The 447,500-nt window shown below is 47.3% G+C and overlaps 4 protein-coding genes across 8 annotated transcripts; all 4 read left to right on the top strand.

Moving 5' to 3' along the window:
• The first annotated feature begins 14,373 nt into the window (after positions 1–14,373).
• SF3B1 (splicing factor 3b subunit 1) lies at positions 14,374–60,516 on the top strand. Its single transcript, XM_048483963.1, is given in 28 exon segments — positions 14,374–14,482; positions 24,743–24,909; positions 25,647–25,748; positions 27,097–27,211; positions 29,063–29,142; positions 30,299–30,466; positions 34,568–34,630; positions 34,633–34,807; positions 36,229–36,311; positions 36,313–36,411; positions 36,413–36,458; positions 37,186–37,307; positions 38,243–38,440; positions 38,533–38,634; positions 39,289–39,468; positions 39,818–39,904; positions 40,427–40,697; positions 41,481–41,626; positions 41,716–41,862; positions 43,548–43,673; positions 44,247–44,468; positions 45,331–45,513; positions 45,705–45,816; positions 46,678–46,798; positions 54,113–54,244; positions 57,021–57,293; positions 58,809–59,025; positions 59,881–60,516. Coding segments are annotated over 28 exon segments (3,924 nt in total). The 5' UTR covers positions 14,374–14,454; the 3' UTR covers positions 60,040–60,516.
• A 2,244-nt stretch (positions 60,517–62,760) lies between these two features.
• LOC125425819 (ankyrin repeat and SAM domain-containing protein 1A-like) lies at positions 62,761–211,675 on the top strand. The gene is made up of 4 exons (XM_048483496.1): positions 62,761–62,944; positions 173,391–173,474; positions 179,068–179,146; positions 211,572–211,675. Exons 1-4 carry the CDS (start codon positions 62,786–62,788, stop codon positions 211,673–211,675), a joined length of 426 nt encoding a protein of 141 aa, XP_048339453.1. The 5' UTR covers positions 62,761–62,785.
• A 591-nt stretch (positions 211,676–212,266) lies between these two features.
• On the top strand, positions 212,267–311,617 carry ANKRD44 (ankyrin repeat domain 44). Of its 5 annotated transcripts, XR_007243453.1 has the most exons (24): positions 212,267–212,354; positions 218,897–219,039; positions 220,185–220,397; positions 221,184–221,262; positions 224,746–224,860; positions 228,575–228,657; positions 232,726–232,843; positions 241,934–242,002; positions 248,444–248,584; positions 261,882–261,965; positions 264,267–264,378; positions 275,734–275,805; positions 278,624–278,825; positions 279,843–279,921; positions 281,698–281,815; positions 283,697–283,913; positions 285,256–285,343; positions 287,028–287,111; positions 290,357–290,502; positions 292,084–292,166; positions 293,377–293,459; positions 295,037–295,128; positions 299,897–300,064; positions 305,890–306,002. XR_007243453.1 is itself a non-coding variant. In XM_048483485.1 (23 exons), exons 1-23 carry the CDS (start codon positions 212,267–212,269, stop codon positions 307,413–307,415), a joined length of 2,568 nt encoding a protein of 855 aa, XP_048339442.1. In that variant the 3' UTR covers positions 307,416–311,617. The 5 variants fall into 5 exon arrangements, 4 of the variants coding, with proteins under 4 accessions (XP_048339442.1, XP_048339443.1, XP_048339441.1 ...); XM_048483485.1 differs by lacking the exons at positions 299,897–300,064; positions 305,890–306,002 and adding an exon at positions 307,357–311,617; XM_048483486.1 differs by lacking the exon at positions 299,897–300,064 and having other exon boundaries at positions 305,984–306,119.
• Positions 311,618–342,842: 31,225 nt separating this feature from the next.
• Positions 342,843–413,262, top strand: PGAP1 (post-GPI attachment to proteins inositol deacylase 1). Its single transcript, XM_048486768.1, has 27 exons — positions 342,843–343,139; positions 360,764–360,917; positions 362,930–363,105; positions 363,578–363,749; positions 370,249–370,409; positions 371,379–371,431; positions 371,567–371,633; positions 371,850–371,955; positions 373,964–374,019; positions 374,115–374,198; positions 376,376–376,425; positions 377,721–377,772; positions 378,001–378,078; positions 386,039–386,114; positions 386,480–386,553; positions 386,654–386,705; positions 391,165–391,231; positions 393,037–393,145; positions 393,393–393,431; positions 397,485–397,578; positions 398,207–398,297; positions 398,477–398,674; positions 403,556–403,691; positions 405,610–405,660; positions 406,955–407,157; positions 409,561–409,665; positions 412,695–413,262. Exons 1-27 carry the CDS (start codon positions 342,990–342,992, stop codon positions 412,831–412,833), a joined length of 2,793 nt encoding a protein of 930 aa, XP_048342725.1. The 5' UTR covers positions 342,843–342,989; the 3' UTR covers positions 412,834–413,262.
• Positions 413,263–447,500: the final 34,238 nt, after the last annotated feature.

Below are 447,500 nucleotides of genomic sequence, written 5' to 3'. Positions count from 1 at the left end.
GGTATAAGCAAAACGCAGGAATGATGTAGCAAAATGGCTGGCCGATCAAGATGCACATGCCGTGCACAAAACAGCCAGGGTGCGCATTTTAAAAGGAACAGGGTTATAGTCGGTGACATACTCGAGTATTGAACAATGGCGGGATCTAATGGGCGTCAAAAGTATTCCCAATACAATACCGGTTACAAATACATTTTAGCGGTAATGGAGCATTCTAACTTTCAAAAGATGCAGCGTGGGCAGTCCGGCTCAAAGATAAAGGCGAGGCGATTGTGGTGGCGGGGGCTTTCAAAACTCTATTTGCGGAGGGGCGCCACCCTCATAAACTGCAAACGGATGAGGGGAAGGAATTTTTTTAAATAGCGGTGCTGCGACAATCTGACGGCTATAGACCATTTTACCACGAGAAATAGAGGTGAAAGTGAGAAGGCGGTCGTGTTGGGCGTTTTAATCGAACCCTCCGTTCACGCATGGCACATTTTTTCACAGCCGAGAACACTTTCAAATATATTAACGTGCTGAAGCAACTCTTAAACAGTTACAACCACAGTTTTCACAGGACCATACAGGCCCGGCCCGCAGATGTCAACACAACCAATTCGTTAGCTGTGTGGAGGCGTGTTTATGGTTCACAGGCTATTCAAAAGCAGCCCAGCCGTGCCTTTAAGATCGGCGATCGCGTGAGGGTATCTAGGGCAAAAGGCAGATTCGAAAAGGGTTATGAACAGACATTCACCGATGAAATTTTTATCATAGACGGCGCGGCCAATAGGGGCATCCGTCCTATGTTCCGGTTGGTGGACTTTCAGGGGGATGCCATTCTAGGGGGGTTCTACCCAGAAGAGCTCCAGAAAGTTATCAACTGGGAAGACCGTGTATACAGGATTGAGAAAGTTATAAAAAGCAAGACAGAGAAGAAAAAGAAGTTTATCTACATGAAGTGGAAGGGGTGGCCCGCTAAATTTAACAGCTGGGTGGCAGCCAAAGACGTGACGGAGCTAAATGGAGGAGGAGGGGTTTTACATGCTGCTCCCTAGCAACGCGTCCACGGACCTATTTCCACAAAACACATCCTCATCTTTCACCCGTCGCCTTTCTAATCCCACTGGATTTACTGTGGGCAGTGGGAAGCTGGAGACTTGCTGAAATTGAGTGCCGCACACCTGGTACAAAATCACCTAACCGACAAGCTTAGCTGTTTCACAGAAGAGGAACAGGCAAGATAAAGCTCTAAGGAGTTAATTTGAGACGGGGATATTATTATTGGACCCGTGTCACGAAATAACGAATCACATAATGAACAGCCCTTGTCGAATCTGAGGGGCAAACCCCCCTTTGAGCGGTAGTTTTTAGTATTATGACCCCACGCATAGTACTTGCTCGGTTTAATGGCCCCAAGGCGTTACAAGGGTGGCGATGGCCCGAAGAGTTGAAGGCGTTAATCATGGGGTCCCCATCAACCAGGCCGTGGCGAAAGCCCGGCAGCTGCTGCGACATCACGGCCGGCTTTAACCGCTATATGTCTATACAAAAGATATCACAGAAGTATCAGGGTGGTGGGGACACAACAAGCGCCCACTCCTGCGCTGCGATGCGGTCTTGAGAAGCGTTCCGCGACTTTGTCCGCGATCCGCGTTATGACAAAGCCACACTACGTCCTATAAATAGGCAGCCCGTACATAGAGACAGTCTACGCACTTGCAGTAAAAAAAAAGAAGCGACTAAGGACCGCCTTGGCCTACGTTTAAATGCGGGGAAGCTTCACAGATGCGGTTGCATCTCAGAACCCGGAAGAGATGGTGACTGTGAAAGAGCAGGGAATCCACGCCATGTATATGAGATATTATCAATGCTACGCCTTGAAGCGGTGTAGGGGCTCCCTAGGTTTGATGGTGCCCCTATTATTATGTATGGGAAAGGTATAGGTGGAATTTTTGGCAGGCTTCTCCGCATGGCCGTGCCGCTTTTAAGAAAAGGACTTGCGATCGCTAGGCCGCATCTGAAAAAAGCAGCTGAAACATAGCGCCAGAACATGTGGTTTCTCCGTAACTTCGGCAGTGTTATGAACAAGTATCCCGCGCTTACAAAGAAGGGTCGGTCTTCTCTACCTGAAAGAGGCGGGGTTAAAGAAAGCGTGCATGGTCCCCATCAAAGGACCCCGGGGCGAGTAAAAGGACCAGCTTTGGCGGCTCTGGGAAACAGAGAGGCACGCGCCGGTCTAGAGTCAAAGGTCGGAAGGCGAAGAAGAAGAAGCCGTGTGCTCTCAAAGACGTGTTCTAAAATAATCATGGCTTTTGTTCATTGTAACTCAGAAGAATGTACCAAGTCAGAACTGGACCTGTTTCAACTTGCCCCCACGCAGACGAGCTTGGAGAAAAGTTTGTATATCGATTTGCCCCCCCCTCTCTGCCCTTTCTGATTCGGCACCTCTAAATTTTTTTATCCCAGGAAGCGGTGAAGATTATCTGAACCTGAATGTCACGGCTATTACACATCGCACCTGCAAGATTGTCAGGGCCGGCCAGGGACAGCCATCCCCAACGACACCAGGGTGGCGTTGGCGAACTATCCGATCAGCGACAATGTTTAAGCCAGCTAGATGTCGCAGCTGGGGACACTTTGGTCCAGCAAGAGCAACAACTACTACCCTTACACAGAGCTTTAATAGAATTGCGCTTTTGAATTACAGGCGGAAACCCTAGCCACCAGATTTTCTACGGGTGCCTTTTTTAAGGATACAGCCAGACATCACGCAGATCAGCAGCAATGATTCTGGGCCGGCCCGAATCAAAGGTTTTGCAAAGGGGCGAAGCGCTGACCTTAACGGGAGTAGAAGTAGGAGCTGCTGGGGCACCTCAGCAGCGGATCTGTTTTTCAACCCGACTTATGACCATGAGTGCGATCCTGAAAATTAAGTTGACCGATTGCCAAAGATGCGTTCTGCCTTTTAACCAACGACCCGGCCGGCCCGGTTTCGAATTTACAGATTTTGGCGGCCTCTCTCTTTGTAGAAGAGGGTGAAGAGGTGGCACCGGGGATCCAGGTTGGCCACGGAAGCTATCGCGAGAACCACCACTGCCAAATACCCTGTGGACAGAGTGAGCATGAAGGTATTCAGCATAGCGGCAGGCACACGTGTGAGCAACGTGGACAATTTATTTCTGGGGCAGCTCCCCAAGCAGCTGGTCTTGGCTCTGCGTGGACAATGATTCTTTTTTGGCGAGAATACACCAAAAGCCCGGGTCAAAAAAGCGGACGAGGAAGATTATACAAGACACCGCATTATTCTGCTTTAAAGTGGCATTCAATGTGTTACCCTCTTATATTTCCTAGAAACATACATAAAATACAAGTGCAACAATGCTTATTTGTATTTCTGTTCCAAGTGGACTTCCTTGGAAGGAGCGCAGGGATTTTCTCCGCAGCGATGCCAAACAGTTCAACTCTCAGTTTGGGTACACCTCAAAACAGTCCAACGTATTAGTCCTGCTCTTCATATATTTGTATCCAAAACCATAGTCATAGGATATTATCCTGACATTTACAAAGTTCTTATTCTTCAAGAGTATGTTGTTATTCTGGATACGTGTTTTTTTTATGTCTAACAATTTTTTTTATGTCTAACAATTCCCGGGTGCTCCACCACTATCGATGCCTGGTTTTGCCCACCCACGTGCGTAAAGACTAATTCTTTCAGGCTGTCAAAATTAAGTTTTTGGCTGTTGGCATAGTTCAGAGTGATTCCCTTCACTTTCAGGCATGCCCCCCCACCCGACAGCTTGTACCCGCGGAAACGGGCCTGTTGAAACCGTTCTGTGATATACTTTTAATCCTCTGGGATTCGCTGGCCACACAGAGGACAGATCTTCCAGATTATGAAGCCCGGCTGTATAGCATACACCTTCAGAAATATCTAACGCACGTGAGAAAGGCCGAACAAGAAACAGCCCGCCTAGATCTGCATTTCCCCCAAACAGCTCCACCACCGCACCTCGATGCCGCACAGGCCCCTCTAGCAGCTCCGACCGACCACGTTTTTGAAGATGTGGTAGAAAGCCTCTCTCCGAGATACAAAGCCAATGCACGCGTGCTGTTCAAGATGATGGGTGAGAACAAGCACATCGCCAGCTGGGATGAAAAGGGGACATTTCTTTACAAAGGAAAGCCCGTACCCGGGTCCCATATATTGGACCTCATCAGAAGCGTGACGCAACCACACGCCCCGGCTTCTGCACGGCTCCCTAAAGGCTATGAGATGTTCATCGGCGCGTTGGCTGAACTAAACACACCCTCATCTGTAGCTGGCAGCGTAGCAACTAGAAAACGGCTAGAAGATTTGAAAACCTCTTTTTTTGTCACCCTCTGTAAAGAGAACTCCCACCCTGTCTTCCAAGAAACAGAAAACGCACCCTCTTTTGCCCTCTTCTAAAAAGAAACCGGGGCTAGCCCTTGGAAAGTGGTTAACGGAAGAATAAAATTATTATTTTTTAAAAAATTGGTACCGTGTCCCCGTGTCTTGATTTACAAATGAGACCTTCACCCATGCTATTTTTTAAAAGGTTTTTTTTATTAGGGTCCACAAGAAACACAGGCTTGTACAGGTCTTAATTGGGCCTGTAAACCATTCGCCCCCCTTCCGATTTTGTTCACAAAAGTCCTGACCATCCTGTCATTCTGCGTAGGGTCCAGCGGAATACATCTTCTGTCGTGTCAAGCATTACGGCCCTTACACCTCTGATGCAGGAAAAACAGGCAGTGATGCCCGCACGTGGTCGATGCGGGCCCCTGGAGTTTCTTCTGATGAAAATAGATCTCCTTGGAGTTTTTCTTTAAAAAAGCCATCAGGGATTGGGGGTAGAGTAAGCTGTGCGGTGGGTTTCCATAAGAGTCAAAAAACTCTGCGCGCTCATGATCGGGGAGGTAAATAGCCAGCCAGTGCTTTCGCCCGGGGGGGGAGGTTTGAAGTGCATTATTCACCACCAGACAAACAGACTCGGGCCAGCTTTTTAGAGGGTAACATATCGCTGGCGAAAACTCCCAAGAAACTTTTCCTGGTCGTGGGGTTGCTTAGCAACGCACGCCTTATCTGCCGTGTGTCCATTTTACGCGTGGTCAAACAGCACGTTGCGGTTTTGGTTGATTTCTATCACGGATATTTCTGAAGGTGTGCGTTATACAGCCGGGCTTTCTCATAATCTGGAAGATCTGTCCTCTGTAGTATGGCCAGCGAAATCCCAGAGGGACAGCATATCACAGAATTTGTTTCAACAGGGCCCAAGTCATATGGGTACAAGCTGTCGGGTGGGGGGGCATGCCTGAAAGTGAAGGGAATCACTCTGAACTATGCCAACAGCCAAAAACTTAATTTTGACAGCCTGAAAGAAGGTGAATCTTCTGCATGCGTGGGTGGGCAAAACCAGGCATCGATAGTGGTGGAGCACCGAGGAGTATTGGGATATAAAAAAACATTATCCAGAATAACAACATACTCTTGAGCCAGAACTTTGTAAATGTCCGGATAATTTCCTATGACTATGGCTTTGGATACAAATATGTGAGAAGCAGGACTAATCGTTGGACTGTTTTAGTGTTACCTAAACTGAAAGTGAACTGTTTCCTTGCAGCGTGAGAAAGAATCCCTCACAGCTCCCTTCCAAGGAAGTCCACTTGGAACAGAAATACAAATAAGCATTGTTGCACTTGTATTTTATGTATGTTTAGAAATATAAGAGGGTAATACATTGAATGCCACTTTAGCAGAATACGTGTGTCTTGTATAATTTTTCCGGTCCGTTTTTTGACCCGTTTTTGGTGTATTCCCCGCTAAAAGAATCATTGTCCACGAGAGCCAAGACCAGCTGCTTGGGGAGCTGCCCCAGAAATAAATTGTCCACGTTGCTCACCGCGGCATTGTTGCTTTTGCCTGCTATACGTATGCCAGATACCTTCATGCTCACTCTGTCCACAGGGTATTTGGCAGTGGTGGTTCGCATAGCTTCCGCGTGGGCCAACCTGATCCCCGGTGCCACCTTCACCCTCTTCACAAAGAGAGAGGCCGTCAAAATCTGTACCTTGCTTAAACGAGCGGCGGCGGAATTGGATTTGGTTAAAAAGGCAGAATGCATCTTTAGCGCGGGTCAAGCAATTTTCAAAGATGCGACCCGTTTATCATAAGTCGGGGTTGAAAAAAAAACAGATCCGCGTGGAGGTGCCCCAGCAGCTCCACTTTCCTACTCCCGTTAGTCAGCGCTGCCCTCTTTGCGAAACCTTGATTCGGGCCGTCCAGAACTGTTGATTCGTGATGTCTGGCTGTATCCTTAAAAAAGGCACCCATAGAAAATCTGGTGGCTAGGGTTTCCCCGCTGTAATTCAAAAGCAATTCTATTAAAGCTCTGTAAAAAGATTTAGCAGTTGTTGCTCTGGCTGACCAAAGTGTCCCCCAGCGTGACATCTAGCTGGCTGAACATTGTCGCGATCGGATAGTTCGCCAACGTCACCCTGGTGTCGTTGGGGATGGCTGTCCCGTCGACTGATGACAATCTTGCAGGTGATGATAGTAATGGCGTATCATTCAGGTCTAGATAATGCTTCACGTTTCCTGGGATAAAAAAAAAAAATTCTAGAGGTGCCGAATCAGAAAGGGCAGAGAGGGGGGGGCACTTCGATATACAAACTTTTCTCCAAGCTCGTCTGCGTGGGGGCAAGTTGAAACAGGTCCAGTTCTGACTTGGTACATTCTTCTGAGTTACAATGAACAAAAGCCATGATTATTTTAGAACTTTCGCGATCTTTGAGGAGCCACCGCGGCTTCTTCTTCTTACTTCTTCTTCTCCTTCCGACCTTTTGACTCCTCTAGAACCGGCTTGCCTCTCTCTGTTTCCCCAGAGCAAGCGCTGCTGGTCCTTTTTTACTGCCCTGGGGTCCTTGATGGGACCATTGCATGCTTTTCTTTTTAACCCGCCCCTTGCTTTTTCAGGTAGAAGGCCGGACCCTTCTTGTCGCGGGATACTTGTTCATAACGCTCCGAGTTCACGTGAGAAACCGTAATGTCTTGCGCTATGTTTCGGGCTTAGCTTTTTTTCAGATGCTGACCTAGCGATCATAAGTCCTTTTTTTTCTTAAAGCCGCGGCCATGCGGAGAAGCCTGCCAAAAATTCCACCTATACCTTTCCCATACATAACAGGGGCACCACGAAACCCAGGGGCCCCTACCGCCCATGCGATTGAGTAATATCTCATATACATGGCCGGGATTCCACGTGCTCTTTCACGGTCACCATCTCTTCCGGGGTCTGAGATGCAACCGCAGCAGAAGCTTCCACGATATTTAAGCGGTACAAAGAGCGGTCCTGAGTGGCTCTTTACTTCTATGGTACGACTGTCTCTATGTGCTGCCTATTTATAGGGACGTAGTGTGGCTTGTCATGCGATGATGGAAGTGACAAAGTCGTGAAACGTTTCCCCGCTTTTTTACCGTACGCGCTTGGCGCCAGAGATTAGAAGCTGTTGTGTCCCCACCACCTGATACTCTGTGATATCTGTATAGACGCCATATAAGCGTGTTAAAGCCGGCTGTGATGTCGCAGCAGTTGCCGGCTTTCGTCACGGCCTGGTTGATGGGGACCCCATGATTAAACGCCAACTCTTAAGCTCGTCGTCACCCTGTATGGCCTTGGGCCATTAAACCGGAGCATGGCTTGCGTGGGGTCATAATAAAAACTAATGCTCAAAGGGGGGTTTGCCTCGCATCTGACAAGGCTGTTCATGTGATCTGTTATTTCAGACACGGTCCAATAATATCCCGGTCTCAAATTAAACTCCAGAGCGATCTTACTGTTCCCTTCAGAAACAGCGAAGCTTGCCGGTTTGGTGATTTTGTACCAGGTGTGCGGGTACTGGATTTCAGCAAGTCCTGCTTCCCACTGCCCGCGTAAATCCAGGGGTTTAGAAAGGCGCACGGTGAAAGATGAGGATGTGTTTTGTGGAAATAGGTCCGTGGACGCGTTGCTAGGGAGCAGCATGTAAAACCCCTCCTCCTCCATTTAGCTCCGTCACGTCTTTGGCCGCCACCCAGCTGTTAAATTTAGACGGCCACCCCTTCCACTTCACAAACAAAAGCTTGCTTTTCTTCTCTGTCTTGCTTTTTATAACTTTCTCAATCCTGTATACACGGTCTTCCCAGTTGATAACTTTCTGGAGCTCTTCTGGGTAGAACCCCCCTAGAATGGCATCCCCCTGAAAGTCCACCAACCGGAACATAGGACGGATGCCCCTATTGGCCGCGCCGTCTATGATAAAAATTTCATCGGTGAATGTCTGTTCATAACCCTTTTCGAATCTGCCTTTTGCCCTAGATACCCTCACGCGATCGCCGATCTTAAAGGCACGGCTGGGCTGCTTTTGAATAGCCTGTGAACCATAAACACGCCTCCACACAGCTAACGAATTGGTTGTGTTGACATCTGCGGGCCGGGCCTGTATGGTCCTGTGAAAACTGTGGTTGTAACTGTTTAAGAGTTGCTTCAGCACGTTAATATATTTGAAAGTGTTCTCGGCTGTGAAAAAATGTGCCATGCGTGAACGGAGGGTTCGATTAAAACGCTCCACGACCGCCGCCTTCACCTCATTTCTCGTGGTAAAATGGTCTATGCCGTATTGTCGCAGCACCGCCGCTTTTTTATTTAAAAATTCTTTCCCCTCATCCGTTTGCAGTTTATGAGGGTGGCGCCCCTCCGCAAATAGAGTTCTGAAAGCCCCCGCCACCTCACCGCCCGTCTTATCTTTGAGCGGGACTGCCCACGCGTATTTTGAAAGAATGTCTATTACCGTTAAAATGTATTTGTAACCGGTATTGTATTGGGAATATTTTTGGACGTCCATTAGATCCGCCTGCCATTGTTCATCGATGTCACCGACTATAACCCTGTTCCTTTTAAAATGCACCCTGGCTGTTTTGTGCACGGCATGTGCATCTTGATCGGCCAGCCATTTTGCTACATCATTCCTGCTTTGCTTATACCCCTTCCTACGCGCTGCCCTGTAAAGCGCGTCCACCCCTCCAAGACTCCCTACTTCCCCGGGGTTAAAATAAATGGCTTTCAAGACACCCTCTTGAGGCATTACTTTGACATGCGCCTGTAGCGCTTTACCTGCACACACACGCTTTTACACACCGTTTTCTTTACAGAAATGAATACTTTTTCTTTATTCAGGCCGCTGTATACAGAAGAGAGGGCACCGACCCACACACCTGCCACCCCCCTGTGCGCTTTGGCACTTTCCATTCTACCCTGACACAATTCTGCAACTCTTAATTTTTGGCGGCGTTTGCATCAGCCATTTAACCGGGTCTCCCAAGACTCATGTGCTTTTTTTTTGAAACAGCTCAACCATTCCGCACCGGTAACAACACTCCGGGTTCGAATTCTCCTTCAACTTGTCTTGCCAAAGCTGCCGAGGTCCGTCCAGATTGGATTTCCATACCTACATTTAAAAATATAAGCACGCATTCAGCACACGTTGTCGGCTTAACACACACTGTTACCTTTATTCTTTTGCATACTTACATCAGGAAATAACTCCTCTACACAGAGAATCTTCTCTGCCTCACACCGCTCCTCAGGGCTTGCCGGCGTGGATGCAGGGGTTGGCGGTGGGGTCATCGGTCCATTTTCTTCCTCTGAACCCCGGCCAGAATCAGATTCTTCATCCGATCTTGGATTTTGGTAAGATTCAATAATCTCACAATCGAGACAGCAATTAGCTAGTGGTTTTGTGTACACAACATCCAGAATATCGATCAACTCACCACCTGTGAAACGTTCACCACGTCTATCCCCTAGCTACAAAAGATAAAATAGAACAGGTTGGCTTTCCCCCCCTACGCACTGCAGCGCTTCATTTTTTTTTAAAAAAAACACATTTCCCCCTATAATACTTGCCTGATCTAGCAAGAAGTGAATGCACTGGCGCCTGTCTGGTACTCGTACTGGAGCCATTTCCTTGTAAATAACAGCCTCCCCCGGGTCCGGAACAGCGGGTTGCATATCTTCATAAATTCCTTCTTCAGCACCAGGCCGCTTGATTACGCTGTATCCAGGCTGCATATTTTCATTCAGCGGGGCATGCTTTCAAGAACACCTCCTAGCCAACAGCACTGACAGAAAAGCGGCTTCCCGCACCTTCTTCTTGCCCATATTTATGCCCCGAGGTCGGCCTCATTGAATTGACCTTAAATGCGTTCACCGTAGATCGGGCGAGTTGATTGGCGTCTCACACGCGACACCGCAGTCAAAAGTGATACCCGATTAACATGGCCCGAAATATTGATAGCGACCAAAGCGTAAGCATCGCCCTAAAAGCGTTGCCGCGGGCTTCTGCCGATCATGCCTGGTTGATTGGCGCGTCGTTATGGCCGAATCACCTTTTGGGCCAAATTATTTCGTCCCAATCTCCAGGGGAGCTAAGAACACCGCTTAGCCCTTCATGTTTTATCGCCCGGCTTCTGCCGGCGAAAGGCGGAGGTTGATTGATACGCCGCCGCCCGTGAAATCAAAATTGCAGCGTCATCCCCAGCCCAACCCGCGGCGGACTGCCTGCCATTAAATTATAGGCCCGCGGGTGACGGACGACAGCTCATGCCGCCTTCATTCAAGCACTCTAGAAGGGACATGCCGAACCGCCTTCAACAACTGGTCTACTCTGCACGGCTGGCGTGTATACGAAGTGTGAAAACTTTTTGCAGCAGCCGCTGCTGCTTTGCTGGGGAAAGGAGGAGAGGAGACAGAGTACACAGCTGATTGCTTTGCATAGCTGCAGCACAGAGCCAACGACCTCACGCTTGTCTGGAAAAACACTTTTTATTGTCTTAAAAGCATGCTTCCTGGCTTTGTCAGGAACTCTATGAACGTTGAACAGACCGGTCATTCTCTATTGACTTTCGGTTCGGCACATGTTGCTGCCCTGAGGGAGAAACCGCGGGAAGGACTCTTTCAAGGAAGTCACATTGCTTTTAGGAAAAAAACCCTGCAAAGCTCTGTGCTCCTTACATTTTTCTGAACTCTGCTTTCAAGAAAGCATGCACTTACAGGGGCGGGATACTTTTACAACACACTTTAGAAACAAAGAGGTGAAACTCGCTTTTGCAGAATAATTGCTAAAATGCAAACTGCGGAGCTTTCGCGTGTCAAACCTCAGCGCCAGAGAGCGGGGAAAAGATGCAGCGGGACGGAGTTCTAAAATTGTTTTTCGGTAAACCCTTTACGGCTTTAGCGGAGGGAGGGATAGCTTTACAACAAAGTTTGGAAAGAAGCAGGCTACAAACATAGGGGAGCCTTATTCCAAGACGGCTCAGGAGATGGGAAAGATGCATGATTCAGAGCGCCTTGGCTTTTGGGAGGAGGAAAGTCTGTTTTTTTACAACAAAAGTTTGGAAAAAGAAGCACGCTGCTAGGGACTTTTGCGGATTCCAAAGAACCCTCCGGAGAAGGAGAGGGGGTGGGGGGAGATGAGCGTTTGATAAGTGGGAGGGGAACACCCCACCCGTTAGCAGCTCTTTTGCAGTTTCAAACAGCTCCTCTCTACCGCTTCTCTCATGAACAGTTCCTCTTGGGTGGGGGCTGGGAGGGCTGCCAGCCTGTTGAACGCTGATTACAAACGCTACACAGAAACGCCCTGGACTTGCCGAGTACAGACACCTTCCCAAAAACAAGCCTCATGAATGACACACACACAGATACGCTCAGCCACTACAATTGCCTGCTAGCATGACGGATAGCTGGGGAAGATGCTAACATTTCTAGGGTTGTGCAGATTGACACCTGGGAGGTAGATGGTAGAGAACTGAGCCAGTAGGAAGATGGTGGACAGGACAGCCGGCTTACGCCGGCTGTCAGCTGTCAGCTGAAATTAAATGAATGGGGGGTATAGTCTTCTGTCTTACAAAACCAAAATCAGGGAGAGAACATAGTTTTTTTCTATTAATTCATAATCAAGAATATATTATATAAATTCCATTAATATATAGAATAGCTATTCTCTAAAACCATTTTAATCCTAATATATAACCTATTTAAACAAACTTTTAATACACCTTCAGCAAAATTCATAAACTCCCTTAAACATTACATCAGACCTTGTTCAAAAAGCTAACAGCTTGCACCTGGTATTCTAATCTCAATTCCCTAGAGAAATTATCTATCAGATAGAAACAAAGGGGTGTACATCAACTGGGTTCTTTAATTATCTTAGTGTGTGTATCTCTTGCCTGGCCTATGTTAAAACCAGAAAACTTTGGCCAGCCGCAAGGGCTTCCAGACTCTATTTTACTTGTGTTACTACACCATCTTTGCCAGCATAGCCATGAATCCTGTCATAGCAGTCAGTGATGCTGCCTCATTCCATTGAGCCGCTGTGGTGCAGTGCAGTGGTGGGATCCAAAAATTTTAGTAACAGGTTCCCATGGTGGTGGGATTCAAACAGTGGCGTAGCGCCAATGGGGCTGGGCGGGGCATGACGGGGGCGTGGCCGGGCATTCCGGGGGCAGGGCATTAATAATTTCTCAGTTACTGTAAAAAACTCTTATTGTAAAAAAAAGTTCCTAATTTCCAGCTGGTATCTTTCTGTGCATAATTTAAACTCATTCTAGCAAGTCCTATCGTCTGCTGCCAACAGAAACAACTACTTCTCCTCTAATTGACTGCCTATCAAATACTTATTACTTTCAAATACTTAATTTTGTTTCTAGAAATCAAAAGAAGGATACTTTCCTTAAACAAGGAACTTTACCATATTTCTAAAACATGTTTTTAAAACAGCCCAACAGGGAGAATTATCCCGTTTTCTACCTTCGCTAACCAGCCACATAGGAAACAACAGGACTTTATGCCAACTGTGAAATCATGAGTGGTCACTACAGTTTAGTGAAGATTCACCATCACCACTGTTTGTTAACTTGAAGGGCTAATAAAATCTGAAGGGCTAATACATTCAATACTCAAAATAATTTGCACTTTAGATTAAGAAACAAATTCATTAAAACATGGATCCGATGGACCATTCCTACTGCATAGGCATATTCAAGAGCTAGATATCAAGGCTACTGCCAGGATACACAGGTCATGACTTTTTTAAAAATTGGGTAAGCATTAGTAGCTAGTACCTTTAACCTTTCACTTATACAAAATGCTTTGTAATCCTTTAGCCCCATAAATACCTAAAATCAGTTATTAACACTCCTGGGTGACCTTGGGCTAATCACAGATTTCAGCCCCACCCACCTCATAGGGTGTTTGTTGTGACGGGGGAAGGGCAAGGAGATTGTAAGCCCCTTTGAGTCTCCTGCAGGAGAGAAAGGGGGGATATAAATCCAAACTCTTCTTCTTCTTCTGTTTAAAGTAAAAAATAAACCAGAACATCATTCGTTGTGAACTAGAATTCGCAATCCATACTGCATATTCTGCAAATATTTCACATTAATTAATCCAGGATTAGAGACACAGATTAGCATAACATTCTCACATACAGGAATACAGAGCTTTTAAGTGGCCAAGCATCATGGTAAATCACAATGTATCATAAAATGAACAGAGTGCCAAAATAAATAGCCTACCAAGCAAGTAAAGAGTCCTCTGGACCCAACAGTAGTTAAAGGGTCCCTCCTCTTACTAGCCGGCAAGCTCCAGGCTACGAGAAAAAAGAAGAGAGGGGGAGGCGAGGGCGTGGAGACGGAAAAGCGGACCCAATTAGTAACCCCCTCTTGGCACACACAAATAATTAGTAACCCACTCTCGGGAACTGGTGAGAACCTGCTGGATCCCACCTCTGGTGTAGTGGTTAGGAGTGTCAGAGTATTTGGGAGACCCAGGTTCAAATCCTCACTTATGCCATAGAACCTGCAGAGACTCTCAGTCTAGCCTACTTCACAGGGTTGTTGTGAGGATAAAATGGAGGAAAGGAGACTCCTGCAAACTGCTTTGGGCCCTCATTTGGGGGGAGGACGGTGGGGGCAACAAGCGAACGAATTATATTAATTCTTAGGTTGTCAGATTTTAGATTTCATGTTATACAGATGGGTGCCATTTTTATGTTGTTGACTTTCATGGTTAATTTATTGTTGTCGCGAAGGGCCGTTTATAAATTGAATACAACATCGTCATCATTATGAAATAATATCCGATTCTCCGCTTTGAAACTCAACCAGTAGGCAAACAGAACGTATAAAACGAAGCCTGCAAAATGGAGCCAGAAGCCTAGAGCGGCTCGCCGGAAGTCGCCGCGCTTTTCCCCTCCTTGCAGGTTCGCAGGCGAGGCTGGCGTCGTGTACGCCTGCGCACGGCGTCGCGCCCCTCCTGCTGGGCGAGAAGAGCGGAAGTCGTCACTGGCGGGGCGGGGCGAGATCAGGCGTTCGGCTCCCCCTCCCACCTCGCGCGGCCGTCTTGGTCGGAGCTTCACAAAATGGCGAAGATCGCCAAGACCCACGAAGGTGAGTGAGGGGCGGCGGCGGCGGCGGCTCCCGCTCCCCCTTCCCAGGATGCCTTTCTGTTCGGGGCGCTTGGGGGCCGCGGAGGCCGCCGACGCCGCGCGGGCGGGCGGGCGGGCGAGGCAGGCCTCGGAGGGGCCGGCGTGTAATGGCGGCTCTGCGCGGCTCTTTCTCTCCGCCGCCCCCCATTTTGTGCGGCCTTCAGGCGACGCCGACGCCACAAGAAGGGGCGGGGCGGGGGGGGGGCTGCGCCTCCTGTTCTTTCCTCTGTTTCCCTCCGCCCGGCGGGGAGAGTGGCGGGAAGGACGAGGAGGAAGAAAGGGAACAAGACGGGAGTCGCGCCACAGGAAAAGGCCCGGGGGCGTGAGGGCCGGGGGGGGGGGGGCGCGCTTGTTGATCACAGCTGGAGGGGTATTGAGGGGGAGGGAAGCGGGCAGGCTGAGCGCTCTGTGGGCAAGATGGCTCCGTTTTGCTTGGAAGGTAAGGAGAAGACGACTTTGGATTTCCCCCATTGCTTGGAGTGTCAGAGCGGCTTAAAGTCACCTCCTCCTCCATGACATGCACCTTGTGAGGCAGGTTGGGCTGAGGGAGGACTGAGATTGACCAAAGATCACCCAGCAGGCTTCATGTGCAGGAGCGGGGAAGCATATAAAAGTCTGCCTCTCATCTGAAGGAGGCTCTTAACAGCTACAACACTCTGTCTAAGTAGACTCAAAGCAGTTTACAAACTCCTTTCCCCTCCCCAAAACACACACCTTGTGAGGCAGGTGGGGCTGAGAGTTCTGAGAGGACTGACTGGCCCAAGGTCACCCAGCATGCTTCATGGGGAGGAGTGGGGAAACAAACCCAGTTTTCCAGATTAGAGTCCACCTGCTCTTAACCATTATACCACAGTGGCTCTCAGGATGCTGTTGTGCCTTTTCCTAAACTCCCAAACGTGCCTCTGCCCTGAGTTTTTTCCCTGCCATGGGGAACAGGTCGCTGATCTTTGTTGCGTCAGGAGCCTGCTTTGCGTTTGTTTCAGTTCCGTTTTACATCAAACCACCAGGTTTTTCCAAGGAGGGACTGATTGCTGCATCTCCATCAGGACAAACAGGGTCTTGTTAATTTTGCAAGTGGCGTGTGTCTTATTTGTTTCCCAGTGTGGTTCTATCATGGGGTCCAAGATGGTGCAGGGGGAAGGCCCATGAGGGGTCCTGTGCACATGCTTCGCTTTTGTGTAGCCTGTTGTCCTGCCTCTTCTAGCTGTTCCCAGGAAATCTACAGCTGCTGTCTTAACATGAGAACTCCAAACTCATCCAGTTAGAAGTTAGACTGTTTAAAATAGTACTGTTTTAGAGTAATAGTTAGGAAACAAAGTGTCTTGATTTGCTTAGCACATCGTGCCTCACCAGATTTACGAATTAATTATATTTACTTATACCCTGCTTTTCTCCCCAGCATGGCGTAGTAGTTAAGGGTGATTCCCCACTGGAAATTAAATCTAGATAAAACCCAAGTTTAAAAATAAACTGCACCTTTTCATCGGGGTTTCAGCCTCCCCAATGCAGCAATCCCCACTACGAATTGATATCCGTTTTGTGTCTTTCCTGATTGGCTGGCGTGCCGTGCTGGGGTGGGTCCTTTTTCCGTCCGTAAAAAATGTGGTTACGTCATGACGTGATGATGTCATGACATTGGAATGGTAACATGTCCAAGAAAATTCTTCCAAGATACTTGCAACCCGGGGTTCACTCATTTGCAAGGCTAAACATTTAAGCGTTTAGGTGAATAAGCAGGTTTTCACTCATTTGGAAGGGTGAACGGCTATTCATTTAAGCGGTTGCTCAATCTCCTATGGCAATGGTTGACCGGTTCAAGTCTCCTTGCGCATGCTCTCGCTGACCCCAAAGGCGAAATTGAAACCCAGGAAATGTTGCCCGCACATTGTTCATTGCCCGCCGATCACTAATTGGTTGTTGGCATTTGCGTCATGCTCCACGGCGAGAATTTTAAATAAAGATTAAACCCCAGTTCCTCCCCTTGAAACTGGAAAGAAAACGCGCTAAGAGGAAAAGTTGTACTTTCAAGCAGGTTCTGCCAGGACATGGGATAAGGGGGGGGATGAGTGCCAGAAATGGTGCTCTTTGTCGCTTAAGCAGTGGGGAGGCATTCCTGAAACCTAGTTTTTTCGCATAAGTACCACACGATCAATTGCCAGTGGGGAATCAACCTAAGAGTGGTAGACTTTAATCTGGAGAAACTGGTTTGATTCCTCATTCCTCCATCTGAGTGGGGGATTCTTATCTGGTAAACTGGATTTGTTTTCTCCACTCCTACCCATGAAGCCTACTGGGTGACCTTTGACCAGTCACAGTTCTCGCAGGACTCTCTCAGCCCCACCTACCTCACAAAGTGTCTGTTGTGGGGAGAGGAAGGGAAAGGAATTTGTATGCCTCCTTGAGACTCCTTACAGGACAGAAAGGGCCAAACTTTCAAGCCAAACTTTCCTCCTTTAGTAGGCATGCAAAGCAGCTGTTTTCACAACAGCCTTCTGAGGTAGGTTAGCCTGAGAGTGTGTGACTGGCCTAAGGTTGCCCAGCATGTTTACATGACTCAGTCCTGGGTCTCCTAGATCCTAATCCAACACTCTCATCCAAAGGCCAAAAGCCTTTACAGCTCCACTGTCACACAGCTGAGGACCCCAACTCATCCGCTGGAGACAACTAATCTCGTTTCTTATAACAAACTGTTGCCTGTGTGCCAAAATTTAGAGCTGCTGTGAAGGTATGACTTATTTTATTAGCAAGCAGTTAGTAGGTATTTTACTGGTTATACTAGTGCAGGGGTAGGGAACCTGCGGCTCTCCAGATGTTCAGGAACTACAATTCCCATCAGCCTCTGTCAGCATGGCCAATTGGTTCCTACCCCTGTACTGTAATTAATATTTTTATCACACTTCCTTATAGTTTTTATAGTGAATGAGTTACTGGTGGTAGTGTAATATCCTCTGATCTGTTGTCTCCACAACTACCAAAGTTCTGTTTTGAAAAGAGTACAACAAGAGAGTGTGGTTATTCTTCACCTGTTTCCTTTTTTCCAACCTAGGTTATGATTTTTTTCACAAAACAGCTGGGCGCAGATTTACTGTAGAGCCATCTTCTCAAAACAAATTAGCATTTCGGCCCTAACACATTTGTGTGGAAATAAACCCTGAGTCCAGTGCTTGGGACTGCAGCTTTTGAAGTGCTTGCTCATCTTTCAGATAGCCTTCTTGTGTGTAGTCTTAGCATCGTGTATCATTTGAATGTAGTTATACGCAGAGTCCTGTTCACAGAGCCCATTAGTGAATCCCCATCAGCTGTCTTTTAAAGGTTGAGAGAGTGTTTTTTTGAAAAACCTGAGCTGGCATCCATGTAGACACTAGCCTTGATCTGTAGTGACCCAGACGTTTGGGCTTTGCTGCCACGGAGTTGAGGAGTGGCCAGTGCCTCTGCCCCCTCTGCCAGGAGAGGGGCAAACATATTAGTGCAGCCCTCAACCACACCCTCCAACTAGATTAGGGCCCATGTCCAATTACTTTCAGATACATCCACGCCATTTACTTTGCTAAGTTTTGACATAATCATTTATGCTGCTTTTAATATTGAAAGTTATAGCTATAGTTTTGATAAGCGATGTGACATCTAGATCAGTCAAAATTCAGGTTTTATAATGTTTGCTGGGTAGATTTTAGTTACAAAAGTCAAAGACTCTGATCAGCATATTTTTTGCAGATTTGACTCCATTATATTTTTATTGTAAACTTCTCTACATTGTAATCTCTGTTGTTTAGACATGTATATTAGAAAAAGTTAACCTATTTGCAGTATTAATCTTGTTATGTTGCTTTAACAGAATAAAATGCATCATTTAGAACTTGGCATATAAAATTGTACTAATTGGCATATATGGAATTAAAAAATATAATTTTTTTCTTACAAGCAAAATTGAAAATATGCCAAGCACTAAGAGGAAAGAATTGCAAACTAGTGTGACATATGCTCTGCACCATATGTTGTTTCATCACACTTATTTCAGAAAGTGGGGTGGGGATAATTTCATTTGGGTTTTTAGTATTCCCCAATTTTTTTCCAATTCTTTTAATGGACAACTAGGGGTAAAGTTCTCAGGAAGGGAAGTTTGCCCTTCCTTGGCAGAAAAGATCTTGCCCTAGTGACATCCAGATTAGATTCATGCAGTGTGCTGTGTGTGGGCCTGCCCTTGAAGGATGTCCAGAAGGTGCTCTAGTTTAATAGGTTAATTATTCATATTTGGATAACTTTTATGCTGTATTTTTTTGGAAGGAGAAAAATAACCATTAACAATAACCATTTAAGTTGTGGGTTTTCCGGGCTGTGTGGCCATGATCTGGTAGATTTTGTTCCTAACTTTTTGCCTGTACCTGTAGCTGGCATCTTCAGAGGTGTATCTCAGAGAGTTACACACTGCCTCCAGATAACACTGGATTACACACAGTTTACACACTTAAGATAGTGTGTAACAGACTTTCCTCTGTGATACACCTCTGAAGATGTGGGAGCTCTGTGATACACCTCTGAAGATGCCAGCCACAGCGAAATGTTAGGAACAACATCCACCAGACCACGGCCACACAGCCTGGAAAACCTACCAGAACCAGTTGTCGAAGGCTTTCACGGCCGGATTCAACTGGTTCTGAAGGGTTTTCCGGACTGTATGGCCGTGGTCTGGTGAATGTTGTTCCTAACTTTTCGCTGCATCTGTGGCTGGCATCTTCAGAGGTGTATCACAGAGAAAAGTCTGTTTCTCACTCTATCTAAGTGAGAAGGGAAAATTTAGTGTGGTATATTGTCCATGTCCCAGGGCAGGGAACCAATCATTAACTGTTTGGGTGGAACTTGCTATGCAAAGGTGTGGTTGAGTGCATTGTATTGCGGGTGGGGTTATCAGTCCATTTTTTAAGTACCAGGAGCCAGGCCAGAAAGTTTCCTGTTCTCTGCAACCACAAAAAGTTTCCTGTGCTCTGCAACCACAAAAGAAGAGTCTTTGAAGATTAGCAGGGCCTGGCTCCCAGTACTTAAAAAATGGATGCAGGCGAAACGTTAGGAACAAAATCCACCAGACCACGGCCACACAGCCCGGAAAACCCTTCAGAACCAATCTTCTGTTTATTTAACTTCTTGAAATTTAGCCCTTGAGAAGTAAGGGGTTAATTCTATGTTCATAGATTTGCAGAGGAACAAAATGGTTGAGGTCTCTTTCTCAGTTCTGTATGTTTATTTAAAAACATTTTGCTGTTAAGAAGATGTGTTATCACTGCAGACACAAATTCACAGTTTTGAGAACTGCAAAACTAAGCATCTGTGAGGATTTCTTGAAGATAGAAAAATTATATTTTTACAGAAACTTGTGGGAGAGCATGACTGACATCTTAACAAATGAATGAGTTCCTTTACAACTTTTTGAAACATTGCATGAACGTACAGTCTAACACTACATAATTAAAAATAGTCCTTATTTCATGATAAAAAAAAACTTGGTATTGGTTTTGTGTGGTGGCCAAGTTTGCAGATGATACCAAATTATGTAGGGTGGTGAGAACCACAAAGGATTGCGAAGAGCTCGAAGCGGACCTTTATAAATTAGGTGAGTGGGCTAAGAAATGGCAAAAGCAATTCAATGTAGCCAAAAGTAAAGTGATGCACATAGGGGCAAAAATCCAAACGTTACATACACGCTACTAGTGCTATTAGTCAGAGACCAGGAAAGGGATTTGGGCGTTTTAGTTGATAGTTCCATGGGAATGTCAACTCAATGCATGGCGGCTGTGAAAAAGGCAAACTCTATGCTGGGGATAATTAGGAAAGGAATTGATAATAACACTGCAAAGATTGTCATGCCCTTATATAAAAGCAGTGGTGCGACCGCACTTGGAGTACTGTGTTCAGTTCTGGTCGCCACATCTCAAAAAGGATATCGAAGAGATAGAAAAAGTGCAGAGAAGGGCAACGAGGATGATTGAAGGATTGGAGCACCTTCCTTATGAGGAGAGGCTGCAGCGTTTGGGACTCTTTAGTTTGGAGAGGAGATGGCTGAGGGGGGATATGATTGAAGTCTATAAAATTATGCATGGGGTAGAAAATGTTGACAAAGAGAAATTTTTCTCTCTTTCTCACAATACTAGAACCAGGGGGCATTCATTGAAAATGCTGGGGGGAAGAACTAGGACTAATAAAAAGAAACACTTCTTCACGCAACGTGTGATTGGTGTTTGGAATATGCTGCCACAGGAGGTGGTGATGGCCACTCACCTGGATAGCTTCTTTAAAAAAGGGCTTGGACAGATTTATGGAGGAGAAGTCAATCTATGGCTACCAATCTTGATCCTCCTTGATCTCAGATTGCAAATGCCTTAGCAGACCAGGTGCTCAGGAGCAGCAGCAGCAGAAGGCCATTGCTTTCACATCCTGCATGTGAGCTCCCAAAGGCACCTGGTGGGCCACTGCGAGTAGCAGAATGCTGGACTAGATGGACTCTGGTCTGATCCAGCAGGCTAGTTCTTATGTTCTTATGTTTTTTAATTAAGATTTTTATTTTCTATAATTACAAAAAAGAAAACCAAACAAGGAAAACAGAAAAATGGATGATGTCTTGATTATAATTCTGGACACTGGGAGTGCTACCTTAGTTTTACAAATCATGTTCTATAAAATCATAAAACATTTAACAGATTTTACAACTTTCTGGAATACATACATTCTAATAAAGAGATAATCTGATATTAGAGACAATTATAGTATGTGTTCCTTATGAATTTCTAAAATTAATCAACATCATCTATTCACTTTTTTTTCTTTTTCACTCTTTTCAACACAATTCACTTATACTAAAACCTAAAGTAAAAGTAAAGTTTCCCCTTCAGTCGTGTCTGACCCTGGGATACCACTGCAAGCACTGATTTCATAGGCAAGCCGTTTTTGTGGGTAGTTTGCCATTGCTTTCCCTGGCTATTCTTTACCCCCTAGCTATGTTCTAGGTCAGTAGTGGCGAACCTATGGCATGGGTGCCAGAGGTTGCACTCAGCCCTTTCTGTGGGCACACGTGCACAGAGTTCATCATGTGGGGGGATCACCCCCCAAACACATCTAGGCTAGCCTGAGCATGATCCTTTACCTGAGAGTAAGCATGGTTGCTGGCAATGGAGCTTGCTTCTGAGTAAACCCTCCTAGGATTGTGATTCACCCATTCGAAACGATGCACGGTTGCTTCACCAAGCTTACTCCCGAGTAACGTGCACCTCGGAGCCAACTAGTTTTCTAAACTAAAACCTCAGTATTCAGGTTAAATTGCCATGTTGGCACTTGGAGATAAATAAGTGGGTTTTGGTTGCAATTTGGGCACTCGGTCTTGAAAAGGTTCACCATCACTGTGCTAGGTACTTATTTACCGACCAAGGAATGGATGGATGGATGAGTTGACCATGAGCCAGCTGCCTGGATATCTGACCCACAGGGGGCTCGAACTCCTGAACTAAAACCTAAACGAATTATTACTCTAGCCCAGTGATGGCGAACCTTTTCGAGACCAAGTGCCCAACTTGCAACCCAAAACCCACTTATTTATCGCAAAGTGCCAACACGGCAATTTAACCCAAAAACTGAGGTTTTAGTTTAGAAAAAACGGTTGGCTCTGAGGCGTACTTTACTCGGGAGTAAGCTTGGTGGTAGTCGGTGGCTTTGCTTTGAAGCAACCGTGCAACTCTTCCAATGGGTGAATCACAACCCTAGGAGGGTTTACTCAGAAGCAAGCCCCATTGCCAGAAACAGAGCTGACTCCCAGGTAAAGGATCACGCTTTTGTTCTTCGCATGAAAATCAGTGAGGTTTACCAGCACTTAACAGGGTTACCTACACTGCTTCCCCAAAACTAGGTCTTAGGTTTAATGCTAATTGAGCCCAGCGGCCCAGGCCAGCCTAGATGTGTGTGTGGGGGGGGGGGGAGTCTGCGCGTGCCCACAGAGAGGGCTCTGAGTGCCACCTCTGGCACCCGTGCCATAGGTTCGCCACCACTACTCTAGCCAGTGTTGTTAGATGTTGAAACAGCTCTTCCAAGATTGCTGTCCTGTGGCTTGGTAATTTACCTGGGAGCCTTGACTTGGCTTCCATAACAATTTTAGTATTTGAGATCTTGTCAGACTGTAGATCTGAAGCCAAATAAAACTCCACAACCAGTTTGGTCTGAAAGCTTTATTGGTAGAATCAGTGGTCAGCAAGTAAAAGCCAACTCTGAACTGTCTTTTCCCAGACCTCCAAAAAAATCCCCAATGCTCATCCCCCTCCCACCTTTTTCTGTGGTCTGCAACCGCAAAGGAAAACTAGGAGCCCCAAAGACAGAGCTCCCAAGGCAGAGGAGATAAGCAGTCATCTGGTCCGGCACCCCTACTTGTTTCAGTTAGACAGCACAGAACAGAAAGTAACTTTCCCTCCAGACATCTCTCTCCCTCTCCCAGTTGCAACCAGCCAGCCCTGACGCCAGGCTCCCGCCTGACAGATCTTTTGCATTTCTGTGTGTATATCTTTCCAGAATTTTTTTCACTTTTTTACATGACCTGACTTGGCTCCATTAAAACTATAGCAAAAGCTGTGTTGTAGAAATGTTGGTATTTGTCGGTGTAATCCTGCCAACCACCATGCCTGTTGAATTAGGAAGGCACTTGATCAGACCTACATGTAGCAGTACTTCCAGAACATGATTTTAATTGAAAGGCCTGTTGGGACAATACAAGGTCATCCAACAATATTTCGGAGTGACGTGGACCGATTGCTCTCATGGTGCAGGGAAAATAACCTGGTTCTTAATACCAACAAGACAAAGGAGCTTATAGTGGACTATAGAAGGAATAGCTCAGAAATTCAGCCCTTGACTATAAATGGCGATCAAGTAGAGCGGGTGGCTAGTTTTAAATTTCTGGGTGTTATGATTAAAGAGGACTTGACCTGGGGTGTACAGACTGCTGCGGTTGTTAAGAAGGCCCAGCAAAGACTGTATTATCTTAGACTGTTAAGAAAACAACAACTGAGTGGAAAACTCCTGGTGTCCTTTTACCGCTGTGCTATAGAGAGTGTCTTAGCCTACTGCATCTGTGTATGGTTCTCCAGTTGCACAGTGGTGGATAGGAAGGTGCTCCAAAGGGTGATCACTACTGCACAGAGGATTATCGGCTGCCCTCTCCCCTCCTTGGAAGAACTCTATAATTCCCGAAGCCTAAAGAAAGCCCAAAATATTCTGAGAGATCCGTCTCATCCAGCACACTCTCTTTTTGAACTGTTACCATCTGGCAGACGATACAGGTCTATAAAAATTAGGACAAAGAGGCTTAGAGACAGCTTCTACTCTAGAGCTGTGGCGATGCTGAAATCCGGGGCTTCGTGTTGATGTGTTTGGGGCTGTGTAGTGATGGGTGGAGTAAGGGGAAAGTGAGGATGGGGTATGAGTCTGGAATTGTGTGCATCGAGGAATGCTGCTGTAAATTTTCGTTGTGCGTGCACAATGACAATAAATGCTTATGCTTCCTGCAGAAAACTATTATTTTTTAAAATCAATTTCTATTGCATTATAATAAAATCAAACATAGCAGTCGTTGTGAGTCTTGCTATTCATCCAGTTTTTCAACATCTTTACATTCTAGTTCAGATTCTTAAAAATCTAATAACATAGCATTCAGTAATTTCTAATCTATTTGTCCTTAATTATTTAGTTGCCCAGATTATAGTTTATAAAAGTATTTCGTTTATTGGTCACTGATTTTTGTAATAAAAAAAATTCTGTCTTCAGTCATGCTCTGTAGAAGGTTTGCTATGTCCCAAATAAGTTAGTTTTGCCATTGTTGAATATTCGGTGAATTTATCAAATACTCCATGAGATCTGGGTGATGTTCAGCTTTCAACCTTATTGCAAATGCAATTCTTGATGCAGTACCATATATTTAAACAATTCTGTAAACTTAATTTGTTTGGTCCAAAGACTCTATTACTGTTCCATGGTTGTTTTTTCACCACAGTTCTGACTATTAGAGTAGCAAAGTGGTTGGTGTATGGTGGGTAGTGGCACGCTGTGTACATCAGCATGATTGTCATTAGCCTTTTATTTTAATATACATCTCAAGGAAAATGAAGATTACAGAAATGCCTCATGTAGTATTTTAAAATGCTTCCTAAAGTTGGTGCTAAAGTAGGTAACAAAAATTGCTTTTGCTCCCTCACAGATATTGAAGCACAGATTCGAGAAATTCAAGGCAAGAAAGTTGCCCTTGATGAAGCTCAGGGCGTCGGTCTTGACTCCACGGGGTACTATGATCAAGAGATCTATGGTGGCAGCGATAGCCGGTTTGCTGGATATGTGACTTCAATTGCCGCAACTGAATTAGAGGATGTAAGTGCATTCTAGAAAACAGTTATCAAGACCAAAAATTAAGTTGCACTTGCAGGTGCCGTTATTCCAAAGTGACTCATCCTGAGGTTACAGTGGCATTTGGGTGGCTATTATTAATGAAGGTGTTTGCCAATGTCTGTAGTTATTCATGAAAAGGAATATTCCCTGTTGACTTTTATGGGAGCTAGTGAACAGGTTGCAAGCATTGGTCTGGGAGAGGATGAATCTGGGCCCTGATTTGTATGTTGGGGTTGCTTGTAGCTGGGACCAGCACTTTCAAGCTAGTAAATATCCATGTTTGCTGCTCTGTAAATCTCTGGCATAAGTCAAATGGATCGGCAAATGTTTATAGCAGGGGCAGTTTTCCAATCTCAGATTGTTCTCTCTGTTAAGAAGAAGAGGGCGGGCTACACCTGATAAGCCCACCGGTGAATTTGTGTTGGGCATGATGCTTGTTTGAATAAATTCACAAATTGCCTTGGGAGTTAGAGACCATAACTTCTTGTCTCAGGTGTACTATGTTTCCAGTAGTTCTTTGATCCTACTCAGATTCTGAACCCCTATCAGTATGCTTTGTTCCCTGAGAAGTTCAGATTGGCTTGTTGGCTGGTTTGGATAATCTCATTCCTTTTAAAATCTACATACCAGTTGCTGGTCTTAATCAGAAGGCAATTTAACGCTGCAATTTGAAGGCAAAAATTGACAATAAATGTTCTTATTTCCTCCCTGCCCTCAAGGATGATGATGACTACTCTTCGACAAGCTTGCTTGGCCAGAAGAAGCCTGGGTACCATGCCCCAGTGGCATTGCTTAATGATATACCACAGTCAACGGAACAGGTATGTCGGGAAATCGTTGAGAAGACCCTCTTACTATTTTTGAGGGAAAGTCAGACATGTCTTCAAGCCGTGCAGGCTAAATTGAGCCTAGTAGCTCAGAGTAGCACAGTCTCATCAGTGCTTTGAAACTAAACTGTGTTGATCATAGGTAGTACTGGGATGGGAAACCACCAAGGAAGACCGGAGTTGCTATTCAGAGGAAGACAATGGCCCGCCTCTGACTGTCCCTCGACTTGGACAGTTGCCTTTCAATTGGCCATGCTGGCAGGGGCTGATGGGAATTGTAGTCCATGAACATCTGGAGTGCCATAGGTTCGCCACCATGGCCTTAAGTCATCTGTGATCAAATGGCACACAGTGTTAAGCTAAATTGTATGACATGTAGCCTATTGTTCAGACTGTTGAAGTTGGGTGTCATCATACATGATAGCAGGTAGAATTTGCTAGCAATATTTCTTTTATATGTCTTAGTAGTTATATATTTTTAAAGTTAACTTTGCAATGGTTGAGTTTATTTGGATAGTGAAAAGTATTTCAAAGTTTTTCAAACAGAAGTCCTTCTTGAAAATAGCAGCAGACCTAAAGAACAGTTTTGCTGAGAAATGCGCTAGAAACAACTGGAGGTTAATCACACTAGAGAGAGAGAGACCCTGTGGTTGAATTGCTATGTTTGAAATCCTTCCCAAATACATAAAGTAGCTTGATTAATCAATTGAAGTAGAGTCTGTTTCAATGACCAAAGATTGAGAGGGCAGTGATTTATGATAGAAATCTCATACATATATCTGGGTGCCACATTTGAAAATCATGCTGACCTCCAGGGTAGGGCTCAAGGCCTCACACTGTGGCCTGAATTTCCAAAAGTGGCCATCCCATAGAATCTATCAGCTCTTTAGTAGCCCATCAGTTTGATCAAATATTAAATGGATTTTTAAATAAGAGGTTAATGGGAAATGGGCTGGTATTCCTAAAGTATCATTTTACACCATTGTTACAGGAAGAGCAATCACCACCTCTGCTTGTTGTGACCCACTTACAAATAAGCAGGAGAGTCTTTCCTTTTAAAATTGCCTAAAACTCCCTGTTATTCACTGTCCTTGCCACCCTCCAGTAGCCCAGGCAGTTACCGTATCTCCATCCCAAGAGGAGAATATTTCGGAAGGAAGATCTGGACTTGGGAGATGGATATCTTGCACTTCCTTTTTTCCTCCTGCCTCCCTTGTGAACAGTCAGGCTCCAGGGTGTGTCTTGCTCCACTTGGGTCAACTGGTTTGAGGCCAGGGTTGGCTTTGTTTGCATTCCTTTTGATACTGCTGGTTTGTAACAAAATACATGTTTAATTTTCCAGTATGATCCATTTGCTGAGCATCGTCCACAGAAGATTGCTGATCGGGAAGATGAGTACAAAAATCGCAGGCGGATGATGATAATTTCCCCTGAGCGTCTTGATCCTTTTGCAGACGGTAACTTATTTTCACTTTCTCTCTGGACCTTACCAGTTTGTTTCCCCTTAAATTATCTTTAGCCCTTTGATTTCTGTTGGCATGCTTATAAATTTAGGATTTTTTTAGTTTACATAGTTTACTAAAGAGTTGGTTGAAATCTTATTTTTGCCATTTTGTTCAACTTTTATAATACAAATTTTCTTTCCAGGTAGAAGGACAAGAAAATAATGAGCCATTGCCATAGAAACACAAAGGGTTAAAGGTTTCTCTTTTCTTTTTGCTTTGGGTGATATGTTACTGTACTTCGTACAAATTGTATATTTAGTGCTCAAGAATCTTCCACTTTAGGTGGACGCGTTCAATCCAAAATTAAAAACTTAAGAAGAATTGCTGCTTTTAACATGTTTAACTGGCAGATCAGAGCAGTTGATTCTTGAAATTCTGATTTGAGGAAATTTTGCGAAGTGAAGCAAAAGCAGCTTTAAGAAACTCTTTGATATTTTTTTAATAGTTCGACTCTTTTCTGATGATTCTGGAAGGTCAGTGCAAGGGGAATTAGTGGGCCTGATGGAAACTTTCCTCAGGTGAGTCAGCTTGACAGGTAACTTTAGAACCCTGTCAGTTAAAACTCTTAATTGGCTGCAGGTTTTTGTAAGTGAAGTATTTCAGCCTGCATGGATTGTTAGGGATATATGGCTTTTACTTGCTTAACTGTCATTGATATAAACATGTATTGTCAGCATTCACAGGCCCGTACTAACTGTCCTTAATTTCTTTCCTACAGCAGTACTGCTATATGCCAGTCCTGTCTGCATTCTTAAGGGTGCAGTTCAACACATCCTGTGTAGATAATGGTGAAAAAGTATCCCAAAGGAAAGTCCTATCAAAGCTAGTGTCAGAGTGACACTGCCAATTGGGCATTTGATCTTCAGCATAGAGAAAAATGTATTAAGAATTTTATTTTTGTCCTCAGTAGTAATGCTATACCGCCTGTATAGCCCATCTGCACACTTTAAAAAGTCGTGCCTCCTGGATAAGTTTGTTACTCTGGAACTGGGCTTCTGTAAAATAAAATATTTGACATTATAATAAATTCAAGGTACAGCTTAGTATATGTAGTAATGTGGAAAAAAACACCCAAATGTTTGCCTGTGAGTATCCTTGTGATGGTAAATGTAGTTTACTGCAATCAGCTCACAATTTGTAAGTGTACCTTCAGAAGCGGTGGGGGGGAGAAACTGGGTGCTTTTTAAGCAAAGCCCTGTAACGAACCACCATACAGATAGGATCTGGGAATGGCTGTCCAGATTCCTCAATCGTGGAACTGGTTTTTATGATAAAACGGTTTGAGTGGTTATCTAGGTTTATGGTAGTTCATAGTCAGATATAGGCTTTATCAGCTTGAACAAGGTAATGTGTTGATGATAAATATCTTTCCAAAGTGTTACTAATGGTAAAGAGATAATTTTCTAGGCTTCTATTCTGCTGCTTGAAGTCAGAACTGCTGATGGAGACAAAGGCACGAAAGTGTACGTATTCCGGATTAGCAACCCAGGAACCCATCACTTCTGAAGATTCTTAATCTGTGCTGTCATTTTATCATTTTTATCTCCTTTTAAATATATATTATATATATATATTTGTGTTAAACTGTTGTAGTTATGTTTGTGTTCAAACAGGTTAAATTGATCAGCAAAGTGAATAAACGTAAGATACACATGTAATCTTTTTTTAAACAATTCAGTCAGAACAGTAAAATTAAATTATTTTTGTATTAACATAAAATTAGAGTAGGGCATTTTTAAGCAGTGCCTTTTTAGCGGTCCCGTGCTTATTATGCTTCTGTCCTGTTGCTGTTCTCTTCTGCAGGAGGGAAGACACCTGACCCTAAAATGAATGCCAGAACATATATGGATGTAATGCGTGAGCAGCATTTAACAAAAGAAGAGGTTGGTGAACATGTTAACTAAATTTCTTATCAGTAAAAGAGACTAGACAGAGCTCAAGAGCTTGGACTTGCTCAGTCAAAAGGGAACTCGTGGTCCTTCTTAGAATTAAGTGTAGCAATGCTCTTAACTCACAGCGACTGGTAATCAGTGATGAATCTTCTTGATGAATCTAACACCCTCTTAAAGCCGCTGGGCGCTTGCAACCATTGGCACAATTTAATCCAGTCCACAATTTAATCACCCATGGAGTGAAGAAATGTTTCCTTTGTTCCTCCAGGACATGTTGCCCACCAGCTTTATAGATTGCCCTTGAGTGTCAGCATGAGGTGTTCACTGTATCCCCCTCACCCCGTGCACAATTGTACAGACCTTTGTTGTCTCTCTCCACTCCTTGGCAGTTTTCCCTCAATTGAGTTGCAGATTCACCAGCCTTTTCTCATAGAAAAGGTGCTCTAAATTGCCCTCTTCCATACTTCTGTCCAGTTCTGCAATACCCTTTTTGAGATATAGCCACCATATTATACTCAGTTACTCCAAATGAAGCAGTATCATAGCTCTGTTTAAGGTGATGGCAGTATTGTCTGTTTCGTTTCAGTGCCTTTCCTAGTTATTCCCAGCACGGAGTTTGCCTTTGTCACTGTTGCTGTGCCCTGAAACATTTTCATTTTGACTAACACATGCAGCGGATGTAGATCCACTAAGAAAAATTCTTTGCTCGTTAGGATCTGGAATAAGAGCTTGGGGTACTCTGTTAAAATGGAGCTAGTGTTCCCTCTTAGAATTAACTGCAGCAATGCTCTTTTCCCATCTTTTAATTCCAACTTTGTACCAAGCTTCTACCCAGATAATCATCATTATTGAACACCATAACATAGGTCTCTGGCACAATCCTTCAGTGTCTTTAGGTATGCTTGGCAACAAGTTAATGTCTTAACAGGATTGATGTAGTTACCCCAATTCACCTCAGAATTTTTAACTGCAAGACTGTAATCACAGAACCTGAAAGGGGAGTGCAGATGGGTTTACCTTGTTGAATGTGTCCCAACTGATCCAAATAAGGCAACCAACCCACGTTGTTAGTGAAGGGGTGGGACTGTTTTGAAACATAGGACTTGAATGCCATACTCATATTGCATCGATTGTTTCTCTGTCCCAGAGGGAGATTAGGCAGCAGCTAGCAGAAAAGGCTAAGGCGGGTGAACTTAAAGTCGTCAATGGTGCCGCATCCCAGCCTCCATCCAAACGCAAGCGGCGTTGGGATCAGACTGCCGACCAGACTCCTGGGACCACACCGAAGAAACTCTCGAGCTGGGATCAAGCTGAGGTACGGGTGGACTTGGCTTCCTGTGCCATTTGCTGTTTTTCCCCTTGAGACTTAGTGTATGCAAGAGCTGCATACGGAAAACACTATCAGTTGAAACATTGCCTGTAGGAAACAAAGATCATTTTCTCAGCATGAAAATTCCTGAGTGTTGATTAATGACAATGGTTGGTATGACAAACATCACCTGCGGGTTAAGGAGGAAAGTCAGGTGGGGGTGTGTGAAAGGGGGGGGGGAGAGAGAGAAGGGTGAGGAGGCTCTGGTTCTTGTCTCGATATGCTGAGAGGCTTGGCTTGTTAAAAATTATTATTCATTCTCTCTTGATTATCTGAAGGAACTTTCTTTCTCCTGTTCCTGAATAAAAAAGCTATTGGACTTTCTCACCATCTCAAAGTCGGGAGTTTTCTTGTTTAGTTTTGTTCTGTCTGGAGGAGGAAACTTCTGCAGAGGAGATTGTTTTCTTTGGAAGCCTGCTTGCTGGAGAAGCCTGCCGGCTGCTTGTCATCTGGCGTGTAAAGCTACAGAAGGGCCAGAACGAGAGCACAGGCTCATTCACTTAGCCAGCAGAATGAAGTAGTTAAGAGCTCTCATCTGGAGAACTGGGTTTGAATCCACACTTTTCCATATGAGCTGAAAACTAACCTGGAGAATTAGATTTGTTTCCCTGCCTCTCTATGTAAAACCTGCACTAGCCTGCAGAGCACTTCTTCTTTGGGAACCAATGGTGGGTATGTTTGATCTTTTGGTGTGATGACTGTTTTTAAGTAGGTGGGTAAATGCAGATAAAGAGAGGGTGTGAGCCAGCATGGTGTGGTGGTTAAGAGTGTGGACTCTGATCGGGAGAATGGCTTTGATTCCCCACTCCTCGGCATAAAGCCTGCTGGGTAACTTTGGGCCAATCCCAGTTGTTTCAGAACTCTCTTAGACCCACCTGTTTCACCAGGGATCTGTTTTGGGGAGAGGAAGGAGTTTGTAAGCCACTTTGAGACTCTTTACGTTTGTGAAAAGCAGGGTATTAATCAAAACACTAATTTTTCAACCCCAAATTGATGATGATGATGATGATGATGATGATGATGATGATGACAAAAACAGTTATACACAGCAAACAAGATCAATATGCTGGATTTTGTATTACATCACACGTCGGACACTTCCCAAGCATCTAGGATACTGTGTGAGTGTATCGACCCGGATAGGCCAGAAATAGAAATGCGTGCAGAGCCGAGTAGGGTGGCTTTTTGCAGCTGACATATGGTGATCTTGTCAGCGCCGATTGTTTTTAAGTGCCGTCCTAGGTCATTAGGCACTGCACCCAGTGTGCCGATCACCACTGGGACCACCTTTACTGGTTTGTGCCAGAGTCTTTGTAGTTCAGTCCTTAAATCCTTGTATCGTGTAAGTTTTTCCAGTTGCTTCTCATCAATTCTGCTGTCACCAGGAATTGCAACATCAACTATCCATACTTTCTTTTTTTCCACAATCGTGAGGTCAGTCTGAATTCGAAGTCCCAGAATAGTTTTACATGTTCATTTTCAGTGACCTTTTCAGGCTTGTGATTCCACCAGTTCTTTGTCACAGGCAGATGGTAGTTGTGGCACAAGTTCCAGTGAATCATCTGAGCAACAGTATTATGCCTCTGCTCGTAGTCTGTCTGCGCGATCTTCTTGCAGCAGCTAAGTATGTGATCTATTGTTTCATCTGCTTCCTTGCAGAGTCTGCACTTGGGATCTGTAGTCGACTTTTCAATTCTGGCTTTGGGCTTTGATGGTGTTTGTTCGAATTGCTTGTTCTTGGGCTGCAAGAATCAAGCTCTCAGTCTCCTTTTTCAAAGTTCCATTTGTGAGACACAACCAGGTTTTTTCCTGGTCAATTTTGTCCTCAATTTTTTCTAGGAACTGTCCATGGAGAGCCTTCTTTTGCCAGTTTTCTGCTTTGCACTGTATTTTTACGGTATTCACTCTTTGTCTTTTGCACTTTGAGCAGTTTTCTGCTGTTGACTTCCATCAATGTTGGTTCTTCACTGTTTTTCACATAATCTGCCAGTGCATGTTTCTCTTCTTCCACCGTTTGTTTCACTTGCAGAAGCCCTCTACCTCCTGGATTTTCTGGGTAGAGTAAAGTCTGTCAACATCACTTCACGTGGGGTGTAATGAGTAGTGGATTTGTCATCAGTTTTCTTGTTTTTCTTGTCCAGATCATCCAGCCTGGCGGCTTTAGCGTCCAGTTCCTGAAAATTCCAGCGGTGTATCTGATGATGGGTAAAATGGCCAGATGGTGATAGCCTTGATGAAGTATTCCCACTGTTTAATTTGCTCTTCAAAGGAATTTTCTTGACCAGCTGGATATTCTCTGCTGGGACCACGTTTTTCACATAAGTTCCATGCTAATATTTGTCCAGCTGTAGTATTCCCGAGTATTTTATAAGGATCTCAGGTTGATTGCACTTTATAGTGCTTTCCATTAGGCATCTCTATGCCCTTATTGTCAGTAATTTTCCCTTTCTTCAATGCCACTGTGGCTCATTTGCCAAGGCAGACTCCATACCTGATTTCATTGCTGAAGATTCTGACAAAGTTATCAGTGACTGAATTTCAGTTTCCTGATTTTCCATAAAGCTTTAGATCAGGGTAGGGAACCTCATGACTCTCCAGATGGCTCAGTAGTTCAGTGAACTACTCAGATTCCCATCAGCCTCTGTCAGCATGGCCAGATTGGCCATGCTGGTAGAAACTGATAGAATATAGTTCTGAACATCTGGGAGAGCCTGTGGCCCCTCACCCCTTCTATGGAATCATCCATGTACAGCAAATTAGGACATTTTTGGTGAATTTCTTGTAGTTTGATAGCCCAGGTTTGCCTTTTGTAGAATTGTTGACGAGTGGGATCATTGCAATGATGAACAACAATAATGGTGACAGTATATGGAGTCTACCCTGGAAAATTTCTCTCTTGATCTTGACAGTTCCGTAGCTTTGGTTGCCCACAAACAAGTTTTCCAGTTTCCATTGTAACGGTAGATGACTTGCTAATATTTTCCTGAAACCCCGGCTGGCATCCAGACGTTTGATGATCCAACTGTGTGGCGGTAAGGTGAATGCTTTTTTTGTAACTCAATCCATTGTATATAGGTTTGTTTTCGCGGCTTTGTGGTTCTCAGTAGTTCATTTTATCAATCAGAAACTGGATCTCTTGGGTACCCCTACTCTCTTCTTTCTTTTATTATCTTTTTTGTCTCTACTACAGCGAGATAAGTTATTTGCCTCCAAGTAATCTTTGGATTTGATCAGCAATTTATTTCCTGTCAGCGAGTTTAAGACGTTGTAGGCAAATCACGTTATTGGCCTGTAGTTTCCTCTTGTTATTATCCCTTTTCTGAATCTTTCTGTATCAAATATGTTTTTTCCAGTTACTTCATCCATTCACTGATGTTTTCAAGTCTTGCAGCATTTCATTGGAATTGTTAGAGCCCATTTTTTGAGTGCAGGCTGGTCAGATATTTGGAGCAAAATCCATGCAACTGATCATTGCCAGGTGATGTCCAATTCTTGACTCTTCTTCACTCTTTTACTGATCACATTTCTGTTGTTATTTTAAGTTTTACTCATCTTGTTCTTTAAAAATTTCTTTTCAGTCTTTTATCCACCCAGCATTTTTGTTGTAGCCTTTTTCTGTTTCCCACAAATCTTTCCAGAATGTATTTGTAGCTGTTTTTATTATCATTATCATTATCATCATTATCATTATTAATTCAATTTAATAGACCGCCCTATCCCCGAAGGTGTCACTTTCCTTTATCTGACATTCTGACCCTAGGAAAGCTTTTCCTTCAAATTAACTCTTTTGTCTGTGCATCTCAGAGTCAGCAGAGGTGCTGCTGTAGGACGTGTTAAAACCCGGGCTCATTCACGGATTCCTCCCCTGAAAATCCTGTTATTGCAGCAACTCTATTGGATTATGCCTGCAATTGACTTGGCTTTTCCAGCTTTGTGGCTTTCACATACAGAGGTGGTGATCCAGAAAAGTTATTTAGTATCAGTGATGAATCCTGTGTTTTACTACAAGTTGAAAGGGCATTGCATTTTTGTTTGTTTCTTGTTCAGACTCCGGGACACACCCCGTCACTGCGATGGGACGAAACGCCTGGCCGTGCCAAGGGCGAAAGCCAGAGACTCCTGGGGCAACCCCTGGTTCTAAGATATGGGATCCGACTCCGAGTCATACTCCAGCAGGAGCTGCGACCCCTGGGCGGGACACCCCTGGCCATGCGACCCCAGGCCATGGTGGTGCCACCTCTAGTGCACGGAAGAATCGTTGGGATGAAACTCCCAAAACAGAGAGAGGTATTGTCAAAAAATGTTCTGGTCGTTTATGGACATTTGGCTTTTCTGCTTTTGAGTAACATCTGTCCTGATATTGTACTTTTAAAAAAATGGACCCTGGAGTTTCTGTCCTGTGAGCCTGTTGTTTGGGATTTCAGCAACTAATACAGTGTACAAGTGTTGCCTTGGTCAAAAGCATCTCAAATATGTATGCCATTGTAAGCTGCCCTGCACCTTTTGGGGGTAGGGCGGGGTATAAATATAAAACAAATAAATAAAATATTTGACAATTGTAGACTCTTTCCTTCCCCGCCCCCCCCCCCCACTTCCCAAGGGTTGGGCCATAAGTTTTAAAGCATGAAGGCAAATCCAATAATGTTTGCTATGGGAATTCTGCTTTCCAGAAGGGGGAAAAATACTTCTTTAGAACATTTTCATCCCCCTCTTCTGGGATCATCGTACCTGTGTGACCACCTCTCCCAGTATGTCCCTCATGGGTATTACATTCAGCAAACAACAACTTGTTGGTTGTCCCTGTCCTGAAAGGTGTCTGGCTGGCTTTGACTGGGCTGGGGCACCCAGACCTGGCTCCTACCTGGTGGAGGCAGCTTTGGTCCAGGTGAGGGCCCAAGATCCACCACCCGGGACTTTGTGGACTTCCTCAGAGGTTGTAAGATGGAGCTCTTCCACTGGGCATTATGGTCGAGGCAGCTACAGTGGTACCCTTTCCCCTCAGTGTGCACCTCCTTTCCCTCCATTGGTTTTGCTGTCAGGGGTTGCCTATGGTGTGTTTATCATAAAATAATTTCTTATTTGCCATCTAGGTTTTATTGATTGCATTTTATAGTTTTATATTTTGAATCGTAATTTTAATCTATTGAAAGCTGCATTGAGCCTTCAGAAGAAGAGTGGCAATAGGAATCTAAGAAAATAATAATAATAATAATAGAGAGAGGTTAGAGTGGTATAACATCTCTATTAAGCAAGTGAGACTGAGAGTTGGTTATTGGTCCCAGATCACCCAGCAAGCTTTGAGATTTGAACCCAGGTCTTGCAGATGCTGTACCCATTCTGCAGCTGCCATCCTGAGGCTACTTTCCTGGGTTTAAGCCCCATTGAATTCTGTATAGGCCTGCTTAGGGTTGCATTTTTTAAAGTAGGCATTTGAATCCCAGCCCTACACATTGAATTTTGCCCACTATGAGACTTGGGATGGTTTCAACAAAGTCAGAAGCCTTTACCAGCCAACACCACAGCCTTGGTTGCTTCTTGTGTCAATCAAAGTGTTTATGGTCCCTTTTGAACCTTCTGTTTGAGGTGGAAGGTACAAGCCGTGTAAAGTGCTTTGTCAACTTTGTAACATTGTTCCTTTTCAGCTTGCGTCTTCTCTCTCTTCGCATGCGCTAAATCCAGAATGAAAAACACTGCTGTTTGTTTTCCAGATACTCCTGGCCATGGGAGCGGATGGGCCGAAACATCTCGTCACTGATGCTGCAGTGCAGAAATGCATTCCATCGGTGAAACACCCGACCCCTAAGGCCAGTAAAGAAAATGCGTTAGGATGAGGCTTACCTGCAAGCCAGATGGGCTGGAGTGACACTCTACCAATGTTAACCCTGCTTAGGAAACCCCATTGTTACACCAGCTATGAACATGGCCACTCCTACCCCAGGTATGATTGATTGGTGAACTGTCCAGTTCTCGTTCCGTTTACTTGAAACAAATGGTCTCCACTTCCAAGCGTGCATGTGTGTACTTTTGTAATTTTGGGAGGGGTTGGTGAGTGCTACCCCAAAATGGCTACCATTAGAAGACAGAGTGAAAAGGAGGACCTCCCTCCTTACACGGGAAAGGCTGAAGAAGAGATGAAGTGGTTCATTGGTTAATGAACAGCCCAGGTGTTTGTCAGTCTTCTTCATTTGGAACCCTTTCATTTGAATGTGGGTGGTTAGAAACGAACCCTGCCTTACAGTGGCTCCACCCACCTTCAGAAACGCCCAGCAGGTGCCAAGAGATGTATTGGCAGGCACAATGGGTATCATGTTGGGGAACCCTGTGTTAAGTATTGCAGCCCATATCAATTTTATTTAAATCGCATTCTTTTTTTTCTTTTGAAATAATGCTTGTGATGGACCTCAGTATTCCACTGTTGTCCTTAATGCTGCCTAGCTGCACGAAATTAATTGGAGCGTTTCCTGCATACTCTACATGTTATTGTACAGACAGATATTCTTTTAAAAAAAAAACCAAACTGTCTGCTAGCTGAAATAGAATTTGGTTCCTGGTTATGTATGAAGATCATATTGTTACAAATGTTCTCTGAAGGTAGTTTTTGTATTTGACTGGGAGGTTTTCTTGTGTGTTGAAGGCAACATCCTCTTGTCTCGATCCCAATGTAGGTCACATAATGAGCATGACTCCTGAGCAGCTCCAGGCGTGGCGATGGGAGAGAGAAATAGATGAGAGAAATAGGCCCCTGTCTGATGAAGAGCTGGATGCCATGTTTCCTGAAGGATATCGGGTAAGTATTAAGTCCAAGCTGTCACACGAATCCCTAGAAATCCTGTGCTTTTATTCTGTGCCTAGTGTAGATTTATTGATGCAGTGGTCTTAATTATTTTTAGATTCCTACTTTAATTCTTTTCCGATTCAACGTTTCGCACTTTAATTCTTGCAAGCTGCATCCGTGTCTTGTAGATAATGTCTTGGGGGAATGTTTTTCCTGATTTCAGTAAAGGTTAGAATCTGATTGGCATTTCCTGATGACTTATGGTGACTTACAAGTTTTCCGAGCTATACTGTACTTCATTCTTTATCACTTTGTTTTAAGCAGCAAGCAGGAATAGTTTCAGATGTAGACTGGGGTCCAAATGGTTGCTTAGGCTCTCTCAAGGGACTTGTGCCTAATGAAATTTTTTATTCCCTTCATTTGTTTTGTAAAATGGCTGAAAACAGAAGAGGAAGAAGAAACTGGTTACTGTCCCCTCTCACCATCCCCGCTGCAGCCTCCTGATCTGTGTGGCCTTTATTCCAAGCAGATCCTGACACCCCAAGAATAGGTGTTCCTTGGGGTCAGAAATAGCTGCTGTGAGGAACAGATAGCTAGGCAGATGAGGATCCTTGCATAAACCTTGCTCTGGAACTAGCCCGGAATTCTTTCCCTAGTGCAGGGGTCTGCAACCTGCGGCTCTCCAGATGTTCATGGACTACAAATCCCATCAGCCCCTGCCAGCATGGCTAATTGGCTTGGCCATGCTGGCAGGGGCTGATGGGATTTGTAGTCCATGAACATCTGGAGAGCTGCAGGTTGCAGACCCCTGCCCTAGTGCAAGCAGCACTGCAGCATGGGAGGGGGCAGTCCACAAATGCTTCGTCTGCAAACCAAACATCATTCCACTTGGCAGTTGAAGTGTTTTGATCTCTCCTAATTTATTTTAACTCCTTGTTTTCCATCAGGTTCTCCCTCCTCCAGCTGGTTATGTTCCTATTCGGACTCCGGCTCGTAAACTTACAGCCACACCCACGCCCCTGGGGGGCATGACTGGCTTCCATATGCAGACTGAAGACAGGACCATGAAGAGTGTCAGCGACCAGCCCTCTGGAAATCTGCCTTTCCTCAAGCCAGATGACATACAATACTTTGACAAACTGCTGGTGAGATTTCTGGCTGGGTGACATGGTCATCTTGTGTTGGTTAGGGGTTGATGCGGCTATGTTTTAATCACAGTGGTTGTAATCCATTGCAGGTTGATGTTGACGAATCAACCCTGAGTCCAGAGGAACAGAAAGAGAGAAAAATCATGAAACTGCTTTTGAAGATTAAAAATGGCACCCCGCCTATGAGGAAGGTATGGTAGAACACATTGGTCTCTTTGGATTTTCTGGCCTCCAATACTTTACCTTGTTTTAATGTTTCCATTTATTTATTTAAAACATTTATCAGCCGAACACCACCTTATAGTATAAAGCAAAAATACATTAAATCACAATTTAAAGTCAATCAGTAAACAGAAAACTTGATAAATGCCATCGTAAATAAAATTATCTTCTTCTACCTCCTAAAGATCAAAAGATTGTTTGCTTCTATTTTTCATTTTTTTATATATTAATTACCGTATATACCGGCGTATAAGACGACTGGGCGTATAAGACGCCCCCCCCCCCCCCCTTTTCCAGTTAAAATATAGAGTTTGGGATATACTTGCCATATAAGAGTACCCGGCATATAAGACGACCCCACACTTTACAGATGATTTCCCAGGGTTCAAAAGTAGTCTTATACGCCAGTATATACAGTATATATTATTTCATAGTCAATTATTTCTTAGTACGATTTGTAAAGCATAATGGGTATGTAAAGAGCCATGATGGTAATATCTTCACTGTCTCAGTAAATGTTGTGGGTTATTCTCTTCATGCACAGGATGCTTGGATCTGATGTGCCTCGAGTAGATGGAACAGGCTGTTTTAGTTCAACCCCAGCTATTGTTCTGTTTCCGTAGGCTGCTTTGCGACAGATTACAGATAAAGCTCGTGAATTTGGAGCAGGACCCCTCTTCAATCAGATTTTACCTCTGCTGATGTCCCCAACGCTTGAAGATCAAGAGCGCCATTTGCTTGTTAAAGTTATTGATCGGATCTTGTACAAATTGGATGACTTGGTCCGACCGTACGTGCATAAGGTTAGTTTCGTTGCCCTTGGGACTTTGATTTTAAGGGGCTGAAAGCACATTTTGCTGACTGTTTTTCTAGAAGACGTCCAGGGCAGGCTCCTCTTTAGTTCATATATATTATTGATTGATCAACTTGCAAAGTGTCTTCCTCTGTGGTGCTGGATATCTGAGTGAAAAGATAGTTAAAATTATGATAGGAATGGATTCAGAGGGAAGAAAAAATGTTTTTCCTGCGAAACTAATGCCCTTGGTTTAAATCCAATCTTAAATTAATCTTTCCTTGGGTATAGAACAGTCTGAGTTTAGCACTACCTTAAAGGCTATCTTTGTGTAATATTTACTCTTACTCCTCTTCCAGATTCTTGTGGTCATTGAACCCCTGCTGATTGATGAAGACTACTATGCCAGGGTGGAAGGCAGAGAAATCATCTCCAATTTGGCTAAGGTAACCAGCAATGCTTTTCCCTAATAAGTTCTACTAAGAGTGGAAAAGGTCCAAAACCACACCACGGCAAGCTGTAGATTGTGTCATGTGCCATTTTAGGGTAGTGTTTGCTGCTGTCAGTGTGCTTTTTTGACTTGAATGCTAATCTCAGGACAATAAATGTCGTTTAAAAATAGCAGTACTGAAGCAGTGGAGACTGATGACAGTCTCACAGGAACACGCAACGTAGGTTTTTAGAAAAACCCAGGGTTGGATCCTAAGTATTGTCAGTCGAGCTTTGCTGACAGAATGAGACGCATGTGCACACCTTTCAAATGCCTTTTGAGCTGCATTTTGGACAACTGGAGATCCTTAATGTGCATGGAGCAAAGTGGGGCCTGCTGATGGGCAGGAGCAACTGGTAAAAGTTCCCTCTCCACACAAACACACACGGTGCCCTGATCAGGGGAAGGATTTTCTGGAGTTACCCTTCAGGGTTCGAGTCTCAGGTGACTTGACCAGCCGCTCCTTTTTGTCTTCCAGGCGGCTGGTCTGGCAACCATGATCTCCACTATGAGACCTGATATCGACAACATGGATGAGTACGTGCGTAACACCACGGCTCGAGCCTTTGCCGTCGTGGCCTCTGCTCTGGGCATTCCTTCTCTGCTCCCTTTCTTAAAAGCGGTGTGTAAGAGCAAGAAGTCCTGGCAAGCCAGGCACACGGGCATCAAGATCGTCCAGCAGATTGCCATTCTGATGGGCTGTGCCATTTTGCCTCATCTCAGAAGCCTGGTGGAAATCATTGAGCACGGTAGGTGTCTTCCGCTCCCTCTTAGAGACAGTGTGTGTGTGTGTTGTAGTAGAGATTGTGGACCACGTGAAATAAACCCACATTCCCAATAGCTGCACCTGTGCCAAGTACAGACTGTGGCTGTCAGTATTGGCAATGAGTCAGTCCTGCAATGCTGAGTTTGGATGTGACATAGTTTGTATCCAGTTGTCTCTGAACATAACATTGGTAAACCACCTTGCAATATGATGGCAGAGCAGAGTGTTCCTGCTGAACAGAAGGAGGAAGCCATGGTGTAGGCAGGGTCTTATTGAGCCTTTGTCTTAGCAGCTGACAACCACACCAAAGTATTGGCGGGTGGGGGGAATACAGTGCAGTGCACTCAGAGATGGTGGACTTCTTGACTTCGCCATGCTTCAAAACAGGGTGAGGAGCCGTCGGTGGACTCTGACTCCAGAACTATTTAAACCTACATATGTAAGCATACACCAAAAATAACTGCTGGGGAAGAAGGTGCCGTGGTTCAGTGGAAGAGTCTCTGCTTTGCATACAGAAGGTCCCGGGTTCAGTCCTCGGCATCTGCAGCTAAAAGAACCAGGAAGTAGTGCATGTGAATGACGTGTGCCTTGACCCCGGGAGAGCTGCTGCCGTTCAGAGCAGGCAGTGCTCATCTTAATGGACCAAGGGTCCATCTGATATAAGACAGCTTCATGTGTTGTGTGAAAGGCAGCTTGCTGATTTCAGCCAATTCTATATGTTTGGTCCTTCTTAGGCTCTGAAAGGCACATTGTATTTATTTTGCAGGCTTGGTGGACGAGCAGCAGAAAGTGCGCACCATCAGTGCTTTGGCCATAGCTGCTTTAGCTGAGGCCGCCACCCCATATGGCATAGAATCGTTTGACTCTGTTCTGAAGCCCCTGTGGAAGGGCATCCGTCAACACAGGGGAAAGGTCTGTCCGCGTCCTCCTGGCTTTTCCTTGATTTCTTATTTACTTATTTGGATATTCTTCAGCTTAATTGCACATTAATGTTTTGATAGGGTCTGGCTGCATTTTTGAAAGCCATTGGTTACCTGATTCCGCTGATGGATGCCGAGTATGCCAATTACTACACCAGAGAAGTCATGTTGATCCTTATCAGAGAGTTCCAGTCTCCTGACGAAGAAATGAAAAAGATTGTGTTGAAGGTAATGTGGGAACATGATAGTATTCTGTGTTTTTAACTGTTATTTGAACTGTTATTTGAACTGTTATTTGAACTGCCCTGGATAGCCCCAGGCTAGCCTGATCTCGTCAGATCTCAGAAGCGAAGCAGGGCTGGCCCTAGTTAGTCCTTGTTTGGGAGACCATCAGCAAATTCCAAGGTTGCTCCAAAGAGGCAGGCAATGGCCAACCAGCTCTGAACATCTCATGCCTGGGAAACCATACAGGGTCGCCATAAGCTAGCTGCCAAAAAAGTGCACCCAGGGAAGGGAAGGGGTTTCCGCTTCTGCGTGGGAGAAGAGATTGTAACAGTTCCACTGTACTGAATGATAAAAATACAAATTTACTACATGGTGGCCAAACCTCCTCAGCTTGTATCCTGAGCGTTTAAAACAGTTGTGTCTCTACACTAATCCTGAAAGGTCGAATCATATTATCCCAGCATGCAAAAGAGGGCCTGTGATCGAGACACCGAGGTTTGCCCAAGGCTTGATTGAGCAAAGCTTTGAATTGAGAACTTCCCAGCTCCTTCTCTAAGCTTGTTTTATCTACTTTTCATTTGTGCTAAACTCGTAGCTTAATATAACAAGGTGCAATGTGAAACTCAACAAATAAAGCTCAACAAGAGAAGATCAGCCCATGTTCACTCTCCTTGAGAGACGGGTTTGTGCCCTACCCCTTTGCTCAGTCAGCTGAAACCTTCATCCAACATAAGGAGCCTTCCTTGGTTGGGAAATGTTTGTGTATATTTGCGGTATGAAAAGATAAAATATGTTGATATACTATACATATATTTTATGCATTTTTGAGTTTCTAAACTTTTTCTATGCTGTCTGCTGGCCTTACACAAAACTCCCCCCAAATTCCTATTTAATTTCTATGCCGACCCATGATATATCAAAACCGCGATGGAGAAAGGCATGATGTGTATTTGTATTTCTAAGCCAGTTATTTCAGTTTCGTTTGTTATCAATAAAAACTAATCGTACATATGACACAATACTTGAAGGTAGAAACAAACTTCAAATCAAGCTTTAACTCTTCAACACTCAGACTGACATCTGCCAGGGCAGCAAATTTACCAATTCCAAATGTACCTGTGTTGGGAGTGGAGAGAAAAATTTCATCTCTTGATGTGCCAGCTGATGCTGCACAAATGTCATCACCATCATTATAAATAGAAGTGTAAGAGAGATCCGGTGCCATGCCTCCTTTTCCTGTTAGATTTATTATATAGTCTTATGATCTACTTGATACTGGATAATGTTTTACTTGATTGCTTTGAGCACAGAATAAAAATGAGCTAATTTGTTCTCTGTACGCTGGACCTGTGTGGAGAAGTACTTGAGCAGTTTAATTCCACCCCCAAGTAACAGATCATATTAATTATCTTTAACATTGTATTGTTGAAGGCTTTCACAGGTGGAATCAGCTGGCTGCTGTGGGCTTTCCGGGCTGCATATCCTAATGTCTGGTGGTTTTAGCTTCTGATGTTTCACCCACCAGACCATGGCCGCACAGCCTGGAAAACCTGCAACAGCCAGTATTTTTAATGTTCATCTGGCTCCTTTTCCGAAGTAGGTATGCAGAACAACTTGTAATATTACTCTTTATTCTTTTGGAGAAATAGGAAATTCATGCTGGCTGGCTTTCTTTCCCTCCCTTCCAGGTGGTCAAGCAGTGTTGTGGCACAGATGGGGTTGAAGCAAACTACATTAAAACTGAGATTCTCCCTCCGTTTTTCAAGCACTTTTGGCAGCACAGGATGGCCCTGGACAGAAGAAATTACCGACAGGTGTGGTTGGCTTTTAGTTTGCAGGAGACTTTGATTTGTGGGTATCATGGACAAGATGGAAGTGTTTGGGTTTCAAGCAATACTCCTTGAATAGTTCAAAATCAGTCTTTGGAAGAAAACAGGGTTGAACTACTAAGAAATTTACACAGCTCTCTTAAGTTGCTGTGAGGGAGGTATTCAGTAGTGGTCCTATTTATTTGTGTGCAAGGATAAGATTTATGCCCAAGGGCCAACTCTTAGAAGCATAGTTGCCAAAAGGCCCCCTGGATCCAGTTGTCCTAGCTCAGGCTGTTTAGCGTTTCAATTTTGTATTTAGCTGACAGAAATATATTTTAATCTATCCAAATAGTTACATGAATCAGGAAGAACTGTTAGTCCTAACATTTCCAAATATTATTATGCTGCATGACTGGAATCTCTACTACTCCCCCAGTTACTGCTTTTATTTCCAGTAAATAGATTTGTTTGAGGTGGGGGTGGGGGGGTGTTCTTTTTTCATTTTGGGTTTCTCAAGTGATCACTGCTGGTTTGCTCAAAACTGTTTTTCTCTCTGTGTGTGTGCCTGCATTTCAGCTGGTTGACACAACCGTGGAGTTGGCCAACAAAGTTGGTGCTGCTGAAATTATTTCCAGGATTGTGGATGATCTGAAAGACGAAGCTGAGCAGTACCGAAAAATGGTGATGGAGACCATTGAGAAGATTATGGGGAACCTGGGAGCTGCTGACATCGACCATAAGCTGGAAGAGCAACTGATTGATGGCATTCTGTATGCCTTCCAGGAGCAGACCACAGAGGTAGGAATCTGTGCAAGGCTAAGCTTAGAATAACCAAGTCAGACCATTGGCTGCCATAGCTCAGTGTTACCTTCTTGGACAGAGGAAGATCTTTCCTACTCTCTGAACTCCTTTAACTGGCGAGACCAGAGATCGAATGTGAGACCATGTGCAGGTGAAAGCATGCTTAGTACTATGGAGCCCTCGGCCCTCCCATAAAGCTTCAATAGAGAATGTTATCCAGATTCAAGCGCTCGTTCCTTCCCAGGTTAGTATGCGATCAGTGCTAATTGTCTATTTGAGTTGGGGGAGAGAGCACCCAGACTTCTTGCCACTACCCCCTCCCACCCATGGCTTGAGCCAGCTTTTTGTTTGCTTTTGTAAACAGATACATTTCCATCTTATCATGCAACTCATTAGTCCAGCTTCATTGTCTTTAAGCATCTGTCAAGGGGAAGTTACTTTATTGATTTATCTTCTTCGTGTATAACCCTCCTTTCTCGCCAGTGGGAACTCAGATAGGACTGTGTCATTCTCTTCTCCATTTTATTCTCACAACAACCCTGTGAAATAGATTATTCTGAGGGTTTCTGCCTGGCCCACAACCACTTCACGGACTTCCATGACCGAGTGGGGATTCAAACTCTTTGTCTCCCATATCCTAATCTGTTCTAACTTCACCACCAGTCTGGTTTTAGTTTGAGGTTGAAAACCCCTCTGGATACCTGTGTTACTCTCTTTACCTATTGATGGACAGATATTGGAGGAGTGAACAACTGATAATTCCAATGGTGCTTGCCTATTCGGTGATTCAAAGTGAATTAAAATGTTGATGATAGACCAATATTAAAATAGTGTGTTTTGAACCTTTTTTTGTAAACAGGACTCTGTGATGTTGAATGGCTTTGGCACAGTGGTTAACGCTCTCGGCAAGCGAGTCAAGCCGTACCTGCCCCAGATCTGTGGTACAGTTTTGTGGCGTCTAAACAACAAATCGGCCAAAGTAAGACAGCAGGCTGCCGACCTGATATCTCGTACTGCAGTCGTAATGAAGACGTGTCAAGAGGTATTCATTTTTCTGTTCTTTCTTAAACTTGGAGTTAGATCCTCCAACTCTTGTTGATGGTGTCTTCTTTCAGCCAGCAAGAGACTCTTCCACTTGCATTGACTCTTTGTGCTGGAGGCATGTTTTTTGTTTCATTTAGAGGCGAATGGGGTTACAAACTGACTCGCTTTTTTTTTTCTTCTTTCCCCTAGGAAAAATTGATGGGGCACTTGGGTGTGGTGTTGTATGAATACCTGGGTGAAGAATACCCTGAAGTTTTGGGCAGTATCCTAGGAGCACTTAAAGCCATTGTGAATGTCATTGGTAAGTGGCACCAAAGCTCTGCAACTCTTTCATCTGTCCCCTTCTCTTACTATCTTGCATCAGCGGGTGAAGATTTTTTTTGTTTCATTCCCTCAATTATCTGACCTTTTCACTCAGTGTTTTAGTTGTTGTTTTTATGTAGCTGTCTTTTAGTCCTGGTTTTAATAATGTATTGGTGTTGGGTACAGGATTAGTGTGGAGGGAGCCAGTGTCGTATAGTAGTTAATAGTGGCAGACTGTAGTCTAGAGAACCAGGTTCAATTCCCCACTCCTTGACATGAAGCCTATTGGGTGACCTTGGGTCAGTCAGCTCTCTCAGAACACTCTCAGCCCCACCTACCTCACAGGGTGTCTGTTGTGGGGAAGGGAAGGCACTTTCAGAAAAGCAGGATATGAAAAACCATCTCTTCTTTAGTGGTTAAAAATGTAGTTTTATTATGTATGTGGGTTTAGAATTTTTTTTATAGATAAGAGCTAACAGAACAAAAAAGAGAAAATCAAATCGTTGCAATTAATTCTAAAGACTGAAATGAAACAAAATTATACATATATAAAAGTCAAAAACCATTAGCAATAATTCCCATTATTAATATAAATTCTAGTAATCCAAAATAGGCAAAGAAACGCTGATGAATGGTTACTATTATAAATTTTTAGAATTTTTCTCACAAAATAAAAGTTGAATTGGCATATTATTATCCTCTTTTCATAGTGTGATTAATCATTTTATCTACCCCCTTTGATTCACTTTCCCACAATGTATGTTTAGTCAGTTAGCTGCCTTTTTGCCTTTGCTAAATGTGCATAACATCTTTAAGAAAAGAGAATCAGAGATCTATGGTTTTGCTATGTGTTGAACAGGAATGCACAAGATGACGCCTCCAATCAAAGACTTGCTGCCAAGGCTCACACCTATCTTGAAGAACAGACACGAGAAAGTGCAGGAGAATTGTATCGACCTGGTTGGCCGTATTGCAGACAGGTAAGGTGGCTGTAGAGAACCAGAAAGGACCAGAATAGAGTAACCATTGAAGGATCTTTATTCTTAAGCTTCCATGATACACACACACGAGATGCTGAATCTGACTTTTCCCAAACAAACAGACTGCTTTTACGAGTCCGAATCCCCCCTCCTTCGAGGCCCCAGACAGGTTCCCATGAAAGACTCAAAACTAGCTTCACACACATAGATAAGGATTAGCAAGGTTAGCTTGCCTCACAGCCCAACTCGAGGAATGCTCGAGTTGCCAAGGTCGCAAGAGCTGGGAAAGGAAAAAGCAACATCTTTACACTCCGCCTCCCTTAAGATGTCTCCCCCCCACTTCCCCCAGGCTTGTCGGGAAAGGACTTATGAAAAGCAGAAATTAACGGGGGCGCATTAATATCCTCTACATATACCCATTGGTTATGCCCAGAAGGATAGCCCACCCAAGAAACTAAATACTGCAAGCGTTTGCGTAAGAAATGGGAGTCTAGAATGGGCGTCAATTTCATAATGCTTGTGCCCGATCAATAATCACTGGCGGGGAATTGTCTCGAGGGTCGTGCCAGGCATGCGGAATCTGGAGCCCGTTTGGGTAAGCTTCGGAATGAAAGACAGGATGAATGTTACTAAGGGAAGTTAGGGAGTTCCAAACGCAGCAGTCACACATCATTAATCACTTTTTGTAATCCGAAATGGCCCTATGAATTTCTTGCCCAGCTTGGAATATTTGTGCACATCCCTGAGGTTTTGTAGATAAGTAAACCCTAATGCACCAACTTGTAACGGAAACTCTGAACGATGCTTGTCCCAGCCTGGGTTTTCTGGGCTAATTCTGGGCTTGCTGGAGGAGGAAGTTGAGACCGGCTTCCATCCCTCTGCCAAAGGATTGAATCCATTGATCAAACTCAGGGGTTGCAGCACGCTCTGGGATGGGAGTTGAGGCAGAGGAGGGAAAGATCGTCCCGAGCACCCCTTCAAAAGGGGTTTTGGAGAGTACTGCTATGAACGGCATTATTGTAAAGCATATTCCAAGCCAAATGGTAGTAGGTCACTAACCCACTATCCTGGAAGTGATAATTGCAGTGTAGCAACATAGGTACTGCTCCAATGTTCTGTTGGTCCGTTCCGACTGACCGTAAACTTTGCATGTATGGTAGGGCGGCGACAGCCGATGGCGAGGTCCCTCAGCAACTCCCCAAAAACGCCTTCCAAAATTTGGGAAATGAATTGGGGCCCTTGGCTATCTGAAATCACCTTATCAGAAGGAGAGGAATGTAAACGGTAGACATGTTGTATAAACAATTTGGCCAGTTTGGGAGCTGGAAGGAAATGAGTGGAGCATGGTATAAAATGCGCCTGCTTGGAAAAAGGTCGCACTCACCACCCACAACACCGTGTTTCCGTGACTTTCCGGGAGATCTGTAATAAAATCCATGGATATAACCTGCCAGGGTCGGGCAGCCGCCGGGATAGGGTGCAACAATCCGTGGGGTTTTGCTCTGGGATGGATTTGGCTTCTGCACATACTGGGCACCCCTTTAATGTAAAGATTCAATGTCTTTACGCATGGATGCAGCCACCAAAACTGACGGCGAGCAGCAGGTGCAATGTTTTTTAAAATCCGAAATGTCCTAGCATTGCAACTGGCATCGTGGCCAGCTAAGGAGGACTGACTTCACGAGCGAGAAGGCGGGACGATACCAACACTGCGCCTCTCCTCCATACACCCCTTCCAAACGTAAGAGAGGGTCGGATTCTGCCAGTAGGAACGTCTTCTCTCAACCCGCCTCCATCAAGGTTGATGTGAAGAAAAGGGGAAACGAAGTCCGAATGTCCGGAGAGGGAGGGGTTTGTTGACTGGAAGCCTGAGAACGTGTAACCGCCAATCCAAAGCTGAACAGGAGAAAGGATGGTGCTACAGGGATGGCTCAGAGTAGAAGAGTCCGTCCCTTTGGGTAAGGTGGGACAAGGCATCGGAAGCCAATTTGTTGTTCTTCTTCCCGGAAAAAAAGTGGAACTGTAAACTGGAACTCTGAGAAGAAGAAATCTGCTCCACCGCAATTGCTTGGCAGACATTTTCAGGGGGGGGTGGAGAGGGCTGCCAAAGTTCTTGTGATCAGACCTCAGACCTGGAAGGGCACTTTCATCCTTTCCAACCGAGTGACGCCAGGTGCTGAGCGCTTCCTTAATGGCCGTTTTCACTGTCTCTTTGTCACCCACAGTCCAATTGGAGTTCAGGACCTGCAAATTTTTTCGATAAGATAAGCAACCACGGCACAAGTTTGTCATCTTTATTTTTTTCTGCAAGAAGAGGGCGGCTCCTAAAGCTTTGTCCGAGGGCATCTACATGCACCACAAACGGTACATTCCGATCAGGGTGTTTCAGCACAGGTTCAGTGGTGAACGCATGATCTTAAGCAAAGGTGAAATGATTCCCGACAGGCAGAGGACCATTGAAGGGCGCCCCCGGTTTTGTGCAGCCGTAAGGCTCTCTTACCGCTTAGTCGCGTAATAAAATCAGTACAGAGGTAGGGCAAAGCTTAGGCAGAACTGGGGGAATAAAGTCACGATAAAAAATTAGCGAGACTCCCTGAGAAAGCGACTGAAGTTCGCCTTATGCGAAGCGTCGCTAGCGTGGGCTAATCCACCCACGGCCGCGAACTTTAGCCGTGGATCCATTTCCAGACCTTCAGGCAGGAAATTCGATAACCCAAATAATCAATGGATGACTGATGGAAGCAACATTTGGATAATTTTGCATAGAGGGAAGTGATCGAGGAGTCGTTGCAACACTGGAACAGGACCAACTGTTAGACGTCCGTTCCTCTAAGGATTTTGCGAGGTATATATCAGAACGTGGCCTAAAGTACACTTCACCAACCCCTTTATACATAAAAAAAAATCCTGTAGCACTGGTCATTAATGAGAGACATAGAAGGCTCCGGGCGCTCCAGATAATCCGAAGAGGCATTACGAGATATTCCATATTGGCCAAATCTTGAAGTATTAAAAGCTGTCAAATGCTCCATAGCCTTTCGGCGTACATGCGTACTCGATAATGGCATAGCTTCGTACGATCCGGAGTTTAGTAAAAATGCCGTCCTTTACCGAGGGACATCAAAGCAGATCCCTTTGATCAGGGGCAATGGATATTATGATTTGACATTGAAATCTGCATTGGAGCCCTCTATAATTGGTGTACAACCTAAGTGTGCCATCCTTCTTCTTAACAAAAGAACCGGCGCGGGCGTGGAGTGCTTTTAGTGGCCCGTCCGGATGGAATCCACGTTTTAGAATTTTATCCGTTAAGGCTCAGAGATTCCGTTCCTCTACCGGGCTTACATTCTATAAACTCCTACCTCCTTGGGAAGCTACTTTGCTACCGGGTTACCAGGAGAATCTTGCAATCAGTGTCTCTATGGGGGGGTAGCTAGGTCACACTCCTGTTCCTCAAAGACTTTGGAAAGATCCCAATAAACTTCTGGGGAACTCCAGCTAAATCGAAGAATGCGGGTGACACTTCGTTTGACGATCGGCGAATCTGCAGGAATCGGTAGGATTTTCTTGAGGGGTTCTCAGAGTGGTTTCCCCTTCATGCATGTGATCCCTTCGCGACGCGAGGTTCGGTAGAACCGGACAATGCGCTGCTTCCATAGTATTGTGGGTCTCATGAGATAGCACCAAACCAAGGCATTCCCAAAACTATGGGGTGTTTGGCTTTACTGGCGCCAAAATGAAACTGGGCGTAGCTTCCCAGTAATGTTCTGCAATTACATCGTAGAAGCACCGGGTTTGTTCTTAAGCGAAGTCCAGACGGGCCCTTCAGTCCCTACTGGATCTGCCATCCATTTGGGTGAAAGGTAATGGAGCTTTGACCAATGCTATGCGCTTTTCCCAGACCAAGTTGCTCTGCCACCTAGCAGGGTCTCCTATACAAGCAATTGAGGAGAGCAACCTGAGTCAACTTCAGAGGCGCGAGCCAAAAATACACGATTTTATTTTGTGGGTTGGCAAGAGAAGTCATTAAAGTGATGGGGGCACCACCATCACTACCACCGCATCTTTGGCGCCAAGGTCTCCATCCATCGGGGCTTCGACCGAAGTAGGCTTCCACCCACCCCCATCGGGATCACCGCAACGAAATCATCATCTTCCCTCGCCTTTCCAAGCTAACTGTTTTTGCAGTGCCCTGCATGTATTTTTTTAACGAGTCCGGACCGGCGTGGAGCCCTTTGGCGTTTGGGTGCAAGGAGCTGGAGTAGGAGTTTTTGTTTCTTTGGGAGCCAGTTGGCAGCCAGGTGATCCGGACTCTCCGCTAATAAAGACACAGACTCCAACCGCGACACGGCGTTCCGATGTAGTCTCAGCAGGAGTCGTGTCAGCCGGACTTTTGGCAAGTGCAGAGGCCGGGCTTGTTTCCGCTTGGTGGCTTTTGGAGGGGTTGTTTTCCCGGATCTGGCTTGCGGAGTCAGGAGACGTGGTGGAAATCAACGTTCGACTGTGGAATCCATTCTGCGATCGTTTGAGGCTCCACGATATAACACCGCCTTCTCGGAATCATCATTGTTTACAGTCTTCCAAAGAAATAATTTGCGCATTTCACATACCTTCCGGCCAATCAGGGAGTTTACTGGCTGCTGCCTCGGAATTCGCTGGCAAATTCAGCAAAGGGTCGGTTAGCCCTGTTTGATGGTCGCTTGACCGTATGAATCGCTTTTATTTTCCGCATCCGGATCCTGGAAGCGAAAGACGGAGACCCTGCAGCAGCTCAGCTACAGAGTGGGTTTCATCTGCCCCACTTTCCATATAGCTCTACTCGAACCATTGGGCCGCTTCACCATCTAGGACTGATCCGATATCCAACGTACTTTTTTCGCCTCGATCTTACATACATGTCATCAAAATTCCAGCATATGAGCATCAAGAGTTGCAAAATGAAAGTAAGGCAGTTTGGAATGCAATTCTTGTTCATTCGAAACGGAGCCGGAATAGGCGGGCGAAAGGTAACCTCTGGCTGGAGGCTCAGTGGGCGCTTCCTCGGGTCGCGGGCAGAGGAGCTTGAATTATCGGCACGGGTTGGCTGAGGAGGCTTGCATCGGGGCCTGTCGCGGGCCATGCCGTGGCGGCAACTTCGTTGAACTCTCCTTGGTGTGGTGGTTGAGCCGACCGGAATACGCATCCCTAGCCGCAGGAACTACTGGCAACTGGTGCGGCACAAGGGGGGGCTACAGGCAAGCGCGGCCCTATCCGACCTTCACGCTGTATTTGGAGGGCTCTATTCTCGTTCGAGGAGCTCTTGCTCACGACGGCTACGCCATGGTAACCCTTTCTCTCAGCTCTCTAGGGCATCTCGCTCCCTTTGAGTGCGTTCCCGCTCGGCCCGTTGTGCCGCTGCCGTTGCTTCCGCTTCATGTGTTTGTGTAACGCCTTCACACATTCACGTTGATGTTGAAGGTCGCATCCGGGATTGTTCCATAACTTTTATCATGGACTGTGAGATCTTGTAGAGTACTGCCGGCCGCATCTAAGCCGCCTCGTTCCTCTTTGTCCATCTCCGGCCTGGAACAACCGGGCGCTTTGTTGGTCGCAGATCTCCTTCCTGGAAGGCTTCCCGCTCCTTCCTCCAATTCCTCGCGCTCCAATTCCCAATCGTTCCGCTAGTTTCTTCAGTCCCTTCCATCTGGGCTTCCCATTGCCGTTAAGCCCTCTGGGCAGCCTGGTTGGCTTACCGGGTCGCTGGTCGGTAAGGCAAGGCAGTAGTCTCCGAGGAGTTCTCTCATTCCCTTCTTCCAGTTGGTTCCTGGATTCGCTGTCATCTGGGAAGGTCCAGTTGGACTCGGGAGCCGCTGAGGCATCCAGTTGGCCTGGTCCAGTAAAACAACCCTCCGCCCGGACGGTAGAGCCGACTTCTAACTGTGAAGTCTCGAGGTGCCAGGGTCGCGGCTCTTTCAGACGCTGCGCCCGGTACTTCTGCCAGTGCTATTCCGGTCGGGCGGCGGGTCCTCCAGATAAGCTGTTCCTAGGAACTTCTCCAAAGACTCTTGCGTGTCATCTCCATGAATGGTGGACGAAATCCCCCATCTCCTCAGGAAGCGCTTTCATGATCGGGTTTATGTGTAATCCATATTATGTTGGTGCTGCGTGGTGACATAAAGCACTGTTCAACGAGAGGGCTCGATCCATTGCGACACCCCTCCGCCTGGATCGTAATGTACTCCTGGGCGGACCTCCCTAGGCGATTCCGGGCCCGGACACCGTATGCCTAGCCATCCGGCAGCCTCCCAGTCACCTGCTCCTCGAGGTGTAAGAAGGGCCATACTTCACGGGCTAAGCCGCAGGCTTGGAGAGGGTGACTCAGGGAGATAGGACTCCTCAGAGGTTCCTCCTGCATGTTCAGTGGAAGACTGAGAGAGGGGGGACCAAACCCTCTTTGGGGGTTACCGGGCCCTCTCCTCCAGCGATTCACAATGCAAATTTCAACCTCTGCATGTTGGACGACATCAGGGGTTCACAACGTGGAGGAAAGTTGTAGGAGATTCAGCATAATGTAGAGAACCAGAAAGGACCAGAATAGAGTAACCATTGAAGGATCTTTATTCTTAAGCTTCCATGATACACACACACGAGATGCTGAATCTGACTTTTCCCAAACAAACAGACTGCTTTTACGAGTCCGAATCCCCTCTTCCTTGGAAGGCCCTGTGACATGGGTTCCCCGCAGTGAAAAGACTCAAAACTTAGCTTGCTACTAACACATAGGATGCAAGCGAGTAGCAAGGTTAGCTTGCCCTTCTACCGGTTATTGACACCATGCTTTCGAATCACTCGAGGAATGCTCGAGTTGCCAAGGTCGCAAGAGCTGGGAAAGGAAAAAGCAACATCTTTACAGTGGCTTGTTCTTCCTCGTTCAATATTGTATATTGTTAGATCCTCACAAATAATTTATTCATCAGATTTTTTTTAATGGTGCCATTTAAATGTATGGGTTCAATCCTGTCAAAGAGTTCTTTGGCAGAGGCAGTGAGGAGGTTACCGGTTCTCTTCATGTGGCAAACCCCCAACTCTCACCATGCCATCCAGCTGTTTACCCAGAAACATTGTTTTGGGGAACATCTGGGAGGTACAGAAACTATGCTCCGTTTTGTCAGCCATGGTGTGAATTGAAGCCGTACTGTGTTTGCTTTTCGCCCCTTGTTATCATCTTAGATGCAGTCCTGTAACCCCTATTCACAGTATACTGTAAATCAAGATGTTTACATAATAATATTGCCTAACTTTTCTAAAGCAGAAATACTCTCTCTTTTTATTTAGGGGGGCAGAATATGTCTCTGCCAGGGAGTGGATGAGGATTTGCTTTGAGTTGCTTGAGTTGTTAAAAGCACACAAGAAAGCTATCCGGAGGGCAACCGTCAATACATTTGGCTATATTGCAAAAGCTATTGGGTGAGTATCTGCATTTTTTAGCAATGAAAGAGAACAGTTTTGTAAAGGATAAATAATTTGAGTGTTTATTCTAGTTTGATTTATCGGCCGCACTTCCCTGTAAAGGGATTCCTGGCAGCTTCAAACAATAGATTTACAATGAAAGTGAACCAATCCCACAGTTGCTTTGGCATCTCAGTAGTCAGTAACTAAGGGGCATGAATTAGAGGAGAAAGGGAGGGAAAAGAAGGGGAGGAGGAAGGGGACAGGGAGGCCAGTTATTCTGCCCTCAACCATAGTCATGGTTGAACAGCTGCATCTTGCAGGCCCTGCAGATCTGTGATAGATCCCGCAGGTCTTGTTGGATAGAACATTCCACCAGAGTTGAAAAAGCCCTGACTCTGGCCCTGGTTGAGGGCAGCCAGTTGTTATCCATAGAGTGAAGTACTCTCGGGGGTCGGGGGCGTGTATTTGGAGAAACAGTAGTGCAGATACAAAGGTTTAGGCCTTTGAAGGTTAGTATCAAAACCTTGAATTTGATTCAGTACTCTGCTGGAAACTGATGCATCTGGCAGAGCACTGGATGGATATTCACTTGCTGTGGTGTCACCATAAGCTGCATTTTAAACCACTTGGAGTTTCCAGATCAGCCTCAAGGGCAACCCTGTGTAGAGTGAGTTACAGTGGTCCACTTTGGAGGTGACCATCGCATGGATCCCTATAACTATACGCTTTTCCACCAAAAAATCTAAGTAGAGTTATAACTTCATACTGAACCATCTTTGTTCAGTATGCTGAACCGTCTTTGTTTTAGAATACTCAGGAGCATTCTAAAAAAAAGAGTCCTGCATGTGGCTGGTGAAGTTACAATTCTGCTTAATTCTTTTGGTGGAAAAGGGTATACCGTATATACTTGTGTATAAGTCAACCCGCATATAAGTCGAGGCACCTAATTTTACCACAAAAAACTGGGAACACTTATTGACTCGCGTATAAGTCGAGGGTGGGAAATGCAGCAGCTACTGGTAAATTTCAAAAATAAAAATAGATACCAATAAAATTACATTAATTGAGGCATCAGTAGGTTAAATGTTTTTGAATATTTATTTCCAAGAAAAACAGTAAATTAGCTGTGTAAGTGGAAAAGAGGGTCAACAAAAACAATATGGTCTCAACAATAACTTTAAAAGTACAAAAACCTTAACTCAACCAGCAATCAAGCTGAAACACAAAATCCTTCAAAACTGGATTTTTGGTCAGGGGAGGAATGTTTATGTTAGCAGTAACAACATTTCAGAGTATCTTTAGGAGACCCTCCTGATGATACCACCCAGGTTTGGTGAAGTTTGGTTGAGGCGGTCCAAAGTTAGGGACCCTCGTAGTCCCATCTGCTATCAGCTCCCATTGGAAACAATAGGGGATGGGGCACCCCCTTTGGAGGTCCATAACTTTGGACCCCCTGAACCAAACTTTACTAAACTTGGGTGGTATCATCAGGAGAGTCTCTTGAAAAATCCCTGAAATTTTGGTGCAGCTAGCCTAAAAACTGCGCCCCCTGGTGGCCAACAAAGTAAAAACACCTAAAATATTTTTTTAAATACACCTGACTCGCGTATAGGTCGAGGGGGGCTTTTTCAGCACAAAAAATGTGCTGAAAAATTTGACTTATATGCGAGTATATATGGTATTCAGGATGGGACAAGTAGGGAACCAGTATAACCTGGCCAGTCATGAAGGCTTTATTAAGATACTCCAGTTTCCTAGTTATAAATTCTTTGTTGGCATTTTATTTGCCAGATGTGTACAGCCCCATGAGAATCATAGTTTCTAGGATGTTGTGGGGTTTCTGGATTGTATGGCCGTGTTCCGGTAGTATTTTCTCCTGATGTTTTGCCTGCCTCTTTGATGCCAGCGAAACGACAGGAGGAAATACTACTGGGACACAGCCATACAACCCGGAAACCCTGCAACATCCTAGTGATTTAGGCCATGAAAGGCTTCAACAATACATTAAATCATAGTTTTGTTTCCTGAGATTTTTTCCCCCCCATATGAGACCATCCATTCTGTTACGTGTTCTACCAGTGCGCCTTGGGGTGAAGTCTAATTCTTACAGATATATTAAAATGATAGGATTGGTTGTAGCTACTGAAGGAGAATATATAATTGGAGGTTCCATAGAATCCTCCTTAATGGGCATGATTTGAGCCAAAAGAATGTTTGAGTTTCATTTGCCAACTCAGGGCAGAATCAAGGAATGACGACCAGGAGTGGCAGTGTTAGATCCCTGGGTCTTTGCTCAGTAAACAGACTCTAACATACGAAGCAGCAGCCTTTACTGAAGAGGTAGACCAGTAATAGATTGAGAGAAAGCCAGTTCTGTGTTAACTGGCAAGGTTAGACCCATATATTCCCTTAGCTTCCCCTCTCACAAATTCCCAGAGCAAGCATTTGGTGCCTGGACTACAATTGTGCTCAGCATGAAGCCACCTGGCTGTCCGCCTGCAACAGGATAACATCAATAACTCTTTCCGGTGAGTCAGTCAGGCCAGGGGAGGCATACTTCTCTAACAAGTGTGCAAAACCATAAAGCGTAGGTCAAGGAAAGAATGCATAGATGGCAATTGTTACATATGTCAGGAGTGGTTACATGTATCAGTAGTTACAGATCTTCATTGTCAGGTTACATTTGGCCCAGGCAACAGCTTGGGAATTATCAGAATTTAACAATCACTTCTTTAACAGATTTCTGTTAGTGGTGCAATTACTTAAAGTTTCATTCTTTATCATATTCTAGGCCCCACGATGTGCTGGCAACACTGCTGAATAATTTGAAAGTACAAGAAAGGCAGAATCGAGTGTGTACGACAGTCGCCATTGCTATCGTAGCTGAGACCTGCTCCCCCTTCACAGTCCTGCCTGCCCTGATGAACGAATATCGAGTCCCAGAGCTGAATGTTCAGAACGGTGTTCTAAAATCTCTCTCCTTCCTCTTTGAATATATTGGGGAAATGGGGAAAGACTACATCTACGCTGTAACCCCATTGCTGGAAGATGCTTTAATGGACAGGTCAGTCTCTTATTAATCTCTCATGCAAAGTGGTCCCTTCTGAGCTTCTTTTGGGATGACACTCCCTATCTTGCCAGAATCTTTAGGAAGAGATAATAATTTGAAGGTGGGAAGACTTCAAAGGAATCATGTCTGATATCTGCAGAGTGTTAAGCTGCAGTACTGCAGTCCAAGCTCTGCTTACAACCCATGTTCGATCCCAACAGAAGTCAGTTTCAGGTAGCCGGCTCAAGGTGGACTTGCCTTCCATCCTCCTGAGGTTGGTAAAATAAGTACCCAGCTTGCTCTGGGTACGGTGTAGACAGCTGGGGAAGGCAAGGGCAAACCACCCTGTAAACATAGTTTGCCTAGTAAACATCATGATGTGACGTCACCCCATGGGTCAGTACAGACCCAGTGCTTGCACTGGGGTCTCCCTTTACCAGATACCTTAACTATACATGTGGGGAAGAAGCATCTCTTTTCAGGAGCACAGGGGGTGGACCCTCTCCACAGGAGGAGGAAGAAATTTCATTTCCTGCCTCTCCATTGGGACCATGGGAACCACCCACAAGATGTCCTCTAGCTCAGGGGAGAAGCAGTTAACCCAGAGCTCCACCTGACTGGCTGGCTGCTGCTGCAGCTTTTCAGGAGCAGAATTTCAGCACTTCCTGTCAAGGATTAGCAATATGCAGCAAGCCCAGTTATTTTTGAACTGCTTTCATAATAGTGGCTTTACTGTTGAGCTGAAGACAAAAAACTGTTTTCTTTTGTAGAAATCTGTTTTAATTTTTGTTTTCTGTGGCCTCTTGGAAATTGGCCAAAGGTACAAACCTTTCAGTTAGTCACAGTGGGGTGAAGCAATGTCTGCAGAGTCAGATTTTCCTGCCCCCTACTTTGGTGGCAGCATCCCCTGGATTTGGGGAGGGGGTCAATGTGGAAGGGACAAGTCAGCTTTTTTGCCACTAGCCAAGTGTTTTCTGTCAGCAGCAGAACATGGTTAAAGGGAACAGTAGAGTGTTATTTTTTTTTCTGAAACAGGAGGACGTTTCCGGTATGTACAGGTGCTTGGGTGCACAAAAGTTTTTAAGTGCTCCCCCAGGGCCCTTTCCCCCAGTAGCTCTCTGCGCCCCCCCCCCCCCCAAGATTAGGGAGCTTCTGTGGAGTACTCCCAAGGGGTATACAGAGCCGCCATCCCAGTTATACTGCTTTCCCCCTCACTAATGCAAGCACAATCGTTTGCTGCTTGCACACTGGGGATTTTGAAACAGGTGTGTTTATTTCTTCAGTGCACACAGAGACCAGCAAGCTGTAACTTTCTCTGAAACTCAGTGTGCTCTCTTACCAAGCTGAATTGACCACTGCCAGTAGGTGGAAGGAAATAAGAGGGAGGGGGCAGCTGTGCCAATTTAGCAGGGATTGTTTCAGAAGCAGACTAACTTCCAGGGTACTGCAGGCGCCTGCCCTTGGAGCTGGAGAAAGCAAAGAGAATAGGGCCAAGAGACTAAATGTATCTGCCCTGTTTCTCCTTTCCAGGGACCTTGTTCACAGGCAGACGGCCAGCGCGGTGGTACAGCACATGTCTCTTGGAGTGTACGGCTTCGGCTGTGAAGACTCGCTGAATCACCTGTTAAATTATGTGTGGCCCAATGTGTTTGAGACGTCGCCTCATGTCATTCAAGCAGTCATGGGGGCTTTGGAGGGCCTGAGGGTTGCCATTGGGCCTTGCCGAATGTTGCAGTATTGTTTACAGGTAGGTTTTCCTTGAATAAAAATGTGTGCTCATGAGAGAGGGAGTGGGAAGTAATTTATAAGGTATGGGGCAATGATTTAACTGAAGGCCACCTCTTATCCTAGCCTTATCCGTATCGTTCACAGAATGAAGTCATTTCATGTTGAGGGGTGCAGAGGCATTTATATAGCAAGAGCTTTGTGCCTATTTAGGGCTGCAGTGTGAATCCTTTCCCATCAGTTTTTAATCTCAGGATGTCTGCCAAGAACAGAAAATGCTAAGCTTGCTTCAGTAACAGCCACATTCAGAACAGTGATTTGGGTAATGTAGTTACATTTTTGTAAGCATGCACGGATCAAGAAAGCAGGGGCAGCCCTCCTAGATAGTAAGAGAACAGATTAACTGTTAACTGGAGTGTTAGCTGTAGAAAAACTATAGAAAGTTTCCATCCAATGACAGGCCCCTTTTTAAAGTCATGACTCATTCATAGTCATCTGTCCTTGGGCGGATTACAGAGTCTTGAATTACTATTGTAATTAAATATGCAATTTGCTTTTGAGCCATCTGAGATGGCAACACCTGGCAATCTGGGATCCCCTGATTTCTGCACTGGGGCTGGGGCCCCTCCCTGGAAATGGCCTTTTCCCTTGCTTATAAAAGTTGTTTTTGAAGCTTTTGTTTGTTTGTTTTGATCGACTCTCATGGTGTGCCTTAGAAAGGCGAGCAGACAAAAGCTCCAGTCAACACAGATGTGGTTGCGTTCTTGTTCCAACCATAGCTAGGGCTGATTTTGATAAACTGCTGTTTCTTGTAAACAGTGAAAAAATAGATTCTGTGGGGTGCATGTGCCTTAATTTTCTTCTTCTATTTTTCTAGGGCTTGTTTCACCCTGCCAGAAAAGTCAGAGATGTGTATTGGAAGATCTATAACTCCATCTATATTGGCTCACAGGACGCTCTGATAGCACATTATCCACGAATCTACAATGACGAGAAGAACACCTACATTCGTTACGAACTTGACTATGTCTTGTAACTTTATTTCTCATTTGTTTTTTGTGTTAAGTGCACAGCTGTTCCACACTTGGTTCAGACTTGGTGATGCAAAAATTTTAAGACACTGCAGATCACCATAGAACGGATCAGAGGCAGAGCTTAGAAATCCTGTAGCATGATTTTTAAATAACATGTCCTTGTTTGTTTTGATGTTAAAAGCCAGTAGTGACCAAGAACACAGTGATGATACAGAGTACTGGGAGGCTTTTAGTTTTTGATTCATCTTGATGAGGATGTAGATTCCATTCCTTGTGTTTAAAGGGGCTGTTTATTTGAGGAATAAACATTTGTGTATAAAATATTAATGGTTATGTGTTTGTGAACATTTTTGGACAGGAAGACATCTCAACAAGTCTTGGATAGATCGTCGAGCAGCAGTTCATTTAAAAAAGGTGGCATATTGCATTTTAACCCTCTTTGTCATAGCTTTTGAATAAATAAAAGAAATGTTCAAAAATTTGGTTATTGTTCCAGGCAAATGGATATGTAGTGGGTGTCATTGTGGGTTTATCTGTATTTGCTGAATTCAGATTTTAAAAAATTCTTCGCACTCTTCTCTTTGACACTGCCAAACATCCCTTCTCCAGCCAACACATGGTGGCTACTTTTTCCAAGGTCATGGAAAACTGAATTGCATAGCTATTCTGGACAAGTTTAGTAATTCGATTAATCTGTACAAACATCTTTATTGCATTTCCGAAGGGTGGGTGTCTCACTTGCCTTGAAAGGGGTCTTAGAACGGTAGTAGAGCCCACAGTGCTTACTATTCAGTGAGAAAGAAGCAGGGATTTTTAATCTTTTTTTTCTTGTATTGCAATCAGTAGCAGCTGGGGTAGGGGGAAGAATCCAGTTAGCATTGGATTCTAGTTAGCATTATTATTAATGATAATATTTGGTTTATATACCATGCTCTTCACACAAACGGGTTCAGAGCAGCGAACAAACATAAATATACAATTAAAACAGTATAAGAAACAATTTCTAATGGCAATCTTCTAAATGCCTACAAGAAGGATTGGGACGTCACAGGCTTCTCCCTTTGCTTTCTATAATGGAAGTGATTTATGGGGGCAGGGAGGGCTCTCATTGACAAACTCTTAAAACAGTGATTTTTTTTGTACAGTGAAGGTCCCGCAGCAGGGGGCAGAAGGCAGCTGTCTTGAGGTCAGCATATCAGTCTGCCCTTCTGCTGCTGTTGTGATAGGACGAGAATCCAACAACCCAATCTTAAAAGCATTTTTCCTGAGAGCAAGCCCCGTTGAATAGACCTGAGTGCATATGCTCAGAACTGCTCTTCTGTTCAGGAATGTTGATTGTTGTCACTTGTCAACCTATACCTGTCAAGTCAGACTTGCTAGTGCTATCAAAACAGGTATTATTTTGATGTGAACGCAATTCCAGAATCTCTGGCATTAAGTTTGCAGGTTAAATGCCTTCTGTTTCTTGGTGATGCTGAAAGATTCACAACATTTGTGTAATATGTATCGTGATAAGTATTATCCTGTACAATATGTTGTAGGCCAGCTTGTACTTATGGTTTCATCAAATCTCTGTCATTAAAGAGGGGTGGCCCTGGTCAGTATTTAGACGGGAGGCCACCAAGTAGGTGACTTGTGGTGACCCCAGCAGGGGGCTTTCAAAGCAACTGGGCAGCAGAAAGAGGTGGTCTTTCTTTGCTTAGTCTTCCTTGATGATCTCCCATCCAAGACCCTGTGTAGCATCCAAGTCTGGACAAGATTGGACTATTCTATACCACTCTACATCCTTCAATAGCACTTACTTTCAAATGAATAGGTTTAAGGCCTGCATGATTTCTTTGGTCAGCAGCTTTATGGTTGCCATCTCTCCAGTATAGGAAAAAATAATGGAGGGAAGGAAGACATAACCTTTCTGGCTGGATCTAAAACCCTCTTTCTCTTGCTCTTACTTTCTACTATTTGCTCTTACTTTCTCTTTCTTCTGCGCCTACACTAAGAGACATCACAATAGGATCCTGAGCAGAACTGCCCGGTCTAACCTCAGCAACATGACTTGAGATGACTGAAGCAGGCAGAGGGATCCAGGCAGGGCTGGTGGAGGGGGGGGCACTGTGTGGGGGGCGGGGAGAGGGGCGGAAAACCAGGAAATGAGATGGGGCCACGGTTGCCAGCTCCAGGTTGGGAAGCTCCTGGAGATTTGGGGTTGGAGCCTGGGGAGGGCAGAGACCTCAGTGTGGGGCGGGGGATGGGGGTGAAAATGCCACGGAGTCCTCCCTCCCTCCATGGGGTTTGCTGGGTTCCCTCCTGGCCGCCAGTGTGTGTGTGTGTGTGTGTGTGTGTGGGGAGGTAGTTGCCAGATCCAGGTTGGGAAACCCCTGGGGGGCTCGGGGGCCCAATCCAAGAGAGCCCCCCCCCCTCCACAAAGCAGCCACGATCTCCAGGGAAACGGATCTGCGCAGTTGCAGATGCAATTCCGGGTGATTCCCAGGCGCCACCGGGAGGCTGGCATCCCTTCAGGGCTGCATTCCGGCCGGTCCCTTTTTGCACAAAGGGAGCGCGCGGGGTGTGTGCGTGTAAGTGCGGGGGGGAGGGGGGGGATCCGGAGCCGGGATTTCCGGCCGGGGCGGCAGCCGCTGTGGCGAGCCGGGGTCGCTAGAGGGCGGCGTGGCGGCGCGCGATCGGGCCCCGCGCGTGCACGACAGCCAGCCAGCCAGCCAGCCAGCCGGCGCGCGCGGGGGGGGGGGCGTGATGTCAGCGCCCGCCCCTCCCCCTCCCCCTCCCCCGCTTCCTCGGTCGGGCAGCCTCGGCGGGAGCGCGGCGGGGCTCGGTGGACGCTCGGGCCGCCCGGGAGCGCCGCATGCGGGGCAGGCAGAGCCGAGCATGGCCGTCCTCAAGCTGGCCGAGCAGGTGAGCGCGCGCGCGCGGGCGGGCGGGCGGGCGGGCGGAGGGGGGGACAAGGAGGGTCCCTGGGGGGTGCAAAAAAGGGAGGGAAAAGGCCCTCCCCCCAGACCTCCGTTGGCGAGAGAGGAGGGGGCGGGAGGCGGGGGAGGGGAGGGGAGGGGGCCCGGCCCGGCCAGCTGCTCGTTGTCTGCCAGGGGAGCTCCCGCGGTGGGGAGGGGGGAGGGGGGGTAATTCATAATGTGCATTTCAGATTCCAACACACACACACACACGTGTGGGTTTCTGTGTCTGTTTATACCTACACACACAAACACACACAAATGTCTATTTATATCTATGCCTCTGTGTGTATACCCACACGCACACAAGTGTTGCTGTATCTGTCTGAGTGTCCCTACCTGCACGCACACACAAGTGTGTGCTTCTTGATCTGCCTATATGTATGGCTCTCTGTCTGTACCTACACACCCACACACCCCCGCCCCAGGACACCCAGACTGAGGAGACATTTTCATGCTGGCCCCTCCAGTCCCTCCAGCCCTGACAGAAAGTGCTCTGGACTCTCCCGGCCTTTCAGTCTTTAAAACCCAGGATGACACTTTGCAGCTGGCTGCCTGCAGGGCTGCTGACTGCCCCCCCCCCCCGCGCTTTGCTGCAGGAGCCTCAAATATTTATGCAGCCCCCTCCCCCCCCTTTCCTATGAGGGAATCCTGAAAATCCCGGGGCGGGAGCTCCTGATAGGCCATTTGTTGATCCCGTCCACAGAACTGGGAGATCCAATTAAGGGCGAGACTGGAGAGGTTGGGAGAATGACTGGATTTAGTGGAAAAGGAGATCCTGGCAGCCCACCGCTGAAGTCTGTTCAGGTTGCGAGACGTTCATCTTTTAAAAATGCAGGCTTTAATTTTTTTTAAAAAAAGGTGTTTTCTTTCATTTTGGTCCTTGCAGACTGCAGCTGGTCAGAGCAAGACCTGGTTTTTTAAGGGGATGTTGCACCTCGGGTCAATATGTTTGGCGCATGCCTTTTGACTTGGGATCTGTATTTCAGCTGGTGTGCTGTTTAGCAAAACCAGCGGCTCCCCAGCCGTTAAATGGCATAGAATAATCCTCGTGAATAATCTCTGTGTTTTCCTGAGTGGATCTGAATCTTACATAGTGACATTTTGCAGACACTTCCTTTTTTTCTGGGCCCTCTGACCCTGCTGTTTGTTGAAAGAAAATGATCTCCCCAAAAGGACAACATAACCCCTAACATCCGAAGAAGTGGGTTGCAATCCACAATAATTGATGCTGGAATAAAATCTTGTTAGCTTTTATGGGGCCGCAAAGTTCCTCTTTCTTTCAGCGCATAGACCATTTATAACAGATTGTGACGATATACGTAGAACCAGAGAGGTGGGCACTCCGGCAGACTGCCTGCAGGTTTGGAATTGTGCTGGCTTATTCATACATGCAGAGTAAATGTGGTTTCCTTGGAGCCCGGTCACTGTGACCTTAAAGCTGCCCTTTGGACAGTTACGGAAGCTTGCCTGCCATTGTTTCCTATGCTGAATTTATTTCACTTTTCCATGGTATGTTTTTCTGTTTGCAAACTTCAGATGCTATAGGCGGAGGAGAAAAGGTGAGGGCTTTTTGTGCTCATTGGGCTACTGTAAATTTAGGGGGGGCAAGCTCTGTTTTTTCTATTTATTTATTTATGTTTGCATTTACATTGACTGTTCTGAATGGTCTTGAATGTCAGCAAGGAGGCACGGTCATGGTTAAGCATGCCATTTGCCCGCTTCAGGCGGGGAATCTCCTGGCCGTTGAAGCTGCCCAAAGGGGGTGGAAGTGATGCCATGTGGTACACTGACATCACAGCTGGGTGAAAACCACAGAGTTTTCCCATTGATGTCATGCCCAGTTATACCATAGGCCTATGGCACTTGTTCATGGACTACAATTCCCATCAGCCGCTGCCAGCAACTCCTTTCAGTGTAACTCCTTTCAGTGTAAAATTGAACTGGTTTTCATTATGTTTGTTAACGGAGAGAATCTTAGTAGCAAGAGGGATGACGCTTGTAGACAGTAACAGCCCACAGCTGTTTTCAGTTGAGTAGCCAAAGTCCACATTTTGTGCAATGCTGATCTTTGTCTGTTTCTATCAGCAGCGCTGGATGTTTTCTCAGGCCTCTCCATATCGTCTTCAGCCGGTGTCTGGCTAGAGGTCCTGCTGTCTCTAAAATAACATCTCATCCAATTAAGAGGATTGATTAGAACTTGGGTCAGGTTCTTGTTTTGTTGTGGCCCCATACTCAGGTACGCGGTAGGCCATTTCCCTAACAGGATTTTGAAGTGTAGTTGCTAGGGGTCTCATGGTATTGTTTGAGAATTGCAAGCTTCCATTTGTCTTTCACACGCATACTCAGAAGTTGGACTATTGTGGGGGGGGGGGTGTTAGGGAGGAGGGGGAGGTGAGGGGTCCACAAAATTTTGTAATCAAAATGGTGCCTTTGAGATACTAACATTTGCAAATTGCTTGGGTTAGAGCCCTTCTTGCTGGCAGTGGGCCCCTTGATGCAGCCCCATCTTCATATTTGACGTGTCCAGCTAACTGCAAAATTGTTTCACACCAGGAGACTTTATCCAAGCACTCCAGGGTAGGAAAGAACCTCATAACTCAGAAAATCCATATAGCCTTTGTAAATGGAACAACCTGGCTGCTGCTAATGTTGGAAATATTTCTGCTATGGCTGATAAAACTGCAGCATTTCAGTGCTGAAGGTCTTAGTTTGAAATCCTGTCTTTAATGCAGTCCTCCTGGGAATCGCAGCTTGGAAGGTTTTAAACCTTTGCTAAACCTCTGCTCAAATAAATTAATTTTTGCTTCCAGCGGTGCCAGTAACAGGAATGAATGCTGGCGAGGATGAAGAGCTTTGCTGCGTTGGCATCTTTTAGCCACCTGTCTTGCAGGGCATCAAAATTACTGGCAAATTTGGTGCTAATTCTCCCACCCTCGAGGGATTTCAGCTGAACTGCTGGTTACCTACTTAGGTGCTTCCGGTTTTTATCTTGCCAGAAATAGAAACTTGTAGGCAGTCAGAATAGATTGGGTGGATTGAGAATGTGCTGGGAGCAGCAGCAGCTGCCAATTGAGCGTGAGGACCAGAGTGCGAAACAGGCATATTATGTTCAGGAATTTTTTCAAGAGGTTTATCAAGGTGATTAATGAAAAAAAATAGAGATAATACACAAATATCTGCAAAATTCTTAGACTTGGATCATTTCCAGTCTTTACATTCCCAGTTGTCCTTACAAATAGTCATAGCAGTAGTCAGCTGTTAATAGCAAATAAGTAGTAAAAAAATAGTTAAAAAGGAACCACAGCGGTTAAAAGTGAAAATAGATCTATTTAAAATACTGTCATCAAATGTCTGAAAAAATAAATTCGATTCACCTGCCCATCACTTTGCACTTTGGAGCTGACCCCAGATAAAGAGGTGCAGGAAGGGAGTTTGAGAAACAGAGGAACCATTATGGAAAAATCCCTGTCTCTTGTGGCGATCAGTCTTGCTTCTGAAGATCTGATGATGCTGTTATCAGCTGGGCAGATCTCCTGCCTTCCAAAGACCCTGCCCATTTTTGAAAAGCTCGGAGTTCAGCAGATTGCAATAATCCCATCTCAGTGTGATCATTGCGTACATGTGTGATGTGCTGTCAAGAGATAAGAAATAAGGCCAAGGCCAAATAAGATAAAAATAAGTAAAGATTTCCCTAAAGAAGCTTCTAGGCGAAAAGGACTGTGGAATTTAGGAATTTTAAGTGAGTGATAAAATATATATTTTACCTTATTGTCAGTTTTGGCCTCATTCTTTGTCCCCTGTGACTTGTATGGCCCTTTTGTTTTTCTTTATGTGCTCTCAAGTTACTTCTCAGGATAAAGATTTGAGAGCTCACCCGCCACTTCCTGGACCGCCTTTGTTCTAGAATGCTCCGCTTAAGGTCCTGGCACCCTGGGGACAGAACCAGGCAGGCACCAGGATCCAGATGGAGCATTCTAGAACAAAGATGGTCCAGGAGGAATTCTCAAATCTGGGGTCATCTTTATTCTGAAAAAGGTATAGTTTGCAATCCCCCTCTGAATTGATGACCTCCACAACTTACTTACTTACTTACTTACTTACTTACTTACTTACTTACTTACTTACTTACTTATATTTAAGATTTACTGTACCGCCCACTTCCACGGCTTCCTCAGTTGAGTCAATCCATCTCCACTTTTCCTAGCATTATGTCCTTTTCCAGTGCCTCTTGCTTTCTCATGATGAAATATGATAATCTCAGTTTTGTCATGTTAATTTCTAGAGAGTGTTCAGGCTTAATTTGATCTAGAACCCACTTATTTGATTTTTTGGTGGTCTGTGGTGTCTGTAACATTCTTCTCCAGCACCACGGTTCAAGTGGTCAGCCTGGGTAACCTTGTCAGTCCCCAGCCCCCAGGAAACCCAGAAACGACAGAGGATAGCTCTAGGAATTGCCTGAAACTCTTTGTCTTGACTGGGGGAGTGGTAGCTCTAGGGATCACCGGAAACTGTCAGGTTTTACCATAATGTTTCTGAGCTATCCCCTGTCACTTTTGGGTTTTCCTGGAAGTGATGTAACGACATGTGCAATTTTGTGCCCCCCTCCATGCCCCTGTTACTAGAGCTCCTGCTAGTTGCTTGGCACAGTCTGGCAACCCTCGTCCTTGGTTGGACTGAGCTGGATCCTACCAGCTTTTCCACTGGCACAAAAAAGAGCAGGGGCCGCCTCACTTGCTCGTCTTCCTCCCTTCGGTGCCCATCCTACGTGGCTTTTTGTCCACAGGACCTTTGGCTGAAGGGGGCCCGCCTCCCCCTTGCATTATTTTATTTTTAACCCTTTTACCCTCAAGAGCAACTTTTCATGAAGTGCAGATGACTGTAGAAAGAACCAGCAAGTGAAAAATACACCTTCCCACGATCAAAGCTTTCTTTGCAGAGTCCCATTTTTTACAATGGTGTGCAATCGAATGGAACAACTAAAACTCCCATGATTAATTTATGACAGTTCCTATAATTAGTTGCTTTTGGAGTTGAGGTCACATGGAGTGATTTATGAGAGGACTATCTGTGGTTATCAATCTGCCGTGGCTTGCCCACACATGCAAGGAGATCACTTTATGGTGCATTCAACAAGCGACGAACATGCATGTCTTGAATCATTGTTCCCGTGAGTGACTTAAACAACAGCAGGGATATTTTCACATGGTTGCTGCTACTGATTTCATCAGGCGTGGTGGGTTGGAGACATCCGGCCTCCGCTTGGGGATTCTGAGGCAAGGCCTCCACTTAAGACACCTTTGAAACGAGGCAAGTGGAGAACTGACTTCGCTTGCTGGTGGGGTGCAGTGGCTTAGTGGTTTCTGTACACATCCTGCTAAGTGCATTTTGCAGCAGGCGGGTGCAAGCCCTTGGGTGACTCATCACTGGTCGCGGTGCGAATGGCCTCTGTGCAAAACCAGACAGACTTTGCACCCTCCTTGTTCTCCAAGCAAATATTCTGAATCTCACTAGATTGGGTTCCCTACAAGTATGGGTGACTGTGAGCCCACCCTCCCTTTCCCACTTGGATGTTGCACGCATGTCAGTTTTTAATCTTGGAAGGAATTTTGACCATCTATAACCTATTAAGGTTGACTCTCTCAGGAAGGAAGCGCACAGCGGTGCTATGTTGTAATAAGCGATTTGCTTCTTGCCGTTGGCGAAGGAAGCCAGCAGAATTTCTGGCGAGAGTGGTCTCCTCCCCACTCGCTCTGTTTCACGCCATTCAGAGTGTTCAAAACTAGCTCGACTTCCCGGTTTTGAGGGAAACACTCAAGCAGGCCTCCCGCCCTGCTGATTTCTTCAAGCATTATCTAATGTGCTGAAAATGTATCAATGTATTAAAAACGAGATTGCCCGTGATCAAAGGGTCTCAGTTCTGCTTTCTTGTGCAGCCGAGCTCTTTCGTGAAGGAAGGGAAACCAAGCTATAGCTGGAGATCCACTTCTGCATGTGTACGGGGGTATGCGTCCACATTTGGAAGGGCCAAAGCGATAGGCTGCCTTCAACTCAAGGTGTGCTCACTGTAAGCCTGGATATATCTGTTGTCAGAAGGGACAGCTTGGTTGGTGGGGTTGCTGACTCTTAAAACCCAAACCCTGTCGTGGTCCTCGTCAGAAATTCTGATCGACAGCAGTGAGCCTTTCAATCCACACAACAAAAGGTTTTATGGTATTGTCATAGGCTTTCATGGCTGGAATCAACTGACTCTTGTGGGTTTTCTGGACTGTATAGTTGTTTTTACTCTTAACAATTTGCCCACATCTATGGCTGGCATCTTCAGAAGCATGTCACGATGAGATGTGTTTTTCTGTGTGGCAAAGTTTTTATTGCTGATTTTCTGCGTATCAGACTTCAGGTAAAGGTACAGGTGGAGGCTAGGTGGGTCTCACTTGAGTTAGTTGGCAACCTTGCTGTCTGAATTAGGTGAAATCTTCATTGCGTACCATATCAACAACAAAAATCACTCATGCTGATCATGTGCCTCAGTATTTAGCACGGATTCGTCTAAAATAGAGTAATCCAGTCACTTTACTTCTCAGAACAAGAGATATCTCATACCAGAGTGGCCAAAGAGAAGCCACTGAACTTCGTGTTGTGAGGATTTGGATACCTGTGTTCTCATTTGGCCTGTTCTGCTCCAGCCTCTTTGTTGCCTGGTGTTGAGTTTAAAAATTATGCAAATATCCACAGATGGGAAAGGCTTGTGCTAGACCAGCGAGCTATTTGCATTTGTTTGAACGGACCAGTGTCATTCAATTAGAATGCAGCCTTCCCTTAGCAGAGAATCTGTATTTGTTACTTCCTGCAATTATTAAAGTTTACTGTTATTAAAGAGCTCACTTCAGGGACTGGTGACTATTATAAATGAACCTCTTCTGGGTTTCCTCCGTTCTCATCTCTGTGTTCTCTGTTCACAGCAAGTGTGGTTTGTGCCGTTCTCTGACTTCAAGAAGGCAAAAGATTCAATTATCAGGCTGTGCTTGTCTGAAAGCCCTTTCCCAAAAGGAAGCCAACCAAAATATTAGGGCTCTTCCAGAAGATGACTAATGAATCCTTGAAACAGTTATATCAGGAGAGATGGGGAGGAGTTGCATTCTGTAGCAAGCTGCCAAGCTGTGTACATAAATCTCTTTGGACATGTGAGTTATGAGCACCTCTTGTTCCTGAAACCCAAATGTTCATCCGGCAAAACTTTATGCTTCCCAAGATGTGGTATTCTATCTCCGCATGAGTTGTGCCTTGTGACTTTTTGGGGCTCAGTGACAAAATAGAGATTTAGTGGGCGTGGTGATGATTGCCTAGAGGAGGGCCCAATCCTGTCTGTCTTGTGGTGATCTCAGGACAATGGCTAGGCTTAGGACATTTTATAGGATAGGAAGAACTGGGGAAAGTCCTGTGATACCTTGAAAGATGCCAACATTTGTCCAGCGTGAGTTTCCATGTGTTCACTTCATCAGAATCTATGCCAGTGGTTCTCAACCTTCCTAATGCAGTTCCTCAGTTGTGGTGACCCCCAACCCTAACGTTTATCCATTTTACAAATGGAGAACACTGATGCAGGAGAGTCTTAGGCAACCCCTGTGAAAGGGCCGTTCGACCTCCAAAGGGGTCCCAACCCCCAGGTTGAGAACCACTGATCTATGCAGAGGAAATCATATTCCATGCCTTTCTTGGGAAAAGGGACTGATGGGGGGCACAGCAAGGCTTGGTTAGAGTCTTCCAGGTGTGATCCTCTATGTAAGGGAATAGAATGGAGTAGGTTGTTACCTGTGAGGGACGATAACAGAGGGCAGAGGTCCCAGGTAGACAGAAGTGCCCTTTACTAGGATTACCAATCAAGGAAGAAGCAAAGTCTGCTGACTGCTTCAGTGTAAGAATGCAGTTTTGATCCTTTACAGCAAAAACCTGGCAATAAAGGGGGGAAATGTCTGTGTCCTCTTAACGTACCATTTGAGAATGACAAAACTTGCAAGCAGACTTGTAGGTTGTCGAAGGCCAGAATCAATTCACTATTGTGGTTTTTCTGGCTGTTGTGGGTTTTTCTGTCTGTGTGGCCATGGTGTGGTAGTTTTTGCTCCTAACATTTCTCCCACATCTATGGCGGTATCTTAAGAGGCATGTTGTTTCTTTCCGTGGCATGCATTTTACTGTGACGTGCCTCTGAAGATGCCTGCCATAGATGCGGGAGAAATGTTAAGAGCAAAAACTACCAGACCATGGCTGCACAACCCAGAAAAACCACAACAGCCAGGCTCCCAGGTTGTATATGACATTATTTTTCAAGTGGGTTTAAAAAAAAGCCTACTTTTATTCTAACTCAACAAACTATACTGGGGATTTTCACGCTAAACTATCCTGTTCCATATTACCTCTGAATCTTATGTGTTAGTTTTCCCTGAGTTTAGTTGTGTTTCTCTCTTCCCCCCACTCAGTGCCCGTTTTTCAAAATTCTCCTGTTCTGTTCTTGTAATAAGCAAGTAAAGCTTTTAAAAAATATTGACGCTTATTATTTCCAGATCATCTGTGTTTGTCTGTAAAGCACTGTTCTCTGCACAATCTTAATAAAGAGCCCTGAGTTCATCTGCTCGGTTCCAGCCTATTATTTCCCAGACAGATGGCTTCACCCATTCCAATCTTTTCCTCATTACCAGTGGCTTTTCTCACCCATTGTGAATGCACCCAGAAGTGGACTGGGACATTCAAATAGTCCCGGAGCAAACTGTGCCAAATATCCTTGGCAGGGCTGCAAGATCTACTCGACTCAGGCCCAGGTTCTGGCAATGGTCTCAGTTGCTATTTGTCCTGTGGTACAGGATTGAGCTGAACAGACACTGTAGGGTTGGCTCCACTTGCTCGTGGCCTGCCGTGGCTCTCCGCCAGGAACGATTGAAGAAAGTTAAAGCCACCTTTCCGAACCTGACCCTGATATGACCCTGACAAGTTTTTAATGTTTTATTGATTTTTAACTAACTGTTTTATTGATCTTTACTGGTTTTTACTGTTTTATTGATTAAATATTACAAAAAGATTTGAATACTGGTAGAAACTATCACCAAGTTTAGGACTTGAAATTTTTTAACTTGGTAAAGCCGAATGGAGCTGATGCCCATTGGTTTTATTCAGCTCTTACCAAAAATATTTGGGTTAAAAACCCCTGAACTGGAAATGTTTTTGTTCTCGCCCTCCTCTCCATGGGGTGGAGTGGGGTGGGGAATGGTAGGGGAGTGAACTGCCCCCACTGGTGATTTTCAGGGCCCTCAGGGCTGGTGGGGAACAGATCTGGCCCGCTCTCCCTTGCCTCTGAAGGGCTTGGACAACGGGGCGGGGGGGGGATCTTGAATGCAGGTTAGAGGATCAGGCCATTTCCCCTCTACTGTCCTTTGGGGCTTTGATAGCAGAGGTGGGGGGCGATCTTGCAAGTGGGGCTGCTCAGCCCAGCTTGGAGGATCAGGCCATTTCTCACCCCATCTCTGCTGTCCAAACGCTGAATGGCTTGGATAGCAGGGGCTGCTCTCTGACTCCTTCCCCCACCTCCGTCTCCCAGGCCCTCCTGGGCTTGGGAGACAGAAATGGTTGGGAGATCTGAGTGCTGTGCTGAGGTTGGTCCAATGCAGCGTTCAGATCTCTCTTCCCCACCCCACTCCAAAAGCCGATCAAGCCGAATTGTGCTCGGCTTTATCGGCTCCCAGGCTGTTTGGTTTTGCCTTGTTTCGGTAAATTAAAAACCCGAATTCGGTAAATTAAAAACATTTTTGGGGTTTTTTGCGGGGATTCGGATTTACTGAATCACCCAGCCTAGTTACAAATAACCTCTTCTCTGTGGTGGTAGCAGGCCATCTGGTTGGGTTGTTCGCTACCCCACAGCAAGTAGGCAGGAAAAGGCTCTTTGGTGACTTCCTGTCAGGTGCCCGTGGTGCTGCTGCCCCAAGTATCTTCCTGCCTCGGTCAGAGTAGGCAGCACATCGACAGGCTCCACGACTGGATCATCAACTTTTCCTTCTTATACTTACCTCGTGTTGTTTAGATTCCCGAGTGTGTTTTGTAAGTGTTGGTGTGTCCCCCCCCGTCTTGTCGAGTCTTGATGATATTCTCCCCTTCCCTCTCCTTCCCGCCAAAAGTGATTGGAGAGGAGGAGGAGCCATGGCATCGGCGCCATTTTCTCCGCTTCGGGAGTCGTTTTACCGCTCCATGGTAGAAAATACGAGGTCCCGATCCTCGTCTTCGGCCCGGATCCATTACGCTCCCTCGCGCAGCCGCTGGGCTGAAAGGACAGAGCATTCTTCAGAGCTGCGCAACAGCCGCTGGGCTGGGCAGCGGGCTCCATCACGCTCCCTGGGCCCGCACGCGGGAAGATGCGCGCACTCCGAGGGCCCTTCTAACCGACGGGGAGCTTTGGGCCGGAAGGGCCGTGATAGCACGCGCCGAATGGATCGGCACAGCGATGGCCAAGGGGGCTCCCACGACAAAAGTCTGTCGCCTCCGGCTAAGACACCCGAAACTTCTACGGCTCTGGCACTAATCCCGACCATTCTGGGGGCTGACCATCCTCCTCCGCAGGTCAGTCAAGTGGGTGCCATGGTGGGGGAGGCCGCCTCCAGGTCTGTGCTCCCCTCGGACTGAAGCGCTTTCTCTCTGCAGCAGCTTGTGTCTCTGCTTCAGAAATCCATAGATCAGGCGGTTAACAGGCAGATCCAGCCTTCCCTCCCCCATGTAGGGATAGATCCCCCTCCAGATCACGCTCCAGGTCCAGTAGGAGGGGTAGTCCCAGGCTAGCGCTCACTTATGATTTGGACGGGTGTTCCGAGCGAAGGGGAGGTGGATTTAGATTCAGATTCTCTCATTTCCTCTCTCTCCTCGATCTGGCATGGATGCAGTAAGGCAGCCTGCAGTGAAGGGACTCAACTTGTCATTAAAAAAGAAGTCCCCCTGAGTGAATTATCAGTTTCAGGGATGCATGCTTTGAGAGTGCTGATTCCTAGTCTCTAGTGAGGCCAAAGTCAAGCAATCTGGCCACTGTACGCCTGCTGGAACAATTGACTGAAGTGGGTCTGCCAGAAGATTTTATTTTTGCCTCTGGATTTTGGCACGGAAACCTTAAACTCATGGTAGGAGCTTTGGCTCTGACATCTGTTTGTTGTTACCTGTCCTGTTTGTGGCAGGCGGAGTTTAGATTTTGGCCACAGATGTAACACAGCTAGTGATTAAAAAACCCATTATTTTGGCCATGTGTGTTTTTTTGCTTGTTGGGGAATTCTGGAAAAGAACGTTATTTACATTGATTTTTGCATTCATGCTGTTATGTTGATTGTTGTTGTTGACGATGATCTCTGAATCAGTAGGCTTGGAGAGATGTCAGAGCTGTTTCACAATTGCCCTTCATGTCTGTGTCTAGAGCAGGGGTCTGCAACCTGTGGCTCTCCAGATGTTCATGGACTACAACTCCCATCAGCCCCTGCCAGCATGGCCAATTGGCTGGCAGGGGCTGATAGGATTTGTAGTCCATGAACATCTGAAAGCTACAGGTTGCAGACCCCTGCTCTAGAGTTGCTGTTCCCCATCTTGACCCACGGTTCTTTCCATGAGGCAGTAATTTTATCTCCAGGCCACGTCTTTCCATTTTTTTCAGCTTTGTGATCAATACTGAGGGATTTTCTTATGCTTGGCAACATATTGTTTATTTTTAATTACTCATATATTTATTAGATTTTTAAAGCTGCTGTTCACCCAAAGGGTCTCACAGCGTCTTACAACATCAAAACACTGTGAATGAGTTAAAAGTGACTTAAAAGCAGGTAACAAATACAAAATATTAACATTAAAATGTTGAATTATTAAAATATGAATTGTTGAATTATTATATATATGAATTATAAAATATGAATTGTTGAATTAAAATATAAAATGTTGAATTATTAAAATATGAATTATTAAAACCATGACTGTATGAAAACAATGTGAACATATAGATTACAATCCAAAGGCCTCACATATCCTGTGAAGCTAAACAGGTTCAGTAGGGCTCAGGTGTTATCAGAGAGTGCAGTCTTTAGAACAGGGGCCACAACTGAAAAGCCCCTTCCCCTGATGACAAGTGACAGAGCCACCCTGGGGCCAGGCAGTTGCAAGAGACCCCATATTGACCAAGAGGGTTGTAACCAAGAGGTAGTCTTATAAGTATGAGGGTCCCACACCGCTAAAGGCTTTAAAGTTTAATGCCAATGCCTTATTACTGCACCTAGGTAATAGGTCAGTTTTTTTCAGATCCCAAACATGGTTTTAAAGAATGAGCTCAACCATGCATTTTCTTCAGGCTTTGCAGGTGGAAGTTGACAGCTGAATGCAGGTAATTTCTATCACTCACTCTTGGCCCAAGACTTTTGAAATATACTGCCCAGTAACTCCATGAGATCTCCGGAAAGCTGTTGGTTTGCAGTACAGACACACAACTAAAGATGTATGTATATCTTTGTGTATTCACTGGTTAGGTCCCCTCTGATGAGTAGCGGTCTCTGTCAGGTCAACGTTTCATAAGAGGGCAGATCGCAGCGGAAGAGGAGTAATCTTTCTGTCTACTGTTAACAGTAGGCAACGCAATAGGCACCTAAGCAGGGTTGTACAGGGAGTTGTGTGTCATGTGATATCAGTGGTCTCTCTCCAAGTTTATTATGTGGGGCCCTGATTCAGATCAGAACTATGACATAAAGGGAGGAGATTTTTAAACAGTGTTGGCAATTCTGGGTTGCCAATTCCTGGAGGTTTGAGGATGGAGCCTAGGAAGAGGGGAGGGACCTCAGTGGGGTATAATGCATAGAAACGCCCCCCCCCCCCCCCCCCCCCCGAGCAGTTGTTCTCTCCTTGGGAACTGACCTCTGTCATCTGTTGGAAATCAGTTGTACTTCTGCAAAATCTCCAGGTCCCACCTGGAGGCTGGCAACGGAAGTGGAGCAAAAGTAGCTTGAGAATTAAGCCATCAAATCTTGAAATAGTGGCCGTGGTATGAAAGGGTGATGAAATTGATTTTATACGTGACTCAAGGTGATGATTGCACTCAAATGGCTGTGAAATGTTGTGAAAATACAGAATGCTTATTGCTGTGCATTGAGAACACGAAGATACTCGCTGGATAAATGGGCAAGGAATTAAAAATCATGACCGAATTCAGTCCAGCCACTTTTGCCGTTTCAGAGCCATCTTTGGCTGTAACGGAATTTGAGTCTAAGTATCAGTTCATTATTAAGCTCAGCTGCAGTCCCTGTTGCTAAAGAGGTCCTTAAAGCTGCGTGAATTCTGTTCTTTTGTTCCAATGGCTGGATATTACAATTTGCAAAAAAAGTTTGCCAAACGTGTCATGCAGTTAATCCAGATCAGCCTGCTTTTGCTTCATCAGCCTCATAATAAGCATAATACTCAGAAATCACTGGAATGGTTTCTGTAATCCGTGGGTATTTCTGATCTGGTCTGTGTAGAGTTTCAGATCTGGACACACCATTTATCCCTCCCTGTCCTGGATATAAGTCTTCTTTCCCCCACCCCCTGAAATGTTGCAGGGCTCCCTCTGAGTAGCGTCCATTTTACTTCCAGTCGCCAGGAGCTCCTTGATGAACCTTGCTGGCCAAGAAGGGAGATCAGAGGGACTGATTCTGGGAGTCGTGGTCACTCTCGGGGTCCAAAGAGCCAGGCACGGAACTATCTGTGTGTCTGGTGCTATAAATCCGAGAGGAAGGGAGAACCAGCAGCCTGGCCTTGGGCAAGGGGCTCTAGCTCAGCCAACCTGCCTCGTAAGTTTGCTCCGAGGATGGGATGGGGAAGGTCGTGTCTGCTGCCCAGGTTCTTTGTGGGCAGGTGGTAAGATAAACATATGACGAGTGGAACTGCGGAGGGGATTTGGGGCACACACAAAGGGAACTAATTATGAGCCTCATCATAGCCTTTATTGGCTATGACTATGTAAGTATTAACAGCACACAGATCACAAAAAACAGAGTTACATAGTTTAAAATTAAGTTATAAACCCCCAAAATACAGTAATATTAAAAGAAAAAAGGGAAATAAACCCATCAAATCCATCCTAGAATCACTAAAAATATGAGAACTGCAGTAAGAAGTCTTCTAGATTAATACCATGATGAGACTCTATTGCTGCTTTCAAGAAACTAGGTACGTCTTCACATGTGGTTGGATGAGAAGTGTTTAATAAGGAAGATAGCTTTACAACATCAGGAAGTCCAGCTCTATAGATTAAAAGGGGGTTTATAAATGTCTTGTGGATCACTTCATAAAAAGGACAGTCACAAAATGTGTGTTATGAGCCTCATTATGCCAATGCAGTTTGTGTCCACGTGATGATATTGTTGGATTTGGGCTGCGCAAAGTTGGACTTAGAGGAAATCTTTGTTTTTCGGAGGGCCCTCCTCCCATCATGTCTGTGGTTACCAACCTCCAGGAGGGGCCTGGAGATCTCCCAGCATGACAACTGATCACCAGACTAGTCAGTTCCACAGGAGAAAATGGCTGTTTTGGAGGGTAGACTATGGGTCTATATCCCACTGAGATCACCTGCTCTCCCCGGGCTCAAACCTGGAGATTTTCCCAACCTGGAGCTGTTGACCCTGGACCTACTTAAGGTTACTTAGTGGGGAAATACAGGAGTTCTCTGCACATGCTCATTTGCACTATATGCTTAATGAGAATTTTTCCAGTTGCAGACTGAACCATAAAACTAAATCCCCTACATGGGAGTTGGCATTGCTAGACTCTGGGAAGAGTCACTAGCTGACTCTTTTACCTGCTAATGATCCACTGTGAGCAAACAGAAGAATCGCTAGAGAAGTTAATGAGAATCATTGTTCTGCTAGACATCTTTGCTGAGCCTATTTCCAGATACCCAAATCCCTTTCAGAATATTGTCGAAGGCTTTCACAGCTGGATTCAACTGGTTGTGGTGGGCTTTCTGGGCTGTGTGGCCGTGGTCTGGTGGATCTTGTTCCTAATGTTTCGCCTGCATCTGTGGCTGGCATCTTCAGAGTTGTATCACAGAGAGAAGTCTGTTCCACACTGCGTCCAGTGAGAAGGGAATGTTTAGTGGGGTGTATATTGTCTATGTCCCCGTGTGGGGAACCAATCAGTAAGTGTTTGGGTGGAACTTGCTTTGCAAAGATGTGGTTGATAGTATTGTATTGTATTGCAGGTGGGGTTTTTCAGTCACATTTTCATGCCCTGCAGCAGCAACAGTATTGGTGAATGCAAATCCTGTGTTTGGGTGGAGTCCATTGTTCATGAACATTGTTCATGAACAAGCATGCCCTTGGCCTTTGCTTCTGGTGTTTTTAAGTACTTTTAAGCTTTGTTAATTCTCAGAGTCTCTTCTTTCCTGTTGAAGTTGTCTTGGTATTTGTGAATTTCAATGGCTTCCCTGTGCAGTCTGACATAGTAACCTTCTGAGTTGTCCAGAATTTCAGTGTTTTCAAATAAAATGTTATGTCCAGTTTTGTTTAAGACATGTTCTGCAACTGCAGATTTTTCAGGATGGTTAAGCCGACATTGTCTTTCATGCTCCTTAATGCGAGTTTGAACGCTGTGTTTTGTGGTTTCTGTGTAGACCTTTTCATAGCTGCAGGGTATGCAATAGACTCCTGCAGAAGTGAGGGGGTCTCTTTTCCTTTGCTGAGTGTAGCATCTGTTGTATCTTCCTGGTAAGTTTGTAGATACCAACCTAATCTTTTCTTTTTTCTTCTTTGCCATTAAGTCACATCTGACTTAAGGCGACCCCCCCCCCCCTCCAATATAGGTCTAAGGCAAAGGAGGTTCACAGAAGCTTTCCCATTGTCTGGCTGTGTATAGCAATCTGTACTTTGTCTGGCTCTGTAGGAATATTCCTTGGTGGTCTCTCATCCAAATACTGACCAGGACCAACCCTGCTTAGCTGCTGAGATCAGGCTCGCCTGGGTCATCCACCTCTAGGCCAAATATACGTGTGAATATCAAGGGTCTGATATGTGAGCCAGCCTGGTGTGGTGATTAAGAGCAGCAGACTCTAATCTGGAGAACCAGGGTGGATTCCCTTCTCCTCCACATGAAGCCTATTGGGAGTTCTTGGCCAGCCACAGTTATCTCTCTCAACCCCATCTACCTCACTGTTGTGGGGAAAGGAAGGGAAGGTGATTGTAAGCTGCTTTGAGATTCCTGAAAGGTAGAGAAAAGTGGGGTATAAATCCAAACTCCTCTTCTTCTTCAGCATCAAAATTTTCTGAATTAAGTTCTCAACCCCTATTCTTGCACTGAGAGCCGACTCCTTTGTTGCAGCTTTGAGCCCTTTGGGGGAGGGCTGTATACAAGTCGAATAATACAATACAATACATCATTTTTATTAAATAGCCCTTCTGCAGATCTGTGTGAGGCGGTAGCTAGTTTTCTGCAGAGTGCTATAAACCTTTGCATTGTTAGGAATAAGTGTTAATCTAGGTATTGTTAAATATATGATTTATGTATTTATTTTATTTCGTTTTCTACTTTATTTTATATTATTTTTAATGGTAATGGTAATCAGCTGTGTCTCCTTTTAATTATTATAATGGTTTCAATTTTTTGATGCCAATAAAGGGTATATATATATGTAAATTTGTAAATTTTCTGCTGCCAAGATCTGAAGAGTTAGTAGTATTAGATGTGAGTGCACGGTCGCAAACACAAAGCAGAATGGGTTGTGCATCAGCAGCATTTTGAAAACCCAGCAGGGCGCACAAGCTTGCCAGTGTGAACAACATCTTTTAGGCATGACTGCTGAGCATGTGCATAGAGCTCTATCGCAAACTGTGTGCGTGACCCAGTAAAAACTTCCGCAAACGGCACGTGGCTTCCGCATGTAGTCAGAGATCTTTGAATCCTGGCCTAAATATTCTTCCGAACAGAAAACACGGTGGTATTTCTGGAAGGTCTAGGGGCTTGGGAGCAACAGGGTTGGTTTTGTTTTTCTTTTGAAAATTGCTCTGTTAGAAAAAGGAGCATCTACATTCGATCTACATATTGGAAAAAAGGAAATTTACTTTATTATTATTTATTTAGTTAAAACCTTTTTAATTCACGCTGTCAGGGTCTCCATAGAGGCTAACATGTAAGCATTAAAACATTAAAACAATTAAAAACTAAATTTCAAATTATTTTAAAAATCAACAAGAATGAATAAACAAACAATACCAGAACCAGGAAGGCAGGGCAGAAACTGTTATTGCTGTTTGGGGGTTGGGGGGAGGACGTCCTTAGGTAAGAATGAAAATCCTAATTTTAAAAAATAGCCACAGTGCCCCACTCACCTGGCAAGGAGGGAGGGTGGGGTACATCTGTAGCCCTCCTGTTCCCAGCAAATTTTGGCCCCGCACCAGAGCTTGCGCATGAATAAGCGTGGAGCTGCCTAGCACTGAGTCACTTAAGGTCAGTATTTTGTGCAGCAACTTTCTGTGGTCTTGGGTGTGGAGGTCTTTCGCCACATCTGCTGCCTCATCATTTTAACTGGAGATGCCGGGAATAGAACCTGGGACCTTCTGCATGCCGAGCTTCTGTCACTCTTTGTTGCTTCAATGGTACTTGCAGGCAGCATCATGTTGGTGGAATGGGCCCCAAACCCCAGACACAAGTTGTTTTGTTTGTTTATTTAATATTGGTGTTATTTATGGTCCACTCTTACTCACAGGGACTCAAGCAGGACTATACACAGTGAGCCGGTACAGTCAGCAACATGGGACATTCAATAACCAATGCGTCAGGATGCTAGAAGTCTGGAGCCACCAGAAAGAGCTGAAGCATAGGGTGAAGTATTCACATGACACATTGACTGGTATGGAAATTACATAAATAGGATCTTATTTACAAGGAGCTATAATATCAAGCAGCATAGCCCATAGTCCCTAATCACTTAACCAAACAAGTTTGTAAAACCCTTTTGGGCAATGCAACCCTATTACCTTTGTAGAAAAGCCCCCTTGGATAGTTCAGTTTTGCATAGTTTGAAGGAAACCAGGAGAAGGGAAGCTTTTCTGACTTCCTTGTCGTGGTGGTGCATATGAAGGCACATGATCCACAGGGTGCCCTCAGACCCCTGTGAGACAAGGCTGGGGAAAGGATGCCTGCTTGCTCTAGAAAAGACAGTCAGTGAAGTTGGGTTTGGGGTAATGGGGGCAAGTGGCTGAATAAGGCTGTGTTTTTCCTGTGTTGGGTTCGTCCTGTTCTGGGCTCGTATCTCCGGTGAAACTGTTTTTTGTTTCTTTGCTTGCTTTTTTTCTGATGCGAGTAGCGTTTACCACAAGGAATCAGAGGCCTTGCTATTCCCCAGCTGTCAGTCTGGGTCAGTAGGTCAGCCCTACGTGCCCTGGGACTGCAGATTCTGTAACTGGGTTACACAGCCTCTCTGCGCTTACAGCTAGCAGGACCATCCATCATGCCATCAGAGAAAGCAATCATTTAATGCAGAGCGGCTGCTGCCATTTAATGCTAAGGGACATTCATGTTACAACATTATCTGAGCAAGAATCCTGCCAGCAGCACTGCTTTCTCTTGCGTCTCTTCTCCGTTCCATCTCCGAAAGAGGCTGTGCTTTGGACAGCGGTTTATGCTCAGAAGAGACAGGCAGGGGACTTCGGTTGCTGTGGCATGCATGGAGGTGTTTGCTTACATGTGTGGACAGCTTTCTCTGTCACCTACCTTGGGCTGCAAAGCACCGTAGGACCGGCTGTGTTTCCATTTAAGCAATGGCTGTTGGTTTTTAAAATCATTTTAGCTTTGACCGTGGGAGGGATGGTGGACGGCATGAGGGGAATTGTGAAGCAGACGGTCAACCTCTTCAGCTTTTGGAGGGGTTGGATCCTACTTGGCCACGATGTGGCTGCTCTTCCCCCTTCTATACATGTTGGCTGGAGGTCAGGGATTGGGCCCTTCTGGAAATGTTGCAGCCTTACCTGGTGGAGGAAGCTGGATGAGCCCTGCCGGTCTCGTTGAGCAAGGTTTCTGCATTCCTAGAACGAACCTTCCTGTTCCCTCTGCAGGCACCAATTCCCAAACTGTTATCATGCTTGAAGGTGGGAAGGGATGGGTGGAGGATTTTGCGCAAGGTATTGGAGGGAGGGGCGCGTAACCCTTTTTTGCTACCTTTGACAGCTGTTGAAATGAAATAGGCAATAATAATTTATTATTGCAGGGGTCGGAGGCAGGGAACTGTGGTAGGCCTGGCAATGGAGCTCAGTGAAAAAGCTACCTACTACCCTGGCGGTTTGGGAGAAATCCTGGCCATTTCTGTGGCACTGCCTGAAATCTAGTCTATTTCCTTTATTTGTCCCCTGCCTTTCTCCCAGGGTGGCCAGTCTGCAGGTGGTTTGCGGAGGCTGCAGTCTTGCTCTCTGGCCTTTGGAGAGAACTTTGCTGTATTTCATACACCTGGAGCCTATTTGATAAGTTTACCTGTTATTCCACTGCTTTTGTTCTATGGTGACTCATCAATAATGAATGATGTAAATAATAGATAGAGCCAACGGCCCTGCGTGGGACGCTAAACATAGAGGACTGGCTCTAATGTGTGATGGTGAGAGGAACTTACACCTTGTGCCATTTATTCTTTTGCTGAAATTGGACCATGCTTGTGACCAGTAAGCTCCATTTCGTTTCTGTGGGGAACCAGTGTTTGATAAAATGGAGAAAAAGCTCCATGTGCCAGAAGACTGAACAGAAGATTACCAGGAGGGACTTGCTAGGAAAGGTCTTCTTCTGAATTGGGTCTTGGTTTGCCTCAGTTCATGCTGTGTGGAACCTGTAATTCAGTATATTCTCCTGCCACGGTCTTTCCTGGCCTGGTTTGATTAGATTTCAGGAGCCAAGCTTGAGACCTTGCAAGCAAATTGTGACCTTTGGTTATTAAAGGTAACTGTAGTCCCCTCTGTAAACACCAGGTCATTACTGACCTATGGGGTGATGTCTCATCATTACATTTGCTAGGCAAACTGTTTTTATGGGGTTGCCATTCCACTTCCCAGTTGTCTGCAAGCTGGGTACCCATTTTATCCTCCTTGGAAGGGGCTTCCGGGGGAACTTCCGCCCAGGACAGGAGCTCCAGAGAGAAGGCATGTCTAGGTAGCAGTTTAAACATATTTTTTCTTTGGCTACAAACCTGTTTCTCATACCCCCTGTACAAAAAGGGGTTGCAGAGGAGCTTCAGCACAAGCTGCAGTCATTGAGTGGAGATGGGGTACTCGAGAGCGAGTGCAAAGTCTGCGTTTGGTGCCTGGTGGTGCTCGGATGGTCAGCTCTTGCCACCCCCGAAGACGCTGGGCAAGACCATGAAACGAACTGCAGCGTTGGAGAGAGAAGTCCAACCGCTGCCCAATAGGCAGTCCTGAGCCTGGTGTCCAGTTCCTGGTAACCTTATTTGCTGTGCTTCGTTCTCTATCTCTAAAGTTAAGCAATGTTGCTAGGAGAATTGTCTCTACTAATCTCTACCAATTAAAGTTGTTTTGTTGATTGACTAAGAATAAATCTTCCTGCATTTAAAGTGATACCACTTCACCTGAAGTGGAGAAAGGAGCTCTTTTGCAGAGAGTAATGACACCAAGGAAAAAACATCCTCCTTTTGAAACTAATTCAGCTCTTGATATGAAAGTAATGCATGAATTGTTGTCCAAAGTGGATATAATGTATACAACTATGCTGGATACCCGGGCCGGAGCGAGGGGGAACTGCGCCCAGGGCACACATGCGCCTCGCGCCCCCTTGGTTCTACGCCACTGCTGGATACTAATACTAAAGTGGGAAAAATAGATGGAGAATTGAATGAAATTAATCAGAAAATGAATATAATTGCCTATTTGAGAACATAAGAACTAGCCTGTTGGATCAGACCAGAGTCCATCTAGTCCAGCTCTCTGCTACTCGCAGTGGCCCACCAGGTGCCTTTGGGAGCTCACGTGCAGGATGTGAAAGCAATGGCCTTCTGCTGCTGCAGCCAGTTTGGGTTAAGAATTGGAAACTTAATAAATGCCCAACTCAATCGGAATGGTCAATAAAAGTTATGGAAATAGGTGATAGGTGATAGGTGATAGGACACAGCTTGAAGGGACCATGGAATTTCAAAAGGAATGGCAAACTTGGTTTAACCATATATAGACTGTATTGATATAGATTTCAATCTATAAATAGTAGTAGAGACAATGGGAAGCAATCCATCCTGAAGTATTGTATTGGAATTTTGAGTATTAATATTGATGGGTCTCTTTATCTTATTCTTTTTTTCAATAAATTATCAAGATGTTATAGTGGTTTTTTTCCTATAAATATATTCCTATTACATTTTTCAATTCTCTCAATAAAATAATTAAAAGAAAAGGAAGGGCGGAAGCCTGAGTCAGCCTTGAGGTGGCCACCGGAAGCCAACTTCTGTCCTCCTCAGGTAGGGCTGCCGACCTCCAGTTGGGGGTGGGGTTGCTGGCTCTGATTGGGAAATCCCTAGAGATTTTGGGAATTGAGCCAAAGAATGGGAGGGTTTGGAGAGGGCGTGGACCTCAGTGGGGTATAGTGCCTGAGAGTGCCCCTCATAAAGCAGCCATTTTCTCCAGGGAAACTGATCTCTGGAGCCTGGGGACCAGTTGTAATCCTGGGAGATCTCCAGCTTCCTCCAGTGGTGGTGAACCTGTGGCACTCCAGATGTTCATGGACTACAATTCCCATCAACCCCTGCCAGCGTGGCCAATTGGAACTGTTATGGAACTGTAGTCCATAACATCTAGAGGGCCATGAGTTTGACACCTATGTGCTAGTGTGTTTGGAGGTACTCGAAAAAATACATAATGGATTTACTAATATGAGGATACAAGTTTGGGGAGATGAGTTGCCAAAGGGTACGTGAGTGAAAAAATGTTGGGGACCACTGGTCTAATCCTGAGATCTGACGGGACTCGGCTAGTCTGGGCCATGGAGGTAAGGTCTTTAAATGTTTACGGCAGGATAAATTGGCATGATGCTGGCCTAGCCCTGGCAGGCAAAATTGCTGAACTGTGAAGCAGCACTAATGACCAAATGGTCTACAGGACGGCCTTAATGGTCTTGTTAAATTGTCTTCAGCAGAACTCACACACAGATGTCCTGCTGCGGTACCACCTTATTTCTTTAATCGTGGTCATCCTATCAAGACCCACAAGATTTCCAGGGGATAAGCTTTTGAAAGTCAAAGCTCCCTTTATCACATATCTTTGACACTTGGAAGCTTACACCCTGTAAATCTTGTTGGTCTTTAAAGTGCTACTGAGCTTAAATCTTTCTCTTGCAATCCACTTGGATTATTATGGTGGTTTAAGGACATTCCCAGTGGTGGAATTCAGCAGGTTCGCACCACTTCGGCAGAACCGGTTGTTAAAATGGTGCTTGTAAACAACCAGTTGTTAAATTATTTGAATCCCACCACTGGATATTCCTCTTCTAGCACCAAACTTTTGAAAGCTTATACCCAGGCATCTGCCAAAGGGAGTGTTGACTCTCAGAAGTTATATACTCAGGATATCTTGTTAATCTTTAATCTTCGAACTACTGACCAACAGAAACTATGAAAGGTTCAGTACAGACTCACAAGCGATGTAAATTGTTTAAGAGAAGGAAGAGAGGACAATAAGAGACAACGGTCAAGGGTGGGGAATAAGTTTACATTGGTAGAAAAATGAATAGAATAACACTAAGCAAAGTTACTCTGTTGTAAGTCCAGTGGCTTCAACTGAGTTGGAAAGGTGTAGTGGCTGAGCAGGGCATTGTAAATCTGGGTGCCAAAAGGGATCATTTTATCTGATATTATAATGGAAAAAGTGCTATGAACAAACCAAGACCTATTGTTTTAATTGCTGCAATGCTAAAGTAACCGTAACATAAGGAGTTCTTCACATCTTGGTAAAGGCTTTGAGTTTGCAAGAAATGCCTTGGGAAAAATCGATAAGGTGCCTGAAGGACACTCAATGCATCCTTCCCAAGATGGAATCTTTTGAACATTCCACTGGAGAACGTTTTTTTCTTTCTCCACCCATTCACAATTCTTCCCTGCTCTCTCTGTTCCTCCCTGTATCTCCCTCTAGAGAAATCAGGGATGAGCACAAACAGGAAATGGTGCTAACCAAGTTGGCGCTCTCAATCCAGAGTTGATGTTCTATTTTAGAATCCGGCTTGGACGAAAACAGAAGAGGTTGTTCTGTTTAGAGAGAACTTCCCTCGTCTAAATAATGGGCATTGTAAAGGCAGGGGAGCAGAAATGGTACGTTCTGGAATTAGAATGACATCACAAAATGTCCAATATGTGATTTCCTATGCTATGGTGTGGGTTACTCTATACAGTTTCCTTTTGAGATGTCAGGCCATTCCTTGTTTTGGTTCAGTTGTATTTTTAAAAATTGATTCTGATTTTTAGTTGGCTTATTTGCATTGCTTTTATAGATTAGATTAATCTTTTAGTACAAATCTTCGCTATTTTTATGACTACTTGCCCACAAACCTTGAAACATGCCAAGCATGAATTCATACCCAGATTTGTTGTGTCAGAAGATCGGTCCACTTCTCTGTCAAGTTGAGTCATAGGCCCATTATGCATGGAGTGCTTCCCACGATGCTCCTTGCCCCACAACGCCTTTGCAGTGTGGTCTCCTTGCGTTTCCTTGTTTGCACGCAAGGAGGTGCCCCACTGCTTGCTGCGTGGCTCGTATGGCTTACCTGCCCCCCACTTTTGGATCGCTCCCCCATCCGATGTAAGGTTGAAGATTGCCAGCATTTTTCAAAAGCCCTTTAAATGTAATATTGATATTTCCTCTATCGATTTTGTGCGCGCTGCTATAATTGTTTTTGGTGTTTTAGGGAAATTCCAGCCATTGATACCATGGTGGGGAGAGAGAAAAATGGGGGGAAAATAATTTTCCTAGTGGCTGCTGTCCAGAGCTGATAGGTTGTATTTAAGGGCAGGAAATTATGCAGTTGTCATTGTCTGTTGTCACTTTTTCCAATTTGTCCTCTTCTCTTACCTGTTGTAGCTTAAATGGAATGTTCTCTCACGCTGCAGCTGACCTGTGGCAACCCCGAAGAGTTTTCAAGCCAAGGGACATTCGCTGGTGGTTTGCCGTTGCCTGCCTCTGCATAGTGACCCTGGACTTGCTTGGTGGTCTTCCCATCCAAGTACTAACCAAGGCTGACCCTATTCAGCTTCCAAGGTCTCACAAGATCTGGCTAGCCCGGGCCACTCAGGTCAGAGTGTGCTGCAGCCTGCATGGCTTTAATATTGACCCATAGCAGGTCAGTGAAAAGAACAGTTCAGGTTTCAACCTACGGATGCTATAGGTGGCTGTCTGTGGAGTCAGCATTCAAGAGATGTAGGATTCAATGGCATACCACCACAAAATGGTGCCTGGGGCGTGCCCAAGGCAGTACATCCAGCCAAACACCCCTGGCCCTGCCCTCCGGCCGCCACCAGTGCCCCACCACTTCCCACACAAATCTTTTCCTCCTCTGAGTGGTGCTGGCTGGCAAAACACTGGGAGTGGGAACAAGGATGGAGGGCAGGACCTTAACCCCATTCCCAGTGTGATGCTGGCTGGCACCACTAGGAGGTGGAAAAAGTTTGTTGGGGGTTATTTTGCAGGTGCAACGACATTGTGGTGGCAATGGGGGGGTTGGCGATGGGGTGGGGGAGTTCATCCAAGGGCTGGGTGCGGGGAGAGAGGAGGTGGGGGACCAAAATACAAATGGCACCTGGGTCATCTTGCCCCCTCTGCCCCCCTAGATACACCAATGGTAGTATTCCTCTGGAAGAAAAAAATCTTAAAATGCAGATAACCTAACCCCACGGCAAAATCTTTGGAGATGAGATCTGGGGCAAAGGCATGCTACCTTTCAGAGATAATATCTATGATTTTTCCCCTCCCATTTGTCATCCCTTCCCTTTACTGCACTCACTTCTGTGATCTCTGTCCTCTTTTGCTGGCCTGCAGACAGCAAGATGTTATGTGGAAGTGGCCATTTCAAATGTCTCCTTAAGTAGCAGCATAGTCAGCCAGTGGAGGGTGTGTGGGGGTCTCAGCCAGGGTATCTAAGCCAGGGATCTCCAATCTGTCAGAACCTGTGGGCACTTTTAGAATTCTGGTCCAGTGTGGTGGGCACAACCACAGAGTGGCTGCTTCAGGAGACGGAGCCAGCTGAAAAATGTCGGGGATTGAAGTTACATGTAGTTCTAAATAACATTTCAACGTTTCAAGTAGAAATTTCATTTAACAGAATGTCTTTTAAAATTAACATATTAAGTTTTTTTCTTGTATACACATACAATACTTAGTTTATTAATACAGTGATTGACCGGTCATACAAATACAATAATTGCATTTAAAACTGCAGAAGCTCTGAATCAAAACTCTGTCCTATATATTGATCATGCATAATACAAACTTAGCAAAGGAAGAAAAATCTAAAAAAAAGGTATTGATAACATGTCTGTTTTATATTTCTGTTTGGATATATGGGGACAAACTTTGTACAGATGTATGCAAAATTTTGCAATTTGCATAGAGACGTGGGGCATTTTGTCAGACAAGAGCTTTTTGGCCCATTAAGATTCAAACTCATCTAGAAATAAATCAGGAAGTGGACAAATGAGCTTAAGTCCAGTGGCTTCATGGAACAGAAAGTGGGAAAAGACACGCTCCAGTGTTGTACTGGAGGCGGAGGACATCTTGATAGGTGTTTTCCAACCCGATCTCAGGGAGGCAAGAACTTAAAACTTGTCACTTCCTGTGAACTGCTTGGTTGCCCAACCTGATCCCCAGTTACTTTCCTGCCTCATCAGGGAGAATAGCCTCTTTACCAGGCTCTGCAAGTTCTTGGGATTCTTCAACTTCCTTTAACTTCTTCAACTCACTTTAATATACTTTAATCCTTTCTACAGCTCTCTCCTCCTCCTCTCCTCTCTGTCTCTGCCTGTCCCCAACCCCTCCCTTCACCTAGGAACCCCAGGGATGGAAGCCTTGCAAGGCAAGGGATTCTCCTGCCCAAAGGCTTGCCTTTATGGCCGCCCGCTCTTTTCCTCCAGCGCTGAAGCAACTTTTAAAAATTCAGATCCCCAGTAGCCCTGCTGGGCAAAAGTCCACGTTCTAAAAACAGTTGGTGGGCACCAGGAAAGGTGTAAGCAGGTGCCACAGCACCCCCAGGCATCACATTGGGAACTCCTGTTCTAAATACTTAGTAGTGCTTTGAAGTACCAGAAGGACGCGCACAACTGGTTTGTCCAGCGTGGGGTAATAACAGAAATATGTTCACGCAGGTAATGACATCCATCTGTTACCTCCACATCTCCGAAAAGGCACGGCCCAGGAACCACTGGCATAATGCCCATTGGGCAAGGTGGGCAGCTGCCCAGGGCATCACCTTGTGGGGGGCATCAAAATGCTGGGTTCGTTTTTGGGTATTTTAGTGGTTTTCCATTTTTGGCCTGCAGGGGGCGCAGTTTTTAGGCTAGCGGCACCAAATTTTCAGCGTATCATCAGGAGACTGTCCTTATGCTACCCCCCAAGTTTGGTGGAGGTTTAGCGTTCTCAGGGAGTCCGCAAAAGTTATGGACTCCCAAAGGGGTGCCCTATCCCCATTGTTTCAAACAGGATCTAATAGGAGATAGGGGCTACAGTTTTGAGGGTCCATAACTTTGGACCCCCTGAACCAAACTGCAACCAAACCTGGGAGGCTATCATTAGAGGGCGAGTCTCCTGATGAGACCTCCTGAAAGGTTTCCCGAGACTTGTGCCTTCAAGAAATGTGCCCCCCACAGCCTGCCAACCCCATTGACAGCAATGCAGAAAACTCAATGCAAAACAAAGATTCTTGGGCAAATTTCTAGGATGTTCCTGCAGGGGGTGCATTTTTGGATGTATTGTATTGGCACCAAAATTTCAGGGTATCATCTGGAGATGATGGCACCCCCAGAGTTTGGTGCAGTTTGGTTCAGTGGGGCCAAAGTTATGGACCCTCAAAACTGTAGCCCCCATCTCCTATTGGAAACAGAAATTTTGGTGCTGATATGTCTAAAAATGCACCCCCTGTAGGCACCAATGTCCTGGTGCAAAATTTTTTTGTCGTGGTGGAGTGGTCGCCCATGGGGGGGGGGGCATCCAACTCAGGTTTTGCCCAGGGCTACAGTTTTCCCAGGGCTGCCTCGTTACGCCCCTGCCAGGAACCCATGGAAGAAAGGAACAAGGGTACATATCAGAAGGCAGAATAAGTTTTTCTTCTCCCTGGTGGTAGCAGGCCATCTGGTTGGGTTGTTCGCTGCCCTGCGGCGAGTAGGCAGGAAAAGGCTCTTTGGTGACTTCCTGTCAGGTGTCCGTGGTGGTGCCGCCCCAGTATCTTCCTGCCTCGGTCAGAGTAGGCAGCACTATCCACAGGCTCCTAGGCTGGATTTCACAAAGCTACTTTTTCTTCCTTGTGTTGTTGTTTTTTGTGATTCCCTTGTGTGCAGTGTAACGTTTGATCGTTTTCCACTCCTTTTGTCCTGCGTGCTGACTGAGCTCTCTCCTTCCCTTGTGTTCTCCCGCCTTTTTTCTTGGCTTGAGGAAGGAAGAGCTATGGCGTCAGCGCCATTTTCTCCACTCAAGGGAGTCCCTTCTACCGATTGCAGTACGAAACCACTAGGTTCAGGTGCATCTCGGACCCGACAGTCTCCACACACAGCCGCTGAGGCTGATAGTGAGTAGAGACTTCTTCTCGGAACCCAACAGTTCTCCCACACACAGCCACTGGGCTGATAGTGAGGAGACTTCTTCAGGAGCTCTTGCGCAAGAACAGCTGTTGTGTGGGGCTGGGGCCCGGGCTATTCGCCAAGGCTTCCCAGGCCCGCTGCCTTGAAGACGCGCAGCCTCGAGGGCCCTATCTACAAGGAGCCCGAAGCGCGGGCCGGATTGGACGGCGACCGCGGACAAGGAGGAGCGGATGCGTCAGCGGCGGAGTCTTCGTTCGAGGGCGGCGCCCAGAGGGCGTCGGCCTCTGCCTCCCGCCGGGCCTTTGGATGTCCTGCTGCTTCACGCAGCCTTTTTTCCCCACCCCCGCTCTTGTTGCAGAGTGTCTGAGGGAACTTACGGCTGCAGGTCAGTCATGCGAGGTGCCATGACGAGGGAGGCGGCCTCGGGAGTATCTCTGCCTTCAGACTGGGGCGCCTTCTCCGCGCAGCAACTGAGATGATCTCCTTACTACAGGGCTCCATAGACCAGTCGGCTAGTAGCGAACTTATTTAAATGCTCGTGCCTCCCCTCAGACAAGCAGCGACGCAGATCCCCTTCCAGGTCCCGCAGGAGAATCAGATTGCTTGATTATGATGCAAGTACTCTTGGAGTGAAGGGGAGGTAGAGCCTGGACTCAGACGCCTTTCTGAGGGAGAGTCTTCACTACCAGTTCAGCAGGCAGACCAGAGCCACAGATTAATTAAGGTGGAATACAATTATCCCACTCTTTTTAGCCAAAACAATGTCGGGTTTGGAACTGAGGGTCTCTCTGAGGGAGGCGGCTGCGATCCCAATGCTCCTGCGCCCACGTCCAGAAAGCCCACTAAGGAGCTTGCCCTAAAGGGATCTCCCTACATCTTTCCTTAGGGAGGTGATCCAGGGCTACTCATTTTTTCCCGCTCCCAGAGTCTTTTGCCCACAGTTCCAGAAAAAAGAATGGAGTCAGCCTCCAGCTTCCAAACAGAGGGTTTCCCTCCAGATCACTACAAGTAGCTTTACCTAGTCTCCCGGACTAATTTTTTTGAGAATGATTAGAACCCCTCTAAGTTGACGGGTCCCATCTCATCTCATTGTTGCATTCAGGGGTCTGGTTTCCCGGGACAGAGAGGGTGATGTTAAAGACTGGCCATTGATCGTAATGCGGAACATGGTCTCCTTAGAGCTTTGCGATGATGGACTGCGAGCCATGGCAGCAAAAAAAATCCTGGTTCCGGCAGCCACCGTCCCCACACCTCCCATTCTTGGCCCTTCCAACGCCCTTTCCATAGAGCATCCCATTTCCACCCGAAAGTGCACCCAAGGAGGCAGCATTAGAGAGGGGGTGGAGAGGGTAGGTCATGTGCCACCTCGCTGGCCCCAGCTGATGCCACCTCTAGATGCACTCCTAGTCTCCTCCTAGACCCATGTCTTGACATCAGTCTCACGTAGATTGCTCTGGCTTAAGCCCTGGCAGGCCTGACACCTCTATCTAAGACAGCGGTGGCTAGTTTGATTTTTGAGGGAGGGACCCTATTTGGGTCAGAGTTAAATAAGACCCTGTGGTGGAGACCACAAGGACCATAAATAAGCTATGCCATGGTCCATCAGAGACAGGCCCAGGTTTTCTGCAAAACCTGCCCTCAAATCATTTACGTGGCCCCTTCCCCACCAATCACGGGAATATAAGCATTGAGACTAGCTGGCAGCCTCAAGTCAGATCCTTCTGTAAGACACACTACGATTTTTCGCGAGCTCCAACTAGAGCTGACAAACCCATTTCGAACCGGCAGCCTCTGACAATGTAACAACAAGGCGTGACTACGCTTCATGGGGAGTTCCAGTCGCCGCTCGGCTCCTTTCCTTCAGCCCCGATTGGCAAGGAAGGACGAAGCCAACAGACTAAAAGCTTCAGCCAAGGTCAAACAGCTACCTTACCATCAGAGCCATAGAACCCGGGTACCAAAATATCAATAATAAGGGGATGGGAGTGTGCTCCCCATTCTTTTTCCACCCCTGTCCCCAAAAAAGAATGGGGACATCAGGGCGATCCTCAGCTAAGACATGTCAATGCGTCATTCCATGCGCCAAATTTCAAGGTTTCGCATGGAAACCATCAGATCCACCGGTTCGCACGGCCATCAGGAGAGGGACATGATCACCTCCTTGGTTCTGACGGAGGCATACCTCCACGTTACCCATACACACCTGGCTTCATCGCCAGCTTCCCTCGGTCAGCGATAGCAGACCTCCATTTTCAGTACATAGCTCTGCCGGATCCATTGGCGACATCTCCTGCTGAAGTTTTCACGAAAGTCTTGATTGCACTCCATTTCCCTGCTCCGCCCAGTCAAAGGGATGCATATCTATTTTGTATCTCGGCGAATCCTCTCTCATCAGATCTTGATCGGAAATACAGGCTGTATCAGAGACATGGAAAGGGTCCAACGCTGGTCTTATCGGATTTGTCATCGCGTGAGCAAGAGTTCCTTGGCACCTTCCCAACAGATGGAACACTTAGGGGCATTGATAGACATCATCGATCCATTTGTACTCCCTTTGTACCTTTCGGTGTAAAAGTCCAGAAAATCCAAAGAGACGCGTAGTCTTCGCACCTTGCCGGGCAAAATCTTCCAACTTTACTACAACTTGCCAGCTTGCTGGGCCTCTTTGCTGTCCCACAATGGACCTCATACAGTGGGAGTCGAAAGCCCATGCCAGGCCTCTACAAGCCCTTCCTACGGCCTTTTGTATGCCAAAAGCAAATCATTCTTGAAGACAGATCGATCATTGAGCCTCCCCACAGCAGTCCGCTCTCAGTCTAAAATGGTGGACCACCCACCACAACCCTCCCACAAAGGTGGTTTTTCGCCCCTTCGCGAACAGATCCATATCGCTTGTGGATGCCAGTCTGTCCGGCTGGGGTGCCAAACTGAGCCACCACTTGGCTCCAGGGCCTCCCTGGATCCGAAGCGCAGGCTCAGCTTCCGATCAACATTCTAGTAGGTCAGAGCAATAATGATGGGCCCTGTAATCATTCAAGCAACTTATTCTGCAGAAGCACGTAGGGCTTCTTCACGCGGATTTCAACATCTCGGGCGAAGTGCGCTGCGTAATCAATCATCACGGAGGCTCCAGGCCGCCTGCCCTACACAGACAAGCGTTACGTGTGAACTCATGGGTGGAACAGAATCTCTTGCATCCCCAAGCGAGCCTAACACATTCGCAGGGCTCACTAAACACGGAAGCCGACTGTGGCTCAGCCGGATAGCCACGCTCTCCAGCTCCAAGTGGAAGCTGAACCCAGCAGTTTTCCAGACCATCCAGGAACGACCCGGGATGGCTGACGATCGACGCCTCTTTGCATCACTCCTCAATGCTCAGATCAGCGTATTCTTCACCAGATACCACCATTCACAGGCTGACAGCGACCGAGGCGCTTCTCAGCTCCCCTGGTCGCGAGGGGTTCCTCTATGTTTTTCCCCCGATCCAAGTTTTTCACTACAGACTACTCCACCGCGTGCAGTCGGAACGGAGGGAAATCATACTGGGGGGGCGTCGAACTGGCCCAGGAGGTCCTGGTACTCAGTACTAAAACAGCTATCTGTCACACCAACCGTTGGTTCTACCACAACTGCCGAACCTGCTCTCCCAGGGCCCCCTACTACTATCCCGGCCCAGGCTGGCTCAGACTAGCCTGGCTTGGCCCTTGAGCTGAGACTGTTAAGAAAACGGGGAGGTTATCCTAAAAGGGTCATAAAGGCTATTTTAGCTGCTAGAAGAAAGTCCAATCCAGAATTTTATGACTCCTCCTGGAAGGTACTTGTATGTGCAGTGGTGCCGCGTAGAGAAAAGAAAGGGTCCTCTGGATTGAAAAGCTTCCCCTGTCAGTATTACATATTGAACAATTCCCTGCAGAACAGGTTTGAGTCAGGGTTGAGAAGTTCCCACCCCTAAAGGTGTCAGGTAGCTGCCATTGCAGCCGGTTCTACCTGGGGACGAAGGGGATGCCTATATCACCAGGCACCCAGACACCTTAAAAAAATTCTCAAAGGGGTTTCTCATAGTCCCAACCGCCAGTACAGCATGCAGCTTCTCTACCTGTAAGCGTTTCCTCCATGGAGGTGCTAGGCAGCACCCTACCAAACCCTCCTTTGAACCTGTTCGACACATACATTTAAAATGGCTTAGGATGAAGCTTTTGTTCCTGGCAGCCATAACCTCCGCTGGAAGGGTATTAGAGATTAGAGCCATGTCAACTAATCCAAATTTATGCTTTTTTCCCTGCTTTAGACCTAAAGTGGCATCTAACTTCCATTTGCAGCAGGAAGTGGTTCTGACAAAAAAAAAATTGTCCGAATCCCACACACCCCAGAGAGCGCCGTTGGCATCACCTGGATGTGAGGCGTTCTCTCAAGACCTTTCTGATACGTACTAAACAAACTCCGCAAATCGGAGGCTCTGCTTGCTAACATCAGCCCGCCCAGATTGGGCGAACCTATGGCGGCTGCTTCTATCAGCTCTACTATTAAGGCCTGCATCCTTGAGGGCCCACATAAGGCCAGGGGATTCCCCATGCCGACCGGAGTTACAGCCCACTCCACCAGGAGCACGCGACATAATGCGGCTCTCCTTAAACGCATTCCCCTTGAACAGATTTGTAGGGCAGCCACTTGGGCTCCACCCTCTTCATTCGTTAAACATTATAGACTGGCATCCATTGATGCCGTGCAGGCTTCCTTTGGGAGGCCCATTCTGGAGCACATTATCGGGGAGTAACCGAACCCTCCCTTTTTCTCAGGGCACTGCTTGGGAAGTTCCCAACCAGATGGCCTGCTACCACCAGGGAGAACGACCCATTGGATACTCACCGTGAAGGGGTCTTCTCCTTGGTGGTCGCAGGCCATCTGGGCCCACCCGGTTTTTTGCTGACCGATAATGTGTTCTCTAAATATCCAGCTTTACAGTTTTTTATCGTTTACAGTTCAGCCTGTTCTTTGTTGGGCTCTTTGGTCCCCTTTTAAATAGGATTATTCGTTTCCTTCATGGTATGTTGGGCCGTGGTGTTGGAGATTGTACTTTTGTTACGTTTGCCGTGTACTGTTACTCTCGGCTAGTCAGATACTGGGGCGGCACCACCACGGACACCTGACAGGAAGTCACCAAAGAGCCTTTTCCTTCCTACTCGCCGCAGGGCAGCGAACAACCCAACCAGATGGCCTGTGACCACCAAGGAGAAGACCCCTTCACGGTGAGTATCCAATGGGTCGTTCTCCATGGGACAAGGGCTGGTCCCTGGATGCTAACGGGTACAGCAGTTGGACCTAGGTTGGTTTTCTCTGTTCTGCGTTGTAATTAGAGAGAGTGTTGACTCTGTGGAGGAAATAGTTTGTAACCTAACTACCACATGTCAGTGCTGTTTGGTCTGTTTCTAATCCTGGCTGTTTCCAGAGATTTGCTGTAACTGAAGCTCAGGAAGGCCCTGGGTCCATTGCTTTCACATCCTGCATGTGAGCTCCCAAAGGCACCTGGTGGGCCACTGCGAGTAGCAGAATGCTGGACTAGATGAACTCTGGTCTGATCCAACAGGCTAGTTCTTATGTCCGGCACCCCTCCTGTTTCTACAGGACCTTCCAAATTCCCTTCCAACCGCTCGAGCTCACCCTCCCATCCTTGGCAACGCTCCCTTGACCACCCTTCTATATGCCGATGACACGGTATTACTCTCGCGTACCAAGATAGGCCTGAAGCGTCTACTCCGCGCCTTCGCATGAACCATACTGCGAACGCATGAGTCAACTTTACAATAAACTATACGAGAAAACTAAAATCGCGTGACATTCTCAAGCAAAGAGCGTGGAAACCAAAGCGAGCATGTGTCTATCAGTGGGAACAGAATTGACCAAGTCAAAAGTTTCAACTACTTGGGAATCCGTTTCCAATATAACCTGAATTGGACCGAGCAGTACAAGCACATCTCCCTCTCCACCAATCAGTGCGTGGCAGCAATTAGGCGGTTCTTCTACTCCCAAGGGGGTCAATGTGTCCCAGCAGCAGTGAGAGCCTTTGAAGGCAAACTGATCCCAAAACCTTGGTATGGCGGCTCCAATCTGGCTAAATCAAAATAATCCTAAAGCCTCTTCGAGGTCTATACAATCTAGCTTCTTTCGCCATAAAACTACTTGGAATTTGGAACAGCGATGTCATCTTTCTCTTTATGTTCGAATTAGGTCTAAATCTTCTCGAAAGGCTGCACGTGATATGGCTGTCCTCGCTTCGATACTGGCTGCGCCTCCATTTTCCCGATCAGAAACAGGACAGCCTAACAAAGTTTCGAATGCTCTTTTCGATTCCTACCTCTCCACTTGGAGTCTTTACTGATCAAGGAAAAAAATTAATTACGTTAGGCTTCACTTTCTAGAGCTTCTTCATGAAAAGCATGGGACGAAGTGCAAATAGTCAAACTTCTGTCGCTAAAGGGCTACTTGACATTGAAAATCAATTGCTTTCTACTCAATACATGAAGGAGGCATGTTTACCGGAGGGCTCCCACCCTCTTCACCTTCAGTAAAGGGCTACCAAGGTACTTTTACAATATATCTTCACCATATCTCCAACGTACCCTAATGCTAGCCCGACTGAAATGCCCTCACAGCTTCAACTGGCCAGTCCTGAAGCTGACAGATTTCTCCAAGATCCCCATGCTACCAACAAAGAGCGTGTCCCTGCTCACAAAAAGCCATCGAAACAATCGAGCACATCCTCCTAGATTGTGAACTATATATTTCATCTAGAAGACAATATATAGACCCATACACTGAGAACTATGCCAACTCACCAGACAAGGTTAAATCCTTCTTTCTGCTTTGTGATCAGTCTCCTCAGAGATCCCTAGACGTTGCCAAATTCCTGGCTCTGGCACAGCAGATTCGTCACAGATTTTAGTTTATTTATTTATTTATTAACTGCTGGAAATGTCCGAGCCTACTTATTTTAACTTGATTCTCCTCAACCTCCCTGTTGTATTTTAAACTTATGCCAATAAAAAGGTTGATGATGATGATGATGTCCGGCACCCTTCAAACTAGGCAGTTGTCCAAATTGAGGATTTTACATTTCTGATTTTCTTAAAAAGTAGAACGCTCTGGACTGCTGAATGGATTATTAATGTTGTCAGAAGACAAAATGTGCTACAGGAAATGGCACTGAATGAAACGGTTGCCCTGTACATAAGAGAAAGTATCCATAGTCGAGAAAATCAGCTAACAGGACAACAGCACATAAACTTGAATAGTTTTTAATAACAATTTTTGGCAACCTATTTGCAATACTTGGCAGGTGTGCCTTAACATTAATTAAAGTATGTAGGAGCTCCCATTGCTGGAACAGGGGGAGATTCTGCTTGTTCTCTGGGATTTTCCCTTTCCTGTCCCTGACCTTCCTCAGTTAAATATACTGTTTCTGTCATGTTCAGCAGCATAACTTTGGTAGGAAGGGCTCTGGCTATTTTCATTCATTGGGTATTATGCAGTGTGTCTTTTTCCTTCTGGTTGCTGCTCCAAAATGCCACAGAACCTGTTTTTATATAGGAATCGGCATTTTGAAAATGCGGTAGACCTAGTTTGATGGGTGGGTGCATTCCGAGGCTTCTGATTATTTGGGAACTCCTCTTGTCCCAAAATCCACAGCGCAGTTTCTGATTTCCCCTTCTCCCTCCTTTTAATCTTTGGAGAAAGGGATAAAAAACATATAGAGGTTGAGTCTAGATGCTTTCTACAGCCAGGTAGGCCAGAGAGGGTTATTTTGGACCATTCCCCTGTTTTTTGGCTGACTGACAGTGACTGCAAACACTTCAGGTCACTCTTTGAGCAAAAGGACATGTTCAGCAACTCTCAAGAGCCTGTAGCTGCCCACTTCAGAAAGGACAAGGAGCCATTCTACCACATTAAGCAAGAGAGAGCTTTGCTCTTTCCCTGTGCTTCTCCTGAAAGAAAGGCGGTGTCTGCAATTCTCCTTCTCCTTCAGTGACAAGTGAGGTTGTGAGGACTTGATGTGTAAACTGGTTGTGGTGGGTTTTCCGGGCTGAGTGGCCACAGCCACACAGCCCGGAAAACCCACCACAACCAGTTGAATCTGGTCATGGAAGCCTTCGACAATACATTGATATGTAAAGTTTGGACTGAGGTACTCTCAGAGACCTGTGATACTTCTTATATATATTGCTTCCTCTTGCTGTGTGCGTGCACATCGGGCTCTAAAATCTGTCCTAGTCGCTCCCTACACTCATAAAAATGCTGAAGACAAAACCAAATGTGATGAGTACAGGGTGTGAAGAACGCTTGCCAGCCTCCAGGTGGTCTAAGGAAAAAATCGGAGGAGCGCAACCAAATGCGTATATGCTATATTAACTAGCATCTTCGGAAATTCAGATTAAAGATGGAGACCCTCCGGTCTACGGTAGCCTCCCTTCAACAAGGGGATTTCCTGATGTCCCTAGACCTCTCAGAAGCCTATTTACACATCCCCATTCATCCGTCTCACTACCGGTTTCTCCGCTTTGCCCTTGGTCCAGATCACTTCCAGTTTGTCGCCCTGCCCTTTGGTTTAGCGACTGCACCACAGATTTTTACAAAGGTTTTGATCGCCCCCATAGCCCTCCTTTGCAGAGAAGGGATTCATCTGTACCCTTGTCTCGTCGACATTCTCATCCGGTCGAGATCCAAAGCACAAGCCCATCAAGACGTTCAGAGAGTCCACCAGGTCCTCACTCAACACGGCTTCATTGTCAACAAAGCGAAAAGCTCCATGATCCCAGGTCAATGGATGGAACACTTGGGGGCCAACATCGACACCATGAACTGTACTCTCTTCGTTCCGATACGCAAAGTTGCCAAGATTGTAGAGCCCACCAACTAGGTTCTTTCTCAAGGTTCAGCGACTCTGCTACAACTCGCCAGCCTTCTTGGACTTCTGTTGTCAACCATGGACATGATACAGTGGGGTCAAGCTCATGCATGACCGCTACAAATGATGTTACGCCCTTGGGCTCGACACATCATTCTGAAGAGAGATTTTCCACTGAACCTCACACCCTCCGTTAGTCTTAGCCTAAAGTGGTGGACAATAACACACAACTTGAACAAAGGAAAAGTCTTCCTAGTGCATCAGTCATTACACCTGTTCACCGACGCCAGCCTGACAGGCTGGGGAGCGATGCTGGACCAACTATGGACACAGGGCTCCTGGTCCTCGGTCCAACGCAATCTTCCCATCAACCTCCTGGAATTGAAAGTGATTCGGCTAGGGCTGACGTACTTTCGATCTGAGGTGCATCTCAAACATGTGATAGTCCACACGGACAACATATCAGCCAAATGTTACATCAACCACCAGGGCGGCTCGAGATCCTCTCGGTTGCGACAGGAAGCTTTCAAACTTCTGAAGTGGGCAGAGATGAACCTAGCCTCCCTCCGGGCCGAACACATCAAGGGATCTCTCAACAAGGAAGCGGACTGGCTCAGCAGATCAACCCTGAGCGATGTGGAATGGCAACTGAAACCTCAGGTTTTCCGAACCATCATCAAGCGATTTGGGATGCCAACAGCAGATCTGTTTGCCTCCCCGACCAATGCGCAACTACCTGTCTTCTGCACGAGGTTCCATCATCATCGCGCCTGGGCGACCTATGCTCTCTCAGCACAGTGGCCAGACGGTCTGCTGTATGCCTTTCCTCCCATTCCCCTTCTCCAGAGATTCCTTCACCGAGTTCAACGAGATCGACGGGAGGTAATACTGGTGGCACCCGCCTGGGCCAGGAGACCCTGGTTCTCAGTATTACAAGAGATGTCCAGCAGACCTCCATTCCAACTGCCAGTCTCAACAGACCACTTATCGCAAGGTCCCATTCATCATCCAAATCCAGGTTGGTTCAACTTGAGCGCTTGGCGGTTGAGCGGAAAAGTTTGACGAAGAAAGGTTTTCCAAGAAGGTCATCAGTGCCTTGCTGGCCGCTCAGCACAAATCAACTATCGGTATTTACAACTCCTCCTGGAAGGCCTTTGTTCGGTGGTGACGAAGCTGGCATTCACAGTCCCTTTTATCCCCGGTTGAAAGCCCCCCTCCTATTTTCCCAAGAGGTTGTGAAAAACAGTCTTTGGAGCTGATGCATCCAAAGGTCGGCGGCAGTTAGCGAGAGAAGGCCACCTGGCTTCCTGCCCTACGAGATAATGAATGTGATACAGTTCTCATGGGACAGAGGTACCAGGGGAAGTGTAAAGGATTCAATGGTGTTGATGAGCGGGTCAGCCGCCTGGCCTTGACTACATTCCACAGCCCGGGCGATGGGCCAGCTTCTCCGGCGGAGACCTTATCTCTGCGAGGGAGATGAGACCTCCGTTCCCATGGGAATCCGGGAGGGGGGATGGGATGGACAGAGTTATTATAACCTGTGCTTCTGGTGAGGGAGATGCTTATTCCTGCCACTGGGCGCAGTAATGCATTGAGCTTTTCTAGGATGTCTGAATAAGCGGTCTTTACACCCAAAAAAAAAGCTTTTATTTCTGCTTGCTATGGAATTCCTTACATTGTGGCAGGAATCCATGCGTTCATCTATCTTCCTGTAGTGCAGTGGACCTCCTGGTGTCTACGGCATGGAGAGGTTGAATGTTCCCTGTGGAAGGTTCGGTAGCCCCCCAAAGAGGGCTCGGGCTGGCCTTCTGGATTTAGAAGGGAACCCGGCCGGAGAGCGGGTCTGCGCTGGTGACTCTTTCCTCGGTCCTAAGTATCAGCACGAAGTCTTCCCTTACTCCGTTGGAGCGAGGGACGCAGAAGACGCACCATGGGGACTTACATGGAGTCGCTTGGGGCTGTCTATGGATCGAAAGGCTTCTGTGGATCGGGTGGTATCTACCTCGTTTTAGGTGATGGATTACAAACCTCAGATGCAACTCTGTCCGCGGAGGAGGCGGGCCTGACCACCTTTCGTATGCGGCAACACAGGAGTCCATTGAGCGATTCCTGGACTACCGTGATTTTGGTGATGCTCCCAAAAGATCCCACCGTGGCATAGCACTGGGGCCGTCAGAATTCAAGACCACCGGTGAAACTGGGACTATACCGAGGGATTGGGAGGGGTATCCGCATCGTCGCCTTCGATCCGGACCGGACTCCCCCCAGATCCCGGACCAGCGGCTGCACCTTGAGAATGCCCCGATGGAGCTCACCCGGTGAAGGCGCACGACGCCCCGCGTTCAGATGAAGAGGAGTCGGAGAAAGCTCTGCACTCCCAGCGTTTGATCTATTCCCTCTCCCATCAAAGAGAGCTGGGATGAGGGAAGTGGAGCCGACTGCGCAGATGCCCTAAGAAGTGGCGGCCCGTGAAGCGCCAGCTATGGGAAGGAGCGAACGAACAGCTGCAGCAAGAGCGTGAAAACCTGCAAAGGAGACCGAGAACAGCAGCGCATAAAGAAGTCCAACTTTTCCAATTGACCGTACAAAGATGCTTGCAACGCGGCAATATCGCGCAGAATCTATCATCAGTCCATGATAAAGTCCTGGAACACTCCAAACTGGACTTACAGCGTCAGCTGAAAAGCTGCTTCAGGCCTTGGCGCGATGCAAAGTGAACTTACTGCAGCTGTTCAACGAGAGGCGAACTGGCTAAATTGAACGAGAAAGCTGGCTTTGCATGCCACCAGGGTACGCATTGACTGCGCCATGAGGAGAGAGAAGCTGGCTGCCTTGGAGAGGGAACTGAAGAAGCAGCAGAACAGGACAACCCAATCTGCTGGAGTCCTCACGCTGTCCGCATGGTACAGTCGGGCGCCAGAGGGCGGCAGCTGTTGGAGCCCTGCCACCTTCCAAGGACCGGCTCCCACCAGAACGCCAGCGTACAATTCAGCGTTGGTAATTTCCACCTCTCATCGATTCCGGCCCTCATGCGCCACGCTGCCTAAACCGGGCTGTTCAACCTGCGCCCAATCCTGCGCAAATCGCCCTCACGGCGGTAGCTTCAGAGGGCGATGGAGAGGGGATTATTACAGTACCTCCAATACCTGCCTATTTCGATGGGGACCCGGCTTCCAAACTTCCCTACTTCATCTTGCAGCTTCAGTGATGCCCACTTATGGAGGACTACTGCGACGATTTATACCGGTCTGGCCCGAGCTAAAAAAAATCACGGGACATCGGGCTCCAGTCCTGGATAGGGCAGCTTAGCCGACTGGTTTGTCGACTCTTTTGAACCTGCAAGATAGAAGGATACTTCGCGACGGTGCCTCGCTCCTCCAAGCACTTAAGGGGAGCTCGCTTCCAAGATCCGGGTGCTGAAAATGAAGCTATCCGCATCCATCAAATCCTATTCAGCAAGGCAACACATTTCGTTTGCAGAAACTTGCCCGTGAATTTCGTTCGCGGCGGCTGACTGCCGCGACTCCCTCACTGAGTGGCCTGAGCGCATGAAATGTGAATATGCTTCTCCGGATGCTGTTGGCCCGGCAAAGCTCTGCATTGAAACGGGTGTTTTAATTCGATCCCCCCGCGACTATTGCTGATTGATCTAATGCGGTGGGATCCCAGGTAATGCGTCTCGCTTGAAGATACGCATTTCGTGCGGAGGCCGCCTCTACCAAAACCCGCCACTCGCGCACCACTGCAAGCCAAGCCCAGCCGCCTACCGACCACACTGAAACCTCGCCGCCATACGACCGGTAGGATTGTGTCTTTACTAAGCGGAGGACCAGGTCATCTGGCCGCCAACTGCCCGAAAAAAGCAGAAGCTAACCGGCTCCGCCGCTACGCGACCCCATCTGCCAAGCCACCCACGCCAAAATCCGGCCGCGCTAACAGGCTCTGCGTCTAAAGGCCAGTTATCGAAGGCTACACTCCAGAGGAGGGGAAGCAGCTGTTTGCCTTTCTTCAGCACCAGCATGGACATACAGGTTAAACCGACTCCAGATGTGAGTGAAGGCAGCGCCCCATTACAATCCAAGCGTTTCTGGCCAAGCCCGCTAAGCATTACTTCGTGATTATAGCCTCAGCCCTTGTGGATTCGAGGGCTGCTCCCATTGCTTAATGCTTACTCCCAGGTGAAGCGGAGGAGCTAGGTCTAGACCAAGTCCCCTGGCTAGAAAAAGCCCATACTCATTCCACCCAAATGGACGGGTAGTCCTCTTTCTCGGGGAAGCGTAAGGACCGGCCCAGTTCAAAAACGCAAATTCCAGCCTGTTCTCCTCCATTTCATGCTCGCCGACTCATTTTGGGGAGAAAATTAGTTTTATTCTGCAAGCCAGTGGCTAAACACCTCCATAGTTCTGGGCATGCCATGGTTGTTGTTGCATGAACCAAAATTCATTTTGGAAAGAAAGGATCTTAGAATTCACTGACCCTCCCTGCGGTGAACACACATGAATTGGGGGAAAACTTCGGCTTCTCCCTAACACACACACCCGGCTTCATCAGCGATTGCTCCCGATTCTACCGGCATTCCACCCGGCTTACCAAAGATTTAGCCAAGAGTATTTTCAGGAGTTAACAAGAATCGCGATCAGTTGCCACCCCATAGAGACTACCGACTGCAAAATGCGTGAATACAGCCAGGGGCTAACTGCTCCTAAAGGTAGAATCTATCGTGATGAGTCCCAATGAGGAGAAGGAACTTGCGTACCTTCTTAGACAAGAACCTTCGCTTCGGCGGGTTCATCACGGGCGCTACTACCAAACACAATAATACGCTGCTCCTGTATTGTTTGTGAAAAGAAAGATGGGTCTTCTTCACGGCTCTGCACAGATTACCGAGGACTCAATGCAGTCTCCCTGTCCAATAAATACCCTTTGCCATTAATCAAGGATCTTTTTTAGGCGCATTGGGCAAGGGGCTACGCATCTTTACTAAAAGTTGGACTTGAGAGAAGCTTACTACAGAGTCCAGAATTGCTGAAGGCTATGAACACTTTGACTGCATTTAACTTACAAAGTTTGGACAGTTTGAATACTTAATAATGCCATTGAGGGTTAAGAATTAGGGGCCCCTCGGAGCTTTTGCATGGCCCTTATCAACTTGAAGTTCTCCATGATTTACGTACAAGCGAGTAGTGGTGGGGAATTTATGGCGTTACGCGTTTTAATTTATTCACAAACCATGGAGGAGCATGAAGCATTGGTATGGAAGTATTTAAAAGCGCTTTGCTCAACAACTCCTCTTTGCCAAACTTTCCAAATGCTGTTTCCACCAAAACCTCTATTGACTATTTGGGTTACCGGATCCTCACCGAGGGCCTAAAGATGGATCCTGCCTAAGATTGATGCAGCGTCCTCCAATGGATCCTGCTAAGATTGATGCAGTCCTCCAATGGCCTGCTGTTCTACCAACCGAAAAGAACTCCAATCTTTTTTCTAGGGTTTGCTAATTTCTATCGTGACTTTTATACCCCAATTCGGGCTGAACTGACTCTCCCACTCACAGACCTCTACGCAGCACTAAAGGTGCAAAGATCCACTGACTGCCAAGCCCGGGGCCCCAGCTTTCCTGGTCTGAAGAATGTCAGACAGCCTTTCAGCTTTTAAATCTGCTTTTACTACCGAACTCCATCACTGAAGCACCTTGACCCAGATCTCCCGCTTGTGGTTCCACGTGGATGCCTCGGACAAACCGCTGGGGCAGCCCTGTTGCAGAGAAATAAAGATGATAGGCTGGTTCCGTGTGCTTATTTATCAAAGGGAAATTCTCCAATTGCTGAACTCCAACTGGACTGTGGGGGGATAAAGAGACTTCGCGGACCATCAAAGTAGCACTTCCACTTGGCGCCACTGGCTGCGGAAGGGGCTAAAACACCTCTTTCAAGTTTGGTCGGGATCCACAAGAACCCGGCCGCCTCTCCACCCCCCCTCTCAAAGGAATGTCCGCCAAGCAAACTTAACCGTTGGGCTGATTTCTTTTTTACCGTTTCTCTCTTTCACGGTCCATTTTTTTCCTCGGGAAAAACCAATACAACTGGCTGATGCGCTCTGGCGCCTACCCGGGAGGGGGGGTGGAGCTTGCCCTTACGAGGACATTCACAGCACTGTTCTCTCCCACTCCCAACTGGGGCTGGCTGTCACCCGATCTCAGACATCCGGCTTCCTCCTCCTCCGCCCATTCAACAATACAGCCTCTCCTTTCCCCTCTCACGGAACTTCGAGGAGGCGGCTGCGCCGAAGCCTCCGCCGAGGAAGGTGACTCCCACCGCGCTTTGGAGAATGGCGCTGGCGGCGGGGGGGATTGTTGAGTCGACGCGCTCTCCTCCGTAAAGCAGGTTCTCGAGGTTCTGTCATGATGCCCTCGCCGGCTGGGCATTTTGGACTTTCTAAAAAAACTCTCCGCATTTGGCCTTCGTCCAGTTCTGGTGGTAGCGATCATAAAGGAACATTAAGGAGACGTATATTAAAGGCCGCTTCCATTTGTTGCAGAAGCCAAAAGAAGCGCTTCCAGAGGAAAACCCTATGGTCTGCGCTGAAACCTCTCCCGTGGCCTCCGCACTTGGGAAGTCATCTCCATGGATTTTATTACAGATTTGCCAGAAAGTCATGGCAACACGGTCTTGTGGGTGGTGGTGGACTTATTTTCTAAACAAGCCCATTTCTCTCATCCCATGTGCTTCCATCCCCTCCGGCTCCTAAATTAGCTGCGTCACTGTCTCATTCCTAAAAGCATGTTTTACTGCCTACACTCACTCTCTGTTAAGGTGAAAGTCTCCCACCCGCTTCGGCCCCTAATTCATTTCTGCAAAGTTCTGGGAAAACTTTTTCTAGCACCAGGGTTGTTGGGGGGCCGCCCGGGCGATTTGCAGCCCCTACCACGTTCAAAGTGGACGGGTGAGTCAGAGAGAACGTAATGAACCTCTAGAGCAGCATGACAAGAGTTACACCAACTACCACCAAAGACAATTGGTGCGAAGGCTAATTCTAACTCCGTTTGCGCAGAATAAAGCTTATAATAATGCGGTTCATAGCAGTACAAAAGACCCTTCCGAGAAATTGTGTCCGTTAAACCAGTCGCTCCCGTTCCAGCCGCGTTGCAACTACCTGGCGGAAGCATTAGATCTCCGGAATTTCAGCGAGTGGATTTCATCTCTGGCCGAGGGGTGGAAAATGGTCCAGACTGGCTTACAACAAGCTAAAGACTCCCTAAAAGCTGTAAGCTGGCCATAAGCACCTTCAGTTTCCCTCTGCGTGTGTGCTGCCTGGGTGTATTTGTCTACCAAAAATCTCAGAGACGTGCATAAATTTTTTTCAAAACTAGGCAAAAGATTCGTGGGACCTTTCCAGATTACTAAAGTGTCTAGTTTACTAAAGCCTAGTTTACTAAAGCCTAGTTGTCTACAAAGCATGTGAAGCCATAAAATTGAGACCAAGGAAAGAATGCATTGATGGCAGTGGATACATATAGCTGACTGGTTACATATATCTTTCTAGCAGCATTAATGTGTTATTGTAAGCAGTTACATTGACTTTGGAATGTATCTCAATCACCTAGATAGCACCACCCAACAGATACTGGGAATTGAAACTGGAACCTTCTGCATTCACTGAAAAAACAAAGGTTATCTTGCAAGGTGTGCAGGGCAGCACACACGATTCCTTAACTGTTATCTTCATAACAACCTTTTGATGCAGGTTAGTTTGAAACTAATTGGCTCTGTCAACTTAATGGCAGAGTGGGGGATTTTGGTCTGTAGTCTCTTTGCCATTAAGTCCGACTCTTATCTGCTACCCAGTTAGTTGTCAAAGGCACAATTTCGTTATGAAAGCTTAAAATTGTTGACTGTATTATTAGAGAGGAAAGTCTGTGGTAATTTGTTGAGGGAATCTCCAAAATCGGGTTGCATGGAGGTGCTGGTTTTAGGAAGTGACCGTTCCCCCCCCCCCCCAGCCTTCAATGGATTTTGTGTGTGAATTGGTTTTGATTGCAGTATAACAGGCTAACTTGATCTCATCAGATCTCAGAAGCTGCGCAAAGTTGAGCCTGGTCAGTATTGGATAGGAGACCACCAAGGAAGTCCAAGGTTGCCATGCCGAGTTAGACACGAGCAACCTTGCACAATCATTAATTGTAGCATTTCTGTTTTCTTTTGGAATTTTCTCTGTGTTAGTACATTTACAACCTCAGAATCTAACCCATTTAAAACTGAATATGCTTGCCTAGAGATTACTGAACTCTTTAAAAAAATCTGCATTTCCTTCTTTCTTTTCATATGCATACCTGACTTTTTGTTATCACAACAGCAATCAGATTTTCTTCTAATTCTTTTGCACCCATTACCTAGAATTAAAATATATTATGTGCCAATATTAACAATGATAAATCAACAAGATTAGAATTTTTAAAAATGAATGAGTTAAAAACCCAAATCCTAACTCCCACCTTTTAACCACATAACAATATTAAAGCAATACCATCCTAATACAAATGTTCTAAATCCTCTGCACAGTCACCAGGTTGCAAATTAAGTAAGAACTGAGAGATAGATAGATAGATATTTATTATTACGGCCTTTTGGCCAGCCATGACAAAAAAAGGAGAGACAGCCATGGCAAATGGCAGGCTTTAATAAGAGCGACTAAAACAAATGATTCCAGAACTTTCTGGAGTCTAATCACAAAGAATAAAAACTTCCATAACCTCCAAGATGGCTTAATTCAATTGCAGGGGATGCCTGGGAGGAATGATATTTCTAATCTTTATAAAGACCAGCAGGTCTCAACAAGGCAACATCTTGCCATAACTGATACACCCTTTGTGGGCAATACCAGTGACACCACAGAGGAAGTTAAATCGATGATCTCAAAGCTGCAAGCTGAGGTAAAGCCCCAGGAAATGACTTCATGCCACCAGAATTACTGAAATCCAATGCAGAATGGTGGGCACCGGTATTGGCCAAACTTTTTTCCCATATTAATGGGTCCCCAATGATTGTAAGCTACAACCCAAACCATTCAGCTGTTAACTGCAACGACAGCAATCACTGCTCCTGTCTTATTGCACTAACAACCCCCCCCCCCCCCCCCCAGGAAGCACAAGTTCTATCCCCTACCTCTGGAAACCAAGCAAGTCTCCAGTCAGGTTTGAAAGTATCCATATTTATTTATTTATTTATTTAATTAGATTTTTATACCGCCCCATCCCCGAAGGGCTCTGGGCGGTGTACAACATATAAAATACAATATAAAACAAGTAAACATTTAAAGCAGCAATAAAATTTTTCCAGCTCTTGTTCCAATTATAAACAACAACATTTCGATTCGATTTCGAATACCTTTAATGGCATATAGATTGTTTAAGATTAGCTTAGCAAGATAATAACAGCCTTTACAACTTTACAATTTCTGACGAGTTAAAATAACACCATTTAAAAAAATTTAGGCCACCCCCCCCCAACAACAGCTCGCAGTTGTGGCTGCTTAAAAGATATATAACCTTCTGTTTATCTGTAATGCCTTCACTTCCATGCAGGAAAGGGGACAAGTGTAGCTTCTTCCTACCTATCTCATAAAGGGACAATCCAACAGCATATGAGATACTGTTTCATTGAGAACCCATGCCACACGGGCATTTCGCTTTCTCTTTATGTGGGATTCCAAGGTGGCGCCCAAGGCTAAAGGAAGAAGGCAGGGCATTACACCTAGCTAAGGTCATTGCTCTACTTCATCGGGCCTCAACCAGGAGATAAAGGTACTGGGCTGCAATTAGTCTATCCATAGGTATTCCCAGAGAGATCGGGAACAGGTTTTATTAGCTTCCTCTAGCATCTGTTGAAACTCTCTGTCAAAAGTCTCTTTCTTGATATGTTCCATAGACCTCCTCCTGCTCTGTTAGCATTAGCTTAGGTCCTCCAAGGAAAATGCCCAACCCATTAAGTTTGAAGCTTCATTTTAACCCACCACTGGGTTGTGTGGTGGAGGGATGGAGCTGCGTCCTGGGATGTATAGTCCAGTTCATCTCGGGATTAAAAACAAATCCCTGGCCCAAAACTTGAATGTATGGGCACCAGGCCAGAAAGCCTATGTTTCCAGCGATGCTGGCCTGTTTTCTAAGCACAGGGCCTATAGGGGGGGGAAATGAATGGGGCAAGCCAAGGATTTTGCCAGCAGAAAGTAAGGACTGGACCCTCTTTCAACCTCTCTGCTCCATGCCCGCCCCTATCCAGATGGGGATCCCATAAAGGATTTGTTGACTCACTTTGGCATTAAATGTCTCTCCAACAGCTGCAGGGATGTATCCTCGGCCTTTCCCATAGAGGAAGCGTGATAATGGCTGAGGCACTTAATTAGCGTGTATGAGATGGCCCGGATTCTATGTAGTGTCCAGGAGGCCCTAAGTGACGTAGAGTAAGCCCCAGGTATTTAAATGACTGCACCTGCTTTCGAGAAACTACTGTGGCCTATCCTTGCCAATTGGTGGCTTTCCATTTATGCGGTAAATACCACAATTTTGGATTTATTCTAAGTTAAGTTGCAAATCGCTGAGTGTGCATGAAATTATTCTATACAACACCTCTAAAGCTCTCCTTAGTCCTGGACTCGCGGATTGGTGAGGAAAGTACAACTAGCCATCAGCAAAACAGAAGCAGGGGAGTATGGAAGTTGAGTCCAGAGTTGGACTATGTACTTGGGCCTCACTTAGTGTGGAAGCCAGATCGCTAATAAAGAGCTTAAAGAGTGTAGGAGCCACACGCAACCTTGTTTTGCACTTCTTTAGTAACTTGAATTTTGGGGCCAATAACTCCTCCATGTTACATCTCACGGCAATAGGTGTTTGTGTGCAGGATCTTAATTAATTCAAGCAACCTGCCTCTACACACATTGGCTGCTGAGTTTCTTCCAGAGAATCTCTCTTTATTAACAGAATCAATCATGCTCGGAGATCGATAAAAGGCTGCATACAAGGGGCTCTTTTTCTCTTATATTTAGTTGCTTCAAGGCTTAACACTGTGGCAGTGGTGGTCGAGGGTTGATTCTTACCCCTTTGGAATCCAATTTAATTCCTTCCCTGATATTACATTTTATCAACAATCTAACCAGTTAATTCCTCAAGGGAGGTATTTGCATAAAGTTTTCCAAAGACCGAGAAGACTGATTGGTCTATAATTAGATGGACTGTTAGGGTCACCCTTCTTACAGATAGGGATGATAATTGAGTAGCTCCCAATACAGTGGGAATTATGCCCGTTTGGTTAACCATGTTAAACAATCATGCCAATATAAGGGACCACCATTCCCTAAATACTATAAACAACTCTGGAAGAAGAGTGTCAGGACCAGCAGCTTTACCTCGTTTAAGTTGGCTTATAAGTTTCCCAATCTCAAGAGAGGACCACGGGGAGGCCAGGGGTTGTCAGAAGGTAGAACATGAACCAGGGTGGAATGAGAATTCTGGCACTCCCCCATTGTTTCCAAAAAAACCTCATACCATTGTGATCTTGAGATACTAGAAGGAAGGATACTGTAAGGAATTCCATAGAAGCAGAAATAAAAGGCTTTTTTGGGTGTTAAAAGACCGTTTATTCAGACATCCTAGAAAGCTCACGTACACGCAGTGGCAGGAATAAGATCTCCCGCCAGAAGCACAGGTTATAACTCTGTCCATCCCATCCCCCCTCCCCGATTCCCATGGGAACGGAGGTCTCATCTCCCTCGCAGAGATAAGGTCTCCGCCGGAGAAGTTGGCCCATCGCCCGGGCTGTGGAATGTAGTCAAGGCCAGGCGGCTGGACCCGTTCATCAACACCATTGAATCCTTTACACTCTGCCTCCCTTAAAAGACCTCTCCCCAGGTTTGTCTTGGCGGAGAAAGGCGCGGTGGGGAAAGCAGAAATGAGGGCGGGGGCGTCAATATTTTTAAGGAATGTAAATCCATTGATTATACCCAGAGAGGAATACCCCACCCAAGAGACTAAATATTGTAAGCGCTTTGCGATTAAAGCTGCAGAAGTCCAGGATAGGCGTCAATTTCAGAATGCTTGTGGCCATCAATAATAGTCGGTGGGGGGGTCTCTCCGGTGAGGTCCGCAAGCCAGGCATCGAGGAAACAGAGGAGCCTCTCTTGAGTAAACTCGGAATGGAAGACAGGATGGATATTACCTAAGAGAGTTAGGCAAATCCAATCGGGCAGTGACACAATTATTCACTTTAGTAATCTGAAAAGGTCTTATCAATCTTTTGCGTAGTTTTGAAAAATTTATGTACCGTCTCTGAGATTTTTTGGTAGACAAATACAACGCAGGCGGCTTACCACAAGCAGAGGGAAATCCGAGCGGGGGTGCTTTTATCCGCTTTGCAGCTTTTGGGGAGTCTTTAGCCTGTTGTAAGGCAAAGTCTGGACCATTTTCCACCCCTCGGCCAGAGATGAAATCCACTGCTGAAACTCCGGAGGATCCAATGCATCCGCAGGTAGTTGCTTGACTTAACTTGGCCGAGGAAGGAGCGACCGGACACAATTTCGAAGGGTTTTTTTTTGTACTGCTATGAACCGCATTATTATAGGCGTATTCTGCAAACAGAATTAGCTCGCACCAATTGTCTTGGTGGTAGTTGAGATTATGCTAACGTGAAATACTGCTCTAGGGTTCTGTTCGTTTCTCCTCTGTCTCACCGTCACTTTGAACGTGGTAGGGGCGGCTTAACCGCCGGGGCGGCCCCCAACAACCCTAGAAAAAAGCTTTCAAGAACACTTTGGAATGAATTGGGGGCGGCGGTCGGAGACCACCTTTAACGGGCGGAGTGTAGACGGTAAACATGCTGAATGAACAGACTGGCGCTTAACTTAGGAGGTACGGAGGGATGGAAGCGCATGGGATGAAATGGGCTTGTTTAGAAAATAAGTCCCACCACCACCCACAAGGAACCGTGTTGCCATGACTTTCTGGTAAATCTGTAATAAAATCCATGGAGATGACTTCCCAGGGCGGGAGGCCACCGGGAGAGGTTTCAACAGACCATGGGGTTTTCCCTGAACGGTCTTGGCTTCTGCGACAAACAGAGCAACTCTTTAATATAATGCGTCTCAATGTCGTTCCATAGCATGGCGCCACCAGAACTGACGGCCGGGCCAAAATGCAGAGCTTTTAGAAAGCCAAAATGCCCAGCCGAAATGGCATCATGACCCAGGCCTCCGAGAACCTGCTTACGGAGTGGGGGGAGGCACGTGCCAACCATCCCCGCGCCGTAAGCACGCCATTCTCCAAAGCGCAATTGGGAGTCGCACCTTCGCTCCGCCGGAGGCTTCGCTGACAGCCTCCGCCTCCTCGAGTTCCCGTGAGGGAAAGGAGAGACCAGGCTGGGAGATGGGCGGAGGAGGAGGAAGCGGATGTCTGAGATCGGGTGACAGCCAGCCCCAGTGGGAGGGGAGAGAACAGTGCTGGCGGAATGTCCCGTAAGGCAGCTCCACCCCCCTCCTCGAGGTGACCAGGCAGCTGGAGAGCGCATCAGCCAGTTATTGGTTTTTCCGGGGAAAAAATGGACCGTGAAAGAGAAACGAAAAGAAATCAGCCCAACGAGGATTTGCTTCAGCGGACATCCTTTGAGGGGGGTGGAGAAGCGAGGCCAAGTTCTTGTGGATCCGACCAAATCTTGTAAAGGGTGTTTAGCCCCTTCCAGCCAGTGGCTGGCCAAGTGGAGAGTGCTACTTTGATGGCGGCGGTTTCTTTTGTGATCCCCCACAGTCCAGTTAAGTTCAGCACCCGGAGAATTTCTTTGATAAATAAGCACACGGAACCAGCCTATCATTTTTATTTCTCTGCAACAGGGCTTGCCCCAAGCGCTTTGTCCGAGGCATCCACGTGAACCACAAACGAGGGAGATCTGGGTCAGGGTGCTTCAGGATGGGATTCGGGTGAAAGTAAAAGCAGATTTTAAAAAAGCTGAAAGGCTGTCTGACATTCTTCAGACCAGGAAAGGGGGGGCCCCGGGCTTGGCAGTCAGTGGATCTTTACCCTTAGTGCGTAAAGAGGTCTGTGTGAGTGGGAGAAGTCAGTTCAGCGAATTGGTGGTATAAAGTCACGATAGAAATTAGCAAAACCTAGAAAAGACGAAGTTCTTTTCGGCTGGTAGGGGCAGGCCATTGGAGGACTGCATCAAGCCATTGGAGGACTGCATCAATTTTAGCAGGATCCCATTTTGGGGCCCTCGGCGCGAGATCCGGTAACCCAAATAGTCAATAGAGGTTTGGTGGAAACAGCATTTTGGAAAGTTTGGCAAAGAGGATATTATGTTGAGCAAACGTTTCAATACTTCCCGAACCAATGCTTCATGCTCCTCCATGGTTTGTGAATAAATTAAAACGTCATCTAAGTACACTACTACTCCCTTGTACAATAAGTCATGGAGAACTTCGTTGATAAGGGCCATAAAAGCTCCGGGGGCCCCACTTAACCCGAATGGCATTATTAAGTATTTCAAACTGTCCAAAACTTTGTGTTAGAAATGCAGTCAAGAATGTTCATAGCCTTCAGCAATTCTGACCCTGTAGTAAGCTTCTCTCAAGTCCAACTTAGTAAAGATGCGTCCCTTGCCCAATGCGCTCTGGGTAAAAAAAAAGATCCTTGATCAATGGCAAAGGGTATTTATTGGACAGGGGAGACTGCATTGAGTCCTCGGTAATCTGTGTGCGTAGAGCCGTAGAGACTCCATCTTTCTTTTACAAACAATACAGGAGCAGCATGCGTGTGTTTTGGTAGCTCCGGCCGTATGAACCCGCTGGCGAAAGGTTCTTCGTCTAAGAAGGCACGAAGTTCCCTTCTTCCTCATTGGGACTCATGCGGTAGATTCTCCCTTTGGGCAGTTGTGCCCCTGGCTGTATTACGATTTGCAGTCAGTGTCTCTATGGGGTGGCAACTGATCGCATTCTTGCTCCTGAAATACTCTGGCTACAAATCTTGGTAAGCCGGTGGAATGCCGGTAGAATGTCGAGGAGCAATGGCTGATGAAGCCAGGGGGGGGTGTCCTAGAGGAGAAGCCGAGAAGTTTCCCCAATTCGTATGTGTTCACCGCAAGGAGGGTCAGTGGGAATTCCAAAGATCCTTTCTTTCCCAAAATGAATTTTGGTTCATGTAACAACAACCATGGCATGCCCAGAACTATGGAGTGTTTGGCCACTGGCGCCAGGAATAAAACTAATTTTTTACCAATGGTAGGCGCAGCGGAGGAGAACAGGTTATCGCGTTTTTGAACTGGGCTGGTCCTTTACGCTCCCGAGAGGACTGCCGTCCATTTTAGGGTGAAAGATGGTATGGAAGCTTAGCCAGGGGAACTTTGGTCTAGACCTAGCTCCTCCATGCCACCCAAATGGGGCCGCATTAAGCCAATGGGAGCAGCCCGAATCCACAAGGGCTGAGGCTATAATACAGTATGCTTAGCGGGGTTGGCCAAGAAACGCTTGGATTGTAATGGGATGCTTGCCTTCACTCACAGCTGCTCTGGAGCCGGTAACCCATGTCCATAGGGGCTGAAGAAAGGGCAAACAGCTGCTTCCCCTCCTCTGGGTCACGCCGACAACTGCCTTAGAGCCAGCGAGGCGAGCCTGTTAAGAGGCGGCCCGGATTTGGCGTGGTGGCTTGGCAGATGGGGTGCTTGGCGCGCGGCCGGAGCGCGTTGCTAGCTTCTGCTTTTTTAGGGCAGTTGGCGGCCAGATGACCTGGTCCTCGCGCAGTAAAGAGGGCACAATCCCGAGTCGTGACCCGACGGCGCTCGGAGAGGTATGGTCTGCCGGTAGGGGCGGCTGGAAGCTTGGCGAGTGAAGTGCGCATGATGGTGAGTGCGTGAGTGGCAGGGTTTTGGGCGTGGGCTGACCTCCGGCACGCAGCCGTACTCCAAGCGAGACGCATGCACCTGGGATCCCAATGTGATCCAATCAGCAATGAGTCTCGCGGGGATCCGAATTAAAAACACCGCTTTCAACGCCAGCTTGCCGTCAACAGCATCCGGAGAAGTATTCACATTTCATGCGCTCAGGCCGCTCAGGAGGGTAGTAGGGCAGCCGCGATCATCGAAATTCACGGGCAAATTCTGCAAAGCCGAGTACGGTTGCCTTGCTGAATAGAATTTGATAGGTCGCGGATAGCTTCATTTTCAGCACTCGGATCTTGGAAGCTTGAGCTCTTAGGAGGCTTGGAGGAACGCGGGCACCGGTCGCGAGAATATCTTCATCTTGCAGGTTCAAAAGAGCTTCACAAAACCAAGTCGGGCTGCTGTCCCCATCCAAGGACTGGAGCCGATGTCCCGTATTTTTTCGCGCTCAGACCGGTACCGAAATCGTCATAGTCCTCCATGTGGGCATCGGTGAAGCTGCAAGATGAAGTAGGGAAGTTTGGAAGCCCGGTCCCCATCGAAGCGGGCAGGTATTGGAGGGTCTGTAATATCCCCTCTCCACGCGCCCTTGGCGTCACCCGCGTGAGGGGCGGCGTTTCGCGCAGGTTGGCGCAGGTTGAGAGGCAGCGGTTGCGCCCAAGCAGGGGGCCGGAATGCGGTGGAAATGGTGGAGAATTACGCAACGCATGGTGCAGCTAAAGCGTTCTAAAGTGGGATCTGGTCCTTGGAAGGTGGCAGGACTCCAGCAGCGTGTCGCCCCTCTGGCGCCCGGCTGTACCCAGTGACAGCGTAGACTCCAACTTGGGTTGTCCTGTTCTGCTAGCTTCTTCAGTTCCTCTCCAAGGCAGCCAGCTCTCTCTCCTTATGCGTGTGGCAATGCGCATCCTGGTGCGCGATGCAAAGCTGCTTTCTCGTTCCAATTTGGCCAATTCGCTCCTCGTTGAACAGCTGCAGTTAGTTTTGCACTTTGCGTGACGTAAGGCCCACTGAAGCAGCTTTCGGCGTTGACGCTGTAAGTCCAGTTTGGAGTGTTCCAGGACTTTATCATGGACTGATAAGTTCTGCACATAATAGCTACTGCCGTTGCGAAGCCGCGTCTTTGGTACGGGTCCAATTAAGTTGGACTTCTTTGCGCTGCTGTTCCGGTCTCTTTGCAGGTTTTCAGCTCTTGCTGCAGCTGTTCTCGTTCCTCTTCCCATAGCTGGCGTTCACGGGCCCATGCTTCTTGGGCATCTCGCAGTCGGCTCCACTTCCTCATCCCAAGCTCTTTTCGATGGGAGAGGGAATAGATCCGGCTGGGGAAGTGGCAGGCTTTCTCCGGACTCCTCCTCTGTTCCCATTCGAGCGCGAGGACGTCGTGCCCACCGGGCAGGCTCCGCAGGGGCATCTCCAGAGTGCAACCCAGCTGGTCCGGGATCTGGGGAATCCGATCCGGAAGAACGGTACGGACACCCCTCCCGTAATCCCTGGTATAGTCCCAGCTTTCACCCGGTGGTCTTCGGCCGGGCCTCAGACAGATGCTATGCCACGGTGGATCTTTGGGAGCATCACCCAAAATACGAGTCCAGGAATGCGTTCAATGGACTCTCCCTGTGTTGCCGCATGCAAAAGGTGGTCAGGCCCGTCTCCTCGCGTGACAGGTTGCATCTGAGGTTTTGTAATCCATACGTAAAACGGGTAGATACCCGATCCACAGGCTTCGATCCATGAGACAGCGCCCCAAGCGACTCATGTAAGTCCCCATGGTGCGTCCTCTCGATTCCTTCGTTCCATCGGAGTAATGGCGAAAGCTTCCGTGCTGATACCCGAGAGGGGGACGGGAAAAGAAGTCACCAAGCGAGACCCGCTCTCCCGCCGGTTCCTCTAAATCCAGAAGGAAGAGCTCGGAGCCCTCTTTGGGGGCTACACCGAACCTTCCACAGGAACATTCAACCTCTCCATGCCGCAGACACCAGAAGTCCACTGCACTAAGAAGAATAGATGAGCGATGGATTCCTGCCACAATAGTAAGTGAATTCCATAGAAGCAGAAATAAAAAGGCTTCTTTTTTGGGTGTTAAAAGACCGTTTATTCAGACATCCTAGAAAGCTCACGTACACGCAGTGGCAGGAATAAGATCTCCCGCCAGAAGCACAGGTTATAACTCTGTTCATCCCATCCCCCCTCCCGGATTCCCATGGGAACGGAGGTCTCATCTCCCTCGCAGAGATAAGGTCTCCGCCGGAGAAGTTGGCCCATCGCCCGGGCTGTGGAATGTAGTCAAGGCCAGGCGGCTGACCCGTTCATCAACACCATTGAATCCTTTACAGATACTGCTATCTCTAAGCCCACCAGTGACTATTTTCCAGAATCTTCTAGAGTCGTTGTCCTGTACTGATTGAATCAAGGAATTCCAGCAACGATCAATTGCCTCTTGTTGATTAGTCCGTAGTTGCAATGCTAATTGCGTTTTTAACGTAAAGTAAGATGTGGGCAGGCTATCCCATTTTTGGCTTTTATAGTTTTTGTAAATTTCCCGCAGTGAGTGTTTTATGGCCATACTCCTAGAGCAGAATTCCAACCTGCGTGGAGATTTATTGGGCAAGGATACATTCTTACGTTGGGACTGTTGGATTAAATCCTTAATTTTTTTGGTGATGTCATCAAGTTTTAAAACCATCTCATCCGGGGATGGAGCACTTAGCATATCCAACCTCAGTTGCTTCAGCTCTTGAGAGCTGAGAAGCTGTGTAATTTTGTACTCCAATGCCTCAGACCATCTAACTCTAGGAAGTAAGTGATTTGGCGAACTCACTTCAACTAGCCGGCTAAGGGGATGGGGAGGAGTTTTATATTTTAATATAACTGAAAGAGGCAGATGGTCACTTAAATGGTGGAATAATACCTGGAATTCACCTACATATTCAAAAAGGTTGGGGGATATTAAAATATAATCAACCACACTACTCCCCTTCCTAATGGCAAAGGTGACCTCTCCAGAGCTACTAAATTGAGTAAGTCCATTTAATATGCATAGATTGTTCTGTATGGCAAAAGAAATTAGCTCTTTCCCAGCTATATTTGAGTTATTATCTTTAGAGAACCTAGGAAGTGAGAAGAACCAGGGAAGGGTATCAAGTTCAAGCCCCAAGGGTGTAATCAGGGCAGTCTCGTTACCTCCAATTCGAGCATTAAGGTCACCCGCTACCACTATTTCAGTCATAGGATATAGTTGTTTCAGGCTATCAAGGTAGTCTGTGATACACATCCAATGTGAATGGACGGTTTCACTATCCGCCGTAGGGGGAAGGTAGATGTTAACCACTAGGAGGGGAGAGATCAAGCCCTCACATAGAATAGCCTGAGCTAAATGATAGCATACTGGTAACTCTGTGTGTTCCAATTATATAAAAGCTCAGCAAATTAAAATGACGTCCAGCATTCCTATAGTAAAAAATCCCCCCCCCTTAAAGAGGGAGGCATGGCGAGTCTCATTAGATGACAGGTGGCCCAGATGTCAGGGCCGAAGAAAGGGGGCACTATTAGCGGCTGAAGAAAGGGGGCACTATTAGATTACCATAATAACAATGATGCTCACTCTGATAAAATTGAACTATTATCTCCTCCATTGTTCCCCAATAACCGACTGGGAGCTCCTGAACAACTGACACACATTAACGAGGCCCAAAACGAACTGGACTTAGACCTTCACTCCTTTAAGGTGCTAAAAGATTATACCCACAACACTCTGCCTGGAAAATCATGGAATCAAGAACTCCTTGATCTTTTGGGAAATGACAACTGTCAGAGTTCAATGGCCCCAAACCTCTCAGATGTTTCACTATTAAAACCCCAGCAACAGGGGAAGCTCCATAACAACAACAACAAAAAATCCCTGTGCTTACTATGATAATGAGAATGAACTGAATGAAGTAACCGAACATGATTGACGCCAGGATAACCAAAGAAAACTACCTAACTCAATTAGTCTTTTGTCATGGAATATAGCGGGGTGGCGAAACAAAATTAACATCCCAGATTTTCCCAACTTCCTCAAGAATTTCAATATCATTCTGCTGCAAGAGACATGGGCAGAAGCCCAGATCTACTTGAATGGATTTCACACCTTCTGCCTCCCAGCCCAAAAAAATCATGCCAAAGGCAGGTGCCAAGCTGGCCTTGCTATTCGGATTGACAAAGACTTAAATCTTACGGTCACCATACTTCCCTCCTGTGATTCTATTGCTCAGTCCTTGCTCTTAGATGGCCCTGCTTGCTCGATTTTATTGGTCAACACATATATGCCTCCTAGTTCAACTAGTTCTACTCTCCATTTACTTTGGGCCCAGTTTACTACTTACATCCAGGAACTGAGCTTGTCCTATCCGGCAATCGACATATTTATAGCAGGGGATTTCAATGCTAGAACTGGAAGTGATTAATCTAACATCTGTGAAGTCTCAAAATTTGATCCCAGTCATCTCCCTCCTCACTTTTCCTTAACTAGGCGTTCTAAAGACTGCACAATCAATAAGGCTGGCCTCCAACTTTTCCAGTTTTGCCTACAATTCAATGTCATCATTGCCAATGGGCTTCTCTCATTTAAAAATTCTGGGGAATTCACCTTCATCTCATCCAGGGGTTGCAGTGTTATTGATTATTTTATAATTTCATTACATCTACTCAACCATGTCCTGGATTTCTGTATCCACCACAATCATATGAGTGATCATTTTCCTCTTAGTTTAAATATAAAATTCAACATACCTTTTCCTCTCTATACCCTGCCAAGCATGGACAATGCCACACTGACAATGAAATGGTGTGACACCTTGGCTGCTAGGATACAGGACTTTTTCTTAAAATCTACACTTGAGTTACAATTTATCCCTTGGACCACACATTCCTTTGAGGAACTTGTTAACATAAGCAGACTTAAATTTGGATCTAGGCCTTCTGCGCAACCTACTAATGTCAGGAAAGTCAATAACATTACACTGAATGCTGAATGCCTCAATCTAAAGCGCCAGCTGAGAAAAATTTACTGCACATACAAGGATTCGAATAAATCTAATCTCCCTCTGGATTATTTTTCTATCCAGAGTTTGCTAAGAGATCAGATCAAACATTGTAAGACTTCTGCTATAAAAGCCAGTTGGGACTCCTTGATCAGAGCAACAAATGAGAAAGATTCCAAGAAATTTTGGTCAATCATTGCTGGCAACTCTGACTCAAATGACAATTTGTCTGCAAATATCACTCCTGAAATATGGCAACAGTATTTCACTGATATCTTCCAAGACAAGCCCTCTGCAATAAGTTCTACTGAGACCTTTGAGGCACTACAACTCGAGTCTTTTCCAGAATGGTTACCAATAACCTCTTCTGAGATTATAAGACTTATTGACCAATTAAAGTGGAACAAAGCACCTGGACCTGATTTTTAAGCAGTTCAAAAACTGGTGGGCTCCTGTTCTGGCATCCCTGTTCACTTACATTGATAAAACTGGTTTAATTCCTTCCTCATGGACCAAAGCAATAATTGTTCCGATCTTTAAGAAAGGTGATGCATCTCAGCCTTCTAATTATAGACCAATAAGCCTCTTAGACATCTCAGGTAAACTCTATGCAAAACGTCTACTAAAGAAATTGACCTCTTGGATCTCAACAAATAAAATCGTCGGTCTTGAACAGATTGGCTTTACCGCTGGTAAATCTACAATGGATCATTGCTTGGTTCTAAACACCTTGATTGCCAAATACTCGTGCTGCAAGAATGCAAAACTTTATGCTGCCTTCCTGGATCTCAAGGGGGCTTTTGACTCCATATCTTGAGACCTCCTTTGGAGGAAGCTGTGGTCTTTTGGTATTGATGGAAGACTGATAATCCTAATTAAAGCTTTGTACACTAACACATCCTGTCAAATCAAATTTTCGTTTTCATTTTCCATTTGCACAGTATAGAAATTACAATTTGAAAAACCTTGGCCAGACCCTTTAAAATTTTGCTCAGACTTCCCCCATTTAGGGAATCTCTGAGTTGAGGATTCTCCCTCTGGTGGTTGGCTGCTGTAACAATGAATAGCTTTGTGTCCAGGCTTTTGGCATTTGTAACAAATGATCTCTTTGTTAGAAGTGAATCCCTGGGCATTTGTTTGTTTATGGTTATTGCCCCAGCTAGATTGCATATCAAAGGCTCTCCCTGGCTCTGGTCATGTGACTCCTTCCATCGGGTTGAGCCCCCCTTCCTCCAAAGCCATCTCTTTCATAATTTACATTCCTATGGTTTCCCTGTCCTTTTGGTTTAGGACTGAACGAAGCCTTAAAGGCAGCATGTTCCAAGGGCTGACTTTTCCCAGCATTTCCAGCCATTACAGCCTGACAAGAAATATACATTTGGATCTCTCCTACTGCTTGAGAGAATTTTAAACCTTCTCTCTGTTCCAAAGTAGCCACAAGGGGTGCAAAGGTCTCCGGGAGACTGAGAAAGAGCGCTGATTGCTTATCCGCACCACTCATCTCATGTCCTTCACTTTTAAGACTTGAGAAGCACTGTTGCAATTAATTTAGGTGCTTCATAAAGGGCGTGCCCTCTTGGTACCTTAGTAAATACAGTCTGCATTTCAAGACATGAACTAGCCTCCCCGATTATATAATCTATTTAACGTCTCCAAAATTTCCTTAGCCAAGGATAGGTCAGAAATATGAGAGAGAGGTTCTGAACTCACAGTTTGGATGATAAAAGCTCGAGTGCGAGCATTTGACTTTTCAAGTCGTTTTCGTGGCTTCCATTGTGTCCGCTCTGGGAGGGGCATCATCCAACACATGAATAAGGTCTTCGGCAACCAGAAGAGCGCGCAATCTCGTTCTCCACTCTGAATAACTCAAGTCTTCCATCAAGATCATCATTGGAAGTCGTCCATTGAGAAGAGAAGCTGCCATCATGAAGCTCTAACAAAAAAAAAGTTAGGCAAAAGAAAAAAAATCCCTGGAAAACTTTCTCTCTGAGTCTCTGGGAAAACTAGCAGAAACTTAACTCCATCAGTGCCAAGCTCTCTCACGCACAGTCACCAAAGTAAAAAGAAAAAATCTCAATCACCAAAGTAAAAAGAAAAAATGGGCTAAACAAAGACTGGCGCACATTAACACTGGTGTACCTGCCTAGTGATAAGGGGTACCCTTTGTCCCCGGGTGCACCAATTTTTGTCACTTGTTTGGTCATGTGGGGGCGCCAGCAAACCTTTGCAGAGAAAGCAGTGGACCAGATTGTTTTCCTGTTTCCTGCCTTAGCCCAACCCACTTTGGACGGTGGCCCACTGGGCCAGTTCCACCTCTCAGCCCAAGCAAGCAAGCCACCAGAGCAGGACAGGGAGCTCCGCCTCCCTTTGACCCAGCGTGCCTTGCCTCCTCCCCTGCCGACTGCCCAGGCAGTAGCACAGAAGGGAAGGGAAGAGCAGGCCTGGGAGGAAGCAGCAGGAGGCAGGCAGCACAGGCACGTGGGGAAAGAAGCGGGCTCCGGCTTTTGCCTCCAAATCCTGCTGCCAGCAGCCCATGTCCCTCGCAGCCGCCTCGTCACAAGAGGAGAGAGAGAGGTTTGTTTTCGCTGGCCCTGCCCATTGCTCCTTGCCCCAAGTTGAGCCATCGCTGCTCAGTGGCTTGAAAAAGTTTTTAAAAAACCCTCCTGAGATGAGACTCCCGAGTCCCGGTCTCCCTCCATGGCTGGCACACTGCAGCTTGAAAAAGTTAAAAAGTTAAAAGGGGGGAGGGGAGACGCAAGATTTCCTCTCCCTAAGTGGCTTGAAAAAGTAAAAAAACAAACAAACCGGAGATGTCAGGATACTCTCTCTCTGCTGCAGCATGCGGCTTGAAAAGGTTTTTTTTTTAAAGGAAAACCCAAGATCTCCGCTCTCTGCCGGATGCAGAGCAGCTTGAAAAAGTTTTTAAAAGGAGGAACAAAATGAGATCCCAATTCCCAAACACCCCCAACCAAAGGAAAATAGAAAAAAACCCACCCCTGGGATTCTCTTCCCTTACCCCCTGGGGTTGCCTTCCCCCCTTGCATTTCTGTCTCTGTTGAGGGGGGCTCTGTTGTGATGGGGGAAGCAGGAAAGATGTGTGGGAGTAAAGGAAAAGGACCTTTCGCCCACCTTGATTTTCCTGCACCTAGATCCTCCTTACAGGAGAGAAAGGAGGGGGAGGGGGAGGCATTCCAAACTGCTTAACAAACTGCTTAACAAACAGACTGTCTCCCACTGAAGGAGCCCAGTCCTTGGATCAGCAAGCATCAGCAAAGACAGGCTCCCTCTGCATAGGTTGAGATAAAATTCTTTAGTTTTAAAAACTAAAGAATCCTACCCCAAGAATCCCCTCTCCCCCCCAATACTAGTATTTACCTTCCATTGCCGTATGTGCTTGGCAGCCACTCTGATATTGGGGGGCCAGCAAAGGTGTGGGGGAGGAAAGGAAAGGAACTTTAAGTCACCTTACAAGAGATAATGTGATTGGGGGTAGGGAGGCATTCCAAATCTTCTTGTTCTGTTTGAGTTGGCGTCAGGTCTGAGTCCATTGTTTTGTAAATTTGTGGCCAGCCCAGAAGGACAGAGGAGGAGGGAACAAACTAAATTAAACAGTCATTTGCCTCTCTCCAGAGAGGTTTGTTCCTTTTAAGTATAGGAGAGCTGAAAACAGGCATTCCTGCCTTTTGCAGCGAAGGCCAACGGGGGTGGGGTGGGATCTCTTTATATTATTCAATTATTCTTAAAACTAAAATCCTTAATAAAGTGGATGTAAAATCTTAGCTAAGGTATAACTCAGTAGACTTAAAACTATTTCTGAACTATGTGTTCACATAACTTCAGAACTTTTCTTATTGCAAGGAAAATTTACCATTGACATCTTATTTTACAAAACAAAATTTCTTTTGTATTGTCAAAGGCTTCCTGGCTGGATTCAACTGGTTTTTATTTATTTATTTATTATTAGTTTTATATACCGCCCTCCCCCTGAGGGCTCAGGACGGTTCACAACAGGTTAAAACAAACATTAAAACATAATTTAATATCAATTATATAAAAACAGAACCCATTTTAAAATGTGAATGGCGTCTGACTACTCCCCTCCTTGTTGTGGGTTTTCCGGACTGTGTGGCCGTGGTCTGGTAGATCTTGTTCCTAACGTTTCACCTGCATCTGTGGCTGGCATCTTCAGAGAGAGAAGTGTGTTACACTTCGCCCAGTATTGTGATTTCATAATTACTTGCTTTGGTTCTACTTTTAAGTTTGTTGTCTTAGCTTTTAAAAAAAGAAAACAACCTTTTCTTTAGAAGTGGTTTGTTTTCTTGTAGTTCTTGCTGTGCCCTGGGCAGATCTGTGGGTCTCTCCACTTCATTTGGGGGGGGGGGGTTTCTGCAGCTGTGGTGTAGTGCTGTGTGGATTTGGTAGGAGATTCAGGGCTTGTAAATGTGCCCCCCCCTTGATATGCGTAGTTCATTAGGTGTTGTTGTAGAGTGGCTTCATTTTAAAAGAGAGGTGTGTGGAAGGCAGTAGGGAAGGGTGTGCGTGCCTCTGTTCTTCTGGAGGGGGAAATGCTGCCATTTCTCCTCTGTTTGAAGCAGTGAGCGGTGTGGGATTGGGTGAGGCTTGCTGTTATGCCAAGCTGTCTCTGTGGTAGAGATTTCAATGCCGGTGCTCTGCTGGGGGTCTTGCTCTGGGTAGAGGCACCAAATTTACATCATGTCAGTATTAAAATTCAATGTGTACAACTACTGTGGAAAACATGACTTGAAATTTGTCCCTGTCCTCTCCCTCTCTCTCTTCCTCCCAGCACTGTGCTGTGTTTCCAATGCTGGGGTCAATTGGGGGTACTGGATATAACACGGTAAACGTTTTCACAGCAGTGATAAAACATTTTGAAAGCATTTTGAAAAAATTGGCTAAATGTTTTATTTCTGCTGAGTGGTATGGACTTTTGCTGCGTTGAGGCATGTTCTATAATGTGATTGTGATTAGAAATGACCTGGTACAAAAAAATAATCGTTTGGTCGTGATGGGGGAGGGTGGCCGCCCATGGGGGGGCGCGCCAAACTCAAGTTTTGTCCCCAGGCTACAGTTTGCATAGGTACGCCCCTGACTAGGAATAAGATGGAGAGGGGTCGAGGAAGAAGCCGGAAGGAAGGAAGTCCCTGAGAGTATCAGTCTAACATCAAAGGGATAGCACCAGCATGATAAAGGTGTCAATTCCTAGGTCCATATCTAGCCACTGGCTATCTATAGTAAAAACCCCTCTGTAGGATGAGGCAGGAAACAGCGTAACAGCATAAAGTTCTTCTCTTCCAACAGGTTTCACCCCACAAATCTCCAGAAATTTTGCAATCCAGAGCTTGCAACTCTGATTGCTTCACAGGAAGCCGATGGCATTAACTTGTCAAGGTTTTTCATGCACACTCCGTTGACTTGGGGCTGGGACAGATTGTGTCTGTTGGTTGTGCAAGAGATGAGAATATTGAATTGTTTTGTACTGTCCCTTTTGCTTATCTTTCTGGGTCACTGGGCTTGCAACAACAGGTTAGTTCCGCTGTCTTGACTCCCCCAAGAAACTGACTCTTTGAGATCTTGTCTTGAATGGTCAACTAACTCTGTAACAGTGGGAGTGTGAGGGCATCTGTGTCCTGGAGTTTGAATTGATTGATCCACCAACTATTTATAGCAAAACCACCAACTCTTCACGAAAGCTGGACACCACTAAGCAAGGATAGGAGTCCAAACCTAAATCCAACATGTTGGATTTCCATCCGGCTTTTGTGAAGAGTTGGTGGTTCTGCTGTAAATAAAAGCTTGGTCTGTTTATCTTCTCTCTGATTTGTGGGGTCTTGTAAATACTTGTAAATCTTTCACTTCCTTTGCATGTTGCCCTGAGATATTAAAAAAAGTTAGAGAAACTCCCCTCCTTATTCACTTGAGTTGTTTTTAAATGGGAGCCTTGCCCAGGCCAAGAATTCTTCCACATCAAATGAATAAATTGCTCATTTGTTATGTAAAGAGAAATCATTTCTAAAATCTTCCAAGAAAAAATCTCTTGTACTTGAACCATGCTTTGGCCAGCTTCAGCCAGATGCTTCAAAAATAATCTTCTAGAAGAAAATATTCCCCTTCTAAGCTTCTGAAATGACACCTAGAAAACATCAAGGTAGAAGAAATTCACTGGTCTTCAGGTTGAACAATGAAGCTACCTCAGACTGAATATGCTAGTTGGTCCATTATGACTGGCAACAACTCTGGAATCTCTGGTGGAGATCTTTCTCATGATCTCAATTTGATCCTTTTAACTGGAGTTGCTCAGGACTGAACCTGGGATTTTCAGCATGTCAAGCAGATGTTCTACCATTCGGCCAAGGTCACCCCCTCAAAAGTTATGCCTTGGAAGGCAGTAATTGTCAGACCTGTGCACGACCAACAATAAATGCAGCCTTCAGTACTTTCCAAGACCTGGTATCCCTTTCTTCTTGTTAGTACTTAAACTCCAAAATGATCATGTGGTGGAACTTATATCTCAGTGAAAAAGTAGAGACAGTTGGCCTGAATGGGAATTGTAGCATTATCTTTTTCTCTGCCTTTTAAATTTGCCCCGCTGCATCTGCCTGTCCTCTGACCTACATAACTTGAGCATTTCTTCCACCTGTTTCTTTCCAAGCAAATTCTAAAACTGGTCCCTTCATTATCCTGGAAAATAGTCGCATCATCCTTCGGTTTGAAGGATTCTGCCCTTGGGGGAAGGGGAATAGTTCTGGGTCTGCAGGGGCGCCTAATTGATGGGGGGGGGGGAAAGGTTAGGGCTCCTTGGATACCAATACAGAGGCAGAATAGGGACCGTGGCAAGGTCAAGATGATGGGGAACGCAGGAGGAATGTTGGTTTGAACAAAGGCTTGGGACCCAGTGAAAGAAGTTGTGGGCAGCCCTGTGGATCAGAATACAATCCACAATTTGCCAGTGTCTGTGGAGTTTCAGCCTCATCCAAATTAGCCCCCCCCCCCGAATCTGCCTGTGTGAATGGTGAGGGGCCACGCCAGCTGATTTGTCCTCCCCAGGGCACTCACCCTGATAGACGGGTGAATTTGGCCATGGGCAACTGCTGCAGCCCTCCCCAGCTGTGGGACGTGAGGCTAAATGGTGCACCAGTGTCCCTGCGCCCCCACCGGTGTAGCGGGGGCAGGTCGGGGGCATGGCTGCGGGAGAAGCCCCCCAGCAATAGCCCCCATTAAGCCCAGAGGGTGCCTGCTCTGTTGAATTAGACCAGAGGTGTCCAACTCTGGCACTTCAGATGTTCACAGACTACAATTCCCAATTGGCCATGTCAGCAGGGGCTGATGGGAATTGTAGTCCATGAACATCTGAAGCGCCAGAGTTGGACACCCGTGAATTAGACTGTTTGTCTTACTGCTCTTGCCTAAAAGATCTGGGTGTTTCTTGAAGTCAGTAACATTCAAAGCACTGTGTCTTGGACTTACCACTATCTCCTTTTCAGCACTCCCTGCCCTGGTTTTGGGTAATTTCCAACCTGATGACAAATTCTTGAAAGTTTGCCTACTATTGTGTGCCATTTAGTTAGTCCTCATAAAAGGCATATGTCAGGGGTCAGCAACCTGCGGCTCACCAATTTGGCCATGCTGGCAGGGGCTGATGGGAATTTTCATCCATGAACATCTGGAGAGCCGCAGGTTGCTGACCCCTGGCATATGTAGATTGTGTTCTGATTTTTTGGCGTCTCCATTGCAGAGCTTTGCAAACAGAAAGGCTTGAACTGTGCTTAGGAAGTAGCACATAGTCATATGCATCTAACTGTTTTGCAAATAAACAGATCTACATGCTATTTGTTGCCATTTCAAATTGGATTTTGGTACTCTGTGTTTCTTGGAAGATCCCATCCAATGTCTGTGAAGTTTTTCTGCTCTGTAGCTTTGCGTCTTCTGTGGCTCTCTCCTGAGAGAGAGAGAGAGAGAGAGAGGGCAGCGCATCACCCAGCTGGGGTAGATGTCAGGAAGCACATAGAGCAGGGGTCTGCAACCTGTGGCTCTGGAGCTGCATTCAGCTCTTTCAGCCTTATAATGCGGCTCCACGTGGCCTGGAGGGTAGCGTGGATGTGTCCCTCCAGCCCTCCAGTGCAGCGCAGGAAGGAAAGGTGAGTGGAGGGGCTGAACCGGAGGCGGCTCCATGCATGAGGGCACCGCTTTTCACGTCCCCTCCACTCACCTCTCCTTCCAGCGCTGCTCTGGAAGGTTGGAGGGACATGCTTACGCTGCCCTCCAACCCCTGGAGGTCACAGGGTAGCTTGGGCTTGTCCCTCCAGAGCAGCTGCCATCCTCCCTCTGCCATCCCCGCAGCCGCCATCCCCCCTCTGCCCCACGGAGCAGGCTGCCGCTCCATGGGGCAGAGGGGGGATGGTGGCTGCCTGCTCTGTCAGGCAGAGGCGGTTTCCCTGCCCGGCACTGCTGCCTCCCACAGCGCAAGAGGTGGCGGCACCAGGCAGACTGCAGGTGCAATCCCCCCTCTGCCCCACGGAGCAGGTGGCTGCCTGCTCCATCGGGCAGAAGGGGTTTCCCTGCCTGGCACCACTGCCTCCTTCAGTGCAAGAGGCGGCGGCACCAGGCAGGCCGCAGACACCATCCCCCCTCTGCCCCACGGAGCAGGCAGCTGCCTGCTCCATCGGGCAGAAGGGGTTTCCCTGCCTGCCGCCTCCGCCTCCCAGCGGTGGAAGGAAAGGTAAGTGGAGGGACTGAACCGGAGGCAGTGGCTCGGTAGATCTTCAAGGCCGTGGAAAACAGGTCCAAATGGCTCTCTGGGTGGTAAAGGTTGCTTATCCCTGACATAGAGAGAAGTTCTGTCAGAATAAATTGCTGTATTTCTCATTTGAAAGTGAGCTGTGCACGAAGGAAAGTGTGTTTTCTGTACTGTTGAAACTGGAAGCTGCACATGTGGTAAAGAGTTTGGGGACAGAACACAGGAAGGAAGTCTTAACGGGAGACAAATCTGATCATGTGTCTTGTGAAGCATTAGAAGAAATGCCTGGGAGGAACTGGTTGAAATTATTTGATCCCCTTTCCCTCTCCTAGCAAGTACCTTTTGGAATTCCTTGAAGCAATCTCTTTGGAAGCGTTCCTACGGCAAGCATGTGTTCCGATTTAAGGGGAGGGAAAAGCCCTAATGAGAATTAATTTCTTAAAACGAACTTTCACTGGATCTTTTCCCATTTGAAAGAGTTCATTACCATTCTTGGCCATGTTTCCTTTTCACATAGTTGGCCTTTCGCAATGTAAAGTCATATTGTTCTCATTTCTCTCTCTGACTTTCCCGAAGGGTTTGCTAAATCAGCCAGCATGATGTGTGAAGAGGAACCCGTAGTTCTCTCCTTGCTTACTGATTTCTTCCCCCCTCAAATTAAATCCTGGTGTAAATTAAGGGTGAACAGTGAGCTAGTGTGTATGTGTTTAATTCTCCCTTCCCTCACAAATGGGAACTTTAGGGTTCCCTTTGGCGGGCCACCTTTTTAGAATGGGAGGGGTGGTTATTAGAAACATATGGCTCTTTTGCAAGATAGATATGCACCTTTACAGATTGCTGTGGTTTGCTGGCATGCTTTCTCAAACACAAATTATTCTATTTCTGGAACAAAATTAACGCAGTGTCCAATATCCACTGATTATTTTGAGCTGTGTTCACGAGACCTTTTCAAAGGACTAAACACCAAGATGGTACAGTCTCTGCTCAGCCCTTATCTACAGTTCCAATCTAAGATTGAACATGTTTTCTCCTTAACATCCCATGCAAATTTTTATCATAGAGATGTCAAGGGGCAGAATGACGCCCCTGTGCATCCAGGAAGCCTAAATTGTGTGTAATGCTAGTCTTCTCCTGGAGGCGGAGGACATCTTGGATGGGATGGTTCTCCGTCCTTCAGCGAGAGGCAGGAAAACTTTCTTATGTCACTTCCTGCAGGAGCCCCTTGGCCATGTTCTAGCCAGTATTTTTCCTGCCTCAGCAGGAAGAGCAGGTTGGAACTCAGGCTCCTGTAGTCAGTGACTTTTTCATGACTTCTATTCTAATCTTTTTCCTATTCTTCACTCTGTCCTTGCTAACCTTCACCTTCTTTCCCCACCGGCTTATAGCAGGTAGGCAGGGATTCTAGTTTTTCTCCCTCTGGAGAGCATTTGTATTCTCCCACCTAGGTGTTTTTCTCCTGCAAGGGAGCAGTATTCCCATTCTCTAGCATAGGGAACGTCGGATGCCTCTGGCAGGAATGCCAGCTCTAGGGTAGCCAGTCCCTGTCTCTCTCTCTCCCGGGGGAACAGTTGGCACTGCAACAGGGCGCTTCAAAAGGAAAACAGCCCGAAAAAGCTGCAGCAGCAACTCAGAAAGGGAAAAAAATGGCGCAAAGCAGTGCAGCTGAGCCTGGCACCTTCCCAGGGCGCAATAGGCTCCGGAACAGGGAGATCGAGCCGAAACCCTTCCCAGGGCATCACCAATCCAGGCGGCTCCATTGCTAGTGAGGCTGACTTGGGGAATTCAGTGCCTTCCCAGGGCGCGGAGCAGACTGCCATTCCTTCTCCTGCCATCCCCAGCAAAGGGAGTTTCACACTTTCCCAGGGCATTGCCGTTCATGGCGACTCCACCCCCGGCACCTCCAGCTTTCCCAGAGCTATAGAGTACCCAACGAGAGATCACAGCGACCTCGATCTTTGGATGGAGGCCAGCTCATCCTCCGGAATCAGGCAAGACCTTTCTTATTCAGGGGAGAGTGGTGCGACAGGGGCAACAGTTATGGCTCTCAAAAAAACTCCTTCAGAGGCTTTCATGTCTTTTTTTAGGAGGGCTATGAGAGAGGAAATCCAGAACTACCATTTGTCAAGGAAAAACCCTGCAGACACGAGCCAGGCTTCTAGACAATGTCCAGCACGCCCCCCCCCCCCCAAATTGACTCCCACAATAGGAGGACCAGACAGCAGCCCCGCAAGCCCTTAGATTTCCCCGGTGATTCTGGATCTACTGATCAGGAAGATGAAGGGGATTTTGAGCAGTTCTCTGATAATGAGGAACTTCCCACAGAGACTGTGGAGCAGGTCACTGGTTTCTTTAAACAAGATGAGGTTCAGTTGCTTATTTGTAAGTCCATTTCTGCACTAGACCTTCAATCTGATGAGAACGTGGAAGATCCCTCTGCCTCGTCTTCAAAGCCCATTAAGGGCAGTTCCAGGGGCAACAGGGACTACTGAGGGGACGACTAAGGATTCCGTTCCTTTCCCAGAGTGCTTCGACACCTGTATTAAACGGGAATGACTTAACCCCATCGTTAACAAGCGTTTGCCAACATCATTTAAGGGGCGTTAGGGTTAGTATTCCACCATACATTCATAAACTCCTTCAGGTCCCAGCACTGGAGGCTCCTATAACTACATTCCAGTGGTTTAGTTTCTAAGGAAGGGGACTGCTTCATTAGGGGCCCTTTAGACAGGAAGTCTGATACCACATTACGCAAAGCCCACAAGTCTTTAGCAGCCACTATTAAGACCCTGGCGCCCTCCTCCACGTTGGCTAGGGTATCACGTTGGCTGGGCGCACCTATATCTAAAGCGGCTGTAATCTCTACTCTAAAAGCATGTATTGTAGAGGCCCATAAGGCCATTGGCCTTGCCATTCCACAGTGTGTCACAGCCCTCTCCATTAGGTGTGCGGCAACCAACGCAGCATTTAGGAGGCACACTTCAGTAGAAGAAATTTGTCGAGCAGCCACATGGTCTTTGCCATCTTCTTTCATACAACATTACAAGATTCAGTCCTTCACCTCTGCCGAAACAGCTTTCGGTAAGAGAGTGCTAGAACACATATTTGGGGACTAGGATGGACCCACCCGTTATTGCGGGACACTGCTTGTGGTGGTCCCATCGAAGATGTCCTCCGCCTCCAGGAGAACGGTCCATTCTCCTGGTAGGATAGGAGGACAACTTGGCCCTCCCTGGTTCATTGCTAGTCCCCCTTTTCTGTTCATGCTATTTGCCTAGACAGGTTATTCTGCTCTGTGCTTTTCTGTTTCTTATTATTGTTCACTCTCTGAGCCTAGTTCCTAAAGTTCACGGTTGTCACCTCTGGTTATTTTTTTCATATTTTCGAGTTGAACACTGCTTTGACAGGAGTTGCTGGCTAGAACATGGCTGAGAGGCTCCTGCAGGAAGTGACATAAGAAAGTTTTCCTGCCTCTCGCTGAAGGACGGAGAAACATCCCATCCAAGATGTGCTCCTAGCCTACCAGGAGAAGGGCCCTTCACGGTGAGTAGCCAATGGACCTTTCCGGAATCTATGGTGCTTCCTTCTATTGAATCAGGCAACTGGTTCATCTAGCTCAGTATTATCTCTTCTTAGTGGCAATGACTCTCCGGGATGTTGGGCAGAGGAAGATCCTTTTGAACTGGAGATGCCAAAGACCGAAAGAGGAACATTATGCATGTACTACAAGTAATCTGCCCCTGTGCCATGGCCTTTCCCCTTCTGCCCTGTTTTTCCTCTTTATCTACAGCTAGGTACAAAATTTAGGAGAGGCCTAGCTGAGTGGTAGAATATCTGCTTTGCTCCAGCTTCAATCCCCGGCATCTCCAGTTAAAAGGATCAGGTGTTTAGGTGATGTGTGTCATGGGCTGCACTCCAGGTGTTGGTTAGTGGAATGGGGTCAGGTGCAAGGTGGGGTCAAACAGTCCAGTCAAGTCAAAGAAGGGGGGGAGAGAGGGATGGAGGGAGGGAGGATTGTCCAAGAGATCAATCAGATAGTCTGGTCAAGCTGCAGAAGCAGAGGGGGAGTCCAAGCCAGAGGATCTTCCAAGAGAGTAGTCCAGCAGTCCAAGGTCACGGCAGGTCCAGGGTCAGGTGAAGCAGGTAGGTGTAGGTTGCAAAAGAGCAGGGGCAGAGCAAAGGGGAACTGTGTTTGGGGCATTCCTGCATCCTGTGCTCCTGCCACTCCCCGGCTGTGCCCCCCACAGGCATGTGTCCAGGGCGTCGCACCCCACCCAGCCCCTTTGGCGCTACACCACTGCAAAAGAGTGTGAGCAGGTGCCAGTTGGAGGTGTTGTTTCTGCAGAGGCCATGAACTCTCAGCTCCAGCTTTATGCCTGATAACCTGCTGCTTAAGATATGATCGGGATCATCAGCTGAGCTGAGTGCTGGCTGCTGTCATCTGGCTATCCTCACACTTCTCCCTCTGTCATGCATTTCTTCCCACATGCACCTGTGCCTCCTTTCTAATGGTGGGGGGGGGAGTCCAGTGAACTGGGAACAGTGGCTGGTTCTGAGGGCCCCGACTCAGGAGGGGTGAGAGGCATCCGATCCCCAAGATCAGATCTGCTTGTCTGTTGTGATCTGACCGTGTTAATTTCGGCTCTCAGAGCAAGAGGGTCAGCAGCTGGCAACAATGGCGCATCCGAGGTTTCCTCCTCTCCTGTGAGTCAGCAGCTGCTGTTTCAGGGTCAGGGGAGGTCATGGCAATAGGAAGGGCCTCTTCCTGAGGACCTGGAGGGCTGCCGCTGGCCAGAGCTAGGGTTGCTAGGTCAAGGTGGGGAAATACCTGAAGATTTTGGGAGTGGTGCCTGTGGAGGGTGGGGGTGGAAAGGGGAGTAACTCCAGTGGGGCAAAATGCCATAGAGTTCACCTTATAAAGCATCCACTTTCTCTGAGTGAACTGACCCCTGACCCCTGTAATAGGATGCGATCTCCAGCCATCACCTGGGGGTTGGCAAGCCTGGTCAGGGTAGACAGTACTGACTTTGATAGATAAATGGACTGATTAAATGAAAGGCAACTTCTTATATGCTCCATTGGTCACCAGTCCTGGTGTGCTTCCTTGGATATCACTTTTGGGGATGCCAGAGATGACTCTGAATAAAGAGCAGACTAACTGAATCCAGAAATGTTCTTCATTTAAAAGCAGAGCCAGTATTCCTTTTCAGAATGATCTTGGCACAGTATTTCTTCATTCCTTTTTTTTCCTAATAATGAGAAGGTAAATCCTCCTTGAAATAATTTAATTGGATCTTTAATTCACATTTTGGACACATTACTAAGCGCAGCAGAAAGAAGTACAGATAATGTTTGTGCATGTCTCCATAAAAAGAAACCTCTGAAAAGTATCATGAAGGCAAGCAGTGAATAAGACTACCTGCTTGTTTATCCTTGTTTGCATCGAAGTACAATTTAACAAACTAATCTCCTATCCTGCCAGATTATTTGGTTCAATAAAAAGGTAGTTTGTTTTCTTTCTTTAATCAGGGCTGTTTCATAGCTTCTAAAGCTCTCTTATTTTGGAAACAGTCCCTTCCTTTTGTAATTGCAAGATGATAATAGAAGTTGTGCTTCTTTGCCAAAATAAGAATGAAACCTTCCCTCCTCCAAACTCGGTTGCTTCCAGTTCATCAGGTATTTCTAGAATTGCTTCAGAAAGACTCCTGCCCTACTCACTTCTGGAATCTAGTTGCACCTGGTAGAAATAATTTATATTCCCATGCTCAATTAAATTAAAAGGCCCAGGAGGAAGCCAAACCCAGTGGCCTCACGGGGCCACTCAACTCAGAACCTGCCAGCAGCTCTGACCAATGGAATCCGCTGACCTCTTCTGTCCTCCAGTGTTTACAAGGAGAGGGTAGTTAAATACTTCTTTTCCCTTTGCAGGCAAAGTCACTGCTCTTTATTTCATGTTTGTGTTGTAGTGCCGTGGCAGAATTGCAGACATGATACAAATGAAGTAAACAACGAGCAACCAACAGTTAATTAACAGTTGTTTTATGCATGTCATGGTTATACAGAAAGAAAAAGATGCAATTAATTGAGGGAAAAGGGACAGAAGGGAAGCTGAAATGAATGGTAGTTCTGAGAAGGCTCAGTGGACAACCTGCCATTCCAGTTGCATTGTAGATATCTTATAAACATGGCCACAAATCAGTTCGGGGGGAGGATGGGAAGACAGTGGGTGAAACACTGGAATGGATTGGCTTGCCAACAGAGCCATCTCAGTTGTCTATAAAAACTCCTTAGGAAATGGTCTCATGATATTACAAGAGAAAACATGGCAGCCAGCAGGTACTTTGAGAGGTAGGGATTTAAGACATTAGTCCTCTCTTCATACAAAAATTCCAGTCTAAATTCTGAGTAATGCTAGTCCCTGTTCATAGTGAAACAGCCACAGTGAAAGGAAATAAATGGTAGTGGGAAGCCAAGGGAAGAAAGGAACCGAAAACAAGATTTACATAAACATCACTAGCAGCGCAAAAATATTCATCCATTCTAGACTGCTGTGAATAATAGTATCCCTAAACATAGTTTAAAAGTCTATGTATCAATAATGCAGAGGACAATCAGGAATGATATCATGATATCAGTGGTGATGAAACTATAGGGTCTGGTTTTTCCTTAAATCACAACTTTCACACTCCCAAAGAAACCAAAGGCATTCTCTCCTGACGTTTCGCCTGCATCTGTGGCTGGCATCTTCAGAGGATCTGATAGTAGGAATGGAAAGCAAGTGGAGTATATATACTGTGAGGTGAAAAGGTGAGGCCATCTGAATAGAGTAGCCTGGCATGTGAGTCACAAAGAAGTCTGTAGCATGTGAGTAACAATGAAGATAGCAAGGTCAATAGGTGAATGCCTCACCTTTTGACCTCACAGTATATATACTCCACTTGCTTTCCATTCCTACTATCAGATCCTCTGAAGATGCCAGCCACAGATGCAGGCGAAACGTCAGGAGAGAATGCTGCTAGAACACGGCCATACAGCCCGGAAACCACACAACACCCCAGTGATTCCGGCCATGAAAGCCTTCGACAATACAAGCCAAAGGCAGCCCACGGATGGAAAATGCTGGTGAGTTGCAGCCAGTGGAAGGCAACCCAGTAGGGTTTTCAAGGCAAGGGACAATGAAATAGTGAAATATATACGAAGAAGTGGAGTATATATATGCTGTGGGGTGAAAGGTGAGGCCATCTGAATGGAGAGTAGCCTGGCATGTGAGTCACAAAGTCTGTATGTGAGTAACAATGAGATAGCAAGGTCAATGGGTAGATGCCTCACCTTTTGACCCTCACAGTGCTATACTCCACTTGCTTTCCATTCCTACTATCAGATCCTCTGATCTCAACCAGATACGAAGTAACGAAAATACTACTAAGTATGACCATACTGGCCCGGAAACCACACAGCACCCCAGTGATTCCGGCCATGAAAGCCTTCGACAATACAAGCCAAAGGCAGCCCACGGATGGAAAATGCTGGTGAGTTGCAGCCAGTGGAAGGCAACCCAGTAGGGTTTTCAAGGCAAGGGACAATGAAATAGTGAAATATATACGAAGAGGGACTGTTGACCCAGCCCTAGCAGTGAAGGGCTGTGCTTCCTGCCGCTCATCCGTGGCTCTGTTAATGCTGTTACCTGGCTAGTAGGTTCTCTTGGTTTGGTGGAAATGAAAGTTCATGAGTTTTTCTACCTGCCCTTCTCCACAATTATGAAACTTCCCTGCAACAGTGGTCATGTTTGGAGGCTCCACTTTGGGTGCCCTTGACTTCTGAGATTGGGTCATTCCTGCAACCTCCTCCCAATAACTAGACTCAGGGTTGTGGAAATCAGGTTTATTGCATCAGAATATAAACTGGTACACTCCAACAGGGTTTTTGCCGAATCTGGATGCAGTCTGGATACCCATAACAGTCATTTTCTGAAGTGAAAGAAGCTCAAAGCGTTCTCAAGCCGTGGCGCAGCGCTGACCAAGGTCGGAGCCTGATATGGAGCAGGTGTTGTCTGGCAGCCCTGAGAAAAGTCATTATTAAACTCTAAACAAAGAAGTGAGGGAATCTTTGGTGTCAAAATCTCCCAGACTCCCCTGGGGGTGTGTGATGGCAACATATCAGGGGCTTGAGTCTTGACAGGTGGCAACTTGGATGCAGGACTTCTCAGTCATGCCACCAAAGCTCTGGAATTTGCCCAACCACCATGGTCATCTCTGGAGGCCCTGCCTTTTGTGCCCCCGCCTTTTGAAATTAGGTGAGGGGCAGCATGGGAGAAGGTCTTCTTGCTCATGTTTCCAAAGTTCTGGAACTCTCTCCCCATGGATATTTGTCAGTCATCTTCTGTTGCCATCGTGTCAAGACTTTTTGTTTGGCAGTGACCCATCCTTCTAACCAGTGTTTTAATTGCTGTTTTTTGGGTGTTTTAATTCCTATTTTTGTCTTGATGGTAGAGGAATAATTTTAATGGTTTTAACATGTTGTTTTATCGGGTGTATTTTAAATAGCAAACTGCCCCCGTGACCCTTGCAAGGGCAGAGAGGCAGGATACAAACTATGAAAATAAATAATAAAGGGGCTTTTTCTCAACTAAAGATCCCCAGTCAGTCCCTATTTGCCTAGATCGTCTTCTCTCAGAAATGGGGGTGGGAGATGGGGAAAACGGAGCCCATACATCAGAGTTACATGCAAGGAGAGCCCAGATGAGTGCATAGACGGTCTAGCCCCTGCTTGAGAACCTCTGATTGCAAATTGCTGGATGCATCTTGGTGGGACGGTCTTCAGATAAAGCTTAGCTCTTTCAGGAAGAAGCAAAGACACGTGAGATTCTGCTGCATAGTAACCTCAAGAGCTTCCTGAGGTTTTTCTCAGAAAGTCTGAGAATAGCTGGCTGCCACAGAGCATTACAGGTGCTGTTAAGTGGCGTAGGAGGTTAAGAGCTCGTGTATCTAATCTGGAGGAACTGGGTTTGATTCTCCGCTCTGCCGCCTGAGCTGTGGAGGCTTGTCTGGGGAATTCAGATTAGCCTGTGCACTCCCACACACGCCAGCTGGGTGACCTTGGGCTAGTCACAGCTTCTCGGAGCTCTCTCAGCCCCACCTACCTCACAGGTGTTTGTTGTGAGGGGGGAAAGGCAAGGAGATTGTCAGCCCCTTTGAGTCTCCTGCAGGAGAGAAAGGGGGGATATAAATCCAAACTCTTCTCTTAATTCAGGTTGAACAATGAAAGTTCTTGGCTGCGTTGTCAGACAGAGAGCAAAGCGCAGCCTCAAACTTTGTCACTGGATTTTTTTTGCCTATTAAAATGTTCAGTTTGGAATACCCAAGACACTTTCAGGATGGTTGATGAAAAAGCAGATGAGAATTTTGTCGAAGGCTTTCACGGCCGGATTCAACTGGTTGTGGTGGGTTTTCCGGGCTGTGTAGCTGTGGTCTGGTGGATCTTGTTCCTAATGTTTCACCTGCATCTGTAGCTGGCATCTTCAGAGGTGTACCACAGAGAGAAGTCTGTTATGTGTATAACAGTGTCCCGTGACACAGTGATAACAGATTTCTCTCTGTGATACACCTCTGAATACTGCTCTACGACCTCAGAAGCAGGCACGAATAAAGGTCAGGAACAAGATCCCTGTCTCTGCCTACGACAGCCTGGCTTGGAAAAACCCACCAGAACCAGGTGTGAATTTGGTTGAGGGGCAACATGCTGAATAGATTGGCACCTTTGCGGCTTCTTGTTAGTTCAGTAGCTGTGTCTTAACGCAGTTAAAATTGGGTGTGGGGGAATCAGCCACTTGGCATAGTTATTATTGATAGAACAGAGGTATCCAGACGGTCAGTTGAGCCGCAGCTTATGAATTGGGGGGGGGGGGGGGGATGGCACTGGTGAGCAAGGATTGAGCAAAACTCTCCCCCTCCTTTCTTTTCTGTTAGTGGAATTTTGATTTGCCTGATTTTCTCTTTCCTCCTTATCCCTGAGACCCCTGACCTAGCTGGCCCATGAGCCTTCCCCCCCCTCCTCCATTCCTGTGACTCTTGAATTTATGTGGTGGTTGGAATCAGAATTCCACCTTGGGTGTGAAAGTGACTCCCTGCAAAGCAAACCACTTTTCAGCAGTTCCGTAGCTGGGAGCCAGCTGGGTGACCGTCCGCTGTGGTTTCTGTAGGGTTGCCAACTGTCTGGAGGAAAATTGTTTCTTCCCCTTTAATAGAAGGTTAATGGGATGTTATTTGCCTCCATGCCGTGAAATGCTTCAACTGCCAATTTCCACGCATTAATCTTTTTGTTAATGGGATTTTACTCCAGGCAGGTTGGCAATCCAGTCTCTGGTGTTGCTTGAAATTCAGTTTGGAATGGACAAGCTTAGTTTAGAACAGGGGTCATGCTGGCAGGGGCTGATGGGATTTGTAGTCCATGAACATCTGGAGAGCCACAGGTTGCAGACCCCTGGTATAGAAGGATGGAGGGAGGGAGGAAACAAGAAAGGACTCCCAAAGACAACAGTAGAACATGTCTACATGGTTATGTATGCCTCTAATCACTGAAGTATTCGTACCTTGAGTATGGCAGCCTGTATTGGTGCCTAGTGACTGTTGGGGAGATTTGCAGGCTGGAACTTCTCAGGTGAGGTTCTGATATTCTGGCTTCCTATTGCTGTGAGTCATCCTGGAAAGAAAGAGTCCCTAAGCGAGGAACATAGCAATGTGCATGTGACAAGGGATAGTGTCTACAAAAGACTTGAGGGTAAAGCACATAAATCCCAGGTTAAGGACAGAGGCAGGGTATACAGGTGTCTCTATGCTAATAGTAGAAGCCTTCGACCTAAAATGGGGGAGCTAGAGTACAGAGTTTTGAAGGAGGACTTTGATATAGTGGGCATTACAGAGACATGGTGGAATGAGGAGAACCAGTGGGATGCTGTTATACCAGGCTACAGGCTCTATAGGAAAGGATAGGACAGGGCGCATTGGGGGTGGAGTTGCCCTTTACATCAAAGAGAGCGTAGTGTCACATAAAATAGACAATGCAAGGGGAGCTGGTTCCCCTACAGAATCACTGTGGATATCAATACCAGGGGTGAAGAACAGTTTAATATTAGGAATATATTATCGTCCCCTGACCAAAGAAGTGCAAAAGAGGATTCTATGAGGATGGAAAAAAAAGAAATTAGAGAAGCCAACAAAAACAAAAATGCTTAGTGGTAATGAAGTGATTTTAACTATCCTCCACTTTATAAACTGGAAAAAATGCGTATGTTCAGGTCATAGTAAGGAGAGAGCATTCCTGGATATGCTAAATGACTGTGGCTTAGAGACAGATGGTTTGTGGAACCAACCAGGGGAGAGAGGGTGATCCTAGATCCTAATAATTCTATAGTGGGACCCCGGACCTGGTGCGAGGAAGTCAGTGTTGTTGAGAGCCGATAGGGAACAGCGACCACAATGCTTTGTCAGATTCAGTATCTCTGCATCGCGAACAAGTGACAACTACTAAAAGTAGTTACATTAAGCCTTCGAAAGAGAAATTTCTCAAAGATGAGGGGATGAGTGTGCAGGAAGCTGAAAGGGAAAATCCAAAGAGAGTCAAAACTGTCCAGGATGCTTGGAGGTCTATTTAAAAACACAGTAATAAAGAAGCTCAGCTGGAATGTGTTCACACAGGTTAGGAAAAGGCAGCACCCAGTCAAAGAAAGCCACCATGAGTTAACCAAGAGAGGTTGAGAGATTATCAGAAAAAGAAAATGTCTTTTAGAAAATGGAAGTCAGTTTGACTGATGAAGAATATGAGAGGGAACACAAATGGTGGCAAAGAGAAGCAAGTTAGCTGTAAGGGGAGGCAAAAAAAAAAGGATTATGAGGAACGCATGGCTGCGAACATCCAAGACCAGCAACAAACAGTTCTTCAAGTGGGTGCTGTGTGGTTTCCGGGCTGTATGGCCGTGTTCTAGCAGCATTCTCTCCTGACGTTTCGCCTGCATCTGTGGCTGGCATCTTCTCTGAAGATGCCAGCCATCTTCAGAGAAGATGCCAGCCACAGATGCAGGCGAAAGCGTCAGGAGAAAATCACTATGAAAACCATACCAGCTAAATACAACACAAGTGATTCCGGCCGTGAAAGCCTTCGACAGTTCTTCAAGTATATCAAAAGTAGGAAGCCAGCTAGCGAAGCGGTAGGCCCGTTAGACAAAGGAGCAAAGGGTTAGTGCTAAAGCAGATGACAGGAGATTGCAGAAGAAGCTGAATGAATTCTTTGCATCTGTCTTCTCCCAAAAAGAAGAAGATTAGGAAAATTCCTGCACCTGAACCATGCTTCTTGGGAGAAGCCGAATCCGAGGGAACTAGCAAAGATAGTGGTAGACAAGGAAGAAGTTCTGGCAGCCATTGATAAACTAGAAATGCTACCAAATCCCCTGGCCCAGATTGCATTCACCCAAGAGGTTCTTAAAGAGCTCAAGCATGGAAATTGCTGATGTTCTCACTTTTAATATGCAACTTATCCCTGAGAGAAATCAGGCTCTATCCTGAAGACTGGAAGATGGCCAATGTCACACCAATTTTTAAGAGAGAAAGGATCTAAAGAGGGACCCGGTAAATTACAGGCCAGTCAGTTTGACATCTGTTCTAGTAAGAGAATTAATAGAATCTATCATTAAAGATAAAAAAAAATTATTAAACATGTAGAAAAAATAGCAAGACCTGTTGAGAAAGAGTCAGCATGGCTTTTGCAGAGGCAAATCCTGTCTTACAAACTTACTAGAGTTCTTTGAGGGTGTAAACAGGCATGTTGATAAGGGGGAACCAGTGGACATTGTCTACTTGGATTTCCAAAAGGCTTTTGACAAAGTTCCTCACCAGAGACTATTGAGAAAACTCAGCAATGGAAGGAATAAGAGGGGAAGTCCTCCTATGGATTAAAACTGGTTGAGGAAACAGGAAGCAAAGAGTGGGTGTAAATGGAGGGAAGTTCTCACAATGTGGAGAGATGTAGGGAGTGAGTGTCCCCAAGGATCCGTTTTGGGACCAGTGCTCTTTAATCTATTCATAAATGACCTGGAAGTAGGGGTAGGTGGGAGTAGCGTGGTGGCCCAAGTTTGCAGATGATACCAAATTATGTGTAGGGTGGTGAGAACGCCAAAGGATTGTGAAGAGCTCCAAGCGGACCTTGATAAATTAGGTGAGTGGGCTAAGAAATGGCAAATGCAGTTCAATGTAGCAAAGTGATGCACATAGGGGCAAAAAATCCATACTTCACATACACACTACAGGGGTCAGTGCTATCAGTCACAGACCAGGGGAAAGGGATTTAAGTACGTCTTAGTTGATAGGATTCCCATAGGAATGTCCAGTTCAATGCATGGCAGCTGTGAAAAAAAGGCAAACTCTATGCTAGGGATCATTAGGAAAGGAATTGAGAATAAAACTGCAAAGATTGTCATTGCCCTTATATGAAAGCCGTGAGATGCGGCCGCACTTGGAGTACTGTGTCCAGTTCTGGTAAGCACATCTCAAAAAAAAAAGGATATTGAGGAGATAGAAAAAAGAAGAGAAGTGCAGAAGAGGAAAGGGGCAACAAGGATGATTGAGGGACTGGAGCACCTTTCCCTATGAGGAGAGGCTGCAGCGTTTGGGACTCTTTAGTTTGGAGAGGAGGCGGCTGAGGGGGGATATGATTGAAGTCTATGAAATTATGCATGGGGTAGAAAATGTTGACAGAGAGAAATTTTTCTCTCTTTCTCACAATACTAGAACCAGGGGGCATCCATTGTAGCAAAATGGGGGGAAGAATTAGGACTAATAAAAGGAAACACTTCTTCACGCAACGTGTGATTGGTGTTTGGAATATGCTGCCACAGGAGGTGGTGATGGCCACTAACTTGGATAGCTTTAAAAGGGGCTTGGACAGATTTATGGAGGAGAAGTCGATTTATGGCTACCAATCTTGATCCTCTTTGATCTGCAAATGCCTTAACAGACCAGGTGCTCGGGAGCAACAGCCACAGAAGGCCATTGCTTTCACATCCTGCCTGTGAGCTCCCAAAGGCACCTGGTGGGCCACTGCGAGTAGCAGAGAGCTGGACAAGATGGACTCTGGTCTGATCCAGCTGGCTTGTTCTTACGTTCTTATGTTCTTAAGGACCAAGCTACATGTTGTGCTAAATGGGCAGTTGCAGCTGAAAACTAGTTTTCCTTGTGTGGTAGAATATTCCCATCTCATGCTCTCCCAGAGTTCTCTTATCACTAAGGTACACGGAAGCTCATTGGGCAGATCTCAGAAGTGAAATAGGGTTCAATCTGGTTAGAATTTGGATGGGAGACCACCATAGAATGCCATGGTTTGTTTGTTCATTCTCTCTCTCTCTCTCTCTCTCTCTCACACACACACACACACACACACACACACACTCACTCACTCACTCACTCACTCACTCACTCACTCACTCACACACACACACACACACACACACACACACACACACACACACACACACACACACACACAAAGGTACACTGGAAACATGCAAGTGCCTTACTAAGTCAGGCTAGGTCAAGATCAGTGTCATGAGCCAGTCCGTGGGCGATGAGGACTCAGAAGTGGAGCCTGGAGACACGGACCCAGAACTGGCTCCTCACGAGGAGATGCAGGCAGCAGTTAGCTCCAAGCCCTTCCCTGCCGGTGGAGGCAGAACCTGATGCCATGCAGTTGGGAGAGTAATCAGGAACCTCAGAGGAACTGAGTGATGGGGCAGCTGCACAAAGGAGACAGAGGCTGCAGCTGCAGTGTAAAAGGAAATGTGCCTGTATTGCTGCTTGGTATGGCAGAAGGCTTTGTGAGCTAGAAGCATCTGCAACTGAAGAGGACTAAGTCTCTGCAGGAGCCTGAGCCCATTAGCCGGGGAGATTTTCTCAAGCCCTGTCTTGGGCTTGGATGCCCCTTGGTTCAATGAGTGTGTTTGCCATCACACACCTGGCTCTCTGTTCAGTGCCCCGGGACCTCTGTCCATCTGCCTGCCTGAAATCCTGGACCTTTTGACCTCGGACCATTCTGACCATGCCTGTACCTGCCACCTGCCTTGGCTTCAGGCCTGCCTGTCTGCTGCCTGCCCCTGGTCTTGGACTGCCTGACTCTGCTGTAGCCTGAGAACAGCACAGTTAGTATTTTTCTCTTCCACCTGGCAGTGGCTTTCCAGGATTGCAGGTTGTGGTCCTTCACATCACTGTCAACCTTGCTCTTTTAACTGGCGAACCCAACGTTTGAACCCAAGACATTCTGCATGCAAACAGAGGCTCTGCCAGTGATCCATAACTATCCCTGTAGGATGAGAGGAAAGTGTTTAAGTGACTTACATATAGATATACAGACTATGTACTACTAGACCAGGGGTCTGCAACTTTTGGTTCTCCAGATGTTCATGGACTACAATTCCCATCTCAGCCCCTGCCGGCATGGCCAATTGTATTGACATTTCCAGTGTTTCTAATGCTAGTTTGGCCATCAGTTCTACTGTAAACCTGCGTCCCATTGGGACACAGACCTCAGTACTTCCAAATTCCTCCATCCCCGTCTTTGTCGTTCCCAAGACATGCTGGAGATTAGAAGGCCATTTTATCATTAACACACGGTACTGCCATTATTTCATGGGCTTTATGAGCAAACTATAATAGGTTGGTTACAAAGAACACACTAATGCGCCAGTGCTGAAAATGGAAATAATTATGTCTTTTCCCCACTGCATTCGTGCACTCCTCCCAAGGGAAGCCATAATTAAGGGGGAAATTATACTGGTGTTCATTTTCTTGAAAGCATTTTGCTTGCAGGGGTAACAGAATTGCAGTGTGTTTTCTTGGCGGTCTAAAATAGATCCTTCTCAGCATCTTGATTTCAAACCCATACAGTGGCACAAATGTTAATTTGCCCTATTTAATAATAAGTGTTCACATTTCCCCTCTCTGGCGGTCAAAGCACTTTGCATACTTTACTTTCTGATAAGCTAAACATTTGAAAAGAGGGAAGGCGTAGAAAAATAGGAGGGGAAGATGGGGGGGGGGTGACCTCCAGGGGCTTTTCCATTTTTTTCCCCACTGGGAAAAATAGAAATATTTTCTTTTTTAGAATGAGTGAAATGTTTATAAAAATGAAGTTTTACTCGCTCAAAATGTGCAGTATGTAACATGTAAGATTATATGTAACATGGAAGATTACACACACATGCATATACCTAGACAAATCTTATATACTACAAACTTACATATTTACATTCTGAACGTACACACAGTGGTGTAGCGCCAAGGGAGCGGATGTGTGTGTGTGTGCGATGCACTGGGCACGCATCTCTGTGGGGGTGTGACAAGGGCATGGCGGGGGTGTTCTGGGGCATTCCAGGGTGGGGCGTGGGCGAGGCAGGGGTGCAGTGTGCATGCGTGCCCTGGGCACAGTTCCCCCTGCTCCGCCCCTGCATGCACACATATTGTGTGTTTTTAGTATTGTGTATGGTGCATTGTGTCTATAGAATAGATGTATCCAACACACTTCACATCATCTAGGAATTAGTGCTTCCACAAGGGATTTCATGGTCTTCATACAAGGTGTTTTAACTTGTGAATTGCTGTTTTTCTTTGGAGATGCTTAAAATTAAGACAAATGGGCTTAGGTTGCACAAGGTGTGGTATTTTTCATCTCTAATCTTTCTCTCTCTGTAGTATTAGATAGGTTTACAGTGTTGCCTGTAGAAGACTAAGGTATTTATACTTCCAGATTTCATAAATATTGTCAAATAGGGTGCTAAGTTATAACATGCATTTTATGCTAAAACAGTAAAACAAGTATAGGTTTTATAAGAAAGTTTATTCTGCATGTTTCAGTTTTCACCTAATCTTTTTTTAAACTAAAGAAAGGGAGGACATCCCCCCTCTCCCACGTGACTATTGAATTTCTGGAGAAAGTTCGAAATGTTACCCTCTTCTTTATGTCGGTTGACAGGGATCAGGTGGATTAGAAGGGCTGGCCTACTGACTTGAAGGCTGCACTGTTCTGGCCTATTAAGCCTCACTTCAGCGCTTTCACTGGGTCTGTGCCTCTTATCACAGACCCCAGCAGGTATGCAAGGAACTCTGGAGGAGACATTGGGGTCTGTGGAATATTTTTTTAAAAAATTACCATTGTCAGCAGTGTGTCATCACTTCCAGGAAAAAAACACCAGAAGTAACTTCAGACCTCTCTAGGAAGTGGTGGAAACTTTACCATGGATTTTCCCAGATTTTCCCTAGGAGTAATGACACACCATCACCAGTAGTGCCCCTCTGTGTCCCTGCCCCTCCAGAGTTTTGTGGGTTGCCAGGTATTGCCTATCATCCCTAGGTGGGACATAAAATCATAGAGTTGGAAGAGGTCACAAGGGCTATCCAGTCCAACCCCCCTGCCAGGTGGGAGCACACAATCAAAGTACTTCTGACAGATGGCCATCAAGCCTCTGTTTAAAAACCTTTGCTCCATCACCTTTCAAGGCAGCGTATTCCACTGACAAACCGCCCTGACGGTCAGGAGGTTCACCCTAACATTTAGGGGAGGGGGCGGTATAAAATCGAATAAAATAATAATAATAATAATAATAATAATAATAATAATAATAATAATAATAATAATAATAATAATAATAATAATAATAATAGGCAGACTCTCTGTTCTCACAGTTTGAACCCATTACTCCATGTTGTACACTCTGGAGCAACAGAAAAGAAGTTTGCTCTTCTACATGACATCCCTTCAAACATTTAAACATGGCTATCATATTACCCCTTAACCTTCTCTCCTCCAGACTAAACATACCTAACTCCCTAAGTCTCTCCTCGTAGGGAATGGATTCCAGACCTGTTACCATTTTGGTTGCCCTCCTCTGGACCCATTCCAGCTTGTCTATATCCTTCTTGAACTGTGGTGCCCAGAACAGGACACAGTATTCCAGGTGAGCAATGCAGAATAGAAAGGCACAGTTACATCCCTCGATCTAGGCACTATATTCCTATTAATGCAGCCCAGAATAGCATGGAGGGGGAAAATGCTGCACAGTGTGCAACATTCCTTCCGGGTGAAAACCCAGAAGTGAGGTCATAGTATGGTTTAGCCCTGAACTGGGGGAGTGGGGGAGTCCCAGGAGTCATGAAATCATGTCATTCGGAGACTTTTAAATAGGGACCACATTGGCTCAGGTCAGCATGACGGTCCAGTGAAGTCTGTTCTTGCATAGTTTTTAGAAGGCCCTCTCCTGAAATTTGTACTTGCTCCAAGCTCAAGACCTATTGAACTTGGAGGTTCAGAGTAGGGTATTTAGTTCCAAATAAATTTGCTTACGGTTGCAAAATGGATCCTTTTGGTACACTATGTGGGATCTGTAAACCAAGGACCAGACTAGGGGTCAGCAACCTTTAAAACCCAAAGAGCCATTTGGACCCATTTTCCACGGAAAAGAAAACACATGGGACACAAATACTTTTTAGCGTTTTAAAAAAATGAAGAGGGTGCCTAGGCAGCCTGCAGAAGCCCTCCTAGAGGGAGCTGCTGAAAGCTGGGGCTCCTCTCTACTGCATAAGCAGTGATTAGCCTGACTGAAGCTGGGGAAGAGGGAGATCTCCCCTCTGCTATCCTCCAACCAGGCAGCCTCCCGTCAGGAAGCAGAAAGAGTGCCCCACATCCTGCATCCCTCTAGGCATGGGGGGGCTGCACTGGCTAAGGGCTCCCTCTCTTGCACGGAGGAATTATGCCACTGGCTGAGGGGAAGAGAGGAGATCTGCCCTGCTTCCTCAGTGGGAGCAGCTCAGGCAGACCCCTCCGTGGGAAGCAGAAGGGTGCCCCATCTTCTGCATCCCTACATTATAGGAGCTGCTGGCTGAGGAGGCTCCTCTCTTGCACGGAGGACAGCCCTGGCTGGCTGGGGAAGAAGGGAGATCTCCCCTCTTCCTCATCCCAGCCAAGCAAGCCTCACGTTAGGAAGCAAGGGGTGCCCCATCGCTGCATGCCTCGTATGGGGGGCTTGCTGGCTGGGGCTCCCTCTCTTGCACGGAGAATTAGCCTGACTGGCTGGGGAGAGGGAGATCTCCCCTCTTCCTCATCCAGCCAAAGAGCAGCCTCACGTGATAAACGAGGGGTACCCATCCTGCATCCCCTGCGTGTAATGGGGCCTTCACTGAACTGGGGCTCCTCTCTTACCTGGAGGTAGCCCTGACACAGCTGGGGGAGAGGGGAGATCTCCCCCTCTTCCTTCATCCCAGCCAGAGCAGCCTCCAAATGGAAACAAGGGGTTACTTGTCCTGGCTCCCTAGCATGGGGAGTTCCCTCCGAGGTCTGTGCTGTATACTGACCTCAGCCCGGTCTCTTCCCTGCCGCTCTGAATTTCTTAAAGGGGCAATTCCCCAAAGAATTCTTAAAGGGGAAATTTTCCCCTTTAAGCAGTCTTTGGGGAATTGCCCTTTTAAGAAAATCACAGAGGCTCAGGCTGACTGCCTGACCGGGCAACCTAGGAGCCAACCTGAGCCCTCCATGAGGAATGAGGGGGATGAGTGGGAGACTGTTGGCAAGCTTGTTGAGTGGGCGGGCAAGAAGGCCCGGAGCAAACCCGAGGAGCACTTACAACAAGCAGGAAAGAGCCATTTGAGGCTCGGAAGCCGTGGGTTCCCAATCTATGGACCAGACCATATCCTGTGGCCTTCATTTGTTGGAGCATTCGGTGGCCGTCCAGATCATCGATCTGCCTCCTGTATACCAGTACACATTTGGAGGAAGAAGTAGGGTTGCTGACCACTGGTGAGAGATGGGGGGGGGGGTTCAGGATGCCAGCTCCAGGTTGGGAAACTCTTGGAGATTTGGGGATGGAGCATGGGGAGGACAGGGACATCAGCAGGGTACAATGCCACAGAGTCACTTCCCTAAGCAGCCATTTTCTCCAGGGGAACTGACTTCTGAAGTCTGCAGATCAGTTGAATTTCCGGGAAATCTCTAGGCCCCACCTGGAAGCTAGCATTTCTGAATGTGAACTTACATTTTAGAACTTTACCTTCAAAATCACAAGCCAAGTACAGGGAGAATTTAAAGCTCTCAGCATCAAGGGGAAACCATCATACACTTAACTCCAGCCCACCCTGGTTTGGGCGGAAAACTGACACATTTGTCAGAGGGAGCAGAACATCTAGTTCTACTGGAGGCGGAGGACATCTTGATGGGTGTTTCCCAACCCATTCTCAGGGAGGCAGGAACTTGAAACTTGTCACTTCCTGGGAACTGCTTGGGTGCCCATCTTGACCCCCAGTTTAATTCCTACCTCATCAGGGAGAGCAGCTCCTTACCCTTAAGAATCTTTACCTGGATTGTGGGCAGGCAAGCTCAGGCTTTCAGCAACCATGAAACAGATCTTTTCCAAAACGAGACATAGATTTTATTTAGAGAAATAGAAGGGTGCAGGAATCAAAAGGCACATAAGCATATTGAAATGGCTGTATCTAGAAGAATGTAAATATGGAGAGCTAAATGAGCGTAGAGAAAGTCAAGCTGAACAAGATTTCTGTGCCAGGAAATGACTACGAGAAGGAGGGGGGATTTAAAAGGGGTGGAGTTTTAGGGGAAAAGGAATGCCAAGTCCAGTGAAAGAGAAAGGGCTTACTTATCCTATGTAAACTCCTTCTTTTCTGACCGATGGTGATGATCCAGAAATTGAGCTGGGGGTTGTAATGGCAAGTTTAAGAGTGCAGGTCTGTCCGCAGACAGGATTGTTTACATTTCAGAGTGGGAAATAAACTCCTTAGGACAGAGGAGCACCCTGATTGGGCACGCTTAACCTGTGCTCTGATTGGTGCAGCAACTGGGTCACTCAGGGAGGGGGGAGGATATATCTCTGACAGGAAAAGGTAGATTCTGCACAGCATAAATATAACGGCTTTATGACGTTTTAAAAAGATCAACACACTTTGGGGAGGGACTTCACACAGCATTCACCCACAAAGCAGCTTCAACTCTGATGAATTTCTATTTCAAGTTCAGATTTTAAGAAAATGAGCTGACTTGCAGTCTTTTCCCCCCAACCTGGGTTGAAGACGATTCCCGCCCACTGAGCGATCACAAAGCAGGCAGGAAATGCTTTCTTTCTCCCACCCAAACCTCTTACTTTCATTTTCACCGCTTGCGCCTGCCATTTTGTGTGCTGCAGCAGAATCTCCATGAAGATTCCCCAGGGAGCTTTCCTCCGCTTGCAGCTCATCTGCACACGATTTCTCTGCAACAAGTATATGAATACAGTTTGTTTAACCTAACGATCCTGTGCATGTGTCATTTTTCTTTCTTTTTTTGGTTTTGAAGGGCTGCCTGTGAAGCTACGGCAACACAGTGAGAGAAGCTGCAATATTGCCCCTTAACCTTCTCCCCTCCAGATTAACCATCCCCAGCTCCCTAACTCTCTCCTCGTAGGGCATGGATTTAGACCTATTTTGTTTGGTTGCTTACCTCTCCTGGACAAAAACGTATTTTGTAGCTTTATAGACAACACCCTCAAAACAAAAAAAAGGAAAAAAACGACACGTGGATGAGATCGCTAGGCAAAACAAATTCTATTCAACTATGTTTTACACAGAACGTATGTACAGATTGTTTCCTGACTGGGGGAGGTTGTGCTGGGAATAAATAATGAAAAATCCGCTTCTGTACACAAGCATGAACGGCAAATGCCACTTCACGAAGATCCATTTTGGCTGTACGCTTGTATTACTCTCGGCCTTCTGTAAAATACTAAATGCCCAAACGGATCTTTTAAAAATGTCCGAAAGACATTTTATTTCTGTTGTGCGGAATCCACCACAGTTTGAGGAGGCTTTTGGATTCTGATTGCTATGAGCGAACTGTAGTAAACATATCTACCCTGAGGGACATCTCAATAGTTGTGGATGGGACGGTCTGAGAGAAAATCAAAGAAACTAGAAGAGGGGATGCGATTTGTTGGCAGACTGAAGCACCAAGGCAGAGGTGGAAGAGCAGAGACTTTCCACAAGTGGACATAGATATAAACATGGGTAGGAATAGGTCGTCTTATGTAGAAAAAGAATTCCTGAACCAGTTAGTGCTGAATTATAGACTCTGGGTGGATCCCATCTGGTGTATTTGGGTTTTGCTTTATGTTTTACCTCAAGAGAGACATGACATGACTTTGGGAGACATCCCAGGAACTGAAGGCTGTGACAATTGTGGGCTGCTATGTGCGTACCCACCTGCTAGGACCCAAGGTCTAATAATCCATTAGCCGGAAACATCAGAAATGGAACTGCCTGCATCTCCTTGTGAGGAGCCAGCTCTGGTTCCATAGTGTCTTCAGGCTCCACACCAGAGTGCTCAGTATCCAGACGCTGGCTTATGGCAGGAACCAGCACAAAAGAAAGCAATGGAGTGGTTGTAAACTACAAGAATTTGGGCTGAGTCCAGAATGAGCATCTATGGATTCCCTGACTCTGAATGGATTAAGGGCGGGAGGATCTTCCCAGGAGGGCAGCAGAAGGTCAGTGAATATCCTGGGTGGATGAAAGGATCTGGTTGAGTGGAGGCTTCATCTATACCGGAGGCAAGTGATAGGAGACATTCAGGTGAGGTTCTCAAGTTCACTTGGTGATTTGATAGTCGCTAGATTTTGCAATCAGGAGGACTGGCATTTGCTGGAGAAATGACATTTGTAGACCAAGGTGGACTCCCAGCTTTGCGAGCCGTAGTGGTTGACGGGAAGGAGTGCAGATGCCCCATCAGAGGATCAGTCTCCTGCCTAAGATTTTGGCCGCTCATTAGCATGTCTTGAGAACAGCCATGTCCTCACTTTCTGCAGAGCGAGGAATCGCTAGCTCCTAAAATGGGTGCTGAGGTGTGAGTTTATCCTAGATCAGGGGTCGGGAACCTTTTACACTCAAAGAGCCATTTGGACCCATTTCCGATCAGGGGTCGGGAACCTTTTACACTCAAAGAGCCATTTGGACCCATTTCCCCCGGAAAAGAAAATTCATGGAGCCGCACCCTTGGGGAATTCCCACGTGAAGCCAGCGGCGGCCTGGTGGCAGCCCATGCCACTTTCTTCTCTCCTCGCTTAATCGGGGGAGGGGGGACACTGGCTCTAGTCAACCAAAGGCTGCTGGTCACTCATTCACACACACTCCCCAGGGGCACGGGCTCTCTTCCAAATGCCTGCAACGGGCCCCTCGATGCCCCTCTGCAAGCAGGTTGACCTGGTGCACCGAAACCGAGTAGCCCACCCCCCTACAAACCCCAGCCCGAGACTTCTTCTTAAGCCCTCCACTTGCTATGGGATGGGCGTGAATGCTGACTCACTCGCCGCTGGCACGCTCCCCACTTGCTGGGAGGGCTTTTAGAGAATCACAGTGGCTTGGCCGGAGGAAGGGGAAGACAGCGGCTGCTGTTCGACGCTCTGCACAGAGTGGGGGGAGGGGGCCAGCAACCGCTCTGTGGGAAGGCCTTGCCCCAGCATGACCGCGCTCTGCACATGCTCAGAGGCCATTCCTGTACACATGCTCCGCTCACTCCAGAGGTATAGCTAGGAAAAATGGAGCCCGGGGCAAAATCTGAGTTTTGCGCCCCCCAGAAAGCCTCCCCATGTAGGCGACCACCTTCTTCAACCACAACAACGATTTTTTGCACCAGGTCATTTCAGTCACCATCACATTTGTAGAACGTAATACCCCAACTCACAGAAATCTGAACACAGCAATGGTTCATGCCACACAGTGGAAATGAATTTTTTGACATTTTTCAAGAAATGCTTTCAAAATGTTTTATTACTGCTGAGAAAAAAATATAAAAATAAAACAAAAGGGCCCAAATAGGGGAACTTCTAAATGCAGCTTTCATTTTGTTTTCCTGTATGACACTAACCCTAACCCTGTGATCCATGGGCAGGGAGGTGTGCTGGGGATAGGGGAGGACTGGCAGGAAAGCTTTGCGAATTTGGTAGGGATATGTTTGCATTGCTAGCTGTTCTGGAGGACTCAGATGGTCAAAAAGATGGCAGTACAATATTTTAACAGTACAAATCAATATATAAATATACTTAATCTTATACTTAAGTATATAAATATACTTACTATACTTAATATACTTAACTTATAAATATACTTAAATATACTTAATCAGAAGCAGATAAACACACTCCGATACTATCACTCAGAATCAGACAAAATCTTGATTTCAATACTAATGTCTTAACACAGTCCACTCTTTTCTTGATGACATTTCTGAACACTGGTTAACCTCAAAGGCCAAAATATGGGGTATAAATACTTCCACGAAAAACAACCCTGGGCAAATACAGCACCTTCACCACAAGGTAAGGGGTGCTGTCTTTCTGAACGTGTCCATCACCCTTCACATCCCTCTTAAGATCAGCATATGTTAAAGTTAACTGTAGACTTTCTCTTCTTTTTTTGTCACTTTCCCTGGGGAGCTTTAGCAGGTCCACAGTGATGCTTACTGAACTGATGCAAAATCACCATCTAAAAGGTGTTTTTGGAAGTGAGGCCAAGAGGAGCACTTTCACACATGCTAGAATAATGCATTTCTCAAGCCACTTTCAATGCACTTTGCAGCTGGATTTGCTTTACTGTGCTTGAAAAGAGCAAAATCCACTTACAGTTGTGAAAGTGGATTGGAAAGAGTGCATTATTCTAGAGGAGAATACCAAAGAATGCCCCAAGAACAGTTCATACACTTCACAAAGGAAAAAAACCAACTTAAGGATAGCAGGCATTTTGGCTAGCCAAAACACAACATATATACTTTTACAATGGATTGACCAAATTGCCAATTTATCAGCACACATCACAAAAAGAAAAGACTGGAAAACCAACCTTAAAAATACAGATAAAACTCTCCTGGAGACACAGCACTATGAAAAAAACCACATGGACCCACATGGGAAGCAGCCCTATACCAGCCTTAGACCTTTTTTGGTCTCAGTTGGGGTCCAGCACTGCCCACTCTCACTGGACACAGCTCTGCTGGGTCTCCAGTTGAGAAAAGATCTTCCACATACCCTCCTACCTGATTTTTTAAACTGGGAGGTGCCAGCAATTGAACTGGGGACTTTCTGAATACCAACTGGATGCTCTTCCACTGAGTCATGCCCCATTGAACTTCTCTCCTGCTCCCTCCCCTCCATAAACGCAAAGGACTCCTCAGAATCCTGACTTTGCACACTTCTGATTGGCGGCGGGGTGTGTGTCGCTTTTCTGAATGTGCAAAACCCCTTCCGGAGGTGAAAGTGGAAATATTTTTTATATTACAACCAATTGAAACAGTGTGTTTCTTTTTTATTTACATTTTTTCCCATGCTTTTTCTTTTTAAGGGAAACACATCTATTTGTTTTGAACCCCCCTTATTTATGTTGCCTTACAAAGTGTAGTCTGGTGTGGAATGGGGGGAGAATGAAAGGAGAAAAGCTGACCCTCTCTTAACAGCCCAGCTCAATCCCTAAACCACCACTTACTTGGGAGTAACTGCTACTGAATCTAGTGGGTTACTTCCAGAGTATGTCTGCAGCTTGAGGTTTGCACTTCAAAGAGGTTCTTTTTGGTTGACTAGCAGAGGGATTTTGGGGAGACAACTGTTTAACATTGCAGTGGTTTGCGTTTACACTGCTTTGTGAGGGGATGGATGAGTTCCCTGAGATTAAAACTGGAAATCCCTGATTCCAGAAAATCTATGAAGAGTCCTGCTGCCCAAACCAGTCAGTGTCCCTTTACTCACAAGCAGGTCCTGTCTTTGAGCTCAGGCTCAGTAGAGGCAAGCCCCCACCCATTACAAAGTCCCCTCTTGTCTGAGCAGCCCATGCGCTCCGGGAAACAGAGTATAGAGGGAGGTGAGAGGAAGAAGAGGATTGTTCAAAAATAGTTTAAACAAAAAAAAAAAGGCCAAAACGAAAGCAGAGGGCAGCTCTGGGAAAGGACAGGAAAGGGGAGTTTCTTCCTCCCCCCCCCAAGATCTACCATGAAAGGCGAAGGAGCAGGGAAGGGGAGAAGTCCAAAGCCCTTTGCGCCCCAGTAACTTCCACAACAGCCAAGACACAAAACAAGGCACCAACTTCTGCAAGTAGCAGCAAGGAAACCGCGCCGACCAGGTCCAGATGCGTCTCTGGCGCAAAACTGAAAGGGCTCCTTCCCCACTGTGGTCTGCCTCCCCGCCCTGCCTAGCCGGACCCGCCTCCCCCCCTGCCTGGCCAGCACACACACACACACCCCGTCCTTCTTCCCGTCTGGACGCCCCCTCACCGTGTGCTTCGCTCCTCTTAGCCCTTGGTGGGGGCGGCAGCAGCAGAGCTGGCAAACAAGTCGTTGCTGTGGCTGCTGGAGGGTCTGAGCCATTAAAGGTGCTGGGAGGCGGCGGCGGCCACAGGCGGAGAAGGGAGGCGGTGGGAGCGGAGGGGGAGCGGCAGAGAAGCGGTCGCCATGGCTAGGGCGAGCTTCCAGCTTAGCTTCTCTCCCCATAGGGAAGCCGAGGAGCCTGTAAAGGAGTTTCCAATGGTGTTGTTGATAGGTACTTGGGAAGGGCGGCAGCCTGCTTCTATTGAAGTACATTCCACAGCCGGGCGATGGGCCAGCTTCATGTGGGACTTTATCTCTGTAGGGAGATAGAGGTCTCCGTTCCCATGGGAAGCAGGGAGGGGGATGGGATGATTGGAGTTATAACCTGTGCTTCTGGCGGGAAGTGTCATTCCTGCCACTGCGTGTACTTGAGCTTTCTAAGATGTCTGAATAAACGGTCTTTTTTCACCAAAGAGCCTTTTATTTCTGCTTCTATGGAATTCCTTACGGAGCCACCAGGCAAATGAAATGCAGGGCCGGGAAGGCGAGGAGCTTGCTGGTGAGAGAAGCAGGAAGTGGTCACTGCCTGCTGCTTTCGCTTGAGCTGTCTCCCTCCCTCCGCCTCCCCAGCCCGGCTGCCTAAAGGGGAGGTGGGGGGAGCACTCCCTCGGCTGACAGCCAAGAGGCGCAAGCCTCCTCTCGGGATATGTGGTGGCGCTTTAAAGAGCCGAGCCACGCCCCTCCTCCTTCCCGGAAGTGTGGAGGGGATTTTTCCGCCCCCCACGTGACCTTGCAAGCCTGCGCCCGGGACAAGCCGCCCCGGATGTCCCCGTTGGCGCTTCGCCACTGGCTCACTCTGCCATTCGTGGTCTCTGCACGCGGCGCTGGAAGAGCGACAAGGGACGGGCGCGTTGATGCCGCTTTCTTCTCTCCCCCCAAAAAGGTGGGGGGGGCGGACGGTGGCGCGGCAGCTGCTTTCTTCTCTCTCTCCCCCCTGCAGAGGCGGGGGGGAGCAGTGGCACGCGCCGGGCACGCCTGCTCACTTCTCTCCAGCTGCACTTCTGCAGAGGGTGGGAGACTGGGCAGCGCAGCGCCTCTGTGCCGGGGGGAAAGGGGCGGATTCCCCACGCTGCCCAGGAAGGGGCCGGGAGCCGCACCACAGGCTTGAAAGAGCCGTTTGCGGCTCGCGAGCCGCGGGTTCCCGACCCCCATCCTAGATGGAGTTGGGGCAGACAACACATATCTCGGAAGGGGGACCTTGAGATGGGGGGGGGCAGGGCAAGGGGGGCGTTGTCAGCTGCATGTCTCTACTAATGGGAATATTGTTTGCCTAACGCTTGAGAGCTAGTCTGACGTAATGGTTAAGAGTGTTGGACTAGTAGTGTTTGGGAGGCTTGGTTTCAAATCCCGACTGGTGCCATGGAAGCTTGCTGGGTGAACTTGGGCCAGTAACTTTCTCAGCTTAACCTTCTTCACAGGGTAGTTGTGCAGGTAAAATAGAGAAGAATTACATGAGCCGCTTTGTGTTCCGGTTGAGGAGAAAGGTGGAATATAAATTAATAATAAATAATATCTTGATTCTTGGGTGCACATGTCTGTACACATTCGCCCAGACATAATGACCAATGGGAACCTTGCCTTTAAACCCCCAGTAACTGCCTGGCCAGAGAGTAAATAAGGCCAGCCAAACTCTGTATTTCAACTGTTCTATAATAAGTATGAGAAGATCTACTGCGAGACTGGGCATTCTTTAACGCATTCTTCATTTAAAGAGTAAAATAAATTCTTTATTTAGAGCTCCATGTGCTGACACTAGCCAGCAACAGGCAGGCTGCTATGGCATAAATGAACACAACTTTCAAAAAGAGGAGCCCATGAAGCGATCCCTAGCATTAGGAAGTCATGCGGCTCCCAAATTTAATGCATGAAACAGTGGAGAATATGGAAAGGGGGCTGGAAGAAAGGGGGCTGGAGGCAAAGGAAGAAGTCGTAATGTATACCCTGTCTCATAAGTCTTGTGCTCATAGTGTAAATTATTGTCGTTAGCTGAAGTGGATTGCATTACAGCTATTAACATGATCTGAGAATCTCCCTCCTTCGCCCCCCTCTCTTCCAAGGGTAGGATGTAAACATTTTCCTCTCTAGTGGCCCGCTAAAAGCCCACAAGAAGAATTTTTTCCACTGGTTTTGCCAGATGTAAGAGAGAGAGAGAGAGTCAGCAAAAGATGTTGGAGGGCCCCAAACCCACATCTTCAAGGCAATACATGCTGATCTCCCTTTGGTCAGTTTGCTTTCATCTGCTAGTCGAAAAGCATGCAGGCAGAGAAATCCTCTTGAGAAACGCACAGGCCCTGGCAGAAGTTTCACTTCCCCCGCCCCAGGCTTCCTGCTGTGATAAAAATACAGGGCTTAACTCGAGCCCATTTTCTAGCGAACGCATGCAAATTTTGGCAAGGTTACAGCTTGCTTACACAATGTGAAGCATTGTTTTAGAGGTTAGTTCAGCTCTGTTGGTTATACAAAGGGAGGGAATCCCAGACTTTTTCAGCCACATGACTCTGCTTTTCATGAATTGCATGCCACAGTTGGCAACCCCATACAGTTTTTCTCTTCACTTGGAACTGAAATCAAATCTCAGATGTACCTTTTGGCTAGACCCAGTGTGTTCATGGAGGCATCATCTTCAGCAATGATCGGCCACGATTGCTAATAAATCTCCAGATTCGGACAAAATGTGCCACTGAATATCACTTGCTGGAAGGGGAGTGTCAATAGTGGGAAACAGAATGGAAACTTAATGGGATCCTTGGTCTGGTATCTGATCCAGCGGGACTTTAAGAATAGACTTAAGCCTAAGAGAGAGAGGCTCAAATCCTGGCCCAGTGTAGACCAGGGGTGGCCAACCTATGGGGCTCCAGATGTTCATGGATTACAATTCCCATCAGCCAATTGGCTATACTGGCAGGGGCTGATGGGAATTGTAGTCCATGAACATCTGGAGCCCCATAGGATTTGGGCTTTCACCCCCCTAAGTGTAAAGGACACTTGTCACTTTGGCAGCCTTATCCTTGGCCACTTGCCACCATGGGCAAAAAAAGTTTGGCTTCCTCTAATGTCCACCCCATCCAGAAGAGGAAACTGGAGTAGCATTTGACGCAGAGGGTAGGCATTCTAGGAACTGCTGGAAATGCTATGGTTTTGCCTTCCACCTCTTGAGAGTCAATAAGGTGCGTTATATATTTAGGTAAAAAATATAATCCAGTCATTTAACTAGTATCAAGAATGAAGCAATTTAAAAAATTCTTAGGATAAGATATCTATCCTGAAGAACCAGGGACGTAATTCCCATTGGGCAAAGTGGGCAGTTGCCCAGGGCACCCCCTTGTGGCGGGCGCCAAAAATGCAGGGTTCGTTTGTGTGTTTTTTGGGTATTTTAGTGGGTTTTCAGTTTTTTGCCTGCAGGGGGCGCAGTTTTTAGGCTAGCAGCACCAAAATTTCAGGGATGTTTCTCCTGATGCTATCACCCAGGTTCGGTGAGGTTTGGTTCAGGGAGTCCAAAGTTATGGACTCCCAAAAGGGGTGCCTCATCCCCCATTGTTTCCAATGGAAGCTAATAGGAGATGGGGGCTACACCTTTGAGGGTCGATAACTTTGGACCCCCTGAACCAAACTTCACCAAACCTGGGTGGTATCATTAGGAGAGTCTCCTAAAGTTACCCTGAAAGTTTGGTGCTGCTAGCTTAACAATTGCACCCCTGACAGCAGGCACCCCCAAATTTCCCCAGATTTTCCTTTTAAATCCACCCCCTTTGGCATGGATTTAAAGAAAGAATCTGAGGTCCCCAGTTTAAACATTGAAAGTGATGCTGTTTCAGGGTGGGGAGAATCAACTCCCAAAATAGCATCACTTTCAATGTTATTTAAACTTAGGAACCCCCAGATTCTCCACTTTAAAAGGAATTGGATTTAAAAGGAGAATCTGGGCTCCCTAGTTTAAACACAATGGAAAGTTATGCTGTTTGGGGGTGGATTCCAGCATCACTTGTTTAAACGAGGGAGCCCAGATTCTCCTTTTAAATCCACCTTAAAGGGGGAATCTGGGGTTCCCAGTTTAAATAACATTGAAAGTGATGCTGTTTCCTCCAGTTGAGGGGACTGGATACAACACCATAAAATGTTTTCATAGCAGTAATAAAACTTTTTGAAGGCATTTTAAAAATGTTTTCCAAAAAATTATTTCTGCTGTGTGGCATGGCCTATTGCTGTGTTCAGATTTGTGAGTTGGGGCATGTTCTATAATGTGATGGAGACTTTGAAAGGACCTGGTGTAAAAAATCATTGCTTGGTCATGGTGGGGGAGGGCAGGTGCCAAACTCCAGTTTGTTGCCCTAAGATGCATACATGCTGGGCTGCTAGCTGCAAGAGTGAGCCGGGGGGGGGGGGGGGTCTTGGCGTTGCACCCGGGCATGCTCTAGGGGGGTCATCAAAACTCCAGGTTTGCCCAAGGCTCCCAGTTTTGCCTAGTTAGCATACATCTGTAGAAGGAACAAGGGAGCAACAGTTTGTAGCAGGTTGAAAGCTATTCATTGATGCAAATAAGGCCTGATATAAACATTCAGCAATGCAAAGTGATCAAATTCTGGGATAACCAAATGGACTGCTTACGACAGAATGTGAGCTGGAAACTTTGCAGAGAAGCATTCAAAAATGAGATTTCGATGCCTGCAGCCTGAAGTGGTATAGTTCCGCTTTACAACCTCAGGATTCTGCCACCTCATTCTTCCATGTGCTCTGATTCTGTTTATGACCACTCAGTGTCATCGTGATGCAGTGGTTAAGAGCAGGTACACTCTAATCTGGAAAACTGGGTTTGATTCCCCGCTCTGCCACTTGTGCTGTGAAGGCTTATCTGGGGAATTCAGATTAGCCTGTACACTCCCACACACGCTGACTGGGTGACCTTGGGCTAGTCACAGCTTCTCGGAGCTCTCTCAGCCCCACCTACCTCACAGGTGTTTGTTGTGAGGGGGGAAGGGCAAGGAGATTGTAAGCCCCTTTGAGTCTCCTGCAGGAGAGAAGGGGGGATATAAATCCAAACTCTTCTTCTTCTTCTTCTTCTTAAACTAGATTAGCTTGTGCACTCCAACACATGCCAGCTGGGTGACCTTGGGCGAGTCACAGTTCTTTGGAGCTCTCTCAGCCCCACCTACCTCACAGGGTGTTCGTTGTGTGGGGGGAAGGGAAAGGAGTTTGTAAACCCCTTTGAGCCTTCATACAGGAAAGAAAGGGGGGATATAAATCCAACTCTTCATCATCATCATCATCATCATTGTGGCCATGCTTATTACAAACGTCTCCGTATTCATGGCTTTCACTGACATTCTTCCATGTGGCATGTTTGTAAACTGCTGATGTTTCAACCTTGTCCATTTGCGATGCTATCCTGAGAAGAATTGTCCCATTTTCAAACTATTGTGGTGAGTAGGCTTAAAAGGTTGTAATTCTATTCAGGATCACACTGCTGATGTGTAGTACTGTTAGTGGGACAACAAATTTGGGGGAAAAACTTAAAACCCTCCGGCCTCCTGCATGTGTTGTTTCTTGAAAATGTTATCAACATGGAAACTAACCTGATTCTTCACTGATGTGAGTTTAATTCCAGTGATAAATACACATCAGCTGTGAAGAGGTTTCCCTCTAAAGGCTACAGGCTAAACATCAGCTTTACAGTAATAACATGATGAACAACCATGGGCCGTGTTTAAAAACTGCCCATAAAACTGCATAAAGAGGGAAAAACGTATAGATGTTAAAGCAAATGTATTGCTGACTGCTTACCTTCAATGGCAGCAGTTCTGTAAAATTATGTTTATTTTTTTTCAAATGAGGCACATCCAGGCAGAAAATTGTCACAAGCCAAAAGTGAATTCATCATGCACAGGTCTTGCAAACTGAAGCACCACAAATGCATACAAACTTATGGTTCATGTCATGGAGCTCTGTTCATCCCTCCTTCTAAAACACCCTCCTGGGGGGTTTACAGTAGCTAAGAGTTAGATTTAGTCAGTTATCACTTGCATATTGTTTTCTCTGGCTTGCCTGGCACTCCTTTGCTGTTGGTTCTTGCTAACCATCATTGCTAGCACCCATGTTGAGAGCAGGAATGCGCAATAAGGCAAGAAATAATGCTAGCTTAGAATACTCAGACGTGTCCCTAAAACCTTTCCACCTTTAGAGTAGTTCTTTTCTGCTTAGTAGTTCTCTTCTGCTTAGTAGTATTGCCAGACCTTGTTACCCAGTTTTCACAGGTTGTGAACTTATTTTTAAGGAATCTCCACCAGCTGCTAAGAGTGTAACAGCACACAAATATCTTAAAGTAGCAATGGGGAAAATAACTTGGCTTGGCAATGCGAGAGGCAGGCTGGGTAGGGATCTTTTAAGACTATGTATACCAGAAATGGCTTGAAACGTATCTGCAGAGAATTCACAAAAGACCAAATTGCAGTTTAAATATTTTTATATAAATTTTGGTTGCAAACAATCACACAGTGAGAAGTCAAGGGCACATCACACACAGTTCTTCATAGTATATAGATAGGGTGGAAAGATAGGTGGGATAATAGCACAGGGAGTTGGGGAAGCAGGGACTATACGTTACCTAAATTCAGCTGAAGAAGTTCTTGTAGAAGGCAGGGATTCCTATGCCAGCATGGAGGGTGGGGGGCCAGCAGCAGCAGCTGAAGCCAGCCTGGAGGGCTTGAGCCAGCATTGAGAGCCAGCATTGAGAAGTTGAACCAGCAGCAGGAGCTGGCTAGCTAGCCAGCTAGCGCTAGAGTAAAGAACCAACATTAAGAACGTGGAACTTTGAGTGCTCTCTGTATTTTTATACCTATGTGAGCAGTTTGGGGGGCGGGGAGCTAGTAAGTTCTCCTATTCCCTGTAAGTTTTCTATTCCCTGGATTTTCCTGGGTTCCATGCTGGGATTTTGAGGGGCTGAGACTAATTACAAGCTCTATCCTATTATTCCTAAGTACCCAGGACAATGGGGTCAATTACTCTTAGATTACCAGGTGTATCCAGGAAGCTTACCAGAATGGCTTTATGCAGAGTAACTCTGTAGAGACACTGCCCAGGTTATTCAGATTTGGCTGAGACATTTAGATCGGGATTAGGTGAGTGGTTTAGGAGAGTTGTAACAAAGGTGGAGGGGAGGCAGAGAAGCAACCCTTTGTTGCTGGCCTGGTTTCCAGAAGAGATAGGGAAATGCAATATCTGATGCTAAAGTGGCTTTCCGTATTCTTTGTTTTACAGCATCTTAGCAAGGTGTGGTAATCAAGCATACCCTCCAACAAAATGAGATCTCCAGGTTATGCAGGAGTAACTCATCCTCTTGATTAGATTTTGTAAAGCAGACCTGTGACCTTTGGACATGCTGCTACCTACACAGAGAAGTGTATGGCAACTGGCTTTTGCCAATATGATTTTAAAGAAAATATATTGCAATAATATATGGGGGTGATCAGGGCCATAACAACTTACACCTGCAAGATGTTTGTGTTTGCTCCCGGGTGTACAGAACAACTGTCAGTCCCTCTCCGGAGGGCAGGGCTACCCCTAATCGGGAGGACAGGTCTACCTCCAGGCTCCCCTCAGAGGGCAGAGCATCCAGCATCGGGAGGACAGATCTACCCCTCCTCCTTCAAATGGGAGGGACCCAGGAGCTGGGTCGTGTAGGGATGCCTCCCCCAGGGACCTCATGAACATGTTTAGGAGCACCATGAGGGAGGAGATCATGCGATACCATGAGGGGAGGGATTGCCCCAGGCGCAGACCTAGACCCAGGTCCCACTCCAGGTCTCCCACGCGCAGAACAAGGCATAGATCCCCCAGTCCAAGGAATGGAAGGGATCCTAGTGCAGGGAATGGAAGGGACCCCCTAGCGATCCCAGGAGAGCAATGAGGAATACAGCGAGGGGGAACTGGAGGAGCAATCAGACCATTTCTCTGAGAACGAGGAGTCCCCCGCTGAACCTAGTGAGAGCTTCTTGAGGTTTTTCAAGCAGGAGAACCTCTCCTCACTTATAGCCAAGACCTTGGAACTGCAGGACACAGAGGACGCAGAGGACCCATCAGCCCCTGCTCCAACCACAGCCAAGCCAATCAAAGGGTGCCCTAAGGGGAAAAAAGGCCATTTTCCCCAGGCAGGAGAAGACACAGGAAGTCTTCCCCTTACCTGAATACTTTGAAAGACGAATTAGATGGAAGTGGTCCAACCTAGGCACTCACAAGGGGACCCTCACCTCATTCAAGCGGCTCTACGCGGTGCCGGACTACGTCCACAACATGCTGCAGGTCCCCCTAGTGGACGCTCCAGTAGCTTCCACCCAGTCTGGCGGTCTAGTAACCAAGGACGGTGAGGGTTCCCTGAAGGACCCCACAGACCACCGCATGGAGACCTTCCTGCGAAAGACACATGAAAGGTTATCTCTGGCGACCTGGGTGCTGGCACCCTCAGTGACAGTGGCCTGAGCTTCCATACTCTGGCTTAGAAGGCTTTTGAAGAGAATTGCGCCGCAAGACCAGGCCATTAGAGAAGGCCTTGAGAGAGTGCTTTCCACAGTCTCATAGCTAGCGGACTCCCCGTTTGATGCCATGATGTTGGTGGTCCGCAGCATGGGCCTGGCAACTGTGGCGCGGCGACATACCTGGCTGCGCTCATGGGCAGCTGACTTTCATTCCAAACAGGTGGTGGCTACCTACGACTTTCACGGAAAGCAGCTGTTTGGACAGGAGTTGGATTCGGTACTCATGGAATCCAAGGACAATAAGAATAGAAGAACTTTGCCCAGATACATCAGGGGGGACCACTCCTCCAACAGCTTCAAGTCATACACTACCTTCAGATCACAACGGACTCTTCCTCAAGCGCCCAGAGACGGGAAAAGGACACAACAGCAGCAGTCCTTTCGCAAACACACTGCTTTCACCAACACTGCTCCCAGCTCCTTTCGTGCCAACTATCACCAGCCAGGGAAGATGGGACAGCCCTTTCGCCAGGGCTGCCCCAATTGCAGTTGATCGCTGGGACGCTCCGGTTGGTGGCCGCCTACTACACTTTCAGGATGCGTGGGTAGGCGACCACGTGGACTGATGGACAAGAGAGGTCATCGTATCAGGTAACCTCCTAGAACTGACAACTCCACCCAGACAACGTTTTCGCAGTTTCCAACAACGTTCCAGGCTGGACAAGAGCCAACGAACGAAGCAGGCAATACAACATCTGCTGGATATCAGAGCAATAGAACTGGTGCCAACTTCGGAGAGGTCCTCAGGGGTCTTCTCACATTTCTTCACCGTACCAAAGAAAAACGGAGACTGGCGAGCCATCCCGAATCTCAAGTACGGCAACAGGCACATGTGCCTGTACAAATTCAAAATGGAGACTCTCAGATCCATTACGGAAAACCTTCAACCAGGGGATTACCTAACATCTCTGGACCTGACGGAGGCCTACCTTCACATTCCCATCAATCCACTCCACTGCAGATTTCTGCGCTTCGCAGTAGAGGAGGACCACTACCAATACAGAGCTCTTCCATTTGGGCTAGCCACGGCCCCAAGGATTTTCTCCAAGGTCCTCTTGGCCCCCATTATTGCGCTCCGCCAGGAAGGGATCCACATACATCCTGTCTAATCTGAAGACGACTTATTCTTCATCCAGGAGTCCAAAACCTCAAAGCAGGAGCAAGAGCAAAGGCTCCACCAGGGGCCGTGGCCCAGGGGAGTCAAAGAGGAGTCCCACAAGACCAGCCGCGAAAAGCGGCTTCCCACTGATAAGTACCTCGACCAAAGAGCTCACTCCACCCCATCCCAAAAGGATTGGGAGCACCTGCGAGAAGCCATAATAGACACGACCAAGAACACCCTGTTCCCACCTCAAGGCAAGGTGCAGTGGATCCACCATCCAACCTACAGGATCAAAGTCGTCATTCCAGGCATCCAGCAAGGCATCCCTCCTCCAACTAGCGAGCTTAATGGGACTGTTCATATCCACGGTGGACATGATTCAGTGGGGAAGACTACATGCCCGGCCACTACAGAGATTCTTGCGACCACAGAGATTCCCATGGAAAAGAGGGACAAATCACTGGTCTTACCCCAGTATACCTACCACTGCACAGGGTGTTGGTCTTCACAGATGCCAGCCTCACAGGCTGGGGGGCATCCAGCCAAAGCAACTATGCGCAGGGCCAGCGGGACCCCAAGGAGGCAACACTCCAGATCAGTGTCCTGGAGACCAGGGCAATCCGCCTAGCTCTATTACACTTCCGAGACCACCTACATCACAAGTACGTCCTGATCTGGACGGACAACATAACGGCAAAGGCATATATCAACAACCAGGGAGGATCGAGGTCCTCAACCCTCCATCGGGAGGCATGCCAGATCCTCTCCTGGACAGAGAACAATCTAGCTTCCCTTGACGGCAGAGCACATCCAGGGCACTTTCAATGTGGAGGTGGATTGGCTAAGCAGACAAAACGTGGCAGAAGCAGAGTGGAAGCTGCATCCAGAGATCGTCCGATGTGTGATCCGCCAACTTGGGACCCCACTCATGGACCTCTTCGCCTCGGAGAGGAACCACCAACTGCCGCTCTTCATGTCCAGATTCCACCAACACCAAGCTGCAGCAACGGATGCCTTGACGTCACAGTGGCCCAGGGGCCTCCTGTACGCCTTTCCACCAGTGCCAGTTATCCCCAAGCTTCTAAAGAAGTTGAGGTGGAGCAGGCAGAGATCATCCTTATAGCCCCATGGTGGCCGAGACGACCATGGTTTTCCTCAATTCTACAACTATCCACTGCCCCCACCCTCACCTTGCCCACTCCCTCGGACATGCTGTCCTAGGGACCAGTAGACCACCCCAACCCACAGTGGTTCTGTCTGACCGCCTGGCGCTTGAACGCCAGGCACTAAGAAGAAAAGGGTACTCGGATAGGGTCACAGACACAATACTGGCATCCAGAAGGCAATCCACCACCAACATCTACAACTGTTCATGGAGAGCGTTTGTCAGGTGGGCCAGAAGCCAACAGATCAACCCAGTGAGGCCCTCGGTGCCGCGAATTCTCCCGTTCCTGCAGGCGGGTTTCGAGAAAGGCCTACGGAGTGCGACCTTGCGCAGGCAGGTAGTGGTGCTCGCAACGGTCTGGCCCAAGTCGCAGGGGCACCCAATTACAAGGCATCCAGGCATCATTCGCTTCCTGAAAGGGGTGCAGCAGAGGCAGCCACCAACAATGCACCGCTTTCCATTCTGGAGACTCAACACGGTCCTCCGAGCACTAACTAAACCACCTTTTGAGCCCATCCGAGAGATATCCCTCAGGTGGCTGAGGATGAAAGTCCTCTTCTTGATTGCCATCACATCGGCACGCAGGGTATCTGAACTCAGAGCACTGTCCGTCAATGTCAACCTATGCGTTTTCCACAAGGATAGAGTGGTGCTGCGTCTAGATCCTACGTTCCTACCGAAGGTGGGCACCTCATTCCACATCAGACAGGAGGTCATCATCTTGACTTTCTTCCCGAAACCAACTCACCCCAATGAGGTGCTATGGCATGGTCTGGACCAGGGGTAGGGAACCTGCGGCTCTCCAGATGTTCAGGAACTACAATTCCCATCAGCCCCTACCAGCATGGCCAATTGGCCATGCTGACAGAGGCTGATGGGAATTGTAGTTCCTGAACATCTGGAGAACGCAGATCCTGGTCTGAACGGCTCAGAAACCCTGAAGGAGTTCATCTGGCCATGCGGGCCTAAGGCCAGGACTGAGAGCCTATTCATTAACATTTCAAACCCCAACATGGGGGCACAGATGTCCCAGGCCACGATCAGCAGCACCATTAAACAATGCATCATCGAGGCCTACAAGGAAATCCGCAGCTTACCCGGTGCCACAGGGTATCACAGCTCACTCTACATGCTCCACGCTCGCGAATGCAGCCTTCAGACGACAAACACTGGTTGAGGGACATTTGTCGAAGTGACCCACATGGTCATCCAGCTCGACTTTCATTAGACACTACAAGATCAATGCGATCGGTAGCGAAGCGGCTTTTGGTTCAAGGGTCTTGGAGCACATATTGGAGACCAATTTGATCATCCCACCCAGATTCCAGGGACGCACTGCCGGGGAGGTCCCATCAAGGCAGCCCTAAGTACGCTTCAGGAGAAACGGTCCATGGGTCACTTACGTGAAGGGCCTTCTCCACCTGTGGGGTGGCGATGAAGCGTCTGTGAATCCCTGAGATTATACAGTCTCCAGGACCTATCGATGACCTATCAAGGACACACGCACTAATAAGGGTATAATACTCGATAGTATAACGAGTTTGTGACTTGGAGTCCCAGTAGGGGAGTCTTCCTGTTGTTTTTTCTTGAAGGCTTCGGGAGTTGTTACTGCTTTGTCAGGAGACAGGAAGTGGGGAAAAACAACATCCTGCCTCCCAGAAGAAGGGTTGGGAAACACCCATCCAAGACGCCCACGTCGCCCCACAGGAGAAGGCCCCTTCATGGCAAGTGACCAATGGACCGTTCTGTGATGCTCTAGGGATTTCACCAGTCTGTATGATAAAAATTATGAGACTGAGGAAGTTCATGGATCATATGAAGGATGTGATTTCATGTCCCGATGGAGATATGGAAAATGTAACAATACAAAAAGATTGAGTGCAGCGTGCAATAACCCAATAACAACCAAGATCTCCATTGCACTCTGGCTAGTATTAATAAAGTATTATTCACAATCTATTATATACAATATTGTTGTCTTATCACAATACATATATCATCAAGTACTTCCATAAGAACAAAAATCAATTTTTTCATCCATTCCGGTAAGTAAATCAACCATAAATTGGATCGTATATATATATCCTTCAAGGTAAATGTCCAGTCTTTATCATTCAGGCAATCCATGAAATAATAAAGAAGGAAATGCTTTGCGCATAATCAGTGTCATGCTTGGCCAGTCTGCTTTTCAGTGAGTTTTCTTCTGGAGATGTCACCTGGGGGGTTACTGGAATGAGCACAGAGGCACCGTCTCTTCAAAACCTGTGTGACTAAACAAAGTATTTCACTTATTTTCTGCCTCAGCTTTTCAACTGAACCAGGCCCACAAAAGGCAGCTGACAACAAAATATTCATCAAAATATTAAAGTATCCTACCAAACCTCGAAGGCAGCTTGAATGATTGTAAGGGTCTCAGAATTGGTGTGTTGGAGGACTTCCCTGACTGCAGTGTGACCTCATTCCACTGTGGATAGATCAGAGATCTGCAACCTGCGGCTCTCCAGATGTTCATGAACTACAATTCCCATCAGCCCCTGCCAGCATGGCAAATTGGCCATGCTGGCAGGGGGCTGATAAATATGTTTATCAGAGAAACTTTCCTGGATGAAGACACAATAATAGATGGTCTGAAGTGTGTGACAAGCCGCTGTAAGCTTGGATGGTCATAGAGATTAACATAGAGCAGTGGTGGCGAACCTTTGGCACTCCAGATGTTATGGACTACAATTCCCATCAGCCCCTGCCAGCATGGCTAATTGACCATGCTGGCAGGGGCTGATGGGAATTGTAGTCCATAACATCTGGAGTGCCAAGGGTTCGCCACCATGGACATAGAGCCTGCAAGTACTGATGTTCTCTTTCCTGCAATTCTCCAAAATAACGTCATCCACCCTGACGGTCAAGTCTGCAAAACTGCAAGGAGCATCGAGCTTTGGGGCATGATGCCATCTTGAATCCTCCGCTACTCTTCCCTTCGCTTTCAGCTCCCAATGAACCATCCTAGAAAGGGGGCTGTTTGTTTTAAAAGAGGGCAGCCTTGCTTCTGTGAAGAGGCCAAGTCAGCACTGGTAGAGTATCTGCTTTGCACACAGAAGGTCCCAAGTTCAGTTCCTGATGTCTCCAGTTCAAATGATCACGGAGCAGATGATGCGCTTGGGTAGCTACTGCCAGCCAGAGTAGACCATGCTGACGGTGACCAACTAAGGGAAATTTTTCTCTCTTTCTCACAGTGCTAGAACCAGGGGGCATACATTGAAAATGCTGGGGGGAAGAATTAGAACTAATAAAAGGAAACACTTCTTCACGCAACGTGTGATTGGTGTTTGGAATATGCTGCCACAGGAGGTGGTGATGGCCACTCACCTGGATAGCTTTAAAAGGGGCTTGGACAGATTTATGGAGAAGTCGATTTATGGCTACCAATCTTGATCCTCCTTGATCTGAGATTGCAAATGGCTTAACAGACCAGGTGATCGGGAGCAACAGCCGCAGAAGGCCATTGCGTTCACATCCTACATGTGAGCTCCCAAAGGCACCTGGTGGGCCACTGCGAGTAGCAGAGAGCTGGACTAGATGGACTTTGGTCTGATCCAGCTGGCTTGTTCTTATGTTCTTATGTTCTTCAGGGTTGGATTTAGTATGAAGTAGGTTTATGTGTTCACGTGTATGAAACTGTTAAAAGCAACTTCCTGATAGAAGGAAAAAAGGGTCACTGTGAGGATAATGATTGTCAAGGTCATAGATATCTCCTGAAAAAGTCGGGCTTATTCGTGTTTTTCCTTCAGTTTGTTTGTTGATATTTCCCTGCTAGAGAAACCTTCCCTGCTAGAGGAAATAAAGCTGAATGCATATGCTTTTGAGTGTTAGGTTTCACTTCTTCAATGGCTTGACCTACAGCTGTTTCTGCTTTCCTTATCCAGCTGCCAGAAGAATAAAATGGTCATTGCCTACTACAGGTCCAAAAGCTGAACCTCCCTCTACCGCTGTTAGCAGCTGGAGCTGGGAAGGAAAACTCTCCTAACATACTTGCTCAGAGAGTGTACAAGACAGTAGGTGTCCTTTAAAGGATGATGTTCTGGCCAGTGCAGGCAACAGAGGTTAGCCGAGGGATGGGAAGTGTAAGGCACAACGGCCATACAGTTGTCCCTTCTGCCCATGGGGACATCTTGTTCAGCGTGCAGGGCTAGTTTTCTGTCTTAATCTCCCAATGAACCCTGTAGAGGGCTGGTGGTGTGGGAGAAAGCCACTGGCATTACTTCTGCCTGTCATCAGCTATTAAATTCATGTAGCGTCTGTCACGATATCCCGAGGTGCTGGCCACGCTGCTGGGGCCTGTCTTGCTCCCTGTGGCTCTCATATGTTCCTCCCCCCCCCCCCTCTGTTTCCAGCACACTCACCTCTTTAACAGGTTCTGGGTTGTTTTTTTCTGTATTTGAACCAAAAGGGTGGCCAATCCCTGAGTCAGTCTGTGAACTCAATTGCCACGCCCAAACTGTTACACTATTTATTTGGATCTCTTCATTTTAAGCAAAAACTGAGAATCCAAGTGCTCTTAGTGTGGAGAGGCTGATTATGCCCCATAAAGATTAGCTTGAAGGTTCCTGTGAGTTCAAAATACCACGAGGGGAAGGTGCCCGCTTTATCTCTGACTGATTTCTTGGTCCAGTCTTCCCTCATCCACACATCCTCCAGTGGAGGTGTATGATTCTGTCGCCTCTCTTTCTTCAGTGACTGCTGATTCCATTGTTCCTGACACGACAGAACTTTGCATGTTTGTTGCTTTTTATCTCGAGTCACGGATCTGGGCCCTGTCCCTTACAATCAGGATTAGACATGCAAAACTGACTTGCACAGCCCAACAGCTGATTGGGTCGTCTGACATTTGGGCAGCGCAATCCAAAGGGGGGCAGTTTTGCAGCAGCTGGGGATGGCCTCCAAAGAAGATTGGGGAGGTATGGAAAAAACGGGGAAACGCCATAATCCCACCACCACCACCACCACCCCAACTCACCAATCTGTCTCAATGCTTATACCTGCAGTGTTCAAGGCATAAGTTGCCACAGACTTAAGGGGCATTCCTGGGCTCCAAGCCCTGAGAAAGCCCACTAAAGTCAGCTGCACCCCCAGGACACGCCTGGGATGCCCCCGGAACAGCACCACCCGTGGCAGCACAGGCTCCCATGCTGGAGGAGTGGCGTGCCATGGTAGGTTCCATGTTCAGGCACCGTGGAGCTGCGCTGTATCCCAATGCCAACACATCTGCCTCCCCAGGAGCGCATTTGCCCTTTGAACTGGCATAAGTAGAACCCCTGCCAGCATGCCCTCTCATCACAACTATGAGTCCATTATCCTCCCCCTCTCCCTTAACAGTTCATGGTACTGGAAGGGTCTCAAAGAATCCAAATCTCTGTGAATATAAAAGTGGTGTTTGTCCAGTTCCGACCTGGAGAAGAATATTCCGTACTTTAGTGCATGCAAATACGTGAAACGAAGGCTGTCTTTTTCTGGTGCGGGAAGGGATTGGAAATTTTGAAAGAGAGAATCAAGCCAGGTCAGGCACATTTCCCCTTTTGTTCGTTCCTCCCCAAATCAAGCCAAGATAAAAGATTTTTGCCTTTTGAAAAGACGTTGGAACTTCTGTTCAAACTCTTCGGGGAGTAGGGTTCTGTTTCCACCATTGCAGATTTCAAAAATAAAGATACTGGTTTATCTGTTGGGTGTGTGTTATGTGCGTATGAATGGCCGCCAATGGCATAGAAAAGATTATCCTCAAGGAAAGAAACCTATAAATGGTATATTGCTTTTTTCTTTCTCAGAAGTGAGACAGCTGCTGATTTTAAAGCTGCTTATTCCCTGTACCCTTTCTGAAAAGTCTGAAAAATGTCGCTCACAAGGAAAAGTCAGAGGTGTAAATAAAATAACGTATTTTATTTTTGAAATAGAGTTCAGTTCAGTTCTGCTTTCAGTGGTAGGAGAACGGCCAGCATCCAGGTGTTTTTTTGCAAGTGGCCCCTGATTCACCTGGAAACACGAGCATTCCTGAGGGCAGGAGTCTGGCTATATAAAGAAAATGGAAATGGGCCATCTTGGAGACCAGAATAGTTCAGGAACAGCAGGCAGAAGCTCCGTGTTTACTCTTAGTGGTGTACATTAAGCATTCCCACCAGTGTGAAAACAGCCTCTGCTGAACTGTAGCTTTAGCACAAACCTTTGTGGACCAGAGTTCCTTTGGTCAAGGGGCTTCAGTGAACCAGTTGGCTGTGGCTTATATATGGCTGCAGAGAATAAAATTTTACGGGATTAGGTTGATTGACCATGAAATGCAGGCTGTGTCGTTGTGTGCGTCAGATTCAAATGCACCACCAGTAGATTTCGGATTGATAGCTTGAGGTTGGCATGTATGGCGCATTGATCACTATGGCTGTTGTGTATGGACTGGTGAACACTCTTATGGCCAGGTTTGTTCCAAGAGTATAAAGGCATGTCTGTACTGGGAAATGGTGGGCAGGCTCTCCCGGTTCATCTTCTAGGATTTACAAGCTCTCTGCTACGTCACTTCATTTTTTTGTGGATACCGTTGTGGATACCGCTGCACCAAAGCATTCTGCTGTAGACTAAGAGGGGTGGATTAAGAAACCAGGTGGCTCCTGGCCTGACCCCCATAGCCTTGTGTTTTGCTTGGTTGTGACATTGGGGTTACTTTAAACATTCTAGCTCTTTCATTTATTTTTGTGATTGTGATACAGTAAATTCCATGAAAGATGTGCTTTGAAACAGCCATGCATGACTTAGAATCCTGACATTCTTTTCCTTTCTTGTCAGCCACTCCTGGTCCAAGCAATTTTCAACGGGGATCCGGATGAGATCCGGATGTTAATCTACAAAACAGAAGATGTTAATGCTTTGGTAAGCAACTGTCCCTACCTCATCTCCTGGAGTGTGATTAATTCTGGGTATTGCAGAATTTAAGGGCGGAAATTCTCTACTCAAATCACTGTATTACGGAACACATAATTGTGTATAAATAGGCCAATAAATGCAAATCAGGTACACTTTTCAGTAACTGTAACCCATATGTGCCAGATCTTGACCCTAGTAGCAAGATTCTAATGGTGCTGAGTACAGTAACTGCTGAGTACAGTAACAAATCAACCAATACAACTTGCCCGTTTTCCCCTAGACAACCAGGGAACCTGGTATTTCCCACTCACCAGCCCTGATTATACTTTATAATCACATAAATACTGATGTGGGAGAAACTAAGGAAAGAAAAATTATCTGAAGTAATCCAGGTCTGATTATTTGGTTCATTAGTATCTGCCTTCATGGCTGTTTTTTATTGGAGAACATCTGCGGCAAACCAGGTAGAAAAGCCAGATGTGTGGCTGAATAATTGCTCATTGGATTGCTTGGATAGGTCGAAATGGAAGAGTCCTCGTTGCCCTGCAGAAAGATGTCCTCCTGTTGGAGTCCTCTTGTGCTTCTGTTCCACAGTCGGGCATTTCTGCAATGGTTTGCCAGGCCTCTCCAGAAATCATATGGATGTACCTCACTGCTTACCACTGTGGTTCTCACCACAAGGCCAGCAACTGGAGAGGCATTTCCTATGAAAGGCCCCTTCTTGCCGCTGATGTAATTCTATCACCAGAATATGACGACACCACTTGCGGTGTAACATCCTGCCATGGGACGGCCAATCCATCTCCCACCCACCCCATTCCTCACCTGACGTGCACTGAGTAGTGGCCAGAAGGGCTGGGGAGGCTGGGGGTGGGGGTGGGTCCCTAAATAGTGAGAGACCTGGCTAACTCTGGTTACCACTTACCCCTCCACACCCCTTATTCATTGTTATTGGATCTTGTCTGTCTTGTCTTTTGAAACCAGTGGTACTCGATCCTTGGCTTGTGGGCAGCCACAGTCACTGTTTCCATCAACTGAAAGAGCCAGGCTTTATTTCTCTTTCTGGCCTCTGGGAGGCCACGTTCACTTCCTTTTCCCCCTCAGGGAGCCTTGCAGCTTACCAATCCTCCAGTGGCAGTGGCTTTAAGGAGGGAACCATCAACTATAAGTCCTCCCAGAAAAGGGCTTGGCCACTTTTCTGAAATACGAGGGAGGTACCAAGGTGGGGGTGCAGTAGTCAGGAGCCAGGTGGCATGGCAGAGAGCAACAGAGGGCTCTTTAAACACTGCGTAGGTATCATTGTTTTAGACTGTAAGCTGGAGGTTAGGACCATCTGTCGTTCTCAATGTAAGCCCTTATAAAGAGACGAATGTCAGATAAGCAGGATATAAATAAAATAAATAAATGGTGAATTCAGTGGGCGTTTAGGTGGGCAACCGTCTTCTCTCTGAGCGTGCCAGCGACAGATGCCGATGCTCTAGTTTTGATTAAAAGAGTTTAATACCTTAGTTCGCTAATTAAGGTGTAGGAACATCATTTTCGGTTGGCTTTGAAAAGATATCCAGAAATTCTTATTTTGGATATCTCAATAACTTTGGAACACTTTATTTTAAATCGGGGTGTGCGGTCCAGTCCCCTGACCTGGATGGCCCATGCTAGCCTGACCTCATCAGATCTCAGAAACTAAGCGGGGTGGGTCCTGGCTAGTATTTGGGTGGGAGACCACCCAGGAACCCCAGGGTTCTGACGCAGAGGCAGGCAGTGGTAAACTGCCTTAGAAAAACTACTGTGTTGTCATGAGTCTCCTGTGCCGACTTTTACACACACACACACACGCACGCACACACGCACGCACACACACACGGCACAATAGTATCAGTAGCTATACAATATGCTGTTTATCATTATGTTCCTTCCTTGTTTTAGTAAGAAAAATATCTCTCTTGATACACCCATTCCTGACTTCTCTTGTTTAGAAACAGAACAATGCAAAGGATAAGTCTGTTGAAAGATGAAGTCAGGAGACAAATTAATCTTGCCTTGTTCTTCATTAAACATTATCTTTGGCATTAAGTCTACTTTATTGTATTGGGCAGAACTTTTTTGTTAATTTAAGGACTGGGCTTGAAGCGCCCTTCGTCTCTCCTTCGACAATTATCCAATGCAGCTCTTTTGGCTGGGATGTGTATGTGAAGTGGAATCCTGCCAAATGTTTACTTAGAGAGCCAGAGATATTTAGGTCCATCCTCTTTCCCTGCCACTTGCATTTTCTGTAGTTCGTAGTGATTTTTGTAGCTCTTCCTTATTGGAAATTGGTCTCTGGCTGAAGCCTGCTTTCTGCCACAGCCATAAGATGACCTTAAGTGTTATTTAAAGCCATATCCTGAACAGGATTTACACTTTGCTGAAACAAAATGTGAATTCTTTGCTGTGAAATACTGTTATGGGTAAATGATGCAAACTGAGCAGATGTGTATATGTTTATGCACATCTGCAAGGTGTAGTGGTTAAGAGTGATGGACCCTGGATTTGTTTCCCCATTTCTACACATGAACCCTACTGGGTGACCTTGGGCTAGTCACAGCTCTCTGAACTTTCTTTGCTCCACTTACTTCTCAAGGTGTGTGCTGTGGGGAGAAGAAGGGAAGAGTTTGTAAGCTGCTTTCAGACTCCTTACATGAGAGAAAGGTGGGGCATAAATCCGAACTCTTCCTCCTCTTCTCTTCTACTTACATTCCATCATTCTTCTTTTGTTCGCCATCAAAGGGCTCTACAGTTCATTGGGAAGACTTCTCAATAGGAAATCTTAGGCATAATCACATACTTCTAAACCTATCATTGTAGCTTGAAATTTCCTTGACGGGGAAGATATGTTGTGTACCAAATTCTACAGCTGCATATAGCATCACAACATTCTACAGTTGCATAGAGTGTGATGACATTCCGATTCTTGTGTGCATCTTCGTAATAACTACCCAAAAACTACCCTTGAGGGTTTTGTAGGATTTGGGTTTTTTTCAAATATTGTAATGTAATAGGGATACTGTTTGGGGGATGCCAGGTTTCTCAAGCATTTCCCCTGGCCTCCGCTGATGCTTCACAGGCTGGCTGCAGTGGGTAAATGGGGGGTCATCCCAGTGTTGCAGCAGTATATGATATCACTTCCAGTGAAACCAGAAGTGATGCAATGATGTTGAGGTAGCTATGTTCTTGTATTCACCAAGAACCCTAGTTTAACCATAGAGCCGTGGTGGCAAACCTATGGCACTCCAGATGTTCATAGACTACAATTCCCAACAGCCACTGCCAGCATGGCCAATTGGCTGATGGCTGGGGCTGATGGGAATTGTAGTCCATGAACATCTGGAGTGCCATAGGTTCGCCACCACGGCCCTAGAGTCTTGGTGAATCCTAGAACATTAGTCAATGGCATCATTTTTTTTCCTGGAAGTGATGTCATGCACTGTGCATCCTTCCCTGTCACCAAAATCCTTTTGGGAGTGCTCAGTATCCCTGTACTATTTCCACATAATACAAAAAGAAGTCTGTAAAAATATTTTAATAGAACTGTGCAAAAAAACCCAGCACTTTTTATATATTAGGTCATCCATAGTCTACAGACATTTTATGAATGTTTGCCAAGAGCAGTCTTTTACGACTAGTAAGCAAAACTGCCCAGTAGATTGTCCAGAAAGCCTTCGACAAAATTTAAAATTACTGTTGTTTTGCCTTGTGCCATTGTGGATTCATTTTCTCCCCCATGTTCAGCAACTCCGTTAACTTGGTGCAAAAGCGTTGAGCAACATTTCCTGCGAGTCAAAAGGCAGAAGAGAAATTTGCTTCTGGATCTCTGCAGTCTTGGCCTGTGGTGTGTGTTTTAGGTTCTGTGGGGCTCTGAGATTTTGCAGCCGCTGCCAGCGTATGTAGAGTAGGTGAAAATGGAGCCTTTGGCTATTTGCCATTTGTGAAGCCTTTTTGAGAACAAGTTATAGACCCAGATCTCAAGATCTACTTGCAGGAAGCTCTTGCCAAGGGAATTTACAGAAGCATCTTGTAAGTTAGAAACTCAGCTTCATCCTGAGAACTGGTTGCATGGATGCAGGCTGTTCCTGATCTCAACTGGCAGCTGCTTTATTCCATTGTCAGCATCAGACAATAGCTTGTGGCACGATAGTGCTAGCGCTTGCGCTTTAATCCGCACCACTTCATAAGCATCTATTCCTCTTTTGCTAGTAGCCCTTTTCTTCCTAATTAAATGTGTCCTATCACAGTTGTAATTAAGTCTGGGTGGAGTACAGGTGGAGAGTGAGATGTGGGTAATAGCAGAGACACTTTTGGCAAGCACATGAAATCTTCGCGTCCCTGCGAGGAGATGAACACAAACCAACCTTCCTTCTGAATTTTGTATTTGAAATGTCATAAATCATACCTGACAGTTGGATGACAGAGTGTGCGTGTTGAGCCTCCCTTACCCATAGGGCACAAGCAGTATCGGGAGAGAGGTCACCATGAGTTTAAATATCCCCATTCTGAATACATGTTTTTCTCCTATTTCTTGCAGTGTATATTTCGTTTCACCAACAACTGTGTTATTTCTCCCATAGAATAGGAACTTGTATTGTATGCTTTTATTGGAGAAATTTTTGCCAAGCTGCCAGCAAAATCTAAGACATTCTCTCCCCGCCCCACCCCAAATACTGCTCTGGCAAAAAACAGTTTAAATGGACATACAGCCCTTTTGTTTTTTATTATCTGAGAATTGGTATGCTGAAACATCAAGGGCTTATAACAGGGTTGAGAGAATTACTCACTGCACAAACTGGTAACCGTGTAAGGAACAGTGAGCATTAATTGAACACAGCTACTTGATACAAAAATACAAAATGCTGTTGGGCTGTGCATTGAGCTTGGAGAAGCACAGGTCAAGAGGGACTGAATTTTGCTAGGATTCCAGAATCATCAGCCAAGGTGTGGAGAAGTTTTGGCTTGCCAGGATCTTGAGCTGGTTCCCACAGTAGGGTATGCAAGAGATGCCTGAACTGTGTGCAGTGAAAATTGTACTGTCATGGATCTTGGCATGATACTGACAGTTGCTACCATGGGTAAGGGCTGTGGGTGACAGAGTGTTTGTAGCCATGGGTCTTCTAGAGCAGCTGTTCTGGGCCCTGCATTGGACAGCATGACGGGGTCCCCATCCTGACGTCAGCTGCCTCAGTCACTGCTGAATTACAGCTGATTCCCATGAGCCTACGACTCATGTTAGTGGGGAATAATCTGTAGCAGGACCCAAACTCCCCTGCAGTCAATCCCCTGTCCTGCCTGAGATTCAGGCAGCACAGGGGGAGGGTGATCAACTGGAGGATGCTCGTGGCACCCCATACTCAGGTTTTGCCTGAGGCCCAAGATTCACTAGCCCATCCCTGGGCAGAGCAAGATGTATTTTGGTACTGATGCTTCTGTGTACTGACCCTGATGGTCATACTGTGTTGAAAGAGCATAGAAGACCAGCGAGCCATGGGGGTAGTCTTAGGCCTCTCTGCGTAGCCTGTTAAGAGCTTCCGGGATGATCAAGTTCTGCCATCCGCTTCATGTTTTGCAGGATACCGAGAAGCGGACCCCTCTCCACGTTGCAGCTTTCTTGGGGGATGCAGAGATCATCGAGCTGCTCATCTTGTCAGGTATATAGCACCTTGGAGCTCCCAATGAAAAAGGTTCAAACTGTTACGGGTGTCCAGGTGTCCAGATTGTGGGAAAAACAACCCTTTTAATTTCATCTTATAATAAATAAAAAAAATCAACAGCAGTGGGTTAAACGTGCTAGAACAGTCAAGATAATTTTCAAATACTTGGTCTATTATATATTAGCGATTTTACAGAAATTGTACCATTTGTTGTATTCACATAACACAATCTTACGATAGTTTCATGAGTATTGTTTACTTTGTGGTGCCCCTTTCTCCACATATTCTAGGAAAGGCAGCAATCTATTTTAAAGTTCACAGAGTAGGATAATTTATTTGCTACTTTTAAGTTGTGAAGGTTTCTAAAATTGAAAAATTCCACCCTTTCTTGTACCTTTGCTTAGTGGAAGGTATATTGGATTTTTCCAGTATGAGGTAATCAGAAATTTTCCTACCCGTAGCAGTGTCAAGATCAGGTCCCTTTTTCAGATAGAGTGTTTTTGTAAATCAGATTTTTCTAATAAGACAATTAAGGCATCATAAGGGACACGGTATTGTGTGATTAATTATCTCCCTTTCAAGATCTTGCCCCCAAATAAACTAACTTTTGGGTATATCCATGATTAGTACAGAAAATTAGCTGGGTGGCCACAGCCTTTCCAGCATAGACCTGAGTGGCCCAGTATGAAGGTGAGAGGAATGAAGGTGAGAGGGAATGAGCTATGATTAGCTCATAATTTTATAAGTCCTTTCTTTAATGTTGGTAGAAGCTGATTTAAGAAGCTGATTTAAGAGGGTCTATCTTCCCAACAGATGTTCAGTTGTCCTCAGAAATATTACATTTGATTATTTTATACTGCTACTTAGTATATGAGGGAGCCAAAGAGTTATCTTTAAAGTTTTGTATAAAGTTGAAATAATATCTTTACAATAAGTCTGAATGTTCAGTATCAGTGTCTCAAATTTTGTCAATGCTATAGTAATACTTTGTTCAATAGCTGGTGTCTGGAACAAATGCGGTAACTGTTGATATCAGAACCGATGGATTTTACTTTCACCCATAATATCTTGTAGTAAAGATCTGCTTTTAATGTACCTTTTTCAAACCAGTCTTTTGATCCAGAGATATAGATATTTCTTTTTTTCCAAGCATTATATCAGTCTGTGTCTTATCTGAGTGGGAAGAAGTCTTGGCCTGTTTTGTAGAAGCTGGTGAAACTCTGGAGCCAAGATTTTCCTTCGATTGTCCCAAATTTGCACTCCAGTTGTAAGAAAGTGGTCAGATATGGAATTTCTAACTCTTTGAATGTCAGAGACGATCACTCTAAGTCATACTTTTTGCTGTATGTTAATAGCTTGTTCCCTTTATGTTGACTATAATTCGAAACTAATAGATAGATAGCATTTGCATTTATGTTCCAGAGGTATGCATTTCTTAGCATTCCAGTGGTCTTCTTTCCTAGTATGGCTTTTTCGAAGTGCTCACTTGAGAAAGTTTCAGCACTGGGAAAATGCAATTCTATTCTCAGTTACTGTTACTTCCAATGAAGCAGTCATATTGTATTGTATTGTATTATTTGATTTGTATACCGCCCTCCCCCGAAGGACTCAGGGCGGTGAACAGCAACAGTATAATACTAAACATCAGTAATCATAACATCAAGCAAAACAAAATCAATAAACATAGCATCAATAAACATAGGAATCCTCTTGTAACTTCCAATGGGGTGGGTGGGGAAGGACTCTCATTCCTTCCCACGGGCACCAGCTAACTCCCAAATCACAGATCCCACAACTACAAAAACTAAAATACAATGAACAAATTTAGAGTTTGCCCCACCTACAGCAGGGGTCTGCAACCTGTGGCTCTCCAGATGTTCATGGACCACAATTCCCATCAGCCCCTGCCAGCATGGCAGGGGCTGATGGGAATTGTGGTCCATGAACATCTGGAGAGCCACAGGTTGCAGATCCCTGACCTACAGCATATTGGTTGTATGACAGTTCTGGGCCCTTACTGGATGACTGAATGACTGGCAACACAACTTCAAAAAGATGGGTGAACAGCAATGCAGCTGCCTTCCTCTAAGAAAGGGCATAGCTTCTAGACCCAAGGGTTCAGAGTCGACGTGGTGCTGTAGAAGACTTGGCCAGGAGTGGGGGGTTCCTAAAAGATGGGTGGGTACTTGTTGTTTGAGAAAGCCTGAGGAGTGAGTTTTTAAGAATGACGTCCTGATAACATTTGGTAACTGAGCGGTAGAGTACATGCTTTGCACACAGAAAGTCCTGGGTTCAATCTCCAGCGTCTCCAGTTATTTGCATTTATTTATTTAGTCATTTATTTCATTTATACCCTGCCTGTTTCTCTAATCCCACAATACAGTTAAAATAAAAGACATTCAATAGTACAAAATAGAGCACATGGCAGTCATACTGAATTAATGGAAATAAACATGGTCAACCTCTGTTGTTTACAGAATTTATACATTTAAACTTAAGCCTGTCCAAATAATAGCTCTGGACTCGAGTCAATTGAGCAAATACCAGATGAAGTATAATAAAAAATAGAATTAAGCAAAATAGAATTAAGTCCAGTGATGTAAAAATCAATTAAGCTTGCTAGTGTCTGTAACACAAGTTGCACAATATTATACAGATGTAATTTAGAAACACACACATATGTAAGTTTTTATGTAAAGTATCTACAAAAGGATATTTTTGCTTAGAAATGTCAGTGGTGATTTCAACAGAAGTAAGCTGTGTTACTTTAAATATTATAGTGTTTAACCAACTACTGCTGGTTAAAAATGGGGTAATAGCACAGAAATTGAATTTGATGCGAACAATAGGAATTAAATTAATTTCTGTCCAATGTATTGTTGAAGGCTTTCACGGCCGGATTCAACTGGTTGTGGTGGGTTTTCCTGGCTGTGTGGCTGTGGTCTGGTCCACCAGACCATGGCCACACAGCCCGGAAAACTCAGCACAACCAATTTCTGTCCAATTTACACAATACAGTTTTCTTAGCATTCACTTGAGACTCGGTTCTGCTCGTTCATGTGGCAAGCCAAGGCCAGCAGCCTTTGGCTCATTCTTTGTTACTGCTCCTAAAAAAGGTAAATGAATTGGATGTTAGTTTTAAGGTGGGTTAAAAGATTTGGCCGGGTAAATATTTGGAGTAACACATTGTTCCTTTAATCAGCAACTACAGCTTGTGGAGAGTCAGCTCAGCTGCCAGCATTCAGACCAAGCAGCGTGTCAATCATCCAGGAATTTCATGGAACGTTATTTATGTTACTGACCCTTGCATGAAATATGTTAGTGGTGGATATTGCCAGATCTCATTGGACAGCTACCACTAAGGACTGAGATGTCCTTCTGAGGAGAAAGGCCAGAGCCCTTCGGGGATAGGGCGGTATACAAAACTAAACAATAAATAAAATAAATATAAATAAATGACGTAAAACAAGTGAATTATGTATACATTAGCCTTTATTGGCATAATCAGAAAGCAAAATGGATACATTGGTAATAAAAACAAAAAGGCCCCCAAAGGACCATACCAGATATATACTATTAAATACTCTCAGCTATCGCCATAATAAAATTGTCCACCTCTTCACAAAAACCAGGGTCAGAGATATTCAGCAATAAAGATAACCTAATCAGATCTGGCAGCCCAGATTGGAAAAGAGAATGTAAATTCTCAGATCCTCTGAAGATGCCAGCCACAGATGCAGGCGAAACATCAGGAGAGAATGCTGCAAGAACACGGCCATACAGCCCGGAAACCACACAGCACCCAAGAATGTAAATTGATATATTTAGATCTGATTTTAGCAAATCTGGTGCAGTGCAGAAGTTGGTGTGCCAGAGTTTCAACCGCATTGGATTTGCAGCTGCATAACCTTGCAGATTTTTCTAGATTACTAAACCTACCCTTTAATAGGGCAACAAGTGAATTAAAATGCAAGGCTGCTTCGGTAGGCAGATTCAGACAGTCTAAGCAGTTCTCTGGTTGCCTTCTGTATTTATTTATATTTATATTTATATTCATATCCTGTTCTTCCCAGCTGAAGCCGGGCTCAGGCTGATTTACCTACAAGATTCAAAATAATACATAGATCCAATAATAAAAACACTAAAAGCTAGCATCTGCATAGATGGTTGTCTATTGGATACCCAAAGTACCCACATCTGCAATTTATTTCATCCCCCATCCCAACAGAATTTCTTCTCCATTTATTAGGGAGGGGAGAGGCGTTCCATGATGGCTGATGGCCTGTGATTCCCCCACCTCACGGGAGGTGTTCTTGATAACTTTAAGAAAAAATGGTAGTAGGCATATTGCTTCTGGGGAGATACACAACTTCAAGGCTGGCAATTAAGAAACCGAAATGGTTTCTTAATTTTCTGTTCCTTGGCTCCGTCATCAACCACAAGGGAGGCTGCAACCAAGGAGACTGGGAAGGGGAGTCCCGAAGAAGCTAAAAAATACTTTTAAATGTAAGGATGTGTTGATGATGATGTTATCCATTCAGTCATTCTCGACCCTTGGCGACCCGATATACAAGCTCTTTCCACATTTTTCTATTAAGTACTACTTCCTTCAGCTGGTTGATGCTCGTGCCTGTATCAGCTTTTATGGTATCTAGCCATTGTGTTCTTTGGCGTCCAGGTCTTCTCCTGCCATTGACAAGTCCGAGCATCATAGATTTTTCTAGCGTGTGTTCTAGGGATGTGTTACTGGCAACCAAAATTAAGTTAATTCATGCTACAGTATTCCCCATTAATGTGTATGGTTATGAAAGTTGGAAAATAAAGGAGGACAGGAAGAAAGTTGATTCATTTGAAATGTGGTGTTGGAGGGGAGTTTTACCAATACTGTGGACTGACAAAAAGATGGATCAGTGGGTTCTTGATCAAATCAATACTGAACTCCAGGTTATTGTACTTGGGCAATGTTATGAGAAGAGTCCCTGGAAGAGACAGTCATGTTAGGAAAAGCAGAAAAAGAAGAACCAACAGACCGTACGGATTATTTAGGGAATCTACTTAAGAACATAAGAAAGAGCCTGCTGGATCAGACCAGAGTCCATCTAGTCCAGCACTCTGCTACTCACAGGGGCCCACCAGATGCCTTTGGGAGCTGAGATGTCCTTCATGCAGGATATGAAAGCAATGGCCTTCTGCTGCTGCTGCTGCTGCTGCTGCTGCTCCCAAGCACCTGGTCTGCTAAGGCACTTGCAATCTCAGATCAAGGAGGATCAAGATTGGTAGTCACAGATCAACGTCATAAATCTGTCCAAGCCCTTTTTTAACCCATCCAGGTTAGTGGCCATCACCACCTCCTCTGGCAGCATATTCCAAACACCAATCATGCATTGCATGGAGAAATATTTCCTTTTATTAGTCCTAATTCTTTCCCCCAGCATTTTCAATGTATGCCCCCTGGTCCTAGTATTGTGAGAAAGAGAGAAAAAGTTCTCTCTATCAACATTTTCTACCCCATACATAATTTTATAGACTTCAATAATATCCCCTCTCAGATGTCTCCTCTCCAAACTAAAAGTCCCAAATGCTGCAGCCTCTCCTCATAAGGAAGGTGCTCCAATCCCTCAATCATCCTCGTTGCCCTTCTCTGCACTTTTTCTATCTCTTCGATATCCTTTTTGAGATGTGGCAACCAGAACTGAACACAGGACTCCAAGTGCAGTAAAGATTGTCTTTACTGCAAGCCTTTTGAAATGTGCTTTGTTAACAGAAACATTTGTGCTGCCAGGTTGCTGCACTTGGACCCTCCTTTGATTTTTCAAACGGCTTTTCTGTGAGCTCAACCTCATTTGTGCAGAACTTCCTTTTCGGAAAGAAATATCAACCTGCAGAGGAGCGGCCCCTTAGGGTTGCCAACCTCCAGGTGGTAAGACAAACGCTCTAAAAAACTGGAGTAGCACAACCTGTGAGCTGTGATTGTAATGAAGTTGTGCAAAACGGCACCTGAATCGTATTGGTTTTATAAATCACCTTTATGTTTGTGTGTTTCATTTCTTGATTATTTTCATGCAACAAAATCCTAGGATATACACATAATCTCTAATCTATAGGCATACAGATGTATCTTAAAATAAGGCTTGCTTTCAATTTGTTGAGTTCTCTTGGTGGAGTGCTCCTAGGTCCCAACGCAAGCCAGTTACCTCAGCGTTTCACCTGAAGGCTTATTCAAGAGACCATCTGACAGATACACTTAATATTCTACCTCAGTATCTTGTATCCAGGATGCTTAAACTTTTTCAGTTGGTTTCAATAAATCAAAAGATGCTCTTGTTCGAAGTATAATTTCTGTCTCATCTGGGAATCAGTGAGTTTGAGACGCAGGTCTTCTGCTGCCAAGCAGTGACTGGAGATCTCCCACTATTGCAACAGATGTCCAGACGACAGAGATCAGTTCACCTGGAGAAAATGGCCACTTTGGAAAGTGGACTCTATGGCATATTGTACCCCATTGAAGTCCCTCCCCTCCCCAAAACCTGCTTTCCTGAGGCTCCACCCTTGAATTTCAAGGTATTTACCACCCTGAAATTGCCAATCCTCAGACTCTTTGATTTCAAGGGTGTTAGACCAGTAGAACTCTGCAGAGGACGCTGCTGTAATTTCCTGCCGGCTGAGGCGGTGTTCATCCGCTGCAGAGCTGTTCCTGGATGCCTCTGGAAACACGAAAACAGGGTCTGGTGGCTTTTATTGGTTCCTTCCCCTGCAGTTTGTGATGTACAGAGGTACACTACCATTGTTTTTCTTTGCATACAAGTGGCTCTCCTTGCATGAACGGGCTAATGTGACACCATAGGAATTTCTGGATTTCCACCACAGCAATGTCATCCATTTAACACTAAAGTCACCACAGAAGTCAGTGCTGTTGAAACCTGCTAGCGCTTACACAAATTGTCTCACTGCTTGGATAACAGGAAGCTGGGTGTGTGGGTGTAGGTGTGGGCCCTGTCCTTCCGCCTCTGTCCTGTAGTTAACCAACGCAGGAATGAATATTTTTTTCAGTTGAAAACACCACTGCCCTGTCTTCCTTGGGGGCTGTTGTCTGGAGATCTGAAATGCTCCTACAGTACGTGGGGAGTGTTTTTGCCTGAGATGCTTCAGCAGTCATGTCTGAAGAAGTAGCCGTTTATGAGGCACTTTGAACGCCTAAAGAACAAACAGAGTGGGGTTTGTTTTTAAATGCCATTGCAAACATTTTCCCTGGTTTTGCTGGTACTTGGGCTTTGTTGGTTCTGTGGAGACTTCTGGATGTGAAATTGTACATGCGGTGGTAATCTTAGTGCCTCACCTTTTATGTGAGCAAGAAATATGAAAATGTCATGTTTTATGAGCTTTTGTTCCAAACGAGGCTGCCGTTTGTGCCATATTCTTTCCCCCCCTCTCTCTTGTGTGTTTTGTGGCTGTTTTGTCCTTTAATCCTCTGAAGTATCATTATTCACAACACTCCCACTTGGAAGGGCCCAAGGTTATGACTTGCACATTTCTTTCCTTCAGTGATCTACGAGTACAAAATGAGAACAGTGTCACAATAAGAGCAGACTATTTTGCGATCTTTTTTTCCAATGCAATATAAGGAATTGATTGGATGGATTTGATCCAGATAAGCAGCAGGCAGTGTAACTTTCTGTTGTTATTGATAAAGGAGCACAGGAAAGATTTATGGCCAAAAGCAATATTGTTGAAAGAATCAGCTCAGTGAACTGCACAAGGCTCAGGAGAGGCTTTCCTTGAAATGTGCCCATAGTTAGACTTGCCATGCAAATAAATGTAGCGCCTAATGAATGAAGCAGACGTTCTGTGCACTGAAACGTAGCAGAAATGGGCCTCCAGGTTACCATGAAAACTGAAATTATGCAGAAGTAAAGTAGAAGACCTGTAGCCAGGTGTATAAAAACAGCACGGTGAATCTAAAGTCAGCCTGGCTGTAAAGATTTCATTCTTTCTGAGAGGATCTAGCACTGCCTTACTAGACAGACGTGATGGTGTGGGGGCGGAAGGGATTTTTTCAAGTCTGCTGTGAGCTGGACTGCAGGCTTTTGTGAAGAAGGTCCCAGGTTTGATCCTTGAAATCACAAATGGCAGAAGCTTCCTGCAGGCAACAAGGAACGAAGCCCTGGAAGTAGCTGTGGGCAACATGGAAAGATAATCTGCCTCTGCGAAATGCAATGCAACGTGTTTATTTTGACAGTGTCAAGTAGGGTCATCATTCTGGTCTGCAGCTGAAGAGTGAGTTGAGTTCGGTAGCCTCTAAAAAAATCAATATTTCCGTGTTACAAGCTTATAAGAGTCAGAGCTCTCTTTGTCAGATACCCTGGAAATCTTGTTGGTTTTTAAGGGACTATTTGTGACATACACTAAAAGAAGGGCATTGGGACTGTATTTTTGTCATCTGGAATGTATTTTTGTTATTTCAACTTTGTCCTTGTGCCCTTCAAGAAGTGTGCTTACATTTTTAATTTGTGGGAATAGAAGAAGTTGTTGATGATTTTGGATTTATATTCCACCTTTCTCTCCTGTAAGGAAACTCAAGGTGGCCTACAAGCTCCTTTCCCTTCCTCTCCCCACAACAGACACTTTGTGAGGTAAGTGGGGCTGAGGGAATTTTGAGAGAACTGACTGGCCTGAGGTCACCCAGCAGGAATGTATCTGGTTCACCAGATAAGCCTCTGCCACTCAGGTGGAGGAGTGGGGAAATAAACCCGGTTTTCCAGATTAGAATCCACCTGCTCTTAACCACTACCTCACACTGGCTCTTGTAGGATTCATTGTAAACCTTTGAGTCAGAACCTTCTACAGTAGCATCTACAGCTGAATTAATCTGTTGCATTCTTAGACAGCACATGAGAGAGCATCCATGACCTGTAGATTGGCTATTACACACATAGTAATATAGAGCCACACTGTATTAGTCATAGAGGGAGGGAAGGTAGCATGGTGTAACCTGCCATCTTCGGATCTTGAAAAATGAGCAGAACTGGTACTTGGAAGGGAATTCACCAAGGAAGACTCTGCAGAAGGGAAACACCTCTTCTTCTTACTTGCTTTGAAAGCTGGAGTTGCCGTAAGTCAGGGTCATTTGATGGCAATTACACTCTCTCTCTCTCTGTCTCTCTCTCTCTCTCTCTCTCTCTGTGTGTCTCTCTCTCTGTCTCTGTCTCTCTCACTCACTCACTCACTCACTCACTCACTCACTCACTCACTCACTCACTCACTCACTCACTAGTCACAGGAGGCTTTACCTCTCTAGGGCCCTTTCTGCACGGGCCATAAACGGCGGCTTGGGGACGGCAAAAACGCCGTCCCCAGGCCACCGTTCGCACAGGGGGCACAGCTGCGTCGCAGCCGCGCCGCCCTCGTGCCGGCCGCCCGTCCCGACGCCGGCGTTTCCCCAGTGCGCTCGGAAGCGCACTTGTTGGGAAATGTCGGCTGGAAGCCCCTGCCGTGCGAACGGCAGCGGCTTCCCGGCGCGTCCCCCCCTCTCTCCCTGTACTTACTACCTCCTGTTCCCCGGCGCCTCGGCGCGTCACCGGTGGCCTTCCGGGGACATGTTCTCTGCCCTGCCGCTGGAGCAAGGCGTGCAGAAGGCGTGTCCCCAGGCCTCGGCTACACGCCGGAGGCCCGGGGACACGCCGGGTCGGCCAGGCGCCGGCGCTCCGTGGCGCCGGCTGCCCGGCTCTTTCTAGGACCGTCGGTGCCTAGGTGTCCTGAATTGGTTCTCCTTTTGCTTGAGGTCCTTGTGCTCTGGCTTTTAGAGAACCTTTTGTTTCCTCTCTCCTAAGCAACAAAATAATCACTGAGGTCTGAGGGAGCAGCTGCTGGAGAGATGGAGGTGCCAGGGGGCCTTTGATCTGTTCAGCACCACTATTGAGTAGATTGGGTGGACTGAGGCTGATTCAAGGAAGGGTGGTACGCTACCTGCCCAGCAGGGGGAGCATTGCCAGGCATTACAGTGGCGCTGTATGCACCCGGTCCTTTGCAGAATCCGACTGTCTTGCAGCCATGCCATACTTAAGAAAGATGCTTCAGTTGCATTTGTCTCCAGTGAAGCAGCAGCGCCTTTTCAGACTTGCCAGCACTGGGTCACATGAGCTTACCTGGGGAACTAGATTTGTTTCCCCGCTCTTCCACATGAATCCTGCTGGGTGACCTTAGACCAGTCCTAGTTCTCTCAGAACTCTCTCAGGTCCACCTACCCCACAAGATGCCTGTCGTGGGAAGAGGAAGGAAATTGAGTAAGCCATCTTGAGACTCTTTACAGGAGACAAAGGTGGAGTATAAATCCAAACTCTTCTTCTTTGTATACACAGCAGGGACAAAGCAATACATTTTTTCTTCACCCTCCTATCTTGCGTAATCTTCCAACAAACTATCTGTGGCAGGAGACGCCATTTCCAGCGGCTGCAGCAAGAGTCTGAGTCTTTCATTGAGGTGGAAAAACAGCAGGGATTACTGTTGCCACCTAAGACAAAAAGTTTCTGTCTGGTCTGTGCAGCTGGTTATCACATGTTCTCACACAAGCTCATCTGTAAGGGGATTTCAGTCCTAAGTGGCTGCATTCTCCATTCCTGACATTTGCAATATACACAATGCACATCAGAGGACTCTGTGTTGTTTAGGGGTTCATTTTGCTGCTTTGAATAAGAAAACACTTCTGCAGTCTTGTGACTGGCTCTGGCCCGACAGGTAAGTCTGTGTCATGAGCATGTGCCTTCCCGTTGGTTGATCTAGCTGAGTAACATCTGCTTTGATTGGCTGTCTGAGGCCTGGGGTTGAAATCTATTTGGACACCTGCTGCTTTGAAGCTCTTTTAATGGTTGATATCAGGAATAAAACATGAGATCGGCTGCATATTGTTTGGGTTTTATCCTCGTTTGTTGAGGAGCTAGAACTAAAATATCCTTCAACTGAAATTACTATATTGGGGGATTTCAATGTGAGAGTGGGTAATAATCTAACCTCATATTTGGAACGTGAAGGTTATGATGATAATGATTATGTCTATTCACTCTTACTTCCATCAGAGCGTCATTCTGAGGATACCCAGACCAATTACACTGCCAGGAATCTGATCGAATTTGCTATCAAACACAACATGTTATGGCTCAATGGTCTCAAATGCTACGACTGTTCTAATAATTTCACATTTGTTAGTACGCTGGGGAACAGTGTTATAGATTATTGTTTTTTATGTCACCAAAATTAAGAATTTCAGTCCAGTCTTTTAAGATAGGAGATCTTCTACTAGGAGATCACCTCTCACTTTAACCTTGTTCTACCATCAGGGAAGAGGGGGGTGGACGTTCCTATGAATACATCTAAAGAGTATTACCTACGCTTTTCTGGACATCCCATTTGGCCCTTACCGCCAATGAGCGAATTAATTCTCAGCATCTAGGTAATCTCTTAAGTGCTTTTTATAATGCAAGATTAAGCCTTGTGTGGGCAATTAAGCAATTTTGAAACATTAATCAAGTATATCACAGACTATCTCGTAAAGTCCGTTAAACAGAAACCTTTCATACAGCACTAGAGGTGCCCCTGGTTTTGACAAAGAGTGCCATGAATTAAACAAACTAATTCATGCATCTTACCAACAATTCAAAGAGATTTAGAAATCACCAATGTGTCAGTCAATCAGCTAGTTCAATATAAAACTACTCTCCATTCTTTTTTAATGAAAGAGAAACAGGTCCAGTAATGCACAGAGTCAGTGGGATCGGCTTTTATATCAAGCTGTAATCTCCAAATGACTCAAGACAGTTTTGGGGCCTTGGACAAACAGACTTTGACTCCTTAATAAAATGTGAGGGCTGTTTTCTTCTATTCTCCCTGAGGTTTGGATAGATCATTTTGCGAAGCTGTTCCAAAAGGAAGAGACCAGTAACATTTATCATCCATCTCCATCATTAGATGACTCCAAATGGCCTCCTGTTACAACTCAGGAAATCATGGATCTAATAACTGAATTGAAACCCCATAAAGCCTCTGGCCCAGATATAATTTCTCCAGAGATACTGAAGTCGCATATAGAGTGGTGGGCACCTCTTTTGGCCAATCTATTCACCCAAATCAATGACTCAGGCCTCATTCCTAACCCTTGGCTTTCTGCAGTCATTGTACCTATCTATAAAAAAGGTGACCCATCGGATCCTGCCAATTTCCGCCCAATTAGTTTGACATCAGTCATTGGGAAAATATATGCTAAGACACTTCTACCCAAACTACAGGCCTGGACAATTCATCAGAACATCATTGACCCAGAGCAAATAGGCTTCACGAGGGGGAAATCCACGTTACACTATGCTATGCTTCTTACGCATTTGGTTAATAAATACTCCAAAAGTCCAAGAAGCAAACTTTATGCTGCCTTCATTGATTTAAAGGCAGCTTTTGACACAGTCTCTAGAGAACGTCTTTGGAATAAATTGGCTATACAAGGAATAGACAGTAAACTTCTTTTTCTAATCAAGCAACTTTATACCGACACAAACTGCAGAGTTAAGTGCTCACGTGAAGGTCTCATGACTGATTCCTATTTCTACCTTTAAAGGTGTGGGAGGCAAGGCTGTGTGTTAGCACCAACCCTTTTCAACTTATTTTTGGAGTGACCTTCCGTCCAGCCTTATTGGAAATTCTCAACAACCATGCCCCTACATTATGGGCTCAAAGGCATATTCAAATGCTTCTGTATGCTGATGATACTGGTCCTTCTATCTCAGCTCAAAGTTGGATACCTTAGTCGACTGCTGAATAGATATTAGACATTACTGTACAGATAACGGACTAGGTCATCAATTATCAAAAAAGACCAAGATTTTGATCTTTGCCAAAACAATACAAAAAAGCTTATAACTGGAAGCTGTTAATAAAGTGCCAGTGGAGCAGGTTAACCAATATAAATATCTTGGAATTACATTTTCTTATAACCTCTCCTGGTTACCCCACAAAAAAGCTGCTATTGCAGCTGCTACCATCAGTTATTCTGCCATTGCACACTTCTTTTATGGAAAGGGCCACTCCCTTGTCCCAGCAGCACTAAAAATCTTTAACTCTAAGATAGAAGCACAGTTACTTTATGGAGTACCTATCTGGCTCCAGAAGCAGTTGGATCGACTCCTTGAATATCACAATGTCCAATCCAAATTTTTACCGTAAAATTATGGGCCTGCCAAATTGTGTACCGTATGCGGCCCTTTGTTTAGAACTGGGCCAAAATTCATTAGTTTATAGGGCTTGGTTGACAGCCTTTAAATTTTGGCTTCGCTGCATTTCTCACATGATGAGCACTCTCTGATTCACCTACTTTTGTCTGATACTCAGGCTAATCCATGGTTCTCTCTGATAGAAAGAAAGATTGAATCACTTGGTATATCTCTCGACTCGCTTTTCCCGCTATCTAGTTCAGAATCCTACAACTTGTTAAAACAAAAATTGTTGGAAAGCGAATGGATTAATTTAATTAGGGGTGCTATGAAAACCTGTTCACCCTTACATCTTTGAATACCCCTATATCAAAACAGGATGGCTCCCTATTTGTATTTTTTGACTAATCCTATGCAGAGAAGAGCCCTCACACTTCCTGTTTCTCGCTTCAATGTTTTCCCCTCCGCTTTATTGCGTGGTAGATTTAACAACTTGGAAATGAGCGAAAGGGTATGCTCTTGTGGTGAACAACAAATTGAAACATTGGCACATCAACTGTTTTGCTGCCCTAAATTTGCTAATATCAGATCAAAATATTCCAATATTCTTTCTAGGATACCTAGTGAAATGGGAGAATCAGGTAGACTTCCTTTCCTTCTGGACAATTCTGACAATGAAACTTGTGAATTGGTAGCACGATTTTTACTGGAGGTGATGCACAATCAATAATTTATATTCTATCTTAAACCTTTGTATTTGTGTACCTTTTATCTCAGGTTTTTAATTGTGTTATGATTATTGTTATAAAGGTAACAAAGATGTAGGTAACGTCTGAATAAGTATTAACATATAAAACACGTCACCCACTAGGCAGCCAATTTAGGTTTGGTATTTCTTATATAATAAGGAACAATGCTCATCACATACAATAATATAATTCACTGTTGTATCATCACATGAATTATTTTTCTCTTTTTCCATTCAATAGTCTAAACATAAACATCCCTTCAAAGGTGGTTCCACATTCATACAAATCCAAGTTCTTGCAATTGATGACAAAGTTCAGTCATAAATATTGCAGTCTTCAATTCATTGCTGGCAGGAACGCATCGCACGAAATTGCGCTCTTCGGTGCCTTCATCAGTGCCAATTTGCCATTTACTTGTACATGAGGTGTTCTATAGGTAATCTGTCAATGGATATTACATCATATCAATTCATAGCTCATTTCAATGTCTTATTGAACCCATCACTTATTAAACACACACATATATATATACATTTATTTACAATTATAACATACATATATACTGAAATGAGCAATTATTAAACTCACTAATGTTATTAGTTCAACTTACAAACGCTTTCCAAGAAGCTGTTAGATCCTACCACACCTTTCTCTGGTAGCTGACTCTCTCTGGTTGAAGCTATGTACACAGCTGATAAGTAACACCTGGTCAGTGTTCTTAAAGACACAGTATTAAAGATGACAAGAAAAATCCAATGACCTATTTAATCCAATGGAATCTGTTCTAAATTTATATATGAGACGGTTTTCTGCTTGGAGGATAATTTTGTCTAAATTCATGTGAGGAGAATCTCCCTGAAATTGCTGTAATGCACAAAACCGGAGGTCAGTGTCTGTATGGTTATGCGTCAAAAAAATGTTCCACCAGTGGTGCTTCCATTTTCTTAGCCCTGATGCAACTTCTGTGTTCTGACACTCTTAATTTTAAGGGGCGTAACATTTTTCCCGCGTACATTTTTGGACATGGGCACATAATCACATACACACATTTATCTGAGTCACAGGTAGTAAATTGACCTAATGTCCATACAATATCAGTATTAGGAACCTTCAAAGAACGAACGGACATAGAAAAATTACATTGTATACATTTTTCACATGGAAAATGTCCATATGATGTTGGTGTAGAAGGCTGTTTCACTAATAAATTAGCACGTACCAATAACTGTCTCACGTTGGTTGTACGTCTAAGACCTATCATGGGAGGTGTCTGACACCCAGGTAAGTCTGAAATGACATGCCAGTGTTTATAAACACTGCGTTTAATAATTGCTGTTAAATTGGTGTGGTCTAAAGACCATATTAGGCGAGATTGTTGTTGTTGTTGCTTCAGTTTTAACAAGGAGGAACGGTCTACTTCTGAGATTCTGTCCCATGCTTCATATAGGACCTATATTCAACTGCAAGAACTTGGATTTGTATGAATGTGGAAACACCTTTGAAGGGATGTTTATGTTTAGACTATTGAATGGAAAAAGAAAAAATGTTTAAGTTTAGACTATTGAATGGAAAAAGAGAAAAATAATTCATGTGATGATACAACAGTGAATTATGTTATTGTATGTGATGATAATTGTTCCTTATTATATAAGAAATACCAAACCTAAATTGGCTGCCTCCCCCCCACCCCCTCCCACACCCCCCCCCCCCCCCCCCCACCCCCCCCCCCCACCCCCCCCCCCCCCCCCCCCCACGCCCACCCCCCCCCCCCCCCCCCCCCCACCCACACCCCCCCCTCCCCCCCCCCCCCCACCTCCCCCCCCCGCCCCCCCCCCCCCCCCCCCCACCCCCCCCCCCCCCCACCCCCTCCCCCCCCCACCCCCCCCCCCCCCCACCCCCCCCCCCCCCCACCCCCCCCCCCCCCCACCCCCCCCCCCCCCCACCCCCCCCCCCCCCCACCCCCCCCCCCCCCCACCCCCCCCCCCCCCCACCCCCCCCCCCCCCCACCCCCCCCCCCCCCCACCCCCCCCCCCCCCCACCCCCCCCCCCCCCCACCCCCCCCCCCCCCCACCCCCCCCCCCCCCCACCCCCCCCCCCCCCCACCCCCCCCCCCCCCCACCCCCCCCCCCCCCCACCCCCCCCCCCCCCCACCCCCCCCCCCCCCCACCCCCCCCCCCCCCCACCCCCCCCCCCCCCCACCCCCCCCCCCCCCCACCCCCCCCCCCCCCCACCCCCCCCCCCCCCCACCCCCCCCCCCCCCCACCCCCCCCCCCCCCCACCCCCCCCCCCCCCCACCCCCCCCCCCCCCCACCCCCCCCCCCCCCCACCCCCCCCCCCCCCCACCCCCCCCCCCCCCCACCCCCCCCCCCCCCCACCCCCCCCCCCCCCCACCCCCCCCCCCCCCCACCCCCCCCCCCCCCCACCCCCCCCCCCCCCCACCCCCCCCCCCCCCCACCCCCCCCCCCCCCCACCCCCCCCCCCCCCCACCCCCCCCCCCCCCCACCCCCCCCCCCCCCCACCCCCCCCCCCCCCCACCCCCCCCCCCCCCCACCCCCCCCCCCCCCCACCCCCCCCCCCCCCCACCCCCCCCCCCCCCCACCCCCCCCCCCCCCCACCCCCCCCCCCCCCCACCCCCCCCCCCCCCCACCCCCCCCCCCCCCCACCCCCCCCCCCCCCCACCCCCCCCCCCCCCCACCCCCCCCCCCCCCCACCCCCCCCCCCCCCCACCCCCCCCCCCCCCCACCCCCCCCCCCCCCCACCCCCCCCCCCCCCCACCCCCCCCCCCCCCCACCCCCCCCCCCCCCCACCCCCCCCCCCCCCCACCCCCCCCCCCCCCCACCCCCCCCCCCCCCCACCCCCCCCCCCCCCCACCCCCCCCCCCCCCCACCCCCCCCCCCCCCCACCCCCCCCCCCCCCCACCCCCCCCCCCCCCCACCCCCCCCCCCCCCCACCCCCCCCCCCCCCCACCCCCCCCCCCCCCCACCCCCCCCCCCCCCCACCCCCCCCCCCCCCCACCCCCCCCCCCCCCCACCCCCCCCCCCCCCCACCCCCCCCCCCCCCCACCCCCCCCCCCCCCCACCCCCCCCCCCCCCCACCCCCCCCCCCCCCCACCCCCCCCCCCCCCCACCCCCCCCCCCCCCCACCCCCCCCCCCCCCCACCCCCCCCCCCCCCCACCCCCCCCCCCCCCCACCCCCCCCCCCCCCCACCCCCCCCCCCCCCCACCCCCCCCCCCCCCCACCCCCCCCCCCCCCCACCCCCCCCCCCCCCCACCCCCCCCCCCCCCCACCCCCCCCCCCCCCCACCCCCCCCCCCCCCCACCCCCCCCCCCCCCCACCCCCCCCCCCCCCCACCCCCCCCCCCCCCCACCCCCCCCCCCCCCCACCCCCCCCCCCCCCCACCCCCCCCCCCCCCCACCCCCCCCCCCCCCCACCCCCCCCCCCCCCCACCCCCCCCCCCCCCCACCCCCCCCCCCCCCCACCCCCCCCCCCCCCCACCCCCCCCCCCCCCCACCCCCCCCCCCCCCCACCCCCCCCCCCCCCCACCCCCCCCCCCCCCCACCCCCCCCCCCCCCCACCCCCCCCCCCCCCCACCCCCCCCCCCCCCCACCCCCCCCCCCCCCCACCCCCCCCCCCCCCCACCCCCCCCCCCCCCCACCCCCCCCCCCCCCCACCCCCCCCCCCCCCCACCCCCCCCCCCCCCCACCCCCCCCCCCCCCCACCCCCCCCCCCCCCCACCCCCCCCCCCCCCCACCCCCCCCCCCCCCCACCCCCCCCCCCCCCCACCCCCCCCCCCCCCCACCCCCCCCCCCCCCCACCCCCCCCCCCCCCCACCCCCCCCCCCCCCCACCCCCCCCCCCCCCCACCCCCCCCCCCCCCCACCCCCCCCCCCCCCCACCCCCCCCCCCCCCCACCCCCCCCCCCCCCCACCCCCCCCCCCCCCCACCCCCCCCCCCCCCCACCCCCCCCCCCCCCCACCCCCCCCCCCCCCCACCCCCCCCCCCCCCCACCCCCCCCCCCCCCCACCCCCCCCCCCCCCCACCCCCCCCCCCCCCCACCCCCCCCCCCCCCCACCCCCCCCCCCCCCCACCCCCCCCCCCCCCCACCCCCCCCCCCCCCCACCCCCCCCCCCCCCCACCCCCCCCCCCCCCCACCCCCCCCCCCCCCCACCCCCCCCCCCCCCCACCCCCCCCCCCCCCCACCCCCCCCCCCCCCCACCCCCCCCCCCCCCCACCCCCCCCCCCCCCCACCCCCCCCCCCCCCCACCCCCCCCCCCCCCCACCCCCCCCCCCCCCCACCCCCCCCCCCCCCCACCCCCCCCCCCCCCCACCCCCCCCCCCCCCCACCCCCCCCCCCCCCCACCCCCCCCCCCCCCCACCCCCCCCCCCCCCCACCCCCCCCCCCCCCCACCCCCCCCCCCCCCCACCCCCCCCCCCCCCCACCCCCCCCCCCCCCCACCCCCCCCCCCCCCCACCCCCCCCCCCCCCCACCCCCCCCCCCCCCCACCCCCCCCCCCCCCCACCCCCCCCCCCCCCCACCCCCCCCCCCCCCCACCCCCCCCCCCCCCCACCCCCCCCCCCCCCCACCCCCCCCCCCCCCCACCCCCCCCCCCCCCCACCCCCCCCCCCCCCCACCCCCCCCCCCCCCCACCCCCCCCCCCCCCCACCCCCCCCCCCCCCCACCCCCCCCCCCCCCCACCCCCCCCCCCCCCCACCCCCCCCCCCCCCCACCCCCCCCCCCCCCCACCCCCCCCCCCCCCCACCCCCCCCCCCCCCCACCCCCCCCCCCCCCCACCCCCCCCCCCCCCCACCCCCCCCCCCCCCCACCCCCCCCCCCCCCCACCCCCCCCCCCCCCCACCCCCCCCCCCCCCCACCCCCCCCCCCCCCCACCCCCCCCCCCCCCCACCCCCCCCCCCCCCCACCCCCCCCCCCCCCCACCCCCCCCCCCCCCCACCCCCCCCCCCCCCCACCCCCCCCCCCCCCCACCCCCCCCCCCCCCCACCCCCCCCCCCCCCCACCCCCCCCCCCCCCCACCCCCCCCCCCCCCCACCCCCCCCCCCCCCCACCCCCCCCCCCCCCCACCCCCCCCCCCCCCCACCCCCCCCCCCCCCCACCCCCCCCCCCCCCCACCCCCCCCCCCCCCCACCCCCCCCCCCCCCCACCCCCCCCCCCCCCCACCCCCCCCCCCCCCCACCCCCCCCCCCCCCCACCCCCCCCCCCCCCCACCCCCCCCCCCCCCCACCCCCCCCCCCCCCCACCCCCCCCCCCCCCCACCCCCCCCCCCCCCCACCCCCCCCCCCCCCCACCCCCCCCCCCCCCCACCCCCCCCCCCCCCCACCCCCCCCCCCCCCCACCCCCCCCCCCCCCCACCCCCCCCCCCCCCCACCCCCCCCCCCCCCCACCCCCCCCCCCCCCCACCCCCCCCCCCCCCCACCCCCCCCCCCCCCCACCCCCCCCCCCCCCCACCCCCCCCCCCCCCCACCCCCCCCCCCCCCCACCCCCCCCCCCCCCCACCCCCCCCCCCCCCCACCCCCCCCCCCCCCCACCCCCCCCCCCCCCCACCCCCCCCCCCCCCCACCCCCCCCCCCCCCCACCCCCCCCCCCCCCCACCCCCCCCCCCCCCCACCCCCCCCCCCCCCCACCCCCCCCCCCCCCCACCCCCCCCCCCCCCCACCCCCCCCCCCCCCCACCCCCCCCCCCCCCCACCCCCCCCCCCCCCCACCCCCCCCCCCCCCCACCCCCCCCCCCCCCCACCCCCCCCCCCCCCCACCCCCCCCCCCCCCCACCCCCCCCCCCCCCCACCCCCCCCCCCCCCCACCCCCCCCCCCCCCCACCCCCCCCCCCCCCCACCCCCCCCCCCCCCCACCCCCCCCCCCCCCCACCCCCCCCCCCCCCCACCCCCCCCCCCCCCCACCCCCCCCCCCCCCCACCCCCCCCCCCCCCCACCCCCCCCCCCCCCCACCCCCCCCCCCCCCCACCCCCCCCCCCCCCCACCCCCCCCCCCCCCCACCCCCCCCCCCCCCCACCCCCCCCCCCCCCCACCCCCCCCCCCCCCCACCCCCCCCCCCCCCCACCCCCCCCCCCCCCCACCCCCCCCCCCCCCCACCCCCCCCCCCCCCCACCCCCCCCCCCCCCCACCCCCCCCCCCCCCCACCCCCCCCCCCCCCCACCCCCCCCCCCCCCCACCCCCCCCCCCCCCCACCCCCCCCCCCCCCCACCCCCCCCCCCCCCCACCCCCCCCCCCCCCCACCCCCCCCCCCCCCCACCCCCCCCCCCCCCCACCCCCCCCCCCCCCCACCCCCCCCCCCCCCCACCCCCCCCCCCCCCCACCCCCCCCCCCCCCCACCCCCCCCCCCCCCCACCCCCCCCCCCCCCCACCCCCCCCCCCCCCCACCCCCCCCCCCCCCCACCCCCCCCCCCCCCCACCCCCCCCCCCCCCCACCCCCCCCCCCCCCCACCCCCCCCCCCCCCCACCCCCCCCCCCCCCCACCCCCCCCCCCCCCCACCCCCCCCCCCCCCCACCCCCCCCCCCCCCCACCCCCCCCCCCCCCCACCCCCCCCCCCCCCCACCCCCCCCCCCCCCCACCCCCCCCCCCCCCCACCCCCCCCCCCCCCCACCCCCCCCCCCCCCCACCCCCCCCCCCCCCCACCCCCCCCCCCCCCCACCCCCCCCCCCCCCCACCCCCCCCCCCCCCCACCCCCCCCCCCCCCCACCCCCCCCCCCCCCCACCCCCCCCCCCCCCCACCCCCCCCCCCCCCCACCCCCCCCCCCCCCCACCCCCCCCCCCCCCCACCCCCCCCCCCCCCCACCCCCCCCCCCCCCCACCCCCCCCCCCCCCCACCCCCCCCCCCCCCCACCCCCCCCCCCCCCCACCCCCCCCCCCCCCCACCCCCCCCCCCCCCCACCCCCCCCCCCCCCCACCCCCCCCCCCCCCCACCCCCCCCCCCCCCCACCCCCCCCCCCCCCCACCCCCCCCCCCCCCCACCCCCCCCCCCCCCCACCCCCCCCCCCCCCCACCCCCCCCCCCCCCCACCCCCCCCCCCCCCCACCCCCCCCCCCCCCCACCCCCCCCCCCCCCCACCCCCCCCCCCCCCCACCCCCCCCCCCCCCCACCCCCCCCCCCCCCCACCCCCCCCCCCCCCCACCCCCCCCCCCCCCCACCCCCCCCCCCCCCCACCCCCCCCCCCCCCCACCCCCCCCCCCCCCCACCCCCCCCCCCCCCCACCCCCCCCCCCCCCCACCCCCCCCCCCCCCCACCCCCCCCCCCCCCCACCCCCCCCCCCCCCCACCCCCCCCCCCCCCCACCCCCCCCCCCCCCCACCCCCCCCCCCCCCCACCCCCCCCCCCCCCCACCCCCCCCCCCCCCCACCCCCCCCCCCCCCCACCCCCCCCCCCCCCCACCCCCCCCCCCCCCCACCCCCCCCCCCCCCCACCCCCCCCCCCCCCCACCCCCCCCCCCCCCCACCCCCCCCCCCCCCCACCCCCCCCCCCCCCCACCCCCCCCCCCCCCCACCCCCCCCCCCCCCCACCCCCCCCCCCCCCCACCCCCCCCCCCCCCCACCCCCCCCCCCCCCCACCCCCCCCCCCCCCCACCCCCCCCCCCCCCCACCCCCCCCCCCCCCCACCCCCCCCCCCCCCCACCCCCCCCCCCCCCCACCCCCCCCCCCCCCCACCCCCCCCCCCCCCCACCCCCCCCCCCCCCCACCCCCCCCCCCCCCCACCCCCCCCCCCCCCCACCCCCCCCCCCCCCCACCCCCCCCCCCCCCCACCCCCCCCCCCCCCCACCCCCCCCCCCCCCCACCCCCCCCCCCCCCCACCCCCCCCCCCCCCCACCCCCCCCCCCCCCCACCCCCCCCCCCCCCCACCCCCCCCCCCCCCCACCCCCCCCCCCCCCCACCCCCCCCCCCCCCCACCCCCCCCCCCCCCCACCCCCCCCCCCCCCCACCCCCCCCCCCCCCCACCCCCCCCCCCCCCCACCCCCCCCCCCCCCCACCCCCCCCCCCCCCCACCCCCCCCCCCCCCCACCCCCCCCCCCCCCCACCCCCCCCCCCCCCCACCCCCCCCCCCCCCCACCCCCCCCCCCCCCCACCCCCCCCCCCCCCCACCCCCCCCCCCCCCCACCCCCCCCCCCCCCCACCCCCCCCCCCCCCCACCCCCCCCCCCCCCCACCCCCCCCCCCCCCCACCCCCCCCCCCCCCCACCCCCCCCCCCCCCCACCCCCCCCCCCCCCCACCCCCCCCCCCCCCCACCCCCCCCCCCCCCCACCCCCCCCCCCCCCCACCCCCCCCCCCCCCCACCCCCCCCCCCCCCCACCCCCCCCCCCCCCCACCCCCCCCCCCCCCCACCCCCCCCCCCCCCCACCCCCCCCCCCCCCCACCCCCCCCCCCCCCCACCCCCCCCCCCCCCCACCCCCCCCCCCCCCCACCCCCCCCCCCCCCCACCCCCCCCCCCCCCCACCCCCCCCCCCCCCCACCCCCCCCCCCCCCCACCCCCCCCCCCCCCCACCCCCCCCCCCCCCCACCCCCCCCCCCCCCCACCCCCCCCCCCCCCCACCCCCCCCCCCCCCCACCCCCCCCCCCCCCCACCCCCCCCCCCCCCCACCCCCCCCCCCCCCCACCCCCCCCCCCCCCCACCCCCCCCCCCCCCCACCCCCCCCCCCCCCCACCCCCCCCCCCCCCCACCCCCCCCCCCCCCCACCCCCCCCCCCCCCCACCCCCCCCCCCCCCCACCCCCCCCCCCCCCCACCCCCCCCCCCCCCCACCCCCCCCCCCCCCCACCCCCCCCCCCCCCCACCCCCCCCCCCCCCCACCCCCCCCCCCCCCCACCCCCCCCCCCCCCCACCCCCCCCCCCCCCCACCCCCCCCCCCCCCCACCCCCCCCCCCCCCCACCCCCCCCCCCCCCCACCCCCCCCCCCCCCCACCCCCCCCCCCCCCCACCCCCCCCCCCCCCCACCCCCCCCCCCCCCCACCCCCCCCCCCCCCCACCCCCCCCCCCCCCCACCCCCCCCCCCCCCCACCCCCCCCCCCCCCCACCCCCCCCCCCCCCCACCCCCCCCCCCCCCCACCCCCCCCCCCCCCCACCCCCCCCCCCCCCCACCCCCCCCCCCCCCCACCCCCCCCCCCCCCCACCCCCCCCCCCCCCCACCCCCCCCCCCCCCCACCCCCCCCCCCCCCCACCCCCCCCCCCCCCCACCCCCCCCCCCCCCCACCCCCCCCCCCCCCCACCCCCCCCCCCCCCCACCCCCCCCCCCCCCCACCCCCCCCCCCCCCCACCCCCCCCCCCCCCCACCCCCCCCCCCCCCCACCCCCCCCCCCCCCCACCCCCCCCCCCCCCCACCCCCCCCCCCCCCCACCCCCCCCCCCCCCCACCCCCCCCCCCCCCCACCCCCCCCCCCCCCCACCCCCCCCCCCCCCCACCCCCCCCCCCCCCCACCCCCCCCCCCCCCCACCCCCCCCCCCCCCCACCCCCCCCCCCCCCCACCCCCCCCCCCCCCCACCCCCCCCCCCCCCCACCCCCCCCCCCCCCCACCCCCCCCCCCCCCCACCCCCCCCCCCCCCCACCCCCCCCCCCCCCCACCCCCCCCCCCCCCCACCCCCCCCCCCCCCCACCCCCCCCCCCCCCCACCCCCCCCCCCCCCCACCCCCCCCCCCCCCCACCCCCCCCCCCCCCCACCCCCCCCCCCCCCCACCCCCCCCCCCCCCCACCCCCCCCCCCCCCCACCCCCCCCCCCCCCCACCCCCCCCCCCCCCCACCCCCCCCCCCCCCCACCCCCCCCCCCCCCCACCCCCCCCCCCCCCCACCCCCCCCCCCCCCCACCCCCCCCCCCCCCCACCCCCCCCCCCCCCCACCCCCCCCCCCCCCCACCCCCCCCCCCCCCCACCCCCCCCCCCCCCCACCCCCCCCCCCCCCCACCCCCCCCCCCCCCCACCCCCCCCCCCCCCCACCCCCCCCCCCCCCCACCCCCCCCCCCCCCCACCCCCCCCCCCCCCCACCCCCCCCCCCCCCCACCCCCCCCCCCCCCCACCCCCCCCCCCCCCCACCCCCCCCCCCCCCCACCCCCCCCCCCCCCCACCCCCCCCCCCCCCCACCCCCCCCCCCCCCCACCCCCCCCCCCCCCCACCCCCCCCCCCCCCCACCCCCCCCCCCCCCCACCCCCCCCCCCCCCCACCCCCCCCCCCCCCCACCCCCCCCCCCCCCCACCCCCCCCCCCCCCCACCCCCCCCCCCCCCCACCCCCCCCCCCCCCCACCCCCCCCCCCCCCCACCCCCCCCCCCCCCCACCCCCCCCCCCCCCCACCCCCCCCCCCCCCCACCCCCCCCCCCCCCCACCCCCCCCCCCCCCCACCCCCCCCCCCCCCCACCCCCCCCCCCCCCCACCCCCCCCCCCCCCCACCCCCCCCCCCCCCCACCCCCCCCCCCCCCCACCCCCCCCCCCCCCCACCCCCCCCCCCCCCCACCCCCCCCCCCCCCCACCCCCCCCCCCCCCCACCCCCCCCCCCCCCCACCCCCCCCCCCCCCCACCCCCCCCCCCCCCCACCCCCCCCCCCCCCCACCCCCCCCCCCCCCCACCCCCCCCCCCCCCCACCCCCCCCCCCCCCCACCCCCCCCCCCCCCCACCCCCCCCCCCCCCCACCCCCCCCCCCCCCCACCCCCCCCCCCCCCCACCCCCCCCCCCCCCCACCCCCCCCCCCCCCCACCCCCCCCCCCCCCCACCCCCCCCCCCCCCCACCCCCCCCCCCCCCCACCCCCCCCCCCCCCCACCCCCCCCCCCCCCCACCCCCCCCCCCCCCCACCCCCCCCCCCCCCCACCCCCCCCCCCCCCCACCCCCCCCCCCCCCCACCCCCCCCCCCCCCCACCCCCCCCCCCCCCCACCCCCCCCCCCCCCCACCCCCCCCCCCCCCCACCCCCCCCCCCCCCCACCCCCCCCCCCCCCCACCCCCCCCCCCCCCCACCCCCCCCCCCCCCCACCCCCCCCCCCCCCCACCCCCCCCCCCCCCCACCCCCCCCCCCCCCCACCCCCCCCCCCCCCCACCCCCCCCCCCCCCCACCCCCCCCCCCCCCCACCCCCCCCCCCCCCCACCCCCCCCCCCCCCCACCCCCCCCCCCCCCCACCCCCCCCCCCCCCCACCCCCCCCCCCCCCCACCCCCCCCCCCCCCCACCCCCCCCCCCCCCCACCCCCCCCCCCCCCCACCCCCCCCCCCCCCCACCCCCCCCCCCCCCCACCCCCCCCCCCCCCCACCCCCCCCCCCCCCCACCCCCCCCCCCCCCCACCCCCCCCCCCCCCCACCCCCCCCCCCCCCCACCCCCCCCCCCCCCCACCCCCCCCCCCCCCCACCCCCCCCCCCCCCCACCCCCCCCCCCCCCCACCCCCCCCCCCCCCCACCCCCCCCCCCCCCCACCCCCCCCCCCCCCCACCCCCCCCCCCCCCCACCCCCCCCCCCCCCCACCCCCCCCCCCCCCCACCCCCCCCCCCCCCCACCCCCCCCCCCCCCCACCCCCCCCCCCCCCCACCCCCCCCCCCCCCCACCCCCCCCCCCCCCCACCCCCCCCCCCCCCCACCCCCCCCCCCCCCCACCCCCCCCCCCCCCCACCCCCCCCCCCCCCCACCCCCCCCCCCCCCCACCCCCCCCCCCCCCCACCCCCCCCCCCCCCCACCCCCCCCCCCCCCCACCCCCCCCCCCCCCCACCCCCCCCCCCCCCCACCCCCCCCCCCCCCCACCCCCCCCCCCCCCCACCCCCCCCCCCCCCCACCCCCCCCCCCCCCCACCCCCCCCCCCCCCCACCCCCCCCCCCCCCCACCCCCCCCCCCCCCCACCCCCCCCCCCCCCCACCCCCCCCCCCCCCCACCCCCCCCCCCCCCCACCCCCCCCCCCCCCCACCCCCCCCCCCCCCCACCCCCCCCCCCCCCCACCCCCCCCCCCCCCCACCCCCCCCCCCCCCCACCCCCCCCCCCCCCCACCCCCCCCCCCCCCCACCCCCCCCCCCCCCCACCCCCCCCCCCCCCCACCCCCCCCCCCCCCCACCCCCCCCCCCCCCCACCCCCCCCCCCCCCCACCCCCCCCCCCCCCCACCCCCCCCCCCCCCCACCCCCCCCCCCCCCCACCCCCCCCCCCCCCCACCCCCCCCCCCCCCCACCCCCCCCCCCCCCCACCCCCCCCCCCCCCCACCCCCCCCCCCCCCCACCCCCCCCCCCCCCCACCCCCCCCCCCCCCCACCCCCCCCCCCCCCCACCCCCCCCCCCCCCCACCCCCCCCCCCCCCCACCCCCCCCCCCCCCCACCCCCCCCCCCCCCCACCCCCCCCCCCCCCCACCCCCCCCCCCCCCCACCCCCCCCCCCCCCCACCCCCCCCCCCCCCCACCCCCCCCCCCCCCCACCCCCCCCCCCCCCCACCCCCCCCCCCCCCCACCCCCCCCCCCCCCCACCCCCCCCCCCCCCCACCCCCCCCCCCCCCCACCCCCCCCCCCCCCCACCCCCCCCCCCCCCCACCCCCCCCCCCCCCCACCCCCCCCCCCCCCCACCCCCCCCCCCCCCCACCCCCCCCCCCCCCCACCCCCCCCCCCCCCCACCCCCCCCCCCCCCCACCCCCCCCCCCCCCCACCCCCCCCCCCCCCCACCCCCCCCCCCCCCCACCCCCCCCCCCCCCCACCCCCCCCCCCCCCCACCCCCCCCCCCCCCCACCCCCCCCCCCCCCCACCCCCCCCCCCCCCCACCCCCCCCCCCCCCCACCCCCCCCCCCCCCCACCCCCCCCCCCCCCCACCCCCCCCCCCCCCCACCCCCCCCCCCCCCCACCCCCCCCCCCCCCCACCCCCCCCCCCCCCCACCCCCCCCCCCCCCCACCCCCCCCCCCCCCCACCCCCCCCCCCCCCCACCCCCCCCCCCCCCCACCCCCCCCCCCCCCCACCCCCCCCCCCCCCCACCCCCCCCCCCCCCCACCCCCCCCCCCCCCCACCCCCCCCCCCCCCCACCCCCCCCCCCCCCCACCCCCCCCCCCCCCCACCCCCCCCCCCCCCCACCCCCCCCCCCCCCCACCCCCCCCCCCCCCCACCCCCCCCCCCCCCCACCCCCCCCCCCCCCCACCCCCCCCCCCCCCCACCCCCCCCCCCCCCCACCCCCCCCCCCCCCCACCCCCCCCCCCCCCCACCCCCCCCCCCCCCCACCCCCCCCCCCCCCCACCCCCCCCCCCCCCCACCCCCCCCCCCCCCCACCCCCCCCCCCCCCCACCCCCCCCCCCCCCCACCCCCCCCCCCCCCCACCCCCCCCCCCCCCCACCCCCCCCCCCCCCCACCCCCCCCCCCCCCCACCCCCCCCCCCCCCCACCCCCCCCCCCCCCCACCCCCCCCCCCCCCCACCCCCCCCCCCCCCCACCCCCCCCCCCCCCCACCCCCCCCCCCCCCCACCCCCCCCCCCCCCCACCCCCCCCCCCCCCCACCCCCCCCCCCCCCCACCCCCCCCCCCCCCCACCCCCCCCCCCCCCCACCCCCCCCCCCCCCCACCCCCCCCCCCCCCCACCCCCCCCCCCCCCCACCCCCCCCCCCCCCCACCCCCCCCCCCCCCCACCCCCCCCCCCCCCCACCCCCCCCCCCCCCCACCCCCCCCCCCCCCCACCCCCCCCCCCCCCCACCCCCCCCCCCCCCCACCCCCCCCCCCCCCCACCCCCCCCCCCCCCCACCCCCCCCCCCCCCCACCCCCCCCCCCCCCCACCCCCCCCCCCCCCCACCCCCCCCCCCCCCCACCCCCCCCCCCCCCCACCCCCCCCCCCCCCCACCCCCCCCCCCCCCCACCCCCCCCCCCCCCCACCCCCCCCCCCCCCCACCCCCCCCCCCCCCCACCCCCCCCCCCCCCCACCCCCCCCCCCCCCCACCCCCCCCCCCCCCCACCCCCCCCCCCCCCCACCCCCCCCCCCCCCCACCCCCCCCCCCCCCCACCCCCCCCCCCCCCCACCCCCCCCCCCCCCCACCCCCCCCCCCCCCCACCCCCCCCCCCCCCCACCCCCCCCCCCCCCCACCCCCCCCCCCCCCCACCCCCCCCCCCCCCCACCCCCCCCCCCCCCCACCCCCCCCCCCCCCCACCCCCCCCCCCCCCCACCCCCCCCCCCCCCCACCCCCCCCCCCCCCCACCCCCCCCCCCCCCCACCCCCCCCCCCCCCCACCCCCCCCCCCCCCCACCCCCCCCCCCCCCCACCCCCCCCCCCCCCCACCCCCCCCCCCCCCCACCCCCCCCCCCCCCCACCCCCCCCCCCCCCCACCCCCCCCCCCCCCCACCCCCCCCCCCCCCCACCCCCCCCCCCCCCCACCCCCCCCCCCCCCCACCCCCCCCCCCCCCCACCCCCCCCCCCCCCCACCCCCCCCCCCCCCCACCCCCCCCCCCCCCCACCCCCCCCCCCCCCCACCCCCCCCCCCCCCCACCCCCCCCCCCCCCCACCCCCCCCCCCCCCCACCCCCCCCCCCCCCCACCCCCCCCCCCCCCCACCCCCCCCCCCCCCCACCCCCCCCCCCCCCCACCCCCCCCCCCCCCCACCCCCCCCCCCCCCCACCCCCCCCCCCCCCCACCCCCCCCCCCCCCCACCCCCCCCCCCCCCCACCCCCCCCCCCCCCCACCCCCCCCCCCCCCCACCCCCCCCCCCCCCCACCCCCCCCCCCCCCCACCCCCCCCCCCCCCCACCCCCCCCCCCCCCCACCCCCCCCCCCCCCCACCCCCCCCCCCCCCCACCCCCCCCCCCCCCCACCCCCCCCCCCCCCCACCCCCCCCCCCCCCCACCCCCCCCCCCCCCCACCCCCCCCCCCCCCCACCCCCCCCCCCCCCCACCCCCCCCCCCCCCCACCCCCCCCCCCCCCCACCCCCCCCCCCCCCCACCCCCCCCCCCCCCCACCCCCCCCCCCCCCCACCCCCCCCCCCCCCCACCCCCCCCCCCCCCCACCCCCCCCCCCCCCCACCCCCCCCCCCCCCCACCCCCCCCCCCCCCCACCCCCCCCCCCCCCCACCCCCCCCCCCCCCCACCCCCCCCCCCCCCCACCCCCCCCCCCCCCCACCCCCCCCCCCCCCCACCCCCCCCCCCCCCCACCCCCCCCCCCCCCCACCCCCCCCCCCCCCCACCCCCCCCCCCCCCCACCCCCCCCCCCCCCCACCCCCCCCCCCCCCCACCCCCCCCCCCCCCCACCCCCCCCCCCCCCCACCCCCCCCCCCCCCCACCCCCCCCCCCCCCCACCCCCCCCCCCCCCCACCCCCCCCCCCCCCCACCCCCCCCCCCCCCCACCCCCCCCCCCCCCCACCCCCCCCCCCCCCCACCCCCCCCCCCCCCCACCCCCCCCCCCCCCCACCCCCCCCCCCCCCCACCCCCCCCCCCCCCCACCCCCCCCCCCCCCCACCCCCCCCCCCCCCCACCCCCCCCCCCCCCCACCCCCCCCCCCCCCCACCCCCCCCCCCCCCCACCCCCCCCCCCCCCCACCCCCCCCCCCCCCCACCCCCCCCCCCCCCCACCCCCCCCCCCCCCCACCCCCCCCCCCCCCCACCCCCCCCCCCCCCCACCCCCCCCCCCCCCCACCCCCCCCCCCCCCCACCCCCCCCCCCCCCCACCCCCCCCCCCCCCCACCCCCCCCCCCCCCCACCCCCCCCCCCCCCCACCCCCCCCCCCCCCCACCCCCCCCCCCCCCCACCCCCCCCCCCCCCCACCCCCCCCCCCCCCCACCCCCCCCCCCCCCCACCCCCCCCCCCCCCCACCCCCCCCCCCCCCCACCCCCCCCCCCCCCCACCCCCCCCCCCCCCCACCCCCCCCCCCCCCCACCCCCCCCCCCCCCCACCCCCCCCCCCCCCCACCCCCCCCCCCCCCCACCCCCCCCCCCCCCCACCCCCCCCCCCCCCCACCCCCCCCCCCCCCCACCCCCCCCCCCCCCCACCCCCCCCCCCCCCCACCCCCCCCCCCCCCCACCCCCCCCCCCCCCCACCCCCCCCCCCCCCCACCCCCCCCCCCCCCCACCCCCCCCCCCCCCCACCCCCCCCCCCCCCCACCCCCCCCCCCCCCCACCCCCCCCCCCCCCCACCCCCCCCCCCCCCCACCCCCCCCCCCCCCCACCCCCCCCCCCCCCCACCCCCCCCCCCCCCCACCCCCCCCCCCCCCCACCCCCCCCCCCCCCCACCCCCCCCCCCCCCCACCCCCCCCCCCCCCCACCCCCCCCCCCCCCCACCCCCCCCCCCCCCCACCCCCCCCCCCCCCCACCCCCCCCCCCCCCCACCCCCCCCCCCCCCCACCCCCCCCCCCCCCCACCCCCCCCCCCCCCCACCCCCCCCCCCCCCCACCCCCCCCCCCCCCCACCCCCCCCCCCCCCCACCCCCCCCCCCCCCCACCCCCCCCCCCCCCCACCCCCCCCCCCCCCCACCCCCCCCCCCCCCCACCCCCCCCCCCCCCCACCCCCCCCCCCCCCCACCCCCCCCCCCCCCCACCCCCCCCCCCCCCCACCCCCCCCCCCCCCCACCCCCCCCCCCCCCCACCCCCCCCCCCCCCCACCCCCCCCCCCCCCCACCCCCCCCCCCCCCCACCCCCCCCCCCCCCCACCCCCCCCCCCCCCCACCCCCCCCCCCCCCCACCCCCCCCCACACCCACCCCCCCCCCCCCCCCCCCCCCCCCCCCCCCACCACCCCCCCCGCCCGCCGCCGCCCCCCCCCACCCCCCCCCCCCCCCAACCAAGAGTTCTTAAAGAGCCTGCTAATGAAATTGTTGATGCCTCTCACTTCAATATGCAACTTATCCCTGAAATCTGCCTTCATCCCTGAAGACTGGAAGATGGCCAATGTCACACCAATCTTTAAGAAAGGGCCGGGGGGGGGGGGGGAGGAAATTACAGGCCAGTCAGTTTGACATCTGTTCCTGGTAAATTAGTAGAATCTATCATTAAAGATGAAATTATAAAACATGTAGAAAAGCAAGACCTGCTGAGGAAGAGTCAGCATGGCTTTTGCAGAGGCAAGTCCTGTCTTACAAACTTACTAGAGTTCTTTGAGGGTGTAAACAGGCATGTGGATGAGGGGGAACCAGTGGACATTGGTTCTACTCTGATTTCCAAAAGGCTTTTGACAAAAGTTCCTCACCAGAGACTGTTGAGAAAACTCCGCAAATGAAGGAATAATTAGGAAAGGAGTTGATAATAAAACTGCAAGGATTGTCATGCCCTTATATAAAGCAGAGGTGCTGACTGCAATTTGAGTAATTGTGGTCTAGTCTCTGGTCAGCCACATCTCAAAAAGGATATCGAAGAGATAGAAAAAGTGCAGAGAAGGGGTAACGCAGGATGATTGAAGAAGGATTGGAGCACCTTCCCTTATGAGGAGAGGCTGCAGCGTTTGGGACTCCCTTTAGTTTGGAGAGGAGACGTCTGAGGGGGGATATGATTGAAGTCTATAAAATTATTCATGGGGTAGAAAATGTTGACAGAGAGAAATTTTTCTCTCTTTCTCACAATACTAGAACCAGGGGGCATTCATTGAAAATGCTGGGGGGAAGAATTAGGACTAATAAATGGAAACACTTCTTCACGCAACGCAGATTGGTGTTTGGAATATGCTGCCACAGGAGGCAGTGATGGCCACCAACCTGGATAGCTTTAAAAGGGGGGCTTTGGACAGATTCTATGGAGGAGAAGTTACCCATGGCTACCAATCTTGATCCTCCTTGATCTCAGATTGCAAATGCCTTAGCAGACCAGGTGCTCAGGAGCAGCAGCAGCAGCAGAAGGCCATTGCTTTCACCTCCTGCATGTGAGCTCCCAAAGGCACCTGGTGGGCCACTGCGAGTAGCAGAATGCTGGACTAGATGGACTCTGGTCTGATCCAGCAGGCTAGTTCTTATGTTCTTATGTTCTTACCTTGGATGAGATAAATAATAAAGCACCTTCTAAATCAGTGATTCTCAACCTGTGGGTTGTGACCCCTTTGGGGTTGTGACCCCTTTTACAGGGGTTGCCTAAGACCATCGGAAAACACATATTTCTGATGGTCTTAGGAACCGAGACACAAATCATTTTATGGTTGGGGGTCACCACAACATGAGGAACTGTATTAAAGAGTCATGGCATTAGGAAGGTTGAGAACCACTGTTCTAAATGTATGCAGTATAGGGGAATGTTTGAGTGACATTTGTTGAAGCCCCTTGCTCAGGATTAATGTGTTTAGAGCCCTGACCTGGATAGCCCAGGCTAGGCCACTCTTATCTGATATTGGAAGCCGAGTGGGGTCGACCGTGGTTAGTCCTTGGATGGGAGACCACCAAGGAAGTCCAGGGTTGCTACACAAAGGCCGGCACACCACCTCTTCACATCTCTTGCCTTGAGAACCCCACCAGAGGCGCTGTAAGTCATCTGTGACTTGAGAGCCATGTCACCCAGAAAGACAGAAGTTGCCCACTGTGGGGGATTTGGATGCAATTATCACTTTGTTGCAACCTCCCAAATCCCCCCTTTGGTCAAATCTTGCTTTTCTGTTCCCTTTTTAGTACATGGAAAAGCAAAGACCGTTATGACCGTGGAATTTTGGAGCATTAAGATCCCTGTGAGTGACACAAACCAAAGAATGTCTTTAGGATGTCTCCAGCTGTGAAACCACCACTGGACATCTCTATCAGCATGGAGTATGACTAGCATAGTGTGAAAGAAGTTCTTGATGGGGGCTAAGTGATGGATCCCCAAGAGGTTTCTGGCCCGGCCGTGCCTATTCCTCTCAGAGAAGGTGGGATTCCCATAGAGTTGCTTGCCTTGTATTAGTGGCTGCTTCAAGTCTTGAATTTGGGGAAACCAGGACATATCTGATATGGGGAATTCTGGGCTCTTCTGCTTCTGCAAGAAATGATTTTTTTCCCACAAGGGCCAGAATTACATTGCAGGTGACTGTGCAAAGATGATGGGCACAATAAAGTGACACTTACCTGGAAGAGATTTTAAAGCTGTCCTTGATTTGTCTAAAATGGGGCTTTACCTATAACAATGCATATAACAATATTATGTGCACTTGTGCACCCACACATCTCAAGTCAATAGGCACTGGGAAAGATGTGTGTTTATAGATAGTATCAGCAAATCATGTGTGTTCCTCAGTTAATCCAGAAGCACCTACTTGACAGCCCAGCTTGGACAACCTCAGTCAACACGACAAAGATTGATGTGTGTTGTGTTTTTGTTTGCCTCGCTCCAGATGATGAACTTGCTTCTGGCCAAAGGGGCCAACATCAACGCGTTTGACAAAAAGGATCGAAGAGCGTTGCATTGGGCAGCTTACATGGGTAAGAGCGTTTCCTTTTGTTAAAAGAAAACATCCCAGGTTCTTACCAAGTGATCTACATTGCAGGAGGTTATGAAAACCAGGACCCTTTGTACATGCAGTGCTTACCCCACGGCTGTCAGCTTTGTGGTGGGGTTCCCCCATGTGTTTTGTTTAAACAGGAATCTCCTGATGCAAAGCTGAGCTGAACTTCATTTTGCCCACCTGTTCTATCCGTGCAGTCTCTAACTAGAAAGGCTGCCTACTGCTTTTCCCCCCACTGTGTAGTGTCCAGCATTACTTTGCTAGACCCTTTAAACTGAGTGTTGATTTCAGTGGTCTATTGCCCCAGCAATAGACTGGCGGCATCAAAAAAATTTTTTTAATGAAAGCAAGCTCTACTGATCACTCTGAATTTCTGGCCCAAAGAGTGCGGGGAAGGCAGGGAGGAGTGAGAAAACCTGACGAAAGTGAAGTGCGTGATGACGACTCCCTGCTCTTTCCCTGTGAAGGGAGAGGAAAAGTCACACTTTCAGAGGTTTTGGAAACTGCAGAGATTCTCTGATTTGAGGAATGGTGAGATTGGGAAAGGGTGAAATCTGTGTATTACAGACCTTGGTGAGTTCCGCAGGGCCTGTAAGACAGAGCTATTCCACCGGGATTTTGGAGGGGCTGGCTGGAGTTCCACCGCCCCCCATTAAAAATCAAAACTGCCAGCCTGGACCATCTGGTTGGGCCCCAAGTCCATCATGGGCCCTGCCTATCTCCTCCCCTTCCCTTCCCTTCTTCTTCCTTTTCTTTCCTGGCCTTAGATCAGGCGCCTGTATATATGTGTTTACGCAATCTGGCTGTTTTTAATGTATTTATTGATTGCTGCTGAGTTTTAATGGTTTAACTTTTATGTTGTATTATTTGCTGTCAGGAACAGCCGTGTTGGGAGCCGTCCGAGCCCTTCGGGGATGAGGCGGCCTACAAATTTAATTAATTAAGTAACTAACTAACAAACAAACAAACAAACAAATAAATAAATGCGAATGAGACCATAACTATGTAAATGGCCCAGGAATCCTTTCATGGGTATCTAGTTATTTATCCAAGAGCAACAATTCACCTGGCGCTTCGAAAAGTGACAGCAACTAAGCCCCCCACCCCGAGGTATATTTGAGCCAAAGAGACAAGAAGAAATCTGGATGTGAGGATAGAGGCAAATGTGAATTTGTTTCAGTTACATGTTAGAATCCAAAGCATCCACTTTTCTGTGGAAAACATGGTATGAAAGCCAGGAGAAACATTGTGCTTTTCTGTTCTTGCCAATTAAAAAAGTACTTTTTTCTTGATCTTTTATCAGCTCGATAGTCTAGTCTGGTCTGAATTCATCAGAGTTTGAAAGTTAAGAAGGATTGCCGAAGGCTTTCATGGCTGGATTCAACTGGCCGTGGTGAGTTTTCCGGGCTGTGTGGCCGTGGTCTGGTAGATCTTGTTCCTAACATTTCGCCTGCATCTGTGGCCGGCATAGTCAGAGGCGTATCACAGAGAGAAGTCTGTTACACACTGTGTCCAGTGGAGACTTCTCTCTGTGATACACCTCTGAAGATGCCAGCCACAGATGCAGGCAAAACATTAGGAACAAGATCTACCAGACCACGGCCACACAACCCGGAAAACTCACCGGAACCGAAGAAGGATTGGCTGTGGTCAGCACTTGAATGGGTGACCACCAAGGAGGTCTGGGGAAGGCAGTGGCAGATTACTTCTCTTCCCTTGGAAAGACCATGAGGTGGAACTTCATGGGCTTTCAATGAGCCAGTCACGACTTCAGGGCGCACAATTATTATATTCCTGATCTTGTATTTAAAACAGTACCTCGGCACATTTGATAATTTCTGTAGCACTTCCCCTTTCTCCTCGCCACACCCATCCGTACTCCAGCCTGGTGGTCTGGCCAATAATGCGCCTGAAATCATCCATCGGCTTTGATGACTTAGCTGGGGATTCTGTGTACTTTTCCCATCAGCTGTACTCTTGTGGCCCACATGTGGTTGCTCCTTGGTTGGGCGCACGGCTTGTAAGGACGGTTGAAAGTGTAGGCTGATCTTATGCTGTGCATGCTAATATTGGTACTAACGCTGGAGGAAGGTCATTATTTCCAGGGGGATTTCTACATGTGCTGGTGTTGTATTTCTGCGCTGGATGTCTTAATGCTCCCACTGCCTCCAGAACTTGGGGGGAGGGGAGAGGAATCACCTCTCAATCGTGCTCATTTTTGAATGCTGCTGATTTTAGAATGCTGAAAAGACATGATCAGCAACAGACGGCAGCGGACAACGGGGGCTGCACTTGTCCTAAAAAAACAAGCTGACTAAAAAGATCATACGTTGATACTATAAAATTCAGTAGGACAAAAGCCACTGAAACATATTCCTCTTCTGAAAGCCCCGTTTTCCTCTTGTGCATCAAAGAAATGCTGAACCTGGGAGGCCGGGTGACATTCACGTTAGCAGAATTCTCTGAGAATATCTGGTAAAAGACAGGGTGTTTTAAGCAAAGAAACATTTTTATGACTTTTTCCATGCAAAAGGAAAAGTGTCAGTGTTGGGGTAGTACTGAGTTACATGGAGAGAGAATAAAATCGAGGAGAGACGGTTAAGTGTAGACAGCTGCGAATGTTTCCCTGTCAGGGAAGGAACATTCACGTGAATGAAGGAAGGAAGCCAAGCCAAAGGTGTGATGTGACATGTGATGGACTACTGATGAAATCTGAAAACTTTTGCAAACACTATTGAATTACATTCAGTTCTTTGTTGCACGTTGGCTTTGGTCCCATTTCAAATATTTCTCTAGATATAAGACATTGCCAGAAAGCAGACTACAAGAATGGCTTTGTGTCTTTATTGATGCAGCTGATAGGAGTAAAGCCCAATGCTGGGGTTCCCGCAAAGATGCCCTGGCCTTATGCTCATTAGTCCCTTGCAGAGAAAAAGAATATTTGCAAATGAACATGGGTAGGAAGAGCCAAAGACTGGACAACTTAGATCTGATTATTTCACAGGTGTTAGGTCTCGAACCTTGAAGCAATAAATGGACTCTGTATTGTTGATCAGCATTTATTGATAAGCATCAAAGCACCCAGCTTGTCAAAGCCAGTTCTGGCAAACCTGGTTTTTGCTAACCCCTTTATGCTAATGTTAGTCTCCCCGCCCATTTTCTCAAAGAATGTGAGAAAGAGTTAGTTTGGAGCTAAGGCGTCCAAGGTCAGCGATAGAGATAGAGCCACCTGCTCTCCTGTCCTCACAGGACAACGGAAACAATCCCATTTCCCATGAGACGAAAAGTGTCAGGTGTGACCCTAGTTATCTACTCGGTGTGTGAAGCCATAAAGCAAAGATCAAGGAAAGAATGTCCCAGAACAGCAATGGTAACATATAGCAGGCTGGTTACATGTATCCTGTAGCAATTACATTGAGCTAGGAATGCATTTCAATCAACTAAGTACAATCCCCCTGACAACAGGGTGGCCGTTTTGGTTCTGCAATAGAAGAGTTAGATTCAAGTCCAGTAGCATCTTGGAGGCTCACAAACATTTGGGAGGTATAAGCTTTTGAGAGTGAAAGCTGTGACTCTCAAAAGCTTAAACCCCCCAAATCTTGTTTGTCTGATGAAGGAAGCATTGAAACTGACAAATCTTGTTGGTCTCTGACAGGTCTGACTGAGGGAGATTTGACCCTTGAAAGCTCGTGCCCTGAAAATCTTGCTGGCCTCTGACATGCTATTGGATGCAAGTTTAGCCCTGATCATGGCAAATTATTTTCAGGAAGGTCATGACTTTCAGGTGTCAGGCGCCAGAGCCAGCGGGGGGCTCTGTCACCATCCTGTGGGTATGGCAAAGGTGGAGCAGGAGGATGGGCCCCAAGCCCGTCAAAAAGGGGCAGAGGACAAGGGGGTGCTAGCCATTCCCAAGCTTTTTCCAGGGATGGAAAGTATTTCCAGTATTTCTCACTGAGGGTATACAGAGCTCAATCTTCACCACTGCAGCAGCCTCAGGCTGGGAACGAAGGGGGGTGAATCTTCACACTGGTCTACCTTTTTCCATGGGACTCTTCTTTCAGTCTCCTCCCCTTTTTGCTGTTGGGACAGGAGTAGCCTCAATCGTCAGAGGCGTTCCTCCCATTGGACAAAGTGGGCAGCTGCCCAGGGCGCCACCGTGTGGTGGGCGACAAAATTGCAGGTTCATTTGTGGGGGATTTTGTATTTTCAGTATTTTTTCCGTTTTTGGCCTGCAGGGGGCGCAGATTTTATGCTAGCAGCACCAACATTTCAGGGTTTTTTTGAGAGACTCTCCTGATGACATGACCCGGGTTTGGTGAGGTTTGGTTTAGGGAGTTCAAAGTAATGGACTCCCAAAGGGAGTGCCCCGTCCCCCATTGTTTCCAATGGGAGCTAATAGGAGATGGGGGCTACACATTTGAGGGTCCATAACTTTGGACCCCCTGAACCAAACTTCACCAAACCTGGGTGGTATCATCAGTAGGGTCTCACGAAGATACTCTGAAATGTTGGTGCTGCTATCTTAATAATTGCACCCCTGACAACAGGCACCCCCTAAATTTCCCCAGATTCTCTTTTTAAGTCCACTCCCTTCCTGCCAATGCTTGCTTGCTTGCTCGCTCGCTCGCTCGCTCGCTCTCTTTCTTTCTTTCTTTCTTTCTTTCTTTCTTTCTTTCTTTCTTTCTTTCTTTCTTTCTTTCTCTCAATGCCTAATAAAGGTTATTGTTATTATTATTACTAAATCCACCCCCTTTGGCGTGGATTTAAAGGGAGAATCTGAGGTCCCCAGTTTTAACATTGAAAGGGATGCTGTTTCAGGGTGGGGGAGAATCCACCCCAAAATAGCATCACTTTCAATGTTGTTTAAACTGGGGACACCAGATTCTCCCTTTAAGGTGGATTTAAAAGGAGAATCTGGGCTCCCTAGTTTAAACACCATTGAAAATGATGCTGTTTGGGGGTGGATTCCAGCATCACTTGTTTAAACTAGAGAGCCCAGATTCTCCTTTTAAATCCACCTTAAAGGGGGAATCTGGGGTTCCCAGTTTAAATAACATTGAAAGTGATGCTGTTTCCCCCAATTGGGGGGACTGGATACAACACCATAAAATGTTTTCATAGCAGTAATAAAACATTTTCAAAGCATTTTGAAAATGTTTTCCAAAAATTATTTCTGCTGTGTGGCATGGCCCATTGCTGTGTTCAGATTTGTGAGCTGGGGGATGTTCTATAATGTGATGGTGACTTTGAAAGGACCTGGTGTAAAAAATCATTGTTTGGTCACGGTAGGGGAGGGTGGCCGCCCATGAGGGGGCATCAGGTTTTTCCCAGGGTTCCAGTTTGCCTAGGTACGCCTCTGTCAAGCGTGTCCTCACTGGCTGTAGCCTGGAAGAGCTCGAATAGTTCCACATGGTCCCTTCAAGTCCTTCTGCTTTCCTCCAAGGTGAGCCAATCCCGAGTGAGGGCTCCCATCCCTGGAAAAAGTTTGGGAATGGCTAGCACCCCCTTGTGGTCAAGCTCGGACATCCTCCCTGGACTTACCCCATCAGGAATCTGTTGAACTGGGGAGGCATGGCTTTGGTTGCTGCCACTTTGTTGCCAGCTGGCAATTCATTTCTGCCAAGCCCTGAGTCCTCCTCTGCCCCTTTTTGATGAACTGGGGGCCCATCCTCCTGCTCCACCTTTGCCAGACTTGATTACCTTTTCTCAGGCAAGAGTAATCAAACGACACAGATGGTTGCTTGGCTTTGCAGGCAGGTTTGTGAATTTAGAAAATGTGGGGAGGGGTTTTTTATGCCAGAAAAAGAATTCTAAAAATTTAACCTGGCCAGCATTTTAACATATTCCCCAAGGAAAATATTTAGTTTTAAAATCAGGGGCACAAAAGATGAATTTATTCTGTGTGAATCTAGCACAGATTAAGCTTACTGTAGAATTGGACTTTTGCTGTATGGATGTATATTTCTTTTTATACAGTTCAGTGACTTCAATAAATTATAATTGATTGAACTCCACTGCACCAGAATATAATTTGAACTGTGCAGGTTTCTTTGGAAGCAAATGCAGTGAATTTGTTGAGACCGTTTGTCCTGCATCAGTTCAGTTTATATAGAGTGGGTAGGGAGCACCAAAAACCTAAGTTGTCTTTGCTTTGTAAAAATTAAAGCACTCTGGAAAACTACTGGCTAAGATAACTCTAGCCAGTTAGATATGAACAGGTGTGCGTGGGAGCAGGTGGTCCCTCAGATATGCTGATCACAAGCCTTATAGAGCTTTCAAGGTCAACCCCAATAATGTTCAGCTCTCTTAAAAGGTTTCTTTGCAGCTATTTCACCTTTGCAGCTATTTCTTTGCAGCGATTTCAGCTCTCTTAAAAGGTTTCTTTGCAGCTATTTCAGCGTGCTTGGAGTGTACTTATTTGCAGCACTGTCAACATTTCTAACTCCAAAGTGAAACAATTTAAGGGAAACTGCACATTACGTAGAGGTAAAACATGCAATTGTTCTTTTCTTTTCTAAGGTCACTTGGAAGTTGTTGCGTTGCTGATCAGTCACGGTGCGGAGGTTACCTCGAAGGATAAGAAAGGGTACACGCCACTGCATGCCGCTGCATCCAATGGTCAGATCAGCGTAGTGAAACACCTCCTCAATCTCGGGGTGGAGGTAAGAAACGGGGGGGGGGCTGTTTTTAATAAGCACTGTAATTCTTTTCTTTCTTCTTCTTCTTGGGCTATATTCCCCTTGAGGGGGTTAGCACTGACATTTTCTGTGCCAAATTTGGGGCATTTTCAGTGGTAAGGTTGACAGCATGCATGTCTTTAGCAATGCTGTCCATCCACTGTTTCTTTGGTCTTCCACGTGGGTCTCCAGGGTCAAAGTTTAGGGCCATTTTTGCAACAGAAGTCTCCCCCTGTTGCGTAATGTGGCCATACCACCGGAACCGTGCTTCCCTCATTTTCTTTGTTATTGGTGTAATTCCAAGACTTTGTCATATGTCTTTGTTTATAACATGAGTGAAAAAAGTCAAGCCAAGCATCCACTGGAGCATCTTCATTTCCATCCCATGAAGGGTTTGTTCATGTTTCCAAGTTGTTGGCCAACAATGAACCAGAAATGAACCAGAAACCGTTCCTTAGCTACACATATAAATAAATAAAAACCGGAAGCCTCGAGTTTCTGAATATTTTTCTTCAAAATTTCTATTGCGTGCTGATAAAAAGCCGCCAGTTTTAAGGTCTGCCTTTTAGACTTCCCTCAAAAAAATCTGAGAAGACGTATTCTTTTTCAAGAAGATATTGTGAATCACATTTTTAAAACAGGGAAGCTTCATCTCAGATGTTTCTTGGGATGAAAGCATTCCCTTATACCACAGGTGTCAAACTCGCGGCCCTCCATATGTTATGGACTTTAGTTCCCATCATCCCCTGCCAACATGCTGCTGGCAGGGGATGATGGGAACTGTAGTCCATAACATATGGAGGGTGTGACCCCCCCAAAAAGAAATGGGGCCTGGAGATCTCCCAGAATTATAACTGATCTCCAGATGCCAGAAAGAAATGGCTGCTTTGGAGGGGGGACTCTGTGGTATTATACCCCACTGAGGTCTTCCCCCTCCACACACCCCACCATCTCCAGGTTCACCCCAAATCTCCAGGAATTTGCCAACCTGCAGTTGGAACCCCCTACGGTAACAGTCCCATGGCTGCTCTGCTCTCCAGCTGTGCCAAGAAGCACATGCAGCTGTGACTGAGGCAAAAGCCAACAAGCTGATATCTGTCGTTGAATGAAGTGTCCCCGCCTCCTTGCAGATCGACGAGATGAACATCTACGGGAATACTGCGCTCCATATTGCTTGCTACAATGGTCAGGATGCTGTGGCCAGTGAGCTGATCGACTATGGGGCTAACGTCAACCAGCCTAACAACAACGGGTTCACGCCTTTGCATTTTGCGGCAGCTTCCACTCATGGGGCCCTTTGTCTGGAACTGTTGGTGAACAATGGGGCAGACGTCAATATCCAGGTAAAGCCAGGCATTTTCCACTTTGAAGGGCTACTATTCATCTCTGCTTAGGGTTAAAGCTTTTAAATTGCCGAGGAGCACATGCCGAGGGGTGGCTGAGGGGTACTGGGGAGGTCTGGCTAACCCGGGATGTCTGGGTTATGGTTGTGAGACGTACAGGCAACTGATCACATTGATTTCATTAATAGTAATATACAGGAGGGGAAAACAGGTCACTTTAGCCCATAATGGAATGAAAATTGGATAAGGAAATCTTGTGGGCTTTCTGACGGTGGCAGAGCCACGTAGACTCTCATGCCTGACTTTCCCACAAGGATCTACCCTGAAGCATGTGAGAAAGGTGGGCAGGAAATGTTCTGTGTGTTGCAGCTCATGCTATTATGGCATTTAACGCATGCTTCAGACTCAATTTGTGACACACTTGCCCAAAAGGAGTTGCCTTTTGTTGCAGTCCTTGATTGCAAATAGAAATTGGGCAGGGTGGAGATGGGATACCAACATGCATTACATTTCTCTGACATCTGTATTTCTGAAAAGCATATCGGCGGTTTCCCTTTGCTTTCTCTACAAACATTTTTTCTCTTTAAACCCACTTTTTAAGGCATCAGGTAAATGCTTTACCTTGAAGTCCGTCCATAAAACTTTTTTAAAACCTATGAACCGATCTCTGAAATTTTGAACAAACCATACATGTGGATAGGTGGCCTGGTTAACAGTTATCTTCCACCTGGACTTTAAATCACTCTGATTAAAGTTATTTGAGGTGTTTCTTTTTGTCCTTGACAGAGTACAGATGGGAAGAGTCCATTGCACATAACTGCTGTGCATGGGAGATTCACACGCTCACAAACCCTCATTCAGAATGGTAAGGCCGTCCTTTTACTGCATTCTTGGAGGTTTGCTTAAGTGTTTTTCTTTCTGAGCTGCAGACCAAAGGAGAAAAGACTCAAAAATCAACCAGTTCAGACACTCGAATGGGCAAGTTTTCGCTTTTGGGGCTTGTCTGCTATAACAGTTGTGGCTCATTAGCAGTAGCAGCCTCTGGAACACCAGGGCTCCGTTATGAGGAACTTGTGGGGTCCCTGTTTTGCTCAGAGAACTTGCATTAAAAATGTTTTTCTTTAATCTGAGAACCCTCCTCAGCTGAGCTGTTCTTGTTTTGCTGTCTTGTTTCACTCTACTACTTCTACCTTACTGGTTGTAAATGGATGCAGTCAATCCATAGTCAGTTTAACAGGAAATGACTTTAAAAGGGGGCTGGACAGAATCTTAGAGGAGAGGTCCATTAGGCTACAAGCCGTGGTGACTAAAGGAACCCTCCGTGTCCAAAGGCATCAATCAAACCTCTGATTACCCGTGCTAGGAGGCAACATCATGGTAAGGCCTCAGACTCTGTGCCGTGTTTGTTTGTTCCCCTGGAAGAGGTGGATGGGCATATGTGTGAAACAAGATGCTGGTCTCTTTATCTTGTGCTCTTATGATAGTGGTTTGGATCTCACCTAACTTTCTACAAGGAGGGGGTGTTGCTTTTGCTGATACCTCCACTTCCTCAGGAAATCTCTAAACCCACCACCACCACCACCACCGGTTGTTCCTTCAGGCCCCCTGTTGCCCATGAGCATCTATTTGGGATGTGTTTTAGAAAGCTGTGAGAGGGAGGAATTGGACAAAAACACCTCTGCTCCACACCCATAGCTAGAAGGGATGCACACCAGGGCTTCCTTTTGATTGGCATGTCTTCACTGCAGTCCCACGTGGGGACTGTGCATGCCTGCCATGAAGGTGTGACTAGAAGGCTTCTAGAAGCTTCTGAGTGCTAGGACATCTCTCCCCACTCCCTTCTTTCTAATTATGTCCAGCTCCTCATCTGACATGATAGCACGAGAAGCTTATTAATTTACTTTCTTTCTTATAATCTGCCTTTCTCTCAGGGACTCAAGGAGGATTACACATAATGAGTCAGGACAGTCAACAAATGATACATTCAGTAGCCAATACATTAAGATTTTGGAAGTCTGGAGCCACCAGCAAGAACTGAAGCATAGCGTTAAGTATTCACATGACACATTGAGCAGGACAGAAATTATGTCATAGGATCCTACTTACAATGAGCCACGTGCAACAGAATACACTACAGTCTACAACACTTAACCACATAAGTTTCTGAACTATTTTATCCAGTGCAACCATTGTGTAGAAAGACCAACTTTCAATTGTGGATCTGGGCAGTGGAGTTAAAAAAATTAAGAGAATATGGAAGAGAGGCCAGATACAGGTCATCATGGCAGGCCCATGTTAAACTCTGCCTGAGAGTAGGCGTGGTGTGGTTAAGAGGAGGTGGATTCTAATCTGGGTTTGATGCCCCAGTGGCAACAGATATGTAAATGGAGAACCGGGTTTAATTCCCCACTCCTCCACCTGAGAGGCAGAGGCTTATCTGGTGAACCAGATGTGTTTTCATACTCTTACACATTCCTGCTGGGTGACCTTGGGCTAGTCACAGTTTTCTCTGAACTCTCTCAGCCCCACCTACCTCACAAGGTGTCAGTTGTGGAGAGAGGAAGGGAGAGGAGTTTGTAAGCCAACTTGAGTCGCCTTACAGGAGAGAAAGGTGGGGTATAAATCCAAACTCTCCTCCTCCTCCTCCCTGGGTAATGTCTCCTAGTCCTCATCTTTGCCCTGACATCCACAGTACTGCTTGCTACTTCCAGTGATAGAGAAACGTGCAATGTGATTGTGTCGGATAGTCGGGTGCCTCTTTAGACATTATGGGTCAAATGAAGGAGAAACAGTCACAGACCTGTATTTGGCAGCATCGTCAACATCTGCCACAGCAACTTGGTCCACTTTTGATAAGATTTTTTTAGAAGGAGTGGGCACATCTGTGGAGAAACTGACAGATTATCTCATTCACCTCGATCTGAAACCCAACTGTTATAATGTTATCCACCAGAGTGACTATGTTCCAGTTAAACCATGCAAAACACATAGGCAATGTCTGAACGCTTGTCAGGAAATCTGTGCAAAAAACACCAAACTTGAATTTTCAGAAATGTGCTATGAATCATAATACATAATTACTGGTTCTAAATCATTTTTCAAACGAGAAGAAATAATGCTTTTGGTTGCAAGGTGGAGTGTTTGGAGATGAATGTGCTAGCTGCAGCCGGAGTAACATTGGTAGCAAATCAGAAAAGCAAACACATTTCTCGAGATCTGAATTGGCTAAAGAGAAAATAGGATATCATAGAGGTGAACAGTCTATTTGTATGAGGGTGAAGCTGATTTTTTTTCTTTTAACTTCTTAAGTTGCAAAGAAATAATCCTGTATGTTTTGGAACAGTCAGGAAATATAGGGTCATGCCCTGTTACTGTGGTTTCTGCTGTAGCATGATGGATAATTCAAAACAGATGACTTATTTGCATGGTGAGACTTTGTATTGCAAAACATTTAAGAATAACATAGAACACCTTTTATTTTGTGTGTTGGGACTAATGAGAGAGGGACGAATTTCTCGCAAATCCAGTAGCCCATCGCTGTTCATGATGTGCAGTACCATTTATTCATGGTCCATGGCCCAGTCACAAGATGCAGCCTCCGACTTGTTTTATTTCTACTGTAACGGCATTGTAATCATCTTAAAGTTAAATTTTGCAGGGAATTTGTTTGTTTTCCCCCTGCTTCAAGGATCATTTGTGGTGATCCTGGGAATTTATTAATTTATTAAGTTATTATCCCACTCCAACCACGGTCAGGCTTAAGGTGGCTTTTATGGCATATAAAATAACACACATTAAAATAGATATTAAAACAGACAGAACCATTCAAACCAGCCTATTTACAGATGGCGCAAGACAACATACTGTGACAGCCCTGCCCAAGGAAGGAGAGCACTGGTAGTAAAATCACGCTAAGAGGTTTTCATTCAGTTTATGGTCGTGGTGGTTAATGGTTGGTAATGGTTGGGAGGCTGATGAGTTGGGATAGGGTAGCAAGTGGCACCAACCAAAGGCCCGATGGAACATCTCTGTCTTATAGACCCTGCAGAACTGATTAAGATCCCTCAGGGCCCTGGTGTCAGCTGACAAAGTTCCACCAGCCTGGAGCCAGGGCTGAGAAAGCCCTGGCACTAATTGAGGCCAACCAAATGTCCTTAGGGCCACAGACCCCCAGCAAATTACTATTGGAGGAGCATAATGCCCTCCGCAAGCAATATGGGGAAACGTGGTCCCTAAAATGTGAGAAATGGAACGCTTGTGAATCGTGACAGTCTACTGTAACATGAAACCACTGCAGTGTGCCTGGTCTTCATGCATTTATTTTTGTGTTTGAAAATGTCATTTCCAGGAGGTGAAATCGACTGTGTCGATAAGGATGGCAATACTCCTCTCCATGTGGCTGCAAGATACGGACACGAACTTTTGATTAATACCCTAATAACCAATGGAGCTGATAGTGCCAGGTAGGGTTCTGTCCCTGTGCTGCTTTTAGCTGTCAGAAAAAGAGGGGGGCTGTCGGGGGCAGGGGGGCACAGTGTGAGTTTGGAAATAATGGTATAAGAATCACTGTGAATATTCTAGCAGAGGTAGCCAACATGAAGCTACATGGACCCAGTGGCTGCTGGCATTCGGTCTCAGTAATGCCAGATACATGTTGCTTAAAATGATAGAAGGTTGGAATGACATTTATTTAAATCTTTTCCTCTGAATTCTGAATAATACTTTCACCAGACCTAGTTTGGTTAATTTATTTTTATTTATTTTATTTTTCCATTTATATCCCACCCTCCTCAATAGGACTCAGGGTGGCAAACAGTTAACCATAAAACAGTATAAAAATACATAAAACCCAATAAAAACAATAGATCAACTCAACTCAGATGGTGACTTCCTTCCCCGCTATGCCCACAGGGCCAGCAGCAACATTCAGGACAGGTCAGCTGGCCAAATGCCTGGTGGAAAAGCTCCGTCTTACAGGCCCTGCGGAAACAATGCAGGTCCCGCAGGGCCCTGATCTCATTCGGGAGCTTATTCCACCAGGTGGGGGCACATCCTGTGGGCCAGGGACCTCCAAAAGATTTCCCTCCAAGGAGCAGAGGGAACAAACAGGGCAATACAGGGAGATGCGGTCCCTCAGCTATACAGGTTCAAGACTGCTAACGGCCTTAAGTAACTTCACATCATTTTATGGGTTGGATCGAACCAGCTGGGAAAGGGAAGAGAGAGTCCCCTTTGACCACTGAAAAGTATGTACTGGCAATCATAGAACTTGCCTGGTCAAAAGACATGTAGAATGGGGGCTGGTTGTGGAGAGGGCGAAAAGCAAGACTGAATGAGAAAGCTGCATGTTTGGAAGTGATTTTTCTTTCTGTTGGAAAAATGAGGACATTTATTTTTCAGATAGTAAATCTGAATTAAGAGAGTAAATTAAGAGAGAGGGGGGATCTTACTGTCTTTGAGAATTCTGACTTTTGTAGCTGGCTCCTTTAAAAAGTTTTCACTGATTCCTTTTCTTGGTGCTTAAGGTAGAACCGAACATTGCCAAGAGAAGTAGGTTCAGCCATCTGACTTATCTGCTCGAAACTTCTATTACATGCTTCACTGACCTGCATGTTGATCAAATAAAAGGCTTCTGCCAGTGGCTGAGTTGCCCAGTGAAGTGAGAAGGCGACTTGAAGATTTTGGGCAGACATCCGTGACAGGAGTGAAATTAGGTGCCTGGGACCTAGAATGAAAATCTGAAAATACATTAGTAAAACAAGATTGCATCTTGATCTTCTGAAGGGACATCTGGCAGCAAGGATTTTTGTGGCGAAATTAGCATGACTTGCCATCAAAGGACAAGAGCTAAGACTACCATGTGTTAAAAAGGTGAAGAAATCAGTGCTGGATTAAACATTGTACTCAGTATAGTAGAAAGAAACTTAACAGCTTGAGAGGTAGAGTGGGGGGGGGGGGGAGCCAGCCCACCTGGTTATAGTCAGGCTGAACATTTCAGCCCATGTTGACGTTCTTCATGCTGTCTGTCCTGCATTGTGTATTCAGACATTGATTTTGCTTCCTAGTTTTCTCCTACTGTGCTCTCTGCCTTGTTAAAGAACTACCAATATTATCTAGGGTTGCCAATTACAGGTTGGGAAATTTCTGGAGATTTGGGGGTGGAACTTGGGGGTGAGGGGGAAGGCAGGGTTTAGGGAGCAGGGACCTCAACAGAGTAGAATCCCACAGAGCAGCTGTTCTTGCCTGGGAAAATGGTGTCTGGAGATCAGCTGCAGTTCTGGGAAATCTCAAGGCTCAGCCTGGAGGTTGGCAACTCTAGTGTTGCCTCTTCACAGTTCAGGCTAAAAACGGCCTGAAGAACTATAGTTCCCAGGAGATCTTGGGGCTCACAAGGTCTCCTGGGAAGTATAGTTCCTCAGGCAGTTTTTAGCCTGAACTGTGAAGAGGCTGCTTTTTTCAGCCTGAAAAAATACTAGAAAGGTAAGTGTGGGAAGGGCGGGGGCGGTGCCGCTGGGGGTTGGGGCCCGCGGGGGGCCATGGGGGGACGGAAAAAACACACTGTGCAGTTTGGCCCAGCTAGGCCTCTGGGTGGTTAAATCAAAAGTGAGCTGTGAAGAGCTCTGATCTAGGTAGCCAGGGGAGCTAGATCTCTCCAAAATGGAGAAATGAGCACTAAAATGCCAAATGACATTCAATATGGGGCAAAAAATCCCAACTTCCCATATTCCTTGATGGGATCTGTGATGGCAGAAAGAGATCTTGGGGAGGCAGTGAACAGCCTGATGAAAACGTTAACACAGTGTGCAGCTGCTGAAAAAAGGCAGATTCCGTGCTGGCCTTAATTAGTCAAGGGACAGAGGATAAAGTTGCTGCTGTCATTGCCCTTATAGAAATATGGATATACAGTTCTGGGCACCACACCTTAAAAATATATTGCAGAGCTTGAGAAGGTGCAGAAAAAAGCAATCGAAATGGTCAGGGAGTTATAGCAGAGGCCCTATGAGTAGCATGTAAGGCTGGACGAACTCAAAGTCGACTTTATGGGAAAGGATGAACTTTATTGATTTATGTTGCCCTAGGTACAGGGTGCTGGAACTGAGGGTTCTTGCCTCAGTCCCAGTATATGTAGGGTGTGCGAGGGGGCGGTCCCAGAGTGTGGCGGGAGCTAGGGTTCCTGGAGAAACGAAATTGAAAGTCGGGTGATCCTGACATAGCAGTTAAAATGCTAAGGGCTGTTTAGCTTAGAAAAAAGGCAGGCCAGTGGAGACACGATACAAGTCTATAAAATTATTCATGGTGGGGAGAGAGTTGAGCAGGAGAAGGTTTTCTCCCTCTCTCATAATGCTAGATTGTGAGGAGCTGAAGCCTGGGAGATTCCAAACAAACAGAAGGAAGTATTTCTTCATACAAAGCATAGATAAATGGTGGAACTCCCTGCCCAAGGATGTGGTGATGGCTGCCATCTTGAAAGGCTTTGAGAAGGAAGTGGACATGTTCGTGGAGGATCGGGCTATCCATGGCTACTAGTCAAAATGGCTACTAGACATGGTGCATACCTGTTCTCTCCAGTATCAGAGGAGCATGCCTTTTATATTAGGGGCTGTGGAACACAGGCTGGGTAATGCTGCTACGGTTGTCTTGTTTGGGAACTTCCTAGAGGCACCTGGTTGGCCATTGTGTGAACAGACGGCTGAACGTGATCAGCCTTGATCTGGTCCAGCATGGCTCTTCTTATGTTTTTATGACCTTGGATGCTACCTGGACAGGAAACCAGCAAGGAAGTCCAGGGTTTCTGTGCAGAAGCAGGCAATGGCAAACCACCTCTTTTGGTCCAGCCTGATCTAGATGGCCTAGGGTAGCTAGATCCTGTCAGACCTTGAATGCTAAGCTGGACAGGGTTGCTACGCAGAAGCTGATCTCTTGCCTTGAAAACCTCATGAGGAGGCTCTGTCAGTCAGCTGACACTTGATGGCAAGAAAGGACAGGACAGGGTGATGCTAGAATATGCTGGTGCTTCTGGTTATCAAATAAGCCCGGGCAGGCATTTAATTATTTTAAGGAAGCCTTTCATTACATCTCATGAGTAGCACCTGCTATGGCAAGTGGAATTTTCTGCTCGAAGGAAATCTGCTCGATTTCTGTGGGAGTATTGGTAAGGAGGTGCTTCTGTGTTCCAGATGTGGCATTCACAACATGTTCCCCCTACACCTGGCAGCACTCAATGCTCACGCCGACTGCTGCCGGAAGCTGCTATCATCAGGTAAGCAAAGCCCAAAGGGAATGCCGGACTTGCTTAATGTTGTGAATGAACTTCTTTTGGCTCCTTCTCTTGCTCAGCGCAGCTGTGCATTTGGTTCTTAAAGTGGGGGCCTTCCTATTCTGCTTGATGTGCATGCTTAGCCCCCTCACCCCTGGATGTACCACACTTCATCTAGTGCAGGGGTAGGGAACCTGCGGCTCTCCAGATGTTCCATGGCTCCAATTGGCCATGCTGGTAGGGGCTGATGGGAATTGTAGTTCCTGAACATCTGGAGAGCCGCAGGTTCCCTACCCCTGATCTAGTGGCATCTGTATCATTTTTATCATCTGTTCTGTTCATGCTTCAAAAATGCAGAATTCTTTTTTTTTTTTTAGTTTCCTGGTGGCTACAGAGAATGACCCTGACGTTTAAGGGTTTTCGCAGAATAAATGGCCTGTACCTCCTGGGAAATTTCTACAAACAGGAGGGATTTCCATCAGTGGAGAATATTTATTCCTCCTCTTCCCACACTGCAGCAGCAGGAGGAGGGGACTGGCATAAGTCACACACGGGCCCCTCAGCCCCTCCCATCCTTAGAAATCCCCTGGAGGACCCAAGCCAAGAGTTTGTCCTTTTTTGATTTTACCATGCCTTTAAGTCACAGTATATCTTTTAATTTTTTTTCGTTTTAAAACATAAATTTTGATATTATAACAGTACATTAAAATAAGACTTCATGAAGTTCAAGTACACAATAGTAATTACATGGCAAAATAGAAAATAAAAAGAACTAAAAATATACAAACAGTGCAGAAGAGAAATCCTTGTCGCTAAACCTGAAATGTGACTTCTAATAATCAGTTTCACTCTACCTAAGAGACTGAACTTTACTCTATCCTACTAAATAATAGTACCTCTTATCTGAAAATTTTAATTGATCAATCATTGCACCATTTATGTAAATAAATTCTACATTGGGTGCTGTGTGGTTTCTGGGCTGTATGGCCGTGTTCTAGCAGCATTCTCTCCTGACGTTTCGCCTGCATCTGTGGCTGGCAGCAGCTTCAGAGGATCTGATGTTGGGAAAGCAAGTGGAGTATATATACCTGTTGGAGTGTCCAGGGTGGGTGAAGAAACATTGTCTGTGAGTAACAAAGAAGACAACCAGGTCAATAGTTGAGGGCATCTGAATAGAAGTATGAGTAACAATGAAGTCTATAGCATGGGAGTAACACTGGAGATAGCCAGGTCACTGGTGGGAGCATCTGAATAGAAGTATCCTGGTCTTTGTTTCTTTGTCTATAGTCATCCTATGTTTGTGTGGAGCTGGTTAGACACTGTCTTGACTCTAGTATTTTTCAACACTGGCAGCCAAGTTCTGTTCATTTTCATAGTTTCTTCCTTTCTGTTAAAATTGTCCATGTGCTTATGGATTTCAATGGCTTCTCTGTGTAGTCTGACGTAGTGGCCACTACGCCACCCTGGACACTCCAACTACGTAGTGGCCACTACACCACCCTGGACACTCCAACAGGTATATATACTCCACTTGCTTTCCCAACATCAGATCCTCTGAAGATGCCAGCCACAGATGCAGGCGAAACTTCAGGAGAGAATGCTGCTAGAACACGGCCATACAGCCTGGAAACCACACAGCACCCCAGTGATTCCGGCCATGAAAGCCTTCGACAATAAATTCTACATTATCTTTTAATTTCTATGTAGTTTTTTTTACTAGTATCTTGTATGGTCTGAGAAACTGCTTTTATAACCAGATAGCTTTACTGGACTACACAGGATTGGAGAATTTACTACACAACAGATTAGCATGAATACATTTGCCATTTTAACACCAAAACTTCCATAAGATTTTGTGGGTGAAGCCAAAAAAAGAGCCACCGGTTACTTCCTGAAAATACACACACACACACACACACACACACACACAAACCCCCGGCAGTCCAAAACCAGTGTCCTTATCTGCTTGCTAAAATCCCCTCATCCACATTACTCTGCATTCAGATTTATTCTGCTTCCTTCCTCGGAGCTGAGAACTCCCCATAGCTTTTACACCCCATAACCTAAGTCTCCTTTGCCCATGTGATAGGGACCTCTCTGGTATGTCTCAGACAACTTCTCCAAGTCTTCTTCTCTCATAGCCACTCCACCTCCTCCTCCCTCGCCTGTCAGGAGTGACAGGTTTCAAATCTCACACGCTTCCCACTCCTTGACAACTGCTTGGCTGGTTTAAATGGAATGGGGGAGAATCTTATGCTGAAGCAGGAGATGGCAGCTGTATGTGGGACAACCCCTTCACCCTATTAAGGTCACTGCTCACGATGGTTCATTAATTTGTGTGGAGAATGGGAAGACGGCCACAGGCAGAAAGGGCAGACTTGAAAGACTCTCTTAAAGCCTCAGGCCTTACAATGGACAGCCCTGTCAAAATAATGTGTGTTTTGCCCTGCAGAGAATGGCAGTTGCACGCAAATGTAACTGCATAAAATACAACCAAGTCTTCCCGCTTCCCATGGCCACCTTCATTGGACCTTCCAAATTCTGAATGGCAGAATGGTGGTAGACTCTAATCTGAAGAACCAGTTTGATTCCCCATTCCTCCACATGAGCTGCAGATTCATCTGATGAACTGGATTAGTTTCAGCAGCAGTGGCGTAGGATGTTAAGAGCTCGTGTATCTAATCTGGAGGAACTGGGTTTGATTTAGCTTTAAAAAGGGCTTCTACAGATTTATGAAGTCGATCTATGGCTACCAATCTTGATCCTCCTTGATCTCAGATTGCAAATGCCTTAGCAGACCAGGTGCTCAGGAGCAGCAGCAGCAGCAGGCCATTGCTTTCACCTCCTGCATGTGAGCTCCCAAGGGCACCTGGTGGGCCACTGCGAGTAGCAGAGTGCTGGACTAGATGGACTCTGGTCTGATCCAGCAGGCTAGTTCTTATGTTCTTCCCAGCTCTGCCGCCTGAGCTGTGGAGGCTTATCTGGGGAATTCAGATTAGCCTGTACACTCCCACACACACCAGCTGGGTGACCTTGGGCTAGTCACAGCTTCTCGGAGCTCTCTCAGCCCCACCTACCTCACAGTGTGTTTGTTGTGAGGGGGGAAGGGCAAGGAGATTGTCAGCCCCTTTGAGTCTCCTGCAGGAGAGAAAGGGGGGATATAAATCCAAAGTCGTCGTCTTCTTCTTTCCCCGCCGGCTGGTTGACCTTGGGCTAGTCCCAGTTCTCTCAGAACTTTCGCAGCCCCATCTGCCTCACAAAGCATCTATTGGGGGACGGGAAGGGAAATGAATTTGTAAGCTGCTTTGAGACTCCTTATGGCTGAGAAAAGCTGAATATAAACCCCCGCTCTTCTTCTATCCAGTATATAACCCAGTAATAGTCATATAAAATCATTCTTTTGCTCACATAGTAGTGCTGGTTGAAGGGAGTGCTTCTGATTTTAGCAGGCATCTTCTGAAAAGAGTGGCTTGCCAAGCACAGAAGTGTGACCAAAACAATGTGCTTGCCGACATCATGCATGAAAGTTGAGCCGAGGTGTTTCTGCATGTTTGAAAATGTGTCATTTTCTGCTATTTCCCACAGAGCACGCAACCAACCCTGCCCTCTGGATTTTGCTGTATTCTTGCTACAATAAACTTTAGTTGCTTTCCGTTAAAAAATTTTTTTTGCATTTTCCTAGAAAGCCCTTCTTCTTTCTTCTTCGGGCACAAAATGTTATCAATAAATAAAAATCCCATTTGCTGCATGCTGAGGTAATCTCTGCGCCTCCGTTGTTTTCCTTGCCGAGTTTTCTGCCTTCACGCCCCGCTGTCACGGTTCTCTCTCGATAGCAGTCTGCCTCGTAACTGCCTGCTGCATGATTTAAATAGTTATATAGCACAGAGCTGAATGTGATAATAAATTCTTTTGACTTTACCGGCTTTCTTTATATAGCCGGCAAGCTTGAGCAGCCCCTGTCCGTTTCCATGACAACCATCTCGCCAACTACAGTAATGTCTTCCTTCTGGGTTTTTTTCCCCTGACTAACTGATTTTTCTGTCTCTGCAATGTTTCTTGCGGCTTAACTAGGACAAAAGTATAGCGTAGTGTCCTTGTTTAGTAATGAGCACGTGCTGTCTGCAGGCTTTGAAATAGACACCCCCGATAAATTTGGAAGAACCTGCCTCCATGCAGCGGCTGCCGGAGGGTGAGTAATATTGACATTGTAAATGGTGTGATTATGTGTCATTCAATTCTGTGGTCTCTCCGCAAAAGAATGTGTTCCAAATAAGGGCTGTTGAGATGACTGAAGAACTTGTGTTTGCGCGAATTGTAGCTTGAACACTCATGTTCTGTGTACGCGACAGACATGTTCGGAGGTCAGCCATGTTGGTCTGCAGTAGAACAACTGGATTCAAGTTCACTGGCACCTTGAAGACCAATAAGGTTTTTGGCATATGAGCTGTTGAGAGTTGAAGCTCCCTTCGTCTCAACAGCTCGTACCCCAAAAATCTTGTGGACCTCTGAGGTGTTGCTGGACTCGAATGTCAGACTTGGTGCTTGCTGTTAGATCAAGCAGACAGAACCGCTCTGCTCTCCTGGATAGTTTTAAAAAAAGCATTATCCAAATGTTCCTCCCTTCTTCAGTCGTCATAATTCCAAAGGATCATATGATGCCACGTGGAAATTCCTCTCCGTTAAATCCTGTCTTTTAGACCATTTGGCTGCACTGATTCTGTTATGTTGGCTTGAATAACCAATCCTAAATTAAAACATGTGAGGCCTATGTGAAAACATATCTGTCTTCTGGTTTTTGGCCCATGTTTGCAGGTAGCACACACAGATGATATTGAATAAAACATTTCTTAACATACTTCTAGGCTGCCTTTTCTCCAAAAAGCAAAGTAATGCTTCAGCACAGGGCAGAGAGTGTCTGTTCAGTCTGCTGCTTCACAATAAAGTATGGCATTTTCCCTCATCTGATGATGGCTCTTCTTATCACATGACATGACCAGCTTCCATGTTCCAACTGTGGGTGTCCACTGGGTAGTCAAAGGGGCAGGTGCCCTGGATGGTGGGCAGAGAGGGGGTAACTGCTCGGAGGTGGGGGAGGTTCAATTGCATGGAAAAGATGGCTCATCTTGCAGCACGTGTGTCCCGTTCCACCAATTTGGCTGCTGCTAGGAGGTGGGGGGAAGGGGAGAGGGAGGCCCTGAGTCTCAGTGGGGAGTCACAGCTCTAGGTAAGGCAGAATCTTGCAGCTTTTATTCAGGTGAGACTATGGTGAGCAAAGAGGAGGGGGGACTAAAGGTTCCTGAGGAGACGTTCAAAGATGTCAAATCCTATGCAGTGGGAGACTTAGACCGCCAGTTAACCTTCCTTGGCCTCTCTAATCTACATCCATTGCCACCGGAGCCACTCTCCGCTCTTTTACCTTCCAAGAAATCCTTCCATCCTTGTCTTCCCACCCACCCCCCTTTTCAGGGACTGACATTGATGCTGGCTGTGATTGGCTTTAGGGATGCAAGTCTTTGGGGGGGCTTAAGGTATCTTCTAAATGCTCCCAAGGGGAGAAGAGTGGGGGGGGGGCTGGTGACCATTAATGGTTCAGAATGCCTGAGGCACCCCGCTTTCCTGCCCCCTTGCCTTGTGCTGTAGCAGCCTGGGGTGGAGAGGAAGAGGTTGGGCTCTTATCTTGCCCCCCACCCCCCATCTGCTTTCAAACTGGGAACAGTATTATGCTTGGCTTTGCCAAAGCCACAGGTAGACCTACCCCCCACCTGATAGGCTAGGCTTTCCCCAAAAAGATTGATTTTATACCTTGGGAAAGGGCAGAGGGCCTGTTCACCCGCACTCTGTGCCATCAAGTTACTTCTGACTTCTGAATCCAAAATGTCCTCTTGTCGAAAGCTTTCATGGCTGGAATCACGGAGGTGCTGTGTGGTTTCCGGGCTTTATGGCTCTGTTCCAGTAGCATTTTCTCCTGACGTTTTGCCTGCATCTGTGGCTGGCATCTTCAGAGGATCTTCAGAAGATCCTCGGAAGATGCCAGCCACAGATGCAGGCGAAATGTCAGGAGAAAATGCTACTGGAACCTGTTCATACAGCGTGGAAACCACACAGCACCCCACTGTCCTCTTGTGGTTTTCTTTATTGAGTTAATCCATCTCTTTTCCTACTGTTTTCATCATTTCTTAACTTTATTATCTTTTCCAGTGAGTCTTTTCCAGTGACTAACGCGCAACAGCTTCAGTTTAGCTGAAAAACTTTCTCCTTGGGTTGGGTTTTTATGTGTGTAGAGGCATTCAGGGAATATTTAAGCACTACAAATAGATAAAACAATGCAAAAGTATAATTATTCATCAACAGCATAATTTATTCTGCCATTTAAAAGAGTTTTTGATTATCTACACTGATTATGTATGAATATATAAAGAAAAAAATGTTTATAATATACAGGGGGTGTCATTCTGTACTTTTACCTCCCTTCAAAAAAGTGTAGATCTGGTCCTTTCCTCCGGAATCCTACTGTTTTTTGTAACTGGACCCTGACGCAATATACTTCCAACTAGTCAGTTACGATTAATAAAGCTCCGCTCCCCACAATTCTTTCTTTGGACTTGGTTGATGAGCAATTTTGAAAGGCTGCTGGGTAGGGTTGGGATGTTTTGTCCACACAAATTATTTCAGATATTTATACTCGAGCGGGCATCCCAGTTTGACTGAGGATGAACAATAACCTTTTGTCAGTGGCCAACAGTTGTACCATCTTGTTTATTACTGTGACAGACAAGAGACTGTCCTGTTCTTTGGGAAGGGAGGGGAGCAGACACTTGGCTGAGCCTCTGGGAGCAGGGCTCCAGCATCCGGTCACCTTTCAGACAGGGTGGGGGGTGGGTGGGAGGTTGGGAGGAAGCACAAAAGAGAAAGTTCAGGCCAGATCTGGCTCAGTGAGAGGCCAGGGGGAGTCTGGGCCTGGCACAGTTAAAGGGCAGACTGGTTGAAGAGTCACTCTGCCTGGTAGCATGGCAGAGTGGCTTATCACTATCTTTGGGAGAGAAGAGAGTGACCGATTGTAGGCATGCCTCTGGTGATGAGCAGTCCTTGTATCTTTTAGTCTGACTCTTGGGAAGGGGTAAGCGTGTGTGAGAGGATCCAACCCAGGGGCTGGTCAATAAAAGCTTGTTTGGGCCTGAAAGCATCCAAGAGAATTCAGACCATAATCTGAAGCCAGAACTAACTTAAAGTTATGTCCCTCAGCCAGGTTTCTCTGGAATCCTATGCTGCTGATCTGTCCTTTAAAACCAACCTGTTTCAAAAGGCATCTTCTGTGTTGTTGATATACAGCTCCTGCCTCAGTGAACTTTGTGTTCTATTTGCACACCACTAAACTTATCTCACAGCAATGAACCAAAGCCTTTGCTACCTTTAAAGGAGGGGTGGCCAACAGGGGCTAATGGGAATTGTAGTCCATGAACATCTGGAGCTTCATAGGTTGGCCACCCCTGCCTTAGAGCATCTGAAAACTGGAGGGAAGGTTTAGAGTTCAAAACAAATTTCATTTCCCAAAAACGTGACAGGAGTCTGTGTGCATCCCCTCAGTTGGTAGAAAACTCCTGTCACAACGACCTCTTCAGAGTGGACAATTTTTTTCCTTTTGATTTCTTGTAGCTGGATTAGAGAAGTCCATTCATATGTTAAGTGGGCCAGTTGAGAATTAGAACCCCAGAAAACAAGTTGCTGGGCAAAGCCAAAAATATGCTTTCACCCAATAGCTCCTCCTGAAACAACATTGCTTCTTTTTTTTTACTGTGATTGGCACTTGTATCAAAAAGGAAGCTTTTTGTAGTTCTCTGTTCTAGAATTTATGGAAATTGTGTATGTGTTGGAGGAGGCAAAACAGGGAATTGGTAAAGTTCTGATGGCCCAAGAGACTGGAAGAATCACTGAGAAGAATATAAACGGAATTCCATCTGTTCCATCCGATTCATAGCAGTTCCTTAGCAAATTAAGGACTCTGGGAAAAAAATCTTTTGCACAAAATGGGAACTATGATTTTCTGTTGCTTGTGAAGAAACCGTTATTCAGGTCAGAAGGTTGCAGTCAGGAAAAGAAAGGCAATGAAATCAATGCAGTGCTGACAAAAACGACAGAAGGGGAAATTTGGTCGTCCCCCCTCCCCACTGCAGCCTTCTGACCCACAGGGCTCCACACGAGGCCACAACCTTGGGAATCAACACTCCCAGGGTCAGAAAAGATAACTGGGGGCGGGGCGGGGGGGGGAGCAGAGCCAGGGCTGATCACTGACCTTCAGCTCCTTCTGCTGAAGGATCAGAGGATCCACTCCACCGTCTTTTTCTGAACCCAGATTTTCATGCGTTCAATGTGCAAAGTGACTTCATTTAAATGTTTAAGAATACCTGAGTAAACAGTGCTGGAATTATGTGTATAGTATTGGTGGGTGCAGGAATGAACTGAGGTCCAGAAACTGTTTTCATAATGAGCCAAAGACTTCTTAATTTTGTATCATCCTTGAGGGAGTTTTAAGAATAATATTCTAATCAATGTGATAAGAGTTAACAGAATGACTTCCTTGGGAACTCCTGGGTTATATCCTTCGCACACAAATCAGTGGGCTGTGCAGTGAACTCAACGTGCCCCGTAGGGTTTCTGAGGGCCAAACTACATGCTGCAAATGATGGTGAGTCACGTTCAGGTTTCCTGGATCCAACTCACTTTCACTGCAGTCCTGTAGCAGTTGTGAGGAAAGGAATTTTTAGTCTGGAATGTAGTGGCAAAGCTATAACAACAACGACAACAATAACAATAACAATAATACCTAGCAAGGTCAGAAGGAGGAAGAGGACTGCTCCACGTCAAGCAATCAGTAGAGGAAGAGAAAAGAGGCCTGAAAGAATACATCCAAGAAAGTAGCTTTAAAAGGGGCTTGGAATAGCTTTAAAAGGGGCTTGGACAGATTTATGGAGGAGAAGTCGATTTATGGCTACCAATCTTGATCCTCTTTGATCTGAGATTGCAAATGCCTTAACAGACCAGGTGATCGGGAGCAACAGCCGCAGAAGGCCCTTGCTTTCACATTCTGCACGTGAGCTCCCAAAGGCACCTGGTGGGCCACTGCGAGTAGCAGAGAGCTGGACTAGATGGACTTTGGTCTGATCCAGCTGGCTTGTTCTTATGTTCTTATGTTCTTAAAGTCAAGAGCCAGCATTGAAAGAAGTCCACAAGGCTGAGATGCTGAAAGCCAAAGAATCAAAAGAGTATAGAGTCCAACAGTTTAAAACACAAAAGGAGAAGTGGCTAAACAAGCCACTCCATGGGCAGTACTTTAAGAACATTGAAGGGAAGATTGACAGCAAGAAAACATGGGAGTGGCTCAGAAGGGGAACTCTAAAGAAGGAAACTGAAGGCCTGATTTTTGCTGCCCAGGAGCAATCATTACGGACAAATGCAATAAAGACACGAATCAAAAAGTCCTACAATGACCCAAAGTGCCGTCTCTGCAAAGAGGGTGATGAAACCGTGGAGCACATCATCTGCTGTTGTAAGAAAATAACCCAAACTGACTATCTTGAACGTCATAATAGGCTAGCAGCAATGGTGCACTGGAACCTTTGCAAAAAGTACGGCCTGCCCTGTAGCAAGACCTGGTACGAGCACAAGCCAGAGAAGACCACAGAAAATGAAGAAGCAAAAATACTCTGGGACTTTAGAATACAGGCAGACACCTGGCACACAACACCCCAGACATAACAGTGATAGAGAAAAAACATGTTTGGATCATAGATGTTGCTGTGCCAGTTGACAGCAGGGTAGAGGACAAAGAGCTGGAAAAGATCACAAAATACAAGGACCTACAAATTGAAGTTGAACAATTGTGGCAAAAAAGAACAACAGTAATCCCGCTTAGTAGTCTAGGATTAAAGCTCTGTGATGGGAATCCCAAGAAATCTTGAAAAACATCTGGAAAGCCTAAACTTGGACAGAACATCAGTCCACCTGCTGCAGAAAGCAGCACTTCTAGGAACTGCACATATTCTACGCAAATACCTCTAATATCCTAGGTCCTTAGGAAGGACTCGATATTCAGAGATGAATTCCAGACACTTGTGCTGTGTTGTTATGTGTATAATAATAATAATAATAATAATAATAATAATAATAATAATAATAATAATAATAATAATAATAATAATAATAATAATAATAATAATAATAATAATGTTGTTGTTGTTGTTGTTGTTGTTGTTGTTGTTGTTGTTTATTAAATTTAGTATACCGCCCTATTCCCGAAGGGGATATTTTTATATATATGGGGATATTTATATATATGGGGATATTTTTATATATATGGGGATATATATATGGGGATATTTATATATATATGGACAGTTCCTAGAAAAAATTGAGGGCAATATTGACAAGGAAAAACCTGGTTGTGGCTCACATATATATATATGGGAAAATTACTGACAGTGATGGCATAGAGATTCCTAATGGACAACCTATAAAGTGCAGTCAGCCTGAAACCTGAAACCTATAAATACCTGGGCATACTACAGCTGGACAATATCAAGCATGGACATGTGAAAATGTGGTCAGCAGAAAATATGTCCAAAGGGTCAGAAAATTTTTGAAGAGCAAATTAAATGGCGGGAATACAATCAAGGCTATCAACACCTGGGCCATACCCGTCATCAGATACACTGCTGGAATTGTGAACTGGACGCAAGCAGAGCTGGATGATCTGGACAGAAAAACAAGAAAACTGATGACAATCCACTACTCATTACACCTGCATAGTGATGTTGACAGACTTTACCTACCTAGAAAATCAGGAGGTAGAGGGCTTCTGCAGGTGAAGCAAACAGTGGAAGAAGAGAAACATGCACTGGCAGATTATGTGAAAAACAGTGAAGAACCAGCATTGATGGAAGTCAATAGCAGAAAACTGCTCAGAGTGCAAAAGACAAAGAGTGAATAGCGTAAAAATACAGTGCAAAGCAGAAAAGAAAACTGGCAAAAGAAGGCTCTCCATGGACAGTTCCTAGAAAAAATTGAGGGCAATATTGACAAGGAAAAATCCTGGTTGTGTCTCACAAATGGAACTTTGAAAAAGGAGACTGAGAGCTTGATTCTTGCAGCCCAAGAACAAGCAATTCGAACAAATGCCATCAAAGCCAGAATTAAAAAGTCGACTGCAGATCCCAAGTGCAGACTCTGCAAGGAAGCAGATGAAACAATAGATCACATACTTAGCTGCTGCAAGAAGATCGCGCAGACAGACTACAAGCAGAGGCATAATACTGTTGCTCAGATGATTCACTGGAACTTGTGCCACAACTACCATCTGCCTGTGACAAAGAACTGGTGGAATCACAAGCCTGAAAAGGTCACTGAAAATGAACATGTAAAACTACTCTGGGACTTCCGAATTCAGACTGACAAAGTTTTGGAACACAATACTCCTGACCTCACGATTGTGGAATAAAAGAAAGTGTGGATAGTCGATGTTGCAATACCAGGTGACAGCAGAATTGATGAGAAGCAACTGGAAAAAGTTACACAATACAAGGATTTAAGGATTGAACTACAAAGACTTTGGCACAAACCAGTAAAGGTGGTCCCAGTGGTGATCGGCACACTGGGCGCAGTGCCTAAAGACCTTGGACGGCACTTAAAAGCAATCGGCGCTGACAAAATGTCAGCTGCAAAAGGCCACCCTACTCAGCTCTGCACGCATTATTCGTTGATACATCACACAGTCCTAGATGCTTGGGAAGTGTCCAATGTGTGATCTAATACAAAATCCAGCTCAGTGATCTTGTTTGCTGTGTATTACTGTTTTTGTATCAACAACAACAACAGCAACAACAACAGCAGCAGCAGCAGCAGCAACAACAACAACAGATTGCCAGACAGTACAAACAGAGGCACAACTCAGTGGCCAAGATGATCCACTGGAATTTGTGCAAGAATTACAACATAAGATCAGCTAAGAAGTGCTGGGAACATTGTCCAGAGAAAGTAATGGAAAATGAGAGGGTCAAGATCCTGTGGGACTTTCGAATCCGAGCGGACAAAGTGTTGAATCCCAGTTCCCTGCTGGGGTCTGCGTGAATACTACACCTATACATTACAACTTCCTAGGCCTCTGGGTGAGGCTCGAATTGTAATGAAAGCCCAACAACAAGCTAAAGATCTGGCAGCTGTGAAATCAAACAACAACAACAACAACAACATTTGATAGATCACCCAATCCCAAAGGGGGCAGGGGGGGCTGCAGGGGGGGCTCTGCACACTGGGCGCACGCTTGGGGGTGAAAAACCACCCCTGACCCCTCCCCCTCCGTGCCCCCTGTGCCCCTCCCCCACTCAGATCAGCCTATTCAGTTCAGGCTGCAAAAAGCACTCTGGTGGGAACTTCACTACCCAGGAGACCTTGTGAGCCCCAAGGTCTCCTGGGAAGTGAAGTTCCCACCAGGGTGCTTTTTGCAGCCTGAACTGAATAGGCTGGTTTCTTAGCCTGAACCTTTTCAGGCTGAACTAAGGTAAGTGTGGGCAGGAGAATGCCACGGGGGGTGGGCATGGGAGGGAGGGAGTGGAAAACACAGAGTCTGCCCCAGGCACTGTTTGGCCCAGCTGCGCCTCTGCTAGAATGTGTTGGGTAACTCCCAGGGTGGCCAGTATAACTTTGGGTGATTGTGAAGAGGGAGGAGGGCCTTCCATGCTGTGCCATTTTCTGAAGCCAAAACAGCTGGGAGGAAAGAGTAATTTGCCCCATCTTGGAGTTACTGATAGCTCAAAAGTTGACCAAATTCCCCCCCCCCCCCCCGGGCTGTTTCAGCTCAGTAAAAGTGGAGTGGGGTGAGGAGACAGGATCATTTCATTCCCCTGTACCATGATCCCAAGCTGAATCAGCTCCTTATGGGATTTATCAATTCCTATCCCTGCAGCTCATATAAAACTTTGGGGGAAGCAAATTGGATCTGGGAAACACAGACCAAACTCACCAAAACTTGTAACAATGGGTTGGCCTTTTTTCCAACAGTTGGCTGTACTGTCACCTGATAACTAGCTTATAGTTATAGGACATCCTAATGCAGTGTGAGCAGTTGTTTGTGTATACCATAAAAGAGGCTGGAAGGATTTCCCAGATAACTGCGTGTAAAGGAGAAGTGTTTACGAACCATGAAAAGAGCAGCAGGACTGCATTTCCATCATTGTGGAGAGACAGCTTCATTTTGCTCATGTGTTCTTGTTTCTCTTTGTCTTTTCAGTAATGTTGATTGTGTGAAACTCTTGCAGAGCAGTGGAGCAGATTTCAATAAAAAAGACAAATGTGGAAGGTATGTAATTGGTGTGAACTTGCGAGGTGTTGAATTAAGACCGGGTAAACCCAGGTTCCAATCCCCACTCCGCCATGGGCACTTTCTGGGTGACCCTGGCTAGTCACACACTCTCAGTCTTGACCCTGGCAAGTATTTGGATGGGAGGCCTCGAAGGAATACCAGGGTTGTGACACAGAGGCAGGCCATGGCAAACCACCTCAGAAATTCGGGCGCTGCCAGCCCCTCCCAGCCTTAAGGCCGGCCTTAAGACCGGGTGCCACCAATATGGGTAGTCTGTTATTATTGGGATTGATGCTGCATATTGAACTTTAAATGTTTTTAGATGTTTTAAGTAATTTATTGGTTTTTATTGTATTGTGAACCGCCTAGAGCCCTTTGGGGATGAGGCAGTCTACAAAATGTAATAAATAAATAAATAAAAATAAATAAATAAGAAGTGTAATTGGTGAAAAAAATCCACAATTTGTTGCAGGACTTCCTATTATGGGCTGCTTAGAACGATAGCAGGACAGTAGGAACAACAGGGTCTTCGACTGACTCCCAGAACCAATAAAATAAATCTCCTTTGCACCTGTCTGGAAGGAAGTAGGGAGACATCCAGAGCTGATGTCCAAGTGCCAAAGGGGGAGCTCTGCCAATGGAACCCGTCTTCCTTGCATCTTCCTTCCCGCTACATCCTGTTAACCTTCCCTAAATTCTGGGGGATAAGGAAGGAAGGTGATCGGCAGATTTGAGAAGTGAAATGAAGTATCATGTTTGTACAAGGAAAACATTGTTCTCCATTTCCATGGGCATTAGTACATTACACCAGCATAAAGTACAGCTTGGACCTCACCCAGTAAGTCCAGGACCTTGGTTAGCCAAAGGCCTTCACCGAGTTCCAGAGGGTTGGGTGACCAGGCAGCCTCTCTTTCTGCATGTGGAATCTGGACGTTGAGATTATCTTTAAAGGGAACGGAGTGCTAGAGCATAGAGCAGGAATCCAGGACAGGACATTATACCCATCCAACATGTTCCCTGTATTATATGGCTACTTGAAGTCAAAGGACAGATAGGAAATACTTTAAAACTGTACAAAATAAGCTAAGATAAGGAGAGAGTTGTTCAAAGTTACCACAAAATAGCTTACCCCCCTTTCAACCACAGTTTGGTTTTTGTTTTGCAAATTGGAGCCAGAGACGTATCTCTTCAGAGGGAAGGATTTCTTTCTCAAGAGTGAGGCTTTCTAGCTTTCCTCTTCCTGCTGCAGTTCAGAAATGCCTCTTATGACACCTCCCTGCCCCGCCCCGGCCAGGGCACCATTTCTAGGGGCATTTTGAGCTGCAACTGAAAGAGGAAATCATGCTTCCGGTCAGATGGGGTGGGCTTCTGGTTACTGTCATATGGGAATGTATCGGAGCATACAAAGCTGCCTTACACCGAATCCGAGCATCTGTCCACCAGTGCCAGTGTGGTTTGTTCAGTCTGGCAGGGGCTCCCGGGGGTCTTGAGCTTTCACATCACCTGTGACCTGACCCTTCCCAGGGACTGAACCTGAGAACTTTTGCATGCCGGCAGAATGGTTCACCACTGGGCCTCTAATTAGGTCCCTCGAGGTCTGATTAATCCAAAGCTGGTGGTGAGTCATAACCCTACATAGCCTTTGTGTAGTTAGTTTTAATGGGTTTTTTTAAAGCTGTTCTATGATGTTTTACTTATAAACTGCTTCAAGCAGATCATCTGGAGAGGCAGCAGATAAAATTTTCTAAATAGGCAGCTAATACATAATAATCCCATCTGTGGATTCTCCAGAGTCATTCTAGGACTGGGATTCCTTCCTCCTCTCCACTTTCTGCGTGGTCCTTATTTAACTTATTTATTTGAAACATCTTTATTTTTATTAATTTTTAAATTTTATTAGGTTTATATCTTGCCCCTCCCTATGCAGGCTCAGGGAGGTTTCCAACATCTGCAAATCCATGAAACAATTTAAACATAATTTAATTTAAACTCACAACAATTAAAACCCGTAACCACTTAAAACTTAATCCAGCCATTTCATCTCCAGGTGGTATTTGAAATGGCACTCGGGTGGCAGTTGACTCCTTAAGCCCAACTGAGGGAGAAAAGAGGGAAAGAAAGGCAAGGAAGGAAGGAAAAAGAGAAAAGGGGAGGGAAGAGGAAGAAAAAAGGAAAGGGAAAAAGGAGGGAAAGGGGAGGGGAGGCCTAAACGTAACAACCGTAGCTGCCTCAACCATATTCCTGGTGAAACAGTTCTGTGAAACTATACTCTGTTCCACAAGGCCTGTGTCTCATTAGACAGAGCGTTCCACCAGGTTGGAGCCAGCGCCAAAAAGGCCCTGTCTTTGGTTGAGATTAGCCGGATCTCTTTTGGGCCAGGAATCACCCATAGATTTCCATTTGCTGACCTACAGCAACCTACAGGGGACATACCAGGAGAGGTGTCCCATAGATATGCTGGTCCCAGACCATTTAGGGCCTTTTAGGTTAACACCAGAACCTTAAAATTGATCCAGTACTCCACCCAGAGCCAATGCAGGTGGCAGAGTGCTGGTTGGATGTTCTCTTCCCTCGAGGTCCCTGTAAGGACTCTGGCTATTGTATTTTGGATCAGTTGGAGTCTCTGGAGCAGGCTCAAGGGTAGCCCTGCGTAGAGCGAATTGCAGAAGTATAGTCTAGAGTTGACCATTGCATGGATCGCTGTGGTTAGATTGGACTGGGACAGGGAGGGGGGGCAGCCGTTTCACCAGGCAAAGATGAAAAACTGCCACACCAGTTGTGTTCATCTCTTGAGCCTCCATTGCCAAAGAGGCATCAAGGAGCACACTGAGACTCTTGACCAGTGATACAACCTTCAGTTGCACACCCTCAAGAGCCAGCAGCCGGCACCCCCACTCCTGACCCAGCCACGTGGCCTCCGTCTTTGCTGCAGTTAGCTTCATTGTAGGATTTAGCTTTATCCATTCTGCAACAGCTCCCAAACCACTGGCCAAATCATCAAGGGTGGTATCCGGATGACTATCCATCAACAGATACAACTGGGTGTCATCGGCATATTGATGACTCCCAGTCCAAACCACTGAATCAACCCAGCTAGAGGGCGCATATAGATGTTAAACAATATCGATGAGAGAATCACCCTTGTGGAACCCTGCACACCAATGTATGGCATGTGGAGGTTTTCTCACCAATTGCTACCCTCTGTCCCCTGGAGAAACGAGGGCCACTCCAACGCTGTCCCACAAACTCATGTCAATGAGGTCATCTAGCTACATCTTCCAAACACTCTTCAAGGGTAGGCCTTGAGGCATGGGGGGACACTTTATGTCTCCATTTCTCCTGGCCAATTCAGGAACAACAATTTAACTGAATCTAAATGTTTTTCATTGTTCTCTATTGCTGACGTGGGCAGCATCTCATGCCCTTTTCTCCCTGCTATATTCTCTCTCTCTCTCTCTCTCTCTCTCTCTCTCTCTCTCTCTCTCTCTCTCTCTCACTCACTCACTCACTCACTCACACACACATACAAAGCCTTTATTGGCATCATGCAGTAAAACATTTTGTAACCAGAAACATTTTACAACCAGAATAACATAGTTACAGCTCAAATAACCATCATTTAATATAAAAATCTCCCTTAGCAGATGTACCAATTATAACCAACAGAAACTTGGCAACTAATTCAGAAAAATCCTGATTTGATCCATCCAGGAAATACTTTATCCTTTGATCATCTGCCATATCTACATTAAAGGATGTAAACAATGGTCGATACTTATACCTTAAGTATTCCCTATTTGGACAGTGAAACATGATATTCTCTAATGTTTCTACTTAGTAATGCTAACATTGCAAGGGCATAATCTTTTAGGTCTTTGGTATTTTTTTTTGGAATCGACCTCTGAAGAGTAAGGCGAAGATGTGAAATAATATTGGATCTTTGCTAAAGAGAATGCACGTCTTAATCTAAAATTAATCATATAGAGTAAATAATGAGACATACAACCCTTTGCTTCAACTAGTGATTGATTTAGAAGTGAGCAAATTGAATTTGCTGCTATTAAAGATCTTTGATAATCCCATTCAAGTAATTTTTCTTTTAACAGTTGTTTTGCCTCTAGATTGATATTTCATCCATGGATATGCCAATTCTGTATCATCCATGGATATGCCAATTTCAACTATTTTGTCATGCCAGTTTGAAGTGTTAAGTTCAGAGAGCAGTAAACATGTAAAACTGCCTTGCTTGGAATGGTGGTGGATTTTTAACCAGTATATAGTTGCTCTAATCCAAGCCAAGGTAGTTAAGGAACATAGGCCTAGTTCAATGCGTAAGGCTGCGTAAGACACGCAGTTGGGGAAACCCATAATCCTATGCAAAAATTTAGAGTGTAGAGTGTTTAGACTGGTGTTTTGGGCTAAGAAAAGGACTGGGGAGCCATAGAGTGGCTGTGGAACTACTTTTGCATTGAATGCCTTGATTACTGCTGGAATGTATTGGTGTCCTCTGGTATAAAAGAAATTCACTAAAGCATTTACAGTTGGAGTAGCTTTTACTGATGCCTTTTTAACACGGGCTGTCCAAGAAAGGTTATAAGTAAACAAAATACCTAAGTATTTGACTTGTTTCAATTTCTTTTGTCGCTACTTTCTAGGGTTGTTTTTTCCATGATCTAGCAAACACCATAACTTTTGATTTATCAAAGTTAAGTTCCAACTTGTTTAATTTGCAGTAGCTGTAGCATCTGTTCATTAAACATAACAGGCCTACCCTAGTGTACGACATTATAATAGTATCATCTGCATAAAAAAGTGCCGGTAAACGTGTATTTCCCAGTTTGGGGCTGTATCCATCAATATCCTTAAGTTCCCATGGTAAGTCCCTTAAGTATATGTTAAACAAGGTCGGAGCAATTATACACCCCTGTTTCACCACTTTGTTGCTTAAGATACTATTGGTCAATGCCACCTCCTGAGTGCATTTTACCCGGCAAGAGGTGTTAGTGTGTAATTGCCTGATTAAAAAAAGCAGTCTGGGGTGTATGTTCAAATCCTCCATTTTCTTCCATAACAAGTCTCTAGATAGAGAATCAAAGGCTTTTTTAAAGTCTAAAAAAGCAACATAGAGCTTGCCTGATCATTGTTTTAACTGTTTTTGGGCAAGGTGGGCCAGGACTATTGCATGGTCATAAGTAGATTTTCCTTTGGAGAAACCTATTTGTTTGTGTCCTATGACCTCTTGCTCTTGAATCCATCTGTTTAGTTTAAGGTGGAGGAACCTGGCATATAATTTGCCCACTACGGACAGCAGGCTGATGGGGCGATAGTTAACAGGGTCCTGATAATCAACTTGTTTATAGATTGGAACTATTATCGCTTCGAGCCATGTTTTTGGTATTTTTCCTGTTGAATTTACCTGGGTAAAAACAGAAGACAGGAGCTTATGTTAGATTTAATCCCAGTCTCAAGAAGTAATTTAAGTTCAGGGCCTGGAGATTTGCCATATTTCAGATCTTTTATTAGAAGATTTATCTCTAGGGGAGATACAGGCGGCCTGTGTGGGATATTTTCTAGATTGATGTCTGCAATCGTTGGTATGGTTCTATCATTAAATACTTGGTTAAAGTAGGCAAACCATGTTTCCGGAGGGATACAATGTTGAGGGGCCTGTTTCAACAAGAGGGATTTATTAACACATCTCCAAAATTGTTTAGGGTGTTTGGAATTCAAGGCCCAAAATAGACGTTCCCATTCACACTCTAGATTTTGTTGTGATTTTATCTTTATCAAGTTATTTAGATTGTTTTTCAAGGATGTTAAATGATTGTATAACCTGGGGTCCCTATTCTGACGGAATAGGTTATAAAGTAGCCTTATTTGTTTATTTATTTCTATAGATTCTTTATCATAGATTCTTTATCTCTCTCTCTTTATCAGTGTCAGAACTCCCCTGCATAGACAATGAAGCATTTGAAAGTTCAAAGATTTTATTGCTAATGGCAGGTAAAAGGCAGAAGCCTGTTCTGAGGCTTCAGCTCAGAACAGTTTGATAATATACAACAGTGTTCTCCTCCCAACCCCAACGTGTGAAACAAAACAGAACAAGATTCACTGAATCGGTTCTTCCATCCCAAGGTTAGAGATAATGCAGCTGCAGGAGAGCAACGTAGCAGAATAGCAGACAGAGTTTGGCACTGCAAAGCATCCCAGTAATTGCCCATTCCCCCGACACACGCTCTGACTGCCACAAATCCTGTTTTCCTTCTTCTAATCTCCAGTGCAGCAGGGGCAAATGTGCTTTGCATTCAGTTAAACAGCTGCTTTTGTTACCTTGAAATGGGTTCCCCCTGTAGCAATGTTGCTGTCAGGCACAGTTAGTGTGACACACGTCGTTCCTCAGTCCGTGTCCCAGCTAATACGTTTCTATTTATTTTCCAGGACACCTTTGCACCACGCAGCTGCAAACTGTCATTTCCAATGTATGGAGACGCTGGCTGCCATGGGGGCCAACATTAATGAAACAGATGACTGGGGACGGACAGCTTTACACTACGCTGCTGCTTCGGACATGGACAGAAAGTAAACAAGCCCATTTGTATTCCTTGTTTCTACTTTGTTGCTATGCCAATGTCATTTATGTTTTCTTCATGCGACAGTCTCATTTAAGCAGAAAAACTTGTGGTACCCAGAGCATTTCTCTCTCTTTTCCTAAGCTACTGGATTTCCTTTGAACGTTCCTTCCTTCCTGCATGTTGAGGTGGTAGCACAGCTGCATAGCTTATCTTTTAAACAGCTGGTTCACTCACAAAACACTCGTGTTGGGTTCTCGTGTTTTTGCAGATACAGAAACCTTCTTTACCTCTGCATTCATAAGCAGAATTTAAACACCATTGATGGATGGATTTTGTAGGCTTGTTGAATGAGTTAGATCCTTACAGTTCTAGGGCTGTTTTCGAAGCAGATGGGCATAGGTTGAACTGGGAAAAAATCTACAGGAAGGTGTTTCCTGGATTTTGCCTTCCGGTCTGTTGCGGCTGTTGCTGTTCTCACAAGTGAAACAGGCAGAGCCTGTTTGTGATTTATGGCAACAAAGATTACCCAGTTATTAGACAATCCAGGTAATCTGTCAGAGAGGAAATTGTTCCTGGTAACAAAGTGTGTTCTTTTTGTCGTTCAGGATGAGAATTAATTTGCGGTTCTGAAAGTTTTAGAGAACCAGAAGAGTAAACCTGTTGAATATCATCAATAGCTCCCTTGAGCAAGGAGTGTTTCCTGGTGGGTTGAAGGAGGCAGTGGTCCGCCCACTCCTGAAAAGACCGTCTTTAGATCCTAGTGATCCGGCCAATTACCGCCCCATTTCGAATCTTTCGTTTCTGGGGAAGGTAATTGAGAGAGTGGTGTTGGAGCAGCTTCAAGGTTTTCTGGAGGACGCATCGGTCTTCGATCCCTTCCAGTCTGGCTTCCGTGCTGGGCATGGGACGGAGACTGTTCTCGTCGCCATCACAGACACGCTCCATATGCAGCTCGACCGAGGCAGATCGGCGCTGCTGGTATTATTGGATCTTACCGCAGCGTTTGATGTGGTCGGTCATGATCTTTTGACCCACCGCCTGGCCGCCTCCAGGGTGCGGGGCACTGTCCTTCAATGGATTGCCTCGTTTCTCCGGGACCAGAGTCAGCAAGTGTGGTGCAGGGACAAGGCCTCCCGAAGGTGCCCGCTTTATTGCGGTGTACCTCAGGGAGCGCTGTTGTCCCCGCTGTTATTTAACATCTATATGCGACCCCTTGCTCAGCTGGTACGGAGCTTTGGGCTGGTCTGTCATCAGTTTAGCTGATGACACCCAGCTCATTCTGTCGATGGAGCGGGGAGCCGTCACCGCCCCTGCAGCTCTGCAGCATTGTTTGGAGGCGGTTGCTGGTTGGTTGAAGCAGAGCAGGTTAAAGCTGAATCCAACAAAGACGGAGATCCTTTGGCTAGGCCGTGGGGGGGAGGCGGGGGACTTTCAGCCGCCGGTGTGGGAGGGGGTCTCATTGGCACCGACCCCCTCAGTTCGCAGCCTAGGGGTCCACCTGGATTCGTCTCTTTCAATGGAGACCCAGGTGGCCCATACAACCCGTGTTGCTGTTTTCCATCTTCGCCAGGCCCAGTGACTGGCCCCCGTCCTCTCCCAGGCGGATCTGGCCACAGTGGTCCATGCAACGGTCACCTCCAGATTAGACTATTGCAACTCACTCTACGCGGGCCTTCCCTTGCGGCTGATCCGGAAATTAAAATTGGTCCAGCATGCGGCGGTGCATCTGCTCACGGGCGGTGCCTTTAGAGACCATATCATGCCCGTGTTGCGTCGCCTGCACTGGCTCCCAGTTGAGTTCCGGATCGTCTTCAAGGTATTGGTTCTAACCTTTAAGGCCTTGCGTGGCCTGGGACCCTCGTACCTACGAGACCGTCTGGCCCCATATGTCCCACGTCGGTCCCTGCGTTCTGCAGAGGCCAATCTGCTGGTGATCCCCGCCCCCTCTATGATGCGGCTGGCCTCCACCAGGGCCAGGGCTTTTACGGCCCTGGCCCCTGCCTGGTGGAATGCTCTCCCTCCAGCTGTCCGGGCCCTGCGGGACCTTAATGAGTTCCACAGGGTCTGTAAGACTGAGCTATTCCACCGGGCCTTCGGGGAGACCAGCTGCTGATGTGGGTGCCCGAAACAAACATTCTGAGAAACACTCTAAGACCCACTGTCCTTCTCTTAAGAGGAGTTTTAATGGTCGGATGCCATCTATTTTAAACTTAAATTGGTTTTGATAACTGAATGCTGCATTTTAAGTCTTAACTTAACTTTTATTTTGTTTTATTGTCTGCTTGTTAGTGTTGTACACTGCCCTGAGCCCTCCATGGGAGGGCGGTATAAAAATGCAATAATAAACAAACAAACAAACAAACCATTTGCAGTAAATGTAGCATTCTAAATACTCTATCATGAAGCACAAGAGATTGGGAAAAATCAGAATGCTTTATTGAGACACCAGGCCATTTAAAAGAACACTACATCACTGGCGTACCGACCTAGGGGACAAGGGGTCCCCTTTGTCCCCGGGCGCAACAATTTTGGTCACGTGGGGGCGCCAGGCAAAATTTCCTCCCCCCACAGACTTCACCATCATCATTGCACCGGCAGCCTGCTTTACACAGCAGCCATTACTATCAGGCAGCTCAGGCTGCCTTAGCCTCGCCCACTCTGGACGGTGGCCCCACTGGGCCAGTTCCACCTCAGTCTATTTAGCATTAGTGAGCTCCGCCCTCCTTGGAACCAGCGTGCCTTGCCTCTCAGGGTGTGGTCATGCAAACAAACCTCCTCCCCTGCTCAGAAGGGAAGGAACGCAGCCCGGGAGGAAGCAAGCAGCAGTAGCACGGGCACAGGGGGAAAGAGGCGGGCCCTGTCTTTTGGCTCTGAGTTCTGCCTGCCGCTGCCGACCACTAACAGCTCGTGTCCCTCGCAGCAGCCATGGCGCCTCATCACAGGACAGAGAGGTTTGTTGCCGGTCCATCGCTTCCCCCCACCCCCACACGGTACCGATCAGGAAGTTTTGTTTTCCCCCCCAGCCCATCGTTCCCCCCCCCAACAAGTGGTTTCACCCGGTTCCTTTCTATGGTCGCCTCCGCTGCTGGCCTGCCATGGGCGCACTCATGGAGAGGCAGCAAGAGGCGTGCAGGAGAGGCAGCCTCACCAGGTGTGCAGGAAACAGGCAGCAAGTGGCCCACGGGCGCCCGAGGCTCTGCCCCTCAACTATTGTGTGCCAAACAAAAGAGCAGAGTTTGCAGCTCGCCTTTGCAAAGAGGGAGGAAAATCCCCTCGTTTTAGAGCCACCGTCTCTCCCAATCTGTGGGCAACGGAGGCAACCACGGAGTGAGATTTCCCAGCACCTCCCAGGTCCGAGGTAAGCAAGAAACGCAGTTTAGCTGAGTGCACAGGAAACCGAGGCTGAGGCAACGCCTCAAGATTGGGAGAGACGGTTTCGCTTTGCTGGCTCTAAAACGGGATTTTCCTCCCTCTTTAGCTGTAACAGAAGCCTGGGGTTGGATGAGCAAGCCGGGGTTCAAGCCCATTATTCCGGCTCACGGCTTGCTCCTCCAACCCCAGGCTTCTGTTTGCAGCTCGCCTTTGCAAAGAGGGAGGAAAATCCCCTCGTTTTAGAGCCAGGGAAGCTAAACTGTCCCTCCCAATCTTGAAACGTTGCTTCTCAGGTTTCCTCGGAAGGGCTTTGCGTGCCGCTTGCTGCCTCTCCCTGAGTAGCACCCATCAACCGGGAAGAAGAACTCCCAGCCCCTCAGCCTCTGCTGGACTTCCCCACCCGGCCTCAATTCAAATTAACACGCAGCCAACTGGAGAGGTAAAAGCACTTCCCTTCTTACCCCCCCCGCCGCCCTGCCCACGTCTCAAGCAGTCCTGACACCCCCCCCCCTATAACCCACGAGGCAGAAATCCCCTGGCCTCCCTCCCCTCGCCTGAATAGTCTGGCACAATCCCCTCAACTCCTCCTCGAGTGCACATTATTCCGTAGCTACTTTTTTTCCACCTCCCAGTCCTGTGTTTTAACAATGACTAAATATCCCCCCCCTCCTTTTCATGCGGCCAGGGCTTGTGGTAGATATGTTACTGCTTTTCAACACCACATATAGCTTCATTCCCCCTTGCTCATTCTGAACCCCTTACTCTGTTCTGCAGACACCATCATTTTGTCTGTACACCTGTGATACTCAAGATTGTTCCCTCTGTATTAGTTGCCCTATTCGTCACCCTGATGTAGCCAATGCCATGGTTAAGGAAAGGGGAAAGCCCCCCCCCCCCCCCCACTTTCTGGGCATGTCAGTGTGGATTCTAATCTGCATGAATGACTGTGTCTGGAAACAAGATTGCTCAGACTGGTCCTATCTAGTTAGATCTCAGAAGCTAAGCAGGGTTAGCTCTCATTGGTACTTGGATGGAACTCTGTTAAAGAAATCCAGGGTCATTGGGCAGAGGCAGGCAATGGCAAACCACCTTTGAACATCTCTTGTTTTGAAAACCCAACAGTGTCACCATAAATTGGCCATGACTTAGTGGCACTTTCCACTACCACCACTGGAAACAGGTGTATGAATTGCTATAGGATGGCAGAGTACAGGATTTGATTTTGGGTATGTGTGTCAGGGATCTGCCAAATAGTTCATGTTCCTTGAATAGATGCGCTGAAGTCCAGCATAAACTTGCCTGAGATCCTTGTATTTGAGACTAAAGGCTGTCAGACAAAAAGTCTAGATAAGTGCTCAAGACCTTGCTGGATTTAATCCTTTGCTGTTGAAATAAGATGTATGCTCATGAGGGACTGCTGTTTAGATAACACTAGTTTAGTGTAACTAAACATAATGTAGTAACTAAACATAATGTAGTTCTTTGGAGAAAGATTCAGGTTGATTTATTCAAGTGCTTCAAGTCTCCTGCAATGTGAAAGGGAAAAAGTCATTCTTATTCAGGGAGATTTTGGTAAATTGCATCTTCCAGAGAGGTTTGTTCCTTTTAAGCATAAGGAGAGCTGAAAACAGGCATTCCTGCCTCTTGCAGCGAAGGCCAACGGGGGTGGGGTGGGATCTCTTTATATTATTCAATTATTCTTAAAACTAAATTCCGTAATAAAGAGGATGTAAAATCTTAGCTAAGGTATAAGTAGACTTAAAACTAATTTCTTAACTGATGTGTTCACATAACTTCAGAACTTTTCTTATTGCAAGGAAAATTTACCATTGACATCTTATTTTACAAAACAAAATTTCTTTTGTATTGTCAAAGGCTTCCTGGCTGGATTCAACTGGTTGTTGTGGGGTTTCCAGGCTGTGTGGCTGTGGTCTGGTAGATCTTGTTCCTAACGTTTCACCAGCATCTGTGGCTGGCATCTTCAGAGAGAGAAGTGTGTTACACACTGCGCCCAGTATTGTGATTTCATGATTTTACCTTGTTCTACTGTTAGTTTGGGTTTGAAATTTCTCCCAGTTTGTCCCCCCACCCCTGCTTTGTGGCTAGGCTGTTACTTGCTAACTTGCTTTGGTTCTACTTTTAAGTTTGTTGTCTTAGCTTTTAAAAAAAAGAAAACAACCTTTTCTTTAGAAGTGGTTTGTTTTCCTGTAGTTCTTGCTGTGCCCTGGGCAAACCTGTGGGTCTCCCCACTTCAGTTTTTTTTTTTTGGGGGGGGGACTTGTGTTTCTGCTGTTGTGTAGTGCTGTGTGGATTTGGTAGGAGATTCAGGGCTTGCAAATGTGCCCCCCCCCTTGATGTCCATAGTTCATTAGGTGTTGTAGAGTGGCTTCATTTTAAAAGGGAGGTGTGTGGAAGGCAGTAGGGAAGGGTGTGTGTGCCTCTGTTCTTCTGGAGGGAAAAATGCTGCTATTCTCTATTTGAAGCAGTGAGAGGTGTGGGATTGGGTGAGGCTTGCTGTTATGCCAAGCTGTCCCTGTGGTAGAGATTTCAATGGCGGTGCTCTGCTGGGGTCTTGCTCTGGGTAGGGGCACCAAATTTACCTCAGGGCTGCTGCTGAGTGTCCTGACAGGAACCAGCCAGCTTTGCTGAAGTTTGGATGTCTGGGCACTCATTCTGGGGCACCCAGTTGAAGGTGAAGCTGCTGCCCACAGAATGAGTGCCCAGACATCCAAACTTCAGCAAAGCTGGCTGGTTCTATCTCTACAATGGAATAGTTCTGAACTGGGCTTCTTAGATAATCTGGGGTGCCTTCTTAGTGTCATAGATGAGTTTCTTACCTTATAGGCTTTAAACATATTTCAGATGAAAAAGCAGTTATTCAGGGTTATTCTAAGACTATGTTTTCTAAGTTAAGTTATTTTCAGAAGACTGAGTTCATGTCAGTTAGTGCCTTTGTCAGTATTAAAATTCAATGTGTGCAACTACTGTGGAAAACATGACTTGAAATTTGTCCCTGTCCTCTCCCTCTCTCCCTCCCTCCCAGCACTGTGCTGTGTTTCCAATGCTGGGGTCAATTGGGGGTGCTGGATAGAACACCGTAAACGTTTTCACAGCAGTGATAAAACATTTTGAAAGCATTTTGAAAAAATTGGCTAAAGGTTTGATTTCTGCTGAGTGGTATGGACTATTGCTGCATTGAGGCATGTTCTATAATGTGATGGTGATTAGAAATGACCTGGTGCAAAAGAATCATTGTTTGGTCATGGGGGGGGGTCATGGGGGGGCGCCAAACTCAAGTTTTGTCCCCGGGCTACAGTTTGCCTAGGTACGCCCCTGCACTACATGCAGTGACGTAGTTATAGATTTTTTATGGGGTGGGTTTGGGGGTGGGGCCACGCCCCCATCTGCCCCTAGGGGCGTGGCCCCACCTCCCCAAGCTCCGCCCCCTTGGCCTCAGTGCTGATAAAAGCAGCTCTCTGAGGCCAGGGACGGCAAACTCTCCTCGCCCACCTGCCCCCCCCCCCGGCTGGGCTCCCAGCCGGCAGTCCCTTCTGCCCTCCCCTCCGAGCAGAGGCGTAGCTAGGAAAAATGGAGCCTGGTGCAAAATCTGAGTTTTGCGCCCGCTGCCCCCCCCCCCCAATGGGCGGCCGCTGTGATGCTGGAATCCATCTCCAAACAGCATCACTTTCAATGGTGTTTAAACTAGGGAGCCCAGATTCTTCTTTTAAATCCACCTTAAAGGGAGAATCTGGGGTCTCCAGTTAAAACAATATTGAAAGTGATGCTATTTTGGGGTGGATTATCCCCCACCCTGAAACAGCATCACTTTCAATGTTTAAACTGGTGACCTCAGATTCTCCCTTTAAATCCATGCTGAAGGGGGCGGATTTAAAAGGAGAATCTGGGGAAAATTGGGGGGTGCTTGCTTTCAGGGGTGCAATTGTTAAGCTAGCAGCACCAGACTTTCAGAGTCTCTAGTGTAAAAGGCTCCCGTGGCTGTTTACTTTTAGAGAAAAAATTAAGGCAATTGGTGCAAGAATCTATTGAGTACTAGATGATAACATAAAAGCAGGTGGGTAGAGAAGTTGGAGTGGCACTTAGTGTTTTCTATTCTTTGTCTTAAAATTTGCTTGGCTTAGTCTCTTCCAAGCTCAAGCAAAGCTTGGGGTGAGAAGCTGTCTCTCTGTTTTTCTTGTAATGGCCTTTAGCCAATTTGACTGTAAGCTGTCAAAATCAAGGGTAGCAAAGCTGGGCTGTTAAAATTTATGCTCGGGCATAAATAAAGGGATGATTGGCAAATCCTAGCTTCCATTTTCAACATTCCAGTCTCAAGATGTATTAGTGCATTGGAGACGCCTCTTGGGACTCAGAGGACCACTCTAAGGAACTTAGATATTGAACTAGTTCTCATCGTGCAAAACAGAAGCTTGTGGTCCAAGTTGTGTTCCATACAGCATTTGAGTCAGGGATTTTGCCTTAAATTATTGGTACGAAGGAATTTAATTATATTGAGGACAAGAATAGGCAACGGGATTTCCAAAGAACCTTGCCTGATGTAGGCATCTTTCCGAAATGTTCATCAAACCTCCTGATTCCACTATAACCAACTCCTTCCTGCTTCCTTTTTTAAAAAAATAATAATAATTCTGCCCAGTATTTAGTTCTCAACCAGATGAATTTTCTGCTTCATAATTTGTCATGATCCCTTGTACCCCAAGTGTTATTCTCTGTCCAATGGATTGTTACATAATGCTGTCTGCGTAACTTGGTAAAGATTCCAAAGCAGCTGAGGACATTTCCCCAGATGCAGAAACGCCAGCAAAAATCCTTTTGAGGGTCTGTCAAATGAAAACCATCTTATTGGTCTTTGAATGTTATGATAATCGAAGGAATGTTATGATGATCGAAGAATGTGAAAGAAAACCCTCCAAAATGTTAAGGGTGAAGATTTCTGTGGCAGTGAAACAGGACAGATTTTTGTGAGAGGGAAAGAAGAAAGGAAATGAGATAACGTATCGTTGAAGACTTTTACAGCCGGATTCAAATGGTTGTGGTGGGTTTTCCGGGCTGCGTGGCCGTGATCTGGTAGATATTGTTCCTGACATTTTGCCTGCATCTATGGCCGGTATCTTCAGAGGTGTATCACAGAGAGAAGTGTATTATACACTGTTGGCCAAAAATGCAAGCGAAACATTAGTGACAAGATCTACCAGACCAGGGCCACACAGCCCAGGAAACCCACAACAACCAGTTCTTTCCACTTCGTTGAGCTGTAAGCTTTAAAAATGAGAACCACGAGACCCTTTTATAGCCAGCTGCAGCAGCAGCCAGCCAGTCCGGTGGAGCTCTGGGTTAACTGTCGAAGGCTTTCATGGCCGGACTCAGCTGGCATTTTCAGAGGTGTATCACAGAGATACACTTCTCTCTGTGATACACCTCTGAAGATGCCAGCCACAGATGCAGGCAAAATGTTAGGAACAAGATCTACCAGACCACGGCCACACAGCCCCCTGGAAAACCCGCCACAACCAAATGAGATAATATTTAGACACTTCGAGGTTTACTTCACATATTACAAAGCATCAAATGTAGCATTTATTTGAGCATTTTTACAGTCTGCTTTGATAAGTCAAATTAGTTTTAAAAGCGGAGAAAACTTAGACTGTGATGTTTGGCGCCACTTGCACGTGAGACGGTGGTCTGCAGCGGCCTTCTGGCACAAACACATGTTTGGTGTAAACATCTGAAAATTCATGTTCTTCTTGCCCACTGTTTTAGAGGTATTCATCACTGTAAAAATGTGATGTATGCAGCATGCACTAGAACTGGAGAGGCTTATTTTATTTTCTATTTATGGGCAAAAAATGTTAAATGCTTTTAAAAAACAATTATTGGATATTGTGACAGAAGCTTGGATCCTCATGATAATCTAGAAATGGAAAGTGTTTGCATTAACAGAAGTGAATTCTCCTCTCCTAGCACACGCACGCACGCATGCACGCACACGTCCATTTGCTTGCCACTGGCTGATTACCCACCAGCACTGGGACGTGGGGTGGGATCGGAAGCATGCAGGGGCAAGAAACCTTGTCCTGACATGCTTCATCTTTGCATTGCACTGAGAGAGGAGGCACATCGGGGCAAAATTTCTTGTCCCAGCACGCTTCCTCTTGCCCTGCACACGCTTCTTGCTTTCGGTGGGGAAAGTGAGAGCACTTCTGGCACGACATTTTACATCAGAATGTGGGGAACACCCGGCAGTGGGTAATTGGCCATTGTGATCCTATCCAGAGTTTTTTCTGTTAGGCAACTAGACTGGGTGAACCATTGGCGGTGTTGTCCCGTAGATTCCATCACCTACAGAAGTTCTCATGGTCATATACAGAAGTGATTCACGCTTAAGAATTAAGGCCAGGTCTTTTGGACATATTTCTGGAGAGAGAAGTTCTGAATTTATGATTTTTAAAAAAATAATGGCTATCCTGAGCTTCTTATTTCCACTGAGCAGTTTTATCTGCAAAATCTTGGTGTTAACACCAGAACTTGGAATCCAGTTTTATGTGAAGAAGTGTTTTGGGGTTTAGTCATGATTTCCACCAATGAAAAAGATGTTCATATTTTAGAAGCTGTGACATCGTGTTTTCTTTACCTCCATTCTAAATTGAGAATGAGTGGGAACACCCTGAATAATGAATCAAGATTCGGGTTGAACATATGCTGTGAGCTATCACAGAGTTGAAACTTCCTGTTTTGCTAATCTTCCATTAGCTGGAAAAGGATAAGCCTGATTGTAGTAGATGAGATAAATATAGGTGAAACTTTAAGAATTTAAACATTGTTTTGTTAGTTCATAGAATTATCGAATTGGAAGAGACAACAAGAATTGGCCACCGAGTCCAGTCCCCTGCCATGCAGGAAGACATAATCAAAGCATTCCTGACGGATGGCCATCCAGCCTCTGTTTAAAAACCTCCAAAGAAGAAGATTCCACCACCCTCCGAGGCAGCGTTTTCTACTGTCAAACAGCCCTTATAGTCAGAATGTTCTTCCTAATGTTTAGGTGAAATCTCTTTTCCTGTACCTTTAACCCATCACTCCTTGTCCTAGTCTCTGCTTGCTCTTTATGACATCCCTTCAAATATTTAAACATGGCTATTGTGTCACCCATTAACCGTCTCTTCTCCAGACTAAACAAATCCCAGCTTTCTAAGCTGTTCCTCATAGGGTATGGAATCCAGACCTTTTACCATTTTAGTCACCCTTCTCTGGACCTATTCCAGCTTGTGAATATACTACTTGAATTGTGGTGCCCAGAACTGGAGACAGTAATCTAGGTGAGGTCTGCTGAATGTAGAATAGAGTGGTACTCTTGCATTCCTTGATCTAGACACTGTGCTTCTACTGTTGCAGCCCACAATTGCACTAGCTTTCTTGGCTGCCACATCACACTGCTGTTTGTGGTCTACTAAGTTTGTGGTCTGCTCCCAGATTCACATGTACTGTTGTCAAGCTAGGTGTCACCCATCTGTGCAAGTAATTCAGACTACTCAAATCCATCTAGTTAAGGGCCCTATCTCCAACAGTTGAAGAAGATTTAACTGACAGTTGTTTTAGAAACAGGAAGCTGGGACAGTTGATTCCATCTCAAATTTATACCATGTATGAGTCATACTGTCTTGTTACCACAGAAATTAAGCAGACACATTAAAAAGGGAAATGTCATGCCTTAAAGCTGTTAATAGAACTCTGGATGGATTTAAGTTTTAGGAATCATCCTATTTTTCAGGTAGTGGCCAGGACATGGGGACTGTTTTATTGTATAATCTGCCCATGGCAGCAGTTCCCTCACAGTGGTGAAAATTACAGGAAATCATTAGCAGTTGTATCTTCAGACCTGAACCAGCATTTCCACCAACTTTGCTGTTGGTCGTGTATGTGAAATGTACCACCAGGTGGATGGGCTTGTCGTTCATTTATTTAACATACTATAAGCTTCCAGTGTCATCTGGGCAGACGGATGCTAGAACCTGAAAAGAACAGCAGGCAGAGTCATAATTTTGTTTGTGTGCATGTTAAGTGGCATCAAGTCACTTCTGACTTATGGCAACCTTATGAACGAATGCCCTACAAAAATGTCCTGCCCTTAACAGCCTTTCTCAGATCTTGCAAACTGAGGACCGCGGCTTCCGTTGTAGAGTCAATCTTCTTCTCATATTGGCCTTCTTCTTTTCCTGCTGCCTTCAGGTTTTTCCAACCTTGCTGTCTTTCCCAGTGACTCCTGTCTTCTTATAATGTGACCAAACTATGATAGCCTGAGTTTAGTAATTTTAGCATTTAGGCTTGAGACAATACTAAACAGTTGAACACCTGAAAGGAGACGTGCATGTGTGGAAGTCAGTTTCTCAAGTCCCCTCTTTCCCCTCGGAGTCTGTTTACTGGAGTACCAATATTTTCATAACGAATTAGTGGACCCAGCCACGCGTTGCTGTGGCTCAGTCTGGTGAAGTGGAAAAGAAAGAAAAGGGGAAGCGAACGGTTCGAACATGTGTCATTGCACAATGCTTGCAAGGGAGGGGAGGGGCAAGGGGCCCCTCACTCCCCTCCCTCTCTCCCGTTCCCTTGCATGGCACCCCGCCCCATCCCTCCCTAACATTCCCCTTCCTCTGCTAAGGTGGGTGGACCATGTCCAGGTGGCGGGCCCTGTCTCTTTCACTCCCTTCCCTTGCAGGTGAATTACCTAGCTTAAAACACGCTGGGAGGCATGAGCTACATTGTGTTCAAATTTCAGAGCGTTTGGTTCAGCAAACCCCCGGACCCTCCCTCACCTTCCCCTTCCTCCGCTAGGGTGGGTGGGCCATGTCCAGATGGCGGGCCCCATCTTTTTCACTCCAGATGGCAGCGGTTTTCAAGGAAGGCATGGTTGTTTCCCTTGTATCAGAGGGAGTTGCTTTGACGGCCAGCAGATGGCGCTGTTGCGGAACAGAATTGTGGTTCCATCTGTCACAAGTGTGGCATGTACACAATAACTGGCACAGTTGTGACATGTACACAACAGGAGGTGTGGAAACAGTACGGAAACCTGGCCGCACGCAAATGCGACATTGTGTGAAAATTTCAAAGCAATTGGTCCAGTAATTTGGGAGATTACTTGTCAGCAGAAAAATGCACATAGTTTTATATATATATATAGATTAGTTGTGAAGGGCGCCTGCATATTGACATGAAGAACCATCAATCCTTGCCCATTCTTAATACTGATATATATATTTCTTAGGGAAATGTAATATTCCTAGGCATGCACCCTTTGTACGTGGTGTGGTATGCATTAACTTCCTATGTAGAAACCTCTGTTACATTGCAAAATATGGCAAGAGAAGGCTGGCTCATTATTGGATCTCCGTCACTGGATAGCCTCCATACAAATGCCCATATGGTTGCCCACTTGCCTGAGAGATCATTTCAGACCTCTGTTATACCCACAGTGAGTGACAGACAGTTGCAGAATGTTGTGATGCCCCTGCAACCTTCATGAGCCACCAGCATTGAGGGAATGGCTGTCATTGTCTGTAAACTGGCACAAGCTCACTGTTGAATCCTACACCGTTTCTGCTGTTCAAATATTGGCTGTTTAACAGGGGAGTAACTATGAATCGGTTCTCAGACATGGTAAATAACATCAAATGGGTGTGTTACAGTGTCTACTAGCAATGGTGAGCTTAACCAGAAAAAGATGCCCTCCAGATTACGCACCTTATTTTGGTGTGGGGGAACAGAACTCTTGCGATAGTCATTTCTAGGAGCCTCTCAATGTTTTTTTTAAAAGGAAGTGTCCCTGGTTGTACTCCGAAAAGGACGGGTGAGGGCTTATACGAGAGAATCTCTGAGGGGATCGTTTTCAAAATGAGTTGCGTTCTTCTGTCCCTTATGTTAAGAAGAAAGAATGTGTTGGGTAGCTCCCCTGAAAACACTGAAGAACTTGACAGAGCCAGTGAGATGAAGGAGAGAGAAGCCGCCCTGTAAGTTTGCTGTCAGCGGAGCGGTCTGACTCCATCTCTGAACGATGCTTCCGCTTCTGTGGGTCGCAGTTTTTTGCATTCCTGAGTTTTGCTTGCTCACTGTGTCGTCGCGTACGACAGCGGAGCCTGCTGAGAGCTAACTGTCTTACGCTGGTCTGCTGGAGTGTGTGTGCATTTCGTCTTTAACCCCCCTGCTTTGTGTTGGCTGCTGCTTCTGAAGCACTGGAATACAAATGGAACATGATGTATTCTTGCTTTTAAGTGAAAGATGTTGTGCTTCACAAATAATATGTTAATGCCTGATGTTCCCTTTTGTTGTTGTGGTTGATGTTATTGTAGCTATTAATTTTGTGTCAGTTGGTAATGAAGTAGGGCATATTATGAAAAAAGTGTACAGTTAATTAAAAAAATATTGAGGATAGCTTTCTCCGAATAAGACGGCACCCTGTCATATAAGAAATACAACTACATTCATAATACTATTTGGGGTTACAGGTAACGTTAGAGTTGCCAATACCTGGGATACTTCTTTTCCTTTGAATTGTCATATAATGGAGAAACTCACAAGGTAATCATTTCAGCTCAGACTGGCCCAATCTCAGCAGGAAATCACCTCTGTTCACCTCTGCTAGCAGCCCTAATAGCCCAGGCTAGCCTGATCTCATCGGAGCTTAGATGCTAAGCATGGGTGACCAGGGCTGACCATGGTCAGTAAGGAAGATGGGAGTTGCTATGCAGAGGAAGGCAATGGCAAAACCACTTCCGTTCCATGCTTGTAGCAGCCCTAATAGCCCAGGCACCCCTAATCTCATCAGAAGTTGGAAGCTGAGCACATTTGATCAAGGTCAGTAAGGAAGATGAGAACTGCTATGCAGAGGAAGTTACGGCAAACCACCTCTGCTTATCTCTAGTAGCAGCCCCAATAGCCCATGATCTCATCAAAGCTTGGAAGCTAAGCAGGGTCTAGCATAGCCCGTACTTAGATGGGAGACCACCAAGGAGGTCCAGGGTTGCTATGCAGAGGAAGGCAATGGAAAATTCACCTTTGCTTATCTCTAGCAACACAAGGTAGCCTGATCTTGTCAGAGCTTGGAGACTTAGCAGGGTCGGTGATGGTTAGTACTTGGATGGGAGAGTATCCAGGAAGTCCAAGGTTGCTATGCAGAGGCACCAATGGCAAACCACTTCTGGTCTGACCTTGTAAATCCCATGAGATGGAATTTCATGGAATAGTCAGGAGCCCACTGTGACTTGATGGCACACTTAATTTTAATAACTTCTTTGATCACTACAGCACTGAGATAGAGAAGTCACATCCATCAGCTAGACAGATGTTGGAAACACGAGAGCAGTTTGGGCTGCAGAGCTGGCAATCCTGAACCCTTAATTGAGAAGAATGAAATCAGATCAGTGACAATTTTGTCTGCAGGCAGAGTAGCAGTTCTATCTTATGCAGAGCTATTCTAGTCCATTGATTTCAATGAGCTTAGACTGGAGTAACTTTAAGTTCATTGGAGTAATTGCAGTTAATCTGCAAACAGGAATAACTCTGCATAGTTATTCCTTCACGTAAGCCTGTTGGATGCCTACTCAATTTAACAAATGAGCCAAACAAAATATTGTCAAATGGTTTTCACAGCTGGACTCAACAGGCTGTTATGGGTTTTTCGGGCTGTGTGGTTGTGGTCTGGTCATTTTTGCTCTTAACGTTGCACCTGCATCTGTGGCTGGCACCTTCAAAGGCTTGTCATGGTAAGATGTGCTTCTCCAGTGAAAAACCTCTGAAGATGCCAGCCACAGATGCAGGAGAAACGTTAAGAGCAAAAACTACCAGACCACAGGCACAGAGAGCCCAGAAAACCCACAACAGACTAAACACTGTGCTCTTTGGTTTTCTGCAGAAACACATTTTAGAACCTAGATGAAGATTCATGATTCAGTTAATTACTGCAGAATCCAATAGCAAGTACACTATTTCCACATTGCCAGTTTAACCTGTACAAAACCTGAACGAATACACCTGGTGGAAAAAAAAAACATGTAACAAGTGCACAACTCTTTAGTCAACATTGCAGTGAGAAAGCTAGCATTCAAAAGCCTTGTAACAATCCAAGTATTTGGGTGCTGTGTGGTTTCCGGGCTGTATGGCTGTGTTCTAGAACACGGCCATATAGCCCGGAAACCACACAGCACCCAAGTGATTCCGGCCGTGAAAGCCTTCGACAATACATTAAATCCAAGTATTGTTTTGGCATTGATATTTATGTAATTTTTGCATTTATCCTTGTAAAAAATCTGTAGGTGTCTAGAATTCCTTCTACAAAATGAGGCCAACCCATCAATCCAGGACAAAGACGGATACAACACAGTTCACTATGCAGCTGCTTATGGACACAGGCAGTGTTTAGAACTGGTGAGTAGTCCCTGTTTGGGCTGGAGATGTAACATGCAAAAACAGCTCTTATTCATATTCAACATTTATTCATATACATTCATATTCTTTTTACTCTGCAGAAGTGTTACTGTGATTTTTCGAGACTTAGTTAACATTAGAGCTTTTCATATTTGGGATCACAGTGGCTTGATGCATTGGCTCATGACTGCCACCAGACCAGTGAGAATTCTTCTTCCCAACATGCTGAACCAGATCATGGATTTTCTTGGTCTAAATTTAGACTTCTTTTTGTTCTCATCATTGTTGTGGGGATAGTATCGGACCTCTGATCTCTTTCACCAAGGAATAGTTTTCAGTCATCCATCTTTATTATGGTCCGCAAGTCATGCAGAAGCAGTTATGACAGTGGTGGCGAACCTATGGCACGGGTGCCAGAGGTGGCACTCGGAGCCCTCTCTGTGGGCACGCGCAGAGTTCATCATGCGGGGGGAAATCGCCCCCCCCCCACATCTAGGCTGGCCTGGGCCGCTGGGCTCAATTATTAGCATCAAACCTAAGACCGAGTTTTGGGGAAGCAGTGTGGGTAACCCTGTTAAGCGCTGTTAAACCCCACTGATTTTCATGTGAAGAACTAAAGCGTGTTCCTTTACCTGGGAGTAAGCTCGGTTGCTGGCAACGGGGCTTGCTTCTGAGCAAACCCTCCTAGGGTTGTGATTCGAAGAGTTGCATGGTTGCTTCAAAGCAAAGCCACCCAACTACCACCAAGCTTACTCCGGAATAACGCACGCCTTGGAGCCAACCGGTTTTTCTAAACTGAAACCTCATTATTCAGGTTAAATTGCCGTGTTGGCACTTTGCAATCAATAAGTGGGTTTTGGGTTGCAATTTGGGAACTCTGTCTCAAAAAGGTTCACCATCACTGAGTTATGAGCAAGATTAATTAATTAATTAAGTTAAAACCATCTCAACATATACAGATCATCTTAGCATATCAGACAATGAAACAGGTTTGTAGGGATGGCTAACCTGTGGTGCTGCAATTGGCCAAGTCAGCAGGGGCTGATGGGAATTGTAGTCCATGAACATATGGAGCACCATAGGTTGGCCACCCCTGGGTTAGGGGGTTATCAAAGAAAATTACTTATTTTTCGGAAATGTGGTAAAATTACTGCAGCGGCTGTTATTTATGTGAACTATTAATTTTTGGATAGCCCAGTAATGCGACTGATTGGCGCATGCTAGCCCAGTCTGGTCAGATCTCAGAAGTTAAGCAAGGTCAGCCCTACTTAGTACTTGGATAGGACACTGCCAAGAAAGTCCAGAGTTGCTATTCCGATTCAAGGGATGGCAAACCACCTCTTAACATCTCTTGCCTTGAAAACCCCACCGTGTCCCCATATGTCAGCTGTGACTGGATGGCACCCCATCGCCAGTGGGACTAATAAATGGCAGCCACTTCCGTGTCCCCCTTGTGTCAGAATGAACAGAGCAACTGTGTATCACTAACCATTATCTCTAGAAAGTAAAGGCTGGAAGCTGAGTTGCTGCTGAATTATCCTCAAAATGCCAAAGACTTAACGGGCAGATTTGGAGGCCAGTGTCCAGCAGGGAATTTGAACTGATTTAATGGCCAAGGTATAACAATACTGTTTGCAAAATAACAGCGACCAAACTTGGTCGCAGAGTTCTTGAGTCAATTGGACTCCACAAATCATCAAGGAGGAGTCTTTGGCGAATGCATGGAAAGGAAGAGCTGTTTTATTAAGTAGTGACATGGTGACAACTGTGGTTTTCCAGCTCCTGTATCAAAGGACACCTGTTTCTCAAACCGTGCAAAACATTGTCCAGTGTTGGCTTGAACACGTGCTGGGCTAGTGTTCTGGCCTACAGTGGTGGTCATTGTGGCCAAAGTCTGAAGCCTACAGTTTCTAGTATTTACAGGCGGTCTTCTGTCCAGGCTCAGCCACACTTAGTGTCCAAGGTCAGGTGCAATTGGGTGTGACTTGCTGCACATCCTACATGGCAAATATATTGATTAACCAATAGCAAATCAGTAAGCTACCTAATTAATGCAGGTAACTAGCTATGCAATGCCCCATTGGCTATGCTAAGCTAGCTAATGTTTACTCACAAATTGTATCATTAACTCTTTCATGACGGAAGAGCTACACTTGCTTACCCCAACACTTGCATGTTACTTTCCTTTGCTACACCTGGGACTGTTGATGGGAAGGAATTCTACCTGGTTACCTAACTGGCGGCTGGGAATCCAGAACGTTTAGCTTCCTCATAGCAAAAGATGCAGTTTAGTAGTGCACAACCATGATTGTGTATGGCCACTATTTTTGGGTGTGGCTGGTGGTGATGCTTTTGCATTCCTTAAAAGGGTGGGAAGTCAAAGATCAACCAGCTTCATACTTAAAAGCCAACTTCAGGCTTTGACTTCCCATCCTTTTCAGGCTAATATGCAACCCTAGTTCAGGGAGCTGTTGGCAGCTGGGAAAAGCAGTCATTCCCGCTGCCTTTTAAAAACCTCAACCCAGTCATTCCTCCAGCAGATGGGCTGGAGTCCCTCACTCTCCAGCAGATGGGCTGGAGTTCTGGACCCTCACACGGTCCAGAACCCACTCCTTAAACACCCACCCTTATCTCCAAAGGGATTTTTCTGGCTTAGGAGGGTCTCCGTGTAATTAATAAGTTTCCCTCTAGTCTTCCACCAACTAGGCCTCTAGCCCAGGGGTCTGCAACCTGTGGCTCTCGAGATGTTCATGGACTCTAAATCCCATCAGCCCCTGCCAGCATGGCCAATTGGTCATGCTGGCAGGAGCTGATGCGATTTGTAGTCCATGAACATCTGGAGAGCCACAGGTTGCAGACCTCTGCTCTAGCCTCTGGTGTGCACGGATCCTCTTGTGGAAACAAGGCTGTCTCCCCTCAGTCTGAGATCTCTTTAAGAATACAGGCCCCCTTTTATTTATTTATTTATTTATTTATTCCACTTTTATACCGCCCTCCCCCAAAGGGCTTTGCCTTATTCCCCTTTGCCTCTGGCTCTCTTGGCCCTTAGACACTATCTCCTTCGACTGACTCTGAGGAAAATGACAGCGTTTGTGTCACACAATCTCTCCGGTTGCTTTCCAGACCCTGAGTTCTCCCTCTCCTCACTGACAGTCTTCTTCCTGCTTTTATAGCAGACTGTTCACCCTATTTGTGGCTACCAGCTATACCATTACAACCCAGCCAATCAGGTTGCCCTCTGGTTATCTCTGGGGTGCTCTTGTCCTGGCTAGCTGCACCTTTTCTCATTAGCCTTTTAATAGCCTAATCCGTCACAGGACCCAAGCAGAGAACTTTCACATCTCCTACTTGACCCTTTCTGCTGGAGGAGCCGGGGACCTTCTCGGTGCAAGCAGAGGCTCTTCCACAGAGCCATAGTAGAGCTGTGTTGGTTATTCCAGTAACTTCACCCCACTAGAAGAACAGGCTTCTGCCCACCCGTCTCTCTCAGCAAGAGGCAGTGATATGCAAATCTATTTCAGCTTCATCACACAGTCACAAGCAAGAGCCACCCAACTATTGTTCTCATCGCAGGTTATTATTAAAAGATCAAGCTGAGAATATTTTTGTTTTGTTTTGTCTCCCTGTCATCACGTAGCCTGGAAAGTAAAGGAGGCTGTTTTAAACAGTATGTCACACTACCAAAAAGCAATTACTCTGATTCTTGAATGCCACCCATTTCTATCTGCAATCAGCCATTCATAAAATGTTCGAGTGATAGACCCCAGTATTTATGGATAAGTATATGTCAGGCATTCCTCTGTTCTTTCACTATACTAAAAATAGCACCCCACTCCCCTTGCTTAATTCATTCAAGCATTCATTAATCAGAAATAGAAACTGAAGTCGGTTGATAATATTTCAGGGTCGTGGATGAGATTAATATCACTAGACTGTGTGGCTTTTTGTTAACTGCCATTCCAACAAAATGTCGTATTACAGAGACACTGTTGTGAAATATAGATTTTTGCCAGCATGAAGTGGAAGGGCAGTGGACTGGTAAAAATGTGTCACGTGTGGTTTAGAAAAGCTGGAACAAATGTCTTTCTTTTCAGTGCTAAAGTTTCTTCATTAACCATTGGGAGTTAATGGCTATTTTATCTTTCAAGCACGTGCATTTGTTTAGAGCATGTAATTTCCTGTTCTTATTTTGTTCTGGTTTTTTTTACCTCAAGAGAAAACAAACACTACCTGAAGTGCTGTCTCTGATTTTTCTGATGGAAGAATAAAATATAAATGTGCTTCTTTGACCTTTGACCCTTCCCCTCCTCACAAGTACCTCTTTGACTCTTAAATGATTCGAAAGCCATGCTTAGAAAATTATTTTGAAATTAAGAGTTCTGCATTATGGCAAAAAAGGGGGTACTTCCTAATTTTAAAAAAGTGTTAACTGTAACTCCAGTAGTGAAATCCCCCTCCTCCCAAAAGGTACCCAAGGGCTGATGATGCAGAGGCCGATTACAGTGCGCTGGTGACTGAGCCCCAAAGCGGCAAATATCCTTGTATATCGGTATATCGGAGTGGAAGTGGTGGGTGGCGAACTTCTTTGTACCGATGTACAAGTGAGCTGCAGCGTGACTCTTGCTCTCGGCTGTGGAAAGCAAGAGCACTTCAGGCGCATTCCTGATCATGCCATGGCGGGGCAGACAGCAGGTAAGCTCTCCCATCCGTATTCAGCTAAATATCATTTGGTACTTCTAACTTGGAAGCCAATTCAGAGGCAACAGTTGGATTTTTGTCCTCCTTTGTCTGCTTTTCATACAGGAATTTCTTTCTACATTCCCGTTAATTTTTCCTAGCACTCTGCACTCCTTCTTCAACACTGAATTACAATAATAATGCAATGTAGAGTTCAGAGCGTGTAGCTTCAGAAAAGTCCCACGGTGTAGATTAGGTTCACAAACGAAGCAATTAGGAACCCACTGTTTGGCGTCTTGGGAAAACTTAAGTGTGGCCATCGGTACAGGTAAGTTCCCCCACTGGGAAAATAGTGACTCCCTTGTGCTGTTTTAGGTCAGGAGCCTGGCATGTGGGGGAATTATAAAACCTCCTTGGCCCCTTTACTGTGGCTGACTAGATGCAAGGTGTTTGCTGTGTGGTGGAGGTGAATGCCTGCCATGGCAAGATTTTTTGTACGGACATATTACTTCTAGCCCCACTTTTACTTTCCACTCTCTATGGCAAGCAATTCACTTACAGCATGATTTTAATTTTGCTTTGCTATCAGAGCAGGACAGATTTGCCAGTGGCCGAGCTTTGCCCGAACACCTTCCCTCTGCCCACAGTCAGCCTGCCTAGCCTTACCCCCTCCCCTCCCCACTCCCTTGCATTACTTTTCATACTTCCCTCCCCCTCGTTGTCCTTTTCTGGTTTTACAGTTGCTGCCATTACTCCCCACTCACTTCCCACCACTTTTCTTTAATCGTTTGTCTTTTTTATGTTGATAGATCGATCTATTGATAGATCAATAGATCAATCTGTTGATAAGATTAAAGTAAAAATTAAAGCACACGTGTGCAATAGAGACTGCGAAACATTGACCCCCGAGGAGAGGGGGATCTTGGCCCTGGCCCCCTAGCCTATGTGGCTGTTCACCCAGGTGGGTCCCATGACCTAAGGAAGCAGCTTTTGTTGATTCAAAAAAGACTGCTTGGGACAGAGACGGAAGGTCTCCCGGTGACCCAACCTTGTCATTAGACCCTTGAGAAAGTAATTTCCCCCCTCATCAGCTATGCCCCTACCATTTATGTTATTTATTATTTGTTTAATGCCACCTTTTCACCTGATTAGGATCCTCAGAGTGGCAGCCATGAAAATGTTTAAACGTTTCAACAGGACAGTGTTTAAAATGATAACATATATCAATAAAAACACATAAACAATGCCAGAACCAGGGAAGATGTTGTGGGGAGAAGTTTGAAAAAGTGTGGCCACTAAAGCCAGCAATGTTGGGCTCCTGCGTACCAGGGCTCTGATACCGTAAGCACCTTCTTGTGGACATGCTTCAAGACCCCCATATTATGAGAAGCCCCCTGCCTCCACTTTGAACTTGTATCTTATCCCCGAATTTGTTTTGGCAACCTAACGTGTTCTTAATTCCTCCTTTCTGTCATGCCCTTGCTTCGAGCCAGGGTGGCATAATGGTTAAGAGTGTGGTGGGCTGGTTTTGATTCCCCACTTCTAACATCAGCAGCAGGCTCTCATCTGGTGAACCAGGTTTGTTTCTCCACTCCTCCACACAAAGCCTGCTGGGTGACTTTGGGCCTGTCCCAGTTCTCTTAGAACTCCCTCAGTCCCAGCTGCCTCATAAGGTGTCTGTTGTGGGGAGGGGAAGGAAAGGAGTTTGTGAGCCGCTTTCAGACTCCTAACGACTGAGAAAGGTGGGGTATAAATCCAAACACCACTTCTTCTGAATGATCCTCCAGTTACACATTTCCAGGGATGAAATGGCCATTTAACTTGCAGGGTCATTTTCTGGCAGCCCACTGCCCTAGAGGGTCTCTGGCAGCCAATCGTGAGCCCAGCCCAGCCCAACAGCTTGGCCCCAGCTTCACGGGCCTCTGCCAACGTGTGTCAGCTCACCAATTGTCTCTTTCTGCCCAGTTGCTAGTTTAGGGGAGAAACCAGTGGGTGAGCTCCCACCGATTAGTGGCTCTACTGAGCTGTATGGGACCTGCTTCAGGTCCATTTTCATTTGCCAGCTCACTCCTGCATGTTTCCCATGAGAAGTATTTTGGAAACATTAACAAATGCTTTTATCCAGCTTGCATAACATTCGAGCCAAATTGAGGCTTTCATGTGGACTGTTAAAAGTTTTGTGTAGCAGTTAGAATTAATGGGTTATTTCTCATCTCAACAAAGCTAATCTCAACCACTGTATATGAGAAATAATCCAGTAATTGTTTCATTCGCAAAACTTGTGAGGGCAAAGCGGTTGGAGTCTTGGTTCTCCTGACGTTGTTCCCCAGTCACTTTCTCTCCTGGTTTCACTAGTTTTCTGAAGAGCATAAATTAAAATTGATGGCCTCTGAATGCTATAAATAACTCCAGGAGGCAAGCAAAGTATTGCAAGTTTGGAGGCAGGATGAACTGCACAAGCAACTAATTAACTGCGTGAATTAGATGCCCTGAACCCTTCAGGAGAGGTGGCCACCGAGAGACTGATGCTTAAGAGTCAGAGGCCATCATGGCCCAGTGGAAGAGCCTCTTCTTGGCCTGCACACAGCCCCAGGCTCAGCCCCCAGCAACTCCAGTTAAAAGCATTCAAGTCGTAGGTGCCTGAGGTGCTGCTGTTAGTCAGAGTTAGACAATAATGACTTAGAGGTTCTAAGACTCTGACTCAGTACAAGGCACCTTCACATATTCAAACGATCTGTATAAAGTGTTTGGAATCACGGTGTAAAGGAGGTTCGACAAATCAAGAAATTGAGAGGAAGTTATCACCCAGGGAGTAAGAAAAATATTTTAGCATCAAGGGTTTATTGGGTGGCCAGGGCCGACTACTCACTGGTACTCTGCCCTGCAGAGAGGGTAAGTTTCCTCCTGGGCAGAGGTTTCTGCACTGACGTTATCCCTCTTGTGGTGCCAGAAGCCCCGAGGCTAGCGAGGGCAGGGAACCTCTCATGTTTCCCCCTCACTTTGGGGTTTTGCTCTTTCTAGGTCACTCCCCCATCCAACACAAGGTTGAAGATTGCTGACTTTCAGAAAATATTGATATATTCTTATACTGATATTGTGATGTTGTCCAGGCTGCTATTATTGTTGTTGGGTGTTTTTTTTGAGAAATGCTGTCGACTGGTCCCTGTGAGGCATGGAGGGGCAGGGGGAGAGACTGTCTTCCCCCCACTTTTCATAGGGATCAACAATTGGCATTTCTTTAAAAAAAACCACAGACCTGATAGCAGCCTGCACAATAGCGATGTAAGAAATATCGATATTACATGTAAAGGGCTTTTTTAAAAAGCCAGCGATCTTCAATTTTGCTTTGGACAGGGGAGCAACCCGGAAGTAGGGGCAGGCAGGCAGGCGGGGGGGGGGGGGACATCCTTGCATGTAAACAAGGAAACGCGAGGAGACCGTCGCAGGAAGCGCTCCATGCATAGTGGGCCCTGTATTGTCCCATACATTTCTTTATTGGTAGGTTTCTATTTCCTTTCCAATTGACAGGTGCCTAACTCCTTCTGCCACAATAGAAAGCTTTGAGCTCTGGGACAATTAATCAATGTTTCTGAAGTCTTGGTTTGCATTTTTACCGTGCAGCGTACTATAGGGCAATCCCATGCAGAGTTACTCCAGTTTAAACCCCTTTATTTCAGTTGGCTTAGACGGAAGAAACTCCATTTAGTAGTGCGCTGAGAGTCATAGCTGCATTCCCTATAGCCACACTGTGTTTCTTCACCGTTTTCTCTGTTGTGTGCTGCAATAAATGTGATGTTTTACTAACATGTTGTCAGGATGCCATTCCTACTAGGGTGGGGGTGGGGAGGGGGATGGACTGTACTTGTGCTTTGCTTTTAGCTTTGCAGGTGTTTCTCAGATCCTGCCCTTGAGACTGTGTGGGGAAGATGGGCTGGACTTTTCTGTATCTGCTGGTTGACATGGGGGGTGGGGATTGCCTGAACATATTGCCAAGAGTTTTGGTGCCAATGGGCCAGAACTGTCTTTCTCTATTGCTCTGCTGGCATGAATAAAATCCTTGAACCTTTCAAGCAAGTTGTTCTGTGAACTGAGAGTCTGACACGTGTGTAGAACCAGTCTGAGGTTTGCAAAAACCAAAGCCTGGAGGTATTTACCAGGTCACACACGTGTGTGGGTGTGCGCTTCTCCAGTGAGTCTGTGTGGTGTATGGTGCAATAAATAATTATATCAAATCCCCATGGCAGTTTATCCTCAATTAGCATGAAGAATGAGGCTTGGCGAGAGGTACTGGGGAACCATCACTAATATCTTTTTGAGCCTCTTTTTATACATTTGTCATCCTGCGTTTCTGCCTGTGTGTCTCCAAGCCTGGGGAGACATCAGGTTGCTGTCAAATTGATGTTTCTGCAGGGGCGTAACGAGGAAAACTGGAGCCCTGGGCAAAACCTGAGTTTGATGCCGCCCCATGGGTGGTGGAAGCTCCCCCATCCTCCTCCTCTGGTGGCTTGTGGCTTCCCCCCTCCCTGCTGGCTGAACTTAGGCGCCCCCTTTACCAGCAAAAAGGCATGAGAATGTGGGGGGTGGGTGGGCGGTGGCGGGCAGCAGCGGCATCTAGGGGAGAGCGGCGCTGTCGGTGGGTCAGCCAGGTGCGCGTGCACCCCTGACTGCTAGTCCTGCCACCCCACAAAGATCCATCCGAGGACGCAGCAGGGCTGACAAGAGGCGGAGTACAGGCATCAGGTCTTGGCAGTTCGGCTCGGCTCCGCCCAATCTGTTGATCAGGCTGAGCTGAGCCGGTTTGGAGGCGCTTGGAGGGCCAAGGGCCTGAGCCCGCCCCCTCCGAACTCTGCGCGATCTGAACATGTGGTAACATCCGAGATTCTCGGATGCATTTTTATTTTTTGGTGTTTTTTTGCATTTCGGCCTGCAGGGGGCGTATTTTTAGAGATATTGGCACCAAGATTTCAAGTTATCATTGCTCCAGCACATGAAGCCTGCTGGGTTCCACAAAAACAGCATTTTTAAAGCTAGTGACACCAAAATTTCAGGGTATCTTCAGGAGACCGTCCTGATAGCACCCCCCAAGTTTGGTGAAGTTTGGTTCTGTGGGGCCAAAGCTAATGGATTCCCAAAAGGGGTGCCCCATCCTCCATTGTTTCCAATGGGAGCTAATAGAAGATAGGCTGCCTCTTTGAGGATCCATAACTTTAGCCCCCCTGAGCCAAACTTCACCAAACTTGGGGGTGTCATCAGGACAGTCTCCTGAAGATACCCTGAAAGTTCTGTGACTGTGCCTTCAGAAATGTGCACCCCGCAGGCTGCACCAGAAATTCCCCATTGACATCAATGGAAAAAAAATCAATGCAGAAGTTAGATTCTTGGGCACATTTCTGGAGATGCTTGTCAGGGGTGCAATTGTTAAGCTAGTGACACCATAATTTCAGGGTATCATCAGGAGACTGTCCTGATGACACCCCCCAAGTTTGGTGAAGCGGTTTAGGGGGGACAAAGTTATAGACCCTCAAAGGTGCAGCCCCCATCTCCTTAGCTCCCATTGGAAACAATGGGGGATAGGGGCAACCTGTTTGGGGGTCCATAACTTTGGACCCCCTGAACCAAACTGCACCAAACGTGGGAGGTATCATCAGGACAGTCTCCTGATGATACCCTGAAATTTTGGTGTCACTAGCTTAACAATTGCACCAGAATTGGAGGAAAGGAAAGTCACTGACAGTACAGAACTGCTTTGAAAGATGACGTCCTCTTTAGGCCTTGGAAATGCAGAAACACTCTTGACTGAGCTAGATTCGAATGCAGTAGAACCTTAAAAGATCCACAGAATTTTCGAGGGAAAAAAGCATTGAAAACTTATACCCTGAAAATCTTGTGACTTTCTACCAGACTGGAATCTATACCGGACTGGAATCTATTGCAGACCGATATGGCTACCCTCTGAAACACTTTGACTGCTTTCAGTGCCTGGTGTCCAAGAGCGATGTCATGTGTGTTAGGTGCTGCATGCCACTCAAACTGCCTTTCCTGTTTTGGCCACAGCAACTGCTGAAGATAGCAAACTGGTTTTATATCTTTGAGCATCGGCTTGAACAGTACGGAAAACCTCTGGTTGCAGACACTTGTCTGTGCTGCATGTGTTGTTGAGGGTCTGTACCAGAAGTGATGTTGTCAACAACTTGGGAGGGGGGAATGTCTTGCCTATTTAACAGTAGCACAATATGCAGGAAATGGGCAGCGGCAAGTTTTCATAGCACAGAGCTACATCTTGCCTGGTAACTAACGTCCCACAAACCCCCTGTTAGATGGGATGGTGCCAAGCGTATCCCGAGTTCCATTACAAAACAATTGTTAATAAACAGTTGATTATTTGAACTTCTCGCCTGGTCATGACAGGAGGGCTGCAGGTGAAATTCCTTCCCTCCATGTCCACCAACACCAATCAGCAACAGGACCGCCAGTGGGCAGTAGAGTGTTGCTTGTATACTGAAAAAATGTGGGTAGATTGCCTTCTCTCTCTCCTTTTCTGATCTCCCTCCACAGTTTTTACTGAGCTATAATACAGATTCCGTTTTCTGCTGTTAATTTTCTGAAAACAGGTGTGATTTTTAGCTGTTATTTTATTATCACAGATACAAAAGTGTACCACTTTTTTATTTGTTGTAGCTTCTAGAGAAAACCAGCAATGTTTGGGAGGAATCGGATTCAACAGCTATGAAAAGCCCTTTGCACTTGGCTGTAAGTATATGAATGTTAGCATTGGGGTCAAGTTCAAATAATCAGACTCTCCTGCAAAATGTATCTGTCTACCACATTTGCATCCCTGTGAGATAGAATAATGGGCCTTTCTACTCTTATTCTTGTAATTTGTGTGTCATAGGCCCCTTCCTCAAATGCAGAATAATGCACTTTCAATCCACTTTCAATGCTCTTTGCAGCTGGATTTTACTGTGCAGAATAGCAAAATCTACTTGCAAAGTTGATTCAAAATGTATTATTCTGCTTGTGCGGAAGGGACCATAGTTCATCTTTTTAATCCTTTTCCCCATGTAATGTGCTCCCTCTTGTGGTCAATTTGATATTACACCGCTGTATCTCTGGCTTATTTCCCTGTACTTTTAAAGGAGAGAAACCCTAAATCAATAAGGGCACACAAAAGTCAAAATGTGAAAAAGGCCAACAACTTGTTTAGTTTCCATCTGGATAGCTTGATGGTTCACTGGGGCTGCAGTTTGTGTCTCCCTGGTCAAAGTTCATTGTTCAGCTTATTGTAATATACTATCTTTAAAAATAGATTATTGAAAAGATCACGGTCAGATTTGCATAGATGAGAGTCAGTGTGGTGTGGTCGTTAAGAGCAGGTGGACTCTAATCTGGAGAACCAAGTTTGATTCTCCAATCCTCCACATTAGCGCTGGAATCTTATCTGGTGAACTGGGTTCGATTCCCTGCTCCTCCACAGGAAGCCTGCTGGGTGACTTTGGGCCAGTCACAGTTCTTCAGAATTCTCTCAGCCCCACCTGCCTCACAAGGGGTTGGTTGTGGGGAGAGGAATGGAAAGGAGCTTGTAAGCCCCTTTGAGTCTCCTTACAGGAGAGAAAGCAGGATATAAATCCAAACTCTTCTTCTTTGGGTAGGGTTGCCATCCTCCAGATGGGGCCTGGAGATTTCCTGGTATTACAGTTGATCTCTAGACGACCAAGACCAGTTCCCCTGAAGAAAATGGCTGTGCTGGAGAGTGTGGAATCTGAGGCATGGTTCCCCACTGAGGTCTTTCCCCTCCTCAAAACCTGCCCTCCCGAGGTTCTGCTCCCCAGATCCTCAAGAATTCCCCACTCCAAATTGGCAAGCCTACTTTGGGCTGACAGCACACTATTTTCTGAAACATCAGATACATAAATAAGGTGTCACTCTTTCACCACTGATGTCCAAATTAGCAATGGAGATTTCACTCATTGCCCGTTTTGTGTGTCACAACGACACAAGCCTTTATTGGCATACAAAACAGGACAAAATTTTAAAACAAAACAAGGTTAAGAAATGCAGTTAAAATTACTAATTTCCAGTATAAAATTTGCAACAGTTTCACAAAAGAGCACATCAGAGCTGTTCAGGAGATTGGGTATCTTATAACACTCTTGCCACTGAGAACATTGCAAGAAAATGGAATTCATGTATTTCATGTGTATCTCATTGTATTTAGGGCATACAAACAGAGAATGGTCAAGTGTTTCAACCGTAATCATATCACATGAACAAACTCTTTTAGAATGTTCCCTGTTTTGTGTGTCAGAGTTAACTTCAAGATACAGTTGTGATTTTAGTTGAGGTCTACGTATCCATGACATTTTTAGCAGAAGACGAAGTGGAGTTTTTTGTCTGTGCTTAAATTATATTATCCACCCCATTTCAGTGGCACCTGTTGGTGAAATAAATGCCATCCTCCACTACATTCAAAGAAAAATCCCACAAGCCTTGTAGGTTGTTCTTCAATTAAGGTTGCTTTGGGGGAAGCTCCATATTAGATAGTATCATAAAAATTTCCACTAATTTTAAAACATGTTGATAAACAAGGAATCCCCGATTTTAAAGGCGGCTGGAGCAATTGATAGCCCCTACAAACTTAGGAAAAAAATGGCTTTGACAGCTGAATTTAGTGGTCACATTATAAGAAAACAAAAGGTACCCCTGAAATGGGCCAATTAATATAATGTAAGCATAGGCAAGAAATTCCCATTTTGTTCCCAGCTTAAAATGTAACGTACGTGCAGACATCAATTAAAAGCACATCTGTATCTTGAAATTAGCTAACTGGAAAAGACAATAATGCTAGGAAAAGTTGAAGGCAGCTGGAAAAGAGGAAGAGATAAATTGACTCAATTGAGGATACCCTGACCCTCAGTTTGTAAGACCTGAGTGAGTTTGTTAACAAGGGAGGCTGTTGATTCCTAGGGTTGCTTCAAGTCAGAAGCAACTGGATGGCACAGAATACCTGCCCACCCTTCTTGGTGGAAAGGAAGAAGAAACCTCGATTTCTGCTGGGGTGGAGGCAAAATCTGCTCAACGTTGTAGAGATTTGTATGACTTTAATCTGTGATCTGATTTCCAGACGGCAGAGAATAGTTCTCCTGGAAAGAAGATGGCTGCTTTGAATGGCTGGTCTATGGCAGGGGTCTGCAACCTGCGGCTCTCCAGATGTTCATGGACTACAAGTCCCATCAGCCCCTGCCAGCATGGCCAGGGGCTGATGGGATTTGTAGTCCATGAACATCTGGAGAGCCGCAGGTTGCAGACCCCTGCTCTATGGCATTATACCCTGCTGACGGTCCCTCTCCTCCCTTACAGCCCGCCTTCCCCAGGGTCCGCCTCCAAACCTCCAGGAATCTTCCCGCCGGGAGGCACCCCTAGCTCAGTTGTGGGAAATAATTTACTATAACCAGGTGCTTCAGGTTTGCTAGAATAACTCAGGGTAAATCTCTTGTACCTAAGTGGTGGAAAATAAATGCTCAGATAGATTTATCCTCTATGGATGCATTTATTTTTAAAACATCTGTAGGCCTATAATGGTCATCATCAAGCCTTGGAGGTGCTTTTCCAGTCCCTGGGAGATCTGGATACTAAGGACGAAAAGGGCCGCACAGCTCTGGATCTGGCCGCTTTCAAAGGACACACTGAATGTGTTGAAGCTCTCCTGAACCAGGGTGCATCCATCTTAGTGAAAGATAACGTCACTCAACGCACTCCTCTTCATGCCTCAGGTAAGTCATGGAATCTGCTATGATGATATCTTGACTGCAACCCAGGAGTTGCAACTCGTGTGCAAAGGAGAGGATGAAAGGTTCAGGCAGTTGAGCAAACAAGCTGCTGTTTTGATGGACGGATGTCTTGCAGCCCATCCAGAGGGAGCCTGAGTCTGCCTGTGGGAACAGCTCATGGCCTTGCCAGTGGATTTGCCCTCCCTGGGGCACTTATTCCAGCAGAGGAGTGATTGCACCGGCATTCGGCCGCCATCGCCTCAATGCTGGAACATGCCGCTAAATGCTATGCCACTGTCCCAACACCCCACCCCTACCAGCGTAGCAGGGTCAGGTTGGGGGTGTGGCCAACGGAGGAGCTGATGTTATGCTGGCAGGCAGAGGTGTTTCTAGGGAAAAAGTAGCCTAGTGCAAGATCTGAGTTTTCCGCCCCCCTTTGGGTGGCTGCCCTCCCCCACCATGATCTTGCCAGAGAGGGAAATATCTGTCTTTAAGTCCGTGTGTAAATGGGGGGGGGAGGAGGAGGGGGGGGCTTTCCAGTATTTTGCACTGAGTGTCACGTGTACCACTAGGACAGAAGTCGTGGGTGTGCCAAGGTGGCTTTGGACGTGCCCTGGGTTGACTTAGGAGGCGCTGATCTCCTTGCAGGTTTAGCCGTAGACTTCTTGGGAGGGAATCCACCTGCAGGTTTGGGTTTCTTTGGACAGTTGGCAGCCACATGACCAGGTTCGCCACAGTACAGACAAAGGCCTAAACAACGACGTCGCTCAGAGACGCTTTCAGTAGTAGGCGGTGGGGTGGTAGTTGAGGCAGGAGTTTTCTCTGTATTTTAACTCTTCTATAATAGCTGATCAGACGGTTGATTTTCCCGCTGTCCAGGAAGCTTCCAATATATATTCAGGTTTCTATATTAAATAATACATTTCTTCCTTGTAGGGATGTGGTCACAGGCGGGCTCATGGGGGAACATTTGGAATTTGGGACAGAATGCTAAATTAAAAAAATGTCTTCTCTTTGCAGTCATCAACGGACACACTCCATGTTTACGGCTTTTATTAGAAGTTACCGATAACCCCGATGTGACAGATGCCAAAGGACAGTAAGTTCACTGGGATTCGATGTTTTGGCATGATCTGAATTGGCACCTTGATCATTTTGAATGTCTTTCTGAGCACTGAAACTTGAAGATGGGAGCGCTGTTGTGCTGATCAAGAGAATCTCTTGTGCAGCATTTTCTGATGTCCACAAGGATTTCCCGCCTTCCCTCACCAGACGTGTGGTTGTCCCTGACAGCTGTGTTGCAGGAGGAGGGGAAAGTGACTAGAAAGAAGAAGAGGAGGAGGAGGAGTTTGGATTTATACCACCACCACTTGTAAGGAGACTCAAAGGGGCTTACTAACTCCTTTCCCTTCCCCCCTCGCAACAAACACCCTGTGTTTGTTGTGGGACTGAGGTAGGTGGGACTGAGAGGGCTCCGAAGAACTGTGACTAGCCCAAGGTCACCCAGCTGGCATGGAGTGCACAAGCTAACCTGGTTCACCAGATAAGCTTCCACAGCTCAAGTGGCAGAGCAGGGAATCAAACCCAGTTCCCCAGATTAGAGTGCACCTGCTCTTAACCACTATACTACGCTGGCTCTACTGCCAGCACTACTGCTAAAGGCAGGTGATAACCTGGAACTTTAAATCATAATTCTTCCACAGAGTCTTCAAAAGAATTGCCACTGTCTCTTACCAAAGATAGCTGCAACTTGAAAGCACATTTTGATTTTTTTCTGAGGTGGGAACAGATACGTTAGGGACTTGTAAAAAAGAATATCCTTGTTCTAGGGCTCATCCAAGTCAGCAGTGCTGAACAGGTGAGAAAATACCTCTTAGACCTCTTCTGTATGGTATTCAAAACTGCTTGTTGTCATGACAGGCAGGAAGAGGTTGAGGGAATATCACAAAGGATTTCATGAGGACGGGCGGGTGAGGTCTGCATGGATGGAGGCGTCTCAAGCAACTGGGTGGGATCTGTGTGGTCAGAAGTGCAGTTCCGCTTTTTCCTCTGCTGCTGTCGTGTGCCTCATTGCAGGGCTGGGGCTTTGCAAATAGCCATGAAGACTGAGGTTGTACGTGCCTGTGGACCCTGTTGTCTTGGGTTGTGATGGGGCTTGTATTCTTGAATGCTGCTCTCCCAGGTGGGGCGGGGGGGGGGATTTTTCCAATGTAACGCATTGAAGGGGGATGTTCTGCCCCTTGGTTCTGATGATGGTCTGATTTACTGGTTCTGACAGAAGGTGGACTCCATTAATTGACTGATGCAGATGGTTGCCAAAGAGGGGTCAAAGTGGAAAGAAAGTCCCCAGTTCACTGGCCCTTCGGTCTCCCCCACCTACGGGCCAAATGAAGCTGACAAGTTTTTCACTTGAAGTGTTAGAATACCTTTTGTCATCTATCTTCCCGCCTCCCCCCCCTTGCCCCCCACAAACATCCTTAATAGTGGAACCAAGCATTGAGTCATAACATAGCCGCATTATGGTTAGTGCAGGTTGGTTCTGATTTTTCAGTGGGTGCTCGGCAAGAAGTGGTTTGGAGTCCGTGGTGCCCCTGCTGACACGTGTGTTCGCTCTCTCTCTCTCTCTCTCTCTCTCTCTCCCCCTCCAGCTTTAAGAAGACAGTAAAAACCAACAGTAAAATGGTTAAACGTGAGCCATTTAGAGTAAGTTTAGAAGACTGTCAGTTTGGTTGAGACCATTTTCAGAAAGTTAATGTTTGCAGCACATAAATTTCCCCTCATCATATAAATCTTTTTATTGTATCCGCAAAGTGTTGTCTGAAAAAAGAAAACGCACAAAATTGGTTTGAGGCATTAGTCGTTTTTCTTCTCTTAGGACCCCACTGATGCTGGCCGTGGCCTACGGGCAAATAGACGCCGTGTCCTTGTTACTTGAAAAAGAAGCATCTGTGGACATGGCTGATATCCTGGGCTGCACTGCTTTGCATCGAGGGGTAATTGTTGATTTTACCACACTTGATCATGTTGTATTTATGTCGCATGTTTACAGGTTGTATTTCTGCATTTGCCTTCTAAAGTACATTGGATACCATTAGTTTCTAGTGTCTGTAGTAGTGGAACAAAATTTAAGTTCAGGAGCACCTTGAAGCATTTTTCAGGGAATAAGCTTTTGTGAGTCAAAGCTCACTTCGTTAAATACAGATTCCAATCGGGAGCTGACCATTTAACCTGGGCTGCACTCCCCAGGATGTCCCCCTTGGCTTGTGTGCCCTGCTCCCCTCCTAGGCCTCCTCACCTGGGCCTCCTCTTAGGCCCCAGTCCCCAGGGCTGCCTGTGCTTGCCTTCCCTTCTCTGGGTGAGCATCTTTGCCTGTTGTGAGCAGGGCCATCTTCCCTTGCCCTCCCTGGGGCTTTTCCAGGTGTATCTGCCACCCACCTGAGAGCTCAGGGCTGCTTCCCTCATCCCAGGTGTTTCTTTTCTGTCCCAGCCATGTCAGGCTCCTGAGCATCCCTTGCTATCGGCTCTGCCACCCCCTCGTGTGGTCCTTGACTCCTTTGAAATGTGCTGCACGCCCATGCATCTCCTCCTCCTCCTCCTCCTCCTCCTCCTCCTCCTCCTCCTCCTCCGCAGCCTTGTCCACCTGGCTGGCTTGTCTCCCGGTCAAGCTGTTTAAAGACTCCTGACACTGCTGCGTCCTGGAGGATGTGCTGCTGACATCCATGGGACCATAAAAACCAATTAAACTGGGAAGCACCAAAAGCCAGCCCTCTTCCTCTCCTGTTTCTGTCCAGCATGGTGTGTGCTGCAGAGTGCTCAGAAACAGCTCTGCCTCCCAGGCTCCCCTGTCATTCTACTCAGCAACATTTGAAGCCTTTCTTCAGCCCTGAAACGACTTTCTACAGCGAGTGGCTCTTCCACCGAAGAACGAGACAGTTGAGTTGGTTGAGATCTCCTTGGGCTTGGAAGAAGGCTTCAGATTTCACCTTGTGGGTGGGTGGAGGGGTAGGGAAAAGGGCACCGAAGCACATTCCTGCTTGGCTGCTAGCAGAAGTGCGCTTGTTCTTGCCTCTGAATGTAGAGAAGCCAGAGGGAAGGGCCGTCTTGAGAAAAGCGGATGCTACTGGAGAGGCAATGTTTTCTATTGTTCTGCAGTTCCCTCTCTACCGAACAAACTGGATTTTCTAGATGTTATGACAAACCGCAGTTAATACATACCTCAGTCAATAAACTAGGTACAAATCATAGTTTATCATTCCTGTTTAGTACCTACCAACATACAGAAATGTGTTGTGTGGCCTGCACTAAACTACGTTTATCCACGGGGCTTTCTTGTAGCCACCTTGTGATTACTAGTCATATCAATTTTGTTCATTTGAGTTCTTCAAATAGTAACAGCAACAGGTATATAAATAGAGCATGGCCGTATAAAGGTAGCCAAGGGCATCTGTTTTCAGCTGTGTTGCTGCCACTGTTACCACTGCATTGAGCTTTCGGAGCAGTATAACTGAAAGCCAACGCCCGTGTTTTGCTTTTGTGTTTTTGCCATCAAGTCACAGCCAACTGGTGGCTGACCCGTAGGGCTTTCAAGCCAAGAGACATTTACAGGTGGTTTGTCATTGCTTGCCCTGGTAGCCCTTGATTTGGTCTCCCATCCAAATACTGACCAGGACTGGCCCTGCTGAGCTTCCAAGATCTGACGAGATCAGGCTAGTCTCAGCTATCCAGGTCAGGGCAATGCCTTGCATGCAAAACACAAAGGCACTCGGCAATTCTGTCCACAGCATTTTTAAAACATGCCACATATCTTCTATGTAAACTACTTTAGCATAACTATTCTTGCCTTTATAATTATTTGTTTTTGTGTGTTTGATCAGATCATGACGGGGCACGAGGAATGTGTCCAAATGCTATTGGAACAAGATGCACGGATTTTATGTAAAGACGCCAGAGGCAGGACACCCCTGCATTACGCGGCAGCTCGTGGTCACGCCACGTGGCTGAGTGAGTTAGTACAGCTGGCGCTTTCGGAAGAAGACTATAATTTTAAAGATAATCAGAATTATACCCCGTTGCACTGGGCTTCTTATAATGGTAAGCTTTTCTGTCCAGCTCCAATTTAGCATATGGTCACCAGTAAACTTTCCAGTCATTGCCAGCTACATCAGAAACTCTTGCTGTGCACTCAATAGCACTGATTGCCAATTTTATTTCTTTATTAGTCATAAACATGATTAGATAACATGAAATCATATAAACCAATATCAAGACACACCAATTAAGTTTGTAAGTTAGAAAAATTCTCAGTGTGTGGTCTAAAGGAAGTTATTTCTGAGGATCCCTTCAGAGTTTAATCCTGGCTTCCAGCCTTGGGTAGTGTGTCTCTGCATGGGACACTGACTCTGGCTAGCTGGCATGTGTGTATTTGTACATCATGGGAAACTAGGGTTAATTTCTCACTGAGATTGTCTGTGCAAGAAGTCAGATGAGCATTCAAGCCCCCCAGTCGCAACCTGTGTTCATGTACACGTTGGCTGAAGTGACAGCTGACTTCCAACCAAACTACACCTAATTTCCAAGTGGAGTTGGTCAAGGGGGTATTCCAGAATAATTTGCCAGTAGTATTTTATGGTTAAAGCATTGGGCTAGCATCTAGGAGACTCCGGGTTCAAATTCTGAAGCCAGTCAACACTCTCAGCTCTCAGTTAGATAATCTTGGGCCAGTCACACATTTTCCACCAGCAAGATAGGTGAGGATAAAACAGAGAAGAGAACAGTGTCAGCTTCTTTGAGTCCCCAAGGGGAGGAAAGGTGTTGGATAAATTAATATATAGATCTGCTGTGGATTTATGGACAGACAGTTCAAAACTAGCAATATCAGCAGTGAAGTTAAGGGCTGGAGAAGAAAGCTGCAAGCAGGAAAAACATTCGTTCAGCACAGCAGGTAATTCTCCCAGTTACAGGCTGGTGTTGATGAATCTGAGCAGAAATCCTTTTTCAGTGTAAATCTGAATTCGAGCTCTTCGTAAAGTTCGGGATCCTTCATTAGCATTGATCTCATTAGCGTCAGTTTAATACAAGAATGTTTTTCCTTAGGAACTGTCCTTCATGGCTGCCATTTTTTATTTGTGGATCTGAAACTTTTAATATGTGGCAGAGAGGATTTGTCTTTGGTTTGAAGGATTTGCCACAAGGTGACCTCGCTCATTGAGGGGGGATTAGAGTCCCAATTTTAGTGGGCTCTTGGAGAGAAGTGTCAAAGAGAAGTGTCAAAGAAATCAGTCACCCCATGAACACCGTGTGTAACAGACTTCCCTCTGTGATTCCCTCTGTGAGGAACAAGATCCACCAAACCATGGCCACACAGCCCAGAAAACCCACCACAGGCCTTTCAACAATCTGAAACCAACTGTGGCTTTTATTTGATCTCTTGCAGGCAATGAAAGCTGCATAGAGGTACTGCTGGAACAGAAACCTTTTCGAAACTTTAACGGGAACCCTTTCTCTCCATTGCACTGCGCTGTGTAAGTTGTGATAGTTGCGTCAACTCTAATTTGCTGAATGCCGTGGGGGAAACTGGCAATACATGAGGAATAGAGGCACAGAGACAATCATATTCTTGAATCTTTTGGGATCTAATAATGTGTTTTCTGTTAAAAATGCCTCCTTAGCAAATTGTGGCAGTAGGAATTAAGCTGATACATTTTTCACATTTCTTGATGCATAAATGCATGCAAAATGATAACTACAGTTGGGAAAATGCAGGTTAATCCATCAAAAGGAGATGGATCAAATCGTGTTACGGCACTTCCTAATTTTTCCAGGAACAAATGTGTCATGTTTTGCTCCATCATCTCAATCCCGGAAGTGATTGTAGTGTACTTCAGTGTCCAAAAATAGTGCTGTAATTTATCTTGGTTGTCACTTTTCCCCTTATTAAATGCCCTGTTCCATGATTTCATGTTATATACTGACAATTTCATTTGGAGCAATAAAAAGCCCTTTTCGAAACCAGGAATTTTAGTTTTGCCTGATATCTGTCAGATAACCTTGTGACCTCCTGATTGGCTCCCTGGTGAAGAGCCAGATGTCACTTCTTCTGTGAAGGACCGGAGCCCGTGTCTTTGTGTCGTCAGTGTGTCGTTGCACGGGGATCTGGGAGAGCCAGGTTTGAATTCTCATCCTGCCATTGGAAGCTTGCTGGGCGATCTTGAGAAAGCAGATCTTCCAGGGTTATTGTGAGGATAATAATAGAGGAGAGGTTAAATGAGGAATCGGAAGCAGTGCTTGTACGTGGTCCAGGCTTGCGCACAATGTGTTTGCATTCTTTCCCTAAAATTATTTAAATTATCATATATTTTAATAGCCAAGTTTACCCCCCCCCCCCCCCCCGCAGATACTTAAATCCGTGGATCAGGACCAGACTGACAGAAGACAATTTTTTCAGCAAACTTGGGGGAACCCCCCCCCCCCGTTTGTAGAAAAAAACTGAAAAAATAAAAGGACAGTTTAAATTCCCCCAAATACAAGACCGTTATCTGAGCAGGTGCTGACCATGTTTCTCCTTCACAACAACTAGGCCAGGGATCTGCAACCTGTGGCTCTCCAGATGTTCATGAACATCTGGAGAGCCACAGGTTGCAGACCCCTGAGCTAGGCCATTGCACCAGTAAAGCTGGGGTTGAGCCAGCTGGGGAGAGAGGAGACGTCACTGCAGCAAAGCTGTGGTGGGCAAACTGGGGAGCCACCCCCATTGAAGTGGTGGGGCTGAGGGGGAGGAGCTATCACCATGATGAAGCTGTGGCTGGTTGGGATGAGGGGAGCTGCCACCACCATTGAGGCAACGAAGCTGGGGTCAGCAGAGTTGGGGGAGCTGCTGTGACAAAGTTGGGGTCAGCCCTCCCCCCCACCCCAGCAATTCTCCTGGGTCCCTTCTTGTTTGTTTAAACTTGAGTTGAAAAATTGCCAAATTCAGTTTTTCTCAGAAAACCCACATTGTTGGCGGGGAGAACAATGTAAGCTGCTTTGAGGTGTGACTAAGGAGAAAGATGGAACGTGGACAAAATCAACGGGCTCAGAACTTCTATTTCAGAGATGGAAAGCCATGTATGTATTCCTTTCAACATGCCTAGTATGTTGAAAGGAATGGAAGAACTGACTCAGAAGGCAAGAAACAGGATTCAAATGTGTACTTTCCCCCTTTTATAGAATCAATGATCACGAAAATTGTGCATCGCTTCTCATTGGGACCATAGGTGCTGGCATAGTAAATTGCAAAGATGACAAAGAGAGGTAAGCATGATTTGGGCAGAGTTCTTGGGTTGGTTCCAAAGGTCTTCTCATAAAAAGAACTTCCTTACATATGATGTCGCTTGCAAGTTGAAAGGACACCTCTGAATCCAACTCCCTCATTTGGATCAGAACTTTCATTTTCCTAGAGCGTCCAGATAGACCTGTTAAGAGTAGGAAGAATCACATTTGGCAAACTGAGTGTAATTTTTCCCCCAAATGTTTACTTCCATCATAATTTTTAAAGCCTTTACTGCTTTTGTACGGTTTGCATCCCCAAAACTGAAGACTGTTCGCCTTAATTCTAAATAATGGATTCTATAATTGTATTTGTTATGGCTGTTGTCATAATGTCATTGGAATCCTATTCATACTCTGCTTTGTTCATTGAAACAGGTCAGCATACTTTTGAAACCACGGCATGGTTGAGGACATTTAAGTTTTGGCCACGTATTCACTATAATACAGACTCCTCTAGTTTAATTTTTCAGTCGCTCACTGAACCTGACTATTTAAATTGATTAGCACTCATGGATGGTAAAATTAATTCCATGGGACTAGCTATTGATGCGCTTTGTATTCTCTGCCTCTGAGGCTTTCAAAAGACTGTTGGATGTCCAAACTCTGTTTAATGCTGTTGTCAAGACCTGCTTTCCTTACTGTTTGGGCATTCCAATTAAATATGGCAGAACCCTACCCAACATAGAGCTTTTTCGCTAGCTAGATTTAATGTTATGCCTTCCTGTGCTACTGTATGGAAGGTTTAAAATGTCCTTGTGGGTTGGGTGGTATTGAGACTGTAATGCACATTTTCTTTTACTGTTCTTTTTATGATGTGATCCATGAGAACTCTGTTAACTTCATTTTGATCTGTGGAGTTGGACTTCCTGATATGGTAAAGCTATCTGGTTTAATAAACACTTCTGATCCAACCATACATGAAGACGTAGCTTGTTTTGTGCAAGCTGTAATAGAGCTTTGTCGTGGTGTTAATCTGTAGGACTTCTGAGCATGGTTTGTTCCATTGTTTTTTCCAGGACTGATTTGATTTTTTTTCCTTTAAAAAAAATTGCATTTGGAGTTTTATAACTTAATGGGCCAATTCTGAATGGGCCAATTAAAATGGGTTGAAGCCCTTGTTAAAAGTGTGGCGGGGGGAGTTCCCACAGAATTCGCCCCCAAAACGCTGCTAACCCATTTTAGTAGCCAGAACCCAGGTTTAATGAAAATAGCTAATTCTGTGACATTTTCCCTTAAACCCAGGTTGCAAATGCGAAGTGTGGCAAGCTGGAGCGTTCACTCCCCACCCCTCCTTTCCTCCACCGTTATGGTGGATTCCCCAGGTGGTCCCATTAGAGGGGATGCTCTAGTAGGCCTTGCCGCGCAGGTTATGCCTTCCTGTGAGGGATTCTTGGGTGGGTGAGGAATGTTCTTGTGAACTGTGCTGCCTTCTGCCTCTGGGATCCCAGAGATCCTGGCTGGCCCCGGCAACCACCGTGCAAATGGCGGCAGAGGAAGCAGAAATAGGTTCCATGAACCTGTTTGCTGCCTGTGAAGGATCAGCCTTTGGAACCTTATTTTCGAGATCTGTGTTTTGTTAATACTTAAAGGCTATGGAATGGAATGAAAACCTATTCCCCGCTCAGAGATAAAGTCGAAAGCTACAACTGTGGCACCAGTAAAAAGATCTTGCATAACAGCATGACTGCTACCACTACAGAGTTCTTAGTAACTGCTTCACTACCTGCTCCTCAGTACATCACTCAAGGTTGAACTAAATATGTATGACTCAAGTTGTGCCGTGAGACTCCTGTCCCATGCAGCATCAGGGAACTAACATTCTCCAGTCCACGAGGTTGGGTTTGGTTCTTGGTCACAGCATAGGCAGGACAGGGTGGGGGTTCGGGGTGGGGGTTCAAGCTCTCTCCTGCTCCATTTTCTGCAAGCTAAAATAGCTTTCAGGCAATGACTGCTTTCCCCATTCTGCAGCATTTGACATATCATGTAGTTGAATTCTCACTTGCATTGCCCTCCTTGAAGAATTGGCTCCCCCCTCCTTTGAGGTTTGAAGGGAATGTTGATCATTTTTCTCCCTTTCCTCTGAATAGGAGGTATCCGATATTGCCCAACAACTTTAGTTATGTTAATACAGGTAGTGAGAGACAATGAGATGGGTTAATCCTCCCGTCCTTCTCCAAGCAGGTACCATAGATTTGGAGGTCTCAAAAAGACAGAAGGGCCTCAGAAAGAAGATGCTTAGATCCAGCAAGAAAAGATTCCTTGGCCCCGACTGACCAGGTCAAGGGGTTGGGAACTGGAACCTGATCAAACTCTTGGGAGGAAAGAGGAATCCCTCTTCTGGCTGGACCACTGGAGGAGGCAGAGTTCTTGCTGGAGTTCTGGAGGTGGCAGTCATGTTGACCATATGCTTGACAAGGAGTTGAAGGATTTTTTCCCAAGTAATGGAGAATCTGTAGGCAGCTGAAACATCCTAAGCATAAGAGCCTGCCCAGTTTTAACAGCTGATAGGGTATGTACAGAAAAAGCGACTGAGGAATGAGTTTATCCCTCATTTCTTTTGAAACCTTTGCTGAGTCTGGTGCTGTGCTGAAATTATGCTGTAAACATTTTCCTTTTAATAAATACTTTTTAACGTTGGATGCTGGTAGCTGTTCCCTGTACCACATAAGCCTCTTGGACATGCTCTTTTAAATGGAGGGTGCCGGGAGGAAGACTGTCAGTTGTCAGGCAGCTATTCTTCCAGGGGTGCATCAGGTCGTAAACCACCCCTGTGGTACCCAAGAGAGGGGAAACAGGAGACACAGAGCCCAGGCCTTAGAGTTGGCAAGGAAGCTGGGGGGCCCTAACCCTCTCCAGTGGGAAATTCCTACAAAGGTCAGGTGGTGATAGCAGTTGCCTTAAAGAGGAAAAAAGCCCCTTCCAGGGGAAGTTGGGAACCCCTAGGAGGGGACTGGGCAGAATCGAGCCTGCAGGTCAAATGGGGCATGCTCTGCCATGCCCCCTACAGGCTTTGCTCAGAGGGTTCCAGTCAACCTGCGAAACATTACCCCCCCCCCCTCCCTCTCTCATATACTTTATACAGGTATTGATGCCAACAGTTTTGTCTGTGAGGGTTCCACTGTTGTTTCCATACTTAAAAGTTCCTTATAACAACAATTAATGCCCGGCAGCTTTTTCAAATATTCTTCATTGTCAAACATCCTGAGCTGTGTTGTGTTTCCTCCTAGGACACCCCTTCATGCAGCAGCCTTTTCCGATCATGTGGAATGCTTGCAGCTTCTTTTAAGCCACAATGCACAAGTAAATGTTGCAGACAATTCAGGGAAAACACCACTTATGATGGCAGCTGAAAACGGGCATGTAGGTGCTGTAGGTAGGTTTTGCCAGGAACTGATAAAGACTATTAGTAACCTTTGCATAGATCCATATGATCTTCTGTACCCTTGGCAAGAGGAAGCAGTCTTTGTATATGTAAAAACAGTTGCATGTGGCACTTACTGCTTTTCTGCATTTTACTCCTGAACCCTTCTTGGCCTGGAGATGTCTGTGCAATTGATTGACATAGGTGGATTCTGCACAGCAAATGTATAACGGGTTGCAGTCGTTTTCCTTTTTCCTGTTTACATGCATGCCACGCAGGCAGCCATTGGAGCCCATGGGAACAATCTGGGGCCCCCTCTGCACATGCAGAATAATGCACTTTCAATCCACTTTCACAATTCTTTGAAAGTGGATTTTGCTACTCCACACAGTAAAGTGCATTGAAAGTGGACTGAAGGGGCATTATTCTGCATGTGCAGAGGGGGCCTGGGTTGCTTTTGTGCCTTCGCACGGAGATGCTTCTCTCTCTTTTTTATTTCTGTCTTTATATATATATATTTTATTTCTCTCTCTTTTTTCTCTTTTTATTTCTCTCTTTTTTATTTCCAGTTATGCAGGCAAGCAGAAACGAACCCCACAGCCATGCCGACCATCCCATGATATGATTGACTGCACCTGCTTAACTGCGCATGTGCAGCACACAAAAGAAAAGAAAAAGGGGCCTCCCTGCAGTGGGTGGGCAATAGCAAACAGATTCTCCCTGACTGTGAACGGCGTGGTGGAGGGGAGGGAAATAAAACGCCTCGTGCCTGGCCATTGGCGCGGGAGTGGCTGCCACCCGGGATTTTGGCAAAGGATTTTGGTTTAGCAATTTTTGAAAATCCTGGACTGAGGGAAATGAAATGGGGCAGACTTATTTTGGGTACAGAACCTGTGCGAAGTCGTTCCCCCCCACACACACACACACACAAATGGTGTGTGTGTGTGTGTGTAGCATCCTGCACCCGCTATATTTGCCCTGTGCGGAATCAACCATATGGAACTTGTTGGTTTTAGAGAATACAAGATAGAAAACTGAAAAGGCCACAGCTTCGAACACTGGTTTAGGAAAGTGGTTGCATTATGTTTCACTAGGGCTGATGCTGGCCTGACCTTGTCAGATCTGGGAAGTTAAGCCCGGTTGAAGTTCTGGGAAGTTAAGCCTGGTTAGTGCTTGGATGGCAGACCACCCAGGAAGTCCCGGGTTGCTCCACTCTTGCCCTCAACAGGAATCACATGGAGCTGGCTGTGACCTGACAGCACTTTCTACCAGCTGGAGTGAGAAAAGAACTAAACTTCAGCTGTACAGATTGGACTGTTTTAAAAACAGTCTGTTTCAGTTACGTATTGTGTTTTTCAAACTGCAACTCTGCTTGCAGTTCTGAGAGGCTACTAAAGAAGTATAGTGCTGAATAAGCAATGAATAATTTGTTTGCCTGTATATTGTCTTTTTATTTATTTATGTTCTTTGCTGTCCACAATTTTTGATGAAACTCAAAGCAGATGACATAGTTCTGTGGTATCTTTTAACACCTATGTTGCGAATACAGGTGGATGGTAACTAATCTGATGGCATGCTTTATTTCTGTCTCAGATTTTTTGGTGAACACCGCCCAGGCTGATCTAACTTTGAAGGATAAGGACTTGAATACATCCTTGCACTTGGCTAGCAGTAAAGTAGGTTTATTTTCTGTTGCACTGTGTCAATATACATGTGGATATTAAAAATATGATCAGTGTGAGTCACCAACCCACTGCCAGAACTGATCTCCTAGAGGAAGCATCCGAGTTATCTTGTTGTTACGGGGCACATGGCTGAATGGGGGGACCCCACTGCATCAAAGGGTCTCTGGAGGCAATACCCAGCCAGAGGAAAGAGGCAGTTGTAGGCGGGTGTGAGCCATGGACATAAAAAGGCCCAGGAGTTTGGGCAAGGGAGGCATGTTTCATTACGGCCTCTGCCAGGAGAGAGTGGGGTGCGATGCCCTGAGCGTGTGGCATGGTGTTCCAGGGGCATTTCAGGGTGGACGACGCTGCAGCAGGGGTGCAGGATATGCGCGCTCTGGGCAGAGTTCTCCCTTGCTCTGCTCCTGGAGGGCTCCAAAGGATGATGCTGCCAGGCAAAAGAAGAGAAAATTGAGGGGATAGAACTACTGTTCTTCCAGATGCAGGCGGTGGTGGGGAGACCGAGAGGACCCAGGAGCTCTGCGTTGTAATGAGCTTCTGGTAAATAAGCCTCATTGGACTGTGATCGGAGTCAGAATAGCTCCTTGTCTAGCATTAAGCCTTCATTCCCCTTCCCACAAAAGCATTACAATCAGACATACATTGCCGCAGTACATCTAGTTCTGCGTGCAACTAAGCCCTGATACAAACTGTAATGAATTGCAGTACTGGCCTTCTGAAACACCTTTTGAAAATTTGTGGGAGCCAAAAATATTGGATAACTTTCGTACTTTGCTAGCACATAATGAAAATTCATAGGTGTGAATGTGTTTTGACAAAAACAGTATCCTTTGTTCTTAATAAGTTCCAAGGTTAACTGTTCCTTAAGAAAATTTTATCTCCATAATTCTGAACAAATTTATTTTAACAAATAAAGCAAATACATCGACTGGTTTGTTCTGTGCGTATATTTTATAAATCCTCCATATTTCAAAAAGTCAAGTGCTGTCTGGCAGAATAGTTTTTATGGCGTAGTATTAAGATATTCCTGTAGTTAAATCTCATGTTATATAGACTCTACTGTGATTATGCAAAGGGGACAACTGCCTTCTTTAGGTGATGATAACAATAACATTTGGGATAACTTAATAGACATTTTTCCTGCTTGTACTTCCTTGTTTAACTTCGAGGAGCATATTGTGAACCTTGTTATGTATTCCAGGGTCATGAAAAATGTGCCTTGTTGATACTTGACAAGATACAAGAACAGAGCCTTATTAACGCAAAAAACAATGCATTACAGACGTAAGTATTGGCCAAAGTAATCCTTTTCATAAAAATCCTCACATCATTTTTAGAATTTTGCATTCTGCTAGCAGGGTTTCACCTCCATTTGTGCTCTTTTTGTTTTGAAGCATATTTGAATTTTTCAGAAACATTTACCGTATATACTCACACATAAGCCGAGTTTTTCAGCCCTATTTTAAGGCTGAAAAATGCCCCCTCAGCTTATACACTGCTTACCAGCCGGCTCTTCAGGCCTTCAGAGTCTGGGGGCGTGGCCGAGATGACCTCCCTGCGGCTGCACAAGCCGCTTGTTGCTGCCCTCCTCGGAGGGTGAAGGGGGAACCTTGGCTGGGCTTCCTCAAAGCCTGCTGGGAGGTGGAGGGAGCTCCTTATTTGGGCAGTGACTCCCCCTGATGTCATTGCCCAAATAGGGAACTCCCTCCTCCTCCTGGTTGCCTGGGCTTCCTCAAACCCAGCCGGGAGGTGGAGGGAGCTCCTTATTTGGCCAATGACATCAGGGGGAGTCACTGCCCAAATAAGGAGCTCCCTCTGCCTCCCGGCTTCCCACCTTCGGCTTATACGCGAGTCAATACGTTTTCCCAGGTTTCGGTAATAAAATTAGGTGCCTCGGCTTATACATGAGTCGGCTTATACATGAGTTTATACGGTACATTCCCCACAGATTGCTTATTTGGTGGATAGTAATCTGATGGTAGTCCTTGGCCAAAGGACGTCTGGCTCAGCTGTGGCCCCAGTCTGGTGGAACAGTCTGTCCTTTGAGACCAGGACCTTGCGGGATCTTATGCAGTTCTGCAAGGTCTGTTAAGACAGTGTTGTTACACCAGGCATATGGTTGAAGCAGCGACGGTACCATCTGGCCTCCCCCTTTTTCCATCAAATGCACTGCTGACCCTCGTTGGATTTGTTATTATTTATCGCCATCTGGAAACAGTATAAAAATACTACAATGTAATTGATTGAATTTTTCAAATCAAATACCTTTAATGGCATATAAATAAAAAGACATAGCATGACACCTTCCAATTTAACACAGGTTAGAACGACTTAGAATTACACCATTAAAAAATTTGGCCACAGCTTCCAGCACCTCAGGAGCAGCAGTGGCGTAGGAGGTTAAGAGCTTGTGTATCTAATCTGGAGGAACCGGGTTTGATTCCCAGCTCTGCCGCCTGAGCTGTGGAGGCTTATCTGAGGAATTCAGTTTAGCCTGTACACTCCCACACATGCCAGCTGGGTGACCTTGGGCTAGTCACAGCTTCTCGGAGCTCTCTCAGCCCTACCTACCTCACAGGGTGTTTGTTGTGAGGGGGGGAAGGGCAAGGAGATTGTCAGCCCCTTTGAGTCTCCTGCAGGAGAGAAAGGGGGGATATAAATCTAAACTCTTCTTCTTCTTCTTTATTATGTTTTTAATATTTTAATTGTGATATTGAACGTTGAAAGCCTCCCCAAGACTGAAAGGTGAGGGGCGGCATACCAAGTCTGATTAAATTGTTAAAAAATAGCATCCTGTACTGTCAGGATGGATCCTGTCAAATACATTGGAGCCGGATGAATGGAGATACTCCGTTTTTCAGGCCTCTTCATATTGCGGCACAGAATGGCTTGAAGATGGTGGTTGAGGAGTTACTGGCCAAAGGGGCATGCGTACGAGCCATCGACGGGAATGGTAAGAGAATCTTTCATCGATAATTGTGTTTGTGGGAGTGGAATTATTTGAAAAATGCACACACAAACTGGTTGCGCAATGCTAATGATCACAATTAACAATAATTAAATATTTCAAGAATTACAATAATAAAGCGGTAGTCTTGTGTACTGCAGCACATTTTATTTAACTCACCAGTCCCCTTGATTTTTCTTTTCTTTTTTCCACTGCTTCGTTGTTGGGCAAGGAATAGGGTTAGACTCTTCTAGCTGTGCAAAAGGCTTCAGAAATGTTTGACTTCTGATACTTAAGAGTCCTTTGTTAAATACATCGTTAAAGTATGATTAGTTAAAAAACAACTCCAATCGACATTCATTCTGAGATCAGACTATTTCCCCATCCTGAACACACTGTACATGTAGTAAGTTGTATGTGTAGAAAGTGCCGTCAAGTTGCACCAACGTGTGGCGAACCTGACACCACAGGGTTGTCAAGGCAGGAGACTAATACAGTTCGTTTGCTGCTGTCCTCCTCTGCATAGCAACCTTGGACTTCCTTGGTGGTCTCCCATCCAAGTTCTGATCAGGGTTGACTCTGGGTAGCTTTGGAGATGGGGCTAGCCGGGGTCTGAAATGTTGCATACATACTAGTGTTTGTTGCTAGTCTCTTCCAATTTCCATCCTTCAAACACTTTAAATTTTAATCCTGTGTCACCCATCAATTTTCCCTCTGAAGATTCTCAGATGGTAACCTGATATAAAAATAGTAGCTGATCGTTGTTTCGGGCAAAATCCAAAGTTACACTTTAACTAATTCTGCACAGAACTTTGGCCTTTGGCCTTAAGTTTCTCCTGGATGAATCTTCCATCCTGAGGAAACTTTCAGAACCCATTTTAGAGGTGATATCTGGGGTCTGCTATTCAAGGAAAATAATCTCCCATCAAACATACACAATGCTTCAAGCATTCTTCTTCAGAACAGCTATGTGGATTCTGGACTTTTTGAGCTAATGATGAACAGCATTAATTGTACCAAATAGAATATTGGCCCAGGAACAGAGAGTAATGTAGAAGTTTAATCTCCTTTCATAATGTTTTATCTTACCCCTTGCTCAGCTGGTACGGAGCTTTGAGCTGGTCTGTCATCAGTATGCTGATGACACCCAGCTCATTCTGTCGATGGAGGGTGGAGCCGTCACCGCCCCTGCAGCTCTACAGCACTGTTTGGAGGTGGTTGCTGGTTGGTTGAAGCGGAGCAGGTTAAAGCTGAATCCAACGAAGATGGAGATCCTTTGGCTAGGCCGTGGGGGGGAGGCAGGGGATTTTCAGCCGCCGGTGTGGGAGGGGGTCTCATTGGCACCGACCCCCTCAGTTCGCAGCCTGGGGGTCCACCTGGATTCGTCTCTTTCAATGGAGACCCAGGTGGCCCATACAACCCGGGTTGCGTTTTTCCATCTTCGCCAGGCCTGGCGGCTGGCCCTCTTCCTCTCCCAAGCGGATCTGGCCACAGTGGTCCATGCAACGGTCACCTCCAGATTAGACTATTGCAACTCGCTCTACGCGGGCCTTCCCTTGCGGCTGATCCGGAAATTAAAATTGGTCCAGCATGCGGCGGTGCATCTGCTCACGGGCGGTGCCTTTAGAGACCATATCATGCCTGCGGTTAAGGCCAGCCTGCACTGGCTCCCAGTTGAGTTCGGATCGCCTTTCAAGGTATTGGTTCTAACCTTTTAAGGGCCTTTATGGGCCTTGGGACCCTCAGACTCTTACCCTCTGAGACCGGCTCTGGCCCCATATGTCCCACCGCCGGGTCCCCAAGGCGCTCTGCGGAGGCCAATCTGCTGGTGATCCCCGCCTCTATAGATGCTGCTGGCCTCCACCAGGGCCAGGGCTTTACGCCTCTGGCCCTGCCTGGTGGAATGCTCTCCCTCCAGCTTTCCGGGCCCTGCGGGACCTTAATGAGTTCCACAGGGTCTGTAAGACTGAGCTATTCCACCAGGCCTTCGGGGAGACCAGCTGCTGATGTGGGTGCCCGAAACAAACATTCTGAGAAACACTCTTGAGACCCACTGTCCCTCTTTCTAAGAAGAGTTTTAATAGCTGGATGCCATCTATTTTAAATCTGAATTAGTTTTGATAATTGAATGCTGCATTTTAAGTCTTAATTTAACTTTGTATTTTGTTTTTGTGGTTTGTTGATGTTGTACACCGCCCTGAGCCCTTCGAGGGAGGGCAGTATAAAAATGAAATAATAAATAAATAATAATAAAAAAATATCTGGCCATGCACACCAAAACTAGAGCATTAGTCAAGTTTCAGAGACTGTGGGTGGGGGTGGGGGGGAGGTTTCCTCAAATACCGCAAATTGCTTTTCAGACCAAGGGAAATTCCAGAATCTGTGATTGGGCCTAGCTTGGGGAAAATTTATCCTAAGGAAGGGTTTAAAACCCATGGGATTCGCCAAAGCACATGAGTGTGCCTAAAGTAGCTGTTTGGATCACAAACGTATCATTTACAACGAAATTTATAAAACTGTTTTTTTCCACCCCAAACAGATCCACAAGCCACTCGGCCAGCGTAAATGACATTTTTTTGCCCATATTTAATGCTGCTTTTATAGAGGGTTGGATTCAGCTCACTGTGAGCGCAAGGACCATGGAATCTGCCATAATTCCCCTCTTCCTGCCCCGCCCCCCCCAGCAATCCTTTTCAACCTCAGAAGAGTTGATTTCAGGGTCATGTATAGACCATTAGCCCCAGGGGAAAGGATGTCACTACGGAAGGGGAAAGGGGCAAAATTTGTCCCTCCTACAATTTTATCCTCTTCCCCTTCCTCAGCACAGCTTCCAAACTGCCAACCCTATTGATCCATGTGGCTCCCATGATCTTGGTGTCAGACAGTACTGCTGGGGGTGGGGGATAAAGGGAACAATCCACATTGGTCAACATCTCCCAGTGACAGATAGTTGGATTCAACTCAGGGAGAGCAAATGGCCAGGAAAAGCAGGCCAATTCTCAGCTGCCATTTCACCGGAGCAGCCGTGGCGTAGGGGGCTAAGAGCTCGTGTATCTAATCTGGAGGAACCGGGTTTGATTCCCAGCTCTGCCGCCTGAGCTGTGGAGGCTTCTCTGGGGAATTCAGATTAGCCTGTGCACTCCCATATGCGCCTAGCTGGGTGAATTTGGGGTAGTCACAGCTTCTCGGAACTCTATAAGCCCCACCTACCTAACAGGGTGTTTGTTATGAGGGGGGGAAGGGCAAGGAGATTGTCAGCCCCTTTGAGTCTCCTGCAGAAGAGAAAGGGGGGATATAAATCCAAACTCTTCTTCCCTTCTTCTTTCTTTTCTACCATCGTCCACAGGATGAATAGTCCCCAATGAAGCCCCTCCCCCTACATCAGGGGTAGGGAACCTGCAGCTTGAGAGCCGCATGCGGCTCTTCTGCCCTTGCACTGCGGCTCCACAAGCCGAGCCGCTGGCCCCATTGTCAACTTCTGCCTTGGCTGGGCCACGCTGAGGGCTTCCCCTCTCGCCTGCCCCGTTGGAGCTGGGTGGGTGCTTTCCCGGCGGCTGGTGAGGCCTCTGTTTTGCTGGCCCTTATGCCCTGCCTCGGCCTCCTGCAGGTGGCAGCAGGGCTGGATGCATCCATGCGCTTCTCTAGAATGAGCCGGAGTAAAAGGGTTAAAACCAATATATACAGTAAGTTATCTTTATTTTCAAATGTCAAAAAAATTATTTTGCGGCTCCAAGTGTTTTCTTTTCCCATGGAAAATGGGTCCAAATGGCTCTTTGAGTGTTAAAGGTTCCCTACCCCTGCCCTACATGCTCCTACCCAGTACCAAGGCGTTGGCTTTTTCCTGTGCTTAGTCTGATAGCTTGTCCGTCCCACATTGCCTTCCCCATCTTTCTTCACTTTGCCTGAAAATTAATCTGCTCTCACTTTTGCTCAATAAAAGATAAGGAGACCAAGGGTCTCAGTGTTATAAAGCAATCCATAATGCCATCTGCAAGAAGGCAGCAACGTTCTCCTGACAGGATAGCCGGGGAACTGTTTGCTGGAACAAAGCTTAATCCATCTTGAATTGTACAGGGTAAAGAACATAGGCTTAGGGATTCTGAGCTATCCCTTAGTCTCTGTTCATAAGTTTATTCAGTGAATGCCTGTGTGCCATTCATGTGACATGTAACGTATGCCTTGATTATTCTCGAGGCCATGTGTGTTCACCGCAGCTCATTGCTTAGCAGTCAAAGCTACGTCCCAGCTGAGCGTGTGCTATGACCCCCATGTTCTTCCAGGGAATGGTTTCCTTAGTAAAGTGAACACATGTTTGGTTCCTCTGATAGTAATACTGGTGGTTAGCCAACCTATAGTGCTCCAAATGTTCTTACACAACCATACTGTTGGTATCCACTGTGCCCCTGCCACCATGACCATTGCCCATGGTGGCAGGGGCTGATGGGAATTGTAGTCCACGAACATTTGGAGCACCATAGGTTGGCCACCCCTGTTGTAAACATATGTGCTTTTGTGTTCCTGTAGGCATTTCCACGCAAGGCAGAAGTTGACAATTCTTTCTCATGATCCCCTGTTTGACCCCCAGTGTTTCTGGGGGTCCACTGACCCACAGGTGAACAATTGGGGAGGGGGTGTACAGATGACTACAGTGGGAGGGCGTATGCAGGAAAGTTGCTGTTTATACTGAGGTGCTCTTCTGAATCATGATGCCATACAGCTAATGTTCATTGTTATTCTCATAAATAAGACTGTTGTTATGGGTACCTTATTGTAGCTGGTGTGCAGATGTGCTTTCCTCACTTTGATGCCACTAACTGCCTATCAGTGGATTTGCTGTAAGGAAGTCCTAAAGAACTTTGTTGATGGGACCTTTCTCCCAAGATCCCAACTTTTCACATAGACTGCCAAGTTTTCATCAGCCTGAAAAGTCAGAAACCTCAGGGTAATGCTGAGTTTTCCTTCAGAGTACTGTATACAGTTTTAAACCTGGCCCTGCATTGTATGTGCAAAGCTGCAGCTTTTTAAAACGAATGGAATAGAATTGTACCGCTTGCATGGCACCTGATTCCCTGCAAAATGTATTCGGGGGGGGGTAGCACAAAGCAGTTCATTCATATCAGGAAGCTGTGTTGAAATATACATTCACAAAAAGTTGTATCAAAAATTATAATTAGAGCTGGATGACTAGCATGAATGCCCCCGAATATTTCTGCATGTTTAATAATTAATCCCTCAAGCTAATGTTTGTAGCTAGCATGATTTTAATATTTGCAATAATTGCAGTATGTGAATTACAGGCAGCTGGGGTTTATATTCAACCCTCACGGTCTTCCCTGGTCCACAACTATTTTCCTGTATATGTGAACAGCAGCCGTGCCTGTCTGTTGGGAAAATTAAAGCACTGCATTAGATGATACAGCTGTAAGACCAAAACTTGCTCTTCGCTCTCACAGCTGGGGACCCAGCCCTTGTTGATGGGGAGTATTCTGGGGGTCCTTGCCATGAACAGATCTTCTTTCTCAACAATACTTCCCATCATGGTGACGGGGACTTTGCTAAGAAATAATCAAGTCTCTCTTCCCCACCAGAGATAATATTAGCATTCGGTTCCCAAAGTTTGAAAGTTAATCTGAAGTGTAACTCAGTAAAATCGTTTCAGGGGATAATTACGTTGGTCTGCATCAGAACATCTAGACTCAGGTTTATTTATTTATTTATTCATTCATTCATTCATTATTCATTCATTCATTCATTCATTTATTCATTTATTTATTGGTTATATTTTTATACCACCCTCCCCCGAAGGGCTCAGAGACCCATCCTATTTTTTTGGGATATAAACTTTTGAGAGTCAAAATCTTGCTTTGTCTCTAAGGTTCTACTGGACTCAACTCAAATTGTCCAATAAAATAGTGATCTCATATGGAAAACATGTATAAAATAATAGCTTGACTGTATACAGAGGACAATCCAACATGATCCCATTTTGTTGAAAAGGGTTCAATCAGTTGTAATTGTGGCCTGGGTTCTATGCAGCAGCTTCTGAGTCTTTCACCCCAATAATCCCTTATAACACTGATGTTATATTTTGACGATTATTGTAGGCTTCCTAAATTAAATCATCGTTCACTAACAGTAAGGCAAATGCTATACCAGTGATGGCGAACCTTTTCGAGACCAAGTGCCCAAACTGCAACCCAAAACTCATTTATCGCAAAGTGCCAACCTGGCAATTTAACCTGAAACTGAGGTTTTAGTTTAGAAAAAACGGTTGGCTCCAAGGTGCACGTTACTCGGGAGTAAGCTTGGTGATAGTCGGTGGCTTTGCTTTGAAGCAACCGCGGGTAACGCTCAATCGCGAATCCACTTTACCTCTAGGGAGTGTTTATGGCAGAAGCAAAGATTCCATTGCCAGCAGCCGAGTTTACTCCCAGGTAAAGGATCACACTTTAGTTCTTCCCATGAAAATCAGTGGGGTTTAACAGCGCTTAACAGGGTTACCTACACTGCTTCCCCAAAGCTAGGTCTTAGGTTTAATGCTAATAATCTCCCTGAAATAATTACACTATTATCACACTGGGGGGCCTGGCAGGGGAGGTGGAGAGGGTGCGGGAAGAGGGAAGTAAAACTTTAAACTCGCTTCTGGAAACCCAATAACCCCACCACCCACCAAATATAGGAAGTAAAAGGCAGCCAATGGAAGGCAATTCCTAAGCTTAGAATGCTGTGCATGGGGGGATAACTTCCAGGAAAGCTAAATTGGTGGAGGCAGTCATCTTGATTCATGGCGGTTTTCCTTCACATGTCAATATCACAGCACTTGACTTCCCACAAAATGCAACAGGAACAGAAAAATACAAGCATAGAGAATATTTTGAAATGGACCCTCTCTTGTTCCTAACGCTTGTCTCCCTGTCCAGAATGGCCTCTAATTCTCTTACAAGGGGGGGGGGGGTCTTGCTGCCAGGCTGACTCGAAGTGATGGGGATGCTCCTCTCCCTTTCCTGCCAGTTGGTCGGGGCCTAGTTTAGCTCAATTCTTTATCGGTGTGAAATGCCTTTTGTCTTTTGTACTTTTGCTTTGAGCCTGTGGGAACAGAATTGGCAACAGGAGCCTAGGGACCTTGCAAGATCTCTCCTCCCCGCCCTGGGCTCCCAGGCACTAAAATTGCTCTCTCTCCCAGGGGAGGGGGGCCTTTAACAAACAGTTCACTCCAATCGGGGCAAGTGCCTGAATCGCACCACTGCGCCTGCCCTGTTCTTGGCAGATGTACTCCTCCCAATGGAAGACCCTCACCCAGACTGTTGCGTTTTAATCCTACCCCCAAAGTTTTAGTGGGGTCCCAAAAGTTGCATGCCAAGAAAAGCGTACCAGCCTCCAGTCTTTCAAGCTTTGTGGGGGAGGGGGATACTTGTGGGGTGGTAGATGGTACTTACAGCAAATCAGGTCGACTCAAGAGGACCTCCCTGAAGCTCCGCCCCAGCCGGCAGAACACCTTGTGCCCGGCCAGCCTGGGCAGCGTGACTCCCAGCGCGTTTGCTGGCAGCCGCCTCTGGCTGGGCGAGGGGGGTGCCATAGGTTCGCCATCACGGTGCTATACCTTTAATCTCCAACTAATTTCTGTACTACATTCTTTATTCAGCTTCTTAATTACTGAAAATATTGTCAGAGACAAAATTACTTATTAATGGTTATGTTTTGACCAGGAGTGCAGAGCACTAAAGAGGAAATTAAATAATAATTTAAAACTTTTACGGCACGGCAAGGATATAGACAGAAATTCCCAAATACTCATACTAAGATCACAGTATAAAGCTTTAATTAGGCAGAAGAAAAAAGCATATTCTAGATTATGCCAATTAAGAAGAAGCACTGGTCTAAGCCACAGGACCGAGAAAAATGAAGCACATTTTTGGGCTCTGGTCTCATCTGGGATGGGTTCATGTTGCACAGTTTTAAATGCACAGATACCTGGTGATATTTGGTTTAAGCATTTCTCCCAAATTTTCGAAGTTCCTCCTTGAGTCCCCAAGCTACTCTTGTGACTTAACAAGAAAGGGTGCCCTTGATGACTTGCTTCTATCTCCAAATTGGCCTCCAGTAAGGAGAGAAAGAAATAGAGAACTTGATCAGTTCTATTAAAACCGGGGAAGGCTCCCCGTGAGAGATCTGATTCCGAATGATGTGTTCAAAACATTTCCATCTTGGTGGGTACCAATCACTTGCCAAAACTTTTTTCACTCAGATTAACAATAACTGGCAGTTTTCCCAGTGGATGGAAAACCAGCATAATTGTCTCCTATACATAAAAAAGTGAGACAAAATGACCTAAAGAACTATCAGCCTAATAAGCCTATTGAACACTGCCTCTAAAATATATGGTAAATATCTCCTCCTTGGAAAATTAGAAGATTGGGAAATCTGAGAATCACATATTACACCCACAACAGGCAGGATTTAGGGAAGGGACAAAAGCCTTGTACTATATCAATTAGTCTCATCTCCAGGCCATAAGAGGCTCCAACGAAAAGCCTTATATTAATCACGGCATTTGTTGGATTTTGGCCTCTCTAGCTTTTGATTCAGTATGTAGAGAAAGACTCTGGTGGAAATTGCTGAACACAAATATGGATAAACGCCACTTTTCCCTTATTAGAGAGCTGCACGTAGGATACATGGATCAAAGAGTCAGAGTAAATTACATCAGGCTTCCTCTAACAGATGGTGGGTTTAGAGTAGGAAAGGAGTCAAAGCAGGGCTACAAGTTTGAGCGCCCCCCATTTTATTCAATCTTTATATTAATGATATAATTCCTAAGCTGGACTGGCCATGAATTTATGTTTGCCCCCTCGCTAGGAAAACAGAAAATTTCAATTCTGCTTTATGCAGATGATATGGTCCTAGTTTCACTTCTACAAAGAATGGTTTGTTGAGACTCCTATATAGTTTGGGTGAGTACTGCAGAGAGGAGGCCCTCTCTCATAAACTATTCCAAAACTAAGGTAATGGTGTTCAAGAAAAGACCAAGAAAATAAGCAGTTGGAACATCCATAATATTCCTATAGAGCAATGCAAAATTATTTTAAATATTTAGGTGTTACATTCAGTCCTTCACTAAATTGGAATGCCCACTTAGCAGTGGTCAAAGCAGCTGCCCAAAAAAATCTGTTGGGGCAATATTGAGATTTTACTCTTCACATACAAAGGAGGTCATTTAGTTGATCCAGCCCTAAAAAAAATCTTTAAAACCAAAGTTATATCTATGTTACCTCTATGTGCTACAGAGATTTGGGGATGGAAATCGTCCAAGTCCCACATAAAATAGGTAGAAACTATTCAAAAAACTCCTTTCCCTCTAAACTAATTCTCCTACTCCCTAAAGTGAACGCCAGCAGCCCCCCCTCCTAGGGCAGAACTCGGCTTTCGCCTTCTATTAAAGCTCGAGCTGAATTGGCAATTTTGAAATATCGCTAAAAGAGTTCACTAAAACCGACTTCGCTTTGGGGAATCAAAGTCTGCAGATATTACTAAAGGCCCCAAAATTACATAATACCCTCCCTAAATAATATATTGTCTCAGTTATTCCTGTTCCAGATCATTTATTCTCTTCACCAATTTTAAATCAATGTAATCTTCGGGACTGGATATTCAAAGCGAGATAACCTGTATGGACAGAGATATAATTTTTTACATTCCAAGTTTGCTCCCTGGTATAGTCACCTTAAAAGGGGATCATCACTGTAGAGCCTCCCCTATCTTGCTGGCATTACTCAGGGGCTTTAAGATAAGGAAGGCTATGACAAGCATTACGATTTCCAAACAATGCCAACAAATTATTTAGAAGTTGCAGATAATGCCAAAATACCAGTTGAACAAACTTAATTTGTATCTGCAAACAGGGAAGTAGAGGATTTAATACCTCATTATGTTCTTGAACTGCCCTCTGTATGCAGAGCCTAGGGCTAAGTTTCTGAATAGTTTCATATCCCTGTCCCAGGTATATTATGAGTCAGACAAATTATACCTTCTCCTTGCGGATTTGGATCCCTATATATCCTATAGGGTTGGCCTATTCGCCTTGGCAGCTACAAAGATTCACTCCAACAACGTAATAAAGTAAATGATCAAACCTAAATTGGTATAAGTTAGGTGGGAATACAATCTAGACATACTGTAGGGGGGAAAGTGAAAGACTTAGTGTTCACATGATGGATTTTTAGTGAATTTTTTTTTTCTCTTACCTGTTGGAATAACAAGTTGGCTCAGAAGTTTTAATGTAATAATATTGTAATATTGTAATGGCCTATGGCTTTCAATAAAATTGATTGATTGATTGAAAGGTTATGCGTCTGCATTCCCACCCAGTCTGCTGGGTAATTTTCTTAAGTATTGTACGTTCATTTTTAAAGGCCATTGAATGAGAGGTACTCATGTGATATGAATTGAGGCTAAAGGTGGCTGGGGTCATGAAGTTGTTTTGTCCTTGCAGAATGTGTTTATTTCACTTTTGTGGAGGCTGTAAATTGCCTGTGGCTTTTTTCTTGTTTTCAAACGTTGCTTGTCAAGATCATCTGAGCTTAAACCACTCTGTGACCTGTGCCCTTTCCTAGCATGTCTGGTCTGAAAAGTAACCCTTCCTTGCCTGCTGTGGTTGTGACTAAACATACATCTCCAAGCTACAAGTTCATCTAGAGATGTATCCTCTAAGGAATGCGCCATCTTAGGACCCCCAGTACTAACCGTGGCTTTGTCTGCCTTTGTGCCCAGGTCACACGCCAGCCCTGGCTTGCGCTCCTAACAAAGACGTGGCTGACTGTCTGGCACTCATATTGGCTACCATGACGCCTTTTTCTCCTTCCAGCACTATGATGGGTCACAACTTCGCTTGTTTTAAAAAAGACAGCTTGAGCAGGACTCCACTCTGCAGTAGCTCCAGTATGAGCAGCACCAATAACTCCTACAAGAAACTGTTAAGAAACGATGTAGGAGCAGAAAATGGATACAATGAAAACGATTCGGACTCTGAAACGTTTTAACTTTTAGCATCCAACGCCTTTTCTTGGTTCCATTGGGATTTAAGTTGATATTTTACTCCCAAATCCCAGAATTGATGGTTGAATTTCCCCTTGTGGATGGAATGATCACAAAACAGAAGGCATACAGTTGCACAGCTTTTCAAAAAAGTAGAGGTTTTTCACTGGAATGCAATTTTGCTACGCTCCCTCCACTATATCATCCTTTTCATAGGCCTCAAAGTGTTCCAGTGGAAGTTTCTACCTCCTGTTTTATGCAGAAAGACAAAACTGCCTTTTTCGTTTTTGACAGCACAAGTAAACAGGGAACTGCTGTGTGTGTGTATGTGTATATACACACATGCATACATACACACACACACACACACACATATATACATATGTTAGCTATAGTATACTGTTAAAACGAAGACATATTTCCAGCATGTTGTTCTCAGTTAATAGGAACACAAATTTGTCTTCACTTTTCTTGTCTATTTTATAGCTCTGTAGTCTCATGTTTTTTAGGTAACTTTGTTATTATACAAACCAAAGGTACAATCATTTTTTCTTTAAAAAAAAAAGAGCTGCCGAAATCACCACTTTCAATGGAAATTTAAACGTCTTCATTTACCATGTGTGAAGCACTTAAATACACAAAAGGCACTTTTAAAAGGCATTAATTACATCATCCTTTTACCAGTTTGCAAATGTTTAGAACCCAACCTGTTTGCCTCAGTCACCACACAAAGGCTTTATGGGTAAGGTGGGCGTGGTTTGCCTTACATTTCCTTACATTTGGCACAAGCATGCATGATTTATTTGCACTCTACAGTTAAGGGTCCCTGGAACTTGAGTCACCTGTGCTTTCAGCCAATGAACTATTCTAAGGAAAGACAAAAGCCTAGAAATTGATACCATTCATATACATGTTTGAGATTTGCCAATCCAAACTAACTTTTTTTTTAACTCTAGGATTTCTACACTGAAGTATGTTTTTATCGTGAATGTTACCCACTTTTAAACATCTGCAAAATCTATGAAATCAGTATTCTCTGTAATTACTATCGTTGTCCTAAGGTGTACACAGCAGATGAGCCCAAAACATGCAAATCATGAGGAAGTACATAAAGGGGATTGTGATGTACTTAAAAAGGCCAGCTGGCATCTGCTGTCTTATTAAACATCCACATTATGAATCTATCTACTCCTTCTGCCAAAGCTTCTAGGTCAAATGGACCCTGTCCCTCACCTGAGAAAGATGCATGGAACGAAGAATAAGACTTTAAAAGACAGAGAACTAACCAGCTACTATATCATGAGGACCAAATGGCATCAGTCTCTTATACGGGAAGACTTTTGTTCTTTTTTCACCAGGGCAAGTGAAAAAAAAACTTTTCTAAACACCACACACAAAGAGTTTTATGTAATGAAGAGTCTTGGCTGTATTGTACACTTTAAGACACAAATTTCTAGTAGACTTTTGGACATTTGTAACTGATGATAATGTGTTGATCACAGCTTATTTTTCCAGGCTAGCAAATGTTCCTATACTTTTACTGTTAAGTGTGTTTATATTTATTTAAAATGAAACAAGTGCCCAGAAAAAAAATAAGATGACCTTGGTTTGTTCTTCTCCTTTTTAGTTTTTGATTGCATCTGTCTTCTTATCTCTGAATCTCGATAAGCTTAATAGCTTGGGTCTGACAGATGAAACGGGCACACGACATAGCCGCTGTTTCCAGTTCTTATACTGCAAGTTGGATGGTGATGTGAAAATAAGACTCTGCCCCTGGCCACCTGGGATGGGAAGCGTGGGTGTTTGCTTCATGCTTCGTGGTCCTCTGGCCATGCCAGAGGGGGCAGCCCAGGCAATTTGTGCTGGATTTAACCCCTTGGCAAGGAAAGGGTGTTCCATACTTGGTTCAAAACTAAAAGAGAACTGGGGAGAACCTCCCGCCAGCCCTGCTTGAAGCTAGCTGGATTTTAGATACATCCACCAATTAGACTGAAAAGAAAAAAAAACTTGTCAGAGTGAGATGGTTTTTTTAGCCATCCTGAGTCTCACACAGCTTCTCCCTTCTAGCCAGCCTCTTCGGTGCCGGGTTGTCTATTCTACATTTTGTAGCTGGGTACAGAACTCATGTGTTTACTACATGGGGGACAGGGTCAGTTCTTAAAGGTACGAGTGTATATAAATTGCCACTGTTCCCTTATAAATACGCACAAACAGGAATGATATTTTCCCCATTCATCCTTACTTGGGTTTTTGAAGGAAAAAAGGCAATATATGTGCATACATGCATACCCTGCACAGCTGGCACAAAGAAAATACGTATTTTGTAGAAAATGCATAGTGTGGGAAGTTTTCCTGAGTTATGGATCTGGTCCACATAAAGATCCTGGACTCTAAGCTATGGAACGCATATGCTTCAATAAAACCAGTCCAGTGGTCCTCGTCTTTTCCAGTCTTGGGGTTCACTTCCAGTGCCTAGGTGGCAGCAGCAGCATGGGACTCACTGAGCAGCAAGCACACATGACAGGAAGTCAAATGTCATCAGAGTTTCATAACAGGAAGAGGTAGAGCCAGGGTTGTGACCTCATTGGAGTGGAGGACTGTTCTGTGCTGCAAGCCTGCATGGAATATTGCATGGCCAACTAGCAAGGGGTTTCTGGATCTTCCTGTGCTAGAAAGAATTCTCTCCGCTGTTGAGTGAGCTCACCTTCTAGTCCTGCTGGCCCTCTCAGGAAGCAGAAACAGGCAGGAAGAATGAAACCTCATGCAGGTAGCAAGCCCTTTTGATGGCATCTAAAAATAAGGGCTCTAGAGGAGCACATCATTCAGTAGCTGGAGTTCCATGACCTGCCAGAAGTTCCCAACACATGGTTTGTCTTTAAGATGCCACAAAACATCTTGTTTTCAGAAGGACCCTGAGAAGAGTTACGGATTGCACAGTCCTGCAGCACAGTCCTCACTGCCAAGCTGTGATAAATCTGTGATAGCAAGAAGCAATCACAGGCTCATCAAATAGCCAGCAAGTTTTGTGGAGGCACAGCAGCCCCGTGCTAGGGCTGCTTCTGAAAAATGTGAAAACGCCACAGGGAGCTGGAATGTAACTATACCCTTTCACAGACGGTGGGGGTGACCTTCACCTAAACTGATGGTTCAAACTGAAGTGAAGGGCTGAAATCTACTACTTTAAATCCTGTGGGACGCATGTCATTCTGAGAGCTTCATTACTCATCTATCAACAGTATTCCATTGGTGAAATCCATGTGACACATTCTCATTTTCATCAGAAAACAAATGCAGCCATAACTGCTGTGAGAACATCTAAAACACCCAACAGTAGCCAATTTCATTAATACTGTGTGTTAAGAGTAGGGCCAGAGAAGAACATAGATAACTGAGGAGAAAAAATCTAATTGACGGCCACCTGGTAACATTATGGTGTTGCTATCTACTGTATTTTACCTAGCTGTTTGGGATCAGAAGGTGGGTGGGTGGGTTGTTAAATGGGACATTTCCAAAGCTTGAAACTGAAATGGAAAACCTCTTGGGCTACGGACTGTAAAAGATTAGCATTTCTTCTTTTTCTGTGTTGGCTACACTGGGAAAAATGAGCATCAAAATTGTGGTGTTTTCTTTCCTATTTGTACTGCACTCCCCCCCCCCCCGAAACATTCATTTGAGAAAATTGCTGAAGATCAATAACTAATTGAAATGGGGTAGAACTAATGTGTCTATGTTGAACATAGCAGAAATCCCTCACTTATTTCTACATTGAATCTTTTTTTAAAACACACACACACACAAAGGAAAAAGCAGGGAATGTTTCTTCACTGAAGATTAAATTAACTCATATCTTTTTAGAGATAATATTTCAAGTAGTCATTGTTTACGGACTGCTGTCTTTCCACGTTAGCTATTTGACAGTGATGTCTCATATCCACATATCCCACAAATGGCTGGGAATACTTCTGGGTTGTTTATTTTCTTGAAACCTGTAGTCAGTCTATGCATACTTACTTGGGACAGCTTCCAAAAACACATGCTTAGGACTGCGCATGCCATTAGGATGCTGCAAAGGAGGCTTCAAAATAGTTTTATCACGGAAGTTACCGTGCAATCCACAACAATTAAAATGAGACGTTTGCAGTCAACTTCAGCGGCATGTGCATCGCACTCTAAATGTTCTCTTTTCGAACTGGCAATACTGTTTTGTAGCAGACAAAGTTCTATTTCTAAATTATAGCAAATACCAAGGTTTGGTTGGTCCGTTTGGTAAACTTTTTCCTTTATTAGACGCTAAGCGCTTTTGCTCATTGAAAGCTAGTAGGATTTTGCTTCTGAATAACTGTCTTTAGAACTGAAAAGCATCACCCTGATAAAGATTCATAATGCATAATGCATCCTTTTACACTCTAGTTCCTGCCTTGGCAACTGGGTTTAATATCAGCGAAACTTCAATTGCAGGGTTATAATGCATGGAATGTATCGCTTGTTGGTTTCTGTTGTTTCAACTGTTAAGATGAACTAGCTCAGGGGATTTCTGTTTATCACTACTAAAAGGGCACTGTAGTATGTTTGGTACTGCTTGCAGCAAACGTATGCTGCATTGGACTATGACTTATAACCAATACGTAAAAATTAGGGTTTTTTTCCTGGTCTGTTCTTGTTTAGCAACTTGATAACATATCTGGGTTTCATTGTGTAAGAAACTTTTAGAGTGCCTTTTATATTTGTGTATGCTGGGTTTGTATTATATGTCTTTCTTTCACTAGAGTGATACTGAAGCAATATAATACCTGTACATTTTCATTTCAAACCTTTATTTGAATGTGTTTTTTTAAAAAACAAACATTCTGCTTGTATTAACATGAAAATTGATATGTTAAATTTGTATAGGAATTGGGCAGAATTTTTTTGCAGTGCTGGAAACATTTTCTTATTACACAAAGCAAACTTTAGGTCATTGTTATTGGGAAGAGTGTTTTAAAATGGTGACAATCTTGAGTGTGTATAAAATACAATTATGTGGGTTTGTTATGCAGTGATATACATATTAAAAAGCCAATATCTAATGTTTTTGTAGTTTTGTCTTTATATTTTATGCTTTTAGCATGTGCAATATATCTTTACAAACCACAGTGACATGAATCTGGTGCCAGTGTTACATTTTGTATGAAATGTTTGTAATAAACTATATGAAATATTGTTGAATGGTTTCGGTGGGTTTGTTGCTAACTTTTTAATGTAAACTGAAGTTTAATGACCTAACATTGAAGTTAAATGGGCTGGTTGAACAAATGGGAATGAGAGGTTAATGTGGACCCCAGCCTGAATTTGTCTGAGCACAAGAATCTTTTTCAACTACTGAATGCTGAGTTAATTGTAATGGAGTATCCCAACTGCAAATTAATATGGAAATGCATTCAGATGGATATTTTTACAAATAAATGATACAAGTATTGTGGCAAAACTGGCGTACGTTGTTTCAGTACTTCTGAATATCTTCAGGTTTCTGTATATTTGCGTACATCTTAAAATGCATAAAAAGGAAAACCGCTTCATGCCAATGTATTTACTCTTAACACATGAACACAGAGAACATGTCTACTGAACACATCACATTTTGGTTAGGATTATTCAGCAAATGCCTGGTTTTTTTCATTCGCTAACCAACATCCGCTCTCTTTCACTGAAGCCACTCAGATTAGCTTGAACATCACCATGTACAGACAGTGGCTGCGACACTAACTTGCCTTACGCCTCACCTTACACTTTTGGCAGTAATTTTTTACAAAATGTATTCAGCTAAAAGCTAACATAAAGACATTATGTGACATAAATACAAACTCTGACTGAACTGAAACCTTTAATGGCATTCAGGTAACAACAGTAATACATGCATTGAAAATACAAATTTATAAAAGAGCATATAGCAAAATTGTGATCTATATTTTAAAAATCCTCTAAAATGATAATTTAAAAACTGAATAAAATGTTTCAAAGGTTACATTAAGAGTGCCATGCAATTACAATACAGAGGAACCTTGCAGTCAACTCTAGGCCATTGTTCAGAAGGAAGAGGGTTTTCTGTTGGTCTGTGAGAATGCTGTTGTCAATCAACAGGTGCCAGGAACTTCCCCCTAGCTGCATTATATATAGGACAATGGTGTAGGATATGATGAACTGACTCTTCACAATACATGCTACAAATGCCTTTCATGGCGTGGTATTTTCATTTCCTACCAGATCTCAGGGAAGATGGCATGATGTTACATCTCGCCATCGGAGTTTGGGTTCAGGAAGTAAATATAAATAGTTGGATATATTTGTTTTCCCCAAAGAAATGCCAATATACAAAGGCGAGCAGAATCTACTAGCCTTATCAATCAGACTCTGATACTCTAAATCACAGAGACTGTCTCTGATTCTGCTAAACACTTCATTAAAGGACAGCATAACTAAGGAGTCTACCGGAAGTCCCATCCTTCCTAGTTGGCCCTAAATAGGGGTCCACCACTTTGAAGAATGCAGTAAAGTTAGGGCCTGGTATGAAAGACTCTTGCTCTCCCAGATAAAACAGAGGGTGGTCCAGTATGTCAAGGTGATGCGCCAGGCCCTGGTTTCAAGTAGATGCTGTCCAGTTTCCAGACATAGAGCAGCATAGGGCACCAAATGAGGCAAGCCAAGTGCTTTATACATGAAATTAAACTGAATACATTCAATGTCTGGATCCAGAAGCTGTGGGCACACTTTGGCACTAAAAACTTTTAACACCACTGGGAGATGCTCATGTCCTTTTCCGTAAAAGAAGCATAGAATTGCCACTGTAGTAATTTTACTAGTTACTATGGCTTTTTTCCTGTGGGCAAACCATCCTGCTCTAAAATGGTAATTCAGGCTCAGGTATTTAAATAACTTAACATGTGAAAGAGCCACACCATTGAGGACCCATCTTGAAGGACGCCACGTGCTAGAGAAAGACGTAATCTTGGACTTCGCATAATTCCGAGTCAAGTTGTTGATGTTGCAGAGCACAGCATGAGAGAAGACGCTTAAGAGCAACTCTAGTGTGAGAGAGCAAAATCATAGGGACTCTCATGTTCCTGATAGTAAAACAGTGAGAATCTACTTTGTGCAGGGTGGGGAACAAATCCTTACGAAAGATGTTAAATGGTGTGGGAACCGATACACCCCCCTGTTTAACCCCTCTTTCGGTTGGGATCTTGGAGGTGGGAAGCCCATCATTAGTGTACTTAACCTGACAAGAAGTGTTGCTGTGGAGAGCCATTATCAGAGAAAGCAATCTTTTGTCCATTTAGTACTTTGGTAGATCTCATGTCAAGTTCAAAATCATCTATAATCACTCCCGTAGATAGGTGGCCTCCTAAAAGGCAAGACTCACTGCAGAGTCCCTTCTCACTGGACACAGTGTGTAACAGACTTCTCTTTGTGATACACCTCTGAAGATGCCAGCCACAGATGTAGGTGAAACATTAGGAACAAGAACTACATAGACTGAAATTATTTTGAGACTACAGATACCAGACAAGCAGGGTCAAGGAAGAAAAATTCACAGTATTTACAGAGCAGCTCTGCAGGCTATTAGTCCTGTTAAAATACCTCTTAAAATCCTATCAAAACCTATTAAAGTCCTGGTAAAATACAATCAAAATATTTAAAACAACATTTGAAACAACATTTGAAACAAAGGGCTCCCAACATTACAGCCTCACAGTCAAGAGGCATTTCTAGGGAAAATGGCGCTCGGGGCAAAACCTGAATTTTCTCCCCCATCCCCATCGCTTTCTGCCCCGACCCCCACTGTGGGGGTCCATCTGCCAGGAACCACAGGGGGGAGGGGCTGCAGCAGCAGCAGCTACAGGGAGCTCTGGCCCAGAATTACCAAGGGCTGTTCTTTGCATTTCTCCCCCTTGGCAGTGATCTTGCCACGCTCATCCCGCCAGGCATTTCCCGGTCCAGCACGTGGGTCTCTGGCCATCCGCCTGGCCTTTGCCTCCTTGGCAGCCATCTGCAAGCCCCAGCACCCTCTTGCCGACCAGGAGACGTTTCGTGCAAGGCAGAAAGGAACAGGTGACTTTGCTTCTCCAGGGGGAGGGGGAGAAAAAGCCCCCTACATTTGCTCCGCCACTCGGCCTGGCTGTTTGGGGCGGCAGGAGGGCACCACTGCTCTGTGGGCAGGGAATAAAATGTCAGGGCGACAAACTCCCTCATTGGTCGAGGGTTCATCTGTAGTCTTGCCCACGAGGCCCCAAGGAAGAGACGAGACGCGGAGATATCATCTAGTGGAGAGAGCCAGTAGCAGGAAGCGCGGGATCCCATTATCCTGGCAACTCTGCCGTGTGCTCGCCCCTCGCACCTTTTATTAGGGTTTCACTGGGGGCGTGTAAAGGGGTCGGGCAGGCGGGAGGTCGGGAGAGCGGGAGAACGGGAGATCATCATGTGATGCATGATCTCATCGGGTGGCTACGTGCGGGAGGAAGCATCCGCGTCTGGGTCTAATCCTCACCTGAGGGCAAGAGCCCTTTTGTCCCTTTGTGTGGGACACCTGGTAGACCGGGCGAGTCAGGTAAGTGTTCATGACCCGTGACTCACGGGGAGCCGGGGTTGGGGAGCGTGCAGCGTACCCAGAAGGTCATCGTGAGTCGGCACCGGGCATCTCCAAGCTCTTTCTACTGTTCTGCTGGGTTCGCGGGCTCACCCCTACATCTCCCCGCTTCTAACGCTTTTAGGAAGGGAAGCCAATCAGTTGGGGTTAAGTAATTCTAGAGTGGACGCTTTGCTCCTCCCCAGGAACTCGCTTCAAGCTGGCTGATGCTGTTTGTGCAACATGAGGACCTTGGTTGCGTCGCAGGGGAAAAGTCAAAGGGTTTCTTACAAATGCGTTACAGCAGGCAAAGGCAGATACACACATTGAACAAGGCAAGATCCGACAACGAGGCATATGATTAAACCAATGAAGAATTGTACAACAGCGCTTAACCATCCCCCTGGCAGCCAACTCCAAAGGGCTGACCACCAGTGGGGCAACACATCATACTTCAGATTAGATACAACATCTTGCAACTCACGCACTTTCATATGAATCAAATTGGAATTATCAGAGAGATTAAAACAACACATATTATGTACATTTTCACAACCTTGGTGATGCAGTAACAGCAAGTAATCAATAGCGGCATGATTATCTAAAGTCACTTGACGAAGTTCCTGTTGCTCGGAGGCCAGAGCATCCAGAGCAGTGGAGGTGGAATTAATGGACTTCGCAAGGGCACAGGCCAGCCGGCCAATAGTCTTAGCATTGTAGGTGGCGAGTCCTGGGACTCCCACCAGGGAGGTTGCGAGGGAAACATACTCGGCCTTGGAGAGAGCAACCGCGTCAGCCCGCAGGAAGGGTCGAGGGAAAGAGCGGAGCGGCGACGGGCGCTTGGGGCTCCCCTGGGCGGAGCCTCCGAGGCAGGACGATGGTAAGACAGCTGGGAGGCAACAAAGAGTTCCGGCGGAGAGGCGAAGGGATGGGAGAAGTTGAAGGTTCTCTCCCCGCAAGTCCAGAACCAACCTTTAGTGAGGAGGGTGTTCCCATATATGGGGGGAATGTCCTCTACATGTGTGCATTTCCAGCTGGCCGGAGCCGGCGACTGGGCTCGGGCCGCTTGTCCCGGCCATCGCCAGCAATGCGGGCGCTAAGTGTTGACCTCGCGGTTGGCGGTACAGTTTGGGTGATGATGAGAGAGAGCCGCCAGCGGGAGGGTTTGGACAACGGGTCCCCAGTCGGCGCCATGGAGTACCCGGATAGACGAGGCATCTCATGAAGGGGCTCCAGGCCAGACTCCTCCAGGAAGTCTCCAGGGGCTTTGGCAGACGGGAAGGTGGCAGGAGCTTAGCAAACTCCTCCCACCCCCTGTGATATCAGCCTCAGCCCAGGCAGAAGGATGAGACGCTGGCAGCCGCAGCTGCAACCGCCTCCCAGATGTTGGCTTGATTGAGCTCCAAGAGGGGGTGACCGAGTGTCACCGGCAGGAGGCAGCAAAGCAGGCAGATGATGGTGACTGCGGAGTTCGCAGTGATAATCGCAAAGATGGCAGCACAGAGATCCTCGGGTGTCTCGGGGCAGCCTCGCTGTTGCAGCAGCTCCCGAGCTCGGCTGGTTGTTGCCTTGACGTCCCCCCAGGTCATCCAGGTCCTCGGACCGTTCTGGCACTGGCGGCAGTTCCGTCGAGGCCGCAGGGCAGGGTCTTCCAGGGAGATCCGCTCCATCTCTGGGATTGGGTTGGTTTCCTTCTGGTGCCATTCCATGGGTTGGCCGGACATGGCGAGACTGGAATCCACTGGGGACCTGTAGGGAGAAGGATTGAAGCATACCCCCTTCCCCAGGTTATGAGGGGGGCCGGGCCCCGCCAAGCTTGATCTTGGCGCTGGTGGGAATGGACCTGGATGTGTGGGAGAGGCTCTCATTGCCCGAAGTGCCTCTCCATGGGGAGCAGGTTCGAATTTCAGCAAGGGGGCAGGCCAATCTTTAATTTGTTTGGACATGGACGGGAGGCACGAAGGGCAGGCGACTCCTATGGAGAGTTGGCTTCAAAAACGTCATCAAGATGCGTCAAAGCGAGGGCCCGAGCCCCCAGGGAGGGGGGGGGCGAGCGGACCGTCAAGGAATTGTGGGTATGCAGGATAAAGGGACTTTGGGGGTGCGCTCAGAGAAAGGGACGCATCAGAAAGGCAGGACAATCACACACTTGGGGGTTGGTCTTTGGGACAAAGGACTGGGGGAAGTTCCATCTGAGGGTTGATGTGCTTACCATGACCACAAGGGTTAAAGCAAACATGGTGCTTAGACATGGGGATTGCCCCTGAGTATCTTGGGGAGATGCCGCCCGCCGAAACCACTCCTTAAGGGGCTGGAGCTCAAGCCTGGCCTTGCTCATTGGTGGCTACAGCCAAGCCAGGTGCTGGGCAACCACAACCCAAACAGGTTTGTGAGTGAATTTGGTGGCGGCAGCCCCTTTTTAAACTGGGGCCTGTCCTGGCAGTGCTGCGGTACCAGGACGGGCCCAGATTTTAATCCAGGGAGGGCCAGTCAGCCAATTGGCCCTCCCGCCTTTGCTGGTTGAAAAATTAGAAAGGGAGAAAGAAGAGAGTAGGGAGCCCCTGAGCAGGAGTTTTTGGGGCTGAGATGGGGAACACAGTCGGGGCTGGGAGGTGGGGATCTCAAGGTGACTGACTGCTATCTGTTCTTCTTCTGGGCAGCGGCCATCACTTTATTCAAGCGGCGGTCTTAGTGATCCATGTGGGGGGTAGGCGGTGGGAATGGGCCTATCCATCCCAGACTAAGGTCGTCTTGACCTGGCTCATCAGGTCCCTTCCCCACAAGTTAACGTGGATGTCCAAGACAATGGGGCGGACTGTGAGCTGGCACTCAAGTCCTGGGCTGCGGACCGTGATGCTCTGTCTCGCGGTCTGCTTTCCCCCCCACCCCCCAGATGCGCGGGCAAGCCTCTGTTGGCCACTGATCAGGCCATTCGGCTGCTCTGATGATGGTTATGTCGGCGCCGGTGTCCACAAGTCCCTTGAACGGACACCCAGGTACGGGCGGGAGCTGTCGATGGGCGTCTCTACTGCCACCACGGTGGTGCCGGCTGTGCTCCGATGGCGACTTGGGCTCGTGGCCTTTATTGAACCGGCGGCAGGCAGCGCGTGGGGCAGGAGGATCAGCTGCCAGCGCAGCTGGTCCCGGCTTGGGCAGTTCCTGCGGGATGTTTGCCCATACCTGGAATGTGTGAATGGCTCCCTGGTGTGTGGGAGTCAATGACCCCTGGAATGACAAAACAACCCTGCTCTTCAGCGGGCAAGGAGGCTTTGGGGCGTAAGACTAACCCCGACGGCCTCCGGGGGAATGGGATCGCTGTACTGGGTCGGAGCAACGCAGGGATCCTCATGGGGGAACTTGAGGGAGAGAGGTTGGATGCAGGTGAGAGAGATACCCACCGGGAAGGGAGGTGGTTTGGGCGTGGGCCTCGGTTCTTGGATCGACTCCAGTATTCCTCCTCCCCTTGGTCCTGGGCTGGGGAGAGGCCCGGGTAAGAGTTTCCCCGACGGGCACCTCGGCTTCTCCAGTAAAACCCTCTCGGACACTGGGGCATCTGGTCCTGGGTTTTCCAGGGGGGGGCCTTCGCTTCTCTGGGGGAGGACCCTCCTCCATCAAGCTAAGCTGCCCACCGGGCAGCCTACAATCCCTCCGAAGTGTCCCCACTTCGTCGCAGTGTGCTGAAGCACCTCGCCTTGGGGCTGTCCCCTCGGTGGTGGGAAAGTGCCTCGCCGCTAGGGAGGCTGGCCTGATGGGCGGAAGATCCAATATCCTGGCAAGCCTTAAGCATATCGGGCCAGTTCGGGTTCTTCCCTAAACCCGCGGATCGCCTCTGGCGACACCTCGGGCGGAGGCGTTCTCCCTGGCAAGGCGCATGAGGAGCTCGCATGGGCTATCGCCAAAGGTTGTCGCACCTTGCCTCTGTAGGGCCTCCTGGAGCCTGTTCAGGAATTCATCATAAGGCTCCCTAGGCTTCTGCCGGACGTTGGAGAAGCTTTGGGTTGGCTGTCCGCAGCGTGGCAATCTCTCAAAAAACGCCTTTGTGGTAAGGCACACAGCCAGTCAGAGGCAACCTTAAGGGTGGCCTCCGGCAGGACGATCTGCGCGTTGGGAAGGGCGAAGCCTTCACAGCCATAGAGCTGCGCAGCAGTATAGACACCGCCAAAGGCTGCTCCTCTGCTTATGCATTGTTGGCGGTACTCGCTCTCCCAGACAACATATTGCGCAGGGTTCAAGAGCATGTGGAAAGTGGTTTTCCAGTCCTCTGGAACCATTACGTGATTCCGCATAACTGCCTCCAACATGCCTCTCACATCAGGGCTGGTGATTCCCACGTCCCGTATTGCCTTGCGGAGCTCAGCGAGAATGTTATAACCTATGGGGCGATACTCGACAACTCGCTGGATGATGCCATCCTCCCCCACGTGGTCGGTGAAGTGGGCGGGGCACACAGCGAGGAGGTCGGCATCGTCTTCCGTCAGGGTTTCCTTCCTCCGCAGATCGTGGTTAATACGCTCTGCTAGAGTTTTGAAACTCGTGCCATTACGTGGCATTGACGGAGGTGTGGTGGCTTCGGAAACGGGAGGGGAAGCGGAGCAGAAGGCGGAGATTAAAGCGAGGAGGGTGGCAGGGGTCAGCGAGTAGCAATGAGCGGGAGAGTTTTAGTTCGAGGAGAGGAAGCAAGGAACGGGAGGAGGACAGGTCCTGTTTAGTGGATAGAGAAAAATTCCGGCTTGAAATTGTAGGTGAAAGATCAGTTGAGGGAGATCCATGGCAGAGAAACCATGGACCTGCAGGCTGATGGCAACATAAAATTGTCTCCACGTCAGTAGCAGCAACACCGCGCTACGCCACAGGCTCTCTGTGCAGAGTGCGCTCGATGTTTCCAGTCCTTAAGATTGAATGTCCCCCTCTCTGGGTACCATGGACATTGCCTATCAATCTCCTCGAACCACCCGCTACAAGAGATCCCTTCTCTTTACTGGACTTCTGCCGCAAGTTTCGCTAGTGCTCTTCAGCTCACTCAACGCGCTTGTCATAAGCCGTGCTTCCATGCAAGCCTATACTTACCGGGTGGTTCATTGCCAGACCTAAAGAGTGTCCTGTAGAACGCTGGGCCGAGGATGCTCCCATCCAGCCGGACGGTCAGTACCGCTGGTCCGGTGGATGCGCCGATCCAGCCGGACGGGTCGGTACCGGAGAAGCCCTTCTTCCCAGGCGACGGTAAGCAGGGTGGAGGTTCAAGGATTCCCCGGTTTCGCACCAGCTTGTGTAGTCTTGGCCCACGAGGCCCCAAGGAAGAGAGACGCAGACGCAGAGATATCATCTGGTGGAGAGAGCCTGCAGCAGGAAGCACGTGGATCCCACATGATCCTGGCAACTCTGTTGTAGTGCTCAGTCTCGCACCTTTTATTAGGGTTTCACTGGGGGCGTGTAAAGGGGTCAGGCAGGCGGGAGAGCGGGAGAACGGGAGATCATCATGTGATGCATGATCTCATCGGGTGGCTACGTGCAAGAGGAAGCATCCGCGTCTGGGTCTAATCCTCACCTGAGGGCAGTTCATGACCCATGACTCACGGGGGAGCAGGGGTTGGGGGAGCGTGTGCGCCCAGAAGGCCGTAGCCGGCACCGGCATTCCAAGCGCTCTTTCTACGGTTCTGCTGGGTTCGCGGGCTCACCCCTACATTCATCGTCGCAACATTAGATTCCTTAGCACTTTATTGTTTAGGATTGTTTATGCTCCCTTTCTACCCAGTTATGGTCCACAAGGTGGCAAACGTAAAAAAACAAAAACAAAATACTGTTAAATATATAATTCAATTTAAAACACATAAACATATTTCCAATGTACAGCATCATCACGGCATGTGATAAACATCTACATATTTCCAATGCAAACTGACATTCTTTGCTTGATTGACAACTAATTTTGGAGAGTTCGGCAGCGATCAGTACCACCGATCCATCGTTATTAAAATTATTTTTTCTTAATTCCATAGTGACCATGAATAGGCAACTTGACTGCATATAAAAATGCCAATTTAAAAAATTTAGCTCATAACTGAACACCTTTTACTATTTATTATTATATACTTTACACTTCCTGCATTCCAGTTCCATCAGCAAACGACACATCTTTGAATAGATTATTTCTGATTATGCAACGAAACTTGTTTAACTGTAGTAAGACCTTTCCTTGTTCAGTTATTTCTCATCTGCCAGAATACAAAACTCTTAATTTGCAGTTACCTAAATGGCAATATTGGAAACAAATTTATTGAGGAACATTTCCTCCACAATTTCAAGGTTTTTGCTTCCTCCGTGTGTACATATGCTTCCACTATCATAATGCTCAAGCACGTCTGGTCATTTTTTTTTCCCAAAAGAGAGTAAAATCATGCTTACCTTATCCCAACATGTCAGGAACCTGTTGAAATGTATGATGCCTCTTGGGAACGGGGATCAGAGATCATTGACAGAAGAAAACCAAAAAGAAATTGATTATACACAAGGACAATTTACCTGGGACAATTTTCACTTTTTTTTAAAGGTGCAGCAACTGTTCTCTGTAACAACCAGCGTTTGCCACTTTGACCCTTAGATAAATTACAAATTTATCAGCCTCTGTGTGTTGTATGTAAAGGGTCTTCCAGTTGTATGTAAAGGGTCTTCCAGTCCAGATTTATGACCATCCCATGGGGTTTTCAAAGCAAGAGGCATTTAGAGGTGGTTTGCCACTTCCTGCCTCTGCATAGAAGCCCTGGGACTTCCTTGGTGGTCTCTCATCCAAACACAAACCAAGGCCAACACTGCTTAGTCTCCAAGATCTGATGCAATTGTGCTAGCCTGGATGATCCAGATCAAGGTAAGAGATGAACAGAGATGGTTTCCCTTTTGCTCCTCTGCACAGCTCCCCAGGGCTCCCTCTCAATCCATTTACTGACCAGCGCTGGCCTTGCTTAGCTTTTGATGAGATTGGTGAGCAACAGGTGTACTCAAATCTGGAGGAACCAGGCTTGATTCCCTGCTCTGCCGCCTGAGCTGTGGAGGCTTATCTGGGGAATTCAGATTAGCTGTGGCGTTCCCCCGCCGCCCAGGCCCTTTGGGGGGTGTATCCATCCCTCCTCCCTAACCTGGGGGTTGGTCTCCCCAGACGATGACTCTCCCCATTGGCCCAAGGGGCCAAGAAACCACCACGCCCACAAAGCACTGGGTGTACGGGGCAGCTCTTGCCCACACCACCCTCCTCCTAGCAGGCCTCCTTGCCTCCCTTCCCCTGTCTGGTTTGAGCTTTCACACCCTCCCTCCCTCTCTCCCTTGTTGCTTCACAGGGAGAGGAGTTTCCAGGGCTTTGTCTCTCCCACGTGGCCTCACAGGGAGAGGTGTTTACAGCTTGCGTGAACGACTCCCACCCTGTTACTGCACATGGTGAGGACCAACTTGAACCGGGGACTAGGTTCTCAAAGGGGGTCTGGGCTTCAGGGTCCTCTTCCCACTTCCCACCATTGAGCTGTCCCTTTCCCTTGTCTCTTCACACCACCACCCACATTCCCTGCTGCTGCTGCAGCTCCTGTCTCTCCCTTTCCCACTTCCTTATATTCCTTCTGCCCTCTCATTCCTCTTCCTCGTCCCAGCTGCTTCTCCAGCCCATCTTCTACAGCCGCCTCAGCTGTGGGCTTGCTGGGCCTAAGCCTCCTCTCTTCCCTGCCTTCCCCTTTGAACAAGGCCTCTAAGGCCTTCACCCTCCCTGCAAGAGGCTCCTCTGCCGCCTTCCCATCTCCCGCAGTGTCAGCTGGTGCAGGACTCAGTGGGGAAGTCTGGGCGCTGCAGCCGAACCTGGACACACACACACCCTGAGTGTATCGTCGGGGGTCGCCTCGTCGTCCCAAAGCCGGGAGAAGCAATCCACATTGAGGTGACGACTCCCCAGCCGGTGGAGGATTGTGAATTTAAAGGGGAGGAGAGAGAGATACCAGCGCAAAATGATTGGCTGCACTTGCATAGCTGTCATATGCATTATGTTTTTTCCTACGCGTCATCCACTGGAGTGGTGCGTGGTCGGTCACCAAAGTGAATTCCCGCCCTTCCAATTAGAAGTGTAGTGCGCCCACCGCCCACTTAATGGCAAGGGCTTCCAACTCTACTGTGGAATACTGGCATTCCACGGGTTGCAATTTGCAGCTCAAATAGGTGTTCCCCGTCCTCCAATTGTGACAGGACGGCCCCCAGACCGGACCCGGACGCATCAGTTTGAACTATAAAAGGCCAATTGGGGTTGGGATTGTGGAGAACCGGTTCTGACGCCAAAGCTTGGTTCAGGTCCTGGAAGGCGGCCTCATGAATGTCTTTCCACTGCAGTTTGGAAGGACAGTCCTTTCGCAGCAAGTCTGTCAATGGGGCGGCTCGAGCGGCAAAGCCCGGGATAAATTTGCTGTAATAGCCGACAAGCCCTAAAAATTGTCGTAACCGGCATTTTGTTGTGGGTGCTGTACAGCCTTCTATTGGCGCCACCTTGACGCCACGGTGTCGACCAGTCGCTGGAAGGTTGCAGCCACACCATGCAACCCAAACGACATCATGATGAACTGAAATAGGCCTTCCGGAGTTGCAAAAGCGGTCTTTTCTTTGTCCTGTTTCCGCATAGGGATCCCTTAGTGAGGTCCAGGGCGGAAAGATACCGGGCCATGCCCAACTGCTGGACTAGGTGTTCTGACCGGGGCATGGGGTACGTGTCAAATTGTTCAATTGCGTTAACCTTCCGGTAGTCCACACAAAAATGGACCGACCCATCCGGCTTGGGTACTAACACAATGGGACTCTGCCAGGCGCTCTTTGAGGATTCAATCACCCCTAGGGCTAACATTTGGGCTTGATTGATGATTTCCCACCTCTGCTGCGGAATAGGGCGCCAGGATGCCCTCGCTACGGCCCCCTCCGGGGTGCGTACCTCATGCTGCAACACCGTGGTGTACCCTGGCCGGGCGTTGAACAACCCCGGGATTTCCTCTAATAATCTAGAGCCTCACTCAAAACCAAGTCCAGGGTCACTACCCTTCTGCTTGGCTCTGTTACCAACTGCTCCGACACATTTATGATAACAAGCTGAGGCGTAGCTAGGGAAAATGGAGCCCGGGGCAACCCCCCCCCCCCAATATGGGCGGCCTCCCTCCCCCATCACGACCAAACAACATTTTTTGCACCAGGTCATCTCAAAGTCACCATCACGTTATAGAACATGCCCCAATCACAGAAATCTGAACACACCCAGGGCTCCCTAGTTTAAACAACATTGAAAGAGATGCTGTTCGAGGGGGGGGGGTCCACCCTGGAATAGCATAATTTTCAATGTTAACTAGGGACATTCAAATCCCCCTTAAAGGGCGAATCTACCTTTCAAATCCCCCTTAAAGGGAGAATCTACCCCAAAACACTTTTGTTACCTGCTGATGAAGTAACAGCCCAGGATCCCTAGATCCTTCCAAAATCCAAGCACAAAACACCGGGCAGCAGCGATCACCCGGCCCAGCTAAGAGCGACAATTTCCTCAATGGAGAAAATCAATGGCAGACACAAGAATCTTAAAAGTAAAAAACTTTTACTGCAAAGTTCAGGCAAGGGGAAAAACGCGCTTCTCAGGTGAGCGCACAAGAGTATTATAGGGTTACAAAAACTGGGCAAGGCAAAGAGAAAACCAATCAAATAATAAGACCACACAAATGGGGGGAGGGGTATCACTCCCCCCTCTTCTGGGCACCCAGTCCATGTGGGCAGGGTCTAGGTCAGGGGTAGGGAACCTGCGGCTCTCCAGATGTTCAGGAACTACAATTCCCATCAGCCAATTGGCCATGCTGGCAGGGGCTGATGGGAATTGTAGTTCCTGAACATCTGGAGAGCCGCAGGTTCCCTACCCCTGGTCTAGGTGCTCAGAACCTAAACAGAAATGAAAGAATAGGTGGATCCGAATGTTCTGGGACATGCAGTGGGGATTTGTGTGGGTCACGTAAACATTTAGGTAACATGGCACATAGAGGGGTACACAATATATACAACAGCACACAAATAAACTTAACAACATAAATTGAAACAAAGAAAAACAAGAGGGCGGAGCCAGGAGGCTCCTGGCAACCAGCTGAACAGGGTGTCGCAGAAGGAAGTTCGGCGTATTTGGCTCAGGGGGTGAACGAGGCTTTGCAGGTGGTCAAACTCTCACATGGTCTTGGCCAGATGCTTGTAATGTGCCGAAGCACCTGTCTATGCCGGCTGGGTTCTGAATCATAGTCAGCAATCTGTGAGATTTCCAAAATTAGCCAGATTTTGGGGTGTGCAAAGTGGTCTGAGACAGACAGACAGACAGACAGACAGACAGACAGACAGACAGACAGACAGACAGACAGACAATGGGAAAGCAGAGAAAGATAAGACATAAGGTGTAGAGCTTTGTGGTACTCTTAAACACAGGCTGGCTTCGCATAGGCTGGCTTTGCACAGGCTGACCTTCAGGTAGGAATCCTTCCCTAGCTAGACAATAAGCAATAGAGGGGATAGCTGCTGGGGTAATGCAAACAATTCCCTAACAGACAAGATGAGGTAGGCCAGGGTCTTTCGGTTGGAATGCTGGGGTTCGATAGTGGGGGCAGCGTCCAGAATAATGGGTGGAGGCGTCTGAAGTTTCCCAGCAACCAGAGAGGCCAAAAGAGGAAGGTCTGGGCAAAACAAACAAATGACGGTCCAGCTGACCAAACGAAGGGAGAAGCAGGGGAAAAAGGTCAAGCAGGAAACAGATGATGTGAAGCGAAGACCCAACTCATCAGAAGCAGACAGAGGGGAGGATGCTTCGCTTCAGGGCTGGATCACACTGGGGTGCCAGCGCTCGTCCCAGCTTTCAGCAGGATTCACTCCAAAGAATTCTGATTCCAGGCCCGCGGAACCTCCAGCATCCTCAGAAGGCATGGGTGTGGGTTCACTGGCGGGTTTCTGATGGAATAGCAGGCGAAGGTTGGGTCCAAGTTCAGAAGTCAAAAAGTCTGTGGAAGCTGCTTCCTTTGTCTCCCTGGCTTTCTTGAGCGGAGGTGGGGGAGCTTGCTTCAGGCGGGAATAATAAATCCAAGACTCTATTCCCTGCAGCTTAGCAGAAGAGTATGTAGATAACAGGACTGGGTACTGGCTTGAGAGGGACCTTCTTCCACAATGTCAGGTAGACCCAGTCCCCGGGTGAGAAGTGATGCAAGGGTGCAGACAGTCCGGGTGGCTGTACTTCATTCAGGTCTCGATGCAGGTCAGAGACCGTAGTAGCTAGGCAACACAAAAGCTCTGACTCTGAAGTTAGCATGTTATGAACCTCCCCTTCATCAGCTAGGCCAGGGTAAGGGTGGCCAAAGAGGGCTTCCAAAGGGGTGGTCTGGATCCTAAGCAGGGCAAGAGGTAGAGCCTGTGGCCGACAATTCTACTGGACTGGGGACGCCAAGAACTGTGCAGTTTCCAGGGGATATTAAGCGCCTGAGAAGTGAATGCTGCCACGTTATTCATGCCCTCCCATCGAAAATCACATGTGGGCACAATGTCATCCAAGAGGGCTTTGACCACCTCTTTGGTTTGCAAGGTGTGGCAGGGGAAAGCGAGAGGCCATCCTGTCATTGTGTCAACAAAAGCCAATAAGTGTTTGTAACCAATGGCAGGAAGGAATGCTGCCAGCTAGCTCCTGAGTGACTCCCCTGAAAGACAGATCCCTGTTTCTGGGGTTGGTGTCTGGCGGTGTTAAAGACTGTGCAATGCATTCCAGGGCTATCAATCAGACAGTCTGGTATTTTGTCATGCATTGCTGCGTGAACCAAGACAACAGAAACAGCATGAGGCACATAGACAGTCAGCTGGGTACCTAGGGTGAATTTCAGGGCATCCTCCACTGGGAGGCAGGTGGCGGCTGCCAAGGACGTAGGTAAGGGGGGGGGTTCCTTGGGTTCAACCCCACCCCATTCATGTCCGAAGCTCCGCCCACTCATTTGTGGGTTTTTAAAACATTTTTAGTGTTTTTCGGTTTCTGGCCTGCAGGGGGCGCATCGTTTAGGCTAGAAGCACCACACTTTCAGGGATTGTTTGGGGGAATCTCCTGATGATATTACCCAGGTCTGGTGAGGTTTGGTTCAGGGGGTCCAAAGTTATGGACTCCCAAAGGGGGTGACCCCATCCTCCATTGTTTCCAATGGGAGCTAATAGAAGATGGGAGCTACACATTTGAGGGTCCATAACTTTGGACACCCTGAACCAAGCTTCACCAAACCTGGCAGGTAACATCAGGAGAGTCTCTTACTGATACCACCCAGGTTTTGTGAAGTTTGGTCCAGGGGGTCCAAAGCTATGGACTTCCAAAGGGGGTGCCCCATCCCCCATTGTTTTCAATGGGAGGTAATAGGAGATGGGGCTACACCTTTGAGGGTCCATAACTTTGGACCCCCTGAACCAAACTTCACCAAACCTGGGTGGTATCATTAGGAGAGTCTCCTAAAGATACCCTAAAAGTTTGGTGCTGCTAGCTTAACAATTGGACCCCTGACAGCAGGCACCCCCCAAATTTCCCCAGATTCTCCTTTTAAATCCACCCCCTTCGGCATGGATTTAAAGGGTGAATATGAGGTCCTCAGTTTAGAAGAAGAAGAAGAGTTGGGATTTATACCCTCCCTTTCTCTTCTGTAGGAGACTCAAAGGAGCTTACAATCTCCTTGACCTTCCCCCCTCACAACAAACACCCTGTGAGGTGGGTGGGGCTGAGTGAGCTTCAAAAAGCTGTGACTAGCTCAAGGTCACCCAGCTGGCCTGTGTGGGAGTGCACAGGCTAATCTGAATTCCCCAGATAAGCCTCCACAGCTCAAGCGGCAGAGCAGGGAATCAAACCCGGTTCCTCCAGATTAGAATGCACCTGCTCTTAATCACTAAGCCACATTGAAAGTGATGCTGTTTCACAGTGGGGGATAATCCACCCCAAAACAGCATCACTTTCAATGTTGTTTAACTAGGGACCCCAGCTCTATCAAGTCCAAAGGTCCCCAAATCTGCCTGTGTGCCAAACTCCCACCGCCTCCCGGGCACTGCCCTATAGAAGCTGTCCTTGGCGCACCGGGGGGGGGGGGTCTGACAGGACCTAGGCACCCCTAGCGTGAGGCGGTGTGATCCTGGGAGGACAGATAGGAATCCATGAGCCAATCTTGGGCAGGGGGAGCAGTTGGCTCCCATCCTTGCAAGGCTGTGGAGAGAGCGCCTCAGCCTTCTTCCTAGCTGCACAGTCTCGTTTCCAGTGAGCAAATTCTCCACAAAATATACATTGACCCCAGGCATACTTTTGGACTACACTGCAAGAGGCAGAGGGGGGGCTATGGGAAAACCTCAGGTCAGTGCCACGGGGATTCTTGCCTTTACTGTTGCTGGCTACTCTTTCTAGGGCCCCTATAAGCTTCTCCTGCAGCCCCACCATCTACTGATGAGCAGTCTCAGGTCGTTCCAGGAAAACCTCGGTGGCTACCTGCAATAACTCGCCTGGATCCTTTCGTATATTGTTATGGATCCTGTTGAGCTTGCGCCTGATTTGGTGGGCGCTTCCCTCCACAAAGATGCTATTCAAAAAGGCCCAATTGATGGAGTCATCAGGGTCTAAGGCTGTCCACTTTTCAAATGCCTACGCGACTCATCCAGTCCCTGATGCAAAGCATGCAATTTGGAGAGGTCATTGCGAGGCAGGGCTCCCTTCCTGAAGCCAGCTAGTATAAATCTCCTCAATCCCTATCGGCCCTGTAGTTAACATTCCAACCCGGGTCCTGCTGGGGGAAAATGGTGGCAAGGGAAGGGGGGGGGGTCTGCGCCTTCTTGCCTACTAGCTACAACCGCCATAGCTTCCCTTGTGGCAGTCTGCATCACTAGGGACTTTTCTTCCTCTGTGAGAAATATTTGGAGCAACTGCTGAATATCTCCGAAGGAGGGCATGTGAGTGGCGAAGATGGACTCTACCAGCTAGCACATGGCAAGTGAGTCCTCACTATATGGAGGCGTTTCCCGTTTCCAATTAACCAAATCTGAAGCGGAGAAAGGGACATGCATGTACAGAGTGTGTAGATTCCCATTAGCTTGTACCTCCAGTTGGGTCCGTATGGGATACAGAACAGCCTGACCAGCCTGTGCCCCATGCCCATCGCCTGCTTGAAACCTCTTGGGCCAGTGCCATACTCAGGAGGGGTACTGGGTTTGAGCCCTCTGAAGGGGTGGAGGTGAGTTCCTGCGGGCCAAACGACTCAGACAGGGATTCCGTGGTCGTTAGCCGAGGGCGGTTTAAGGCACTGAGGGAATGGATTGGGGTCTCATGGAGGGTAGACTCTAAATGGTGAGCTTGATCCAGCAACAATTTGACCACCTGAGCCACCGCTGCACCCTTGGCCGTCTGCGGGGAGAAGGGAGCCACCACTTCTGGGGGTGCAGAAGCTGCAGTGGTTGAATCCTGGTGGCTCAGTGCTTGTGCAAGACCGGACTGATCTCTCACACAGACAGTTTCAAACAGAATCTCACACAGACAGTTTCACACAGGCAAGCAAGAGAAAGCAAGATAACCACAGCAGTGAAACTGCCCGTCCCGGGCGTTCCGCCAGAAACTCCAGCGGGAACCTCTCCAAGGTTGAACTGCAACCTTACAGGGAGGAGTCAGAGAAGAGGGGAGCTCTGGAGAGTGGGGCTGGATGGGCTTCTTCTTCCTTGGACCCCCGTCTCCCACATGATCAACACTTTCCCCCCTTCCTTACAGCTGGCATACTTGGCAGGGTGCATGTAAATCTCCATGAATGTCCCTCTTAAAGCTTTGGCTTCCTCCTGTTTCCCAAACCTGTTTCCCTAACCTATCCTCCTGTTTCCCAAACCTATATAAAGTTCCTGGAGGAGAGGCCATTCGAAGGTACCCATCTCAGGCCATTCGCCTGCAGACAGTTTATACATCACCCACTCCTCTCTACACCAAGTAAAAAGCTGTTTCTTGGAGAATTTCGACCTAATCTTTAACTTTCGCCAATTAAATGAGACATAACCCAGTGGTGTGTTTGCAATTTCAGCCTTGACATGTTTGGACTCTGTATGTTTGGACATGTTTGGACTCTGTATGTTTGGACATTTTACCAAGTGCCAAGGCCTTATGATCTCCTTCCTCTGAGCTGGGACTCCTTTCCTGGCAAAGCCCCACTAAGAGTAGAGCTGTAGACTTTTCCGTCTAATGCGGCAGCTCTAAAATCCTGACAGTAGCTATGGGTTCCCCCATCCAACGAGGCAACTCTACCAGACCTGTGGATTCCCCCATCCAATGGCTCCTTGGCTCCAGCAGGCTCTGGGCTTCCCTTATCCACAGGGCACTGGCTGTCTAGGTCTCCCCTCCCCAACGAGGTCTCCTAAACGCTGAGTCGGGCTCCTCGTCCAACGAGCTGGCCCACCCAGATGCTCAAAGTATGGCTATAGAATCCCCTTGTCCAACAAGGTGGACCTAAACCTAGCTCTGTAGTCATGGAGATTCTCACCTGTCTTGCTCGGGGTAGATGTCTCCCACCTGTCTTGCTCGGGGTAGACGTCTCCAGGCGGCTCTGTTACAGCCCAAGAAAATAGCCAGAATATTTTCTTGAGTCAAGTTACATTACACTAGTTCCATGTCAAGATGCAGAGACTGGTGTAGTTCAGAAGCCTCCACAAGGATCACAAAGAGCGTATATGTATGGTTGTGCCAATGTTATATGGTTTCCCTCTTGTTTATGCACATCTAGGATGTGATGAAAGCTCCTTTACAGTTGGATTTATGATTTGCTCGCTGTTTAGGATTTTAAGAACATAAGAACATAAGAACAAGCCAGCTGGATCAGACCAGAGTCAATCTAGTCCAGCTCTCTGCTACTCGCAGTGGCCCACCAAGTGCCTTTGGGAGCTCACAGGCAGGATGTGAAAGCAATGGCCTTCTGCGGCTGTTGCTCCCGAGCACCTGGTCTGTTAAGGCATTTGCAATCTCAGATCAAAGAGGATCAAGATTGGTAGCCATAAATCGACTTCTCCTCCATAAATCTGTCCAAGCCCCTTTTAAAGCTATCCAGGTTAGTGGCCATCACCACCTCCTGTGGCAGCATGTTCCAAACACCAATCACACGTTGTTGTGTGAAGAAGTGTTTCCTTTTATTAGTCCTAATTCTTCCCCCTAGCATTTTCAATGAATGCCCCCTGGTTCTAGTATTGTGAGAAAGAGAGAAAAATTTCTCTCTGTCAACATTTTCTACCCCATGCATAATTTTATAGACTTCAATCATATCCCCCCTCAGACGTCTCCTCTCCAAACTAAATAGTCCCAAACGCTGCAGCCTCTCCTCATAGGGAAGGTGCTCCAGTCCCTCAATCATCCTTGTTGCCCTTCTCTGCACTTTTTCTATCTCTTCGATATCCTTTTTGAGATGCGGCGACCAGAACTGGACACAGTACTCCAAGTGCGGTCGCACCACTGCTTTATATAAGGGCATGACAATCTTTGCAGTTTTATTATCAATTCCTTTCCTAATGATCCCCAGCATAGAGTTTGCCTTTTTCACAGCTGCCATGCATTGAGTTGACATTCCCATGGAACTATCAACTAAGTCGCCCAGATCCCTTTCCTGGTCTGTGACTGATAGCACTGACCCTTGTAGCTTGTATGTGAAGTTTGGATTTTTTGCCCCTATGTGCATCACTTTGCATTTAGCTCTTGTTTAGCTCTATTGAACTGCATTTGCCATTTCTTAGCCCACTCACCTAATTTATCAAGGTCCGCTTGGAGCTCTTCACAATCCTTTGTGGTTCTCACCACCCTACATAATTTGGTATCATCTGCAAACTTGGCCACCACGCTACCCACCCCTACTTCCAGGTCATTTATGAATAGGTTAAAGAGCACTGGTCCCAAAACGGATCCTTGGGGGACACCACTCCCTACATCTCTCCATTGTGAGAACTTCCCATTTACACCCACTCTTTGCTTCCTGTTTCTCAACCAGTTTTTAATCCATAGGAGGACCTCCCCTCTTATTCCTTGATTGCTGAGTTTTCTCAATAGTCTCTGGTGAGGAACTTTGTCAAAAGCCTTTTGGAAATCCAAGTAGACAATGTCCACTGGTTCCCCCTTATCCACATGCCTGTTTACACCCTCAAAGAACTCTAGTAAGTTTGTAAGACAGGATTTGCCTCTGCAAAAGCCATGCTGACTCTTTCTCAGCAGGTCTTGCTTTTCTACATGTTTTATAATTTTATCTTTAATTTTATATAATTTTCTATAATTTTAATAATTTTATCTTTATCTTTTATTTTAGTTTGACTGGGTTTCCCCGTTAGCTTAAGGTTTTGTTATTGCTAATTTGGAGATTCTCATGTGTTTGAATTGTACTGTGTCCCCTAAAGTTTAAGTTTAAAAAGGTTATTTTAAAATTTGTGTTTGTCAGTAACAGCAGTAGCCTGTAGAGGCTGATATTAAGGGACAAGGAAGTTGGCTCTGGAATGCAGCTTAGACCAGTACCCAGCCGACTCCTTGGCAAAGACAAAGCCCCCGTTTGGATTTGCAAATCAAATCTGATGGCAGCACCCAGAGGTCTCCAGCCATTGGAAGACGTGCAGGGACCACCACTGGACAATTTGAACTCCCTTTTGTTGCAGGGACGAGGTGCGGGAGCCTCAGGACATATCTGAAGGAAACAGCCATCTGATAAAGGAGATAGCTGGGTGTGGCAACGAGCCCACATGGATTTTCTGAATGGACTTTATCTGCTATCCTTTCAGCACCGTTGCGAGATCTCGCGGAAAGATGTTTGACAGCGGGATTTCGTAATCCCATTCAAAAGTTGTAATTGTATCTTCTTTTTGTATTGTTGTTTTCTTATTGGTGTTTGGTAAGGGACCTGCCCCCTTACCTCCCCTTTCTACCTGCCCCTTTGCCCCTTTGAAGTTGGTGAATAAAAGTCCTTGCACTGGGTTGCAAGGGCGCGATTCTCCTGCCCGAGCTTTGACCATCACCTCCAAATAAAATCCTTTGCTTTGAAGAACGCTGGCTTCCTGCACCTCATTACATCGCTGAGCTGAAATCACTTATTGTTACCAGAGCAACAGCGGTAACAGCTCCACGAGTCGCTCCATCTGCCAGGTACTCCCAATGATTCTGTTGATCCCAATAGGACGAGCCCCCCAAACTGTTACCCGCTGCGGAAGTAACAGCCCAGGATCCCTAGGCAAGGGATCCGTCCAAAATCCAAGCGCAAAACACCGGGCAGCAGTGATCACCCAGCCCAGCTAGGAGCAACAATTTCCTCAATGGAGAAAATCAATGGCAGACACAAGAATCTTAAAAGTAAAAACTTTTACTGCAAAGTTCAGGCAAGGGAAAAATCCAAGGTGTGATGGATTGCTGATTCTTGTTGCTGGGGGAGAGATGTGACTCATCTGTCACATATGAAATGGAGTCACGTTCAACAGTCCTAACTAACATTAAATATGTCTAACTAGTAAATATTTAGTATACAATAATAACAAAAATAATTGTTTCATTTTTGTAGCGGGTATCACTTCCAATATTGTTTAAACTAAGGAGCCCAGAGTCACCTTAAAGGGAGACTCTGGGCTCCCTAGTTTAAACAACATTAAAAGTGATGCTGTTTCAGAGTATATTCCCCACTCACCGCTCCCAAACAGCATCATTTTCAATGTTGGTTATTGTGGGTTTTCTGGGCTGCGTGGTCTGTGTAGTCGACCCACGCGGTCAGCGTAAGAACGAGACGAGACGCGGAGATAACATCTGGTGGAGATCGCCAGCAGCGGGAGACCGGAGGTCCGTGTTCCTAGCGAGTCTCCCGCCTGCCGGTTCCTGGCACCTTTTATTGTTACTCTATCGGGGGCGTGTAGGAGGGAGGACTGGGGGGAGTTCCGGGAGAGCGGGAGGTCGGGAGATCATCAGGTGATGCATGATCTCATCTGGCTACGCGGAGAGGAGCCGCGACGCTGCCTGAGCTTCTAATCCCTCACCTGGGGCAAGACCATTGTCCCTCGCTCGGGTGATTGAGCCAGACAGTTCACGCACCCGTGACTCATGGGGATGAGGAGTGGGGTGCTGGCGCGACCGCAAGGCCGCAGGTCCGCTACATGCCCTAACGTTCTACTACGGCACTGCTGGGTCGGCAGTGCACTACTACATCTCCTCCTTTTTTTACATTTTAGAAAATGGGGCCGAAACGCTATAAGGATTTAAAGGGACGCTTTGTCTCCTCCTCCGCGTTTGGTCAAGTTGGCCAAGCTGCTTGTGCAACATTAGAACTTTGGTTGCGGGTAAGGGAAATGCGAGGGGTTTCTTACACACGCTACAGGCAATATTAGACACGCATTGAACTAAACAAGATCCCATAACAAGGCACACAATTAAACCAATGCAGAGCTGTATAATAGCGCTCAACCATCCTCCCGCAGCCAGCTCCAAAGGGCTGACCACCAATGGGGCAAAACATCATACTTCAGATTAGATACAACTTCTTGCAGCTCACGCACTTTCATGTGGATCAACTGGGAATTATCAGAAAGATTAAAACAACACATATTATGTACATTCTCACAACCTTGGTGATGTAACAACAACAAATAATCAATAGCGTGCACGATTGTCTAGGGTCGCTGGACGAAAGTTCCTGCTGCTCGGAGGCCAGGGCATCCAGAGCGGTGGAGGTAGAGTTGATGGACTTCAAGAAGGGCACAGGCCAGCCGGCCAATAGTCTTAGCATTGTAGGAAGCGCAGTCCGGGACTCCTACTAGGGAAGTTGGGCGAGGGAGACTAACTCCGGCTGAGAGGGCGACCGCGTCGCCGTCCGGCCAGGAGGGGTCGAAAAGGCAGGGCTGGAGCCGGGCGGGCGGGCGGGCGTCCGGCTCCCCGGGTGGAGCCTGGGGTAGGACAATGGTGAGGCTGACTGAGGCAGCAAAGAGTTCCGGCAGGGAGTCGGGCGGGATGTAGTTAAGCGCCCTTCCCCGCAGGGTCCAGAACCAGCCCCTGGGGAGCAGGATGTTCTCAACACGGGGAATGTCCTCCATGTGTGTGCAGTTCCAACTGGCCGAGCCGCATCAATGGGCCCGGTCGGTTCTCGCTCGGCTGCGCCGGGTGATGCGGGCGCAGGTGTTAGGACTCGCGTGGTTAGCGACAGTCTTGGTGACAGCGGGAGAGAGCCAGTCGGGAGGGTTTGGACGACCGGGTCCCCAGTCGGGCGCCATAGAGTATCTGATGGATGAGGCATTCATGAAGGGGCTCAGCCCAGACTCCGCTAGGAAGTCTCCGGTGCTTTGCAGATCGGGAGCAGGCAGGAGCTCAGCAGGCTCCCCGACTCCCAGGTACTGGCCCAGGCAGAAAGATGAGACGCTGGCAGCTGGCAGCAAACTGCTCCCAGATGTTGGTCTGGTGAAAGCTCGTCAGGGGTGGCCGATCGCCATCGGCAGGAGGCAGCAGAGCAGGCAAAGGATGCAGGTGGTCGCTGGAGTTGGTGGTGATGATCGCAGCGAGAGCTGCACAGAGGTTCTCGGGTGTCTCGGGTGGTCTTGCTGGCACAGCAGCGCTAGGGCCTGGCTGGTAGTCGCCTTGACGCCTCCCCCCCAGGTCATTCGGGTCTTTGGCTGCGCACACGGGCGCTCCTGCTGGGATCGCTGGGCGGATCCTCTAGAGAGTCGGCATGCTCCATCTCCGGATGGGGTTGGTTTCCTCCTGGCGCCATTCCATGGGTTGGCCCTGTCATGGCGTAATCGAGTCCACGGGAACCTGTAGGAAGAGGGAAGAGGGACTGAAACACACACCCCTTTCCCAGGTTACTGGCTGGTCCCGCCAGGCTCAGTTCTAGAGCCGGGATGGCGGGAGATTGGGATCGAGTTAGTGTTTAGATTTAATATGGGAAGGAAGAAGGCTTGTTTTGCAGCCTGTGGGGCCGCCTTACACTCCTCTTTCTTTTAGTTGTTTGGACAGGGAGGGCAGGAGGTAGGCTAACCCTGGTGGAATTAGCTTCAGAGCGCCATCAGGGTGCGCCAAGGCGAGGGTCCGGAGCCTCGAGGGGAGGGAACAGGCGAAGTCCTGGGGATTGTGGGTATGCATACTTAATCAGCAACACAAGCGGGGCTTTGGAAGCACCTTTGGGGATGGGTGCATCCGGGAATGAAGCAATCAGGCAATAGAGGCAAATTCCTTGCACACACACAAAGGAAAGGAAGGGGGTTTCTTTGCAAGGGAGTTGTACTTACCGTGACCTTTGGTGGCTAATGCAATGGTGAAGCTGGATGGTGCTAAAATTTTGTGGATCGAATTATCTTGGAAATACCACAAAACCACACTCCTTATATGGTCAAGGCGCCTGGCCTTTAACATGATATTGATAGAGTTGCCAGGCGCTGGGCAGCCATAACCCAAACGGGTTTGGGTATTAGCGCATAGTGGCGTGCAGCCCCTTTTAAATCTGGGGCCTGTCCTGACAGTGCTGCGGTATCAGGACGGGCCCAGATTTTAATCCAGGGAGGGCCAGTCAGCCAATTCGGCCCTCCCGCCTTTACTGGTCAAAACAGAAGGAAAAGGGGAGGGAGAGGGAAACAGATTTCCTGTGGAAATTAGGAGGCAACTTCGAAGGCACGATGGAATCAATGATCCGCGGACGGCTTTACCCATCCCAGACCAGAGTCGCTTTTAACCTGACTCATGAGGTCTCTTCCCCAGAGATTGACATGGATGTCTAGGAACGATGGGCGGACCCGTGAGCTGCCGCCAAGTCCTGGGCTGTTGACCGTGAGCGGGCGGATGTCTCCGTCGGCTTTGTCTCCCCCCACCCCCCAGATGTGCGCGGGCAAGCCTCGGTCGCCACTGGTCGGGCCACCGGGCTGCTCTGATGACGGTAACATCAGCCGTGTCCACCAGGCCCTTGAACTTACATCCTTCCGGGACATGGCGAAACGATATGGACGGGAGCTCCCGATAGGGTATCTCCACCGGGCGCATCGGTGGTGGCTGCTCTTACGTTGGCTGCTGGGGCTCGTAGCCTTTATTGGGTCGGCAGCGGCAGCTTACGGGGGCAAGAGAATCAGCTGAGCGCAGCTGGCTCCGGGCAGCTCCTGTGGGATGTTTGTCCAGACCTGGAGGTGGATGGGTCCTTGGTGCGGGAAAGTCGATCACTGGGGACGGATGAACAGTCCCTGTTCAGCGGCAGAGGCTCTTGGCAGCACTAGCCCAATTGTCCCGGTAGGGATGGCCTGCCATACTGGGTTGGGGCGACAAGAACCTCGTGGGGAACTTTAAAGGAGATGGGCTGGGTGCATGCAGCCAGATGCCTGCCACGAGAGGGGGTGGTTTTGGCAGGGGCCTTGGCGTTTGAGTCTGCTCTAGTACTCTCCCTCCTTGGTCCTGGGCTGGGGAGACGCGCCAGCGGGGAGTTTCCCGACGGGCAGTCGCTTTCTCCAGTGGAAGCCCTTCTGGCAACGTGGGCACCGGGTTTTGGTGGCCTTCTCCTCCTGGGGGGGGACCCTCCTCCGTCGGGGTTGTAGGCCCCCCCGGCTGGCTGCCTGCACTCTCCTCTCGAAGTGTCCGGTCTGCCGCAGTTAAAGCAGTCATCCTGAGACTGTCTCCCGCCGGTGGAGAGTGCTGCGGCGAGGGAGGCTAGCTTGGTGGGCGGAGGATCCAATGTCCTGGCAAGCCTTAAGCATGTCGGCCAGTTCAGGATTTTGCCTAGGCCCGTGATTGCCCCAAGCAGCACTCCATGGAAGCTGCTTCTCCTTGGCGAGGCGCATGAGGAGCTCGCTTTGGGCCTCCTCGCTATCTACCTGCCTCTTTGAGCTTCCTGGAGCCTGTTCACAAATTCAGCATAGGGCTCTTGGGGTTTCTGCCGGATGGAGGAGAAACTCTGGGTTGGCTGGCCGGCATTGGGGACTTTGACAAATGCCTTATAGGCGCACTCAGAGGCGACCGTAAGGGTGGCCCCCCAGGCAGTACAATCTGATCGTTGGGATTGGCAAAAGCCGCCGGCCGTAAAGCTGAGCGGGCGGTGTAGGCCGCCAGAGGTGGCTGCTCTGTTGAAGCATTGCTGGCGGAACTCACTTTCCCAGACCACAAATTGTGCAGGGCTCAGGAGCATCACGAAGGTGGTTTTTCCAGTCATCTGGAACCATTAGGTGGTTCCTTGGCGATGGCTTCCAGCATGCCTCTCACGAGGGGGGGCTAGTGACTCCTGCGCCCCGCATTGCTTCTATGGAGCTCGGTAAGGATATTATAGCTCAGGGGGCGGTATTCGACAACCCAGCCGAACTATGCCATCCTCCTCAGTATCTGTAAAGTGGATGGGGCACAATGCAAGAATATCGGCATCGTCTTCCCGCCAGGGTTTCTTTCTTCTGCAGATCGTTGGGCTAATCGTTCTATGCAGAGTTTGAAACCCGGCCATTACGCGGGCGCTGACGGGAGGTGCAGTGGCTTCCGGAAAAGGAAGGCGGAGCAGGAGAGGCTGAGCCAGCGAGAGTTTGGAAATGGGTGAAGGAGCCGAGGGGGCAGAAGGAGGACAGGGCGCCCAATTTAGTGGATAGAGAAATTCCGGGTTGAAATTGAAGGTGAAAGATCGAAGCGAGGGCTGACCTACAGCAAGGGAGCCGAGGGTCTGCAGGCTGATGGCGACAAAACATTGTCTCCACGCCAGTAGCAGCGACATCGGGCGCTACGAGGCTCCCTGTCTAAGAGTGCGCCCGGATGTTTTCCCAGTCCTTAAGATTCAATGTCCCCCCTCTGGGTACCATGGACACTGAGCTTCAATCTCCTCAACCAATTTGGCGCAGCTCCCTTCTCTCTTTAATGGGACCCTGCCGCATTTCGTTAACGCTTTCAGTTCACAACGTGCTTTGTCATAAGCCCTGCTTTTGCAAGCTCCCATACTCACCGTGTTCCGGCCGGACGAGAGTGTCCTCTAGGACCAGCGTGTCTCTGGATGTGCCGATCCAGAGGACAGGCGATACCGAAGCGGTGGTCCCTGGATGCGCCGATCCAGCGGACTTCTGGTATCGCCCTTCCCAGGCGACGGTGAGCAGGGTGGAGGTTCGAGGATTCCTGTTTCTGCACCAGCTTGTAGTCGACCCACGCGGTCAGCGTAAGAACGACGAGACGCGGAGATAACATCTGGTGGAGATCGCCAGCAGCGGGAGACCGAGGTCCGTGTTCCTAGCGAAGCCCCGCCTGCCGGGTTCCTGGCACCTTTTATTGTTACTCTATCGGGGCGCAGGGAGGGAGGACTGGGGAGTTCCGAGAGCGGGAGGTCGGGAGATCATCAGGTGATGCATGATCTCATCTGGCTACGTGCGGAGAGGAGCGTACGCGTCTGAGCCTAATCCTCACCTGGGGGCAAGACCATTGTCCCTGCGCCCGGTGATTGAGCCAGACAGTTCACGACCCGTGACTCATGGGGGGATGAGGAGTGGGGGTGCGATGCGACCGGCAAGGCCGCAGGTCCGTTGGCGTCCCAACGTTCTACTACGGCACTGCTGGGTCGGCAGTGCACTACTACAGGTCTGGTAGATTTTGTTCCTAATATTTCACCTGCATCTGTGGCTGGTATCTTCAGAGGTGTATCACAGAGAGAAGTCTGTTATACACTGTGTCCAGACTTCTCTAACAACAGGCTTCTCTCTGTGATACACCTCTGAAGATGCCAGCCACAGATGCAGGCGAAACGTTAGGAACAAGATCTACTAGACTACGGCCACGCAGCCTGTAAAACCCACAACAACCAATTGAATCTGGTTGTGAAAGCCTTCAAAAATACTTTCAATGTTTTTTTTAATCTAGGGAGCCCAGATTCTCCCTTCAAATCCACTCCAACGGGGGTGCATTTAAAGAGAGAACCTGGGGGAAATTTGAGGGTGCCAGTCAGGGGAGTAATGTTTAAGCTAACAGTACCAAAAGTTTAGGCTATCTTTAGGAGGCTCTCCTGATGAAACCACCCAGTTTTAGTGAAGTTTGGTTCAGGGGGTCCAAAGTTATGGACCCTCAATGGAAACAACGAGGGATGGGGGCACCCCTTTTGGGGGTCTATACCTTTGGACCCCCTGAACCAAACTTTACCAAACCTGGGCGGTATCATCAGGAGAGTCTCCTAAAGATACTCTGAAAGTTTGGTGCTGCTCTAGCCTAAAAACGTCGCCCCCTGCAGGCAAAAAACATTTTTTTAAAAAAAATACAAAAACAGGGGCGGAGCTTTGGACATGTAAGGGGCGGTTGAACCCAAGGAAACCCCCCTTTCCTATGTCCTTGTTTGTGCTACTCCCATTTTTAAGTGTTTGTCTTACCACCTGGAGGTTGGCAATCCTAAGGGGCCTCTCCTCTGCAGAGAATTTAGCCGTCAGAAACGCACATCACAGAGCCTGAAAGGAACACGGAAAGGAAAAAGAATATCTTGCTCATGTGGATATTTCATTCTGAAAAGGAAGTTCTGCACAAATGAGGTTGAGCTCACAGAAAAGCTGTTCAAAAAATCAAAGGAGGGTCCAAGTGCAGCAATATTACAATACAACCCAAGACACAAAACACACCTACATACAGGTGATTGATAATGTTACCACTGTTTACCAGGTAACAATAAGTGATTTCAACTCAGCAACTTAATGAGGCGCAGGAAGCAGGTGTTCTTCAAAGCAAAAGGATTTTATTGCAAGTGGTGGTCACAGCTCAGTCAGGAGAGAATCGCACCTTGCAACGCAGTGCAAGGACTTTTATTCCCAAACTTCAAAGCAAGCAAAGGGGCAGGAAAGGGGAGGTGAGGGGTCAAGTCCCTCACCCAAAACACCAATCGCAATACAAAACAGTTCAAAAGCAAGATACAGTTACACTTTTCTGAATGGGATTACCAAATCCCGCTGTCAGCCGTCTTCCCGCGAGATCTCACAATGGTGCTGAAGGAGAGCAGATAACAGTCCATTCACAAAATCCAGGTGGGCTCGCTACCGACTGTTATCCCCCGAGGCTCCCACCTCGCGTTGTTGCAACAAAGGGAATTTCAAACTGTCCAATGGTGGTCCCTGCACGCCTTCCAACGGCTGGGGGACCTTTGGGTGCTGGCAACAGATTCGATTTGTAAATCCAAAGAGGGTCTTTGTCCTTATCAAAGAGTCGGCTGGGCGTTGGTCTAAGCTGCATTCCAGAGCCAACGTTCTTGTCCCTTAATATCAAATCTTTCTGGCCACTGCTTTGGCCATCAGACACAAATTTCAAAAATAACATTTCTAAACTTTAAATGTTAGGGAAAGCTTAAAGGGATAAACACATATACTTATAGGAAAGACTTTCCTAAACCTAACAAGAACAAAATCTTAAACTTTATTCAAACTAAAATCCTAAATAGCAGGCATCAACTAAAGAAGGGCTTTTATTACATCCTAGTGTGGGGCCAGGACCGCGTCTCTGGTCCTACACAGCTGAATTAGTTTAAGAAAACCTTAAAGTTAGAAAACACCCAAGAAGCAATTTTGAAACAGAAGATAAGTTTACTGGACAGCATAAGTATCTGACCAGGGTGTCCCCTTAAGGGTAAGAGGCACACCCTTGATACAAAGGGACCAATTTTTATAGACGCAAAAATACAGACGTCACACAATCATCATCATAAGATTTACGTACATAGTCCATACCTCTTTCACGTGCTACAAGCATGTACCTTTAAATCCCATTGGATAGAACTGTCTCCTGCGCACATGAAGACAGCCTCTTATTCTACGTATTACATTCCTTCTGTTCATGCCCCTCTCTGGCCATATGCAAAGGGGCTGCAATAAAACTAGCTTCTGCCTTCAAGAATAACTTGTTCTTCTTAGTTTTCTAACTTTGCTCCCAGAGAGATATTTCCCCTTCAGGCAATGCAGGCTTGACATACTTTTAGATCATAAAACTTTCCTTCGATTCCAATACAATGATTTTACCTGTTAACAAATATTGATTCTAACAACAATTATACCTTCGATTCTAAGACAATAGAATTATGATCAAATACAAGTAAATGTGAATCACTCATTATCATTTCTGTGTTCATTCAACATAAATAGAAAAACACTTTTTCCTTATTTAATTAATCACATTGATTTAGCTATCCCCTATTGCTGGTTCTAACCAAGAAAAACAAAGTCATAAATTTTTATGGCTTCTGTCATATAGTAACCTGTCGTTACAAGACCCTAAAGATGTGTATCTGTACCTGCCCGCATCTTCACTGAGAAGCTGCTAACATGCAGGCCTGCTGGTCTCTATACAGAGAACCATTTTGATCCATCAAATCTTTGGTTCAGGCAACTTCCATGTTTCTTGATTAAATACAAATTTTATACATTCTGGTCCCTCTCCACACTAGAATGACATAAACAAGAGGGAAATCATATAACATTGGCACAGGCATACATATGCGTTCTTTGTGAACCTTATGGAGGCTTCTGAACCACACAAGTCTCCGTGTCCGGGCATGGAGCCAGTGTAGCCAGGCAACCTGACTCAGGAAAATATTTTGTTATTTTCCTGTGGCGGTAACAATAAGACAAACACTGCTCAGGTGCCCTTTTTGCATGACCTCCAGCGGGAGGCTGGCCTGGCCGCCGTCTCCCAAAACGGGGCTCCTGATAACAACAGAGATCGGCTGCACTTCGGAAAATGGTTTCGTGGGACTGCACTGATACCCGCCCTCCTCAGTCTCCATCCCCCAAATCTCCAGGAATTCCCCAACTAAAGTTGGCAACGCTGACGCTGGGTGGACTTGGGCCAGTCATTTTCTCTGAATAAGAAAAGTCCATTGGGTTGCCAACCCCGGGTGGGGAAATTCCTGGAGGTTTTTGGGGGGTGGAACCTGTGGCCCTCCAAAGTAGACGTCACATCCCCCTCCCCCCACCCGTTGTCTAGTTGGAATTCCGAGAGATTTCCAGCCCCCACCCCCACCGTAGCCACGCATGCGCACCCGTCGCCGCCCTCCTCAAGATGTCGCCGCCCACCGCGGCCCCTCCCAAGATGGCGGCGGGGCGTCCCCTTCCCGCCTCTTTTCCCTGTCAGACGGCGGCTCCTCCTACCCACCCGGGCGCCGCCTTCCGCCCTCGGTGTGTCGCGGCGGGGCTGCTGCTGCTGCTGCTGCTGCTGCTGCTGCTGCCGCCGGCGCCGGGAGAGGACGGGCGGGCGGCGGCGCTCAGGCGGAGGAGGCGCTGGTGCTGCCGGGGCATGGGGCGCGGGGCGGCGGCGGCGGCGGGGCCCCCGCTGCTGTACGGGGCGGTGGCGGCGCTGGTGTGGCTGGGCATCCGCGACGTGCTCTTCCTCTACGAGGAGAACCGCTGCAGCATGACCTACATGTTCGAGCATCCCGAGTACCTGGTGAGGGGCCGGCGCGGCGGGGGCCTGGCGGGGGGGGGGGGGGCTCCGCCCGGCCTCCCTCGGACGGCGGCTCCGACCCGGGGGTCGCGGCGGTCACGCTGAGCTGCTGCTGCTCCGGGAGGCTTGGGCGGGACTGCCTCCATCGGAAGGGGGGGGGTTGCAGAGAGGAGGGAGTCTATCCTGGAGGGTCCACTGCTCTGTACAGGGAAGCAGCACGGGGCGCGCAGACGTATTTGTGAATATACACACCGAGTATATGTGTAAACAGCACAGGTGGACACAAATACCTGTACGTGTGTGTATGTGCGTATGATAGAGATATGTAAGTAGCACCCGTGCGCACAAACATACGCACTTGTGTGGATATTTTATATGTGTGTGTGTGTACATACACACACCAAATGTTTATGTGTTGAAATACATACATGCTTGGGGGTAACAACCTGGCCAGACTGGGGCGCCTTAGACTGATGGATCTGTGGTGGATTTCTGCCTGCTGTTACTCTGGTAGCTCATTCATTTTGATAAGGGGGAACTGGACTAGGATTCCATAACTATTGTATCGGTTCCTCTTTGGAATTTACAAGGTTTGTGCCCACTGAAATCATATCCAAGAGTATATCCGTGGGCATTGAATGGGGAGATCTGCCCCTTTATCCAGGTTTTAGCTCGTGGCAGGGTTCAGCCCTGGTCTTGAAATCTGTTATGGCTCATTGTTGCAAGGTAAACCTGAAGGGGAAAATGCTTTTGATGGGTTCTAGCAAGTTAATTTTTCTTTCCCCTGCCAGGGGTTACACTTCTCATGTTTTTCCAGTCAGTCAGCTTTTCTTTTGAGAAATTAAACATAGGCGTTGCTGATTGGTATCTTTCTCATGTTAATTCCAGCCAAGTTAAACAGTGTTTTACGTCATGAGTGCTGAAGACATTTCTTTGCCTACATAATAGCTTGCCTTTTCCTAAAACAGCACACTGCTAACCTCTTTTCTCTTTCTGCCACCAGTGAGTTCTTAAATAGCCTGTTCCTATTGCACAGATTTTTCCGGGGGGACACGGCAAAGATGATCAGATGCAACAGATACAGTCTTTCCAGATTTAGGATTCTCTTTTCATTCCAAATAATAAAAGAGGACCCAGTATTTAGTATTTATTTATGCTGTCTTATATTTTTTTACCTTTGCTGTAACTACTGATTCATTTATAAAATTTATATGCTGCCTCTTCAGACACCTGCTTGACGTGGCTCACAAAGTAAAAATCATGTAAGAGTTATTTAAAAAATCTATAAAAATAAGGTATTGATATCAAGCATCTGTCGTGCTAGATGTAGACTATAAAATAATCAAAGATGGAATGTCTTGGCTAAAAGTCTGGATAAAAAGAAATGGTTTGGCCTTATGCTTGAAGGACAATAAGGTGCCTGGTGAACTTCAAGGGAAAGAGCATTCCAAAGGTGACGTGTAACCACTGGAAAATCCCTGTCTCTTGTTCCCACCTGCCCCAGTTCTGCCTGGCTTGGAAGAACTAGACCAGGGGTAGGGAACCTGCGGCTCTCCAGATGTTCAGGAACTACAATTCCCATCAGCCCCTACCAGCATGGCCAATTGGCCATGCTGACAGAGGCTGATGGGAATTGTAGTTCCTGAACATCTGGAGAGCCGCAGGTTCCCTACCCCTGAACTAGACTGTATAGGGAGAGGTAGCCCTTCAAATACCCTGATCCAACCATTTAGGGCTTGTCTGCCCTCTCTTTCATCTGTGTTTTCTTTTTACCACTCAAGGGGGAAAAGAGATTGTCAGTGTGATAAGATATTGCCCCACTGGAGGGACAGGACCTACTTTAAAAAGACTGATGCCGCCGGGCCAGGATTTCTGAACTTGTAGTAGAAACTATTTATTTTGATTTTATTAAATTTATATCCTGTCCTTTCCATCCAAAAACAGGCTCATGGTTGCTTACAATGTAAAATACCATATGGAAAAATTCACCTATTCATTTATAAAATCTCATTAGTTTAAATTACCTTGCCCCCAGCACTCATTAGTTTAAAATATCACACACATACCCCCAGTGCCATATTGCAGGTTTCTGGGTTGACCAGCCCAGGAAGATGAAATGAAACAGCACCAATCCCACCCAACCCAACTAAACCATATAATACTAATGACAATAGAAAAGTAGGGAAGGGGAAGGTTAAGGAAGGGTAGGGAAGGCTGGGGTTAGAGCTGAAAAAAACTATCTGCTTGAGGACAGCTGGGCACTTCTAGGACCAGGGACCCCCCAATAGATGATTTCCAGTACAGCACAGTGCCCTCTAGGGGTAATATTGAGGGAGATGGTCCCAGTCCCAGATCATTTAGGGCTTTCAGGATTTACACCAAAACTGTGAACTTGATCCAGTATTCAACTGGTAACCAGTGCCACTAGCACAGGCTGAATATGTGACCTTAAAGACATTTCTTTATTGCAAGGATGTAGGTAGGGTTTTTTTTTCCTCAGGTTCAATCCCCCCCATTCATGTCCGAAGCTCCGCCCACCCGTTTGTGGCTTTTAAAAACATTTTCAGTGTTTTTTGGTTTTTGGCCTTTAGGTGGCGCATTGTTTAGGCTAACAGCACCAAACTTTCAGGGATTGTTTGGGGGACTCTCCTGATGATATCACCCAGGTTTGGTGAGGTTTGGTTCAGGGGGTCCAAAGCTATGGACTCCCAAAGGGGGTGACCCATCCTCCATTGTTTCCAATGGGAGCTAATAGAAGATGGGGGCTACACCTTTGAGGGTCCATAACTTTGGACCCCCTGAACCAAACTTCACCAAACCTGGGTGGTATCATTAGGAGAGTCTCCTAAAGATACCCTAAAAGTTTGGTGCTGCTAGCTTAACAATTGCACCCCTGACAGCAGGCACCCCCCAAATTTCCCCAGATTCTTCTTTTAAATCCACCCCCTTTGGCATGGATTTAAAGGGAGAATATGAGGTCCTCAGTTTAGAAGAAGAAGAGTTGGGATTTATATCCTCCCTTTCTCTCCTGTAGGAGACTCAAAGAAGCTTACAATCTCCTTGACCTTCCCTCCTCACAACAAACACCCTGTGAGGTGGGTGGGGCTGAGAGAGCTCCAAAAAGCTGTGGCTAGCCCAAGGTCACCCAGCTGGCCTGTGTGGGAGTGCACAGGCTAATCTGAATTCCCCAGATAAGCCTCCACAGCTCAAGCGGCAGAGCAGGGAATCAAACCCGGTTCCTCCAGATTAGAATGCACCTGCTCTTAATCACTAAGCCACATTGAAAGTGATGCTGTTTCACGGTGGGGGATAATCCACCCTAAAACAGCATCACTTTCAATGTTGTTTAACTGGGGGCCCCAGATTCTCCCTTTAAGGTGGATTTAAAAGGAGAATTTGGGCTCTCTAGTTTAAACACTAGAGAGTGATGCTGTTTGGGGGTGGATTCCAGCGGCTGCCGGGGGAGGGGGGGCGCAAAACCCAGATTTTGCACCAGGCTCCATTTTCGCTCTATGGCTCTGCCCAGAGGGGAGGGCAGAAGGAACTGCCAGCTGCCGTCTGGGAGCCCAGCTGGTGGGGGGCAGGGGAGGGCAGGGCGGGGGAGTCTGCTGTCCCCGGCCTTGGAGAGCTGCTTTTATAAGCGCTAGGCCGGGGTCGGGACTTGGGGAGGTGTGGCCATGCCCTAGGGGTGGGTGGGGGTTTGGCCCCACCCCCAACCCCCCATAAAAAATCTATAGCTACGTCCCTGCTTTATTGTAATGGTGGAGGAAAGTTCCGTCACATACATGGCAGCCGATTTATGGGAACCTCTGAGGGCTTTCAGCGCAAGAGATGTTCGAAGGCGGTTTGCCCTTTGCCTACCCCTGTGTAGCAACCTTGGACTTGCTTGGTTGGCTCTCATCCAGGTGCAAAACAGAACTGACCCTGCTTAGCTTCCAAGATCTGATGTGATCAGGCTATCCTGGGCCGTCCAGATCAAGGCAGGAGACGCACAGAGGTAGTTTGCCATTGCCTGGACTTCTTTCACGGTCTCCCATCCAAGTACTAACCTGGGCTGACCCTGCTTAGCTTCCAAGATCTGATGTGATGGGCCATCCAGGTTAGGGCAGACACTATGATAGGGTGCTTTTTATAGGGTGGTATACTAATGACCAAGGTGCATGGGTGTTTGGAGGGTGCTACTGTTTTCTTATCCAAGCTGCTGATTAATTGCTGTTTAAAATGTGAAACTTGGAACCTGTAACCAACTTCATCCCTATAAAGCATCGCCAGCATTAAAGATGTCTGAGAAAAGGCACCCACGCACTCTTCCACACCTGACTTGGGTTGTAATTTAGGTGATGAAATCTGCTTTAGCCTTCAGCTCTTCACTTCATTTAGCCAGGTTTCACATGCAACATGTGTGGGTGTATCAGCTATACAGTTGTCTTTGCAGCAAGTTTAAAAGAGAAAACGGGGGATGGTTATCTGATAACTAAAGTTATTTTTTGTTTCCTCTAAAAAAATCACCTGTTTCTAAAAAAAAGAAGAGCAAATTCTTTGAGATAAAAGATGCCAAGATGTTTTAATAGAGAAAGAGTTAGTGTCTGTAATGCTGGAATTTTATTGAACATACAGGGGAAAATATAATATACCACTTAGATTGGAACTGCCCCAGTGACCTGGGTCGCCCAATCTGGTCAGATCGTGGGACCTAAACAAGGTCAGCCCTGGTTAGTATTTGGGTGGGGGATCACCAATGCAAGCACATGGTTGCTTCACAAAGGGAGGCACCGGCCAATCACCTTAGTTCATCTCTTGCCTTGAAAATCTTACAGAGGGTGCCGTGAGTTGCCTGTGCCTTAATGGCACTTTCTGCCGCTCCCATATTGGAACTAGTTGGGGAAACAGGTTTATTAAACAAATGAATTTTTTTATCATTATAACTTGAAGCTCTTCTTATGAATGTTGATACTTCATTTTTGAAATGAGGAGTGTGGGAACTCAGCTGTGGTGGGAGGAGAGGCTGTTGCTTCTCAGTGGAAAGGGACGCTCTATGCATGCTCTTCAGTACTCCCTCATAATTTACTTTATGTGCTCCTGGGCTGAGTCCTGGTACTGAAGTGTTTATTGGATTCAGTCCCTCCTCCTACTGAGAGTATTTTCTCAGTGTGGAAAGCGTTCCCAGGCTAGGTTATCAATGTTGACAGTTATGTGATGAAAATAGATTATTAAATAAAATGTGGCTAAATCCCTTGCTGTCTAAGTTTTCCATCTGTAATGTACTCATCTGGTTATATCTAAACTGAATTATGCAGTCATGAAATGTTGCTTTCTGGATCTCAAGTGCTGGTTCCTGTAGCTGGTAGATGTTTCAATCAACAACACGTGTGTGTGTGTGAATGGGTCAAGTCATGATTGACATGGTGACCTTGTAGGGGTTTCAAGGCAAGAGACATTCAGAGATGGTTTGCCATTGCCTGCCTCCACACCACAACCCTGGTGTTCCAAATTTTAACCAGGGCCTATCCTGCTTAGCTTCTGAGATCTGATGAGATCAGGTGAGTCTCTAGGGTTATCCAGGTCAGGGATGATAGTATAGGTGCCCACAGAAAGCAAAAGGCTATTTTGGAATCCTGCGTATTGGTTTGAAAAAGGCTGTGATGAGCCCTTAGCCAATGTTGGAAAGACTAATTGCTTGAGGTATTACCACAATAAGCAAAACCATTTAAGCAATTATCTTCTTTAGATAACATACAAGCATTGCTATGAGAGCAAGGGAGATCTCAATCAGTTTCAGTTTTGATAATAATTAGTCATGTTAATTTTGAATAGTAATGTACTCAGTAGTCAAGCTGCTAGCTACTCACTGAACATGCTATTTCTTAAAATACTACTTTAAAGTAAATTTTGTCACAGGAAAGCCACATGCCTGGAAAGAGAACATAATAGTGGTACAAGATCTCTTGGAATTAAAGGAAGAAGAGGAATTTGGATGTATACCTCACCTTTCTCTCCTGTAAGGGGTCTCAAAGTGGATTACAAAGTCTTTCCCTTCCTCTCCCCACAACAGGCCCCTTTGTGAGGTAGAGCTGAGAGAGAACTGTGAATGGCCCAAGGTCACTCAGCAGGTTTCCTGTGGAGGAGTGAGGAAACAAACCCTGTCCACCACATTAGAATCCATCTGCTCATGTGGAGGAGTGGGAAATCAAACCTGATTCACAAAAATTATAGTCCCTGCTCATGTGGTGGATTGGGGACTCAAAACACGATTCTCCAGTTTAGAGCCCGCCGTTCATGTGTAGGAGTGGGGAAATAAACCTTGTTCACCAGATTATTTATTTTATTTATTTATTTATTGTTTACATTTTTATACCGCCCCATCCCCTAGGGGCTCTGGGCGGTGTACAACAACTTAAAACACAATAAATAAGTTATTAAAATCTTTAAAACAGCGGTAACATTATACTGATAATAATAATAATAGGAATAATAGGAGGCGTCCGACCAACCCCATTTTTCATTAAATTTTCCCAGGGAAAAATTGGGGAGGAGGGAGGGTGGCGAGCCACAGTAGATGGTAGCCTAGATGGCGAACTGGCTGGGGCACCATTTCAGTGGCTGGTCCCTCCGAAGGCCCGGCGGAACAACTCCGTTTTACAGGCCCTGCGGAACTCATTGATGTCCCGCAGGGCCCGAACCGCCGGAGGGAGGGTGTTCCACCAGATTAGAGTCCACCGCTCATGTGGAGGAGCAGGGAATCAGACCCGCTTCTCCAGATTGCAGTTCACGTGGAGGAGTGGGGAGTCAAACCCATTTCTCCAGATTAGAGTCTGCCATCCTTAACGACTACACCATGCTGGCTCTCTAGTGAATTAATTATTAACGTAAGGACTTTTAAAGTGCTCCACATCTTGGTCACCCATACAACCTCCTCTAAGGAAGGCCGGTATTCTTTCCTGGCAAAAGGGGGCTGGAGAGTGGCAGAGTTTTTTTATTTTGTTTGAGTTTTGTTTTTCTTCAAACGAGTGAATCTCAGCCTGTGGGGTTGGCCCAGATGGGGATGTGTGCATGGCCCTTGGGAGATGCTGTCTGTCTTCCCCACTACCATGAGTTCCCTCCTGCTAACGGCACCTCAGTAATCATGGAGGATTTGTGGAAGCCTCTGTGAAATCTTGTTCTGTCACCTCCATGTGGTTTGGAAACGAGGGGATTCAGAAGGAGACGTCATTTTATTCTTCCTGTTTTTGGAAGATTCAGGCTGCCCTCAGTCAGAGCCAGAACCTTTTCAACTCTGTCTTTGTCAAATGGGATCAGGGCCCTGTAGGATTTACCTTAGTTCCGCAGGGTCTGCAAAACAGAAATGTTTCACCAGGCCGATGGTTAAGGACCACAGCGGTGTCCTACATAACTGGCCTCTTGCCCTTTCTCCTTCTGGATTGTTCCTCCCCTCATTGGGTATTTGTTCTATTGAGGCGCCATAATATTATTGTGTTCGATAAGCACTGTATGATTTTATTACATGATTTTATTATATGAATGACCGCTCTGAGCCCATTTTGATGGGGTGGGTGGGGGGGAGGGAAACAGTCGACAAATTTAATCAATAATAATAAGTCAAAGAGATTCTGTTCCTTGCATCTTCGGATCCCAGTGTGGGATTAGTATCTTGGTCCACAGTCTTTGTCTAAATGATTGAATGCAAGCAATTCTGCACATTCATATGTGGTGCAGAAGATTTGGGGGGGGGACAGAAATGGCGGGTGGGGTGGAGCTGAATTCAGAAGCGTTGAAAAAAAAACTACCAGTACATTGCACTGCATCAAGTTTTCAACATTACGGCTTTTGATAAGTTTATTTCATTGGGAAACAGGGAGAAACAGATGATTCAACTACTATCATTCATCTGCTTTTCATCTTAATTCCACATAGACCTGCATGCATGTTTTGGCCAACAGAACTTCGTTATTGCCAACAGTATCCTGAGGGTCAGAGTATGGGGCCATATTGAAAAATAAAATAAATGGAAGAGAATGAAATGACAAAGCTGAGAAGCCGCAGTGGCTCTTTGGATCTAGCAGAAGGCCCAAAGGCGAAGTGGCGTCGACTGGTAAACCACTGGCCGTTTTCTGATTGACCTTCTAATTGTGAGATTCTTGCCCAGAAATCTGAACTAGGTGAACCTTAAAGTATTTGTGGTGTTACACAACACTGTGTACTTGGAATTGCTTAGCACCTTCGCTTCCAAGAGTTCCTGAGTATGAAGTCAGGAACCACGTAAGATGACTACAGCCAACCCATCCCTGATCTAATTAGCCTACATTTTCTCCTACAAAGCAATCTGAGCTGCCCCATAAGCAGCTTAATTGACCCCGCCTTGTTCTTATGAATATACACATGTCGATATAAATCTGCCCTGGATGGCCCTCTCTCATCAGATCTCAGAAGCTAAGCAGGGTCAGCTCCGGTTAGGGTTTGGCTGGGAGACTACCAGGAAAGGCCAGGATTGCTGCACAGAGTCAGGCAACGGGGCAAACCACCTCTGCTCATCTCATGCTTTGAAAAACCCTACAGGGTAGCCGATAGCCGACTTTGATTCGGGAGTAAATAAGTGTGTGTGTGTGTGTGTGTGTGTGTGTGTGTCTATAAACCTACACCAGTCATCTATAAACCTACACCAGTCATCTCTCTGTGTTTCTTGCTGTCCAAAACAGATATGAAAAACTACAAATTGAATTGGGATGCTGCCGCTATGCATTAGCTGTGTACGTGCCGATATTACTGTAGTATCGGTTGTAATGAGGAAGATCTGTTGAGGAGATTTAAAGGGGAATATAAGATCTTTCTTTTTCAGAGCATGTAAAGAGATGCTAGTCGGGAACCCACAAAACCAGACAACGAGGCGTGTTCACAGCAGTGCGTGTAAAGTTTTGACCTCAGGGCAGAGAGGGAGGAGGACTTGTTGAAAGATCAAGATCAAGGTTTATATTTCCATGTTTCCACCTTCACTCTTTTGAACAGAGAAACCACATGAAGGTTTCACAAATGTTTGCAGCTTGCTCCATTTATTTATGAATTTTAAAAAATATAAAATACTTAACTGGACTATCCCTCAGTGGGTTTTATTCTTGTTAAAAGGGAACGTTCGTTGATGAGTTTAAGCATCAGAGACTAGTAACCTAAGCTACAGATCATCAAAGTTTTTGTTTCTATAAGGTTCGAAGTTGTGAGAATCCTGTGCTTCTGTTTGGGATATCTAGGGCAGAGGTGTCCAACTCTGGCGCCCCAGATGTTCATGGAGTACGATTCCCATGCTGGCAGGGGTTGATGGGAATTGTAGTCCATGAACATCTGGGGCACCAGAGTTGGACACCCCTGATCTAGGGTTTCTGACCCCCAGGTGGGGGCTGGTGATCTCTTGAACTACAGATGTGTCTAGAGTCCAGGCTCTGTTCTCCGGGAGCAAAGAACTTATTTGCAGAATGAACTTCGTGGCATTATATCACTCTGGGGTCCCCCCTCCCCAAACCCCGCCTACCCCAAGCTTCATCCCCAAATCTCCAGGAATTTCCCAGCCTGAAGTTGACAACATTATATATCTCCAACCAGTTGATGGGGTCACCAACAATATAACAACAACAATATTCCAACAATATAACAAAATACATAATAACAATAATAAATACATATGACTAAATAAGCTAATTCCAGAGGTGACTTGATAATACAGGCTATATAACTTCAAAAACCTAGGCAGCAGCATTAACAAAGATACAGCTAAATTCATACAATACCTAGTATCTTAAAAATAAATCAATACATACAATGGATCAGTAATTTAACAACATCATGTTACCGCCAGGAAAATATAAAAAATATTTTCCTAAGCCTATCGCTAGACTACACTGGCTAAGGATCAGAGCAAAGAGACCAGTGTCACCCAGAAGTCTCCATAGGGTCTGGAAAGGATGTGTATATGTGGTTGTTCCAATGTTTCACATCGTTTTCTTCCTGCTTTTATTTATTTTAAGACTTAGTGTAAGCCCCTCAGGGTTGAATTTATTGTTTGCCTAATGTTTATGCTTATGTCTTAGCTAGGTTTTCCAGTCGATTCAATTTTATTTTATTTATTTATTTTATTAAACTTATAGGCCGCCTTATCCCCGAGGGACTCAAGGCGGCTCACAATATGGCTGTTGAATCGAACAGCAAATCGACAGCGTAAAACACTAAAATCATTAAAACCTAAGCAGCAGTTTACAACGATAAAAGCTATAAATTAAACAACCCGATTTATGAAACAAAGTTGTTTAAAACAGGCGCCCAGTCGAAGGCCAAAAAGAAAAAGAAGGGGAGGAAGTAGGCAGGGCCTGCGATGGAATCTATAAATAAATCAGGCGCAGCCATAATAAGATGGAAACGGCAGCCTCAATTTCAGGTTTGATTACAGTTTCATTGTAGGGAGCGAAGTAGAGTCCCACAGCCAGCCTCTCAAAGGCCGGTGGAATAGCTCCATCTTGCAGGCCCTCTTGAGGAACTTGCGTTAAGGTCCCGCTTTAGGGCCAAGTGAGGTAGGGCATTCCACCAGGCAGGGGGGGGCTCCAGAGCAGTAAAGGCTCTGGCCGGGGTTGAGGCCAGCCATATCATCGCCAGGACCAGGGTCACCAGTAAATCTGCCGTTGCGGTAGCGCAACTTGACCTATGAGGGACATAAGGGGTGATCGCGGTCCCTCAGGTATGTGGGCCCCATGCGGCGTAAGGCCTTAAAGGTTAATACCAGCACCTTGAAAGCGATCCGAGGAGACTCCACGGGAAGCCAGTGCAGAGGCCCGGCACAGCACAGGGGTGATATGGTCTGAATAACCACCCACCTGTTAAAGCCGTCCCGCTACATTCTATGGACCAGCTTCAGCTTCTGGATCGGTCGCAAGGGAAGGCCTGCGTGAGGAAGCAAGATTACAATAATCCAGCCTCCCGAGGTGACCGTCATGGATCACAGTGGCCAGGTCGGACTGGGAGATAGGGAGCCAGCCGCCCGAGCCTGGCGAGAAGATGGAAACGCAACCTGGGTAACATGGGCCACCTGGCTCTCCATTGATAATGAAGAGTCCAGAAGCGGACCCCAGGCTGCTTGAGGCCAGGGATGTTAAGGTCAACATGACCCCCTCCAAAATAGGTGGCTGAAATTCCCTCGGTCTCTCCCCGGCCCAGCCAAAAGGACCTCCGTCTTCGTTGGATTAAGCTTTAACCTACTCTGTTTCAACCAACCAGCAGCAGACTCCCAAACAGTTGCTGTAGAGCTGCGGGAAGCGGTGAGGCCACTCCCCCTCCATCAACAGAATGAATAGGCTGGGTGTCATCCGCATATTGGTGACAGACCAGCCCAAAACTCCGCACCAGCTGAGCAAGGGGTAGCATGTAGATGTTAAATAAGGCCGGGGAAAGCAAGGCCCCTGAGGAGACCCCACAGTTAGGAAGTGGGGGCTCTGTGGAGAGGCCTCATCCCGCTACCATACCTGCTGGCCCGACCCTGGAGAAAGCTTGAGGCAATCCATTGAAGGACAGTGCCTCATATTCCAGAAGGCAGCCAGAAGCGGTCAAAGGTGAAGTGAGTCGACCGACGTCAAGCGACTGCTGTGAGATCGAGCAACACCAGCAGCGCCCGATCCGCCTCGGTCTGGCTGCATCGCGGAACATATCTGTGATAGCGATGAGCCGAGTCTCCGTCCATGCCCAGCATGGAAAAAGCCGGAGTTGGAAGGGATGTCGAAGCGCCGATGTGTCCTCAAAGAAAGCCCTGAAGCTGCTCCAACACCACTCTCTCAATTACCTTCCCGAGGAGCGACAAGTTTGAAGCGAGGCAGGTGAGTGGCCAGATCTCCAGGATCTACAGATGGTGCACTTTTCAAGAGTGGAAGGCGGACCTGCCTCCTTCCAACCCACCGGAAATACTCCTTGCTCCAAGGGAGCAGTTAGCTATATTCAACAGGTGGGGTCGTAACTCCTCCCGGCGAAGGCTTTAATCAACCAGGAGGGGCACGGATCCAGAAGGACAGGTAGTAAGGTCTAACAGCAGCTAGGAGCCCTGTCTAACTTATCGGACTCACAGAGTAGGGAAAGCCCGGTCCAAACTAGGACCCGAAGCCGGCGAAGGAGCCTCGAGTTCCATTACTGTATCAAATGTGGCCGGAAGGTCCGGCCGGAGAAGAGGCCTTTGACTTTATCTGAAAAAAGCTCTGGAATGCCTCACAGCCAATCGCCAATTGAGAATTTGTAGACCCCTCCACCAAAGAGGTGAGGGATCAAACAATCTGAAAAAGTTGTGCTGGGCGCGAGCTAGCAGATGTGAGGGAGGACAAGAAATGAGCATTCTTCGCCCTCCGTGTCGCCAACTCATAGGCTTTCATAAACGTCCTATAAGTTGTTCGCGTCCTTTCGTCACGGAGCTTCCTCCACACTCGCTCTAGCCATCTGAGTTCCCGCTTCATTTGGCGCAGCTCCTCGGTATACCAAGGGGCCCGCTGTAAGCGGGGGCGAGAGGGAAGCTTTGGGGAGCAATCTCCCTCGATGGCATCTAGAGCCTGGGATTCCTAGCCTGTCACCTGCTTCATCGAGGGTGCTAGGAGGTTGCGGGATCCCGCAGAGCATTCAGGAACCTATCTGGTTCTATAAGTCTCCTCAAGGGTGACATAAATAAGCCTCTTAGGACAGGGCTGGCGCTGCAAATTCACTCCGACTCTTCAGGGCAAAATGGTCGGACCATGGCACTCTGCTAACAGAGGATACTTACTCATATTCACTCTCACTTCAAAAACCTGTGCCCAAAGTGTGACCGGCCTCATGAGTGGCGCCAGTATGTAATAGGGAGAGTCCCAGCGTCGCCATGGATGACACCAGGTCCACTGCTGCTGAACATGAAGCGGTGTCCACATGGACGTTGAAATCCCCCAAGACAATAAGTCGGGGGAATCGCAACGTCCACTCGGCCACCGCCTCCAGAAGCCGTGGCAGGCCGTCACTGGGTGCGCTAGGGCGACCTGCATACCGGTGAGAACGGCCAACCTCTCCCTTGACAGCCACTCCAGTCCGGCACACTCAAACCCGGAAATTTGAGGGGCAGGGACTGCCCTGAAGGCGATAGACTCCCGGAGGAACATCGCCACACCTCCCCCCCAAGGTTTATTAATACTAGTTTAGGATATTCTTGTTCACATATATAAGGTGCTTTTTATCATACTGTAAGTTCTTTAGGATTGCATCTAATGTTTGAATTAGAAATGTTACTTTAGATATTTGTATCTTTTAGTAAAAGCAATAGCTTGTAGCATCTAATATTAAGACTCAAGGAAGTTAGTCCTGGAATTCAGGTTGGACCACCACCCGGTAAATCTCTTTAGCAAAAACAAAGACTCTTTTGGAATTACAAATTGAATCTGATGATGGCACCCCAGATGGCCCAGCTGTTGAAGAACGTGCCACGATCACCATTGGACCATTTGAACTTTCTTTTGTTGTGGGACTGAAGCCCGGGAGCCTCAGTGGCGTAGGAGGTTAAGAGCTCGTGTATCTAATCTGGAGGAATCGGGTTTGATTTCCAGCTCTGCCGCCTGAGCTGTGGAGGCTTATCTGGGGAATTCAGATTAGCCTGTGCACTCCCACACACGCCAGTTGGGTGACCTTGGGCTAGTCACAGCTTCTCGGAGCTCTCTCAGCCCCACCCACCTCACAGGGTGTTTGTTGTGAGGGGGGAAGGGCAAGGAGATTGTAAGCCCCTTTGAGTCTCCTGCAGGAGAGAAAGGGGGGATATAAATCCAAACTCTTCTTCTTCTTCTTCAAGGCATAACCCAAGGAAGCCACCCATCTGATAATCAGATGGCTGGGTGCGTTAACAGCCTCACCCAGTTTGATGAATGGACACTCTCCGCTCCCTGCTCCTGCGCTCTTGTGAAGACGCTTGACAGCGAGATCTCATGGTTCCATTCACAAAGTTGTAACTGTACCTTTCTTTTATGTGTTGATGTTTCCTTATTGTTGCAAGGTAAGGGGCCTGCCCCTTGCCCTCCTTTGATGTTGGTGTATAAAAGGTCCTGCGCTTGGCTACGGTGGCGCAATCCCCCTGCCTGAGCTGTATCAATCACTTTCAAATAAAAATATTCTGCTTTCAAAGAACACCGGCTTCCTGCGCCTCACTACATTGCCTGAACTAAGATCGCTTAATGTTACCCGAGCAGCAGCGGTAACAATCAGAGCATTAATACACAACAACCAATAGAAGTATATTGATACATCTCAATAATGTTATCAATATACAATATAAAACTTCGTAACAATATATAACCAATAAGCTACTTTAACAAGACAACCAATAACAATACAATATAAACAGTTTCAATAACTAAAAACTACCCTGAGAAACTAAACTACCCTATAACTGCTGCAAGAGTAATCTTATTGAATTACTTAGTACCTACACTACTCCAACTAACATAGGGAAAACTACAGTCCCTAACTAAATAGCCTAACTAATTCACTAACAATTCCTAATAGCCTATACACCTAATAGTAACCACACTTAAGAAGGGGCAACGAAACTGGCTATGTAGACGTTCAACACAAAAGGACAGCATCTCCTCTGATATTTTCGCCGCCAACCCAGTTGTTTAGTCCATCGTTGGCCACCCGCTGCGGGTCACCGCCAGCACAATATCCCAAAGGCACCCCCCAGTATATTCCACTCCACAGTGGGGGACTAGCAGATGGTCTTTGGGCGGGAGACTCTCGGATATTTGTTCCGGGGGCCCTGCCACTGCCCCCTCTCACCGCCATGTTCCAAACTCTGTCCGGGGAAGCTGCAATGCTGCAGGGGGGGTTCCCTGCCACCAATCCCCCTCTCCATCCAAGCATCCTCCTGGACGGTGCGGGCTTTATATTCTCCACTGTCTCGTCCCGATCTAATTCGGCTGGCCCCCACCCTGATTTTCGGCTGTGGTCGGATGCTGTCTCTGCCACCAACCCCCATCTCACCAATCCAGAGGTCTCTGCCACCCGCCTCCCCAAGTTCGTCCAGCTCACCCAGCTCGTCTAACTCATCCCGGTCTGGGAACCAGCCACCGCCGAGACGGGCCAACCACGGTATGACTGCGGTAGGAAGCAGTTTAGGTAAGTTTAGGATCTCCGCAGCTGAAGACTTTGGCTTGTTTAAGTGCTGTCTGTGAAAGTGTTTTATAGGTATCATATTGTGTTTTCTCTTTCCTCTTTTCTCCTGTTTTATGATGTCTTAAGGAATGAAAAGTTGGCCCACTACTCCAGTTTGCTTCCCCCCCCCCCCCCCGCAGCTGTATCTGTCTCAGAGACGCTCAGTGGCTCAGGAGCTCCTCGTGTCTCTTTGACCTGCCTCTGGCGCAGGAGGCCCCATCATGCTGCTTGTGGACACCATGTTGCCACCTCTCCTGGCACCCACCAGGAGCTTTTCAGAAAGTAGGTGGGGGCTGGCGAGGCTTTTGCCTAGTAAGGCTTTTCATTGGCCTTTGGGGAGTTGATTAGTTGTGCAACCAGTGTTTTGCAAGGCAGTGTGAAACCTTGTGAATTAGGAGAGACTCTAGCAGTGGAAGATATTTCTCAACAGAACTGGAGACTCCTTTAGTTCCCATCAAACCCATGTGCTTTCAATGGTCAGCATGAAGCTCTTATTGGAATTGAAACACTTATTTATTTATTTGGAAATATTTATACCCTGCCTTATACAAACATATCTGGGCACCTTACAGAGGTTCGGAATACAGTATAGTGTTAAAATAACCCCAACCCCCATTCCTCCACCCCACAGACCAGCAGCTGTCGAGTAGGTAGTAGAATTAGTAGAATTAGTAGAATCTATCATTAAAGATAAAATTATTAAACATGTAGAAAAGCAAGACCTGCTGAGGAAGAGTCAGCATGGCTTTTGTAGAGGCAAGTCCTGTCTTACAAACTTATTAGAGTTCTTTGAGGGTGTAAACAGGCATGTGGATAAGGGGGAACCAGTGGACATTGTCTACTTGGATTTCCAAAAGGCTTTTGACAAAGTTCCTCACCAGAGACTGTTGAGAAAACTCAGCAATGAAGGAATAAGAGGGGAAGTCCTCCTATGGATTAAAAACTAGTTGAGAAACAGGAAGCAAAGAGTGGGTGTAAATGGGAAATTCTCACAATGGAGAGATGTAGGGAGTGGTGTCCCCCAAGGATCCGTTTTGGGACCAGTGCTCTTTAACCTATTCATAAATGACCTGGAAGTAGGGTGCGGTAGCTGCAGGGCCAAGTTTGGTAGATGATACTCAAATTATGTAGGGTGGTGTCGAGAACCGCAAAGGATTGTGAAGAGCTCCAAGCGGACCTTTGATAAATTAGGTGAGTGGGCTAGGAAATGGCAAATGCAGTTCAATATAGCAAAATGTAAAGTGATGCACATAGGGGCAAAAGATCCAAACTTCACATACACGCTACAGGGGTCAGTGCTATCAGTCACAGACCAGGAAAGGGATTTGGGCGTCTTAGTTGATAGTTCCATGGGAATGTCAACTCAATGCATGGCAGCTGGGAAAAAGGCAAACTCTGTGCTGGGGATCATTAGGAAAGGAATTGAGAATGAAACTGCAAAGATTGTCATGCCCTTATATAAAGCCGTGGTGCGACCGCACTTGGAGTACTGTGTTCAGTTCTGGTCGCCACATCTCAAAAAGGATATCGAAGAGATAGAAAAAGTGCAGAGAAGGGCAAACAAGGATGATTGAGGGGACTTGAGCCTTCCTTATGAGGAGAGGCTGCAGCGTTTGGGACTCTTTAGTTTGGAGAGGAGACGTCTGAGGAGGGATATGATTGAAGTCTATAAAATTATGCATGGGGTAGAAAATGTTGACAGGGAGAAATTTTTCTCTCTTTCTCACAATACTAGAACCAGGGGGCATTCATTGAAAATGCTGGGGGGAAGAATTAGGACTAATAAAAGGAAACACTTCTTCACACAATGTGTGATTGGTGTTTGGAATATGCTGCCACAGGAGGTGGTGATGGCCACTAGCTTGGATAACTTTAAAAGGGACTTGGACAGATTTATGGAGGAGAAGTCGATTTATGGCTATCAATCTTGATCCTCTTTGATCTGAGATTGCAAATGCCTTAACAGTCAAGGTGCTCAGGAGCAACAGCCGCAGAAGGCCATTGCTTTCACATCCTGCATGTGAGCTCCCAAAGGCACCTGGTGGGCCACTGCAAGTAGCAGAGAGCTGGACTAGATGGACTCTGGTCTGATCCAGCTGGCTTGTTCTTATGTTCTTATGTTCTTATTTCTTGCCTCCCTGAGGTGAGGGTCAGGGTGAGGGTTAGGGTGAGGAAAAACCCAAGCAAGATGTCCTCCTAGCCTACCAGGAGAAGGATCCTTCACAGTAAGTATCCAATGGACCATTCTCTGCAATAGATGGCTTCCAGTGACTGTTAACTAAACAGGTTTTTTTCTCTTTTCCAGACTTTAGTGAGGATTAGTCTCCTCCATGTTGTTGTCTGGATCCCTCTTCCTGTAACTGTTTGTCCCTTTTCCAGTCCCTATGAAAGAGCTCGGAGAGCTGCCGCCTGTCTGAATGGTAACCATTTATGATGCCACTTCTGTGTTTCAGAAAGTAAAGCTGCCCAAGAGAATACTCAGACGTTACCCAGCTTATGAGCTGTATCTCTATGGGGAAGGAAGTTATGCTGAAGAAAACAGAAATCTGGTGTTAACAGGGATCCCAGTTCTCTTCCTTCCTGGCAATGCTGGCAGTTACAAACAAGGTGAGGTCCCGGAAGTAATCCTGGTTTCCTTTTTTGGTCGCTGATGGCATACTATTACAGAAAAGCCCTGATTAGTGCTTGGGTTGCTATGGAGAGCCAAGAGCCAGCCACCTCTGCTTGTCTCTTGTCTTGAGTAGTCCCAATAGTTAGTTGCCATTTGACAGAAATTTCAGCAGTGTTTTGCCCTGACTTGGTCGACTCAGGCCATCCTGATCTCATCAGAAGCTAAGTTGAATCAACCTTGATTAGTACTTGGATAGGAGGCCACCGAGGAAGTCTAGGGTTGCTATGAAGAGGCAAGTAAAGGCAAACCCTCTTTCCTTGAAAACCCCATGAAGGGTAGCCATTAGTTGGCTGCGACTTGGCGGCACTTTACGCCATCAGCCTTGCAGAAAAGGTTTGAATAACTGTTGCCTTGGAGATGAAGAGAATACTTTGTTGTAATATCAGAATGGGTTCTATTGCACATTTAGTTCTCATTTGTTATTGATGTTACTGGTTTTCTTTGTGCATGAAATCATATCACAGATCAGGGAATCTGACACATCAGCTGTACTCCTGAGACACAGCTTTCGTTTTTAAAAATATTCAATCAAGAAATGGCAGCCAGAAGGAATGTATTTACGCAGGATTGTTTTTGAAAGAAATTTATTTGGGTCATCCTTCAGGAGTGGGGTGGCTTGGGATGAAGGATATTCATATTATTAAATGTAGGATGGATTGCCAAACACTTTCTGAATGGAGGACAGTCGCTAGGAACAGTGCTATGAAAGTCTTTATGAGAGCATTGCTGTCCTGCTTTGAGATGGAATTGACTTAGAACTGTCTCTCACGTTTGAATATTACAGATTTGGAGGGAAATCACTCGTTTTGCTAGATAAATGTATTCATTCAAAGGAAGTTCTCAGGACAGAATATCCACTGCATGTGTACTGCTTCTTTAAATGGCACTGGAAGGGCAATACACACGCAGTGGATATTCTGTCCTGAGAACTCCTTTGACTATCAAGGTTACCTGGAGCACAGGTATCAGGCCCACCAGCTGAGTCCTCCCTGCTCACTGAGGTGCATGCACATCAAGTCCAGCGGTCCAGGCCTGCCTAGATGTATGTGTGTGTGGGGGGGGACAATTTCCTCCCCACATGACAAACTCTGTGTGCGCGTGCCCACAGAGAGATCTCTGAGTGCCACCTCTGGCACCTGTGCCATAGGTTCGCCACCACTGGTTTAGGGAGTGATAATTCAATTTTTATATAGTGATTGCATTTGAACTAAAATACATGAATGGAAAATTTGGGGTGTTGTGTGGTTTCTGGGTTGTATAGCCGTGTTCTAGTAGCATTTTCTTCTGACATTTCACCTGCATCTTTTGGCAGAATGATCTGGGAGCAGGTGTTTCTTTCCTGTGAATTTTTTTTTGGTGGTGGTGGCCGAGCCTTTTCAGGGTTGGTCTCCCCTTTCCAAGAGGTTCTTTCCTTCTGATGCGGGAGACCGTTTCTCCCTTATCTGCCTTTGGCAACTCATAAGCCTTTTGGATATAACCTCCTTAAGGAGAGCCTGTATTCTTCCCTGTCCCTGTCTCCATGGGAACGGGTGTTTGCAGGGGCAGACATGTGCTCTATCAAGCTCACTACAAATAAAAATGGGAGAATGGGGAGAAAATGGGTAGGGAAAGTATCTGAGGAAGGTATTGATTTCTGTGGTGGATGAAGGCTTTTTAACAAAGTGTTTAGCATTCTAGCAGCATATGCTAGTCCTTTTCCAGCACTTAGCAAGAAACCTTGTGAAAACAGCACAGCTTGTCTTCAAGCCAAGACCTGTGGTGCATATTAAGCATGACTTATTGCCGCCTGGTGTTTGATAACACCAAATTACGCAGCATTGTGTTCTCTGCCCATTTTAAGTCCTTGAGTATTTTTCTTCCCAAATCTTGGGGTGAGAACTTGCATCAAATTCTGGGGATTTTAAGGAAGCTCTTACTAATAATTAACAAGTATATTTTTTCCTATCAGTACGCTCGCTTGGGTCAATAGCGCTCAGAAAAGCCGAAGACCTCGACTTCAAATACCATTTCGATGTCTTCAGTGTTAACTTCAATGAGGAGCTAGTGGCTCTCTATGGGGGAAGTCTACACATGCAGACCAGATTTGTGCATGAGTGTATCAAAGTAATTCTTAACTTGTATAAGGTAAGAATTGAGAAGAGAAGAAGAAGAGTTTGGATTTATACCCCCCCCCCTTTCTCTCCTGTAAGGAGACTCAAGGGGGCTTACAATCTCCTTGCCCTTCCCCCACCCCCACACCAACAAGGTGGGTGGGGCTGAGAGAGCTCCAAAGACTTGCCCAAGATCACCCAGCTGGCATGTGTTGGAGTTCACAGGCTAATCTAGTTCACCAGATAATCCTCCACAGCTCAAGTGGCAGAACGGGGAATCAAACCCGGTTCTCCAGACTAGAGTCCACCTGCTCTTAACCACTATGCCACTGCTGCTCCTTAAGATAGTATGGATGTGTGTATATGTGTCAGGTGTGTTAAGTATCATCAAGTCGCTTCTGACTATGGTGACCCTGTGAATTAATGAATTACCTCATGGTAATATAGGCGAGACTGTGTGATTTCGTACATCTTCTCTGTATAAAGTCACATCCTTTTCCTTTAAGGGCCGAGGCTCTCCTCCGTCCAGCGTGGCTATTGTGGGCCATTCCATGGGTGGTCTTGTTGCCCGAGCGCTTCTGACTCTGAAAAACTTTAAGGCTGAACTCATCAATATCCTTGTTACTCAAGCCACACCTCATATTGCACCTGTGATGCCTTTAGACCAATATCTGACTGGTAAGTTTGATCCTAGGAGAGCAGCTCCTTTGTTTTGAACAACGGCATGTTAAAATATGTGTACACTTTTGGGTTAGGGTAAATTTTTGCAGCAGTTCTTGGGCCTGGAAATGTATCGCTATGGAAATGGTGTTAGCTTGATTTTCTATTCCCACCCTAAAGGCTCATAAACTTATGTCAAAAAAGAAGAAAGGGTGATCTTAAGTCTCAAAGTGGCTTAAAATCGCCTTCCCTTTCCCTGTCCTCACAGCAGACACCTTGTGAAGTAGGTGGGGCTGAGAGAGTTCTGAGAGAACTGTGACTGGCCCAAGGTCATCCAGCAGGCTTCATGTGGAGGAGTAGAGAAACACATCCAGTTCACCAGATTATAGTCTGCCATTCTGAAACACTACACCATGCTGGCTCCAAAAAAAAGGTACTAGGTAATTAAAATAATTCCTAAATTGTTATTGGAGGTCTTTAAATATTGTTTGGATACTGACTTGTCAGGGATCCCCCTACTGCATTGGCAGGGGGCTGGACTAGTTGACCTCGGTGATGAGTTCTGAGATTAAATAAATAAATAAATCTATAGGGAAGGCATATCACTCAAAAGCCCTCCATTGGCCTTTGCGTTTTGAACAGAAGCAAATATTATTTTGTTCAGAGGGTATTTGTGATTGATCTTAATGTTTTGTGGCGGGGCTGAGAACCAACCAGTCATTAAGGTAGATAGGGCTGGGTCGTTTCACTGCTCCATGCAGGAACATAGGTATAGATTTTTATGGGGGGGTTGGGGGGGCCAAACCCCCACCCACCCCTAGGGCATGGCCACACCTCCCCAAGCCCCATCCCCGGCCTAGCGCTTATAAAAGCAGCTGTAAGGAATTCCATAGAGCAGAAATAAAAGGCTTTTTTGGTTGAAAGACCGTTTATTCAGACATCTTAGAAAGCTCACGTACACGCCGTGACAGGAATGAAGTCTCCCGCCAGAACCACAGGTTATAAGCTTTTCCGTCCCATCCCCCTCCCGGGTTTCCCCAGTCCCATTCTCATGGGAACGGCATTCTCATCTCTTTCTGTGAGATAAGGCCTCTACCAGAGAAATAGCCGCCGCTTCTGGGCCGCCCATCGCCCGAGTCCTGGAATTCAGTCAAGGCCAAGCGGCTGTGCTGAGAATCAACACCATTGAAACCTTTACAGCAGCTCTCCAAGGCCGGGGATGGCAGACTCCCCCGCCCTGCCCTCCCCTGCCCCCCACCAGCTGGGCTCCCAGACGGCAGCTGGCTGGGCAGAGCCATAGAGGGAAAATGGAGCCTGGTGCAAAATCTGAGTTTTGCGCCCCGCCCCGCCCCGGCAGCTGCTGTGATGCTGGAATCCACCCCCAAACAGCATCACTTTCAATGGTGTTTAAACTAGAGAGCCCAAATTCTCCTTTTAAATCCACCTTGAAGGGAGAATCTGGGGTCCCCGGTTAAACAACATTGAAAGTGATGCTGTTTTGGGGTGAATTATCCCCCACCGTGAAACAGCATCACTTTCAATGTGGCTTAGTGATTAAGAGCAGGTGCATTCTAATCTGGAGGAACCGGGTTTGATTCCCTGCTCTGCCACTTGAGCTGTGGAGGCTTATCTGGGGAATTCAGATTAGCCTGTGCACTCCCACACAGGCCAGCTGGGTGACCTTGAGCTAGTCACAGCTTTTCAGAGCTCTCTCAGCCCCACCCACCTCACAGGGTGTTTGTTGTGAGGGGGAAAGGTCAAGGAGATTATAAACTCCTTTAAGTCTCCTACAGGAGAGAAAGGGAGGATATAAATCCCAACTCTTCTTCTTCTAAACTGAGGACCTCATATTCTCCCTTTAAATCCATGCAGAAGGGGGTGGATTTAAAAGAAGAATCTGGGGAAATTTGGGGGGTGCCTGCTGTCAGGGGTGCAATTGTTAAGCTAGCAGCACCAGGTTTGGGGAAATTTGGTTCAGGAGGTCTAAAGTTATGGACCCTCAAAGGTGTAGCCCCATTTCCTTTTACCTCCCATTGGAAACAATGGGGGATGGGGCACCCCCTTTGGAAGTCCATAGCTTTGGACCCCCTGGAGCAAACTTCACAAAACCTGGATGGTATCAATAAGAAACTCTCCTGATGATACCTGCCAGGTTTGGAGAAGTTTGGTTCAGGGTGTCCAAAGTTATGGACCCTCAAAAGTGTAGCCCCCCATCTTCTATTAGCTCCCATTGGAAACAATGGAGGATGGCGTCACCCCCTTTGGGAATCCATAACTTTGGACCCCCTGAACCAAACCTCACCAGACCTGGGTAATATCATCAGGAGATTCCCCCAAACAATCCCTGAAAGTTTGGTGCTGCCAGCTAGCCTAAACAATACACCCCCTGCAGGCCAAAAACCGAAAAACACTAAACATGTTTTAAAAACCCACAAATGGGTGGGTGGAGCTTCGGACATTAATGGGGCGGTTTGAACCCGAGAACCCCCCCTTGCCTAATTCCTTGGCTCTATGGGATAAAATTTAGATTCTTCTATTGTGTTTGAAAGGGTTTAAGGCAGTTCATCCCATGTTGCATTTTAGGAGTATAAGATGGAACTTCACCTTCTTAAAAGGTGAGGCGTTATTTGCTTCTGAACATTTTTTCTAGGTCAGCAGTCTCAAAGAGTCTTAACCATATTAAGGTGTGACTTAACGGTAGCAAAGTGTTAATCTGTGTGAAGAAGAGTAGTCACTGTGCAATATTATTAGATGGAGTTAATTAAAAACATTTTATTAAACAGTCACGAGGATTTAAGAAGATGTGCTATTATTTTAGGAAGCAGTGTTTTGCTATGTTGTTGCGGGGGCTTTGCCCAAAACCTTCAGAATAAGCTTGGTAATAAATATACACATATACATACACATACACGCTCCCCACATACATACATATATACCGGTATGTGTGTATATATACATACACATACTCACACACACATACACACACATATATAGTCATCTTATATGTATATAATCTATATATATAGTGCCCCTGTATATGTGTCATCTTTGGAAGCCCTGGTATAATTTCCCTGTCTACCTGAAGCTAGACTGGTGGCAACTCAAGAAAGGCCCTTCTTGGTCGTGGCACCAAAAGTCTGGAACATCCTCCCAGAAGATTTTTGTCCTTCAGTTGGTTTCTTCAGCCAGCAAGTGAAAACTTTTTTTGGTTTGTTTAGCACACCCTCAATAACATTAATTGGCCTTTCTCCCTGGTTTAGTGTTCTCATTGAATCATTTTATAATTTAAAATGTTTTTAATTGTTCAAATGTTTTAATTTTTGATGTTTGCTGCCTTGCGGATCATAATTAGGTGGAAAGGCAGCATTAAAATGTGTTTACAATAAATAACATAAATGTATTAAAACATCTGGCCAGAAACCAGATTAATAGTAGGTCTCAGGATTCTAGATGTCTAGGGCCATTTACACACTTGTGATCTCTGCACTGAGAGTACGTTCCCTTTGGGTTATGCACATGTTTTCCTTTCGTTGGAACACATTACATTCTCAGATCAAATAATCCTTGTGGTTTCTAAAACCTATTAAAGTGTGGCATTTTTTTCTCCCTTCACAGGAAAAGTGAAGTGCATTAAGCTTTCTTCAGTTCATTTGGGGTTTCTTGGCACTCCCCCCCTTCCCCTGCCCAAACAACATCAGGTTCTCCATCTCTCTCTCTCTTTCTCTCTCTCTCTCTCTCTCTCACACACACACACACACACACACACACACACACTCTCACACTCTCACACACACACACTCACACACACACACAGGCGGCAGGCAATCTCCCCAAATGGAGGTTGCATGGGAAGAACAAGGAAGTGGCAGGCGGAGGAAATAGTAGATCGGATCAACTAGGGACATTTCACAGGGGAGAATCCCCACGTTAACAAAAAACTGCAGGAAAACCCCATGGCAAAGCAAAGGCTGCCAGATAAGTAGGCCCAGGTGTAACTGGTCTAGGCATACTTCAAGCCATAAGCGTTAAAGATGCTCATGTGCTGTTCAATCATTGAGGGAACAGATTCTTTGGGCCATGTTCAAGAAGCTCTAGTCCTGGATTCACCCACCCACATGGGCTTTCTGAAGTCTTCCACTGCTCTGGCTGTGCTTTGACAGAACTGGGACACTAAGAGGATGTTTCCAAATGTCATAGGAATATCAAAGTATAATAAAATGACTTAGGCTGTTGCCCAGTGGTTCAGCAAAAAGGTTGAAAAATCTCATACCATGACAAAAACTACACACTTCTTTTTTAAAAAATATAGAATTTAAAGATTACATAAGTGAAAATAACACACAGCAAATATAAGCAGATGCTTTGGACATTATGTCAAGCCAAATGCTTATTAGACCAAGCATGCAAAATACACTATTTCAGGTACAATTAAGAAAAAGAAACCTATATTTAGAGGTTTCCTGCACTTTATGACATTCCATTTCTTCCAAGTGTCAGGCCTGCGTCATGTTCGGCCTGGCAGCTCCCACGTCCACCCCAAGGTCACCAAGGTAAGAAATGAAAGATATCCACTTGTTAGAAAGTGAGGTAACTTAGGCCCCTTCTGCACACGCAAAATAATGCGTTTTCAAACCACTTTCACAACTGTTTGCAAGTAGATTTTGCCATTCCGCACAGCTTCAAAGAGCACTGAAAGCAGTTTGAAAGTGCATTATTCTGCATGTGCGGAATGAGCCTTAGAGTCTAAATCTATAGGATTAAATATTAAAAAGATATTCTCTATAACCATAAGATATCAAATGTTAAGCTTCCACAGTGTTAACGATAGCAATTAATTGTTCTTCCAATTTGGTGGAATACACAAACATGCCAATAAAGCGGAAATAAATTTAAGTTTTAGAGCCCCATCCAAAGTGGGGGGGAGGGGCTAAATCTGTACTTGGGAGCAGCATGCCATCAGATTTGCCCTCCCCAGGGCACTTACCCTGTTGGTGGGGCGATCCCGCCAGCATGTGGCTGCCACTGCCGCCCCCCCGGCCCTAGAATGTGGCACTGAACACTGTGCCAGCATCCCAGGGACCCTTCTACCACCATCAGTGTAACGGGGTGGGGGCATGGGCAAGGGCGGAACTAACATTAGTTGGCGCCCTCCTGGCCTTTGCCAGCATTATGCCAGCAGGCCATTCTTCAGACTTAAGCCACCCTCTTGCTTTTTGGTGGCAGGAAGGCTCTTTCACTTTTCGAGACTCCCCACACGCCACAGCTTCCTTTGGGGGCAGCGGGCACCATGGCTGGGTGCCCATCTCGTGGATGGAGTATCAGTATCCTTTCTAGAAGGTAGATCCAATGATAGATGTGTGGGATCAAGTTCTAACTTTACATTACAATTTGTCAGGGGGATTGTATCTAGGTGATTGAAATTCATTCCTAGCTCAATGTAATTGCTACAAGGTATATGTAACCAGCCTGCTATATGTTACCACTGCCATTCTGGGGCATTCTTTCCTTGATCTTTATTTTATGGCTTCACACACTGAGTAAATAACTAGGCTTTCCCCTGACACTTTGATCTGATGAGAACCAGGATGGTTTCCATTATCTCGTGAGGGCAGGGTGCCAGGTGGCTCTCTATCTTTACCTGTCGCTGCCCTCAGGTGCCTCAGCTCCAAACTAACTCTCACATTTCTTGGGAAAATGGGAGTGGGGACTAACATCGGAATAAAGGGGATAGCAAAAGCCAGGTTCCCCAGAATAGCATTGTCAAGCTGGATGCTTCGATCCCTATAAATAAATGTTACTGATCAACAATACAGAATCTGATAATTGCTTCAAGGTTCGAGACGTAACACAGTTCTTATGAATCACTATAAGTATTTTGTTCCAAATTCCTTGGATGGTCAGGAATTGCCACCAACAATGTTAGAATGATTCCACCAGTTTACATTTTTTCAATCTACATTTGGAATCTTTCTACAGAAATAGTGCTACTTTTGTGGTGTAAGATGGCTAAACCCCACTCATGGTTTGCGGGACACATCCTTATCTTGCAATCTTACAGAAGCAGCTCTGTTGAGTGGGTCAGTATTGTTATCCAGCCTGATGCAGCGGTTAGAGTGCCAGAGTAGGACCCGAGTGATTCAGGTTTGAAGTTTGAATTGGAAGCTGCTAATTGTTCTCTTTCTCTCTAACCTACTTCACATGGTGGTGGTTGAGGAGACTGAAAAGAACAAAGCTGCTTTTGGTTCTTGCTGTGGGGACAAAAGTAAAGTATGAATAAATAAATCCTCAAAATGCAAATGGAGAGTGAGAGAAAACAGCTTGCCTAAATCCATCTAGGAATGTTGTGGCAGAGTGAGATTTGAATTGGGCACCTCCCAAGTTGCAGCTCATGTACTTTGCCTCTGTGCTTTGTTAGTTCACAACAAAATAGAGATAAAAATGGCAGATATTCCTGTTCCATCTCTCTTTGCTCTGAAGAAATGGGCTAAACTAATCACTGGAACAAAATTATTTTAAGATTTTTATGCAGCTGTGAATCATCACTGGAATCTCAAGGCTCAAGACAGAGCAAATCTAACAACTCTCTCTGTGGCCGGAGGATTTCGGGATTATCAAGTGCGTTCAGGATTAGCCTTTCTGCCTCCATCAAGCCAACAAAACAGTGCCTTGTCTGTTGTGGTAAATAACTATTTTCTAAAATTTTATGCAGATTAGGGGGTGAGCCACTTCATACTGTGTATGGCCCATAGACCCTTGTACAACTTGGTTTGCTGATGTTTGCTGTTAATAATAAAATTATTGTTAATGATATGTCATTTGTTATGTCAATTGTGAAATCTCAATTCCATTGGAAGCAGTTACCAGTTATTTAAAAGGATCCTGGAATCAGTGTGAATTAGATGCATAATGTGTGTACCTTCATGCCTCTTTATAAATATTTTTTCCTCAAAGATCCTCTTTTCCCAGAGGTATATATTATGTAAAATCATCCACTGTGATGACAGCAATTAGTAGCTGGTTGTGTGCAGTTGTTGCCTGTATGATCCTTGAACTAAAATGCGTTTTCCATTAAATCTGGGTGGAAACAGATTTATTTTTGAAGGGGAAATTATTCTTATTTATTTTTGGATCTAACTGATTCGCAGAAAAATTGTTATGCATGTTGGCCTGACCTGACTGGGAAAGAGTGGGGTATAAATGAAATAAAATAAAATCATCCCCCTGATTTTTCTCAAAGCCCTTCCTAGATTTTGATTTGATACCCAATAACCAAGCAGGAATTGAGAAATCATAATATCTGAGACCCAAAAGACACCAACAGTGTTTCAGTCTAAGCAAAAGCTCCCCCACAAGCTCCTTGAACAGCAACACATCCAGCCACGTGTCAAATTGGTTTTAAAGGGAATATTTCCAAATTCAGGAGGTAGCGCAGCTCAGAAACCTGTTAGAACAGACAAAAGCCTTAAAATTCTGTTGAAGCTACCAAGACTTCAGACGCAGCTGAAGTAACTTCAGATTGCAACTACTAAATTTTTTGTCGCTTCAGCATAACATTTTAGCCATACATTTTCCTCAAGCTTGCATAATTAATTGTGCAGTAATTATTATTATTTTTTTAAAGAAAAAACATAATTCTTTCTTAAACAGAGCTCAGAAGTTCCTCGAGTCTGGGCTTCAACGGACCACCTTTCCATAGTTTGGTAAGCCCCCCTGTCCAATTTTGAGTTGGCATCCCAATTGGTTTGCCATTCTTCTACTTTCTTTCCAGTGTTTTGCATTTTATCTGATTTGTTGCATTTCTTTGAATAACATTTTCTCATTTCATTTCCCAAAAGGTGTAAAGAACTGATTTTGGCTACCGTCAGAGCCTTTTTTGACCTGATTGATGAGAACACTAAACAGGTTTGTAATTTCTTTTCATTCTCAGTAAAGTGTGCTGGGAAAAACAGCTATAATCTAAATTGTCCCAAACTGCTGAAAACAGTGAATAATATTGATGTGAAGGAATAGGGTTTGAAAAAATTACCTTTCTGTAGTCATTCTTCTCAGTGGCTGTGTTCTTCCAATTGCCCAAATTTTGCTGAAATTCTTCTTTAATAAATGTGTACTACTTCTTAGATAACTCAAGATCCACAAAAGAGAATGATAGTCCTGAACCATCACTTTCTAAAGCATCCGGCAAAATTCTTTGAGGAAAAGCCTGAATCAGTGGCTGAGCTAACTGGTTAGTATTTCTCTGTTTTACTGATATCATTAAGACCAAGGTTCATGATCCCTCTGAGCGAATAGGGATTAATACAAAACCAAAAATGTTGCAATGGGGTGGAAGGACTTGGCTGCAAGCTGAATATTGGAAACAAAAAGAGAGAATAGTCAAAGATGGAGCTAAGTCTGCTGGTAACATAAGAAATGGATTTTTGAGAGTGTATGAGAAGAAGAGACATTGAGAACCTCTTCTCTGAGATTAAGGTGGTAATGAGACATCTTGTGATAATACCAGAGAGTTCACTGGTTTCAAGGTTTACTTAGTATCCAGATACACTTTTCTATAAAGAGTTGTCATTCTACTGTCAACTTCTATTTTTTTAACTTTCATGTGATGAAAGGATACATGCTCTAAGGTAGCCCTGGGTTCAATAGCTAGATTCTAGTCCAGTAGCATCTGAAAGACCAACAGGATTTTCAGAGTATTGTTGGCCCTGTGGGCCAAGGGGTCACTTTTGCCTGGTGTGAAATTCAGCTAATAATCACACAAAGCAGTAGAAAGTCAAGCTGTGCTTTATGATCCACGCAGGTAGCAAGACAGCACTATAATGACACAAGGGAATCTCTTTCCAAATCTTCAGGGTGCCTAGACTGTCAGCCTCTTCTGACCCATGTGATTCTCTTGGCCCATGCCCAAAGCTCCTGCCCAATTCCAGGTCTCCCCTAGGGTAATGTAGAGTTCTCTGAGTTTCCTCTTGATGCCAGCTGCCAAGTGTGGACTTTACAAAATGCAAAACATTTTACTTACTCGCTCGCTCGCTCGCTCATTTATTTATTTATTAGATTTCTATACCGCCCTATCCCCAGGGGGCTCAGGAATGTTTCAAGACTAGAGAGTACAATCTCAGGGTTAGAGCGCTTAGTCAACCTTTGGTTTCCTTATGCAATCTTGCAATGTAGAACAACTTGTTTTTAGGATAAGCAAAGGGTAAAATATTTTGTTTTTATAACCTTCTCTTAAGACAGGGAGATGTTCAATTCGCTGGTCACCCCATCTTTCTATCAATATGAGCTTTTGAGAATCTGATCTCTCTGACAAAGGGATCTTTGACTCGCAAAAGTTCATGCTCTGGAAATGTTTGTCTTTAACATGCTAGTGGACTCAAATTTGGTTGTTCTACTGCTGCTCTTGGAAACTGGGTGCAATAGTTTATAGTCATGCTTTCTTTCTTCTTCTATGTTTATGTCCTTAATTTTGCTCTGTAGAATACAAACGCCTCTTATGCCTCTTATGTCAAGTAGTGCAAATTGAATTATGAAGTGATGTATTTCTTGATAAATCAGTAGAATAAGTTTAGGATTGACAAAGAAGGGCATTTGGTGTATTCTTCAAAATACATTGCGTTGTGTTTTTTTCTGGAATGAGAGCTGTGTGTTTGATGGCCTCAAAATTTCCTAAAAAATTTACGTCTCTAAAATGAAGGGATGAAACTACAAGGTAAAGTGGCACTGAAACCTAAACCTATGGGTTGTATCTTACAGCTCAGCCAAGTGACACCAGCATGTCCTGTCAATGCAAAGGCTGGCAGAGTTTCTTGTGCTGCCTTTAGCTGACTAGAGTGGCAGCCTGCACACTCATGGGGTTTGTTGAGGTCAGCCTGGAACAGTTTTTATAGAGGTAATTGGAGAACCAAGGACAGCTGTTGGGGAATTCGGAGGAAGAATTCCTACCTCTGAAAATACTGAATGAGCAGCTAACAGGAGGAGAACCAACAGTGGTCAGAGTCTGGGCCCCCTGTAGTTTGAAGGGAGCTGTGTGGGAAAGACTGGTCCCCCTGTATCAGAGTCTGGGCCCCCTGTATCAGAAGCATCAGGAAGGTCAAGGAGAATGAAGACATCTAGGCTTGGTGAGGGTGAGATTTCACTGATTTTTGAAAAGTGCGAAGCAAAAATGTGAGGAGGGAGCGGAGAAGGGATGATGCAGATTCGTTTCTTGATGCTTGAGGAGTTCCGTTGCTTCCTTGCAGGAGCCTTAAAATGGATCCCGATAAAAAGTTCAAAATGGTCATATGCAGCATACAACGTAAGTCACCTTTGATGGTTGCTTTTTTAAAAAACGGCGAGTCCTCTGATTTCCCTGACATTTCTGAGAAGCCTGTTTTGTCTCATCCTGAACAGGAATCGGATGGAAAATACTTTACTTTCCCCCTCTTGAGCCACAGAGAATCGTACAGTCATGTTCACTGTCAAAACAGTATGTTGGTGAGAAAACACATTATTTCCCGGCAAAAGTACCTCAGGTTGTTTTGCTTTTTGGCGTTGTTGCTCTTTTCTGCTGAGATAATAAAATATTTTTATCATTTGATATGCCAGGCTAGACCCTGCTGTCTGCTACCAGAGTTTTTAAGAGCTTCTGAATATAATAGAAAATATCACTTCCTGTTGCAGTGTGTGAACATTGGGACAGGAGAGCAAAAGCAAGACAGATCTGAAATAAGCCATCAGACTGTAGGTTTGTCTTCTCCCAAATACTGCCTCCAGAATAGATACTTCTGGGAGGCCCATAAGGAGAAGGTAGTGAGTTCGATCCAAGGTGAGGAAGCACCTGCAGGCGCAAGGTCTTTCTTGCTCTTTCCCCTTCCCCAGCAATGCCTTGAGGCCTCTGAAAAGTTGGTGCTGGGAGTTCTCACAACTTGCCTGGGCAAAAAGCTAGGAAGTCTGAGGCAAGGAGAGTTTAGCATGTGGCCACTAGGCTCCTAACTGGATTGTGGCTGTGGCCGCTAGGCTCCTAACTGGACCGTGGCCACTAGGCTCTTAGCAGGGACCATGTGACACCAGTTTTGTATCATCTACATTGGCTGCCTATTGAGTACTGGGCCATTTTCAAGGTTCTGGTTTTGAACTTTAAGGCTGTGAGCGGTCTTGGACCCCCATATCTTAGGGACAGCCTTTCCCTATAATTGCCCGATTAGGTCCCTCTGCTCCTTGGAGGAGAACCTACTGGTGATCCCTGGCCCGAAAAATATCCAGCTGGCATCGACTAGGGCCAGGGCTTATTCTACCCTGGCCCCCACCTGGTGGAATATGCTCCCTAGTGAGATCAGGGCCCTGCGGGACTTGAGTAGTTTCTGCAGAGCCTGTAAGACGGAGCTATTCCACCGGGCTTTTCCTGGAGGCCACCCAGGCTGATATCTATCTTTATTGGCCCCCCAGGGGTTAAATTTGGGTTTAAGTCGCCATCTTGTCTGCTTTCATGCTGTCATTATACAGTAGTAGTTTTTATGTTGTCAGGATTTTATTGCTTTTTTAATTGTGGTTTTAAGGTGTTGTAATTGTGGTTTTATAGTGTTGTACAGCTGCCCTGAACTCCTCGGGGATGGGCGGGGTGAAAATTAAAAAATAAAGTAGGGAGAACTGGACAAAATCTTCCTTGACTGGTTGTTTCTTCTGGTGGCCCAGGCTCTGATCCATATGGGTCCAGTGACCCATAGCACCAGCTTTTCAGAGGTCTTGCAGCCTGTTCTGCTACAGTTCTTCCGTTAGACCCAACCCAGTGGAAATAACAACCCGGTGTTGTTTCCGTGTGTTGTTGGGCAGCCATTTGTGCTGCTTCTGATTATGGAGGTAACAGCCGTTAATGTTCCGCTTGGAGATGTCTAATATACTCTTTCTGAAAGCAGTCTGTTGTTCAGTCTCTGTGTTGTGTTCAACATCTCTACGGTGAGTTTCTTGTTCATCCCAAATATTCATCCCAAGCTGTAGTGTTAAGCTTTGTTCTCTATACATTCTTGGAGCTGTTATCTTGATTATGGTAGCTTCCTGGATCCCACTACCAGCTGCCAACAACTTGGAGCAAAGGTGAAGGAGAGCCTCAGATCCAACGACGGACGTGGCTTTGTTGCACCGTGAGGTGGGAAGGTTGCCATTCCCCAGGAGCTGAATGTCACAAGTGGTATTCTGTGGCAACACATTCCATTCTCAGTTATGCATTATGTTAAGCAGTACTTGCTTTTAGTTGTCCTGGTCAATGTGCTAAATGCCCTTCCAATATAACAGTAATTTACACTGAAATATCTTTCATTCCCGACAATTTCCAAGTGATCCTCGCTCGGTCATCCTGACAGTCTTCCTGCATGGGCTTGAGGTGCATGTGTTTTGTACCAGGTTATCTATCCCCAGTGCCTTTGCTGCCTTGAGTTCAAGCTTTTAGGACGAGGTTGCTTAGTGGATATTAAGGGTTTGATTTGTAAATTCAGGTGTCAAATGAACTATGTTCGACCAACAGGTAGCTGTGCAAATATTGCTGCTGCTTCCGATGGACCTCTTTACAAGCAATCAAATTAATTAAGACTTCTGAAATAATGGCTGAACTTCTAAAAAGCATTGTTGATTATCTCTGTTTCACTATATATTATTCCCTCTTGGTTTTTATATAACAGGACACAAACAGCTGGATATACGGCTGCATAAACAGTTCTTCATCTATGTGGTAAGCATGGGCTAATATTACTTTTTATTAAGCTACCTGTGATAATAATATTTGTTTAATAATAAACTCTTCCAACTCATTGGTTGTGGTGAGTTTTCCGGGCTGTGTGGCCATGGTCTGGTAGATCTTGTTCCTAATGTTTCGCCTGCATCTGTGGCTGACATCTTCAGAGGTGTATCACAGAGAAATGTGTCCGGGCGCGGGCGGAGCGATAGTAGCCGTCCCCGTGCCCGGACTGAAGCCAGCGATCCGGAGGTCGGCTGGGCAGGGGGGGTTCCTCGGGTCCGGCGCGGCAACGCATCGAAGTTTCGACGCGAGGATGCTTCAAAGAAACGAAGCTCCATAGCTCTGGCTGCACCCGGAGTGCAGCTGAGCCCAATCGGCTCGGCATGGACACACTGCAGCTGGGCAGGGGGAGGGTTTTGAGTCTGGGAAGGGGATTTAAGGGAGAGGAAAGGGAAGCTCAGGAGCTGCCGCTGCAGCAGGGTGGCGTGGGAGGGGTGTGGAGTGGTGGAAGGGCCAGACAGCTTGTGAGGAGGTTGCGTTGGGAGGGTGTGCCAGGGCCACCTCCCATCAGGCAGCAGTTGCTCGTCCAGTGAGGCAACTGGGTGTGGCGCGTCAGCTGTCTAGCCAACCCCGGCCGTTAGTGAGGCAACTGCGGCGGGACTGGGCCTGACACGCAGGGGTTTTAGGGAAGAGACAGCTGGAGAAGCCAGAGGGGGCAGCCTTCAACACCAGGCGCCCTGTGGGCTAAATTGTTTCTTGGCCCCTCGGGCCAATTGGAAAAGAACATCTCTGGGGAGGACAACCCCCAGGACAGGGAAGGAGGGAAGGTTCCATCGCCCAAGGGCCTTGCGCAGGGAGGGGAAGCGCCACAAGAAGTCTGTTTCACACTGTGTTTAGTGAGAAGGGAAAGTTTAGTGGGGCATATTGTCCATGTCCCAGGGATGGGAACCAATCAGTAAGTGTTTGGGTGGAACTTGCTATGCAAAGGTGTGGTTGAGTGCATTGTATTGTGGGTGGGGTTATCAGTCCATTTTTTAAAGTACTGGTAGCCAAGCTTTGCTAATTTTCAGAGTCTCACTAGAGTGGAAAGAGTGGAAAACCCACCACAACCAGTTGAATCCGGCCATGAAAGCCTTCGACAAAGCCTAGAATTGATCCTTATCTGATGCAAACACTTTGCGTCTGCCCAGACACCAACCCTCTGTTCTTAGGGTTCAACCTGATATTTAGCCTGCGTCTATTAAAAGTATACTAATGTCTTTTGTCTTCAAATATTTTAACTTTCACAGTCTACAAGGTGTTGACTTATCTTGGAAGACTGAGTTATTGCCAACAGTTAAGGTAGAATGTTCATTATTTCTTTGCACAATACTAAATACTTACTTTACATTTTAAAATATTTGTTCAGTATTTTAATATGCTGTTTTGGTATGATTAATTGAAAGTCATAGATTTTCATAATCTAAGAGCACCAATACAATCTTTATTTCATTTTTAAAAACTTTTTTAAAAGTTTAACAATATTATTTTTAAATAAAAGTTTTTGCTTTGACATATTGTGTTTTTTAGACTGTGACTCTGAAACTTCAAGACTATCCTTCTTTGTCTCATCTCGTACTTCATGGACCAGCTGTCAATAGCAATAAGGTAATAAATGTGAGATGCTCTGATGTCTCTTTGTTCAAAAAACAAGCATATGCTTCTCTGTTTTTTAATTGACATTTATTTAAATTTATATACTACCTCCTGATAACATCAGGTTCTCGAAATGCTCTGCAAAAATAAGATAAAAAAGAAACAAATCTGTAAAACCAACAGCAATAATAATGTTTAAAACTATAGAATGGAGCAGCAGTTAAAATAAGTAATTAACTGCAGATAAAATGGCAAGGCAAAAATGAGCAATGAGAACCAGCCTGTAAAGATCTCAGCGGTGCTGATTCTCTTCACAGTCGTTTTCGGCCTTTTGACGCTGAATTCCTTGGCTTGCGGGCGACGTGGGCCAGAACTGGGCATGCAACCACACTGTTAGAGGGCTTATCCTTTATGGTGCAAGATGAGCATTCCATCTGCTCCCATGAGAATGAGACTCAGACTGGAGACTTTTGGGGACCGGAGGGGATGGGACAGGGGATGCTATAACCTGTAAGTTTAGGGCGGGAGGTCCCATTCTGTCAAGTGTCGTAAGTTTCCAGGAGATATGTCTGAATAAAAGCGGACTTATAATCAAAAAGCCTTTTTATTTCGCTCTTTGGAATTCCTTTACATTATGACAGGAATCAATCTTAATACTCTTTTAAAACCAGTGGGATCTCAGGTGTTTTGTAACATGCAGAGATATTGAACATTCTGAAAACTGTGGAAGGCACGTAGCCCCCGTAGAGGGTTCCAGCCTTCCCTCCCAGAATCTGAGGAACCAGTGGGGAACGGTCTCACTGGTAACTCTTCCGCCCTCGCCCAGCACGAAGTCTTTCCCTCATCTTCGCTGGGATGAGCGACGCGGATGCATCATGTGGAGTTGCATGAATCGCTTTGGGGCGCCAAGGTGGATCGAAAGGCCTGTTGATCGATCTCTACCCGCTTCCGTGGTGGATTATAAACCCCAAATGCAAATCCGTAGTCTCTGAGGAAATGGGTCTGACTACGCTCATGCTGGGATACCCGGAGTCAATTGAACGCATTCCTGACTCAGACTTCCGACATGTTCTATGATCACAGTATAGTACCAGCCCATTCAAATCCGCATACAAAACCGACTACCAGATTGTGATCGATGATCGGAAGGGGTTTCCGTGGCCAGTTCCCCGACCGATTCCTAGCCCCGGACAGGGAGAGCGGATGAAAGGCAGGAGACGCCTCGCGGAGCCATCGGGCATTGGCAGATGAGTTGCCTTCCCGGAGAGGAGGAATCCGAGGAAGATCTGACTCTATCCAGATTCGCGCTCTCCGCCCAAAGAAAGTTGGGACTATCAGTGGCCAGGCTGCGCCGATGCCAAAGAAGCAAGGAATCTGAGCGAGGCTCTGGGAAGAGGAGCGCCGAGGGTCTGCAAAGGGACCGCGGAATAACGCAAAGACGCCCAACTCGAAGCTGGAACTGGCCAAGGAAGCGCTGCAACGGCAGTATCAGCAGAATTTAACGATCCATGACAAAGTACTGGATCACTCTAAGATGGATTTGGAACGCCAGCGAAGCATTAGGGCCATACAAACGCAGAGTGACGCTGGACTGGCGGCCATACAACGGGATGAGCGAAGCTAAATTGGATCGCGGAAAGAACGGCCCTACATGCGATCAGGATGCACAATGAAATTTGTGAGGGAACAATGCCTGGCGCAGGAGTTGAAAAGGCAGCGGGATACAATGGCACGAACCCAGGTCGGTGTCTACACCTTTAGCCACGCGCGACCTACCGCCTCTTGCCGCGCAGGGCCAGCACTGCAAGGTCCTACTTCAACTCTCCTCGCCAAGACCTGCTGCTGCCTCCTTTCTCGCCGGAGGGACGACGTGTGCTTAGGCCCGCCTCCACCCTCAACCTGGGGCACCTCAACCGTCCCTGCTCCCCAGCGCCTCACCGCCTCTACCAAGGTAACCTCAACCCCAACGGGTTCCAAGAGCGTTGGAGAGAGTGATATTATGACCCCCCCATTCCAGCTCTCGCTTTTGACGGAATCGCCTAAGCTCTCTTTACTTCATCCTTGCAACTTGATGCGATATGCAGGAGTTCGATGATTTATATCGCTCTGAACGCGGAAAAATACGGGACATAGGGTCAGTCTTGATGGGTGGCGTCGAATGGTTTGTAACTCTCACGCATCAGCAAGCTGACGACACTCGCACAGTGGCAGGATTTTCGCTAAGCTTTATGCGGTCCGCCCAGGATCCGGATGCTGAAAACGCAGGCTATCTGCATAATAAAACCATTCAGCAGGGCAACCGCTTCTTTGCCGGTAATTTGCCCGGTGAATTTTCGTAAGGGCGCTAGTAAACTCTCCCTCACTGGCCTGAACGCATGAAGTGTGAATACTTCTTCGAGGCTATGGATGTCAAACTGCGGAAACAGTGATCCTCATCCGCGATCCCGCTGCGACTGCCGCAGAATGGATCGACGGATCAGTAAGTGGCGGCTTTGACTACTGCCGGGACGCCCACGCCCAAAACCCACTACCACGGCCACCCCAGCTACTCTCGCAAATCAAGCCCGCCATCTCCACCAAAACTACATCCCAACGCTGCCGCCGCTAGGATTATGCCTTTATTGCAGTGGTCCTGGCCATCTGGCTGCCAATTGCCCAAAACAGAAACCCACTGTTCAGCCCTACAAGACCTCTCTGCCAAGCTCTCCATCGGAAGTCCGGGTCCTCCTCCATCAGGTTCGGCTCCAAAGCTGGGCTACCAAAGGGGACTTCTCGAGCGGAAGTGGCAGTTTGTCTCTTCTTCAGCTTCATGGACATGGGTCCTGCTCCAGATTCGTGAGTGAAGGCAGCTACCATTACTATTCAAGCCTTCTTTAGCCAACCCTGCTAAGCATACGCTGGCCGCCAGATCCTAGCCTCCTACTGCTGACTCGCTGCTCCCCACTGTTTAATGCGCCGCGAGGTGGCTGGAGGAGCTTGGCCACGACCGAAGTCCCCTAGGTGAAGGCCTCCATCCTGCGCTCACTCAAAATGGATGGCAGCCCACTTCTCGGAGCTGAAGCGTCTCGCCTCGGTTTAAAAACGCGAACCCGGCGGTTTCTCCAAGGCTATGCCTGACCATTGGGAGAAGATTAGCTTCATAATTTGCTCCAGTAGCCAAACACTCCATTGTCTTGGGCATGCCATGGTTGTTATTACACGGAGCCAAACATCATTTGGAAAGAAGAGCTGTAATCTCTAGAATTCACTGGACCTTCGCGGGAGCACACAAGTGGGGAAATCCCTCCTCCAAGCGATATTGTCCCACTAGCTTCCACAGCTTTGCAAACACCCCAGTGAATTCTAATTCCACAAATATTCCGCAGTTTACCGAGACTTCGGCCAGGGTGTTTCAGGAACATGGTGGAGTGCGATCAATTACTCCCCCCCATAGGGATACCATTGACAAAATCATACTACAGCCCGAGCTCAGCTGCCTAAGGGTAGAATTCCATCGCGATAGAGCCCTAACTTCTAAGAGAAGGAGCTCCGTCTCTTAGGATAAGCAAACCTGGGCTCGCTGGATTCATAATGGCGAGCCACCAGACACTCCACGCCACTTCTGTTCTGTTTGTAAAAAAGAAAGACGGCTCCTTGAGACTTTGTACCGATTACCGCGGGATTAAATGCTGTTTCCATGTCCAATAAATACCCTTTGCCCTTAATCAAAAGATCTTTTGGATGCAATTCAGGCAAGGGACGGATTTTTTTTACCAAGTTAGATTTGAGAGAGGCTTATTACAGGGTCCGATTTGCAGAGGGCTACTTAACATTTAACAGCATTTAATACTAAATTCGACAATATGGAATACTTAATAATGCCATTCGGATTAGCTGGAGCCTCGAGCTTTCATGGCCCTTTATCAACGAAGTTTTGCAAGATTTATTGTATATGGGTAGTCGCGGTACTTGGATGATGTCTTGATTTATTCGCAGAATCGATGGAGGAGCATGAAACCCTGGTTCGGGAGGTATTGCAACGCTTTATTTGACAACTCCTCTTCGCGAAGTGTATTATCAAAATGCTGTTTTCATCAGTCCTCCATAGATCATCTAGGCTATCGGATCCTCAATCCCGATGGCTTGGAGATGGATCCAGCAAAAAATAGCCGCAGTCCTTCAATGGCCTGCCCCCCACCAATATCAGAAAAGAATTGCAACTCCTTCCTTGGTTTTGCTAATTTCTACCGCGGACTTTATACCCCCAATTTGCTGAACTGGCCTCCTTCCACTCACGCACTTTGCAGACGCGACCAAAGGCAAGGATTTTACAAGCCACTGTAAGCCCGAGCTCCTCCCTTGGCCCCAGGAATGCCAATCGGCTGCCTAACGCTTAGTAATCAGCTTTCACCGAACAACTCCACTTTGAAACACCCCCTAATTCTCGACCTCCCTTCGTTGTTCACGCGGATGCTGCCGGACAAGGCTCGGGCGAGCCCTCTTGCAGAAAAAAAAAAAAATAAAGATGGTAGACTTGTTCCGCGGCAGGCTTACTTATCCAAAAAAAAAGTTTCTGGCCCTGAGCTCAACTGGACCGTGGGGATAAGGAGACTGCTGCTATCAAGGTGGCTCTATGCACCTTTACCACTGGCTTGAGGGGCTAAACACCCCTTTCCAGGTTTGGTCCGATCACAAGAACTTCTGGGCCGCCTCTCTCCACCCTCAAAATGTCTCGCAAAACAACCACGCTTGGGCTGATTTTTTTCTCCCGCCGGCCTCTTCACAGCTCATTTTTTCCTGGAAAAACCAATTAAACTGGCCAGATGCGCTGCCCCGCCTCCCAGGGAGGGGATAAGTTTTCTTCGCTACTGGATATCCTCGGGCGCACCGCGGCTCTCCCTCCCAGCTGGGTTTGGCTGTCACCGTCTCAGACTCCTCCGTGATCTCCTCCCCTTCGCCTCGCCTCCGGTATCGTGCTCCCCCCCTTCCTACGGGAACCTCGGGAGGCGGGCTCCGAGAACTGCTCAAGGAGGGAAGGGAGATCCCCAGCTACGCTTTTGGAGGGTGGCATGCTTTGGAAACGCGGGGGTGTTGGTACGCGCTCCTCCCCCCTTCGCGCAGGCAGGTTCTCCGGCTCGCTTGGCGATGCCCGGGTCGGCAGGACATTTTGGCTTCCTCAAGACGCCTGCATTCGGCCCGCCAACAGTTCTTGGTGGCTTCCATGCTAAAAGACATTGAGGCTTATATCAAGGGGTGTTCCGCTCATGCGAGAGGCCAAATCGACCCGAAAACCCTATGGGACTTTTAAAGTCTCTCCCAGTTGCTTCCCGCCCTGGGAAATGTTTCGGGATGGATTTCATTACAGACTTGCCGGACAGTCATCAGGGAACACAGTTTTATGGGTGGTGGTGGGATCCGTTCTAAAACAAGCACATTTTATTCCCCTGCACCACCATTCCATCGGGTTCCTAAATTGGCACGTAATGTTTATCCAACATATCTATCGCCTACACTCCTCCTCACAAGCGTGGTATCCCATCATGGGCCCCACCCATTCATTTCTAAATTTTGAAGGCTTTTCCCGGACTTGTTGGGAACCACTGCTGTCGCCTGTCACTCTACCACGCCTTCAAAGTGACGGTGAATCAGAGAGGACCTAACAGAACACTAGAGCAGTACTTTCACGCTTGTTACACTAATTCGCCTACCGGCAATTAACCGCACTAATCCCATTTATGAGTACTTTTACAACAATGCCGCTCATAGTAGCAATACAGAAGACCCCTTTGAAATTGTTTCTGGTCGCTCCTTCCCACCACTGCCCCAACTGCCCACAGAGGCTTACATCCTCCAGAATTCCAGCAGTGGGATTTCATCCCTGGCTGAGGGGTGGAAGACGGTCCAGACTGCCTTTAAAGCCAAGCTGCTGACTCTCACAAAGTTTTCAGGCGGATAAACATCGCTCTGATTTCCCTTTACGCAGGTGGGGGCTTGGGTTTATTTGGTTCATTAAAAACCTTAGAGACGCATTACACAAATATTCAAAACCGCAAGAAATTCGTGGGTCCTTTTAGGATTACAAAAGTGATCAATGATGTTACTGCCTCGCTTAGGAACTGCTCTAACTCCTTGGCAATATTCATCCCGCTCTTTCAATTCCAGTTTGCTCAAGGAGGCTCCCGCTTTCCTCGATGCCTGGCACGACCGGAGATACCCCCCACCGACTATAATTGATGGACACAAGCACTAATGAAATAGACGCTATTCTGACTCTCTCGCTTTAATCGCACCGCCTTGCAATATTTGGTTTCTTGGGTGGGTATTCCTCCGTTATAATCAACGGGTCTATACAGAAAACATCGATGCCCTCTCCTTTATTTCTGGCGCTTCATCGCCTTTCCGCTTTCTGAAACCGGGGAAGGGCTCTTCTGTTAGGAGAAGCAGAATGTAAAGATCTCTAGCGGTGCTGATTCTCTCACAGTCGCTTGGCCTTGACTGAATTCCTTGGCACGGGCGACGGGCCAGAATCCGCTGCAACCACACTGTTAGAGGGCTTATCTTATGGTGCAAGATGAGCATTCCATTCCGTTCCCATGAGAACGAGACTGGGACTGGAGACACCGGGAGGGGGATGGGACAGGGGATGTTATAACCTGTAGTTTAGGCGGGAGGTCCCATTCCTGTCATGTCATGTGTGTGTGCTTTCCAGGATGTCTGAATAAACGGACTTATAATCAAAAGCCTTTTTATTTCTGCTCTTTGGAATTCCTTACACAGCCTGGTATAGTGGTTAGCATATTGGACTGCAACCGGTGGCTCTCCAGATGTTCATGGACTACAAATCCCATCAGCCCCTGGACTAGGATTTGGGAGACCCACTCTGCCATGGAAACTTGCTGGGTGATCTGGGGCCAGTCACACAGTCTCACCTACAACTCTGGCAAGTTTTTGGACGGGAGACCTCCTCCAAGGAATAGCAAGGTTGTGACACAGAGGCAGCCAATGGCAAACCATCTCTGAATGTCACTTGCCTTAAAAACACCACTGTGACTTGACAGCAAAAAACAACAAAAATAAGGATGAAATTTAATAGCTCATAGAACTGCTCCTCGTTCGTGATAGTGGTGGGGTGTTACAGTGTGCGCTAGGGGACAATTTTTTGAAAAGAACTGCTTTGCCTTTTCTTCCAGACTGCTTAAAGTTTATGGTCCCATCCAAGGTGGGGTGCTGAATCCACCATTGGGAGCAGCGCAGGGCAACACTTGCCTTGGTGGAGGGGCAAATCTGCCTGCACATGGCCACTGCAGCCCTCCCCAGGGGTGAGATGTGGTGCTGGATGCCGCACCAGCGTCTCTGCGGCCCCATCGCCACCACTGGTAATCTGGGGGCGTGGCCAGGGGAGGAGCCAACATTAGTTGACTCCCACTCCGTTATCACGCCTGTTGCATAGCAGCTGGGGCTTTCGACTGACACCCCCTTTTTGTTGACGTAAGTCCATTAAGCCCAGTGGGGGCTTTCCAGCAGTGGGAAGGCCTTGTTTGTAGCCTCCCCCCACCTCCAGGAAGCCTCCTGGGGAACAGCAGACCGGTGCGGTTGAAGCACTGCGGCCAGGCACCCAGCCCGATGGGTGGGGCTGTGTTATATATACTGTATGTGCTGTCTAGAGACTCTGAGCTAAAGCTGCACTCCTTAAGGACCCATGTACTTCAAGCTCCACAAAGGGGAGGTTACGGTTCTCCATGTGAGTTGTAAAGTGGCCTCCGTCAAAGTGTGCCAAGTGGCCACTTTTGACATCAAAATATTTACCTATTTCTATTTACTATTCTTTTAAAAGAGAACTTGAAATAATCACATGCTCCTTCAATGACTTAGTGTCCAGGTTGGTTCTCGAACTGAGCTCTCCCAGTGCTGATTCCAGGCCCTGCCTCTGAATTGCTCCAATTTGTGCTCCAATTCGGGCTAATGTAGTTTTGTTGATATTTCTTTGTTGCAGTTTACTTTGGACTGTGAGTTCTTTAACGAGGACTCAAGAACGGTACGGCTGCCTGTGACCCATCTCTTTTCATTTGGTAAGTTTAGTCAGTTGGATTTTCCAGTGCCTTTGTTGCTATGTTTCAAGAATTGTCGTTTATTGCTGGAATTAACTGAATAGGAACTAAATTTAGCAATGATTTAACAGATGGACTCATCTGTCTTGCTCCATCCATGTCTCCTCCCAGCAGGTTCTTGTTTGTTTATGTGTTTTTATTGAACTATTTTAAAATTTGAACTGTTGTAATGTGTTTATGTGCTCTGCCTTGATAGGAGGGCAGCGTAAAAATATTTAAACAAACAAAATAAAAGCAGACTTCTAACAAATTGATTATTTTCCCTGTAATCTTTTGTACTAGATCTTCTTAACAATAATTCTAACATAAGGTAATAATTTCTGCAGGGCTTTCTTCAAGCAAAATTGTATTAAACTCAACTGGCCTTATTCACAATGTTCAGCTCCAACACTTTGGTCAGGTATAAATACTGATTTCTGAAATGCATACTTTTTATGTCTAATGTAGGTAATGTTCCAGGAATACCAAGAAACTGATTACATGTTTTCTGTTTTGTTAAGGTATACCAAGCTTTTAAGCTGTATGTAGAGAGCCAGTGCCAGTCATTCAAAGGTAAATGTATTTTCTGAAATCACTACTAAAGCACTGCGCGACTAGAACATTGTGGGTTTTCCGGGCTGTATGGCTATGTTCCAGCAGTATTTTCTCCTGACATTTTGCCTGCACACAGATGCCAGCCACAGAAGCAGGTGAAACGTCAGGAGAAAATACTACTGGAAAATGGGCATACAGCCAGGGAAACCCACAACATCCTAGTGATTCTGGCCGTGAAAGACTTCGGCAACACACTACAGGACGTTCTTTCTTCTTATCTGGGTTCCGCAAATTGTCTAGTGTTTGTTGCTACCACTATTCTTCCTGCATTATTCATTTTGAAACATCAGTTGTAGCCTGGCTTCCCAATGGATTACACTTGGTTGACATTATTACATGCCACTGCATCAAATGTGTATTTTTCATTTGCTCATGCATTCTGGGAGATTGGATGTTCCGCATGATTTACCAGTAAAGCTGAAATTTGCTGATTGAAAATTGAGAAGAGCATATGCCATAGTGGGGGCTAATCTTGCATTCTTCCATTTTGACATAAAATCATTCAGAGCTTTCTTTTTCCCTCTGTAGGTCAGTTTTACTTTTTCATTTCAGGTGCTTTAAATGTCCGTTTAAACAAAGTTAATCTTGGTGGATCAGTGCCAAACAACAGCTCAGGTCTCTGCAATGCACAGGTCCACGTTTATATTGTAGAAGTTGTGTGAGATGGCAGGTGACAAGCTCCTGTTTCGAGTTTTCCAAGTCCCGTTGCAGGAACCCAAATCTGATCTGCCCTCTTAGATTTAGCAAATTTAATGAACTTGCTTAAAGAAGAAGCTTGCCTGGACTTAATCTCAGAGAGGCAAATCAGCTGATTTGGTGATGAGGGTAGGCTGAAAGTCATTGTAGCCCACAACACAACTGAACATTTTGTTCAATTGTTAAATAACGACAAAAAAGTAGCAATAGGACCTGGAAGCGAATATTGGATTAGTGACCTAGTCTGTCTTGGGTAAGGGTTTTGGGACTTAACATCGGAAGCACTTTTCAGAAGTGGACCTTTCGACATATTCATTTATGCTAGGAGACATATTTACTTTCATTCTTTATTATTTTATAAACAGACAGGATTGAGAGGCTAGGAATCTAGCTCTCTTACCAGTCTGTTCAAGGGGAAGGCAGCTGGTTAGTGTAGTCATGGCACTGAAGTGGGCCACATTGTGTATTTGAAAGCTATGGGAAAGATGGGTAGCCCAATCCAATGAGGGGAGGGCAAACCGGCTGATGCTGCCTGGAAGTCCTCTGGAGGCGGTGCGTCGGTGTGGCAGTGGCAGCATCCCTGGCTGCTGGGAGCATTTGGATTGTGTACTGTAATTCTCTGTGAGGGTGCGTCAATGCATTGGCCTCCTCCTCCGACGGAGGGGGCAAAGGCACTGGCAGTTGAGCGCCCCTCAGCTCTGCAATGCCACAACCAGGAAATGGCCACCATCCCAGAGGAACACTGGTGTCCAATTGAATGCCAGCACAGAGAGGGACGGGGTGCGGTGGGGTATTCCCAAGGATGGAATGCGGTGGCCACGCAAGTTTTAGCTGCCTACCCATGCTGCCTGGAAGTCCTCTGGAGGCGGTGCGTCGGTGTGGCAGTGGCAGCATCCCTGGCTGCTGGGAGCATTTGGATTGTGTACTGTAATTCTCTGTATTGTAATTCTAAAAGGGTGGGAAAACTGAACCGCTTTTACAATCAAAAGTAGTCTGGCAGTTGCTGGCATTTTTTCCATTCTGAACTCACACACACAATCTGAAAGGACTGTTTCAGAGAATAGTCCTGTTGGTCTGCCCTAGATTCTGAACCAGCAGCACCTAAGAGACCAACAAGATTTTTGGGATATAACATTTTGAAAATCAAAGCTTTCATCATTAGGTGGTGAAAAGGTAGCTTGACTCTCAGGTGCTCGTACTCTGAAAATCTTGTTGGTTTCTTAGATTTGAGTTCAGTAGCACCTATCTGTGAAGAAACACTATCTTCCTATCTCACTTCCTCATGAAGTTACAGTTGTATAAAGTTGATCTTAAACATCTACAGTTTACTTTCCCTTCCCAGTAAAATACACCTGTTTTAAAATCTCTGTTTTGCATCTTGTTAACTTTAAGGCAAACAAGGGTACTCAAGGTTGTTTTACCAAGGAAGGGCAAGGTGTACCTCAAACTCCCTCACAATTTACCTCCGAAGTGGCTAGCTATGAATAGTACCAAGCACTGGCAAGCCAGTAAATAAATATTTCTTGATCTCACCTTTTCTTGGTGACATGATTGGATAGCGGGGGAGTCGGAGGTTGTCTTCAGTTAATTCCCAAATCTGTATATCCTGTGTTGACTGTGTTTTGAAGATGGCCTGTTTCCTGTCCAAAAATTGCCTCCTCATGACAAATGGCAAAATCAATGCAGAACACACCAAAGAGAGTAATTAGAAAACATGTAAATTTTGAGTAATCCCTAGGGTGAATAAGGTGCCTACTTTTTTTAATCTGCTTTTATTGGATAAAATGATTTTTAATTTACATGTACAAAGGATGATTGCACAATGTGTATCTATACACACACCGGCATGTGTCAGTCAAATCACTGGATTCAGGTATCTTTTTGGTGGAACGTCTTGTTCATACTGTAGACAATAGGATATTCAAAGTGGACCTTTATTTCTGTGTTTTGCTGTTCACATGGATTAAACTACTCACTCAGGTTGAATGCTTTGTTCCTTAATGACAGTTACTAGGTTATCAGTTCATTACTTGTTCTTCTGTTTCTTCTTGTCCTCTTATCCTTTGCTGGTTCAGATTGGCTTTTACATCACTCTAAAGGTCAGACCCTGTCTCTGTGGGTAGATTTGTGTGTCAAAGTTCTTCACTTGATTATTGCAACTTGTGCACGTGGAAGCTTGGGAATGTGAACTGAAATCTCCAGTTCATGCTATTTGAGACTGATAGTCTTATCCTTGTTTGCAAACCATGTTTATAGGTGTCGTGAGTTTGCTGGCCCGCCTGTAAACTTGTAGGCTTTAAATGACCACCTAAACTGAATCTATAACTCCATCACGAGTTGGCAGTCACCTGTGGTTTTAGTTTATGGGAGTGATCTACTTCTGTCACTTTCTCTTTGATTGACTCCTTTTCAACTTTTCTATGCATCCAGAAGTAGAGTACACGATATCCCACATCTTAACACTTTTCCATGCTATCTTCTGAGCCAGCGTGGTGCCGTGGTTAAGAGCAACGAACTCTAATCTGGAAAACCAGGTTCAGTTTACCCCTCTTCCTTATGAAGTCTGCTGGGTGACTTTGAGCCAGTCACAGTTATTTCAGAATTCTCCCAGTTCATCCAGAGTCAGGCAATGGCAAACCACATCTGAATGTCTCTTGCCTTGAAAGCAGGTGCATATTCACTGACTCCCCCTGGGCGCTGCACCCCCCACAGCTTTACTCCATGGGTGCAGTTGCCCCTCCCAAGTCCCACAGACTGGGGCACAGCTGCAGGGGTGTGTGTGTCAGTATGTCCCCCAAGAAGTGGTGCCCAGGGCGCTATCCCCCTTATGTCCCCTTGCTACGCCAGTGCTTGAAAACGTTACATGGTCACCATAAGTTAACTGTGACTTGATGATGCACACACACAAACACATACACTATCTTAATCACCATTTTATGTGGATTATGAGAAAAGTAGCTTAAAAACAAAATTCGGATAAAACATTTATCAATAGTACTACTTGAACAAAAGTAATGTTGGCAACTTGAGAAGTGCACAAAGAGGAGGAGGAGTAGTTTGGATTTATATCCCTTTTTCTCCTATAAGGAGACTTAAAGTGGCTTACAGACTCCTTTACCATCCTCTCCCCACAACTGACACCTTGGGGCTGAAAGAGTTCGGAGAGAACTGTGACTAGCCCAATGTCATCCAGCAGGTTTTGTATGTAGGAGTGGGGAAACAAATCCAGCTCACGGGGTAAGAGTCCGTTGCTCAGATGGAAGAGTGGGGAATCAAACTTGGTTCTCCAGTTTAGAGTCCACCTGCTCTTAACCACTTCATGACGCTGCTCTTAACCACAATACCATGGTGGCTCTCAAAAGGCCGAGAACTAACATTACTGCAGCATAAAGTGTTTTAGCCCAGCAGCATCAGATCCACAGGACCAGGCTGGGAAGGAGTTAGGAGGCTGTGCCTGCAAGTGCAGGAAAAGGGGAAAATGAGTCGCATTGACCGAGTGGCTCTGTGCAGTCCCCATATTGAGCACTTGTAACACAGCAGAATTTTAAAATAACAAAAGCATGATCACTCCTAAGAGTTCGCTTTTCTCAGTGAATTTATTTTGAATAGCTTGCTTTCAATAGTTGCAGTAGCAAAGTATTTGTTGTTATTCCAGTTTAGCTAATGGGTGGCCAGCCTAGAACTCTGTCCCATTGTGTTTTTTATTTGCCTTTTTTTCCAGAAAGAAAGCCTAGTGTATACCGACTTCATATCCCCTGGTCACATGAGGACTCCCTAACTTTGTCCCAGTAAGGATGTCTCATTGTTTCATGTTTCTTCGGTACTGAAAAACGCAATATTATAAGGTCAGAAGCAGTGCTGGACAAATTAGTGAATGGCTCTCAGAGAGGCTGTTTTATTAGCAACATTCAAAGGTCAGAGAGGTAGCTGTCTCATCCCACCCCAGATGATCCTCCAAAATTGCTAAATAAGCCATGGGAAACTTACAAATCCAACTGGATGTATATCAGCTCCAGGAATGAGGGAAATAGGGAAATAGAATGTGGTGTAGAGGGAAAAGATTTTAGCCCTTGTTACCCCATTGTTCTGTCCTAATACAGATTGTCCCCACCCACTCTCAGGAGATCCTTGTGCAAATATTCCAGGATCTCTCCTGGTTTGGCTTTCATACACTTCATATATTATTAGTATATCCTGTGGGCTTGTGAATGGATTAAATGTGCAGTGGCATTAAACAATCCAGCATGAAAATATTTGGGGAAGCACTTTGCTTACAGAAGGCACCAGATTTAATCCCTGGCATTTCCAATTAAAAGGATCAAGTAGCAGGATATATTAAAGATCTCCAGACCTCAAAGAGCCACTTCCGGTGGACCAAGGATCCTCAGCCTTGTTGAACCGCGGGACATTTTGGGAATTTTAAAAATGGATAGTGTGTACCCACAACAAGATGACTGCCATCGTGAGCTAGGAGTTTCCATGACAGAGGCAGCTATTTCCAAATGAGTGCTTCCTACAGACACAAAGGAAATTATTTGGACTCTTCTAAAGTACTTCCTATTTCAGTGGTATAGAGAAAAGTCAGGACTGACTCTTAGGGTTAGAGAGGAGATTCTCTGGGAGAGGAACAAGTGGGCATCAGGAGATAAATTCATGGGCACATGGTAGCATTAGATAGGTGTTTCAGATATCGATCTCTTTATCGACTATGAATTTAATTGATTAGATGAGCAGTGTTGACGGATTTCTTTCTTTCTTTATTCATTTATTCAGTTTCTCTTCTGCCCTATCCCAACACATCAGGCTCAAGGAAACTTCCAACAATTTCTCAACCATAAAAACATATCATAAAGTTAAAATCTTAATTAATAAAAATTGATGGCACTAAGAAAACCAAAGACCAATCAAAAGAAGGCAGGCCAAATTAAATTCTAGTAGAAAAAAAATAGAGCAAATTAATATGAATGGATGATATGAAAGAGGAGAGGGAAACAGGGGAAATGGAGGCCAGTAGATGGAAACCAACACTGTCCTCAACCATAGATGTGGCAGAACAAATCAATCTTGTAAACTCTTTGGGGATTGCATCAGTTCCCACGGGGCCCGCATCTCATGAGAGAGAGAGAGAGTTCCATGAGGCCAGAGCCAGAACAGGAAAGTTCTTGCTGAGATTGAGGATAGCCGGATGCTTTTCAGACCAAAGACCAAATGCTCTTTTGGCGGGGGAGGGGAGCTGGTATATTGAGAGAGGCTGTCCTGCAGATACAAGAGTCCCAGTCCATTATGGGCTTTATTTATTTATTTTATTTATTTATACTTTAGGCTTATATACCGCCCCGTCCCCGAAGGGCTCTGGGCGGTGCCCGAAGGGTCATAGGTCATAACCAAAACCTTGAACCTGATTCAGTACTCCACCCAGAGCCAATGCAGCTGGCAAAGCATTGGTTGAATGTGTGCCTGCCGTGGAGTCCCTGTATATTTCCTGATATTTCCTGAGCCACTTGAGAATGTTCTGGATTTCCATTTGTATTCCATTGGATGTACATTATCTTCAGAGTAATGTGTGTTGTTTGTTGTTACAAAACCATGGCAGGGTCCCATCAACAACTGAGATTTCTGCAAAACTGCATGTTGCCCAACCTGAAAATGACACAACAGTTCCAGTGTTGAATATTTATTCATCTTCAGATTGTCAATATGAAGTAAGTCATCAAAACATTAGCTTTTCCCTTTTCTCCCTCTCTGCAACCAGAGTGCATAATTTCAGTATCTTACTGAGAAATTAGTGAAGGACTTTGCAGACTTTCATTGATGAATGGCCACTGAATTGAGGCTTCATCTTTACTAAATCTGAAATTTTTGCTAATACAAAAAATTTTGGTGTTATGTTTAAAAGATTCTTTTAAAAAATACATTATTGTTTTTTTTACTGTGTGTATGTTGAATTAGGTAACCATCAAGACCTCTTTTCTACAAGTTCTTGGCCAGGTAGGAATATTTCGTTTAATTTATTATGTTTATTTATTATCAAGATTACACTGAAAAGATTCAAGCTCAGTACTGTATATACTGGCGTATAAGACTACTTTTGAACCCTGGGAAATCATCTGTAAAGTGTGGGGTCGTCTTATACGCCAGGTACTCTTATATGGCGAGTATATCCCAAACTCTATATTTTAACTGGAAAAGTCTTATACACCCAGTCGTCTTATACGCCGGTATATACGGTAATTAATATAGCTTGGATCCCACCTAGAATTTCTATAGGCGGGTGGTTTTCACTGATTTCTCCTTCCTGCAGGAGGCTTCTTATGCCTCACGAGCTATTATTGGTGTGTGTGTGTGTGTGTGTGTGTGTGTGTGTGTGTGTGTGTGTGTGTGTGTGTGTGTGTGTGTGTGTGTGTGTGTGTGTGTGTGTGTGTGTGTGTGTCTTCATCCCTCTGGATCAGCATCTGGGGGAATCATAAAAAATCCATGAGGAAGGGGGGTATCAGCAACAATTACTGCCCTTCTCCATAGGCAGAATATTCCAGGTGGATTCAAACATCTTTTTAAATTAATTAATTGTGGTCATAGGAAGTGATCCATCCATGCATATATCCCTCCCTGACAATATATGGATATGCTTATTTTGTACCATGTTATTCCTTTGATGAATAAGAATTCAGAAAGTTGTTCTTTGTGATTACAAAGAGGACCTAGACTTTTCTGAGTTGATAATGTCAGACTTCTGCTATTTGTGACAGCTTTTCAGCAAGCTTTCATGGCTACAGCGATAAGCTAAATCAGACTCAAATTATTTTATTTTTGGCCATGCTGGCAGGTGCTGATGTGATTTGTAGTCCATGAACATCTGGAGAGCCACAGGTTGCAGACCCCTGTTCTAAAATGTTGAGAGCTTGAGAATATTCCGGTCCAAGGTGTTCTAAAGATACAACAGTTGCTCATGTACATAATTTTGTTATGTTGTTTCCAGAATAGCCTTTTCTGAAATTTATTCATGAGTGTATACATTATTATTTTTATTATTCTTCACTGGATTACTGTATTAGATTGCTGCTCCCTGGACTCAGCGCTGTTTACATCATGAATCCTCCATACAGTGAATTAATTAAATTATCATACAACAGTATATTACAACAGTATTCCATCATAGTGCCATTAAATTATGTAAAATATAACATTCAGCAAGGATGGGAAGAAACAGTTTCACTCATATATGATCCAGTCAATCTTAACATCACCAGGAAATGTGAGGGGAGAGGGAGGCCAGCTAGCGGTGGAAAAATGCCACCATGATTTCAACTGTAGATCTGATGGAACAGTTCTGTCCTATGTGCCCTGTGGGTTGTATTGGCTCTTTGCCTCTTGTTTACCTGCCACTGTGGAATCGAGAAATAGAAGAAAAAATTGACCTCCATGCAGTGGCACTCTAGGAATTTTCCCGAGTCTCTATGGTAGATCAGAGAAACTAGAAGTAGCACACTAGAGCATCTCCTGGAAGTTACGTCACATCCTCACCTGACTCATCTTTCTCTGCTCACCACCTTTAAGCCTGCCAGTATTTCCAGAGACATTGTTAAGAATCTTACTGTAGGCCTTTAGAGTAGGGTCTTCATAGCCCAGACATAAACACTGTCAAATTCCACCTCTGTCTTTTCAAATTTCTTTTTTGGGCAACTATATTTCAATAGTTTCCTGAAACCCCAAAACTACTGCAAACTACCCAAGAAACTGCTACCTTCCAATTCCCTTCACTGGTGGGGATATATATATATATTTATACAGCTGAATGGGGTTGAGGAGAAACCATAGATCAGGGGTAGGGAACCTGCGGCTCTCCAGATGTTCAGGAACTACAATTCCCATCAGCCCCTACCAGCATGGCCAATTGGCCATGCTGACAGAGGCTGATGGGAATTGTAGTTCCTGAACATCTGGAGAGCCGCAGGTTCCCTACCCCTGCCATAGATGATACTACCTTGGAAACTGGATGTGTCATGAGGATCCAAATCTAAATTCGCAATTGAAAGTGTTGTTGAAAATATTGACTGGGATTCATTAAGCTTGCTGTAATCAGTAACTATGGATAATTTAACTATCAAGCAGTGTAAATGTTAAAACTTTTGAGTTAAGTCATTGGTGTTAATTAGTTTCGCTTGTCTACATGTAGTTTAAATTCTTGACGTTAAACAAAATCACAAACTGTGTAAAGGTTCCTTGTTTCAGAAGTGTATTAGATATATGAAGCTTAAACAGCAGCTTTGTTAAGAACCACAAGTCTGAAGCTTGCTTGGTGGTTTGGAATTAAGTGCTTGATTGGTTCCTCAGCTCCTGGCCATTGGCAACTGAATTTTATAAAGATTTCTGAATTGTGGTTTCTGAAGATTCTGTAATTACCAGGGTACAGACATTAAAACGTTTTCCTCTGCCGGGCCTGGTGGGACGGGGTGAGGGAAGAAGGAGGAGGGGTGTGGGGGCGATTTTTCTCACCCCACCTGACCCGAACGGCGTCCGCCTGGGGCGCCAGTTCCCACCCCGCCCCATGGTATCTACGCCTATGGGTTAAATACGTGCCACTTTAGTACTCCAAGGCTGCATTCTGAAACCTGGACTCTCATGAGATTCACTAGCAAGTCAATTAAAAATTCAGATTATCTACACTCCTCTTTGGATATGTCACCACATGTGTATATGTTGGGATCTGATGGATATTGACTGCATAGTTTTTTCAGAGTTCCTCCTCATAGGAATGTTAATAGCAATGGGTTAAGAACAGGGGATTGGAACCTGCTGCTCCATTGTGCTAATAAGAAGCCTGTGTTGTTACGGCAGGGCTCAGCCGTTAGCAGAACAGGGTAGTAGGATCCAACCCAAAGGTCTTAACAGAGTGCAGGAATACATGGCTAGTTGTTTCAGCTTTTGCCAGATAAGGAGTGGGAAGTCTGTTAATTGCTGCTACTTAACACTGATTTGGAAACATTCTCGAGTCAATTTAGGATAATTAGCCATAGTAGCAAATGGCATCAAATTATTCAGGATGATAAAAGCCCTACAAAGTCCAAAAAGCTGAAAGGATATCTGAGAATAGGGTAAGTCAGCACCAGAAGGGCAGATGAAATTCAGTGAGTTTGTTCCAGATATTTTAGGTTGGGAGAAGAAATCTTAGCTTTAATTTAAAAAACCAGCCCTGCACAAATTGTGCAGCCTCAGCTTCCTTCCCTGCCTTGCTTCCTACTTGGGATTGCACAAATGAGAGGGTGCCTTTGGTTTCTAGCAGGCCATTTGGTGTGCTTTGTTCAACTTGGTGGATCACAGCTAACGTGCACCTCTTTTAAATCAATGTCTGATGTTACAATTCTGAATGCGCTGTGATCATAAACTGTTGGCCATGTTTAATCACAGCCTGAAAGCTGCTGATCCTGCTGCGTTGCTGGCAGATTCATTGATAAACAGGAAACGCTGCCACTTCCCCACCTCACATGGGACTTCTCGTGCGCAAGTTCATATATGCGTGCGCAAGTTCATATCCAAGCGTCTACATGTGCTTTATGAATATCATATCTTCTAACTCCAGTATATAAACCTGAAGACAAAAGTGGGCTGCTTTTAATTTTAAAAAGTATAGCAGCCTCTTGTGGATTGGTTAAAGGTTTTGTTAGCTGAGCTAATCTCAATCTTGGCACATCCATGAATTTGCTGTATAGATGTGAGCAAGCCGGTATGTCTTAGTCTAAGCCAGGGTGGCCAACCTATGGCTCTCCAGATGTTCATGGACTACAATATCCATCAGCCCCTGCCAGCCAATTGGCCATGGTGTCAGGGGCTGATGGGAATTGTAGTCCATGAACATCTGGAGCACCATAGGTTAGCCACCCCTGGTCTAAGCCCTATGGATAGGATAAGACCTGCCTTACAGAGCTGTGAGAATTAGTGATGTATATGAAGCTCTGCTCTTCCCATGTGTAAGTACTGAATTGTTGTTCATATTATAAGTTTGGGTTGATTTTTGCATGCCCATAAAAAATCCTTGTTTTGTAGGTAATAAGGTTCCATGGTGGCAGCCTTCCTGTGTACATTATTTCTAATATTCTTCTTGCCTATGGAAGACAATTAAAGTCCCTAATCTCAACAGGTAACATTACATGAATAGATTGTTAAGCACAGGTTGACTGATGGTATAAATCTGGGGAAAAGTTCATTTTGTTGTGATCACTCAGTCATCACTCTTAAAGAATAATTCAGGGATTTGCTGTAAGGTGATTATAACTAATAGGACGCTTCTAGGAACCGAGCAGAACAAAATTGTTAAATGGTTAGAATGCAGAGTGGACATGCCCAGTTACTGATGATAGAACATATTTTAAACCATATGTGCAAAGCAAGATACAGCTTTTTCTTTTAAAAAAATGAGACTTCCGTGCAACCCAGATTAAATAAATTTCATAGTCTGATTTCATGGGGCTTTTTTGTCTGACTTGCCAAGTTGAAAGCTCATTGAAATGTGTACATGGAACTGGGAATACTTAATCACAAAGACACTTATAGTCTAAAACTGAACAGTTAGTGTCTTTTAAAATTTTCACACAACCCTTGGGCTGAAAAGCTGGAAAACATTTGATAGTGGTGGTGTTAGCATTGAACAATGCCACTATAACTTTAAATGTATTCTGACTCCGAATGTTGTTGTTTTTTAACTAATCTTTCAGGTGGGGTTGGAGGCCTCTGGTTTCAGACTGTTGCTTTTGTTCTTGGTCTTCTAGGACAGTGCTCTGATTTTGTCCCTGCCCTTACGAAAGCATCCCAACCCTACAAAGTTGAACCTCTTGTGAATATGGTGAAGCTCTTGTTGGGGTAAGCTGCTATCCAGTATTTATTTTGCTGCCGTACAACATCTTTTCAAGGGTAAAGTGATGAGTTCATTTTTTGCTTCACTGTATAACACAAACATCAAAAAATGTAAGCAACTATAATTAAGTTTCCAACAATTCACAATTAAACAGGCATTTATTCTCCCGTTTCCTCCCTCCTAGGCTTAACTGGTTTAAAGGACTCTGGGATGCATTGCTTTTGCCGGAACTGGATGCTGCTACCCTGAGCCAGCAGGATGTCTGGTTTCCTTTGGTATCCTTGATTCTCTTTATGTTTGGAACTGGCATTGCCTACTGGGGCGGCATACTTTCCATTTCATTTATAAAGCTCTTGTCGTCCTTGTGGATAGCTTTGGCCAGGTAAAAATATAGCAAGCAGCCTTGTTTTATAAGATATATACGACTAAACTGATTAAAGGAGAAAATGGTGGTGGAAGGTGCCATCAAGTCGCTGCAGACTTAGGGCGACCTCATCAGGCTTTCAAGGAAAGAGACAAAAAGGTTTGCCAATTGCTTGCCTCTACGTAGCGACCCTGGGCTCACATCCAAGTACTAACCAGGGTGAACCCTGCTCAGGTTTTGAGACCTGTGAGATTGACTGACCTAGGCCAGGGGTCTGCAACCTACGGCTCTCCAGATGTTCATGGACTACAAATCCCATCAACACCTGCCAGCATGGCCAATTGGAATTGTAGTCTATGAACATCTGGAGAGCCGCAGGTTGCCGACCCCTGGCCTAGACCATCCAGGTCAGAGCAGGGAGGAGATGCAAGGCAAAATCCATTGGAAATAACCACTGGCTGGAATTAGCTTGAGGACGGTGCTTGCTGAGTTGACTGAATGTGTCATCCAAGGGCTGGCATTTCAGGGGGTTTGTGGAACTATGGCCTATTCAATTTAACAACATAGCTGAGAGGTGTTTGGAACAAGTCCAAATAATTAGTGGAATTGGCCAGATGGCTCTTAAAAAAGCCAAGGCAAAATATAGAGAATTTTGCTATGACTTCTAATTGGAAGTTTGTGATGACCTGTCAACCTCTAATAAAAGAAAGGGAAACAAGATAAACCGAAGTGTAATTTAAATAGTCTCTCTCCCTTTTAACAATATTCTGTTAATGAGAAATATCAATGGCCACTTCTCCTATAGAAGCAAAGGTCATCTCTTCGGTATATAACAAAAAGTTTGAATCCAGTGGCACCTTGAAGACCAATCAAGTTTTATTCTTGGTATACCGTATATACTCGCGTATAAGCCAAGTTTTTCAGCCCTGTTTTAAGGCTGAAAAATGCCCCCTCAGCTTATACACGAGTCACCGCTTACCAGCCGGCTCTTCAGGCCTCTGCCAAGGCTGGGGGCATGGCTGGGACGACCTCCCTGTGGCTTGGCTTGTTGCTGCCCTCCTTGGAGGGTGAAGGGGAAACCCTGAGGCACCCTGGCTGACTGGGGTTTGTCAAACCCAGCCGGCAGGCAGAGGGAGCTCCTTATTTGGGCAGTGACATCAGGGGAGTCACTGCCCAAATAAGGAGCTCCCTCTGCCTCCTGGCTTCCCACCCTCGGCTTATACGCGAGTCAATACGTTTTCCCAGGTTTGGGCAGTAAAATTAGGTGCCCCGGCTTATACACGGGTCGGCTTATACACGAGTATATACGGTAATTTTTCATGTGCCCACATAAAGTTTGCCTAATGTTTTGTGAAAGTGAAATGTAGACAGTGAAACAAAATCAAAAAGCATGGGAAACTTTAATAAGCTCAGTGGCTTAAATAATTATTTAAAGCAGGGCTCCCCCAAGCTTTTTGAGCCTGAGAACGCATTTTGGATTCTGACGTGGCATGGTGAGCACAGCCACAAAATGGCTGCTGCGTGAGGCGGAGCCAGCCACACAATGATTGCCACAGTTTAACTTCAATAACACAGTATAGATCTAGGATTTCTGAACTATGGCAGTTCTTCAGGATGTTCGATCGACTACGCTGGCCCTGCTGCTTTGCCAACCGGTCTCCATGGTAGGGGCTGGATGTAAATCATAGTCCATGAACACCTGGAAGGCCATGAAGTTGGAGATTTGTTCAGGGTTGTTCGCTATGGAGGCTCCTGATGTTCATGGACTACAATTCCCATCAACCCCTGCCAGCATGTCCAATTGCCATGCTGGCAGGGGCTGATAGGAATTGTAGTCCACGAACATCTGGAGCACCATAGGTTGGCTACCCCTGGTATAGATTCTTGTGTTGTGGTGGCTTTTGCCCTTCGGGGATAGGGCGGTATACTAAATTTAATAAATAATCTATATATATAAAAAGCTAACAGTGACTTTGTTAGTCATGCCCTAACGCTGAAATGGCTGAATTCGATCGCCTCTGGGCCTGCACATGACATCCCTCCCTGTTGCGGCGGCAGGTAATCGGACCTTCAAATTGCCAAAAGTCCATACCTGAGCCGGGTAAAACATCTTTTTCCTGATGCACCAGGCCATGAAGCTGGTTGTGTTTAACTGTCACCCTTAGAATGTTCGTGCAGCCTGTCTGTGGCCTGAGGGCTTGCGTATGCCCTTAGAATGTTCACTTTTGAGATGGGCAGAGATGAGCAGCAGCAAAACAGTAAAATAGGTAATACGAAAGTTAGGTAATAATGAAAGTGGAAGTGTAACGAGCACCCACTTTGCCATGTGAGGCGCTTCAGGTGGGGTTCCCCCCCCCTCACATGCAGGTAACTTTCTACTCTCTGTGCCTCACCCACTGCTACCACACAACACACATCCAGCTCATCCACACAACACCTCACTCTGCCCTCCCTCACATCCAACCATCACTTACCTAATTCTAATTTCACCTTTATATCTCGCTTACATCTCTCTTTTACTTAAAAGCGAGCTGGAGCTCTGCCTCTTTCTTCTAGAGGGACAACTTTAATGTAGGGGCAAACCAACACTATCAGCTCCGCTTCTTTTGCACATGACCCTTTAAGAACCCAGGGAGCTGGCCTCGATCTGAGCGCCTCACCACCCTGCCTCTGCTGCCTGACTCGCAGATAGCAGCCTCCTTGCCCCAGTTCTGCCTTACCCAAGCCAGGACTCAGCAAGGTCGAATCCAGCCTCATGGATTACGGGATTCCATTTCGGCTAATAAAGTTCCCCATGGTGGAATGGAAAGGCTACTCCCTTATACTAAAAAAAAGACACCACCATATAACAATGTGAATTGAAAAGGGAAAGAGGGATTCCATTTGACCACCCCAAAAGGCTATGCTGGGGATCATTGGACCTGCATGGACATCTGTGAGGGTTGCGGACTGTGATGAGAAGGACAATTGCCACAGCAACGCATGGCCGGGCCCACTAGTAATAATAATAATTTTAAAAAATTCTGCACCACCAATCAGAAGCCTCGCTGGGCGGATGCATTACCTAGACCCACCCGCTTTTTGAAAACTCTTAGGTGCTAGAGAAGATTCAGTTGGTAACGTGCTGCCCATACGCACCCCATTGGATACACCTGATTTAAAGCTAGATTTGATTATTTGGTCAGTTTTCATTTGTGAATGCAGAGCTGGGGAGACTCATTTTACAACTTTTCCATGTTTCAGTGAGCTTGTTTGAATTAGTGCTTATGTACTTAAATTGAGTGTTGATAGCTGGGTTTCTCTTAGCATTGGGAACTTTATTCTCAGCCTGACCATTGCTAGACTGAGTTCCCTTTATCTTCGTTCCATATTGAAGCGAGTCATTTCAATCAAGTTTAAACATGTCATAAAAGACTCCTATCCTCAAGAGGTCAGCCATTTATAGTATCGAAAGAGCTTAACCATCGTAGACCTCCAGTTGCTGACCTTTATTTACTCACTACAGGATGTTTAAATTGCTTTTTATTGTTCTGCTCTTTTATTTTTAAGATTAGATATCATCTGAAGGCTCAGGATGGCCCGTTGATTTAATTTTCCATTTTAGTCCTGGGAAAATGATAGCAAGTTTCTACACCTTCACAGAATTCCCCCACAATTATCTCTGTCTTTTTTCTTTAATGCTTTCAAGTCACAGCCAACTTATGGTGACTCCATAGGGGTCCATTCCCTTAAAAAAATTGAATGGAAACAATTTGAAAATACAGTTTACAGATAACACATTATGACTCAATGTCCCTCCCTATTGCATGCATCTATGACGAATGCTCTATTTTTGTTTATATAAAGGTCAGAAATATTTGGTTCATAAGAGGCTTTTCGAAGTAAAAGTTAAAATGGTTTTATTTGTCTCCTTTGAGGGGAATGTAAAGGTCAGGTTAATAAAATGTCATAACATGAATGTGGCGTGTGGCAGAAAAACAGATATGAAGACCTTATGGCAGCTTTTCTTCAGTTGGAGAAGTTAAGGAACAGATACACACCTTCCTGTAAAGCAGCCTGGGATGATCACACTTTTCACTAGAGCTATTTCCTGTTCAACACAGGCAGCCCAATCCAAAGGGAGGTGTAGAGCGGTGGGTCAGGGATGTTTTCATGGCATGGTGCTCTGCAAGCTGGCTCCACCACCTGAAAGTGCTCCATTTGGGAACACTGACTTACGCCACATTTTTTGGTGGCCCAGGTCAGCTGCCAGCATAGGCAGAAAGTCCTTTAGAAGTCTACCAAAGTCCGCTCTACCCCCAGGAATGCCTCCCCCACCTGCTTCCATGCTGGTGGAGGCCTGCACAGTGGTAAGTTCCTTAGCTCCAGCACAACCCTCCACTGCTTCCAATATGTCACCTCCACCTCCACCACCACCACCACCCCTTGTTCCTTGGGACCACCCTCTCAATACTATAACTGTTTTCCTTTATAACTGGTTGTGGATCCTTAAAGCCTCAGTCCACACATCGCACTGAGCCATAGTTAAAGAAGCTTAGCTGTGGATTGGTCTGATGTTTGAATTAACAAACTGTAAATTGTAGTCAGCTGGCAAAGCAGAGAATCTTGTGAAAAAATAGTTTCAAACAGGTTTGTCGACCATAGTTTGTTTTGTCTGTTGTTCAGTATGAACTCTGAATTCATGGCAAGTATACGTGTGAACATATAAAAGAAAAGTAGTAAAGACTTCTAAACTTTAGTTTTCCTTTTTCCTCCAAATATGGACTATGGCTAAACTGTGAGTTAACCAAATCATGGTTTGATACAATGTTTGAAACTATCCATTATGCTTTGCAGTGTAATAAGTGTATTATTTTTCAGGAATTTAAACTTTTTTTCTGTCTGTTTCATGTTTGCCAGACCTTCTGGATTTTCCACAGATGAAAAACTTATTACTCGAAGAAGATTGTGCATAGCAGCTTTCATGATTTTCCTTGGATGGACCACCTGTGGAGCGTTGGCTATAGTAATTACTTACTTCCATTATATCTTCAAGGTATTTACCCAAATGATTGCTTATAGTGAATCAACATTTGAATAAATATTGATATTTTTTACTACAAGCAAGGGTTAGCCATTCTTCTCCATTGCTAGATTAGAGTGAGGGAGATAGAGCAGGCCTCTTCTACCTCTGCGCCAATCAGCCCTCTACATGTAGGAGAATGTGAGCATAGGGCATAAGATCCCTTGTGAATAGCCCTATGTATTTATTTCTTGAATTTATACCCCACTCTCCCTGTCTTTCATGTCCCATAGACCTCCCGTCAAACAGACTCAGTGAGTACAAAACTGAAGGGCGGGGGCCAGTCAAAATGGATCAGACCCAGTTGCTCCTCTCAACTCTAGGCCTGGCAGAACAGCTCTGCGGAACTGGGATAGGTCCCACAGGGCCCTGGTCTCTACTAGTCTAAGGCTTGTTTTCTATACTTTTGTGGTTAACATGTCTTGTGAGCTATCCAGTTCACAGGTGCATCTTAGTTTTCCGTTTTAGATATATATTCTAGATAAGCTAGCTTCTGCAGTTAATGTTTTCTGCACATCCCACTCTTTGCCCATTTGACCTCCTAATATTAGTCTATTTAGCTTTTTCTATAAAGCAAGAAAGAGGAAAAAATGCAATTTACCTCTAACATACTAGGTTATAGGAATACATATAAATCCATATTTCATGCTTAAATGATATAGATACTGAAAAAGCCACATACTAAACTATAGGACTACATATAAAACCATATTTCATTCTTAATGATATACATTGAAAAAGCAATATTTCTTTATTTATCACATGGTTCTTACGCTTGAGGTGGCATTGTCACAAGAACACATGTTGCTTTGCCTAATCTTTATATGCTATTTCATCTCAGTAAAAATATATCCTTGAAAAAAATGCTGAACTCAAGTTTGTTTCTTTTATTAAAATATGCATTGAAAGAATCCATTATTGTTCCTCATTCTGAACGTTGAACTACAGATTTTCCTAAAATTCATGATCTGTTTGAATTGAAACAAGCTTCTTTGCTCTTCGATAGGCTTGTTTCTATTCTTAAGTTTTTTTGAGCTTTCAATCTCTTTACACCAGCATGAAGGGGCTGTACTGGATTTTTAAAATACTTTTACAAAATTTTATTCTTAACATTCTAAATAAAAGATAGGATACTTGTTTAAATGCTTGATAAGTTTCCCCCTTTTATTACCTTCTCAAATTTCTGTTTTTTTTCCATTCCTGCTTATCCATTCCTGCCCCAATTTTTTTTTGAAAAAGACCTGCACATCTCCATATTCATAGGAGATTTGTTTGTAGCCAAAGGCATTGTTTGTAGCCAAAGGCTACATTGTTTGTAGCCAAAGGCCCCAGTAATTAAAATATACCGTTATAAACAATATACAACAATAAATTCAATAAAACAATAAAACATTATATAAGAAAGATAAAACAGCCATAACTTCTTACTGAGGTATGACATCTGGATGTCCAGTTCCTTACAAATGTATACATTATTTCTTTGTAGAAGTAAAATTAGAGCAGATTTTTTTGCAACCGCGGCAAACAAAGACATCTTATAGGTGATTATGGAGTTGGCATCTGGTAGGAGAAAAACCAGTTTGTTAGAGGCTGAAGGTAAATTTTGACCCCCAAAGCCATTTTGTTATAAATTTAATCTTTGGCTGTGACACTTACACCAGAAAAGGAAGATGTGAGACTGGTCTTCTTTGGACAGCTGTATAATATCAGTATACAGAAATGCTGGCCAGCGATAAGACCAACGGCCCCTGCACATCTCTTAATCTTGACACCCTGTTGCGTGAAACTAGCAGTTGTGTCTTATCGTTGTCTGCTATGATTCCTCTGTCTCCCTTCCCTCTCAGTCTGAAATGATAGTTCAGTCTTCATTGTGCTTCTGGTGTTTTTACAGGTTATTAAGCTACAATCCAGTGTAAGAGCAGAACTAAGTGTCCTTAATATGGTAAGTTTTTTAGGTGCCTGCTTTAATATTTGTTGCAAGAGAATACTGGATTTATCTTGGATTTATCTTGCCTGCAGTATGTTCTTGGAGCTCCTGAGCGCAGCAAATTGCCTGTTTTAAGTTAAAGATGTCAGAAAACTGTTGCCGTATCCTTGTAGGCCAGCCAGAACCACATTCCCAGAAGAGTCTGCTGAAGCTGTTTCAGGGATGTCACTGTTCTTGGTTGGGGAAGGTTGTGGAGGAAATATCTTAATTAATCGAGCCCCCTGGGGAAGAGGCGGCCTATAAGTTTGAAATATAAATAAATACAATAAATAAATAATTTCCTTTGGGTATCAGTATACCCCTTTAATTTCCCATCTAACCAATCTGAGCTTCTCTCCCAGGCATATACCTTCTGGGAATTCTTTGGCTTTTTCTCTGGATGGCTGCCATGTAGATGGGAAAGTTTGGATTTTCCCTGCCTTAGGGGCCATTTCTCCCCCTTTATAAACTGGCAATTGAATATCATTATAAGATAGTAACAGTCTGTGCATTAGATTCTCACTGTGATTTTTTTAACATGGGAACTTTAGCTCGGGTTCTAAGCTTTCCAGATAGGAACTATTCTTCTAGGGCCTGTGCCTCTCCAGATAGTTCCTGAACTACTATTCCCATCAGCCCCACCCAGCATGGCCAATTGGCCATGCTGGTAGGGGCTGATGGGAATTGTAGTTCCTGAACATCTGGAGAGCCGCAGGTTCCCTACCCCTGCTCTAGCCCCTCTTGTAGAGAGATGCCTTTCCCATTACATCTGTGCAATGAAAGGAGCTAGAGGCTTTTAAAAAAATGAAAGCTGTAAATTTAAAGACCCTGTTACAATATATGATATTTAATTGATGATTTAAAAAAAAACACCAATTGAAGAAAGTCCTGCTGATACGTGTGAGGGTGGCTGCTATTAGGGGACTGGGCCATGGAAACCTGTAGTGTAGAAGGTCTGTTGCCATCGGGCTACATCAACAATTAGCAGCAGTAGCCCCAAGGAAACAGGCAAGCCTATCCCTGTGAGGAAAACACCCTTGTGCGTCTTCATAAGGACCTGAAGTTGTGACAGAATTGGCATCGTGATGTCACTAATGGAAGAGGACCAAGTAGTAGACACAGGATGTTCTGCCAACAGCATTAGAAAAACAGAAACTTTTTAAAATTAACGGTCTTTTTTAAACTGAAAATATTCTCTGTCATTAATGAGAAGGACATCTCTAAATGTATGCTTGTTTTCATATTTACACCCCTAAAACACTTGGAGCAGATTTCCGATAATTCTCATAAAGACGTGGGAAAGAACTGTGGATTGACAGATGGCATTTCAGAAGCCACAAAACCACCCATCAGCAATGCCGCTGTTGACAAAATTGCAGATAGTCTGAAGATGCATTTCACAGTCCTCAACATGCTCACGTGGATCGTCGTGCTCAGTTGCCCATCATTAATTTACTGGTTAAAAAATCTCAGGTAACTGTTTTCAGTTTTTCACGTATTTATTAGAAAAGACACCCATTCTAGTTTGCACTTAATTCTGCTCTCTGCTTTTGCTTGTTTCGTTTATTTATTTACTACACGTGTCATAGGTAAAAGTAGTCCCCTGTCCAAGCACCAGGTCATTACTGACCCATGGGGTTGTCATGATAGATAAAAAAGAAAGGTTCACAAAAGGGTCATTTCAAGTTAGCAGAAGTTTGTCAAACAGCAAGGGAGACTGTCAGTCTAGGACCAAACTACAGTTAACCTTTAACATGATTGGTGAGTTCAACTGTGACTCTAGACCAGTGGTGGAGAACCTATGGCACTCCAGATGTTCATGGACTATAATTCCCATCAGCCCCTAGCAGGGGCTGATGGGAATTGTAGTCCACGAACGTCTGGAGTGCCATAGGCTCACCACCACGGCTCTAGACCAATGACAGGCTGTTGCCTGGCTGGGGGAAAAGTATCCTGCATTGTATTGAATATGCTAAGTTCAGAGAGAGAGAGAGAGTCTGAGTTGAGAGTGTTTAGTTCAGTGTGTGTTCAACTTTGTTCTTGCTGAAGAGTTCTGTATAGTATTATATTCTTGTATAGCATAGACTTGTGTAATCTTGCAACTGCTAAAGTAAAACCTTCCTATGGAAAGAACATCTTGCGTGGAGAGTATTATTTTCCAAGTATGATAGGAGGCTGCAGTGAGTGCAAGAAGACTATTATCCTTCTCACCTTACCAGAGTGACTCCGCTTTGAACTCTGCTGATAGGGGTGATGTTGCCTCATATGGTTTGCTAGCGTGTTTCGCCATTGCCTTCCCCAGTCATCTACACTTCCACCCCCAGCAGGCTGGGTACTCCTTTTACTGACCTCGGAAGGGCAGAAGGCAGCATCAACCTTGAGCTGCCTGAAACTGACTTTTGTTGGGATCAGACTCCAATTGTGAGCAGAGCTTTTGATGGCAGCACTTGCGACTCCTCACCATGGGGCTCATACTGCACTTCAGTCGGGGGCCCAAAAGTGGCTTCCGTTGGAACCACTAAACCCTAAACCACATTAGCTCAAAACTATTTTTAAAAAAACCTTAAAACCTATTTTTTTAAATTTGCAAAATATATTTTTTCATAAAAGTTTTGTAGCTCCATATGAGCCGCCAGGCAGATTTGGGGTCTCTGGACAATGCGGCATGCCTTCTGGATTTATTTATTTATATACTTGTGGTCCACCTTTCTCATTGGGACTAAAGGCAGATTACACAAAATAAAGTGAAGGCCAAACAAACACTAGGTCAACAAGGTCAAACGTACACTAGGCGGTGCAGTAGGATATGACTTGAAAACATCTGGATGCAACCAGTTGATGGGCAACCCAATCCAGATGCGGGAGGAGAACTTACCTTTGGAGCCAGTGTCCACCTGACCAACGCAAGTGGCAAATGCACCAATGGAGGTCAGATATGTGGGCGGTCAAGTGCCATGCAACTCTGCCCCACCCACCCCAGGAATCAGCTGTCATTTCCCAGCCCCGCCAGCTCAGGATGACACTCCAGCATGGCTGGGGGCATCCCTGGGGGTGGAGCTAACCTTAGTTGGCTTCCACCAGCCTTTTAACCCAGGTACCCTGCCGCCAGAGGAGTTAGACTTATGCCACCATTTTGGGTGGCATAAGTCCTTTCAATCCTATGAGGGATACTCTGGCAGCTGGGTTCTTTCTTCTTCTCCCTGCCTTCCTGTGCCACCTGAATGCCGTTTTCAGACAGCTCTTCCACATTTCCCAATTTTTTCTATTGGAAGAATGAAACAAACAAATGTCCGGTGGGTGGCTGTGCTTTCCTCCCCCCCTTTTTTTTTAAAATTGACCAACCCTTCTCTTCTCTGGTGGAGAAACTGGGAAGGTTTTTTATTCCACAGAAAGTGGAATTACTAGGAATGCACTGGCAGTTTAATGGCTGCCCAAAGCACCCTGGGGGCCACATGAAAGCAGCTCCATTCAACTGAGGTACACCCTGAGTCCACTGAGTTATGTTTTTCAGTATAAGAGTATAAAACAATGGGCGGGATCCTTACTTGACCTCAGTCAGGTTTCTTTGCTAATTAAAACATTTAATTCTGTTTCTCTGGGGCTCCACGTGGTTTTCAACAATGAACTGGGCTCATTTTGCCGCTGAGTGCCTAGTTGCTCAAAAACAGAGGGGTGTCTGACGCATCCTTTGTTCCACTCTGCTAATCTCCCCCTTTCTCCAAAAGCTCTTCGACTTGTGTGAGCGGATGCTGGTCTCTTCTTGGTACTCTGTTTTAATTAATGACAGTAGCCTTTTACTATTATTCAGGATGATATGCTTTGCAAACGAGTCCTGTCGACTACCACAACCTTGTACTTTTCTTTTTTCATCCACAGGTACCACATTAAACTTGATCCTGATCCATGTAGAGCTGTTTCTCTTCTCCTCAGTATCATAGTGGGGATACTCATGAACACAAATACTACAAAGATCAAGTCAAGGTAATTTAGTTAATAACTTGCATGGTTCAGTTGTGCTGGTCTGCGTGCGGTGCTTTATTTTGTTCTTTACTAATCCATCAAATGTGATACAAATGTGATCTTGAGTGGCTAATGCCACCATGGTGAGTGTTTAAGAGTGATCGACTCTAATCTGAAGAATCAGGTTTGATTCCCCACTCTTCTACATGAGAGATGGACTCTTAATCTGGAGAACTGTGTTTGTTTTCCCCACTCCTCCACATGAAGCCTGCAGACCGTCCTTGGTCCAGTCACCGTTCCCTCAGAACTCTCCTTTACCTGCCTCACAAAGCGCGTGTTGTGGGAGGAGGTGGGTGATTTTAAGGAAGCTCAAAGCAGCTTACAATATAGAGAAAAGAAGGCTGAGAGCCAGCGTGGTGTAGTGGTTAAGAACAGGTGGATTCTAATCTGAAGAACCGGGTTGGAGTCCCCACTTCTCCACCTGAGTGGCAGAGGCTTATCTGGGGAACCAGATGTGTTTCCACACTCCTACATTTCTGATGGGTGACCTTGGGCCAGTCACAGTTCTTTCCGAACTCTTTCAGCCCCACCTACCTCACAAGGTGTCTGTTGTGGGGAGAAAAGGGGAAAGGAGCTTGTAAGCCACCTTGAGTCCCCTTACAGGAGAGAAAGGTGGGATATAAATCCAAACTCTTCTTCTTCTTCTTAAAAACCAACTGTTGTTCTTCAGAGAAGGGATGGTTAAAGCTGTGGTACTCCAATATTGCAATTGGGAGGATGCATTAAATGCCCATTTGTTGAGCTTGGAGTGTGTTACAAATGGTCACCAAAGGCTCTTTCCGTACAAATCACCCAAAACATTTGTAAAACGTTTTCAAACCCACCCACCCCCTTTACCACAATGTTTGTCCTCACTCGCCCCCTCGAAACAATTCCTGGCGACCATTAGCTTTTCCCCTTTTTTTTGAGCTGTTCATTGAATTAATGCTTCAATGCTTTTTGCTGTGGTTCTCATAGCTCATATAACCGATGCTTTGAAGATTTTACCCCTCCCTCCCAGAAAAACACTTATAGAAATTTTGAAAATAGATAGGTGAAGGGGAACAGAGTGAGTAGCTCTTCAAAGTGATAAAATGGCATTAAGGAGTTCGTTTGGGGACAGCACTGAGGCATGGGAAACCAAGTGAATCGATCACACAGCAAAGTAGAGATGTTTTGAAAACCTTTCAACCGAATTGTTTTAAAAGGGGATTAATTTAAAATGTTTTAAGGCTGGAAATAAAACATTTATGGGACGTAAAGGGGAAAATCAATGCAGAACTCAATGGAGAAAACTTTTTATTTCCTGCCTCAAAACGTTTTATAAGGTTTGTGCAGAAAGGATCCAAGTTAGAAAAAAATATTGTTAGAAAAGCATTTTCGTTTTAGAGGCAGTAAGAGCACGTACGTACCGCTTGACCAACAGGCAACACTGTATAAGCTACAAGCAGTAAAAGTAACTTACTGTCTGGATTCAGGCCATCACCGGGGCAAGAGGCAATAAGTGTAGTCCAGATATTGTCCAGGGTCAAAACACAGATCTAAGAAGTCCAAGCGTCAAACCAGAAAGGCAAACCCGAAGAACACAAGCCAGGCCACCGTCCAAGGTCAGAGGTGAATCCCATAAGCAAAGTCGAGGTCTGGTCCAAAATCACCAGCTGGTAGACCAGAGCTGTGACAAGTTGCTTCCACACTGGCTCACTCTTTTCTGACTGCGTTTACAGGAAAACCCTGATCAGGAGCAGGTGCAACTCCTCTGCCTGCTGAGTTGCCCAAGGACAGGTGCAGTTTCTTAGCAGCCTACCTGGTTGCCAGCCCAGATCCAGCGGTGACACGAGCTCACAGGGAAGGGTTGACTGGTGCCGGTCCGGTGCCTCCCTCCGGCCCGCCTTCGTGGCGAGGCTGGTGACTGCAGCACTTCTGCCTCAGCTCCCCTTTGTGGAGGAAGTGGAACATGCTGACTTTGACTTGAGGCTGCTCCTCTGCACCTGATGGACTCTGTACCTTGCCTGGCGGGCCTTTCTTTGGCATCCAAGGACTGGGGCAGTGTTCCCTGGAGGAAGTCATCCTCCCTTGAAGGAAGACGTCACAGCAGAAAAGAGTCATTGGGTCCAGCTTGGCACAAGGGGATCATAGGATCCAACTCCATGTTTCATTTGGGTCATGCGTCTGCCTTTGCTTTTGGCTACTTCCTGGGGAGGGGGGCATCACAGCTAAGTGGAAAAGCATCTGCGTGGCATGCAGGTTCCATGTTCAGTTCCTATGCAGGACATCTTGGCATCACATTGCCAGTGTGAATAGACAATACTGGCCCCCATGAACCAGAGGTCTGGTTCAGGGTAGGGCACTTCCACAATAATGATGAGGAGAAATTTTGGTTCGGACCCAGTGTCTCCATAAAGGTCTTTATTCCAGTGTTGCTCCTGTTTTCAGAACTGATGAAGAACACCTGCTAAAAAGTAGAGAGCTATAGTCCCAGTCACCTGCCTGTTGTATATGAGAGATTGCCAGCATAGAACTCTATTGATTTGTTTTCTAAAAATGGAAATAAGCTCTAGATGCTTCACTCTGCCTCCCCCCCACCCGAATATTTACACTCTTATCTCTTGCTGTGCAACCAAAATCCCCACAAGACTGCAGATGTGGCAAAAATGTTGGTGCTGACCCAGCAGATCTGTCTTCATTTTAATGCCTCATTATCCTCCCTTATTGATTATATAGTTATTTGTTCATTTTATTCTGCCTTTTTATCTATTTATTTACGACTATTTATTCTCATTGCCAATAAAGGTTGATGATAAATGTATTGTCGAAGGCTTTCACGGCCGGATTCAGCTGGCTCTGGTGGGTTTTCCGGGCTGTGTTTCCATGGCCACACAGCCCGGAAAACCCACCAGAACCAGCTGATGATGAATGTTTACACTGGTTTTGTATTAATACCACTCTCCTAAGACCTCTAATTACAAAAGTGTTGTTTTTTGTGTCCTCCCCCCAACTCTTCTCGCCCGCAGTAAACTGCTGAAGATCGCTGTGTGTCTTCCTCTTCCTTTGTCCGTTGCTGTCGTGGCCTTTGCACCGATGCATTTATACCGAATACCACGTTTCATCATTGTTCCTCTCTCCCTTCATGCACTATGCTGCATCGTATGAAACTTTGGCTAACCAAAGCGCTCAACCCCACCGACAGAAGGCGGATGGGTTGGAAATAAAGAGCAGCCCGAAGATCAACAAGAAGAGCATCTGCTGTCAATGGCAGAAGGGAAAAACAATGGTTGGGTACGCAGGATGGAAAATTCTTTGTGATGGTGATCCTTTGGTTTGGAAAGTGTAGCGTTTGGCGCCTTGCAGTGCATTTCAATCTTTCAAATGGTTAAAAACAACAACGAAGCTGTAAAGCTCCAGGTTTCAGTAGAGGCAGTATCCTTAACCTGATGCTGTTGTTACAAACCTTGATACCTGATTTTGTTGGTGCTGGAAGAGTTGCTGGGTGTGTGCGGGTTTTTTTAAAGCATTTTTTTAAAGAACAATTGTGAACTCGTATCTCTGGAGAGCCAGTGTGGTATAGTGGTTAAGAGTGGTTTAGAGGACATTAATCTGGAGAACTGGGTTTGATTCCCCACTCCTCAAAATGAGTGGCAGACTCTTATCTGGTGAACCAGATTTGTTTCCTCTCTCTAACACACGAACCCTGCTGGGTGACCTTGGGCTAGTCACAGTTCTCTCCAAACTCCCTCAGCCCCACCTGCTTCACAAGGTGTCTGTTGTGGGGAGAGGAAGGGAAGGGAGTTTGTCAGCCACCTTGAATCTCCTTACCGGAGAGAAAGGCAGGGTATAAATCCAAACTCTTCTTCTTCTACATGTTCTTGTGTTCTAAGAGAAAGCAGGACAAGTCAGCAATGGACTGGAAGCGAACCTTTGCAAAGTGACTATCCAGTGAGACAATCGAAACGTTCTCATCTTGTAACAGGCATCCCCTGTAGCTGTGTCTTTCCTGAAAGATATACTGAGCCATAGCACTGCCTCCAGACAGTTGTTGGTAACTAATCAAGAGCTTATATCAGAGCTGGCAAGTTTGCCAGATCATCAAAAACAATGGTGACCTAGGGTATTCGGTGTAATATCATTGAGTTAGCGTACCAATGGATGTGAACAGTCTTTGCTCTGTTACTCTGAACACGGGCAAATTCTGACACCCAGGGCAGATTCTCAGATCACTGTACATTGAGTTTGCTTTGGTATACACAGAAGCATTTAGAAATGAACGTGCATAATGACTTGCATCAGGAAGCCAGGATCCATACAAATGTTCTGCTACGTGCATCAGTTAAAGACCAAAATATATACCTATGCAGCTTATGTGAATGTCAGAATTTGAGTTTTTGGTAAAAAGCCCTTCTGGCTTCGGTTGGTGACAGAATGTCCAGGAGCACTTCCAGAGTACAAATTTGTTCCTTTAAGGGCAATGAATTTCCATACCTGTCTGTAGATCCCGTGGATCATCTAATTTACCTCTGTATCGTCTGGGTTGAGTTCAGTTTGCCTTCCTTCATCATACTCCAGAGACAAAGATCAGAGTAATCTCCTCAGCAGTTTTATTCTGCAAAAGTCGTGGCAAACCTTGAGATGGATGAATCTCTAACCCTGCCCCATCAGAAGCCATTAAAACCACCTTAATCCCCAAAACACACTTTCCACCATGTCTCTTAAGGGCGCAGACTGATAATGACACATCAAAGGAGCAAGTATTTATCTCTGTGTACCAAAAAGTTTCAAAGGAATCTGCCTTCAAACAAAAATCCCAGTGGCAAATGACTACTGATCGTAAACGGAGTAGCAACTCATTCTCTGGTATTTCTGAATTAAATGTGTGGAGCATTATCTCCAGTGCTAAAGACTGTCCATCTGGCAAATCGCCATCATAAAAGTTGACAGTCACTTTGTAGTGCAAGCACAGTTGGACTATATCTATCTGCAACCAAGAGGGTTGACAAACAGCCTAATAACAGAATGAGTGCTAATGGCTTACATATGCTAAATTAATAAAATTTTAATGCACTACTTATCCAATGGGCCTTCTTCAGTGGTCCAAACTGTTAAAATACACACCTTAAAGTGAAATTATTCAAAATACAGAACACAATGATACAGCCAAAGGTTTAAAGCACACACAAGAAGCAGAGCCAGTTCATTAACTAGGTATTTTGCACGTCTACAACAATCTGAAACATATATTTTTGATGGTCCTAATGTATTCCAAGGAGGAATTAGTTAATGAACCAGCTCTGCTTCTTTGTGTGTGTATTAAAGCTTTGATCAGGAATGTTGTGGTTTGAATAATTTTACTTTATGGGGTATATTTTAGCAATTTGTGCCACTGAGGAAGGCCTCATTTATCATATGTATCATATCATATGTGTTCATCTGTTATTAGGCCTTTTGTCAACTTTCTTGGTTTCCTGGTTTTTCTGGGTTGAAGTTTTCTCTTGCCCTTTTGGCTTTGGTACTATCTATCTGTATTCTTCTGTAAATATCACTTATTTAATGTGTCTGTTGCCTTGATAATTAGGCGTTGCTCTTCCATGACGGCACCACTCTGCCTCCTGTTGCGATAAGTAAGTGATTCAGTTCTCTCAATCGCGTTACAGTGGATATGTTGACCTGCCTTTGTCCCGTTTTATCATTCCTGCCTGAAGTGCCTTGGCTAATTCTGACTTGTGTTTGGTAGACATGGAGTTTCCTTGGATGGAAAGTGGATTTTAAAACAAGTGAGCTACCCTTAGTCCAGAATTCAGCTGTCAGCTTACTAAAGAACTTGCTTGTTTGAAGATGCAGGTGGCCCATTAAGAGCTTCATAACTGGAATCATTGTCTTAAGTGAAGCATTCTAGATTGTAAGCTAATTTTTTAGGATTCAAGATGTTTAGCCTAGAAAAATTGTGTCCTTGTGGATTTTAGACCAGTCCTTTAGGCAAACTGTGTATTCTTAACTTCGAGATCTAATTTCTAGCCAGATATGTGATACTATATTTATCTATGAGGACAAAGGTGAAATCTAAATGGATTACTCACAGCTTTCAGAAGGATTCTCTTCCAGTTTCTTTGCGAGGCTCTTTGCCAGTAGCTGGCAGGAGAAAACTGCAAAGCCTCCAGGCCTCCTAAATATGGGGAGAATTTCGACCAAGGCTCTTTCTGCTGTCAAAATGCCACCGTGATAACAATGCCATTTGCCAAATGTTTCACATGTGGAGCAGTTTCCAAAGGGCAGAAGAGGCTTGTCTGTGATGTGCTGGAGCAGATGTGTTGTTGTCCTTGCCCTATTCAGGAGCTGCCCTGTTTGCCCTTGAATCAAATGGCTCTGCTTCACAACGTTTATCTGCTGATTGAAGAAGCTAAAGGGCCCCACCTCTTTTTTTGAGGACTGGAAGAAAAAGACTGGAAATTTGGGTCCAGTTGAAGAATCCTCTAATTTGCTACAGTTAAGGGGGACACTTCTGGAAAGATACCTGTGTATAATAGTAGGTGGTGAACATCCTATTTGTGTTCATTGCAAGTATGATCAATCACTTGGGGCGTCTCGCACCCACTTCAGCCTCCATGGAGACAGCGTCTTGATCTTCTACGTTCTGTGAGTTGTACTTAGAGCCCAGTTGAGCTGCTGGGTGATTGGCTCTCCCATGGCTTTTTAGAAAACAAATTCAAAGCAAGTGCAGGGTAAATTGAGTAAGGGGAAGTTCCAGCGGGAAAATGGGACATCCTCTCCTCCAATATAATTGACCTCCAGAGGAGGGCAACAGGTACATATACCTCCCCGCCAGAAAAAAATAACAAAATGAAAAGTAATGCCACCGAGGCATTTAAACCTGGTAGTTTAAAACAGCCCTGTTTCCCCACCCAATTCAGCCCTGTAGCCGCTTTGAATTTTCTTTTTAGAGAAATGGGAGGTTCTGTCTTCAGTCTTCAAGCTGCCTTGTCTAATTTGGTCCCTGTCGTGAATCTGATCCTGTGCACTGTTATAACACTTCGTCCTCACTACTGGTCTTTTTCTATAGAACTTTTGTAATTTTGTATCTGGACATCGTGGTTTCAAATCTGTGGGTTTGCAATTCTAGATTATGCCTGTCTTTGGGTGTATTTGAATTTTGTTTTACACTTTCAGTCTGTTCTCTCCCCATCCCCTGAATATAATGTTTACTTTAGAGTCGCTGCTCATCGGAAATAGACTTGGCTGGCCAGCGCAGTGAAATTTCATTAAAGCAGGGGTCTACAACCTGCGGCTCTCCAAATGTTCATGGACTACAAATCCAGATGTTTATGGACTACAAATTGGCCATGCTGGTAGGGGCTGATGGGATTTGTAGTTTATGAACATCTGGAGAGCCGCAGGTTGCAGACCCCTGCACTAAAGAGACCCAAAATATCTGGCTTAAAGGGGAATTTGGTAAGGTCAGTTTAAGTAGATCAAAAGCGATGATATTAAAGTCACCTCTGCCCTTTCTATTGTGGAATGCTTAGTTTAAGAAAATTTAGGACTGAGATCCAAAGCAGGAACATCTAACGTAACTCTCCTAATCTTTTTCCCCCTGATCCCTAAGGTTGTCAGCTAAAGGCCCGGAAATTCCTAGACATTGTGGAAGAGGTGCCTGAGAAGGACAGGGATTTCAGTGGGGATAAAGTCATAGAGAATCCAGCCTCTGAGGCTGTTAGTTTCTTTAGAAAAACTGATTCTGATGTCTGGAGATCAGTTGTAATCCTGGGAAATCTCCAGGCTCCACCTGGAAGTTGGCAACCCTATAAACTCCCGCATTGTTTCTCCCTTCCTCCCCTCCCCCTCCCATACCTCCCTTGGTCTGAAAACAGTTGGGGGCTAGGAACAAGCACTGCTAAAAGGTAAAATTCAGTTAGTACAGATTTACTTCCTTTTGACCAAGATCCCACTTTTAAACATTATGGGGTGTTGGAAGGGGGGGGCCCTTTGGAATAATCAGGGGGAGGAAATTACGTCCTTGCGGTAGGATTCTGCAATGCCCTGCGGATCATCTGTTTTGTGTTTCTTAGACTCCCACAGGTCATATCTGAAGCAAGCGGTCACTTCAAAATGATCTGTTGATTAGAGTGGTGGAAGGAGGTCAGAAATCACTTCCGGTGCACATGGCCCCAAGATGTGCCTCAGGTTGTCTTTGGATCCTTGTGTAGCAATATGCAGGTGGAAGTCTTGCCTTGATGCCTGTTTCACTCTGATATCGGAATATCCCTTTGCCTAAAGGCAGCATGCCTCAGAAAGGGTTTTGGGGCCTCTACCAAGAATTAGTTAATTTCACTTTTAGTGCCTATGAATAAATCTCAGTGGATGGGAAGAAACTTTATTTGGCAATGAAATAACTTGCAGTTGAAGAGATAGTAGCTTGTTTGCACATTTTTGAATCCCAAGTCATATTTACAATAAGGATTTTTATAGCCCACAGCTCTAAATCCACTTTTTGGGGGGGTGGGGGTGTAGAGTTGGCACATCAATTTTGCTTCTCCTGCTGCTTTGTACTGTGAACAATTCTCCCCCCGCCCCCAATCCCCTGCTGGCTGCTGGGGGGCGGGGGGGGAGATTCTGACAACTGTAGAACCATTTGGGAACTGTTAGCCACCAAACATCCTGGATCCTTTAGTAACTCATTTTGTAACTCATGCAAAAAAAGATCTTGGTTCATTGTATTGTCGAAGGCTTTCATGGCCGGATTCAACTGGTTGTGGTGGGTTTTCTGGGCTGTGTGGCCGTGGTCTGGTAGATCTTGTTCCTAACGTTTCACCTGTGTCTGTGGCTGGCATCTTCAGAGGTGTATCACAGAGAGAAGTCTGTTACATACTGTGTCTAGACTTCTCTCTAGACCAGGGGTCTGCAACCTGTGGCTCTCCAGATGTTCATGGACTACAATTCCCATCACCCCCTGCCAGCATAGCCAGTTGGCCATGCTGGCAAGGGCTGATGGGGTTTGTAGTCCATGAACATCTGGAGAGCCGCAGGTTGCAGACCTCTGCTCTAGACTGTGTCTAGACTTCTCTCTGTGATACACCTCTGAAGATGCTTCAGCATTATAAGTCTGCATTTGTTTCACATCTCTGCCTTCTGCTGGCCAAGTTAATTGTAAATTTGAACATATCAGTTATCCACTTTGGTAGGATGAATTCACAAGGCAGATGTGAAGCCATTTTAAAACAATTAGAGTGGGCTGCATCTGAATTTTTCAGTTGGCAGCATTGATGGTGAGAGAGCTTTTCCTGCTCACCTCTGTATCCCCACATGGTGCTTATTGGTGTTCCTGGGGATGCTGTAACCTGGGGAGGGGGTGAGGAGGGAGGTATTGAAATGATCGTTCTTTGCAGTATTTTTTATCCAACCCAATGAATTTCAACCAGCCTGAAGGGAGCATTTTGGAGACTAATTGGCGATAACACCAAAAGAAAGCGACAAGATACAGTCGAAGGCTTTCACGGCCAGAATCACTAGGATGCTGTGTGTTTTCTGGGTTGTGGCATCACTAGCCATAGATGCAGGCAAAATGTCAGGAGAAAATACTACTGGAACACGGCCACACGACCCAGAAAAACCACTAAAGTGACAAGATCTCTCCTTCTCAGTGTCTTCCTTTCTGGGCCAGGGTGCTTCAGTGCACACACAGAGTTTGCATTCCCCCAAAGCCTTCCCAGGGATATCAGTGGAATGAGCCACTCTGTATGCGCATTTCTTGACCAGCTCACGTTAATCTCTCCCCTGATGAAAACAGTGAGGACAACCGTATGCAAGAAGTCTGTGAAAGCTTCTGAATACATTGAGGTCTCGGGGTTGCAGCATTAGACTCTGAGCAGTACCACTGCATTAAAATTTTACGATATTAATAATCATAACCAAGTTATTTGTAAATGTTGTTAAAATGGATACATAGTACAACTGGGCAGGTTTCTAAAATGTTCCATGCATTTCTATGAAAATGTTGCAAAGGCCATTCTGCCAGAAGTCTTAAAGTTTAGTGAACTATACGTTTTCATATTTGAAGTCAGTAGTTTTGAAGAATTAAACTGAACAATAGCATACAACTACTCAAAAGCACATTTTTGTTCCAATTTTTATTTTCCTAATTATTTCTTTCAAAAATGAGAGTTAACATCAACAGTATCTTTAGTGGGATACCCAGTAAACCAGGAAATGGTGCTGTGAGGGATGTCGTTGAAATATTTCAACAATGTTTTAAACCTAATTTTTAAAAAGTCTTTATTAATTTGTCTAAAATCTAATTTTTGCTCTCTATAAAGAGAATATCTTTCCTGGACTAGGTACGCCCCATTTGAATATTAATTGCTGTATTGTTTTGTACTTATTTCACATATAAGTCATGACCCCTTCTTTGCTTCATTTCTTTTCTCTTTTTTTGTATATATTGGTCTAATGTTCTTTGTACCAAGGAAGACATGAGAACCCAGCTAGCAGGCTTCAGACTCAATGTACACAGTCGTATTTGAAACAAGTCGAAAAAGCCATGCCATTGATTTTGCACAACTTGTTTACTTTCAGTTCTATATTGCTGCAATATAAAGTCTACATTTGGTACATGTGTTTGGTGTTTTAACTGCTGACTTATGAACACGGCTGACAGGGTTTTTCTGCAGGCTGAACAGATGATAATCAGTGATTCGACTTAAATACAAACGACTGGAACGGGGACCAAAACAACTGGTTTTGAGCCAGCCATAGTGAGTTTGTGGGATTTGAGTGCTGAAGCCGCCATGGAAGATAATGTACCTGCTTCAGCGCTAGACGGAACCTGGCACTTAGTGACAAGACTGGTTTTGTTCCTGTCAAATCCATTGTTTAAGATGGAACTGGATGTAAATTTGTTGTTTGCACTTATATATGCTCAGTAGAAGTTCTTTTTAAGTAAACTACGTCAAGGTGTTTTTTCAAATACTTTGTACCTCCAGTGTAACATTACACATCCTTGTGTACTTTTTTGTACTGTAGACTTTTCAAATGAAATGGGTGTGATTTATTATAAGTGCCACTTAACTGATCACACATCCCTGCTATCTGCAAATGTTGATAAACATGTATTGCTGTTTCGTTCAAATGCTTCTGGGTGTAACAATGAACATTTTTGCCTTCAGTCTTTGCTCAGGTATCTTACGTTGGAGCTATTTTTATGCTCCACCCTATTGTTATATGTTGTATTTTTGTGTATTTAGGAAATAAAACAGTAGAAAGGAACTGAGCGTTGTGTCAGCAGCAGCAGCCTTGTGTGCAGATTTTTCTTTGATTTGGTCTTTGTGTCAAACATACTTAGTTCTAAAAATATCACACTGAGGGGATGTTTGATGTGCCATGTTACTGTGGCACAAAAGTACTTCATCAACTTGCTATGAAACATCATATAGGAGAGGCTGATGATCAGGGGTAGTTGGGAAAAATGGGACCAGGGCAGTGGAGCCTGTCCAGACTTGTTTCCTTTCTCCACCATTAAGTACTTCATGAAAGCTACTCCGACAGGAAGATTGTACAGTCTGTTCCAAAATTCACACTTACTGTCTCCAAAGCACAACTTAGACATTCCTGTCTTGATTTACTTTGATAGTAAATATTTGCACACATTTTTAAAGCAGCAGATATTCCAACAGAGCTGTTGATGCAAAAAAGATGGACCAGAATAACAACACCAAGAATAACTAATACGTCTCATTTTTGTGTTTCTGGGTAGAAAAATATTTCCCATTGAAATCTAATGCATCATCATCATTGTGGTATGTTTGACAAGGCAGTGGTCTGACTGTAGATCAGTAGAAGTACCCTCCTCAGTGCTCGACTAGGAATGCATTTGTTAAATTAGGCACTCTCTCCAATGAAGGAGGTACAGTACAATTCAGTACAATTGTGCCATTTTCTGTTTAACAATTTTGGATTTGGTCCACTGGAAGAGAGACATCCTCCTATTTTTAACCCTTGAAAGAATTCCAGCTTGCGAGTCTAAAGTAAGATTCATGTATTGTTGAATAAACATTAATGGACGTGCCTCGGTCTGTCCTGTACCCTTGAAGAAAATCATCTTTTATCTGAATGATCAGTACAGAAGAACCTGTTTCTAACTATACTTCCTTAGAAATAAGCTCAGTGGACATGGTTCATGAAATATGTTTTTGTCCACATGAACTGTCCCATTCATTACTAAGTTGTATGAAGAGATGCAGATTTCTAGATGTGATAAACTAAGAGAAACTTAAGGGGGAAATGGAAATGTGGGGAAATTTGAAATAGATGTAGGCTTGGATCCAGAGACTCTGTCTGTATATTTGACAGCTGTTGCTCGCAGAGTGTAGTTTTCCTGCCTTCCCTGGGGAATTCCAAGGCCCAGCCCAAGACTGCCTCCAACAAGTTTGACTGATGTGTTAGATGGTTAGTTCACCAGCTGGACAGCCAAATTCATTTCAGTATCCCACACAATCAATACCTGGGATCTTTGGGGCAGGGAGTGCTGTGAAGGAGAAAGATGCCCAAATGAGCACTGCCAACCCTCCCTCCCTTTGTTTGCACCTGATGAAGGACCAGGAAACTTGCAGGGGTGGGGGTAGGGCCATAACTCTTTCAAGGTGACTGCCTCACCCTCCTTCATCCAGATCTCCGTCCAACATGCCAGGTCCACCTCATGCTCTGCAAAGTAATTTTGCAGAGTGGCAGTTTTATTATTAATGGACCTAGCGTTGCACAGCATCAGTCTTGGAGAAGGGCAAATATTCCTAGCCTTGTCATTGTTGTATTGCTGGGTGGGCCCTGGAACAAATTGGGTTTACTAAAGGAAAATCTACATTAGACCATGTCATTCTTCTAAATATGATGATATCTAAGTATGTTACAAGGGGCAAATCCAACTTGTATGTTGCCTTTTTAGACCTAAAAGGGGCATTTGACTCAGTGAGCAGGGAACTTCTATGGGAAAATCTTACGAAAATGGGCATAGATGGCAGGCTGCTTGCCCTTGTTAAAGCCTTGTATACTAACACCACCTTTCAAGTGAGATGTGATCCATCGGGAAAATTAACACCAAAAATTCAATCTTCCAAAGGCGTCAAACAAGGTTGCGTGTTGGCCCCTCTTCTATTTAATTTGTTTATTAATGATTTGCCCTCGACCTGAGATCGGTCGATTCACCTTGCCCCAGCTTTGGTAACGTGACTCTACCATTGCTCTTATTTGCAGACGATGCACTATTACTCTCGAGAACGAAGTTCTAAATAGATTGCTGTCTAAATGCAACAACTATTGTACCGCGACGGAATTCATTACTTGTGCTAACCCTGCCCTAATCTAGAAAGTGATTGTGTTTCTAACACCTATATTTAGCCCAGGCAGATGGATACTCGATGGTGAATCACCTGTGAACAAGAGTAAAGTTCTTGTATGAAATGCTTGGGGAGTTGTTTTTTCACCCACAAAGCCCATTGGCCTAGTGCTATGACCTAGCTATGAAAGCATGTAAGAGCTACTGTGAGAGTGGAGAATTTCTTTTTTACAAAAGGTAACAGGTTTTCGTTCCTGCCGCGGTGAAAGCTTTTCAATATGAGAAAGTTATTCCTCAATTGTTGTATGGGATCCCCCTTGTGGATCAATGATGCTTGGAATCATAAAGAGTTGAGAGGAATTCCCAGTCCAGCTTTCCTATATAAAATATTCGGAGTGCCACATTGTATTCCATATACCGCACTCTGTCTGGAAGCGAGACAACATCTCCTGGCTACGAAAGCCTGGCTGGTTACCTTGAAGTTTTGGGTCCGCCTGTGCTTTAACTCAGATACTGACAGTCTTAGCTATCTTATCCTCCCCAGCTTCATGAATCTAAGTCAGGGGTTTTAAACTTTTTTTTTTAAACAAGGGGCCAGTTCACTCATCCCTGAAGACTGTTGGAGGGGCGGACTAAAAAAAACTATGAACAAATTCCTATGCACAAATGATTTGTAAAATGTTTGATTTCACCTTTTTTCAGCCTTTCTGTGTCATGGTCTATTTTTAGAACAGTGACCAAAGTATGTCCAAGTACAGAGTATGGGTTCCAATATATTGGTGGGGAGGCTGTGGAATACTTTTCCCCTGTAAAAAAAAAGCAAGAACTTTTCCCCATGAAGCATCTCCCATCTAATAGCCCAGGATCAGGAATATCTTCCTGGGTTCTTTCCTGCCTACAGCAGCCAGCGATTCGGCCAGCCTGGCTGATGCCAATCGGGAGTGAGGTGGTGGAACAGAAAGCCTGGAGAGCAACACATGGCGAGTAGCTAGAGAGGAAGAAGGGCGGAGCGAAGCGTTTGCCACATGTAAGGTTTCCAACTCTGGGTCAGAAAATTCATGGAGATTTGGGGGTGCCATCATGTAACTGCAATCAACAGTCGTTGGGGCCGGTTCCTCCTCTCCCCGAGCCCCCACTGCACATGAATGATGGTAGCTACTGCCGCCATGACACTGGCCGTGGGGCGGGATAAATGCCTTCAGGGGAGGCCACATTTGGCCCCTCGGGCCGAAGGCTTGTGGGACCCCTGATCTAAGTGATGGCGGGCAGTGGAAACTAAAATACTTTCCCTGGGATTTTCCTGGGAAGCCTTGCAAATGCTGCCTGCTTCTGGAAATCTTCTCTCAATTAAAAAGGCGACTACTAAGATCAAGAGTTTCAAAGTTGCTGCAGGACAAGGCAAGAACTGCAATTGCTCCCCCCTCTTTTTTAACATCAAATTTAAAATCAATCACATGGCAGGATTATTTGAGTTTACTTCAGGAGCCCAAGCATAGATGGATAATCACTAGGGCTCGTTGTAACTCCTTCCCTTGCTCTATGTTACAAGGAAGGTTCCGAAATATCGACCTGCAAGAGCGGACATGTCCTCACAGCGATTCAAACCATGGAACATATATTGCTTGACTGCTCCAAATACGAGGGATCTAGGACTAGACTTTTTGCTCTTTGTCCTGTAATCTTTAATGAATACTCTGCTGTGGAGAAGATTACGTTTCTACTAAACAATTCCGCCTCCGAGATTTTAACTTTTGTAGCTAGGTTCCTTATAGAAATTTTGAAATGATTACCTGTGATGGTTCTCATGTATGAGATACTTGTTTGGACAATGTTGGCTGTTATATGGATTCTATGCCTAATAAAGGTTTATCTATCTATCTATCTGGGTGGGCTGGCGGTTGGAAGGAGACTAATTATGACCATATCTCCAACTCCTTCCCTTTATATACAGCTTATATACCCACCACCAAGCTTCCCAATCGCTGGGATCCTTGACCTTCCACTGGCATATCCCTTAAACATATCCATTCGTATAAATACCACCCATTACACAGCATTAATCAATATCCTAAATATACTTCAACAAAAGTCTAAACCATCCCACCTTTCTTGTCCCACACACACACAATACTCCCCTTAATCTCCCAATGACGACATGGAAACCTAAGGGGCATTCCAGATCCTGAACTGGACAAACCAGGCAGCTAAAAGCTAAAACTATAAAACTAGTGGACTAGAGTGTTAGCCAAGAGCATCTTATCTGTCCTGCGGAGGCCATGCATAAACCCTTTATTATGAAACAGCAGCAGGAATAAGCATTTAGACTTCTATTGCCAGAACTAACCATAACCAGCAATGTGGCCTCCATTATACCCCACATCACATAACACCACCCCTGACTACCCAATAGGGGGATGGCAGGCACCCCTCCAGTCCCACGGTCCAGAGACAATGCATCCTCCTCTGAGGTTGAAACAACCTACATTGGGAAGCGAAAGTACAGAGAGTGAGCAAGTACAACTGTTACCGCTGCTGCTCGGGTAACAATAAGTGATTTCAGCTCCGCAACATAATGAGGCGCAGGAAGCCGGAGTTCTTCAAAGCAAAGGATTTTATTCGGAGGTGAGGGTCACAGCTCGGGCAGGAGAATCGCGCCTTGCAAACAAGCGCAATAACTTTTATTCACAAACATCAAAGGGGCAAAGGGCAGTGGGCAGAACGTGAAGGGGGCAGGTAAAGGGGGCAAGTCCCTCACCGAACACAAATAAAGAAACATCAATACAAAAGCAAGATACAGTTACAACTTTTGTGAATGGGATCATGAAATCCCATTGTCAAGTGTCTTCCCGCAAGATCTCCCAATGGTGCTGAAGGGAGAGCGGATAAGGTCCATTCAGAGAGTCTGGGTGGGTTTGTTACCACACCCAGTTATCTGCTTTATCAGATGGCTGTTTCCTTCGGTTATGACCTGAGGCTCCTGAGTTCAAATTGTCCAATGGTGGTCCCGACACGTCTTCCAACAGTCGGGACCTCTGGGTACTGCCATCAGATTTTGGTCTGGTGGATCTTGTTCCTAATGTTTCGCCTGCATCTGTATTACAGGTGAGCCTATTATTTAGTGCAAATTCTTTATGTTGTTAACTGTAAAATACTCTGAACTCATGAAATAAGACAGGGAATACAAATTGAGAAAATGGCTGTTGGAAATGTTCTTCTGAAATGTGTGATTTTCTTAGAGTTTTTCAGAACCCTCTTGGCTTATTTTTCTGGGAAAGGACTTGATCTCAGGATGTTCACAGACACTTTGCTCAAGAACAGTGAGAAACCAGGGCCAGTCAGTTTTGACTTAGATCCTGTTGTTTCCATATTTGAAGATTCTGGAGAACGGAAAAAACTTTTATAAATTATCCCGAAGGCTGAAAAACTGTGGGTCAAGGAAAGAAGGCCGCTCTCATCAAGTTTAACTGAATCCCATCTGCCACAGGTAGTTGGCAGATTGATTAGATCAATTTACCCATGCAACAAATTAGAATAATTCTTGCTGAAATGGGGTTTGGGGTTGTTGGGGTTTTTTGGTAATAATGTATTTGAGATCCGTAGTCAGGAGGCACTTCCAAAGAGATGTTTCTCTGCTTTGACTTCCAGACTGGAGAGTGTTGTGGCTTGTTTGTTTAAGGAACACTACTACGTTCTATTTGTGTAGCCAGAGGGACAGATAATAATTATTTTGTTTTTAATATAGTTTTGATAGATATATAATATTAGTAGAATTTGGGTTTTATTTTGGTTTTCTGTAAAGTTTTCCTTCCTGCTGTAAAATGTATTACTCCCTGAAACCACTGAAACCACTAAGTCACAAGCTTGCTGAAACAAAAAGGTTAGATTATGCTAAAGGTGGACCCAGAGAAACAGGATGCAGACAGTTAATGAATCCGGCAAACCCCTTTCGCATTTTAACATAGCCCTAAGTAATTGTCACGCACACCCAGGAAAAGCTCACAGCTGATGGCAGAACTTATGTTAAGTAATGTCCTCCTAGTTTGGGGAAAATCACTAAAGAATAACCTAATCACCTAACCTTGCTAAAGTCTCTCCCAAATTTTGTAAAAACCCATTAACAGCCAGATACAGGGCAGAACGTCAAGGTGAATATGCATAAGAGTCAGCAGGCAAACATCTGCATTATCACAAGGACAACTATCCGGAGGTGTTTCCTCACCTAAGACAAGACCTGGATGTCTCAGAAGAAGAAGCTGAATGGCCCTTGATTGGCCCTTGTATTATTATTGTATAATTTAGTCTATGATGTAACCTCTAAAATTACTATAAAAAGTCTGTAGTCTGTATTTTCCTGTGTTCAGTGCACTTAGCCAGGCTTGGCCTTGGGTGTTGCCGGGTGCTCAGTGTGCATTGTGCCTGCGTGCCAGTGTACCACCAAGCTACTGTTGACTTCACTCAGTATAGTAAACCTTTATTAGGCATAAATTATAATCTCTACAAACAATAAAATCCTGTACATAAATACAAAAATAAAATCCAATATCCAAGTCATAATAAAACATTGTGTATACAGATCATCAGATATATGACACAATATTTAGAATCAGACAATTAAGATCCACTTACATTTTGATAATGGCTCACGTTTGTCACTGTATTAAATCACGTATAGACCCATGTATTTGGAAACCTGTACGAATACATGAGCTCAGCTGACTTCACTCTCTACCGAACGAAACTCTGTTCAACCACATTAAACTTTTTTTTTCAATTTGAATTTTGTGGCTTCAATTTTATTGCTGCCCTCGCTGCGTAACATTTGTACTTGGCCTGTCTTTGGTATACTATTTCCAGCCCTTATTTTGCTCTGATTTTTTGGGAAAGTGCATAGACCACGCCTATGAACTCTGCAGTTACCCCTTTTCAAAGGGTAATCCACATTGGTTCCATTTTCCTTACTCCACCATCAGAGTAAGGGTTTTTCAACAAGTCCTTAAATAGCCCTCCAGCAGTGTGGCAGGAAAAAATATAGGACAGCCCTAAGGGATGAATAGAAAGAAAGGTTGCAGAAAATTCTCTTATAGAAGCTGCATTGCCAGCATGTGTTCCTCAGCATTCTGCGCTACAATGGAAGACACATGAAGAATTCTCAACAACTGAGAAGGCAGCAGATTAGGAAAGATAAACGGTTGGGAGTTCTATATTATGCAGATAAAGTAATCGCTATACTCCAGAACATCGCGTATGCCGAACATCAAAAATCGGGAACCAAGGCATGGAAGAAATGGTGGGGCTGGTGGAAGGGAAGAGGACAAGGGATTACTTAAACATCAACCTTCCAAATGTTTTGAATGCAAATTTCTTCACATGTCAAACTGCTTCTAGGCATCATGGACAACACTAGGAGGCGTCTTGAGCAGATCTCATTAACCTATGATAAGTTAACAGCATTTGCTCAGGATTGCAAAACATAAATTTGGCTGAAATAGTAAGTACGTGTAAAACCCCAAATGTGTTGAATACAAGTTTTCTCACTTGTCAAACTTCTCCTTCTCATCATGGACAAACACTAGGTGGCTTCTTGAGCAGATCCCATTAAGCTATTTTTATTTATTTATTTATGCTTTAGGTTTCTATCCCGCCCCGTCCCCGAAGGGCTCTGTGCGGCGTACAGCATGTAGTGAATACAGTCATAAAACATCATAAATAGGCTAAAACTTATAAAAGCAGCGAAAACTAGCTAAACATTAACATTTAAAATGTAGAATAAATAGAAGCATAGGTGTAAGTGGCGCCCGGTACCTAATATTAAATTATTCCCCCAGGGAGGAACGGCAGGTCTTGATAGATGTTACAGGCCCAGATGTAGGGCCAGGGGGGGCCACCGTCAGCGGCTGGTCTCTCCAAAGGCCCGGCGGAACAGCTCTGTCTTGCAGGCCCTGCGGAACTCACCAAGGTCCCGCAGGGCCCGGACAGCTGGTGGAAGAGCGTTCCACCAGGCCGGGGCCAGAGCTGTGAAGGCCCTGGCCCGTGTGGAGGCCAGCCGCATCATCGAGGGGGCGGGGACCACCAGTAAATTGGCCTCTACTGAACGAAGAGGCCGTGTGGGAACATATGGGGTGATGCGGTCTCGAAGATACGAGGGTCCCAGGCCGCGTAAGGCCTTAAAGGTCAACACCAACACCTTGAAAACGATCCGGAACTCTACTGGAAGCCAATGCAGTCGGCGCAACACAGGCTGAATGTGATCCCAGCTGGCGCTGCCTGTGAGCAAGCGTGCCGCCGCATGTTGGACCAGTTTCAGTCTCCGGATCGAGCGCAAGGGAAGGCCAGCGTAGAGCGAGTTACAATAGTCTAGCCTGGAGGTGACCGTTGCATGGATCACAGTGGCCAGGTCCGCTTGGGAGAGAGGCCAGCTGCCGGGCCTGGCGAAGGTGGAAAAAAGCAACCCGGGTTATATGGGCCACCTGGGTCTCCATAGAAAGAGACGAATCCAGGTGGACCCCCAGGTTGCGCACGGAGGGGGTCGGCGCCAATGTGACCCCCTCCCACACCGGCGGCTGAAAAGTCCCACCCCCCCTCGCGGTCAAGCCAAAGGATCTCCGTCTTCGATGGATTCAGTTTTAACCTGCTCTGTCGCAACCAACCAGCAACCGCCTCCAGACAATGCTGTAGAGCCGCAGGGGCGGCAGCTGCTCCCCCCTCCATCGACAGAATGAGCTGAGTGTCATCCTCGTACTGATGACAGACCAGCCCAAAACTCTGTACCAGCTGAGCAAGGGGTCGTACATAGATGTTAAATAATAGCGGGGATAATAGCGCCCCCTGGGGTACACCGCAAGAAAGCGGGCACTTCCGGGAGGCTTGATCCCCGCGCCTCACTTGCTGATTCCGACCCCGGAGAAACGAGGCAATCCATTGAAGGACCGTGCTCCCCGCGACTCCGAGAGGCGCTGACCAGGCGGTGGGTCAAAAGGTCGTGATCGACCATATCAAACGCTGCAGTAAGATCTAACAATACCAGCAGCGCCGATCCGCCTCGGTCAAGCTGTATACGGAGTGTATCTGTGACGGCGACGAGAACAGTCTCCGTCCCATGCCCAGCACGGAAGCCGGACTGGAAGGGGTCGAAAGCCGATGTGTCATCCAGAAAGCCTTGAAGCTGCTCCAACACCACTCTCTCAATTACCTTCCCCAGAAACGAAAGATTCGAGACGGGGCGGTAATTGGCCAGATCCCTTGGTTCTAACGGTGGTCTTTTTAAGAGTGGGTGGACCACTGCCTCCTTCAACCCATCCGGAAAGACTCCTTGCTCAAGCAAGGAGCATTGATGAGCATTGATGATACTCAACAGATGGGGTCGTAGCTCCTCCCGGCAGGCTTTTACAAGCCAGGAAGGGCACGGATCCAGAGGACAGGTAGTTGGTCTAACAGCAGCTAAGGCCCTGTCGACAGCGGCTTCAGAGAGCAGGGAAAACTGGGCCATACAAGGGCCTGAAGACGGCAAGGGAGCCTCCAGTTCGCTAATTGTATCCAACGTAGGGGGAAGGTCCTGGCGGAGTGACGCGACCTTATCTGCAAAAAAGCTCATAAATGCCTCGCAGCTAATGCTCAATTGAGAATTTGAAGAACCCTCCGATAGGGAGGTTAAAGACTGAATTATATGGAACAATTGTGCTGGGCGGGAGCTAGCAGATGCGAGAGAGGAGGAGAAGAAAGCTCTCTTCGCCTCCTTCGTCGCCATCTCATAGGCTTTCATAAACGTCCTATAAGATGTTTGCGCAGCTTCGTCACGAGATTTCCTCCATACTCACTCTAGGCGTCTAAGCGCCCGTTTCATACGGCGTAACTCCTCCGTGTACCATGGAGCACGCCGAGAGCGGGGGCGTAGAGGCCGCCGGGGGGCAACAAACTCGATGGCATCAGAGAGCCGGGAATTCCAGTCCTCTACCTGCTCATCGAGTGTGCCGGCGGGTTCAGGGTCCCGCAGAGCATTCAGGAAACCAAGTGGATCCATAAGTCTCCGCCCTATGATAAGTTAACAGCATTTGCTCAGGATTGCAAAAGACGAATTTGGCTGAAATAGTAAGTACATGTAAAGCCCCAAATGTGTTGAAAGGAAGTTTCCTCATGGGTCAAACTGCTCCTACTCATCATGCACAAACACTCGGTAGAGTCTTGAGCAGATCCTATTAACCTAGGATAAGTTAGCAGCATTTGCTCGGGATTGCAAAACACTAATTTGGCTGAAATAGTAAAACCCCAAATGTGTTGAATGCAAGTTTTCTCACGGGGAGGGACTAACCCTAACCCTAACCCTAACCTTAACCCTACCCTTACCCCTAACCCTAACCCTAACCCTCACAATCTGGACATTCTGAAAGAACACTTGAATCAATACAAACAAGCCAGCGGAGCTAAAATCAATATTAGTAAAACAAAAATTTATGATCTGAGGTACGGGGATGAGGGAGTGGTTGTTAACACCTTAGAGGAAGGCCTGCCGTCTTTGACCCGACAACCTAACCGCCTTGAACAGTCTGTGAAAATTTTAGGCATCTATTATGGTACAGGAGAGGGTCAATGGAGATTAAATTGGACCAAGTGGTCAGAGAAGGTCGAACAGAAACTTCAAAAATGGAAAGGACTACGTCTGCTACTCCCCCAACGGGCTGTATATATTAACGCTTACCTGATAGGAGCTGGAAATTATATAGCCCAGGTCTTCCCACCACCTGAAGATTTGAATAAGCAGATTATGTCTCAGTGGATGCGGTTTTTGTTAGGAACCAACCATTTTCCATTAAAAAGAGCAATCGTGCATTCCCAGGTCTTCCCACCGCCTGAGGATTTGAATAAGCAGATTATGTATCAGTGGATGCGGTTTTTGTTAGGAACCAACCATTTTCCATTAAAAAGAGCAATCGTGCATGCTGATACAAGTGACGGGGGCTTGGGGGTACCAGACCCTGCTCTGTTGTTCACTCTCAGATTTATCATAGCGAATCTGCTCAGGCGTGCCGGAGATGAGATCAAATGGGGTCTTTATCGTAAGATGTGGGAAGCCAATACCTGGATGTTGAAATGGGGCAGAAGAGGACTAAACAGATTGCCGTGTAGAACGCAGCGAGCGATACAAGGCCTCCCGGACTATATGAGAGATCTTACAGCACACGTGGTTCGCTATCGCTTAACAGCCGAAAAATTGTGTTTGGCCAGCATGGAGGGAGGGGGGAAAGTGGCAGCACTGTATTCTGCAATCAGACAAGAACATCACTTAGATCCTTATTATCGGCAGCTGAGCCAAAAAGAGCACATACCAAACTATTTAAAAGCTGAAAATGCGACCAAACAGAGAGAATTCTGGTTTAAAGATAGGAGGATTCCCTTCAGTCTGTATGAAACGAGATGGAGGGCGTACCATCGAGTCCTCCAAACGGCTGAAACGGAAAAGTGGAGACCCACGCTACAGCGTTTGTGTCAACGCCCTGGGTGTAAGGACAGCACTCTGAAACCTACACCGATTGAAACGCACGAGCATATGCTGGTGGAATGTTCCACCTCCAAACAACTTTGGCGGCTGGTCGCTGGCAGATTGCGAGATCCACTGCTGTTAGCCCAAAGCGACACGCAAATTTGCTCAGGGGTATTGGAACAAAATCGGATACCGCAGTGGGCCCGAGCGATACCAAGAGATCTGGTCGCGCCATGGACCACCAAGAGACTGATTAATGTAGTTATGATCTTTTACATACAACAAATGAGAAGGCAGCAGATTAGGAAAGATAAACGGTTGGGAGTTCTGTATTATGCAGATAAAGTAATCGCTATGCTCCAGAACATCGCGTATACCGAACGTCAAAAATCGGGAACCAAGGCATGGAAGAAATGGTGGGGCTGGTGGAAGGGAAGAGGACAAGGGATTACTTAAACATCAACCTTCCAGGAAAACTTTTATGGGACTTTGTAGAAAGCTTACAGGACATTACGGGACATAACAGGACATTTTTGAATGAATAAAAGATACTTTTGAATTGGTGGGGGGGTTATGGGTTTGTTTTGAACATCATTTAAACTACAGACATTGGAAACGAACGTTGCATTGACCAAGAAGAAGATTTTTGAACTTTGAATTCTAGACTTACCTGGACTTAGCTGGACTTACCTGGTCTTTGTGGAATATTGGACACTTGCATCACGGACATTTGATATGCTTGGGGTTTTTTTGAACATTTTAATATTTATAACAAGTTTGGAGGGTTGGTTGTAGTGATATAGATAGATAACAGGGAATTTCCAGAAAAATTTATAATGAGATAGTATTATCTAATATTAAGACATTACATCACATTACATTACATGATTAGGGAAATTAAATAAGCCCCGCCCGAGCTTATAAAAGGTATAATTTAAAATTGTGGGTAATGTTTGCAAGTTTCATCATGTGTCAAACTTGTTCTACTCAACATGGACAAACACTAGGTAGAGTCTTGAGCACATCCCATTAACCTATAATAAGTTAGCAGCATTTGCTCAGGATTGCAAAACACCAGTTTGGCTGCAAAACACAAATTTTGCGGAAATAGTAAGTACTTGTAAAACCCCAAATGTGTTGAATACAAGTTTCCTCATGGGTCCAACGTGTACTACTCATCATGGACAAACACTAGGTAGAGTCTTGAGCAGATCCTATTAACCTATGATAAGTTAGCAGCATTTGCTCAGGATTGCAAAACACCAATTTGGCTGAAACAGTAAGTACATGTAAAACCCCAAATGAGTGGAATGCAAGTTTCCTCATGTGTCCAACGTGTACTACTCATCATGGACAAACACTAGGTAGAGTCTTGAGCAGATCCTATTAACCTATGATAAGTTAGCAGCATTTGCTCAGGATTGCAAAACACCAGTTTGGCTGCAAAACACAAATTTTGCTGAAATAGTAAGTACGTGTAAAACCCCAAATGTGTTGAATACAAGTTTCCTCATGGGTCAAACTTATCCTAATCATCATGGACAAACACTAGGTAGAGACTTGAGCAGATCCTATTAACCTATGATAAGTTAGCAGCATTTGCTCAGGATTGCAAAACACCAGTTTGGCTGCAAAACACAAATTTTGCGGAAATAGTAACTACGTGTAAAACCCCAAATGTGTTGAATACAAGTTTCCTCATGGGTCCAACGTGTACTACTCATCATGGACAAACACTAGGTAGAGTCTTGAGCAGATCCTATTAACCTATGATAAGTTAGCAGCATTTGCTCAGGATTGCAAAACACCAGTTTGGCTGCAAAACACAAATTTTGCTGAAATAGTAAGTACTTGTAAAACCCCAAATGTGTTGAATACAAGTTTCCTCATGGGTCAACCTCATCCTAATCATCATGGAAAAACACTAGGTAGAGACTTGAGCAGATCCTATTAACCTATGATAAGTTAACAGCATTTGGTTAGGATTGCAAAACACCAATTTGGCTGAAATAGTAAGTACATGTAAAACCCCAAATGAGTTGAATGCAAGTTTCCTCATGTGTCCAACGTGTACTACTCATCATGGACAAACACTAGGTAGAGTCTTGAGCAGATCCTATTAACCTATGATAAGTTAACAGCATTTGGTTAGGATTGCAAAACACCAATTTGGCTGAAATAGTAAGTACATGTAAAACCCCAAATGAGTTGAATGCAAGTTTCCTCATGTGTCCAACGTGTACTACTCATCATGGACAAACACTAGGTAGAGTCTTGAGCAGATCCTATTAACCTATGATAAGTTAGCAGCATTTGCTCAGGATTGCAAAACACCAGTTTGGCTGCAAAACACAAATTTTGCTGAAATAGTAAGTACGTGTAAAACCCCAAATGTGTTGAATACAAGTTTCCTCATGGGTCAAACTTGTACTACTCATCATGGACAAACACTAGGTAGAGTCTTGAGCAGATCCTATTAACCTATGATAAGTTAGCAGCATTTGCTCAGGATTGCAAAACACCAATTTGGCTGCAAAACACAAATTTTGCTGAAATACTAAGTACGTGTAAAACCCCAAATGTGTTGAATACAAGTTTCCTCATGGGTCAAACTTGTTCTACTCAACATGGACAAACACTAGGTAGAGACTTGAGCAGATCCTATTAACCTATGATAAGTTAGCAGCATTTGCTCAGGATTGCAAAACACAAATTTTGCTGAAATAGTAAGTACGTGTAAAACCCCAAATGTGTTGAATACAAGTTTCCTCATGGGTCAACCTCATCCTAATCATCATGGACAAACACTAGGTAGAGTCTTGAGCAGATCCTATTAACCTATGATAAGTTAGCAGCATTTGCTCAGGATTGCAAAACACCAGTTTGGCTGCAAAACACAAATTTTGCGGAAATAGTAAGTACTTGTAAAACCCCAAATGTGTTGAATACAAGTTTCCTCATGGGTCAACCTCATCCTAATCATCATGGAAAAACACTAGGTAGAGACTTGAGCAGATCCTATTAACCTATGATAAGTTAACAGCATTTTGTTAGGATTGCAAAACACCAATTTGGCTGAAATAGTAAGTACATATAAAACCCGAAATGAGTTGAATGCAAGTTTCCTCATGTGTCCAACTTGTAATACTCATCATGGACAAACACTAGGTAGAGTCTTGAGCAGATCCTATTAACCTATGATAAGTTAACAGCATTTGGTTAGGATTGCAAAACACCAATTTGGCTGAAATAGTAAGTACATGTAAAACCCCAAATGAGTTGAATGCAAGTTTCCTCATGTGTCCAACGTGTACTACTCATCATGGACAAACACTAGGTAGAGTCTTGAGCAGATCCTATTAACCTATGATAAGTTAGCAGCATTTGCTCAGGATTGCAAAACACCAGTTTGGCTGCAAAACACAAATTTTGCGGAAATAGTAAGTACGTGTAAAACCCCAAATGTGTTGAATACAAGTTTCCTCATGGGTCAAACTTGTTCTACTCAACATGGACAAACACTAGGTAGAGTCTTGAGCACATCCCATTAACCTATGATAAGTTAGCAGCATTTGCTCAGGATTGCAAAACACCAGTTTGGCTGCAAAACACAAATTTTGCTGAAATAGTAAGTACTTGTAAAACCCCAAATGTGTTGAATACAAGTTTCCTCATGGGTCAACCTCATCCTAATCATCATGGACAAACACTAGGTAGAGACTTGAGCAGATCCTATTAACCTATGATAAGTTAGCAGCATTTGCTCAGGATTGCAAAACACCAGTTTGGCTGCAAAACACAAATTTTGCGGAAATAGTAACTACGTGTAAAACCCCAAATGAGTTGAATGCAAGTTTCCTCATGTGTCCAACGTGTACTACTCATCATGGACAAACATTAGGTAGAGTCTTGAGCAGATCCTATTAACCTATGATAAGTTAGCAGCATTTGCTCAGGATTGCAAAACACAAATTTTGCTGAAATAGTAAGTACGTGTAAAACCCCAAATGTGTTGAATGCAAGTTTCATCATGTGTCAAACTTGTTCTACTCAACATGGACAAACACTAGGTAGAGTCTTGAGCACATCCCATTAACCTATAATAAGTTAGCAGCATTTGCTCAGGATTGCAAAACACCAGTTTGGCTGCAAAACACAAATTTTGCGGAAATAGTAAGTACTTGTAAAACCCCAAATGTGTTGAATACAAGTTTCCTCATGGGTCAACCTCATCCTAATCATCATGGAAAAACACTAGGTAGAGACTTGAGCAGATCCTATTAACCTATGATAAGTTAACAGCATTTGGTTAGGATTGCAAAACACCAATTTGGCTGAAATAGTAAGTACATGTAAAACCCCAAATGAGTTGAATGCAAGTTTCCTCATGTGTCCAACTTGTAATACTCATCATGGACAAACACTAGGTAGAGTCTTGAGCAGATCCTATTAACCTATGATAAGTTAACAGCATTTGGTTAGGATTGCAAAACACCAATTTGGCTGAAATAGTAAGTACATGTAAAACCCCAAATGAGTTGAATGCAAGTTTCCTCATGTGTCCAACGTGTACTACTCATCATGGACAAACACTAGGTAGAGTCTTGAGCAGATCCTATTAACCTATGATAAGTTAGCAGCATTTGCTCAGGATTGCAAAACACCAGTTTGGCTGCAAAACACAAATTTTGCGGAAATAGTAAGTACGTGTAAAACCCCAAATGTGTTGAATACAAGTTTCCTCATGGGTCAAACTTGTTCTACTCAACATGGACAAACACTAGGTAGAGTCTTGAGCACATCCCATTAACCTATAATAAGTTAGCAGCATTTGCTCAGGATTGCAAAACACCAGTTTGGCTGCAAAACACAAATTTTGCTGAAATAGTAAGTACTTGTAAAACCCCAAATGTGTTGAATACAAGTTTCCTCATGGGTCAACCTCATCCTAATCATCATGGAAAAACACTAGGTAGAGACTTGAGCAGATCCTATTAACCTATGATAAGTTAACAGCATTTGGTTAGGATTGCAAAACACCAATTTGGCTGAAATAGTAAGTACGTGTAAAACCCCAAATGTGTTGAATACAAGTTTCCTCATGTGTCCAACGTGTACTACTCATCATGGACAAACACTAGGTAGAGTCTTGAGCAGATCCTATTAACCTATGATAAGTTAGCAGCATTTGCTCAGGATTGCAAAACACCAGTTTGGCTGCAAAACACAAATTTTGCTGAAATAGTAAGTACATGTAAAACCCCAAATGTGTTGAATACAAGTTTCCTCATGTGTCCAACGTGTACTACTCATCATGGACAAACACTAGGTAGAGACTTGAGCAGATCCTATTAACCTATGATAAGTTAACAGCATTTGGTTAGGATTGCAAAACACCAATTTGGCTGAAATAGTAAGTACATGTAAAACCCCAAATGAGTTGAATGCAAGTTTCCTCATGTGTCCAACGTGTACTACTCATCATGGACAAACACTAGGTAGAGTCTTGAGCAGATCCTATTAACCTATGATAAGTTAGCAGCATTTGCTCAGGATTGCAAAACACCAGTTTGGCTGCAAAACACAAATTTTGCGGAAATAGTAAGTACTTGTAAAACCCCAAATGTGTTGAATACAAGTTTCCTCATGGGTCAACCTCATCCTAATCATCATGGAAAAACACTAGGTAGAGACTTGAGCAGATCCTATTAACCTATGATAAGTTAACAGCATTTGCTTAGGATTGCAAAACACCAATTTGGCTGAAATAGTAAGTACATGTAAAACCCCAAATGAGTTGAATGCAAGTTTCCTCATGTGTCCAACGTGTACTACTCATCATGGACAAACACTAGGTAGAGTCTTGAGCAGATCCTATTAACCTATGATAAGTTAGCAGCATTTGCTCAGGATTGCAAAACACCAGTTTGGCTGCAAAACACAAATTTTGCTGAAATAGTCAGTACTTGTAAAACCCCAAATGTGTTGAATGCAAATTTCGTCATGCGTCAAACTTGTACTACTCATCATGGACAAAGACTAGGTAGAGTCTTGAGCAGATCCTATTAACCTATGATAAGTTAGCAGCATTTGCTCAGGATTGCAAAACACCAGTTTGGCTCCAAAACACAAATTTTGCTGAAATAGTAAGTCCATGTAAAACCCCAAATGAGTGGAATGCAAGTTTCCTCATGTGTCCAACGTGTACTACTCATCATGGACAAACACTAGGTAGAGTCTTGAGCAGATCCTATTAACCTATGATAAGTTAGCAGCATTTGCTCAGGATTGCAAAACACCAGTTTGGCTGCAAAACACAAATTTTGCTGAAATAGTAAGTACTTGAAGAACCCCCAATGTGTTGAATACAAGTTTCCTCATGGGTCAAACTTATTCTAATCATCATGGACAAACACTAGGTAGAGACTTGAGCAGATCCTATTAACCTATGATAAGTTAGCAGCATTTGCTCAGGATTGCAAAACACCAGTTTGGCTGCAAAACACAAATTTTGCTGAAATAGTAAGTACGTGTAAAACCCCAAATGTGTTGAATACAAGTTTCCTCATGTGTCAAACTTGTTCTACTCATCATGGACAAACACTAGGTAGAGTCTTGAGCAGATCCTATTAACCTATGATAAGTTAGCAGCATTTGCTCAGGATTGCAAAACACCAGTTTGGCTGCAAAACACAAATTTTGCGGAAATAGTAAGTACTTGTAAAACCCCAAATGTGTTGAATACAAGTTTCCTCATGGGTCAACCTCATCCTAATCATCATGGAAAAACACTAGGTAGAGACTTGAGCAGATCCTATTAACCTATGATAAGTTAACAGCATTTGGTTAGGATTGCAAAACACCAATTTGGCTGAAATAGTAAGTACATGTAAAACCCCAAATGAGTTGAATGCAAGTTTCCTCATGTGTCCAACGTGTACTACTCATCATGGACAAACACTAGGTAGAGTCTTGAGCAGATCCTATTAACCTATGATAAGTTAGCAGCATTTGCTCAGGATTGCAAAACACCAGTTTGGCTGCAAAACACAAATTTTGCTGAAATAGTAAGTACATGTAAAACCCCAAATGAGTTGAATGCAAGTTTCCTCATGTGTCCAACGTGTACTACTCATCATGGACAAACACTAGGTAGAGTCTTGAGCAGATCCTATTAACCTATGATAAGTTAGCAGCATTTGCTCAGGATTGCAAAACACCAGTTTGGCTGCAAAACACAAATTTTGCTGAAATAGTAAGTACGTGTAGAACCCCAAATGTGTTGAATACAAGTTTCCTCATGGGTCAAACTTATTCTAATCATCATGGACAAACACTAGGTAGAGACTTGAGCAAATCCTATTAACCTATGATAAGTTAGCAGCATTTGCTCAGGATTGCAAAACACCAGTTTGGCTGCAAAACACAAATTTTGCTGAAATAGTAAGTACGTGTAAAACCCCAAATGTGTTGAATACAAGTTTCCTCATGGGTCAACCTCATCCTAATCATCATGGAAAAACACTAGGTAGAGACTTGAGCAGATCCTATTAACCTATGATAAGTTAACAGCATTTGGTTAGGATTGCAAAACACCAATTTGGCTGAAATAGTAAGTACATGTAAAACCCCAAATGAGTTGAATGCAAGTTTCCTCATGTGTCCAACGTGTACTACTCATCATGGACAAACACTAGGTAGAGTCTTGAGCAGATCCTATTAACCTATGATAAGTTAACAGCATTTGGTTAGGATTGCAAAACCAATTTGGCTGAAATAGTAAGTCCATGTAAAACCCCAAATGAGTTGAATGCAAGTTTCCTCATGTGTTCAACTTGTACTACTCATCATGGACAAACACTAGGTAGAGTCTTGAGCAGATCCTATTAACCTATGATAAGTTAGCAGCATTTGCTCAGGATTGCAAAACACCAGTTTGGCTGCAAAACACAAATTTTGCTGAAATAGTAAGTACGTGTAAAACCCCAGATGTGTTGAATACAAGTTTCCTCATGGGTCAAACTGATCCTAATCATCATGGACAAACACTAGGTAGAGACTTGAGCAGATACTATTAACCTATGATAAGTTAACAGCATTTGCTCAGGATTGCAAAACACCAGTTTGGCTGCAAAACACAAATTTTGCGGAAATAGTAAGTACGTGTAAAACCACAAATGTGTTGAATACAAGTTTCCTCATGTGTCCAACGTGTACTACTCATCATGGACAAACACTAGGTAGAGTCTTGAGCAGATCCTATTAACCTATGATAAGTTAGCAGCATTTGCTCAGGATTGCAAAACACCAGTTTGGCTGCAAAACACAAATTTTGCTGAAATAGTAAGTACGTGTAAAACCCCAAATGTGTTGAATACAAGTTTCCTCATGGGTCAAACTTGTTCTACTCATCATGGACAAACACTAGGTAGAGTCTTGAGCAGATCCTATTAACCTATGATAAGTTAACAGCATTTGCTCAGGATTGCAAAACACCAGTTTGGCTGCAAAACACAAATTTTGCGGAAATAGTAAGTACGTGTAAAACCACAAATGTGTTGAATACAAGTTTCCTCATGGGTCAAACTTATCCTAATCATCATGGACAAACACTAGGTAGAGACTTGAGCAGATCCTATTAACCTATGATAAGTTAACAGCATTTGGTTAGGATTGCAAAACACCAATTTGGCTGAAATAGTAAGTACATGTAAAACCCCAAATGTGTTGAATGCAAGTTTCCTCATGTGTCCAACGTGTACTACTCATCATGGACAAACACTAGGTAGAGTCTTGAGCAGATCCTATTAACCTATGATAAGTTAACAGCATTTGCTCAGGATTGCAAAACACCAGTTTGGCTGCAAAACACAAATTTTGCGGAAATAGTAACTACGTGTAAAACCCCAAATGAGTTGAATGCAAGTTTCCTCATGTGTCCAACGTGTACTACTCATCATGGACAAACACTAGGTAGAGTCTTGAGCAGATCCTATTAACCTATGATAAGTTAGCAGCATTTGCTCAGGATTGCAAAACACCAATTTGGCTGCAAAACACAAATTTTGCTGAACTAGTAAGTACGTGTAAAACCCCAGATGTGTTGAATACAAGTTTCCTCATGGGTCAAACTGATCCTAATCATCATGGACAAACACTAGGTAGAGACTTGAGCAGATACTATTAACCTATGATAAGTTAACAGCATTTGCTCAGGATTGCAAAACACCAGTTTGGCTGCAAAACACAAATTTTGCGGAAATAGTAAGTACGTGTAAAACCACAAATGTGTTGAATACAAGTTTCCTCATGGGTCAAACTTGTTCTACTCATCATGGACAAACACTAGGTAGAGTCTTGAGCAGATCCTATTAACCTATGATAAGTTAGCAGCATTTGCTCAGGATTGCAAAACACCAGTTTGGCTGCAAAACACAAATTTTGCGGAAATAGTAAGTACTTGTAAAACCCCAAATGTGTTGAATACAAGTTTCCTCATGGGTCAACCTCATCCTAATCATCATGGAAAAACACTAGGTAGAGACTTGAGCAGATCCTATTAACCTATGATAAGTTAACAGCATTTGGTTAGGATTGCAAAACACCAATTTGGCTGAAATAGTAAGTACATGTAAAACCCCAAATGAGTTGAATGCAAGTTTCCTCATGTGTCCAACGTGTACTACTCATCATGGACAAACACTAGGTAGAGTCTTGAGCAGATCCTATTAACCTATGATAAGTTAGCAGCATTTGCTCAGGATTGCAAAACACCAGTTTGGCTGCAAAACACCAATTTGGCTGATATAGTAAGTACATATAAAACCCCAAATGAGTTGAATGCAAGTTTCCTCATGTGTCCAACGTGTACTACTCATCATGGACAAACACTAGGTAGAGTCTTGAGCAGATCCTATTAACCTATGATAAGTTAGCAGCATTTGCTCAGGATTGCAAAACACCAGTTTGGCTGCAAAACACAAATTTTGCTGAAATAGTAAGTACGTGTAGAACCCCAAATATGTTGAATACAAGTTTCCTCATGGGTCAAACTTATCCTAATCATCATGGACAAACACTAGGTAGAGACTTGAGCAGATCCTATTAACCTATGATAAGTTAGCAGCATTTGCTCAGGATTGCAAAACACCAGTTTGGCTGCAAAACACAAATTTTGCTGAAATAGTAAGTACGTGTAAAACCCCAAATGTGTTGAATACAAGTTTCCTCATGGGTCAAACTTGTTCTACTCAACATGGACAAACACTAGGTAGAGTCTTGAGCAGATCCTATTAACCTATGATAAGTTAGCAGCATTTGCTCAGGATTGCAAAACACCAATTTGGCTGCAAAACACAAATTTTGCTGAACTAGTAAGTACGTGTATAACCCCAAATGTGTTGAATACACAAATATCCACGGTTAACAGTTTCCTCATGGGTCAACCTCATCCTAATCATCATGGAAAAACACTAGGTAGAGACTTGAGCAGATCCTATTAACCTATGATAAGTTAACAGCATTTGGTTAGGATTGCAAAACACCAATTTGGCTGAAATAGTAAGTACATGTAAAACCCCAAATGAGTTGAATGCAAGTTTCCTCATGTGTCCAACGTGTACTACTCATCATGGACAAACACTAGGTAGAGTCTTGAGCAGATCCTATTAACCTATGATAAGTTAGCAGCATTTGCTCAGGATTGCAAAACACCAGTTTGGCTGCAAAACACAAATTTTGCGGAAATAGTAAGTACTTGTAAAACCCCAAATGTGTTGAATACAAGTTTCCTCATGGGTCAAACTTGTTCTACTCATCATGGACAAACACTAGGTAGAGTCTTGAGCAGATCCTATTAACCTATGATAAGTTAGCAGCATTTGCTCAGGATTGCAAAACACCAGTTTGGCTGCAAAACACAAATTTTGCTGAAATAGTAAGTACGTGTAAAACCCCAAATGTGTTGAATACAAGTTTCCTCATGGGTCAAACTTATCCTAATCATCATGGACAAACACTAGGTAGAGTCTTGAGCAGATCCTATTAACCTATGATAAGTTAGCAGCATTTGCTCAGGATTGCAAAACACCAGTTTGGCTGCAAAACACAAATTTTGCTGAAATAGTAAGTACGTGTAAAACCCCAAATGTGTTGAATACAAGTTTCCTCATGGGTCAACCTCATCCTAATCATCATGGACAAACACTAGGTAGAGACTTGAGCAGATCCTATTAACCTATGATAAGTTAACAGCATTTGCTTAGGATTGCAAAACACCAATTTGGCTGAAATAGTAAGTACATGTAAAACCCCAAATGAGTTGAATGCAAGTTTCCTCATGTGTCCAACGTGTACTACTCATCATGGACAAACACTAGGTAGAGTCTTGAGCAGATCCTATTAACCTATGATAAGTTAGCAGCATTTGCTCAGGATTGCAAAACACCAGTTTGGCTGCAAAACACAAATTTTGCTGAAATAGTAAGTACTTGTAAAACCCGAAATGTGTTGAATACAATTTTCCTCATGGGTCAAACTTATCCTAATCATCATGGACAAACACTAGGTAGAGACTTGAGCAGATACTATTAACCTATGATAAGTTAACAGCATTTGCTCAGGATTGCAAAACACCAGTTTGGCTGCAAAACACAAATTTTGCGGAAATAGTAAGTCCATGTAAAACCCCAAATGCGTGGAATGCAAGTTTCCTCATGTGTCCAACGTGTACTACTCATCATGGACAAACACTAGGTAGAGTCTTGAGCAGATCCTATTAACCTATGATAAGTTAGCAGCATTTGCTCAGGATTGCAAAACACCAGTTTGGCTGCAAAACACAAATTTTGCTGAAATAGTAAGTACTTGTAAAACCCCAAATGTGTTGAATACAAGTTTCCTCATGGGTCAAACTGATCCTAATCATCATGGACAAACACTAGGTAGAGACTTGAGCAGATCCTATTAACCTATGATAAGTTAACAGCATTTGCTCAGGATTGCAAAACACCAGTTTGGCTGCAAAACACAAATTTTGCGGAAATAGTAAGTACGTGTAAAACCCCAAATGAGTTGAATGCAAGTTTCCTCATGTGTCCAACGTGTACTACTCATCATGGACAAACACTAGGTAGAGTCTTGAGCAGATCCTATTAACCTATGATAAGTTAGCAGCATTTGCTCAGGATTGCAAAACACCAGTTTGGCTGCAAAACACAAATTTTGCGGAAATAGTAAGTACTTGTAAAACCCCAAATGTGTTGAATACAAGTTTCCTCATGGGTCAACCTCATCCTAATCATCATGGAAAAACACTAGGTAGAGACTTGAGCAGATCCTATTAACCTATGATAAGTTAACAGCATTTGCTTAGGATTGCAAAACACAAATTTTGCTGAAATAGTAAGTACGTGTAAAACCCCAAATGTGTTGAATACAAGTTTCCTCATGTGTCCAACGTGTACTACTCATCATGGACAAACACTAGGTAGAGTTTTGAGCAGATCCTATTAACCTATGATAAGTTAACAGCATTTGCTCAGGATTGCAAAACACCAATTTGGCTGCAAAACACAAATTTTGCTGAAATAGTAAGTCCATGTAAAACCCCAAATGAGTTGAATGCAAGTTTCCTCATGTGTTCAACTTGTACTACTCATCATGGACAAACACTAGGTAGAGTCTTGAGCAGATCCTATTAACCTATGATAAGTTAGCAGCATTTGCTCAGGATTGCAAAACACCAGTTTGGCTGCAAAACACAAATTTTGCTGAAATAGTAAGTACGTGTAAAACCCCAAATGTGTTGAATACAAGTTTCCTCATGGGTCCAACGTGTACTACTCATCATGGACAAACACTAGGTAGAGTCTTGAGCAGATCCTATTAACCTATGATAAGTTAGCAGCATTTGCTCAGGATTGCAAAACACCAGTTTGGCTGCAAAACACAAATTTTGCTGAAATAGTAAGTACGTGTAAAACCCCAGATGTGTTGAATACAAGTTTCCTCATGGGTCAAACTGATCCTAATCATCATGGACAAACACTAGGTAGAGACTTGAGCAGATACTATTAACCTATGATAAGTTAACAGCATTTGCTCAGGATTGCAAAACACCAGTTTGGCTGCAAAACACAAATTTTGCGGAAATAGTAAGTACGTGTAAAACCCCAAATTTGTTGAATACAAGTTTCCTCATGGGTCAACCTCATCCTAATCATCATGGAAAAACACTAGGTAGAGACTTGAGCAGATCCTATTAACCTATGATAAGTTAACAGCATTTGGTTAGGATTGCAAAACACCAATTTGGCTGAAATAGTAAGTACATGTAAAACCCCAAATGAGTTGAATGCAAGTTTCCTCATGTGTCCAACGTGTACTACTCATCATGGACAAACACTAGGTAGAGTCTTGAGCAGATCCTATTAACCTATGATAAGTTAGCAGCATTTGCTCAGGATTGCAAAACACCAGTTTGGCTGCAAAACACAAATTTTGCGGAAATAGTAAGTACTTGTAAAACCCCAAATGTGTTGAATACAAGTTTCCTCATGGGTCAACCTCATCCTAATCATCATGGAAAAACACTAGGTAGAGACTTGAGCAGATCCTATTAACCTATGATAAGTTAACAGCATTTGCTTAGGATTGCAAAACACCAATTTGGCTGAAATAGTAAGTACATGTAAAACCCCAAATGAGTTGAATGCAAGTTTCCTCATGTGTCCAACGTGTACTACTCATCATGGACAAACACTAGGTAGAGTCTTGAGCAGATCCTATTAACCTATGATAAGTTAGCAGCATTTGCTCAGGATTGCAAAACACCAGTTTGGCTGCAAAACACAAATTTTGCGGAAATAGTAAGTACGTGTAAAACCCCAAATGTGTTGAATACAAGTTTCCTCATGGGTCAAACTTGTTCTACTCAACATGGACAAACACTAGGTAGAGTCTTGAGCACATCCCATTAACCTATGATAAGTTAGCAGCATTTGCTCAGGATTGCAAAACACCAGTTTGGCTGCAAAACACAAATTTTGCTGAAATAGTAAGTACGTGTAGAACCCCAAATATGTTGAATACAAGTTTCCTCATGGGTCAAACTTATCCTAATCATCATGGACAAACACTAGGTAGAGACTTGAGCAGATCCTATTAACCTATGATAATTTAACAGCATTTGGTTAGGATCAGAGGTGGGATGCAGCCGGTTCGCAACGGTTCGCTAGAAGTGGTTGTTAAATTTTCTTCAGTTCGGCGAACCGGTTGTTAATTAACCTCTCTGCCCATTTTTTTTTCTTTGAGTTGCTGGCGTTTAGTGGCCCGAGGAAGAATTTTAAACTGAGTATCCAATGAGATCCCCTTTGATTCGGGGGAGGGGCATACTACAGCGCGTCAGCAGCTATAGGATTGGTTCTGCGCCTGGGAGAAGAGGGGGAAGTGGGCGTGTGTTTGGCGCTTGCGGAGGGGAGCACGAGGCAAAGCTTAGGAAGCGCTTACGGAGGAGAGCACGAGGCAGAGCTTAGGAAGAACAGGAGGTGATTTTTGAACTGGTTCCTGAAGCCTTTTTATCTTAGGCTACTAAAGTTAGTAACTTTTCCTTAAAGGCAAAGGCGGCGGGCAAGGGGTGCGCGATTTTATCTTCTTCTGGGGGGGAGCATTTGCCCCAGCTCTGCACCTGAAGCGGCGGTCCTTCCCTTCCCAAGCCAGCGGGGTGCCTGGCTAGAGTCCCCTCTAGGCTCCAGCCCACCCCAGAGACCCCTCTTCTAAAGCCTTTCCTTCCAGGCAGCAAGGTGCCTGGCTTTGCCGAGAGCGCGCCTCTTCAAAAGCTTCTTCTCGAAGGGGGGGGGGAGGAGAGGGGAGCATTTGCCCCAGCTCTGCACCTGAAGCGGTGGTCCTTCCCTTCCCAAGCCAGTGGGGTGCCTGGCTAGAGTCCCCTCTAGGCTCCAGCCGGCCCCAGAGACGTGGCTTAAGAAGCCAACCTGAAGAAGAAGAAGAAGAGTTTGGATTATATCCCCCCTTTCT

Source organism: Sphaerodactylus townsendi, linkage group LG02 (assembly GCF_021028975.2).
Source record: "Sphaerodactylus townsendi isolate TG3544 linkage group LG02, MPM_Stown_v2.3, whole genome shotgun sequence".
NCBI classification, from domain to species: Eukaryota; Metazoa; Chordata; class Lepidosauria; order Squamata; family Sphaerodactylidae; genus Sphaerodactylus; species Sphaerodactylus townsendi.
The sequence above is the reverse complement of the archived record's forward strand: the minus strand, read 5'-3'. Positions and strand labels throughout refer to the sequence as shown.

Coding starts and splice junctions, on each gene's coding strand:
- LOC125425819 (XM_048483496.1), top strand. CDS start 62,786: ATGTCAGCGCCCGCCCCTCCCCCTCCCCCTCCCCCGCTTCCTCGGTCG. Junction 173,475..179,067: donor CAGAAGATGTTAATGCTTTG/GTAAGCAACTGT, acceptor CATGTTTTGCAG/GATACCGAGAAGCGGACCCC. Junction 179,147..211,571: donor CGAGCTGCTCATCTTGTCAG/GTATATAGCACC, acceptor TTCCCTTTTTAG/TACATGGAAAAGCAAAGACC.
- ANKRD44 (XM_048483483.1), top strand. CDS start 212,267: ATGATGAACTTGCTTCTGGCCAAAGGGGCCAACATCAACGCGTTTGAC. Junction 220,398..221,183: donor GGGCAGACGTCAATATCCAG/GTAAAGCCAGGC, acceptor TGTCCTTGACAG/AGTACAGATGGGAAGAGTCC. Junction 283,914..285,255: donor GCACTGGGCTTCTTATAATG/GTAAGCTTTTCT, acceptor GATCTCTTGCAG/GCAATGAAAGCTGCATAGAG.
- PGAP1 (XM_048486768.1), top strand. CDS start 342,990: ATGGGGCGCGGGGCGGCGGCGGCGGCGGGGCCCCCGCTGCTGTACGGG. Junction 371,432..371,566: donor GACCACCTTTCCATAGTTTG/GTAAGCCCCCCT, acceptor ATTTCCCAAAAG/GTGTAAAGAACTGATTTTGG. Junction 386,554..386,653: donor AGCTCCAACACTTTGGTCAG/GTATAAATACTG, acceptor TGTTTTGTTAAG/GTATACCAAGCTTTTAAGCT.